Genomic DNA, 558,196 nt, shown 5'->3' with positions numbered 1-558,196 from the left:
AATATATTTAGAAGAAGTGCACATGTTAACCTACATTGGATTGCTTACTGTCTGGGGGAAGTAGGAGGTAGGGAAGGAGGGAGAAAAATATGAACACAAAGTTTTGCAAGAGTGAATGTTGATGAGTGGATGCCCATCAATTGGAGAATGGCTGAATAAACTTGTAGTATCTGAATATTATGGAATATTATTGTTTGGTAAGAAATGATCAACAGGATGATTTCAGAAAGACCTGGAGAGACTTACACGAACTGATGCTGAGTGAAACAAGCAGGGCCAGGAGATTCTTATATAATTCAACAACAATACTATATGATGACCAATTCTGATGGGCCTGGCCATCGTCAGCAATGAGATGAACCAAATCTGTTCCAATGGAGCGGTAATGAACTAAACCAGCTACACCCAGTGAAAGAACTCTGGGAGATGACTATGAACCACTACATTGAATTCCCACTCCCTCTATTTTTATGTGCCTGCATTTTTGATTTCCTTCACAGGCTAATTGTACAATATTTCAGAGTCCGATTCTTTTTGTATAGCAAAATAATGGTTTGGTCATGTATACATATATTGTATTTAATTTATACTTTAACATATTTAACATGTATTGGTCATCCTGCCATCTAGGAGAGGGGGTGGGGGGGAAGGAGGGGAAAAATTGGAACGAAAGATTTGGCAATTGTCAATGCTGTAAAATTGCCCATACATAAAAATTGTAAATAAAAAGCTATTAAAAAATTTTTTTAAAAAAGAGTGAATGTTGAAATCTATCTTTGCATTTATTTTGAAAAATAAAAAGCTATTATTAAAAAAAATCCATAATAGAAACCTCTTTCTCCAGCCATCTCCATTCTTTCCATATGCTTATGCTTATACTTAGTTCTTTACAGTTTCTAAATCAATAAAACGCTTACATGTATAAAACAAATGCATGGCTACAGTGGCCAAATGTGCAGCTAACTCTTGCTACATTCATTCAGCCCAGTGTGCGCCTGGTTCTTACATTTGCGATTTACTACCTTACCACTAGATGTCTCTGTTACATAAAACATCTTCCTATCTAGCAACTGTAACACCTTAAAAATCAATAAAATATAGCTTCTGGAGCAGGAAATATCTTAGAAGTCTAATTCAATTCCATTACTGTACAGATGAGAGAACTGAGGCTCAGAGGGATCACATGACTTTTTAGAGGTCATAAGTCACTTTTTGTAGGTAATAAGAATCTGACTTAGATAATCATTGGAAGGAAGGAATATTTCAAATCATTAGATCAAATGAAGCCACCAAAGAAGTATATTGAAATTTGTTGTGCAGACTCTGTCATGTCCCATAGTACTTAGATGAAAAAATAAGCCAGGTTTTTTCATAATTTTTAAAAATTGATTTTAAATTTAAATACAAAATGAGAAAAGAAAATTTGCACGTACATATCAGAACACAGGAGAGAATTCAATATAAAACAATAGATTTAAATTTCAAGAAAACCTCTATAATAAATACTATATATTTTTTCAAAGCTACCCAGCTTTTCTTTGCTTCCTTCTGGGTTTTCCTTTGTTACCTGCTGCACACTTTTTACTTCCCTTTCTCTCTTTCTGCCCTAAAGAAAGCCACAATTAAACACACATACACACTTGCACATACACATATAAATATATGCATGTATACATACATACATATACTTAAATATCTATCTATCTATCTATCTATATATACTCATATACATAAACCCATACTATGCCTATTTCCATTTGTTATTTTTTTCTCTGGAGGTGGACAGCATTTTTCGTTCATTGGCCCAAATCTATCCATATTTTTCTAAATCAACCAGCCCAATATTCCCTATACTATAGCAGTATTCCAACCCAATCACACCCCATCTGAAAGACTGTCTGTGAAAGTTTCTTCTCAATTTTCTCTGTTCTTTATATTGTTGCCTACATTGGTTTTATTTCTCCAAGAAAATTTTAAAGTAAGTCAGTTTTGAACCTGGAATTCCATTAGTGGGGGAGCCCAATGGTGGAAATAATTCCAGCCCTGCCCCTGAGAAATAACCTCTTGGAGAGTGGGGAGGGGAATAGAAGAGGGATCCTTTCTGTCTTCTCACCCCATCTTTGCCAGAATCCTAGAGTGTTCAAAGAATGGCAATGTCTGGCAGCAGCATCTGCTTTGGGAACCAAGGACAAACCAGGTGCTTTTAGGAAAAGTAGCTTGAGGACTTTACAAGGATCCCAACAAAAAGTTACACAGTCTAAGGAGAACTTAGTGTTCTCAGTGGACTCAGTGAAGGGGAGAAAAGAACTGAGTAATCAGGAGCTATGAACTAAGCCTTTGCAACAGACATTTTGTGCTCACTTTCCCCTAGACTGTTGTGGGAGTGTACCATCATTGTGGTGAGGTGTTTGTACCAACTATTTTTTACTATTCTACCTTAGAAAATAACCCCAACTAAAGGCTTATTTACTCTGATTGACTTATTTATGTAAATTAAGCTCCAGTAAGAGTTCATGAGAATTAGTACTAGAGACACTATCCCAAACCCGTCAGATTTACTCCTAAAATCATGCAAGGAGAAGCAGGTAGCCAAGCTTTGGATACCCCAGTCTGCCGATGCTATAGGCAGTTGGCAGGATGAGCGAAACTGTTTTATTCAAAGACACCAAAATAAGTTCTTATATTCTAGGAGCTTACATTCTAATGGGGGTAATAACATAGACATAAACTGGCACATATAATACAGAAGAGAAAAAGAATAAGTGGAAAGTAATATAAGAGAAGAAGACACTGGCAGTTATGAGGAACCAGAAAGGCCTTTTTTTAGATTACTTTAGTTGGATCTTAAAGGAAGATATGAATTATACAAGGTAAAGATTTGAAAAAACATTCCAGTCATGAAGGACAGTTACTACAAAGTCTTGGTGACAGGAGTTGCAGTGTTGTATGTGAGAAACTTGGGTTCAAGAAATTGCCTGTATAAGCTTAAGATAGGCTGTTTGCCAAAAACAGATCCCAGGAATTTACATATGTCTGCATGCACAATATGAATTAATAGTGTCACTTAGCAGCCAGGGAACCTAGGGCAGGGGTGCAGGGAGAAAAAAAGGAAAAAAAGAAATTTAAATGATAACTTTTTTGTATATTTGGAGGGAATAGCAAGTTGCACATAGTTGATTTGAAGTTTCTTGTGCAATCATCTTTTTTATTGTACTATGGTATGGAAATGCTTGTTTTGTTCCATGAATTGAAAACAAAATAAATTTTTAAAAGAGAAAGATTATAGATTTCAAGACTAGGCAGGTGATACTAGTGCCTTATTCTGCCATGGTCAGATCAGATCTATAGGATTGTTTTTAGTTCAAGGAAAACAAATTTTCACAAAGACATTGTTAAACTGGATATTGTCCAGAAGTTGGAAACTAGTAAACCTCTAGGACATACTATTTAAGAATAGGTTGAAGTAATCTTTAGCTTGAAAAAAGAGACTAGGAAAGGAATGCTAAGTGTCTAAGAATTGCAAGTTTGCCATATGGAAGAGGAATTAATTACTTTGATCACAAAAGGAAAACCTAATAGGAACTAGCAGTAAATTGCATAGAACCTGATACTGGCTCTATATAGAGAAAAAATTCCTAAAAAGTGGTCCAGTAGTGTAAAATATAATGGTCTCCATGTGAATTCTCCTCATTGTGTTATCTTTAAGCAAAAGCGGGATGACCACTTGTCAGGGTTGCAATTTTTATTCAGTTATAACTTTCACCAAATGGCCTTTGTGGCTTCTTCTAGACTTGAGAGTCTGTGAGTCTTTGATTCCTCACTACAGATATTCCAATCTTTGAAAACAGCGATCATGTCCCATTCTTTTTTCAATTAAATTTGCCCATGTTCTTTATCTGCACCTGGTATAACATGCAATGAAGATCCTTTACTATCTCTGGGAGTGCATTCCAATTTGTCAATGTCCTTCCTAAAAGGAGGTACCCACATCTGATTCAATACTTCAATACTGAGTCCAGAAATATTGCACTGGCTCTTTTCCAGTAAACTATATGTCTCTTAATATAGCCAAAAATCACATTAACTGCTGATCCATATTGAGTTTACAATCCACTAAAATCCCCATATTTTTCATAGGAACTATATTCCAGATGCACCTTCCCAATCCCATACTTGTCTAGTTGTCTTTAAAAATAATTATAGGACTTTAAATTTGTATGATTGTTGTGACTATGAAATGTTATGTGATTTCTAAGTAATTAAATTTTGTCACATATCATAGCACAGCTTATAAAATAATGTGCTCTCTTAGTTCCTTATACATATATTCCTGGGAAATGATTAATAGCTTCCTCTTAATAAATGATGTTTTGCTAAGCCCTAAAAAGAATAATCTCCACTTACTTTATAAGGTACATATAACAAATATAAATGATCACATATGTGACATAAAAATAAAACTTCAGAAATTAAATGCAGCACCAAATAATTTACCTGCTCATAAAAATTTATATTAGACCACCCTCTTTACACAGTTTTCAGATGTTCTTTACTCCTCAAGCTACAGTATGGCTTATTACAATCCATAATCGAAAAAGCATGTTGAGTATTCATTAATTTTATAGTAGTCAAAGGTGCAAATCAGGATGTAAATATCATTGTGCCTACAGAAATTGTAATGAGTAATATAGTCTCATTTTGTTTTATTTGTAGTACTTTCCTTTAATGGTAGAAGAAAGATATTATCTAATGAATTTGGTGGAACCTTGGAAATTAGATGTATTAATGTGAATTCTAACATTAAAAAATGGCACAGTGGATAGAACATTGAACTTGTAATCAAGAAGGCACTGATTTCAAATCTGGTCTCGGATCTTACTAGTCATGTGACCTGTAAATAAATCAAATTACTTCACTTCTCTTTCCTTCAGTTTCCACAACTGAAAAATGGGGGTAATAATAGCACTTTCAGTTATTGTGAAAATTGAGAGAGAATATTTGTAAGGAACTTGGCACAATACCCAGATACTTAATAAATGTTTGCTTCTTTCCTTATTGCCCTTCTATCAATATAATTTATTCAAAACTTAATTTCTGTGCTATAGTTTGTAAAAGGTTAGAAAGTAATGTCAGTAGCAACACACACACACATACACACACATGATTTTATTAATTACTTCCAGTTTTTAATCCATAATCTTATGTTCTATTTTAGTTTGCTTTATATTTAGAAAGCCTACCAAGGGCCTTAAAAATAAAGGAAAGTAATATTATATAAAAAGAACACTAAGTGGCACTGTGTACCATGTATTTGTAAAAGACGACACTATTAGTGACTGCAAAATCTTGTTCAATTCCTGGGTCCAGTTGTGATAGAGAAATCACAACAACTTTCTGGGACTGGTTTTTCATCTGCAGAACAGGGATACTAATGCTTACATTACCCACTTTATTCTTTGGAATGAATTTTCTTTATTAGCATCATCCTTGTGTGTAACATCCTATCCAATATCTGTCCGGGAGCAAGAAACTTCACATATTGACTATTAATATTCTTCTCAGGTCACAAAGAAAAAAGCAATGTCCAGCACCCATCTCTCCCTGACTGTTTATGTATATTTTTATTTTTCCAGTAACATGCAAAACAATTTTTTTACATTTGTACATTTGAGCTTCAGATTCTCTCCTTTCCTTCCTTCCCATCTCCTCCCCTACAATGAGAAAGTACAAATGAAGTTATGCAAAACATTTCCATAAAAAGTCTCTCCCCCACTCTTAATAGGTATAACTCCATACCAAGAAGGATGAAATAGTAATCAATAGGGACTTCCTCTGAAAAAAAAATGGAAAGGGTTGTTATGAACCTTTCCCATTTATTGTGTCCATTTAACAGCTTCATGGTCAGAAAATAAAAACATTACATCTTCCTTCTGAGCAATGCCTTGGTAGTTTATTTACAACGTGCCAAAAATCTGCTTTCTGGTTCTTGAGTATATCATCATAACATAGGGGTATGCATCCCCAAAATGGAGAAGGCATATTCTCTTGAGATAGATCCAGATTATTAGATTCAAAACTTTTTTATTCAATACACACTTTAAAGTACTGTGGCAGACACTGAGGGAAAAACAAAAAGTTGAATATGACATAATTCCTGTTCTCCTGAAATTAAAGACAAATAGGGTCTTTTGTTCATGGAGAAAGGTAGCAGTCAGAAATTTTTCCTATGCAGATTCATCCTTCTCATAGTCAATTTGGTGATAAATCCATCATTCATTTGTAGTGACACTGTCCAGAATATATTATACTGATGGTCTACATCTATGAGTTGTCCATGATGTCATATCACATTCTGACCAATTCTTCAATCATTTGGTCATTGCTATATAGATGGATCAAATCATAAATCCATCCTTTTCTCTTGGCTACTCTCTCATCTGCGTTCTTGTGACTCTACACTGACCTTAGTTCTTTCTGTATGTGTATGTGTGTATAAATATATAAATATATATATATGTTTATGTGTGCATATACAAATATTTATGTATGTATATAAATGTGTATGTGGATTTATATATGGCAGTATATATCTCTATATGTATTATATATATGTATCATATAGATTTATATACACACACACACACACACATTATTGCTTCTGTCTTCACATCTTTCCTATCGTTCATCTCCTTTCCTCTCTCTTAAATGCAGACTTTTATTACCTCAACTCGGTAATAAAACTCAACTCGAACCATCAAAGATCCATCTCTTTATTTCAAGTCTCTCCTTACTCCATTCTCCAATCAGCTGCCAAAGTGATTTTCTAAAGTTCAATTCTAAACATGACATTTACTTTCCAACCCCCAATCAATACATTTTGATGGCTTCCTATTACTCTTAGGATCAAACAATCTATTTATCATTTAAAGTTTAGAACAACTTGTTTCTACTTTTCTCATCTCTTAAAACTTTACTCTCTTCCCCATACTCTTATCATCCATCGACTTTCTTGCTATTCCTTGTATAGGACACTAATTTCCCAATTATATTTTCCCACTAAATGTCCTCCATGCTCTCTATAATTACCTTATCTCCAACCACTGGTTTCCTTCAAGACTCAGCTCAAACCCACATTCTCTAAAAGGCTTTTTTAGTATCTTCTCTTTCTCCAAATCCAAATCACCTTCCCTTCTTGTTTTCTCCCATTAGAAGAAGAGCTTCTTGGGGTTAAAGATCATATATTTTCTTTTCATTGTATCTTTTGCACTTAGTCCAGTCTCTAATACTTTAAATTGAGGGAGCTAGATTGTGCATGGATAGAGCACTACACTTGGAAACTGGAAGACATCTTGAGTTCTAATCCAGCCGCAGACACTTATATGCTGTGTGACCCTAAGCAAGTCATTTAACCTCTTTTGCCTTAGTTTCTTCAGCTGTAAAATGAGCTGGAGAAAGAAGGGGCAAGCCACTCTGGTATCATCACCCATTTTTAATGGGGTCACTATTTTATTTTTTATTTTAATGGGCTCACTAAGAATGACACAACACCATAGAAACAATAAAAACACTTTTAATAAAGGATTTATTGACCGGCATACACAAGTGAATATGATATAGAAAAAATGAAGAGGAGGACTCTTAAAATGTTCAGATTTGCTTGTAGTCCTTGGAACCTTTACCTTATATTATCATTTTTGAGTTCCTGTCTCATGTCCCCTATAATGAATGTGTCCATTTGTATTGCCATATATCTATAGATTTATCATGGCACATAAATAAATAACAATGGGACCAATGGATCTAGCACTGGCTAGAAAAAGTCTAAACTCTTCCTTTCATTTTGAAGTGAAATGACTGTCTTAGGTCATGGAGCAACAGAATATGTTTGTGGGACATCTTTAAACAATCTAAGTCTCTTCCATTCAGCTGTTATGCTTTTTCTTGCATCTTGTGGCTCCTTTCAATATCCTTTTACTATCTCCCTGATTTGGAGCTTATTTATCCTTTGCCTGAACTAGCCATTCCATGTTGGTTCTTCCAATCCCCTGATGATATAATATTCAACTGATCAAGATGATTCACTCATTTGGCTTTCAACTAGGTCATAACCAACATGAATCACAATGACTCCAGAACAAGAGATTCTGTACTTATTCATTTAGTTTCCTCTCCTTTTCAATTTAGTTCAGCATTCCTGAAATACTGTTTGATGTTTTTTTTACCCAATCGATCAACAGATGTTTACTGAGTGACTCCTATATATGCAGAACACAGTTATAGGCCAATCTATAATCTCTTTTTCAGGGTTACCATGTCATGTGTTTTGACACCACTGAGTCAACAAATAAAAACAAAGTAATATCAAAGTTGTTGTTGTTGTTGTTTTTTAATCATCAATTAAGGGAACTGATGAAATTTTTACTTGTTTTGTAACAACAAAAATTTTAAAAATATATGTCTGGTTATTTTTGGTAAGAGAAAAAAATATGCTCATTTTGCCTGAATACAAAAGAAAAATATTTAGTGTCAGGCTATTGCAGCAATAGAGAGGAAAAAAATATGAAAAATAAAACAACAAAGTGGACCTTTTAAAAGAACCCCCCTTGGCCATTTATTTTCACTTTGGATAGGTGGAGATCCAGATCTGTGATTTCATGAATATTAGGAGCTTTCATTGTTTTACCAATGCAATCCAATAGCTCATTTATGATTTACAATCTTTTTGTTCTGTCATCTCTGAAGCAAAAATATTATTTCCTTTGACAGAAAAACAAAAAGCAAGATAAACAACAAACAGCTCTGTCCTTTCATTAGTCATTTATAGTGATCCCATTTCTTCTTTTATTCTCCTTTTCCCACCAATGTATCTTTCTAGAAGAGAGCATTAAAAATTAAATTTTATTCTATCTAAAAAGTTAAACACTTTCTTTTAATTGACAACATCATTTTTGACTCTCCAATTCTTAATTGAATGGTTAACAAGTTGTGGCCTTATATCACCTTGGAAAAGCTTGTCTTCTTTCTTTCTCTTCCACCTCTTTCCTACCCTCCTCTTCTTTTTCTTCCTCCTCTTATTTTCTTTTCTTTATTTTTTCCTTCCTTTCTTTCTCTTTATCTCTCTTTCTTTTGTTCTTTCTTTTTTTCTTTGTTTCTTTCTTTTTATTCCTTCCTTTCTTCTTTCTTCTTTTCTTCTTTTACTCACATCTGTCTAGTGTTTTACACCTTATTAAACTTAATAATCTAAGAGTTGGAAGACAATTCATAGGCTATCTAGTAAAAAAAAAAAGACCTTGTCCAGTGCAGACATTCACTGATTTATAAGGCAATCCATTCTACTCTTGGACAATTCCAATTTTTAAAACTTCCTTCTTAACTCAAACTTTAAATTGTTTCTCTGAAAGTTCCATATATCATTTCTAGTTTTGCTCTTTAAAGCTAAGAAGATGATTCTAATAATCTGTATTTTTTATCCTTTCAAATACTTGTCTTTTGCTATCATCTCCAACCTCTGTCTCAATCTTCTCTTTTTCTATATTTTTCCAGTCTTACAAAATACCTTCTTCACAACAAATCTGTAAAATAGTAGCATATGTAGTTTTATTTTCACAATTTAATTTCAATATGGGTAAGAAAACTTAGATTTAGAAGTGAGGAGTCCTGGATTCAATGTCATATAATAAGTGAGTCAGAACTTGAATCCAGGTCTTCTGCCTCCAAATTAAGGTTCTTTGTACAATCCTATGATATTATAATTTATGAAGAGACCATTCTCATAAGGAATTAAGAGACAAGAAAATAATTGAAAATTGAGATGGAGTTTTTAATAACTTCCTTATGACCACCAATTTTTTTTTTGCAGAAGCAATGTTGGTGATCTATTAAAGTCTTTTGGAATCCTTACCTCTCTGAGTTATCTTGACAATAAGTTGCTAAGTGATTTAAAATTTGTGTCATCCAATTTTCAGATGAAGACATTAAGGCCATTTGTATGTATATGAAAAAAATGCCCATAATCACTATTGATTAGAAAAATGGACAGTTCTGAGGTGCCAATTCACACCTCTCAGACTGGCAAAGATGACAGGAAAATATAATGATAAATGTTGGAGGGAATGTGGGAAAACTAGTACACTAATACATTGTTGGTGGAGTTGTGAACTGATCCAACCACTCTGGAGAGCAATTTGGAACTATGCCCAAGGGTTTAAACTTTGCCTACCTTTTGATCCTGCAGTGTTTCTGTTGGTTCTATATCCCAAAGAGATCCTAAAGAAGGGGAAAGGACCCACATGTAAATAAAGTTTGTAGCAGCCATTTTTTGTAGTGACAAGAAACTGGAAACTGAGTGGATGCCCATCAGTTGGGGAATGACTGAATAAATTATGGTATATGAATGTAATGGAATATTATTGTTCATCAAGAAATGATCAGCAGGCTGATCTCAAAAAGGACTAGAAAGACTTACATGAACTGATGCTAAATGAATTGAGTAGAACCAAGAGAACATTATACATGACAACAACAAGATTATGTGATGATCAACTCTGATGGATGTGTTTTTTTCAACAATGAGGTGATTCAGGCCAATTCCAATAGACTTGTGATGGAGAGAGTCATTTGCATCCTGAGAGAGAACTATTGGTACTGCATGTGGATCACAACAAAATATTTTCACCTTTTTGTTGTTTGCTTGCTTATTTTTTCTTTCTCATTTTTCCTGCTTTTGATCTGATATTTCTTGTGTAGCATGATAAATATGGAAATATGTTTAGAAGAATTGCACATGTTTAATCTATATTGGATTACTTGCTGTTTAGGGGGGTGGAGAGGAGGAAGGAAGGGAGAAAAATTTAGAACACAAGATTTTGCAAGGTTGAATGCTGAAAACTATCTTTGCATTTATTTTGAAAAATAAAAAACTATTATAATATATATATTTCTGAGACTAGAACAATTTGGTTAAACTGATTCCCCCTTTATTTTAAAAAGTATAACATATTGTTCAACCTTTCAAGCCTCCTTAATCTTTCCCAAAAATGTTTGTTCTTGTTGATCCTGCTGACAGCTTGTTCTTCAGTAATCTAGAACAAGACTAGTATCAGCCAAATGTTTAGGTTAGACTCTGATCTTACTACTTGCAAAACATTCAATAAATATTTGGACTCATTACTTATCTACTTCTGCAAATCCTATTTTTGTTTATACAATAGAGTTCACTGTTCTGGCACTCAAGGTAAAGCATACATTGCAATAAGTATTTTGAAAGCAAGGTTAAAAATAAAAATCTTCCTCAAAAAAGTAAAATTTTTAAAAATATTGATAGCTAAGTTAATAAAAGTTTAGATATTCTTTGTTCATTTACACTGAAAGAAGGTATTCTAATTTCCACAGAAGTAATAACTCAAGCTAAGCAAAATAGCCACAAATTCAAAATGGAAATCAAATTCTTATTCCTTTTATTAAAAATTGTAGCACATGTCAGATTATAGAATGAGCTGGGAAAAAAGCAAGAGCATCCATAAAGCTAGATAAAATGTGTTGGTTCATTGGTCTTTTGTCTCTTTATATTTTTCTTAATATCATTCCCAATTGGAGAAGTCAAATGCTCATGTGGTCCAATTATTAAGGCTGACTCTAATCAATAACTTCCCCAGAATCTCATTTTTCCATGACCTTGAAAGGGAGTACTCTTTTTAAAGACTATGTTTTTGGGACTGTGACCCAATCCTTTGGTTCTTTTCAATATTTATTTTTCATAATACAGCATTTAGCAATCACACACTCAAGGAGGATCAGGGACAGACTTATCTCTCTTCCTTGCCAAGGAAACAGGGTGTATCATTGTCACCTTGGGCTGAAAAGGGAAGATTGAGTTTTTTAATTGAATCCTTACATGGGAAGGATTAGTTAATATATAAAGGATAGTGTCTAAGATGGTGAAAGGAGAAAAATGGGTCAAGCTGTCTGGGGCGCATATTCTATATAGTCACATGGAAATTGTACGGATTCAACTTAAACATAAAATCCAGCTTGGCTTAATTTATCATACATTTGGATTTTCAGCACCAAACTCTTTTACTCTGGGCCAACTAGGCTATTTACTCCTTGCTTACAGTTCTATGTGACCTGCAGATTCATGTTGCAATTCTTTCTCCAATTACTAGATGATTTTTTTCTATTGCTTGTTTCTCTGGGTCTCATTTGTATAACTTCCTGGCCAGAGTAGGGGCCAGATCATGAATCCTAACCTGGTTGACCAGGAGCCAATAACTTCATTTCTCCTCCCTACATCAATTTTCTGGTATTTTCTTTGGCAAGTTCCAAGAAGACTAGCACATTGGCTTCCTTTGTTTTTATTTTCATCTGTTTGTTGTTGTTGCTTTTTTCTTTTTAGACTCCTTTTCCTTGATCAAAATAATGAAATAGAAATAAATATTGCATCCAAGATTTTCATTTCCACTTTCCTTCAGTTATTATTTATAGACCATTCAAGCTAATGACTGCTTATGTGATCAAACTACAATTAAGATGAAATAAGTTATCATATTTTTCTTCTTTTACAAAAATCTAGTCTTAGAGAATAATATGTACTTGATCTGTAAGAACTTATGCCCTTTCATTTCTTGTTGAAATAACTATATCATCAGAGCATCTTCCTTGGATCACCTTGTCAATGTACTTCATCTCAAACTGGTGAGATATAATTGAATTTCAATTCAATACAAATTCAGTGTTTGATATTGTTAATAAGATTTTGTCACATAGATACCTTCTATCTGGAAACTGGGTAAAGAAGGTATATTTATTTCAAGTTATTGAAATACAACTCTAGAAGAGACTTATAGAAGTGAGCAGGCCTTTAACTTTTAAGGATCTGTCACTTCCCTTAGGAATCCAAACAAGAATTTAAGAACTTTGGAATCAGGCAACAATTTAAACCCATTTTCTCCTTTCACCAACTTAGACATTATCCTTTATATATTAACTAACCCCTCTCCTATGAGGTTCAGTTAAAAAACTCGATCTTCCCTTTTCAGCCCAGGATGACAATCACCCTCCTTCCTTGGCCAGGAAGACAGATAAGGCCGCCCCTGAACCTCCTTGAGCTTTTCCATTCGACTAGATAATGGTAGTTTGTTTAGTACAAGTGGGGTGACAACAAATGATCACTCTTAGCAATTGCAATATAGTTTGGCAGTGGAAAGTGTTGTTTTCAAGCCAAACACAAATAATAAGATGCCAGGTAAATAGCCTTTTGGCCTAAATTCATTTTCTTTGTATTAAATAAATATTGATTTATTCTGTTTTTTCAAGAATAACCTTGTACATAAAGTAACCCTGATTTAAGAAATCATCTTGCTTCCAGAATTTCATTAATCATTTGTTATTTCTCATCAGGATTGTCAATCAAAGCAGGAAAGAGCACAGTTTGTTAAACATTAATTAACCTAAATATCACTAGACTGAAATTAGGATATACGGTTGTCAGTAAACCAGCAGGTAACCCAGACTTCGGGGAAATTATAAGAAGAGGTCACTATACTTCCCAGTGTTCCTGGTGTAGAGGCTAAAGTCATATCTTTGTTTACTTCCCCACCACACTCCCTGTAACTGCATTGAAAAGTGGCAAATTTGCTGGGATACATAAAAGACTAAAATGACATCCTACATTCTGATCTATCTCTGCTCTGGACTTGGACATGATTTATGATTGGATAAATCACTTCACTTGTATTAATTGCTTTCATCTTTCCTCCTAAAAACCAATTACCAAAGGGCAAATTAATTGAAGTGTGAAAGAGTTGGACCAGATGATCTCCAATTTCCCTTCTAATTTGAGATCCTAGAAGACCTGCAGTTTATGAATATTATTTTAATTCAATGTTGTATTTAATATATGCATATTAATAAAATAAAAAATTGAATAGTATTTAATTTGTGTTTTGCAATAATCCTGTGAAGTAAGTGCTAAGTGCAAAAACTTAATAGATGAGAAAACTAACCATTCAGGTTTAACATAGCTAATAAAGACCTGAGTTAGAATTTGAAATTAGATCTTCCTGAATCCAAATCTATACTCCATTTACTGTTCCATCTAGGTGCCTTGGTCACTCATTTTGCATTTGGACCACTGGAAAAGAAGTAGTCTGAAATTTAAAGGATATTTAATTCACTTAATAAACATTTCTCAAACAACTACTAAATTAAGATTCCTCCAGGCCTCAAGGATCTTATTGGCGAATAGGTTCCCTTTGACATGCCATGTCTGTAATCATAAAACATATATAAACCACATAGGCTCATTAACCCCAACTTTATCTTTTTACAGAGGAAGAAATTAAGATTCAAGTCATGAAATTACTTATACAAACCACAAAGCATCTAAGAAAAGTCAGATCAGGATTAGAACCCCAGGTCTTCTGACTCTCAAGTCCACTACAACATACTTCTGCAATGATTTATGAAAAAATATCAATAAACATCGTGGTGAATTTATAGCAATATGAATTATGAACTCAATACATCTTTTACTGCATTTCTCTAATATATTTGTCAACAATTATGAATTCCTGGTTCTACAAAAACAAAATATGGAACAAGAGAACTAAGAATATTTACAATTATGTTACATGTTGTAACATATTTCAATACTTCAGAGTTCTGTGATTCCATTGGTATAGATATATTCCATTAATGGATACTGCACCTGCATATTCCTTAGGAATGGGTATAAGTTACTATAGCTCCCAAAATTTGTGGCCAAATTTCTGGTGATAAGCTTCTCTCAACATAGCTACACTAGTGTTCAGAAAGATATACAATGCTTTCCTTGGTCTGAATCAGAAGCTATTCTCGTGACATAACTTCAATTAATGAATTCTATCTGGTAGCATGGCTGTCTGTTGACCAGTCAAAAAACAACTATTAAGTATTTACTATCATTGGGCACTGTGCTAACAAAGGAAAAAGGAAAACAAAGGAAGGCAAAACTAGGGCCCCTGATTTCTGGAACCACACATTCTAAAGGGGGAGAAGAATAACAAACATGCAAACAACTATGACAATATAAGATACATATATATATATATATATATATATATATATATACATATATAACACACACACATATATATAATCAATTGTAAAATGTAATGTACAGTGCTGGATTTGCTGTGTGATCTTGGACAAGTCATTTAAGTCTCATTTTCCTCATCTGTAAAATGGACTAGTTGGATATTCATCAATGAAATATCAAAAACTTGATATATGTTAAAATTTGAATCTATGTCTTCCTAATTCTGAAGTTGATTCCTTATCCACTGTTTCTCACTACAATAACATTAATCTCCATCATTTCAATAGCTGATGGTGAGGCTGCTTTCCCCTCATGAAGGGAAAGTACTGCAATGTCTGTATCCTTAGGATTCTATTTCTTCTTTCTTCAAATCCATGTTTTTTTCAGTCTTGGTGACTAGGTTTTTCCTAGACGTGACTTAGATAAGAGAATGGTTGTTTTGTTACTGAGACCTGATGTCCTGGAGAAACCAGTCAAAACTAAAAAACAAATAACTTTCCTTAACTGAACTTAAAGATAACACTTCACTTTTTAATCACCTGTCATTTAGAGTACTCTAAATGCCTCTTAATTGGTCTTCCTGCTGTGTCCTGACTTTCTGGACTTCAAAATCATGTTTTAGTTGCTATAGAATCCTAGAAGTTTTTTAAGCACCTGAAGACTCCTCATTCTGGAACATCTAACTATCCATACTTACACTGGGCTATCCTTCCACCGGATGTGCCTCCTTTCCCCGATTGGTGAGCTCTTCTGGGAACTTCTGTTTTGTAAAGGAGGAACTCAAGCTGTTAAGTTTTCATTCCCCTCTAGATCTATTCCCAACTTTCTGGACTTTAAAACCACATCCCCATACCTGATACCTTCATCTTCCTTCCTCATTCTCTCCCTGGAAGCTCATTGAAAGTAGGGATTGTTTCATTCTTTATACTTGCATCCTTTGCACTTAATACAATACCTGGCACACTTATTATGTATTTGTTAGTTGATTAATTCAATCCAAAGGGATTGATTCAGTTGAATGGCATTGGAATCTTATAGCAATATGATTATATGCCTTTTGGTAAAAAAGATCAGGGATTATACTATAAAATCATCTATCACTTCTGCTACTGAGAAAAACTAAAAAGACCTTGGATATCATCAATTTATGGCAGTCTTGAGAACATGGGATATAAATTATATGTGTGTGCATTGGGGGGGGCAGAGAGTCTCCTTATACCGTACCCCTGTCCCATAACTACACTCTGGCACAAATGTCGATTGAGCCCATCTTAAGGCTTGGGAGAGAACATTTCAAAAGTAGGTGAGAATACATTGACACTGGGCACCTTCCTAAATTCAGTCTGGGTTCATTCCATTCTAGGTCACATATCACTGCCTGTTTATCTCAATCATGTTGGGGAACTGATTGCTTCACGCAGACTCCGTCCCTTATCTTGTCCATAGGGCAACAGCTAATACTTGACCAGGCTTTTAGGATACTGTTGCTTCAGAGAGAAAAGGTTGGCTTTGACAAAGAGTTGGGGGTGTTGAGGGGGAGGAGCAGAAACATATGCAAAATCTGGGAATCTGTGGGAGGGTGGCAGGAGACCAGGAAAAGGAGGGGGAAGGAGGGAAGAGGAGGAGGAAGAGGAGCAGAGAGAGAGAGAGAGATTTCTCCACCCTTCCCGTAAGTCAGTCACTTGATTGGCTCTTGGCGGACTGTGGTCAACATCATCCTTGGAGTTCATATAAAAAAGTAGGAAGAGAGTGAGACATTCACAGTTGCTTGCTCTGCAGACAGGGGACAGAAGGACAGAGCACTCCAGACACAATGCAGTTGTCCTGGCATCCCCGGAGGTTAGCTCTGTATTGTTCCACGTTACTCTTAATCGTTTCAACATGTCAAGCAGTAAGTGTGACTACACCATTACTATTTTGATATATATTTTTAATACAACTTTTGGAATTGTATCAAGAAAAAAATATTGTGATCAGCTAGTGAAATTCCTGTTGTTTCCCTTCCACAGTATATTGCCACCAGAGACAACTGTTGCATTTTAGATGAGAGATTTGTAAGTAGTTGTGTGTCTCTTGTTTTGTGTTTGACAGGGAGGGGCCCTAGAGAATATGAAACCCAGGACATATGGCAGAGAAAATTAGTGGTTTGGGGTAATTGGGGTTTACTTGTCACTGTCATTTGAATCCTGGGGGATTTCAGTCAGAACTCTTCAGGTGAGAGGTATTTGGAAATTTGCTCTGTCGGGATTATCTTGCAGGGTAGCTATTGCCCAACTACTTGCGGGGTTGCAGATTTCTTAAGTAAATACCAAAGCACCATAGACAAGGACCTTCGCTACATGGAAGATACCTTAAGGAATATTGATAATAGCACGTCAGAAGCCCAACTGCTGATCCAGAAAATCCAAATTGGCCAGGGTTCTGATCCAAGACCTCAAAGTAAGAACAAACACAAAACTGAAAAACTAGAAGAGCCATTCTTCTCACTTCCTTTTCCTTTTCCTTAGTGATATATTTTCTTTGTGTGATCCTCTTCTGTAGATGTGATCAATGATGCGATGAAGAAGTCAAGGAAGATGATTGACGAGATTATGAAATATGAAGCATTGGTTCTCACACATGAAAACAACATTAAGTAAGGAATTTGGCTTATAGGCTTGTTTTTTAAAGACTACTCTATTCTAAATTCAGTATTATTTCTGGGAGGGATATTTTCTACATCTAGTTTTTTTCTGTCTCCAAAAGCTAAAATTGCTGAAAATGCCCGACTATTTCAAAATGCCATAGGGAAGAATTTCTATGCCATAGAAATTTGTTCTGCCTTTTTTTCCTTTTTCATATCAGTCTATGTGCCTTAATTTTTTTCCTTTCTCATATCAGAGTAAGGAACTTAGAGTCAATAAGACTGACATTCAAATTCTTACTCTGTGATTTTATTCACTTTAGATGAGTCATTTCATCTCTGATCCTCACTTCCCTTTGATTGCCACTGTCTAAATATATTTTTTCTTCTTTGGTGTCATGTCTCATGTTCATGTTCATGAACTATTGAAATGATTTCTTTTCATGTGGTGTTAGAGCATTTTTATTTTTTTGAACCCTTGAAGGGATCAAGTGTTGGATCATAAAAAGATTTACTTTTATTGCTTTTCTACATTGTTTTAAAAATAGCTTAGCCCTTTGGAAAAGGGGGTACATGAACTGAAGAATGAGCAAAAGGATTTCTTGACTGCTTCTTATGTGTCAAGCATTATGCTAAGTGTAAGGGATATGAAGAGAAAAACAAGACATTCCTTGTCATCAATAAATTAATATTCTAATGGGAGTTATGACACATATATAGGAAGGTTCACTCCTTAGTGACAGAGTAGTGAATGTCAGGAAGACAATCCAACACATAATATTAGACTTCCTTATTATATAGATTTCATTATGCAAGAATGGTCAATAGGATATCATTCTATAAGAATAAGGTCCAAGATATGTTTGGTGTCCGTATGATTAAAACTGAGACCCCTCAAGTTGAACTCCAATAGATATGTAAATGAATAGGAATTGTTAGTAGGTATTTGAATGTTCTTGATTTTCTGATTTACTTTCTTGGGAATAACATAGATGCTGAGTTTGAAGTCCAAAAACTTAGGTTTAAGTCCAGGGTGCTATATTTAGAGTTGTGTGATGTAGGGTGTTAGGTACCCTCCTTAAGACTCAGTTTTCTCTTCTGTAAAATATAGAAAATATTCATACCACCTTTTTCATATAGTGATCATGAAAAAAAAGTTTTATAAGCTTTAAAGTGTGATAGAAATGTGGGCTAATATCAAATTGCTTGGCAAAAGTAGTTTAAGTCTAAAAGATCATCTTCGATCTGGGGTTGGCAGGGATCTCAGTGTTCTTCCAATCCAATGTCTTCATTTTGCTGATTACACATATTAAGTGAAAGAACCAGGATATGAACATAGCTCTCTGAAATTTCTCAAATCTAGCATTCTTTCTATTATAGTTTTGTGACGTTTTAATGTGTTGCCTATGCGATGTCCACCAGCTGCCCTTTATATTCCATTCCTGCTCATGAGGAATAAGATCAAAATGAGTCCCAAAGGTCTTTGTTTATAGAGCAGAGAGAGTTCTTTCTCCATACCACATGGCTACCATCTAGATGCAGACATTCAGACTGAAAATGTACTTCAGTTTTAACAATATCTGTTATTTAAAAAAAATTTTAAATTTCCCCCCATGAAGATTAGAGTGCATGTCCTCAGCCCCATCTATAGCTTTTATCAAAAAAGAAAAAAATGAACAATTATGTCTTGGATAATTCTTGGGAAAATAAGGCAACATTTATTAAAGAGAGAATTATTAGGTTCAAACAAAGCCTCAATTATTTTGTTTTTGTTTTCTTTTGTTTTGCTTTGTTTTGGTTTTGATTATGCTTGTAGGTATTTACAAAATATCTTGCTTTCAAACAACCAAAAGATTCTTCAATTGAAACAAAAGACAGATGAACTTGAAGCCAAATGTCAGGAGCCTTGTAGAGATTCAGTTCAAATACAAGAAACTACTGGAAAGGGTGAGTGAGATATTAATTCTATTTTCTGGAGGTAGAGGCAGAGTGCCAATGTTTCACTGTTACTCACCTTGTGTTCAGCTATCCAGTGACACACAAGGTGAGCTATCTCCCAATTCTTAGGGTGTCCCTGGCTAACCCTCGTGCCTGAAATGGTGTCTCTCTGTATCTTTATCTATTAGCTTACCTGGTTTTCTTTTAAGTCTCATTTAAGTCTCTGCAAGTTTCTGTGAGAAACCTTTCCCAATTATTCTTGATCTTAGTGCCTTCTCTAGCATAGTCCATTTTATCCTGTATGTATCTTGTATGTACATAGTTATTTTTGCATACTACCTTTGCCTCTAGACTGTGGACTCCTTCCTTACATTCCCCGTGCTTAGCACAGTACCTGATACAAAGTAAATGCTCAATAAATGCTAGTTGACAGATGGATTTACTGCTCAGATGGTTCAAGAGGAATTATAGTGCATACATCTTCCTTCAACAAATGAAAACATTGTGCAATTTGGAAGAAAAGTGAATCTGGTCAAGAAGCTGAAGGCATTCTGAATTATGGTCATGGGATTCCAAGACTGAAAGGAGTCTTGAGACTATCTAATTTAACTTGAACTAGGACAAGAATTTCATATCTAGACACTTAGAGCTTTGGTCATTCAGCGTCTGCTTACAAATCTCCAGTGAGAGAGAACCCATTAGGTTTTGAGACAATCTGTTTCATGTTTGGAAAGTCCTAATTATCAGCATGCTTTCCTTATACTTGGTTCTCTGCAAATTTCACTATTGCTCCTCATTCTGATCTTTGGATCCAATAAGAACAAGTCTAATCTACTATCCAAATGATGGCCCTACAGATACTTGAAACCAGTTATCCTGCCGTAACCCTACCAAGTCTTCCCTTTCTCTGTTAAACATTCCCAGGTTTTTTGTTTATTTTTTTAGCAAATCCTCAAACAGCCTAATGTCAAACTCCTTTCTAATTCTGACTGTTCTCTAATGAACTTCAGCTTAACCATGTACTACCCAGAATGTTACCCCAGAATGAAACAAGAACTTCAGTGACTGATACAATGTGATTTTCCAACAGATTGTCAAGACATTGCAAACAAGGGGGCCTCAGTAAGTGGCCTTTACTTTGTCAAGCCATTAAAAGCTAAGAAGCAGTTCTTAGTCTACTGTGAGATAGATTCATCAGGCAACGGATGGACTGTGCTTCAAAGGGTATGCTATGATTTTCTTCTCTATTCTCTCTCCCTATTGTTATTCTTTATCTTATTACATTGATCTGAGGGCCAGTTTTCATACTATTCTCTGAGGTAAATTACATGATGCTTGTCCTGGATCCTGAAATGATTAGCTATGGCTCTAGACTTGACATTCATTAAGATTCCTTCCACCTACAAATCCTGTACTGTACTTCCTACTTCAATTATTATTTCAAAGAAATGAGAGCTGGAACCTCTGGTTGTTAGATATTTTAGATAGAGTACAGAATGATCCCTTTTGATTAAAAACAAGAATCCACAGTCTGAGTCCTCATTCATAGCATCTAAATCATCCATTTATTTACCAATATTTCAAAATAAAGCTATGAAAGTATTAATTTGTTGGTCACTAATCATCTGCTTTTGCTTTTACAAATATTCTATTAGAGAGTGGATGGGAGCCTAGACTTCAAGAAAAACTGGATTCAGTATAAGGAGGGATTTGGACATCTGTCTCCAACTGGCAACACAGAGTTTTGGCTGGGAAATGAAAAGATTCACCTTCTAACCACCCAGACTACAATTCCATATGCATTAAGAATAGAATTGGAAGACTGGGCTGGCAAAACCAGGTAAAATTTAAGAGAAGTGTCCCTTAAGACAAAAGACTCCCTGGAATTTATCTTTGTCAGTTGTTTGACATAGGGCAACATGGCAAACCAGTAAGACAAAAGCAAAGTATCAAAGTATGAAAACCAAGAATAATGACTAGGAGAATAACCAGGTTCTGTCTACAGAAATTCAGCCAGTTTTTCAGCTCTTCAAAATATCTGAACTTTCTGGCATCAGAGTAGCACATAGCCCTGTGCATAATAAGTTCTTAATAAATTATTGTTTATTGAGTTGAGTCTAAATTATACATTATATATTATAAATTATACATCTTCACAAATAGTGTTTTCTTTGAGGGCAAGGGTGTCTCTCACTTGCCACGAGTAGCTGTAGACCCAGCATGAGTGTTGCCCACATAAAGCTGCCCCACATATCTATTTTCCATTGCCAGAAACTGAAGTATAAATGAATACTTCAACTATAAACACCATGACAATCTTTAGTAATAATGCTGATATCTCCCAAAAATGATCCTATGTACAATGAAGCTTCTGTAAGAAGTGATGGGACGGAGGTCACTGAAAGATCTATTCCCTTTTCCACAGCACGGCTGACTACGCCATGTTCAAGGTGGGGACTGAAGCTGACAAGTACCGCCTGACCTATGGCTACTTCATTGGAGGAGATGCAGGAGATGCCTTTGATGGCTTTGACTTTGGTGATGATCCAAGTGACAAATTTTTCACCTCCCATCTCGGCATGCAATTCAGTACCTGGGACAACGACAATGATAAATATGAAGGCAACTGTGCTGAACAGGATGGTTCTGGCTGGTGGATGAACAAATGTCACGCAGGTCACCTCAATGGTGTTTACTACCAAGGTATTGTCATCTCTTATTTCCTGGCTCATTATATAGTTTTCATGCAAGATAAAAATACCAGTATACTACCATGAGTTGCTGTCAGAAGACCTAGATTAAAATCTGCCTCTTCTATGACCTTAGTAAGCTACAAAAACACTGAACAAGCAGTTTTACATCTTTGATTTCAGATTCCTCATATATAAAATAAGGCCGACAGATTATAAATTTCTTCTTTTTTAATAGCTTTTTCATATAATAGATTATAAATTTCTAAGTCTCTTGAAATTCTGGACCTATGATCCTAATTATATACAAAGAGTGAAAAATGTTAAGAGATGTATAAATGCTTTTATTATTTTTCCCTCTTCTTTTCACTGGATAAAGCCTTTCAAACACAGGTTTGACCTTCTTCCAGGATTAATATATCAGTCTGCAAAATATCAATCCACTGATTTGTCATGAGCTATACAATTTTCACCATTAAAGTTATTCTTTGTAGTTATTGCACTGTTTCCAGAAGTTATCCCCTCTCTCATTAAATGTACATGTCACCTGAGTAGTATAATTTGCTCATAAGCAAATGAACATAGATGTATGTATATATACATATATATTTATATGTGGATAAATGGATATGCAAATATAGATAGATATGTATTTGTCTTAATTACCATCAGCATGGTAATTAACAAATTACTGAGGGAATAGATTAAAGGATGCATTTTCTTGATGATAGGGGGTCATAAGAAGCTAAAACAGAAAATATATTCAGAAATGTGGGCAACAGAGCAGAAACAGTGTATAAAGAGGTATTGGGAGAGCAATGCATACCTGGGGCAAGAGTAAACCAGATATTGACAACCTACTTTGTGTATATTTTTTGCCTCCTGAGTCCTCATGCTCTCTCAGTAAAATCCTTCTCCAAGGTCCTTAGTTCTACCCTCTCAACCTTCAGAATATAGACTTCAATCCTCCAGAGCTTCAGGGCTTCTTAATTTTTTTTTACTCATGACCCCTTTTCACCCAAGAAATTTTTTTATATAACCTTGGGTAATTAGATATATAAAATAGGTATACAAATCCAACATTTACTAAAAATAAATCACAATTTTGTGACCTCCACATTCAGTGACTCCATATGGAGTCATGACTCAGAGTTTAAGAAGCTTTGCTCTAGCTGATAGTCTACCTGAGGTCTTGTCAGTAGGGACATTTGTTCCTGAATGTTATTATATGTTGCTTTTAAACAGCTTGATATCCTTGAATCCTTTCTCTTGCAAAACTCACTGTACTGTTGACCATTAAACCAGGGATTTTGCTCCATGAGATATTGACTTCTGCTTCTGTCATGGAAGCTGTGTGACTAAGGTCATTCCCATATATCATGCTATTGACTCTTGACTCACCTTTGTACTAGATATTAAAAAAAGGTATTTCTTGAGGTTCTTGAGGTTTGCTTTTTACTTTATAGTGAAGGCTGTTAGCAACATTCCAGCACCATTTTGTGGAAAACACTATTACTGGCTCAATTAAGTACACTTACTGGAGATGGACAAATTATCCCCTTTAAGTAATATGGTGAGGGAAAATTTGAGCCTTTTTGCCTTGCCCTGAATTTGTTGATTTCAAAATTGTTAATTTCAAAGAGGAAGGACCATTAGCTGTTTTAAGAGCAATTTGGAATATCCCTAGACTCCAGATAGATAATATATATGGTACTAAATGGATGAAAATGAAAGGAAAATCATTTATTAGGGTTTGCTATATGTATATAAATAATTGTTGAATTGAAATAAATCTAGAACATTTCAATCCTCTGTGCTAAGAAAGCATATAATAATAAAAATTTACTTTTAGTCATCTGTAAAATTGAGATAATGATATAACATCTACCCCTTAGAGTATTGTGAGGATAATAAGATAAAATATTTTAAAGTGCTCTGAAAATCTTAAAGAGCTTTATAAATATATCATTGTAATTATTTATATTATTTTAGAATTATTACTAAAATATGATTTAGTATTATTACTGCAATTATCATTATTAGGTTTAAGCCTTATAACTTTAGTGGTATAGGAAACTTCATCAATCAATGTAAGAACATCAAATGTTTCAGAATTTTTTGGATGTTGGAGTTTACTGGGTTACTGAAAATATCCATACTTCTGTTTCAAGGAGTTTCAGACTAATGAGATATATTTGCATAATTTATGTTTCAGGGGGCACTTACTCAAAATCATCAACTCCAAATGGCTATGACAATGGTATTATCTGGGCTACCTGGAGATCAAGGTGGTACTCTATGAAGAAAACTACTATGAAGATTATTCCATTCAACAGACTTTCGATAGATGGCCAGCAACATCACTTGGGTGGATCCAAACAGGTGGGCTCAGATCATGTGTTAAAATAGACTATAAAGAAATGATTGAACATTATATGTGTTTTTCATAAACATTGTCCAGCTCATTTCATAAGGCACATGAATTCTCCTTTCCATATTCTTTTCATCTTTTACTTCCACTTCCTATACTTGTATTCAGCCTGGGACGAAATTTACCACCTACAATTTGGCTTTGTCAGACAAATAACCTCATATTAGAATATTTTATGCTTCCACATTTTAAAAATGAAGTATTAGCTTCTAGCATGCACTTACAACTTATCTAAATATAGACATATATGTAGATACACATATATATGTGTATGTATTTGCATATTTAAAATATATGTATATATATGTGTGTGTGCATTTATATATACATATGTATGTGTATATGCAAACTCTGGCTATACACTAAAGTTCAATCTGTTGTTCAATAGTAACCTTCTTAAGGTAAATTTTGGTAATTATTTGTCATTTGTGTATTGTAGTGGTTTAAAAATTTACAAGTAATATTTTTAAGCTTGTAATTTGTAATATTTAATACTCTTGTTTTTAAAGTAAAGAATTATAGCTCTTTTTTTCATTTTTGCCATAGGTTGGAGACAATTAAAAGGATGTTACAAACATGACCTTTAAAGGACTTTTATCTGAACAGAGACATCATTTTATAATGGAAGAGTGGACTTGTTTTGCCACACATACTTCATTTTTGCAGTATTGATTTCCAGGACTGAAACTATCACAAATAACTTTGTGCATGTGATAATTTATCTCTGTGCCATTTCAATCAAAAAATTTCACATTTATGAACTAATGCCCCATGCTATTACTCGATCCTTAACTAAAACCAAAGATATTTCACATTTAAGGATATGGATGGCACTCATATGACAGGATGGTTATTTTGTGAAACATTAGGGACAATTGTAGAAAAAGCAGAAGACGATTCCTGACTTCAAGAGGGTGGACAATGAGCTGCAATATAAGTCCCATGAAACAAAATACTAGTAATGAGGAATGACAGGAATATAACACCTCTGCAGCCATAAACACAAATCACAAAGTTGCAGAGAGTTAAACATAAACAACTGCTTTTATTCCAAGAAATACCCATAAGTGCCAAAGAAATATAGTGCGTGATATTCCAAAAGTCTCCATGTATTTTTAAACTATGCGCTAAGATTTTTGGAACACTAATATTTAAAATATTGTGAACATTCATAATATGCCTGAATTTCAGTATTTCATTCTATATTTTCTATTATTGTTGTCTATGAGACTGTAAGCTCCGTGAGAGCAGGGATATCTCTATATCTATATATATCTATATAAAATGCGTTTCTCCCCCCAGCACAGTAGTCTTGTATACAATAGGAGCTTAATAAATATTTCTGGCATTGAATTCAATGGAACTGACCTGGATTTTCCTTTTTGTGGCTTTTAGTTCATACATTTATATATTTATATGCTCCTCCTTCCTATATGAGAACTCTATGTCATTACCTATTTGCTCTGAAGAATCTAGAAGAATCTAGTGAAAGGGATCTCAGAAACTTGTCTAGTCCAGTTCTCCATTATTTAACTGCCTTGGAAACTAATATCCAAGGGTAGGAAGTGACTTACCCAAATTCATTCAGGCAATGGGTTCTTTTTCTCCAGAGGTAATGCTCTTTTTTGTACCACATTGTCACCAACTGATGACATCAGTTATCAATCACTTCTAATACTTAAAAAGGGAAAAAAATAAAGATGGAGCTATCCAACAAGATCAGGGATATTTAGGGGGAAAACTGTATTCGATGAATTTTCTATTCTGTGATTCAGTAGCAAAAGCACACGATTTGGAGTCAAAGAACCTGGATTTGAATTTGTGTATTCTTGCTGGGTGACTTTGGGCAAATCCCTCCATGTCTCTGAGGCTTTGCTTCCTTATCTATAAAAATGAAGGGCTTGGAAGAAATGATTCTCAAGATCTCTTCTAGCCCTAAATCCTATTATCCTGATTCATCCATTCTGAAGAGCAATTTGGAGCTATGCTCAAAAGGCTATCAAATTATGCATGCCCTTTGATCCAGCAGTGTGGGCTTGCATCCCAAAGAGATCATAAAGGAGGGAAAGGGACCCATATGTGCAAAAGTGTTTGTGGCAGCCCTCTTTGTAGTGCAAGGAACTGGAGACTGAGTGGATGCCCATCAATTAGGGAATGGCTGAATAAGTTATAATGTATGAATGTTATGGAATATTATTGTTCTATAAGAAATGATCATGGGACTGTTAGGTGGTGCAGTGTATAGAGCACTAACCCTGAAGTCAGGAGGACCTGAGTTCAAATCTGATCTCAGACATTTAACACTTCTTATCTCTGTGACCCTGGGCAAGTCTCTTAACCCCAATTGCCTCAGCAAAAAAAAAAAAAAAAAAAAAAAAAAAAATGATAAGCAGGATGATTTCAGAGAGGTCTGGAGAGACTTACATGAACTGATGCTAAATGAAATGAACAGGACCAGGAGATCATTGTGCATGGCAACAACAAGATTATATGATGATCAATTCTGATGGGCGTGATTCTCTTCAACAATGAGATGATTCAAACCAGTTCCACTTGCTTAGTGGAAGAGAGCTATCTACAAGCAGAGAGAGGATGTGGGAGCTGAGTGTGGACCACAACACAGAATTTTCACTCTTTTTGTTGTTGTTTGCTTGCTTTTTATTTTCTTTCTCATTTTTTCCTTTTTTGATCTGATTATTCTTATACAGCATGATATTTGTGGAAATATGTATAGAAGAATTGCACATGTTTAACATGTATTGGATCACTTGCCATCTAAGGGAGGCAGTGAGGGGAAGGGAGGGAAAAAATTTGGAACACAAGTTTTTGCAAGGGTAAATACTGAAAATTTTCCATGCTTATGTTTTGAAAATAAAAAGCCTTAATAAAAAAGAAAGAAAAAAGAATCCTATTATCTTATTGCCAGTTGGTTATGTAAAAAAACCCTTCCTATTCCAGTTGGTTATGTTAATCAACATGTATTAGTATATGTTAGTTTTGGGCAAAGGGAAAGAAAAAGTTGTTTTCTTCCAACCAACCAAAAGCATAAATTTAAATATAATCCATTATTGGTTTTCCATAATATTGTAAGACCGTAGTGATCTAATAATTCAAATAATAGATAATCTAAAATCTATTTACTTTCAGCTTTTAAAAAAAATCAACTTGTTTTTTTACATCCTCTGCTTAATCCTTTACTCTTTTGCAAAGATGCAAAGAATTCTGGGGCCTCCACCCACACAGTTAGACTTGGAAAGATTTCAGCTACTCTTTGTGGGAATGCTCCCAGTCCACAAATATTGAGCTGGCTCCTTTGATCTTTGGAATGATCTTTAAGCAAAAATCTTCTTCTAGGGAGATCCTGATTAAAGATAAATATGAGGTCACATCAAGCTCTTTCAAGTCCTTGATTTGAAAATGGGTATGTTGTGTGACCATCATCACTACCAAAATTGTTTTTAAGCTCATTGCTTGACTGATTTACTCTTCTCCTAGTTAAAAATTACTCTGGTACTAGAGTAGTGGCAAGTAGAAAAATGTTTAAATGTTTTAGCTTCAAAGAAGGGAGATAGCAGGTTCTAGTTTATAAGATCCTTGCTTGATAGCAGAGATTGTTGGGTCTTATTCATTTCTATAATGTCATGATTCCCTATCACAGTGTCTAGCACAGTGCCTTGCACATGAGAGTACCAAGTAAATGTGTTGCATAAATGATTGCATAAAATATCCTTTCTGATTTCAATTTTACCAGTCCAATTGGTAGATAGAAACTGAAGAAAGGGAAAAGTATTCGATTTATTTAGAGTATTAATTCTGCCTGATCAAAGGATAGTAGAGTATTGTAATTTAATGCTTAAATTGGAGTTTTTCCATCAATTTTTAATACCTCCCTTTATCCCCAGTCCTATATAATCTCTAGGAAAGCTCCTTGAAATCTATGTTGCTTCAGTCAAAAATGAGGCCTGTTAAAGATTTTACCTTAAAAAAGACACTTAACACTTCCTTGCTGTGTGATCCTTGGCAAGTCACTTAACCCCAATTGCCTCAGCAAAAAAATGTATAAAACACAACTTATTAAAACATTTGTTCTTTAAAATTTTGAGTTCCACATCCTTCCTCTCTCTCTCTCTCTCTCTCTCTCTCTCTTTTTCTCCCCTGCCTCTCTCTCCCCCTTTCTTTCTTTTCCTTTTTCCACATTAAGGAGATAAAAAATTTGATATAGGTTATAAATATGTAATCATACAAATATTTCCACATTAGTCATATTATAAAAGAAAACAGAAAAAATACAAAGAAAAACAAAGTTTTAAGAAGTATGTTTTCAACTCTTTGCCGATGACATGATGGTATACTTAGAGAACCCCAGAGATTCTGCTAAAAAGTTATTAGAAATAATCCACAACTTTAGCAAAGTTGCTGGTTATAAAATAAACCCACATAAGTCATCAGCATTCTTATATATCACTAACAAAATCCAACAGTCAGAGTTACAAAGAGAAATTCCATTTAAAGTAACTACTGATAATATAAAATATTTAGGAATCTATCTGCCAAGGGAAATTCAGAAACTTTATGAGCAAAATTACAGACCACTTTTCACACAAATTAAGTCTGATCTAACCAATTGGAAAAATATTAAATGCTCTTGGATAGGGCGAGCAAATATAATAAAGATGACAATATTACCTAAACTAATCTATTTATTTAGCGCTATACCAATCAGACTCCCAAAAAACTATTTTAATGACCTAGAAAAAATAACAACAAAGTTCATATGGAAAAACAAAAGGTCAAGAATTTCAAGGGAATTAATGAAAAAAAAATCAAATGATGGTGGCTTAGCTGTACCAGATCTAAAATTATATTATAGAGCAGCAGTTACCAAAACTATTTGGTATTGGCTAAGGAATAGATTAGTTGATCAGTGGAATAGATTAGGTTCAAGGGATAAAACAGTCAACAAATATAGCAACCTAGTCTTTGACAAACCCAAAGATCCCAGCTTTTGGGATAAGAACTTACTGTTTGATAAAAATTGCTGGGAAAATTGGAAACTAATATGGCAGAAACTAGGCATTGATCCATACTTAACGCCGTACACCAAGATAAGGTCAAAATGGGTTCATGACCTAGGCATAAAGAATGAAATTATTAATAAATTAGAGGAACATAGGATAGTTTACCTCTCAGACCTGTGGAAGGGGAAGGTCTTTATGACCAAAGCAGAACTAGAGATCATTACTGATCACAAAATAGAAAATTTCGATTATACCAAACTGAAAAGTTTTTGTACAAACAAAACTAATGCAGACAAGATTAGAAGGGAAGCAATAAACTGGGAAAATATTTTTACAGTCAAAGGTTCTGATAAAGGCCTCATTTCCAAAATATATAGAGAATTAACTCTAATTTATAAAAAATCAAGCCATTCTCCAATTGAAAAATGGTCAAAGGATATGAACAGACAATTCTCAGATGAAGAAATTGAAACTATTTCTAGTCATATGAAAAGATGCTCCAAGTCATTATTAATCAGAGAAATGCAAATTAAGACAACTCTAAGATACCACTACACACCTGTCAGATTGGCTAAGATGACAGGAAAAAATAATGATGATTGTTGGAGGGGATGCGGGAAAACTGGGACATTGATGCATTGTTGGTGGAGTTGTGAACGAATCCAACCATTTTGGAGAGTAGTTTGGAACTATGCTCAAAAAGTTATCAAACTGTGCATACCCTTTGATCCAGCAGTGTTACTACTGGGATTATATCCCAAAGAGATTATAAAGAAGGGAAAGGGACCTGTATGTGCACGAATGTTTGTGGCAGCCCTTTTTGTAGTGGCTAGAAACTGGAAACTGAATGGATGTCCATCAGTTGGAGAATGGCTGAATAAATTGTGGTATATGAAAATTATGGAATATTACTGTTCTGTAAGAAATGACCAACAGGATGATTTCAGAAAGGCCTGGAGAGACTTACACGAACTGATGCTGAGTGAAATGAGCAGGACCAGGAGATCATTATATACTTCAACAACAATACTAGATGATGACCAGTTCTGATGGATCAGGCCATCCTCAGCAACGAGATCAACCAAATCATTTCTAATGGAGCAGTAATGAACTGAACTAGCTATACCCAGAAAAAGAACTCTGGGAGATGACTAAAAACCATTACATTGAATTCCCAATCCCTATATTTATGCACACCTGCATTTTTGATTTCCTTCACAAACTAATTGTACAATAATTCAGAGTCTGATTCTTTTTGTACAGCAAAATAATGTTTTGGTCATGTATACTTATTGTGTATCTAAGTTATATTTTAATATATTTAACATCTACTGGTCATCCTGCCATTTAGGGGAGGGGGTGGGGGGGTAAGAGGTGAAAAATTGGAACAAGAGGTTTGGCAATTGTTAATGCTGTAAAGTTACCCATGTATATATCCTGTAAATAAAAGGCTATTAAATATATTAAAAAAAAAAAGAAAAAAATTTCAAATAAAAAGCAATGAGTTTTTAAGCTGAATAATTTTTTCCTGAACACTTGATTTGTGTGGAACAGATCCCAAAAACTTTTACAAAGAAATGATAAGAAGAAATAAACTAAATAAAGTTTTAATTAAAAAACAAAAAAAAAAAAGTATGTTTTCAGACTCCATCACTTCTTTCTCTGAAGGTAGATAGTATTTTTCATCATGAGTCCTTTGTAATTGTTTTAGATCATTGTATTGCTGAAAATAGCTAAGTCAATCACAGTTGATTACTATGTTGTTGATTACAACAATTACAATTGTTACTGTATACAATATTCTCCTAAGTCTACTCATTTTACTTTGTATCAGATCACTTAAGTTTCTCTAGGCTTTTCAGAAAGCATTCTCATATTTTTTATAGCACAATAATAAGTAAAGCAAATGTTACTGCTTCTTCTTTAATGCAATTTCCTTTGATCAATGTGTATTAGTTTCTGATGTAGAACCATTTGACAGTAGAGGGATTTTGGTGGTGAATGAAATACTGAACTTGAAGAACTGTGTTTGAATTCTGCCTCAGACACTAAAAAGCTGCATGACTTTGGGCTAGTCATTTAAATTCACCCAGTCTCAGTTTCTGTATAAAATAAGAGTAATAATAAATAATAAAAATAATAATAATACTGCAGATTTTACCATCATTCTTCAACTGTCTTTTTCAATTTTCCCTCTTTTCATTGTTGAGTTTCTCATGGAACTTCCATTTTGAAGAAAGGCCAAGACAACTAACCAGACAAGTTATTTTTTATTCTGCAGATTTTTTTGTCATTATACTTAAACTACTATGTCCCTCTGCCTCATTCTACCACTCCTAAATTCATTTCTAAAATTTCTATTTTGAGGAAGGAACCAATCTAGCCATCCTCCTTTTTTGGACTGCCTTACATAAGTATTTCTCTTCATCCTACTTTATTTTGCAGCTTTCTTTTATGTGTTTTCTTTCCTTATAGAATGTAAACTCTTTGAAGATAAAAATTGTATTTATTATCTTTTAAATCTGAAATACAGAAAGCACTAAATGAATGCTTGTTGACTTGACTATCTCATGGAGCTGTTATAAGGATCAAATGACATAATTATAAGTGCAAAGTGTTTTACAAGCTTTAAAGTGCTGTGTGAATATTACCCATTATTATCATTAATAATAATAAATTCAGCTAAGCAAAATAGGACATTTGGAGCTGAAATCCAGCATCCTAGAACTAATAAACAATGGATTCAAGACTTAACCAAGAACCTTGCTTATTCTTACTGGATTGAGATCATTTTACCACAATATAGGAATGACTAATAAACCTGCAAAAGAATATAGTATGAGTTTTAATATTACAAGTAGTTATTTGCAAGTCTCTAGTAGTGATAGTTACTAGGGACCTGCAAATAACTCTTAGTCATATTATAAACAGTGATAACTAGAAAAATTCAGAAAACTGGAAACTCAGAAAAGCTAGGTATGAACTAACAGATAATTTTGTTATCTGAGTTAACCCAGTGTTTGACAATAGCTTATATTATCTTTTATATTCTTTATATACAGTCTTTAAACCTTTCCTGACATGCTAGGAAGTTCTCATCCTTTAGTCTTAGAATGGACTATAAACTTACAATTTATCTTTTTGTATTATTCAGGCAGAAAAGAAAATCTTACATAAAGTTTAATGTACTGAGAATCAGGTCATAAAACCTGCCATCCTCATGGAACAAATCTGGATGGTGTCTTGTTTTGTGGGGAGGTGCTTTGATAGATCTATGGTCTCTTCAGTTTGGTCAATTAAATTTGCTGATAGAGACAATGACTCATTATGCCTTCTCATTCTTTGCCATTCTTGTCTATGTTGCCTGTCTACATGAAATGGTCAGGTTGTATTCTTCACAAAAGAACTAGAGAATCGATATGATTATTTCAATACTTGAGTTAAAAACTCTGTTTTCCAAAAGGAACAAAAGGGTTTGCAGCCTATTTCATATAAACTATTTATCTGCACGGTACAAATCACTCAATAATTCTTTCTCAACCTCAATTTTACTTCACTGTGCCTACTCAATTTCAGAAGCACTCATCACACAGTGGTGAAGCTTAGATCAAAGTGCTTTTCACAAGGTCACAGACTTTGAAAATCTGCAGCAGAGCATTTTTGTGTTGACAGTGATCAGGTGGTTGTGCTGAATCAGGACTTCAGGCTGTAAAGCTACAGAACTATGCTCTTAAGTCAACAGCCATCATTGTTTGCTTATTGATTCCTTTGTTTACTTGGTTTTGCTTATTTAAATCTTTTTGACCTACATAAAAGTGAAAAACTAACACATAAATATTTTCCCCAGTATGAAAAGGGTGCCCTTTTACTGTCTGAATAAATCAAAAGAGATAAATGGTAAGTTTATACAGCATTCTAGGACTAAATGATGTACAAAAGGGATTCAGCTAACATGTCAGTAAAGGTTCAAAAATGACATACCAAGAATATTTAAGGTAGACTGCTGTCAAATACTAGGATAATTCAGTTAACCAAATCACCTGTTAGAATATATGGAAGAGACTTCTGAGTGATATTGAATGAATTGGCTCGATGCCGTAGAATAGAATAAAGGCTTCAATTCAAAGTAATTCAACCAGAATTCATTAAACTCGTATTATGGGGTTTTAGAGATAGAAAATCAAAACCAAAACCAGTTCTTACCACTTTTTTTGTTATCATCAATACCTAATAGACTGCCTGATACACAGTAGACACTTAACAAGTGCTTCTTGAATGAACAAATGAATGCAAGTATGAATGAAAGCAATTCACATTCTATTTTATCCACTGCTTCAAGAATTTGTGATATTTTTTTAGTGAGTGTTCTCTTCAGTGACAGACTTCTGATTACTCTATATTATGGCAAATAGGCTTCATTAATTGCTATGAACAATTAATTAATAACCCTCATGACCAAACTGATTATGATCCTCTCTATATTTACTTATACTAGTCAGGGAATAAGCATTTATAATTCTTAGCAGTTTCCAGATTCAAAGACTTTTTAACTTTGATAGCACCTGTCAGAATTTGTTTCTGATGCCATAGTTTTGGAGAAGTCAAGGTCACATGCGTGAGACATTGAAGTAAGATTTTAGTGGAGAGGAAGGAATATCGCTATATAGAAAATGGTTTAATGGTTAGAGAGATGACCATAAAGTCAGGAAGACCTGGGATGAAGACCTGTCACATCTCTGACAAAAAATGTCCAATCATTCCACCTCTCAGTGTTCTAGGTGGCTCTCTAAGACCTTAAGTTGCAAAGAACGTGCTCACTAGTATTGTGTACAAGGAGTTTCCTCTCCTGGAAGTTTTCTATAGCAATCTAGACCTTATTTCTATTTCTATACAAGCAAGATGAAGTTTTTTTAAAAAAAGAGGCATTCTCAAGAAACAACAAATACAAAGGATTCAGAGAAGCAGGAGACTTGTATAAATTGACACAGAACAAAACAAACACAAAAAACAGAACCAAAAGAACAATATATACTACGTGTCAGTACATAGCTAATGTCTGAGGTATGATTTGCATGCAGGACTATAAGTCTTCCTGACTCTAGGCTCAGCACTCTATGTACTATGAGAATAAATAGTCCCTGAGAACAAATTGTGAAACATATTTCCCATTCTTGATTTGAGAAGTATTGAGTGTTGAATATTGAGACATCAGTAAAACTTGAAAAATATTTGCTTTAATGCAAATTAAGACAACTCTGAGGGATCACTACACACCTCTCAGATTAGCTAAGATGACAGGAAAAGATAATGATAAATGTTGGAGGTGATGTGAGAAAACTGGCACATTAATACATTGTTGGTGGAGTTGTGAAATGATCCAACCATTCTGGAGAGCAATTTGGAACTATGCCCAGAGGGTTATCAAACTGTACATACCCTTTGATCCAGCAGTGTCTCTACTGGGTCTGTATCTAGATCATAGAAAAGGAAAAAGGACCTACATGTGCAAAAATGTTTGTGGCAGCCCTTTTTGTAATGACAAGAAACTGGAAACTGAATAGATGCCCATCAGTTGGAGAATGGCTGAATAAGTTATGGCATATGAATTATTATTTTTAATTAATTAATAATTATTACATTAATATTATTATTCTATAAGAAACGGCCAGCAGGATGATTTCAGAGAAGGCTGGAAAGACTTAATGAACTTATGCTAAGTGACATAATTAGATATAAGAGAACACTGTATACAGCAACAACAAGATTATATGATGATCAACTCTGATGTGGCCTTTTTCAGCAGTGAGATGATTTGTTTAACATATATTGTACTACTTGCCTTTTAGGGGAGGGAAAGGGAAAAGGGGAGGAAATTAGAAAACATAGTTTTATAATGTTTAATGTTGAAAAATTATCCATGTATATGTTTTGAAAATAAAAAGCTATTTCTTTAAATGAAAGAAACAATTATTAGTCTATTTTAGGTTAGAATCATATTTTAGTGACAAAGAAAGATTGGTATGTATGGGTGCATGTATGCACGTTAGTTTTTTACTTTTGCTCCCTGTATTGAGCAGTTTGCTAAATTGTTGACTGTGTCAACAGCTTGAATGTGTCAAGCTAAATAAAAACAATTGCATTTGAAAGGCATTCAGTTGATCTATTAACAATAGAGAGAGTTGCTATATAGAATATTTAACTAGGTGCTAGAGCATTTTTTGGAGGTAAAATTATGGGATAATATAAATATTAAGCAACTTTTTGTCCAGACACACACTTTTTCCAGTGTAGGGAACTTGTGGTAGACAATAGCCTGTCACAAGTACAGATTGAAAGCAATTGAATATTATTATTTTAGGGAATTGTCTTGGGAACTTTAGATGACTTGTCTATGGCCACATGACCAGTCCAATACCTAAGCCTTTCTGTCTCCAAAGTCAGCTCCTCTATTTATTGTGCTTTCTGAATTTTATGAATACCTGAACTATGATTCCCTATTTTGGTGAGACAGAAATTAAGCCTTTTTTAAAAAAAAATCGAAATCATTGATAGTCAATGTAAGAGCAAGGACTCAGTTTTACTTCTTGGTTTCTCAAACCTTTTCCCAAAATCATCTCATTTCCTTCAATAATTGAATAGTGCTGTTATGGTAATTTTCAATTTAAAAATTTTTGAACTTTTGCTACTTAAACTCTCATTTTTGATCTTGTATTGTGGTAGGGTTATAATATACTTTTATAACTTTTACAAAATATTTTCAATTCCTTCAATATTTGTGATATGAGCTGGTTGACACACAAAAGACAAAACTGGAACATCTGCCAACATTAACAAATAAGTAACAAAGTGTTCCCGAAATCCTTGTATCATTACAATCAGATGTCAAGTTTGCAGCCAACTCCAATGTATTTGTTTATGCTGATCTGAAATCATAGAGAAAAGAATATTATTTTTAAATTTTCTTTGGGCATTTCACCTGCAACTTTTTAATAACAGAGCTATAAATGATGATGGAGGGGGCGACAGTGGTGCCATTGTCTGTTTTGAGATACTAATACAATCTTGGGGAGTGAGAAATGATTTTTTATCTTTCCCAATATCCCTCTGAGCTAAAGGGTGTTTCTGGAGTAGGAGAAAAGGTAGAAGTAGGTCATAGATAAAAGCAGGTGAACAATATTTCCCATAAAGTATTCTTAAATTTCCTGAAATCATGGGTCAGTGCACTCAGAAATGACAATATAGATGATGTTGAAAATGAATGTTGCCCTCACTTCTCTCCTCCCATTTGGTGCTGTCCACATTGAGAACTAGGCACCTAACCAGCAATGTGGTTAATATTTAGGGTGATGAGATTGTGTCTTCTTTAGGGGAAAACTCTTACCATGACTTCTTTGTTAGCCAGACACTTACCTCAAACCAGGACCAATCTAGGCAAAGAGACTATGTTTCAATGTATGGATTAGAGTAATTCTGCCTCTGCATGGAAATAAAACAAAGATTTAAACTATTCAAAGTATATTGGAAAAAGAGTACTTTAGAGGAAGGCCATTAAATTTTAGAACTAGAAGAGGTTGACCAGTTGATCAGTAGAATTCCAGGTATATAGAAAGCTTGTTCAACCACTTTGGATTGATAGAATTCAGAGTTCAGAAAGGAGAAGAAATTGGCCTGTGGTTACTAAGCATGTAGGAGCACAGGATTATATTTCCAGAACTGGAAGGTACTTCAGAGGGACATTAGGCTGACTTCTTCCTTCCTTTTATAGATGAAGATGAAGAAATGGAAAACCAGAAAACTTAAGTGACTAGCTTACAGTTTCAAAGGCAAAGTCAGAGATCCCAACTATACCCAAAGCATTCTATTGTCTAGTGCTGCCATACTTAAGTATGAAGGTTTTGTTTTTGTTGTTTGACTTTGTCCTCGAAGAGGACCATGACACCAGGGAGATGACATTATTACATGCAAGTGAATTGGATTTGAGGGAGAGAGGGCTGTGCCAGGCACCTGCCTCTTACCCTCTAGAGCCATCTGGATTCAGGGGCTAAATAGAGATCAAGATGACTGGAGATGGCCGTCATGAGGGGAGAAGAATAAAAGCGAAAACAAATTGAGTTGAGGCTAAAGTTCATTTCATTTTAAACCTTAAGGGTTGAATGATTTTGTTAAATATAACTTTTTTTTTCAAAATTCCTCATAAAGAAAATTGTATAATTATTTTAGTGACCCAAATATTCTTCCTGAAACAAGGTTCACTCATTCTTTCTCCCCCTCTATGTCTCTCTGCCTCTGTGTCTCTCCCTTTTCCACCCTTCTCTTTCTCCATCCTCTTTCTCCTCTTCTCCTCCCTAATCTCTCCCCCCTCCATCTCTCTCTCCCTCTGTCTCTCTCTCTCTATCTCCATCTCTCTGTCTCTTCACTTCCCTCTCTGTTCTTTCCCTCCCTTCCTCTTTTCTGTCTCTTTGTTTCTTTCCCTGAACCTTTCCTCTCTAACTCTGTCTCTTTCTTTCTTTGTATCTATGCCTTATTCTATTTCTGTCTGTCTTTCTTACTTGCTGTCTCTGTCTCTCCCTCCTCTCACCCTGACCAGATCATCATCTCAGATAAATCCCTCCTCATTGCTACTCATATTATGTAATTCTTACCCAGTTATAATGTCTCCAAGTATCATGGAGAGCAAATTGGCCTTGGAGTCAAGATGACATGAATGTGTCCTCTGACACGTATTAGCTGTATGATCTTGTACAAGTCTCTTAACTTCTCAGTGCCCTTAATAACTCTCCAAGATTATAAATTGCAGAGCAAGTGCTGATATGTATTGGTAGAGGGAGTTTCCTTATCAGGTGTTTTATTCAACTATAAGAAAAGAATAGACCAAACTTATTCTTTTTATATTGACATTCTTTTAAAAAACATTATTTTTATATTGCATTAATACAATTTTCTCCAGCTCTTAAACATTCATTGGTTCCATACTGCCTACTGAATAAAGTCCTAGCACCATTTCCTGGTTTTAGAGGCCCTCTAAATCATGGCTCTGAACTACTTTTCCAGTTTTATTTTGTACTTTCCTTTCCCCCCCCCCCCCCCGCAGCCACTGGCTTTTTCCTGCATATTTCATAATCTTTTCCACTTTTTCTATCATTTATTATTCCTGGAATTCCCTCCCCCCATTCCTCCTGTTGAAATCCTACCTCCCTTCAAAATCCAATATGAATACCACCTCCTCCAAAAGGCCTTTTGTAGTGAAAGTCAGACCGAAATGAGGGGAAAAGATGGCAGACTGCAATTATAGGATTTTGCATGTATTGCCAGATTCAGTCTGATGGAGGTTGTATGGTGTAGTGCAAAGCATGTTAAATATAGAGTCAGAGAACTTTCATTAAAATATTTGTTCTGTCATTTACTTGCACAGGTTACTTTGGGCAAATCTTTCAGTCACTTTAAGTTTCGGTATCTTTATCTGTAATCTTAAAGGAAATAAGAGATTCTGAGATGTAGGAGGGAGAAGAAAGTGTGTTACTGACATAGAGGAAAGACCTGAAGAATGACCTCTAGCTCATAGGAGGGTCCTTCCTAAAGGATTCATCTGGGGAAGTAACTCCTGTGGAGAAAAGGGCAGTCATCCTCACCAATTATAGCCCAAGGAGCAGAAAAGCCCCCTCAATTGAAGCAGCAAAGTGTCTTGAAGGAGAGATAGGAGGCAGCAGATCAAATGAGCAGCTACTTCCAGGACCATCACATCCCCTCAGGACCTGCTGGAAATAGCCTGTATCTCTAAGTCCAACAGTGCTCCCCTAGAACACAAGACCAGCAGAAGCTCTGTAGTCATCACCGAAGAAAACAATTTCTGTGGAGATTCTCCTTTACACTACCAAAGCCAATTGATGCCAATGGACATATTAGCCCAAGAAATCTGAAATGACAGAACCACCTAAGATTCCCAGTCCTGCTTCCCTTCTCACTCTTGAATATATCATCCCAAGAAGCAACTTCTATTACAGATGTTGCCTAATAACTGCTTCTGTGGCTACTGAAGGCATAACTATTAAAGACTTGGAGAAAAAAAACAGAAAATTCTCACCACCTAAATCTTTGGTATTGTTATATGATTTCACATCAAAAGGATTATACGATTTTATTAATAAAAATGACAAAAACATTATCATTTGTTTTATATTTCTACCTTTTAAAAATTTATTAAAGTTTTCTGTTAACAAAACCTATGCATGGGTAATTTTTTAACAGTGACCCGTGCAAAACTTTGTTTCAAATTTTTCCTCCTTCCCTTCCCCCCCTCCCCTAGATGGTACATAGTCCATGTATTTATACCTTAAGAACCATATTACCTTTCCAACCAATTTACAATTAGAACACTCTTTCCTTTCCTTCTTCTTCTGCCTCCCTCCTTTGCTCTCTTTCTCTCATCTCTTTTTCTCTGAATATAAACCTTCTATATATATGCATATTTAATATACACACACATACATAATATACACATTTATATGTGTCATCCTTATTAGAATGTAAGCTTCTTGAGAACAAGAACTATCTTACTTTTCTATTTGTATCCTCATTATGTAGCACAAAGTTTTGTGTAAAGTAAATGCTTAATGGGGCTTCTGTATGTTCATTAATAAGAGACTATGGACAAAAATTGCACAAAATGAGAAAGCATAGATGAGCCTCCATTCCTCACATAGATAAGAATAAAGATTACAACACATAAATAATAAATCTTACAAGAAGTTCCTGAGACTCAGAAGGATCAATGACTTTCCCATTGCCCTCACAGCTTAGGTGTCAGAAGCAGAAAGTATTCCTGATTAATCCACTATGTGTGTGTGTGTATGTGTGTGTGTGTGTGTGTGTGTGTATATATATATATATATATATATATATATATATATAAAATTGGTAAATTAGTAATGTCTAACTCTTTGTGACCCCATTTGGAATTTTTTGGCAAACAAACTAGAATGATTTGCCATTTCCTTTTCTGTTTTATTTTACAAATGAGGAAACTATGGCACAGGTTACTTAGGGTCACACAACTAATAAGTGTCTGAGACTGGATTTGAACTTAGATCCTCCTGAGACTCTACTCACTCCGACACAATTTAAGTGTCCCATCATCCTAGTTCTTATGACAGCTTTGTGAATTCCGAAGTTATCTGCAAACACTGTCACCTAATCACCTAATAATCTCTGTGAGATAATAGAGGTGTTTCACAGAAACTCAAGAGCTCACAATGGTAGAACATTAAAGTGAATTCAGTTTCTGTGATCTAATGATTTTGAATTAGAATTTATAATCGTATTTGGATCACTGTTGGATTTTCCTGGCAAAGATGCTGGAGTAGTTTGCCATTTCCTTCTTCAAATTCAGGAAGCCGAGGCAAACATGATAAAGTGACTTGCCCAGGGATCACACAGCTAGATAATACTGAGGCTAGATTTTAACTCTTCTGATTGCTGCCCTGGATAAAGGAAAAGGTGGTCAATTAACAGTAAAGGAGGTTGCTTTCATGTTCATATTAAGTCTGACAGAGATATCAGGGTTCCATGAAAAGCACATCTAGAGAACTTGAGTCTGAAACTTAATTTTTTTTTGCATTTGCTGCTTGAGCAAGTCACTCACTACCTCCAGACCTTGGGATCCTCATCTGTAAAAAGAGAGTTGGACTAAATGACATCTAAACTCCCTTTCCACTTTAGATCCATGCTCCAGTTCCATTACTGTAGGCATTCTGTTTGGCTCACTTCATTCCTTTGTTACTAGCAAAGGTCTAAGTAGGCTGGGAGATACTTATTACAAAGACACTATAGTAAAAAACCCATCAAAATATTAAAAATAAGAACAGTTAATTATTATAATATTTGCAGTCCCTATCTTACAATGTCATTTTGAGGAAATTGTTTTGTAAACCTTGGAGTGCTTACAATGTTAGAAGTTGTTTTTAGTTTATCATGTAATATTTTAAACAGCTACCCACTCAATTTTTATGTTAGTTAAATAATAACAATCTAGGATTCTTTCCTGATTAAAGAGAGATATATAATAGCTAGATATATAACTATGGGTAGATGGGTAAAACATTTATTAAAATATTTACTATGTGTCTAAAACTGTGCTATACACCATGGGGATGCAAATACAAGCAAAAACAAAAACAAAACAAAACAAAAAATCCCCCAAAAGATAGTGCCTGTTTTTGAAGGAGCTTACATTCTAATGAGGGAAAACATATAAATACATGTTGGAAAGTGGGTGGCATGATAAAGAGACATGTGGGTCAGAATTGTGTTTGAAAAAATAGATACTTTGGGATTTTTTCCTGACTATTGTGAATTGTAGCATGTATGTGTAGCAAGTATATATGTTTATTTTAGGAAATCTGTTAGCATTTCTTTCCATCCATTGTCTACAGGGTTATATTCTAGAGCCAACACACAAACAAGGCTATTATTCTCTGTAACACTCACTAGTCAGTGGATTAGTATGCCCTGGAAAACTAGTTTGTCAATATTACTCAGGGCATTTTATATAAATATAAATACATATAAAGAATGAAAAACTTTTTACAATGAAAAGCTTTGTAATTCATGAACCTTTACATCTCCCTGGAAAGTAGAAAGGTAATTACTGGTATAAAACATAGACAGTAAGATACCCAAAATTGAGTAGTTTAGTCAGTCATCTGATGAGTCATTTACATTTAGCAGGGAACTTGCTTTGTCATTCATCTCAAGAAACTAAAATACAAGAAAATACTAAGCACCAAAGTTGAGAGTTGGATATGATTGAAACGGTTAAACAACATCCAGAAAAATAAAAGCAAGTGGAAAAAACACTACTCCTGGAGTCAGAGGAATTGGTTCATATTTCTTCTCTGACACTACCTCTACAATTTTAGGTAAGCCCACGGACTTCTCTGCCCCCTGAGCACCATTCTAGATTGATGATGTTTTATACCCCTAGAACTTTCCCCCTACTTGTCAGTAATGATAATTATATTGCAATTTCAATACAACAATATTTCAGATTAGAACACTTGGAAAATAAATTTAGCATCTTTAGATACTGCATTATAATCCTCTCCTGGAACACTTATATATCATTTGTGTTCACATTGTTATGACCATCATGATTCCATGGATTGATTTATGCATCAGTGCTCCCTCTTTCTCTTTCTCCTCTTCCTCCTCTTTCTCCTCCTCTTCTTCTATCTGTTCCTCTGACCACATGGAAAGTTATACACTTACATGTGGATACTCTGTCCAAAAGAATATAAATTTTGATCACTTATACTTAGCAATGTATTTTGGGATTTAGACTTTAGATTTTTTTCTTTCCTATTTATTTATTCTATCATTATCCCCCCCCCAAAATCTGAGACAATTAATTCTTTTGTCTTTTATAGTTTCATTTGTAATTTCTAGAAATATAGTTCTGAAAAAACAGACTTTGAAAAAATCTGTTATGATTCAACTACTGGACTATGCCTTTAAACCTAAATCACTCTGTCTTCCACTGATTGACCAATAATAGGTCCCAACTCAAACTTCACTTGTTTATTGTTTGGGTTTTGATGACTCAGAATAAGGAAAAATACAAATTGTGTTTTGTTCTGGCCAGTAACTCTGAGAGTCTTTTTTTCTCAGACTGATTATTGTGGGAAGGACAACATTCTTATCAATCCTTTAATCACTGAATGGATGTCACCTCAGACAAACTGAGATCTGGAAAAAAAGCCTTGCTTATAAAGGCCAAGGTCTCTTACTGCATCCTGAGCCATCACCAGTTGTCTTGACTTATGTCTTACCACTGGATTATGATGATTCAAGAAGAGAAAGTGAGGTGATGATTTTGCACAGCTCTGCTCATTTAAATCCAATTTATTTGCAACTTAAGACATCACCCTTCTGATGTCATTGGTCCCCTTAAGAACAAAGGATGAACAACAACAATTTGTGTTGGTCAACTTGATTCAATTCTTTAAATCCTGGTTCCCTCATCTGTGCATCTGTGCTCACAGTAGTACCTACTCGGTGCTATATGTATCAGATGAGGCAATGTATATTTAAGGCAAGGTCTAGGGTCACACTTTCAACTCAGACTTAACCAGAAAGATTCAGTTTCCTGGTAATGAACAGCTGCTTCTTCCCTCAGTGCTAAGGAGTTGGGAGTTTCTTTCTAATGATATTTACTTATAAACTCCCTTATCAGTTTGCTTTCCCATTAATTATCAGTTGATATCAATTATTTAACCATAATTAGCTTTTAGAAATGGGTATTTACTGAAGTGATATAGGTAAAAGCAACTGGAACAAAGTATTCCCTCAAACAGGGGACACATTCTTCCATGAGACTATACAAAGTCAAGGGAGAAGTGGGCTCCCACTTAGAGATCTTGTGTGGTAAAGAAGAAAATCATGGAAAACAGTTATCACATTTGTATTACATTCTCTTCCCCCTGCTTTCTCCTGGCAGGATTCTGATGAAATTTACCTAGAGTATGGTCTTCTCAGAGAGTATAGCTCCTAAGAAAGACTGAAAATATCTTTATTCAACAGTGTGCCTAGTTTATCCCTGGCTCCCCTTGCACATTCTACAGTCAGTAGTTTTGTTGTGGGAATATTGCTAAGATGGCAATGTGAAGTCCAGAATATTTTGACTTTTTTTTTAATTCACACAATCATCTTCTGTTCAAGAAGATAGAGGGACTTTCCAAGGATGTCATATTTAGTGGCCATGGGGAAACTATTCCAAACAGCAAGCATGACATCCTTGAAAAATTCTGTGTGAATGGAGCACATCTTTAAATCTAAGAACTTTTCAGGACCTTAAATTCACCTCCCATTTTGGTCTTTTCTTGTGATGCTAAAAAGCTCCCTGAAAATGAACAAATTCTGATTTCTCGTTCTTTACTGGCAATAGTCCTTGTGTCAAGAGATATAAAAAATAACTTTTGACCCTGACATAGTATTTATGTCCTATGGCATCTGGCTTGTGCTCAAAGAGGCTTGTGCTTCAGAGAGGTAGGGGAATGATATATTTAACACAATCTACAAAACCCCGGAAGTCTTCCTCAGGGGAAGGCAAGGTTTAAAAGGAATAGAAAGTCAGAGAAGAATAGATGAGAATCTGGGTCAGGAGAGAGGCTTTCTCTCAATAAGTATGATTATGGAGAAGGAGGAAAATAAATATTTCTTAAGTACCTACTATGTGTCAGGCACTGTGGTAAGCATTTTACAAATATCTCATTTGATCATCGCAATAATGTGGGACATATATACTCTTATTAACTCCATTTTGCAATTGAGAAAATGGAAACAGAGATCAAATGATTTATCCATAGTCACATAGCTAGGAAGTGCCTAAGACTAAATTCAAACTTGGACTTCCTGATTCCAGCTCCAGTGCTTTATTCATTGCACCACCTAGTTCTTTGTAGCATGGACAAGAATCACACAAGATAAAAGGATGTGGATAGATTAGCATGAAAGAAAAATCCATATCCCTGAGATCATGAAGCTTCTGGAGTATTGAAATCATCATAATAACAAACATTTATACAATACTTTGCAATTGTCAGTTAATTATATATCTATATATAGATATAGATATACAGATGTTATCATATTTATGGATGAGTAAACAGACCTGAAGATGTAAAGAAAATGAACAAAGTTTGTGTATCTGACAAATGATCAAGCCCAGATCTTCTGGCTCCAAAGAAAGCGCCATTTTCCTATCCTTTGAATTCCTCTCTTTAGTCAACAATAATATTGTGGTTTAGTCAATAAAAACTAATATTAAAGCAAAGGTTTGCAAGATTCTTGAAATGTAGGTCGCTCAGATGTATAATTTAAGCCTCAAAATAGGGGTTTACACCAACCAAATTTATTTAACAAAATTTATTTAATTTTGTTGTGTTGTAGAGACACTAGTAGTTCTAGTTCTATCCTCCAAATGAAAAAGCATGGGCATCTTCTCCCATTTTCCCATTTGTTTTGCAAGATTGACTTCTGGGTAGCATTTAATCCATTCTGTTCCAGCAATGTGTGCTCTTCTCATCCTATCTCACCCCCTTCTTCTCCCCCTCCCCCAAGGCTGGTCTAAGAAATGAATGTCACCATTGCTACAACTTATCGGAAGCAAACAAGTTTGGGAAAGTTAAGCAATTGCTTCTGGGACACCAAGCTGACTAGAGGAGAAGGGGATGCAAGTTGTCTCTTGACCCTGCAAATATGACAAAGTTATTCATTAACCCCAACTTCTGGGGGGATTTAAATGGGAAGAAGAAAGCAGCGTAAGCCATCCTTCCAACAGAAGTTCTTTGCCAGTCATTTCCACTCACTGAGAAGATGTTCCCAGGGAGAATCTTCTGCCTGGTCCTGTGTGGACTGGGCACTGCCTGGGTATGGATCTTTTCATTATTTTTTCCTTTATTTCTATCCTCTTTCAACTTAGCTCGCAGAGACCTCTACAGGGACTTGAAGCTCTCGTGAGATTATCTATAAACCTGAAATCATTATAATTTATCAGCTCATTAGTTTTCCTAGTTCTGGCCAGTTGGAAACTTGTTGTCTCATGGCTGGGAACACTTGGAACTGCCGGAACACAATTCCCTAGATGAACCTGGAATATTCCTGGACAAAAGAGTAGAAGAAGGAGTGATGATTCATAAGGGATGGATGGGAGTGGAAGGGAGAGTGGAGGGAAGGTTTTAACATTCTGATCTATACCAGAGCAATCAAGATTTGCAAGGATGTTAGAAAGGCCAGGAAATCTCTGCCACAAGAATCACAATGTTTAAGTTCAATAATCATAATTAAGAATATTGGCTTTCTTAGCTTTAAAGTTTAACTTGCTACTTTTGGTTAATATGATAAGAAAAAAAATTTTATAGTACTTTTTTTGTAGAGATTTTTCATTGCCCCCTTTAAAGGAAACAATCTTTAAAAATATATGAATTGTAGAGAATATAGACTTTTTGAGAATGATTTAGAATCAAGAGAGACTTAAGGTTAAGACCTAATACAAACTTTCTAGTTATATAACATGGGGCAAGTTTACTTAATTTCTCCGACATTTTCTCATTTGTATAAGGAGGAGAAACTGGATCTGTGATATCCCTGAGGGGATTCCCTTGAATCTTCTCAATAATTTATAATCTTAGAGACTTGCTCAGAACACTGAAAGGTTAATGTCCAGGGTCAAAAAGGACTTGAATCAGTTCTTTCTACCCACCACAGAATGCTACTTCTCATCCATAAAAATGAGGATAATAATACTAATATTACTGGCCTATAGTTAGCTTTGCCTTAAAGTGCTGGATGTGTGTAAATTATTATTTAGTCAGGAGTAAGAGAAGTTGGTAAGACAGCCAATAGAATTTGACTAATAATAACAATCCAATGAACTGACTCTGCTTTCTGAAAATTGTTGACTTTCTCCTCCAGGAAATTGTCTAAAAGCAGAAAAGCTTCATGAGGCAATGTTTCCAAAATCTCTTTTAAAAAAGTTCTATGTATTTATGAATGAGGCACTCACCTCTCATTTATCTGGTTTTTCAAGTCTTTCTGTGTTAAATAGATTCACTGCTTCAGTTTACATGGTTGGAAACACCAATACTGGAGTAAGAACAGGGAAATCAGAAGCACTAAAATGAGTAGGTCAGATTTTACTATTCAATAGTTGATTTTAAGAAAAAATAGAGTAGTGAGAAAGGGTTGAAATTATTAGCTAAAATGAGGCTTTGATCACTGGAGAAGTGGGAGACTATGGGTACTAAATATTGCATATGTTGTCAGTTATAAACTAGTTTTACTAATCTCTTTCTGTCTCTCTTTTCTGTCTCCTCTCGCTTTCTTTGTCTCTGTTGCTGTCTCTTTCTTAATCTTGGGAATGGAAAATAAATGCCTGGTATTTTTGAAGGAATTTAAAACCTTTTTAAAAATTATAAATGCAATGAGTTTCAATTATTTCAATTATTCTTGCTTTCTGTTTCCCTCATTATTACAATCAAAGTTTAGCTTTTTTATCTTTGGATTATTTCAAAATGATGAGTGGATTTTAATTACTTTTCTGTTGCTATTGAAAAAAAATTCATAATGGCTTGTATCCCTTAACAAGCTCTAGAGAGCTGATACCAGTTATAGCAATCAGTATTTCTCTGGGGCATATTAAAACATTCTCAGCAAAGTCTTCAAAAACTAAGTCTTAAAGTTGAAATGGTGAAGCCCCACACTTAGCTGTTTCTTTTCAAAAGAGAAAATCATTATATGGGAATTTTTCCCATTATGTTTTGAATCTGGGATCACAGCTGTTATTTCTGAATCTGCATTTAGAATTGAGTCACCCAAACTAAAGTTCCATGGACTGGCTAGCTTTTAATTCAGCTTTCACCATTCCAAAAAAAGAAAAGCTCAAATGAATAGAAATGTCAAAAGATGATTTGGGGAATCAGAATGCCATGATAATTACATCTATGTCTCTAACATATGATGGGCCACATTATAAATTCATCTTTAAAACGTAGTAGTTTTATGACTATGAATGAGTCATTTGGCTCATTGCTGAGTCTCAGTTTCCTTTTCTGTAAAATTGAGACAATACTTTAATACTTACTCTACAAAGTTGTAGTGAGGTTCAAATGTGATAATGTATATAAAATGATTGGTAAACTTTACAAAGTGTATGTAATAGCTCTTTATAAATGCCTTCATCAGTATGGTTTGGTCATTACAGGAGACTTTCTAGGGAAAGTGAGATTTGAAGAATGGATAAGAGTTGAATGAATCAGAGAAATGTACCAAGAGAAGGGCAGGAGGGGTGTGGGGTGAACAAATACTTTAAAGTAAGAATGAGCATGGTATTGGAGGAAAGTGAAAAGACTGATTTCTCTGAAGTGAAGGGTGTATGTCCTAGGAACTAGTGGCAGTACTGATTAATAAGTCTTATCTTATTTCTGAACTGGATGGTGGCTTTGGCAGAAGATTTAGAAAAGCTTGAGACACTCACCAGACTATCACTAGGAACTCCCAACCCAGGAGGAAAATGTATTGAGGTCCTTCTGTCTTCCAAAGCCTGTCTCTATGTGTGTCTGAAGTCACTTTGCAATTATTTAATTTGTCTCAATGTAGGAATGAAAACTATTTCTCCTCTCCAAAACTCTGACACTACCACTATCCCTCACACAATCACTAAGGGTGACAACTCCTTGTTCCTTACATATTCAAAACCATCTCCTGCAAGCAGCATATAAATAAGGTCATACCCTATCCCTAATTAATTATTAATGCAAATGGAAAGTCCAGCTGAATTTTAAATCCCAAGCATTTAATTGTTATTTAAAATAACAATAGCCAGCATTTATTTTGTGCTTTGACATTTGCAAAACACTTTACAAATGTTATTTTATTTTTCTGAGGATCTTGGTAAGTCTATTACTATTATCTCCAGAGATTAGGAAAGTGAAGCAAACAGAAGTTAAATTACTTGCTCAGGATCACACGGTTAGTAAACATATGGAGCAGAATTTGAACTCATATTTCCCTAATTCCAGATCTAGTGCTTTATGCACTATACCAACCAGCTCTATGATCTCAAATAAATGATTGGAGCCATTTTCAGATTTTATCCGCTGGTAACAACTTTACTCATTTGCAAATTCACTCTATTATGGTTTTTCTTTGACTTTTGATTCTCTACAGGCAATTAAAGAGGAAGGAACCTTCATAGCTGAAGGAGGAGGCATTCGGGGTCCCAGAGTTGTGGAACACTCATCATCCTCCTGCAGAGAAGCTAACTGGCCCTTCTGTTCTGATGAAGATTGGGTAAGGCAGTCCTCCTTCAATGATTGATTGCTAAAGGAGGTTATAACCCTTCTAGAACTTTGAATTTGGTTTCCTAGAATTATTATGGCCAAAAAAATCTCTCATCTTGTGATGATCCTCCCCAATTTTAAGCTAGTCCTTGAATGGCAAAACTGCAGTTCATCAGCAAACCATATCTATTACCTTCCAACTTAATAGAAACATTCTCGAATCTATACCCTATTAGCCTAGTCTTTAAGAATAGGTTATGTTTGAACCACAATGAGGCAACAAAGGACTTTAATGAAAAGGGCCAAGACAAGGGAGAGATGTAAAGCAGTCTAATAACTTCACCTAGATCTTACTAAGCCAAGATTTTGAAATATGTTTGCATTTAGCAAATTCTTTTGTGGCAATCAGCTAATTAGTGGTTCCTTGTTAGGAATAGCCAAATGGAAAGGAAACAAGTCCTGAGGACATTAAGATATTTTCTCACCATAAAAATATTTAATTATCTACCAGTGGAACATTAATTAGTGGGCTTACTAGCTAATGACATTTTGGTTTCAACTAAAATGAAAAGTAGTGATTTAACAAGTACCTATACCTAAATTCTAGGTATTACCTAGAAATGATTATCTAGAAATGACCTACATGGATCTTTGGATTAAAAATTCTTAACTTAGAGTCTGTAAACATGTTTTTTTAAAAGTTTTTATTATTATGTTTCAACATGATTGATTTCCTTTGTCATCCTGTGTATTTTACTTCATATATTTAAAAATATTATTCTGAGAAGGGGTCCATAGATTTCACTAGATTGTAGAAAGGGTCCATGACACAAAAGAAAGGGTCCTTGAACTAGATGATATCTAGGTAGAGACTATTTATTGTCCTTGACCTCAAAGGTGAGGGGACCCTGGAGTTTGTTTTATAGTTATGTATATTCCCACTAGTGTTCCAGGAGTACAAATCAATGCTGTGAACCATTCTATCAGATGAGGGGGTAAGAGAAGCAATGGAGTCATGTGGCCCCTGAAGGAGTAACATATAACAACAAAATACATATGAGGATTTTCCATCTTCAAAGATTGTAGTTTGGGAACATTTCATCTTAGTCATGCTCAAAATCCTGTTGTTGTTTTTTTATACACCAGATAATTCCTTAAAACAATTCTCTTTTCCCTGCCCCCTTTTTAGACATATAAGTGCCCTTCTGGCTGCAGGATTCAGGGACTGATCGATGAGACCAATGAAGATTTTACTAATAGAATCACCAAGATCAGAAACTCGTTGTTTGATTACCAAAAGAACAACAAAGATTCTAGCTCAGTAAGCAGGAACATCATGGAGATTCTGCGAGGGAACACAGCCAATGACTTCAGTGAGTATTTGATATTTTGATTTGGTAGCAGTCAATACTTTCTATGCTGAAGATACTACTTTGAATTTCTATATCTCATTCATTCTTTAAAAAATGAAAAATTGGTGCATTGACACGTACTATCTCATGTACCCACTTCCTCAACTCTATTCTGTGATGAAGGGGGGGATTTGCTATTGCTTATCTTTATTCCACAGAAAAACTGAGGCACATCCATAGTTGTGATTTACTTGCGGGTGACATTGCAAGTCATATGTTGAGTAAGGATTATAATTTAGATCTTCCCACTGGGTTATATTTATAAAAGTATCTCATTTTTAAAATCAAAATTGGAGTCAGGAATTACTGATAAGGAAACTGATTGGTCAGCAGATGATGACAAGCTTAGAGTTTTACTATATGTTGAGCACCAAATTAAATACTTTACAAAATTTATCTCATTTGATCTTCACAACAATCTTGGGAGTGCTATTATTATCCCCATTTTATAATTGAGAAAACTAAAGCAGACAAAGGTTAAGCTACTTCTCCAGAGTCACAGAGGTAGAAAATATCTCAGGCTGAGATTTGAACTCAGATCTTCTTGACTGCAGGTCAAGTATATTATTCACTACACCACTGGGTTATTTACAACTAGTAGAATTTAAATCTGGATTATTCTGATTCTAAGAACATCCCCCTATCCACTATACTATGCTGCCTCTTGCCTTTTTGTTATTATCAATTAAAACACATGTAAAAACTGATTTTTTTCCTGGAAAGACTAGTAATTTCATCCTACTGAGAACACATTACATGTAATATGTAATACAATCAGGTCGCTCAATTGTAGCTTTGAGTTGTGTAGAGATGAAATGGTTTAATATATGGTCTTTGCCAATTCCAAAAACTCATGATAGAAAATGATATCCATATCCAGAGAAAGAACTATAGAGTCTGTATGAAGATTATTTTCATTTTTGTTGTGATTCTTTCTTTCTCATGGTTTTCCTCTTTTGTTCTGATTCTTCTTTCACAATATGCCTAATGTAGAAATATGTTTAATATGGTTGTACATATATAATCTCTATCAAATTGCTTGCTATCTTGGGGAGGCAGGAGGGAAGGCGAAAAATTTGAACTCAAAACCTTAGAAAAGTAATGTTGAAAAGTATCTTTACACATAATTGGAAAAATACTATAAATGGAAAAACAAAATAAATACATATACATACTATATATATGCACACAGGTGTGCATATGTACATATATATGTATACATATATGTATGTATATGATATATCTGTATGCTATGGCCAACATGGTGGAAGTTCCTCTCTCAACTTAGCAAAATTTATCCTCAGATAACAAATAATATATCATTTGATCTATAGTTTCTAGTTTGGTAAATAGAACCTGGCAGATCTCGAGCTCTCCAAGACAGCCATTGAATACCCTTTGTTACTTTCATAATATGATCAGAAATAGGAGAATTCCAATGGAAATTAAACCATGTTACATTCCAAAAGTCACATGACTAATTGCTATAGTTCTACAAATTAAGTATATATGGCATATTTCAACTAAATATCTATGGTCCATCTTTTTTTAAAACATAGAAGCATATCCTTTTGGTTATTCTAAGCAAATCTTGGCAATTGTCATATTATTCATATTTCCTGTTTCAGATAATGGTAATTCATTTGGCCAAGTATCAGATGATCTGAGGAGAAGAATTGAAACGTTGAAGGTCAAAGTGATTGAACAAGTACAAAAAATTGTTTCTCTGCAGAACAGCATCCGTAATCAGTTAGTACAGATGAAGCAACTCGAGGTAGGTGGCTCATGAACCTAGATTCCTTTTTTCTAAATATTCAGTATGGAAGGATGAGGAACAATCAATCATCTTTTAGTTTCTGAAATCTTTCCAAACAGTTCACTTTTATGATCCATTGCTTGGTCATTGCTCCCTGTGAACTGTCTCGGGTTAGAACAGTTAAACCAGAACCCAATTCATAATACCTTCTTGGCTGGCCTTACGGGAACCACGGAAAAGCTCTCACTCTCCAAAATCAGATTTTGACTGGAAAAGAAAGTAGGAAACTTTTAATCCCTATTCCCCCATTTTAAAAATGAGAAACAGATTCAGAGAAGCTAAATTACTTCTTCCTCACATGGGTAGTAAGTGAGAGAGAATCAGGTTTTGCATACAGGTCTTTTGCCTCTAAATCCCATACTTTTTGTTAAGCCACAAGATCACAAGATTTTGAGCTCAAAGGATCCTAGAAATGATTCAGTGGTTCACTATAAATAAGGAAGCCAAATGATTTTCCCAAGATCACACATACAGTGACAGATTTTACATCTGTACTCAGATGCTTCTGCTTCTGCTATTTTTTTTTTTCATTATCTCATACTATTGGAAAACTCTCGCTCTTCTATTAAAATTTTTACTAACTGGAAATGTGGAGATCTTTTCATTATTCCATACTATCAGAAAACCTTAGCTCTTCCTAGATCTTCCATTAGGTAGAAAATGGAGAATATTGGCTGTCATGTCCATGAATAAAGAAAATGAACTGTCACATGAAAACTAGCAAATCGTCCAGAGCCTTGGCCACCGTGGCTCATGAATCTCACCTCCTATCTTTATTCTTCCCTTTCTCCTTCTCTCTAGGTGGACATTGACATCAAGATCCGATCCTGCAAAGGGTCCTGCAGTAGGTCTTTAGCACGGGAAAGCAACATCAAGAGCTATGAAGAGGATCAGAAGCAACTTGAGCAGGTGGCTTCCACCAACTTATTCCCCAAAAGAGAGGTCCAGTACTTGCCCAACTTGAAAATACAGCCTATGAAAGATCTGTTTCCTGAGAACTACAAATTTGAGCTTAAGGAAGCTCCCCCCGAGTGGAAGGCCTTAATGGAAATGAGACAGTTGGAAATGGTTTTGGAAGTACCAGGCAGAGACAGGAATTCCCCAGGAAGTTCCTCCCCTTCTGGAACAGCCTCAGGGTCTGAAAGCCCCAGACCTGGAAACAACAGACCAGAAAGTTCTGGGAGTGGAAGTTTTGGAACCCACAATCCTGGAAGCAGCGGATCGAGGCCCAGAGAGAACCCTGGATTTGAGAACTTCAGGCCTGACAGTTCAGGGCATGAAACCTCTAGGCCTGCAAACCCAGACTGGGGTAACCACGATTGGAGCAGACGTGAAGAGTCATCGGCGAGTGAGAGCTCAAGTAGAGGAGGAGGTTTCCATACCGGCAAGCTTGTTTTGGGAGGAGATAAAGAGTTTGTACTGAGTGGAGAAAAGGACACTTCTGGTACCAGAACCACCACCCGCCATGCTTGTTCCAAAACTATTACCAAGACTGTGGTGGGTCCTGATGGCAGAAAGGAAGTGACCAAAGAAGTCGTCAACTCAGAGGATGGCGCTGATTGCGGGGATATACCAGATTTTAATTTTGAGCGCCCTGAGGGAAGTTCATTTTCTTTCACTGGTTTAGGGAGTTTAGATGAATTCCGGCGTCTACATCCTGAACATGCTAAATTCTTCGGCTCTGGATCAACTGATTCCATGTTCCATAGTTCCACTCACCGAGGAGATTCTAGTTTTGGTTCAGAGACATCGAAGGGAACTAGCAGTAAGGTTTCAGGATCACATCTGAGTGATGGAGACACTGATAACTTAGATTCATTTACCTTTAGGGAACCTGTCTTTTCCCCTCAAAGTGAAGGGAGCACTAGCTCAAGTCACAGAAAAGTAGTGACCAGTAGCAAGACTTTCAGCAAAGGAAGCAAGAGCTTGAAAATGGCTGATGAAGCTGATGGAGAGACCCAGAGAGAGGAAAGAACATTCATCCAAGCTCGTAGTAGCAAAAGAAGTCATGTTAGAACCCGCAGTGCTCGAGGTACCCACAAATTCTTCTGAAACCCAATTTTGAGTCAAATACTTCTAATGTTAGCCCAGGCAGATAGATCTAGCACTCAGAATGCACAGTGGTGAGTGCCCCTTCCCATATTCCCTTCCCATTTCACTGATTAATCTGTTGCATATGTCTCAGTTGACATTTAGAACAGGTAGGATAATAAGGGGGGAAAAGTTACAAAACTGTAATAATAAGTGATCTTTAAATATCATCATTGCTGGTCGCATAATACTTGCCATAATATTCAAATAAAGCTCTGGTTTTTCTCTGAGACAAAGCCTATATGAAATGTCCTTTTTTTTGCATAAGTTCTTACTTAATGTATATCCTGGGAGGCCGGGATCTGTTTTATTTTTATCTGGGCCCAGGCCTGACTTTAGAACCTTGACTGAGCATAACTTCTGCCAACCAGCTCAAATTTTCTTTTTAGACTGTGATGATGTCCTGCAAATACATACTTCAGGTGTTCCAAGTGGTCTTTTCAGTGTCAAGCCAGCAGGATCCAGTAAGTTTGTTTCTGTTTACTGTGACCAAGACACCGGTTTGGGAGGATGGCTTTTGATCCAGCAGAGAAGTGATGGATCATTGAATTTTAACCGGACATGGCAAGACTACAAGAGAGGTTTCGGCAAGGTCAATGGCAAAGGGGAAGGAGAATTCTGGCTAGGTAATGAATACCTCCACTTGCTCACTCAAAGGCAGTCTGTCCTTCGGGTAGAGCTGGAGGACTGGGATGGGAATGAAGTGTTTGCTGAGTATAACATCCAAGTTGGCTCTGAGGCAGAAGGATATGTCCTAAGAATTTCCTCCTATGAGGGAACTGCTGGGGATGCACTGATTGAAGGTTCTGTGGAGGAAGGGACTGAGTACACATCTCATGCCAACATGCGATTCAGCACCTTTGATCAGGACAATGACCAGTGGGAGGAAAACTGTGCTGAAATGTATGGAGGCGGCTGGTGGTACAACAATTGTCAGGGGGCCAATCTAAATGGTATCTACTACCCTGGAGGGCCTTATGATCCAAGAGACAATAGTCCTTATGAGATTGAAAATGGAGTGGTTTGGATCCCCTTCCGAGGGTCTGACTATTCACTCAGGACTGTACGCATGAAAATCCGACCTCTAGAGACCCAGGAGCCAGAATAGGAGGAAGGGGGGAAACAAGATGTTTCATTAGTCTGGTGCTTTGGGTTGTGGAGTTGAAAAAGAAAAAGGTGGATGGAAGGAGAAGATGGGGATGGGTCTTTATGAGTTCCAAAAAATCCCAGGTGCTATTTGATTCCCTTTGTACTGTAGCTAAATGCAACTGAGATATATTTGTACTTCTAAAATAAAGTTTTTTGATATTTTTCATCTCTAAAATAACTTCCAGAGGTTTTTTCCCATTTAATGTTTAAACAAAGCTCCAAACTAATTCCTTCCCCCACTCATCATTCCCACATAATGTCAATTATCTCTTGTAAAAAGAGAATAATAATGATTCTTCTCTTGTAGAAAGTTAGAGGGAATAATAATGATGATAGCTCTCATTTATTTGCCTTTTAAGATTTACAAAGCACTGTACACATTTCATCTTTATAAGAACTTTATAAGAACTATTTTTCACATTTTACAGATGAAGAAACAGGCTGAGTGAGGTTATGTGATTTACTTAGGATCACAATGCTAGTGCCTGAAGCAAGACTTGATTTTAAGGCCCAGGGCTATTCACTACTTTGATCTATTGTACAAAAGGTCTATTGTTTGATCAACATCTTACTCCCTCCCAAATCTGGAACTAGAAAAAAGCAAAGTAGCAACTGTTAGGGAAAAGAAGAACAGGGCTGAAGGTATATTAAGAGATAATTTTACACATTAAGGATATGGACTGGGTCTCTTATTTCAGACAGTTAGATGGCACAACGAATAGAATATTGGATATGGAGTTGGGAAGAAAAGTTGGAATTTACTAAGTCATCCACTCTCAGGGTTCCTATGAAAATTCATTGATAAAACATAAATAAAGCATTTTGCAGGAGGGCAGTTAGGCAGGGCGGTGAATGAAGAACAGGGTCTACATTCGAATGAAGAACTCATCTTCATGAGTTCAACTCACTTACTAGCTAGCTGTGTGATCCTGGGTGAGGCACTTAACCCTATTTGCCTTAGTTTCCTCATAAACTATAATGAGCTGGAGAAGGAAATGGCAAACCAATCCAGTGTCTTTGTCAAGAAAACCTCATATGGGGTCAATAAGTCAATCACAATTGAAATGATCTAACAATGACAATGGATAGGGAACTTCCTCTACTAGTCTATACTGGTCAATACCAATACAGTATATCCTCTAGTAGACTTAGGAAATAGATCATGGTCACAGATTCAGTATGTTTCAAAGGCAGGATTTGAAATCAGATTTTCCTGTCTCTAAGGCAAGCTTTCTATTCATTATGCCATGGACATGCTTTTTAAAAATGTGACATTTAAAGTAAATTCACCCATTTTTAATGCCAGAAAATCTTGCCCTTCAGGGCATACAAAGTATTTATACAGTGATAAGTCACATGTTTTGTAGGAATGGAAAATCAGAAGTTGAATTTAACTTAAAAAGGTGGTTCTAGGTTCCAAACAACCAGTTTTTATCAACAACTATTCTCCAAATTCTTTTTTTTATTGTAGATTTTTATTTATAAGTTATATGCATGGGTAATTTTACTGCATTGACAATTGCCAAACCTTTTGTTCCAATTTTTCCTCTCCTTTCCTCCACTACCTCCCCCAGATGGCAGGTTGACCAATGCATGTTAAATATGTTAAAGTATAAATTAAATACAAAATAAGTATACATGTCCAAACAGTTATTTTGCTGTACAAAAAGAATTGGACACTGAAATAGTATTCAATTAGCCTGTGAAGGAAATAAAAAATGCAGGCAGACAAAAATATAGGGATTGGGAATTCTATGTAATGATTTTTATCTCCCACAGTTCTTTCATTGGGTGTAGCTGGTTCAATTCATTACTTCTCGATTGGAACTGATTTGGTTCATCTCATTGCTTAAGATGGCCAGGTCCATCAGAATTGACCATCATATAGTATTGAACAACTATTCTCCAAATTCTAATTCATATTGTATGAGGGCCCTGAAGCAGCATAAATCACAAGCCCAAGCCAACAAGATGCCCCAGAATACCCTCATTAACCACTGTGAACACATAAAAGGAGTCTAAATACTTAATGCCTTCCCCAACCTGTTCTTTCTAACCTCAGTTTCCCTTGCATCCCTCTCTACAAACTCTCTCAGAACTATGTACAAGATTCCAAATGTGACAACCCGTTTTCACTATTCTCCTAAAGACCTTGGCAAAAGTGCCCCTCAAGATGGATATTTACTTTATGACTTCCTATATTATGAGAATATCCCAGGCAGAACAGGAATCCTAGGGCCTCTAACTTCAATTGTTGTGGTGATGGTGAGAGTGAGGTGCATGACTCTCTGCCTCTCAGTCTCTGTCTCTGTCTCTATGTGTGTGTGTGTGTGTGTGTGTGTGTGTGTAAATGTTGTGAAAGTGTTCACTTGCTTTGGCAGTAAAATTTTCAGGGATGTCCACACCGATTATAAGATTCACATACGCATTGCCAGAACAAGGTCAATGTTTGGGAATCTCCAAAGGAAAGTGTGGGAGAGAAGAGATATTAGATTGACTGCCAAACTGAAGATCTATAGAGCCATTGTTCTGACCTTGTTGTTGTATATCTGTGAAATCTCAATAGAATAGCAATGCCAGCCTGGGAAACTGAATCCCTTCCCTTTGAATTGTCTTAGGAAGATTCTGAAAATCACCTGGCAGGATAAGGTACCAGACACTGAGGTCCTTTCTCGAACTCAACTGCCAAGCATTCCATCTCTGTTGCAGAGAACACAGTTCCATTGGGCTGGCCACATTGTTTTAATGCTAAATATATGCTTGCCAAAAAAATATTTTATGGAGAACTCACACAGGGCAAGTGCTCACAAGGTGGTATGAAAAAGCAATACAAGGATAATCTCAAGATCTCTCTTAAGAACTTTAGAATCGCTTGTATGACATGGCAGACACTGGGACAGGACCGTCCAGCATGGAGAGCTCTCATTAGAGAAGGTGCTGGGCTCTATGAGCAAAGCAGAAGTGAATTGGCTCAGAAGAAATGTGAGATGCATAGAGAAGCCACCTCAAATGTTCACAACAGACTATTTGTGATGGACCTATGATAGAGCATCCCAAGCTCATATTGGTCTGATTAGTCACAGTTAAACACACGTCCTCTTCAAGGACAAATGACAACAAACATTTGTCCTGAAATCCAGAAAAAGATGTATGTGTTGTTTGGTTACAGCTCAGAGGACAGGTTACCCTGGTTGGATGTAGTAGATCTGGGCAAGATGTGAGAACAATGGAGAGAGGTAGGGAGATAGAATGTAAAGAGGGGCTATGTTGTATTGGAGAATAGGAAATCCCTGGGGAGAAATCAGAATGGGGAGGGAAGCAGCAGGCTGAGGAAGTATATTTCTTTCTGCTTCCCCCTAGGATATAGGTCCCTTGGAGAAAGTCCTTATTGCCCTATGCTGATTCTGTCTCTAATCTCCTTTCTCATGAGGTACTACTCATGGTCTCTGAGTTCCACTCTTTGAAGTGTTTCTTTCTTCATATGATGCTGGCAATGGACCACTGTGAAAACATAAAAGTTTTATTTCAAAAACATGCATAGGGGTTGTACTTCTCAAACACAGAAAGAGGGAAAGAGGATTCAGAGAAGTTACATTAAAAAAATCTGGCTTAAGGTCACATATAGGATGCCTTAGCATAGTCATTCTCAAGTAGGGGTTTTATTGACTAAATTGAGAAGGTTAGCATTCAAGTAAATACACCACAGTTTAGGTTGGTATATGTTTGTGTAGTGGAGAAACATAGGGTAATTCCACTTTTATTTCTGACAAGCATTAAGTACCTACTGAACCTGTGGTAGCTTGTGGTACACACCAGAAACTCAAAGATAGATATGACACAGGCTCTATCTGAAGGACTGTATACTTTTATAGGAATGGCAGGAAGGAGGAGAATCAAGAATCACTAGGACACAAAAGCCAGTCACTTAATGAAAAAAAAAGAGATTCAGGAAAAGTACTGCCATTTGAGGAAGAAGAGCTTACTTTGGGATGGAGGTTGGTATTGTAGAAGGCTTCATAGAAGAGATAAGAACTGCAAGAAAACATATAACTTACTACCCTGTCTCCAGGCAAACCTATTCCTGAACCATTATTTCAGGATGGGAATGTATTGTTTGTATTCCACAGAAGTACCTTGCATTGCTTTCTTCACAATACAGTCCTATATCTAATAACTCCCTAAGTCATAAAATTCTAGTTTTTTTCTAACCCAGAAAAATATTCAAAAGGATTTAAAATTTTTAAAAATATATTTTTGTTGTTATTCGGTAGTTTTAGTCATGCCCAGCTCTTTTTGACCCATTTTAGGGTTTTCTTAGCAAAGATATTGAAGAGCTTTGCCTTTTCCTTCTCCAGTTCATATTACACATAAGAAAACTGAGGCAAACAGGATTAAGTGACTTGACCAGGGGTCACACAGCTAGTAAGTATATGTGGCTGGATTTGAACATATGAAGATGAATCTTCCTAAATCCAAGCTCAGTGCTCTATTTATTGTACCATCTAAATTGGAAGGCTTTATTACTCTTTTAACGAAAATTTTTTTTTTTGTTGATATGTTTTAGTTTTCATCACTTTTATTCAATTAGCATTGGATAAAAGGATATTCCCAGAGACAAAAAGACCTGACCTTTTGTCCAGACACAGACACTTGCTTTATCTTCAATGCTGGATGAATCCCTTAACCTATATTTACCTCAGTTTTGAAAAGAGTACTAGTTTCCTATCATTACAGTGAGGATTAAATGAGATAATATTTGTAAAGAGTTTGCAAGTCTTAAAGCAAGCTGTTATTGTGATCATTCTTAAGTATAGCCAGCTCAGCATCCTCAACATCCCAAAGAATGGTTTAGTCATACCTTAAAACAAGTAATAAAAAGATGAAAAACAATAACAACAAAATAACCAGTCTTTCAGAAGTAGCAATACAAAGTAGCACTTTAGCATTTCACAGCCTTATCCCCCATCTTTTGCACAGAAAAGAGAGAGGTGCCTCTTCATAGTTTTTTGGTACCAAGTTTTGTTGTTAGAATTGCACAGCATTGTGTTTGAATACTTTGATGACATTGTTTCTATTTACATTCTTATAGTCATTTTGTATATTGTTTTACTCGTATTTCTTACTTCATTTGCATCAGCCAATATGTGTTCCCATGCTTCTCAAATGTTTTTCATATTCATCTTACAGCACAAAAACATTTCATCCAAACATATAGCTATTCACAAATTGATAGATATCAACTTTAATTCCAATTCTTTGCTACTACAAAAATGATGCTATAAATATTTTGGTTTATATGGGACTTTTCTTTCTGCCATTGATTTTTTTGGAATATATACTTAGAAATGAAGTTAGAAACCAAAAGATATGGATATTTTAGTAATTTTCTTGCTTTCATGGGAAGGTTCTTTTCTTTTTGGGGGATGGGAAGGAGGCAGTAGAGAAGTCTTTTTTCCCCTTTCAATATAAAGGCAACATTTCCCTCAGCATAAATGAGGACTTCCCTTTTCTAGCAAATCGCAGGGATCTTTACATAACACTAGTTATTTCTGAAAATAAAAATTTGTAACAAAATGAAAAAAACTTTCATTCTAGGGAGTTTTTTTTGAGACATGAAAAAAGGAAATGTATAGGTGTTTTAAAGACATAGGAATATCATCTCATTGGGTTGGATAATCACTCAAAGGAATACAGCTTTTATATCTCTAAACTCTTAAATCAATAAACTAGAGAAAGAGCATATCAGTGAATTGGGAATGCAACTTTTAAACTAGAAAAAGGACAAATTATAAATCCCTAAATAAGCACCAAATTGGAAATGTTGAAAACCAAATGTGAAATTGATAAAATTGAAAGAAAACTATTGTGCTAATAAATAAATCCAAGAGTTGGTTTTATGAAAAATCAATTAAATAAACCATTGATAAATTTCTTTTTTTAAAGAAGAAAACCAAATTACCAGTATCAAAAATGAAAAGGATGAATTGGCCACCAAGGAAAAGGAAATTAAAGCAATCATTAGGAAACATTTTGCTCAGTTATATGCCAATGAATGTGACAATCTAAGCAAACTGATGAAATTTACAAAATTTATAAATTGACCAGATTAACAGAAAAAGAAATAGAAAACTTAAATACTTCCATCTTAGAGAAAGAAATTGAACAAACCATCAATGGACTCCTTATGAAAAAATTTCCAGAGCCAGGTAGATTCACAAGTGAATTCTATCAGACATCTAAAGAATAATTAATTATATAAATTATACAAACTGTTTGGAAAAAATAGATGGACTACTACTAAATTCCTTTTTTTTGGACACAAATATGGTATTGATACCTAAGTTAGGAAGAGCTAAAGCAGAGAAAGAAAATTATAGACAATTTCCCTAATGAATATTGATGCAAAAATTTTAAATAAAATGTTAGCAAAGACATTATAGCAATATATCACAAGGGTTACTATGGTCATGTTATGGGCCAGAACTCTGAACTTGAAACAAAGGATTCTTACAAAGTACTAAGTCAGTGGAATTGATAGAGACAATAGTTATCTAATTTAGCATGGTGCTTAACAGTTCTCTAGTTCAGTACATGTACTTAGTACTTACTATAGTTCTACAAGATTCACACCTTTGATAAAAGAGCATAAAACTCAAAAATCAGCCAGAATCAGAACTAGGGAAGACAGAGAAGTGGTGGCAGGCTGGCCCTCTTCGCTTCTCCACTGAAACCAAGATCTGGAAGGCCTCCAGAAAAACTAATTGAGCCCCAAGAAAGGAGACAAGATTTGGAAAGAGACAATAAAGGATTTGGACTTTAATCCCTGGCTGCACTTGTGGTGATTACTGAACTGAAATGAAGGCTTCCTCCAGAGACCCCAAGAAAACTTCAACAGAGAACATTATATTTTAGAGAGAACATTACATGACCAGATAGGATTTATATCAGAATTGCAGGGTTGGTCCAATATTATGAGAACTATCGGCAAAGTTGACCATATCAATAACAAGACCAACTGAAATCATATGATTATTTCAATAGCTGCAGAAAAAAATAGCTGACAAAATACGTATCTTTTCCTATTAAAACACTAAAGAACACAAATGAAGCTTTCTTTAAAATGATAATTAACATCTACTAAAACTATCAACAGGCATTATTTATAATGAGGATAAGGTAGAAATCTTCTCAGTAAGATCAGGGATAAAGCAAGGATGCTCATTATCACCACTATTTTTCAACATTGTAATAGAAGTGTTAGCTATAGCAAAAAGAGAAGAAAAAAAATCGAAGAAATTAAAATATGCAATGAGAAAGCAAAATTATCTCTCTTTACAGATAGATATGAGAGAATCAACTAATAAATTATTTAAAAATGAACAACTTCAGCAAAGTTGCAGGTTATAAAATAAACCCACCTAAATCATCAGTATTCTATACATTACTAACAGACTCCCAAAGTAAGAAAGAGAAATTCCATTTAAAATAACTGAAAAATATAAGATATTTAGGAGCCTACCTGACAATATAAGTTCAGGAACTATATGAATATGATTACAAAACACTTTTCATACAAAGTCACATGTAAACAATTGGGAAAATATCAATTAGATATGGGTAGGCCAAGCCAATATAATAAAAATGACAATTATACCTATGTGAATTTATTTATTTAATACTATATCAAATACTACCAAAAATATTTTATGGAGCTAGAAAAAAATAACAACAAAATTTATTTGGAAGAATGAAAAGTCAAGAATATCAAGGGAATTAATGAAAAAAAAAAGCAAAGAAAAGTGACTCAGATCAAATGTGAACTCCTCTATTTTGCATTTCAAGCCCTCATAACCTGACTGCAGCCTTTCTTTCTAGGCTTATTTTCTTTCCATACCTTAGCCTTCTTTATGCCATTTCTGTAGCAGCCAAACTGGTCTCATTTTGACCATTTGCATAAGCCCTGAGAACCCTGACCTAATTTGTAAGTGTTATGCCTTCATTAGATTTTTTTAAACTAAGTTCCCACTAAACATTATTTTTTACCATGTTCAGCAAGATCCGTTATATTCCCCTTCATTTGAGGGTGTTTTATAATATCTTATCTTATGTCATATGTTGAATTAGTGGATTTTCCACAGTAGTTTCTATATCAGTTTTTGGTAGTATGATTTTGCTATAATTAAAAAGCAGTAAGGAGACCTGCATTCTAATCTTATACCAGCTGCTAACTTGCTGACTGTTTCTAGAAAAGCTATTTGAAATCTCTGGGCTTTGTGACAAATTTAGATAATTTTTATCCCATTTCCAGGTAATACTTCTCATTTCCAGCATTTTATCATTAAGTATGGTTGAGGTTTTTCTTATCTTCACAGACCATAAAACTCTCTGAGAACAATCACCTCATAGATCTAAACCTTATTTCTATAAAGTACATAAATTTGATTAATCAGTGTTTATTCAAAGTCTTTTTTATTAATAAAGGCGTAACAGGGGGTGTTCCAGGGTTGTGTTTTTTGGGTGATATTTAAATTACTTTAAAGAATATGAGTTATAAATCATTTAGAAACCTACCTAAAAGTAAGTTTCTTAAATCATTGAAATTTGAGGAGGTAGATGGTAGGATTGTTGAACATTTTTGAATAAGAAAATTAGATAGCAACTTTTGCTAAGATAAAATATATGATTTGTTATGAGGCATAGAAAACAGAACACTCATCTTGGAGGTAGAAAGGTCTTTTCAAATCCTTTCTGAGATGCTTACTAGTTAAGCAATTAAATGAACTATTCTCACCCTCAAGCCCCTTATCATAAAATGGAGATAAATAGGGATTCCCACATCAAACAGGTTGTTGGGAGTATCAACTGGGATAAGCTAAAACACTGTAAACTTTTAAGAGTTCACTATATAAGACTTAGCTAGCATGAGGCAACTTTTTAAAATTGCCTTTGAAAATCCTCTGCAATTTTGTTTTATGTTTTATAAATCTTTTTCTAGGGTTCAGGAAATTAGCTGCAAAGAAAAAACACCCACAATTGTCTCTTACAATAAACTTCAAGCAAGCTGTTGCATCTATCAGTTGTCCTTCAAATAGGGAGATAAGAAAGTTTATTGACCTTCATGATGTCAGGTTTAGGGAATTGTTTTTCTAACCTCATTGAGTTATCTGACTTCATTTGTTTAGTCCCTGATATCCAAGGACATCATTCCTTTGTGAAACAGTTGGCTAGGATTAAGAGTGATCTCTGCTTCTGTAGAACAGGATTTTCTTTCCTTTCTGGGAAACTTAATGTTCCATCTGTAAATTAAGTTAGCAAGGTTGGTGGTACTGGCACTGTATTTGAACCAGAGGAAGCAACCAGGCTATTTTTCCCAGGAAAGAAATGGCTTTCTCATATGACGATGACATTAATGACTACCCCACATGTTTTGAATTATTGTTTCAGTATTCTTGATAAATTTGTGAGGGGATTCAGTTTTCCTCATGATCAACAAAATGTGTTTATAAGTTAAGGCTGAGACTGGAGGGACAATCTTTGAAAAAAAAAAAGGCTAACTTCAGGACCAGGAGACCATTATTTACTTCAACAACAATACTATATGATGATCAATTCTGATAGACCTGGCCATCCTCAGCAATGAGATGAATCAAAGCAGTTCCAATCGAGCAGTATTGGACTGAACCAGCTATACCCAGTGAAAGAATTCTGGGAGATGACTAAGAACCATTACATTGAATTCCCAATCCCTATATTTTTGCCCACCTGTATTTTTTATTTCCTTCACAGGCTAACTGTACAATATTTCAGAGTCCGATTCTTTTTGTACAGCAAAATAATGGTTTGGACATGTATACTTACTTTGTATTTAATTTATGATCTAATATATTTAACATGTATTGGTCATCCTACCATGTAGGGAAGGAGGTGGGGGGAAAGAGGGGAAAAACTGGAACAAAAGATTTGGCAATTGTCAATGCTGTAAAATTACCCATGCATATAACTTGTAAATAAAAAGCTATTAAAAAAAAAAGACTAACTTGTCCACCTTCGAACCAAATGATTTGAACCGAATCATTTACCATAGTAATTTAACCAAGAATTGGTTAAACTAGTCCTGGATTATAGTTATCAACCAGTCAGAATAGGCTAAAGAAATTTTCTATATTAATATGGCCCTAAAATTAAAATTATATTTCATATTTATAAAGTATTTTCTATAAATTATCTCACTTGAGCCTTATACTAAGTTATAACATAGACTCTTATTATTTTTAATTATCACTGTTGTATCATTCTTCTATTAAAGTTTTATTCCAATGCCTTTTTATAGCATAAAGATTTTTAAAATATTCTATTAAATTGAAGAGGTTTTGAGTATTTTTTTTCTTAATACTCAAAAAAGACTGAACTGGAAGTTCTGGCTATATTCAGGGAACACTAATTTTTCCTCCAGAAAGGGAAGAGGTGAATGGAATTCAGTTGTCCTAACTCAGCTGTGAGTAAGGCCTAGGGACCTTCTGTTGAGGTGGATGAATCTGGAAATCTTAATGGCTTCTAACAATATCATATATAAAGAGTAGCAGTTTGGCATGGTAGAAAGAGTACCAGACTTAAATGACAGGAGAGCTAGATGTAAATTCCAGGTCTAAAACTCATTAGCTCTATGAATCTGGGCAAGTCAAAATAATCACAGAATGTGTGAATTAGAAAGGACCAAAGAGATTTTCTGATTTAATCCATATCCCAAATGAATCTCTTCCACAATGTGCCTACAGGTGATAATCCATTCTTTTTCTAAAGACCCAAAGACTTCTAATTAACTGGGATGATAAATATCTCCGAAGGCAGCCAGTAGCCCACTTCCACTTTGGGAAATTTCTGATTTTTCAAAGTGTTTCTTATATAGAGCTTATATATTATTATATCTTCCTGCCTCTGTTTCTAATTCTGCCCTCTGGAATGCAGAAGAACATCTGTTCCTTCTTCATGAAAACCCTTCAAATGTTGGAAGATAGTTATCATATTCCCAAACTAATAACACATATCCAGTTCCTTCAAGCAATTCCCATACAGTATGATCATAAGGCCCCTTTACTATTCTGGTTTCTCTTTTCTTGGAAATTATCCAGTTATTCAATGTGTTATACAGCTTTTATTTTGACTGCTATATAATACTGTTCAACTTTAACCCCTCTCACTCTCAATTTGTCTTTTAAAGGGGTATGTGTGATAATAATCCCTCATTTTCAGCTTCTGCTACTTTTATGTGTAATATAGAATAGTTGGGCCCATCAATTGGACCTACTGAGGATTAAGGATGACCATGTAAACCCTAAATTGGAGTGTGGGTTGCACTGGGATTTGGTTTGTAAATCTGGGCATCTAGAGTGGTATCAGGGTCTAATACAATGACTATAGTCTTGACCATGTGATTGGGCAGTTGCTTTTGTGTTCTGTATTTTGGCTCCAAGGATACATAGAACAAATAAGTTTCAGTGGAGTTAAGGGTGAGAAAAGACAACCTAATAGTGCTAAGATCTAAGTGCTAGGTAAGGAAGGTACTGACCTGGGCACTGAGTGAGTGGGGATAACAGGTAGAGGAGCAGGTAAAGAGAAGGAAAAACTTTTGCTTAACAATTTTGTCTAAAGTTAACCTTGATTGGACTACCTTCAAAGCACAGGCTCAGCAAAGTTCTAAATTGGATTATTGTAAAGTATCACTGACAGCAAACTACTTCTCATTTTACTATCCCTTTTGGAAAGGATAAAAATGACAAGCTTCATCCTAATTGATAACCTAATACTTCTCTCCCTCCACCCCAGGCAAATGGCAAAGAGGGAGTGTTCAGCATAGTCAAAAATAGTAATTTCTTATTTTCAAATATTTAATGCTCAGATGACCTATGTATTTGAAGTTTTGAATGTATTTCCTTTCTTGAATAAACTAAACTGAGGTAAACTCTGGGAGGTAGTAATGAGAAGTACGTTGGATACAAAGGACTTAAATTGGAAATGTCATTCTATCGATTATTAGCTGTGTGACCTTGGCCAATGAGCCTCAGTTTAGTCATCTAATGAGAGTCACTATGATTCTCTACGTTAAGAAAAAAGAACACATTTACTTATTGCAGTGTAAGGTGTTTAATGAACACATCTTTGGAAAGCTTTCTCTCACAAAACTTTGCATAAATAAATATAGTTTATAAAGTAGAGTTTTAAACATCAGGTTTTAGTTTGCCTCAAAGATTTTTTCATTATATAACATTTTTCCACCCATTTTTTTTATGACCAGGTAGAATTGAAATTTATAAATGACTGTTTCTCTACTTTTTCTTTAAGTAGTGTCTTGACAAAAAACACAAATCAAAAGTATAAACTACAGTTATACAGTATTTAATAGCTTTTTATCCTGAATAGTATTTCCAATTTATATTAAATCTACAACCTTTTGGAGGTTTGCTTCCAATATGTGAAGAAAAGTTCTAATAACAATGTATAAAAAATTGTCCAATGTGGTAAGATTTTAAGAAATCTGTTAGGTTTTAGAACTATTGTTGTGGAAAGAATGGTCTGATCTTCATGGACATCTTTTTCAATGAATACCATGACCCCTTCCAATTCATCCAAACGACTCCATCGTCTGTGCCATGTTTTGCCATATCCCAGGTGTAATGGCCACCCCAATAGTATCTGCCATTTGGATTAGCTGAGTGACATCTGTTGTACCACCATCCGCCACCATCTTCCTTAGAACACTGTTTACTTGAATCTGAAGTTATCCTGAAAAGAGAAATAGTAGTAGTTAAGTATAATGCATGAATTCTATCAATGGCATATATTAAAAAGAAATCATATGGAGGAAGGAGAATTATGTGTTTATTGGCTAAGTCTGAAGGAGACCACTAGTGTCTCAGAAAGTCTAGATGTAAAATTATTTTCATTTCAAGAAGCATAATTCCAGAAATTTTCCCTTCCCCTCCCTGTTTGTTGGTAATGGCAAAGAAGCATCTGATTTTTTAGTTATTCTTCTGCAAATTCATTTTTAGGCCACTAGACTGTGGTAAGATGATAATCTAGAATCTTAGTGTTGAGCACTCCAGTTTGGATGACTTCCTGGAATGGGCTGTTGATTGCTCCCAGGGGGAGAGAGGGAACAAGATTTACAGCAACCAAAGCCATCAGGAGCATAATGTTGGCACCTGGAAGAATGAAACTTCATAAAGCCCAGCTGGAGTGAGCAGCACAAAGTATGCCCCAAAGTCAGATTTTTGAGGGGTGCAGGAGGAATGCAGGAGGGAATAAGCTGGTCCATGAGATCCTTTGGGTGAAAGACCCAACAACATTGTGAACTCACTGTTAGAGAAGCACTAGCACTAGGCCAGTCAGGGAGACGCTAACTTCCTATTTTAATTAATTATTCTTGTTATATGCTAATATTAATTATTCTCCATACAATATATATATAAATGCTGTCCATCCTCTAGAAATTCCTAAGACCCCCCTCACTCTATCCTAGTTATGGCTCTGCTGGAAACCTTAAATAACTTCCTTTAGGCTGATATTTAAATATTCCATAAAAAATACAATAATGACGAGTAAGTCTCTGCTTTTAATTCTCCTTCTTTCATCCGAGCTGACTTCCTGACCAGCAGCACATGGAAATAAATTGCCCATGAAAGCTACAGAATGATTATTATTATGCTCTTCTCCCCAGCTATATCTGCCTTCAGTGTTGGAATCATTCACAAGTACTGTAATATCCCAGATAGGTTGCTCTATTTTAGACGCATGGGGGACTTTTTCTTTTCTTCAGTTTCTACAATGAACAACGAGAGGTCTTTTTTGTTCTGCAATAAGAAAGGGAAAGAATTGCACTGATGAAGCTAATGTTATAAGTTTAGTAAGAGAGTGGCAACTTCATCACTTTTTAAAGGAACAATAAATTGCAGGTCATTACAGAACTACTGAGTTACTAGAAAACTGAATGATAGCTTGAATGCCTATATTGGACTCAGATCATGGAATTGTTCTAAACCTTTGTGCACCAAGGGGATATCTTAAAGGGTTAGACGTGTAAGCATATGAGGGACCATCTGTAGCCAGAACATGTATATTGTTAGTGGTTCAGTGACATGGTTAGTGACATATTTCAAAGGAAAAATGAATGTAGACATACCACCCATCGTTATCTCTGTCATAGGTGCTGAAGTACATGCCGTTGTGAATGGTCATGGTCCTGTTCTCTCCTACCAATTGGGATGCGCCATCCATAAGGGCATTGCCAGCAGTGCCTCGGTATTTACTAACAGAGATCTGGTACTTATTGCCTTCATTCTGTACTGTGAATCCTCCATAATGAGCCTTCACCTTATCACCTTTCCAGTCTTCCATTTCAATCAAAAGTTCAGTGGGTCCCATTTTGGTAAGTTGGCTAATTTTATCATTTCCAAGCCAATATTCACCTAGAATTAAAATGATACAAAATGCCATGAAAATTAAAATATTTGAAAACTACTAGTATTTCTGCTCCAGCTGATTTTAATTTTCCTTCTCCCATGACAATTTTAATTTCTCCAACACTGATAAACTCACAGTAAACACCTGAGAATTGGGATGCTTTCTGACAGACGAACATAATGGTTTAGAAACAATTTTATTTAATATTTGATGGTGGATTGCTGAATAGTAAAAATGTTGACAAGCAATACATTCTTTAAGATGAAAAAAAGTTTTTTGACTTTTGATAATAATTTTACCTGGTAAACCACAGTATTTCTTTATATCTTCATTGCTTGCAATATTTCCAAATCCATTTTTATATGCATCCCATTTTCTTCCAAAGTCGACACTACCATCTTGACGGTTCTGGATTACTGTCCATCCTTATGATGAGAAAGAAACCAAGATTGTTTTCATTAACCATTAAAATAATTTTCTTTACATTTTGGATCTTTTAATGGTTTGTGCACAAAAACCATTGAAAATACTTTAAAAGCTAATACTTAAAGCAAAAGGAAATAGACTCTTAAAAAGCAAGCTTTAATCCTTATAAAAGAGCACATATATAATAATATCCAAGGGCATTTTATGTCTTTCAAAGCTTGGTATAAACCAAACTAATGTATTAAAACCTAGAGTTTTGGCAAAAGAAAATCATTTTACAAACAAAACTGAAATATTTTTATGATTTCTTTATAAATAGATCCAAAGAAGTAGGATTATGATTATGGAGTTTGGGGATAAAAAGATAGACATGAGAACATAATTATGTAGGACTCAGGTTGTTTCTGACATAACAATAATTGAGGCAACATGGAGTAGTGGACACTACTCTGGACTTGGACTTCAGAAATTCTGGATTCAAATTCTACCTCAATGGAGTTGTGAACAAATCCAACCATTCTGGAGAGTAGTTTGGAACTATGCTCAAAAAGTTATCAAACTGTGCATACCCTTTGATCCAGCAGTGTTACTACTGGGCTTATATCCCAAAGAGATTATAAAGAAGGGAAAGGGACCTGTATGTGCACAAATGTTTGTGGCAGCCCTTTTTGTAGTGGCTAGAAACTGGAAATTGAATGGATGCCCATCAGTTGGAGAATGGCTGAATAAATTGTGGTATATGAATATTATGGAATATTATTGTTCTGTAAGAAATGACCAACAGGATGATTTCAGAAAGGCCTGGAGAGACTTACACGAACTGATGCTGAGTGAAATGAGCAGGACCAGGAGATCATTATATACTTCAACAACAATACTATATGATGACCAGTTCTGATGGACCAGGCCATCCTCAGCAACGAGATCAACCAAATCATTTCCAATGGAGCAGTAATGAACTGAACCAGCTACGCCCAGAGAAAGAACTCTGGGAGATGACTAAAAACCATTACATTGAATTCCCAATCCCTATATTTATGCCCACCTGCATTTTTGATTTCCTTCACAAGCTAATTGTACAATATTTCAGAGTCTGATTCTTTTTGTACAGCAAAATAACGGTTTGGTCATGTATACTTATTGTGTATCTAATTTATATTTTAATATATTTAACATCTACTGGTCATCCTGCCATCTGGGGGAGGGGGTGGGGGGTAAGAGGTGAAAAATTGGAACAAGAGGTTTGGCAAATGTTAATTCTGTAAAGTTACCCATACATATAACCTGTAAATAAAAGGCTATTAAATAAAAAAAAAATTCTACCTCAACCCTTGCTGGCTATGTATTCCAGGCAAATCAGGATTCCCCTGAACTTATCTATTGAGTCATAGGTAAATGAACTGTCATTCTGTATGGTTAAAATCACTTTGAAGAAAATTCAAATCCTTTGGGCATAACAATGCTAGTAAATATTAAAAAGTCAGTCTTGCGTCAATATTTAAAGAAAAACAAGTTTTCATGGTCTTTGGTAAGTTATCTATCCCATTCCATGGATCAGATTCCCATACCAAAGTTACACTTAGTGATACTTTGAAATTGGATAGTTTGTGATATAACTATTTAACATAATCAACAATTTGACAAGTGCTTAAAATTGTTAAAACTTCTACAATTCTTGGTTTTTTTTTTTTTTTTTTTTTTTTTTTTGCTGAGACAACTGGGATTAAGTGACTTGCCCAGAGTCACACAGCTAGTAAGTGTTAAGTGTCTGAGGCCAGATTTTAACTCAGGTCCTCCTGACTTCAGGACTGGTGCTCTATCCATTGTGTCACCTAGTTGCCCTGACTTCTACAATTCTTAAACCCAGGTCTCATAAACATTAACATCATATTATTGTCATAAAGATATTTTACTCCATGATGACTTCAAAATTTTTTTTTGCAGAATCATGTACTTACCTCCATTTTCTGTCTTCATATCACAATAAACTTTATACGGTTTGACAAAACCATCGGGATGAATGAGATACATTTCAGATGTATCACCTCCTTTCCTAATAATTTCTTCACACTCTGCAAACATATAAAAAGACAAATTATGCGAGAAATTTTATCTTAAGTATATAATCTTTTTATGTCTTGGCTAGAGATTATTACATATATTCTGAAAAATTAAGAAAGAAAGCTACTGGATTGATATCATAGTATCTTAACTTAAAAATTATTATCAGTAAACATATAAAAAAGAAAAATAAATTTCCCTGCATGACTCATTCAACCTTCCTGAGCCTCAGTTCTTTCATTTATAAAATGAAAGAAGCTGACTAAATGGCCTCTAAGGTGACTTTTACTTCTAAATCTATAATGCTAGAATTATTTTGTTCATAAGGATGCCACGTCTAGAAGAACAAGTGGTTATTATTAAAAAGTGAATATCTGCAAAATTGAATCATTGCAATACACCAATAGTCTGTCTCCATGGTTTTCAATATTGTAATAATGTAATAAAATAAAGTTGTTTATCATTCTGGTAATTGAGATACCTCCACTGTTGATTTTTAAGAACAATATATAAGCTAGGTGTGCTGTCACATGGCTGTAATCATTACTAGCCATATCTCCTAGTTGGTTATTTGAGTTTAGGAATGTGAAGCTATAACAGGACTATAACCAATCAGGTGTCTTCATGAAGTTTGGAACCAATATGGAGAGGCCCCAGGAGAGAAGGGCCATCAGGCTTTGTGAGGACAAACTGGCCCAGATTAGAAATGGGGCAGATTAAAGCTCCCAAGCTGATTGGTACCGAGAAGGAGCCCACAATGAGCTGCTGGCGTAAGATGGGGAAACTCAGTCTCAAATATACACAGTATGTATACACATATATTTATGCATAAATATATACATGTACAAATATGAGTACATATGTGTACATATAATTAACTAAACTCATACTTTGAATAGGCTTTTAAATTTTTAAAAATTAATTTACAATTAATTTTTAATTTTTTCAGGTTATGCTGATAAGTTTGTCACCAATATACAGTGACACACAAAACAGAGGGATTTGACAGCTCTCTTTTTTTTCCTCTAAACACTATTCATCATTTGTTCATTCCTACAATGGTCTGCAACTTGCCCCCTGAACACACACCTGACATATTTTCTCCTTCATTTCACATTATTGCCCCTACCCTTCAGACATAGCCCCTCTACATGAGAAAATGGATAGCTAGCTAGAGATGAGAAAACTTTAAAGGTTCTAACATATCCCTGGAGATCATCAGGTGCTGAAGTACTGCTGTGAAACTGGTTGAGAAAAAGTGGGCTTTCCTAAGCTCTTTCATCGCCTCCTTGCTGTAAGGAAATGTAAGCTTTTACCAAAGTCCTAAGGTACCTTTGCCTGAAACCACTGGGATGCTACAACTGACAGTGCATGGGTTGCGGCAGTAGTCCATTTGGGCTGAAACATCACTTTCTAATTTCTGTATTTTGCTTCTTAGATTTTCTAGAATTGAGCGAAGCACTTGGAGGTTATTTGGAATATGAGTGTTCACAGTCTCCTGGATATAAAGTTCATGCTTTTCCAGTTCAGAAGAAAACCCATTTACTGCATTTTCATTGTCTGTAAAAAAAAAGAAATTTATAGAAAAGATCATTGTTTCCTCTTTATTTTAAATATAAGTTCACAAATACTTATTAAGCACTTAACTATGTGCCACATACTGTGTTAAACATTGAATACACTGAAATCTCATATAAGATGGATATAAAGAAATATGATCAAAATTTGTCCATAAATTTAACTTTAATATACATAGTGATTATGCTGAATGGGTGAGGGATGGAAAATTGACATTATGCCAATTCATGAAATAATGAGTTATAATAGTAGGGTCATTAGTACTAGGTCTGAATAAAAATTATAATCCATTAGAATTAACTGAAATTTATCTTTTCTTAGGAACTGTGGAAAATGCAGAATATTTATTTTCTACCTTTGATTTTCAACCTTCTGAAGACTGATAAATGTACTTCTAAAAAGCTATAACTTCTGAGTTATAATGGAAATTCAGATTGATTGGGGAATAAAAGTCAAGGAATCAGAGACAAATTCTTCACAGAAAATACGAATGCTGGCCTCCAATTGGGTATGAGAATTAAATGAATGACAGATTTATCACACATTGTTAGATGATGCTAATAACTTAGGACACCTAAACAATAAGACTGCTGATGAAATTAAATTTTTCTTGCTGGCAGAAAATTACATGTTATTGTTAGCAAATTTTAAATTACTGCAATAGTATATAAACAAAATGTAAACTAAAGTTTAGGTGGGGACCAACTTAAAAACTATCTGAGAACATGTGGATAGATCTGAGGAGACAAGACATTAACTGGACACAGTAGAGGTAAATCTATCCAGTTCTGCAAAATGACCCAGAACTACTGACCACAAAAACTGAAACAGATGGAAGGAATATGAGGCTTCAGGCTAGTGGGTTTTTGGCGCCAGGTGGAGATGCATCATAGGGCAGAGAAAGTCCCTTGGACCGGGACTCACTACTCTCCTAATTACTAGTTACATGACCATGAACAAGTCAATCTCTCAATCTCTCTGGGCTTCAGTTTTCTCATCTATAAAATATAAGAGCAGGATTGGATGCCTTTAAGGCCCTTCCAGCTCTCTCTGTGATCCTAGGAATAACTTTCAGGGTGAGCTCAGTCATTATTGCCCAGTAGATTTGTCTGGTTCTAGGCAGATTGAGACAAAACATGTAAAAGATCAGAATTTCATCAATTTAAGATAAGAGCAAGGCTTGTCTATATGCTAGGATGTGGTCAAGATACAGATAAAAATAGTTCTGAGATGACAGGAATATACCAAACAAAATTGGAGATTAAAATAAAGGAAGATGTTTTTTCCCCTACTATATCAAAATCTTGAAATGTGTAGTATTTTTTTTTCATTACTGAGAAAAGCCTTTAAAGTAAGTTCTTCCCTTAGCTGAATTAAAGGGACGAGGTTTTGCTAATATCTAATTTGGGAAGCCTTGGGGATGGCTTTCTTTTAGGGTTTTGGTAGTAGCAAGCAAGCAACAAGAAACCCTTAGGGATAAATCCCCAAGTTTAGCAGAAGCTGATCCTATTTTCTGAGGGGTGGTTTTTTTTTCGTACCTTAATGATTACCTAGTTCAGTCTCCTGATTTTGCAGATTAGAAATTGAGGCCCAGAAAAATTAAATGATATGTCCAAAGTCACAGAATTGTAGAGTCAGGATTTAACCTCCAAGTTCTCTCAAATGAAAACATTCCCAACCGTGACTTCCCCCAACTTTCATTTTTTTGGCGGGAGATGGAAGAGAAATGATAGCTACCTAATATTTGCTTCTGTCTTTTGGTCCACATGTCCTTTAGGATCCTCATGTACTGGAAGTTGCTAGAAGTCCTCTGAGAAAATGAGTCCACTTCAGTCCCTAGGTCTTTAACATTGGCTTTCACAGTTCTTTCCTGTTTCACTAATGTGTCTTGCAGCACACATCCTGTTGGACACAATGCTCCCTAAAAGCAAAAGCAAAGAACAGATAGTAGAAATCCACTCCAGGAGGTGTTTAGGATAGGTCCTCTTATCAAAACATTTTTGTAATGAAGGCTCAGTTTTAATCTATTTGGCACGGTAGATGTTAATTTATTGTTTAGTTAAAAAAATAAAAAGAGAGAGGGAGGGAAGAAAGGAAGAAGAAGAAAAAGAAGAAGAAGAAGAAGAAGAAGAAGGAGAGAGAGAAAGAGGGGAGAGAAAGAGAAAGAGAGAGAGAGAGAGAGAGAGACAGACAGACAGACAGACAACACCTCCTACCTCCCAAAAGAGATTCTAATCTTGGAGAATTCTAATTGGTAGAAGTTTGTCACTTTAAACAGCTTCCACCTATTGCTCAAAAGTCTGACCTCCAGGTCAATCCCAATACCAAATAACAGAAAAGGACTCTGTAAACCGGTATAATGTAGTTTTCTTTACTGTAGTATGAAATTTAACCTGATGGCATTAAAACTGCCCTCTTGCTCTGTTCTGTGTTTTCTAAAAATGTTTTGCTGAAACTCTTTCCTCCTTCCCTTACTACTCCTTTTCCCATCAGTCAACTCAGTAATTTGCTCAAATGAGGCAAAAGCAAAAAAATCTTTAGGATTGAATTTCTATGTTCTTGCCCTGCTGTCTCACTCAGCTGTGACTCCTGTAAGAATGTAACCCTGAACCAGAAGCAGAAACATTTCTAGCATTTGATAGTAAAACCAAAGAAAATGAAACAAAACTTTTGAAATGATTAGGACTATTATTACTCTGTTCCAGGAAACTAGGTCCTCTTCCCGGCACTTGATTCTCTTCACTGGCCATGACCAACTTTGCCAGCCATTGTAACACACTTACCATGTCAGGATCAGCATGAAGGCAGCCACCAGCATCAGGGGCTTTTCTCTCCAATTTCTTCTGTTGCACAGACAGCGGTTGGGAGGGACGAGCTCGGTACCCTCCCCCAGTGATGGGTGGTGGAGCAGGTCGCAGAGTTGGAATGGGTTCCCTTCTCCTATCTACTGGTCGATGACTTCGAGCATCTACCTGAGACTTCATCAAACAAGAAAAAGAAGATCCATTTGTAAAGTCAATATATTAAAGCTGGAAGAGATCCTTAAGTATTATTTGTTCTAGCAGTTCTTAACTCTTGATAATCTGGTGAAATTTATGGACCCCTTTTCAGAATAATGTTTTTTTTTAATTGTACAAAATAAAATATTTGAGATCACTAAAAAGAAAACAATTAGGCAGAAGTATAACTATCAAAATACATGTATATTTAAAAGTTCATAGATGACAGGCTAAAAACTAGTCTAGTCCAATTAGTCCTTAAATTAAAAAAAAACTTCCAATTAAAACCTTTGTAAACTAACATTCTCTTGGTCTGAGTCCCTGTCCCTCCCCTCACTCCACTTATCCACTTTGGATAAAGAGCAATCTACACTGCTCCTACTTAATCTCTACCCAGTTGCTACCAAACCTTCGCAACTTGGTTTCTGTCTCCATCATTCCTTGAAACAATTATTTTCAACATCTCTCCTGGCTTCCTAATGCTAAATCCAGTGACTTTCATTCTGTCTTCATCTTTCTCGACCCCTTTATGCCATTCAACATTAACAACCACTCTTTTCTTTTTTCCTTTGAATTCTGTGACACCATTATCATAGGTTATTCTCCTACTACCTCTTTGGTCTTTCTCTGTCTCTTTTTGCTGACTCCAATTTCTTCTTGCTCTTTAAATGTGAGTGTTTCCTAAGGTTCTGTTCTTGGTTGTTTTCTCTGTGGAATTTACCCATTCTTATTATTTCAAACATCACCTTTGTACTAATGACTTCAAAAAAAATCTATTTTTTTCAACTCCACCAAACAATCTGCACTTTCAGTTCTATGACTGCAACTGTGTATTTGATAACAACCTGAAAGTCCCATCAGGTCTGCAAATACAACGTGTCTAAAACTGAACCCATTTTTTCTCTCAAGTTTGTGCTTCCCTCCAACTTTTTTGTTTCCGTTCAAATCACTAGTGTTCTTTCAGTTATTGGTTGTCATAATCCTAATTTATCTTTGAATCTTTCCTTTCCCTTATTGCATACATTCAATCAATTGCTAACTTCTGCAATATTGGTAGCAGCTTTCTCCTGCAACAAACTGTTGGTCCAGGCCCTGATCTAGTCTCCCTGAGATTTTTATAATAGCCTCCCATATAGTTTTCACAGTTCCAGACCATTCTTTCACACCACTGAGTTATCTTCCCACAGAATTACTTTGACCACATCATAGCACTTCAGAATCTTCAATGATTCTGTTTACTGTCTAAAATGTAAAGTTCTCATGTTGACATATAAGGCCTTCCATAATCTGGTTCCAAACTATCTCCTGAATCTTATCTCATATTATTTTCTATCCCGTGGTTTCAATTCCAGCCAAAATGAAATTCTTTGTCTTGTACACTCATTTTATCCTCTGGCCCTTAGCTCATATCTTTTTATGTCTTTGCTTATGCCATACTATAGGTCTGAAAAAAGAGTCCTCTTGGGGGAGAGAAAATGAAATGTTGTTAACTGAAAAAAAATAAAATAAGACTTTACTTGTCTCTTCCACTCCTCATCCAGCTATCACTTTTTGTTAAAGCTCATTCTTTTCTTTTTCCTTCCTTCCTTCCTTCCTTCCTTCCTTCCTTCCTTCCTTCCTTCCTTCCTTCCTTCCTTCCTTCCTTCCTTCCTTCCTTCCTTCCTTCCTTCCTTCCTTCCTTCCTTCCTTCCTTCCCACAGATACTATTCTCCCTCAATAAGTCATTACTAACAATGCTAGGTGAAAGTAATCCTCCCCTCTTCAAATTTCTTAGAGAACTTTATCTGGATTTCTCCTCTGCACAGATAGAACTTTTCTTTGATCTATGTATAAGGATTTTCCTACCATTAAGGTTTGAGTTATATCTTTGCTTCCACCAGTATAGCTCCTTACATTTAATAAATGTATCTTAAATGGTACTTCCTTCCTCAATTGAGGAAAAAGGCTTAGAAAAAAGAGATCAATTCAGGTAGAACAACTGGGCATGTAGTCATTGGAACCCTTGGACAAAGGTACAAGGCAAACAGACTCTGAAACATTAGCAGCCTCTATGAACAGTCACTACATCTGCAAACAGAAAGTATCTCTAGGTACAAGGTGCGATTGATTGTAAGGCAATAAGACCAATTCTTTAAATCTAAACCACCAGAAATGCATTAGTAAGTGATGAGGAACTATACTGTCAACAATAATTAATGTCATTTAGTGTATTTTCTTTACTAAATTCCCATACCTGATTATTTAAAATTAGGATTGTCTAAGCTCTACATATATCAACTTTATTAAGAAAATACATCTATTTCTTAAGAAGAAAGCTTATTAACATGTAGATGCTGTAATATGTAATAATTGAAGATTTGAAGAGAAACAGTGTATTGAATGTCTATGCAGTAGCTCCTATAATTCTCAGGAATTGATTTCTTGAGTCTTTTAGTCTACCATCAAAATGTCTTTCCTAAGTCATTCCCAACTTGATCTCCTGCCTCTTAGTGTCTATCTTTGGAAGATTTTTTTTTTCATTTAAAGCAACTCTGAATTTATACTGCCCTTGAAATTATATGTAACTTTAAAGGGTAATTGCTTCTCACAGCACCAAGAAAGAAAAAAAATAGAGAAAAGAGTCTCAAAATATTAAATCAATCCCATATTTTTTGGTAGTTACATCATCCCGCAAAAACTTCATTAAGTTTTTTCAGGTGCATCAATTGAATTCATTGTATTTTTACCATAGTTCTATAAAGTTATTCATGTATATATTTAATATGCATTTTTAAGCACTTAATTTATAGAACAAAGTATAGTACGCACTATATAGGAAAAATAGAGCATGATTCCTGCTGTCAACTTAAGAATGTTATAGAAATTGTATTGCCCTATTCATAGGAATGAGATTTATCTTATCAGTTTAGAGTAGACAGACTTTGAATAAGAATAATTTTATGCTTTTATGTATTTGATTTTATTATACAAATATAGGCTAATGAGATTGAAACAGTAGTGCAAAGTTTAGATTTCACAATTACAGCATCAATTACTTTAATCAATGAAAATAACTTTCTAAATAATTCAAGTAAAAAAAATCACTTTGAAATCTGACCTCCAAATCAATTATTTCCATGAATCAAATTAACTAGAAAAAGTGCTTTTTTTGTAGAATGACACAGAGAAAAACTGGGCTCTCGTTCAGTTCCTAATGTTAACTCATTAAAAAATCTTGAAGAGGTCACTTTCCCCTACTGATTATTCTCATCCAAGAAATAAGGATCATAAAACTGACTTTTGAATTTAATCTCATGAGGTTTTGTCTACAATGTTACATGGGCTTTACAAGTTCCCTTTAATCTATTCCTGAATTTTTACTGGCAAAATGACTTAAAATATAATAACTTAAATGAAATATGTTTTATAAACAGATGAATTAGGCTAAGTTATTTGCATTATAGAATTTTTTATAATTACAGGGAAACACAATAAGAATTATAACATTCATTATCTAACATGGCAGTCTTATTTTTTTAAATCATTACTGATCATTGTAACTACTGATTATTGTCATTTGCTAAATATTGCTTTTCTTCATTGACACCCATTGTTCACATTTTGTCTGCTTTTTAAACTCAAATTTTCTGGTTTTTGTTCTGTATCATTTTCAGAATTTTTTCTTATCTGTTAATATTAACACAATAATGTCTTAATGCAGTAGAACAAATAAAGGACAAAGTATATCTTACCTTATGTGCACTTTCCTCCTGTTAAAGAAAAGAGAGAAGAAAAGTCAGAAAAAAATAAAATAGGAAGAAAAAGCCTTTTTTTTACACAAAGAAATGAATTGATTACATTTCTTAAAATTGAAATTATTTCAATTTCATTTATAAAATTTACTATAAATTAATTTTAGTTCTCATAAAAATAAATACATATATACTTATATAACATTGTATACGGATTATCAGAATTGATATTAATTCTGTTAATGTAACCAGTATGAATATTTTAATAATAACTACCTCCTCATCGTAGTCAGACAGGGATTTAACTGTGGAAATGCAGAGCAGGAGGAGCAAAAAATGCTTCATGGCAGAAGATTTTGAGAATGCCCAAGTAACCATCCTTTGCTAATGAATCTGAGAATGAGCTTTTCTATCTTATATATACACTAGGCAGTTTGGTAGGCCTGATTTTAGAACTAGTCAGAGTCTCCAGTTAATATTTAATCTTGTTGGCTGAACCATTTTAAACACTTGAGCAATGTCTTCCCAGCAAGCTGTATTTTCTTGTCATACAGCCCTTTCCCCCCAGTGGCCTAATTTAGATGTTCCACAAAAAGTTCTGCAAATCTTTCTGTTTGGAAAGATTAAGGGAAATTGAGAATTTCTTGAAAAAAGTGTGTACGATCTTTCAGTTACTCTAATCTTTTCAGTTACATAAAGAAATGAATTGATCACATTTTCTATGAAAACTATGTATGTGAATATGTGTAGAAAGGAATATGCTAAGAAAAATTCCAAATATTCTCCCAACATGTAGAAAATTTCAAAAATCAATTCATAAAAGTTTGAATTATTCACAAAAGTAGTGATTTAAATTGTAAACTCATTATTTATATTCCGTAAATGTTTATTTTTTCAGGGGCTACCACTTAATTTTTAAATATCTGTAGGATATTAATAGAAATGATGAGACTTTAGAGTTCATAGTTCACGAACTTCTCCCTAATTTTACAAATGAGTAAACCCAGATTATAGAATAGGAATGGCTTGAACAATACAGGTAAGGACTAATACATATAATTTTGGATATCACATTTTTAAGTACTAGTAATGCTGTATCACAAAATACTGCTCTTCACTCTTTTGCAGTTAAAAGTCTTCTACAAAGGAAACACAGTTCTTAATATTCATCAGTAAATATTATGAAAAAAAAGATTGAGAGTTTTGTTTTTCTTAGGAATTTTCTTATTTTGTCCTTCCTTGAAGCAAATGAAAATGTTCAATATAAGAGCTCAAAGTTTAATAAAAATGTATTATAATAAAAATATCTAGTTGACAATTGGTGCCTAATTCAAGATACTAATTACAGTAACAAAAGGCCAGAAAATATGGTACAACACATTAAGAACAGAGTTTGTACTAAGAATGGTCTAATCTTTTTTTTTGTTTGTATTATCATAAGTTTTTGGATATGCAGCTTATCCATGTTTATACACACTATAAATGATTCTTCCCTTTCTAATTTTTAATTAGCTACATCATCTTTGTTGTTATTTTAATCAGTATAATCTCAATAAACAAGCAGCTAGGTGGCACCAGGTATAGAGCACTGCACTTGAAGTTAGGGAGCCCTGAGTTTGAATCCTGTCTTAAGACACTGTATGAACCTAGGCAAGTCGTTAAACTTTTCTCAGATTCAGTTTTCTCATTTCCAAAAAGCCTGTAATAACATATGCCTCGCAAGTTTATTGTGAGGTTCAAAGGGATAACATATGTAAAATGCTTTTCAAACTTTAAAAGTACTATATTAAATGCTGGCTGTTATTATAAACTCATACATAAATCAATAAAAAAATTAAATAACCCTAAAACCTAGAAAGTAAAATTAAATGATGAGCTCTTTATGAAATGCACATACACACACACCATGTCATATACACACATTATATATAACAATATGTCTGTGTGAATATTAATTTATTTTAGAGACAACAATGGAGAACTTCTTTTGTGGCAGAAGAAAAGGGGCCATTAGGGCAAAATTAGTTTAAAACTGATATAAGAATATGAGAATTTGGGTGAGTTGTGGCCTTTAAAAATTATGCTTCAAAAAGAAAACCTATCAATGATATCCAAAAAATGCCGATGTCTCTTCTCCTGATATTTTATTACAAATCTCCAAGTCTTCTAAACTAATGTCCACTGAAACAAAAAAAAAAAGTCACATGAAATTCTTCTCAATCTGTGCCCTGCTTATTAGCTGTCTGTTTACTGCACTAAGATGTGATTTAGGGTTATTATACTTACATATTTACTAAGCAAAGAAAGCAGAAACATAAGATTTTTATAAGACATAAAAGTACTGCTTTTGAAAAAAAGAAAATGAACCAATCCTACACAAGTGAACTGCATTAACAGTATGTAAAATACATTCTTTTTTTGTTTGTTTGTTTTTTATTTATTTATTTTATTAAATCTTTTTATTTTCAAAATAGATGTATGGATAATTTTTCAACATTGACCCTTGCAAAACTTTGTGTTCCAAATTTCTGCCTCTTCCTCCACCCCCTTCCCTAGATGTCAAGTAATTCAATATATGTTAAACAAGTTAAAAATATATGTTAAATGCAATATATGCATACATATTTGTACAATTATCTTGCTGCACAAGAAAAATCAGATCAAAAAAAAGAAAAAATGAAAAAGAAGACAAAATGCAAGCAAAAAACAACAAAAAGAGTAAAAATGTTATGTTGTGGTCCACTTTCTGTTGCCATGGTTCTCTCTCTGGGTGTAGATGGCTCTCTTCATCACTGAACAATTGGAACTGGCTTGAATCATCTCAGTGTTGAAAAGAGCCATGTCCATCAGAATTGATCATCATATAATCTTGTTGCCATGTACAATGATCTCCTGGTTCTGCTCATTTTACTTAGTTTGTGTGCGTCTCTCCAAGTCTCTGAAATCATCCTGCTGATTGTCTCCTACAGAACGATAATATTCCATAACAATCATAAACCATAACTTATTCAGCCATTCTCCAACTGATGGGCATCCTCAATTTCCAGTTTCTTGCCACTACAAAAAGGGCTGCCACAACCATTTTTTGCACATGTGGGTCCCTTTCCCTCCTTTAAGATCTCTTTGGGATGTAAGCCCAGTAGAAACACTGCTGAATCAAAGAGTATGGACAGTTTGATAGCCCTTTGGGCACAGTTCTAAATTGCAGAATTGGTTGGATCAATTCACAACTGATGTGAACAATGTAAACAATGTAAAATACAGATTCTTATTGATAAAAGAAGCTAGGATGAAGACTAAAATGAAGTTCTCTTTTTCATGTTATCTGATCATTCTTACTTTTTAAAGAGTCTATGTTGGGATCAGTTATCTTTCTATTGTAATTATTACCACAGAATTAATTATATATTTTAAATAATTGTATGAGCCCTGATTTCTTATGTATCAGGGAGGAATGGAGAACATCATTCAAATTCCAACAATTTTTATTTCACTATTTTCCGTAGAGCATTAAAATTCTTTTCAACTCTGAAATAAAAACTTGCATATTACTCCTATTGTGATAAAGGAAAAACAGGAAACAAGGAGTAAATATAGCTTGGAGATGTCAAAAAATATGACCCCCTTTAACAATAGAATTTAGGATTATAAAAGCTTAGGCAACTGTGTTTCCTTTCAAACCTTTCATAAAAAAACATCTGAGTAGATATGATTATTATGTCATAAGAACATTAAGGAGGTAAAGGAATATAGGATCCTAGGATTTATTTAGAAAGAGTCTTAGAAATCATTCAGACTAATCCCACATATGTTTGAAGAGCAAGTTTGGGTACTGATGTATCAGCATTTATGAATGTTTATTGTTTTTGATTCCTGTCATCTGGTGGTGGATGTTTTGTCTATTGAGTTGGTTTTAACTCAACTGAACTTTTAATTACATTCCAATATGTTTCACATGGTAACAAAAAAGATAAAACAACTTATTTTGTTTTCAAACAAATGGAGAATTGAAATTACATTTACTGAAATAGTTAACTAAAAAGGATGTTCTATTAGGGAGAAATGGGAGTACTGTTTGTTTTTTCTGTGTTTCTTGATCAATAGGACAACAGTGCAGTGTATGCATTAGCCCACACCATTACACAAGTCAAGGGCAGTAAATCAGTGACAAAGAAAACAAAGATAAATCAGTCCAGAATGATAATTTCTGTGGGAGGAGTGAGAATTCCTGCGGTCGAAGCCTTTTAGGGGAAGGATTGGCAACTACCAGAGTTATAGTGGTTCCAATGGAATAGATTATTATACTTAGTGCTTGGGGTTCTGTTTTTCTCTTTTTGAAAGAGAAAAGTGTTTTTTAAACATTTCCTTTACAAGTTACTGTAGAGACAAGGTAGCCCTATAAATGATACATAATGTGTATGTATATGGTACATGCACATATGGATTGTAAATGTGTGTACAATGCAATCTACATCCATGTAGGTGTGCAAGAATACATACATGTATATGCACATATGTTTGCCCATACATTTATATATATGTGTATAAGCACGTATGCATATGTGACATAATTTTTAAATTACTAAAGAGCTTTCTTTTCTACCTCTTTACACCTACTTTGGAGGGAAAAAAGGAAAAAAAAATATCCTTACAACTGATATGTATAGTGAAGCAAAACAAATCTCCATTAGAAGCCTTATTCTTTACCACAGATACTTTGCCTCTCTTTTAAGCAATAGGTAGCATGTTTCATTATCTATCCTGATCATAGTTGGTCACTGCACAAATCACAGAAAACACAGCTTTCAGTATGTTTGTCTTAATCTTGTTGTTGTGTAAAAATTGTTTCATACTTCTGCTCATTTTACTCTGCATGAGTCACATACAAGTCTTCCCAGATTTCTCTGAAAATCTTCATTCCAGTTCTTACTTGTCAGAACATTTCTCATTCAGATATGTATAAAAGACATGAACTGGTACAAAGGCAAATAAAATAATAGGACAGTCTTTTTTCTAACTCCTCCTAAGTAAGAGGGGAAAAATGAAGTCCTGTATTTCATATATCCATCTGATTATCCTCATTTGGAGTATAAACTGTATGATGGCAAGAGGAAATGTACTCTCAAATGCCAATATATTGAAAAATTCTTTCCATACTTCTCCTAGCTTACAACCCACTGCATACTAAAGAGATAATACTTTCTAAGTTCTAAGGCCCAAAATAGAAGAATTCAATTTTATATTTATACCATTTCAATGGCATTCATCTAAAATATTTGCAACATAATCTTCCCAATTTCTATATTAAAGAAGAAGGCTCTACCATTCTCCCACACCTCCAGGATCTTGGGGTCCATCTTGAAGATTCGTCACTTTCATTCTCCCACATAAACCTCAAAATTTTGGTGCTTCATGATATCTTTTCATAAGTTTTCTTCTGTCCATCAGCATCACTGAGATACAAATACACTCCTATCTCATCTAGAATCTTACAATAATTTTCCAGCTTGTCTCAGTGCCTTAAGTTTGTCCCCAATTAAAGCTATTTTTTACTCAATTGCCAAAGTGCAGATATGATATGTCACCCTGCACTTTCTTCTCTCCCCCCACTAAACTCTAGTATTTTTCCATTGCCTCCAGGATCAAATATAAACTCACCCCTTCTTCCTTTCCCATCTTCTTATCTTTTACTCTTATCCATATTATTTCCCCCACCTCCCAATCCAACTCCACTGGATCTATTTGCTGTTCTTCACATCAGGCCCTCTCCTGCTTCCCTGTCTTTGCATTGGTTCTTCCCATCTCTTTTTGGGACAATCTACATTTATCTCATGCATATTTTGTTTTTACATAGTTCTTTTTATGTTATCTGTCCTTTTATACTTTGAGCTCCATGGGGAAAAGATGGTCTTTTGTCTTTTAAAATTTTTTAAATTAATTTTATTTTGAAGTTGATATAAATTAAACATTTCCATAACAGTAAAATAGAAAAAAAAGATGATCGCACATGAAACTACAAATCTATAATCTACAACTTGCTATTTCTTTTAAATATATAATAAAGTTATCAAATAACTTTTTTCTCCCTTTTTTTTCTTCCTCCCACCTGATCCTAGAGATGGCTACCATTAGACACAATTATGTCTCTCTCTTTCCCATTCTCTCTCTGTACACACATCCACACACATAAAACCAGTTTATATTTCAATTTATCAGTTCTTTCTCTGGATGTAGATAGTGTCTTCTTTCATATGTCCTTTGTAGTTAATTTGGGTATTTATAATAGTAAAAATGATCTGGTTGCTCAAAGTTGATCTTAAAACAATATTGTTACTGTACATTACTTTCTTCTTTTTGATTTTTTTTTTGTTTGCATTTCCACTGCTTAGCATTCTTGATGATTAACTGTAACACTTTCCTCACTTTTGGCTCTTAAGCTTCCTGGTCTTCAGCTCCTATTTTGCTTTCTATGAAAAGCCCTTTCTGGGCTGTCTGTCCACCTGCAAGCCTCTGCTCCTCTGAAATCACTCTACCTCTGCTTTGCATATATTCTGTATATACTTGATTTTTTGTTGTTGTTATTGTTGTTGTTGTCTCCTCTCTTAAAATAGTTCCTTGAGAGAAGGGACTGTTTTTGTCTTTTTTTTTTTTCATTTTCAGCAATTAGTATCATACCCACATGGGGCAAATTCCATATAAATGCTTATTGACTAATGGGCAATTGACATTGATAATAGACCATTAAAATGAATTGTTTTATGTTTATAAGACATTTAAAATATAGCGAAGATATTTTACTTTTTTTTATTTAATAGCCTTTTATTTACAGGATATATGCATGGGTTACTTTACAGCATTAACAATTGCCAATCCTCTTGTTCCAGTTTTTCACCTCTTACCCCCCACCCCCTCCCCTAGATGGCAGGATGACCAGTAGATGTTAAATATATTAAAATATAAATTAGATACACAATAAGTATATGACCAAAACGTTATTTTGCTGTACAAAAAGAATCAGACTCTGAAATATTGTACAATTAGCTTGTGAAGGAAATCAAAAATGCAGGTGTGCATAAATATAGGGATTGGGAATTCAATGTAATGGTTTTTAGTCATCTCCCAGAGTTCTTTTTCTGGGTATAGCTAGTTCAGTTCATTACTGCTCCATTAGAAATGATTTGGTTGATCTCGTTGCTGAGGATGGCCAGGTCCATCAGAACTGGTCATCATATAGTATTGTTGTTGAAGTATATAATGATCTCCTGGTCCTGCTCATTTCACTCAGCATCAGTTCGTGTAAGTCTCTCCAGGCCTTTCTGAAATCATCCTGTTGGTCATTTCTTACAGAACAGTAATATTCCATAATTTTCATATACCACAATTTATTCAGCCATTCTCCAACTGATGGACATCCATTCAGTTTCCAGTTTCTAGCCACTACAAAAAGGGCTGCCACAAACATTCGTGCACATACAGGTCCCTTTCCCTTCTTTATAATCTCTTTGGGATATAATCCCAGTAGTAACACTGCTGGATCAAAGGGTATGCACAGTTTGATAACTTTTTGAGCATAGTTCCAAACTACTCTCCAAAATGGTTGGATTCGTTCACAACTCCACCAACAATGAATCAATGTCCCAGTTTTCCCACATCCCCTCCAACAATCATCATTATTTTTTCCTGTCATCTTAGCCAATCTGACAGGTGTGTAGTGGTATCTTAGAGTTGTCTTAATTTGCATTTCTCTGATTAATAATGACTTGGAGCATCTTTTCATATGACTAGAAATAGTTTCAATTTCTTCATCTGAGAATTGTCTGTTCATATCCTTTGACCATTTTTCAATTGGAGAATGGCTTGATTTTTTATAAATTAGAGTTAATTCTCTATATATTTTGGAAATGAGGCCTTTATCAGAACCTTTGACTGTAAAAATATTTTCCCAGTTTATTGCTTCCCTTCTAATCTTGTCTGCATTAGTTTTGTTTGTACAAAAACTTTTCAGTTTGGTATAATCGAAATTTTCTATTTTGTGATCAGTAATGATCTCTAGTTCTGCTTTGGTCATAAAAACCTTCCCCTTCCACAGGTCTGAGAGGTAAACTATCCTATGTTCCTCTAATTTATTAATAATTTCATTCTTTATGCCTAGGTCATGAACCCATTTTGACCTTATCTTGGTGTACGGCGTTAAGTATGGATCAATGCCTAGTTTCTGCCATATTAGTTTTCCAATTTTCCCAGCAATTTTTATCAAACAGTAAGTTCTTATCCCAAAAGCTGGGATCTTTGGGTTTGTCAAAGACTAGGTTGCTATATTTGTTGACTGTTTTATCCCTTGAACCTAACCTATTCCACTGATCAACTAATCTATTCCTTAGCCAATACCAAATGGTTTTGGTAACTGCTGCTCTATAATATAATTTTAGATCTGGTACAGCTAAGCCACCTTCATTTGATTTTTTTTTTTCATTAATTCCCTTGAAATTCTTGACCTTTTGTTTTTCCATATGAATTTTGTTGTTATTTTTTCTAGGTCATTAAAATAGTTTTTTGGGAGTCTGATTGGTATAGCGCTAAATAAATAGATTAGTTTAGGTAATACTGTCATCTTTATTATATTTGCTCACCCATTTAATATTTTTCCAATTGGTTGATCAGACTTAATTTGTGTGAAAAGTGGTCTGTAATTTTGCTCATAAAGTTTCTGATTTTCCCTTGGCAGATAGATTCCTAAATGTTTTATATTATCAGTAGTTACTTTAAATGGAATTTCTCTTTGTGATATTTTACTTTTAAGTATCAATGTTAGCTCATATTACCTTGATTACTTAGCTTTAACACTGAATGGGTGCAACCTCGGTCAAACTTGTTGGAAGTTTGAGACTTGTTGGAAGAACTTACTTAGGTCAAGGTCTCTCATTTCATTCAGGATCATCTCCAGTGATCCTGATTTACGTTTTGCCACTAGACTCAGATGGCTCAGGAGAAGAAAGTGAGGCAGAAGACCTTGCCCAGCCCTCCCTCACTTAAATCCAATTCACTTGCATGTCATGGCAACACTCCTTTGATGTTATGGTCCTCTTTGAGAAATAAGGACAAACAGTAACTAGAGTTCTTTTTTTGCTTTATTTTATTTTAAAAATTAGCATTCACCATTTTCAAAACAATACTTTTTTAATGTACAGGATTTACTTGGTTTTCTGAAAACATCAATGCGGACTTTTAACATACTTTTACAATGATTTTTAAAAGTCAGAAATATGTTCTAAGTAACCTTCCTTAATAATCCTCAGGCTAAATTGAAGATCTCTTTACTAAGTGCTAAAGTAGTAAGGATTCATTTTTCATACTTCAACAAGGCTAGTAATCTTAGAAAGATGAACTGTGAATAATATTAGACCCCAAATGACTTTCCATTAAACACTTGGAAAAACTATATTAAATGAGAAAACTATCACATACGTTAGATTGTCACAGTGATCTACTTTCAGGAAATATGAGGCCTTCAATTATTCAAGGAATATCCTTTTCTCAATGCAGTTTATCATAATTTTATCATGTGACATTTTGCAGGAAAATACATTTTCTTTCTTAAAAGAGCATAGAATGGAATATAAGACTTGGGGAAAATTGAAATAGTATCATTTAATTATTTGCAGAATTATTGAGCTGCGAGATACCTTAGTCTTTTATTGACAGGTAAAGAGTCTGAAATTAAAGGGTCAAGGTTACTTAGCTATTAAGTGGCCATATTGGCTGTGGAATCCAAACGCTTAATTCCTCTCATTCTGGTGCTCATTCTGCTAGGCCAGACCACCTAATCTAAAATTACCTATTTCAAAATATTGCACAGACTGAGGAGCAAAATAACTCTGGAACAACAGTGAAGCAACACTAAAAATAATGAATTGGGGAACAGATAATACACAATTTGCTTGGAATACAAATTACATGAAGTAATATGAGCTGAGAAGAGAAAAGTAGACTAAAGGATCATGGAAGGCCTTAAATGACATGGTGAGGAGTTTATAGTTTATCCTATCAGCTATCCTATATAGCAATTGCAGGGGAGAAATTCTTGGCAAAAGATAAGTGGGCAGGATGAAATATTGTGTCACAAAAGAAATAATAGGTTTTATAATATTCAAAGGTTATGTTAAACCAGAGATTCTTAACCTATTTTGTGTTATGGGTCCTTTTGGCAGTCTGATGAAACTTATGGATCCCTCTTCAGAACAGTAATTTGATTTTAAAAAATAATGAAAGGAAATGCTAAACATTTGAGGCTAATAAAAATAAAGATGCAATTTTTCCCCCAAAAATTACTTTGCTCTTTTTCCTAAAATCCATTCACAGATCCCAGATTAAGAAACTCTGGATTAAAACTGTATTAAAAAAGATTGCAGGGGGGAAAAGGCAGTAGTGGTCAGCAACCTTATGATCTGAGGTAATTTTAAAAGTAGTCTAAATGGATGTTAGAGAACATTAAATCCAATTCCCTCCTTCTACAGCTGAGAAATCTAAGCTCATAGAGGTGAATTGACATTGATCAAGGGATCACTGGCAAAGATCAGGACAAGAGTACTGAGATCCTGTCCAATGCTCTTTTCCTTATATTCTATAATCCCAAATGAGAGCAAGAATATTGACTCCCAAGGTCACATAAGAAATCCAGCTTGGGATGCAAATAAAAAATTATATCAGTTTAGGGCAACATCATCCTTGACACTTTCAGGGCTTCCTGTATATTCCAGGTTCAGTGTGTCTGGAAATTCAAAAAGACAAATTCAGGGGGGTCCTTAACAATATGGAGTTCCACATAAAACTCCCCAAATTCCTTGAGTAAATACAGAAGAAAATAGAATTGAAACAAATATCAAATAGTTTTCTCTTCCTACCACTGTCTAAAACGAAAGTATCACAAGAATTTTGAGGAAAAAAGGAAAATTCGGCAGTGGTAGAACTAGCTAGTTTAATTCAGATAAAAATTACTTGAAAGTTTGACTTGAAAAGTTTTTTCTAGACTTTAGCAATCCCCTTTTCCCCCAGTATTTATTTTAATAAAAAAGCCTTAATAGCCTTAAGGGGAAAGTCTCTGAGTGAACTTATAAATAGTTACAGTGACACCCACTGGTCATACTTGAAAACAGAGAACTACAGCTACAAGAAAAGAAGATTTGGGATTCCCAGAGTATCAGAACTGGGACAGCAGAACACAGCTACTCCATGCTGTAACTGGGGATCAAAAATTCCTTCTACAAAATATGCCAAGGATAGTCATCCACCCTTTGCATAAAGATACAGAAAAGAGGAATTCATCACCTTAGAAGTCAGTCCATTCCACTTTCTAGTTGTTAGGAAGATTCTTTTTATTTTTTGTTTGTTTTGTTTTTGTTTTTAAAATCTAACTTTGTCTTTTTGAAGCCTCCACTCACCACCACTACTAGCTTTATGCTCTATAACCACACAGAACAAATCTCCTCACTCTTCTATATGGAAAATCCTTCAAATACTTAAGGATGGCTATCTTGTTCCTCTCCAATTTCCTCTTCAACAGGCCAAACATATTTCCTTCAATAGATCCTCATGTGACATGAATTCAAAACACTTCACCGTTTTTGGCTGTCCTCCTCTGGAAACTTTCCATCTTATCATTGTTTTTCCTGAAATGAGTCAGCTGGGATTATGGATAACACTCCAGAAATGATATGAACATGGTAGAGCAAGACTATCAACTCCTTATTCTTGGGCATTATCATTGGGCACCATTTAGTTGGTTCTAAATGCACCTCATCTTGATATTGTCTAATATCTCTTCATTTTCCCCACAAGGATAGCATAAAACTTGGTCAAATTCTCTTAAAGAATCTAGTTAGCTATAGTTATAGCATTCCCCTGATTTACTGGTTTAGTAAATGTGTTAAAAATTAAAATAAATTTAGTCTCATAACTTCTTCTTGATGAGGTTGTTCTTTGTGATTTCTATGTCCTTTTCATCAACCCTTAATGTTCTAAAACTTTGAAAGGAATCGAGATAGGCTTTATAGATTATTCTCTGCCTGAAATTCAAGATCTCAACAATAATGAGAAAAATGTTCCAAATCACTCAAAATAAGTGAAATGCAAATTGAGGCAAGCTTGTTTTACCTCATGCCTATTAAATTACCAAAGATGAGAAAAAGGGAAAATGGCAAATATTGGAAGGGCTAAGAGACACAATGATGCCCAGGACAGCGAGCTTTGAATTTCTCTAGCCATTCTGCAAAGCAATTAGAAATATATTTCAAAAGTTTAAAAATTGCGTATCTCTTTTGACTCAGCAAAACCACTGTTAAGCAAACAGTAATTATGATATACCTTTTGCCATAAACATATTTTCCAAGCTTTAACTTAAAGAACTTGGAATTTGTATGTATTTGTGGTGGAGTATGCCCCCACATATGAGAGGATATTTTGTGCCAATTGTTCTTACTATAAAATCTTAGTAAATACTCATTTCTAAAAGTTAGATAAGTCTTGTTGGCACCCATGAGCACACACTTCAAGATGATAATGAGTGTTAGGAGAGTAATCCCAGATCCAATGTACTATATATTTCATATGAGTTAGATGACTTTAATTCATCAAGGATAGTTAGGTTTTTTTCTTGTCAGTTCCCTCCTTATCTTTGTAATCGATTTCTTAAAAGCAATTTTTGTTTTATCCTTTTCATTCCAAAGATTATTCACGACAAAACAACAACAGCAAAACCCCCAAGCATTGAACAGCTCTATTATAAATTATCATTACCTTGTTTTCCCCAAGTTACAGTCCTAGCCCTTCTTTGGTTCTCCCTCTACTACAATAAGGCTTGCCAAAACATTTTACTTTTTTTTCTTTACTGGACTTTAGTTCATTCTGATGATTAACACTCCTGATACTTCTTAGAAGATCAAACTATGATTTTATATTCATGCTCTTGTTTCCAACATATATATATATATATATATATATATACATATATCTATATGTATATATGTGTATATATATCCACAGAGTTGCTTAGATGTATCAACAAACTCAGATTTTTACGTATAAATACCTATAAATCTAATATAAAATATAAATATTATATTATAGATATCTATGTATAAGACCTAAGTTGGTTGGTCCTCATCACTCTTTACCTGGACTATTAAACTATTTTCCCTGTCTCATGTTTCTTTCAACTCCAATTCATATTCCATTCAACTGCCAAGATAATTTTTCTAAAATATAAATAGGTTCTACAATGTTACTTCCCACCTCATGCTCAATAAATTCCAGTGGTACCTTTATCTCCAGGATCAAATTGTATGGCATTTAAAGCTCTTTATAATCTAGTCCCTTTCCAATATTCTCACATCTTACTTCCCTCCATATACTTCATAAGTCAGCTACATTTGTTCACTTATTATTCCTTGTATGAGACGTTCCATCCTTGCTTTTGGCACCTAGCTACTCCTCATCCCTAGAATATTCTCCCTCCTTGCCTCCAACTTTGAGTTTATCTGATCCTTCATAACTCAACCCAAATCCTACTTTCTGTGTGAAGGTTCCCTTAGCTGGTAGTCATTTCCTTTCAAGTTTTATTTCATGTATTCTGTATATGTTTTGTGTCTCATTATTTATATATTTACATGTCTGACTCAACAGAATGCGCTCTCCTTGAGGACAGTGACATTACAAGTCTTTGTAGTGCACTACAAGTCTTTCCTTCTAGGTTTTCATGACAATCCTAATCTGATGCTTCTTCTAAGTCTCTTTTCCTGGATCTTTATAAAGGCCATGCCCACTTAATTAAGGGCCCTATCCTCTTCTCATTCTATATTATTTTGCTTGGAAATTTCATTGGGATTTAATTATCAATTCTATGATAATGATGTCCAGAATCAACCTTAAAAAATTTAACCTTACTCTATCTCCTGAGCTACAATCCCTCAACAATAACATCTGAGATATCTTAGTTTCTAATCTCTTCATAATACTCTCTGTACTCTACAATTTCACTAATACTAAATTTCACCTTTGCTTCTAATTGGCTCCTCTTTCAAATTATTTTTGAAATTATCACTGTCTTTCTAATAAACTCATTGTCACCTCTCTCTTTTTCCCATTCCACAAATCCTATCAGTTGCCAAATCTTTTTGCTATTTCTAGCTATTTTGCTATTTCACAACATCTCTCACATTTGACCCATTCTCAAAATTACCACCTAGCTGCCCCTGGAATATTCCACATAATATTCCATTACCCTTGGAATATCCCTCTTCCTTACCTTTGCCTCAGTCTTTTTCTTTAAGTAGCAGCTCTGATAACCATCTTCTGCATGAAAGTCTTTATTTCTAGTGGCTCCCTCTCTCCCAGAGTACCTTTCATTTAACATAACTACTTGTGTGTGTGTGTGTGTGTTTATGTGTATGTATTTGTGTATGTGTGCTCATACATACACATATTCATGTTTGTATTATGTTTGCACATATTTAGATGTTTTTCTTTATATATGAACTTTAAATTTTTGCTGTAGATATGTGTGGATGTATATGTGTATATATATGTGTATATATATATAATTACATCATTTCTTAACTATAGCCTCTTTGAGGGTGTTGGGGGAAGGGATGAAAAAGGGAAAAAAGAATATAGTAAATAAGGTGTACAGCAGAGAACCAAAGAACAACTTACAAGGAAGAAAAGAAAAAATGGGCATTCATGAATATAATATCTTCTACTAATGTATATACTTTCTGGACCTTGTAATGTTATATATTTTGAATTCTCCTTGATGTCCTGCTGGGCACATGACAATGTTCTTTTTTAGTTTTTGTTTTGCTTTATTTTGTTTTGTATTTCCTTTCTATTTTTCTTTTTTTTCTTACTGTTTTTTCAAATAAAATAAGTCAAATCAAATAAACAATAAAAACCCCACCATTCAGAACTTCATCAGTAAACACTAAATAAATACTTATTGACCAGCTAACTTCAAATTTCCTGATTGTGTTAGCTATTTAACTGGATTTGTTGTTTTGAGGCTAGGTTTCCCTAGTGTGCCACAATGCAAAGATCCTTGGATTCAAAATCAGAAGATTTAGTTTCTAATTGTGGTGAGGCTGTTTATTATCTGGGTAAATTTAGACAAATCATTTGACCTCTCTGGGCCTCAGTTTTCAGACATGTCAAATGAAAGGACTTGATTAGGTAATATTTAGTGTTTTTTTCTTACCTCCAAATATTATGTTTTTTTTTACTTATTACTTTAACAAATCTAAAGTTCTGAACTGTCTCCTTACCCTAGTGCTCAACTAGAGTAGGTCACTATCTGGCATAGTTATATAAATATATACATAAAACCATGTTATGTGTACTTCTTTTTATCAGTTCTTCTCTAGAGATGGATAGAATCTTCCTTTGTAGTTGCTTTGAGGATTTCTAAACTTTAGAATAACTTAATTGTTCATAGTTGTTTTTCAAGCAGTATTGATGTTGCTATTTCTTATAGCACAGTAGTCTTTTATATATCACCATCATATCACATATATCATATATCACAACTTATTCAGCCATTATCCAATTGATGGGAGTTCCCTTGATTTCCAAATCTTTCCCTCCAAAAAAACCTGTTGTAAATATTTTTAGAACATATAGATTTTTTAGGGAAGTATTTTAATCCCAATGCACTTCAATCTCATTCCTCATAGGACTAAAACCAACCCTAATCAGCTAATACTGATTTAAAGGCAAAAATATCCCCAACAGAGACAACTACTGTATTAACTAATGATTGTGTTTATTTTTTTGGTCCATAAGATTATGAAATCATAGACTTGGAGGTGAAAGGTACACCAGAGTTCACTGTGTCTAACCCATGGCCAGTGAGAGGAGTTTTGTATTCAGAAACCCAGAGGCTATTCCTCTCTCAGATTCATTTGTTTATTTGCTTATTCAGATTTTTTTGGACAAGGTGAAAGAGGAGATTCTTTGTCCAAAGCATAATCTAGCCTTAATCACTGAATGGGTGCAGTCTTAGTTTCAGTTTTAGTAGAAGACCTTAGTTTAAAAAGGTCAAGATCTACCATTGTATCCAGAGCCATCTCCAGTTGTCTATATCTATATTTTGCCACTGGATCCAGATAGCTCTGGAAGGGAAAATGTTAAGTTAGATGGCCTTGCACAGCCCTCCCTCATTTATATCCAATTTGTTGAGGTGGGTCCCCAAAAGTTTGAGGTCCCAGACCAGTGTCGAGGTATTTCAAAGGAATTTGTGGGCTTGAACCCATCTTCTAGAGAAGGGACAAAGCTTTATTGCAATAGTAATTGTAACGCCATTACAAAGTGTATTGAATTGTAAGCAGAGAGACAGAAGCAAGGAGATACATTTATACAGCTTTCAATCATAGATATGCTAATTGTATGGCTCATAGGTAGGAAGGAGAAGTGGTCTCCGGAATTTGGTTCTTGCTGATAAGATTACCAGTCAGCAATGAATTGAAGAGTGGTCTATTTAATATTGTCTTAGGAGTTTGATCTGTGGGAGTTTTCTGAGGCCAGAAGCCATCTGACTAAGTAGTGGTCAGAATCGAATAGATTGGGTGTAGGAGTTTCCAAAGCCAGAAGATTTATGATTACTGATTTATTGTTAGAATAGAAGCCCCCAAGGTCAGGGGACCCCCAAATCATATTACATCAAATCCACTTGCACATCATGGTATTACCTTCCTTATGTCATGGTACTCTTTGAGAACAAAGGACAAATCACCACCACCTTTGTATTCAGAACCTCTGCCTGTAATGTCTGGACTAGCTTTCTGGAGGATCTCTGGACAGGTCTTGGCCTTTAGGTGGAGAAGTGATGAAGGCAGGAGAGCCACCATGAGGCTAGTCAAAGATGGAGTGTCTGTGGCTGAGAAATTCTTCTGTGTCTATGTTTGAGAGACTCTCAGTTCCCAGTCCTCTCAGCCCTTAAATACCTCAGTACCATTACATCACTACAACAACTGAGCATATACCAACTGACCATTACATCACCATCACATTAAGTATATGTTTAGAGAAGCATTATCTCACAATGAGTAGGTGCTTTACTATAAGCACCTGCTTTAATTAAAAGAGATAAGGAAGGAAACTATATCTTGCTAAAGGGTAGCATAGATGATGAAGCAACATCAGTACTAAACATATATGCACCAAGTAGTACAGCATCTGACTTCCTAAAGGAGAAGTTAAGAGAATTGCAAGAAGAAATAGACAGCAAAACTGTAATAGTGGGAGATCTCAACCTTGCACTATCAGAATTAGATAAATCAAACCACAAAATAAATAAGAAAGAAATTAAGGAGGTAAATAGAATATTAGAAAAATTAGGTATGATAGATCTTTGGAGAAAACTGAATGGTGACAGAAAGGAGTATACTTTCTTCTCAGCAGTTCATGGAACCTATACAAAAACTGACCATATATTAGGACATAAAGACCTCAAAATTAAATGCAGGAAGGCAGAAATAGTAAATGCTTTCTTTTCAGATCATGATGCAATAAAAACTACATTCAACAAAAAGTTAGGGGTAAATAGACCAAAAAGTAATTGGAAACTAAATAATCTCATCTTAAAGAATGATTGGGTGAAACAGCAAATTATAGATGCAATCAATAATTTCACTCAAGATAATGACAATGATGAGACATCATACCAAAATTTGTGGGATGCAGCCAAAGTGGTAATAAGGGGAAATTTTATGTCCTTAGAGCCTTACTTGAATAAAATAGAGAAAGAGAAGATCAATGAATCGGGCTTGCAACTTAAAAAGCTAGAAAAAGACCAAATTAAAAACCCCCAATCAAATACTAAACTTGAAATTCTAAAATTAAAAGGAGAAATTAATAATGTTGAAAGTAAAAAAAAATATTGAATTAATAAATAAAATTAAGAGTTGGTTTTATGAAAAAATCAATAAAATAGATAAACCTTTGGTAAATCTGATTAGAAAAAGGAAAGAGGAAAATCAAATTGTTAGTCTTAAAAATGAAAAGGGAGAACTTTCCACCAATGAAAAGGAAATTAGAGCAATTTTAATAAAGAGTTACTTTGCCCAACTTTATGCCAATAAATTTGATAACCTAAGTGAAATGGATGACTATTTCCAAAAATATGGGCTTCCCAGATTAACAGAGGAGGAAGTAAATTGCTTAAATAGTGCCATTTCAGAAAAAGAAATAGAACAAACTATTAATCAACTCCCTAAGAAAAAATCCTCAGGACCAGATGGATTTACATATGAATTCTACCAAACATTTAAAGAACAATTAGCCCCAATGATATATAAACTATTTGAAAAAATAGGGAATGAAGGAATCCTATCAAATCCTTTTATGACACAGACATAGTATTGATATCTAAACCAAGTAGGTTGAAAAGAGAGAAAGAAAATTATAGATCTCCCTAATAAATATTATGCTAAAATCTTAAATAAGATATTAGCAAAAAGACTACAGAAAATAATTCCCAGGATAATACACCATGATCAAGTAGGATTTATACCAGGAATGCAGGGCTGGTTCAATATTAGGAAAACTATCAATATAATCAGCTATATTAATAACCAAATTAACAAAAACCATATGATCATCTCACTAGATGCAAAAAAAGCATTTGATAAAATCCAACATCCATTCCTATTAAAAACACTTGAGAGTATAGACATAAATGAACTTTTCCTTAAAATAATCAGTAGCATCTATTTAAAATCATCAGTAAGCATTATATATGTAATGGGGATAAACTGGAATCATTCCCAGTAAGATCAGGAATGAAACAAAGTTGCCCACTATCAACATTACCTTTCAATATTGTATTAAAAATGCTAGCTTTGACAATAAGAATTCAGAAAGAGATTAAAGGAATTAGAGTAGGTAATGAGGAAATTAAATTATCATTCTTTGCTGATGATATGATGGTATAGAGAACCCCAGAGATTCTACTAAAAAGCTATTAGAAACAATCTACACCTTTAGCAAAGTTGCAAGACACAAAATAAACCCACATAAGTCATCAGCATTCTTATATATCACTAACAAAATCCAACAGTTAGAGTTACAAAGAGAAATTCTATTTAAAGTAACTACTGATAGTATAAAATATTTAGGAATCTATCTGCCAAGGGAAAATCAGAAACTATATGAGCAAAACTACAAAACATTTTCCACACAAATAAAGTCAGTTCTAACCAATTGGAAAAATATTAAATGCTCTTGGATAGGGCGAGCAAATACAATAAAGATGTCAATATTTATTTAGCACTATACCAGTCAGACTCCCAAAAACCTATTTTAATGACCTAGAAAAAAATAACAACAAAGTTCATATGGAAAAACAAAAGGTCAAGAATTTCAAGGGAATTAATAAAAAAACAAATCAAATGAAGGTGACCTAGCTGTACCAGATCTAAAATTATATTATAAAGCAGCGGTTACCAAAACTATTTGGTATTGGCTAAGAAATAGACTAGTTGATCAGTGGAATAGGTTAGGTTCAAAGGACAAAACAGTCAATAACTTTAATAATCTAGTGTTTGGCAAACCCAAAGACCCCAGCTTTTGGGATAAGAACTCACTGTTTAATAAAAATTGCTGGGAAAATTGGAAATTAATATGGCAGAAACTAGGCATTAACCCACACTTAGATTAGATTAGATTAGATTAGAAGGGAAACAACAAACTGGGAAAACATTTTCACAGTCAAAGGTTTTGATAAACCTCATTTCCAAAATATATATAGAGAATTGACTCTAATTTATAAGAAATCAAGCCATTCTCCAATTGATAAATGGTCAAAGGATATTTACAGACAATTCTCAGACGAAGAATTGAAACTATTTCTAGCCATATGGAAAGATGCTCCCAGTCATTATTAATCAAAGAAATGCAAATTAAGACAACTCTGAGATACCACTACACACCTGTCAGATTGGCTAGAATGACAGGGAAAGATAACATGGAAAGTTGGAGGGGATGTGGGAAAACTGGGACACTGATACATTGTTGGTGGAATTGTGAATACATCTAGCCATTCTGGAGAGTGATTTGGAACTATGTTCAAAAAGTTATCAAACTGTGCATACCCTTTGATCCAGCAGTGTTACCACTGGGCTTATACCAAAAAAATTTTAAAGAAAGGAAAGGGACCTGTCTGTGCAAGAATATTTGTGGCAGCCCTCTTTGTAGTGACCAGAAACTGGAAAATGAGTGGATGTCCATCAATTGGAGAATGGTTGAATAAATTGTGGTATATGAATATTATGGAATATTATTTTTCTGTAAGAAATGACCAGCAGGAGGATTTCAGAAAGGCCTGGAGAGACTTACATGAACTGATGCTGAATGAAATAAGCAGGACAGGGAGATCCTTATGTACTTCAACAACAATGCTATATGATGATCAATTCTGATGGATGTGGCCCTCTTCAACAATGAGATGAATCAAATCAATTCCAAAAGAGCAGTAAGGAATTGAACCAGCTATACCCAGCGAAAGAATTCTGGGAGATGACTATGAACCACTACATAGAATTCCCAATCCCTCTATTTTTGTCTGCTTGCATTTTTCATTTCCTTCACAGGCTAATTGTACACTATGTCAAAGACCGATTCTTTTTATACAGCAAAATAACTTTATGGACATATATACATATATTGTATTTAACTTATACTCTAACATATTTAACATGTGTGGTCTTTTTAAAATATATGATGGTTCTCTGTGAGAGCAGGTTTCTTGGGGAGGTTTTCTGGAGGCAGTCTTAGTTTTGGTTCAGAGTAATACTCATCCCAAATATAGCCAGCTGATAAAATCCAAATGTCTATTTCTTATCTCTTTCCAAGTCCAGTTAGCTTTCTTAGAGGCCCCTCTCTCTCCTTGGTTCCAAGAGCTCTTGCTGCTAATCTTTTATCTTTGCCAGCTTTGGCTTCTCTTCTTCCAAATATCTCCAGCCAACACCAAGGTGAAAGTTGGAATGAATCTGACTCTATCTCCGAGAGTGGGTTTGTGAATTTCCTCCCAGAGTGCTCTGTGACCCTCTCAATCTTTTCAACTGAACTAATTAACCTGTAGCTCTAAGAGCTTCTATATATATATGATCTCCCAAAGATTGACTTCCTCCTCTGAGGGAGGGATTAAGAGAGGTGTGAATTCACAAAGTTACAAAGTTAACTTTGTGAATCTCCCATACTTGTGAACTCCAAAGAGTACTTAAATATATTAGTGATTTAAAGAATTTGCTAAGTACCATGCTAAATTAGGCAACTGACTTATCATTTTGTAAGCATTTGCTCTACTGTGTGAACCAAGCATTGTATCAATTCCATTGAGTTAACACTAGGATTCTAATGTCTCCCTTGAGTTATCACCTTGTTTCAAGTTCTGGCTCATAACAAACATGTATTGGTCAACCTGTCATCTGGGGGAAGGGGTGGGGGGAGGAAGGGGGAAAGTTAGAACAAAAGGTTTTGCAATTGTCAATGCTGAAACATTACCCATGCATATATCTGATAAACAAAAAGCTATAATAAAAAAAAGATTAAAAAAACCAAAAACTATAAGCACCTGCTGTCCTTGATTCAAGTATACCTTTTCAGAGTTCCATTCCTCTACATATGCCTTCATTTAACATCCTTTTCTACTGTTTCATGTTACCTTTAGTTAAATATTACCTTTATTGATATAGCACGTTAGACTCCTTTCCTCCAGTGGTGAAGGTATGTTTACTGATCATAAAGTTGAGTGGTTGGTGGATACTTGCACAGTCAGGAAGATAATAAATTCCTAATTAGTATCACAATCTATACTTGAGAATTCCAGGCACAGAGGAAAATATGTGAGAATACCTGGAATTGGGAAATGGAAGGTGTTGATAAAGGAACAAACAGCAAGGAAGCAAGTATCACTGGTGTAGAGTGTATGTGCTGAGAAGGCTATAAGAAGCCTGGAAAAGCATTAGGAAATGAAGTTATGAAAGGCTTCCAGTAAGAATAATTGTGTCATAGACCCAGTTTTGATACAGCTGTGTGACCGTGACCATGAGTTTCCTCTTCTTAAAAAATGGGGGGAGGTAGAATTGAACATCAGAGAATAATAGTTGAATGAAGGACCCATCCTGAACAACAAGAATGTGAAGTTCTGAGTCCCTGGATAGAGGGAGGGAATAGTTCGAATCTTACCTCCTTTTCTAAAATCTCTATCCTTCAACATTTAATACTCCCCCTTGGAGATTAGCTTCCATTCACATTGTTTCTCTGTTCTGTATATAAAATTTTACATATGTTATCTCCTTCATTAGAATGGAAGCTCCGTGAAGGCAGGAATTACCATCCATTTTTATCCTTATAACTGGGCACAAAGCCTAGTGTCAAAGTAGTTTGGGGATACCTTGTTTGACCCAGAGCTAAGGCCAGGAAAGCAAGCTGGGTCTTAAGCTTGGAAAAACAATAACTCTTTGCACTCAAGATGATCTATCACCCTCAGTCAAAGTGTACTTCTTGGACCACAACTAGGTATTCCCTGAAGCATTTAGTTCACCCTGTTTCCCAGGTCCATCCATCACATATTCATAATCCCTGTTTCTTGTCATTGACAGATATTGCACTCCTATTCCTGTCACAGAACTATGGTTCTGGGCACAATTCCAAAGATTTGAGACAATACTGTTCCCAAAAGATTCTTGGGAACAGTAACTCAAGACCTAAAAATAATTGTCATCATCCAGATCCACTTGTGGTATACAAACCCTGACTTTGGTCTAATATGTTAAGCCCTTCTTGATAGAGGATGGAGAGGGGGCACTTCCATTTGCAAACCTCATTTTTTCATCCTGGAATCAATTAAACTTTTCTTTCCCTCCTTTTATTCTTATGATTTGTAAATAGAAAGAGGAGTCATGAGATCCTCTAAAATTCCTTGAAAGAGTATATAAAAACAATAATAAAAAGGTTCTATTCTGTTTCTGAAAAAGTGCAGTGTCATGATTAAAACAAAAGAAAAGAACCTTAGTGAATGAAATATTTGCAGATACAGAAGAGTCAGAAAGTCCTTATGTCACTTATAGACTCTCTGTGAAATCTTGTTCCTTATTGCCTTTAGACTAAGATTTAAGTTTTTTGCCTCAACATTCACTAGGGAAATTGGTCTATGATTTTCTTTCTCTGTTTTAATCCCACCTGGTTTGGTAATCAGCACCATTATCTATGTCATAAAAGGAATTTGGCAGGATTACTCTTCCCCTATTTTCCCAAATAGTTTGTATAATATTGGAATTAATTTTTCTTTACGTATTTGGTAGAATTCACTTGTAAATTCATCTGGCCTTGGAGAATTTCTCTTAGGGAAAGTAGAACTATTACTAAAATAGAACTATTTAGGGAATTAGGATACAAGGTTCAAGAACTCTAAAATGCATGGGGTCATCTATAAAGCATTCACAGACCCAGACCATCTTCGAATCAAGGGGAAAGATGCCATTAATTGGGCAAAGTTCTTAAATGGGAAAGACGGCAGGCAAAATTCCCTAGGGGAACTCGCCAGCTCTAAGGGGGAAAACATCATAGGGTGGGCTAAGTTCCTAATGAATTCGATGCCAAAAAGCGGGAAAAACTCCTAACGAATCTGCCTTTTGACACGAGAAAAAGCGGGGATAAGCTTGGCAGAGTTCCCAGAGAACTTGCAATGTCTGAAGAAAGGTGAGAGAAAACGTTTATAGGAAAAGCTGCCAATTCAAAACGGAATTCAACGAGGGTCCGCGGCTATAAAAGCCCACTTAGGGATGAGACCATTCTGTCAATCCCTCTCTCTGCTTGTCTCAGAAATAAACTCAAGGATGAGCATCTCTAATTGCATTAAGGCGACACTAGACAGCGGGCGGCTAATTCACCCCATCAGGATTTCCAGCAGCCTATCGGGAACAGCGTTCGGTCTCTAAGCAACGCATAGTCCGTTACTTGGAGCCGTCACTAGGGCCGGCAGCCCGCCTTGCGGTCCCTGAAACTGCACACGCGCGGTAGAAACCATTTCACCAGTCAGTGGGCATGCGCGCTCATCGCGTCACATCCGGTGCCTGTACCTCCCGATGCCGGAAGTGGCTGCGTTGTGGTGGCGGCAGGAGCTCCGTCTAGATTTCGCTACCTCTTTTCTCCGTGAGTGGGTCGGGCGACGTGTTCGGCGTCATGGTGGAGGTGAGTGACGGGCGCGCGTGGGAGAGAGCGAGCGGGCGGTCTGTGGGCTCGCGAGGGTCCCGCCCGGCCGCAGGGGCTTCGGCCGGCTGTTTGCCCATCGCCGGTGCCTGCTGTCTGCAGCTCTCCCGGAGGATGATTTGTGGGAAAGTGAGCGGAGGCCGTGACCCAGGCCCGCTCCGCGCGCTCCCGCGGGGGGCGGGGGGCGGGGGGCTGGGGGAGAGGAGCCCGCGGGGCCGGAGGAGTGGGCATGCGCAGCTCCGCGAGACTCCGAGCCCCGCTCCCCGAGCAGGATCCTCCCTTGGGCTCTGTCCTCCCCGGGGGGTAGGTTGTGGTGGCTGGGAGCGCTCTCCCGCACCTTCCTGGCTCAGGCTCGGGAAGATGCTGTTCTCCCTGCGTGATGGTGACCCCTGTCTCCCAACCCGAGGCCGCCGCCCCCTTCCCTCTCCCAGCCCCTTCGCGGGTCTGCAGCGGGGCTCGGCGAGTGGCCTCAGCGACCGTCGCGCAGCGAAGGGCGGTCCCGCTTGTTGTAGGAGATGTCTAGCCTCGGCCGCTTTGGGGCATTCGGCTTCTGTGTGGTACAGCTGCACAACTCGCTCCTCTACTGATAGGACAGATGCGCTACTGGCGCTAGCTTCGTAACTGTGAAAGGGGCTGCATAGAGATTGCTCCTTCTCTCCCCATTCCGAAGGTAAATGCAGCGTATCCCTGGCAGTTCCGGGAGAATCTTTGTAGAATGCGGTCATTGCTGGAAACCACAGCGCTGAGCTGCCGTTTTGAGGGAGAACTCCCTTTCCTTTTTGCAGTCTTAGGTGCTGGGGTTTCTTGCCTGACAGATACCTTGTTGTCGGAGAAGTCTTTTATGTAGTCACTGTTCTAGTAAAAATACGAAGGAGAGAAGGCATTTGATTTATAGAACTTGCCAGTGAGCTGTAACAAGATTACTTTCATTTACAGCAAAACAGGCTTGGAATAGAATTTTCATAAAGTGGTCCTTACAATTTAATCATTCTACAATGCCATATTTGTAAAATATAATCCATTCTATGTATATAGAATATATATTTTATATAGATATATTTAGAATATACTTTATATATATTATATATATAATATATATAAATATAAATATAATATATGTATTATATATAGAATATACTTTATATATATATATATATATATATATATAATAGATACTTTAGAATCTGATTAAACTTTAATCCCTGGAATATCTGTAAATCACATTTCCTGTAGCCATCCACACAGTGATTTCAAAAATTTTAATTCATTATTTAGAATTTGTTATTCCAAGCCTTGTTAAAACTTTATTTTTAAAAATTATATTTTGTTATATGAAATTATATTTAACTCCCTATCTGTCTGCAATTTCTTCATGTAAAACTTTCCCACTACATATGATGAATAATAATTTGTAATAACGCAGTAAATGGGATATTATGATTTAGTTTTTTTCAGGGTGCATTTTTAAAAGCCAGAGAAAAACTAACCCAATTACAAGTTATTCATTAGAAATTTGGAGGTTCATTTTCTACCAATACTACTTTTGTTATTTCTTTGAGTTGTTCCATCACCAATTACTTCCACATTTGTTTTTCAAGTTAAAATTATTGCTTTACCATATGATTGTTTGGCATTGACAACTAAGCTTGTATTTTTGTAAATTTGTTTAACAGTTGGGATAATGTTTGTCATTGACTGCTAAGTCTGTATTTGGTAGAAAATAGCAAAATAAATTTTTCAAGGAATGTGTTCCCTGATATTCTCCCTGAAATTAGACAAAGTTTAGATGTTTTACTGTATTTATGAGACTATTAAATATAATTTAAATTCTAAGAAAATTAACTTGGGAGATAGTAAGGTCTACTATGTCAGTTCAATTTAACAAACATTAAATGTCTGTATTACCATTTATAAAGGAAATCACTGTCACATGTATGTTAACACATAACAGCAGTGATATGAACAATTCAGAACATTATTCCTATATTCCTTTGCTATTCAGAGCAGAACACTGGTGAAAATGACATGGATTAGCACTTTGACTCATTTGTATGGTGGAGAAGCCTTGTTTAGTATTGTTTTTCCTTGTTACTTTTTGCTTTTAGAATATGAATACTTAAAAGTAATAGCTACCATTTACACAGATCTTTAATGTTTGTAAAACTCTTTACATAGCTCATCTGATCCTCACACTAACCCTAAAATTAGATGTTCTTATTAATACTGATTTTTACAATGAGCAAACTCAGTCTGAGAGAGCTTAAACGATTTATCCAGGATTGCATAGCTAGTAACAGTCTGAGGCAGAATTGGAACTCAGATTTTATTGACTCTAAACCTAGCACTATCCACTGCAACACCTAATTTCCTCTCTGATGCCAATACATTGCAGGCAGCTTAGAAAATCCTCCTTATTCTAGTAATGCCTTCCCTCCCTCACCCCCATTTCCTTAATCTACTTTCAGTTTGGATTTTGTTAGATTTAGATATTGCATTTTAAATGTTAAGTTATTAAGAGGCTATGGGAAGCTGTATACGCTGAAACATTACAATACTTTGCCATAGTATCTTTTTGTTACTTTTGTGTTAATAAATATCAAGCATTACATATAAAAACTGGATGAAATTGCTTACTATTTCAGGGGGAAGGAAGGGGTAGAATTTGGAACTCAAAACTTCAAAATAAAACAAACCAAACCAAATATTCATTGTTTTTATATGTAATTGGGAGAAATAAAATATTATTTAAAAATAAATGTCAAGTATTAAACATGCTTCTATGTAACCAATTTATAGTTATGTTTGTTCCCTCCTCCCCCATAGCTATTTTCTAGAAAAGACATTTATTCTTTTAAATATTTGTATACATTTTGTACTTTAAGCATTTTGAATGTAAATCTTTCTAAAATACTTTGCATATTATCCTTACTCTTTAAACTGAAATTATTATACTAGCAACAGAATTTATCTTTTTTCTTTCTGTCTTCTGGAAATTCTGAAAATCAGTTGTACTATTGTACTGCAGTTGGATTGGATTAGAACCTATTGAATTATGTAGGAATAGCTCCAAAATGACTTGTCATTTTGTGCTCTTTTAGTTCATGTATCTGCTTTTAAATTTTTCAGTCTATTCCTTGGATCATAGATTTAGAATTGTAGTAGATCTAATTACATGATAGAATCTAATTACATGATTACATAAGTTCAGTTTGAATTTAGATTCATTGCAATTTGCTTTGCTCTATTCTGCCTTCCAAAAGGATACTTTTCTCACATTTTCACCTGTTAACTTGTTGTTCCCCTATGATCTATCTCTAGGAATCTCTTTTATTCTTCCCTTTCTTGATTTGTTCTTTCCAGTCCTAAGAGAGTTAGGAAAATAAATAAGACTAGTTAGAACTTGTGTTTAGTAGTGTAAATGAGCTCTCAGTAAGGTCTTTCAAGGGATGTGTATATAAGGGATGGTTTTTCCAAGAGTAAAAAAAAAAAAATGTGCATTGATTATATAACATGTTTTAGTTGCTCAGGAATTTTCTTCTTTCAGATTCTTAGCTGTCCTCTAGATAGCTGAGATTATTAAGTAATTGAAATGTTATTTTAGTCAAGAGTGTTTTTTAAAAAAGACAAACCAAAAAACTGAACCTTTTCCTATGACATGTACAAATATCATTCACATGTTATTTTGTTTCCGGAGTTTATTTGGTTCCTTTGCTAAGAAAGCAATATTTTTAACTTTTACAGGGAGATAGGTACTGAAACTCTTGAATTATTTATATGTAAATACTAATGTACTGTGCATCATTCTTATATCATGCTACAGATTTGTGCTTTATTGTTTTTCTAATGAGAGTGATGTACCTGTGCCTATTGAGCTATATATACTTCTACATCTATTGCCCCTTCTTGTGATAGGTAACATTCATTTTTACAATAGTTGGTTTGGATAGGAAAATATTCTGTAATTATAATAAAATTTGAAATTAGTATTAGTATATGGGGGAGTTGAGCCTATGATTTTTGCTTTACTAAAAAGTACTTTTTTTAGATGAACTGGAATGGTCACAGTATATAAAATATGCAACAGACAAGCATTACTGTAATGTGCATTTAATTCTTATCTTTGCAATCAGAAATATGGGTAAAGCCAGTTTAGACAGATTAGGGGTATGTCTGAGGAACCTTTCCATTTTCTAAGCAATGCAATTTGCAGCTAATCTGAAGTCTGAAATACCTCATCAGTAGTATTAGATTACCAGGTTGGGAGGAATTATACTTCCTTTCTGAAGATTGATTTATTTAATTTTCCACTCTGATATTTTCAAAATTCATATTTCAGTCTTTCTATTTTAACTTCTAGTTTTAATTTGTTGTGTAGTATATAATTTAATAATTTTTTTTTTTTAGGAGGTTCAGAAACATTCTGTGCACACACTTGTGTTCAGATCACTAAAGAGGACCCATGACATGTTTGTGGCTGATAATGCAAAGCCAGTACAGTTAGATGAAGAGAGGTAACTATGACTTTATTTCTGTTGGTACAATATTTAACTCATACCATTCTTTACTTTTTGGGTAATTTAATCATTTTATTAATAAGGCCAGCAGGTAATTAATAAAAAGATGGTCATTTGGCCAACTCTTAGACCAAAGACAATCATGGCAGAGGTACTCACAGTTTATATACCCTTCAGAAGAGTAGGTAGTCAGTGGGGTTGTAAATGACTTTTTTTTTCTTTTTGAAAGTGACTTTCACAGATAAATTATCTCTATTTCAACCTTGATCCTTATATCACACCATTACCAGCCGTGGGCTATCTAGACAAAAGGACTTTTCTTTACTCCATTCAGTAGAACACAGTGGGCTTCCCCACTCTAGATCAAGAATATTCTTGATAAAATAACCAAAAATAAATGTCACATTTATTTTCTTTTTATAGTCACAAGCTAAAGATGGCTGTCAAACTTCATACAGAGTATGGTCCGGTGTTGCATATGCCTATTTTGAAAGAAAATCTTAGAGAGAAAGGCTCTCAGAGTGCAGTGGATGCATATGGGCATAAACAGTATCCTGCCAATCAAGGTTAGTATGCTATTTATAGAAGTTTTTAGAGTGTTTTACAGTGAGAGTTATTTTAATGAAGCTTGTGAATAAAAAATTCTGTTCTGCTTAGCATCTTCTTGGCTATAGCCAATAGACAAGTGGTACTCAATAATTCTAGTGCAAAAGAATGGAAATCTTGTTTCCTCTAGAGAAGGAAAAGAGGGATTCTTTATGAGTAACTCATTTCTATGCTCAGAATAAGTGATGGTGCCAGTAAGACAGAAAGATGACTTCTCAAAGCAGGGTTAGGGAAAGTGTTTATAGATATTGAGGGAACCAATCTGACTGCATGTGGGAAAAATAAAGTAAAATCACAAGCATATGAATCACTTCAGGGAGTGTTCTAATAAGGACAAGATCACTGAGATGTCATAGGAACTCTACATTGTTTGGTAAAGCAACGGTGGGTAAGCAGCAGAATGTGACACTAATATATGTAGTTGTAGCTTCCTTTGTCTCCCCATAATAAGGAAAATTTGCTGCTATCTTTTCCTTTTGGGGCAGAGCATGTTAACTAATAAATAGTAAAATAAAAATGGGAATCCAGTCCCTTGAAGATGTACTAAAGATGGTATTGGCATTATTATTAATTTTTTTTGCTGAGGCAGTTGGGGTTAAGTGACTTGCCTAGGTTTACACAACTAAGAAGTGTTAAGTGTTTGAGATCAGATTTGAACTCAGGTCCTGCTGACTTCAGGGCTGACACAGGGCTCTATCCACTATGCCACCTAGCTTCCCGTATTAATTTCATTTAATAACAAATACCCTTTTCTTTTAGGACAAGAACTTGAATATATAGTAACTGGTACACATCCATACCCACCAGGACCTGGTGAGTAAATTATTAAATAATTACCTGTTATTTTCAATAGAAACCTTCTGTTAGCACCAAGAAGACTTGTGTTCAGTTCTTATGTTTAGCATATACAGGTTCTGTGTCCCCAAAGTCACTTCATTCTTAGTTCTCTGTAAAACTATAAGTTATAGAAAATATGCTGATCAGTCTTGGTAAAAAAGTTTCTTCCTCTGGGAGTTACCCTTAGTGAAATCACAAATCTAATATCAGTCCATCCCTATTTTTATAACATCTGGATGAGGAGCAAGAGTTGCAAAGAACTGTAGTAAACTGTGGATTGCAGTCTACATTGTTTTGCTGAGTACCACTATTAGTGAGAACACAGATGTATTGAAGTATGCTGTTTTCATATAGCTGTTTGCATAATTGGTGCAGTGTTTGTATCTCAACATTTTCAAGATCAGTTTGGTCATTAAACACTTTTGTAATTGAAGCATATTGATAGAATCTGTAAATACCAGTTTGGTGAGAGGTGGAGTCAGGTATTAAAACACAGAATTGATGGACTAGAATGGGAAAGCACTTATTAAGCACTTACTGTATATAAAGCACTGTGCCAAGTGCTGGGGTTACAGATAGAAAATTGAGACATCTATTCTCAAGGAGTTCACTCCAGTTGTGGGAATCACCATTTAAGAGAGGACTCATGTTCATGTTTAGTTTATAGCAAATAGAAAATTTAGTCATCTTAGGTTCTGGTAGGGGAAGATGTCAAGATCCTGTAGATCCTGGGAATCAGTGCCAGGGTAGATGGATCTCAACCAAAAGGAAAATAGGTCCAAGGGCAAGAATGCAGTACAGCTCCAAGATACCTCTAGTGAAGTTAGAAATGTGAGGATTTTCATCTGACTGAAAGTGGGTGTCATGTATCTGGTGACAAATGAGTAGTGGGGGGAAAGGAAATGTCTATGGCTTCCTTCACTGGCTGTCTCCGAAACATTGGTTGGCAGATTAGAATAAGAGAGGGGAAGGAACCTGGCTTTTTATTAGGGGTGCTGGTGTTGATGGCAGAAAATAAGTTAAGCCAATTTTCATATTGGAAAAATTGCCACATGCAACAATTATTTTGGTACATGATTTCATATTTAATGTTGTAGAGGGCATAGTCTTGGTGTCATTAGATTTTCTCAGAAACAACTGTTCTTGTTTTTCAGAGCACTGGGATTCTATAGTTTGGAGAAACTTTCCTTCCTTCTTGGGCTTGCACTCAAAATCTACTTTCACCTAGTCTTGAGCCCTTTATCCAGCCCAATCCTTCATTGCTCTTCACTATTAGCCTTCTGCTCCAGCCTGTTGAGTCTCCTGTAAATATGCTCTGCTTTTGTCTAATTTCAAGCTTTTGCTCATATTATTTCCCCCTCTGCCTAAATCCTATTCATCTTGTAAGGTCCTGCGTATCCTGTAAAGTGCTGTAATAGAAAGAATTGGGTTCAGATCTTGACTTTGTCACATTGTGTAAAGTTGGTCAAGTCATTTAATTTACTTGAATCTGTTTCCTTAGCTGTAAAATGAGTGTTGTACTAGCAGATCTGAAAGGTCTCTTCCAACTCTATTTAAGATCAGAAATCCTACATAATCTCTGGATTTCTCCATAGCCACTCAAGATCATGCTGATTTTTCCAATTCTCTTGCATTCATTTAGGCCTTTGGATATTTTTCCCTATTATTTTTGTGCTCAATATGTATATTCCTTTGAGTATTACTTAACAGTAATACTCAGTTACTTAGCAGTAACAGGAAAAATTTTGTAAATATTTTCGCACCAAAGAGAATGTTAGCTTGTATATGTCAGGAATTATGTCTTGTACTTTTTAAATCTCTTGCTCAGATAGTATTTGAATTAGTTGAATGAATTAGTAAATTATTTTGAAGGGGAAGAGGGAAATACTCTGATGGCTGGGAAAAAGAATTAGTAAATTTCTGATGAGTTGTTAGTGATTAAAATTTAAAATATAAAGAAGTAAAAACTAAAACTTTTATTAGTTATGATCTGTAGGTGTTACAGCACTCATTGATGCTCTTTTAAAACTTTTCTTATAATAAAAGTGCTATCTTGCATAGGCTTGTTGTATGAAGAATATATTTGAATTTTTTTGCTTCATTAATTAGCCCATACTGTGTGCTAGTTGTTGGGGAGACAAAGAGAAAAAGAAAGTCTAGTCTTTGCTCCAAAGAAGCTTGTGTTCTGGGGGAGGGGAATAAAAATTAGATACCTAATTAATACAAAATAGTTTCTGATGGGAAGATTCTAAGGGGATCAAGATAGCCTTGCTGGAGAAGGTAGTACTTGGACTGAACTTTGACAGAAAGTCAGGGTTCTGCAAAGTACAGGTGAGAGAGGGTCAACATTTTGGATATAAATTATATGAAGAGAATGATAGGTGCTCACTAAGTCTGGAAAGATAATCTGGAACTAAATTGGGTTAGGCTTTAAAAGCTAAACAGGAATTTCTCTTCTGTCCAAGAGACAAGAGGAAGTTTTTAAGCAGTGTACTGATGTGTCAGAACCTCAGTTGTCACTGTGTCAGTTGTGTCAAAGTTGTGAATGGTTGAGGCTGGGTAAGAGAAAACTAATTTGGAGGCTAGTCTAGTCTAAAAGAGATGCGAATCTAAATTAGAGTGATAAGGTGTTTGGAGGTAGAATTACTAAGACTTTGCATTAGCAATTAATGGAAAATGTGGAGTGAGATAAGAAGAGTAAATGTCAGATAATACTAAGATTGCAGGCTTGGATAACTGGAGCAATGATTCCAATTTACTTACATAAAAATTAAAAAAAATTAGGAAAGTTAGAGGGAGGAAGGATTTTGAGGAAAAGATAATTTTGTTTTGGATGCATTGAATTTGACATTCTCTTGATAATATACAGTAAGCAATTGGCTCTGGCAGATAATAGAGAGAATAGTGCTAGGTTTATAGATTAGACCTAGAAGTTGTCACAAAGAAATGGCACCTCTGAGAAGTGAGGAAGATACCAAGTAATTATATATCCCTTGGGCATGGGTTATGGAAATAGTGTTGAAAAGGAAAAATTAGCATCTTTCTTATGAGTTACTCTAAAGTTTGCTTTGTACTGTATGAGACATAATATTTTTTTAATACTTTATTTTAAAAATATACTTTATTTTTGTTATTATGTGTAGCCTGAAGTCTATGCCCAGATTTTTTGTTTTAAAATTTTCTAGATCTTTTAGGTTTTATATTAGCAAACTTAATTGTTTCTCTAACAAGCCACTTATTATCAATATTAATAGTTTAGAGCTATTAGCAAAGTGCTTGTCATTTATTTTTAATTAAACTTTTAATGTTTCCTCTTAAAGGTGTGGCTTTGACTGCAGATACTAAGATTCAAAGAATGCCGAGTGAATCTGCTGCACAGTCTTTAGCTGTGGCTCTACCCCCTTCACAATCCAGGTATGAAAAATGTATATTTTTTACTCTTTGTAACTATAAAATAAAAGTTAGAAATTTTATAATGCCCAATTGTTCACATTTTTTTATCCATTTAAAAAATGTATTCTGTTGATGGTGATGTACCATATCTTTTGTCTGGAATTTAGCTAGGCTGTATCTGGAATAGTTTATTTATTAGTGACTATGACTTTTGAAGATCAGTCTTATCTACTGAATTATAAAAGCATTGTCCATGCTTACAGTGGTAATAGAGTCACATCTTTATGAAGTATTTCCAAGTAGTACAGTCTGCCCCTTGATATTTAGTATTTTCATTTCCTTAGTTACTCAGAACTTTGTTTTTATACTTTGGTTATATGTATTCTGAAACTGAGATCCATGAGTTTGTTATGTTGTGGGTCATTCTAGATTAGTGGGATCATTCTTCTGTAAAATTGAACTGAGAGAGCAAGAGAGAACCCTGCTAATTTCCTATTTCGTTTGAAAGAATTTCTTTTTATCCATTAGCCAAAGGAAACAGGATTATATTCCCTTGTATGAGGGAATTCCCTTCAAAGGAAAATTAACTTGCTAAAGGGCCTTGCCTAGGAATTTAACTCGCTGAAACTGAAGAATGCCCATGTATCACCTAGTATAGCAATTTGAGTACTTAAGTTATGCAATTAATAGCATGGCACCTGACCTGAAGCCAGGAAGATCTGGATTTGTAAGGTCATATGGATAGAAGGTGGTATGGATAGAAGGTGCCAAGGCATTGAAAAAGAGTTAATTCATTTGGAAGTTCCCAGTAAGAACCACTAAAATCACAAGTCCAGACACAATCCCTATAAGATAAAGATGTCTTCAGTTTTTGTTGTTCACTGAGTTACAAATTGAATCATGATAAGTTTTGTATCTTATAGTATCTTGTATCTTGCAGTACATTTTTCATGTGTACTACGAATTATATACTTATTTGAATGCAATGACCAAAAATTAATTCAAAATCAAATGCACGAGGAATTTGAGATGTTTCTGGCAGTTCTTGCCCATATTGCATAGTGCAGCTTCCCCGCAGCTTTGGTTCTGAACATACAACATGCTCATTTTGCACTGTGCATGCACAAGTACTTCCAGAAACAAGTGGGTGCAGATGCCAGACAGTGTTGTATAAAAATTTCTTGGGTGAAAAGTTGTGAGTGGGAAAAATTTAAGAAACCCTCTACTAGAACACTTTTTTTAGTTCTTAAGGTTATTCCAGCCTTAAATTTTGTAATCTTCTTTCTCAGAGAAGTAACATATTATTCCCAAAATATTTTTAAATGGCACACTTATGTGAAAATCAAGTAAATTTAATATTAAAAATGTTTCTCTTCAGGATAGATGCAAACCGCACTGCAGCTAGTGTAGGTGATATTTACCGACATGCTGGACTTCCTGAACGTTCACAGCCACCTGGATTAGCTATGGTAAGTTTTCCTATTGCAAGGTCATATATATAGAATATAGAAATACAGAAACACAGAATTTCAGAGTTTGAAGGGATTTCAAGATTCCATAAAGTTTAACTGGTTCCTGATCAGGAATCGCCTCTACAGCATCTCTGGACAAATTGTCTTTTAGCTTCTCTTTGAAGAACGAGGGAAAATGAGGGGAAACCCTGTGCTTTATGTTGTGGTCCATTTCTTTTCTGTTATGAGGTTTTCCTTATTTCTAACAACATCTCTGTAGTTTGCATTCATTGTTTTTGATTTTGCCCTTTTGGCCATTCTTCTGTTGTTCAAAAATTTTTTTTTATCAGATTAATTGTCTTTTCTTTAAGCTAAACATCTTGATATAACATTGTCTTTAATACTTTCACTATCTGGGTTTTCTTCTTTAAGGTATTTTCTGGTTTATTCACATCCTTCCTAAAATGTATCTCTAACATTGACTATTGCATGGCATGGAATTAAACATTTTGTCTCTCAGTACAGTATTACACTTTTTTTCCCTCCCCATCCTAATTAATTTCTAATATGTAAAGCAAGAGGTCCTTAGCCTTGTCCTAAATATCTTTCTAGCTGTGATGCTTTGTTATTGTAACAATAATAGTCTTCTGGTGTTTGTCATTTCATTTCTCTTTATTCTAAATTTTATTCATAATAGCTAAGAAAAAGAAAAATAGAGTGGAGGATCCTTTAGTGAAAAAATACTGGATTTAGATTCTGAAAGATCTAGGTTTGAATGTACTTGAGTAACTTTGAGTAAGCATTGGATATTTTCATTTTGAAATCTTAATCCTATGAAATATGTTTTGGTTATGTTAAAGAAATGTTTTTGTAACTTATGTTTTTGTAAACTTAAATTTTTAAAAATTTATAATTATCAGGTGAAACTATTATTACGTAATTTAGTTCCAAAATTTCCTTACAACCATTTATCAAGTTACAAAGGCTTGGCTTGAGCCCAAGTATTCCCAAAGCTTGCTCTTTATGTACTGCACTGAACTCTCTCTGATTTTATTTATTTATTTATTAAGTTCCTTTAAAATATATATAGCTATGGAAAAGAGGGAAGTAAATTTGACAGTTATTTTGGTGTGTTCAAACCATAATTTTTATAGGAAAATCTACAACATAAAAAGTTTATTATGAGTGTGTAGCATAAAGGTATGTTATGATATGCTAGCATTTTATCTGTTCATTTGTATTGTGTGTGTGTGTGTATGTGTGTGTTAGAGATAGTCTAGACCATAGAATATTTTTCTGCTGTATATAAGATTAATCTGGCATAAAGATTAGTACAAAGAGGCGTAGCTTTGGTAAGTTAGCTTCTATTTGGATTTCATGGCTATTGCAACCTATGAAACAAGTTTTTAAAAAAATATATTGGTGTGTTGTCTGAGTGCATGTATATCCACAGATTAGATTATGCCCTCCTGGTGGACATCATCCTTCTTCAATGGTGACTTTGATTTATTTATCACAACCTTTTTTTTTTTTTTTTTTTTTTTTTTTAATATACTGACAAGCATTTAAATTTTGAATTAGATGATTAAAGAAATTTAGGTGTTAACCTTTATGCTACATACTCAATTATCATTACATTATCTCAGTATAATTTTTTATGAATCTCAGTTCCTAAAAACATCAGTTTTAGTTGTATTTTAGTTTAGTTTTGATCTTTAGGTATGTTTTGATTTACTAAAGACAATTTCATTCATTAATTTTAATAATATAGTCTGGAATAGCAAAATTGAAATTAAGTTTTAATATTGTATTAGAATTATATAGATGGTTGGAAAAATAGCTTGTTGGTATATGATTTTGAATTAAGTAAAGTGTCTTAACGCATTGTGCTGTATATTAACATTGCTGATTGTTTTCCTGATTACACAAAAAAACTTTGATATTCTATTACTTATGTTAGGAAAAGACTGCTGATGTTAGCAAACTTCATTCACTTATTTTAAAAATACATTTTAGGAATCTCATTTTTCATTTCATGAAATGTTAAACTTAGAAAGGATTATAGATCATTTAATTCAAGCCACAGATGAGGAAACAGAAGCTCAGTAGGAAAAGTAATTTCCCAAAGATTTTATATGGAGGAGACACTAAATGCAGGGAGTGGAGGTAATGGATCCCAGGTTTCCTGCCTCTCAGTCCAATCTTCCTCTCACCATCCTTAACAAAAATAAAGTGTAACCTCTGAAATGAAGTAATAATAGTATATATCTTGTGTTCAATATCTAGGCTATGATGGAAGCTGGTGGCACCAAGAATGCTGCAATGATGGCCAAAAAGGCACCTACAATGCCTAAACCACAGTGGCATCCACCATGGAAACTATATAGAGTGAGTTTAAAAACTATTATCATTCCTGTGTAAACAACACATAATTTTTTCTGTCTTTTACTAGGTGATTTTTTCTTTTTTAAACATAACCAGTTTATCGTTAAAAATTAACTGAGATTTTCTTACAGCTAGATAGATAAGAGTGCTGGGCCAGGAGTCAGGAAAACCTGAATTCAAATTTAGCCTCATATACTTTCTAGCTGTGTAACCTTGGGCAAGGCACTTAACCCTATTTACCTCTTTTCCTCATCTGTAAAATTAACTGGAGAAGGAAGTGGCAAATGACTCCAGTATCTCTCTCCCAAGGAAAACTCAAATGAGGTCAGAAAGAATCAGATATGACTGAAATGACTCAACAACAGCAACACATTCTCTTCTTGAAGCAAATGATTATAGCAGGAAGCTTTCTTGATAAATACTAAAAAGTCTGCATCCTGCCTATTAGAATGTAACTTAACTTTAAAAAACACCTTCAATTTAGCCATTGAAACATAATTTTCCTGTAAACCTTTAGTTGCAAGTTTTGTGATAAATGCTTATTTGTCACTTGTGAATAAAACCTAGGGGGGAAAGCATTAAGGAAAAATTGCTTAAATTATTGAAAAAAATTCTGTGGAAAAGTTGTTTGATTTAAAAAAAAAAGATTTACTTTTTCCCCTAAGTAAAACTTTGATTAGCTGGGAAATCTACACAAATTGGAATTAATAAAAGATATTTATAAGCCATAAGTGATTTACAAACTGTTTAATGCATTGTCAGTTATTCTTTATTAATAATAAATTTGTAAGGTTGAAAATAAGCTAAATTTTCAGATAATACATATTTCAAAAGCAAGCATTATGGAAATCATGAGACTGGTTAAAGTTAAAACATGAAATTTTGTTTTTATTGTGCATATTTTATTTTGTTCTTAAAGGTTATCAGTGGACATCTGGGCTGGGTCCGATGTATTGCAGTAGAACCTGGGAATCAATGGTTTGTTACTGGTTCTGCTGATAGGACTATAAAGGTACAAACAGTGATTTAAAAAGCTAAACCTTTTTAAACTATTCTCTCTCTCTCTCTCTCTCTCTCTCTCTCTCTCTCTCTTTATGTGTATATATATATATATATATATATATATATTTAAGGTTCCTTCCAACTTACTATATTCATTTATGAAGAGAGTTTTATACTCTGTCACAATATAAAATGCCTCCCAATCTATGTCAATGTATGTGAATAAATATTAGCATTTTATCAGTAGCTTCTATGCAGAGAGAGTGAGTGAGCATGTATTAATGGAAGTACAATTTTCATCATTACTTAGTGGTTGGACAGCTGACATTATGCTGTCAGTTTTATGGATCATAGTGGTTTTTTTTACTCTTGGTTATCTTATTTCATTATATTTAATAAATTCTTTAGCATTAGTGAGTTTGTTTTGTTTCTGGAATTTTTAATCTGGTGCCAAATATTAAATTCCCTTGAGATTTAATCTTTGTATTAAAACATACATAGAATTCTATGTTTATTTGCTGTTTACTATTGTTTAGTCATATTTGGGGTCCTAGAGTGATATAATCACAAGATTTGGGTGAAAGCTTTTATGATCTTCTGAATATTAGCTTTTGGATTTTTTCCTTTTGAATGTAGATCTGGGACCTGGCTAGTGGCAAATTAAAACTATCACTGACTGGACATATCAGTACTGTACGAGGGGTGATAGTAAGTGCAAGGAGTCCATACCTCTTCTCCTGTGGAGAAGACAAACAAGTGAAATGCTGGGATCTTGAATACAATAAGGTAATATTCAGATTGAGATCTTAAAGCATATTTATATCTTCTCAATTTTGGTAAAGGATTCTTTTAAATATTCTGATATATTACATTGTTTCTCCTTTTTTGTTTAGGTTATCAGACATTATCATGGACATCTAAGTGCAGTGTATGGTTTGGATTTGCATCCAACAATTGATGTGCTTGTGACTTGTAGTAGAGATTCAACTGCACGGGTAAGTAGAACAGTGTTATATGTTTATCTATAAATAGATTATGTGTAGTAAGTACTGTGTGAAAGTTATAAATTCTAATGCATAGTATAATGTTATATTGCCTTGATTATTCAAAACTGTTTGGAAGAACATTTTTTTTTTAAACTAGATTTTTCTTTTCAAATTTGCCAAATTCTCTTATGATAATCTTGTTTGAAAATATGTGTCACAGTATATGATAAATAATCTCAGGATTCTTCTATGTAATTCACATATTAAAAACTAGAAACCTCCTTTATTCCATGTTTTAACCATTTTTATACTTTCATAGATATGGGACGTGAGGACAAAAGCCAGCGTACACACATTGGCAGGGCATACAAATGCAGTGGCTACAGTAAAGTGTCAAGCTGCAGAACCACAAATCATTACAGGTCTGGTAGATATTTCTTAAATTAACAGTTTTCATTACATTTTAGATGGTTATTCATATGTTAATGAAACATTGTCTTCTAAGAGTATGAATCTTGATTTATAATTTGTAAGTGGCCACCTTTCAAGTTCTTGTCAGATTTAAAATCAGAATGTAGTAGAAATTAAGATGAATAAATTCCTTTTCCTATTATTGTGAGGAATTGATTTTTAATTCCAGAACCTGCTGATAGAGTTCATATCTTTTGTCAAATGTTGACATATATCTTTTCTTTAATACAAATTAGGCTGGAAAGATTTAGGTATTCATTTATGGCAGGTAGAGGCAGTCAGTCTCTTTTTGCTTTGAGATGTCTTTGTTTATGCCATCATTACTTTTTGATAATACAATTAAAATTTTTTTTTTAATTCATCTTCATATTCTTGAGGAATCGTCAGCCAAATTCACATCACTTCTAATTTCCATACTTGGCATTTCCCTGCCTAAGTGAAAGATGTAAAAAACAATTTAAATTTCATGTTTCTGTCATGAATGTGTGTGTGTGTGTGTATAAAATTATGTCCTTCGTGGAAGAAACTATGTGACTCTTAGTAGTTGTTATTGTGTTACAAAACATAATGCCAAAAATGAGTTTGCATTTTTTTGTGTTCCAAAGTTAGATTCATTTAAGTTCCTTTTCTTACCGATTGCATTTTGCTCCACTTCTAGTTAATTCTTATTTAAGAATTCAGTGTTAAAGAGAGTGGTACAGATAATCTTGGGCTAATGTCACTACTAGGATCAGGGAGAAAGTTCATCTTAAATTAGCTAGGAAAAGACAGAAATGAGGTAACATGATCAGTAAGTTGTCTATATTTAGGTTCTTTTGTAGATATGTGTCTGTATGACACTTGATATAATGGTATCTACAATTCATATATTTAACTTCTGTACTCATTTTAATTGTAGGAAGCCATGATACAACCATACGATTATGGGACTTGGTGGCAGGAAAAACACGTGTCACACTAACAAATCACAAAAAATCAGTTAGAGCAGTGGTTCTACATCCAAGACAGTAAGTTTATCAATCTTATGAATTTTCTTTCTTTTTAAAAAAAGAAGCTAGGTGGTGCAGTGGGTAGAAGCACCAGCCCTGAAATCAGGAGGACCTGAGTTCAAATCTGGTCTCAGACATATAATACTTCCTAGCGATGTGATCCTGGGCAAGTCACTTAACCCCAGTTGCCTCAGGGGGAAAAAAAAAGGTTCTATTGACACAAGATCCACAAGAATATGTTCTCATGATTCATCCTAAACTTTTCACTTGCCATCGTTTTTAATAATGTTCCATTTGTAGACTGAAAAAATCTTTAATTTTCAGTTTTTGTTCTTTATTTCTTCTATAGTAAAGAAATGTATACTTTCTAAATGAATTCTGTAAAACTGATTAGAGTTAAGTTGTACATTTCAGAAACAAATGGATTTATTTACATATTCCACTATTTACATATTTTAGTGTTGTGCATTTGAGAATTAATGTTCTTTATTTTGAGAGAAGCTGATGCATATCAATACATTATAGGCTAATAAAATCTAGGGCGGTCCTTGGGATTACGAGAGTGAAGAAATTCTGATAAGTGTAAATTCTGTAAAACTGTAAAAACAATTGCAGAATTCATTTAATTTTTATTTTTATTAAATAATCTTTGGTAAAATTAGTAACTGTTTTGAATCGTCAGTATAATTGTCACACATGAGGTGGGGGTGGTTAATTCAGACCTGATTTATAGCCTAAGAGAAACTGTCATATTCAACTCAAGTTACCAATTCAAAGTTAGAACTATTTTTAAGTAAAATAAAATAATTCTCTAAATATATTTCCAAACTACTGCTACTTATGGATAATTTAAAAAGAATGACTCAGGAATAACTTTTCTTAGAGATTCAAATAATTTCTTATGCCTAAGATTGGAACCAGTCAGTTATAGGCAAGAATAACGAAAATTATATTACTATTGTTTCTGTTATCTTAGAACTCTCTTAATAGCTGTTGAACTGTGTTCATAAACATAAAGTTTATAATGTGCAGCTTTACTGATTATCAGTGAAAGTAATTGGTATGTTAGTTTAGTATGATTACAGTGGATGATATTACCAGGCCTGCTCCTAAGCAAAATTGTGAATTTGTCTTTTTTACTCATCCCAGTCTGCCATCTCTATAGAGTTAGTATCCACCATTTAAATGCTGAATGTAGAAATTATTTGAACTTCTAAGAAAAAACTCCTCTGTCAGTTGTACAAAGATGGAATATTTCTGCCAGCTATTGCTCTGCTGTGATAATAGGGCTTCTTTAGTTATAAGTAGTGGGGAAGGAAAACTAGTCTTTCAGGACAAAAATTAATTTGTAATATAACTTGTCTTTGCATTTCTTTAAATATAATTTCAATGTCAACAATTTGACTCATTTGTTCTTTGAAGTGTACTGCATGAATAAAGGAATGTAGGTATGGCAACTATAGATATATGTAGATAGCAAGTTCCATCAACTTGATATATTATGTCATACATGGTATGTGACTTTATAGACTTGTAGTTTCTTTTCTTACCGGCCTTCATCTTTTTTCAGTTATACATTTGCATCTGGTTCTCCAGATAATATTAAACAGTGGAAATTCCCTGATGGAAACTTCATTCAAAACCTTTCGGGTCATAATGCTATAATTAATACACTGGCTGTGAATTCAGATGGAGTGCTGGTATCTGGAGGTAAAATAAGACTTTTCTTTATATTTTCTGTATCTGTGAATTTTTAAAGAGTTTCATTATGGTTATAATATCATTTATTATTTTAGTGAGCTATTATAAAATAAACTTGTATTTTCATTGATAGGTACACACTTCACCAACCTATATTACAAATGTTGCACATCACAGTAGATAGTTTCATGAGTTGCTATAGCCAAAAAAAAAAATTGATCACAAAGTGGCCTCTTGTTTGCTCAGATAATAGGCCCCTTACAGAGTTTCCAGGGCTCATGTGTAAAACTTTAAGTTCATAGACCCATATAGTTTATGTACTGTAGTTTAAATACAACAAAGAATTTCTTTAATGCCTGATCAGTTATGTCTTTCACAAAAATTTTACTCATTTACCATTAAAATGAATTAATCACTTGTTTTTCTAACACGCACATTTCAGAGGTTTAGTTCCAAGATTGTTAAGCTCAAGGATTTTGTGGAAAACTACATGGTTTTGAGATCCAGGACACTGGACTGAATATTTATGGAGCAAGATGATAAATTGGTCCATGTCCATTGAGAATGATTTAAGGAATAAATTTTAAGAAGAAGTGAAAAGATTAATATTTTCTGACAGATGCTTTTCTATTTGCATAACTGCCTGAAGACATCATCATGATTTGTACTTAAATATTTTTCTTTTTGGCTTAAAGCGGATAATGGTACTATGCATCTCTGGGATTGGAGAACTGGATATAATTTTCAAAGAGTTCATGCAGCTGTACAACCTGGGTCTTTGGACAGTGAATCAGGAATATTTGCATGTGCTTTTGACCAATCAGAAAGTCGATTACTAACTGCAGAAGCTGACAAAACCATTAAAGTATACAGAGAAGATGATTCAGCGGTATGTTTTTAAATGTTCATTTATGCTTAAATCAAAAAATCATGTAATATCAATTATGCTTTCCAGTTTTAAAATTTTGGTAATAACAAAGTAGAAAAATGCTCATAGCATAAAATAATCATTTTGAATAGTTTCTGCTTAGGTTTTTTTGGTAATGATTTCACTTGAACCATTTTATTTGATCATTTTCTTAATAGATTATTGGTGGAATCTTGGCACAATTCTTCATGTGAACAGATTGGCTACTAACAAAAATTATCAATATTATCTTTGAACTATGGAGATCAGTGCTGTCATAGGATATGATGTCCATTTAAAGACTTCATGGTGCCTTATATTTAATTTTCTTCTAGCCTCTTGCATAATTCTTTGCACTGATATAGGCACATAATAAACAGTTGACAAAATTGGGATCAAAATTAGATGTCTTCTGTTTATCCTTTAAAAACATCAGTAGTTTATTCGAAAGTTAAAAAACAAATTTGAAATGCAAAATGGTTTAGTTGAAACAAAGACTTCAGTCGGTAAATTAAATTTTTATTATATTATTTCCAGTCAAATTTTAATCTAATTTTTCTTTCTTTCTTTTTTTTTTTTTTTTTTAAACTCTTTACTCTTTCAGACGGAAGAAACTCATCCAGTCAGCTGGAAACCAGAAATTATCAAGCGAAAAAGATTTTAAAAGTAGCAACATGTATATAATTGGGCCATTGTTTTATTTTGGCTTTTATAAACACAGTCAGTCACATTGTGCTCTCTATAGGACTATAAAGCAGAACCTCAAGTAGAGGTCATTACTGCTTTATCACATTTTACAATAAACTCCCTTTTTTCTTAGGCTTTGGTTCTTTTTTTTTTTATTTGGTCCCAGGAAACTAAGATGCAGATGTTAAGCATACATAGTTCACTAAAAGGACAAATGTGCAGGTGGTTCATTGAACATTTATGTTCTCAAAATAATTGTTTTCTCAGCTTCTTACTGAAAGACCCATTTTTAATTTACAAAACAAATTACTAGATTTTTCATAAAGATTGTTTTTAAGGGCAAGAAGATTAAGTTTGTTTTATTCTAAATCTACAGTCCCTTTGTTGTTTTTTTTTTTTCTTATAAATTTAGGACTAAATTATTTCATGTCTGAAATATCAGCCTTCATTTAAATTCCATGTCATTAGCTGTATCAGTGCCTGTGATGTTGAAACACTCCTTGATTTGTTTTTATTGTTTATTGGTATTATCAGCTTTCTCCAAGACATTCCAATTTAAAGTTGAATGTAAGTTATGTTCCCCTTCACCAAAAAAAAGAGGTTACCTGAAAAAGAAAAATTTTGTGCTAAAAAAGTAACATTTATAACAGACTTTTACTCAGAATAGTAGGACTATGCTTTAATAATAATAAGACTTTTAATAAGACTTGGGGAAAGGATACAACCTCTAGTTAGAGCAGTAGAATAAATACATTTAATGCTTTTAAAATCTTTGGTTTTGAGCCTGCTAACAAAGATGTCATTGTAACACTTATAACCTAGGAATTGGGAGCTGAACTGACAACTGGCTTGTTTTTATTTTATATCAGTAACTCAATAATACATGTAACATTAAAAACATGTAACATTAAAAAAATAATAATAATTTCCTGTAAAACACATAGGACATAATTCTATCAAAAAAAAAAAAGTTTTGCTACTGAAATCATGATTTTGTTTGTTAAAGCTCTAAGAAGTTAATACAATTTCAGTGATATTTCTGTTTAAATAAGATTTTGTCCAGAAATGGAAATTCTGCCCATTTTGATGCAGTTGTACTAAAGTTTGAAAGTACATATTGGGTTTTCACAGTATGCACAGAAGGAAGAATATATTGTTAATTGCTAGAAAGTAAGTTGTGACCACATAAAATTGTTCATCAGAATAAGGGAAGAAGTGTGGTGCAGTGAAAATGTATTTGAAGACAGAAATTTTGAGTTTGCATTCTACAAACCCATGTTTGTTTGGGCAAGAAAAGTAGGCTCTCTGGGCCTCAGTTTGCTCATCTATGAAGTAAAGGGATTGGTTGGTCTAGATGACCAGGTAGGATTAAGCTCTAACTCTGATCCTATACGTGCAACGCTAGAAAAATTTAGAAGGCATGCTGAAGACATTCACAAAACAATTTCATGAGAGTTACACAAGAGGTAAGATTCTTGAGCGGATTTGTTTGTGCATTTATATTTATGATATTCTCTGCTTTTGTTGCCCTGAGAAATCTTATTGCTGGCCACTAGGTGGTGATATTTTTTGGCCAGAGCAACTCATGATGAAGGTACTGCTTTGTCACACAATGGTAAATATTATTAAAAAATACACTATTTTGCTCTCCAAAAGGCCAGATTTGTTACTGATTGAAAGTTAGCTGATTCTGCTTCTTCATATACCTTGTCATTGCTGCTATCTAAATAGTTTAAGGTCATCACTCAAAAAATAAAGGAGGCACAATATACAGTTGTATATGTAAGCACTTCAGTTGAATTAATAAGATTTCAATGCAAAGTGCCACTTACAGTATTCATGTTTGTGTATTATACATTATATGTTAATGTGAAATTCTGATAATAAAGGAGCTATTACTTGTGGAATTGTATATAAACAGTGTAGATAACCAGTTTAAGAAAAGCCATGTGTATTTTAAAAATTGATAAATATTGATTTTCAAAATTGCATATATATATGTATATACATAATAAATACGTTTCCATATGCATAAATATATATATATATATATATATATATACACACATAGACATACAAAATACTTGCAGATGTATTTTTAAATACTAATTTCTGTAAATGCCATGGATATGAATATATATACATTTATACATAGAAATGCACGCAAATATTTTGCATATGTGTGTATACAGAAACTATACACAAGCTCACATATAGTTGTAGATATAAATATATACAACGTCTAGTGTAAGATAAACTAACATACATACATGACTTTTGTAATTGAAGTTTGATGTTTTCAAATCAAAAATATATAGTCATTTTAGTTTCTTGATTTTAAATAGCTTAGATTATACTGTAAGAGATGATATGATTAATATGATGAATAATCTGTTCTGAAAGCTTACATTCACTATGGCCATCTTTCCATATTTTTGTTCTGTGGCAAGCTTCAGTTTTTAATGACATTTTAAGCTTGGAGGGATGAAGATTGACCAAAATTTTGATTTTCTAAGCATGGTGTTTTTAAGGGGAAGTTAGGAATGATAAGCCTTTTGGAATGCTTAACTAGAAAAAGAGAGAAAAGGAAGTAAGTAAGAAAGGGGGAAAAGTGAAGATTAGAAATAGTTAAAATGTGCAAAGAGAGTAGAAGAGAACAGATGTTGAAAAGATAGTAATGGAAAATGGATGGAAAATATAAAGAGGCATGAGCTAAAGTCCAAATTTCCTAAGTTCTTATGAAATACTTAATGTAGAAGAAAATTCAGCACTCTGTTTTTAACTTGCCAGAAACAAATTTTTATTATTTAAGGCATTCTGAGCGAAGCATTTTTAGAGTACTAACAAAGGGGTACTAACAAATGTCTTTGACAAGACATTTTTGAGAAAATTAATGGCCCTAATGGACAATCAAAAAAAAAATGTCACTGTGAAGCAAAGCTTAGTAATATTACATAGGACAATTGTTTATTTTGCTTCATCAAATAGAACAGTGAACTTTAAGTGTACCCTTGGACAACCATTTTCCTGAAAACCATAACTCTTTGACCATTCTGTTTAAGGGTTCTTTTCTGCTGGTTAAAGGTAATATCAAAACATTTTTATGAACCGAAATATTCAAAGATGTTACTTTTTTTCTTTTAGTTTATTCTTTACTCATTATCCCAGTCTATTCTGGACATGGAAATAAGCAGGGACTTCAAAAGAGGTTTCCATTCTGAGGCTGGTAACCATCTTTTATTCATTTTCTCAGACATTAGCTTTTTACTTTGCCCTTTAACACAATTTCCTGAAAATGGGAGTAATATTTGTGAAGAAGAGAAGGGACAGGGAAGGAAGTCTGCTTCCACAATAATTCAGTTTGATAAGACCAATCAATACCTATCAAAGGTTATCTTTGATAGGTGATCATCCAATCTTCACTTGAGGGGGATATTCCTTTTCATTTATTTGATAACTTAGAAAATTTTTCCTAACAGACAAATCTATCTTTGCAATTTTCGCTATTGCTCTAATTCTGATTTTTTGAAATTCAAGTTGTCAACAAATATTAAGTATTATGTGCCAGGCATTGTGCTAAATGCCAGAATGGAAATAGTTTGCACTTTCAAAGAGCTTACAGTGTAATGGAGAAATAACCTGAAAAAACCATATACAAATGAAACATAACAAGACAAACAGGAGATAACATCATAGGGAAGCTAGTAGTATTAAGGGGAATCAGATAAGGATTCTTAGAGAAGGTAAGATTTTAGTTAGAACTTGAACCCAAAGAATCTAGGTGATAAATGTGGAAATAGGGGTTAAAAATAAGTTCAATTTTAGATATATTGAGTTTAAGATGTCTATAAGAAGTTTAGTTTGAGCTGTCTAAATAGACGGTTGGAGATGTGAAACAGTTCAGGAGAGTGATTAAGGCTGGAGAAGTAGAGCCTAAAAATCAGTATAGAATTGACCATTGAATACCTCAGAGCTGACAGGGTTAAATGAGGGAGTAAAAAGGGAGAACAGTTGAAGGCCCAGGAATAAAGTCTGGAGAGACACCCATGATTATTGGCAAATGTGATCTGGATGAAGATCCAGGAAGAGTGAAGAGCAGTCAGATGGGAAGAGAAGCAGATCAGATCCTGGAGAAAGAGTAATTTTCAGTGCTACAATGGATGATGGATGATGAAGGGAGAAAACCCAATAGATTGTTGATTAGTAGGTCATACATGACTTTGGAGAGTGAAAGTTCAGAAGTCAGGCTCCTATTGAAGCAGTACAAGTTTGATCATCTTCCATGAATTCAAATAGAAACATCCCTGCTGGCATTGACTTAGAAAACCACAAATTAGCATCTATTGTGTATTTTTATATATTTTGTAAAACATTTCCCAATTCCATTTTAATCTGGTTCAGCTTTGCATTAGGGAGATTTGATGAGACCTGACCCAATTGCCACTTTGACACCTCTGCAAGGGTGGACACTCCCAGTTCCTTCAACCAGTTCTTGTACTACATGGTCTTATGACTTCACCAGCCTGCTTGCCCTTTCAAGGTGCATTCCTGTTTATTACTGTCCTCCCTAAAATATAATACCCCAAGCTGGGCATAGGGCTTGAGTTGTGGTCTCTACCATAGTACATTAGACTTATCTGCTCTATCTTCTTTAGCCTAAAAATCACTTTAATTGTTGATACATATATTACATCTATGTGTTTGTTGTCCTCATCTTCAGTATACTGTTGACATCTGTATATCACTATAAGATTTGCAAAGCCCTTGATGCACAGCATCTTTTTTAGTCAGTACAACAACCCTATGGGTAAAATACTGCAGTGTTCTGTTAGAAGAAAACTCGAGGGAGAGATGCCAGGAATTTCTGTGTCTGTTCATAGTCACAGACGCCTAAGTGTCAGGAATGGGATTTGAACCCAGCTCTTCATATCTAGCCCTCCACCATGAAACCACTAAACTTTCAAATCTGTTTTCAGATGAACTGTTAGCCACACTTCTAATGTCTATTTGTGAACTATTTTTTTTTTTTTTTTTAACATTTGTTTTATTTTATGTGATTTGGTCCAATTTATATAGCCGGTTGAGCTTCCTTTGGATCCTGACTGTTAAAGTGTTCTAATTATCCTTTCTTTCCAGGTTTATGACATCTGAAAATTTGATAAGGACCTTTTTTATCCAAGTTAATGATGAAAAAAAAAAGTTAAACAACATGAGGCTAAGGATCCCAGGGGAAAGATTCCTCTATTTAACAAGTCCCCAAGTTTCTTGTAGTTACAGTTGGGAAAGGATTTATTATATCAGTCTATTATATCATTATATCAGTTGTTTTTGTACTGATGACCTATTCTCAGCTCCATCCCCCATTTTGGCTTGTGTATGCACAATGTCAAACACAAAGCAATTGTTGGTTTATCTGTCATGGTTTTATTTGTTTGTCCCGTGGTTATTAATGCTGGAAACTTAATGAGTTGAAATCCTCTTTTAATGCTGGAAACTTGAGTTGAAATCCTTTTAACACACACCAAAAGAAGTATTCTTTTATCTTCCAAGTTTCTTATTTTGTAGTATTTTATGCAACAAAATTCTAGAACAATCAAAAAAGATCAACGATTCCCTTAAGTTCACAATTTTTTCAATTCAGTGTATTTATGAAGTGATTTGGGGCAATAAAAGACATAAATGAAAAGTAGTACAATGTAGAGCAAAATAAAACTAAGATACTGGCTTTCTGGTACAGTCTGTCATTTTGTCACCTGAAGCAAATTTTTGAGATTTTGAGAACCTGTTTTTTGAGTCTTTTTAAGTAGATGATTGGCCTAGATTTTTTTTTTTTGGGGGGGGGGGAGATGAGACAATGTCCCTTCCAATTTTAGAGTCCCATAATTCTATAAATGATTAAATTTCTCTTAAATTAAATATCCATGATAATTAAATTATCATGAATAATGACATCAATGCATGCATTCCAGTAGACTTGGAATTCAGAGGAAATAACACCTAGAAAAAAGCATACTATGGTTAATGGACATGGTTTTTTGTCCCAGCTCTGCCATTAATTAGCCATATGGCTGTAAGCATTATCTCTCTCAACCTTTGTTTCCTCCCTCATGAGAAGTTTGGATTTAAGCTTATTTTATGTCCCTTAACAGTTCTAAAATTTTTGGGTCCTATGATGTTTCCATGTGAAAGTGAGATCATGGAGATAAATTTCATCCCATCTCCCAAAAAACTGTTAAACTATAGCAGACTCTTCCCTCAAGACTTCTTTAGAGGAGTGAATCAGCTTCTAGAGATGTAAGATTTAGTGCTAAAAATGAGCTAAGAAACCTAGAAATAAGCTGTTTGCTACATCTCTGATTTTCATGACTTCATCTTTGTAATTTTCTGTAATACAGTGTTTATTATAGTGCATTTTATATAGTAGCCATGCAATAAAATATTTGAATGAATGTCAAAGAAACTTAACTGAGTAACTCAATACAGGCTAGATGGAAATCTCCCTATTGGTTGGGAGAGCTCTGATGTCTCAAAGTTAATCAATGAAAAATTGCTAGGCACTGATTTTAAAAAAAAAAAAAAAGGCAAGACAAGCCCTACTCTCAAAGAATGTACAATCTACTGGTGAAGACAGCACGCAAATATATGTACAAAACAAATTACCTACAAGATAAATAGGAAATGATCAACAGAGGGAAAGTACAAGAAATTATGAGTGGTTGGGGAAGCCTTCTTGGAAAAGAAATTTTTAATTGGTTCTTAAAGGAAGCTGGCAAGGAGGGTAATCAGAATGGAGGAAGGAGAATGTTCCAGGCATGAGGGATAGCCAGAGAAAATTCTCAGAGCTTGGAGTGTCTTGTTCCATGACACAATGGGATGCCCTCCTGAGTGAGATCACAGGGAAGCGTGTAAGGTGGAGAACATAGATTCCTTCAGTCCCTTTAACAGGACCATTCTAGAGTATTCTGATTTTTTAGTTGGGTTTAGATAGAGTGCTGGCTCTGAACCCAAGAAGACTCATCTTCCTGAGTTTCCATCTGTCCTCATTCACTTAGCAGTTATATGACTCTGGACAAGTCACTTAACCCTGTTTGCCTTAGTTTCCTAAGCTGTTAAATAAGTTGGAGAAGGAAATGGCAAAGCACTTCAATGTCTTTGCCAAGAAACTCCAAGTAGAATCATAAAAAGTTGGACGTGACTAAAACAACACTTTAAATAATCTTTGATAGCATAAGGTTCATCTAGCAGTGTATCAAAGGCTTCCATGAGCTCTATTCAGAACTAATTATATTTTTCCCTGATTGCTAATGTTGATTTATTTTAAGAATGTTTATGAAATTATGAAAAATATTCACTTCAAATTTCCACATTTAACATACAAACTCTCTAGATTCTTAGTATCATCTGATCAACAATTTGTTAAATTACAGAATTATTAGTACAGTTTTGGGCAAGTATTTATTATCAAGAGAAGTTTTGGAAAATAGAGCACATTGTTATAATTTCCACATTGCTAAAAAAGTGCTACAAAGAATTGATTGTAATAACATCTTAGATTGGATTCTAATCCCTTCTCTATGGATGCAAATTGCAATATGCCTTATGATATCCGCTGACCTTGCTGTGGTTATGTGATCAGAATACATTCTGCCTCTTAAATTTGGGAGACTTTCTTATACATAATTAACTCTTGTCTGTTCTGACTACCAAATGGCATTTCTAAGGAACATAATGAAATACTTTAAAGGACTTTCCTCATTGAAGAAATTCAAGTAATTAAAAGCATAATAGAAAGGGATGATTGTTTTTTCTTTTGTTTTATTTTGGCCAGAGGTTCAAAAATAAAGGGAAAAAAAACAGTATATTTGACATGCCAAAAATTAAAATTAATCCTTTTTTATCCTTGTTTTTTGTTTTAACTCATTCCAGAAACCTTTGATTAGAGTTTCTTTGCCTAACTAATGCATACTTCAGCATTAATATGCACTGTGTGTCTTTTTCTGTCACATTTAATATGGAGGAGGGGGTGAGTATCATGTTCTATGCCAGACTGAAATGAGTTTGCCGGTAGGAGACAGGTATTCTGCCACATTAGCACGTAAGGAAACCCTCAGAACAAAAGGGTCAATGCTTTCTAACATTTCTATTCTTTACAAAATGCTTCATACCTGTAAAAGATAATACTAAGAAGAAGATTCATAATTAGGAGTTATTTTGGATAGGGCAAATTCTTGTCAGAAAAGAGAGAAAGCAGGTAGCATGTAGCAGGAATTCAGAAGACAGTCCAACCATGGGTCTAGTCTGTCACGCTGAGATTTGAGAAATTATGAGGGAAGCCAGGTCTCAAGAAGGGGGAACTACAATGAGAAGATCTTGTAGGTGGCAACTTGGCAGGAATGCTAAGGCAGCTCATGCTATGTGCCAATATGGTTCAGAAGAAGACTGTGAAATGATGTACAAAGATGCTGATTGCTGTGGTAAGAAGCACCCTACCCTCTCAACCAAATGTCGGCATTTTAGGATTAAAAAACAAACAAATAAACCCTCAATCATCTTAGGCTAAGTACAGCTCTGCCAAGAAGTGTGTGTTCTTCCTCAGGTTTGGGTTGGAAGATAGGGGATGTTTAATTTTTTCCAGTGTCCAAAAGCAATGGATAAGACACCAAAGGTGGAAAGAGAGGATTAAGATTAAATTTCTTCTTCCTGCATGCTTTTCTTTTGCGATTTAAAGGCAGCACATCATTTTTTTCTTTTTTTTAATAAAGTTTTTTATTTTCAAAACATATATAGATAGTTTTCAACATTCACCCTTGCAAAACCTTGTGTTTCAATTTTTTTTTTCTCCCTCTCTTCCCCCCATGCTTTCCCCTAGACATCAAGTAATCCAATATATGTTAAACATGTGCAATTCTTCTGTACATTTCCACAATTATCATGCTGGACAAGAAAAGTCAGATCAAAAAAAAAAAAAAAAAAGGGAAAGAAAACAAAATACAAGCAAACAACAACAAAAAGATGAAATATTATGTTGTGATCAGTGACCACAGTCCTCTCTCTGGGTGCAAATAGCTCTCTCCATCACAAGATCATTGGAACTGGCCCAAATCACCTCTTTGTTGAAAAGAGCCAAATCCATCAAAATTGATCATATAATCTTGTTGCCGTACATAATGATCTGATTCTACTTACTTCACTCAGCCTCAGTTCATGTAAATCTTTCCAGCCTTCTTTGAAATCATCCTGACAATGACAATTCACAGAAACAAGCCATAATTTCATTCAAGAGAATGACAATAATGAGACAACATACCAAAACCTATGGGATGCAGCCAAAGCAGTTCCTAGGGGAAATTTTATGCCTGTAAATAGCTACATGAATAAAATACAAAAAAAGGAAATCAATGAATTAGGAATGCAACGAAAAAAGCAAATTAAAAACCCTCAATTAAAAGCCAAATTAGAAATTCTGAAGCTCAAAGGAGAGATTAATAAAATAAAAACTAAGAAAACTATTGAACTAATAAATAAAACTAAGAATTGCTTTTATGAAAAACCCAACAAAATAGATAGTTGCTTAATTTGATCAGAAAAAGGAAAGGAAAAGAACCCAAATTATCAGCATTGAAAACGAAAAGTGTAAATTTACCACTTATGAGAAATTAAAGTAATAATTAGGAGCTATTTTGCCCAACTGTGTGGCAGAAAGTCTGAAAATCTCACTGAAATGGATGAATATTTACAAAAATATGAGCTGCCCAGGTTAACAAAAAAGGAAATAAATTACTAAGATAGTTCCATTTTAGAAAAAGAAATTGAACAAGTCATTAATGAATTCCCTAAGAAAAAAATCTCCAGGGTCAGATGGATTCACAAGGGAATTTTATCAAACATTTAAAAAAACAATAAATTCCTTACTATGTAAACTAATTGGAAAAAATAGATAAAGAGGGGAAGTACTGCCAAATTCCTTCTATGACATAAGTATGACACAAGTATGGCACCTAAATCAGGAAGAGCTAAAACAGAGAAAGAAAATTACAAACCAATCTCCTTGATGAATATTGATGCAAACATTTTAAATAAAATATTAGCAAAGAGATTACAGCAATTTATCATCAGGATAATACTCTATGACTAAGTGGTATTTATACCAGGAATATACCAGGGCTAGTTCAATATCAAGAAAACTATTACCATAATCAACCATATCAATAATAAAACCAACAGAAATTATATGATAATCTCAATAGATGGAGAAAAAGTTTTGACAAAATGCAGCACTCATCTCTATTCAAAACATAACAGTACATAGGGATAAAGGGAGTTTTCCTTAAAATAAGCAATATCTATATAAAACCTATAGCAAGCATTATTTGTAATGGAGAGAAGCTGAACGTATTCCCAATAAGATTGGAGTCAAACTAGGATGCCCATTATCACCACTATCATTTAACATTGTACTGGAAATATTGGTTTTAGCAATAAGAAAAGAAAAAGAAATTAAAGGAATTAAGATAGGCAATGAGGAAATAAAACTATTGCTCTTTGCAGATGATACAATGATAGACTTAGAGAATCCTAGAAAATCATCCAAAAACCTACTAAAAATAATTCACAACTTTAGCAAAATTACAGGATAATACATTTACACAAACCAGCAGTATTTCTTTATATTACTGACAAAGCCCATCTGAAAGAGACAGAAAGAGAAATTCCATTTAAATTTACTGGAGACAAAATAAAATACTTGGGGGCCTAGAACAAACCCAAGAACTAGATGAACACAAATTACAAAACATTTCTCACACAAATAAAGTCAGATCTAAACAATTAGAAAAATATCAACTGTTCATGGCTGGGCTGACCTAATATAATAAAAATGACTTCTGCCTCCTTCTTCGGTGCCATACTAATCAAACTACCAAAACATTATTTTATAGAACTAGAATAATTATAACAAAATTCATTTGGAAGAACAAAAAGTCAAGAATATGAAGAGAATTAATGAAAAAAAATACAAAGGATGGTGACTTAGCAATACCAAACCTAAAGCTATATTATAAAGCAGCAGTCATCAAAACCATTTGGTACTGGCTAAGAAATAGAATGATGAATCAGTGGAATAGATTAGATATCACATGACCCAATAATCAAGGCCTATATCAAACTATTATTTGATAAACTCCCAAACTCCAGCTTCTGGAATAAGAACTCACTGACAAAAATTGCTGGGAAAATTGTCAGAAACTTGGCATAGAGCTACATCTCACACCTCATACCAAAATAAGGTTAAAATGGATACATGATTTGGGCATAAAAGATGATACCATAAACATATTAGGAGAACAAGGGATAATTTACCTATCAGATCTTTGGAGAAGGGAGAAATTTTATGACCAAAGAAAAAGTAGAGAAAATTATGAAAGGCAAAATGGACATCTTTGATAACATTAAATTAAAATTTTTTTTTTTATAAATAAAACCAACAGAAAGAAGATTAAAAGAGAAGTGCAAAGCTGGGCAAAATATTTACAGATAGTATTTCTGATAAAGGTCTTATTTCTAAAATATATAAAGAACTGAGTTGAATTTATAAGAATACGAGTCATTCCAACAGGATGATTTCAGAAAGGCCTGGAGAGACTTACACGAACTGATGCTGAGTGAAATGAGCAGGACCAGGACATCATTATATACTTCAACAACAATACTATATGATGACCAGTTCTGATGGACCTGGCCATCCTCAGCAATGAGATCAACCAAATCATTTCCAATGGAGCAGTAATGAACTGAACCAACTACGCCCAGAGAAAGAACTTTGGGAGATGACTAAAAACCATTACATTGAATTCCCAATCCCTATATTTATGTCCACCTGCATTTTTGATTTCCTTCACAAGCTAATTGTACAATATTTCAGAGTCTGATTCTTTTTATACAGCAAAATAATGTTTTGGTCATGTATACTTATTGTGTATCTAATTTATATTTTAATTTATTTAACATCTACTGGTCATCCTGCCATCTAGGGGAGGGGGTGGGGGGTAAGAGGTGAAAAATTGGAACAAGAGGTTTGGCAATTGTTAACGCTGTAAAGTTACCCATGCATATAACCTGTAAATAAAAGGCTATTAAAAAAAAAAGAATACGAGTCATTCCCCAATTGATAAATGATCAAAGGATATGAATAGACAATTTTCAGATGAAGAAATTAAAGTCATCTACAGTTACATTAACAAATGCTTTGACTATTAGAGAAATGCAAATTAAAACAACTCTGAGGTGCCATCTCACACCTTTCAGATTGGCTAAGATGATAGGGAAAAGATAATGATAAATGTTGGAAAGGATGTGGGAAAATTGGGACACTAATGAATTGTTGGGAGAGTTGTGAAATGATACAATCATTTTGGAGAGCAATCTAGAACTATGCCCAAAGGGCTATAAAACTGCATATTTTTTGACATAGCAGTGCCATTACTGGGTCTGTATCCCAATGAAATCATAAAGAAGGGAATAGGTCCCACATGTGCAAAAACCAGGAATATATTGTACACAGTGACAGCAAGAATGTATGATAATCAACTACAAAAGACTTGGTTCTTCTCTGTAGTTCTCTGTAGTTCAGTGATCCAAGGCAATCCCAATAGACTTTGGACAGAAAATGCCATCTACATCCAGAAAAAGAACTATGGAGACTGAATGTAAATCAATACATGCTATGTTCATATCTTTTTCCATTTTTTAATCTCTCCCATTGTTTTTTCCTTTTGCTCTGATTTTTCTCTCTCAACATGATTCACAAAGCAATGTATGTTTAAAATAAATTTTAAGAAATTAAAAAACACTTCAGACTGATTTTTTTCAAGATATGAGCTAAAGCTTATGTATAAAAATAAAAGGATAATCTTGTAAAAATCTGCTTACTCTAGCATAGGGACAGTGCAGTTTGAACTAACCTCTGAAATCTCTCTGAATTCTGAGATGTTTTTTGCTATTGTTTAGTCATTTTTCAGTCATGTCCAATTCTTTATGACCTCTTTTGGGGTTTTCATGGCAAAGATACTGGAGTTTGCCTTTTCCTTCTCCACATTATTTTATAGATGGGTAACCTGAGGCAAGCAGGTTAAGTGACTTGCACAGGGTCACACAAGTAGTTTGTGTCTGAGATCAGATTAGACTCTAGGTCTAGTGCTCTATCATACTATGCTACTTTGCTGCTGTGAGTTACTACAATTCTTTAAATACATCATAAGAAGAGAATAAAGGAAGAGGTCAGGGAACAGTAACTCTTCCAATTTAACTGATATGTAGAATGTGTGAAAGAGAGTAATGTGTATTATGGCTGAAAAGGGACATTGGAATGCAATCATTGAGGACCTATAGCCTATACTTGTGGCTCATGGCAAGTGGACATGAAAGTAATCAGCTATCTGTTCTTATTCATCTGAGCAAGTGGAAACAACAGCAACAAAATGCTGCTGAAATATGTGCCTAATGAGTATACCCCATGCACAATGGGGCCCAGTCATTTAATTTGCACAGATTGTTACTATCTCCAGCAGCTGTGAATGTTGGGCATTGATGTTCTACATTCAAAAATAATCATGATGGAGGCTTCATGCATCTGTGTTCCCTTGAAAAAAAAATGGAAGAAAAAGCCTCATTAAAAGGAGATTTTTTTCTTTGTGTATCATTTATGGGGATGCTATCAGATGCTGAGAATTGTTATTAACAAGTGTTTCTTTGAAAACAAGGTCAGGCAATTAGCAATATTCTTAGGTTACTTAGACATCTTCCAGAATTATTGTATGACTCTTGGCAACTTTGGAAGTAATAATTTCCAATGGGCTGGTTTGTTTGATAACTTTGTTTAATTCTACGTGTGTGGTTTGACTTGCAAAAATAAGCAGATAGGAGAGAGATGGAAGATGGGTGGTATGACAACTCTGACTTGTGGATTTCAAACAAGGTTTTTGAAGCCTAAAATCCATCTGCCAGCTAATTGGAAGTCAGAGGCCAGTGCCAAATAGTACTTAGCTTTGCATCTATAAGCCAGGATTCTATTGCTCAGGCTAACTGTGGCCAAAAATAATCCACTTAAACTCATTTTCTTTTTTTTTTTAATAGTTGATTGAGATCTTTGGGTGTCTTCTTGATCTGCTGAAGCAAAGGAAACACAAAAATCACACATTTAGAACATGAAGGGACCAATCCCCTTCCTTCATTTAACATGTAAAGAAAAGGAGGCTTGAAAGGATTAGATAACTTGCTCACAGACATAGCTTGCAGAATGTTAACTTCAAGCCTGACTCTAAATCCAGTTCTCTCTCCACTGGACCACTTTAGCTTCCTTTGGCTATTCTGTGGAAACAATTGATGTTTCATGGTTTGTCCACATAACATCCCCTTGGATCTCAGCATTAATGTTTTCATTTTCATGTGAGTCAGTAGAAATACATCAGGGATTGGGTTAAATCTGGCATTGCTTTTAATAACCCCAGGGTGCTCACTAATGCAAAAGCCCATATTTTATTTATCTAATTCATTTAAAAAATTAAATGTTTTATTAAAAACTTAATATATGAACACTATACAACCAAGTGAACTTGCTTAGCTTAAATATTTATATTTAAATTGAGAATTCCAGGCCAATATGGCTTCCTGAACAGAGGCAGACTCCCAGGGAATTATGCAATAAAAAAATAAAGTTCACACTAGAAAGAATAATGATCAAGAAATCCAATGTGAAAATACACTAAGTGAGTTCTGCTACTCCAGAACTGCACAAAAAACAACCAGAAGCTCACCAGGGAAAGGAGATAGCCAAGACAGCTAGTGCCAGTGTAGGCAGACAAGCCAGAAACCTGCCAGTGTAAGAGGAGATGGGACTAGAGACATGTGTAGCCTATTTGGTTTAGTATTTGGAGACAGCAAAAATAGAAGGAACTCCCAGAAAGTCCCATGGTTGTCAGAATGCACTAGAGTGATTGGTAATCTACAATTGGAGAGGAAGTGGCCATTGTAGCATGAAGTCTTTGGACTAGGACAGCCCAGATGAACAGGGACTTTGGGTTTTGTAGCACTCTGCCTAGAAATACCATACTGGGCTCTTGAAGATACAGTGGGGATCTTGGAGGTGGAGGTCACCTTTTATATACTTTTTTTTGTCTTCTCTTGTATATATAAAAATGCTCATTTTTTGCTAATTTCAGAAAGGAAAAAATAAGTAGAGAAACAAGGAAAAAGTAAAATATTTGCATTTAAATTAATTTAATTAAAATAAAATTAATTTAATTTAATTAAAATAACATTAATTTAATTTAATTAGGAAAATCATTTCCTTAGAATCAGAAGTCTTTCTTTGTGTATTGATGCATTCTTGTTCATTTGCCATTTAGTATGGTTGTATTACACATTCTGTTCAGTTTCTGCCTTTTTTTCCCCTTCAAAAGCCCGCTTTATTTTAGTATCAATATCCTCTCTATGATATTATGTGGCTACAAACACCATGATATCTGAAGATTCAAACATGACAGGTGACCCAAAGTTTAATGGAAATTTTGGTAGGTACAAGTGGGCCATATATATATATATATATATATATATAACTATAAAAGAAGATAGGAAGATAGGCTGGTCATATAGTAAAAATGAGAGATACAAAGACCCCAATTACTGGGGAAAAGACAACCAAAACTTGGTACTCTGGCAGATATTAGTCAGAGACTAGCATCTTATACAATATTCCCAGATAAGTTCCAAATGGATACATGATTTCTACATAAAAGATGAAATAATATTAGAAGAGTATGGGGGGATCTAATATATGAATAGAGGAATAGAGCCTGAGAAAATAAGAGAAAAGAGGATCACAGAAGAACAAAATAAACCCTTTTGATTATATAAAATTAAAAAGCTTTGTGCAAATTAATCCAGTTGAAAGGAAGGAAAACAGGCAATTGAAAAAACTCTTTACATCAAGATTCTCTGATAAAGATCTCATGTAGAGTGGATTTAAGTTTATAAGAACAAGAACCATTCCTTAATAGATACATGCTCAAAAGATATTGACATGCAGTTTTGAAAGGAAAAAGCCAAATTCCATAGCCATATGAAATAATATTCCAAATCACTAATAGTTGGAGAAATGGATATTAAAGCATCTCTAAGATTCCATCTCATTCTCATCAGATTGGCAGAGTTGTCAAAAAAAAAAAAAGGGAAATGATAGATGCTTGATTGGTATTATTATTAATGCTTTGTTGGTGGAGATATTAATTGGTTCAGCCCTTCTGGAAAATTATTTGAAACTTTGCTTCCTAGTCCCTACACAGTAAACTGTGCATACCTTTGACTCCAAAATAATCTCTACTAGGTCTATACTCCAAAGGTTGTTGTTTGTCCTTCGCTCTGGAAGAGGACCATGACATCAGGGAGGTGATGCTATGGCATGAAAGTGAATGGGATTTGAGTCAATACTTCAAAGAAATCAAAGAAAGAGGAAAAAGATTCAAAAGTACAAAAATATTCACAGCAGCCCTTTTTGTTGTAGCAAAACATGGTAAACTGAGGAACTGCCCATCAAAAGCTGAAAAAATAGCTGAAAAAATTACGATATGTTAATATAATGGAATATTATTGCAACATAATAAATGATGATTCCTAATTTAGGAAGACTTGTATGAGCTAATGCAGAGTGAGATAAACAGAACCAAGGAACAATTCAGACAATAACAACAGCATTTTAAAGAAAAACAACTTTGAAAGACTTGAGATCTTTAATCGATGCAATGACCAACCAGGATATCAAAAGACATGATACAAAGTGTATACTCACTTCCTGACAGGTAATGGAGTCAAAATGTAGACTAAGATATATATTTTTGGAAATAACTAACACGGGAATTTGCCTTGCTTGACTATGCATATTTGTTACAATGATAATTTTTTAAAAATCTTTTACTGTTTTTGAAGTGGGGATAGAGAAGGAAGGAGAGACAATAAATTCTTGTTACTTGAAAACAATTTAATTTTAAAAGAGAAAGCAAAAAAAAGCAAGTAATAGCCAATGAACAATCTAAGTTTAAGGGAGAAAGCAGAAAGGGAAAGACCATTTATTAAGTTTCTATTATGTGCCAGCACTTATCACAACAATCTTGTAAGGTAGGTGCTATTATAATCCCCGTTGTATACTTGAGTCAAGGATAAGTGTCTAAGATTAGCACTCTACCCATTGTACCACTGCTGCTTTACAGTCCAATGATATCCATGAAATATTAAAAGATCTAGTTAGAGGAAGGCATTCAGCACATAGGGTGGATTCTTTTATGGGGGATTTATGGGATGATGTGGACTCAGACCAAGCAGGATGAAAACACAGGGACGATTTGCCATCTATGCCGAGTGGGAGATGTGCTTATCTTGCTTTTGCATCCATTGAAGTGTTGGATGATTTTTCCCAGGTGGTTATTTAATATTTACTATATCCCCTGGATTTACAATCCATCACAAAGGCAAGGAGGTCTTTATTAGATTATATATTAATTATTCCATTAATTGGAATATATTCCACATATTTTAAGGCAGGGGTTCTAACTTGGAACTTTTATTGGAAAGTACTTGGAAAATTTATTAATAGTTGCCTGAAAGGGTAGTAGCCATTGCCATGCCCCCTTTTCATGAACTTGCAAGGGACTTCATCAGGAAGATGTCTGTTTTATTCCTATTTAATAAGAATACCTTGGAAAAAGGTGTGGCTCTTGCATCTGGTGGGTTCAAATCCTCCTTTTCCTGATGTTTATTTTCCACGTGACAGTTTAAATTAATTTTCCTGGGTTTGTTTCCTAGTCTACAAAATGAAGAGTTTTGGAGAATCCAATACCAGCACTCTTTTATTTCAAGTTTAACACTGGAATTAAATGAAACACTTGAAAGCCATTGAGCAATGAATATAAGAAGGTTTACTTTGTCCTAACCCAAGAAGGATATGCAACAAGGATGTAACTGCACATTTCACTGAGCCCTGATCTCTGTATGGAGACCAGGACAGCATATGGTGAAGGACATCATGGCTCACATGATCTTCAGAAATCGTCTTGAGGGGTTCTGACTGCTCCAACCGAGGACTTTTTAAACCTTTAGGTGAGCAGGAAGTCTTAGTGGGGAATCTGGTTCAAGGGACAACTTCATAAAGTGAATCAGGGAAAGGAGGAGGGTTCATGTTGTGGGTATAGGAAAAGGAGTTGAGACAAATGTTGGTAAGTACTAATATTACCATAAGAATTAGTGAAGTTTCTTTGGATTTTAGAGCTGTGCTCCTACATCTTTACTGAAAATTAAAAGGACAATCATTTCTTTTCAAATAGACATATACATACACACACAAACACACACACACACAAGTTCAGAATTGCACCATTAAACATTGATATTCTAGAATTGGTGCTTGTTTATTTTTTCTTTTTTTAAATTTTATGTATTTTATGTCTAATTTATGGAATAAAACAAGCATTTCCATAACATAACATAATAAAAAAGTGATTGCATTCTTTCAATCTATATTGCCTGGAAAGCAAGTAAAAATAAAAATAAGCTGTCAAGTCTGCTTTCAGCCTCAGGGTAGTTTCTCTGGGCACTGTGATAAGATGCAGTGGAGAATTTCATGTTGGTTATTGGTCTTTTTCTGGGATTTTGAGCTTTTGTAGGACGTTGGGTTTAAAGACATTTTAAAAAATGCTGGTGAACATCTTGGGATCATTTAAGCCCAAATGCTATCCAAGGCTATTCTCTTCCTCAATTCTGGGCACACATTTTAACATGTATATTTTCCCCATGACACCAGATGTTTGATCAGAGGTGGAGGGGATACCATGATTAATGGTGCCAAGTAAGCTTCAGTATATTTCCAAGGATGAAGTAGCATAAATTCTAGAGACTCTTCTAACCAGTTCTTGAAAGCCGATTGTTAAATTTCTGGTGTAAGACACTTTGGAAATCAGCAAATGCGGCAAATCAGGGTTTAATTTATTGTTTTGTCAATCATCTTGACTTTAAAAGTGATGGAGAAAATGTTAATGATGCAGATTAAATCTAAAAGTTTATTGTGCATATTCCCACCTCCCTCAAAGAGCTGGTTGTTAAACATTTACCAGCACATCTGCAAATATTATATATGATAAGAAATGGAGGTGGGTCAGTAATGTAAGATAGCCTGCTTCATGAAATGTAAAAAAGAGCTAAAGAAAGCCTTCCAGCAGGTAGGATATGAAGATTTTTAAAGATAGAATATGGGCAAGAATTCAACTGAATGAGAAGCCAAGGATGATGTATGTTCTATAGCCACAGAAGGAATAAACTTATCAATGAAATATCAACATAGATGTTTTATCTTTTGGTATGAGAGTAAAGGTTTTGTGAACAGGCCTACCAGTTATTTTAAATAAAATGCTGAAAGGAGTCCAATTCTTTTCCTACAATAGAATTTCTTTTTAAGCAAAGCCTTTTATAAACACATTTTTTCTCCACTAAAAGGGCCATTTTTCTATTTCATGTGCTTAGATGAAAGCTTATAGAACACACAATTGTATTTTTTTCAAATGCTTGAAAAATAATGAAAATCTTGCTAAACCCTTTAAGGGAAAAAATGTTACTACTTGAAAATAACTTTCGCTATCATAATTTGAAAGTATCCTAGCAACCACCCTGGCAGTGGAATTTATCTGTTTCTCAGAGGGAATATGCAAGGAAGCCAGTAAAGAAATGCCTGAATTTCAGCTTCCTAAAGTTGGGTCTCACTCAGAAGTTGCTAGGACTGGGTGCTCTTAGATCTCTTTGCCACCAAGATTTCATTTTTGACCATTAGAAATATATGCTTTCACCTGCTCTGATAATCTATATTTACTGAGTCTTACTGATTTTTTTTTGAATCTAAGCATAGATAGAAGGATAATTTCAAATTCCCAAACCAGACCTGAATTTAAAATAAAAGAAAAAGGGGGAACCAATTTCTATGTTGTTGATTTCTTTTGTCTTAGTTAGAAGAACCTGTCAAAGCAGCTCTGTCTTATGGAAAAATGACCACCAATGTGGTTTTAGAAGTACAGCCACTGCTTACTAATCTTGATTTTTGTGGGTGCAATGAATGTGAATGAAATCCTTTACTTTGATGTCTCTGAGTGATAAAATAGTATTTAGTTGTGCTTGTAGAGAAGATAAATGGTTTCCTGCCGAAGTGATGAATTTTTTAAGCCCTGAATGCAAATCAAAACAGAAATTTCTCCCAGGTGTGTGAAGAAGCCAAGCATGAAATAGCATGACCTGAGCATGCAATCTGCAAGCAGAAGACTCAGGCGACTAGGCTGTTAATATTAAATAGTGATTAAAATGTAGTTTTAAATGACTAGGCAAAGAACACCTGGCTAGAAAATTTGCAGTCTGAGGATTGAATTATCCATTCTTTCTTTGCTATATTAAAAAAAAAAAAAGCAGTGAAATGAAGTAGGTAGATGTTTGGGGATGTGGGGATTTGAAATTCTTGCATTATTTTCAATGAATACATTTTATGTGCATGTGCGTATATACATACATGCAGGTAGAAGCTATTTTAATGAATACCATTAGAATACCCAATTTTCTATAGCAAGGTCATTTCCATGTCCTGGCATCCATGCTAATAATTTTCTGAGCAGATGAATTCAGAGATCCTTGTCCACTGAGTGGTGAATTAAGCAATAGCAATGAATATGCTGTCCTTTGGGTAAAATATCTATGCACAAATCCTATATTGCTCATAAGGTCTCAGTTTCTTCATTTGAAAGTGAAGGGTCACATTTCAGAGATTCTTGCTTTTTTTGTGTCATTGACTTCTTAGTCAGTCTGGCAAAGCTTATAGACCATTGCTTGGAATAATTTTTTTTTGAAATGAATAAAATACAATATATAGGATTACAAAATTATGTTGAAATAAAGCTTTCTCTCCTAAGTTCACAGATCCCTGGAAACTTATCCATACACTGCTTAGGAATTAGTTGATCCATGTTAAGAACTCTGGAATTTAAGAGTTTAATTAACTATTAATTAACTATTAATTAAAATTCTGTTTCTAGTAGATATTTGCTAAATATTTATGAAAGTATAGATTATATATGGCAGTCCTCCAATGGATCTGTAATCTTATCAATATAGATAGTCTCTCCAATAATGGAGCCATATCTGCCAATCTTGTGAGAATATCATTACCTTTTGTCCCCTTTCCTACTACAATACTATTGTTACTGAGAATTGGAAAGGGACCACACAAGGATTATTTGGCATTTTTGGGTGTGTGTGTTTTATGGACTGCCTTATTAGAAGGGTCCATCACCAACCATCGAGTCTCTAGGAATGCTAATTCTATCCATATTTAGTTAGTCTGGTCTTAGAGGCAGTTACATGATTCAATGGATAGAACACTGGACCTGATTACAGTCAGGAAGACATGAGCTTGAATTTGGCTCCAGACATTAATTGTGTGGATAATTAAAGGATAATAACAACTACTTTCCAGAGTTATTATGAGAATGAAATGAGACAATGTGCTTTTAAAGCACTTAGCACATAGTAGATACTTAATAAATGTTGATTTTCTTCCTTCTTAGTTTCTTTGTTTGGAAAGCAGAAATAGTTTGTTTTCCTTGGGGATCATATTCAGAGATTTTCTAGGATGGTCAGAGTTGATTTCTTGCTGCTATCACCTTCAAGAGTCACCTTCATGCCACAATGAGGCATCAAAGTAAGATTTTGCAGAAGTGTAGATTGTACAATATTAAATATTCATAATAAAACTGCACATTTAGAAATGTGTTGGTAACTCTGGAAGGATTTACAAAATGGGAGATGGTTGGCAAAGTGCCTTTCTTTCTTATTATATAGGCTAGTGAGGGCTCTAAGAAAGATAGAGTTTTAGGCAGCTCAGGAACAAGATAAATTCTGACATACATTCTGTAGCTTGGTGAAATACCATTTGCAATCTAAAAGCATAATTGAATAGTTCACAAAATAATAGAGGGAATTCTGTAGATACTTTTCTTTTGTAGGATTGAGAGACATATGAGATCATTCTGGTTTGGGTAGTATTTTATATTAATTAGCTAATATATTATATTAGCAACTTTTTCCTAGGCTCGAATCAGTGATCAAGGAACATTATTTACCTCTCCAAATGGAAAATATGTCAGATTATCTTAAACTAGTCTCTTTGTATATCACTGTATTCTCTCAGGTGCCACTTTGGAATGAACAAAATATTTATTTTTGAACAAGTTTCCATCTCACTTAATTTATTTGGAACACAATGTGGTCTTAACTTGGGGTCAGTGAACTTTATTGTTTTCCCAAATATTTTGATAAGTATACTTCAAATACAACTGGTTTCCTTAGTAACCTTTTGTATTTTATTTTATGTACTTAAAACCATTATTCTGACTTCACCAGACTGCCAATAGATCCATGAAACAAAAAAGATTGTTTCCTGATATATTTATATATTATGAAATACACACATACATATCTTTCTGAACATTGTATCAGGTGGTTTCCATTTTAAGTACATGTTTCAGTGTAACTTAGTGAGTCTCATATTCCTTCAATCTTTTATTAAAATTGATCTGTACATATATAATGTGAAATTCTATTAAAGAATTTTTAAAGAAAATGAATATGTAATAAAGATGTAGCTGAAAGTATTTTCTGCTTCTGCAAACTGAAAGATTTTTTTTAGATATGTCCTTTGTCCCTATCACAATCAACTTTGTATGATAATTGCCTGTATATATGTCATACTTTTCCTTAGAAGAATGTAAGCTGCTAGAAGTCAGGGACTGGGATTTTAAAAAATCTTTATTTTCCTAGTACCCTACATGAAGTAGATGATTTTTTGAATTGAATTTATTGTTTCCCTGCCAATTTTATTGCTTAGAAGATGGAGGAAGCAATGAGTAGGACTAGTACTTAATTTTGAATAAGAATCATAGATTTAACTCTGAAAAGGACCTTTAAGACCAAACCCAACCCTATTTTTTATAGATGAGGAAACTGAAGCACTGAGAAATGAAATTATTTGCCCAAGGTCATATAAGTGGTAAATAACAAAGTCCGAATTTAAACTCAGGCCCTTGTATACTTTCCAGATCTAACACTTTCCCTGCTATCCCGTGTTTGATGGAACAGCTTCTAGGGTCCTTTCCCTCTGCAGAGGGATGGACTATAATATTGTTTTTTAAGTACAATGAATAACTCATTTGCCTTGTGTCTCCCTGGTCTTTGATGATATAACAGTCATTATAAATGAAACAACCAATTATGTGCTTTTTAAACACTTGGCAACAATAGCAACATTAACACCATCGGAAAAAATATCATCATCATTATCATCATCATCACCAACAACAATGATGACAATGATGAATCCAACAGAATCCAGCTGTACTTGAAGTTTTGACTGTTTGGCATGAAAAAAAAGAAGGTAATCCTTGTCTTTAAGGAGCTTGCAGTCTAATGGACTACATACAAAAGGAAACTGGAGAGGGGAAGGGGAGAAAGACATCAGGATCTACTCAACACGGGATCATCTTAGTTTATAGGGCTGAAATCAAGTAGAGTAGTAGATTGGGACTTCTTAACCTTTTTCCATTCACAATCACTTTGTGCCTGAGAAATTTGTACATGACTCCAGGTATGTAGGTATATAAAGTAGATATTCAAGTCAGATAGTTTCTGATCATAAATCATAATTTTGCAACCCTTCAACATTCAGTTATAAGACCCCATATGGGATTGCGAATTACATATTAAGACGAAGTATAGAAAGTGGAGCAAGTTGGAAAGTGTCAAATAAGTCCATTATAAAGGAAAGCTCTGGAGGAGTTTAGGGCTCTACCCCCTGGTCCTCCAACCAGAGGGAGAGAAAGCTCAGAAGGTAGGATGGCACTGAGTCTTCAAGACTGTGTTAATGGCATGGTGATGAGATCTGAAGTCAACAGCTTGCCTTAAGAAGGGGCATCCTGCTATGTGTATTGAAAGCAATCAGAGTTCCAGATGAAAATTGGTTGTGTTCTTTTTTCTTCCTTTCCAACTTTACCAGGACCTCTCAAAACCTCCTGCTTCCATGACAATCCCAAATGATTTGCTCATATACATACAGGTTAATAGCATAGGCCATTCAATACTCTTTCCTTAATGGATCAGTCTCTCTAATCCTAAGGCATTGTGGGAATTGCATAGACCTGTAAAAAGAGGTCCCTTACACAGTTTTTGTTGTCCCTTGTTCTCAAAGACAACCATGACATCAGGGAAGTGATTCCATGATAGGCAAGTGAGTTGGATTTATGGGAGGGAGGACTGGGCAAAGTCACCTGCCTCACCTTCCCCTCCAGAGCATCTGGGTCCAGTGGCCAGATATAGATCAAGATGGCTGGAGATGGTCTTGGATGCAGGGGAAGACCTTGGTCTTTTTAAGGTAAAGTCTTTAAAAAGACTCAACATAGGTTTCAACCTATACTTAAAAGATAGGCCAGTCCAAGGGGTGATTTAGTCAACTGGCTGAAGAACTTTTTTACATCCTGTTAAAACAGCTACCAATGGGTGGAGTCCATCATAGCCTTTTAATGGCACACTAGGGAAAAGCTCTCTCAGATTGGAATGGAGAAAGATCGTCTGCAACTATAATCCTAAGAGTGGATGCAACATGATACAGTGACAAGAACAATGAATTTGAAGCCAGAGATTTAGAGTTTTATTTTTGTTTTTGAATCCAACTTTTTTATATTTTGCTACTTTCCACTAATAGCTTCTACTTTTGTGCTCACCCTGCCAATTTCCTGACTGTATCATTCTTCATAATCTGTACCCTTCTTCCAAAGATGGAGGAATCTTCCTCTTCCCGTCTCCCCAATGTTGGAGACTTCTTACATCTTTTCATGTGCCCCAGAGAAGAAAGTGTTGCTCTTGCAAAGATTACTCCTCGCCAAGGGGACCTGCTGTTGTATTATCTTTTGCTCTACTTTTGGTGAATATGGCAAAAGGTTCCGAAGACTTGCTTTAGTGCTTTCTGGTCTAGTCCTTCTCTGTAGAAGAGGAGGATGAACATTTCCTTTTTGCCACAGAATACACTGATTCTAAATAAGTCTAAAAAATACAGAAGGATCCAATTTGTACTCAAAGAACTTGAAGTGGCTACAGCCCAGGCAGTCTTCCTTAATATGCTAATAAATATTTTTAATAAGTAATTTCCTTTTCCTGGTCTTGCAGGTTTTGTGGTGGGTGAGATTCTCCCTGGGCTTTCATGGAGTGCAGGCTGGGAAAATCTCTTATCATTCTTATCCACCATTCAATACAAGAGAAGACTTCATGGTCTTGGGACACTCCAGAAAGGGAAGTACAGAGCATCCCCCAAATCTAAGTACAATTTTAAGCTTAAAACTGTGCTAGGACTTTTGGGACACCCTGTATATTTCCACAGGCATAGGACTGACACTTCAAAAGTCCATCATGAGAAAGGAGGCAGCCATGCTGCCAGGTTGCCTGGGAATAAGCCACAGTCTGGCAAGCAGTCTCTTTAACCAACTTCTTAGTAAGGAGTAGGAGCATTTCAAATTCCTGATCCCTCCAGGGACAAGGAACAAGTTATTCTGGAAAAAAAGATGTGTTTAAAGGCTGTTCTGGAAAATATTCCTCATATCTCTCTCCTGCCACATCCTCCATTGATTTTGTGCAGGCAACAGAATTCCTGGTTTCCATGGTACATTTAAAATACACGTGACCTCTGCCATGGTCTGTATCTTCTTCAGCAATAGTATTCTGCACTTAGGCTACCCTTCCTTAATGCCATGAATACAAACATAGGATTGCCAGCAGTCCCTCCCCTTTCTAGCCACTCTTCCCAAGGTGAAGAATGGGGAGAGATGCACCTGCATCTCTCTAGCATTTGCAATTCTATTGCATCATAGTCTTTTGGCTACAGCACTGCTATTTACTATTACAACTTTGGACAATGTACTTTCCCCCTTTTCCTAAGAGCCTTAGTTTCTTAATCTATAAAAGGAGGATGCTGGATGTAGTGATTTCTATAGTATCTTTTATTTCCAATGCTTCTGTATCTATGTTTTTTAGTTTCCAATTGCCTAATATTTTAAAATAGTTCATTTTCAAATGGTTTAAAATGGTAAGCAGGGCAGTAGTAACTATGGGCTAAAGGATTAGCTCTAATACCCTTGAGGTCCTTTCCACCTCCAGCCAAGAAATCATAAATCCTTTGTGTATTCCTGTGCCTCTCTTCCCAAACCCCAAGGAAACTTTTCAGACTGCAAGAACAAAAGGGCAGAGTCTCTGGGTTGAAACATAGAATTGTTGGGAAGATTGGATCAGAGAAAGCTTTTTTTTTCCCCTGAGGCAATTGGGGGTTAAGTGACTTGCCCAAGGTCACACAGCTAGGAAGTGTTAAGTATCTGAAACTAGATTTGAACTCAGATCCTCCTGACTTCAGGGCTGTCACTGCATCACCTAGCTGCCCCAAGAGCTTTTCTTAAAGTACAAAGCCCTATACAAAAATAAAGTATTACATTACAGACAATTTTCCATTGACAAATAAGCTTTGTTCCCAAAGTTAGTTCAGAAAGCTGTTTGATCCTATAGAGACATGAATCTGCATTCTGAATTCCAATGTTATAAATGGTGGTTAGGTTCTCAGACCGAACTATAAAAACCAGAATGTGATGTTCTATTGTTTCCTTATGGGATGACGAACATAAGAGAGAAAGTGCTTGAATGGTTTATCTTCATGGTTTTTTGGGTTAGCACAAGTCCTAGCAGATTCTGCCAGGCTGTAGATGCTTTATCCAATGGAGTGCTGTGTGTATGTCCTCCAAGGACCAATTTCCCTTAACGAGAGAGTCTCATCACTATAGAATTAGTGACCAGATGATGAATCATTTTGTCCGGAACAACTCATAATTGTCTGTTAGGGAGATCATGGATCTGCTTCAATGGAGACCCCATAAGAGTGAAACTGGAGATTATTTGCATATTAGTAACAATACTTTACAAGAAAAATAGGATTAAAACAAGGCTATTGCAATAATCATAATTAAAATGAGAGGACAAAATTAAATGAGAGAGTATTTTATTTATTTTGACTGCTGTAAAGAAAAATAGGAAGAAGGGAAAAGATAAGAGAGAAAAGAAAGGAGATTAGAGAAGCAAAGGAAAAGGTAAGAATAGAGGAAAGAAGAGAAGAAAAAAGGAAAGAAAGGCAAAGTGAGGGGAGTAAAATGGGGTAGAAAGAGGAATGGAAGAGGAGGGAGGAGGAAAAAAGGAAGGAAGAGGAAATGAGAAAAAAGAAATGAAAGGAGGAAAGGGGAGAAGAAGGAGTTAAAATGAGATGAAAAGACGGTACCTGTGAGAAAGTGATTGCCTAAAATAGAATTAATTGAAGGCTAAGTAATTTTAAAAAGGGGGAGATTATGCTTTTACATCCAACCAGTTGACCATTCCACTTCCAGGTGGATGGGAAAGATTTAGTTTGGCGCTTACACTTCCCAGAGTTTCCCACCAGGTGGCATAGTGATCCTGGAACACCTTAGAAGGGCCCCAAACAAAAGGGTTTTTAAGTGGTTTTCAGAGGAAATAGGGACAATGGGAAACCAGTTGTTTGACCTATACGGGATGTGTCTGAGTCGACTGTAAATTATTATTGATACTGCTGTTGCTTTATCTTTCCTAACAAGATTGCATATGTGTCCAGCCCAATTCTAATAGCTCTTGCAGAAAAATGTAGGACTTAACATTGCTAGATGATGAACATTTTGATAATTTTCCTTCCTTTCCACCCAGTTCTTCTTTTCACAGTGATGCATGCAGTCCCCTCATTTCATAATATCACACTATTTTTTGGAGTGCCCTTGAAAGGAAAACAAAACTGGGTTTCCGGCAGGGCAAACCCCTAACACTTTGGTAAGTCCCTATTAAGTCAAATTTTCAGATTTATTGCAATGCAGAGTGGTAATCCACAGAGAAAGGAAAGATGCTTAAGGCTGCTAGACGAGCAGGGACCCCATTATATTTATGCACACCATTTGGATAATTAATTTTTTAATTGATACTTTTAAATTTTATTTTTTACTTTTAACATTCATTTTTAACAAATTGAATTCCAAATTCTTCCCCTCCATCCTGTTCCTTCCTGCAAATTGAGAAGACAAGCAATATAATATCAATTATGCCAATGAAGTCATGGAAAATATTTTCATATTAGCCATGTTGCAAAGAACCCCACAAGAAAAATAAAGAAAAATTTAAAAGTATGCTTCAATCTGTACTCATAGTGCAACACTTTGTTCTTTATCTGGAGATAAATATAATTTCTTTTTATTTTAAAAATATATTTATATTTATTTCATTAAATATTTTCTTATTATATGAAAAACTAAGAACATTTTGAAAAACATGAAAAAATTTCAGTATGCATTTTTTAGAATTTTGAGTTCCAAATTCTCTCTTTCACCAATCTTTCCCACCCTCATTAAGAAAGCAAGCAGTATAATATAGATTATCATATGAAATCATGCAAACATATTTACATATTAGACATATTGCAAAAGAAAACATACACAAACAAGAAAAATAAATTTATTAAAAGTATGCTTCAATCTACATTCAGACTAATTAGAAAGCTAAGGAGTTAAGTTTCTTTAATAGAAATATGGAACTCTCTGGGGTTGCAAAAGAGGAAATGCCCAACTTTGTCACTAACAAGAATATTTCCCTCCTTTATCCCAAGAGGCTAGCTTCGAGGACTCTCACCTTTTGACCACATAATTCCCTTCCATATGACTACTAATTCATAGGTTGAACAGTTATTCTATTTTATTTCCAAGGTTAGGGAGGTGAGACTAAGTGCACCAGAACACAGCTGCTTCTTGATGTGTCTCTGTCCTAGGCAGTCATTATTCATCCTTAGGGGATAGGACAGAAAGCTGTACGCTCTTCATCTCATTCCCGAAAGACAGAAATCTACTCCAACCTTTGCTGCATTCATGATCATTCCACAAAAAAGACAAAAGTCTGTCAGTTCCATTTTATAAGCCAGAGGAAAGGGGTGACTAATCTTATATTCCATTTCTCGACAGTGGAAACTGAGCAGTTCATTTTGGGAGCATCTCCAATCATAACAAAATCAGGCAATGTTCTTGGTTCTCTCAATGAAGTGCCTATGGCACTTCATTGGGAGATGCTCTTAAAAATCCCAAAGGTTCACTTCCCCACAAGCTCATCAAGTTGATCAGAGATGTATCTTAATTTATTATTTGTCCTTCATTTTGAAGAGAACCAATGACATTATGCCATGATGTCTTGATTTACTCATGAATTGGATTTAGTGAGACAGAGGTGAACAAAGTCTTGGCCATCTCTCTTTTGGAGTTACTGAAGTCCAGGGGTGAGACAAAATCAGAACAATTAGTGATGGCCCAGGATAAAATGGATGATCTTGACATATTTGATATCTGATTAAGCTCTAAATGCTCCACAGTAACTGCTTAAGCTACCTCCTGACTGTTGGGAGAAAAATTGTTCACATCTGCCCATTACTCCAGGGAGAGTCGGGGAGACATGCTTGGGGATTATCTTGGCAAATGAGTTAAATTTGTTGAGGGTAAACAACTAGTGTTAGGTGAGTCTCCCCTTCAAGAAAGTTTAACTCATTTTAACTCATTTGCCAAGATAATTTTTTTGAGTTGTGGTCACTGCACATGTTTTAGCTTCTCAGAGCCACAGGTAAGAGTTGAGTGAAGATGGATACCTATAGTGGATGAGCAGTTTGGAAAATGCCTCAGTGAGCCCTCACACCAGAGGTTATGAGGAATACCTCATAAAGTCCTTCCCCTTCAATCCCTTGCACTAGGGATCCTCCTTTCCTCAACTTTTCTCCCTTTGCTCCTAGTTCTGTTTCTGGACCAGGTGAAGTCTAATACCTCTTTCATATGATGGCCCTCCAAATTCTTGAAGACAGATCAAAGTCTTTTTTTCCCCTTCAGAGGAAACACTCTCATTTCCATCAATACATTATGTAGCTTGATCTCAAGGCTATTTTTCATCCTGGTGGGCATCCTGTGAACATGCTCTCGCTGAATGTTCTGATTGAACATTCTTCTTAAGTGATGAAACCCACAACTGATGCAACATTTCAGACATGGTCTAAGTAAGACAGCATGAAATGCGTCTATCACCTCCCTTTTCTGGAACACAAGTCTTTCTATTGATGTAGCTTTTAACTTCCTCGTCTTTCTAGGCTTCCATATCTATTTTATAAAAAGATCAACAGTATGTGATGCAAGAAAGAAATATTGAGGGAATCACACACATACAAAATCTTTCTTTTGGCAATTAATAGTTGCTTTAACATTGGTGATTTGTGACTTCTCTTGAGATTGTTTCCTTATCTGTAGAGTGGGAATAAAATATATAAATATCAATTATGTTTGAATCTATTAAACTTGGTGTCCACTAAAAAATCCCAGAATGCTTTTGTACAGGCTTGTGTCTAACCATACCCTCTACATCAATACTCATGAAGTTTATTTTTTTAGCCCAACTATTGTATTTTACATTCACTCCTAAACTGTCATGTTAGATTGGGGCCATTCTTTTAGATTTTGGATTTTTTCAGATCCTGACAGTCATCCAATTAACCATAACTGTCTGTCAGGATCTTGACTGAAATCCGGTGTCTTCTAGCTATTCTTCTTCCTTCTATTAAACTTGATAAATATGCTTGATTTAAGTCATTGATAACAAAGCCAAGAGCAGATCCCTATGGCACTCAATGTCTGATCTTTGCTCAGGTAGGCAGTTTTGAGTTTAATCATTGCAAAGTTTCAAATTCATCTAATTAAATTCACCAACTAATCAACTTCTCTCCCAATAGAATAGCAGAAGAGGGAAAATTTGTCACATGTTTCACTTAAATATAGCCGATTATATCTATAGTGTCTCCTTGATTTAACAGCCTAGAAGCCCTGCAAAAAAGGTAGTGGTGAAGAATGAAATTAGTCTGGAAAGGCTTGTTCTTTATGAAACTATTCTGGCTCTTAATAACCTCTGTTTCCCTTCCTAAATGCTCAAACTTTCCCTTTAACAATTGCTCTAAATTTTTTCCAGGAGTCAAAGACAAGTTCATGAGCCTGTAGTTTGCAGACTTTATTCTTTCCCACTTCCTGAGAATTGAAATATTCGCTCTCTTTCCATTCTCCAGCTCATTTTCTTTTTTTCCACAAACACCTCCATCCAGTTCCTCAGCAATCAAATTTGCCAGTTTTTTTTTTTTTTTCTTCCCATCAGTCTGGAATGTAAATTATCCAAACCTGGTACACTGAAGATATTGAAGGAAGCTCTTATCAGCTCTTTACTTATTATGAATTTCAATGTTTTTTTTTATTTTTTTAAATTCTATCCTTTCCAGGTCAGAGACCAGTCTACTTGGTAGAGAAAGTAGTTGTAGAAATAATAATGCGAGATCCCCATTTGGGCAACTCTCCCCCAAAAAAACAAACAAACCAAAAACAAACCCCAAAAAACAAAACCCAGTATCCTATGAAATACTCTCATTATTTGAATTTGCATTGTATATCTTCACTGAAACAGTGATCTCAAGTTACCTGAGAATAAATTTGAATGGTGCAAAATCAAATGCATTATTCATACTAATTGGGATTTAGCTGTATTTGAGTGGTTCTGAATTCTCTCAATTATCTATTATCAGCATCTCATCCACCCTTATTCCTTTTTAATCCTCCTCTTGCCTGCAGTTTAGCTATGAATGCCTACTTTGTTGCTTCTGCATTCATCTTCAGCATCAGCTCATTTTGGGATTAAATCATTACTGAAATCATTCTTGCATATTGCTTTTTAAAAATTCAACCTCAGTTGGTTACCTGCCTTATAATACTCCTTCCTTACAGTTGATGCTCATGAGTGAGCAGGAAAAAAAATAACCTCCCCAGAGATATCTTGCAATGCTGATCTTATGACAATTGTTTAGATTTTTTCCAACATGTTATAAATCTAATTCTTTCTCTTTTTCCATTCATTAAATTATTTTTTACTGTTGTTCTTGGTAAATAATGAAAGAGACATCATTTAACTGCCAATTATTCCCAAATAACAAGAAATTACATTTTTGGATTGATAAAAAGATTCACAACTGGACTTTGGAAGAAGGGAAGAGATATAGGAGAAGTATTAAGTAGCAAAGTCTACATTAAGTCTCCTCTCTGGAGTTCAGTTAGAATTTGCTCAGCATAATATAGTTCACATTTCTATTACATTTTAAGTATTTCAGAGTGGTTGGTATACATGACATCATTTAAGCCTTACAATAAAGCCTCTAAAATAGGTATTATTTTGGACAGGGCAGGCAGATGACTCAGTGGGTAGACTATCAGAGCTGGGCAAGTTACTTAACCTCTCGTTCCCTCAGTTTCCTCATCTGTAAAATAGGAATAACAAATAATATCTATCTCTCAGGGTTGTTATGAGGATCAAATAAGATAAGAATTGTAAAGCATTTATCCAGTGTCTAGCAGAGTAAATGCTTATATAAATGTTAGCCACAGAATTAATATTACAGGAAAGAAAACTGAGTGAGGCTTGAAGAAGGTCGCATAATTAGTAAGCATATGATAAAGAGTTTGAACCCAGCTCCTCTTGATTCCTAGTCCCAGTCCACTATGTTGGGTTGCCTTTTGTGATTGTGAGAATTGAACAAATTATTTTCTGTTTAGGAATGACTACAAGTCTCACAGAAAGGCACAGTAGACTAAAGGAAGGAACATAGCATTGGAAGTCAAGAAAACTACCTCTAGTCTTACTTAGCTCCTAACATGTAGAAAACTATAGACTTTTCATAATTTTTCAGTTCTGTCTCTTGGCTACCCCATTTGGAGTTTTCTTTGCAAAGATATTGGAATGATTTGCAACCATTGTAACCATTAATTATAAATGAAGAAACTGAGACAGAGTTAAGTGACTTGCCTAAAGATACACAGCTAGCAAGTAAATGAGGTAGATTTGAATTTAGGAAGATGAGTTCTCCTGACTTTAGTTCTAGTACTTTACCTAACTTCCAATTCAATCTCTAGCTTCCCTCAAAATATAGCTCAAATCCCATGTCTTTTGTAAGACCTTTCCTGATCTCTCCAATTATTGATGCTTTCTCTCTTTTGAAATTATTTTGCTTTGTTTTTTTCTATGCTTATGTTGCGCCTTCTTTCCTTCCTCCTGCCAGGAGAATATAAGCTCCTCGAGACATGAATTGGCTCATTTTTGCCTCTTTATCTTCAGTTCCTATCACCAGGACTTGCATGATAGTAGAGATATAACTTAAAAAGTACCTTGAAGTAGAGTGGGTTTAACCTTTAATTTAATACATGAGGAAATAGGATGGGGAAGGGGCACTAGGGGACTTTCCCAATGTCACAATAGAAGTGGCAGATTGGGATTTGAACCCATATCGCTGACACTAGAGTTAGTATCATGCTAAATTGATTGTCCTGGACTTAGAGACTTTGGACAAATCATTTCAGCTCTTTGGGCTGCAGGTTCACTATCTGTCCAATGGGACAATTGGACTAGGTCATCTTTTTGATCCTTTCCTGCTTTACCATTCTTTGGTTCTCTGGAAAATCTCCTATAGAGATTTGTAAGAGAAAGTCAAATGGACAGGAGTGTCAGAGATTTGCATAGCTTTTTTTCTCTATATCCTGCAAATATAAGAAGTAGAAAAATACATTAGGATATTTTATATTTCCAGAATAAATATCTATAGGAGGGATAAAGCTTAATTTCTCTATGCTTAAGATCATAGATTTTAAGATGGAAAGGACCTTACAAGTCATTTAGTTTAACCTCATATTTTTTGTTACTTTGTCATTTCGTGACTATGACACAATTTGAGGTTTTCTTGGCAACGATATTAGAGTGGTTTGCCATTTCCTTCTCCAGCTCATTTTTCAGATGAAAAAACAGGCAAATAAGGCTAAGTGACTTACTTTCCCAGACTTGCTAGACAACTAGTAAGTGTCTGAGACTGGATTTGAACTCGGGTCTTTCTGACCCCAGCTCTGGCATCCTATCCACTGTACCTGCTCTATACCTCAAACTTGAGGCACTGCTCAGGGATCAGGGAGCTAATAAGTGTCTGAGGAGGAATTTAAACCAAGGTCTAATACCCTCTTAAATAAACCATGTTGATGCTTTCAAAAGAAAAAAAAACCCAAATAAATCTTATTTCCATCCTAAACTAATTTGCTTGGAAATATACACAATTTTACAGCCATTCATATTTTCAGAAAGATGAGGAAAACACATGGGGAGGGATGGGATGGAGAGAGAACATCAGGAGAAACAGCCTGTAATTTGGATGCTATTACAAAACCAGAAGTCTCAAGGAAACTCTGAAAGGGCATGTGATCCATCTTCCTGCCCCTCCAGACAGGAACTTCAAGGATAAATGAAAGGAACATAGAATTTAAAGCTGAGCTATCATTTGGTCTAACTCTCATTTTTCAGATGAGGAAATGGATGCTCACGAAAGAGTGAATGTCTGCCCAAGGTCACATCAGTAGTAAATAGCTAGGTTAGATTGAAAGGCAGGTTTTTGTATTTCAGATTCATTGTTTTTTTCACTACTCTGAACTGTCTCCTGGATATTCTCTCCTTTCTATATTTTTGTAATGCTGCATTCCCTTGCTTTCCTTTTACTGGATCAATCAAATCTTGTGCTCTTTTGTTGGATTGGTTTTTACCCAAACCATGGTTGTTTCTCAAAGCTCTTCTTTTTCCAAAACTTATGGGTTCACCTGTCATCTCTATTCATGTGATTCCCATATCTTATCTAAAACCCTAACCTCTTTTCCTGGAAACAGACAGCTCTAATCCCCAATTGTCTCTTGAATATTTCTATTGGATGTCTTAGAGCCATCTCCTACATCCCCAATTTTCTCTTGAATATTTCCTATTGGATGTCCTAGAGCCGTCTCCTACATCCCCAATTGTCTCTTGAATATTTCTATTGGATGTCCTAGAGCCGTCTCCTACATCCCCAATTGTCTCTTGAATATTTCCTATTGGATGTCCTAGAGCCGTCTCCTACATCCCCAATTGTCTCTTGAATATTTCTATTGGATGTCCTAGAGCCGTGTCCTACATCCCCAATTGTCTCTTGAATATTTCCTATTGGACATCCTAGAGCCATCTCCTACATCCCCAATTGTCTCTTGAATATTTCCTATTGGATGTCCTAGAGCCATCTCAAAAATTCACATATCCAAAACAAGGCTCATCTCTCCCTACAACTCAAAGAGGAAATGATTGAAGAAAATCTCTCCTTGACTGGTGCTTTTCCCAAGCATCCTAAATTCTAGCTATTTAGCTAATCAAAAAAGTTGACATTCACCATGTGGGTAGCAGAGCAGAATAAATTGCAGAATATGTATCCGTGTGCCATTGTCTCTCCAATTTGCCTCCACTCATGAATCATCACTACTCCTCTATATGGGGAGACATTGACTTAAGTGCTCTATGCTGCCATGACAATCATTTTACACTTTATTAGAGGTAAAGTGGGCAGCTAGGTGGCTCCATAGTGCACATAGTGAACAGAGCACTGGTCTGAGAATCAGAAAGGTTCATCTTCATGAGTTCAAATCCAGCCTCAGACACTTACTAGCTGTGTGATCCTGGGCAAGTCCCATAACCCTGTTTGCCTCAGTTTCCTCATCTGTTAAATGGGGTGGAGAAGGAAATGGGAAATCACTCCAGTATTGATGCCAAAAAACCCTCAAAATTATGGACTGAAAAACACCACCAATAACAATAAAAAGGTAGCACACCTTATATTTAAAAGACTGGAATTGAGTTCCTGAATATCTGAGTTCAATTCCAGTTCCAGTTAACTTACTATCTATGAGACTGTGGACAAGACACTTTTCTTCTGCCATTACCCTAATCTGCAAAATGGGACTAATAATATCAAGTACCTCTCAGACTTGTTGTGAGGATCAAATGAATAAATATTTGTAAAGCACTTTGCAAGCATTATAGTGCTGTATACATGCTATCATTATTATTTATTTCCTTCCATGCATGATATGATTCAAATACCCTCAACTACTGGCTGTGTTGTTGCTCAGTCATTTCAGTCACATCCACCTCTTCGTGTCCTCATTTGGGGTTTTCTTAGCAAAGATACTGGAGTGTTTGACCATTTTCTTCTTTTTCATTCTCTACCTCAGAAAACTGAGGTACACAGGGCTAAGTGACTTGTCCAGAGTCACACAGCTAATTACTGTTTGAGGCCAGCTTTGAACTCAGTCTTCCTGACTGAAGGCCAACCATTCTATCCACAGCAACCACCCGGCTGTTATTCCTATAATACATTCCCTCTGCATCTGTGCATTTGCATGGTTCCCATGCCTGGAATGCTTTCTCTGCTCACCTGTAATTCCTCACTTCCTTGCCTTCCTTCAAGACTTAACTCAAATCCCACCATCTACAATGGGGGCTCTCCAGGTCTTCCCTCCTTACCAACCAAGTAGACTTAGACTAATGTCTAAGACACATACACACTGGTATCATCTTCCCTCTCAGATTACATTCATTCACCCAGTATATATATTATATGTACCATTTTTATACATTGTCCACCCATTAGAATATGAGCTACTTGTGCTTTTGCCTTTTTTTATATCTTAGTACCTGATAAATAATAGGCACATAATGAATGCTTATTGACTAACTGTTGATTGATGATCCCCCAAAGAGTGACATCTTCAGTCACATATTTCAGACCCATCTCTTTTTGGGAGATATGTGTGAAAAGGATGCTATCTTGGGGTACTTGCTTTCCTGGCTCTTGGCAAAAATAGGAAATATTCCGTTTCCCAGGGTGACAAAATCTCAGGGCAGCCTGTATATGAGCCTTGTTGGTTTACTTGGCGAAAATTCATTGGGAAGAAAATTTTATTCAGTCCAATTTATGGTAACTTACAGTGTGGGGAAGAAAACCTAGTAAATTGTTTCTTTGTCATTCCCATTTTCTATTTTTATATTTAAGTACTATATTCAATCCTGGGAGTCACATTTTAGAAAAGACATAGACAAACTGGAGTTCACCTAGATGAGACTGATTAGGATGGGCAGCAGTCTGGAAAGCATGTCCTTCAAAGACTGACTGAAGGGAGGATGTTTAGTCTGAAGAAAAAAGGCCACAGGAAGGACATAAGAATCGAGGCCTGGAAGCACTATATGTAAGTTACAGAGATTTTTAGTGAGATTTGATATTAGGAAGGCCTTCTTAAAAATTAGAGCTATCCAAAGAGAAGATTGGTTATCTTTGGAGATAGTCAAATCCCCTTAATGGTTGGACTACAAGTGGAGACTGGGTGGCCATTTGTTGGGGGAGTTTGTAGGTATAATTCCCTCAGGCATGGCTTGGATACTGGCCCCCAAAGTGTCTTCCAACTCTGAGATTCTGCGAGGAAAAAGACAAGGAGGAGTTAAGTACTTTCACATAACTGAGGAACTGATGGCTTCTTTCCCATATTTAAGTTTGAAAGGGCAAACCAGTCATAGGAATGGCAGCATTCTGAATTCCAGAATATGATGTTGTAAAACTCGTGTTTCACCTGAGATCACCCATCATGTGGTCGTCTGAAAGCATCTTGAGAGGGAGATAATTACTTCTTTCTCTTGGCCTCCTGCTACTTTGTCAATGAGTTTGGAAAAGTCTTTTAAGCTGACACTGGAATTCTATCCTTGGCAATTCTAAAGAATTAAAACAGATCAGGCAACTCATTTGGTTTGCCCCCTCTCATCTTGTCTCTCTCCTCTCCCCACAAGCTTCTAATGCCTTCTCCTTCCAAATTACCTTTCTTCTACTCTGCATAGATATTGTGAATATTGGTAATTATTCATATTACTTCCTCTATTAGGATAAGGTTCTTTGAGGATACAGACTACCCTCAAGGGATAGTTTTATCCCCAGAACTTAGTACTGTACCCGGCATGGAGTAAGTGCTTAACAACAGATGATTATTTACTGTTGTGGACAGGGAAGAGACTCTGAAAAGTTTTCCAGGAGAGAGCAGACTGTGGAAGGTCTAACCAAAGTGGAAAGATTTTCAGGTCAGATCTGGCGAAAGGTCCATACAACCAACACTATGGTTTTTCCAGTAGCAATATAGTTATGAAAACTGGACTATGAAAAAAAGCTGACTACTACAGAATCAAGACTTTTCAATGGTGATGTTGGAGAAGACTTTTGAGAGTGCTTTGGATAATAAAGTCAATTTAATTCAAAGAAAGTCAAATTAATCAATACTTAAATTAATTCAGGTTATTCACTGGAAAATCAAATACAGAAACTAAAGCTTAAATACTTTAGCCACATAATGGAAAAGACACTAATATTGAGGAAAATTGAAGGCAAAAGGAAAAGGGAATGGCAGAGGATGCAATGGAGAGGGAGTGTCATGGAAACAATGAACATAACTTTGTGATATGTTTAGGATTCAACATCAAATGATGGAATTGATGTTCAGGAACCAAATGTTGGGGCTCGGTCATACAAAGAATTCACATTCTCTTTGCTAAAAGCTAGATTTATTTAGAAGAGATTGCAGATAAAATGGAGAGATGCAAGAGGTAGATTTGGGAGAGCACATAATAATAAATAATGAAAAAGGCAAGTTTCCTAGAGGAACTAATCAGGAGAAAGGGAATACAACATGAGGTGGGAGTATGCCCTTAACAGACAGGCTAAATCCATAGAGGAGTTTAGTACTCCAGAAGAGTTAGCTTTATGAAGGAGAAAGAATGGAGACATGGTGGGGGTTGAGAGGAAGGACACTATGAAGCAGAAGGCCTCCATGGCAAGCTAACCCAAAAGGGATTCAGCAAAGATGGCATGGACCACAGACAGATTTATAGGGGACATTTACTCTCTGGGGTTTGACATAGCTTGAATTTTTGAATGGACACAGGTTAAGGTGATCTCCATCAATCCCCTTCCCTGCTTACCCAATTACTTGGGAGTAATTTTATCAGTACCTCAGGCTCTCTCTGCCAACCCCATCTAGTAACCCAGGATCTCACCATTTGGACAGACCTTGGAGATAATGGAGGATAGAAGGGCTTGGGGTCACAAAGAGTTGGACATGACTGAATGACTGAACAGCCACAAAACTAGTGAAAGATTCCCATCGGCTTCAATTTTAGGCTTACCTATAATTTTCACAAGAAGTATCCAGATGGCTCAGTGGATAGAATGCTGGGCCTAGAGTCAGGAAGGCCTGAGTTAAAATTTAGCTTTTAGACATGAATTAAATTCAGCCTTACTAGCTCATACTTACTAGCTCTGTGATTCTGAATGAGTCACTTAACCTTTGTTTACCTTAATCCACTGGAGAAGGAATAGCAAACCATTCCAGCATCTTTGCCAAGAAAACCCTACGGAAAGTATGGTCCATGAGGTTATGAAGAGTTGAACTTAAGTGGATGACAACAATATAAACATCATAGTTCTTTGAATTATTAAGATAGTTTTGTCTTGTAGTTTTCTTTCATATTTACCTCCTTAAGGATTGGGGATTTTTATGTTGTTATTGATATTATAATTATATATTATTTTATGTATTTATGTAATATATATTTAATAATTAATACATATTAATAATTTTAAATTAATTTAATTAACAAGTTTTAGTGATCCTTTTTTTCCTTAGCAGCATCAGTCTCCCAGTGATCCCTCCCTGCCTCATAGAATCCTCTTTTGTAGCAAAGAATTATAAATAAGCAAATCAAGTCAGTGCACTAGCTATGTCTAACCATGTATTCCTTCTGCTCCTACAGTTCATCACAATTGTCATAGAGGAAGGAAGTGAGCTTCCCTGTCAGTCCTTTGAAGTTAAATTTGCTATCTTGTTCTTTCTATATATTGTATTGTTGTCAGAACTTGATCCTGGAGAAGGAAGGGGGACCAAATGGGGGTGAAGATGAGGTATGATTTCTCTCCCCATTATGAGGGCCTTACTAGCAAGTCTTTCTGGCAATGGAAGACATTTTGCAGTCAATACTCTTGTCCAAAATAACTACCTTCATTATCCACAACTCAGACTTAATGGACTATGGTCCAACATTGCATTATAAAATAAATTCCCAAAGCTGGAAAGGATCTCATTTAATGGATGAGGAAAATGAGAAGTAATTTGCCCAAAGTCACAGAACAAAGACTGGAACCTTAGTCCTCTGATTCCAAATAGAGTGCTCTTCAAATTCCACAACATAAAGACATAAAACACTTCTGTCAACTTATAAGAATTTTTTTTTAAGAAAGGACACTCACTAAAAAACTGGAGTTTCAAATTAGAGTTTCTCATAATTTGGAGCTCCTGAATATTTTCTGCTTAATTAAGCCTAGGGGTAAATTAATATCCCACTCTCATAGAATGCAGATGGATTTCTTCTCCCTCATTAAAGAAAAAAATTAAATTAAAGTTTAGCTTTCACTTTGCTTGTCTCCACAAATCCTTGTTTTGTTCACTCCTTTGAGAAATTATGGAGCCCAGCAAAGTGTAAGAGAAAGCTTCAAACATGGAAACAGAGCGTGCAAACATGGACAGTCGTTTCAGCCAAAGATAGAACTAAAATTGGGACTCTTGGGAAGCAGCTGAAGAAAATGGCCAAACATGATGCCAGAGGACTGATGATAAAATATGGTACCAACCTGTTGACAGAGCAGTGATGGACTCAAGATGCAGAATGAGGCATACTTTTTTTCCCATGGCCAATAGGGTAATATTTTACTTGAGTATCATGTGTTTGTTACAAGACTTCTTCTTTTCTTTTTTTTTTTTTCATTCAAAGGAGAGAGATGGAAAAGAAAAGGATAAATACTTAGCAATCAAAAATAAAATCTGAAAACTCCCAAATAAAAATAAAATTAAGGGGTTGGATTAGATAAACTTTGGCATGCTATCTAGCTCTATTTTCTATGAACCTGGATTTTGTTTGTTTTTTCATAAGTCCTAGATATCAGAAGACCATTCTCTAAAGATCTATGACTTAATTAGCATTTATTAAACACCTGCTGTGTACCAGGCACTGTGCTAAGTGTTGGGGATACAAAGAAAAACCAGTTTTGGTTCTCAAGAAGCTCACAGTCTATGCAGGGGTCCTCAAACTTTTTAAATAGGGGGCCAGTTCACTGTCCCTCAGACTGTTGGAGGGCCGGACTATAGTAAAAACAAAAACTTTGTTTTGTGGGCCTTTAAATAAAGAAACTTCATAGCCCTGGTCATCCTCAGCTGCTTCATCTGGCCCACGAGCCATAGTTTGAGAACCCCTGGTTCAAAGGATGAGACCACGTGCAAACAACTAAGCATAAATAAGCTAAATATAGGATAAACTGGAGATAGTCTACAGAGGGAAAGTTTTGTTGTAGAAGGTAAAACTTCAGCTGGAACTTAAAGGAATTCAGAGAAGGCAGGGGGCTTCTTCATGGGGGGAGTAGGAAGGGAGGAAGGAAACTTGGGAGAGAATTCCAGGTTGAGGTAAAGGGAGTAGTCAGTGAGAAAAATCCAGAATTAAGAGATTGTTCAAGGAACATTAAAAGATGCTACTGTCACTGGGTCAATGAATACACAGGGGAAGAAGAGCTCCAAGATGGTTCAAGTATCCACCTTACTTATGTATATATTTTTTTATAAATAATATCTTGCAAGGAAAACTAGTCCACTTTGGATACTCCAAGAAAATCAAATGATATTGAATTGTGTGCCAAGTGCTCTTTGAGAGAAGGGAAAGGATCCCTGACTTATGCTATAATACTTTATTAACATCAGGGACAGCAGCCAAGCAGACTATTGGATTTGCCAGACCCATTTTACAGAATCCAGATAACCCCTCCTTTGCATCCCCAAAAAGAAACCTTTTCAGGAAATATTTTCCCACAAGCAGGCAGGAAGTGAAAATGCTGAGGTGGAGGACAACGCCTAAATTGGCTAGCCAGGGGACGGGTCGGGGTATCTCTGAGGCTGCTGATTGGCTGAAGCATCTCGTCACAGATGGGGGAGAGGGTCAAGCTTTAGCAGAAAAGAACATCATGGAAATTAAAACCGGCAAAGACATGATGAGCTGTTCAGTCCATCCGTTGGCGGGTGTGTTTCAGGCCCCTAGGGCCAATCTGTCCAGCTTCATTTGAAAAATATTTAGAGATTTATGCTGCCTGTTTGAGTTCTAAAAATTTGTCATAGATTAATCACAAGAGCCTGTCCCACGGCACTGTTTCGTGGCCGAATCTCTTTCCCCTTGGAGATCCGGGTCTCTTCTCTATTCCTTTGCCTCAAGTCCCCAATGCCAGCCTCAGCTGTGGCACTTGCTGGCTCATTAATCTGGATGGTGAGGGCCTGAAATTGCTGTAGGAAATTAACATTTCAGATGAACGTTTTAGTATTCAAGATTGGAAACCCATAAGGGTACTTTGGCTCCTCCAGATCTCTCCTGCAGGTAATCTGGGTTTTTAAGCTTTTACTTGCTAATGAACCCAAACCCATGGCGCTCAAATGTTTGGCATTTGTCAATCTTCCACTTGTTTGTTTTGTCCATTATTCGATTTGGGTTTTAAATCTATTGGGCACCAAGCTCATCTCATTTATGTTTTGTGCAGGGCTCAGCACATTACTGGTGCTCACTCAATATTAAACGCTATAATCATCATCTTGTCCATTTATTTGGTCATTGGTTCCCTCAAAGTAGGATAGCTTTATTAAGAATGAACCCACGCCAGCTTCCCCTGCAGCTCCCATGGCCGTTGGGAAATGAGGCAGTGGAGAGCCTTGTACAGCATCCAGGGAAGCTTCTTCTTTAGGAGATGAAGAGTGTGTAAAAAAAAGGAAAACTTGGGGGGATGGTGATGGGAGGGAAGGAAAGAAGGGAGACTGTGGATTAGGTATTCCTTTTGGCATTTGCCATCAAGCTGATGGCAGCCAAATTCTTCCTCCTCTCGGGAGAGGAAGTTCTCACTCACTTCTTTGAAAAAATAATAGAAAAAGGCTCTTGATGAAGAGGAGGAGGGGAAAATCAGGCTGCAGAGAAAATGTCAAATTGTTCCAAGTTTATGAACCAGAGGGAATACAGGAGGAATCTCTACGTGTCATGATCTCATCCTGGCAATGGCCGTCTATGTTTTGCTGAGGGTGTGAGTGAAACTTGGGGCTGAAACAAGCAGTCTGTACAGTGTCGGGGAGACGGCCTAATCCGCCTTGTGACCTTCAGCCCCAAATCGTCATTCGCTATCTGCTCCTTTGAGGTCTACATCCTGGGGGTGCTGGCTTCCTTCCCCCTGGTTATGTTTATTACAGTGATGATATGAGAAAGGGAGAGAGGAAGTAATAAAGGGAGGAGAGGATGGAGGGTGAAAGAAGAGGAAAAAGGGGACAAGGGAAGGAAAAAGAGAAGCTAATCAAAGTAGCATTCTGAGAGCCTTCCCATATTCTCCTTGATGAACCTACTTAGACTAGCTTTCCAATATTGATTCATACATAGGGCATTAACTTATAATTAGTTATTGACTATGTGAAAAACAAATTCTTTACCAAGTATTTACTCTTATTGATTTGATTTTTTTTTTTGGCGTGTGTGATTCCAGGAAAGCCATATACTACAGGATGCAAATGAACTTTAGACAGATAGACAGAGAGCATTTCTCAAAAGGTTTTAGTTCACAAGAAAATGCAGACCTGAAATTCAGATCTGAGAAGCTATTTTAAAGCGAGCAAACAAAAACAAGTTCCTATCCATTTAGATTCTCTTCGCTCTAGGTCTCTGTCTCTGGTCTCTCTCATGTTCTATGTGAAACATTCTTTCTCAAGTATTTACTCTTATGATTTGATTTTTTTGGCAGTGTGATTCAGGAGCCATACTAGGATGCAATGAACTTTATACAGATAGTAGACATTTCTCAAGGTTAGTTCAGCAATGGAAAATGCAGACAGAGATTCAGATCTAGAAGCTATTTTCAAAAGCAATAACAGTTCCTATCCATTTAGATTCTCTTCGCTCTAGGTCTCTGTCTCTGGTCTCTCTCTGTCTGTCTCTGTCTCTTTCTCATTCTCTGAGTCAGCAGTGATACATGGTAGGGCATGGATTATGATAGTAGAACAGGGAGGAGAATATGGAATTAGAAACTATTCTGATCTAAGCATTTGTCAAGATCTGGTGCAATTAATCTGTTTGACTTCTCTTCACAGCCTACTGCTATACCTAACTCCATTTGCAATGCACTTGATTTAATATCATTTAGAAACCTATCTATCTATTGTCTGTCACCCTGGCATAAATCCTCACCTCCTTTCCGTTCCACTGCTCTCCCTGCTTTACTCTGATCTCTATTGTCTCTATGCTGGTCTAGTCTCTTCCTGTCTTTCTCTTTCTCTCCCTCTTCTCCTCCTCCTGTCCTCCCTTTTTGACTCTGTCTCTTTCTCTGATTCTGTTTCTGTCTCTGACTCTCTGTCTGTGTCTGTCTGTCTGTCTGTCTCCCCCTGTCTCTGTCTCTGTTCCTCTCCTCTCTGTCTCTGTTTCTCTGTCTCTCTCTGTCTGTCTGTCTGTCTGTCTCTCTGTCTCTCTCTTTCAATCTCTCTCTCTCTCTCTTCTCTCTGTCTGTCTATCTCTGTCTCTCTGTCTCTCTCTCAATCTCTCTCTGTCTCTCTCTGTGTGTCTCTCTGTCTGCCTGTCTTTCTCTCTCTCAATCTCTCTCTGTCTCTCTCTCTCTCTGTCTCTGTCTCTCTCAATCTCTCTCTGTCTCTCTGTCTCTCTCTTTCTCTCAATCTCTCTCTGTCTCTCTCTCTGTGTCTCTATGTCTCTCTGTCTGTCTTTCTCTCTTTCTCTCAATCTCTCTCTGTTTCTCTCTCTGTCTCTGTCTTTCTCTGTCTCTGTCTCTCTCAATCTCTCTCTCTCTCTCTCTCTCTCTCTCTCTTCTCTCTCTCTCTCTCTCTCTCTCTCTCTCTCTCTCTCTCTCTCTCTCTCTCTCTCTCTTCTCTCTCTCTCTCTCTCTCTCTCTCTCTCTCTCTCTCTCTCTCTTCTCTCTCTCTCTCTCTCTCTCTCTCTCTCTCTCTCTCTCTCTCTCTCTCTCTCTTGCAGAGGACAATCTGGCCATAGATGTAATTGTGTCAAGAGAGGGAGCAGCGACTCTCCCTAAGGAGTCAGCTTTGCATTATTGCAGATGTTGGAGGGAAGGGGGGCCCCAGGAAAGGGGTGCCAAGGCAATAAAATTCCCGGGGGGGGCTGGCCAGGGATAGGGTTGCAGCACTGACTAGTCAGCCCAGCACAAGCTAAAAGGCAAGTCTCAGGCACATAAAGTGCCATGAGAAGAAAGCATGCGAGCGTGTGTCCCATGTCCCTCCATGCCAGCGTCCTTGGCAAAGCTCAGTTGGACCCTCATTAGCTGTAACTGTTTATCTTTGTACTGCATTTTCCATACTCATTTCACAAATAACGAATTCCAAAGAGCAGCTCTTTTGGGGATAATCAGGTACAGAATACAGACAAAGAAAAAGAGGTTTAGCATCAGAGTCAGGAAATCTGGGGTGAGTTCCAGCCTCTGACACTTGCTACCTAGGTGACACTCTGTGACTCCCCTCTCAGACTGTATGCTGAAGATAATGAGTTGGCGATCTGCTTTGCTGGGAGAAGTTTCCACCCCAGACAGTTCTGTTTGCCAAAGAAGTCACAGATCCAAAGAGCCTTCCCCCTTTTTCCTTTCCCCACCCCTACCAAGAATTATAATTTTCACAAAACAAAAAAAAATCACATAAATCATAATCTTTCATCTTAAAACTAGAGCAGGCCAAGAAAAAAGAAAGGTTGCCTTGAGTTGTAATTAGTTCCTTATTAATAGGGAAATTACTAGGAATCCCACAGCTTTTAGAAATGAGTATGTTCTTGGATGGAGAAGACTTTGTAGAGATTGGCTTGACTGGAGCCAATGGTTCATGCACAATCCTGTACGTGGAATTATTTTACACAGTTAAATATGATTGATTTTCTTTATCAGATGGCAGAAACAATTGATTGGACTAACTTGGTGTTTTTTTTTTTTTTTTTTTTTTTTAACAGAACTATGATTTCACTGCTATAGGTTTTCCCTTCACTCACGTAGCACATAAATCCTTCACTGGATATCTTCCATAAATTTTTCATGCTGGTGGTCTTCTCCTAGTTGTTTTTTTTTTAACCTTTTTTGGGTTATCACATGGCACTTGGGCTGCCTGTCCAACCACTTTTTATTCAGATTGTATCTCTCCTTGATGAGATTTTTGATATCACTTCATCTGTGGTAATTCAAAGTTTATTTATGCCTATCATATATCTTTCTGTTTGCCCTGTAAATAGAGATTAATATATCTAGAAAACATGCTAGGATTAATTTTTCTTTAGGGTCCCAGTTTTTGAAATAATGCTTGGTTGCGGGTACTATGAAGACTGACAACTGATCAAATGTCTCTGTTCCATGCCATTGCTACCTGCTCACCTGATATTTGATTAAAAAATATTTTCCCCCACATACTTTTTTTTTGACATTTTTTCCTCCATGAATACTAAAAAGTAAAAACAAAACAAACCTGTACAGAATTGTAACTCTCAAAAGTTAAACAAATCAAGGTTCATTAGAGAATTACATTGAACAACCCCTGAACTAGAAGAGGGAATTTAGAAAACCTTGCCCAAAGGTGGGACTAAACTTTGGAAACTTTCCTAAATGATAGTCCCTTGGGTAGCCATTTAGCCCTCTAAGGGAAAGGAAGAGTTGGTCTTCTTTGAGTATACAAAGCAGCAAAATGGACTAAATTTCTTAAATACTTCCTTATTCTAAAAATAACAAATGTGATGAATATAATATATATTCATCAAAATATATATTAGGAGGTGACAAAAAGTACCAGTTCTTGGGGCTTAAGGATCATAGATTTATACAAAGAAGAGAACTTCAGAAGCCATTTAGTTCAGTCCTTTCACTTAACAGATGAGGAAACTGAGACCCAGAAACGTGAAGCAATATATCCAAGATTACATGGCTAGTATGTGACAGGGCTGCGATTTAAATGTTGTCTCTTAGATATGAAGCTGAATGTTTCCTATCCCACTAAACGGCAATGTCAAGACCCAGGCAGTTTCCATTTCATTTTCCACGATAGAGAAATGATATTGCTAATTCTGATTCATTTTGCTTTCCATAATCAGCCTCCCAAAACTGAGGAGTTAACTATGGAGATAGAGCCATAGTGTGACTCAGGATTCTGGATTTGTTGTTTGACTATCAGCCCAAAGCTTTGCTTGTTGACCTAGTGGGGAAGTCACCAGCAATAGTATAGGTCTCTGTGGGTACTTTGGGCTCTACCTCAGGGGTACCTAGAAAGCCAGAACATCAAGAATCCCGCACATCCCCTGTATGCAGTGAGGCTGAGATGAGAGGCAGTGTTGCATAATAGGGAGAGCGCTGGGCTTAGAAGCAAAAGTATCTGAATCCCAGCCCTGCTCTTTGTGATCTCGGACAGATTGTTTAACCTCTGGGAACTTGTGTAAAAGGGGTTACGATACCTGGAATGCCCACCTGTATGAAGCTCCAAATGGGAGAATGCATGAAAAGTGCTTTGTCATCTTTTACATCTGATAAATGTCAGCTGTACAGGCTTTTCAAGGTATAAAGGACATCCTATGATCCTAGTTCAGCTGACAGACCAGCAATGCTAATTGAATACCTTCAATAGAGAAGCACTTAGGGGGCTTTCTCGTGCAGTGGAGGATAAGAAACTGAGTTCTCTCTGTCTCTGTCTCTCTCTTCTCTCTCTGTCTCTGCTTTTGTCCCTTTTCCCTCTTTCTTTCTCTGTCTCTATCTCCTCTCTGTTCTCTTTGTCTCTTTGCTTCTGTCTCTCTTTTTGCTATCTCTCTCTCTCTCTGTTATTTGTCTCTCTGCCTCTGTCTCTCTCTTTGCTCTCTCTGTCTCTGTCTCTCTTTTTGTCTCTGGCTCTGGATCTCTCTGTCTCTCTCTGTCTCCATCTGTATCTCTATTCTCTTTGTCTCTGTCTCTCTCTGTCTCTGTCTATGTATCATTTATTTATCTGCCTCTCTTTGCCTCTGTCTCTCTTTTTGTCTCTGGCTCTGGATCTCTCTATCTGTCTCTGTCTCTGACTCTCTCCTCTCTTTGTCTCTGTCTCTCTCCTCTCTGTCTCTGTCTCTCAGTCTCTGTCTGTTTATCATGTCTATCTGCCTCTCTTTGCCTCTGTCTCACTTTTTGTCTCTGAGTCTGTCTGTCTCTGTCTCTCTATTTCTGTCTTTCTCTTTCTCCCTCTCTCACCTTTCTCTCCCTCTCCCCACCTCTCTTTTTCTCCCTTCTTCCCTCACCTTTCTCCCCTTTTCTTTTTTCTTCCATATTATGAGTTTGTGGATGAACTTGAAATAGGAACTTGAAGACTTGGGTTGTAGGTCAGATTTTATGACAAACTAGCTATAGGACCACTGACTACTTAGGCTTGGATTCCCTTTTTTGTTTGCTCTGGGTGCTTCTGTTTATCTTCGCCTCCCACTTAATAGTATTTTTTCCAATTATGTGGTGATAGAGTTCAACATTCATTTTTATAACATTTTGAGTTGCAAAATTTTCTCCTTCTTTCCTTTCCTACCCCACCCCGACCAAGAAACAGCTTCTGTCTATGTAAACTCCTTCTAATTGCCCTAATAGAGATATAGTTCTCAAGAGTTACAAGTATCATCTTCCCATGTAGAGATGTAAACAGTTTAATCCTATTGAATAACATGTTTTATTTCACTTTCCTGTTTATGTTTTTAAACTTCTCTTGAGTCTTGTATTTGAAGATCAAATTTCCTGTTCAGCTCTGATCTTTTCATGTGGAAAGTTTGAAAGGCTCCTATTTCATTAAATGTCCATCTTTCCCTCTAAAATGAAAGATTATGTGTAGTTTCACTGGATATTGATTCTTGATTGTAATTTAAGCTTCTCTGCCTTCCAGAATAACATATTCCAAGTCCTCCAATTCTTTAATGTAGAAATGCCTAAATCCTCTATGATCCCGGTGGTGGTTTCTTGATATTTGAATTGTTTCCACTGCTTGCAATATTTTTTCCTTGACCTACATAATTCTGAAATTTGGCTACAATATTCCTTGGTGTTTTCATTTTGGGATTTTTTTTAGTAAGTGATTAATTCGTGGATTCTTTCAGTGATTACCCATTGGTTCTAGGATAACAGGACAGTTTTCTTCAATAATTTCTTGAAGGATTCTGTTATTGAAGGGGATTCTTTTTTTTTTTTTTTTAAATCATGACTTTCAGGTAATCTGACAATTCTTAAATTATTTCTCCTGGATCTGTTTTTCCAGGTTAGTTGCTTTCCAACTACATTTACTTCTATTTTTAAATTTTCTTCTATTTTTTTCATTCTTTTGATTTTGTTTGATTGATTCTTGATGTCTCATGGAATCATTACCTTGCACTTGTCCAATTCTAATTTTTAAGGAATTATTTTCTTCAATTAGTTTTTGTGCCTCCTTTTCATTTGGCCAAATCTAGTTTTAAAGAAATTGTTTTCTGGTGGATTTTTTCTGTTTGGTCAATTCTATTTTTTTAAGGAGTTGTTTTCTTCAGTCAGTTTTTGTGGTGCTTCCTTTTCCAAGCTGTTGATTCTTTCCTTGTAATTCTCCTGCATAGCTCTCATTTCTTTTCCCATTTTTTTCTCCTTTTTTACTTGATTTTAATGAGCTCTTTCAAACAGACTTTTTGGGCTTGAGACCAATTTATATTTTTCCTTGAAGTTTCCCTTATAGGCATTTTGACATTATCGTTTTCTTCTGAGTTTGTGTTTTGATCTTCTCTATTTCCATAGTAACTTTTTAAATTTTTAGCTTCCTTTTTTATTATATAGCTTTTAATTTACAAGATATATGCATGGGTAATTTTTCAGCATTGACAGTTGCAAAACCTTTTCTTCCAACTTTTCCTTTCCTTCCCTCACCACCTCCCCCACATAGTAGCTTTCTATGGTCAAAGCTGGGTTGTTTTGCTCATTTTTAAAAGCTGAGCTCTGTCCTGGGACGCAAGGGGCAGTGTCCCAAGCTTCTTGTGTTGGGGGCTAGAGGCCTCTTTACTAGCTTTCTATACTGGGGCCTAAGTAGCTTGTAGCTTGCCCAATGAACTGGAATGGTCTGGTGTAGTCTCACCTGTTATGCTGGAGTTCTGGGGCTGACAATTTGGGAGGCCTCACAGCTGACCTGCTCAGCCACTAGCCTGATAAATCAGGATCGAGGGAACTTCAACCAATCTTTTAAAAAGCTTGATTTCTGTGAACATCTTTACCCTCTAGAATATGAGGTACAGAGAAAAGAGATGATTAAAGAATTCCTTAGGACAGAAACATGATTATCTTTTCCCCTTGCCTTTGATTATAATGATATTCTGGAAGGAAGGAAAAAAGAAGAAAAGAAGATAGGAAGGAAGGAAAGTAGGAAGGAAGGAAGGAGGGAGGAAAGGGAGAAGAAAAAAATAAAGGAGGGAGGGAGAGAGGAAAAGCCCCAAAGGATGACAATGGGGAAATGTTGGGAAACCACATGCAAGTAAGTAAGTATTAGATGCTACCCAAAGGACCAGTGTTACCTAAAAACATTGAAAATGATGTTACTAGAATCCCTAGTTCTCATGGATGGGAAGGATTCCCTCCTCCATATTTTTCTATAACCCATGAGCCTGAGATGGAGATGTGAAAGCTTTTCCCTACCCTTCCCCTCTTTGAACTTCAAGCGTGCAAGGATTGGGAAATTTCTTCATTTCTAGGAAATATATCTAGGAAGGAGATGTAGGTGTGAGGAGGAGAGGTAATATATTTCTTTGACTCTAATTCTACTTTATTAAAATTTATGATAATAGCATAATTATATTTTTATAGTGCTTACTATGTGCTAAGTACTGTGTTAAGCACTTCACAATTATCATCTCATTTGATCCTCTCAACAACTCCGAGAGGTAGGTGCTATTTTTATCCCAGTTTTACAGTTAGAGAAACTGAGGCAGATGGTTGTTAAATGATTGCCCAAGCTAGTAATTGTCTGAGAATAGATTTGAATTATGGTATTCCTGACTCTAAGTTTAGCGCTCTATCCACCGAATCATCTAGTAGCCATGTTTGATTACTCTGCTTATCTGAATCTGTAAAGAATAGAAAGTGTTCTGAGACACCAGACTACCCCTATGAGATGGGGGCTATGAATCAGATAGCTTTCCCATTTTAATTTTTGAATATACAATTTTATCTAGCGGACTAAATTGAACCTGGCCACCAAGGAGTTAAAACACAAGGGTACTGGGGCAGCAAGGTGGTGCAGTGGATAGAGTACCAGCCCTGAAGTCAGGAGGACCTGAGTTCAAATATGCCTCAAACATTTAATACTTCCTAGCTGTGTGACCTATGGCAAGTCACTTAACCCCAATTGCCTCAGCAAGCCCCCCAAAACACAAGGGTACTTTCCATTTAAACACTGAAGAATCATCATGTCATAGTGCGTTAATTAAAAAAAATAAATTTATTATTTATTTTTAAAATTCTTAAAAAAAATTTGAGTTCCAAATTCCTCCCTCCCTTCAGCTGCTTTTGCACCCACTGAAAAGTCAAGCAATGTGATAGAAATTATACATCTGAAATTTTGCAAAATGTATTTCCATATTAGCCATGTCACAAAAAGCAAGAATAATAAAGAAAATGAGGAACTTATTCTGTACTTCAATTTGCACTAAGTGTTTATCAGTGCTTTCTCTGAAGGTAAAAAGCATTTTTCATCAAGAGGCCCTTTGAATTGTCTTTGATCATTGTGTTGATCACAGCAGTTAAAATGTTCACAGTAGATCTTCATTACAATATCAAAATTACTGCATATAATGAGCTCCCACATCAGTTTACTTCACCCTGCATCAGTTCATATAGTATTTTCATATTTTTTTTCTGAAATCACCCCCTTATAATTTCTGGTAGCACAATAGTATTCACAACCACACACCACAACTTATTCAGCTATTTCTCATTTGACAGGCATCATCTCAATTTCTACTTCTTTGCCTCCACAAAAAATAACTGCCATAAATATTTTTGTACAAATAAATTCTTTTCTTTTTTCTTTGAAAGTCTTCAGAACAAAGTCTTGGATAGTGGTATTTCTGGGTCAAAAGGTATTTACACAATTTTATAGACCTTTGAACATAGCTCCAAATTGTTCTTCAGAGTGACTGGATTAATGCACAACTTCTACATTTCCTTAATGTCCCAATTTTTCCACATCTCTTCCAATATTATCATTTCTGAGAGGTGTGAGGTGATACCTCAGAGTTATTTTAATTTTCCCTTTTAACTGATGAGAGCATTTTTTTTCATATAACTCGACAGATAGCTTTGATTTCTTCTGAAAATTTGTTTATATTCTTTGACAATTAATTGGGGAATGACTTTTTAAGAAAATAAAATTTGACTTGTTTCCCTAATATATTTGAGAAATGAGACCTTTATCAGAGAATCTTATTGTATTGTGAAATTACTTTATTTTCTTTTTGTACAATACAATTTGTCTTATTATCTACTTTAAGTTTATTTTTACTTTTGTATTTTTCTGAGATCATGATTACTCCTCCTGCTTTTCTCACTTCACCTGAAGCATAATGGATTCTGCTCTGGTTTCTTATTTTAATTCTCTGTATGTGTCTTTCAGTTAAAAGTATGTCTTTTGTATAGAATATATTGTTGGATTCTGGTTTCTAATCCTCTTTTTTATCTGCTTCCATTTGATGCGTGAGTTCATTTCATTCACACTCACAGTTATGATTACTATATATTTCCTTCCATCCTGCTTTTATGTCTTTTCTTCTTTCCTTTTATCCTCTCCCTTCTCAAAATGGAGGAATCACTGAATCACTTAATTCCCCTCCACCTGCCTTTTTCAGTCTCACCTTCTTCTAATCTTTTCCCCCTTTTGTTTTATTGATGCATAAGTTTGTTTTCTATATCCAACTGAGTGTGTGTATTTATATACATATGCACATGTATATATGTATATATATTCTATGTTTTAGGAAACAATTTAAATGAAAATAAGGCTCAAGCATTGTTCAAGATCCTCGTTTCCCCCTCCACTATAAAAGCTCTTTTTTTTCCCACCTCTCATGTGAGATAATTTTCCCCTTTCTATCTCACTCTGCCCCTTCTTTCAGTACATCCCTTTTTCTTACCATTTTTTAAGATCATCTCAACATATTAAACTCTCATCCATGCCCTTGTCTATGAAGATTCTATCCAATTGATCCAAATAATGAGAAAATTCTTAAGAGTTACAAGTATCATTTTCTCACATAGGAATATAAACAGTTTAATGTTATTTAATTCCTTATGATTTGTCTTCCCTGTTTCTCTGTTTATGCTTCTTTTGAGTCTTATGTTCAAATGTCAGTTTTTTAAATTAAACTTCAATATTTTCATTAGGGATCCTTGAAAATTCTCTATTTTGTTAAATATCCATTTTTTTTTTCTCTGAAGGATTATCTCATTTTTGTTGGGTAGGTTATTCTTGATTGTAATCTTATTTCTTTTGCTTTCTGGAATATAATATTGCAAGCACTCTACTTCTTTAATGTGAAAATTTCTAAATCTTGTGTGATTCTGATTTTGGCTCCATATTTGAATTCCATCTGGCTGCTTACAATTTTTTCCCTTGACCTATAAGCTCTGGAATTTGACTGTATTGTTTCTAGGAATTTTCACTTTGGGATCATTTTTAGGAGGTTACCAGTTAATTTTTTTTTCCAGTTTTTATTTCAACATCTGAATATAAAATATCGGGACAACTTTCCGTTATAAATTTTTGATTTATGGTATCTTAGGCTCTTTTTTTTTTTGATCATGGCTTTCAAGTGATAAATTATTAAATAATCTCTCCTTTTTTCTGATAAATTTTTTTGATAATATAATTCACGTTTTCTCCTCCTCCTTCCTCCTCCTCCTCCTCCTTCTCTTTTTCCTCCTCTTCTTCTTCTTCCTCCTCCTCCTCCTTCACCTCTTCCTCCTCCTCCTTTTCTTTCCTTCTCCTCCTCCTCCTCCTTCTTCCTTTATCTTATTGTTTCTTGATATCTTCTGGAATCATTAGCTTCTACTTGTCTAATTATAATATTTAAGGAATTATTTTCTTCATTAAATTTTTGTGCCTCCTTTTCATTTAGCCTATACTGCTTTTTAAAAAATTCTTTCCTTCAGTGAATTTTTGTGATGTTTTTACTTTTGGTCCAATTGTTTTTTAAGGCGTTATTTTCATCAGTCTTTTTCTGCCTCTTTCACCAAGCTGTTAATTCACATTTTTCTTCCATCACTCTCACTTCTTTCCCCATGTTTTTCTGAGACTCTTATCCCTCTCTTTAACTCTTGTAATAATTCTTGTTGGACTTGGGTTCAATCGGTATTTTACTTTGAGGCTTTCATTGTATTTAGTTGTTATCACCTAAGTTTGTGTCTTGGTCTTCCCTGACACCATCGTAGTTTTTTATGGTCATGTTTCTGTTCTTGTCCTTCTTCTTCCTTTGCTCATTTTTCCAGACTATTTCTTGATTTTGAACTTTTTTGTTAAATTTGGATCCTGTTCACCTGGGGGGGGGGAGGTCTAAAGGCACATCCCCAAATTTCTTGTTTCTGTTTTCATGGTATTTCTGGGGGATACAAGTTTTTGGTGCTTTCAAGGTGGTATGATTTGGAGAGAGGGGTGGTCACTGCCAGGTTTATCCTGGTTTGTTCCTTTACTCAGGAAGGGCCCCTGCTCTTCAGGACTCCTCAGGACCCTGGAACTGGGACCAGGACTTTTACTGTCCTGCAACCACAAGTTCTAGTGTTCCTCTCTGCCTAGGAATTGAGACCTGGCACTACGTATGGGCAATGCATTAGAATCCTGACCCAGCGCCAGTAAAAGTCCTCTATAATCCCTTTCTGACCAGTTGTCTGACCTCCTTACTGTCTCTTGGCTAAGAGCTCCTAAAGCTGTTGCTGCTGCTCTCAAAATCGTCTCCATGGCCCATAGCTGCCACCCACTGTGTTCTAGGCCAGCCCTGACCCTGCAGTCACAGATCTTTCCATCTGACCTCCTAAATTGTCTTAGGACAAAATGTTTCACTCTGACTTTTATTGGCTCTGTTGCTTCAGAATTTCATTTGGGATTTTAGAGTTGTTTGGAGGAGAATGTTGGGAGAGTTCAATTAGGTTACTGTCTTTATTTTGTCATCTTGGCTCCATTTTCCCATAATGGTAGATTATGAATAATTCAGGTGTCTTTAGACCTGAATGCCTACTGGTGGTAGATGTGGACTCTGTGACCTACTGGAAATTGGCATTTCTTTGGGCATTTGGACAGTGCCAAAGGTGGGCAGGATTATCTGAAAGTATCTGAAGTATAAGGGCCCCTTGGCAGCTAATTTGAATAACACACTCAGCTAATAAAACTCTTTTAATGGATAATTAACACAATGATTATTTGATCTTTTTATGGGGAAAGGAGACAGAACAGAACCAAAAGAATCACACATTAAAGGGGACTGGATAATTGATTAAGGACCCTTAAAGTTCTAAGAATCTGAGTGGTTACCAAGTCCTGTTGATTTTTACTCCCTTTAGAGATTGTGGTGCTTGAGGGAAGAACTGCAACATCCCCTGCCCCCAATACCTAGTATGGTACTATACACGTCATAAGGATTTATAAAATATCATTTTTGAATTCTGGAAAATGAGTTTTTTTGCTCTTAGCATTGCCACCAGATGGCAGTGTCTCAGTCTTTTTTTTTTAAGTTTGGCTTCATGCTAGAGATTGCTTTTCTTTAGTCACTGTTTAGGGTGGCAAAGTCATGGATAAATTGGTGGTTGCTGATGGTGGTAGTAATGATGATGATGGCATTTATTTCTCATTTTTATGATATTTATGTAATATTTTTATTTATGATACTTACATAGTGCTTTAAGGTTTGCTAAAACCCTATAGACAATACTGGTAAAAGCTCTGACACCACAAGATGAGCCCTTCAGGTTGGAAGATGTTCAACATGCAACTGGGAAAGAGAGGAGAACAATACTAAGTAGCTTCAGTACTAATGAAGCAACTGGACCAAGGCTGAAAGGAAGCCCAGCTGTAGATATGTTTGGTGACCAAAGGAAAGTCCAATTAGTAAAGATCACAATTGCATAGGAACCTGGAAGATCTAAGAACCAAGACTTAAATATTGACATCTTGGGTCTTAGTGAGTTCAACTGGAAGGGAATGAGTGAATTTAATTTAACTGATCATTCCCTATACTACCAGGGGCAAGAATTCCTTAGAAGAAATGGAATAGTCAACAGATTAAAAAAGCAGCACTAGGGTGTAATCTCAAAAATGACAAAATGATTGTTTGAACCCAAGGCAAAGTGTTCAATATCACAGTAATGCAAATTTATGCTCCAATTACTGATACCAAAAAGGCCAAAATTGATCACTTCTATGAGGACTCCCAAAATCTTTTAGAAATAACACTGAAAAATGACTTTACATTCAACATAGGGAATTGGAAAGTTAAAATAGAAAATCAAAACATAATTGAAATAATAGGCAAGTTTGGCAGTGGAGTACAAAATGAGGCAGAGATTATTAGAGTTTTGTCAAGACAATTTGGTAATCATAACAAACATTTCTTTTCAACAACCTAAAAGGCAGCTCTACACATGGACACCACCAGATGGTCAATATCGAAATCAGATTGACTATATACTTTGTAGCCCAAATTGGAAAAGCTCCATACAATCAGTTAAAACAAGACTTGGATCTGACTGTGGCTCAGATCATGATCTTCTTATTATAAAATTCAAACTTCAACTGAAGAAAGTAGGGAAAACCATCAGACCATATCGATATGACCTAAATAACATCCCTTATGAATATGAAGTAGAAGAGATAAATAGATTTAAGGGATTAAGTCTGCTACAGTGCCTGAAGTACTAAAGAAAGAGGTTTGCAATATTATATGGGAAGCAGTGGCAAAAAATATTTCAAAGAAAAGAGCAAGAAAATAAAATTTCTGCTTGTTGAGGCTTTACAAATAGCTGAGCAAAGAAAGAAAGGGAAAGGGAAAGGAGAAAGGGAAAGATATACTCAAAGAATGTAGAATTCCAGAGCATAGCAGGGAGAAATAGGAAGATTTTCTTTTTTTCCCCCAAATTTATTTTGTTTAAAGAAACAGAATAAGAAAAAAGAACAGAAAAGGAATACCAAACAAAATGAAGCAAAACAAAAAAGAACAATCATGTGTCCAGCAGAACATCAGGGAGGATTCAAAATATATAAAAACAAATACTAGTTCAAGAAAATATAAGTAGAAGAAATTATATTCATGAGGGTCTATCTTTTCTTTACTTTCTTGTAAATTGTTCTTTTGTTCTCTGTTGCATATCTTTTTTATTTTATTCTTTTCCCCCTTTTTCATTCCCCTCCCCCAACCAGGCTATAGTTGATATATATATATATATATATATATATATATATATATATATGTAGGTATATACATACACATACATAAACATACATACCACATATTCCCACACATAGACATGCGCAGTATCTTTCCTAATCTTGCTTACCCTTTGCTTTAATTCTGCTTCTAACTTGCCTTGCTATTATTTAATCTCCCCCAACTCATGAAATGCTTTTTTATCTTCTTCCCTTACCCTTTGCATCCCTGTCTGCCCATCACTCCCTCTTGATTTCTTTATAAATTTTGGTGTGCTATACCCTTCATAGTATATATGTAGTGTTGCCTATTTTGCCCATCCCAGTTTAAGTAGGTTTTCAGAACTACAAGCCTTCCTCCCCCCTCTAATGCCTTTGTGTGTATTCTTCCTCTGTACCTTATTTTTATGATATAATTACTACTTTTACTTTTACTCTGCTCCAATCTTTCTTTTGCACTGTTATATTGTTTATGCCAATCTTAAACACATGCTATAAATTTCTGTTGTAAAAAAATGCCATAAACAATTTATCCATGTTGTGTTCCTTGAAATTGCTCTTTGATATTAGCTCTTATATGTTAAATTTTCTAGTAAATTTCAGTTTGGTTAATAGAAAATCCTGAAAATCTGAAAGTTCATTGAATGTACACTTTTTTCTTGTTCAATATTATAGATAATTTTTGCTAGATAAGATATTTTTGGACACAGGTCCAGTTCTTTTGATTTGATAGATTTGATTCCAGGACCTGCGGTTTTTTATTGAAGTTGTTAATAAGTCCTGTACAATTCTAATTGTAGTTCCAGTATATTTGATTTTTTTTTTACCTTGTTTCTTGCAAAATGATCTGTTTGATTTGGGGGTTTCAAAATTTGGCAATAATATTCCTATGTGTTTTCCACAAAGGATCTCATTGGGGTGATTGGTTTTTTTTTTTTTAATTCCTACTTTACCCTCATGTTCTACCATCCCAGGGATCTAACATCCCATCATCCCAATTTTCTTGGTTTATTTCTTGCATTATTATGTCAAGGTCCTTTTTTTAGTCACAGATTTCAGGAAGTCCAATTTTATTTTTATATTTTCTCTTCTTGATCTGTTTTCCATAACTGTCTGTTTTCTTCTAACATATTTCATATTCTATTTATTTTTTCATTCTGAATAATCAGTTTGGTTATTTCCTTGTTCTCTCATAGCTTCACTGGTTTCCCCTTGTCCAGTTCTAATTTTGTCTTTGAGACTCTGTATCTCCTTTGCTAGTTGGTTAACTCTTTTTTCATAGTCTTGTTTTTCTTGGATTGTTATTTATTTTTAATAACGTCTCTCATTTGACTTCTAAGTTCTTTTTTGAGTTTTTCGATAAATTCTCTCTGGGTCAGGAGCCATTTCACATTACTCTTTGGGGGTGGAAGCTTTTTTTTTTTACCTCAGTGTCCTCTGAAGATGAACCCCAGTCTTCCCTGTTCCCATAATGTTTCTATGGTGGGGTTCTTTTTCCTTTACCGGTTCATTTAAAAAAAAAATACGGAGTATTAGCGTAACCCCTTCAATTCTGGGGTGGGGGAATAGTGTTTCTGGCTTCTCTTCAGCTTTCCACTCTGATCAGGAACCCCAAACCACGAGTTCCATCCTCTTGCAAGTGCCCACAGCCAGGAACGTTCCTGCTCCCTTGCCGTTGCCCTAACGGGAGCCGGTTCCTTCTCATCTAAAGCCATGTCTCTGCAGCACAGTCCCACCCTGGTTTCCTAATCAGCCGGGGTTCCCTCAATCCTCCCGGATTCAGACCCTGATTTGTCCAGGAGGAGAAAGTTTCTGTGGTTCCTGCCAAGGCTCCAGCCACATCCAGCTCACCCTGGGGGACCGCCCTTTGGTGTTTCTCTTGTGCCGAACCAGCCCACAGGTGTTTGGACTTTACATGGGTTAATCCCCCAGCCAGGGTCTTTCTTCAGATCTTGGTTGTATCAGGAGGACCCCTATTCAAGCCCAAGTCTTCTTGATTTTTCTCTAGTCTATATTTATCCTGAGGTACAAATTTGTCCTATTTGTGGGGGAAATCGGGAGAGTTTGAAATTTACCAACCTATGTTTTCCCAGAATCCTCCCAAAGATTTTCTTAAATAAGCAATGCAGCTAATAAAAACCGCAATAGAATGGGAAAAACAAGAGAGGTTTCAAGAAAATTAGAGATAGCAAGGGAAAATTTCATGCAAAAATGGGCATGATAAAATACATAAATGGTAGGGATTTACCAGCAGTGTAAGAGATTAAGAAGAGGTTGCAGAAATATACAGAAGAGCTACAAACGAAAAATCTTACCATCCCTATCCCTGGTAGCGTGGCTATTACTGTTCTAGAGCCAGATATCCTGGAGAATGAAGGCAAGTGGGCTTTAGGAAGCATTGCTAACAAGACCAATGGTGGTGATGGTATTCCTGCTGAGCTATTTAGAATCCTAAAGATGATGCTATAAAAATGTTGCATTTGATATGCAGGAAAATTCACCAGTAGCCACTGGATTGTAAAAGATCAATTTACATTCCAAAATTTTTTTTGGGGGGGTGAGGCAATTGGGGTTAAGTGACTTGCCCAGGGTCACACAGTTAGGGGGTGTTAAGTGTTGGAGGTCAAATTTGAACTCAGGTCCTCCTGATTTCAGGACTGGTACTTTATCCACTGCACCACCTAGCTGCCCGTACATTCCAAATTTAAGGGCAATGTCAAGGAATGTTCAAATTATTGAACAGTTGTCTCATTTCATACGCCAACAAGGTTATGCTTAAGATTCTGCAAGCTAGGATTCAGCAATATGTGAACTGAAAATCATTTCTGTGACATAATACAATCTTTTCTAATCTCTCATTTCATCCTTCTCTATCCTTTTGGCTGGCTTTACTTTATTCTCTTATCTACTCTCAACTATGGGAGTCCCCCAGGTCTTGGTTGTTATTTCTTATTTCTGTTCTTATTTCTACTCTTTTCCTCTATGAGTTCATCTGCTGATTTATCTTCAACTATCACTTTTATAGTGAAGGAATGAATAGAGACAAAAAGTTGAAAAGACAACATTCTGGAATTATGAAAATATCCAAGTATAACTAGGAAGCAAAAGCATTCAGTTTCTAATTTATTGGTGACATATGATCCTACTTTTAAAAATGCACCTTAGTCTAAAGAAAAGGGCTTATTAAAATAGCTCAGCTGCTGGCAAAATAAACGAGATGACAATCAAATGGTATAAGATGAAAATTAAATGTAAAAAACAGAGACAAAGATGGTGGATTTTAATGTCTATTTCTTTAAGGATTTCAAGAAGAAACCAAGACTGGACTAGGATATTCTTTAGTATATTAACAAACCTTATGACAATAATAACAACAACAACAAAAACCTAATTTGTTGAACTAAAAGAGGAACTGTGATTTAGGATCCAAAACGATATTGCTCTATTTAAAATTATAATTAGACGTTTTTCTTCTATTCCGTGGAAGGTTTTTTTTTAAGTATTTTTTTATATTTAGGATTGTAGATGTAACACATCAGAGATCATTAATTTCCACCCTGGTATTTTATTGGCAATTAGGGTATGATGCTATCAATTGAGTATCCTGGTTATGTTATAACCTTGTAGGCTAATTGTAGGGATTCCCATAGGCAAGGTTAACTGGGAGAAATATGAATGCTCATTCCTTCAATTAGTCTTTTTATACTCCTCTCTAAAATAATCTTTTAATAAAAAAACATATAAAAGTGAAAGTTTTAAAGAGAAAATTTTAAAAAGAAAGAATACATTAAGGTAGCTTTCTTATCCACCTTTTAACTGTCTAAATCACTAGATATATATGTCTCTCTATATTTATATATCTCATTATGTGTGTGCGAGTGTGTGTGTGTGTGTGTGTGTGTGTGTGTACTTTAATCATTACTTTTGTCCTTGGTTTTATCCCTAGATGAGTAGCATACAATCAATTTATTTTGATTTAACTAGATGACCCCTAAATTCCCTTTAAATTTTAAGATTCAATCAACTGAAAATCCTCTCAGAATGATTTGTAGACTTCAGGCTAAATTGGTGTCAGAAATCTTTTAGGATCCTCCGAGCTTTCCTCTTCCTTAGTTCCCAGCAGACTATTTCCTTGTTTGTTTGTTAGATTTAAGTGCAGATAATACCTAATTTATAAATGAATTAATTCCAATTGTAAATTGCAAGTTCATTTATTTATTTTTGCTTTTCCTGACTGTTTCTAGCTTTCTGGATTTTGCCCTATGTCTCAGCTTGGAACGTCCCTTGGAGCCTAGGGTTTTCTCACCTTAGAACATTCCTCTATCATGTAGCCCTCATTGGTGAATTCTGGGCAGGGACACAAACCAACTAACCTTCATCCCTTCCTAGTTCTATTTCCAGACTTTACCTCCGTGCCTCAACTGCTGTCTCTACCCTGGTCTAAGGTTTGGGCTATTTCATTGATGAGCCAGTATTTGAACACAGGTCCTCACTCCAAATGTAAGGCTCTTTCTTTTTATAATTGTACCAGGTGACCATAATTCTTAGGGTGAAATTTTTAAAGATTATATTATATATATAATTATATATAATAATAAATAATAATATAATATATGGTATATTATATCACATATATAATAATATAGATATTATATAATAATTATTATATAAATAATATAAATTACTTTAAGATATTATTGTTGAATTGTTTCAGTTATGTCTGACTCTTTGTAATCCCATTTGGGATTTTTTTAGCAAAGATATTGGAGTAGGTTGCCATTTCCTTCTCTAGATAAGGAAACTGAGGCAAACAGGATTAAGTGATTGGCTAGTAATGTGTCTGAGGCCACATGTGAATTTAGGAAGATGAGTCTTCTTGGTTCTAGGATTGACCTGACCCACTGTACCATCAAACTATCCTGACACATAGTAGGTAATAGAATAAATGTGTATTGACTCTTTTTTTAAACTGATAAATGTTCATCTTTAGTTTCCTTTGAGGTGTTGGACTAGATCAGTACTTGTCAAATACTTGGCATTGTCTAGTGTAGCCAGAAGGAGATCAAAATGTAACAGGGAACTATTTAACAAAATAAATAAAAATACAATAAAACCAAGATAACATTACATTTTAAACTGTCAATGTGTGATGTGACTTGTAGGACCATTATGTACATTTTAGCAGCCTCTCTTTCTATTTGAGCTGACACCACTGGACCAGATGATTGTCTAAGATTTATTCTTTCAAGAAGAAATTAAGATAGGAATAGGATCAATTTTAGTGTATTTGTAAACCTTTTAACAACAAGAGCACAAAAAAAGTTCATCTTAGAAAATGAGATTTATCTTCCAGCAATATATTGATAGAACAACAAAAATATAATCGACATTTTCTAATTGTTGTTTTATGTAGCAGGATGTAGGGTATACAAAGTATAGGGTACCTCTAATTCTCAATCCTATAAGCATATTCTAGGTCCTGGGAAGAACTCGCAGTTCTTCTCCCTCCTAGGCATGGGGCCAGCCCTAGGTAACATTCTGGTATGAGCAAAGCTTTCCCTTGCCATTCATCCACATCCCTTCCTGTGTGCCCCTCCCCTGGTTCCCAGGCTCTCTCTGCCCTCAAGTTGCCCTAATTTCCCTGGGGTCGGCACCAGCTGCTGTTAACAAGCCAGCTTTGTATGGGCCCAGGAAATTCCAAAGGCAGACATCTCCGGGTGAGCTGGTTCAATCAGAAAGTCACAAGCTCATGGACAAACCTTTCACTAGCCTGTTGAATACTCAGGTAAACTGGACCCTGTCTGGAAAATTGGCAGCCCCTTTTCCCAGTTTCCTGTGTCCCTAATTTTACCCTGGCCATTGTTTTGCTTAAGGTCCCTTTCAGCTCTAAAGGTACAAATTTGTGATTTTTTTTGGCAATGAACTCAAACTGATGAATGCTTCTGACTGTTGCTACTGGCTTGTCATTTGTTCACTAGGATCCTTCTCTCATGCTATTGGGAAAAATCTCTAAAGAAACCTTTATAAGCCTCAGTTTCCATATCTTTAAAATGGGAGTGCTGCTATTTGCCCACTGCAGCATTCCTGGGAATGAAATTGCTTTGCAAAATTTCAGGGCTTTAAGCAAAGATAAGCTATTTCCCTATCTCAGTTGCAGCAGGAGCTCTCCCATCAACCTTTATCCCAAAGAAAAGATGAGCAAGAGGAGATTCTAGGAAGAGCCTGATATTCCTTTGACCCTTTTCCCCCCTCCATCTTATCCCTCCCTCTCAACCTTTTTGGAGAAGACCTTTCCTTATTTTCTGCCATGTACATAAAATTTGTTAAGGTTTCCAAAAGCACTTGATGTATATATTCTCATTTGATCCACATACAAACTCTGGGAGGTAGTTGCTATTAGAAGTTGTGTTTCATAGATGATGAGACTGGAACTTGTTGCAGTTATTGGCTTGTTTTTCAGTCATGTCTAATTCTTTGTGACCCATTTAGGGTTTTCTTGGCAAAAATATTGAGTAGTTTGTCATTTTCTTCAGCTCATTTTGCAGATGAGGAAACTGAGATGAATAGGGTTAAGTGACTTGTCCAGGGTCACACAGCTAGTGTCTGAAGCTGAATTTGAATTCAAGTCCTCCTGACTTCCACTGGTTGGTCCACTATATCAGCTAATGGCCAAAATTAAAGCTAAGGGCAATTACATTTCTGTGTGGCTGGGTCATGCAGTTAGAAAATCCACAGTAGACAACTTCAGATTCTAATCTGTGGTAACAAGATACAATTTAGAGCAATTTTATATTTTAATTAGCTCTAACTCATAAACTTTGTTCATGTCTAAGCTGATTTTGTTATATTTTCTCTTTCCAGAGGCTTAAAAACAAAACAAACCAAAAAACCAAATTAAAAAAACCCTTCCAAAAACCTCCACCCAAGACAACAGACATTCAGCGGATTGAAGCATACTATTTTCACTTTTTTTGTTTTTTCCTTTTGCATGATGTTTTTCCTTTTATTCTTATTCTCTTTCGGAAAATGACTTATGTAGGAATATGTTTAACATGATTGTACATTTACAACTTAAATCAGATTGCTTGCCATTTGGGGAAGGGGGAAGAAAGAAGAGGGAGGGAGAAAAAATTTGGAAGTCAGAATTTTATAAAACGTGAATGTTGAATATTTACATGTGATTAGAAAAAATAAAATGCTATTAATTGGAAAAACAAACAGACATTTATCAGGCACTTAATCTACTTGATACTGGGAAAGGAGATGCAAAATTAGATAAGATATGACGTCTGCTTTCAAGGAGAATAGTGGAGAGATATCCAGGCCAGAGCACCATATACACTATACCATTTCTTCCCTTCCCAGTCCTGAGTATGCTTGTAGGTAGTTGGAGAGTAACCAACAGAGAGGAAAAAATTGAAGAGCTATCCCAAAACGTAATGGACTTAATTGGAAGGTAGCGGTTTGCCAAGGCTTTAAGCATTTAGTCGATATATATATATATCCATATCCACCAGGACTGTATAATATTATGCATTTAATTCTATTTCCATAAATCTATTTGTGTGATAGGTTCAGGGCCATTTTATGGTTCCTGATTGCCTATGTTAGTATTTCCCACATGAATTTAGCCATGGATCATATTTAGAGTTGGAATAATATGGATCCTAGAAATGTTTGTCTGGGTAGAGAAGTAGGAATGTGTTTGGGAGGAGAAAGAGGGAATTAATGAAATTTTGGCACAGAACCAAGTAAATTAAACCATTTTTTTTTCAAACTGAACAAATTGCCACATGTAACGAGCATTTGGATACATAATTAGAAATTTAAAATATTAAAGGATAAAATATTGGTTAGTATCAAACATTTTTTCATGGAACTTGTTCACATCTTGTAGAAAATTAGCCTTTTATATAACACTTTGGAAAATAATTACCAACAACTTCTACACTGCTCAGATGTGTTTTTAAGAACTTCTGTGATTGGGTTCTCTGCCTATTCAACTTAATTCTCTACTATTCTCTCAGATGTACCTTATACTCTAAGCAGGCCAGTTCTTTTCCTGACTCATTTCCTGTTCTCCTTTCTATCTCCAAATATTTTCCTTATTCTTTTTCTTTTTTTCTTTCTTTTAACCTAATGGGCATTTATTTTTTCCCCCAATGACATATAAAATAGTTTTCAAAATCCATCTTTGTAAGATTTTGAGCTCCAAATTTTTCTCCTTCCTTTCTCCTCTCCTCCCTTCCCAAGACAGTAAGCAATCTGATATAGATTATACATGTACAATCATGTTAAATGTATTTCCACATATATTGTGTTGTAAAAGAAGAATCAGAACAAAAGGGGGAAACCACGAGAAAGAAAAAAAAATGAAAATAGTATGCTTCAATCTGCTTTCACACTTCATAGTTCTTTCCCTGGATGTGGATAGCATTTTCCATCATGAGTCTTTTAGAATTGTGTTGGATCATTGTAATGCTGAAAATATCTCTTCCTCAAAATCAGGGAGAGGGAGAAAAATGAGCTCAAATTGGGAGAAATGGAGGATGGCAGGGGAAAGAGTTCAGGTTAAAATAAGCAATATTATGACTGCCCCTTGAGCTCAATATTAAAGGAAACCAGAAATTCTAAAAGGAAGAAGTGAGGAGAGAGTACATCCCAAGCATAAAGTACAGTCAGAGCAAAGGCAAGGACATGAGAAATGTATTATTGTGTCAAAAGCTGCAAGAAGGTCAATTTGTTGGGATGGTTAAGTTTATCACAGTTGAGAACAGCAAGGTAGGGAGGTAGGGAGACCGCTTAGGAAACTATTGAAAAAGTTCAGATGATGAAGGCTGAAATGAGGGTGACGTCTGTGCTGAGAGCATATGAGATGGATGTGAAAAATGTTGTGCAGGCAGAACTGATGACATTTTTGGTGGAGTTGCAATTCTGGAGAGCAATTTGGAACTATGCTATGTTCAATTTTTTTCCATTTTTCTCTCTCTCGTGGTTTTCCCCTTTTGTTCTGATTTTTCTCTCTCATAATGATTCTTTAAGAAACATGTATTATCAGAAAAAATAAAATAATTTTTTTATAAAAGAAGAAAAAAAGAATTAATATTACATAAGAACCAAGTATGTTGGGAAGGAGAGGGGAAGATGACTCCAAGATTGTGATCCTAGATGACTGAATGATTGGTGATGAAATCAACAGAAATAGACAAGAAGGTGGATTTGAGAAGAAAGACAATGAAGCCTGTTTGGAGTACATTGACTTGGAGGCATCTTCTGGTTAGGCAGTATGAAATGCCCAGTATAAAAGTGAAGATGTGGAATTGAAGTTTAGGGGAAAGGTATGAATATATAGATATATCAGAGAGAAGGGCTGAGTGCTGGAACAAAGTTCTTGAGGAGAGGAGAGAAAATGGGTTTAAGCACACCTACCTTGGGAAACAATTAAAATATCTCTTTGTTAAAATCATAAGGAAGGACAAGAGGGAGAATAACGAACCTGAGTGAGGAGAAATGGAGGGTGGCATGGGAGAGAGTTCAAATAAAAATAAGGACATTCTTTTCTATAAAAAAGTGGGTGAGGCAATTTGTTATTAAGTGTGCAAGACAAGAACAGAAGAAAGAAGAGAAAATTGGAAAGGGTCATAGAAGAATAAATGAAGAAATTACCTATCATTAATGATAATTAAAGTTTACAAAGCACTTTAAAGTATGTACAGTATTTTCCATTACCATCACACAATGACAGATTTCAAATTCAAAGGGATCTTAGAGATCATTTAGTCTAATGTCCTCCATTTTCCAGATAAAGAAGCTTGTCCAATAATGTATGAGAGATCTGCCTATTGCCATACAAGTTATAAGTGGAAGAATCAGAATTTGAACCTCTGGTTCCCAATCCATAATTCTTTTTATTGATCTGTGTTGACTTCAGTTGAGTCTCATGACAACTCTGTGAGATATTGTTATTCTCATTTTACAGATGAAGAAAGTAAAACTTAGAGATGTTACTTGACTTGCTCACAGTTTCCTGGCTGGTAAATATCTGTGTCTGAATTTGAACTCAGATCTTCTTGATTCCCATTTTGATATGTCAAGCAAAACTTAAGAATATTAAAGAGAAATATAAAGTGTTTTACTGAATATCCAATAGATCTTTTATGCTAATATTAACTGGTCATTATTTAGGGAACAGTGGCCAAATATTAATCAGCTGTATATGCTACAAGTCCTTGGAATATCTAATCTTTAAATAGATTATACATGCACAGAATTCAATGACTCCAAATGAGGCCCCAAGATGAGGGTTTCATTCTTCTTGTCAAAGAATTCAGGGGCATGCATCTTCTTTATAGGTTACTGACTTACTATATTTTAGTGCAAGAATAAAGTCACTTTTGAATTATGGCAGTTTAAAATAATTGCCTTGCTAAAAATAGCAAGAAAATTAGCTGGCTTGGTGGCTCAGCATATTTGGGTGATATGTCTCAGTGTGTCAATCCTCTGCTCTCAGTACCACCTGCTTGAGTCCCCAACAGGGACTGAGACTGATGATATCATTGCAGTCTGTTATAGATCTCTGACAAGTTAACCAAATGGGCTTTGCTTGGCAATAAGACAAACTACTCCAGGAAATAGGGTATAGGACTCTGTGTCAGCTCCCAGCAAACCGATGATTGACTGCTCTTATTTTGCATTTATATAGCTTTTATATTTGCAGAGTTCTGGGCTGATTAGTTATTCTTCATGACACTTTGGTATTATTGCTCCATTTTACAGATTAGAAGCTGAGAAATCTATTCTATGGGCCAAGTGGTAGAGAACATTTGTAGATGAAGGAAGAAGGTTTATGAATGGAGCAATGGGATTGAGCTTCCTAATGTTCATATCCCACAATTTGAATGATTTAATCTTAGAAATGCAAGGGACTTGAGAGGCTGTCTAATCCAATTTTTATTTCAGCAGGAATATTTCCTACAGAATTCCTGATAAGAGATCATCCAATTTTTGCTTGCATATTTCTAGTTAGTTTTTAAAATTTTATTTTTAATGTATGCAATAAAACAAGCATTTCCATGATAGACTACAATAAAAAGGATAATAATACAAGAAACTGCAAATCTACTATACACAACTTGCTATTCCTTTCAAATATACAATAAATCTGTAAATTTCTTTTTTTTTCTCTCCCCCATCCCAGAGATGGTCACTATTATTTGTAAATATACATGACATACTTCTATTTGTCAGTTCTTTTTCTGTGTGCAGATAGAATCTTTTTTTCATATGACCTTTATAGTTCATTTGGATATATATATTAGTCAACATAAGTTACTGGTTCAAACATTCTTAAAACAATATTGCTGTTACTATATATACTGTTCTCTTGGGTCTGCTCATTTTGCTCTTCGTTATTTAAGCAAGTCTTTCCATGTGCTTCCAAAATCACTGAGTTCATCATTTCTTATAGCCCAGTAGTATTCCATCATAATCATATACCACAAGTACATGTTAGAAGGAATATCTTATTTCCTGAGGCAGCCATTGCTTTGATTGTTAGAAGGATTTTTCACAATGCTGTAACTAAGGGAGGATGAAAAGGACTTTGGTGATAATACTTTCAGGATTTCAGAAGTGAAGAATAAATAGAGTTAGTGCCTAGTTATCAAGAACTACTCCTAAAAAATGGGAACTTCCCAGATTGGTGACTTCCTCCCCAAACTGACTGCTGCTGCTAAGGTCCATAGCAACAACCTAAAGACAGTGTCCCAGAGGCTGTCATCTATCACGGGGTGCCATTCCACTCCACCCTCAAAAGAAGGTGCAATTTGTGAACAATTCCTGGGGGCAATAATTCCTAGCTAAAGCTCTAATTTTTTCTCACATTAAATTTCTCTCATTGTTCCTAGCTCTGTCTCCTTCCAGGGAGAACATGTCTAGTCTTTCTTCCATAAATCAGCTCTTGATGAGCTTGGATGCTCCCCCAAAACTAATCTTCTCTAGGATCTAAGTATGTAGTTTCTTCATCCTACCCTCATATAGCACGATTTTAAGGTTTTTGTTAACTTCATCTGAATGCTTTCTAGCTTATAAAAATCTTTTTTTGTGTGTGTGTTCAGAACTGAATATAATACTTTAGAGACCTGCTGATCAAGACAGAGAAAGTGGTCCCTGTCACTTCAGAGGCCATTAGATGGTGAAATGATGGATGGAGCTCTAGTATTAGAGTAAGAAATAGTTGAATTCAAATCCATCCTCAGACACTTAATAGCTCTGTGACTCTAGGTAAGGTATTTAATTTCTGTTTGCTTCAGTTTCCTTTACTGTAAAAAGGGCATCACAATAACAGCATTTACTCTCAGAACTGCTGTCAGTATCAAATGAGAAAATATTTGTAAAGTGCTTAGCACAGTGTCTGACACATAGTAGGTGCTTTAAAATACTTGCTCCCTTACCCTTTCTTTTGGAAACCAAGCCTCTTTTAAAGCAGGTAGATTGCTTTTTTGTCTGTTTGTTTGGTTGCCACATAACATTATTGACTCATAATGAAGTTGTGGACCACTAAGTCTCTCATCTCTTTCAGAGGAACAATGCATTTTCCTCAATCTTGTGCTTAACTCCCCCAATCTTAACTAAGTTGATTTTAAAAACTCAATCGTTAAGATTTGACATTTATCACTATTAAGTTTAATTTGATTAGACTTGGGTCAAAGTTCTCACCAGTCAAGATCTCTTTGCATACTGACACCATTAGGACATTTTAGGGAACATCCCTGGCTTTGTGTCATATACAAATCTGAAGCATAAGCAGTTGATTTTTTGGATCAAAAAGGCGGCAGATATTGCCAATAACTTTAATGAGGACATCAAATCTGTTCTTTTCTAAGTCTGCTTGTAAGTCACTGATAAAAGTAGAGAGAGCCTAGGTTTCTGGGCTGGTGTTCCTAAACTGGCACTATGCAAGGAGTGCAGAGATAATTGTGTTGGAAGGAGTTAGAAAATGTGAAAAAAAATCTCTGGCAGAAGAGTGTCACTCCAGGGGATCTGGCAATCTATGTAGGCTTTTCCTCTGTGTCTGAGTTTTCGTATGAGTGCTCCTGGGATAAGTTTCATGTGATGGTCTATCCTAAGAGTTTCCTCAGATATTTAGCACAGAGGAGACCGATGGGCTTGGTGCTGATGATGCTTTTTTATATTCTCTCTGGCATTGTAGCACCCTGACAAGAATCAATCTTGGTGCACATGGGCATTAAATTTAGTATGGGATGGTGTGACAAATCATATGAAAGATTCCCAGAATGCTTAAACCCAGCAGAAGAGATTTGATGCTGGATCACACCAAATTACAACCCCCTAGATACCAATAAGCTCTATAGAAGGGTCAGAATGATATTTTCAGTCATCCCTGATACTGAAAAAGCTTGTTCTTGTTTCAGAACTTACTGAGAAGCAGGAGGAGGGAAGAACCAGAAGGATCTCAGAGGAGGATTTTGTTCCCCGAGTATGCTTGCTGTAGGGAAAGTTTCCAAGTTCTTCACAGTCCACAGCTGCATTAATTGTAGATAGAACTTCATGTTTAAAAAGCAGATAAGACTTCTTGTGAAGGAAGTTAAATATTCATAGAATCAATAGAACTGGAAGTCCAGCCTAATTATCTTATATTATTTGTGAATGCTAACAAGAATGCACCTAACATTCTATGCTGAAAGAGTTAACATATTCCCTATTACCTTGTATTTACTCTGCAGATTTCTGCATCTGCTCACATGTTGATCTCTCTCTTCTCCTAGCAAAACACAAACTTCTTGAAGGTAGACTGTTTCTTGTCTTTGTACATAGAGGATGCTTAATAAACATTTACTGAATGAATAGATCCCTCATTACCATCAAGATAACTATAAAATGAACACATAAGGACCACTTTTCAAGGAATCATCCCATATTTTCAGTTCCTTTGCTATGTAAGTCAGTGTCCCAATATTTTCCTCACAATGAATCTTGTTTACTATTCATATTTATTTTCAACACTCAGATTTCCTCTCATAAAATCACCCTACTTCCATTCTCAATTCCTTTCTTCAAGCACCACCCAAGAAAATGCTAAGCCGACTTTCCAAACACTTATTTGCTTATCTTCCCCCCTTGCCCCAGAAATATCTTTTCTCTCTCACAGTACATAAACTGTATAGGTCACTCAGGTTTACCTAAAACATACTTGGATGAGTAGTAATAGAATCTTATAGAAATTTGAATAATGGTGATTTATTGTAAAATAACTAATTTAGATTTAAGCAAAAATTTCAGTGCTCATTCATTTTGTTTAGCATTTGGATGACATCTGGTTTTGCACTTTAGTTCCGGGTGTAGTTATATATATATACATAGGTATATTTGCTGAAAGACAAAACTTCTGATAGAGAATTTAAGTCAGAGGACAAAATTCCGGATCCTGGTCAGAAACTCCTTCTCTGGAAATGATGAATACACCCAAATATTGTAGGTTTCAAGTTTCCAGCTGAAACTGGACTCCTGAGATTTGAATTATATTTTAATGCTGGCTGGGAGCAGGAGTAATGGAGTGACAGTTCCCGCCTTCTCTCCAATAGCTATTTAGATGTTCAAAGTGGATAGAGCGGTGCTGGGAAAGTGGATACTTGCTACGGAGAAAAGCAGGAAAAGGAATGAATTGGCAATTGCACCAGAGAGTAAAGAGAATGATGAAGGTCCAGAAGCAGCAGGAGTAATGGGATCTCTTCATCTCCTGTCCTTTGTTTTTGACGATGACATTAGCCTCATTGTGAAAGAATGGGCGTGCTACTTATTATAGTCCCCAGCATGGGGCTCATGTGTATGCAGTTTGCCAGGCTGCTGATTAGCAGCTGTCTTCTTCTTCTTCTTCTTCTTCTTCTTCTTCTTCTTCTTCTTCTTCTTCTTCTTCTTCTTCTTCTTCTTCTTCTTCTTCTGCTTCTTTTTTTTCCAGCTGTGTGCATCCCTGCCTTTTCTTGCTTCAGACCACAATGTCTCAACTCAGATTGAGCTGTCACATTTCTGATTGCTGCACATCAGGCTTCTGGTAGTGGCTGCTCAGCACTTAACATATAACATCTCTGGCTACGCTCCTTCAAGTACCTGAACCTTTATAACATTTCTTCTGCCTGTTTTCCCTCCTGTGGTGATCACATTTAAGGTTTACAAGTTCCTGTGATAATGGCGGGTTTAGAAAAAAAAGAAAACCAAAGGGAAAGAATGGGAGGACCTGAAAAGGAAAGATTCTGACAGCAGAAACTGAGAGTCCATCACTGATAGCCTGAAAATACGGCATCGAGAGACAGAGGGAGCTTGGACATGGGGATGGGGTACAGAAAGGGCTGAGAAAAAGTTAGAAGGAAAATGTTGATAAATGTCCTTGTGTTGACAGTAAGTAGCTTTGAAAGTGTGGTCTTAACGGTTATTTATGTGGCGGTGAGGGGAGCTTTATGTGTCCAGGTATTGTCCCAGCTCCTCATCGCTACCCCTTGATGAGGGCTGTCTTAGCACTGGGATGTCTGTCTATTCAGAATGTAAAAATTCTTGTCACTCACTGAAGTATATTTTGTTCCTCCTCTTAGGAGACCATGTGATTCCCTGAAGGGGCTTCCCACATATGCAGGCTTCCTCTCTGGGGAATACATCCGCACCTCTACCACTCACTATCCTCCTCCCTCCATTCTTGATTTCGGTTTTGTTTTTTAAGGGAAGGACCAAGATTTAGCTCAAACAAATGGATGAAACTAATCATCCCTAATCTCATTTGAACTAATGAAATAGCTTCTTTATTGGCCTTCTTGCTTTGTCTCACCTTTCTCCAAGTCTATTTTTCACACAGCTTCAAATCAATGTTCCTAAATTCAGATACGGTTGTGTTATTGCCCTGAAGAAGCTGCTATTGCATCTAGGATTAAACTCTCCTGCGTAGGTTTAAAATCCTTCACCACTTGGCTCCAATCTTACTTTTTCACGTTGATTCCATATTACTCCCTCCTATACAGTCTATGTTTCATTCAGGCTGTCATACTTGTTTTTCCGTGTGAGACATTCTAACTCCTTTCTCCATAACTCTGTACGGGATGTCCCCAGATACCTGAAATGCTCTCTCTTCTCCTTTCAATCTCTTGGAAACAAAGGAGATATAAGTGGAAAAGAATGTGTTTTTTTCTTTCAAGGAACTCATTCTTTTTTTTTTCTTTTTTTAAATAATGGTTTTCTATTTTCAAAATTTATGTAAAGATAGTTTTCAACATTTTCCCTTGCAAAACCTTGTGTTCCAAATTTTTCCTCCTTCCCTTCTCACTCCTTCTCCTAGACAGCAAATAATCCAATATGTGTTAAACATGTGCAGTTCTTCTATACATATTTTGACAATTATCATGCTGCACAGAAAAAATCAGATCAAGAAGAAAAAAAATGAGGAAAAAAGCAAACAAAAAGGTGAAAATACTATGTTGTGATCCACATTCAGTCCCCACAGGCCTCTCTCTGGGTGTAGATGGCTCTCTCCATCATGTCTATTGGAATTGGCTTGAATCAACTCATTCTTGAAAAAAGCCACATCCATTAGAATTGATTGTTGCATAATCTTGTTATTGCTGTGTACAATGTTCTCTTGGTTCTACTCACGTCACTTAGCATCAGTTCATGTAAGTCTCTCCAAGCTTTTCTGAAATCATTCTGTTAAATCTTTTCTTATAGAACAATAATGTTCCATAATATTTATAACACTTATTTAGCTATTCCCTAACTGATGGGCATGTACTCAATTTCCAGTTTCTTGCCACCACAAAAAGGGCTGCTACAAACATTTTTGCACATGTGGATCCTTTTTCCTTTTTTCTAATTTCTTTGGGATACAGACACAGTAGAGACACTGCTGGATCAAAGGGTATGCATAGTTGGAAAGCCTTTCATTCATAAGGAAACTCATTTTAATGGGGAGACACAACGGCAGGAAGTTACAATGGCAATTCACATAAAATTCAGATAAAAGAACACATACATACATGCTAATGCATCTTTCATGTAACCTTGAGATCTAGGTCAAGTGCTATCATACACAAGATGTCTTCTGTTTCCCTCCAGTTCCTTCATATTTATCTTACATATATTTTGTTTTTAGTTATTCATTTATATTTTGTTTCCTCTAAATTGAATGTAAGATTTTTGAAGGCAAGGTCAATTTCATTTTGTCATATAAATACCTAATGAATTTTTGTTGAAATGAATATTTCCACTTTGTACTGGGGACATCTTCAACACTGGAACAAAGACCTCCTTAGAGTCTGGAAATGAGGATCCAGGAAAGTGTGGGGAATAAACCCCCCCCACATTTGCTACAGACATCAAATAGTTTTTATTGCTAATCCCCACCCCTCCAAAAATACTTGGTACAGTTGTTAGTGGTCAAAATGAATTGTGGAGTTTCTGACCGTAGTTAAAATTAGAATAATTGCAAATTAATTAAATACAGCTTGTTAGAGACAAGAGACTGTAAAATTTCAGATGAGATGATATATGTGAAGCACTTTGAAAATGTTAAGTGCATATAAATGTTAGTCATTAGCTATTTTGCTTTACTGCTTTTTTCTTCTACCACTAGATAAACTTAGCAATTAGAAAAGAATTGTAGCCAAGCAGAAAACTGTAGAATATATGAACATACTGATACCTTCTATCATCACTTCTTCAGAAATGGTTCTACATGAAAACTCTTATTTTCTAAGAAAAGTTTTCTGATGGAAGAAAATGTCTATGAGGTAGAAAGGTCATCCTCTATGCCATCAATTATACTATAATACTTAAAAAAACAGTTATTTTAAATGGGTCCTACAGATACAATTGTATAGTTTTGTCATTAAATCTATTGAGGGAGGAAAAAGGATGATCAACTTCTAAATAACTTAATACTAATTTCTCCCCTTCAGAGTTTCTTTGTTACAAGAGCTACCACAGTCATCTAGGCTTAATGTCAGGGAGTAAATAGTTGTTTTTTTGTGGAACCATGCTTGAAGCTTTCCTAACATGGTAGAGCCTTGCATGGCATAATATAATAACAGAAAGGGATATAGTCTTATCAGTAAAAATTACATTAAAGATGCACTACTTGATCTATTTCCAAGATAATTAAGGAAAAAAAGGAAAAGAACATATATTTTCTAAAATGTTTTTAGCAGTTCTCTTTGTGGTAGTAAAGATCTGGAAGTTGCAGGGATGCTTATCAATTGGGGAAAATCTTTGAACAAGTTGTAGTACATGATTGTGATGGAATATTACTGTGCTATAAGAAATGATGAGCTTAATGATTTTGGAGAAACATGGAAACACCTGCAGGAAATAATGAAGAGTAAAATGAGCAGAACCAAAAGACTATAGTATACAGTAGCAGCAATATTGTTTTAAGATCAACTTTGAACAAATAAGTTATTTTGACTATTATAAATACCTAAATTAACTATAAAGGACAAATGAGGAAAGATGCTATCTGCATCCAGAGAAAGAACGGATAAATAGAATAGTTATAGAATAATTTCACATGTGTGCTTGTTTGTATCTAATGGTAGCCATCTCTAGAATGGGAGGGAAGAAAGAAAAAAAAAGAAATTTAGATTAATGGGGACAGGATTAAAGAGGGAGGGAAAAGAAGGCATAGGATAAGGTGAGTTGGAATAAGGGATATAAATTAATCAAATGGGATAAAGAGGAAGGGAAAGGGTAGAGGAAGAAGATAAGAGAGGAATCTGGGGTAGGGTGAGGTTCAGCAATAGCAAGACAAGTTAAAGAGAAGAACTAAAGTAGAAGAATTAGCAGGGATAGGAAATAAGAGATATACAACAAACACAATAGTAATGATCAAGAGTAGAATTTATTAGAAAAAAAGTAGAACTTGTAATCATTGATTTCAGAGTTAAATTTAAAGATTCAATCATCTACATTATGTTAACTATATTAATATTGTTTTAGATGCATATCTATGTATGTGTATATATGTGTGTATGTATATAGAGATATATATGTATGTATACAATATGTGTGTGTATGTATATGTGTTTGGATAAATATATCCATGTTTAACTATAGCCTGATTGGGAGGGATGAAATGGGGAAAATAGTAAAGTACACAGCAGAGAACAAATGAATAACCTACAAGGGAGCAAAGAAAAGATGGTCAGTTATGAACAAAATACTTTCTATTATTATAAATGCTTTCTTGACATGAAAATTTATTATTAAATATTTTGAATCCTCCCTGATGTTCTGCTGGGCACATGTCAATGTTTGTTTGTTTTTCCTTTTTCTGTTTTTCTTTTTCTATTTTGTTTTTTCTTATTTTGTATTTAAAATTTAAATGAATAAATTTAAAAAAAAGAAACAATAAATTTCATGATAATTTAGTTGTATATTTGAAAGGAGATAGCAAGTTGTACATAGTAGATTTGCAGTTTCATGTACAATCATTTTTAAAAATTGTGTTATAGAAATTCTTGTTTTATTTTATAAATAAAAAATAACATTTAATAATAAAAACAGAAGATATATTACCAGATGTATGTTTATACACATACACGTGTGTGTGCATGTGTGAGTGTGTATGCATGTGCATGTGTCTATTTACTTTCTTCCAAAGATCACTGGACTTTTCTATCTAAATTACAGCTGTAACTTTCTGTATCATCTCTCCCCCATTGGAATGAGTTTCTTGAAAGAAGAAACACTTTCTTTTCCACTGTCTCTCCTGTGCTCAACATAATGCTTCAAACATAGTAATAAATGTTTTAAAAATCAATAATAATAATAATAAATAGTTTTAAAAATTGATTAATTACTTCCTTTCTGGACTCTAGGATAACCTCCATTTTATTATAAGGTATTGAAGTAGGACTCTGATTGATTCAGTGATGTAGTAAAAAAAGCACTAGATCAGGATTCAGAGGACCTGAGAGAGGACAATGGTCAGATCACTTAATTTTTCTCATATGTAAAATGACTGGATTAGACTAGGTAGTCTTTAATTTCCTTTTGAGTTCCGTTCCAGCTATAGATCAATAATTTGTAAAACTTAATTCCTATAAAGGACCTGCACATTAAAAAAATAAAGGGAGGTGCTGTCTACTTTTGAGGACTAGTTTTATCAAATATTATAAAAACTTTCTGGAAATTACCAAAAAAATACACGCTAAGAAATGTACATGTACATATTTGCCTTATTGCCAACATAAGAAGTTTATGATTTCAGAAGAAAAAGATGGAAATTTGAGGGAAGTAAATTATAATAATATGAATAAGTAGTTTCTCTCTTATTCATGTGTGATTAGAGGGATGTGGACCTGATTTCAATGTAATCATGCTAGTATAGTGTTGGAAATATTTAATAAGGTAAAACTTTTAACTTAGAATTTTGGTTTTGAAAATTAATTTTTTTACACATTTATTTGCACTGTTAGACAAAAGCAGTTAAGAGGAAACACCCAGGTCCTGCCTAATCCAGGCAAATTTAATCAGGGAACATTTGTTGCCAGATCAACAGATGTTCTATTAAAAAAAAATAACCTGAATATTGACGTAGCCAAAAACCCATAGCACATGTTTCCTTATGAAATGTCTGTGTATTCAAGTGTTTTCTCATAGATTGTATCTGTATACAGTCCATCCCCATCTGTGTATGCTAATCATGAGCTGTGCTTGGATCCAGCAGGATCTATTTATTTCCAAAATAACTGTGTCTTGATCAAATAGGATTCATGTGTGCACGTCGCACGGAGTAGACAAATGAGGCAGGATGTGGCTCTTTTCCCTGACTATGCCTTGATTCAGTAGGATCCAGGCATTTTCCAACTCAACAGCTGTGGCTTGGGGAAAATCCAGGTGTTTTTCTCACTGAATATTTGTGGGATTGGCAGGATCCTGGGTATTTCCTTCTCTTTCTCTTGCCTGGAATTATCATAACTTACATGTATATTTCAATGAATTTTTGCTTTATTTTAGGAAATATGCAGCTTCACTTTTCTTCACAAAAAAAGCAATTTGCTTTGAAAATATTAAGATGAGACTAAATACTATTCTTTCTTCCAGCAGTCTTGCTTCCTCATAAATTTTTATATTACTTAAATATATTATTATGAAATATCATTTGAGGATGGAGACATTCAAATAATTACCTCTGTAGAGCTATCATCTCCAGAGAAATGAAGCTGTCCCTACCTGTTTTGAGTAATTCCACTGTAAGAGAGATGGACTACACTTGATAATCAAGTTTGAATTTTACTAGGGTGAAAAGAAGGAAACAAGCATTTATTAAACATCCACTATGTGCTAGTTACTATACCAAATGCTTAACAAATTTCATCTCATTGCATCCTCACAAAAACCCTATGAGTTAAGTTGTTATTCCCATTTTGCAGTTGAGAAACTGAGGCAGACAATAGTTAAATGGCTTGTTCAATGTTAAAGAGCTAGTAAATATCTAAGGTCAGATTTGAACTCAGGTATCTTGGAATCCAGGTGCAGTGCCCTAGCCACTGCTCCATCTAGGTACCTCACTAATTTCAAAGTGAAATCTTCCTGCTATGCTTCACTTGGAGACAGCATGTAATATTTTATATATTTGGACTTGGACTTGAGAGGCAGTTAAAATCAGGAGCTTGTACTAGATAGATGGAATTAGGAATATGTGGATTTACAGCCTGCCTTTACATTTGTTAGTCATAGGAAAGTGCTATATTAATATCAAACATCATTTGGATCTCTATATCTTAGAAGATGTGTGGAAAAATTAGGACAAATTCAGAGAAGTAAAACAAAATGATTAAAAGGTTCAAAAATTGGACCAAAGAATACAAAAAAATTCTGCAAGACCTCAGAGGTATAAAGCAGATCACTTCATCCACATCTCTTAATTTAAAGATGAGAAAATTGAAACCCGGGTAAATTACTTGAAATCATACACATAGAAAGTAGCAAAGCAAAGATTTCTTTGGCTTCAAAGAAGCCATGTGCTCTGTCACCATAGGTTTTAGTTTAAAGCAAAGGATTTTAGAAAGTTCAGGGTAATGAAATAGTGACAATTTTATTTTCTAAAGTCAGAATTAGAGGGACTTATTGGTTATGTCCCACTCTTCGCGATCCCTTTTTTATGTGCGTTTTCTAGGCAAAGATTAGTATCTTTGGTTTGCCATTTCCTTCTCCAGTTCATTTTACAGATGAGGAAATAGAGGCAAATAGGTTTAAATGTTTGACTTCACTTCACCAAGGTCACACAGCTCTTCCTGACTCCAGGCCTTGATACTCTATCCACCTAGCTGCCCATAGAACTCATTAATAAAAATCTTTTTGCTCACCTTGCAGTGCTATCTTATAATTAATAATAATAATAATAACCCACATTTGAATAGCATATTAAAGTCTATAAAGCACTTTCTTAGTAGCAATTCAGTATTTAGGTAGAGCAAATATTATTGTCTTCTTTTATAGATGAGCAGAGTTGGACAGGTTAAGGTAAGGTGACCATTTAAGATCATAGAACTACAAAGAGTAAGAGTTTCTGCTTGAATTCAATTCTTTTCATGTTGCAACCAGTGCTTACTTTCTGATCATCAGGGAAAGAGGTCTTAGAATCAAGACTTAGGCTTGAGTCCAAATTCTCCTTGTATCAGCTTGAGAGAGTCACTTTTCATCTCTAGATGTCATTCATGTCCCCGATAAAGTAAAAGTTTGACTAGGTATCTCTAAGATCTCTTTGTGGCAGCTTTTGATACCTACTGTATATATAAGTCTAGCTCTTAAATGAGATGGAAGTGGCAGGTAAGTCAAAAAAGGTGAGTAGATAGGAAATGATGGTTCAAATAGAAAGTAAGCATCTTGAGAGGTGTATGGAGTATTCAGGAAGATTGGCACTGGGGGTGAGGGCTTGTCAAGCCCTTTTTGGGTCTATTTTTCTACCTTAGGTGTTCACTTACCACCTTATTCTCACCTGTAGCTCCATGGAGCTATAGCAATTACAACAGTCATACCTTGGTAAAATCATCTTGGTAGATGGGCTGAGCAGATAAGTCTCAAACCAGTAGGTGACTTAGGGGGATCTCTACCCCAAGCATGTGAAGACTTCCTTTGACAGACTAGGTGGATGAGAGCAAATTGTTTCAATAGCCATGAAAATGGGGAAGCAGGCAATATGGAGCTTGGTCAGACATTGAAAATGTCAGGACATCCTGGACCATTATTGGTTGACCTGAATTTTGTCCTGGAGTTCAATGACTCTGGAAGAGAGAGTGAGGTATATGACTTTGTGCAACTCTGCCCTGTGTAAATCCAGTTCATGGTGGCAAAGAACTGGAAATTGTAGAGATCCCTGTCAACTGGAGAACAGCTGTATATATGGGAAATTGTTGTCATTGAATACCTACTGTGTTATAAGAAGGAATGAACTTAGAAAGTCTTGGAAAGATTTGCGCAAAATAGTGAAGAGAAAAATGAGCAGAACTGAGAAAACATTGTATAAAGTAAAAACAATATTACGTTAAGAATGACTTGAAAAAACTAAGTCATTTTGGCTGTTAAAAATTCATAAATTAAAAATAAAGAACTTGTAAAGAAAGATGCTATCTGTAAGCAGAGAGAGAACTGAAAAATAGAAGTATATATAGAATAGTTTTACACACATATACTTACTTGTGCCCAATGGTAGCCAGTTTTAGGGTGGCTTGGGTGGGAGGGGAAAAATTTACATGATAACTTTATTATATGTTTAAAAACAATAGCAAGTTGTATATAATAGTTTTGCAGTTTTGTGTTCAATTATCTTTTTTTGTTCTACTATGCTATGAAATGCTTTTTTGTTTCTAAAATTAAAAGCAAATTTAAGTTTTTCAAAATTCAATTCATGTTTGAGTTAAGACATTACTCCATGATGTCACTGATCCTTTTTGAAAATGAAGGACAAACAACAAGCAGAAGCATCTTGCAGATAGTTTCAGATTGACTTTTGTCTTTATACCTTCAGTACTTAGTACAATACTGGAACTCTTTAAAATGTGTAATTATTCTTTACAGAGAATATCTTTGCTAAGGTGAGAATACAATTAGTCAGAGTCTGATTTTAAAATTAAACAAAAACTGTACTATGAGCTTGCTGACTTCACCTTAGCTTTTACTTTAGGGGGAATTACTTTTCTGGAAACATGGTAACACAGTTCTTCAAAATCTACTTATATAATAAACCATGTTATAATGAAGTTCTATGGCATCTTTATGATTATTGTTGTTGTTTAAAAAGGCATGAACCATTTCTCATCTCCACAAAGACCACATCTCACCTCCACAAAGGATACAGGCTTAGATTATAGCAAGGAGGTCGACTCCTGTAAAAGGTATAGTAGTTTTGTTGGTGTAAAAAAAAAGAGCAAGTAATTGTGGATTGCTGATTCTTACTGAAGTGAATGCTCCCTCCACCAGTACAGATTGCAACCTACTTGTGCTTTCTTATTATTTAACTCTTATGCATGTCCTGCCAGAAAACTTTCCAGATAGTTCCCTTAACTTAAGTATGGGAAAGCACTGTATGGGGAGAATTGTGCTGTGGTCCTTCCTCTAGTCCTCAGCTATTTAAAAAACATAAAAGAAGGCGAAAGTAAGGGAAAGCTGGCCACCTGTCTCAGATGGTTAAGGCCTCAAGGAAGGGAGCTGGACTTGATTACTTTTTGAGATCCCTTTTAGGTCTGGGATTTTGATTTTATGATTCTGAGGACATGAAATCCTTTGTAGAAATGCAATAAATGTTAACTGATGTTGAGGTGAATAACAAAACAGATTTGCAGTCTATAGACCTCCAAAGACTGATTTGCTCCAATTGTTCCAAGAAAGACAGCTCACAGAGGCAAGGAGAACGTGCCGTCTGATTTTCTTTCTTTTCTTGTTTTAAGTTTTATAAGTTTAATTGATGCCTTTCATTTGTTTTTAAACATCAGAGTCATTTGTCATTATATTCTTCTTTGTGCCTTCATTCATTTCTCCATAACAAAGAAAAATGGTTATCAAAACTGACTTAAGAGGCAGCTTGGAGTAATGGACAGAAGATTGGATTTGTATGTTCCAACCCCAATTCCACCATTCATGACTTTTTTTGGCCTTGAGGAAATTGTTTAACTTTAAATTAGGGGTGTAGACTTAATGATTTTTAATGTTCCTATGACAGTGAATACTATCTTTTATGTCCATTTTTACTGTACTTAGAGGATGGAAATGGACCCATTTGTGGTCTGGGAACATATTGAACACTGAAAATAATCAGAATGCATTAGCTATATTGGGGTTGTTCTTGTTTTTGTAGTTTGGCCTTCATTCTCAAGGAGGACCATGACCTCAGGGAGATGATATACCTTGACATGCAATGAATTGGATTTCAGTGAGGGAGGGCTAGACAAGGTCATCTGTCTCACCTTCCCCTCCAGAGCCATCTGGGTCCAGTGGCCACATATAAATCAAGACGACTGACTGGAGATGGCTGTGGATGTAATGACTTGGTGGCACGGGGCTCAGTCCTTCCTACTTTATCAGCGTTCCCAAGGGGGAATCTCCCAGTAGAACACTGATTCTTTGGACCAGCCCTAGATAAAGCTTAGAAGTAGTTTGTTTTTTTTTCATATCTCCTTTATTCCTAGGCTCCTTTTCTACAGCTTTTAAGTACCAGGAATCCTTGTCCTGTTTTCTTATGGGCTAAGAACCTCTACTTTTTGCACCCTTTGTAGACCAATCCTTCCTTAAGTGTCACAAGCTCTAAAATTACTTTCCTTTTTTTTTTTTTTTCTGTTCCTCCCTTAACAAACTTCTCATTCCTTTAGTGGATTAATCTTTTTGGGACTTTCCTTTTTCTTTCAGACTTTCTTGTGGAATACAATTAGTAGTAGAATCCCTGGATCAAAAAGTAAGAGTGAATATTTTATTTTCTAAAAATAATTCCAAATTGCTTTCCAAAAAGGCCGAATTAATTCATAGCTCCACTAACACGGTATTAGTGTGCCTGTCTTTCCATAACTCTCCCAACTTTTGTCATCTTTGACAATTTGCTAGGAGTGAGATGAAACCTCAGGGTTGTTGGATTTGCATTTTTCATGTTATTAGTGATTTAGAAACCTTTCAGATGTTAATAATATGTAATTTTTTTGAGAACTGCTGGTTCATCTCCTTTGGACACATCATTGAGGGATGGCTTTTGATCTTATTTATGTCAGAATATTTGAATGATAAAAGAGGATTCTAGTTAACTGAATTTAAAATTGCTAATTTTTCAGGCATTATGACAAAATGAAATGTAGAATTTTAGGGTAAGGGATTTTTTTTGGAACAGGTGCTAGCCTTCCCATTTTTTCCCTTACTTATGCAGCATTCTTTATCATGGGATCATTTATTCAACTTTCCCCACCAACCATGTGAGAATAAATGCCTCTTATTTCCACAAAGCTGAGGGTGGTAGATTAATATCTTGATATATACTATATCCCAACCAAATACACAAAGATTAGAACTTTGGCACTCTTCTTTTATAAGGTCTCCTAAACTAAAATCCTCCTTCCATAACATTTTTTTTTTTTGTGGGCAAGCTGGTAAGGGCCTCAATAAAAGGGCCAGAGACCTTGAATTGTAAAGACTGGAATTGTAAAGTTTGGTATTAATAGGAAAATGGATGCCAGAAGTGACTGTTTTCCATTCTGTTTCTAAACAGAACCATTTATTGCAAAGAACACAGCAGAGGAAGTAGTTAGCCCACAATGAATAATATGGCCATTCCCTTGCATACTGCTAGGCTCAAAAAAGTACTTAATAATAGTAAATGTTGCAAAATAAATTTCTGACACTTTCGGGAGCCAGGTAGAATCTAGGTTAAAATGAAGATCTTTATGTGATGAAAAACTATCATCCATGCAAGCTAAAAGGAAGCTGGCAGCATGATTTAATGGAAAGAGCACTGGAATCACAGAGCCTGGAAAAGCATCTCAAGACATCCAATTAAGATAGTTAAAGAATATGAGTGCATGTCATTTGGAGATTAATTAAAAGAATGAGGGATATTTAACCTGGAAAATAAAAGAACAAATTGGGAGAGGGGAAAACGTGATAAGTGTAGTGGGCTCTTCTTTGTTGACATGTTCAGACACAACTGGGAGATATTTATTCCATTGTATAGGAGTGGGATGAGAGAAATCTCTCAATTGATGAGCATTTATTAAACTTCTATACATGCTAGTCACTGGGCTATGTGTTAGAGACATAAAAACAAAAACAAGAATGGCACTTCCCTCAGAGAACTTCTCAGGAAAAATTGTACACAGATTTAAATAAATACAAATTATAATACACAATAATCCATAGTAATTTGAAGTTTTTCTGAGGCAATTGGGGTTAAGTGACTTGCCCAGGGTCACACAGCTAGGAAGTGCTAAGTGTCCGCGACTAGATTTGAACTCAGGTCCTCCTGACTTCAGGGCTGCACCACCTAGGTTGCCCTTATAGTAATTTGAAGTAAAGGAAGGAGGGAATCAGAAAAGACCTTAATTAGGTGGTTTAGAAAAAGCTGAACTTTGGAGAAAAGGAGAGATTGTGAGAGGAAGTAGTGCATGGGGGATGGCCTGTGTAAAAGCTCACAAATGGAAAACGGAGTCTTGTGTTTGAGGGATAGCCAGTAGTTCAATATTATTGGACCACAGAGAATAAATTGCAATAAATAAAGTGTAATAAATCTAGAAAAGCAGGTTGGAAGCAGATTGTGAACGACTTTAATTGATAAATAGTGGAGTTTGCATTTTAGCCTTTAGGCAATAGGGAACCACTGGAGCTTTCTGAGCAGGGAAGCATCACAGTCACTTTTGCAGGACCAGGAAGGATGGATTGGAGAGATTTGAGTCAGCAAGTAATAATGTAATGTAATAATTCAGGTTAGTGTCATAATCAAAGTGTAATAGTTCAGGTTAGAGATGATGAATTCTTGGACAAAGGTGACGATGGTATGAATGGGAGAAAGAAAAAGAGGAAGAACATCGCTGGTTGCAAGAAATTTTTATATAGAGAGATTTGATTAGTCTTGGGCTCTGATTGGATATGGGAAGTGAAGTAAAGGAAGCATCAAGGATGACTTTTACGAACCTCTTGAATTTGAGATGCCATTAATTGGAAATGTCCAATAGGCAATTGGTGATGTGGTCTGTAGATATTTTTCAAAGTCACTGAGAGAATGGATGAATGATAAAACATTAAATATCTGCCATATTCCAGACACTGTGCTAATTGTTACAGATACAAATAAAGACAAGATCTGCCCTAGGAAGCTTATGTTCTAAAGGGAGGAAAGTTGACACATTAGACACATTTCATAGAAAGGAAGTGGATTATGGACATGGTGCCATGTTTTGGAAATAGCCAGAAGGTGATGTGGAAGATGTATTCCAGGAAAGAGAGTGAAAAATCACTTAAAGCCAAGGATCCAAGGGCAGATTCTGTGGAGTTCTGATGTAAAGGAGTAGAGGATGCCTGAAGTAAAGGATATATAGTATAGAAATGGATGAAAAGTCATGTGGATGTCTGATCTGAGAGATAAGTGAATGAGTCGATAGAAAGAAGAGAAGAGCGTTTAGGACAAAGTCTTAGGATATTCCCATAGTTTAAGGTTGGACTATGGATAATACAGCAAAGGGGATAGAGAAAGAGTGGGTAGACAGATGACTCAGAAAAGAGGAGTGGGTGGTATGTGTTCAAATAATGCAAACAAGTCAGGAAGGATAGGGTCTGAGATGCAACTAATAGATTACTGGTAGTCTTTTTGCTTTTTTAATTAATTATTTTTTAAAAATAAAGCTCCTTTGTTGTCAAAACATATAATTTTCAACACTCACTCTTGCAAAACCTAGTGTTCAAAAATTTTTTCTCCCTTCCTTCCTCCCATCTCCTCCCCTAGATGGCAAGTAATCTAATATATGTTAAACATATACAATTCTTCTATACATATTTCCACAATTATCATACTGCACAAGGGAAATCAGATCAAAAAGGAAAAAAATGAGAAAGAAAACAAAATGCAAGCAAAAACCAAGAAAAAAGTGAAAGTATTATGTTGTGATCTCCATTGCAAGACCATTGGAAATGGCCTGAATCACTTTACTGTTGAAAAGAGCCATGTCCATCAGAAATGATCATCATATAATCTTGTTGCTATGTATAATGATCTACTGGTTCTTCTCACTTCACTTAGTATCAGTTCATGTAAGTCTCTCCAGGCCTCTCTGAAATCATCTTGGTGGTAATTTCGTTTAGATAAATAATATTCCATGACATTCCTATACCATAACTTATTCAGCCATTCTCTGACTGATGGGCATCCACTTAGTTTCCAGTTTCTAGCCACCATGAAAAGGGCTGCTACAAACATTTTTTGCACATGTGGGTCCCTTTTTCTCCTTTAAGATCTCTTTGGGATATAAACCCAGTAGAGACACTGATAGATTAAAGAGTGTGTGCAGTTTGATAGCCCTTTGGGCATAGTTCCACATTGCTTTCCAGAATGGCTGGATGTATTCACAATTCCACCAACAATGTATCAGTGTCCCAGTTTTCCCACATCCCCTCCAACATTCGTCATTATCTTTTCCTGTCATCTTAACCAATCTGAGAGGTGTGTTACTGGTAGTTTTGAAGAGAGAAGTTTCAATTGAGTGATAAAATTGAAAGCCAGATGAGAAGGCTGAGAAATGAGAAAAAAGTAAGTGAAAGAAATCAGTGTCAACTATCTTCCCCCCTTCCCTCCCCAGGCTAAGAAAGAGAGGAGAAATATAGCATATAGCTTGAGAGGATGGTGGAGTCAAATGAAAATGTTTGAGGATGGGGGAGACCCAGCCATATTTGTAGGCAGGAATTAGTCAATACATGGGCAGAACTTAAAAGACAGAGATAAGATGATTGTGGGGAGACCTGTCAAAATGATAGGAGGGCATGGGCTCATGGTCACTGAGGGCTCTTCCATGTCTGACATTCTGTGGGTTTGAATCCCAAGCCCATGATTTAATCCCTATATTACTGTATAGCACAGCTTCTCTGGGCTGGAAGATTTTATATTTACATAAATAAGAAGCCTAGACTAAATGCCTTTTAGGACCCTTCTATCTCTAGTTGACTTTTTATCTTTATATAGTTAAGGTAACTAATGAATAAGAAAAAAAATTAGTCAAGTATTTAAGTGCAATAAAGTTTGTGAAGCACTTTACATATATTAATGCATCTGATCCTCACAACCACCCAGTGAAATAGATGCTATTATTAATCCCATTTTACAGATGTGGGAACTGAAGCACAAAGATTTGCTTTGGATCATACAGCTCCTAAATATCTGAGGCAGGATTCAAATTCAAATCTGAGTTACCACAAGAACCAGGTCACCTAGTAGCCTCTCAATGTTTGAGCTGAAAAGGGCCTTCATTATTGTTATACATGTAGTGAGGATTCAGAGCCTGAAGTAAAGAAGACTTGATATTATAGGCCGTGTAACTATAAACTGTCCCTCACAGAGGGGAAATGACTCTTAAGGTAACAAGACTAGTTTGGTGGCAGAATGTAACTTGGATGGCCTTAATTATCACTTTCATGAGCCTTTCACTAACTAGTGGTCCTTAACCTGTGTGTGTGAAGCCTACAGATTCCTCAAAATATTTTTAAATGCCGAAAATAATAATGTACAAAGGATTACAAAAAGAAACCAATTATATTGAAATAGTTATCAAAAATATGTTTTCACGGACCTTAGGTTAAGATCCCAGGAAACCCTAAATTACTAAAGTATATATGCAAAACCCTTGAGGGATTTTAGGGTGAATACAAGGGGGCTGAGAATTTCTATGTGATACAATTGATGTCTTTTAGATCTTTACTGGGTTTCTACAGAATATATATTGAGATTCATAATAACCAAATATGCCTTCTACAGACCAACTTAAATGTCTTGTACATTTGTATATCACTAATTTTTGCGAGCATGTAAACATTGTAATTAATAAGATTTTTAAAAATAGTATTACTGAAGTTAGACGATTTATAGTATGGTTCACTTTCTTAATAAATAGTATCTACCATATATATGGTAGGTTGACAAAACATTTTTTATGTCTAAAAAAGGTCTTCATTCTCAAAGGCTAGGAAGGTGGTCTACTATCACAAGCTGCAACAGCCATGGGACCAGCATTATTCTATAGGAAAGCCTCATCAGAATATTAAAGAGAGATAAAAATAATCTCCTTGAATATAATTTATTGTACTGTGAAATTCTTCTTGATTTAAATATGTATTCTTGTTAAGAGTCTACTGTCTAAAACAACTAGATAAAAACAGTTCACATTTCCACAGTTTTCTCACAACAATATTTTTGCGGTAAAATACATGTGTATATGTACACACACATAATACATAGATTTATTTATACATGTTTACACATACATATGTGCAGGTGTATATTCACATATATACATGTGTATATATTTTTATAACACATACATACACACATATATGCACCCACATATATGCATGTTGTATTTGGATCAGATTTGTAATTTTATAGATACGAGGACATCTGGTGGAAATGTACTAATGAATATTTTTATAGATGTGAGGCTTGAACCTAAAGGAGCTCTTAATCCCTATGCCAGACTGCAGCTCAAGTGCAAATATTATTAGTTCCGTTTTACAGATGAAAAAATTAAGGGTCAAATGGATAATTTGTCTTGCCCAATGTTATGCAACCAACAAATCTGAGAAGTGACTTCAATTCCTAGGACTTTTGGTTTAGTATTTAGTATTCTGTACTACTACATCAAGATGGTCACACAACAATTCCATACATTCTTTTATATTCTCCATTTCTATATTTTACAGTACACTTTCTTTGGTGAAACCTTTATGCACAAATAAGTTTGGTGATATCAGTAGCTTACATAGATTTTATTATTATTGCTAGATATAACACACAAATACATGCCATTTCTCAAGGTGGAATGAAGGGAAATAGCCCTAAGAAGTGATTTCCTCTCTTCCCCTCATTCACCATGTATAGGAATCATTTCATAGAGTTGGATAATCATTTATTCCACAAAAGATTCTCAGCTTTTGCCTAGCATCCTTATTCTAGGACAGGACTTCTTAAGCTTTTTTCACTTGTGACTGAGAAATTTTTGTGTGACTCTGGTTATATAAATATATAAAATAGGCACCCATACAAATTTACTGATAAAAATGATAAATTATCATCAATCATAATTTTATGACTCCTACATCTAGTTAAGAGATCTCATGTGGGGTTATGTTCCATAGTTTAAGAAACTGGACTCTAGGATATTTGTCCATAACTTTGCATTGATCCTTGTTTTCTCTTTATGGTTTCCCTTGCTTATCTTATCAGCTGTCATTGTTTTATTGACTATGTATATAGATGATTCAGAGATCTATTTATCCTTCTTTGGTCTGTCTTCTGAATTCCAATTCTGTAGCACCAGCTCTTTGTCAAATTTGAGACCCCACGTGTCAAACTCAACATAGCCAAAGCAGAATTTATTATCTTTTATCCAAGTTCTCTCCTCTTTTGAAATTTCCTATTAATTTTTAAATTTCCCTATTAATTTTTAGTACACCATATTCCTTTCAGTCAGCCAGGCTTAAAATTTCAGTCCTTGATCCCCCCAATCAATCAATTGTCTAATGAATTGCCATGTCTTGTAATTTCTTTTTCTACCACCTAGCTCTAACATATACTTTTCTCTCCACTCAGCCTTCATCATTTCTTACTGTAATATTTCAATGAACTTTTCATTGGTCTCCCTCAAGTTCTTTCCAAACCAAAGCTGCCAAAGTGATTTTTCTAAAGTGGGGTTCATTTTCTAATGTTTTCCTGTTAACTCCAAGATAAAATATAAAATCAGTTGTTTGGGATTTAAAACTCTTCACAAGCCCCATTCTACCTTTCCAAAGCTGCTTAGACCTTTCCCAAACCCGACCTAGGCAATCTGATCTAGTTATTATTCCTAGAAGGACACATTCCACTTTTCTGTGCTTCTGCACTGACTATATCATGTCTGGAAAACCTCCCCTTCCTTTTCAATCCCTGACTCAGAGATTCACTGGTTTCCTTTAAGTTTTGGCTCAAATGCCTCCAGGGGGCCTTACCTAGTCTCTTCAACTACTAGTACCATTTACATTTCCTCTCCTTTTTTTTTTTTTTTTTTTTTTAGTCTTATATGTTCTTGTTTATATATGTTGTCTCCCTAATTAGAATGTAAACTTATCGAGGGCAGGGACTACTTCTGCTTTTGCTTTGTCTTCCTAATGCTTAGCTCAGCCCCGGCACCTAGGAAGCGATTAATCCGTATTGTTTGTTTGATTGATTGATTTGTCAATCTTTACTTTATGGATTACTGAAGGAACCGAGCAGTGCTGGTATTCACCAGCTCAGGCTCACCTAAGATTTTCCAAATGTGGGGAGGAGGGGGGGGGGGGGGTTATTGTCGGAGAGAAAACTTTAGTCTTACGGAGAGGGACCCTAGCTGCTGCCTCAGTGGAGAAGTGATGCTCTCAGGCTCGAACCGATTTTGGGGAGCTCCAGATGCTCTCTATCTTCCCCAAGTCAACACTTTAGCAATCTTGTAAGCTGGTTTTGCAATGAATGAATAACAAAGGCTCACAACCAGACTTTCTCGGTCCTGGTGGTAGAGTGAGTGGGGGCTGCTCGGCAAGAAACTCACACATTGCTGAGTAGTAGCGCGGCATAATAAACCGTGGTTTACACCCATGTGTTTCACAGACTTCTCGGGTTTTCTTGGAGGCTTTTCCTAGGAAGACCGCCTTGCCCTCCCCCCACCCTTCTCTATAATAATCCTCGCACCAGCTGTGCTGCTATTCCTTTGACTCCATCTGTCCTTCCGCTAGGGACAAGTCTATCTCACCAAATGCAGAACACAAGTTCGGCTCCCCAAAACGATTAGAGCCCGTCACCCCCTCCCCTTTTCCGGAGCCAAGCGCCCAGTCTTTTTCCAGGGGAGAAGGCTACTCCCCACCGTTCTAAATCACAGCTTTGCACGCGAGGCTGCCTGCCCCGGCCCTCCCCCGATCCATCCCCTCGTCCAGTTCTCTCCGTTCTCCCCAGGCAGTCTTCTCTCTTTCCTTCCCTGTTCCAACCTTAGCACTTTGCCTCTAGCAGGGGTCTCGCGGCCAGCCGCAGCAGGGGAGTCGTGCCCTGCGGCAGTGCCGCGGTTCTCCCGGTTGGAGTTTGCCCTTGTCTGAGCGAAGTCACATGGTGAGGAGGGGTAGACGGCAGAGGAGGGGGCGCGGCGCTCCTCGCTCTCTCTCCTTGCTGCGGAGGAGACACGCAGCTCCGCCAGCAGGAGCAGCAGAAGCGGCGGCCGAGGCTAGGGAGCTGTCCCTCCCCGCCCACCAACCCTTCACTCACACACTTGTTATTCACCGCACCAACTTTCTCCCTCCCTTTCTCTTTCTCCTCCTCTTTCTCCTCCTCCTCTCCCTCCCCGCGTGTGCGCGCGGCTAAAATGATTTCCTCCTTTTCTGGCAAAAGAAATAATGCACCTGACTTTACCAGGGGGAAACAACCAGCCGAGCAGAACAAGGAACAGATGTAAAAGGAATAACGGCAGAGGGAGAAACCGAGATGAGACCGACCTAAGAAAATCCAGGGGATGAAGCTGGAGAAGAGGGCGGCAGCAGTCAAAGCAGCAGCTTTCTAGTCCTGCATATACTCCAGGCAGAGGAAGACTTTGCCACTTGCAAAGTGCAACCCCGAGAACTCAGAACTGCTGTTTGTCCATTTGCTAAACAAACTCTTTCTTCCTTGGCTGAGACGCCGGTTCCGGAAGGAGGCTCCCTGAAGAGGCACTTGGCTCTTCCAACAAGCTACGAAGACAAACAGCAGTTTTCCAAAAAGCGGATGAACTGAGGTGAGCAGAGGGGGAAGACATGAATCCCCCTGGGAGAAGGAGGTGCAAGGCGCTGCAGCAGCAGCAACGGCGGCAGGAAATCCCGGCTGGGCAACGCCTGATGCTCCCCAGGAGAAGGGAGACGTGCAAAGGATTGCAATGGGATGCTCTGGCTGGGGAGCAGCTCCAGCTCGGCGCCGAGAGAGGAAGCCAGAAGCGGAGACCCGGCTGCAGCGGTGGACAGCTGTGCACTCTGGCTGCCCGGCTGCGCTACCTGCTGGGCTTCTTCCTCCACATGTGGCTGTGGACCGCCTCCGGCTCGTCCGCTCAGGTGTACAACCTCAGCCTAGCGGTGGACGAAGGGCTCCCCCCGGATACTCTGGTTGGGGATATCCGTGCCGGGCTGCCCGGTGAGCAGCAGGGGGTGGGAGACGGCTTCTTCCTGTCTGAGGACTCAGGAGACTCCTCGCTGCTGGACGACTTTCACGTGGACACCGACACTGGCATTATCCGCACGGCGCGAAGCCTGGACCGCGAGCGGCGGGACCGCTACAGCTTCGTGGCGGCCACGCTGCTGGGCGCCGTGGTGCAGGTGGAGATCACGGTGAACGACGTGAACGACCACTCACCTCGTTTTCCCAGTGACACCCTGCAGCTAGACATCTCCGAGCTCAGCCCCCCGGGCACAGCCTTCCGCCTGCCCGGGGCCCGGGACCCAGATGCGGGGCTCTTTAGCATCCAGGGTTACACCCTGCTGCAGCCTCCCGAACTCCCGGACACCGAGGGACGCTTCTTCCAGCTGCGCTACGGAGGCCCGGGGCAGCAGTCCTCCTCGTCGGGCTCCTCCTCATCTTCCTCCTCCTCCTCCCCTCTGGAGCCTCTGGACCTCGTGTTGCTGCGGCGTCTGGACCGCGAGGCTGTCGCTGCGCACCAACTGATGATAGAGGCTTGGGACGGAGGCAGCCCTCGGCGCATTGGCCGCCTGCAAGTGGAGGTACGCGTGCTGGACGAGAACGACAACCCACCCGTCTTCAACCAGAGTGAATACCGGGCCACTGTGCGCGAAGACGCCCCGCCGGGCAGCGCGGTCTGCCGGGTGCACGCCACGGACCTCGATCCGGGGCCCAACGGAGAAGTGCGCTACAGCCTCCGCGCCAGGCAGCCGTCCGCGGGCTGGCTGGACAGCGAGGGCGCTTACTTCTCCGTGGAGGAGCTGACGGGCCTGGTGCGAGTGCGCCGGCCGCTGGACAGAGAGTCCCAGTCCTGGCACCAGCTGGTTGTGGAAGCCCGAGACGGAGGCGCGGAACCGGAGGCCGCCAGCGCCCTGGTATCCATTGCTGTGCTGGACGTGAACGACAACCCGCCCGTCATCCACTTGCTCTTTCTAACGGAAGGCGGCGGAGCTCAGGTGTCAGAAGGCGCCAAGCGCGGGGATTATATAGCCCGAGTCTCCGTGTCAGACCTGGACGGGGACCCTGAGGAGGAGGAAGCTGACCAAGTTATAGTGGGTAGTGAAGGTGGCAGCGCAGGCGTCACTCTCTCCTTGGAAGGCGGTATGGGCTCCTTCGCACTGCATCCCGGAGGCCCCCGGGATGTATTCTTCCTTTGCGTGGAGGGGCCCCTAGACCGGGAGAGCCGCAGCCAGTACGAGCTGCTGCTAGTGGCTACCGACTCGGGGTCCCCGTCCCTTAGCACCCGGGAGACCCTCTTACTACGGGTCACCGATGTCAATGACCAGGCTCCCCATTTCAATCAGGAGCGCTATTACACCTCCGTATCTGAGGCCGCGGCGCCCGGTACTGCAGTGCTCCGTCTTAGCGCATCTGACGGAGATGAACCGGGCACTGACCAGGCCATGGTGCGCTATATACTAACCCAGGTCCAGCCCCCGAGCGACTGTAGCCCAGAAGATGCTGCTTCTGGAGCAAGATGCGCCCCTCTGGCCTTTGCTGTGCATCCGGAGAGTGGAGTGATAAGCACCATCCTGACCTTGGACAGGGAGGTCCAGGAAGCTGTGGAGCTGCAAGTGGTGGCTCAGGACCTCGGCCAGCCTCCTCTCTCCTCCACCTGCTGGGTGAGCGTGACTGTGGAGGACGTAAACGACAACGAGCCCGTCTTCCAGCGACAGGTGTACAATGCCAGCGTGGCTGAACATGCCCCTTCAGGGCACTGCTTTCTGCAGGTGAGGGCAGAGGGCACCTGGAGACCCCTGGCGGGAAGGGTTGGGTGAGGTTTTCAAAGCCTGGAAGGGAAAGAGATCCTAGTAGTAGAGTGGAGAAACTTCACTGACCTCAAAACTAACAGAAGACCTAAGTTTCTGTTTTTCCTCTTTGACTGGAGGAAAATCAATGAACTTATCTGGCTTCTGAGTTGTTTCAATTTGTAAAATCATAGACTAGGCGTAGCATTGGGGAAAAGAGCAGCTGGTCAGAAATGAGAAAAGTTGTGTTCAGTTGTATAGATCTGTGTGACTTTGGGCCAATCGCTTCCCTTACTTGGGCCCTAATTTCTCCATTTACAAAAAAAGAGGAGGTTGAATTAGGTAAACCCAAATCGCTTCGACTTCTAAAGTTTAGGATCTGTTGGTGGAAGGATTTTTGTTTCCTTTATTGCCTATTCACACGAGCTAATTTTAGAAAACAAGACAAAGTAAAACCTGCTGAGTCCAAGTGATCACTGGGATATTCAGTAGTGCCTCATTTATTTGGGCACCATTGGGAAATTAAGTACTGCACATGTATTTTCTAGATAACTGATGCCTTACTCCTTTAAGCTCTCAATTAAAAAACTTTTTTTTTTGGGGGGGGTGAAACGCTTTTTAAAGGGTATTTTATACTTCCCTGTTTTCTTAAGACTAGAAATACTGAAATGAATTCAAACTTTTCTTGATGGTTCAGGCCCATCATTATGAACATCATTTGTTCTGTTGAAATGCCCTTAGGGGATATAGGGCTGTACACTACTGCTGTGCTTTTAAAAATTCTCCTATTTGCTTTTTATAGTTATTTTTTCTTTCCCTTTCTAAATTCAAGCTGTCAGCATGATGACAGCTGTCATTTGCAGCTGTACACACCCCTTTTTGCTGATTCTAATTTGGTCTGAGCAAGAAACCCAGCTCAAATCAATGGGATCATTAGAAGTAAGAGTAGAGTAAAAGTAAATAAGGTATGAGGATCCCTCTTATATATAAACTACATACATAAAGATATCTCTTTTTATCTACTTTTTTTGTTTGTTTGTTTCCCATCTGTGTTCTGGACAGTTTAGAAGTTGCTGAGTAAAAAAACCTGCGGAGTAATGAAGAATCAATGTACTTTTCAAAGTAGTTTAATGACCTATTCTATGAATGTACATTTGTTTTTATTCTCTTAAAACAATAAATGTAGTAATATTCTTCACTTTTTTATTCTTCCCACTCCAAAGCTATCTATTTTAGAGATATACTGTTCCTAGAGGTGATTTTTAAAGATGAAATTATGACCAGTAAAGGTTTAATTCAGGGTTTGGGAAATTGAACTAATTAACATTTAAGGCCTCTTCTAACTCAGACATCATGGACCGTCATAAAATGGACATGACATGAAGAATAGAAGCCCAGAGAGATGAAATTACTTGTATAAAGTCATTTGGATGAGTATCAGAGCCAGAATTTGAATGGAGGTTCTCACTCCAAATCTATGGCTCTTTCTACTTACAATTGGTAGCAGATGACCATGATTCCCTGGTGTGAATTTTTTTTCACACTTATTGAATCACCTGAGATATTGTGGTTGTTGAGTTACTTCAGTCACTTTGACTGTGACTCCATTTGGGGTTTTCCTGGCAAAGATACTGGAGGGGTTTGCCATTTCCTTCTTCAGTTCACTTGACAGATGAGGAAACTGAAACAAGCAGGGTTAAGTGACTTGCTCAGGGTCACATAGATAGGAAGATTCTGAGATTGGATTTGAATCCAGGAAAATGAATTTTCCTGACTTTAAGACCACTCTTACAGAGTGGTTCTACAGCTTCTTCAGTGGTTCATTCAGCTATATTGGACAGATAAAGAATCAGACTTAGGATAACTTTGATTAGAACTTGTTTGATCTTCAGCATTTTATGTTCTATTCAAGGTTCTTTCCAATAGGGTCTACTGGGACTCAAGAATATACTTTAAAGCATGTAGTTTTCCACCCATAATTACCAAGTAAATCTTCATAAAGGAAATAGAAAGGGCTGTGATGGGCACCAGTAACCCCAAGTTCAGGACACAAGAAATTTAGTTGGGTCATGTGCTGTTCAAATTACATGGTACAATTTGTTTGAAGTCCGTGTTTCTTAAGCTGAGGTTTCTGGAGGCCTATCTCCATTCAGTCTTCATCACCATAAGGAGGAAACATCTTCAGCCACTTTTATGGATGCCTCCTCCTTTTTCTCCTTTGGGACATGGAACTCAAGGTAGTATGATATGGTAATATCATGCCAATACTAGCCATTTAACCTTGTTTACTATCCGTTTCTTCATCTGTAAAATAGGGATATGGATACATCTCCCACTTTCCTCATAAGATGGCTAAATTAATGGCTTTGAAAATTAGAGAGTGATTCAGCAATTCAAGGGACCAAGAAAGTAGCTTACTCTCACTAACAATGATGCTTTTTCTTTCTTAGCCCAGTGTTAGGCACATAGGAGAAACTCAGTAAATTCTTGTTGGTTAGTAGGGATAAAGCCAAATTACACCTGAATTTTCTTTCAACTTGAGAATTCTATGATTGTATGATTGATTTTGAAAATTTTGTGGGATTTGTTTTTTGATGGAGAAGTGTGATGGAACTAATTTCCTTTTATTGTAGGTTAAAACCTCGGTATTTTTACTTTGTGTTTCTTTTTCTTTTGAAAGTTAATTTTTAATAACACAATTTGATGTTTATTATTTTCTTCTTACAGTTTTCTCCAAATAAAAACCCAAACTATGCATAGCCAAGCCAAACAAATTGCTGGATTCATCCTATCCAAAAAATAGAGGTCTATCTCTTTACCTGAGTCTGTCACTGCTCTGCCAGGAGGTGAATCTTGTGCTTCAAATTAACTGTCAAATTAAATTTTGTAATGAGAGATAGCATAGAATAATAGAAAGGCTGTCCTTGGAAGATTTGGGCTGAAGTTTCATCTCTTTCACTTGCTGGTTGTGGGACTCTGGGCAAGTAACTTAACTTCTTAGTGCCCCAGGCAGCTTTCTATGATTTTTAAATGACAGATGAATTCCCTATAATGATGAAATCATAGATCAAGGGTCCCAAAGCCCCCCTAAAAGTTACCATGAATTATAGAGTATCACTCTCTCAGGAACATCTAAATAATGTCTTTCTAAAAAAATTCAATTTCATTTTCAATAACAAGCATTAATTTTCTCTCTTCCACCTTCTTCTTTGCAAATGGGGAGATCAAAGCAATATATATATATATATATATATATATATATATATATATATGTAGGTATCATCAAGTAAAATGTTGGCCATGTGCAAAAATGTATCTCTTACTTTGCATTTTATATCTTTTCTCTCTCTGTTAGGAAGTGGGTACCATTCTGTATTATGGCTGGTCATTGGTATTATCAAAGTTCTTTTGTTTTAAAATTGTTCATTTTTACAATGGTTTTATTATATACATTGTTCTCATCATTCTGTTTAATTCACATAACATCAGTTGATAAAGTCTTCCAAGATTTCTCTAAAACTCCTCCTTTTGTTACTTATTATGATATTAGTATTCCATTTTGTTCGTATATTTTATTGAGCTGTTTCCCAATTGCTGACCATTCCTTTAGTTTCCAGTTTTTTGACACCCTTAAAAAAGTAATTATTTTTGTACTAATGCATACTTTTCTTCATTTCTTTGAGCTGAATAATATCTTTTTTAAAATAATGGCTTGTCATTTTTCAAAATACATGCAAAGATAGTTTTCAACATTCACCCTTGCAAAACCTTGTATTTCATATTTTTCTTCCTCTCTCTCCCCTCTTTTCTCCTTTAAACAGCAAGTAATGCAATATAAGTTAAATATGTGCAAAATCTAAACATATTTCCACTTTTATCATGCTGCACAAGAAAAATCAGATCAAAAAGGGGAAAAAAAGAGAAAAAACAAGCAAGCAAACAACAGCAACATGAGTAATATCTTTTAAAATCTACTAACTTGGGGGATGAGTACAACTGGTCATTAGGACAACAAATATTTTTTATTTTATTCCTACTGAAATATGAAAAACAAGAGTTATCACTCAAAACTGGAATTAGTAGGGAGTTCCCTGGAGGACAAGGGTGTTATAGCTAAAGCCCACTAGTCTGTACTAGAACCTGGTCCGTGCCTAAGGCAGCTTCAAGGAATCAGATGATTATAACCCTTTAAGGTCATTTGAATTGAGGAAGATTCCAGTCCTGTTAGCTGATGAGAACAAAAGGTGCAGTGAAAAGAGCACCTACCTATGGTTGAATCAGATTAAACAACAGGACTATATGGACAGATGAATCAGGATAGAGAGAAATAGACCAGACTTTCCTGGGTCTGCGGGTATAGAAGTCAACAAAAGAAAAAACTTTTTTCATGGTCAATGAAAGATGTCCCAGTAGAAAAATCTTTGATATCCTTCAGATAGAGTTGAGATGCTAAGGAAGAGGAAGGGACTCAGGCTCTGTGATGTGTCCTTCAACTGAGACAAACAAGTCTATCTGTGACCAGATGGAAATTCTCTCAGGCTAAGATTTCAGTGTTCTATGATTATGTCAGTGCTTATCTAGTTTGTGCTTTCATATTCTGTTTTCTTTTTCTTATCCCTCAATTTCTTAGTAAAGTTTCTTGAGAAAACTCTACTAATTTTCCCTGCCTAGATTAAGAGAAGAAAGATTTGGTCCATATCTTCCATATCTACATTAAGAAAACTGTTAGAAAAGTGAAAATTCAAGTGCTAACTGAACCAGAACTGGTTTCTAACACATTAGTGGCTGGAGCAGAGCAGGCTAGGGACAGGAGAATCAGAGGTTAAACAGAAGTTTAATTGATTTCAAGTGAGAAAAATGTTTGTAAGTAGAAGCCCTCTTGAGAAGGAGAGCTTAATATGTTGGGGCAAAGCCAAGTCTCATATACATGAAAAACCCAAAGTAGACTGCACACTCTTAAATCTTGCTTAGCAGTTCTCCTGGCAAGCTCTTTTCTGGACAATGCAGGTCTTCCTTGGTCTCCTAAACATTTTGACAGTATGATCAAGAGCTAAACCTATCCATCTAAGATACTTTCTCTCCAAGGTAATAAGTCTTGCCCATGATGGTAGAAAATGGAGCCCTGGGATTTACTATGCATCCTGTGCATTCCCTGCCATCTTTCAGATGAACCTTAGCAGTTTTATCAGGGTTTTGGTTTCAAGACTGGTCCAGAGCATCTAATCTTTGTTCCTATGGCTTTTTTCTTTCATCTTATCCTAAATCATCACTGAGTGAACCCCAACCCAAGGAATTCACTCAACCTTTGATCTATTTGATCAATTTGGCTCTAGATTTGAGATACTTCAAGCCTAATTACTGTAATTATCCTTCTGTTACTGTCTCATGATGCCAGTTTCTGTCCCCTACTTCCTATTTACCTTGCTTCAACACATTCTAGACTATGGAAATACATTTTATAGGATTTTACAAGTGAAAAGAGGGCATTCAAATTTAGAAATAATTCTTCTAGGAAAGGCAATTAATTAAAAATGTCAAAGGAAATAATACTTAAATCCAAAATTAGTTGACTCCAACCTTCCTAAATTCTACTATGTAGTTACAGTTCCAGAGTTCTATCATTGCTCATACTAATTTCCCTTAATCCAAGAGCCTTTGATTCCCTCTTAACCAGGGTCATATAATGGAAAGAAGAGTGAATTTGGAATTAGGTGTAAGAGTTTCAGATCCCTCTTTTCTTTTATTTCCTACCTATTTGATCTTGGCCAACTTATTCAACCTTTTAAGATCTTATCTGTAAAAGTAAAGTTGGACTAAATGGCCCCTAAGTTCCTTATATTATATAGTGAAAATGCTGTTTTCCTTCATAAAATACTTTTGTGATTTATTTGACATGCGTGTAGCTTGAATTGAGCCTGTTGTAATCCCTTCAGGATAACTGAGTCAATAAGGAGAATTATCTTATTGAATGATTGGGTTTTGGAAACTCCATGCATATGACTAATTGCTTGATGAGTTGTGTACAAAGATGATAATGTACTGATGATACCTGTTAGCTGAAAAATACACTCAAAAATACATTTTTCTTGATAGGATTGGAAGTTCAGGACAGCCTCATCAAATAACTACTTCTCCAAGCAGTTTAGAAAAGTGTCCTTATTCTTTATTGCTATTTTAGCTAATCTGAGATTCAGGAATTCACACTTTAAAATAATTGTGTGACTTTCAACTCCAATTCCATAGGGAAGATAATACAAAGAAACAGTCAGTTTAACATCTCCCCTAAAAGGAGTGGAGTTTGGTGTGGAACATTTGCTTTTCTTTTTAATACTGAGGAATGCTTTCTGATGTCCCCAGTAACTTAATATTCAGATCATTTTAGTATAATACAATTCCTATCAAAAAGATGAGCTGGGTTAGCCATTTGTTATTGTAATGCTTATCTTTTGTTTATCACTTTCATCTTTAAGAGAACGTTCGATGTGTTCAAATCAAAAATTAAAGATCATTAAGCACCTTGCTGTTGCTCCACCAACATATATTAGTGGGTCCTATTGATGATCAATGCGGAATTCTTGTCAATAGTTATGTACCCTATGAGGGTCTGAGGGAGAAGGTCTTCATCAAAGAGGTGGTATAATATGCTAGGACCTGTGTTAGGAGAAGAGCATAAAAAGGAATGTAAATAGTTCCTACTTTGGAGAAATTAATATTATCCCAATTATGGACATGGGGAGAGAGAAATACACAAGTACATTGTGTACTTTTGCTATGAACACAACAAATGAATATGAAATACATGAGGAAAAAAAACGATACACAGTAATGTGGGAGAGGAAGGAGCCAATGACTGTGCTAAGACCCGACTCTTGTAGAAAGTGGTACTTGAACTGAACCTTGAGTGAAGATAAGGTGATGGCAATAGGGAAGGGTGAGGAGAAAGTATATTCCAGGCATTGGGAAGAGATTTTGCAAAGATGTGGAGATAGGAGGCAAAATGTGGTACAGAAGGAGAAGCGAGTAAGTCAGTTGGGTTAGACTTTAATGAGTGGATAGGGATTCAGAGGCAGAATAGCACTGTTGTATTCTAGGAGTTAGAGTAACCTAATTGAGAGAGAGTTTAGGATAGGGTGAGGAAAGTGATGTGAAATCAGACTGGAAAGAAGAGAAATGTGGTAAAAAGTTTTGAATGCTAAGTGAAAGAGTTTGAACTTCAATTTATAGGTGATGGGAAACCATTGCCATTGGCAATTAATAATATGACAATATAATTATTTGACAGTATAATTATTTTTGACTGGGTTGAAGAAATGGGTTTGAGAAAAGGAAGGAGAATAAGAATAACCTTTCAGAAGTCTCTTGTAGTAGTCTGCTTGGGCAGCAATGAAGGTCCATGTATTATGGGAAAAAAGAGAAATAGTTTCAAGAGATGTTCCTTTTAGTCACAGTTCTATTTTCTATAACCATACTGCATTTCATCATAGATTCAATTGTAGTATGATTAATCTTATTCTTGTAGCTATTTTTACTCTCCTACCAAATCTGGAATTTTACCTGTGTATAAAACCTATGCTACCTCCTACATACTACTCAGAACAACTCAGAAGCAAAAAGAAATTTCTTTTTTCTTATGAGCAATGAAACTGTCTATTTTAAGAAGTAGTCATTTATCAAATCTCTAAACCTTAGCTCCATATTTTATCCATTTGAAAATTTCTGCCAATATGCATGGATAATTGAAGCTTCCTTTTGCGAATGCTTGGCTTAATTTTTCATCATTCTAAGTCTTGTTTAACATTTCAAACTCAGTCTTACTACCTTGGCTAAATGATCCGTAGTATAGCTCTACTATTACACTTTCCTAATTTTATCATGGAGTTTCCTTCCACAAAGATGCTGAAACGCTTCACCAGAGGGCTAAGATTTTGTTATTGAGATTTATGTAGTCTGGTCTCTCATGTATAATGCTATCATCTCTTCTATCTGATCATCACACTGTTTATAGAATTGTACCCTTGTGTCTGATTGGTTGTGAACCTTCCATTTCAGTCTTAGAAACCAAATATTTTCCCAGAAATTTTGGGAGATTGTGGCTTATATTCTTTCATAATCATCAATTTTTAATTTAAATACTTTTATTACTAGAGGCTATCTAGTACAACCCTTTGATTTTATCTATATTATATTATTAGAGATTTGTAGAGATAAAGTGCCTTGACCAATGTCATAGAGTCAGTAGTAGCTTCATTCTGAAGGCCCCTGCCTCTAAATCTAGCCCCCTTTCCTGCACTCTCTTCTGCTTCTCATGTTGCTTTTGATGTGATCTTATGACTCATATGTACCCATTATTAGTGGTAGGAAATTACTCACCATTATAGGTTTCCCCAATCCTGAGGAATATAAACACCCTTGCTTGTTATCTGAGCATTGACTTTGAAGCTTTTTAAAGAAACTTCACTATGTGGAAATCTGATTCTGATAATAGATGTTAACAATCCATTTTGTAAGTCTCAAATGAGGTAATGTGGGCAAAGCCCTTTGGAAGCTTTAAAGCTCTTTAAAACTTTAAAAATTAAATGCTAACTATCATCATCACCACCACCACCACCACCATCATCATCATTTTATCTTTTTTTTTTCAAAGAAGGTCAGATAAAACTAGTCTTGGGACAAGTCCTTATTCTACAACTATGTCCTGGAGACTATTGCTTTATAGATATTTAGACTATTAGAGACTATTATTTATAGATAAATTAACTGATTTTAAAAATTGAATAACAATATTGAGTGGCAAACATCTTTTTAAAAAGTCCAATTATTTTTAACATTCATTAAAAATTTTCAATTTCTACATTCTATCTTTCTTTCTACCCTCTATCCCACCCATTGAGAAGACAAACAATATAATGTAAATTATATGGGTGAAGCCATGTAAAACACATTTTCATATTAGCCATGTAGTAAAAAAAAAAGGTGAAAAATTATGCTTCATTTCACAAAGTTCCTCAGTTTTTTCTTTGGACATGAATATATACATCCACACATTTTTTCTTTCCACTGGTTCCTTCCTTAGCTGCCTAAAAACATGCTCACGTATTTTCTGTCCTAAAAAATAAAATTAAAAAAATCCTTCATTTTTCCTCTTCATTTTCTATCCATTAAAAAGCTACTTGATCCAACTCTTTTCTCCATTTAATTGCTTAACTGCTCGAAAAAAAATCCTAAATCAGTATTTGCACTTCTCTCCCATTTACTCATTTGATCCCTCACAGACTGGTTTCCTTCTTTATGCTACAGAAACTGCTTTCTCAAAGATCATTAATCATCTCTTTACTCAACAGTCTCAGTCTTCATCTTTCTTGATCCTTCTGCAGCACTTGCCACAGTTCAGGAGTTCTCCTTGAGGCATTTTTTATTTGTCCTCTTTGGTACTATGTTCTTGCTTCACTTCCTACCTTTCTGATAGTTCCTTCTCTATCTTCTTCACTAGCTCCTCTTCCTGACTTCTTAAGGTAGATATTTTCCAAGGTTTTGTCTTTGCCTCTACTCTCCTCTTTCTTTCCCTCCTCTCCTTCCCCTCCCTTTTCTGTCTCTCTCCAACTCTCCCTCCCTCTTCTTTCCTTTCTCTTCTTCTTCTTCTTCTTCTTCTTCTTCTTCTTCTTCTTCTTCTTCTTCTTCTTCTTCTTCTTCTTCTTCTTCTTCTTCTTCTTCTTCTTCTTCTTCTTCTTCTTCTTCTTCTTCTTCTTCTTCTTCTTCTTCTTCTTCTTCTTCTTCTTCTTCTTCTTCTTCTTCTTCTTCTTCTTCTTCTTCTTCTTCTTCTTCTTCTTCTTCTTCTTCTTCTTCTTCTTCTTCTTCTTCTTCTTCTTCTTCTTCTTCTTCTTCTTCTTCTTCTTCTTCTTTCTTCTTCCTTCTTTCTTTCTTCTTTTCTTTCTTCATTCTTCTTTCTTCTTTTTTCTTCTTTTTCTTTTCTCTCTGTCTCACTGTCACTCACTCTTTCTTTCTTTCCTTTATCCCTCTTTCTTTCCTTCCTTCCTTTCTCCTTTTCTCTTCATCTTCCTCTTCCTCTCTCCCTCCCTCTTAAGAAATGCAATTGATTTCATGTCTACAACTGTCACCTGAATACAGATGTAATTAAAGAATTCCTAAATGCCTACAAAGAACATAATGGGGATACAAAGATGGAAAAATTATTTTTTTTGCCATGAAAGTTTATAAGCTTACAATAAAATGCTGGAAGAATGTTTTACACACAGGTATGTGCATGTGATAAGACTAAAAAATTACAAAGTGCTAGTTGAGAATGTGAAGAAGGGAGAGCTTAGTTTCTGCTTAAGGGCATTAAGAGAAATGAATTTAAAGAAATTCATCAAATAGGAGATGCTTGATTTGGAGGAAGAGAAGAATTTTAATAGATGAAAATTGGAAGGGAGTGCCCTTTAGGCTTGAGCAAAGCCTGTCTGAATTCACTTAGGCAGGAGAGTAGGGCATAAGATTAGGGTATAGCTAGTTTGGTTAAATACAGAATAAACAAAGGGAAGTTTAGGAAGTAAAGCTGGTAAAAGGTGTGTTGGAACCTGATTGTGGAATTCCTTAGAGAAAAGGGCAAGGATTTTGCATTTTATCTAATAAAAGGCATGAGAGAACCACTGAAGGTTTTTCCAACGAAGAATTAGCATGGCCATATTGGTGAATAGATGATTCTTTAACAAATTTTCTTACCAGGTTTATTTCTCTTTTTGATTTCCTTTTCTTTTTAACATTATTTCTTAACCAATATTTGAACATATTTGAAATCTTACTGTTGTGATCATTTCCTCTTGTGACACTGTCACCTTCTATAGTCATTCAGTTGCTAAAGTCTATCAATTCCTCCTTCATGGTATATTTTTAATCTACCTTCTCCTTTTCTCACCATCTTTTTGTATTATTATGGGTTACAACAAGAGCCTTCTATATTAATTGGTTTCTTTTCCTATATTCAAAACCCTTGAAAAACTTCCTGATGCATAGTGAATAGAGGACAAATTCAAGTCCTCTACATTTTGGAAACTCTCTACTATTCTAGTATTCTTATGTTAGTTCATTCTTTATACACAACATATCCTTAAATTGGACTACTTCTCATCCCAGTGTACATGCTTATTGCTTTATCTCCTCTCCGCCTTTGGTCACACCATTTCATGAACTAATATTTTTGCCCATCTTTCCACTTTTTGGAATCTTATCTGTCCTTGGTCCAGCTCAAATGCTATCTTCTTCATGAAGTTTTCCGTGACTTCCCCAAGTTAGCAATAATTTTTCTTTCCTCCAAACTCACTTAGTATTTGATATCTTTTTATTAGTGTTTATCCATGTTCCATATGTTCTTTAACTTATTAGCATATAGCAGCATGGAATAGCCTCTGATAATATTCTCAATTTCTTTTGTGTTTACTGTCATTTTCCTATCTAATTTCTGATTTTGGTTATATGTATTTTCACTGACCATTAAAAATCAATATACTAATGCTCTATAATTTCATTTTTATTTGTAGTTATTTGTTTTATTTGACATAGTAAAAAGAATACTGAATGTGAAGTCAGAAAGCCTGAATTTGAATCCTGTATTTGCTATCCCCCACTGACTATATGATCTTGGGCAAGTCACTTTCATTTTTGGCTTCAGTTTCCTCATGTGAAAAATGAGGAGGCTGAGTTACAGAGTCACTAAGGTTTTTTCCAACTCTAATCCTATGATACTACTCCAGTTATACTAAAAACATTTTCAGAAAAAAGTACAAAATATCCTACTATGGAAGGAATTAGTAATAGAAGTTAGTAAGTTTTTGTTATTCAGTTCAGATCTTTTCTCAGGCTTGCTTATTTACTTTAATTACTCTTACCTCTGCTTTAATCTCCTTTGTTCTTCTCTGAAAATGTGCTGTTGATTTTTATCTAAGAGCCTCTATGTGTGACTCTTTAAAGGAACATCTTTACTATTTTTAATTCTTTTGTTGTCATCTTTGCCTTTTTTTTTTCCATTTCCATTTTTAAGTCACCCAGTGGTTCTCATAATCCTGCTTTGTAGTCATGCATCACTTTCTTGGAAGAATTCAAAAAATTCTATCAACATTACAACATGATGTGTGGTCTTAATTGTTATCATGTGATGGCAGATAGTAATGTGTACACGAAGAGTTGGCCAAATGGGCATGGAAAATTTAATTGTTTGTTAAAAAGTTCTAGTCAGAGTCATAGCTTGAAGTGGTTACCAATTTGACATCATGCTTAGATCTTTCATCATTTTTATAACAGTTTTCTTATGTGTATGCTAATATTCTTCTTGACACAATGATAGATTTTGATTTCTAATTCTTAGCTTGCATTTTGAATTGGTATAAAGTTATAACAGCAATGGGGGAATCACCAAAAAATGCTACTCTCTCTTAGAGTTAGTTTCTATTGAATAATTATATTTTTTAGTTGCTAATAAAGTGGATTAATGGGATCCCCTATAAAATATTGATTTAGATGGATGATACCTGACACTTCTGGCTGAATTAAACATCAAAGTTTCCAGTGTTCAAGCTGCCTAACCATGTAAGATAAGAATAAGGCACAAGAAGGTTTTAAGGCAGGTAAAAATAGGCACATTTTCTAATATTATCTTCCCTGTTCCTTTTTCATTCTAATTGCAAAGTCAACTACCGAGGAAAAAACCCACCCCAAAAAACATTAGTGCCCATTATTAATAGGTTTTCTGTATTAGAAAGTAAGCTTCTTTAAATATGTAGACATATTGATTAAAGTACCTTTTCCCAGATATGCTGGAATTATCAGTGTATTCCTAGCTTTACATAATGTATCCTCTTAAGATATTTTAATTTGAAACAATTTTCTGATGTCTTATGTGGGAATATATATATATATATAGTATCTTTTATTATTTTACTGTTAATCACAACCATGTATGTAATTATTAGTTACATTAATTATTCATCGTTGAGGAAACATCAAATAAATGTCACATGATGATTATAACTGGAGTCCTATCTCATCACTATTCAATACATATTATCCAAAGACTGGGTGGCTAGGAGACACAGTGGATGGTGTGTCAGGCCTGGAGTGAGAAAGACTCATCTTCCTGAGTTCAAATCCAATTTCAGACATGTATTAGTTGTATCACACTGGAGAAGTCATTTGATTCTGTTTGCCTCAGTTTCCTCATCTCTAAAATGAGTTGAAAGAGAACATAGTAAACTACTTCAGTGTCTTTGCCAAGAAGCTCCAAACGGGGTCATGAAGAGTAAGAAGTGACTGAACAACAAAACAAATTCACTTTACAAAATCTTCAAATATCTTTGGTTGTATTTTCAGAAAGATATACTGTTATTATTTCATGTATCATTGTTTATTGCCATTAATATGCTAATAGGTTCATTGCCTGTTGTCTTTGCTTTATTTTGTGTTAGTCTAGGTTCAGTTCCATTCAACAAATATTTCTTTTTTATCTTTGACTTCAAGGTAGCTACATAGGAGGAAAATAAAGGTGGATGAGACATGGACCTTGCCCACAATGGGATTATTAATACTATAGTAACTATCATATAAACTTGAAGGCACAAAGTAAAAAGGGATTGATTTGGAATCAAAGGAGCTGGCTTTGATTTTTTTTCCTGTTTATCTTTTACTGCTATTCTATTCCATGGGTCACTTCATCTCTCACCCCTTTGGGCTTCATTTCCCTCATTTATAAAGTGAGAGAGTTTAAATAGCTAAGCTCAAAGACTTCTTCCAGATCTCTATGTGTAATGGAAAACACAAGTCCAAAGGAAAGGTAGAATGATATAAAATGCAGGGAGAGATCTGAGAAAGTTGAGATTATGTCCAACTAGGGTGAACTGGGAAGTTTTATGAAAATTAACATTTCTGCTGGGCTTGAAGAGGTGAGTAATTTTTAAACAGGTAAAGAGTTTATGGAGTGGAGTGTGCATTCCAGGAATGGGAAAACGGTGGGCAAATGCAAGGTAAAGTTGACAAGGGCGATCTAGGGATGGAAGGTGTGAGCTAAAGGAAGACACCAGACCCAGTTACGTTTATTCATGTGTGAAAATCACTTGCTTCCACAAAGTTATGGGAAGTAGGTTCTAAGAAAATAAGCTAGTTGTTCTGCCTTTAAATATTGGGGAGAAGGTTTTGACAGAAGCTGGATGACCATTCAGGGCAATATGTGTAATTTAATTAATTAGTTGTTATTTTCTAAGACCTTTTAAACTGTCAAGACCAAGCATAATTCTAGTTACTCTGAATTCTAAATTTATTACTATTTCCCAGTAATACTTTACTAATTGTAGTTTAATAGAAACTTATTGATTTGTCCATTAATTACAGAATTAAAAAAAAATCTTGTTACTTTCTTAAATGTGATTAAAAGAAGCTTGATCAGTACTTTTTCCTTCCCTCAAGAGAAATCCTCAATCCATTTTATAATGAAAATCAGAAGGGGAATTTATTTTACAGAAATTAGTTTTACAGGCAATTTCCCACAAGGACAAGTAAGTTCTTATGACCCCATTTTTATTAGAAGTATTTCAACTCTAAAACCTTGTTATGAAGCTCTTCTCTATCCCATGAGGCTATCTTGGAATCTGTCCAAAACATATTTAAACCTGGAAGTGTCAGCTAGTTCTCCTAGATGACAATTATACTCATGTTCTACTATACCTAGGTGGACCCCTTATATCAGCTCTGAAAACATTATCACAAAGTTCTACAACATTCCATCTCTCTCTCATCTATTAGCATATTTTCCTTTTTTCTAAGGTGAATTAATGAACATGAGAAAAATTCAACTGTAATTGGATGGAAAAATCTCACCTGTCCCTGAGTTTTTGCCATTGTCAGGCACAGCAATATACAAACACCTTCAAATAGGAGGTAGTTAGGTGGAAGCAATTTTTCTGGCCTTTCCCTCATAAGTCATAGAAGTTATTTTTGAACATAATGCTGGAGACTTCAACTTGGTGTCCCTTACAGGATTTCCACTTAGCCTTTCTTATGTAAAACTGAGAATATTCATTTTCTCCCAAGCCTGATTAAGCCTGGAATGTCTGAGTAATTATTTTTACTTGTTGAAGTCTTCAAGTTTTCTTTGTACTTTGCCAAAGACATTTTTTAAAAAGTAGTTTTCATCCCTTCCTGATTTTATTGTAACACATGTTTTTTCAATATGTTACTTTGCATGCGCGAGATATATTCTATCTGTACAATACAGACTAAATTTATGTTGTTCATTTATTTTCTAAGAAATTCATAGTGTTTTTCTGACTATGAATTATTGTGTTCCTAAAAATCATATCCATTATAGAGCAGCCATGATAGTCACTGTCAATCATGCTTAGTAGCTTTATATAAATTACTTTTCTTGAAGTTCTGAACTTTAAGAATGTTTTTAAAATTTAAAATTAAACACCAATGTTTCTTAATGGCCCAAGAGTTTAAAAGTTGGTGTTTTATTCTCTTAATTATCTGAAATAGAAGAAAGCATTTGATGAGATAGTTTACTCAGCATTTAAGAGATTTATTTTACCTCATTTAAAAAATATTAAATTAATATATAAAAACGTTAGAGGATTTTTTTTTCTTTCTTCTTGTTTAAAAATGTGTTTCTAATGGTAGCAGGTTATGTCCCTTACAATCAAAAGGATTTAACTTGAAATGCACTGAGGATTATACTATAGCACTGCTGTTAGAATTTTCATTAATAAGTTTCATTTTGAATTTAACCAAACAGATATTTAAATACTATAGATAAATAGATATTGCAGCAGGTATTGAAAATACTTAATGAATAAATGGAATTCTGCACTTTGAATATCAATTAAGACTGAATAAGGCATTACATGGGAGAAAAGTATTGAGAAAATGTAAAAATCACCATCTATTTTAATTCAAGATCTTAACCTGTTACAATTTCTGAACCTGAGCCATTCGAAATATGGAAGAATCAGATTGGTGTTATAATTATGACCTTGAGTCCTGGACATATAGAGAGCAGAAAAGTTTTATCATTTGTTCCTTTGTGTGATATTGTCTGAATGCAGATTTTTCCAAGTATGCCTCTAATCCTGTATTTCTTCCTTGATTATATCATATATAAGACTCTACAAAATATCTTTAAATGGTGTTTTTTCCTTCAAAGTATTTCCCTGAACCTGCTTCATTCTCTTTTTTCTTATAGGTATGTATAGCTTTTGTTTGTCATTTCCATCATCAATAAGTAGTTATTGAGTATTTCGCATGTACTAGGAATGGAGGATACAAAGATCCATCTCAAGATTCTGAGCCAGGCTAGTGATCCAGCCTCAGTTTGGGAATAAAATAAGATTTTTATTGACTATATAACATTTAACAAAAGAAGTCTGTTGATGAAAGGATGGATGGAAAGATTATTCAGAGAAGATAAAGTGGGGATTCACTTGGACTCATTTTTTCTCACCTCCTCACTTAATAGGTGTGTTGACTTCCATGATAGTGGAAAATCCATCAGACTTAAGGTTGAACAGCCCCTATTCTAGATATTTTCTATCTTGGATGATGGAGAAGCTAAATTAATGATTCAAGTCTTAGTCCCCTCAACAAAGTAAGTCTCCAGGATGGTTTCATTACATTAGTAACAATAACTAACTAACAAACAGTAGCTAATCTTGCTTACATAATAGGGCTTTTGTAGATGTTGCAAAGGATTATTTAATTTTTTTGTATTTGGATCACCAGTGCCTTGAACAGTGATTGACACATAGTAAATATATAATAAATACTTATTAATTGATTACAAAACTAGCTTCCACTATGTAAAATATATGTTGCTCTTCCCATTCAAGTCCCTTGCCTTCAAAGGGCCTATAATCTGGTTTGTGACATCTATAGGCAGATAGTTAGAGAGGATTGATAAACACTATAGCTAATAAGTTCATACAATTTCAAAAGGGAGGGTCATAATTAAGGTCTAGAATAGTTGTAAAAGAATTTGTGGAGGAGGGCAAGACTTGTTCTCATTCTCAAAGGAAAGGTAGAAATTAAAGAAATGGAGAGGAAGAGAAGGGGATTGAACAAAGGTATGGAGGTTGAAATACATGGTATCTCTGATATGAACAGAGGTATCATGTAAAAAGGAACAGGAGATAAGGTTGGAGCAATAAATAGGAGATGGATTATCAAAGGCTTTGTACGTCAAGGTAAAATGGTTGAAACTTATCCAGGTAGTAGAGTACCCTTGGTACCCTTGAAAAATTCTTTTTTGAGTGAGAATGTGAGGACTATCATGTCAAAAGCAAAATCAGTGAGTGAGGCTTAGAGGTTTTTTATCCTCTTAATTACCTGACATAAAAGAAAGCACTTACTGGGATAGTTTATTCATCATTTAAGAGTTTATTTTACTTCATTTGAAATATTAAATTAATACATAGAAACATGAGAATTTTATTTCTTTCTTCTTTTTTTAAAAATGTGTTTCTAATGGTAGCAAGATATTTAAATATTACAGATATTGCAGCAGGTGTTGGAAACAATGAATAAATGGAATTCTGTACTTTGAAATCAGTTAAGACTGAATGAGGCATTACATGGGGGAAAGGTAATGAGAAAATATAAAAATCACAACCTATTTGAGTTCAAGATCTTAACATTACATAGTGTCACCATTTTTGAACTTGAGCCTTTTAAAATATGGAAATCAGATTGGAGTTCAAAATCAATCTCAGAAACTTACTAGTTGTGTCATCCTGGGCAAGTCACTTAGCTCTGCTTCAGTTTCTTCATCTATAAAATAAGATAGCGAGGGAATTAATAAACCACTCACTATAGTATCTCTGACAAGAAATGGGGACAGAATAACCCAATCGGATCAGGAAACAAACTACCCAGGGCAGTGTATCCCAGAGCGAGGTGGAGGTTTTAACAAAGATAGTCCAAAAAGCAAGTGGATAGTTTCTAGGCGGATTTCAGTCTTGTCTAATGTTTTGGCCCGCTTGTGATTTTCTTGGCAAAGATACTGGTTTGCCATTTCCCTCTCTAGTTCCTTTTACAGATGAGAGAACTGAGGCAAACAAGATTAAATGATTTGCCCAGGATACAGCAAGTAAGTGTTTGAGGCTGGATTTGAATTCAGGAAAATAAATCTTACTGATTCCAGGTCCAGTGCTCTATCTACCTTATTGCCTTTGGACTTCAAAATATAGATCAATCAATGTAACTCTAGCAAGAAGAGTAATAAGATGTAAGCAGTTAAGCTTTAAGTGCAGTTTGATCAGGAAGTCTAAAAAGAGTAGATCTTGAGCTGCATTAATAGCACAATAGGCACTGACATCAGAACATTTGCCCTATTGAAACACATCTACAATTCCCATTTCTGTAAAATGAGAGATTTGAGTTGGATTGCCTCCAATTTCCTTTCTGATTCTAAATATTCAGTCTTGTGGTTCCTTCATCAAACTTAAGAAAGGGCATTGAGAAGCCAGACAGTGTCCAGTGGAGAGAAACCAGGATTGTCAGGGGCCTGAGATTCATACTATATATGGATCAGTTCAAGAAAAGGAAGCTGTTTAATCTAGGGAATTGAGGACCAAAAGGAACTAGAACAGCTCTCTTGTATAAAGACTTCCATGAAGAAGAGAGATCAGATTAATTTTATTTGATACTAGAGGGCAAACTTGGAGTAATAGGTAGAATTTACAAAGAGTCAAATTTAGGTTTGGGAAAACTCCTTAATAATTTTAGCTACCCATAAGTGAAATGGACTGCCTTAGGAGGTAATGCATCACCAGCAATTAAATGTCTTCAGGCAGGCTAGATGACAACTTTTGGCTGTGTTCTTGAATATATTTTATTCTGTCTATAGATTGAAGCAGATAGCCACCAAGATCTGTACCCATGGAGTTTCTGTGATTTTGTGAGAGCACTTTGGAATCAACAGAAGAAGCTCATGAGTCTGGGCTTGAAGCTAGGAGGTGCTGAGATGAGACAATCTGATGTGCTTGTTTTAGTACTTTAAATGTTTTTTTTTCAATACACAGACCAAACTTTCCTGTGATGTCCACATTAGCTGCTTTTCTCAAGTTTGACGTTAACCATATTGAGCTAGAAGTTCACTTTAAATCATATTAGATCACCGAGGTAGGATTCTCTGGACTAGAAGGGTTAAAGTAGAAGATAGGATTTGAGCATCCTAGAAGATAAGATGCTAAGAGTCATGGAAAACATTGGTTGAAGCTTTGTGAGTAGAGGAGACAGAAATTATATGTCCATTGAGCTTTGCTTTTGCTTGCACTCTTTCAGAACTACCTTTGTCAGGGCTCTAGATGACTAAAGGTCATTGCAGATGTACTGCTTTAAAGGAACTCATGTACATATGCAGATGAAATAGCATGGGATTGGAATATGATCAAAATATAGAGGAATATGGAGTGCTATGAGTTTAGATGGGGGAAAGAGAACTTTCAGTGGAGGTGTGTGTTTTGGCTCTTACTAAGTGCTTGATAGTGGGTAAGTCACTGCATCTCTTAGTACAATATACAACTCTAATCATTCAGGAACAACATTAGAAGCTGAGACAATATTGTAACTGCAGATCAGCATGGGTGGGTGGAATATCCACAATGGGAATTCACACCAATGAAACCACATGTTTAGACTCCTTGGATCTAAGTAGGAAAGACAGGAAGGAAGAGGAAAAAAGGGAGAAGGCAAGGAAGGAGGAAAGGAGAGAGTAAAGAAGGGAAGAAGAGAGGAAAGAAAGAAGGTATTTTTGAGAATTTTCAGTGTAGATTTACTGATTATACTTAATACTCTCATCTCACATAATAAAACTCCAAAACTACTTTTATAATAAATTGAGTGATTCCCCCCCACTTGGATATGTTTAGATTTAAACAGTAATTTACAGCCCTAACCATCACTGGGAATTCCTCATTTGCAGTAAAGTTGAGGAGATACTTCAGAAGTGACTTTTATTGTCAGAAGGCAAGTTTTCCACTTAGGCTAACCTTGCTTCTAAAAATGAAAAGCTTGTCAAATCAGATGCATTTAAAGAAAATGAATGTGTACCATCTCCTACCAGCTTTTCTGAATGAGTTTCACATCTGCCATGTTCTGTTTGTGAAACATTTCCTCTTGAATGTGTAGTTCAATTTCAACATTAGGTTCTGATGCACAATCGTCCTGGGACTGCAGGAAGGCAGCTTTTCCTGCTTTTGATTTGTGATACCATTGGCTAGGTTGAGAATTCTTACCATTGATGTTTCCAGTTTTTCCACATCTGCAAAACAATCTTCTTTATGAAAGAAACCTCTAGAGCTTTAGTGTGTTTGCAGATGTTGTAAATAGCCCTTGCTTAACTGCCATATGCAAAACAAAAAGTTGGTTCATAATAATTTCTAATGTTTATTTCTGATATAAATAAAAGCAATCTATTTTCTTAAAATTGAAGCCAAAATAAACTGTTTAATGTTAAATTTCAGGCTAATATGTAGAGTAGAGCTTTTATACAAAAGAAAAGGTTGATGTAGCTCAGTTGGGTCCCTGTAGACACAATGAGGTAAGTATCTTTGGTGATTAAAGTCACGGTATTAAAGTAATGAAATATGTATTTTTACCCTTTGGCAACATGGAAAGAATAGATAATCTTTATGGAAATGTTCCTTCCTATTAGGAAATGACTTTTTTCCACCTTTTTCTTTAAGGTTAAACAAATACATAGAACTCCAGTGGCCAAGACAGAAATAGAAGTTATGAGGTTCAAAAGCATGTGTAGCTTAAGATGTTAGTGGAGAGAACACTGGAATTGCAGTCAGAAGAGCTAGATTCAAATCCTACCTTTACTGGCTGTGTGACTTTCTGTGAATCATTTTCTCTCTTGGAGCCTTCATCATCCCTTCCATTTCTAAGAGGTAACAATTAACTATTTCATATGTAAGCTCTATCATTCAAATTCTGATGCCCAGTAATTACATCAAGTAGATATTGGGGTTTCAATTGATCAGGTTTTCTTGACCACCAAACCCTACCCTTTCCCCTCCACATACACATATATACACAGATAATTTAAAATTATTTTAGTGGATTTAAATTATCAAAAATAAATTAGATGATTTAAATATTTTTCCTGATGGGATCTAAATTTATTGAGGATAGTGACCAGTTGTTCTTTTTTATCCCCCAACACCTTTCACAATGCTTAGCACCTACCTAGTTAATGCTTTTTGATTGATTAATAAATGTTAATTCTTGAATTTAGGATTAGTATACATGCATACACTTAACTATATAATACAAGATGAGGCTTTTTCTGATCCTCTTGAAATTATTATGTATTTGGTGTTGACTTTTCTGTGTATGTGATATCTCTCCAGAACTATAACTAGGGCACTAAAACCTGGAATTTTGTCCCACTGTGGGAAATTATCCAAGGCCTAGAAACTTGCCTAAAGGTGTGAGATATAAAGAGTAACTAATGAGCACCAAGATAAAACCTAATAATTGTGGTGAGAGGAGTGAAAAGACAAAGTCCTTTATTTGGACTGGGACAGAACTGAAGATGATGAGAGAGGAAAAGTGAAGGGGGAAATAGGTTTCTACTGAGGGAGCAGTTTGTCTGTCAGAGGCTGATGGTACTGAAGCTCTGGCCCAACTAGTGATGATAAGGGAAACTCAAGTAGAGCCAGGGGAGCCCATTGCTCAGCACTGATAGTATGGCTCATGGATTGCCTCATAGAATATTTTATGGAGTAGTAAAATGAGATAGCCCTGACATCATATCAGTAGAGGAAGAGTTCCTCCGTTTCTTGTTCAGGATGGTCTGAAAAAAGGAGGAGAGAGCCTTCAGGTAGATGTGAGGTAGATAAGGAAGGTGAAGGAAAGTTAATGGGGCAACAGGAAGGAGGAAGAAAGATAGCATACCTCCATCAAAGCAGAAGATCCTCGCTCCCATTGGAGAGGACATTTTTAGGAATTTCATCTTTTCCTCAAATTTGCCATAGTCTACTTCTCATTACTACTTCATTGTTTATGGTACCTTTTTTCAAAATATACTTTCTTTTCTTATCTCTTATAATGAAATCTATTTTTACTTTTGGTTTATCTGAGAACAGAATTGCTACCCCTGATTTTTTTTCACTTCAACTGAAGTATAATAAATTCTGTTCCACCTTTTACCTTTACTCTGTACGTGTCTCTCTGTGTCATATGTTTCTTGTAAATAACATATTGCAGCATTCTGTTTTTTAAATCCAGTCTACTATTTGTTTCCATTTTATAGGACAGTTCATTCCACTCATATTCACAATTATGATTACTAGCTTATATTTTCCTCCATCCTATTATCTCCACTGTATCTCCACTCTCTCTTTTTACCTTATCCTACCTTGTTTTGGGTTTTCTTTGACCCACTCCACCTCCTACCTTATCTTCTATCACCCCTTCTCTTAGTAGTGTTTTTTTTTTAACCCACCCCACCCAGTAATTTGACTGTCTCCCCTCTCCTTTTCGCTTACCTTTTTTTTTATCCCTTCCTTTTCTTTCCTGTTTCTCCTTCTATTTTTTATAAAGTTAGATAATTTTCTAAAAATTGAATGATTAAATTATTCCCTCTTTGAGCCAAGACTGATGAGATCAAGATTCAGACAATATTCATCCTCCTCCCTTTTTTACCTCAGTTGTGCCTCTTCTTGTGATCTAATTTGGCCCCTCTTTCCTGGTCTTCCAGTACAATCCTTTTTCCATCCCTTAAAATTGTTTTCTTTGATATCATCACATCAGAGTTCACTCATAACTATACCCTCAGTCTACAATTCTCAAGAATTACAGATATCATTTTCCCATCTAGGGATATAATCAATTTAATTTTTAAATTATATATATATATATATATATATATATATATACCTTTCTATGCTTCTCTTGAATTTTGTGTCTGAAGATTAAATTTTCTGTTTAGTTCTCTTTTTTCCCAAAAGGAATGATTGAAAGTCTCTTACTTCACTGAAGATCTATCACCTTCTCTGAAAGATGAGGCTCAGTTTTACTGGATAATTAATTCTTGCTTGTAAACCCACGTCCTTTGTTTCCTGGAATATGGTATTCCAGTTTCATTGATCCTTTACTGTAGAAGCTGCTAGATCCTGGGTAATCCTGACTGTTGCTCCTTGATATTTGAATTACTTTTGTCTGGTTGCTTGCAGTATTTTTTTCCTTTGATGTTAGAGTTCTGGAGGTTTGCAGCAATGTTCCTTGGGTTTTCCTTGTGGGATCTCTTTTCAGAGGTGATTGGTGGATTCTTTTAATGACTATCTTCCCCCATTTCTAGATTACTGGCACAGTTTTCCTTGATCTCTTGAAGAATGCCATCCAGGTTCTTTTTTTTTGGTCATGGCCTTCAAATAGACTAATGATTTTTAAATTGTCTCTTCTGGATCTGTTTTCCAGGTTGGATGTTTTTCCAATGAGGCATTCACATTTTCTTCAATTTTTTCATTCTTTTTAGTTTGATGAATTCTTGATGGCTTAAACTTTCCTAGTTGAAAATGGACATACTGGGGGCCAGGCTATACCTGGAAAGATCAAAGGGCATATTTAAATGATAGTCCTGGGTCATGAAACTGGGGACTGACAAGTGTTCTGGAAAGACTGAGCTCATTTTGTTCCTATAATCATGTGTGTGCCATGTCTTTGAAGGAGGCCCAGTTTCAACAGCCTGGCCAAATGAGCAATCCCAGATTGTCAGAATTAGGGTCTATTTCCTTCTGGGATGTAACTACAGGTTTTTGTTTTCCCTCTTCAATTGGGGAATTGCACAAGGTATTCTCAAGGATCTCTTATAGGATGGCTTTAGGCCTATGAAGACTAAAGGGTTTGACTTCCATTTGGTTTCAACTTGGCTTAGCCTCAGTTTCAAGGAATTGAATTCAGATTGCTCTGTGACCCTTGTGATTTCAGTTTTCTTGTCTACAGAATCAAGGAGTTCAATAATAATCACGAAGGTTCCTTCTACCTCTAAAGTGATACTTTGAAAGTATCTATTTTTTGGGGGGCTGGCATTAAGTGCTCTTCCAGCCCCTCACCACAAAGAGTCTATCTCTTTTCTTTAAGAGATATTCTTCTTCCCCTCATAATCAGACTTCTTAAATGTCAAATAAGAAACAATGGATCTTAGCATCTCGTCTTCAAGAATAATTAATTTAAATAGGTAGCTACCAAATGATGTGATTGCTTGGGAGAAGAGAAGGATGCAGGTACCTCATCTGCTACCTGAAATTACCCTTGGGTTTCTGTCTATGCTTTCCCTATCATTAACCTTCCTTCCCCTCAATTAATATTAATTAATTAATATGTAGCTCTGAAGGCAGATTTTTAAATTTTTGTCTTTGTATCCCTAGCTTAGTCAAGTCAAGTCCAAGAGCATTTATTAAGTGACTACTATGTGCTAGGCACATTTTTATTCTAGGCACCTAATAAATGTTTATTGATTTGATAACTTCTAGTAAGGTAAAAAGAGGTTTAAGTAACTGAGTGAAAGCCTAAGGTGTGTGGTTATCAGATGCCATAGTTATAAAAAATTAGGTTGAATCACTAGATGTATAGTGACCAGAGTGAAAACTTGGAGTCTTATTGAGCTTCGGTTTCCATGTACTCCATTGGATCTGGAACTTGCCCTTAATGAGATTACACTTCTGGAGTGCTGTGTTTAGTCTGGGGGACCTCCAGAGGAGGGAGCCAGCATATCAAGATGGTAGAGAAAGATGTCTTTTAGCTAAATAATTGAAAATTCTGTGTAAAACTGACAAATAGAGGTAGATCCTTTCTTTTCTGCCATGGATTTTGCTTCCCTCTTATTCAAAACATCTCTTCCAATTCTCCCAACTCTGATCACTCACTTAAGTTTTTTCACTTGTGTCAACATGCAAGAACTGAGATGACTGTTGTCCTGTTCCCATCCTGGAAGTTTCATGAGAGATGAAGTCTCTAAAAATAACTTATGAAGTTGCAAGAAAATATGTTGGATTTTGATATTTGATAACAGAATGGTTCCAAGAAGCTAAAACAGATTCTTTCCCATCATCTTTGCTTTTCTCTTGGCATTGCAGTTGGTCTGATAGGGAAAAGCTTAATGTTTAGTTTTAAATAAATTGAGGAAGCAGGAGAGGACAAAGAAGAGAAATGTTAGGTCAGTCACTAAAAAAGAGAGGGACATTTTTAATGGGACCAATACATTTATTACACTTAAGTGAATGATTGATTATCAGTAGCTGATGTCTATAGACCACTTTAAAATTTACAAGATTCTTTACCTACATTGTCTCATTTGAGCTTCCTAATCATGGGTACTTTCCATGGGTACAGGGGATGAGGAAAATGAGACTGTGACAAGTCAATTCAGCAAATTGTCCATTGTCACACAATTTAGCAAATGAAAGTAATGGAAATCAATCCAGACCCTCTCAACTCTCTAGCACTCTACCCCAAGCTAAGAGGAATCAGGGGAAGAAAAACTATTGTCCCATTAATGACCATCTTTTATTAAGCCCCTACCATGTGGAAGAATTTTAATTTCAAGATTAATGGAATAATTTTAAATTATTTTTGAAGTGTGAGTTCTGTTATATTTAAACCATTTTTTTTAACAAGATCTAATGCATATACAAAACACCTAGATACATCTTAGGTAATAATTAGGATTATTAATCAAACAAAATTATTTTTAGCTAAATATTCATTTCTTAGTACTAGAAAATTCATTTTAGGACACATTTCTGTTAGAGGAGTTATACATTTGATGTACTTTGTAGAAACAGTAGTCAGTCTTTTTATAGGGTACCTTACAAAACTCTTGCCCCATTCTGGAAGAGTTAAGATGAGTAAGTATTTATTAACATTATTTCATATATAATGCTACTTTGTGGTATTGAAATTATATGTTTCACAATCTTCCAGTCAATATCAGAGTCAGGTCTCAATTTAGATCTTCTGATGTGAATGCTATCACTTTTCCCCACTATAACACGTTTCCACTTTTATTAGGATCCCTTGGATGTTGAAGGAACATTAATATCTATTTGTTCACATTTTGGATATATTGCTCTTCTGAAACAATTATAGAAGTGTTATAACCAAATGGTTCAAGATGATGATGATGATGGTGATAACGTGTGTGTCCATAATCTTAGTTTGTGCTGAACAGTTGGTCGGGATTGCAATGTTTAATTCTAGTATTTTTCCAGTCATGTGCCACTACCTCTGTAGACCTCAGATATTTCACCTACAAAATGGTCACACTACTATGGTCTCTGATACAGCTTTCCAGTGGTCAACTATGTAATATTTCTAGGGACAAATTATATTCAAGTTATTTCCCAAAATGTTCAAGAAACAAAGAAAAGTCAAGAACTATAGCAGTCAATTGGTGAATTTAGCAAATATGGGTACTGGTCACTTTGAAAAATGTAAGTCACTAGAGCTAAATTTTATTTTTCAGTAACATAATCCTTATCCTGAATTTTTCAGAAAGTGATTTCAATTCTCCATTTAACTTGCCCTTGTAAAACTGGCTTTAGCTATGGGTGTGTTTTCTGGATCTTAAATTGTTTTTCTCTAACCTCCTCTAAATGGGCTTAAAATACTTTTTGATTCTCAACAGTTGTCTAGTCAGGAAATTTGCATGGAAAGGAATAGCAAGAGACATGATTGCAAACTCCCCCTTGCCTTCCACATTTGGCAACCCAGAGGAAATTATTGTTTACATAAATATTAGATGTGACTAGTTCTTATGGATGTCTATTATACATGAACCAAATTATGAGGCACAGAACAGAGTCTTCTTAAGCTTATGTACTGTTTACTCTTCTTTTGAAGTATAGATTATTTTAAGTACCAAACTGTTAAAAATAATACAAAAGCAGTTCTGTTTGGTAAAGGATAAACAAATGTGCCAGCCTTCAATGCTGGCAGATGCTTTGTCTCCCAAGCTAACCTTATGAGACTTTCACATGGTATTTTTTCCTTTATTTTTCTGTGCATGGAATTGGATTGTCATGCTTGTGTCTGCAGCACTTCCATTGACTCTATCTGTGTCTCACACAGGGAAAGAGGTGACAGGAAGGGCAGTTTATAAATTAATATTGGACAAAAATTTAAAAACTGTTTGCTTTGCATTTTAGAATGTAGACAAATCCTGCATGATTCAGAATACAGACGAGCCTTATATTGTCTTTAAAGGAACTGTGCTATTTTTGATTCTAGCATTTTAACAAATTAAACAAAGAGAGCTAGTGAGGTTTTTTTTTTTTTGAACATGGTAAGTTAATTATATTCAATTTTTCCATGTGTGCACAGGAGTTGAATGGAGCTCTGAATTCAAAAAGACCCAAGACTGTTTTTTTTTACTATTATATGATCATTTCTGCAAATGCATTCCACTTTACTAAGTGAAAATTGAGTACCCAAGTCCTATCATTTGTGTGGGAAACTATTTTTGTATTCAGAAATTGATTGTTCTGTTGTTTTAATCATAAGCTCATGTAGTGAGTGTTTATTTTTTCCCCCTTGAAGAAATAGGGGTATTTTTTCTTCTCTTATTTTGCAATTCATATAAAGACCCGATCCAGTACTCTGAATATTTTCCCTTTATAATTTTCTTAAGCCATGTGTTACATATATTGGTTGAAAGATTGCATGAAAGCTAATATCTTCAGCAGGGAAGAATGGTCACAGATTCATTCATTAGTGCCCTATTTAACTAGAGTTTATCCATGATAACCATTTCTTGGTTCAAAGTTACTGCACCTGTTTTCTTTAGAATCATCAGAACCATTCAAGAGATGATAATGTGCTTGAATTTCCATATATTTGAATTTTACCTTGGCCAAATCCAAGTTTTCACAAACTAATATTTGCTATCATGACAAAGAATCTTAAATCAACAAGTGATAATCCTTTAAAAATCAAATGAAAAGAAACTCAGTGTTGAATTTTATGCTGTAGTTTTCTCAGTTATGAACATTAAGCCCTTTCTTCTGTCTTTAAAAAGAAGTATTGACCTGGCCTTCAGAAAAAAATGCTGTTTCTCCATCAGTTTAAAACACATTTGTTTCATTTGTACCTACTTTCATATGTCTTCTTGTATTTTTTAACCTTCAGAACATAAGCTACTTGAGGACCCAACCATTTTTTATTTGTTATGTAGATATCCTTGAAGACAGAAAGACCTGAGTTCAAGTGTCCTTCTAGCACATTGATTGTGTGACCCTAAACAAATGATTGAATCCCTCAGTTCTCTAGGCAACTCCTTAAGACTCTAAGTAGTGAAGTTTCCTATCTGCAATGGCTGAAGGAGTTTTTTCCCTGAAAGTTCCGTATTCCAATTAAATGATAGATCCAGTCTTATCCCCATCCCTAGCACCTAGGACAGTGCTTGGCACATAGTAAGCATTCAATAAATATTTTCTATACTTCATTGAATATTAAGGCAGCACGACATACTGGACAGAGAATTATTCATATAGGCAAGAAGACTATGCTTCCACTTCTGCCTCTTGCTCTGTGACCCTGGTCAAGTCACTTGATGTTTCAGTGAACTCAGGCTATTGTAAGTTAAATAGAAGAATGGTTATAGTTTTACATTGGTAGGTAGCAGGGTAGTAATTCCCTGCTGGGATTACTCTTCATCAATAAAATCATGGATAGAGACTATTAGGGTTGCAAAGATTTCTTTCTTTAACAATTGCTCTCAGTATAAACGAAAAGTATTTAAGGAATTCATATTTCCCTATAATACACTCATATGAGGAATTGTTGCATTGCAATACAAGGAGGGTAGCTGGTATAGTGGAAAGTATATCAGGATTGGAATTAGGAGAGAACTGGGTTTGAACCCTGTCTTTGATGCTTAATAAACTGTGTGACCAAGTCATTCAGTGTTTCTGATCCTCTTTTTCTTAAATGACAAAATGTGGGTAAAAATATTTTCAGAGGGGGTGGTTGTCTTTCATTCTTGAAGAGGGGTCTCTGTTGGGGTCAAGATATAATGTGTCCAACTGTTTGAGTTGGAACATGAGCTTGGAACACTCTACCACAGGTTGTGTACAAATAGTCCAAATGAACATTTGGAGTGAAGATGTCTCTAACTTTGCCCATCTCACTTTTTTTTATAACCACTGCAATTCTGCTTTGCTCATAGAGCCCAGGCACATCACGCTGGGTGGTCCTGTGCCAATGTTTCCCATGTCTCACAATCATTCCAAACGTCTTCAGGAAAACCTGGTGAGTCTTTTAGGCAAATGTACATTTGGCAGGACCTGCCTCACAAAGCTATTGTGAGTCTCAAAACAGATAATGCATTGAAAGTAGTTGGTATTTTCCAAAGTGCTGTGTGAATATCAGTCAGTGATTATTGTGGTGTAAGAATTGGAATTTCTGCTAGAACATTTTGACAAAGTAGTTGTAATTCAATTAATCAACAAACACTTAATTATTAACCACTTGCTCAGCCCTGGGGACATGATAAAAATTATGCAAAGTAGGTACAACTAGAGATAATCCAATGGGATATAGGGGAAGGTACTAGCCTTCCTTTTGTTCTCAGCTAAAGTTTTTCCACTAAAATGAGATTTTAATGATTTTTTTTCCTTGAATCAGTCATTTGAGTGCTACACATTTTGTGAATCTTTAAAGTTATTTTCTATTCCACAATTTAGTAGCTTTGATTGCTTGTGTTTTTTCATAGCTGGGAATATTAATCTTTATGCCAAAAATCTATTACTCTTAATAAGACTACTTATTAATCTTAATGTGGTGGATGGGTACATTTCATTCTCATTAATGGAATCAGTCAACAAGAATTTAGTATGTGCTGTGAGCCAAGCATTGTGCTAAACCCTGGAGACACAAAGAAAAGCAAAGATAGTCCCTGCCTTTGAGGAACTTTGAGTCTAATGGTAGAGACAACATGCAGACGGTTATAAACAAGTAAGCTATAGACAAGATGAATTTAAGAATTGGAAACTGAGATAGTTATTGTGGTATAAAGCAAAGCTTCTCAAATTGTGAGTCATGATTCCATATTGGGTTGTGTAACTGAATATGGGGCTCGTGAAAAATTTGGCAACAGTAAAAGATTTCTGAAGGTAACGACCAAAAATTAATTCAAAATCAAATGTGTAATGAATCCGAGGTGTTTCTGGCAGCTTTTGCTTATGTTGTATGGGGCGGCTTCACCACAGCCTTGGTTCTGTACACACAAAATGCATACTTTGCACGAACACTGCCAGAAACACCTCAGCTCAGATTTGAAATGGAGTAGAATAAAAATTTCTCAGACAAAAAGTCTAAGAAGCCCTAGTCTAAATGATGTGTGAATGAAATGAATTTAGTGAGAAGAGGGGAGAATTTTATTATCTGAGGAAAATATAGAAAGTCAGATTTATAGATCAATTTATATTCCTTTTGAATTTATTAGGATAATGTATCATCACATTTACTAATATTCTTAATAATATGTTGTTTTATAGAATGATGGGATTGTATCTGGCACATCCCAGCTTCACATAAAACAAGTTCAGAAGATGAGAAATGATGAATTAAATAAAAAAAGAAAATTTAATTGTTAATTGGTTTTCCAGTATTATAGTATTTTAAGAATGTCAGCTAAAGTAATACACACAATTGACCTTTTCAGAGAATGAAACTTTACAGCTTTCTAATTTGGCTCTGAAATATCAAGATTTAACTGCCATTTTCTGCTATTGTAATGTTTTCCTATAATACATACAAGTAATGATTTTCCTTATATTGGCTATATTTATTTTTTAGAAAATGTTTAATTGACATTTTTCATATTACAATCACTTAATAAATCTTCCCCATTTCTCCCTAGAGTACCCTCCCTTCTTCCTACAATGGCAACATGGACAGAGGCAAGCACAATTGTCTGATATATTCACTATGAATGTTGTACTTGAGAACTCCTTTGTTTCTCTTTCAAAAGAAAGGAGTTATGTTGTATCACAGATTATCTAGGATTAACATTGATTATTGTATTTGATTTGAATTTGATTTTTTGTCATTGCCATCATTAATATTACTATAGTCAATGTAGGTATTGTTCTTTGGGTTCTGCTTTTTTTTTTTTTTATTCTGCATCAGTTCCTACATCTTTCTCATATGTCTTTGAATAAGTCATATTCATCACTTCTCAAGTGTAATAATATTCAATTACACTCATATATCAGTTCAGTTAGTTTTATATATTATGGGACACATTGTGCTGGAGACAGCTCAAACTAGCCCTTGAGGACCGATTATTAAAATTACCAAGTGAGCATTTTTACCTCAGAAATTGGCAAATGCTACAAATCAGGTCTTAATTTAATGTTTTTGTTGATTATTTAGTCTTAAGAGAGTGATATAGAAAATGTTAATTATGTAGATTAAACTTTAAACTCTGTCAGCAGTAATTATTTTTTTAAAAGGAGAGCTGGTTGTTAAACATTTACTTATACACCATTGTCAGGATGTCACTTTTTATCAGAGATGAATGATGTAACTGTTTTTCTCATTAGCTTCTCTACCAAATTGATTTTGTTTACGTGAAAACTTTTAAAATTTTATTTAATCCAATTTTTCTATTTCATCTTTGTCATAATCTCTATCTTTGGTTTTGAATTTTTCCTTCAACCATATAGCAGTTGTGTAAGATTATTCATAGCACACTAAATCACTACCAGTTTTCTTGACTTTTGTCTTGTAGTCACTGGACTTCAGTGATTATAAGACAGAGTGAGGCCGATGACTTTATCTCACTTAAATCTAATTTGAGACATTACCCCATGATGACATTGGTTCTCTTTCAAATGAATGACAAACAATAGTTGCAGAAGGCACTTCTCCCAATGGTGTCTAATTTATTTTATGTGACCCTTTGTATTTCAATGTCATTTCTATTCAAATTTTATTGTGATATATTGATTTAAGAGATTTGTGTGACCTTTTCTGACAGTTTGCTTTTTTAATTTCTCAAAGGTTATTATTGAATTGGAACTTTCTCTCAGGTAGTTTATGTTCTTGGGTTTATGGAATACTCGGTTACTCTGTTCATTTGTTCTTAAGTTTTGCATATATAATCTAAATGTATGAATTTTCTTAAAAACTTAAGAGCTCAAAGGATCATAAGATGTTAAAGGTAGGAAAGGACTTTAGAACTTATTCACTTGAATTTTCTGCTATCTATTTTTTTTACCTCCCATGATGAGGAAAGAGGTAAGTGACATGTCCAAAGTCACAACTTGTAAATGGGAGAGCTGGAATATGAACTTGGTTCTTTGGATTCCCAGTGCAATGGTCTTACCATTTTATCTTGCCCTAATCCCTATATATTTTACATAGCTCACCTTGTAATTACAGAGCACTTTCCTAAAAACAATGATGTGAAGTAGGTAATTCACGTACAACATCCCCTTTACAGATTAGGAAACTTGTGACTCAAAGAGCTTAACATTATTTTGAAAGATCCTAAGATAGTATCAGGGCAGGGACTCAAATGAAGTGTCCTGTCTCTGAGTCCAGTATTCTTAACTTTCTCTCGTGCAGTAACCACATGTAGATTTAGTGGGAGTGTGAGAGAACAATTTATTACACTTCAGAGAAATGAAATGCAAATGTGACCTACTTTTAGAAATTATAAAAATGTTTTCTAATATCAAAAATTTAATAGTGATTCTTACTGGTAGTATCTGATTAATCACCTCAGTGGCTGAATTGGAGAAAGCTACCTTTTAATTTTATTTTTATATCCATTGAAAAGAAAATTTCTTTATAGATATTCTTTTGGAAAAAAACAGACTATTTATGGCATATTCATATTTATTTTTCCCCTAAGAGTTTTATTCCAGTATGGGGGAAAAACAACTATTGGTCAACATTTAAAAAAAAATTAGCTTTTTATTTCCAAAACATATACATGGATAATTTTTCAACACTGACCCTTATAAAACCTTATGCTCCAAATTTTCTTTCCTTACCTCTCCCCTCCCTTAGATGGCAAGTAATCCAATATATGTTAAGCATGTTAAAATATCTGTTAAATCCAACATATGTATACAGATTTATACAAAAATCTTGCTGCACAAGAAAAATCAGATCAAAAAGAAAAATAATGAGAAAGAAAACAAAAACCAAGCAAACGTTAACAAAAAGAGTGAAAATGTTATGTTGTGATCCATATTCAGTTGTCATAGCTCTCTCTCTGGGTGTAGAAGGCTTTCTTCATCACAAGATCATTGGAACTGACCTCAATCATCTTATTGTTAGAATCACGTCCATCAGAATTGGTCATCGTATGATCTTGATGTTGCCATGTACAATGATCTCCTGGTTCTACTCACTTCACTCAGCATCAGTTCATGTAAGTCTCTCCAGATCTCTGAAATCATCCTGCTGATCATTTCTTATAGAACAATAATATTTCATAACATTCATATACCATAACTTATTCAGCCATTCTGATGGGCATCCTCTCAATTTCCAGTTTCTTGCCACTACAAAAGGGCTGCCACAAACATTTTTGCATATGTGGATTTCTTTCCCTCTTTTAAGATCTCTTTGGGATATAAGCCCAATAGAAACACTGCTGGATCAAAGGGTATGCACTTGTTTGATAACTTTTTAAGTCTAGTTCCTAATTGCTCTCCAGAATGGTTGGATCCATTCACGATTCCACCAGCAATGTATCAGTGTTTCAGTTTTCCCTCATGCCCTCCAACATTCATCATTATCTTTTCCTGTCATCTTAGCCAATCTGATGGCTTTTTAAATGGTATCTCAGAGTTATTTTAATTTGTATTTCTATGATCAATAGTGATTTAGAGCACCTTTTCGCATGACTAGAAATGGTTTTAATTTCTTCATCTGAAAATTGTTCACATCCTTTTTGGTCAACATTTTTAATGCACTTTTTGACAATGAAAATATCCAAAGTTGATATTATAGTCTTTTTTAATCTTTCATCTCTATTAAGCTTAATTGAAGAATCATGGGTTTTTCCTCCAATTATATGACTGATATATCAGAAAATTATTATTTGCCCCTTAACGAAGATAAGAAATTTAGCTCTAAATATCACTAATATAATAAGTAGTGCCTGTAGAATATGGAGACTCAGAGAAAGGAAAAGAAGTCTAAGATAAGAAATGAAAGATTAAGAGAGATATGTGAAGGATAATGAAATAGATATTATCATTATTATTAGGCTGATAATTGCATGTTTTGCAAGGAAATAGTAGAAACTCAGGTTGCATATATAAGATATTTTAGTTAACAGGATCAAGAACTGAGAATTTATATATCTGCCACTCATTTTTCTCATCATCCTTTGTATAACAGGAGTCTTTCTAATGTGATTTCAGTGAATTTATAGAAGCTTGTCTGCTAATACTTCTCACTAAAGTACAAAAAAGACCATTTATTTCATCTACTTGCATAAAAGTTCACTAAACCTTAAAAATAAAGCAGGATAATGCTTCATCTTAGGATCTTTTCTATCTGAATTCTGTTGGACATAAAGACAAGCAGAACAAAATGATAATAATATCAATGATGGTAATGAGTTCCAGTACTTCTTTTCAACTAAAAAAGTTGAATAACGAATATCTGGTATAAAACAATAATAAAATGGCTCTTGGACTAGAACTATTTTTGTTTGAAACCTTTTAGAAAAAATGAAAGAACTATATAACACCAATACTTTTTAAACAAGGAGGTATTACTTTGCCAAGCCATATTAAAACCTGAAACAAATACACACCATTGCATTTGTCAAATATAACCCAACTAAGTTAAATTGTGGTGGCGAACTTCAAAATCCTACTTCAACCTTATTCTTTCTGAATCCAAATTTATTCACTACACATTATCCACATTTTACTTGCTCACAGAAATGGATCCATTTGGCTACAGAAGAGCAGGTGCCATTTAATTGTTTGGATTAGATTTTATCTTGAGACTGACATCAGTAAATACTTATTCCACATCAAAGGAGGGCTTTAAGATGATCATGGAAAGTATATTTCTAGAGCAGCAAATTGTGCTTGTCCCATGGAATTAGGATTTCATAGCCTGAAGGAACCTTTTGGATCATAAGCTAAATGCCATCTTTAGTGATGGGGAAAACATAGCCTAGACACATGAGATTGGCTTGCCTACAATCACATAAGTTGTCAATCTCCCCAGTTTCCATTCCATTGTTCTTTATAGCAGACTGTCTTTCACTGGAAGAATTTATCACACCACAAGTATAATTGGGTCAATTTTTATGTAAAATATAATTTTATTATCTAATAAGATTTCGCAAAGTTTTTTTTTTTTTTGCAGAACTCTATATTAATTCCACATTAATCCTGTGTAGCAGCCTTTTGTAGTATAGCATTTTCCTTCTCTTTTTCTTGAAAAGGATTTTTGAAGTCCTATCACTATCCATTTGAACTTCCTGACCTTGGCAGCTTTTATACTGCCACTATTTTGCTGTTAATGTTCCATTTTCATTAAAAAAAATAAATGATATAAAATGGAATTTACTTCAAACACTTTAATTAAAAACCATAAGCCCTAACCTTTTACAGTATTAATTAAAAGCCCAATGCTCTGCTCAGATTTACAATTTACTGATTGAATTTGGGCCAGCTTTACCTGAAAGTTTCGAGATTATTGCAGATTTTAAGTATACTGCCTTTAAAAAGCATGACACCCCGAAAGCTTTTTCCTGGACAATAGCCATTCAGACGACATTGTTGGCACAGATTTCAGAACTAGGTAACAGCAGCTGCTAGATTGGCCTAGAAGCAATTTTAGATAGCCTGACAAATATCCTTACTCTCTGGGATACTCCAGCTGCTCTGTAGAGACATATCATTATCACCAAAAAGAATTTTCTTAAAAAACAAAAATAAAAACAAGAACAAAAATCTGTTCTGTCATGGCTGTGGATAAGAAACCAACAAGTGGTTTCTATTTCTTAGCCTATAATATAAGTTTATTTATGTATTTATGAACTGGGTGTATTACTATTGCCATCTGCCTTCAGGAAACACTGGCACAGTTTAAAATTACACATTAAAAGTGCCACAACGCCATAGAGTCTGTCTCTCCCAGCCCCACTCTGTGTCTGAATGACTGCGTGCTACCAGATGTGTTGAATGGCTCTTCCAAAGATGGCTCCCTGCTCTTTGCATCTGTTAAGACTCAAATGGATTATTTACTCAAGCCCAGGTCTGAAATACATTATGCTCAGTAAATGTGTTCCTGATCTCACCCTTTTCAGATCAGAATAGGAGGGTAACTGGTATGTAAAGCTTCCTTCCTGCTTTTGATCAAACCCTGCTTTCTTATCTCTAGCTTCAAGGTCACATGTAAAATAGAGACAGGTTTCTAACCTTATTAACTGGAGTGGTTTATAGCAGCTGCTGCCTAATCAGAGATGATTATGACTGTTTAGTAATAAACCCGAGTACAATTAAAGAGTCACATATCCCCCCGCAGTTTCCAAAACACACAAATATGTAGGTAGCTCTTTAGACCATCACCCTCATAGATGGATCTGCCATCATTTGATGTCACTGTTTCAATTATATTTTTTATTTTTTAATAATTTATAATTTTAAATTCCTAAATAGGAATTTAGAACTGGTCTAAGGGATCTTGATCATCCTCTATTCCAAGCCCTTTCTTTTACAGATGTGGAAGATAAGGTCCATGGAAGTGAAGGCACTTGTATACATTAGTAATTGTTAGAAAAGTTTTTCATTATTCTTTCTATTTCAGCATGCTGACCTCTGATTGCAAATCCAGCCTCTTTCCATGACACATTTAAATAATCCTGCAATGATTATATTTAAAAATTTAATCAATTTTCATTTCGTCAGGATTGTTAAAGATTCCTCTATTAGAACTGGATTCATAGTCAAGAGAATGTGGATTTGAATTCCCTCTCTGCTATTTACTAATTTTGGCACTCTGGGGATATGATTTTATGCCCCCAGCCCTCAGTTTCCCCATATATAAAACTAAGGGGTTATACTGGATCCCTCTGAGCTTCGCTCTAGCTCTAAGCCAATGATCTTTAAGCCATTATCTCTTCTGTCCTGTTAAACCTCGTAAAGCCTATTTTCTATTTAAAGTAAGGCTTTGAGCAAATAAGGTGGTTTTGGAATGCAAGGAGTTATTAATTAACATTACAGCATAGCTTTAGGATATAAAACCACAAAGCAGTTTTCTGGCTGGTTGTCAGTGAGGTCACACATGTGTAAATAATCCTTAGTTAACAACAACAACAAAAGCTCCCCAGCTTTTTCTTTCCTCTGTATTTTATCCTTTCCACAATGACAATGACTCTGCAGTGAGAATCCTTGTGGCTCTAACTGTCTATATAATTTCATGACAGCAAGAAAATGATCATGGTCCTTTTGTTTTCCCTGTGCTTTAGAATCATCCCAGAAACAAATTTTTTGCCATGTTCTTAGGCTTAAATGAGATCACCTTTTTGACTTATTACTAGGTTAGGTCAGGCAAGCTTTAAAACTGGACTGGACAACTAGGCCAGCAAATAGACCAGCAGGGTGGTCTAGGTTAGGTATACATGCTTATATTGTAGATTTTAAAATTTGTTTTCAGTCCCTACTTAGAAGAACACAAGACCTGTGTGTGGGTTCAGGATTTACCTCCTCTATTTCCTACTTATATTGCTTCAGCAAGTCATTTAGCCTTCTTGTGCCTCAGTTTCCCCATCTGTAAAATAAAGGGTAGACTATATAATAACTAGAGCTATATCTTCTGTGAAAGTCCCATCCTTAAATGGAGATGACTCTGGGTCCTTGAAGGCTGGGCAAACAGGTAGAAAGCTCTTGCAGGATCTCCGTAGCAGGAAACTCTTCAAGTACTCTCTTGGAACAGGACTGTGTCTATTATCTAAACTAGCAAAGTTCAAAGAGATTCATTACCAGATGTTTGGCTACTGAGTCTTTAAATGTGTTTCTGGCTGTAGCAGCCCGTGGTGCTGAAAAAAGACAAGGAGGAGCAATGAACTGTATGAGTTAAAGGAGTACCCACACTAATGAATATACAGAACATGTTGAAATATTGAAGGTTATGACTATCAAAAAACTACTTTTTAGCAACATTTGTATTTCTATCAGCATATTGGAGAAATATTATTTTTTTCCATCTCAAATACTGATATACTGAGCACTTTCAAAAATTTTATAATTAAGATATTACACTACAGCTTTAGTTTTTAAATTAAAATGTCTTAAGATAAACCTATTTTGTAATAATTGTCGTAATAAAAAATCAACATTGACAGTAGTGTATTAGAATAATAGATACTGTCATTTCCCTTCATCTTTTTTCTCTTCCCCCTTCTCTTCCTTCTTTTTCCCTTCTTTTTCAGACATCTCCTTCTCCTTTCCTTACCTTTCTGATTCTGGTCCTATTCTGTCCTATCCTTTCTCCAATGTCCTTTGCCCTATGTCATCTTCCTCAACCTTTCTCTTCTTTCCTTCTTCTCTCCCTCCCTTCCCTATTACCTCTTTCTCCCTTCCATCCTCATGCACCCTCTTGTACATGTTTTAAAGATTGGTTATGTGGAAGAAAGAAGTATTAAACTTCTTGTACTTGGTTCCAGAGGGCAAAACAAGGAAGTGGATTAGAGAAGGCAGTTGTGAAGAAGTATATCTCACTTTGATATCAGGGAAAATTTCATAGCATTTAGACCAATAAAGAAGTAGAATAGATTTCCACAAGTCAGCGCCTCTTTCCTGAAGGACTGGAACCCCACTTGACATCCATTTTATAAAGGAATAATTCTTGTTTAGACACACAACTAGATTTCCCATTCAGTTCTGAGATTATGTGATTTTTGCATGATTCAAACAGAGGGCTCTGACTTAATTGAATTATTAATGCAGGCATGTTAAAGTTGAAGTGGTTAAAGTTTATCTAAGTCTATAATAATTCTGGCACCATCAGTATCAGATATATTAAAATTAAAATATAGGCGCAACACTACTAAACATCTGCAATTAGGTCTGAATTGCTAGAAAAATGAAGTGAGATTTGTTTTTTAAACAGAGTTTGTTGTATTCCCATCAAAAAAGTAGTTTTAGTTCTGTTGACAGGTCATGACAATCTCTTTCTATGGAGAAATATGGTTCTATAGGTTGGATTTAAGGCCTATTTAAAATTTTTAATATGAGTATAGACATAATGAAAACAAAGTCACATAACAATGGACGTGTAAGTGAGTGAACTATATCTAACCATCTGATAAATAGAACTTTCAGAGGCAACAAGAAAATTAATGTAGAAAATTGCTAACATTAGAAAAAGATGGGTATGAAGAAATTGCATTTAGGAGTTTTGGTTCAGAGTTGCAATAAAATTTTATAAGAACCTTTAAGTATTTTAGTATTATAATCTTCCTATGTATAATAATTGGGATAATCTTTTTTTCCCAAAAATCTAATCAACCATTTACATAAATTACATTTGTGTATAATTTATGTCTAAATGAGTAATGAAGCAGTTAAAAAATTTGACATTGCTGCTTATGAAATGTAAATGCAAAAAATATCACTAGTCACTACCCAAGAATGTTAAAATGTCGTTCTACCCATTTGAAATAAGCCTTTTTATATTAAACAACCAATCAATGAAAACCCTAGGTACAGCATAAATTACCCAACAACTTAGACTTTCTTTGGAGGGAATGATTGCCAAATGCTGTAATGAGACACACACATTTGTATTTAAATCTGGACATATAATTCACATCACAAAGAGACAGCACGTCTTCACACTTTGTTCATGCTTTCTTAGTCACATTGGCACCCGTGTTCCATAGACTGTAAACCCGTGGCTATATCACAACATAGGAAACAGGGTGTTGTATATGGTTCCATGGGACACAAATGGATAAGCCTTGCTTTTAGTTAGATTAATATCACCTGTGTAAATCTGGATTTTAATAAAAATTAGAGGTTGAACATTTATTTTGCACAATACTTTTCTGCAACTTTTATTTAAAAATGTGATCTCCTCCATGCACCTAAAATGTGATTTGTTGCTAAAAAAATAACAAACTTGTGTACTACTTTTTCTAGGAAAACCCTTTGTAGTACACTGTGGATCATAGGGTCATTGAGTAAGGGTTTGAAGAGACCCCAAAAGCCATAGAGTTTAATATTTAACTAATTTATGAAGAATTGAGCTCATGGGGCACCCAAGTGATTTGCTTATGATTACATCACAGTAAATTACCAAAGTGCAATTTGGTATAGTTTTAATGTATTAGGAATGAGAATATACATATTATCACATTTTTTTTAAAAAAAGGTAGAATCAAGAAAAAATGCATTCACAAACATTTATTAAGCACCAACTAAGTTTCAAGCAAAGTCAGTGTAAAGTAATAGCTAGAAAGCTGACTTTGGAGTCAGAAAAACCTGGACTTATATTTTGCCTTTGACATATTCTTGGGCACCCCATATGCCATTTATATTCTCAATATTCCAGTAAACTTTCTAGTAGAGAACAGAGCAGTTCCTAATCTGCATTGATTGAGGAAATTTCTTTCCTGAGAATCCTTAAAAAATGAAATAACAGCAGAACAGGTCTGGTCCTATCTCTGCTATTGTCTCTTCTTTTTTCTCTCTTTCTGTCTTTGTCTCTATAATTTTATACACTGAGCTGTTAAGCTTCACTATCACAAATATTTCCAACCCTCATAAGAATTTCTAACACTTTGCAATAATCTCCATGCCCATAATAACTCTAAATTCAACAAGAAAAATGTAGAGAATATAAAAATTATCTAATGCTGTATATTAGGCAGGATATTCAACAGAATGCCTAAGCATTGTATTCACATATTTCGCTACACTCCCTTCTTTATTTCACTAGCCCACATGGGTTTGGTTTAAATTACCTTTAATGTTCTAGGGGTTCATTCTTGTTTTTAGCCTATTCACTAGTGTGCTAGTCCCCAAAGGCATTGCCCCAAGCACTTAGAAAACTTTTTATTCTGTGCTAGACACTTTGTCAAAGTTGGTGTGCACAACACATAACACATGTGTGATCTGGGAATGAGAGCTAGTTAAGCTTTCCTGGGGCTTATGCTAACCAAAACACTATTAAAGCCCAATAAAGGAAGCTGTAATCAAAAAGGAATTATAATAAAGTCCAGTTAGGTATTAAACTGCATCTCTGGCTGAATTGCTTTCTTTTCAAGAAGTACAGTGTATACTACCCATATTTCTCATGTTAATAAAATAAAAAGCCTTAGCCCTCTATAGCTCTGGCACTAATTCTCATTGTTCCCTCTGGGAATTACTTGATTAAGAAACACTTTGGATATAGACAGTCTGGTTCATAGGTTTTTCTTAAGACTAGCAATGAATGTTTGCATTTTGAGAATATACTTCTGAACTGGCTAGCATGTATAGTTGTGATGTAATGCAATCAGCTTTCAACTGGACCAGTCCTCCTCATTCTCCTTTTTCCCATGGGCCTGAGTTAGAGAGTAGTTTACTGGAATTTGGCTGTAGCTGAGTTTCTTTCAAATCTGCAGAAAATAGATGATGTCCTGCTGTTTCTTTCAAACAATTTTTTTTCTTGTCTACATTTTGTCTGGCTGGAAAATATTCAGTAGGGATATATATTCTAAATGCAACAGATGAGATTCTAAATGTATGGAGACAACAAATCTTCCTGGACCAGAATTGATTGATACTCATTTCAATTAATATCACCCTGCACCTCCTATATTCCAGGTACTGTGCTAAGCACTAGGGATATTGCATTCTCTAGGGTGGGGGGGGGAGAAGATAATTTATACAAGCAAGCAAATAGAAAATATATACATAATACAACATCATTTCAGTGATAGAGGCAGTATTTCAGATTTTTAAGAAATGAATTTTGTTATATTTTATCAAATTCTATAAAGTATTCTTTTGGTAATTTGATTGGTATGCCATTGAAAATACAAATTAACTTTGATAGTACTGTCATTTTTATTATATCAGTACAGCCTAACCATGAACACTGAATATTTATCCAGCCATTTTTCTTGTTTTGTTTCTTTTAGAACTTAGTAATTGAACATATTTAAGTCTTTTGTGTTCCTCAGCATGTTGGTCCTCAGACAATTTATGCATTTTGTAGTTATTTGGAATGAGATTTTTAGTTCTATGTTTCCTCTTGAATGTTGTTATTATTATATAGAAATTCAGTTGATTTTAAGATTTATTTTACAATCTGGTGTTTTTGTGTGGATAGCCTTTGCAAAAGCACCCAGGTAGATGCATATTGAATGAACAAGTATATCTATCATCTATCCAAAAGTTTTCTCTAATTATACGTTAAAACCATTTTTTAACATTTAAAAAAAGCTTTGAGCTCCAAATTCTGTTCTTCCCTTCTTCATTTCCTTTACCCCTTCCTGAGAGGATAAGCAATCACATATAGTTTATAAGGTTGGACACTCCTCCTCAATTTGGTAGCCTCTGAAAGTTGCTTGTATCCCCAAACTGAAAACCCTATAAACCCGAAGATTATCGCTTCTAATTTAGTCTAATATGGCTGCTTCTTGGATAGAGGATGCAGAATCCACCCCCAGGCTCTTGTGCTAAGTGTTTATAGCTGGAAAGGATTGATTAGAGTTCAGTTTGCTGTCAAAGACTGAACATTAGAGGAACTTCCATACCACAATGAAGCAGGGGACCACAGCTTGCGATGGAAATTAAAAATGGGGAGGTAAGGAGGAGAGTTCAAGGGACCTGGGTAGGAAAAATGAAAGACAGAGAAGAGAAGCTCGTATATAAACTAGCTAAAGGAAGAAATTGACACAAAGATTGTTATATAGAGTTTAACATTTTGGGAGAAGAAATCAATCCATAAGCCTTTATTAAATACCTGCTCTGTTTTGTTTGATTATATATATGTTGGTTACAAGAGTTCAATTGCCTTTTTTTCCTATTGGGGTGGGGACAGATGGGAGAGAAAAACAATATATTCAAAGTAATTGAAGGAAATGAAAGTAATTTTAAAAATTAAGGATCTTGTATATGCTTGGTACTGAGCTAGATATTGGGGATAGAAAGACAAAAAAAATTCCCTCTCTTCAAAGAGCTTCCTTGCTATCACAGAAGAGAAGGGAATCTGACACAAGGGAGGAATATGGTATCCTAGGCATTACAGGGATAGATTTAGAAGAAAATCGGAAAACATACAATGTTTAAAGGCTGGATGAGAAATAAGAATAAATAAGATAATTGAGGCTCCAATTCATTTTCTGATCTTCTTGATTTATGTGATTTCTTATTAATATGAGTGACTCGTACAATAGGTTATTGTGGCACTGGCAGGCTTTGCTTATGACCTTGCCTATGACCTTAGAGCTAGTTCAGAACTATCATCACAGTAAAACACAAATAGATGCTTTTTCTCCCCCTTATAAGCCAAGACATATTTAAGTCTGCTTAGGGTTTACATCTGGACTGAAGTTTAGAGACCATCTAGTTAAATTTCCTTATCTATGATGAGGAAACTGAGGTTGGAGAGAAATGACCTATCCAAGTTCAGTTAGTTAATGAGGAACAAAGCTGAAATTCACTGTTAAGTGATCATACCATGTTCATAGGATAGTGAGATGACTGGACTTGATAGGTGATGAGGTCTACTGGAGATCACTTTGGAAAAGTGGACCAGATTAAGGAGGATCTTGAATGCTAGGCTGAAGAATAAGAATCAGTAAGGTCGATGTTTGCCAAACTTTTTGGTGGATCCCATTTGTTCTCCATAACATGACCAGGGGTTCTCTGAGAAAAGGAGGATACTGGCAATGTTTTGCCCTTTAAAATATGTGAAGTTATATATTAAAATGCTTATCAACATGTGGCAATTTTCAACATGAAAATTTATTTATTTTATTTTTATCCAAAATTATACCAAATCCTTTTATCCAAGGGTACCCCTTACTTCTCTGTCTAATTCTATTCCCTCTTCTTTGGTCAGAATTTACATAAATATGTATTTAACTCCAGAAGTGTTCCATGGCCAAATGAATTATGAAAATTGTACAGTAGCATTAAGGAGTCATATATTGGTCATGGCCAAATCATGCAAATGTCTGAATGAAAATAATACATCAAAACCCTTTTAGGAGATGCAGACTATTTAACATATTTGAAAAAAGCTGGACTTGGAGTCAGGAAGATTTGGATCAAAAACTTTCTCTGCAATTTACTACAACCGGAAGCACAACATTTGATTTCTCTGACCCTCAATTTACTGATTATTAAAGTACCTGAAGTACCAACCTGAGAGAGATTTGTTGTGAAGCTCAAATGAGAAACATATGGAAAGTTTTATAAATTTTAAAATTCTAAATATTTTCTAGTCATTATAATTCTTTCTTCATCATAATTCAAAAGAATTTAGATAAAAATGCTCTTGAGATCAGTACTTTTCTTGCTCCTATTCTTTTCTGTTTAATAATTTCTGACTATTGCATTAGTAAATTTTGCACAAAGTAAAAATTATTGCACAAAGTAAATTTTGGTAATTGAATAAGAGTATTGAGGCATAAATATCTTTGTTCTGGTAAATATCTTTGCACTGTAGCATCTTTGCTAAGAAAATCCAATGGACAGTATGGTTGGACCTGGCTGAAGGACTGAACAACAGCAATTGAAATATAAGCTCATCTTCTGTAGGTTCACTGAAGGCATCTTGGAGACAACTCCATTATCAAGCAAGCTGTTAGTGATGGTATATATTTCAACTTGTACTGCTCTGTTTTGATTCCTCCCTTAAGGAGGAGGAGCCCAATGCAATCTTCCTCATTACCTTCTAGAGAAAAGAGGGAATTGTTGTCACCTCACTCAATTAACTACTTTCCTGGTTTCAATAGATTGTATGCACCAAGGTTTTTTAATCCTAACGATTTTTTGCAAATAAATTCCATCTCTATTAAATAAATGGATTTTAACATCCACCCTCCTTCACACTGAGCCAGCACTCCCTCTCCATCCACCCCCAATTCCAGCCCCAGCTTGTACTACAGAATCCCAATTATATTTATAGATCCTCAATACAGCTTATTTCCCTCCTGGGTTTCCTCTCTTTATTCTTAGTCTCCCCAAATACAGTTAAGTAAATATAAGTCACACGGCTTAGATAACTATCTAGTTTTAAGATAGTTTTAAATGTGTAAAACCCCCCAATATAAATAATTTTTAAGGAGATATGAGATCAAATTCTAAAAAATTTAGGCTCCAGTTGTGAGAGCATTCTCTTTCCTAACTAACCCTTTCTATTTTGAAATAGGTAAAATGCAGGAAATAGGTGAAACCAGATACAGACAACAGGGATCTACACTCTTATTTGGAGGGGAATATAAAATTAGTCTCACCAAAGACATCTATGGATCAGTATTCAGAATAATAACGATAGGTTCTGAATAATTCTTTCCCTGTATTGCAATGTTTAGTCATTGCCGTGATTGAAGAGGGTAGAGGTAAGTGATTTCTAAGCCACAGCTAAGGTCCCCTCTGGTGCTCAGCTACTCATGGACACTTCTAAACATCTTTCAGGTCAAAGACTCCACTTTTATCACCCAAATGACCCTGCATAAGTCATTTAACTTCTGCCTGCCTCAGTTTCCTCAACTGTAAAATGGAGCTAATAATAGCACCTAGCTTTCAATAGCACCTATCTTTTTGTGAAGATCTAATAAAACAATATTTTTAAAGCATTTATCACAAGCATAAAGTAAGTGCTTCCCTCTTTCTTTCATTGTCCTAGTGCAGGGAAAAGTTTGCTACTTTGCTAGAACCAGTGTTTCACTGGAACACAGGAAGATGTCTGAGATAGAAGTGTGGGTGATCTCTCTAGTTTTCATATCTCTGGCTTTAGAGAGGAGAGCTACCTATGGAAAACAGTGAACATCTTATGTATGATTCCAGCTACCAGGGAATTTTTTCAACATATATTGTATCGCATGTTTTGTTCCCTTACATAATCTGTATTGATCCAGATTTCCTATTATTTCTGATACTAAATAGCTTTACAATCCCCCTCTATTTCTGTAAAGCAATTCTCATGACTTGGCCATTTGGTAGCTGTGACTTTGTTGAGATAGTGCTGATTGAGCTCAGGTAGATATTGCCCATGGAGAACCTTTTGATTTCACTTTTGGATCTCAGTTGATTTTATAGGTTTTATCTGGATTTAAACCCAAAATTTAGTGGTTGTCCCTATTACATTTTAATGTTATTACTTCAAGGTGATGTCTTTGGCCTCAGAAGTATTTTTCTAAATTTTTAACTTGTTTATCATGCACTCTGGAAACATTCTTCAATTTTCTTCCTTCCTTGTGATGAAAAAGTGTTCTTTTTTTGGCATAATTGTCATGGATATGAGTCCTGAGTTTCATTAAGTAAGATTATCTGGGTTCGTGTTTGGATATTTTCTAAATCTGTTATTGCCCATTCTACTATTGCAAAAGTGCAAGAGAGAGTTGTTATTGCATAACATGTTATCGCTTTGTTATCCTTTTTATTAGCTAATTCAAATCATACACAAGCCATGGAGTGATGGCAGAGGTGGGCTGTTACCATTTCTACACCACAGTAGGATTCAGTGCTTCTCTAGTCTTTTCCCTACCCTTTCTTGCCCTCAAACTGCTACAGAATCAGTGATTGTTTTTTAGACTAAGTTCCAAACAAAAGCTTTACTTCTTATTCTGTCACTTTCTGGCTTTATGCCCCAGAACCCTTACTCCAGTCCCAACTCTGGTGATGACATAATAGCTTAAAACTAGTTTTTCCCTGAATTTGGATGAATATTAATTTAGTCCTTTGTCTACAAGGACTCATTCCTACCTCCCATATATAGCTTTAGCTTTCTATTGAGGGCCAAATGAAAAAGAATGCATGAGAGATATGGGATGGAGTCTTGTTTCCCCCATAAGATTTTCCATTATGATTATTTGTCAAAACCTTCAGAAAATACCCGACCTTGCCTATTCAGGGATCAAAGAATAGGGGAGAAGCTATTATCAGACTAAGAAAAATCATGGATAGAAGCAATAGATGTTAGGCTAGAAAGAAAAAAAAATGTAAGCAAATCCTTGGTGTTTTTAAAATAGTGGAGAAGTATCTAAGAAGATAGGTACCAAAAATTGTTCTAAAATGTTTCTCTCATTTCCACCTCACTCTCAGGCCTTGTTCCTCTGTTCTAGGATATGGAAGCTACTACTGATGATTTGGGTCAGGTTTGTGTGTGGGCACGTGTGCAAGCATACAATTGTTTCCTACTACCTGACAAATGGGGGAGGGAAAGAGAAAACCATGACCTTAGTATAAGGTCGAGGTGCTGGACTTTTTCCATTTTAGATTGGATTATTATACATAGTTTAATAATAATTACTATTCATTTAGTAGCACAATTCAGTTCTATTATGGATTTAGTAGTCTTCTAGGGGTTGGCTTGAGAACTTGTCATAAATAGAAAAATGTTTCTCTGGGTTAGTGTACTCTGAGTTCCAAACAGCTGATTTACAGATGCAGCTTTAGAACACTACCTGTCTGTAAATTGGGGATTGCCTATATTAATTAATCTTGTGGTTTCTACTGCAGCTGTTTGTGAATGGTCCCTTGGGCTAAAAGAACCTATTGACCAAGTCTAGTATCAGACCTTTTTTTTTTTTAAATATTTGTCAATTATGTAAGATTCTGGTTTCAGCCCTTTAAATGTCTATTTTTGACTTAACTTTTGTTATGTGTATTTTCTGATTTAAAAAATGAGCAGAGAGAACTTCCTTCTGTTTCTTTTTATTGAAGAAATGATAGGAGAATTTAACCTATGAGTCCATCTTTGTAGAGAACTTTTGGTTTGAAAAATCCTTCCTTTCACCAATGCAAATCAGCAACTTATGGTCTTAGTTATTTAGAGCCCAGCTTCTTAAATTATGGATCATGATTCCACATGAGGTCTCATAACTGAATGTGGGAATCACAAAATAATGATTTATTAGCAGTAAATGTTTGCTTTGTGTACCTATTTTATATACCTATCTACCTGGACGCATATAAAAATGTCTCAGACAAAAAGGGATCATGGGTGGAAAAAATTCAAGAAGTCCTAATCAAGGGCATGTGAGTTTAAGTGACATATCCAGGGTCATACACTCAGCATTTGTCAGTAGTAGAAATTGAATAAACCTTGTTCTTCTTGGCTCTAGGTGCATCCCTCTACCCACTATTTCGTACTACTTCTTTTTTTCTGAGTTGATCAGATATTTTAAGGTTTGGGGATGTCTAGGTTTGTATAAAGGGTCTATTAAATTGTTAAATTTTATCATTTTATATAGGCCCGCATAGAGAAAAATTACATCTTTAACCATTGGATTTATTGAGTAAGATTCAAAAAATATAGAGCAGATGATCAAAGATTTACAACTAGCTAATAACAGCTAGTCTTCATATAGCTCTTTTAGGTTTGCAAAGCACTTACAACTATTATTACACTTTATTCTGACAAAAAATTCTTCTTCCTTATTATTTTCATTTTACAGGTGAAGAAACTGAGGCATATAACTTTTAAATGATTTATCCAGGAACACAAAGTTAGCAAGTATCTGAGAGATTTGAACTCAGGTTTTCCTTGACATCAAAACCAGCACTGTGCCAATTAGCTGCCTAAAGGACCTGTCTTGTCTAACTCCTTCCTTTTGCAGATAAAGAAACTTAAGTCCTGGGCTAATAACATAACTAGTATCCTGGGACATGAACACAGGACTTTCAATTCCAATTATGGTCCCTTTTCCATTGTACTTCATTGTCTCAGGATGCTGAGAATTTATATGTGTTTGTTTGTGTGTGTGTGTGTGTGTAAATGTGTGTTCATGTGTGAATTATGTATTTCTGTCTCTTGTTCTATATATGTGTGTATGTATAAATGTGTGTTCATATGTGAATTATGTGTTTGTCTCTTGTTTTATATATATATATGTATTGTATGTATGTATAAATGTGTGTTCATGTGTGAATTATGTGTTTTTGTCTCTTGTTCTATATATGTGCGTGTGTGTATGTATAAATGTGTGTTCATATGTGAATTATATGTTTCTGTCTCTTGTTCCACTCCTCTGTATGCTAGATCTTTGGTAGAATCACATATAAAACATGACTATTCTAAAACAGCACTATGATTGAATCTTTAAATAGAATGTTCTCTATAGGAAAATTGAAGATATTAATTTTTAAGATAAAAGTGAAAGGAAGAAAGGATTAAGAATGCACTAGAGTGATCATTTTACATAGTTCAGCACCAAGTCTAGCAGTAACCTACTTTTCCTTGATGTTTGGAGAAAGGCAGAATCACCATTTTTGGAGTTTGAAGCTTTCAGAATGTTATTCTTCTAACTTCCTTTTTTTTAGCACTCTCAGAAGTGGCAGAAATTGGTGTGAATTAGTTCCTTGAGATTACTAGAAATCCCTGAAAAAAAGTTTCACGTTTCACGAAAAAGCAGTAGAGAGTGTCAATGGAATCAGACCTGTGCTAGTGGAAAGGTGACCACCTTTGGATATCATCTATACTTGTTCTTTCATGTATTTTTTAAGTAACTAAAGATTTTAGAGTGTTCAGATGTTGACTTCAGCCAAAAGAGAAGTCCAAAGTATCAGTTGTAACTTGAGATAAAGAAATATTGAGACAATGGAGAGTTCTGGATGGTCAAGTTTGTTGCTTTTTTAAAGAGAATATGGAAGCATCTCTTGATTGTTGTGGGGGAGTGTGTTCCTGCCAGGTGGCTTCTGTCCCTTTCACTCCACTCAGTGTTAAAAGCATGACCTGCTTCTCTCTCTTTTGATTAGTTTAACATCAATCGCAGGGCATTGGATATCCTCAGCTGCCGACCTGAGGGAGATGTTTTCTGGGAAGTTGTGGAAATTGAGCAAGTATGCGAAAATCTTCTTCTCATGGAAAATCTTCAGACAGACTTCCTCTTCCCATCTTTTCCTTGGCCAATGTGGTAAAAATTTCCAGGGCTTCTCTCTTCCCTAAATGATAAATGCAGTCACTTTAGAATCTAATTGCCTCTACCAGATGGTAACAGTCTTAAGGGGACAAAGAAGAAGGAGACAATATTCCCACCCTTTTTTTCTCATCATATTAGGGATTTTAAATCTAGGACATTGATAAGATCAATGCAATTCATTTTTGTATATTAGAATATTGTTATGTTCATTGACTAAAAACATCACCTGTTATGAATTAACACGTACCATTTCTCACATTTCATATTGTTCTCATTTTCTTTTATCCCCCCCCCCCCCCATCTCATTTTCTGTCCTGTTTAAAACACAGCAGGACAAAATCTTGTATTGTGACGCTGAGCAGCTTAAACTTAGATGTTAAACTTGAGAGAGCCGGCAAACAGAGCCTGTCCCTTGAAGTCTATAAAATACTTCACTATTCCAAAATGTAAGGTCAAGGTTTATATATTTTTATGATTCCATGTCCTACATTTTCCACAAAAGTATAGTTAGAAACTCTGTTTAATAGCTAGACCCTGGGCAGCTTTCTGAACATACAGTGAAAGAATTGGGAGGTAGAAAGGACATACATTTCCCAGATCAAAAGTCCAAGCATTCTAGGTGGTAACTGCTTTTCATGTAAACCTCTGGAGCCTGAGGCAATAGACCTCAACCAATAATATATGTGCCCTATTTAAGTTTCAGGGATGGGGTTGCTAAAGGTGAAGCTCCCAAGGGTAGAGATTGACAGGGTTCATTCTTAGATGTGATGATAATACCGATGGGATGCTAGAGGTGAATGGAAATAGTGTTTGAAATCCTGAGATGAGTTGAACTCTGTGTGTGTCTGTATCTGTGTATGTTTCCTTCATGTTTTTCTCCTCTGTGATTTGATCTTTTTTCCCTTCTCTTTATTGAATAGCCTTTTCCCCTTCTTCCCACCGGGCCCTCTATTTCAGTAATCCAATGATGTTACACTCTGATTTAGCTTCAGTTATTCCAAGATATGAGTTGTCCTTTATACCTAACTATGCTGACTCTTCACCCACTCTCTTCTTGCTCCTTTGTCAAGATCCAGTCATTTGCTCCAATTTGCCAAGTCCACATTCACATTTCTTGATCTGTCTTCTTCATTCCACTTACATTGTCTACTTGAGGTCCTTATCCTCTCTCGTCTGTTTTGTTGCTTCCTGTTGTCTTTTTTTTACATCTGTTATTTCCCTCTTGGAATCAATCTTCCATACAGATGCCAAATAGAAATTCTTAAAGCAGGGCCAAATCATGTCCCTTCTCTAAGAAGCTTCAGTGGCTCCCTATTGCCCATAGGATGAAATAAAAACTCTGGTATTTAAACACCTACATAATCCATTTCTAAGCTAGCTTTCAAGACTCATTACATAGTATTCTTTCTCAGATATTGTTATTTTCCAGCCAAACTTGCCTACTAACCATTTTTAATACCCAACCTTTAATTACTTACCTCCTCAAATACTTTCATCTTCTCTGCCTTTTGTAACTCCCAATTCCCTTTGAGACACAGCTCAAGAACCATGTTCCAAAAGTCCCCACTTATTAATGTTCCCCTAACAAAACTGCTATTTTTGCAAATGTTGTAATCATTTATATACATGTTTGCATTTGGTTATCTATGTATATGTTGTTACCCCAGTAGAGTTTAAATTCATTGAGGAAAGAGACCATTTTAGTTTGCCTTTCTATCACATGGTAGTTTGTAATAATGCTTATTGAATGAATGAATAAATAAAAACTTGTCCTTGAGTTTTCCTTTGCCCTTTAGTTCTTCTAGGGAGATTATTAGTTCATGACTATTTTTTAAACAATATTTCCAGATTGACAATCTTTCTATGTGTGTGTCTTCAACTTATCACTATTAAGCCCATTCTGTCTTGATCGCTACTTTGGGAACTTTTCAAAGGTTTACATAAGGCTCCACTGAGCACTTATTAGGGATGTAGGAGTCTATTTTGGCATCCATTGCAGGATTTTTGCATCCTGGATAATGGCAATGTAGGATGACACTTTATATTTATCAACTATTTCTCCTTAAAAATTACAAGCACATGACTGGTATATGGCCCAGGAAGAGACATTGTAGTATAATGTAAAAGAAGGTGAAAAAAAAAGTCAGGAATATCAAACCAGTTGCATCACTGGATAACCTTGGTAAAGCCATCTAACATTCTTGTAGAATGAGGATGTTGAACTTTATGGGTTTCTACAGTCCCCTTTAGCTCCTAAACTCTATAATTCATTATTATGACTGCTTACTCTAGAATCAAAAGAGAAATGGGTCTGCTCCTGTGTCTAATGCTACCTTCACCTGCCATTTCATGTAATGGATTCTTTACTTCAATGGATTTGTTTCAGAATGTCTAGATAGGAGGATGTACTTATCATAGTCACCTTTAGATGTAGCTCAGTTGCTTATTTTAGGAAGGGTAATAGCTTGCTTTCTCTCAGTCAGACTTTCAGATTGTAAGGGCTAGATAAGGCAAATTACACATTTGATTCCAGATCTATGTGAGTTTACCATAAAATAAAACAAAGAAAAAACACTCAACAATAGTTATATATATATATATATATATATATATATATATATATATATATATGTAACAATATCCTAATCACACTGACAAATGCAAGCACATGACATAATAATAACAATAATGGCATCAGCATTTAAATAGTATTTTAAAGTTTACAATTTGCAATGGGTTTTTCATCAACTGTCCCATTTGATCTTCACAACAACTTTGTGAGATAGGTACATTACCTGCCCATACAGCCAGTGAGCTTAAGAGAAAGATTTGGACCCCAGTTCCTTTATGATTGTAAGTCTAGGATTTTTTTTTTTCACATAATAATCCCGGGGGTCTGATCTCTTTGGCAATAGCCTCTACCTGGATTAATCCAGGAAAACTTAAATGCTTTAGCTGCGTCTAAGTTTTCCCAAATGTGGATAATAGCAGCTGAAACTTTCCTTTTATAGATCACAGCAGAGGGATGGCTTTCTCAGCAAAAGTCTATTTATTGCTCCATTTTCACTGGCCAGTAATATGGGAGGCAGGCCCAGTCTCTGGGCTCAATCAAAGGTCTTCTCTGTATCTTCTCAGCAAGATTCTCCTTAGCTTGCCTACCCAATTTGTGGGAAATTAATTCTCAGGTATCTCAAGACTCAATAATGTCATCAAATTGTGACTGAGGAGATCAGAAAATACACCGAATTCTTGCCTTGATTGACTCCAGTGAGTCAAGTCTTTATAGTCTTACAGGAGGAGGTAGAATAGAAATAAGATGTTAAATTGAGGGTTTCCTTCATATTGATTCATTAAATATATATCGAGCACCCAATCTACCTACCCTTTCCTGCTATTTGTGTGAGAGAACTACAAAGAACCCAAATACTAAGCACCCAATCTACTTACCCTTCTCTGTTATCTGTGTGAGAGAAATACAATGAACATACAATGCATGGTGCAAATGAAGGTTGGCCTTTTCTTTGCAATGTAAGATCTGGGAAGACTTAGAAGTTAATGGTCTTCACAGCCAGAGTTGGGTTTGGCTGTGAAGGCCAGCTCTCTCCTTAAAATGTGATCCTTAAAGAGTGGTCTGGGGTCCCTTTGGGGTCCAAGATACTCTTTCAGGGAGTCTGTGAGGGCAAACCTGTTTTCATCATAATAATTAAATCTTAATTTCTAATACAGTAAATATTGATATACATAACTCCTACAAATAAAAACTCTTTGAGATCCTCAATAATTTTTAACTGTGTAAAGGGGTGTTGAGACCCTAAAATTTGAGAGCCACAGTACAAAGTCCTGTTGCTTCTCAGCAAGAATGAAGAGTTAAAATACAAAGCATAAGAATAAATACTAAATAAATGATTTTTAAAAAATAAAATTAAAAAAAGCTATTATTAAAAAAATAGAGATCATTCACACTGGAAAATAAAATAAAATATCAAGCTACCAGGCTGCATGGAAGCATAGATATGGAGTCAATGGTTATCTAGTCTCCTTTCAGATCAGGAAATGAAGTCCAGGAAAGTACCATCCAGGAGTTGCCCAAAATGATGGTGAGTTGGCAAGAGCAGTATCAGTTGACCCCATGTTTAGCAGTTAGTTGAGAAGCTTATATAAAGTTGGAGTAACAAGACATGGACATATTAAAATCAACAGACAACACAAGGATCATATTGTAATGCAAGATAAATAATCTTGCCTAAGGAATCATATTATTAAATAGTGAGGAAGTGGTAATGATAATAAGGGCTATAGGACTCAGATATTAGGAGGCTGATGAGGTTGGGGGTTAGGAGACTGGAGTTTAAATACATGACTGAATTTCACTTTCTTCATTAAAATAGTGATGGATACACAATACAAATGTAAGCTAATATTGCTTTCAATAATAGTTTCGATAATTTGGCTGGAATATTAGAGCAAGGGAAATAGGGCTGTAGCAAGGAAGACCTGAATGGATCAGATTCCACCTCTGACGTTTACCCACTCTGTATCTATAAACAAGTCACTTAATTTCTCCAATTTTTTCATATGTTAAATGGATCTTTAGAGCAGATACTTTGAGGCTGAAATGAAATGATCTACACAAAGTACTTTATAGGCTTTAAAATGCTATAGAAATGGCAGCTGTTATTATTTGCAGTATGGGATGGATTCTCTAAGGAAGGTTTCTAGGGGATTAGAAGACCTGACTGATAAATATAATTTGGATGGATGGGGAAGAAGGGATCTTCCAAATGGGGATGGGTATGAGTAGAATGGTAGGGAGAGGCAAGGGAGGGATGATTACACCATGAACAGAATCTCAGGATTATGCTTAGTGTTAGGAGGAAAGTGAAGAGATTTGACTGTGGATGATTTGTGTGTCTGTCTTGAAACTGATGACACTTCGTTTAATGAGGCTATCGGCACCTGGCTTTCCCTTCTGAACCGTATGATAATATTGGTGGCTTAGAAATGGGGATTGTATCAGGAATGATACTTGAAACTAGAGTTCCCTTAGAAATCCTTTCCAAATGATAGTTCTGTGCTAGCTCTACTTATCTGAGATTTGGGGTGTTCCACTAGTTACGTGATCCTTGCTCACATTGAAGAGAAACAGAAGATGGAGCAAGAGGAAAAGATTCCCAAGATGGGATCAGAGTAGTTACCTTTGAAACCAACCTTGCTGATAAGCAGTCTGGCTATCAGAAGGGCTCAGATGAAAAAGAACTGGTCACTAATTAGACAATTCTGAGTGAAGGGAGACTTTGAGAGTCCAGGAAATGAACATCCTCAATTTACCAAGTACAGTGGAGAGGATACTGGAATTAAATTCAGGAAGATCTGAATTTGAATCTTGCCTCACTCACATCCTAGCTGATTTGAAAGTCACTTAGCTCAGTTTCCTCACCTGTAAAATGGGGATAATAAATAGAATTTACCTCTCAGGGTTCTTGTGAAGATCAAATGATATCATATGTGTAAAGTGCTTAGAGGAATTCATAGCTGATACCATAGAAGTGTTAGCAATAATAATAAGTATAATAATAATATTATATTATATATAGGTTATAATTATATATTATTACATAATATAATAATATATATTTAATTATATTATATATAATTTAACATATAATTATATATTATATATGCTATTATAACATAACATTATATATATAACATATAATTATATGTTATAATTATATATAATATAATAATAAGTATAATGTAATGTTTTACAAATCAAGATTTGCTTGCCACACCCTTTTTAATGAGTTGGGCTTGTGCTTGCTTTAGGTACCCCCCCCCCCCCCCCGGGTCATCCTAATGAGCTAATTTTAAGTGTTTCCCTGTGATAATCATGGACAAAATCCTCTGTGAAATTGAGGTTGGTCCAAAATTCTGATGCAAAGAATGATAAAGAATAAATAAGAAGAGGACTGTGATGGTAAAAGAGGTTAGGTATTATTGATAGAATGTCTAATAGCAAATGGTGATAATAATCATCTTTTTTATAATAGCTTTTTTATTTTTCCAGATACATGCAAAGATAGTTTTCACCATTTACCTTTGAAAAACTTTCGTGTTCCAAATTTTTTTCCCTCTTCCTCCCTCTGCTCCTTCTCCTAGACAGCAAGCAATCCAATATAGGTTAAACATGTGTAATTCTTCTAAACATATTTCCATATTTGTCAAGCTGCACAAGAAAAATCAGATCAAAAAGAAAAAAAAATGGAAAAAATACCAAGCAAGCAAACACCAACAATAATGACAAAAGCAGAAAATACTGTGCTTCGATCCACATTCAGTCTCCATAGTTCTTTCTCTGGATGTGGATGGCTCTTTACATTATAAATGGTAGTAATAATCTCGTTAAGGCAAGGAGGACTAATTTGAAGTTAGGAAGTCTCTGGGACTACAGGCTCACTATCTTTACATAGTATATTCTCAAAAATGTGTATGGGGTTGAAGGATTTATTAACTCGTTTCTATTTGGGGTATGTAACATTATATGAAGTGTGTTGAGATGTAAACAATCATGTTTTTATTTTCCAGGCATTGTCCCTTCTCCACATTACCCCAGGCCCTGAAAAATAGAAATTCCTATAGTTTCAACTTACTTTCACAGAACTTTCACTAGTTTCCTACATTTTTATGTCAAAGGTGATTTATGGCCAAAAGATTTCTTGAGTTTCTTGATGTTTCTCCCTCTCCTCTTCTAAGATTTGTTGTTGTTTATCATTCATTCTCTCTCTTTTTTAAATTTTATTTTATTTAATAGCCTTTTATTTACAGGTTATATTATGGGTAACTTACAGCATTAACAATTGCCAAACCTCTTGTTCCAATTTTTCACCTCTTACCCCCCACCCCCTCCCCCAGATGGCAGGATGACCAGTAGATGTTAAATATATTTAAATATAAATTAGATACACAATAAGTATACATTATCATTCATTCTCAAAGAGGACTAGGACATCGGGAAGGTCATGGAATCACCTAAGTGAGTTGGATTTAAGTGAGGGAAGATTGTGTAAGGTCACTTACCTCACATTCTCCTCACAGAGTCATCTAGAGCCAGTGATCAGACATAGATCAAGATGATTTTGGAGATGGCCCTGGAAGAGTACAATAGGAGGAACTCAGATATCAAGAACAATAATCTGAGTTAAATCCCAGCTGTTATTACTTACTATGTTTGCCCTTGGACCAATTTGAACTATTTCCTCCTTTTTAAAATGAGGGGGTTGATCTAGACTTCTGTAAACTCTCGAAACTTGAAATCAGTGATTCTTATGAAAATCAATAAACAGTATTATCACAACTTTCCTTGATACTTTAAAAACATGCAATTTCTCTTCATATTATGGCACTCAGTCCTGTCTCTCCTGAAAAATTATAGGGCTGGTTTTTACTTGGGCCAGTTAGAATCAAAATAATTTTTGTATTAACATTTTTAGCTGCTATATCTCTATATATTCATGTATGAGCATCATGTAATTAAAATAATAGTAGATCACAGCTCTAGTGAGAGTCATCGATTTGGAGCAGAAGGTCAGATGGGGCATCTGATTCAGAAGCTAAGGCCCTGAAAGGGTCAAGTTTCACAGGTATTAGTGTCAGGGGTGGAGCTTGAAGCCCAGGTTCTTTGATACCAGGATTAAGGCTCCCTCCTCATACCATGATGTATATACTTTTATTAACTCCACCAGGTTTTGGGTGCTCCATGCTTGGCTAATGCTTGGTGTGCTAATGCTTGCATGCAATGCTGACGATTTCCTTTTTACTGTTCATTTTTAGAAGGATTAAAACAATCCTAGGAATAGAAGTGAACCTGCCATGACTCCAAAATGTGACAATATAAACAGGGACAGATTAATATCAAAATGATCCTTTGTTTTCTAAACCAGGAATAGTTAGAATATATCAGCTTCATATTAACTAAAATAAATGTTTTCCCATTTTTGACTCTTTACTTTTAAACACACACACACACACACATACACACACAACAGAGCAGTCATACTATTTTCTAAACCTCTGTGCACAGCAGGTGTTTTTGAAAATCCACTTGCAATAAACCATACAGTCTTTATTACTTTTTTGCAGAGTTTTTTTTGCCAGGTAGATTTATTTATGAGGATAAATATATATTTTACTGAGGCATTTAATAATTCTCTGGAGCTAGGGAATTTGTATCCTTATGTATCTATTACTTCATTTTATTGAACACATTTATTTTTAAAAATTAAGGTGAAGAATTACTGTTTCTTGTGACTATATATATCAGCCTTACTGATTATATGCCTATGAGAATCTCTTCCCAAGAAGAGCTCTTTTTTGAAAAAATCTGTATGCAGTATATGCCAGTAAATAGGAAGGCAGGATGTTGCTATTTCTTTAATGGAAATAGCAGCAGTGAGGTTTCTACTACTTTATAATCACCTGTATAAATTCTGCATGTTGGTCTCACAGTCTCAGAATCCTAGAATATTAGAGCAGGGAAGGGCCGTGGAGATCTTCTCGTCTGACTCCTCATTTTACAGATGGGGAAACAGACACCCATGGAGCAGAAGGATTTTTGCCCGAGGTCGAGCAGTGAATTAATAGCAGATCTGGGACTAGAATTCAGGTCTCCTTATTCCCAGGCTTATGCACTTTCCCCTACATTGTTCTGCCTTGGTCTATTTTAAAGGGTATTCTCTTGTGGAAAAGTAGGAAAGGGGAGAGAATGGCTTTGCATTCTAATTTTGACTCTGTCATTTCTTTGGTGGTTGCTATAATTGAATACAGTTTGCATATCTATAAAATGAAAATGAATAATAGCAAATTTTATTGTAGCAGCCAGCCTGCAAGAGAGACAGAAGGAACAGGAAAGGGATGCATTTCAGCAAAGTCACTGCACCTTGTGGTTTCATCTGTGTGGTATAGTCAACAGGTTATCCTAGGGTATCAAGGTGTGAATGAATGGCAATGGATGTTATCTATTTTAAAAATGGCTTTACAATTTTCAAATTATAATGATTATAGGAAATGGTCTCCAACAGAGGTGTCAAACACATCTTTATGGGGTTGCAATATTCCTGGTGTGGCTTAAACCAGATTAAATGATAGTTGGGAAATACTCAATAAAGTTAAAAAAAATCCAGATTATATTAATGCATGGTTTTCTAAGTTACTAGGCACAGAGGTCTTATATTTAGTTCTTCCCCCCCTTTCTAATTGAGTTTGAGATAATTATTTTGCAAATTAAAAATTTTGTAGAAGCCTCTTAGAGCAAGAATATGTGAGAGTGACTGAAGAGTTGTCAGCAGACTGATGTACATGGAGTACTTCTGATGCTGAGAATGCAGAGTAGGAAGGCACAGTTGTAGGTGTAAAATCAAGGTGATGGCAGAGGGAGGCAGCTAAGTAGTTCACAGTTTAGTTTTAGAGCTCAAGTAGACCCTGAAGCATCTGGAAAATGTATTGGAAGTGGTAAAGGAAAAAAAGGAATGTGGATAGAGAACAAGTATTTGTGTTGAGAGCTTAGGAGTTTATAAATAGGTGTGTGAGGGAAAAGACGTGATTTATTTCATTCTGAGAGCATTCTGCAAGTGGTGTGGAAAAAAGAAAAAGGGAGATACATGAGATGTTGAATATTGTAGGTACATATTCTGATGGGAAGAATAATAGAGAAAATAAATAGGAAGAGGACTGTGATGGTAAAAGAGATTAGGTATTATTGATAGAATGTCTAATAGCAAATGGTGATAGTAATCATCTTTTTTCATAATAGCTGATCTGGTCAGCTTTGGCTGGGAGTTGAATCTGGTCTTCTTGGCAGAAAAGGCCAGGTGTATGACAGCATGATGCAAGGATGCACAGTGTTATGCAGAAGTTTATTTTCTGCCCTTCTCCCCAGTACTTCCAAGTTCTCAGAAAAAAAAACCATTTAGACTTGAAAACTGTTTATGACAACCATCTATTACCAGCATAACTATCTCCTTTAGGGTGTGGGGAAGTCAGAGAATTTAGCATCACTACTTTTTTGGGGGGATGAGATTTTTACAGCCATTGTAATTTACATCATAAAGATAGAATCAGAAAATCACAGATCACTGGATCAGTTTGAAGGACTTGAGAGATCTTATTGTGCAACTGAAGAGAGCCTGGGATTTGGAATCAGAGCATCTAGATCCTAATCCCAGCTCAATTACTTATCTATGTTGCTTAAGCATGGGCATGTTACTTCATCTCTCTGGAGCTCTGTATAATGAGGGGATTAGGCCAGATGATTTCTGAAGTCTTTTTCAGCTCTACATCAACACTCTTATTCCCTGTTAGTTAAATTTTTTATGATATCAATAGGAGTTGGCCAAGTTCAACTCAGAAGTGGAGTTGGAGGTCTGGTTTAATCCATATCTGAGTAAGAGTCTCTTGTGGAAATATGTAGGAATGGTTGAGCATGTGTGGGTCTATTAAAAAACCAAGATACAGATGAAATAAAATTATATAAGTTATCCCCTGACTCCTCAAGTTGTGAGGAGCATGATTTGCAAACCTTAAAGGCACATTTTATATGTTGAGTTCCTATTGGCATAATCTGATGTGTTGTACAATCCATGAATATGGTCTCAAAATGACTAAATCTTTTATGACTGGTGTTTTTTGGCCAGGAGAAAAGGAAACTTGGGGAAGTGAGAATCATCTTCAAGTATTTAAAGGACCGCCACATGGAAGAGAGTCAAGATTTGTTCTATTTAGCTCCAGAAGTCAGACCTAAGAGCAATAGGTAAAGGTTATAAAGAGTTAAGATTGATTTTATTGGGAAGAAAAATTCCTTAAAATGAAAGGGAAAGGCAAAGAATTGGAAAATGAGTAGATGCCCATCAATTAGGGGATGACTGAATAAGTTGTGGTATTTGAAAGTAAGGGAATATTATTATTCTATAAAAATGATGAACAAGTTGATTTTAGAAAGCCCCAGAAAGATTTACATGAACTGATGCTAAGTGAAACAAGCAGAACCAGGAATACATTGTACAAATTTAACAGCAAGAGTGTGCGATGATCAACTATGAAAAACTTGGTTCTTCTCAGTGGTTCAGTGATTCAAGGCAATCCTAATAAACTTTGGATAGAAAATGCCATCTGCATCCAGAAAAAGAACTAGAAATTGAATGTAAATAAACACATGCTATATTTACTTCTTTTTCTTTTTTTTCCTCTCCCATGATTTTTCTGTTCTCTCCCAACATGATTTATAAAGAAATGTGTATTAAAAAAAATGAAAGCTACTCAAAAGTGAAATGGGTTCCTTCAGAAGTAGTGGCCCAACAGTTGAAATTTCTATACTGATACCATAAACTGGTAAATCCCCTTCATTGGAGGTCTAGATCCAATGGAATAACTACTTATTGAATAGATTATAGAGGGTATTCCTGTTCAGGTATGGGTTAAGTCAAGGCTACTTAAATTTTTCCATTCATGACCCCCTTTTGACTGAGAAATTTTTACATTACCCTGGAAATATAGGTATATTAGACTAGGTGTGAATTTTGTGAATTTTTCCAGCTCTTAGATTCTATGAATCCTTTCTCTACAGCATCCCTGAGAAACCACCATCCATTTGGTACTTGGAGACGTCTACTGACTGGAGAATATGCTACTTCCTAACTAGTCCACTCTCCTTTTGGACAGCTCTAATTGTTAGATTTGCTCTGGCAAAGAGAGTGCCCATGTTGGCTCATAGGCTTTGAAGACAGAAAGGACTTGTGGGATAGTCTGTTTAATCTCTTCTATTTAACAGATGAGGAAATTGAAACTGAGAGAAGTGAAGGGATTTGCCCAACCTTACACAGTTATTAAGTCACAGTTGGAAAAACTTCATTGACACATTAAAGTAAATTTCGGTTATATTTTGATACTTGCTCCTGGGTTAGCCCATATCAGTTCAGTTCAGCTGTAGTTCTTTCTAAACATTCTGCAAAGATTTTTGTCTTACATGTCAAATGCCTCCTAACAAAATCTCTGATTTAACCATCCCTCCCCCTTTTATAAAGCTTCACATCAGTCTTATACCACTCAACTTGGATTATAACAAGAGATCAATTGGTTTATAAGCTGTGAAAACTGCTAGCATAGCTAAATTGAAGAAGGTTCTAACTATAGCAAAAAAGGGCTCCAGATGTAATGTTTAATATGTTAATTTTACATATTTTAATATTCATCGGCTAAGTAGTTATAGGGTAGAGTATCAGTAAGAAAGAAACCAAGACTGAGATTATTTTGCTAAAAAAAAGACAACCAAGCCCTACCCAATCTTCATGGTTTTAATGTCAATGTCTTTAGTGAGTTTTTGAAAAAAAAAGAAAAGCTTTAGGTTTTTGACACCATCTGCACTTTCATGCCTACTAGTTAAGAATATTTACTATTTCCATCATAATGAATCCTGAAAAGCTTTATCCTACAATGATATATTTTTGGTTTTTGAAAGCTTATTTTCCTCTTTCATTAAATCACCCCAAACTTTTTTTGATTATTTTGTAACAAGGGTTCCAAGACATTCAGTAGTCCATCTTTGACACATTCCCAGACAGAAGGGGTAAAGGAGATATAGAGAGAAGAGGGAAAGCAAAATGGAAGAGGAACTAAGAATTAGGAACACTTCTTCTAAAATATATTATTATTTTTGTTGTTTTTAGTTATTTTCTCAGGAATAGAAAATATTTGGTTAATAACAATCCTACTGAAATGCTGCCTGCCTTTTTAGGTATGGTTGATGACCAAGAGCTTCCTGTGAAAGCATTGTTTGTTCCTTTTGTGTAAGGCAGCTCTTTGTGACCCCAGTGATGAAGCGATCTCGTGTTTGTGACATCACATTTGCTTCCTTGGTGATGAATTCCAGTGGCCTAAGGTCATGGACTATAAATAATCGAGTTGAATAAATAAGTCACTAGGAGTCTGGTCCTCCATAAGACTGAGGTCTTAGCGGTACCACTTAGCATTTATATAGCAGTTAGTCTTTCCCCACTCCCTTAGCATTTCTAATTTAGCCACAGGAGGCTTCTGCAAATTAGGTCAATATAATTAACCTCAGTTTATTGATGAGGAAACTGTAGCAGAGATACTCTAATTTGTCTATGGGATTGAGTATGACTTTCCTTGTTGCTTTTGCAGCTGACTCTATTTCCATTTCCCCAGAGATCCATGCCCCTTTTTTAAAGTTCTCAATCAACATAATTTTATTTTCCTTTGGGTGTTTGAAAAGGTGTCTTCCTCCTTATGCTAGCCTGGAGGAGAGAAATAGCTCTCTCTTCCTGAAAACTCCTATGGTCCAACAGTTGAACTTATTATGCTAATTGTAAACATATATAATTATAAAAATTATATAAAACAAAGACAATTGTTTTGGGGGAGCTCCTCAGAAATCATTCTGAAGAAGGAAGGCTTGCTGACCCAGCCCAGTACGATAACTGCCCTTCAGTCCCTTCTTATAAGATCATAGACTGAGAATTCGGTCAGAACTTTAGAGGTCAACAAATCCAACTCTTCCAATTTGACAGATGTGTAAACTGAATCCCAAAGGAATACAATAACTGACCTAAGATCACAGAAGTTTTAAACTGACAGAGACAGGGTTTGAATCTAGGTCTTTTGATTTTAAATCTATCCCATTTTGTACTTGCACTATGATGATAGTGCATGAAGGAGTTTCTCAAATAGAAATTTACCTGTCAGCTGTTGGGTAAGAGAAGTTATCTGAAAGGTCTTTATTACCCTTCAACTAACCTCAGTATCAGTTTGTGGAGGAGGAAGAAAGGAATTCCCCAAACTGCATAGACTAAGGGCTCGTGGAGTCCAGTATCCTAATATATGACAGTGAGAAATACTTCAGAGCAAAACAGGAAACCCCCATAACAAATCTAATTGTGCAGCACTATATCATTGGAGGAAACTTTGTCCTGACCCCAGCTTATTCCCTCAAGCATGAGGAATCATACGCCTTTGTAATTCTATCTTCATTTAGGATAGCTACAGAGACTGTTTTTATTCTTTAAAAAAAAAAACAAAACTCATTGTCAAGTTTCTTTTTTTTTTTTTTTTAATTCAGGAAGCAATTTATCTTGATGATGTTTTTTATTGTGGGGTTGCCTTTTGCTATTTGGTGGGGATAGTTTGATTCCATAGTTCCGATCATGTGGGAATATTTTACTCAATTTGCTTTTCCACATGTGCATCTGTATGGTGCGTGTGGATTGGTTGTCACAGGCTGAGGAAACTGTATCCTCACTATGGTATTAGGTTGACAGTCACCACTTAAATGAAGCTTTAGGTCAGCGAGCAATCTGTTTTTATCAAGCTTTGAAAACTAGGGATAGGATTTATTTTAGTTCATTTGGAATATCAGTTCTCTTATGTGTCTACAGTACCAGCAAACATCAGGACCCAGCTGTGCAGGCTTCTGGGGTATTATATGGACAGCAAAGCAAGTGTCCAAATACAAATGTCCAGATGTACCACAGAGAGCTCTGGAAAGTCACAAACTGGCATTTTATCATAAAGCTCAATTTATAGGTTTTCTGAAGTTCAGATTAGATTGGAGTGTTCCAAATTATTTGTGAGTTTTATGTTTAAAAACAAATATGACAAGTTTTAGAACTGGAAAAGGGAAAAAATACTTTGTCTTCCAAATAATATATTATTATTAAAAAAAAAAAAACCTCTTACTGTAAATTTACTTGCAGAAAAAATAGGAAGTGGAACAGCTGTTTTCTAATTTGTCCTTAAAACTTGCTGTGGGATTTAATTCATTGAACATAGGAACCAAGTAACTAGATCATGAGGAAAATAATATTTTTTCAGATGTAGAATAGGAGAAAGAATGGCAGATTTCATTTGGATTTTTAACTGATTAATATGTTTGAAACTGGGTTAAAGAAAGATGCCAACCTAAAAATGTTAGTTTCCCAATTCTGTTTTATTCACCCCTTGCTTTTTTGTTAGGTCTCTTTCTTTTCTCACTTTTTCCTGACTTAAGGCCAGACTATCTTTTCTTGTAGTCTGAACTCTACACGCAATACACAGCTGAGGCACTCTGCTGCTTTTGTTGGAAAAGGAGGGAGAGCTGCTATAATTTCCATAAAATGATTAGTCTTATCCAGAAAATCATTTCTATATCTACCTGAGGACAAAAGAAACATGCATAATTGTTGAGAATATATCTTCATATTCTTGTCAGAAACAAATTCTAAAAAGCTACCTATTCAAAGAATTTAATAGAAGCATTATATGTAATTAAAAAAATTGGAAGCAACCTAAGTGTCCAACAATTGGGGAAGAAGGGGGATGGTTAAATAAAGAGTGGCATAATAATGTAATGGAATACATAATGTAATTAGAATGGAGAAATAATGATGAATGCAAAAAAAATCTTAAAAGACCTTTAGAAAATCATGTAAAAAGGAAAAAAAAGCAAAAGAAAAAGAAGAAAGTATTCATGAACTATGACCATAAAAAAGGAAAATAAATGAAAACGAATTGGAAAACAAAGAATGCTGATGGGCATTTAGAAAGAGTGACAGAAAAATGATCATACTTTTTGCCTTGAAATGAGTTAATTTAAATACAAATATTTCCAAAGCAAAAATTTTAATAAAACAATTTAGAAATAAATGTTAATATTCCTTGGGGAAAAAACAACCTCCCCCTATCCAACATACACACATATTCACCAAAGGAGATAGCTTTTAGAAAGCAGACTTTGCTTAACCCTTATTGCCTAGCAGCCTGCAGATGCATTGTAGTAATGTGGGCAGAATTCCATCATTATCTTTTAGAACAAAAGCATTCAGTGTGGCTAGTGCTTGGTCCAGTGTTTGTGAAATTTCTTTTCTGGAGTAACAAATATTGATGTAACACGATAACCCACATTTTGGTACCACTTTCTTGATCAGACCATTGTTTTATAAGCCTGGTGGTACCAGATAACACACACTGACACAACTCAACAATAAAGGGCATGGGCTTTTTATTTTAATTTTTTTTTTGCATGCTGAGGGAAGATTTGTGGTGTAATGGGCAGAGAAATTAGCTTTGGGGCACAAAAAGATGGATTCAGACTCTGGGTCTCATTCATATTGATTAAGAAACTGGTCAAGTCACAATGTCTCAGTGGCCCATGTCTAGGAGCATAAGTTGTGCAATAATAGTTGACTTTAATGGTAGAGGGAGTTTCATAGGAGAAAATCCCAAATCCTTCCACAAAATCCCCCATTGTGGTTTGAGCTGAACAGGTTTGCTAGTTAAAACAACTAAGCACTAGCTCTGGGGAGTTCTATCAATCTGGAAAGGTGATCTGGTCCTGACATCAAACTGAGCTTACTCCCTGAGGATCAGGCTAGGTGAGGATCAGCAGTAAGTTGTCAGTTGGTGGTAAATTCTTTGGTCATAGTGACCCATGAAACCGAAAAATACATAATGATTCTCAGTCTTTAATGAGCTCTATTTACTTCTGCAAGAATTATATGTTCTCTATTAGTCCTAATTCCCTTGGACATTTAGGTATTCAGTATTGAAATGAAATGATGCTTATAAGTCATTCAGCAATTAATTAAAAAAATTATTTACCTGAAGACCAGAATATTTAAGAAGGATAGACATTGCAGCCTCGTCAAGTTGATTCAACAGATTGAAGTTCCATTTCCTGGGTTACCTGCCTGAATAGCCCACGGTGGACCCCCACCAAACATCAGGAGCTTCCTCAGGGTTGCTTTGTATTGAAGTAATGAGGAAGTAGTTCAAGATTCTGAGCTTTTAGTCCTTAGAGCTAAATTTCGAGGGAAGTCTTAATACCCTTTAAGGAAAAACTAACCTAAATTGCTTGGAGGTGGGGGTTAGGATATTGCTCCTACCACATACTGAACAGAGCCAGGGGGTATTAAATATCATATTATTTGCAGATATTCTATAAACCCACTAATAGCATGTAAACACTTTGAGAAATGGGATTTTTTTTGTCTTTGTATTTCCAATGCCATGAAAAAAACATAAATCCTTAGTAAACGTGTGTTGATTGATTTACTGATTAATTATCCTAAATGTGAGATCCTTGTCTAATAGCAAAGCATACTAGTAAAGAAACAGAACTGTATCCATCTCAACAATCTTGCTATAAATGAAACTAGATGATAATAATTAAGTTGCAGCTAAATGAAAGATTGGCCTAAAATGGAGATATAATGAATGTTTGAGAGTTGATTTTTAAAATTTCAGTATGACCATGTATACCTTGGAAATTGGCAAATGTAAATCAGGACTTTATTTTTGTTTTATTTGTTTTATAGATTTAAGAAAATGATAGAGAAAACATTAATAATTCAGATTAAGTTAAAAGTGTATTATACATTCATTTCACCCCAGAGAGCTGTTAAATGTTAAACTTTACTAGCACACCTGGTTTAAAGGTACTTGTTGAATAAACAAAGAAATTGGTAGAATTGATTTTACTGTGGGTTCAAAACCCCCAAGAAACCCATGTAATGAGATATTATATTATTTTGTACTGGTGTGTTCATCTATTAATCAGTTAGTCAGAACGAGCATTTGTTAATCAACTACTGTGCTATGTTCTAGGTGCTTGGATAAAAAAAAACATTAATGAAACACTTCTTGTTCTTAAGAAGCTTACATTCTAAAGGGGGTGGAATGTAGACAACAAAAATATATAGGTATATACAAATCACATAGAAAGTAGATTCAGAATCACTTTGAAGGAGAATGCATTAACAACTTAGAGGTGGAACAGAAACCATATGACAACCACCAAATTATTCAGGGAAAATGGAAATAGATTATATTGGAACAGGTAGGACATAAAATTTATAATGTGAGTCATTCCTGAATCAGTTATCTTTGTATAAACTACCATCCTGTTAGAACAAGGATTAAAATGGATATAAAACAAGAAAGAATTTTAAATGTGGCAAAAAGATAAGATATTGAATTATCTGATATGTTTAAGCAAGAATGTTTAAATATTTAATGCAGAAAGATGTTAAATGAATTGAAGAACAGACATCATCACTGACTTTAACCTTTTCTTTAAGTTTAACTGATGTAAATTAATTATGCTAACAGGGAGACCAAAAGAACCTATAACTTTTTACCAGCAAACACATGATTTTGCCAAATTTAACTATGTAGCACCCAAGGGCAGTGCCAGTTTAGAAAATATATGTGGGATGGTAGAACATTATGAAGTGTAAAACCTTATACAACAATGAGAAATAATGGAGGAAAAAATAAATTTAAAGAAAATTTGAAGGGAGACCCAACTAAGCAAAATTCTCCTGAAGGAGTTTAATTAAGAATGAGAACATAATAAAGACAACAAAAAGATAAAAATTGGGGTGAAGTTGTGAAGATTTTTTTTATACAGAAAACTCATTTTTGCCATCAAGGATAATGGGGCCACCACATTTAGATGCTAACATCCCAGTCCCAGATGTTCTGTGGGAGGACATGAAAATGACAATGAAGAAAAATCACACTGAAGAACATAAAGATGGAAAAAACAGCTAACTATACTGAATATACATATCGGAGGTCCATATGAAGGAGCCATCTTTAAGGTTTTGAAGGACTGATTCTTGAGGAACATGAAAGAAAGAGGAGTGTAGAAGTGTGTCAAACTGTGTTATTATTCCCCAAACAAGCAAATAAGATAATATAACTATCAATCCATATGCCTGTTTTCTTTTCTGTACAAATTTCTAAATGAGAATAATGTGTGTCCTTTAATATATATTGGATTACTTTCTATCTAGGAGAGGGGGTAGGGAGAGGAAGGAAAAATGTGGAACACAAAGTTTTCAAGAGTGAATGTTGAAAATTATCTATGCATATGCTTTGAAAATAAAAAGTTTTAATAAAAAAAGAATAATATGTATACACATCATTTAAAAAAGCCAGTGTGTACCTTTTTTATAACTTTCATAAAGAATGCCTTTACTAATTATTAAAAAGCTTTGAGGGACAGATAGATGGCATAGTTGATAGAGCACTGGACTTGAAGTCAGGAGGACTTACGTTCAAATGTAGCTTCAGACACTTAATATTTACCAGCTGAGCGACCCAAGACAAGCCTCTTAACCCTAGTTGCTTCAAAAAGCACATAAGAAGGTATAAGAAAGGAACAGGATGGCTTTTTGAAGAAATAAAAACGTTTGCTTTTGTTTTTCAATTAACATTATTTTTATTAATCTCTGTACTACCTTCCATTCCCTTTAACTCTAACAAAAAACAAATAGCATAACAAATTACAAATAAATTAAAAATAAATAACACAAAAATAAATCTCTCTACCCATGAGCATATATAATTTGTCAAAACAAATTCACATTAGCTATATCTGAAAATGTCTGTCTCTTCATTTCTGCCTTTCATTTTATCACCTCTATTGGGAGAGAATAGCATATTTTATTTCCATTCTTTTGGTCTATTGGTTTATCATGGAGTTGATCAGATTTCTAAAGTCTTTCAAAGCTTATTTTCCCTATGATGGTATCACTTTATCAAATGTACAAATTGTTCTCCTAGTTCTAAGTTCATTTTATGCCAGTTCATAGAGTTTTGCTGAAATTGACCATTTCTTATGGTATGATAATATTTAAATACCCCAATTTTATATAATTTCATTAGTCATTCTCCAATAGAAGGACACCTTTACTTTTTAGTTTCTAATGTTTGGTTACCACAAAAAGAGCTGCTATAAACATAGTTATATTATGTATAGCTCCCCCTTTTTTAAAATTTCTCTGGGCCTAGAATTGCCATAGCTGGCTATGCATAGTTTGATAAGGTTTCTGGGCATTGCTTCATATTGTTTTCTGGAATGGTTAGATCAACCCATAGCTACGTCAATGGTATGCTAGTGGACCTATTTTTCCACAGGTCCTCCAACATATATCATTTTCTTCTTTTGTGAAATTGCCAACTGTGAGATAAAACTTCAAAGTTGCTTTAATTTGCTTCTCTAATTATTAGTGATTTTTAGCATTTTAGAAAACATGGTTATTTATAGCTTGACTTTTGGAAAACTGCCTGCCTGTTCATATCCTTTGACCATTTAGCTATTGGGGAATGATTTGTCTTACAAATTTGGGTCATTTCTTTTTATATTTTGGAAATTAGACCTTTATCAAGCAATTTATTGCAAAGATTGTTTCCCAGGTACCCATCTGTGTAATGGGCTGAAGCTCTAGTTGATGCACTGAGGTCCCAAGCACATGAGGCTAAATAGTAATTGGACCATACTCTATTAATATATATGCTTGGAGAAAGAATGGCCCCCACCCACTCTTTGTGCAAGTCCTGATGTGTTGTATAGGAAATGACAATTTTGGTGGGTGGAGGCAGAGGGGCAGGAAGAGAGGCAGGGAAAGGAACAGCTGGCTGGCTGCTGGTCTGGCTGGCTTCCTGTTGCAGCTGCACACATTGCTTGATCCCCCTCTTCACCTCCGATCCCCCTTCACCTCCAATCCTACTTCACCTCTACTGAGAATAAAGATTGAAGATTTTGCTGATTTTAAAATACGCAGTAATCACACATTTGCTTCTAAATTTTATTACATTAGTTTTTGGGAGGTGTGAAATCTCTTAAATTTTATATAATCAAAATTGTCCATTTAATCATGTGTGACCTCTATCATAACTTTAGTCAAGATCTCTTCCCCAATCCTTAAATCTGAAAAATAATTTGTATCTTGCTGGTCTAATTTATTTACAATGTGACCTTTATTTTTGTAGGTCAAGTATCCATTATCTTTGTGTCTGGAGTGAGGTGTTTTTACAAACTTATTTTCTTAATAGATAAACTTTTGAAAATGATACAATTCAGCTTTTCATTAATATACTTGATTGAAGGAAGTAGAGAATGTAGATTACATTATTCTTATTATCTGTTGACTATAAAAAAGCTTTTGCTTCTGTATAACAAAGTGCTGCTTTAAAGTCTCTTTTTTTGCTATGTAGTATCTCCAGTACACATGTCAAAATCACATGAGACTCTTTCCTTGAAAGACATAACCACAAATCTTACTTTGTTCAGTGATCCTTTGATTATTCATTCAAGAAGTGCTCACAATAATGCTTGTCACTGTTATGGAGAATGTCCAATGCTGACTCCAAATTGAAGAGGGATTCTCTGTGCTCTTATTTGTGGATGATATTGTCCTGATTGCCTCGAGCTCTGTAACATTTCAGAACCTCCTGAGATCTATTACCATTCAAAACACTCTAGCCTATTTATCCACAGATGATAAACCAAGTGAATGAAGAAAGTCTGTTGTCCAGATTCTGCCAGCAACTGAATGGATACCCCATAGTGCAAATGTTTTTTAACTTGGGGTCCACAGATTTCCCAGGAGATCTATGGATAGATTTCAGGAGCTTCATGAACTTGAAGGAGAAGAAAAATATCTTTGTTTTTACTAATCTCTGGATAAAATTTATAATTTCTGTTAATTATGAATAAAGCAGCAAACATTATTCTGAGATGAAGAGTGATCCATAAGCTTTACCAGTTTGCCAGAAACATTCATTATATATTAAGATAAGGACCCCTGGGCTAGATCAATGTGGTTCAGTGAAAGAACTCCTGTCCCAAAGCTTGACTTTATCCCTGGGCAGACACAGTAAATGAACAATGAGTTAGGTTTAGAACTGAATAGAAGTAGGGGAGCAGGCTAGATAATCTTTTGAAAAATTGTAGTTCTTTTAATGATTCCTACATTTCTCCCTGAACAAAGGGTTATATTTTTAATGACCAATATTTTTCAATTGATTTTGTATAGCTTTAAATCAAGGAATTTTATACTCCCTAAAGAACTGGTATTGAGGATCAAGTGAAGGACAGTATCGAGTTGCTTGCTAGGTGTGAGCAGGATGCAACATGTGACAAACTGTGCAGTAGAAACAATAGGAAAAGATGACATCAGTGAAACATATGAATAAGGAAAATAAAGGGGGCAGTCAGCTAGGAAGGGTTAACGCATGTCATTGTTTGCTATCCATGTAATGCTAAGAAAGCTAGAAGAAGACTGCCATAATATTGGAAAGACCTGCTATGATAGATTTATGAGAGAATATGACTAAAAGTCACCCTGTATGGGGAAGCAAGAATGACTTGTGGCAGGAGAACCCATATCTTTTGGAGGGTTGGAATATTCTCATATTCTTACACTCACAGAGTAGGCTTTCCATATATGTTTGCTGAATAAGATTTCATTGGAAAAATGTATCTACTACTATGTGATACTAATTATTAGGATTGGTATATTAAGTCTAATTTGGAGTTATTTTCAGTGTTCTAATTCTAGATTACGAAAAAAAGATTTTAAAATATTTTATATATACAAATAACTAAGGTATCATCATTTTTGACATTATTTTAAAGGAAGATTATATTAGGAAAGGTAGCAAATAAATGATTCTAAAGGTATCTCAAATTTTACAACCACCATCGAAATAGAGTTAAAGTCCAGCTAGAAGTGAGAAAAGTATGGAAGGGAAACCCCTTCTGAATGAATAAAAATTAGACTATTAGCTTCTCCTGAATTTAGCATTCTCTTTTCCACTTCCCCTCAATCATGCCTTTAGTACACTTCTTCCACCAACTATCTCTTTAGAATCAAGATCCCCCGATGTTGTCTCTTGAAGACTTCCTTCCTTAAATCAAAATCAATCTGATTCTAACTGGCCACCAATAAGTCCTAGGTCAGCCCCATTTGGTCATTGATTGGGTCCTGATTGATTCGAATGTAAAAAGCAGTCATTTCTGATTTAGCCAGAAACCTTAAGGGTCTTCTACTCCCAAATTAATTAATTTATTTATATCATTATTATTATTTTTTTGCACTAGATAAAAGAGGAGATTCTTTGCCTAAGTTGCTACCTGGCCTTAATCACTGAATGGGTGCACTTCAGTCAAACTGAGACCTGTTGAAGACCTTAGTTTAAAAAAACCCAAATCTCCCATTTCATCCAGGGTCATCTCCAGTTATCCTGACTTATAGCTTGCCACTAGACCCAGAATGCTCAGGAGGGGAAAATGAGGCAGGTGACCTTGCATAGCCTGCCCCCCTCACTTAAATCTAATTCACTTGCTTGACATGTTAACTCTCTGATATCTTGGTCATCTTCAAGAAGGAAGGACAAACAGCAATCTTCTTAATCCCTGCACACAATCGCCTTGCCTTTGCTTATTTATGTCAGTGTTATTTGGATGTAAGTGTGGGCTAGTAAATGTTTAACCATGAGGCTCTTGGGGAAGGGGGGACATTTGCAGTGTACTTTAAAATTTAATCTGCATTATTAACACTTTCTTAAGTCTAGAAAATCAACAAAGCAACAAATTAAATCCTGATTTGTAATGAAGGTGAATTTTCTAAGATGTAATGTTCACAGTGAAAATTTAAGAATCAGCTTTCAGCTGGTACTCCTTGGCTGTATGATCTCAGAGGATGTCACTTCCCAGATGGTGGGAACTGTTGTGTTTTCACAATTTTTAATCCCCCAAATCCCAGAACCTAGGGAAGGACACAGTGCCTTATAGATGGCAAGTATACTGGAGAATAATAATAAAGCATTAGAGAAATAAAAGTTAGCATCATCAAAAGTATCTTAGATTGTATTATATTCTAAGGAAGATAGAATTACAAGTACCTAAAATATTTTGCCATTCAATCGTTAAAATATTTATTAATAACTTCTCATAAACAGATGATAGGTTCTTATCCTAGAACATTTTATATTCTAAAGATGAAATTTTAACAAGTATCTAAAGGATCTCTTCATTCATTCATTAGAAATTAATTAAGGTACTCTGGCAAGTATTACAGAAGATAGAATGAATAAAGGTCATTACTCTTAGAAGTTTATAACCTGATAGCAATGGTAAAATAGGTACAAAAATGAACATTATATATATATATATATATATATATATATGTTATAGAGAGATTAAACGAGATAATGTATATCAAGTATTTTATGGATTTAAAAAGCACTAAATGAGTGTGTGCTATGCACATCACATCATTATTATTTAAAACAAATTAAATGGAATTGCAAGATTTAGAACAGGAAGGGGATGCCATCTTACCCAGTTTTATAGAGAAAACTTATCTGTTGTTGCATATGTATTAACTAGTAGACCCAAAGTAAGAACTCGGGCTTTCTTGCTCCAAATTCTGTGTGTTTTCCACTGGATCACATTACTGTATCCAATACTGTGATGTTTAACTCCAAAGACCCATTTCATAATTAATAGAGTCTCAAATCACCCTCAATTTTCTCTTTATTTTTCTTTTTTCTCAGGGGCTAGATTTGGGGTTTGGATACCTTAAGCTACACATCTGAAGAGTTTTATTTCTCATTTCATTTATTAAGGTAGAGATAAAAATGAATAACAGTTGGTCAGTCCTACTATTGATGTCACGACTACTTAATGGAAACCTACTTGCTGTTAGGAGCTACTTAGAAGTATGAGATGTTAGAGCTGGAGAAGACATTCAAGTTCCCTTCCCCGCAGTGAGGGACAGACACTCCCTTCCAGATGACTTCTTTCTGGTGCAATATCTTCCCTGAAACTCCCCATTTTTTTTCTGGTAGCAGAGACTCTGCTCTTCTTCCTGCTGTGTGATTAAGGAGAAGGCATTATCTGTAAAAGATATCCCTTGCCTCTGCCACGCTTCTCTGTCCCAGCAATCACTACTTCTCCTAAACTTCTCATTAAAAAAAGATCATTGCCATCTCGTTTTTTGTTTCTTTGAATGACCTAAATCCAGTTGTTCACTGGGGGAGGCCTGGTCCTCTATCAAATAGCTTGAGTTTAACATATGGTTGGTAAAGCATTTTAATGACTATTTCACTTTAGTTTTAAACCTTTAGAAAGGAGAGCTACTTTTTCATAGACTCAAACAAAGGGGGAAAAAAAGCTTCAGAACAGAAGCTTCAGAACAATATCCTCACAAGCCCAGTGGACTCTTGGATTTACAGGCTTCAAATGCCAACTGTTAAAGGGTATTAGCTGCTGCTTGTTATTACTCAGCTTAATCCAAATTCAGAGAGTTTCTGCTTATCTCTATTTTGTCTACATATGTCAATGGGAAGCATATCCAGGAGTGTGCTGCAGCCAGTTTGAACTGGCTTCTGAGCCAATTGTTAAATTTTTGGGTGAACATTTAAATATCAGGAATTGGCAAACCATAAATCAGGGCTTCCTTCATTGTTTTGTTGATTGTCCAGACCTAAAAAATACAAAGGAGAAAATGTGAACAATTTAAATTAAAACTTATACTAGGATAGACTGCCCTTATCTCTTTGCCACCCAGCCCCTATTATTGCATTGACCTCCTAATTGATTTTCCTGCCTCCCTTCTTTTCTATTCTCCAGTTCAGCTATCATATGGTTCCAGAGTAATCTGTCTTATAAATGGATATGGTCCATTTTTTCCTTCGCTTCAAAAGTCTTCAGAAACTATCTATTACATACAAAATCAATTTCAGATTCATTTACCTAGCATTCAGAGCCTTCGATAGTTAGGCACCATCCTTCTTTCCAGCCTTTAAATTGGACTCCACTTTGTCCCAACTATAAACCCTATGCTTTCCTGACTCTATGCTTTTTATTCATCATCTTCCCTAATTGTAGAATTTCCTGCTTTGAGTTCTTTGTCTGTTGAAATCTAACCTAGCATTTAAAATCTATCTTAAATGCCATCTTTTAGATAAAATATTCTCCAATTCTTTCCCTTCTTCCTCATGCAGTAAACTCCTCCTTGGCCCTCATCAGCATTGTTTTGTGCTTTTTAATATTCTTACTTTTAAAAAATTATATTATCTCTGAATTCATCATTTCATGATTGTATTTCCATGAAGTCAGGTACTTTTTTGATCTGTCTAAACTATCTTCCTTAGCATAGTTTTCTACTCAGTTTAAAATCTAGAATCATATGTTTTGAGCCTAAGATATGTTGGAAGTTGTCTAATTGGGGACCTTATGAACAGACATGACTTGTCCAGCATCACACAGCTAGAAAATAGCAGAACAGTTTCTGGGCCCAGGTCCTTTCATTCCAATCCTTTTTTCCAATTAGAAAAATGCTAATTAAATTTGAAGGAAGATTAAGATTAAAATTAAAGTTGCCTTTCCATAGAAAGTTGCTTTTCTTCAATCGTACAATAACCTTGTACAAGGTTTAATCTTCTCTTGCTGCATAATTTCCAAGGTTGTGACATTTTTCAATGTCGCAGTGGCCCCATTTGTCCTTGAGAAATGATTCCTGAGCCAGAATTATGTGTATCCTATTGTTATTTTTAGGTGATTTACACTATACTAGACAGGATCCTTTCTGTCCTACCCACAGGTCAAAGCTCCTGAAATTCCATCAGAGTCCCTCTTTTGGGATAAGAGTTGCTCCCTGTTAAAATGCTAATGTTGGGCAATAGCATGTTCTAACATGCTAAGCCTTTTAAACCTTGTGCAGATTACTTTATCAGCTTGCTTTCTAGCATGAAAGGAAATATGTATATTTTGACAAGTGTGTGTGGGGGAGCATTTCAGCTCAGAAGGGAAACCCTAGGTGGAGTGTTGCAATGGAAGACTCCTACCAGGAATAGGAGAGACAACAGAAGAAGGGAGCCAAAAACAAATTTAATTCATTGGCCATTGTTGCCTGTGGTTAGAATCATGTTTATTCCATGGGCAGAATGGTTTAGGGCAGTGATATCAAACTCAAATAGAAGTGGGGCCACTAAATGGTACACAAGGATCCCTGTGAATTGCATAATAACTTAGAAAACTACATATTAACATTTAACTATATAGTATTGTATTTTTATTTATTTTGTTAAATATTTCCTAATTACCCTTTAAACTGCTTTGGGGAGTGTTGTAACCCCATGTTTGGCAGATCTGTTGTAAAGGATAGAATACTTTACTCAAAATTATAAAGATCTGAGTTTGAATCCTGTCTTAGCACTATCACCTTAGGCAAGTCACATAAACTCAGATTTTTTTTATCTATTAAATGAAGCCAATAATGTCAATCCACAAATGTTTATTAAGCACTTACCTTGTGACAATAATTCAGTTAAGTGTTAGGGATTCAGAAAAAGGCAAAAATATGGTCCCTGCCCTCAAGAAACTTACATTCTAAGGATACCTACATTGCAGGATCATGATAAGAACCTAATGGGATAATGTACATATTAAACTTTTTAGACCTTTAAGTGATATATAAATAAGTACCTATCATAATAGATAAAAAGAGCATTTATTAAGCACTTATTATATATGTCAAGAACTAAGTACTATTATTAGTGCAGAACTACTGTAGACATAATAAATAAATACCTGTTTTGATTTTTAAAAAAACAGTAATATAACTTGTTATAATAAATATTCAGTGGCCATCAGCAAAACTATCAGTTTTGAAAGCAATTAAGTTGTTGAGGATACTGATACTTGTGCTTGGTAATAGTCATGGTCAAATGCCTGACTTTGTGCCTCTAGTTGAAATAATTTATTTGGCCGGACCCTGGACAAATCAATTTTTGTGGCAAGGGAATCAATAGGTTATAGATCCTGTAAGTTAGTGTTTTCAAACTATAAGAAAACATTAAATTTCAGTTATGTGGAGAATCATTAAAATTATTGCACAGTGAGTAAAATAATATATTTATTGTCCCTTGAGCTTAATTAGGGCAATCTAAAATGATTAATCACTATTTTCTCCCACTTGGTGATGAAGAACTCTTTTCATTAGCAAGCATCTCATAACTAATTTTTTTTTGGAAATAACCAATTTAAATAATTGTATTGCATTTCACAAAATGCAAAGGGGTATGTATTATTGGCAATAATATGGATTCCAGCAGCTTACTTTCAGACTAAAGCTGAAAAAAGAAACTGTTGGTAATGTCATACAATGAAAGGTGTGTTATGTAGTGGCTGACCAATCAGAAAAAAAAAAAAAAAAAAAAAAACAACAACTCTTGAGAATGGCATGACTGGTGTCTCCCAATATTAATATTTTTATCTGAAAGCAAAAACCAGAGTCAAAACTGAGGCAAAGTCTTACAATATAATCCAACAATTGATAGGAAGTTTCTGGTGGTAAGATTATCTTGTCTCAAGGAGCCCAGAATAGTGTCATATTCTCTTGGGAAATCACTAGCCTGTCACATTGTGATAAGCCTTGCTAGGAGCCATTTTCACTCTTATCTATAAAACTTCAGCTCACTTGCTATCTTTCATTCATTTGTTCATTCAACAAACATTTATAGAATACTTATTTTACACAAAGCACTGTAAGGTGCCACTAACTCACCTATCAATGTCAAGTGCCTGGGTTTATAAACGCAACTTTTGAAGGATTATATTTCATGTTGTCAGGCTTTGTGTGCTGGAGACTGTTTTTAGGTTTTAGAAGTTCGTGACAAAATGTGAAATGTATTTCTATTTGCCCAAGTAGCCTATTACGTTTTCCTTTTATCTTTTGTTCTCATCTCAATGAGAACCCCTTTTTATCTATTGTTGCAAGGGATTTCTATAGCATTTTGCATCATGTTGCACACTAGCTCTTAGGGAAGGGAGTTAGGAGATTAATAACAGAAACCACCCGGGGAAATAGAAATCAAATCTTAATTCAATAGAATTGTTGATTAACTGGGCCTCCATTCTTCCAACAAAGCTTTTAATGTGTTCTTTTTGTTCACTCTGCCTGCTTGTGGTGCAACTTCATCAATGTTTTCTTCATCCTTGAACTTGTATTTGGTTATTGTGTCCTTGTTACATCCAACTTCCATGTCTGTGTCTCCAATAGTGTATAATAGAACCAAAATGGATCCAGAAGTGGGTTCTAGTGCCAACTCTGCTGCTATCTAGCACTCTGATTTCATCTCATCTCTCTCAATCTATTTCTCTATTTCTAAAATGATAGGGATGAAGCAATTTCTGTAATTTCTTTTAGCTCTAAATCCTCTGATTTTTGACATTGATTTTTTCTACTCTACTAAAAAGACATTGGCAATGGACAGCTTAATCAATCTTTTATCCATTTAATTGTTTTGCTATAATATAATGTCATATAATATTGTATCCTTTTTATAATATTACTTCAAGGAATTCAAAGTAATTGTATGTAATGTCATATAATATTGCATCCTTTTTATAATATTACTTCAAGGAATTCAATGTAACTTGTGAATTCTATTCTCTAAATATTTTTTTTTTACTAAATAAATAACACGAACCTTGAATACGCCTTACATTTTCCAAGATCTTCCTTATAATTAATTCCTTTACTATAATCTGGTCAACATCTTGATGAATCACTTTTAAAGAGAAGCTTTAATCTGGCAAAGAACAGATCAAATTAGATATTTACTAACAAGTTTTATAATACCTTGCACATAGTAAGTGCTCAATAAATATTCCTTGAAATATGTCTTAGAGTCATATAGTGTCAAAGCTGAACTAGTCTAATCCCCTCATGTGACATATACCAGGAGAATGAGGTTAAGGAAATGAAGGGACTTGGCCAGTATTCGATAGTGACAATGGCAGAGCTAGGATAAATGTTGCGCTTACTTGACTCACAGTCCATGCACTAGCAGAGGTACTCACTTGTTAAAGTATCATTCATACTTTTATAAAGCTATAGTAATAATGTATTAAGAAGAAAATCATATTTATGTGTGTGCATTATTTTTGTCTCAAGAATTCAATATAGTACACACAGAAGAGTTTTTCCCCTCCTTGAAAAAGATACTACTGTGCTCATTCACAAATTCCTGTCAATTTTTTCATTTTCTGTAAATGTGTTCCCAAGAGAAATGGTTCCTTTTCCCAATCATTGATACCCTTTAGGTTCCTAATGACAATACATAAGAAAACTATTTAAAACCTCCAAAATTTTTCATTAAAATATGATGCTTGGCAATATTTGTTGACTATATGATTTTTTTTTAGCAACTCTTGGTTCTAAACTAAGTTCATTAATATGAAGGAAATGGCACTGCCAATTTAGCATAATGAAACAGGATCAATCCATAAAAAATAATAAAATTTCCATAGGAAAAAATCCATAGATTCCATTTCAGAATAATTTTTTTTGAGACTAGGGATTTTATCTCCTAAATTGGAATCATGCTTGGTTTCTGACATGCCTGTGTACGTATATATTCCAGAAGAATGTAAGCTTCTTGAAGATAGGAATGATAGGTCATTTTGTTTTGCTGTATCCCTAGTGCCTAGGACCGTGCCTTGCATGTAGTTGAGTGAATAGAGCATTCTTACTGGAACTGGGAAGCCCTGAGTTCAAACATAGCCTCAGACACAAATTGTCCCATAACCTTTGTTTGCCTTAGTTTCCTCATCTTATAAAATGGGAATGACAATAGCTCCTACCTTCCAAGGTTGTTGTTGAGGATCAAATGAGATGATAATTATAAAGAGAGCTGACACACATTAAGCACTATATAAATGTTAGCTATTATTATTAGTAGTAGCAGTCTGTGTTTGATAAATTTTTGTTTATTAGATGTACTTATGTGATGGTACAAAACAGGAACCATAGTAAATTAGCCTGTTTTCTTCTATCCCCACAAGTCTTTGCTTTATATCTGAGGTTTGGCAGTCCTCCCCTAGCCTCAAGGAATGGACAGAGGAGTCTAGTCATTCTGATTAGTCTTATTTTCAGAGCTAAATTGCTCCTCCAAGACCATGCTGTTGATGAAGAAGCCAGAAGTAGAATCCAAGACCATCATTTATATCTCATGCTGTAGCATAGTAATCCCTTCTTTTCATCAGGACCGTGAGGTCTTCAGAGTGCCATTTAGCCTTGCGCAGCTAAGACAGCTGAGCAGGCAGCTATGGATTTAACTCCCAAGGTTGTATTGATCGGTTGATAAAATATTTCTAGTTCAGAACCATGACAGAAGTTTAAAAAACAGCCTACAAAAATGTCATGTAAATTATTCCATAAGAAATTTTTCATTTTTTTTCCCACAAGGCACTTTATTGATGTTATCTGTTTTGCGTAGGAGAAGAGGATTGTCAGACGGGACAAAGAAGGCAAAACACCCTGAAAGTCAAAGAAATGGAAGGAAAAAAAAAACACAAGGAAAAACTCTCCAGGGCATCTTTTCATTACATCAAAGTTTAGAGTTACAAATTCTTTTATTTAAACTACAACTTTGTAATGTTTGTGTATGATTTTTCATGTTGCATAACTATTTGGGTTGGGTGTTCTTTTTTTAAGTATCCCTATTTTTAATTCAAAGTACAGTTGTCCCATAAAGAAATTAAGTGGGTTCAGCAAGTGAAGGCTAATGTGTCTATGAGTTCTGAATCAGAGGACAGGATTTTGAATCCTGCCTCTTCTACTTGCTCTCTTTGTGATTCTGGGCAAATCATGTCTCTGCTTTGGGCCCCAGTTTCCTCAAATAAACCCGAGAAGGAAATGGCAAACCACTCCTGTGTCTTTGCTAAGAAAACCTCAAGTGGGGTCACAAAGAGTAACATAAGACTGAATGACTAAATAACAAAAAGTGAAAAAAGGGTTATATTTAGAATTAAAAGAACTGTGGTCACATCTCATCTTTGCCATCTCCTCTTTGACTGGTTCTAAGTGCGATGATCATATGAGTTCAGAGAAATATCAATGTCACTGCAGGTTAACATAATCAGGTAAGGCTTCATGAAACAAGAAGACCTTAAACTGAGCCCAGAATGATGGGCAGAGGGAAAGAAAGGGAAATGGAATTTCAGATGAGGAACTTAGAGGGTTAGAGTTGACATAATTGGAAGTAAGGCTTCTAAGAGACTTCTGATCTTACTCTAGGGATGGTGGAAGAGAAAGTTAAATACAAAGGGACAAATGATAAAAGGCCTTGAGTACTATTGTTATCCCAATTAAATAGTCCAGGAAGTTGATTAGTGAGAGGGAGAAGGCAACAGCTGCTAAAAATAGCCCTAATGAAAACAGTTTTTCTCTCATTCTAAGTATATCCAGTGAATTGTAGAAAGAGGCAGGGAGTGATAGAACCTGTGGGATGTTCCTTCTTAAAGGATGGCCTAATGCTTGTGCTGTGGTTGCCTAGAAGTTTCAGAAAAAGATCAGAAATGATTGTAGTATGAAGAGCTACCAGTTAGAAGAGAGGTTAAACAAGAAAAAGACAAAAAAAGCTGCGAATTTGAATTTTTCAGAACTCCTTTTTGTTAACAGTGGAATATGTTTGTGTAATATTTTAGCTTGTGAGGAATATGCTAATTATAGATCAAAGGGACCTCATAAGAAAGGATGGGACAACCTGTTTCTACAGACAACTTCTCTTTCTGTAAACAACTCTTTTTTTTTATTTTGTTTTGTTTTTGAATGAAAAACGTTCAACAAGCATCACAGGTAACTGAGGATTCCAGTTTCAATAAATATGAATAGCAAAGATAGAGAATGCACTAATTTTGGTTCTTTCCATGTGTGAAATACACATTTATTTCTGTTAGAGGAATCAGTGAAAGTGGAAATTTTTTTCTACTGTCTTATTGATTTTAGTGAATGAAGTATACTTTAAAATAACAGAAAAATGCTTCAATAGGAAAAGGAAGAAAAATGCTAATAAAAATAACTACCATTTTAACATAGTACTTGGAGGTTTACAAAGTACTTTTCCTACTTTCTAATTTGATTCTTTCAGTAACCCTGTGTAGAAAATGCTATTATTTCTCCTTCTTTGTAGTTGAGGAACCTGAAGCTGAAAGTAGGTAAGTGACTTGCCCACGAGGTTATACAGCTAGTAAATACTTGAGGCAGGATTTGAACTCAGGGCTTCCTACTTTAAATCCAATACTATATCTACTTCAGCATTTAACTTACTATAAAAAAGAAGAAAGAAAGATAAAAAGAAAAAAAAACCATGAATAGGAAAAATCCAAACCGATGTTAGAAGGCTGGAAATTAGGAGAATATGAATAAAAAGAAGCAAAACAGAGACCACTGAACTTCTGGAACCATATCATAAAGTTGATGCTATTTCTATTAAAAATAGAACTAGAATCTTGGAAAAGAATGGAACTTCCCATTCTCTAGGGAATGAGAAATGAGAATCAACAAATGTCAAGGGGGAGAGGACATGTAGTGATAACTATAGGAAGAAGAATTGAGCTGTGTATTCTTTAAAGGGGACTGTGCCATATGACATGAATTTAAAAGTTTTATTCCTTCCCTGTAACCTAATACCATGTGACCAATATCTTTCTGATACTTGTCAAATCTGATGATTAATAATACCCACTTCTGGTGAGTTATATGGAAGGGAATTATGCCGCCAGAAGAAACCTAGAAAATTCTACTAAGGATTATGAATCTTGGATAAGAAACTGAAGATCCTAGGGGAACAGATGGTGATTTCATGATGGCTGCTGATTGAAGGTAGAGGCTTTAGAAGACAAAAGCAGAGTTTGGAAAATGAACAGCTGGCTAATCTAATGTTGTAGGACAGGGTTTAGATTTCTGGATCAGAGATGAAGGCACACAAAGCTGTCAAGAGTTTTGGCCAGGGATGGAGTACATTTAACGAGGGCAAAGAAAAAAGCACAGTAATGCATATATATTTAGATATATAATATGTGTGCATATATAAGTCTATATACACATGCCTATAGACTTGCATATTTGATCAAAGGGGCTTTGAATTAAAACTAGAGTAGGGAAAGGAGAAAATTTGTAATGTCTGAGCTGTTTCACCCAAGCTCTTAAAGGGACAAGTTTTGGCTTGCTCTCATAGATTCACAGATGAAGATACCATAAATTTCTATCATTAGCAATTTGTGAATATATTTCCCCTGGTTCTGAGGCAGGTTCCAGGCACTGTCCTATTTTATGATTATATTAATAGGGACAGGAGGAGATATAATCTTGCCCACAATTGCCCACCCCATCCACTTTTCCAGCAGGTCAGTGAACCAGCAAGTCCAGGGAACCAAAAGAAAGGTCCTGGATCACCTAATCTGAGGTCTTACTAGAGTACTTTTCTCTCTTTGAGGCATGATTTCTGTCCCAAAGGCACCATGATTGGGTTCAATCCTTCACCCAGTGTAAATTTCCTCCTTTCTTTTTTTTCCCAGTACCTTTGTTAAATGTCACCTCAGCATATTAGAACAGTGTTTCAATTACAAAACAGTTCCTTTGGTTACCTGGTTTTCCCTAGTCACCATGTTCTCAAAACTATCCACTTGCAGTAAACCAGATGACACAGAGAATATCAGGTACAATACAGGAAGAAGAAATAATGGAGATGCTAGTAATTTACAGCACATGATATACAGGAAGAGGGTGATTCTGATAATATTTATGCTCTCAGATATCTATACATAGTCAAATAAAACATTTTATAGCAAAATAAATAAGAATATAATGGTAAGATGTAAATTTAGTCTTATACTTGTTAGGATGTCACCTATGATTTGCTATAAAATCAGAATGGTGAACTTTCTTCAAAAAGAGCATATTTGATAAAAGGGGTAGGTAAGTAACCCTTTTTTTATCAAGATGAAGGTATCTTAAAGTGTGATGCAATTAGTAAGGAAAAGAGAAAGGACCAGAGAATGATCAGTAGAGGGAGAAAAATGGTGCAGTTGCACTTAATGCCTATGGAATCAAAGATTATAAACCTCCTCAACTGTAAAGAGAAATTGGATAATAGATTCTAGAATTATGTCCTTATATAACTTATATTAATAATGAGACATTTTAGGTATCCGCAGATGCTGGAGTTTTCTCTTAATTGAAAGCAAAGCAGGCAAGAGTGACTTGGTTACCTTAAGGATAATTTCATTCTTCAGAAGGTAGGAAAAGCAAGTAGAATTACTATTTAATATTGCATTTTGATAAATAAAGGTGAACTGGTCACCAAAATTGATCTGACTAGAGTCTTGGGAAGAAAAATAGAGCTTATAGAGAAGAAAAAGTATGATACAACGTCTAGATTTTGGAACAGTCTGGGGTGGTCTCTTTAGGTTAATTTCTTTCTTTTTTCCTTTCTTTTCCTTATTTACTAAAGGTGGCAACACAATGTGAAAAATCTGAAAAACCAGAGTAGGAACTTTTATACATATACACATTTATATTTTCTTTGGAAGTCTTTCACTGGAGGGCAGATAATTTATAAATAACCTAGGAGACATGTATGAATGATAGGGAGTGGGGAGGAGAACAGGAGAAAGATAAAAGGATAATCTAAATAAATAATGCCAATCACCACTATATTTTGTGTATGCCTACCCTTAACTACACATCCAGGAACCTCTTTGGGGAGAAGATTAATCATTTGTCAAGTTTAAGACATAGTATAAAGTTTACACAATAGATGTAATTGATTCTGAGTTTCTTTAGAATTGGAGGAGGATTCTTTAGGGGAAAAGTTGTTTCTCTGGAGCCATGGAAAGATGGTAATTAAACATCTAACAGCTCTGCTTTAACCCTTCCCTCCCCCTTTTTTTTTAACCCTTTCCTTACGTAACCCTTGTATGTTTTGTCTAGATCTCTTACTCCCTGTCTATAGGAATGGTTTGAAGGATAGTCCTTGAAGGGGGGAAACAACAACTTAGAAATATTATAACTTGACCTAAAAGCCATAATGCATTTACCATTTAACAACAATCACAGTTTTAGTTGCATGGTCCATGAACCAAATCATTATGGTGACATTGCTTTATGGGAAGAGCTGGAGAAAAATGTTCAGCCTGCTGAATTTTTTAAAAAGGACCTGTAAGACCACTAAAGGAAAAAAAATCTTTCTCTGTACAGTGACTTTAAAGAGAATTGTGGAGTAGACTCCTCCTAAAGTCTATTTGAATCATATTCTATAATTATAGGCATGCTACTACTTGATAATTCTGTACCCCACCACCATGCCCAATTGAGGTAGAAATAAAGTTAGATTGTTTCAGTCACGCCAGGCAAATTGCCTTTATTTCCTACCTTGAATGTTATTTATAATGATTACAAGCAAATGGCATATTCTTTCTCAAATGCTGGAGGGACCCTGTGAAAAAAAGAGTCCTTATTGCATTTCATGATTAAAAGTACAGAAGCTTGTGGTTTCACAAGCTACTGTTAGTTGAAAATAATTGGAAATTTACTTAGGCAGGAGGCCTTGTGGCTTACTGAGATTTCTCCTCCTCCCTTCTGTACTCCACCAAGTAAAGAATCACAGTTGAGAGGCAGCTAGTTGATAGAGCACCAGCCCTAAAGTCAGGAGAACCTGAGTTCAAATCTGACCTCAGACATTTAACACATCCTGGCTGTGTGATCTTGGGCAAGTCACTTAACCCCAATTATTACACAACTGTGACAGTACAACTGCCTCATCTGCAGAAAGACAGAAAGAAAGAAAGAAAGGAAGAAACGCAGAAAGAAAGAAGAAAAAAGAAAGAAAGAAAGAAGAAAAAAGAAAGAAAGAAAGAAAAAGAAAAAAAAAGAATCGCAGTTGACCATTAGCCTTTCTGCAGATGAGGCAGTTATACTGTCACAGTTGTGTAATAATTAACCAGATAAAGTTATAGCTGGGTCTGTCCAAGTTACTGCAAGATGTTAACAGGTTACCAGTGCTGTCAGGCTTAAATATTGCACTGGGGACTTTTGTGGGTAAGAGGACATGAAGGAGCAATTGTGTTATCCAGTGGACTAGGAATCAGAATCTTTTATTTCTAGACTCAACTTGGTTGTTCATTCTAATTCAACAAAGTTTTATTAAGTGCTTACTGTTTGCTGAATTCAGGGGGACACAAAAACAAGTAAAAACATAGCTCTTGTCATCAAGGAACTTTCATTCCACCATGAGGAGGATATTACACATAAATGGGTAGGTATATATATATATATATAATAGTCTGAAGAATATAGAAATACACAAACAACTATATTTGTACAAACAAGACTTCCTATAGGAGGCAGCTTATAAGGAGAGTATTGGAAGAAAGCAATTAGGAGGTAGATAAGAGAAGAGAATGCACTCCAGTGATGAAGGACAGTCTTTGCAAAGGTACAGTGATGGGAGATGATACATTAAATTAAGGGAACACTAGGTACAAAAATTTGGCTAGAATGTTGAGTATCCAAAGGGAAGTAATATGCAAAATATCTGGAAAGAATGAAAGGAGAGTAGAAAGAGAAAAAGAAAGGAAAAAAAGAGGAAGAGAGGAAGGAGAGAGAGGTGGGGGAAAAGAAGGAGAAAAAAGGTGAGTTGGGGCAAGTGAAATGAATCATGACACATGAATATTCTGTATTAAAAGCATTAGCATGTGTTTTGGACTATCCCTGATCTTTGGAGATTATTGATATTGCATGTTTATAATCCTATAGCATCAACCATGTGATGAGTATTGTGTGAGTATTTTATTTACAAAGTTCACAAAAGTCTATAAATTACATATATATATATATATAGCATATACAAAACAAATATTTGCATGTATATGTGTACATACAAATATATATACAAAAATATATAACTTTCTTTCCCTCTTTTTCTTTTCTCTCTCTCTCTCTTTCTGTCCATCCCCCCCATTATGTATATGTGTGTATTATTTATCTGATAAGTCTTGCAGTACATCCACCCTGTTCTGGAATGACAATAGTAGTAGTAGAGTACTAGACTATTTTTTAGGTCATATTAGCTTAGTATTGCTGGGCAGAACATAGTTTGTGGGTTAAAAAAGGCAACTCTCACTACTGAATTTGGAAGAACTTGTTAGGACTTAAGGTGAGGAGTTTGAGATCCACAACTTGGTACATAGAAAAGCAGACAGGAGTAATTCAATTAGTATTTTCAGAATTCTTTCTCAGTGATCACTTATGGAGTAGCTGAATTAAGGAATATCCCTGAAAATTAAGAACTTTTAACCATGACCAGCTCAGAGCCACGTAGTTAGTCCTACAGCTAAAAGCACATCGGATTCCTCTGTGGGAGAGGTAGTTTTCAAGATCAGTCATCAAAGGAATGTCTTCTGGTCAAAACTATCATTTTTTGAGAGGTCTGTGTTCCTTAGCAATATAGTTGTCAGACCCTGGTGATGGTGGGGGATTGGGGAGGAGGTTTCACTTCAGGTTCATGGAGGAGAGGTTGGCTGTTCTCTAAAATATCTAAATCCTCATCTTTTGTGACCCAGTTATAGGGTTTGGGTCCCATGTATCCTTACTGGACTACTGACATATCTGATTCCCAAACTCCACATGCCAATTCCCGAAATGCTCCTGGAAACCTTGGAATTTCCTGATTGAGGTGCTTTGAGGACCACAACTGTTTTCACTTCATGACTTCCCACCACAAACAGAGTATCTGAAATTTTGAATTCCTCATGTTGCTGAGCAACTACTGCTGTTGTTCTGTAAATCTGGGTATCTTGATTATAGGCTCTGAAAATTGATAGAAATTAGAAATCCAAATGAAAAAAGGAGTAGAACCAACAAACTCCATTATAGTGAATTCCTGAGAAGCAAGTCATTGTTGAGCGCTGGGGGGTAGCTAGTTGGACAGCTCCTAGGGAAAGAAAACTGTAAGTTCCAAAGGATTCTGGAGTTGTGACTGTACTTTAGGGACTGACATAAATGGATGCCTACCATGATTTAATGATTTCCCAGAATATGATTCCCAGGTTTTTAAAAAATGGAAGAAGAACAAAGAAAGTAATTTCTTTAAATAAAGAACTGGTGCGCATCTGAAACTAAATAGATGGAATACCAGAGAAAGTAGATAGAATGGCAGATTTAAAAGAAGTAAAAAAAAATCAGTGAATGACTTAAAAAGTAAAGTTAGAAAAATGGAAGCATAGTATGTGCTCTAGTTTTCAAATGGAAAAAATAGAAAATTTTCTTAAAATACATCAGAAGTGAGAGGATGGGGGGAAAAAGCATATAGATCCTTTTGTTAAATGGCAAAGAAAAGCTGAGAATGAATGGTACCCCCAACTTCTGAGGCATTGTATATGTATAATGAACCAAGGATTCATAGAGATAAGAAACCAGAGAAATGGAAAAGATAAAGAAGGAGGTTTACCTTTGTGATTAGAGTGACTAGAGTTAAGGGGAGCTAAGCCAGAAATGCTTCACAGGGAAAATGAATTTTGAACAAAACATTAAAAGAGAGGAAAATGGTGAGCCAGCTGGCTTCTTGGTGTCTCTTCCTTCACTATTTATTCTGTGTTCTGGTAATAGGGGGTGAGAAGTTTTCAGGAGGCAAGAGAACGTCCCCAATTTGTAAATATTGGATTGACCTATTAAGGGCTGGATCAAGGTCTTTGAAGGCATTTTATATGAGGTGGGTTGTCATCTCTTTGGGATAGTTATTTCTTCTAGCTAGAAGATCTCTTACATCTCTCTAATTCCAAGATTTTAATGGTATCTTTAACAGCTTGTCACATGTAACTAGAGAAGCTCTTTTATACTCATTCCTCTTGAGTAAGCCAGAATCCTAAAGATATCTTTGATTTTAAAAAATTTCGTTGGAACTTTGTAGACCCTAGGGGGAAGACCTCGCTATCAAAAATTCCATTGAGGGTCAGATCATAAGCACAGAAGCCTGTGATTGACCACAATCAACTTCATAAAATCCATGTGCTAGAATTCATTTAATTGATCAGATAATCACAGATTAAAAGTTGTGGGGAGGACTCTGAGTTCTTCAACCCCTCCTCTCATTTTATGAAGTTGGAAAATGAGGCTGAGGAACTTCTAGTTTGCTCAAGGTCACGTAGTTAAGTCCTAAAGATATCTCAGTGTACTTTTAAAAGTGTTGGTATACTATCAGCACTGAGAAGCAATTGCTTAAAGCTTGATAGCATAGGAAAAGTCAGAAAAATAATTTTTTAGAGAGAAGCAGATATAAGAAATGAAAAATAACAATCTAAAAAAGTCGATTTCAAGGATATTAAACACCTCAATGAGCTTAGAAAGCATTTTTGTATTGGATTATTGCTACTTGGAACTTCTGCATTTATGAACCCACTTATCTCAGCCTTGAGGTGCTTTCTAGGCTTTTCTACACACACTAAGAGGTAAAAATGCTATATCTAGTTCAGCCTTTTCATGTTACAGATGAGAAAACAGAAACCTAGACAAGGTAAGTGATTGCCAAAAGCCACAGAGAAATATCAGAGGCAAGATCAGAACTATCATCTGATTTTTGAGGGTTCCATCATGCACTACTTGGCATTTTGGCTAAGATAAAGTATGTAGTGCTCCGTCATCTTTTCCTGGAGTTCCATACATCAATGAAACCACAGATCCAAATAAAAAGACCAAATGTTGTTTAAGTGTGCAAGAACAAATGCTGTCGATATTTGAAAAATCTAAAGTGGTCAAATTAAAAAACCAAGCAAAACAAGACACCTGTTGATTACAAGGGACAGCTCCTTAGTTATTGAAACAGTCATTTTATTTAGAATGATTCATTTCAAGTCAAATCAAATCAAAGGATTATATACCAGGCATTGTGCTGAGCACCGGACTTTCCATTTTATAATTGTAGCCTTCTTGTATTTGTAATCAGATTTGAGTTTATTAGATTATGTAAAAACATGAATATTGTACAAACAGAAGAAAATATTGTTGGTTAAGAATCTTCCATTGTTAGTTTTCTCTTTAATCCACGAAATAGGAACTTGAGTATGTAGTAAAATCATTCTTCTACTTTAGTGCTATCATAATCCTTCTCTGTGGTGTGGGGGCCCACGGTTCTTCAAGGCTGTCCCAATGGAATGAGTGCAAAAATCTTGCCAAGTGTTAGAATGACTAGTTTTGCCAGGTGACTTTGTTTTTGTTTGAGGACCAGTCCAATTAAGATCAGAAAGACTTTTATCAACGGCAGTTGGCTATTAGATGAATTTTGCTGACCGCTGCCGCTCATAAAGACCATCTATTAAGGCAGAGGTGCCAAACATATGGCCCTGTGGTTGTATGTGAGCCATAACACTCTTGAGCATGGCCAAACCAGATGAAAATGTAGTTCCTATCTGATTTTAATGTGTTGATGTATTAATTTAAAAAAGAAATATACAAACATGTGTGGTTTTCTAAGTCAAAATGTGGTCACAAAGATCTTTGTGTCTGGTTTGTTTGGTTTAGTGAGTCCTGTTTGGCTCTACCATATTAAAGCATTGAACCATTAGAATCTGGAGAGGAATATAATATTCTGAGTAATGAAATCATAAATCTTTTGAGATATTGAATTATGATGTCATTTAAATAGCCCTTCCTATAGGTTCAGATGGGCAAGAAATTTGCTCAGGGAACTCTGAAATTTGTTCTTTTTTGATTTCTTGGTCTTGGATATGAGAATTTTAGTCTAGGTTTGGATTAAGTTGAAATATATTTGTATGCACGTTTTTTTTTAACTTGTCCTTATTGTTAATGAACCATAGGTGTGCCAAGTTTGTGACTGAGGCGCTTTCATCTTACAATGTCCCAGATGTAGTGGATTGATTGTAGAATGATTGAATTCTATGCCCTGTGGGGTAATAGAAAGCCAAGCCTTTGCAAAGGGAACTTTGATTTTTTAAAATTGAGGAGATATGTGAACACTAGCGTACTGTGTTTTGGCTTCTTCTCCCAGTGGTGTCATTTCACATCACTCTGATTATGGAGTCGTTATTTGTACCTTGTCATTCTCTCAGCAGTTGGTTATTTTATCTTCTTTCTATCAGATGTGCCTACTTACCAAATTTACAATGAACTTGTCCTCCCTTGTTCACTCCCTTCACCTAATTCCCAGTAAGCAATTGTTGCTTTCTTTCCATTTTTTTGTATCCTTTCCCCCCCCTCTACTTTTCCTCCCTTATTTTCAATTCAATAGAAATGCCTGAAGTGAAAAAATTATTTTAAGGATAGTCTAATTTGACCTTTTAAGAACAAGCTTTATTTTAAATAAATATGATGGATACTTCCTTTTATTTATTTCCCTAAAATAAAAAAAGAAAAGAGTAAACCTTATAATTGGCTTTAAAAACTATGCACATTAATCATTTTCATTTGTCTAGAGAACTCCATCTCTTTAGTTTTTCTAATGTCATCATTCATAAGATTTTATTTTTTCCTTTTCCCCTATTTTGTTCTCTTATATTTTCAATCCTAAAAAAAATCCCTTGCTCCATTCTTATTTACATGTATTTTACCCTCTTTGTCATTAGGCCAACTTTCTATCCCTATTTTGAGTTATTAATCCAGTCACATATAAAAAGATGATGATAAATTATTATTTTGAGAGAAACCTTTATTTTTTTAAGGTAATTCTATCAGTTTTTAAAAGTGTAGAAGGTAATCTTATAGAAGGATGAGTCTTAGGTAGTAAGCCCCAGTTGAATCTCAGATAAATTGCTCATGGGAAATGACATGAATAGTTAGCAGATAAATATACTTCAAGTATGTAGATATGTGGTTGAAACATGTGGCTTTTCACATTATATGTATTATGTGAAAGTCAATATTTAATTGTGCAAATAAAGAAGGAGCATTTTGAATTTGAAATCACCTCAATGGAGGATCCAAAAAAAGGAAATGTCATAGGAGGATCATTTGGTAAAACTGAAAATATTTCATGTAGGAAAGGCTTAGGAGGGCATGAATGGCTGTCTTCAAGTATATAGAATTCAATAGTATCTAGTTCAACCCCAAACTGAAAAAGAATCACTATGACAACATGTCTGATAACTGATCATCCATACTCTAATTGAAGACCTTCAATGAGTAGGAATCCATTACTTTTTGAAGACAATTCATTCCATTTATGTACGGTTTTCCCTATTAGGAAATTATTCTTGACATGAAGCCTAAATTTTCCTCTTTGTGGCTTCCACTCATTGATTTTCATTTTGTCCTTGGGGACCAAACAACTTTACTAAGGAATTGATATAATAGTAAAGTTAGATTCAAAGTTTAAGATGTTGTCCTCTTTTATCCCAGAGGACAGAAGAAGTATGAGCCATAGCTAGAAGGTGCTGACAAGAAGGTGCATTTCAATGTAATGAAAAACTTGCCCCAAAGTGGAATGGGCTGCCTTGAAAGGCAATTAATTCCCTTTCCTGGAGAGTTTCTTACAGAATCTCTATGACAACTTGATGCTCATGTTATAGAGGGAATTCCTGTTTGGGTATGACTAGATACACTTGGCCTCCCAAGTCTCTTCCAATATTAAGATTTTAGCTGAAAGCCATGAGTGACTAATGGAAATCCAAAAGCTACATCATTTATCCCAAATATCCAGTTCAAAAAATCATATGCATAATTATATGTATATACCTGGAATGGTTCAATTCACATGGGGTACTCAGCAAATACTTGTTGATTGCCTATTGAGAAAGAGGCCTTTCTTTCTATTCATGTATGAAAATAGACTTTGGGCATTCTCACAAAAATCTTATTCTTTTTTTTTTACTGTAATTTTTTCCATATATGGAATTTCCTCAAGTCTTTCACTGATATAGATGGATGTCTATTTTGCAACTTATATTCTTTCCAAAGGGCACTGAGAGGTTATGTGACTTATTCAAGCTCACAAAAACAGTAATAATAAGTCAGAGATAGAACTAAGCCCAAGCTTCTCTTTGAGGCAAGTTCTCTATCTATTCTGCCCTCGTTGATTCTCATTTTATTGGAGTTAGCGTAGTTAAAAAGCCCTGAAATAATTATCTTCCAAATGGCATATGGCAGGCTGGCAGTGATATTGCTATTTAAGCTTATCAATTCATGTTATTTGAGTGGTATGGAACTGAGTGATCTGAAAGTATAAAAATCTTGATTTTGAATGATTTTAAGGGACTTATATTTAGCATAAATGATTTTTGATATTTTTAAAATGTAATGCTCATGAACTCAATAGGCAGAGTTAGCAGGATGGTGGAATGGATGAACTTTTCCTTAACTGGTTCCATGAAATTGAGAAGTTCACAATTCTATACATGAGTCCCTCACTCTATTCTTCATCTTGTTTCACTATGAAAAAACTAAACTATAATAAAACAGATAAATGAATATTTGCATGAGACAATATAATACTAAGTATCCAATCTCTTTCTTACTAAAACTTGGATAGCAATGCAATGTGCAGCCTAGGAACAGCCAGGACTTGGGCTTGAGCTATAGCAGGAGAGGCCTAGGAAACATGACAACAAGAACATTGGTAAATGGTCAAGTCCAGGGAGTTTAGTTAAGCTAAAATAAGGGCATCTAATAACTTGAGTTCAAAAAAGTCAAAGGCTGGGGTCTGAGAGGTCAGAAGCTGATGAGTCATATATTAATAATCTATTTTGAAAACCTAGGGAGATGAAACATCAAGAATCAGGGACTTGAGAATCAAGATAAAGCATCTGGATAACAATGGGTCAGAAATAAGGCAAGGGATCCGAGTAACAAAGAGAGACACCATCAAGAATGGGCTTCATAATAAGATAAAGGAATCTGAGAAAAGGACCTCTTAAATATATTCTACTCAGTGTGTGTGTGTGTGTGTGTGTGTGTGTGTGTGTGTGTCCGGGAGATTGAAAGGATGATATTTGTTCGAATACTTGAGGCAATTAAGCAGACCTAGCTAGAGTAGGGATGGGATGGGATAGAACTGAGGGTGAATGCAGAGAGAAAAATAGTTCTAGCTCTATTTTCTTAAGGCCTTATTTGAAAATTAATCATGCTTCATATAAGTACTATATCTTTGCTAGTTACCTCAAAACAATTTATTTAGCCTTAGCTAAGTAGAGCCCAATGATCCAGAAATCCATTTTGTAGAATGTAATGTAGAAACTTGACGAAATGAAAATTCATTTCCTGCTAAGTGTCCCAATTCTCCATCCTCCAAATTAGCTCACTAGCATGTCAACTTCCAAGCTCTGATTTCTGTGATTAAAGGCACTTATTAATTGACATTTGGTTTCTATATTCTGCAGTGAATTTGTGTTCCTGAGACAAATTATCAGCAACATTTGGAAACAGTTGATCCCAGTAGATTAAACTTCTGTATTGAGAAGGAATGCAAGTTATTACTCAGTTTGGAAATCACAAAAATAGGATGGCAATCCCCAAAATGTCACTTGAGGGACATGGGAGTGCCAATTCTATGATTTCAAAGCACTAGCACTTCTGAGATTGACTATGAGATCCCTTTCTCCTTCCTCCCCCTTAAGCTGATAGCATTGGAACTTTGGAGAAAATGTTGCTCTTTAATGCTGCTACGAATATCAGATTTTTTTTTGAGAATAAACCTCTTTATTGCATTGATAAATTTCACTGCATCCTGTAGTACAGTCCTTGGAATAATTGCTGTAATCTGTTTCTTGGCTGAGATCCTTCAGCACACAGAGCTTTATTTGAGCAGCTGTCAAGGTATACCTATTGGTAAATGGTCCTTTGCAAAGCATACATCCCTCTTTGTGGGGATTATATGTTAATTATGATTATGTGTATATGTATATGTGTATGTGTATATATATGTATGATGTATATACTTCTTAAAAGGAATTACTGAGCTGCAATCTCTATGCCCCGCTATGGTCATGATTACCACATTTAGCACCAACTTTACATTTCTTTTGGCATTTGCTTTGATATGCATTGCTTTTATGTCACCACAGCTGTGCACTTATACATGCACTTGGTATGACACTGAAATTTATGTATAATCCAGGAGCTACCTAGCCCTGGAAAAGCTGTTGTAGAAAGGGCTCTGTCCAAAGACAATTCTCTCTAAAGATTTTTGAATTGTCAATAATATGGAAATGAAGCAAAGATTACCTTTCTAGTTCCTATCAGAAAAATCAGGGCTGACTTGACTACTTAATCACATGAGCTCAACTAATTCTAGTAGAGAAGAGGTTTCTGATAAACTGCCCTTGTTTTAATTACCTGGTGATGGCATACATCTATGCCACCTACTAGTAAATCCTTATGCTCAGAATGCTTTATGATGCCATTTGATAGAAATGAAGTGCTTCCAATTAAAAACAAAATATATTTTAGTCAGATGCATTTTTCCAATGTTATTGTCTGTTAACTTTTATATTCCAACTCTCACATGCTTGTCATCTCACTAACCTTTGATCTTTTATCAAAATCTCTCCTCCATTCCCCTTTTCTTCTATATCTTCTAAGCCTTGGATGAAATCATCTATTGGTTTCTTATTTTACCATTTCAGGTGGCTCACTGGATTTCAGCATGCCAACTTTTTTCCCCCCTCCCTCAGAAATGCCATTCTGGCTTCATTTACCACATTCTATTCACTCAGCTCAGCAATTACTCCTACTGACATATCATTTCCCTGCAATAACATTATTTGGGATCCAATTCCCTTCTTTCATCTCCAAGAATTCTCCATCTCAAAACCCCTACCTCTCTCCTGCTGTTTCCGCTTCGGAAAGCATTTGTCAGACAGAATCTCTGGGACCTTTTGACACTCAAGGCTCATTTACACATTTCGAAAACATCTGAAGTGCAGTCGCTTTTGAAAATGATTAGAACACAGTCCCATTTAAAGGAAAAAAAAAAAGAAAAGAAAAAGAACAAAACAAGCTTGGACCCAGGCAGACTAGGTAATGAGATGTTTTAGGAAATATTAAATGTGTAATGTACAAAGGTCCCTGTTACAATTTTTAAAAGTGCATTAGTAGGTTTTAGTTATCAGATTGAGACTGCTAAAATGTACCCGTATATGCAGGAGAATGGGCCCCCAGGGCTTTAGCATTTCAGTGATGAAAAGAGGTTCTGTCTTAACTAAATATTACTGCACCGAGAAGGTACTTTATATTTTAAACTGTGCTAGTTCAGACTAATAATCAGATTGTTAGCCTGTCAGGAACAGAGTAGCATTATGGATGGTGCTTGAGCCAAATCTTCTTCTCTAGATTAGTGGAAACAACTGAGGGGAGAGCCTGTATTCCATCTTCTCTACGTGGTGTTTATGAATATGTCATATGTGACCAGGCATTCTTTAAGAGGAGTCATGACTATCTTTTAGACATTTTCCATCTCCTTCGCACGAGGCTGTCTGCCATGCCTGAAATGAGTTCCTTGCTTCTTAGAATCCCTTCAGTGTTCAGCTCAGCAAACACCTTTTATATAGATGTTTTTTAACATAAGCTTTTTATGGGTTGCTTTTTACATAAGCAAAGGTGTTGTTGTTGTTGTTCCCTTCAGGTATTCCCTCTCTCCAAATTACTTCATATAACTAGGTATTTTATATGTACTTTATCTGTTTAGATAAAGTCGCTTGAATAGAATGTAAGCTCCTTGAGAGCAGGAATGGTTTCCTTTTTGTCTCTGTATCGCCTTGCTGTGCCTAGAACAAGGATCAGCACAATGTAGATAGATCTCAAATAAAATCTTATTGAATTGTTTTTTTTTAAAGAAAGCTTGGCTATAATGGACATTTTATGCATTTTCAGTTTTAGAAACCAGGGTATTCAGCTTGGGAAATAGAAGACTTAGCTTGGATGTATGAGAAGGTGGTAAGGACGTGATTACTTTCTCCATTTTTCTGAGGGTCTATATTACTTTCTCCATTTTTCTGAGTCTATGATTAAAGGGATTAGCTTTGTCCAATCAGGTCCAGAAGCTGGAGACAGAAAAAATTGGCAGGAGTGGTGATAAATTCACACAATATATTTCAGTTTCAATATAATGAAAATTTCCCAGCAGTTTGACCTATTCAAAAGATGAAAGGGTTATTTTGTCTCCCACTGAATTTTCCTCATCACTGCACATCTTCATATGGGAACCTCATCTGGTAGGGATCACTTGTTGATGATGGTCACCGTGAAAAAGAGAATCTTAATCTGGGAAAGCATTATACTAGATCTGAAAGATCTTGCAGAATCTCAGATCCTATAGAGTACTTTAATAGCTCCTTAGAGGAAATAGTTAGGGATTGAGGAGAAGTGAAACTTGGGCATTTTTATATCCTGCCCTCAAATACATTTATATTATATGCTTTGTGCAATTTTTGTTTGCTATTGCTGTTGTTAATTAGAGCATGGCAGTATTAAAGATAAAAAATGTAGGACCTTGGGCTATTCACTGTGCTAGATAGCACAGTGGATCGAGTACTGGCTCTGAAGTCAGGAGGACCTGAGTTCAAATCCAGCCTCAGACACTTAAAACGCTTACTAGCTGTGTGACCCTGGATAAAACATGTAACTCCAATCGCCTCACCACAAATCAAATTTTTGGAATCTTTTGGACCCAATTTATTTAGTTCTCTTTTAAGACAAAGGCTGCCTTCATAAATATGACCAAACATGTCCAAAATACATGTGCTCTTGGCTATATGGGTACAAAAGCACTACCAGTTCTAGAGAAATAATTCAAAATTTAATGCCTAGCAACAGTTTTCTACATCCTATGTAAGAAAACAAGTGATTTCATTTTCTCCATTTTTTGCAAATATCAAGTTTAATGACAAAATCGATTGATTCAAGTCTAAATGCCAGCTAATGGCAAAATTGGACTAGAGTTTCTGGGATCAGTTTGATATCCTGAACAATGAACAGATGACCTGGGTCCTTTTAGGGGGTATGATATAGAACAATTTACTCAGTCTCTCTGGTTTTCAACTTCTTCATGTCTTCATGTTTAAACTGGGGGTGTTGAAGTATGATTTCTAAGATCCTTTCCAATTCCAAAATTCTCTTGATTCCTCTAAGACCACATTGCTTCTCACTAGACCGGCTGTCTCTTTCAGGCCATAAGGGTACCATTATTGTAATGCTTAAATGGTACTTTGATACTAGAAATAGTCAGCATCAGCCAATCAGTGAATATTTATTTGGTGACTCTTATGTGCTCGTCATGGGTGGCCAAATGTAAAATATAAAAATTGGCCCTTGGGCTTTGTAATACTTATAAAGAGTTGAAGTTGTCATGGGGAGTTAATTTGGGCACTGGGGAGAATCAGGTTTAATACTAATTAAATATTGGTGTAGTACTACGAGTGAAAAACGGATTCTTCAGATAAGAAATTGAACCTTGAACATGACACTAGAGCAGACTAGTCCCAAACACAAAACTGTCAAAATTTGGTCTTGCTCAAGCTTGGTGAGCCCTGGCTACAGTGAAAAAAAAAAAAAAAACAAGGCTGCTCAGGTTCTGGTGACCAACTTCATGCTCAGTATTTTTCTTTTGTGTGGTTGAAATTTGATCTTTGTGTTGTGAAATTTTAGCTGCCGTGATTCCCATCTGTGAGGTTTTAACCAGGGCCAGATTCCCCCACTTTTGTTTGTTTTATGCCCTTAATGAAACACTGTTGCTCCACATCTGTGATCCACGCATCTGGCAGCTCTGGAGCCCAAGTCACGGAGGGAGACAGTTGGGACCTGAGTTAGGTGTAGAAGGAAAGATTTCCTGTCAATTCATTCCTAATCATCGGGGAAGAGAAAACAGTGAGGAAATTGAATGAATGATCCTACTTAGAAATAGGAACTCCTGTTAAAAATGGATTTGAAGGAATAGCAAAAAGAACCAGAGAAATTTCCACTACCATTCTCTTCTAAGCCCTGAAGTCCTATTTTAATTTCTTCAGGAAATAGAGGGGCCATGTTTCTGGGAGATGAGAATTTCCTTTACTGTGAAATGTTTCCTGACTTTAGAGGCAACAAAACAGTACAAAAGAAACAGTGAATTGGGGATCAGAAATTGTGGGTTCAAATAATGCTAACCATTTAAAGCCTGCATCATATTAGACATTACCCTTAAGTTCTCTGGGCTTCAGTTTTTTTTTTAATTTGTAAAATAAATCTTTACTAGATTATTTCCAACTCTTATTCTGTGATTTCTCTGTAGTAGTAAGTTAGGTATTTAACAATTGCTGCTTTAGGGTATAAATTGCCCTAGTGGTTTACAGTTGTTGGATATCTCCTTTAGGAGAGGTAAGGACAAGAGTTTCAGATACTAGTGACAATAGTGCTTAGTATGTGGGAATATTAACCACTCTCTAAAAATGAAAGGTCCCCCTCTTGCCTCCCCATCATGGAAAATAATGATCTCCTATCTGCCAAGTTTCCTTTGTCTTCATAAGCTTCTATAATCTAATCAGAAATAGCTCCCCATGTTCTTTTTGATGGTGGGTCATGCTGGCTAATTAGTTCGTGGTTAGTGCTAATGAGCCCTGACCATAATTTCCTTTTATCCCAGTGCTTGCCAGAAAAATGTGAAAGTGCAGTTGGGGGTAGGGAGTACTATTTTCATATTGTAACCACCTTGCTGGGACTAAATATTTAGGATTTAGACAGGGGAAGAAATATTGTATTCATTTGTACCATTTGTAACTATAAACAAGATATAACAATAAAGTAAATAAACTGCCAGCAGAAGACACACCCCTACTTTGAGTTGTAGATCTTTCCATTTCTTCCTACACTTAAAAACATCACATTATAAAAAGCAAATTTTATAATTTTATACATTATGTATTTCATACAGAACACATTGTAACCTCTGAATAAGAAAGACTGAGATCATCATTTCACAAATTGAGAGGTGTGAATTTGATATTCTTGTAGACAAATTCAACTTTGCCATTTATTATGTAGTGAATTTGGGAGGAAAGTTTCTTTCAGGGCTTCAGTTTCCCCACTGGTAAAATTAAAAGGTTGGGATTAAATGATTAATCCTATAATCAGAGTATGAGCCAACTTCCATATTTTAGTGTTATTTCCCTAAGGGTATCTCAGATACTCTTTTCTAGAATGAAAGTTTCAGATTTCAAGTTGGTGTTGGAGAGTCCTTTAAAGTTCAGGATTGTGAAGCTGTTAGTTTATATATCCTAAAGTGGGAAGAAGCTTTGTGCATCAGAAGTAGTGTGAAGAAGGAAGTCTTTGCACAGAAAGTGCTTGAAGAATTAAGAGATCAAGTTATTAAAGGGGGGTTTGTGTGAATGTCAAAGTCTCCAAAGATGATGGCGAGAGATGAAGAGGGAAGTAAAATCAGATACTAAATACAGGGGGAATGAACTCAAAACCAACAACAAGTTTGGAAGAGAGGATGTTATAAACATATTTCATGGATCTTGGAAGAAGACTGGTCATTGATAAACAACAGTAATAAAGTCACCTGGATGCGGCAGTGAGATACAAGAAGTATACCCAAATCTCTTCCTAACTCTTTGTGATGGGAATGGTAGTCATGGGAAAATGTTCTTAGAAAGGGTTGTAAGAGATGCCAAGATTTCAGGTGGCTACTGTCTTGACTGAGATACCAAGATTACTAGAACTAGTCTTGATCTGGATGGAAAATAATCCTGTCTGCTGCAGTTAATCATTCTGTGATCACCTGGGAAAGAAAGATGTCTACTCAACTTCAACCCTCCCTCCTACTTTAGTTCCTAGTATACATAGTTGATTCCCCTTTGGTCCCTACACTCTCTTCTTTCCTCAATTCCCCTACCCCGCTTCAGACAGTAATTAGACTCCCTTCTCAAATTCATAACTCTACTTAGCTACCATGGTGTTGGTGACTTCTCATCTGTGTTGAATCCTAGAATGTTAGTTCCATTGTCCACTGTCTCTTTTGGGAAATTTGCTTTCTACTGGTTCCTCCCAATTTGTCTATTCCTTTAAGCTTCAATTCTGTTCTGTTGATTTAGATCTTATTGTTTATTTCTTTATTTATTTTGTGCCTGATCTTCCCATTACTGATTATGGATGACCTTGTTACTTAGAACCCACCTTGATCACATTCTATTCCATCTGAATGACCTTTTCTTTCATTTACTGATCTTTAGATCCTGACATTTTACTTAGTCTATTCATTTTTGTTCACTAACTGAGCTTGGAATCAAGAAGATTAGAGTTTGAATCCTATCTCAAGTACTTACTAGCTGTGTAACCTTAAACAAATGTCCACAATTGCTTTTTATGGACCACAATTTCTTCATTCATAAAATGGACTATTAAAGATTCATTTTAGGACTAAACCTATGATGTTATTACCCCACTCTTTCCCCCTTCTGGCTAATTTAGCTTTTCAACTAACCTTAACATACTAATAAGTAGAACAACAACTCAAGTTTTATCACGAGAAGGAATTTTTTAAAAATCCACAATATGTCAATACCTTTAGAAGCCTTTCCTTATTAATTTCCCCTCCTGACTCTTCAGACTTTCTTTCAGGAGCTTTCTTAGCCTGGAAGACTTTTTTTTATCCCTGTGGTCCTTCTGAATTATTTCCTTCTAAAGAGTTAAAGTAATAGAGTGAGAATTTAGCAACTTTGCCTCAGCTCCACCAAAACCTTTTTCTACATCCCAAATTTGTGCCAAATCAAGTATCGAATGGCAACATCAAGAAAAAGTCAAAGTGAGTTATTTTCTCAATCTAGGACAACTCAGAGAGATAGAAACATCTCCAGATCCTGGGATTGGAAAAGCAGTACTAGAATATTGCAAGGAGCAGTCTTGTGCTTAGGGACAGTGAGGTGACAGAACCTATGGGAATAAAGAGATTCCAACAGAACTTTGTACTGGAACTAAGTATAGGATTGGGTGCCATTTGGAAGCTCTATTATCCATTACCTAGTTCCAGGGCATAATTCCAGGACAAGAAGAATGGTGGTAAGTCTTCTGAATAAGGTCTACAGTTTAGAAAGGAAGTGCAGTGAGCAGACCCCACCCCAGTTTACACTATGTTGGAAGCATCCAAAAATCACAGGAGCCCAGACTGAGCTGTAAAAACAGTGGAAAGACAAAAAAGACAAAATCTCAAGCAAGACATTCCCCCCCCCCCCCGCAAGCCTTTCCATCTTACTCCCCAGAGAGGGGCAGATAATTCATTTGTCTGCTATCAACATGAGTAAAGGCCCTTTTCCTCCATTAGAGCTCAATATTCCTTAGTTTTTCTGTATTTTAAAAATCCCCATTTTGAAGGAAGATGGGGGTGGGGAATCTGGAGTCTGAAGAACAGCTGAATGACAAAAATTAATAAAATTTGGTTTTTAGTAGGAAAACTTATATGCAATTAAATTTGTCTCAAAGATGTTCTTTAGGGGATATGGACTAGTTTATTGACAAGTTTCATGTTCCTCTTGGCAGACTAGCTCTAACTATTAAAATATACAAACAAATATGTAATAAAATCCAAAGTCTAGAAACAGGCTGGAAAATGAACAAACAAAAAATGAGCCTGATCATGAAAAGCTTCCTTCTCTGGTGACAAGAAAACTCAAGACATAAACTCCAAAGAAAACAATGACAAAGACATCTATAAGGAAAGCTTCAAAAAATTTAGATTGGATGCCTGCCCAATAAGAATTTATAAAGCAAAAACAACTATGGAGAGAAATTTAAAAAAAATTTTACAAATTCATGAAGAAAAATAAAGAAAATATATGTAATGTAAAGGAAAATTATGAAGAGAATTAACAGCTTGGTTAAAGAGATACAAAAATTACTAAAGAAAATAACTCCTTAAAATTTAGAATTGGGCCAAATGGTAAAAGAGATAACAAAGCCTCACTGAAGAAAGTGACTATTTAAAAAATTAGAGGGACAGCTAGGTGGCACAATGGATAGAGCACTGGTCCTGAAATCAGGAGGACCTGAGTTCAAATTTCACCTCAGACACTTAATATTTCCTTGACCTTGGGCAAGTCACTTAACCCCAATTACCTCAGCAAGAAAAAAAAGAAAAAAGAAAAATTAGGATTGACCAAGTAGAATTTAATGACTCCATGAAATATCAAGAAACAATAAAACAGTCATTTGAGGAACCTGAGGTCCAGGAAGGTTAAATTGACTTGTTTAGGTTATAGAAGGAATAAATGTCAGAATCAGAATATGAACCTAAATCCTTATACTTCAGAGATGGTGCTTTTTTCGTTGTATCATATTGCCTCTCTCTCTTTTGACCAGGTTCTCATGAGTTAAAGACATAATCTAGAGAGTTTCTGCTCTTGAGAAGTCCATACTTCATCAGGAAGATGATATGAATACATATAAGTTTATTTAATGTTCAAGTTTATTAAATTCAAGATAATTGGGGGCAGGAGAGACAGTTGTTAGCTTGAAGAGATTAGGAAATGTCTCATGAAAAAAAATGGCATGAATGGAACTTTATAGAAAACCAAGGCTTCTAAAATCATATGATACTTTTATTTTAAGATGATGATGATAGCTTACATTTTATTTGATCAATAATGTTTATCAAAACATCACTTAATTAATTTGGAAATGGTCAAAGTAACAAAAAAGTATAAGAATATAGGAAATATTTTAATGGTTTTGCAAAATTTCCAAATCTACTTATTATTCTTGGAGCCGATTACTTTTTGTTCATCAGAACATAAAAGTACTGAAAGTTGAGTCAGATGACCTGGGCCCAAACCTTGCCTTTGCCAATAAGCTTCTTATATGACTACGGGCAAATAATTTTACCTCTCTGTGTCTCAGTTTCTTCTTTTGTAAAATGAAGGTTCTGGTTCCAAATCTGTGATCCTATAACTCATTTGCTTGCTGTCCTAACATAAGTAAAGAGCCTTTTTCTTCGTTAGAGCTCAATACTCCTCTGTACTTTAAAAAGCCCCATTCTGAAGGAAAATGGGGGAGGTGGAATTTGAGGAACAACTGAATGGCAGTCATTAATAAATTTTTGCTTTTAATCAGAGAAATTATGTGCAATAAAATTTATCTCCTAGAAGTCAGAGATTCAGCTATAGGAGTAAAAGTTAGCAATCTACTTGTATTCCCTCCATTAATGGATAAGATTGGTGTCCACATCTGGGTTGGGATTAAAATTGTCAAAGGGAGGGAGTATTAACTAGCCCAGCTGTGAATGATAAGAAAATTTAGGAGCAAAGAGAAGCATTAGAATATCCTTTGGTTATGGTTATTCAATCAACTGTGACTCCATATAATGGTACTATTCAGCTCACAATGTCACCATATTATTCATAAAGAGGCAATGAAAATCTTTATGAAATGTTGTGTTGAAATAAAAATAAACTGTTTGCAGTCTTTATCCAATATTTATCAAAGTATTAATCTTATTATTAAAGAAAAATGAAGTTAGTTTGGAATAATTTGGTCTTCTAAAATCCATACTAGCTCTTAGTGATCACTTCATTATTTTCTAGTTGCTCACCAGTTTGGGGAAATTGCCCTTTTTTTAAAAAAAAAAGTTAAAATATTTCCTTCATTTTGGTCTTCTATCTTCTGGAACTTTTTCTTTACATGTTGGTGGTTCAAAGATTACTGGCAATAGTTTTAAGATTGTGTCTTAAAGTTTTGGAGTTGGCCCATACCTCAGAATCTCTTTCTACATGGTGCAAACATTTTATTCTATTCTTCTCTTTGTTGACACTTATTTTCTTGATTTTTTTTGGATGATCCTGGGTAAAATACTATTACAGCTACATCTCAATTAATGAGTTTAAGTAACTTGCCATTAGATTTAGGGTGAATTATGAAAAAATAGGTTTAAATTTAAGGTGATTTAATAATTAATGGCATGCGTTTGAGCTAGTTGATGGTTTTAACACACCAAAAAGCACTTTGTCTATCAAGTGGATGTAATTTGTTGCTTTGTATCAAATTACCAACAATTATGTTAATATATTTTAAAAAGAGACCTTAGCAAAATGAAAAAAAGGAAGAATACTTTATATAGAAAAACTACCAGTGCAAAAAAGAAGAGACTTGTTAACATATTAGAACAAAGATTTTATGTAATTTAATGGCACAGAATTATCATTGTAATTCTATACTAGGCTGAGATATTGGAATGTCTGAATCTGTAGTACAAGATATTATGAAACATACAGGTGAAATAAAGGAAAAGACAAACCAAACCACCAACTTTTTGCAGATTACAAATGACAAAAACCATCTGAAATGATAGAAATGGATCACCTTTAAGTTGTGGAGATTGAAGCTTGCAATCAAAATTGCATTTCTCTTAGCAGGGCACTCATTTAAGGCTGTGAAAGAAAATGGAAATGAAGTGGATAATAAAGAAACTTTACGGCGAGTGTTTATTTGTTTGATTGCTAAATCAAGTTTATCCCATGTTAAAATCACCAGAAAGGTGGACACTACAGATAAAGATGCAGACTAAAGAAAATAGGCAAAGAAAGTGGATACACTAATCAACACATTTTTTTAAATATGATGTAACAGACTTCAATCTGAAAAAAAGAATTTACATTTTTAAGAAAGAAATCTTTGACCTGGATTTAAAGTATCTAAGAATCACTTAACTCTAGTTGGCAGGTGATACAGAAAGGAATTTAAAATTAAAACTAGTACTTACTTATCTTTCACAAAATCCCACCTCTCAGGCTACAACCATCAATCACTTGCATTGTTTTTGTGGTCAAATAAAAAAGCATGGGTCGCTTAACCATTTTTGAATACCAGTTTTCAAGGTATTTTAGCTTGTTGTTCACTTTTTTCAGTCATGTCTGACTTTTTATGACCCCATTTGAAGTTTCTTTGGTAAAAATAATGCAGTGGTTGGTCATTTTTTTCTCCAACTCATTTAAAAAATGAAGACCTAAGGCAGATAGTGTTAAGTGACTTGCCCAGGATCACACAACTATTAAGTGTCTGAGGGTGGATTTGAATTCAAGAAGATGAATCTACCTGACTCCAGGCCTGGTACCTATTCACTGCATCACTTAGCTGCCCACTATTGTACCCCAGCTGTTGAAAAATGTGGCACAGGCCACAACAGCTTGTTTAATGATTACTGTTTTGAAATAATGCTGTAAGATGGTGATCCAACTATGATTTATTGTATGAAAATGTGTGCAAATTTGAAGACATATGGATAAAACTGTCTATACTTACTCATATATGTATGAAGCATCAAAAAAAGAGAAAGAAGTTCAATTTAGTTCTAATGATAATGTTTTCATCATTTTGTCAGTGTAGGCTCTTTTTTGGGTATAATTCGGTAACTTTTAAATTTTTCTTTGTAGAGCTACTCTATTGTAATAAATGAACCAGAAATGCATTTTTCTAATTCTTTGCTGATATATTCCATCAACAGATACGACTTATTTTTAAAAAATCAATTGCATATTTCTGTTGATCTAGAACCAATGATCATATTTTACACATAATTATAACTTCAACTAGTGTGAATTAAATAATTCTACCACATTACTTCATTCTTCATACTAACCAGAACCTAACTATTTGCTTTCTCTCTGAATGTTGATGTTTTCACCTCAAAGTTCAAGGACACTGGTTATATTCATATTTTGCATCAGTCACTAGACAAAGGGAACTACTACTCTCTTTTCTCACTTGTTATAATCACAAGCATGACTTCCCAATTATGTTTGTGTGAATGCTTTTGTCAAGAATAGCTTATGGCCCTTTATTACTTTTGAGTGATAGTCTTATTAAATGTACTGATTAAAAATAGTACAAGTCCCATCATGACTTTCATGTTAGAGGGAATCGCTAGCTGTCAAATGAGACGACACTCTGAATGTGAATTCTCAAATAAGCCAGTCAAGGCATAATAAACAAGAAGGATTATGTTATTTTAAAATTTCTCTCTGTAGCTCTGTTAGAATCCTATAACCTAGATTCTTGTAGAACTTATCCTGAAATCATCTTTCTGCATCTTCAAAATTTTGCTTTTAATCTCATGATATGAATAATTCATTAATTATCAGAAAATGATGAAATACTTAGATTCTTGATACTTAGATCTTAGATCCTCCTGCTTGCCAGAGTATCTGGACTATGATTATTGAGTTAGACTGTCTGGTTCATGGAATAAAGTCTGTGGGAGAATATTTTGGCACAATTCCACACCACACTAAGTGGGATGCAGAGATGAATGGGCTGTTCCAAAAGTCCTAGCCACCTTGAAGAGGAAATCTTTAAGAGATAGGATTCAGGAAAGAATGGAAAGTGTAGTTGATTTTGAGTTAAAGGACTAGGTTCAAATCTCACTTCTGACCTTTTTTACTTCTGTAACTTTGGGTAAGTAGGTTGATTTTTGTGAGCCTCATTTTATTCATTGGTAAAATGAGGGGGTTGGATTTTATTACCTCTAAAGTCCTTTTGTATTCTATGACTTTATGATATCATGGCCTATATCCAAGCCAGACAATCTCCCACTGAATTTTTCTCTGAGAAATAGGGAAAAGAGTGGGATTTCTTATTGTTGTGAATTCTTCTGTGTGGAATTCCCAGAGTACCACTGGTTCTTGGGGAACCATCACAGTTGCTCAGCCACTGCTGCTTTGAGAACCCCATGGGGGAATTCCATAGCAAGCCTGAGATTCCCTTTGCTGCTCTCTCACCAGATGCTTACAGTGAGTAAGTGAGGAAAAAAAGCCTGAGTGAACGTTTTCTCTGTCATCATCATTCCCTTTCCTGTCCTTGAAGTTGTATGTTACTAACCAGCCCCATTCTCAAAATTAATTCCCAATTCAGAAAATGTTCGACATCAAGAATCAATTTAGTGCCAAGATGGAGAAAACCTACAACCAAAAATCATCACTAAAAGATTTTTATTTATGGTGGTTTAACCTCTTATAATTCAGAGTTGTTAAAAGACAGCACCTCCATAAAACATTCTTTAACAATAGACAGATTTGTGCCCACTAGGCTTTTTCCCCCTCATTGGTTGCAAGGTTTTCATTTTCAGGTCTTCTGCCACCTCTGGTGTTGAGCAGGATTTGGGGAATAGATTGAGGGAGGTGGAAGCTGAGCTCTCATTAGCTATGCTAAGCTTGGTATTGTTTTTTTACAAGTCCAGCCAAATTGGAAAGGGGAAATTGCTTTCAGGCCTGGTGATCCTACATTTGCAGACCAGTTCATATTTCCAGATTTCCTCAAGAAGTTTGGAACTATCAAATTAGGTCGTCTAATTCAGCAATTTTAATGAAATTTAGAATCAATCTTGAAGATGATAATTTTACTATAACCAATTAATTTCCGCTCTTCGAATTCATGCCATAAAGAACAGATCATATTTTCTTTATGATAAGCATAAGTTTTTTTTTTATTCAGAGTCTTAACCATACACCAATATCCTTACTTGTTATCCAAAAGTCTTTGGCTTTTTATATTTCCAAGTTATTATTTTTCTGATTTAACATTTTGGGGAGCTTTTGGTTCTCCTATGTATAAAAGCATAATTAGATATGATCCCTTTTCAATGAATTCATTTTTAAACTAGACAAACAGGATTCTATCGCTAAGAGGGTAGGGAGAAAGAGAAATAAAAACTGGATTGATAAATCTGGAAACTGTTAGCACCTTCAAATCTGTCACCAATTGAATATTGGGTACTCCTGCTCTCCAGTTTACAGAAAGGGATTTAGGGGAATCTCACCTCTAACCTCAGGACAGGACCAGAAGAGCCCCCAGGTGGGGTATGGTACCCTGTAGGCCAGTTTTGGAATCTTAGTTTTCACTCCTGCAGCCAGAAGTGACCTTCTTGATAGCCAGGAATTCTCAGTTTCTTTGAAGGGAATTTAAGCTCGCCTATAATTCCCACTAGTGAGGAATTCTTCACAATAAAAGTATTAAGTAAAAAAGTTGTTTTTCTTTGTCTTTGAAAGATTTCCTGTCTTGAGAAATGAGCTTTTTTGTTATAGGCTCTCAGCAAGTCCTTTCCCAATTACACTTTGGGGATCTTTTGGATTAAAAAGATATCTTGTAAATTTATAAGAGGTATGGACTAAGAGTTCACTCACCAGTTCCAGGAGAGGAGTTGGTGACTTTATAGGGTGAATTCTATAACTTTCCTTGCATCATAGACCTTTTTTCCCTTAAGTCCCATGGATTCCTTTTCAAGAATAGTGTTCTTAAATACATAAAATAAAATACAAAGTATTACAAAGAAAACCAATTATTTTGAAATAGAATGATCAAAAGACATACTTTTAAAGTTTACAAATCCTAGACTAAAAGCCCCTGTTTTAGAGGTTCAAAAATTACATTTTTCATTTATCTATTTCATTTGTTTTTCCAACTCACTTCCCTCTTTTCTCCCTATCTTCTCATACCTCAGAAGTTTCTACCTTGAAAAATGCCCTCCTTAAGTCATTGATGAAGATGCAGTTGGATATTGTGATATTCCATTCTAAAGGGTACCTTTTAATAAGAAAATACTGTCTTTAGTTTAGATAAGTATCCAGGAAGAAAAGGTAATATCTGAAGATGGTATTCTGGGAAGAACAGCAATGATTAAAGGACAAGGAAAAGAGGAGTCTATGAAAAAGATAGATACAAAAAATGTTCTTAGACATTAAGGGAGAATTCCAAGAAGATGGATGGTCATATCAGACTGCTGAGACGAAGGAAAAGTTGAGGAGAATTGTGAAGAGAGGAAGTCAGTGATTTTCAGTTTGGTGTAACGTAACATATCAGTTAATTGAGCTGATAGCATAAATTGAAGCATTTCAAAAATATACATGGGTTTCCTGTTGAATGTAGAGGAGATATTCTATCGTAACCTCAGTTCAAACTTCTGGTTTGATTTATGAAAAAAGGAACAGGAATAGGAAAAAAAGAGGAAAAAAAATTGGCTGCTCAATAAAATCATGCCAAATATCCTACATATGGGAGAACAATGATTTAACAAATGTATTCAAGATAACATTTGCCAGATTGATCTTCCAAATGTATTGCTTTAATCATGTCACTCTGCTGTTAATAAAATCTTCAATGAGTTCTACTGTCTATAGGATAAAAGTTCTCAACTCATCAGCTTAGCTTTCAAAGGCATCTACCATCTAGCCCCAGTTGATCTTCCCAGCTTCATTAACTACTCTTCCTTAATATTAACACTCAGCTTTACAAAATGTCTGCATAGACTACCTTCCCCCTATCTGCATCCAAATACTGCCTAAATATTCAGCCCAAATGCTTAGGTGTACACTATTGTGTAAAACTCATTTAGACTTCTTGCTTACCAAAAATTTACCCATCCTTCAAAACTGAATTAGATTCCCATCTCCTTTATGAATTCTTCTCTGATTGATCCTCAGTGTCCAAAGGGATCTCTTTCCCTTGAATTCCTAGACCACTAGCCAGCTGTGCCATCCATTTAATAACTATGTGCTTCTTTGTAGAAGCTTCTCTTTTGTGGTCTTGAAATTAAAAAAAATATAGAATTATAAATACCCAAGTTAATTATAAAAGACATTTGAATAAATATATTATCTGCATCCAGAGGAAGTACTGATAAACAGAAATATGTTCAGAATAATTTTACATATATATATATATATATATATATACATCTATCTATCTATCTATCTATCTCTCTATAGAAACCTATTTCTGTTTAATGATATCCATCTGTGGGACAGAGGGTGGGAGCAGGAAATAAAAAAAAAAGAATTTTGCCTGATAATTTTGTTATATATTTGAAAAGAATGGCAAGTTATGCATAATAGATTTGCAGTTTCATATGAAATCATCTTTTAAATTATACTATCTTATAGAAATGTTTGTTTTATTTTATTATACTATGTTATAGAAATGCTTGTATTAGTCCATAAATTAAAAAAAATAAATGCTATAGAATTATAGACTTTCAGAATTGAAAAGGACCTTGGAGGTCAATTGATTCAAAATCCCCTTCCCAAGAAATCCATGAATTTCCTATCTACAAATTTCCCAAGCAATGGTCATCCAACCTCTGATGAAACACTTCCAGTGAGAATAAGCTCAGTATCCAAGGAGAGAAATAATTTTATTCTGGGACAGACCTACTGGTTAGAAAGTCTTTCTTTGGTATGAAGCTCAAGTCTTCCTCCTTGTACAATCCATGTAATTCTGTTGGTCTTGGTTCTACCCTTTTGAAAACAAGAGAAGGACCTCTCATGTGATAGCCCTTCAAATGTTTGAATATAGTGATTCCATCTTTCTTTGTCTTTCCTTTAGTTCATTCAATTGTTCCTCCTATAATTTACTTTTGAATCCTCAAATTGCCTCCATCTGTTTGTTCCCTAGCTTGTTGATGTCCCTTCTGAAATATAACATATAGTTGAAGACAATACTGCAGATGTTGTCTGACCAGTACAGAATATTGATGCCAGACATAATTTTTTTTTATCAATATAGCTTATTGGTGTAACATTTTTGTGACTACAATATAATATTATTTCCTCACACTTAGTTTCTAGTCAACCAACACTTGACAGGTTGGGTGTCTTCTACCCTCTTGCCCACCCTCCACAAATTATTTTGTGTGCGTGTATATATATATACACATGGGTGTATGTATGTATGATATAGGTTAAATATATACAATAATATTAAACATATTTCATATTTCTCATATTGTACAAGAAAAATCAGACCAAAATAAGAAAAAAACTTATGAGAAAGAAACAAATAAAAAAAAGGTGAAAATATTGTTTGATCCACACTCACTTTCCATACTTCTCTCTCTGTATATGGATGGCATTTTCTATCCCAAGTCTATTGGAATTGCCTTGAATCACCTTATTGTTGAGAAGAGCCAAGTCTATCATAGTTGATCATCACATAATGTTGTTATTGTGTATAATGTTCTCTTAGTTCTGCTCACGTCACTTAGCATCTGATTTTTAACTATACAAACTCATTTAGAGCATTTAGTTGTTCTCTATCTCCTCTATTATTTTGGGCTGCAATTCCCTCTTCACCAAGTTTTGTCAGTCTTTTGAAAGGGATTATATCTATATCTTTATCATTGTTTGATTGATAGTCCAGAAACAACATTGTAATTAAGTCATTCCCTTTTCTCTCTGTCATTTTTCAATGTTATATATTTATCCTTAAGTACTAGTTCTATTTATTTTTTCTCTCTTTGCTCTAAATGTGTTTCCTTTAAAATATTTCTCTTTGTTCTCAACTTATTTTGGTATTTTCCTTTCTGGCACTTTTCTTACTGGCTTATGATGCTCTTTTTGTGTTGGACTTTTATTATAGAAATCTTTTGTACATGTTCTTGTAAAGTTAGAGATCATTAGAGAGCTCCCTATGTAGATACATCAATCATTTTAGAAACTTGCATCTCCTCTCATATTTTGGGCTGAAATTCCCTCTTCTATACATTTTGTTATATATTTATCTATATATCATCGTGGGGCTGTATTTATATCATTGGATCTTTCATGATTTTCTGAGGACTTTTTTGAGAACTGCAGTTTTTTGAATTATCTTCTATTTTAGATTATTAGATTATAGAGTAATGTCTAATTTTTTTTCTTAAGTTCTTTTTGAACCTTTCATAAACTTGAGATTATACACCTTTCTATGTTCAACATTTTATGCCATGACTTTTCTAAGTTTGAATGTGATTTGATCATCTTCTCCCAAAGTTATCGTCTCAATTCATAGCTTAAGATATTCCTTCTAAGTTAGAATAAGGCAAATAGCAGCATTTTCACTTGTTACTCTTACTTTCTAAGAGATGATATTGTCAAAAAAAGAGGCAATTTAGTTGGGTTTACCCAACTTTTAAAGAAAATTGAGACAATAGATGATTAGCAGGTAATAGAGTAACAATTCCAGCAGATATCTAAATAGTTTAAAGAAAGCCAGATAATATTCTTTCACTTCTTTCTTCATCCTTTCTAATTTTTGAATTTATCTTTTCAGAGATTTGTCTTCTTGGCACCTCCCTTTATTTCTTTGTAAAGGTGATGAAACACTGCATGTGATGGACTTTTTCTTCATTGTGATTACTTTTGCTGAAGTGTTCCCTCTCTCCTCTTTTTATAATTTATTTATAAGATATAGTTCTTTGGGAAGGCAATAGGGAGAAGTACATTGGGAAACATAGGTGATATAAAAACAAAAGAAAAAAAGTGTGTATGTGTATATTTTCTTCCTAATTACACTAAGTTCTTTTATAATGCCTAATAATCATGGTAAGTATTTAGTAAGCATTTGTTGATTTGAATTTAATTTCATTTAAATAGCCACTACTTTGTGTATGTGTTTATTAGCATTATTTATTATGTGAAAAAAATATATATATTATTTAAATCTATATATGTATATTTTCCCCACAGTTATTATTCTGGTGACTATATTTATCTATTCACTTTTCTCATATCCCCTATCATCTTATGGTTTCCTTTCTTTCCCCAGTATACGTTGGCATTTGGATTTTCTTTCTTTAGTGTTTCTGCACATGTTTCCTTTCCTCTCATTTCTTGCCAGCTATCTCTTTTCCACAGTGCTTAATTCATTCACTCTCTGTCTCTTGAGTCTGCCTTTCCCCATTCTCCCTCCTCTTATCTACCTCTTCCTTCCACATCTCCGTTGTCTGCTTTTCTCTCCCAAGGACACTTTAATGGGCTCTGTGCTGACTCCCCCCTCCAGCTGCTCTCTCTAACAGTCATATATCTACTCTACATTCAAAAGGAAGTTTGCTTATGCTTTTGAAATGCTTCATTTTATAATTTAGACTTGATTAGCTTCTGTGTTATATCCTCACAAATAGAAAATAATAATTGACTCAGCCCCAAATTAAAACATTTCCACTACTGTATTAAGTTAATTACTGAAACAATGCCGAAAATGCATGCTATAATCACACACATACAACATTGTCAGTAATGACATTTTAAAGACCAAGGACATTCTATACTAAATAGCTAGAATAGTGTTTATTGAGCACATTCCTTTGCAAGAAATAGACTTATGAATTAAATTCAGTTCAACAAACGTTCATCAGGTGCTTGCTGTGGACAGAGTACACGTGTTGTGCGAGGTGCTGGGAGAATGACAAGTATAATGAAGACCTGGTCTCTCTTTCACAAAACTTACATTCTAAGAGAGGAATTTGACCCCCATATCCAAACAACTAAAATAGAAAAACTGACCATAATTAAGTCCCGAGAAAAGTGATGTTCTGGGATTGAAGAAAAGATAATCTCGGGGTGGGGGGAAGAGGGAGAGAAGGGAAGAAGGGGAATCAGAGAAAGTATCATCTAGGAAATGGCATTTGAGTTAGATCTTGGGAAAAAAAGGGAATGATTTCAACAAACAAAAAACATAGGGAGTGAGTGGGGTTGGAGGGTAGGATTCTAAAATCTAGAGAGGAGTATGAACAAAAGCAAGAAGGCAGCTGATCATGGGATGGGTCTACGGGTTGGGTTATTTTTCAGTTCAATTCTTTGTGATCACTTGGGGTTTTCTTGGTAAAAATATTGAAGCGGTTTGTTTTTTTTCCTTCTCTAGCTTATTTTACAGATGAGAAAACTGAGGCAAGTAGGCTTACATGATTTGCCTAAAGGCACAGAGCTAGTAAGTGTCTGAGGCTGGATTTAAAATTATGAAGATAAAAGTCTTCCTGACTCCAGGCTTATTGCTCTATCCATTGCACACACACACACACACACACACACACACACACACACCAATTTTGACAACAGGTCCCAAATGGTCCAGTCTAAAAGGAATGCAAATACAGGGAAGAGCCTGGGACAAGACTGAGAAGGCAGAGTCACTATTGAGGAGATGATAGATAAAGGACGTTTTATTCAGGCTTTATTCAGTAGGGAATAGGGAATCATTGAAGAATTTTTGAGTAGAAGAATGACAGGAAGGAAACTGTGAAGGCAAGGAGACCTATTAAGGAACAATACTATAATAATGCATATGTTGGAAAGAAAGTTTGTTATAGAATAGTGGCAAAAGAGCATAAAAATATGGGAATAGAAATTAAACATACCTGTGTACATATTATATATTGTGTGTATATACAGATATACATACATCTCTCTCTTTTTCTCTATAAGTATATATATATATATATATATATATATATATATATATAAAATCTCCATAACAATACACATGATTGATTGGTAAAGAGGGCCTTCTCATAGTTACACTGGAAATAAAAAAAGATATATACATACCTATGTGTGTATATGTATATATGTATATGTAATTGTATCTATACAAACATCCAGGATTGTGATTTTATTGATATAGAGATCTTTCAATAAAGAAACTTTCTTTATTGGTGGACATCTACACCTACTCTTCATTTTCTCTACTGTGTATATGGAATATCTTTTGTATACCTAATTATTTACATGTTGTGTTTCCCTTTGGAATAGTTGTACTTTGAGAAATGCAATTTCCCCCCTTTATTTTTAATCTACAGTTGAACACAAATTATTTGGAACATATAATAAATAGCAAATAAATACTAAAGCATAATAAATGGCCATTGATTGACCAGACTAAATGGCTTTACCTACAATTTAAGGGAGTTGATTGGGGAGAGTGCTGAGGGGTTAAGCAGCTTGCTCAAGATCACACAGTCAAAGATAGACCTTGAGTCTGGGTCTTTCTAATTCCAGAGTCCTCACTCCCTAGAGATATTAAGAAGGGTTAATGACAGGTGTTAATGACTTAACAGCTGACTGAATGCGGGAGGTGAGGAAGAGGGAAAAGTCAAAGATAATATCAAAGCTTTAAAATTGGATAAATGGTGGCATAATTGACAGAAATATTCGAATAATGAACAGTTTGAGATGGCAAAATTAAGTTATGAGTTTATAGAACTGTAATACAGGGTGGGGGTGAGCTACTGGGGTCCCTAAACAGCTCCATCTCTTGACATTTCACATACTCTGGAATGCTGGCAAAATCAGTCCTGGGGTAATGGAAAAATATGGATGATGAGATATCAATTCCCTAACTTTTGGCTTTTTCTCTGAAGCACTGCCCTTTACCATTAGCTGTGGAACGTAATAGGCAGAAAATAATGATTCAGGACTGAGCCATTTAAAGAATTACACCCAGAGCTCCCTGATATCTTGGTGACTAGAATCCTGTTGTAGTACTGCTATTTAATCAGTAACCTCTGATCCTTTTTTTTTTTAAGACACACATATACATCAACAGAAACAGAGACAGTCAGAGACACACACAGAGAGACCAAGACAGAGAGAGAGAGAAATTTAGCATTTGGATGGAGGTTCTTTTAGGTTTTGACAACCTTGCTTCTAGCTATATGATTAACTGAAGAAGACTGAAATCTCTAGAGAATCAGAAAGATACTAAAGTTCTCCATCTCATTTGACTTTTTGCCCATTTCCTTACGTACTAATTCTCAATCGTTTGCACTTAAGGGACTAATAAATTTGATTTGCATGCTGGAAAACTCTGAACACAGAAAATAAGGGGACAAAAATTTGTATATTCAACTTTTCAGATTCATAAATAAAAAATCATCTGGTATTTTACTTTATATCTTAGTCCATTATTTCAAAAACTATTTTAGGAAGGTAATCATAGAGTAAGTGTGACTGATTAGGATTTTAGAATTTTAATGAAAAGTTTGAGGTCTAATTTTTCAGAAAAAACCACCAATGAAATCTTATAAAAGTTAAAAATAAGTAAACTGTATTGTAAAGACTAGTGTCATTTAGCTCAAGAATGTTCCTCCCCACATTGTGTTATGAATCCTGGGCACATATGCAGAATATGCTGGTCACTATAACTCTTGTCAATGTGAAATTATTTATTATAGAAATGTTTTGTTACTAAATATCTTTCTGTACTTACTTCAGTTTACGTATTTCATCCTAAGATTTCATTAATCAATTGTGTGACTTATTGTATTTTCCTTCATAAACCATAGTGCCTGAAGTACATTAGGGGTGTCCACACGTTGAGTTTTATGGCCAGATAAATTTCAGCTTGGGTATTGTGGTCTTCATAAGTCTTTTGCAGAAAAATTCATAGACTCAGAATTTCTGAGGTATAAAGAGCTTAAATTTATCAACTGATTCCACCTCCTCAAAATAAACTATTTAAAAATATTTCCATTAATTTTTCCTAAGAGTCTTCTGATGACAAATAATAAAAGAAAAAAAATGGGTTCCTTCCAGAATATCCTGGGAAGACTTAGTATACTTGCGTAACATAGGGAAAATTGGGAGAAAGCAGCCGTAGTGAACCACCAATCCTTTAAAAATATTGACATGTGATTCAATGATATATGGCATTGCTTTATTTGCAGGTGAAAAATGGAAATCAGAAGAGATATGGCTATTAATATGCTGAGCCATCTCTTTGCATGGAACATCTCTCCTTTAATCTAGTGCAACTCAGCAGCCCTTTTCCAATAGATTATCTTGGAAGATGAAATTATCACAAAACATATACACATTCACAGTGTAATAATAGTTCAGGCACAGAGGAAACTCAAAAGCAAACGACCAATTTGTAATACAGGACTTTGGAGATGTAAGTAGAATAAGAAGCAATGCACTTCCACAAAGAAATTCAGAGGCTTTTACTTTAACAAGTTGGGGACCCACCTTTCTTCTCATCACTAGAAAAAACTGCTGACCAACTGCTCACCCGGCAGAAGGCTACAGGAGGGGCGGGAGTGGCAGTGTCTGCTAGATTACCACTCTTGTTTCCATCTTACAGATGTAGAGCAGGTAAACAGCTCCTATGGAGAAAGGGCCAACCCTTGCTGCCGTTTGTCAAGCAGCCATCACACATAGGGCAAGCAAGCTGAAGCAGCAAAGCCAAAGCAGCAAGGCATCTGAGGGAAAGATATTAAAATATCGCTGGGAATAGTGATATTAAAAATAGCATTAAAGAAAAGGACTGAACATCTGCTGTAGTACCTTTAGTATCATGGGACTTTTCCATCTTACTTGCAGCTGAAACCCTCTCTATGTGTGGTCTCTCTTATTAAAGTCTTGGGGCCCCTAGATATTACGGTGGATAGAATGCCGGGTCTGGAGGCAGAAAAACCTGAATTCGAACCCAGCCTCAAATACTTGCTAACACTGAATGATGTCTGCCTCAGTTTCTTCACCTGTAAAAATAATTAGAGAAGGAAATGACAAACCAGTCCAGTAGCTTTACCAGGCAAACCCCAAATGGAGTCAGGAAGAAATGAACATGAATAAACAACAAATTAAAATCTTACTTGACTATTTATGATCCTAGTGCTTAACTGAGTGCTTTACATATAGTAAGTGATACTAACTCTTTATTTATTTATTTATCCCAAACTTCTTTATTGCCATCAAGGATACCATTATTTTGTTAATCATCAAGCCATCCAGCCTTGGTCTCATTCTCAACTTCTCATTCACACTCACTTAACTATCCAATCTTTTGTTGAACCTTGTCATTTTTGTCACAACCCATGTTATCTATTTCTCTTCACACACAAAGCTCACTCCAGTGCAGGCCTTCAAACTTAGAATATAGCAATAGCTTCCTATTTCGTCTCCTTGCCTCAGCTTTCCAAGTTTCTTCCTGCTCCAATTCATTTTTCACTCAGCTGCTGAAGGAATTTTCCTAAAGAACTAGTATTACCATGTCACTCCTCTAATCAATGACTCTCTTTTACTCCCTACACCTAATAAAAAGTCCCCATCTTAGCACTTGATCCCAACCTTCTTTTTTGATCTTTTTAAGTCTTGCTTCCCTTTATACAATCTACTGTCTGGCAATATTGTCTTCCCTGCTGTTCTTAGTATGTGACATTCATCTCCTTCCTCCATGCTTTTTCATAGTTTGTCTCCCATTCTTAAAATATTCTTACCTTCATCTTCTGACTTCCCTAGCTTCCTTTAAGTCACAGCTCAAATATTGCCTTTTATAAATTTTTTTCTGGTCTCCCCACCTATTCCTTTCTTTTGAGTTTACTTTTTTCATTTATACTGTACATATCATATATATATGCATATATGTATATGGATAGTATATATGATGATATATCTATTGTATCTATATATAATATAGATACATATATATATATATGAATATATATATATATACATGTGGGGAGAAAGAGAGAGAGAGAAAACGAGACAGAGATAGAGAGACAGAGAGACAGAGACAGAGACAGAGAGACAGAGACAGAGACAGAGAGACAGAGACAAAGAGAGAGAGACAGAGAGAGAGAGAGAGAGAGAGAGAGAGAGAGAGAGAGAGAGAGAAGGAGGGAGAGAGGGAGGAAGAAGAAGCTAGTTATTTGTGTGCTTCTTAAAATGTGAGCTCCTTGAGGTCAGGAACCTTATCTTAATCTTCCTTTAAACCTTAGTACTTAGCACAGTGTCTGGAACACAGTATTTACTTAAATGCTTGGTGATAGATGGAGTAATTGAGAAAACTGATTCCAGTGGTGCATCAATTTGTGGGTTCCAGGGCAAGGAACATACCCTAAGACCACCAAGAGTTAAGTGAAGTCTTATAAGTGGCATAAGAATAGTATTGCCACCTTGGTACCATAACTGAATGCATATAAAAAGGTCAAAGGACTGACGACCTTGTTTGGTAGATTTGGTGGATCCATTTTGTGGATGCCATGAACAGAAAAAATCATCCCCTTGTGGCCAACTTTGGAAACATTTATGTAGAAAAGAATATGTAGAAATGTGAAAATATCCCAGGTTTCTGGAATTTATAGAGGTGCGTGCTGAATGGAAGAGAAGGTTGGTATGAACATGTAAAGCGGATAGAATTTCTAGCTTCTATAAAGATCTAATTTAAGCTGCTATACTTTGAATTTTGTCTGCCCAGGAATATATTTCCAATGTATAATTCTGTTTCTATGGAAGCAAATGCCCCCTATAATGTTTTTTTGCTTAATGCCTTTTTTTGTGGAACCAATTAGCTATATTAGTTGGGCTATGCCTATAGCTAATATAAAAAGTCTATTAAGCATAGAAATCTTGCATATAGCAAGCAGAACATCTACAATAACGTGAGATGTCAAATAAGACATTTCTAGTGTCATAAAATGCAATTCCAATCAGATCAATTTTACTTGTTTGTTTGTTTTCTCTAAAATTATTAGTTTTCTCCATATTTTTCTTGTCTCAATAAAATGTGTTGAAATATAAGTTCCTTCTCCTTTCCCAGACCAAATCACACCTTAAGAAAACATTCTGAGTTCTGAAATTAAAGCAGCTGCCTGCCTGGGATCTTCATCAAAATGGCGGGAGAGCCGGATGTATCCAAGCAGTACTTTTTGCACCAAGACCATTCTATTCCTTCATACCCACATGCACACAGCTGCATGTTTAAAACAGTGCAGCTGTAATGTGATGCCTAGTGGGAAAAGGTATGAAACTGTACATTTTACAGTCAATTTATAATTATATAGTCTCATAGCCACATAATCCATTTTTCCCCTTGCATAGTATGTGTACAATTCCTGTTCTTCACCTTAAGACTATCCATGGCATGGAATTCATAATCCAATTCTAAACTCCAACATTGCTGATTATATGACTGAAGTTCCTTTAAGAGATGTCAAACCTGCAGTATATTATTGAATTTTGTGAGTTTCTCCAGGGTCACTCAAAAGAGTACAGGTTAGCATTCTCAGCTCTTGACCTTGCCCTCCGGTGCCTGGCTCAGGCAGCCCTCCTATCTTCAGACCTAGTTTCACCATGAACCTTCTAAACACCCCTTCCCCCTTGGATTCTGAGCACGGATTCCTGAATGAATCCTTCCTACTCCTTCTGTCTCCTCTGGGAAGACCATTGCACATAAATTAAGCTTATCTGTTTTGCTTTTCAAAACATATACAGTTGCTGTAAAAATAAAAGATAAAAGCCAAAACAGAACCTGGATTTATGATGGTGTTTTTCCCAGTGGAGAATAAGGTGCTTAAACATTAATCTCTTTAAAAACTAAACACACAACTGCCCCCCACCTTCTAACACAACTCTAGAATTTATAATCATTTATAGTAAGTATCCTGTGGGCATTGAGTGGGGATGAGAGCATAAAGGGTCAGAAAGTACTTAATGATGACACAATTAATTCTAAATAAAAGTATTTTGTTATTTTTACCTCATTAGCACATTTAAAACAACAACAGTCCTTCATCCTACCCATCATTTGGAAATAAGAACTAATAGGGTCCTTCCTGGGGCAGAAATTGTGATCAGAGATAAATTTTCCAGGATTGCATCCTCACTCACCATACAGAAAAAGAGGAACAACTCAAAAAATGAGTTGGAGGATCTTCTGAACATCCTAGATGTAAACAAGCTTTGGAAGGGTCTATATTTTTCTACCCCTGGGGCATATATTAAGTTTTCTAGAGCTGATTTCTCCAGCTGACAACAAATTTACCAGAAATATTAGGATTTGGGACAGGACAGAGACTGAGATTCTGGAACCATGTCTGCGTAATGCTAGACTTTAGAGTCCAGGAGTCATAGGTTCAAAGCCTGCTTAAAATATAAATTTTCTGGGTTTCTATGCACAAGTCACTTAATGTCTCATCTTCCTCATCTGTAAAATAGGGACAATAAATATACCTATAGTTCCTACCTTACAGGGTTCTTGTAAGGCTCAAATGAGTTGTGCTTTGCAAACTTTAAAGCTCTCTATAAATGCCAGTTGTTTCGACTGTTTTTTATGATGAGGATGATTGATGGTGTTGGAGCTTGGCTCAGTAAAGAGCACCTCCCTCTCTCTCATGGTGAAAGCAGAAGCCTAAGCTTTAGATGTGCATGGTCTGGGAGAGAGGCTCAAAACATAAAAACAGAAGACTGATGGCTAGCCAGAAAATACAACCTTGACTTCCCCTGTTTCTCAAGCAGGGGTTAGACTTGAAAAGACTACATGTAATTAGCTTTCTTTCTAATTCTAATGAAATGTGAATTTTGGTTGTTAAAGGGATGGGAGAAATAGAAAACTTGGGAGAAGCATTATTGGAGAATAGGACTCTTCTGGAGAAGTCAAAGGACATTTATATAGGAATGTAGGGAGTTAAGGTAGAGAAGGGGAGCTAGGTACTAAGGCAGTGGAATTGATAGAGACAATAATTATCTAATTTAGCATGGTTCAGTATGATTGATCTGATCCTACAAGGAGATGTTATGGGCCAGAACTTGAAACAAGGTACTAAGTGGAATTGAGGAGACAATGGCTAAATCTAGTTTAGCATTGATTTAATCCTACAACAAATCATAGTGATATAATGATTGATTTGTACTCAGTGTGTAGCATATAAGCAAAAACCTCAGCCAGGGAGATTCAGAGATTCAAGGACAAGCTCACTAGAAGCTCTCAGAGGCTGAGACAGATTCATTCCATCGTCCATTTTTGTGGTGGCTGGAGGCTGAAGCACAAACCTTTGCATTTGGGGAAATTCAGAAGCCAGAGAAGGAGGCAGGAACTCAAGCTCTCAGAATCAAGGAGAGAGATAGGCCTCTAAGAAAGCTAACCAGGCTCCAAGAAGGAGACAAGACTTTGAAGGAGACAATAAAGGATTTGGACTTTAACACCTGGCTGCACTAGTGGTGATTGCACTAGAAAGGAAGGCTGTTCCCAGAGACCCCAAGAAAACCCAACAAAAGAACATTACATTTTTGAGAGAATATTTCAGTTATCTGTGATGTTCTTTCCAAAAATGAAGTAGCAGCACCACCAACAATTCCTATACTCTCCTACCCTTTTCTGAGAGCCAAGAGTCTTCTGAGAGCCTTCAGGAAGACCAAGGACAGTGCATCCCTTTGGGGGAAGAAGAGGATCTCTCAGAGCTCTCTTATACCCTATATTCCCTGTGGATCCTGAAATTCAATATCAAGAGAGAGAGAGAAAGGTGACATGAGTCTCTTATTTCCTAAAGTTTCTGCCTCTCTGTATTGTGAAGGGGAAATCCAACTAATTCCACTGAGGAATCTCCTTCTATCCTTTGATTCTGGCCCTCACTTGCCTTAGCTTAGTCAGTCAATATGCACTTATTGAGTACCTACTATGTGCCAGGCACTGTGCTAAGAGCTGGGGATACATAGAAAGGTAAAAGACAGTCTCTGGCCTGGAGGACTTCAGAGAGTGTTCTCAGGAACAAAATTCCTAAGAGAGACTTTGCAGGGAGAGACCTAGTGTCTTTTAAGATGCATTTTTATGTTCAAGCAATGCTGTAATTTAGTGAACACTAATTTGATTTTCAGTTTCAGATGTAAAACAAAATTTCCCTTGCTATTTGATCAATAGTTTTTAATTGTTAAACGTCATCTGTATCTAATTCAAAACATCAAAGCTTTAGAGTTGGAGGGACCCTTGGGAGCCATCCAAACTATTCATTTTACTGAAGAAGCAATTGAGGCTCAGAGAGATTATCTTATGCTCACAGACAGTAAGATTCAAAGTCAGGATTTGAAACCAGGTCATCCTAAGTCCAGAACTCTTCCTTTTATGCTCATGCTGCTTCTCTTAAATTTTAGACTTTTATACAATATCAATATTCATTATGTTACCTTTTTAAAAGTTCCTTCTTATGCTCTTCAATAACATCTTTAATTATTTCTTTTGGATTTTTGCTCTTCCTGGGTATAACTATGCTATTCTGTAGAAATCTAGATTGATCTCTCTTATCTGCTTTTCTCTATGGCTACTAAACTGGTCAAGAGAATTCAATGGATATAATTTACTTATTTTAGAGACCACTTGATAAAACCTCTTGTACAATTATAACGTAGGACAAGGATAGATGCAAACTAAATGACAATGATGATGAGAGGATTTAGGACTGTTTGTTTATTTGTTTGTTTGATGGATGCAAAGAACAGTCATTAAGAGTTTAATGTCAGTTTGTCAAGTAGTCTCCAGTGGAGAATCTCAGAATTTGTGATTTGCCCTTTGTTATTTATGGGTTTTTTAAAGTGACATATAAAGGAATATATGGCACATTTGTAAAAAGTGACAGATGATGCAAAGGTAGGAGGAATGGCTAACTCACTAAATGACAGTCAGGATCTCTAAAAGATTGAGGTAAGTAATTTCAGTGGATAGTATGCTGGATTTGGAGCAACAGTAACCTGTGCTCAGGACAAACTCTGATCCTCCCTAGCTGTGTGATTCTGGGCAAGTCTGTTTACTTCAATTTCCTCATCTGTAAAACGAGTGAGAAACAAATGAGATACCATTATCTATTATTGCTAGGTATTTTATATATATAGATGATATAATTATACCATATAATCATATATAAAGTATATACAAATATAAATGTAATATTGGATAAATTTACTATATGAAATCATAATTATATAATGAAAATTATTATGTGTTATAATTATTTGTTTTGTAATTGCTGGTTATTATTATTGTATTAGTCAAATCCAAGAAGATGAAATTTAATATGAGTAGGTACATGGAAAGTCTTGCTCCTGAATTTAAGAAGTTAACTTTAAAAGTATAACATGAAGGATGTTTATAATTGTTTGAAAAAAGTTGGGATTTTGAAGGACTGCAAATTCAGTTATTTGATATAGCAGCCCTCAAAAAACCTAATGTGATGGAATTTATTAAGACTAGTATAGCTTCCAGCTGCAGTACCCTTCCATGGTCAGATCACATGTGCAATCCTGTGTTTAGTACTGGGTTCTGTGTTTTAGAAAGTACTCTGATAAGCTGGGGAGCTTGGGTAAGGGTATTCAGGATGGCAAAACTTTGTCACATGAAAACTATATGATGGAACTAGGGATATTAACCTGGAAAAGAAAAGACTTCAAGAAATTGAACAATTGTCTCCTGGAAGATATATTAGAATCATCCCATTGGGTTCTAGAGGGCAAAATCAACAGCAGTGGTAGAAGTTAGAAAGAGCTAAATTTAGGTTTGAAAAGAAAACATTTTCTAACGGTTTGGTCATGTATACTTATTGTGTATCTAATTTATACTTTAATATATTTAACATCTACTAGTCATCCTGCCATCTGGGGGAGGGGATGGGGGGAAGGAGGAGAAAAATTGGAACAAGAGGTTTGGCAATTGTCAATGCTGTAAAGTTACCCATACATATAACCTGTAAATAAAAGGCTATTAAAAGAAAAGAAAAGAAAAGAAAACATTTTCTAATAATTGGATCAATCCTTATGCAGAATGGGCTACTGAGGGAAATGGCAGGGTCTTCTTTATTCATGTCATTGAAGCAAAGACTAGTTAGCTTCTTACCAAGTATATTGAAGGGATATTTCTTGCTTAGATATGGCTAAATCATCTAACTCTGAAATTCTGAGATTTGATAATTCATTTAAAAGTCATTTTCTGTTGCTTTGTATTCGTTGACACGCTACTAATTACATATATTACATACTTTCTGATTTCTTTAACCATCTAAATTTCCTTTCTGTCTAAACTATCCATTCCCCTAGACCTTTCTTTCCTGAATTCCACAATCATATTATAGTATATACTGAAAATAATACTTTTGAGTCATAGGACCAGGTTTCAAATCCTTTCCTGCCACTTCCTATATCTATGATTTTGAGCAAGGGATTTAACTTCTTGAGAGAAGATGGACTAATTCACTTCTCAGAACTCTTTGGTTCTAAGTCTGTGATCTCATGGTGTGGCTATCTGCTTTTAATTTAGTTTCTGCAACTTCAGAGTAAGAGAGGCTGCAGTCAATTGCCCTGCTTTCTTGGTTAGCTCCCTGCTTGCTTCCTTTGATTTCCTTACAATTGGCATTTGATTACACCAGTTTGCAAAATTATTTGTGATTCTACCTTTATTTCCTTTGAGTATTGTAATTCTCTCTTTTTAACTGTTTTCTCCATTTCTGTTGAAATATCAACCTGTCCAAATTGTACTGTTCTATTTCCTTCCTCAGGCAAGATCATGTGACCCTATTTACTCCCATCATGGTAGCCCAGTGTCTTTTTCAATGGCTTAGTGTAAAATCTAGTTAATTATATCACATGCCTCAAAATTTTATAATTTTCTCTTCATGTTTTCTTACCCATTTCTTAAGCTTTATATATCCTCTTCCACTATTACTTTTCAGTCTCTTTATACTAAATTGTGTCTCTTATCATCTGCAGTAGGATGCCTATATACTCCAGTCTGCTCCTTCACTTTCTGCAAATCCTATCTTACTACCTCATTTTCTTGGCTTCTGATTCTCTCTATAATGAGATAGTGAAGTGTAATGAAATTCTTAGAATCTCAATTTTATTATGCTCATTCATTCTCTCTAGAATTTGGTCTAGTATCTGCTACACTATTTACCTTTAGGGCAAGCAGAAGTTTTTAACCTGTTTGTGTGCAACCTGGATCCTTATGTAGTCAGGTGAAGCCTCTGAATCCCTTCTCAAAAACATATTTCAAAATGTATAGTACAAAAAAAACCATGGAATTACAAAGAAAACCAATTATATTGAATTAAAAATATAATTTTCCCCATCTAAGTTTGTGGACACCTTGGTGGTGCAGTGGATAGAGCACCCCAAGGTTTGGAGTCAGGGAGAACTGAATTCAAATCTGACCTCAGACACTTACTAGCTGTGGCCAAGTCACTTAATCCTGTTTGCTTCAATTTTCTCATCTGTAAAATGATCTGGAGAAAGAAATGGCCAATCACGCAGTATTTCTATCAAGAAAATCCCAAATGGGGTCACAAAGAATCAGACATGATTGAAAAATGACTAATAAGAAGTTTGTGGAACTCTTAGAATCTATCAAGAAGACCCTAGGGGAGATTAATAGTATTTCATGGTAAGAAGTAAAATCAGCAGCATCTTCATGATTTTGGATAAGGTATTAATTTTATTAAGTTTCTAATCCCTAAAAAAAGGTCTAGTATCTTGGGCTTAGAGATATTTGGGACCCTTGTTTAGAAATAGCCTACAGAGCACTTAGACTGAAGAAAAGTATTGGACAAGGAGAGAGTGGTTCACAGGGGCTGACACCGACTTGTGAATCCAGATCAGGTAGAAGTGGGGCTTGGGTTTCCTCAGGAAAGGGGGGAAATAGGAATTTCTCTTTGAGATGGAAATTGCTCACTACCATTCTGCTGCAATTGAGATAAGAAAACAGGTCCTTGGTAAGAACTGTTTCTGATAGGCAGAATTGACGAAGTTGTGATAGTGAGTATTGAATGGCATTCACTCCGTTCCTTTTAGTTGAGTTCCTTCTTCAATTAAAAAACTACTAAAATAATGAACAACTTTAGGTGAGTTCTTTGCATCCCTCTGATCTGAGGTTTGTGGTGAGTTTAAGTAGGTGTTTTGAAGTACTAATTGATGTCTTTTCACTGGGGACAGTACTCTTATATGACTGTGTTCATTGGGTGGACATTGGGGCAGATCAGACACTTGAGGAGCTCACAACCTAAGAGGTGACACGATCTATGTACAAACAAGCTAAAAATAGGAAAAATGGGAAATAATCAGTGGAAAGAAGGAATTAGAATTAAGAGGGATTGGGAAAGGTTTCCTATATAAGTGAGATTTTAATTAGGAGTTGGAAGAAGCTAGGAAAGCCAAGTAGAAAGGAAAAAAAAATCATTCCAAGAATGGATGATAGTTATGAAAATGCTCAGGTCAGAGAGATGATTGTCTTGCAAAGTTTCCAATTTTGCCTCATCTTTGCCAATCTTACCTCAATGTCAATGTTCAGCACAGAGGTCACATACAAAGAGAGAGACAGAGACCAGAGACAGATAGAGAATGAAGGAGAGATGAAAGAAGGGAAGGAGGGAGAGAAGAGAAGAGAGAGAGAATAGGAGGGAGGGAGGGGAAAGAGGGACAAAGGGAAGGAGGGAAGAAGGAAAGAAAGAGAGAAAGGGAGAAAGAGGGAATGAGGGAGGAAGAACACACACACATACACATACACATGCAGAAACACAAGTGAAAACAAAACAGTTTAGGAGGAAGGACCCTTGCAATTGGCAGGTATGTGAAGGTGAGGGTCCTGTAATAAAGATTGAAGGTTCAAAAACTGTGCCTTAAAGGGAGAGAAGGATTCTGTCAGGTGGAGATGAGGAAAGATTATATTTCTAGCATGGAGTACAATCCAAGAAAAGGCACAGAGGTGCTGTGTGTATGAGGAACCAAGAAAAAAACCAATTTGGCTGAATCAGTGTGTGTATATGTCTTATATATTGAGTCTAGAGAGCTGGGATAGGGCCAGGTCGTAAATGGCTTTCAAAGCTAAACAGAGGAGTTAATTTTGTATCCTAGAGTAAGAGGGAAATTAGTGGGATCTTTTGAGTAGGGGAGTGATATGACAACATGAAATAATGATAGTAGCAGCTTTTCCCCCCTAATCTCCTGACTGCTATAAAAATGTACATGGAGAAAGACGATATAATAAAATTTGGTGAGGTTTCCTTTTGTTAATTATCTGTTTTCATGCTGAATCCCTCATTCAAATGTGAGCCCCTTGACAAGAATGGGAGCTATTTTTCATTTTGTCTCTTTATTCTTAGTGCCTAGCACAGAGTTAACATTTATTAAATGATTATTTAATGGAAAAAAACAAATAATTTTGCTAATTGAGATTAGTTGGATTGGAAATGAGTTTCAATAACCTAAGGTCAGGTTACTGAATGTTTTAAAAGACATTTGTTTATTCAGTGGATATTTATCAAGTGTCTTTTGTGTTTAATACTGTGGACTAGTTCCTGACTTAACAGAGCTTAAAGTCCATTAGAAGAAGATGGCATTTGTACAAAAAAAGTACTAATGCACATTGGAATGGGAAGTATACAAGAAAGGCAGAAGATGATTCGCTCTTGCTGGATGGTGCAGGGACTCAGAGCTACAAGAGAACAGCTAAAATCCTGCCTCAGACATTTATTAGCTGTTTGACTCTAGGGAAGTTACTTAATCTCTTTGTCTCCTCATCTATAAAATTAAGATAGTAATAATATCTTCTTCTTAGAGTTGTTACGAGGATCAAATGAGACATATTATGGAACACTGCAAATCTTAAAACATTGTATATATATATATATATATATATATATATATATATATATGTGTGTGTGTGTGTGTGTGTGTGTGTGTGAGAGAGAGAGAGAGAGAGTGTGTGCTATATATGTGCTATTATTATTAGTTTACTGGATATATAAATTATTTTTAATGACATGACAAACTGTGCTTGACTTAGTCGTTATAAATTAGGTAAAATTCAATTCAACACACAAAGTGCTCAACATTTAGAATACAAGAACAAAAATGAACAGTCTTTGTCCACAAGGAGATTTCATTCTGTCAGAGAAATAATAGATATAGAACTAAATAATCATACCTGACAATAGCTATCTACCTCTACCTCTCTCTGTGTCTCTCTCTGTCCTTGTCTCTGTCTCTCTGTCTTTGTATCTGTCTGTCTTTGTCCCTGTCTTTCTGTTTTATGTCTAACTCTATCTCCACACATAGAAAAAAATACAAGATAAGTTCTAATAATTCTAATAATTTCACAGTGAGGGGGAAGGAGATCAGAAAAGACCTGGTATAGAAAAGATGGTACTTAAGCTAATCCTTAAACAGAAGTAAGGATTCCAAGGGAAAATAATTAGGAGGAAAAGCTTTCCACGAAGAGAACAACCTGGGCAAAGAAGAGCAGGAAGTGGAATGTTGTATTTGTAGCCAGAGGACCAGTTTGGTGGGAATGAAATTAATTAAAAGAATTGTAATGTGGAAAAAAGGTGCTTTAAATGTTCAACAAAAGAGTTTCTATTTCTTCTTTAAAGCCAGTTGGAATCACTGAAGTATCTTGAGCTAGAGAGTGATGTGGTCCACCCTGTACTTTGGTAATAGCCAAGATGGCAATTAAGAGAAGGATGGATTGGGAAAGGGAGATATTTGAGATAGGAAGCTCAATTAGGCTTTTCCAGTAGTCCATGCAAGAGGTGATGATGGTTTGAACTAGGATGTTGGCTGAGTGAAGAGAGTTCAATTGATGGATGTGAGAGCTGTTGCCAAGGTAAAATGTGTAAGACAAGGCATGTGATTAGATCTGGGATTGGGAAGAGTCAAGAATGATTCTCAAACCTGGATTAATAAAAATCCTTAGGTTGTAGTCCTTCAAGAATAGATAAGAATGATTTATAATTAGTATATTTCATTCAGTGACTAGCTCAAAACTATTTCAGAAAAAAATCTGAACATTCACGTATTTTGCTGGTTCCCCCTACAATTTTGTTAGTACTATAAATCTATTTCATATATTGCTCATAAAATATATAAAAGTAAACTTTGGTTTAATATCTTTGCAAATTAATGGAGGGCCCTTCCCCCTACTAAATTTAAGACAATTAGGAAGCAAACCATAAAAAGTTTTAAAATACATGGGAAAAAAATCACAAGAAAAACATTTGTTGAGAACAGATTTATTGAAGTCATTGTGGCAGATGCAAACTATTCTAGTCCTTACAGAGTAAGACCAGGCATCTGATTCTTGCATTAGTTCTAAGTTTGACCACTGACTCCTGGATGCCTTTAGCTAAATTGCAAACCTATTTGTGTCTTGTTCTTTCTGTCCAAAATATGAATATGACAATGCAATGATTAAATGAAAAACATTTAGTTTCTTGGACAAATAAATGGCATTCTCCTTGTAATCAACATATCTTTCAGGATAACAAAACAAAAGGCTAAATAGCAGCAATTCAAAAGTTATTCTAACTGCCCAAGTATTTCACTCTGAGGTAGAAATCCTGTGGTGTGAACATGCAACTGCATGTTGCTAGGAATTAATAAGCCTAAATCAACTTTCTAAGTTGTAGACTTTTGGAAAATTTTTCTGAATGAACTGTGTACATTGAGAAACCAAACTCCTCTGTAGTCCAGCCTCTCTGTTGCCAAAACAAACTTATAATACTGGACACTTAACTATTCAACTTAAGCCCTTGGAGAATTAGCAACTTCACATCCATGTAGAAAATTTGATTTTGTATGTAATTCTCAAAGAGTGAATAATTAAATGAAAAGGATGTCAAGTATTTTTAGGACTTGTTATGTGTATTTTCATTATTTTATTCGTTGTAACTGGTTTTAAAGGCACGAATTGATAAAATATTTGTTCCTTTACCAGGGATAAAAATTTAAAATTAAAGGCCATCCCTAACTTAGAGGAAAACAAATATGATGACCAAAGTAAGGCACTCTGGACCTGAAAGTTACTGGAATGTGATGAAGGATTATTGGGAAGTATTGATACGACCTATCCAGGATCATTCAACTTCTATTCAGACTCAAAGAAAATAAATAGGATTCAGTTATACTACTCCACTTTTCTAGTACTCAGACTTGTCACAATTTCAGACATCTGAAATAGAGTATATTTTACCATAAATTGGGAAGGAGGGACTATTGAGCCCCTTTATAAAGATAAAATCCAGGCCGATGTTGCTGTACTGTTTCTCATCCTGCAAAACTGATTTTCTTATCATTTCCTTTTTTCCCTTTAGTTCTTTTTTTAAACTTGAGTCTTGTACAAAATAACTAACAGAAATAGTTTACATAGTTGCACATATATAGACTATATTGGATTGCTTACTATCTTAGGGACAAAGAGGGGAGGGAGAGAAGGATAGAATTTGGGACTCAAAACTTTAAAAAAATGTTTTTAAATTATTTTAACATGTAATTGGCACAAAACAAAATTTTTTTAAAAAGAAAAAAGAAATCAAGGGGATTCTTCTGCTTGGTAGAACAATAAATATATTTTTGAAAAGCCTGAGCTACATGGCACAGTGGATAGAGCAGGAACACCTGAGTTCCAATTCTGTGTCAGACACTTAGTAGGTGTGTCATTCTGGGTAAGTTGTTTAACCTCTGCCTGTAAAACAGGTGATTGTGAAGCAAAAATGAAATGATATTTGGAAAACTTTGCAAACTTTAAAGTGCTATATGCTGGCTATACTATGTATCCATGTTTCTATTATGTATGTATTATTTGTTTATTATGTATCTCTTTATGTTCCCTTCTGTCATATGCATATGCCCTTGGAGAAAGAACCTTGGGAAATGGGCTTTGTATTGAAAATTGCACTATATCTTAAGATATAGTTTTTGGCAGAAGGCTTGGATACTGGGGATCTGTCATAAGGTCAGTTATGGCAGAGCCCTCTTAGTCTGTTCTCTTGGTCATACCTGTGGAAAAATATGGGACCAGAAAAAGGGGAAAGATTTTTTTTAATAAAAAAAATGGATATCACAATGGAGGTTTCATAGAAAAGAAAACATCACTCAGCATCTCATTTAATGTATATAAAGTAAAACTGTATATTAGATATAGGAAATGAAGGAACAGGTAGAGGAACAAAATTTATTATACCCAAGAACAATAAAAACACAGTAGTCACTTAACATAAATACAAATAGCCTAGAAACCTTAGTGAATCCTGGAAATCTTTCTGTAGTGCAGCAAAAAATACTGATTAATATTCAAAATGATGTTTGTCAAAAAAGAAAAAGATTAAAATTATGGTCAGTGCCCAGTTTTTTTTAAATGGAAATATTCAGCACATGTTCAGAAGATTTGCATTATAACCGAAAAAAAGTCATTTGATGAAGAATGAATCAGATTTCCTTTATGAAGAATCACCCAGGTTTCTTTTTTTTTTAAGAAAATATTTTATTTTCCCCCAATTACATGTTAAAATAATTTAAAAAGATTTTTAAAAAAAGTTTTGAGTCCCAAATTCTATCCTTACATAACTTAGTGAGTGAGATAAACTGAGTGAAGACCACTCATAAGAATGTGGCCTTGACCTATGTGATTTGAGACTTTGCAATAATAATAAGTTGAGCTCTAACTAAAAGCTGCAGGTGTTCCATTGTCTTAAATAAACATTTCCCTCCTATCCTCTCCCCTCCTTTAATTAACATTTAAGTACTTTATAGGTAAAGATGTTGTTATTTATTAGTATTCTTTTGTTTCTGGGATAGATTTCCTTGTTAGGATGTAAGCCTAGAAAAGTTGCGATGGAAAGGAGTGGAAAGGGAAAGCTTCTAGTTAGGGCTTATATAATTTTGTGTTTGACAGTTTGCAGTTTTCACTCCTTTACTGAGATATCTTGTCTGTTAGGACTTGTCCTTTCTCTGGAGATCATAATAAATCCTTTTTGCTTTTCTACCTTGAGAGTCTCTGTGTTAAAGGATCATAGATGGAATTGGAAGGATTGTTCATGGCCAATCAGTTTGAAGGCATGGGGTAGGATTTGATTATTTGGAAATTTTGCCTTTCTGGCCTACCTGTTGCGAATCTCTGGGTACAGTGAAATCTTAGCTAGCACACAAAAAATCTCAAAAAAGGCTATTTACAGTAAGCAAATGAGAGCTAGCAAAGAGAATTGCAATTTTAACTTTGGATAGGAAATAGAAAGAACTAAGATGTTAGAAGTTATGGAAACACTCCAATGGCTGATCCTTCTAGCAATATCTTAATGGCAGTTACTAGAGACTCAGTTGTAGAAAAGGTGCTAGCCTAAACTGGTAGAGAAAATTTCTTCACCTGGGAGTTTGATATATCAATGTAATTACTAACCTCTGTTTTTTGGTTTATTGAGCTACACTCCAAATAAATTACATGTAAATGAAATCTGGCAGCTAGGTGACACAGTAGGTAGAGTGCCTGACCTAGAGTTAGGAAGACTTATCTTCTCGACTTCAAATTCAATCTCATATACTTATTTGCAGCTTTTGAGGTAGGGAAATCATTTCACCCTGTTTGCCTCAGTTTCCTCATCTGTAAAATAAGCTGGAGAAGGAAATAGGAAACTGCTCCAGTTTCTCTGCCAAGAAAATCCCAAATGGGGACACAGAGACAAGCATGACTAAGGTGACTGAACGACAATAACAAATAAAATCTTTAGGACAATGAATATCTCACCTCCGTTTATTGATGCATTTCTTATTTAATTTTGATTCCCATTCTCCATTCTTCTCTACCACTAACCTATTCACTCCCTCCCACTATCTTCCTTTAAAGACCATCATAAACTAAGAATAGTGATTAACTAGCCTACGTTTATACTATATTTGTAGATATTTATAGGATTAAGTGATGTAATAATTGCAAAATTCCTAGCCTAGTGCCTAGCATCCAGTAAGAATATAATACTTATGATGGGTAGAATGTTCAGATGAAAATAAAACAAATCATTTTTTAAAAATTTAGCTGACCACAAAAAACTTTTAAGTTTATAGTTTGGAGATATTTCTCCAAGATATATATTAAAGATATTTCTCTTTTAATTGAGTTTCTTCTCTTTCCCCATCAAATCTCTTTATTTTCCCTGCTATTTTATCCTGCCCTGAAGTTATGTTGATGTCTCTTTCCCCCGCCCCCCACTGTCCCTTACATTAAAGAAATTGGGTTGGCAATCTCTTAACTGTAAATATAGGATTTGTACTTTAAATAAGCAAGCAAATGGAAGCATAGGACAAAAATAAATCTATTCTCAGACATTTTCAGCATTAGTAAAAATAACATGGCTATATGAAAAGAAAATGACCTCACTAAAATTTTAATTTGTAGGAGCTGTACATGTTCTAGTTCAAATAGCAGTTACTAAGAATACCTAGCAGAAAAATCCAGACCTATAAAAAATGAAGAGCAGATAAAAATGTAATATTTGTAACCTTAGATACATTTTTGAAGAGTTTCACCTATTCATTACTCATTTGAGTGTAACAACTTGGATATTAGTAAAAAGTTTAAATTGGGCTTGTTTTCAGTCCTTTCTTTTTTGGGTAAAATTGTTATGTTTCTGATTGAAGTCACAAAAGTAGTATGGAAGATTGTTTTTGTGACCCTTTTTACTAGTCAGTCTAATTTTCTACTATTTTTTTATCTAGATGCCCAGGTCTAGGATCTGGATTGTGCTGGTAAATGTTTAATGGGGAGCACTTTGAAAAAAAAAGAAGACATTTTAAATTTAATTTGCATTATAAATTTTTTCTCTATTATTTTCTTAAGTCTAGACTAAGAGGATTACTAAATTACAGCTCAAGGATCAAATCACAAGGGCCAGATCCAGCTGGCCTGTTTTCATAGAGCATCTAGCTAAGAAAATTATTTTCAGTAGTGTAAACAAACTAATAAATGAAACTATGATTCTTAGTTTGGCTAATTTCTATTACTAAAAACTTGACATTCAACTTTCTCAAACTGGTAAGAGGCAACTCTAGCATATAGTTTACCGGAATCAAGAAGTCAAAGTTTTTCTTCACATGGGCAGACTTCTAGAAGATTCAGTATATGAACTTCTTAAATCACCTATTAGTTTGGATAAATAATGCCAAACAAAAGGCCAAAAATTCAGAAAGTAAATGGTAATATATGACGTAGAAAATAGAATATCATGGATGGAGTCAAGAAAACCTATGTTCAAGTTTTATTTATTAACTGTGTGACCCAAGTTGTTTAACCTCTGTTAATCTCAATTACCTTATCTATTAAATCGGGATAATAATAATACCTATAAAGGGGTTATTGTGAGGATTAAGTGATGTAATAATCGCAAAATTCCTAACCTAGTACCTAGCACCCAGTAAGTACAATATAAATATTAGCTATGCTCATCTGACTGCTTCAATTAATCCACTGCCACATCTGTGTGGATATTACTCTTAGAATGTAGTAGATCTTAAACCCCGTACCCACCATGGCTCTTCATCCTTTTTGATTTTTATCCATATCCTAAATAAAACTATTTAGCATTACAAAGTGATAAATTAGGGACTTATTTGTTGTTATGTTTTGAATTTCACTAGAGTTCTATTCTATTAGAATGTAAGCTCCTTGAGGGCAGGCATTGTTTTTGTGTTTTTGTCTTTGGTTGAATCCTGAAGGTTTATCATAATGCTGAGTGTGTCATAAATACATGATAAATGCTTATAGACTGATTGATACTCATAGTGTGTGGGAACACTATGGGGAGTGGACAGTGAAACCATGCATTCTAAAAGGTTTTACTAGTGGAGCATGAAATCCAGCATTGGATCATCCAACATGACGTGTTGTGCTCTATGAGCAAAGCAGAATTGTAATAGATCAAAAGAAGTATGGGAAGCACAAATTTGGAAATATTTCTCTCCCAGATGGTCATATGGATTATTTGTGCCTGATCTGGAGTAGTGCCTTCTGAGCTCATTTGACTAATCAGACACAGCCAGTTGATATCAATATGTAATTTTGATTCTTTTCAAGCAAAAAGGACAAGGACCACCATGACTATCACCACTACCATCACCACTACCACCAACTAGTGCAGCATGAAATTTATAAGCGTTTCACCATACCCCAGATATGGTTCAATGGAATGAGTGTTTATGTGGAATCTGAAATATATGAATGGATGGATGAATGAATGGATGGATGGATTGACAGCATTTATTAAGTGCTAGCTACGTGTTAATCACCAAGTTATAAGCACTGGAGAGATAGACACAAAAAGTAAGGCATTCACTGATCTCAAGGAACTTACATTTTTAATGGAAGAAAAGAAGACATACAAGGGGAGCTAGAGGGCCATCTAGGATGGCATGACGCTCATATGGTAGGGAAGTAGTATTGAGTCCTAGTTCCAAGAAAGATAAAGGGAAAACTCACCCATTAAGTCTATCTTCTCAAGAACAGAAGTCAAAATTCCAGTGAAGGGGGATGATGAGGATGATAGTCTGGGAGCAGGAAGCATGGCGTGAAGAAAATTGGGAACATTGGAAAGTTCCAATTTCAATTCTTCTAATTACTACTTGTATAGTCTTAGGGAGGTCTCTATCTTCTGTGGATCTCAGTTCCTCATTTTGGGATTTTATTAGATGACCTCTAAGTTTCCTCATTGTGATACAACTGTAATAATATTGTGATTGATTTCTGAAGAATTGACTGAGTTTGCAGAGGCTGATCTTCAAGGTACGTGAAGGTTGCTGAGTCTTTGAGGATTTTGCTTTTTCCACAGTCACTCCTAAAGACTGTCATCAATGTTATGAAAGAGTTGTGATTTGTTTTGGTGGAGAGTGTCTCTCTACTAACAAAATTGTAGATTTTAGGCACAATAAGGCTTGGTAAAGGATAATTATGAGCAAAAAAAAAAAACTTCAGTAAAAACACTAGGATCATGGATGAAATTTTAAATGTGTGCAATTCATACATACTTGTAGAATTCAAACATATGATCTCTTAAGACAATAAAAAATTTAGTTTAAACAAATGTCAGCATCATGTTTACAATGGTATTAATGGGATATTAGCCCAATTGGCCTATAGTATCTATGTCTAAAGGCTAGCTAAGTGGTACAGTGAACAGAGTGATGGGCCTGGAGTTAGGCAGATTCATGTGCCTAAGTTGAAATCCAGGTTCAGACACTTACTAGCTGTGTGATTCTGGGCAAACATTCTGCCTCAGTTTCTTTATCTGTAAAATGATCTGGGGAAGGAAATGGAAAACCACTCTAGTATCTGTGCTAAGGAACCCCAAATAGAGTCATGAAGAGTCCGACATGACTGAAATGACTGAACAACAGCAATCTATGCCTAGGGCTTTCATATTCTTATCACAAGATGTCTTCTGACTTTTCCATTACCCCTCAAATTTTTCTAAATTTCCCAATTATCTAATACATAGGGTCAATACTGTGAATTGCTCTGTACTCTCACAAATTTTTCCATGTCTACAATACAAATATAAAACAAGATGAGTACAGTTATAGTTTATCAAAATTAATGATATAAGCTATTGATAAATCAATAATAATACATTTCCACATTGAAATATTGATTGTGACATAAAAACTTTAATATATCAAGATTCAAGACTGTACCCACATGATTTCTTCCTTTCATACTAGCAATTAAAAATGATAAATCTGGCTTTAATTTGGTGTTACATTATTCATGATTCTGCTGTTCTGAATAGTCCACATAACAACCTTTCAAATACTTGAAGACAGAACTTATATCTGTAAGTCTTCAGGACTTCAGAAAAAACATTTTCAATTCCATCTCCTGAATGTTTGTATGACTTGATATCCAAGATCCTTGCAATCTTGGTTACACTGGATAAACTCATACTTGCTAATGTCCTTAATAAAATAAAATACCCTGGGACATGAAGGAGAATTATCACTATTCTCTTTTGGTGCTGTGCTTAAGTTCTACTGACTTCATTGCTTAAGGTCTGATCATCTTTATCTTATGATGCATTATTCTCTTATAATAAGCTTTCAGTTCATTAAAACCCCCAGATCTTTATTGCATAGTTTTCTAACCATATGTCCACTACCTTGCTCTTAGAATGTTGATATTTTGCAACTAAAAGTTTTTACTATTTTTGGTCAATTAGTCATGTACAACTTTTTTGTTTTTGGTTTTCTTTTTTGGAGAACAATTTGACATTTCCTTCTGCTCAGAGGCAAAACAGGATTAAATTACTTACTCAATTTCCCAGGTTCATAACATTTTGGTTTACTTTTCTCTGTTCTTTACCTGGTTCAACTCATTCTGTTTGACAATTTTTTTGCCTTTATTATTTCCCAATAAATATTCCCTCTCTAACTTTCTTTTTTTTAAAAAAAAAGTTAAACAAAACTATTATAGCTATTGATATATTTACCTTTCCATTTTTTTAGAATATTGTTGGTCAACAGTGAGGAAAGATATGTGTTTCTAGTAAGATAAGACAAATATCATCCATTATGTTTGGTTTGAATTGTATTATCTTTTATTGTTGTGTTCATTTATATTATTTTAGTTACTGTGTATATTTCTTTTAGGTTCTACTTTATATTGCTCTTCATTCATTCATACAAATCTTCCTGTTTTTTTCTTTTTGCATTTTCCATACAACATTGTTCTTTATAGCATAATCATATTCTATTACACTTATATTCCAGAATTTTCTCAGCATTCTCTAAGTATTCTCTAATTATTGGGCACATAAATTGATTCCAGATTTTTGCTATAATATTTTAGTATATATAACACTTTTATTTCAATCACTGACTCAACGGTAGGTTTATGGAGTGAATCAAAATAAATGAATGATTTTAGTAACTTTTCTCCCCCACATAATTTCAACTTGTTTCCTAGAAACTTCAGACTGATTCTCAGATCTTTTAGCACTGAATTAGTGTGTAAATATTGCCATGAGCTCTCCAACACTCACTTTTTCCATCCTGTTAATAATCTGACAATTTAAGTGTGAAGTGATATATCAGAATTGTTTTCTTGCTCATTTCTTGTGCCTCTTATTCATGTCAGTGTTAAAATGTTAAGTAGCATGGGCCAAGCATAGATCCTTTAGGATTATAAATTCACAAATGGATAACTTTTTAGTTATGCTTGATTGCTGATGTAGGGAAGAAAGGCACCATGGTTTATAAAAGAAAAAAATGCCTTGTTAATATCCAAGTGTTCTCTGAGAGGGATAAAGATGTAATGCACTTAAGAAGATACTTTAATAAGATTCTTCATCAAGAATATTAAAAGATTGCATCACCATGGGATTGAAGTAAATGTTTTCTTTTAGATTTGCAGTATCTTTAAAAATAATGTCACATTTATGGAGTATTTTAAAGTATACCAGATGCTTTCCTTATGACTATGTAAGATATGTAGTCCAATCATTTTTCTTTTTCACTTTTTCTATGCCCTTACCTCCCTGTCATCCAGTTCTGGTAAATGCAACTTTTTCATGTTTCTTCTACATCTATTTTCTCCTTCATTCCACCACCACTTTTGCTACTGTCATCTATCATCACTTGTCTGGAGTATAGAAATAATCTACTAGTTTGTATTCCTGCTTTACTCTCTTCCCTTTCCAATTCATATTTCACAAAGCAAGCTGAACTTTATACATGTCACTCCTCTGTTCAAAATACCTCAATGATATCCTTGTATCTATCAAATAAAATGTATATTGCTAAGTCTGGCATTCAAGCCATCCCACCCTCTGCCCTGAATCTGACGATATGGTTATACTCTGCCCTTCCTAGGTGACATACCATTTCTTGGGTACTTTCCACTTTAGTCAAACTGGATGAATTGTCCTTTCAAAATCTCAAGCTTTGTAACTTTCGTGTTCTTGCATGCTACTACCTGGTTAATGGACTTACATGCCTCTTTAATCACATTTTTTTCCATTGAAAGACCTTGTGGCAAAGAAAAGAGATCAAAAGATCACAGGTGTGAAGGGCAAGAGGCCTTAGAAAGGTGAAATTGGCAGTGCTTGACCATAAGAAGACTGTGGGAAAAGACAGTGAAAAATTGAGAATGAGTCCTGGGTCAGCATAAAGATGGTAATTAAATCAATAGCAGTTGATGCAATCACTAAGTGATATAATACACAGGGAGAAGAGAAAGCTCAGGACAGAACCATGTGGTACAGTTTCCATTGAAGAATATGATCTGTAGTATAAAGAGGATAAGAAGGAGTGATCAGATAGGTAGGAGAAGAACCAAGAGAAAGTCATGTCCCTAGAGAAGAGAAAGTATCAAGAAAACTATCATGATTGGAAGTGTCAAAGGCAACAGAGAGGATGAGGAGAATGAAGATTGAGGAAAGGTCACTGGGTTTGACAACCAAGAGATTATTGCTAACTTTGGAGGAGTTGTTTCAGGGGAATGATAAAGTTAGGAGCTGGATTGTTAAAAAGAAAGTGAAAGGAGAGGAGACCAAGGTGGAGATGACTGTTGTATTCAGCCTTTTTGAGGATTTTAGCTATAAAAGACGGGAGAGAAATAAAATGACAGTTAGCTTGGATGGAAGGATCAAATGAGGTTTTTTTCTCAGAATAGGGGAGTGAAAGGTATATTTATAGGTAGTAGAACATAAGTCACTAGAGAGGGAGGAATTGAAAGTAAATGAAAGAATAGGAATGGCAGAAGAGGCAATCTATTCGAGAAGACAGATGGAATGAGATTATTTGAACAGACAGAGGGATCAGCCTTGGTGAGGAGTAAGGTCACTTTATCATATGAGACAGGAGTTAAAAAACGAGATGGTGGTAAGAAAGCATATTAGTGATATAAAATAAGGGAGTGGGGAGAAGAGAGAGCTCATGGCAAATGGATCTCAATTTCTTTTATATGAGACAAGGTTCTCAACTGAGAGACTGGGGAAAGAGGGAGGAACTGATAAGTGTGGGAGGAATGGAAACAAAAGATTTAGAAGAGTTACTATGAAGAGTGGGCTAGTGAATTGACAAGGAGAAAATAGTAGGCTTGCATAGCAGCAGTGAAAGTCGTGTAACATAAATCTGTATTTTGTGGATCTAGTTAGAATAGTTATGTGATTTTCTCCACCTTTGTTCAATAACAAGTGTGTAGGAGTGAAGGTGAGAAATGGGGGGGAGTAATCCAAGGCTCCGCTGCCTGACAGGGTGCAATTGCTGAAATGATAAGACAACTAGGGATTCAAGAAAAGAGGACAGTATAGAATTGAAATAGTTTACCAAAAAGCTCAATTTTGGGGAAAAAAGAATGGTTAGTGCAACATTGATGGCCTGAGAGAGAATTGAGGGGTCAAGGGATTGGAGGTACTGATGCTACAGACAGAGTTGGGTTGGTGAGAGAAGGCAGAAGGACAGTTAAAAAGCCAATGGAGTATAATCAGAACTGTTGAACATGGAAAGTGGTACATTTGTGGGTTTTGGGTAAGATCAAGGATATGACCATCTTTTTGTGTGACTAGGAATAGGGCAGATCAGTAGCTATATGAAATGAGTAAGTTAAGAAATTGAATGATTAAGGTGTTTAAGGAAAAATCAGTATATAAACTTAATTCTCTAATATGAAGGTAGGAGTTGGGATAGAGAAAAAAATTGATTACCATGTACTTAACTCATTGATAAAGGAAGGAGGGTAATCTGGAGGTCTGGAAACAACAGTTACCAGGATTTTGCTTGGGTGGCAAATGTGGATTATACTTATTTCAAAGGAAGAGAAGTTATTGAGTAATAGAAGTAGGGTGAGAACTTGGAACTGGTGATGAGGAGTAAAGCCTATTCTAAATCCTACTGACCAGTGAGTCAAAAGGAATGAGTAAAAATACAGTTAATTCTGGAAGGGCCCAGGAAGTCTGTGTCATCAGAGGGAAACAGGTTTCAGCAATCACTAGTAGATGGAAAGAATAGGAGATGAAAGATTCAGCATGAAGAGAGATTTGTTGTTTATGAAACAAAAATTCTGGTGGACACAATAGAAGGACTGGATGGCATTTGTCTAGAACTTTGAGGGTTAGAAGGCTAAGGGGGTGAGAATAAAAAAAGGGTGGGGGAATGGGGAATGAGGTGTGGATAATGGAGTTCATGTTGTAGGTTGAACAGATGTGAGAATGTTTATTATTTAGTGTAAAGGACCACTCCTCTTTCCAGAGAAGTCTGGAGATTGGCTTGGAGATAACTACAGTATGAAATGGGAAACACATGGTTAAATTGTCAGTTGGGACACCTTGGGTTCAAATCCCACAGCTGACCTGGTTGGAATCATAAACAAACAACCTGTTTGATAGTTGGTTTCTTAAAGATGGAGGAAATAATAATGATGACAACAACAAGAATTTCAAAAATTATTTTTGTAAAAAGTTACTTAGTCCATTGGTGAATCAAATTCTTAAATAAGGAGGTTAATAATAGCAATAGCAACAATTTCTATGGCTATCTTACACAAAGAGGCAGTATGATGCAATGGATAGAGTGCTTGTCTTGAAGCCAAGTAAATCTGGATTCTCAAACTTGATATAGTTATGTGCTCCTATGATATAGTTTTGTGCACATATAGGTATGTGCTCCTCGTGGGCAAATTATTAAGGTCTCTGAATCTCAGTTTTTCATCTTTAAATTGGAGATCATAATAGCACATACCTCTTAGTGTGATTGAGAGGATCAAATGGAATAATACTTGTAAAGTTCTTTATAAACTTTAAAATGCTATAATAATGGAAGTTATTATTTACAGTGTTAAAAGTATAAATGAAATATATGTCTCATATGTATATATACTTATAAAGTACATTGCAAGCCTTAAAACATTATAGAAACTTTAAAGCACTGTAGAGAGATAGGCCATAATTATTCTCTCTCCACTCTTCAAAGCTTTTGATAGTTCCCCATTGATTATTGAATAAAGTCCAAATTTCTTGGCCTAGCCTTTAATGCCTTCTACAACCTGGTTCCAAACTACCTTTCCATAGTAATCTCACGCTGCTTCATTTTACGTACCCTGGGCTCTAACCCAACTTGGCTACTTATCTGCCATTCCCTAAACATATTCCAGCCCTCTTTCCTGGATCTATTCTGTCTTTCCTTAATTCTGGAATATCCTCCCTACTTTTTTTTTTTTTTTTTTTTTGCTTTTTTGATATTCTGTGTATCCTTCAAGGCTCAGCTTAAACACCACCCTTAAACCAAAGTGTTTTATGGTTCGGATGGAAGCAATCTTTCCTGCCTCTAAACTTTTCTATCCTTTTGTTTTTGTCAGAGCACATACCATCCCTGGGATTTTCCTAACTAAATAACCTTTTCTACTTTGTATGTGTTTTCTTCCCTTTTAGACTGGAAGCTTCTGAGACTCTTTTTTATTTTGTTTTTTTATCCCCAGCAGAAAGCACAACCTTTGTCAGTCACCTTTTATTAAGAATTTATTTTTTACCAGGCATGTGCTAAGTGTCTGAGGATATAAAAATACATTAAGCACTTAATAGACATTTCATTCCTTCTTTCTACTTTGTATCATGTTTATTTGTGTGCCTTCTTTATCACTACAACTAGATTATGGATGATTTATAGAGAGGGTCTGTATATTACTTGTTTCTACTTTGACAACAACATAGCTATTTCAGAACATAGGTATTTTATAAATGGTTTTTGAGTTTGTTGAGTATATAAAGAACTCTCTGACCTAGATAGACTTCTTTCATTTACTGTGAGATAAGGTCAAATTCTTAATTTTTACTTTATTTGCCAGCACTCACCTAGTTGCTTGTATCAAATCAGAAGAATAGAAGGCCTTGGAATACTGCTATTTTGAGGGGTTGTAGAAACTAAACTTTTCCTCTTTGAGAGTAAAATTTAGCAGATAATCTATTATCAGTAAAAAGAATATATCCTATCCTATATTCAATCCTATATTCAATTTCTGATTTCTTTTGCAGGTAAAAGCATCCGATGCTGACACAGGTCGGTATGGCCATATTGAATATTTTCTTTACGATGGATTCCATAGCTCTGAAAAATCTCAAGCATTCCAGATTGACCCACATTCTGGCCACATCTGTGTATCTCAAGATATTGACAGGGAACAAGATCCAGCCAGCTATGATTTGTTAGTGAAAGCTCAGGATGGGGTAAGTCTTACTAGAGGTTTCGGCTGTTTTGGAAATGTGCTTTTCACGATTCTTGTGATTCTGTGTAGAAATAAAATTTCTGCGATAAGCTATGCAATGGAATCTAAGGCAACCAAATTCTGTCATGAGATTAGGGAGGATTTTGTGATTGGCTGTTAGAATCCTAATTTACCAGCTAATCTGAGTACATTGGGTAAAAAAAGATGTATTTACCCTTATGCATCATTCAGATTGATCACAGGGATGAAACAAGATGAATTCATTAAGTACTTGATCCTTTTCCATTCTACATTTGTAGTTGAAATACTATACATAGGTTTTCTTGACAAAAATACTGGAATGGTTTGCCTTTCCCTTCTCCAATAGACTAAGACAAGCAGAGGTTAAATTATTTACTAAAGTACTCATAGCTAGTGAGTGAAGCTGGATTTGAACTCAGGCTTTCCTACTTCCAGATCCAGCCTCTATCCATTGAGTCATCTTGTGGCTCTCTAAACTCCTCCCTGAGTCTTACATATTTTACCTCTAAATTGAATTGGACCAGCTAACCTTACAGATCCTGTGGAACCTGAAATCTATGATTCTAGGAGCTCATGAAATAAGTACAAGATATTATGGTAAAAATTATGTTTGCCTATAAGCAATGGAATGAAAAGGTACTTACCAAGTACTTTTATTATTATGGGCCAAACATTTGCCTAAATGCTGGGTTACAAATAGAAATTAAAGATAGTTTTTAACCCTCAAGTAACTTATATGTTAATAGGGGAAGATGGCATTTGTAGGGGGTTAGGAAGGGATAGTTTAGGTTAACATGCCTAATTTGTTAGGGTTTCTGGACTAAAAAGGGGTGGAGACAGGAGCATCTAGTGAAGGGATATCCAAGGAGAACAGTCAAGTTACACTATAGCCCTGACCAAGATGAAGTAGGTTATTGAAGCAATGGGGGTGGGAAATTGTGGGGAGAGTATATCAGGAATTTTGTTGATGACAGTTAATTGCTCCATGGCTTGGTTCTGTGTCTCTAAACTGGTGAGGGAGTGGATGGGAAGTGAAGTTTTAATCTCCTTTCTCATCCCTATACTTGGTCTCTTTTTCTTTTCTTTAATTAGAAAAAACTAAATAAAGAAAAGAAAAACAGAAAAGGAAAACAAACAAAACAGAACATTATCAAGTATTCATCAGGGAAGATTCAAAATATATAACAATTAATTAACACTTCAAGAAAGGATATATAATAGAAGAAATTATGTTCATGAGAATCCATCTTTTCTTTGCTTCCTTGTAGGTAATTCTTTTGATCTCTGCTGTGCACTTTTTTTTAAAACTTTATTTTTCCCCTCCTTCATAGAAATTCTCTTTTTTGTCTTTGAAATGCAGGATCTCATCTTTCTTCTCTACCCTTACAGACTCCTATGTATTCTCATGTAAATAATTTGCTTATAATCACAAGTTCTCTCACAAGGGTGGAGACTATTTAAACCTGAAGTTTTTTGGATTCTCTAAAGCAGCAAGATCTTTCTCTCTCACTTTTTTCTCATTTCTTCCCTCCTCCTTTCCCCTCCTTCTCCTCTCCTCCTCCTCCTCCACGTTCTCTATTTCTGTCTTTCTTTATCCCTCTGTCTCTGTCTCTCAAAAACATATGAACTAGAGAGGTTATCATAGAGAGTTTCTGAAGAAAAGGAAGACACAATTTAAACTAGGAATTAAGGAAAGTGATGTGAAGAGATTGAGAGAGGGGAAGAAGATTCAAAATAAATGGTAGGAATGAAAAGATGAGATCAGAATAGGTCAGAATTAATAGAAAAGCTAGCCATCAATTTTATTTAACTAAAAGTAAAAAGATTATTTTGGTGGATAGTTGTTGCAAATACTGTTCCATCCTCATCATTTTCTTCCACTCTTAACTTGACCTCTTCAAAAAAATAAAGAGATTTGTGAACTTAGTGACAACCCTTCAGATAATGGGTCATGAATGTCTTTGTTAAAATAGTAAATGTAAGGATCTTAATTATTGTTTGGAAAATTTGCTAAAATAATTTGGAGATTTCCAGAGTAAGATGGAGAAAGGAGGAGCTTACTTTTAGGATGTTTTGTGAATCCCTGGAAGGAGATATTATAAAAGAAAGTGATGTTGCATGTGGGCAAAGAAGGAGACTTACTTGATTCACTTCCCACCTTCTATTTAAGGATTATAATTGTGAAGCACCAAAGCATCTAGAACTAACACATGAAGGGATAATAGTAAAGTAAATCCCTGGAGGCAGGGATAACGCCTTCAAGGATAATGGTAAACTAAAATCAGGATGAAGAATGGAGATAGGGAGCCAAGCTGACAGCTTCTAAGTGGAGAGGAAATAAAGGGTCTTCTGTGATTACTTAAAATGGGATTAAGAAGAACCACATTTCTTGTTTTTAAATGATAACTTTTTATTTTCAAAATATATACATAATTTTCAACATTCACCCCTACAAAACCCTGTGTTCTAATTTTTTCCCTTCCTTCCCCAATCCCAGTTGGAAAGTGATCCAATATATGTCAAACACGTGCAATTCTTCTATACATATTTCCACAAATATGCTGCACAAGAAAAATGAGATCAAAAAGGGAAAAAAATGATAAAGAAAGCAAAATGCAAACAAACAACAATAAAAAGAGTGAAAATGCTATTTTGTGGTCCACATTGAGTTCCCACAGTTCTCTGTGGGATGCAGATGGCTTTTTTCATCACAAGACCATCGGAAATGGTCTGAATCACCTCATTGTTGACAAGAGCCACATCCATCAGAATTGATCATCGTATAGTTTTGTTGTTGCTGTGTACAATGTTCTCCTGGTTCTGCTCACTTCACTTAGCATCAGTTCATGTAAGTCTCTCCAGGCTTCTCTGAAATCATCCTGCTGATCATTTCTTATAGAACAATATTCCCTAACATCATATACCATAACTTATTCAGCCATTCTCCAACTGATGGGCATCCACTCAGTTTCCAGGTTCTTGTCACTATGAATAGGGATGCCACAAATATTTTTGCACATGTGGGTCCCTTTCTCTCCTTTAAGATCTCTTCATTATATAAGCCCACTAGAAACACTGTTGGGTCAAAGGGGATACACAATTTGATAGTCCTTTGGGCATAGTTCCAAGTCGTTCTCCAAAATCGTTGAATCGAGAATACAAATTTGTTTAATGATGAGAGTAGGATTGTATTAGAGGCAGAAGAAAAGAGATTAAGACAATTTCTACAGCAGAAAGTAACCAAGGAAAGAGTTAATGACACGAGGAGAGAGGTGGTTGTGAACTCAATGTTCTTTGGACTGGGAGGTAGAAAGGGTGAATGTCTGGTATCAGATAAGAAAATGCTATATTCCTTCAGAGTCTGTTAAAAGGTTGTATCTAGACTTGGGACTTGTGGGTAGAATAGAAATAAATTATCTGTTATATCAACGACTATGAGCTGATAAAGAGACCTTGCAAGGACTAAAGGAAGAATAGTAAGTACCTGGAAAGAATTTCTTAGAGCTTTAAATCTGTGCACACTGAATGGTCTTAGTTGTACGTTAGATATTTCTCAACTATACATACTTAGCACTGTGCAATTCTTTCAGAATCTGCTGGTGGTGCAGTGGATAGCAAGCCAGGCTGCAGTCAGGAAAAGCTGAGTTCAAATCCTCCCTTACATGCTAGTTTTGTAACCCTGGGCAAATCATCTAATGTTAATAATGTTGGTTTGGTTATTTTTTCAATTAATTAATTGATTGATTTTTACCAATTACATTCAAAATAATTTTTTTTACATTTGTTTTTAAGATTTTTGAGTTCTAGGCTCTCTTTTTTTGATCCCCATCACAATTAAAAAAACATATGTGAAGTTATTCAAGACATTTCTATAAAGGTCAAGTTGTGAAAGAAAACATAGATTTCGCATTCTAATGCAAATAAAAATCCTCAAGAAAAATTAAGTTAAAAATAAAATGAGAGACAGAGAAAGAAAGAATGCTTCAATCTGTATTCAGACTCAGTTAGTTCCTTCTTTGGGTATTGGATAAGACTTTTTTTTTATCATAAGTCCTTCAGAGAAGTTGTGGATGATTGTACTACTGAGAATGATACTCATTTATAGCTGGTCATCCCAGAACATTGTAATTACTTTGTATACAATACATTTCACTTTATTCATGGAGGACATTCCAGATTTTTTTCCTTGAAAACATTCTGTCCATCATTTCCCAGAGAACAATAATATCTCATCAGAAAATCTTCCTTCAATTTTTTTTTACAATTACTATTGCTAATTGAATTTCCCCACCCCATTTATTCTCTCTCCTTTCACTCAATCCTCCTCAAAAGTGTTTTGCCACTGACCACTCCCTCCCTCAATCTGTTCTTTCTTTTATCACTCTCTTCCCCTTCCTACATTCTATTCCCCTCCTATTTTCCTGGTGGAGTTAGAGTTCTATACCCCTTTTGAGTATATATGTTATTTCCTATTTGATTCTCCTTCCTTTGTTCCCCTCTACTGTAAATGTTTTGTTTTTTAAGTAAAATGTTTTTGTCCTTGCCTTGTAGGTATAATCTATGTTTTGTCTAAAGGTTTTTTTTAAAAATAAAAATAGTATTATCAGCTGTTCTTTATGTTTATGGATAACTGATGAAAAGATGGATTAAATGAAAGGAAATATTCTGGTTGGATAGAATACTCACTTTTTAAAAATTTTTATTCATTTTGAAATTAAATACAAAAATACAGAAAAGGACATTTCCATGTACATAGCACAATATAAAAAGAAGATTCAATATAAAATCATGAATTTCCATTTTATGTTTATTGTTACTGTGTAATAAATCACTTAACTTTTCTGAATTTTTTTCCTTAATATATAACATGAAAATAATACTTGCAAAAATTTGAGAAGGTGGACATTTGTTGAAGGGCTGGCTTTGAATTCAGCTTCAAGTTTAGTGGGAGGACACCTCTCTAGGTTTTGGAGATGGTGGGAGTAGAGGGGAGACAGAGGCATGTTGACATCAGTGACTTTGATAGTCTCATTTGACAGTGGTCGGGAAGATGGACTATCCCCTCAAGGGTAAGAAATGTTGTGCTGTGGACCAGGAAGTACATCTATCAAGTGGAGTCTCATGAACAAATAGAATTAGTCCTGGGACTAGTTCTAGTCAATACTCCTTATTGATGATCTAGCCAGAGGAATTGGATATGTTTATCAAATATCCAAATAATGGTAAGTCAGCCAAATAGCTCATATAGTGGAAGAGAGCAGAAAAAGTTTTTTTTTTTTTTTAAGTGACCTTGGAAAATGAAAGGCTGGAGTTTACAAAAGCAGAATGTAATTCAATTAAAGGTATACCATGAGATGGTATAGGTAGAACAAAGCAACAGTACATCCCCACAATTACAGTGGGAAGGAAGCAGCCAGGCATAGTTTTAGCAAACAAAAATCTAAGATAAGATTTGAGTGTAGTTATGGTTCAAACTAAATTAATAATCAACATATCATTTTTATGAGGGGTGAAAAAACGGACATTATTGATTGTAGTCTGTGGGATTTGCAGAAGACCATGAGTTATATAGGTCAGGAAATCCTGCCATGTACTAGAATAATGTAATTTGATTTTTTCCAGTTATGAAACAACATGAAGAAAATGGAAAGAAAGAAAATAACAACAAGCTAAGACATTGGGCAGGCAGTCATATAAAACTTTGTTCCTGTAAGAAAACAAAGTTGAAAAATTTCACTGGAAAGAGAGAAAGTTAAAAGAGAAGAGAATTAATTCCCCTCTTCAAATGTATATAAATGTTTTTCTTAAATAAAAAAGAGTATTATCAGCTGTTCTTTATGTTTATGTGTGACTGATGAAAAGATGAATTAAATGAAAGGAGATATTCCAGTTGGACATAACAATAGAATTGTTATGTCCAACTGGAATATCTACAAAAATACAAAAAAAAAAAAGACATTTCCATGTACATAAAACAACATAAAAAGAGGATTCAATATAAAATCATGAATTTCCATTTTATACTGTTTACTGTTACTGTGTAATAAATACTATATGTTGTTTTTCAAAGGTACTCTGCTTTTCTGTTCTTCCTTTTCAATTTTCTTTTGTTGTCCACTATGTACTTTTTTTCTTTTTTTCCTCTGTAGAGATGGCTACCATTAGACACACACACATACATACAAAACATATACATATATGTCAGATCATACTACACATGTTTTTAATTATTAGTTCTTTCTCTGGATGTGAATAGCTACTTACTTCATAGATTCTTTGTAGTTGTTTTGAATTTTTATAATATTCAAAATGACAGTTATTCAAAGTTGTTCTTAGAACAATATGGCTGTTACTGTGTACAACATTCTCTTGGTTCTGCTCATTTCACTGTATAATCTTTATAATATATTATTGTAGTCTCCTAGCTGGTATTTAGCATTTTGCATTCATATTTACTAATGAAATTGTTCTATAATTTTCTTTCTATGATTTTGCTAACTATATGCCTTTAATATCATAATGTTTAAAAGTAGAATAATAAGTAGAATAATATCTTTGTTCCAACTGGATATTACCAAGGTTTTGTCCTAGACCTTTTCTTCTCCTTCTCTCTCTCTCTTTCTCTCTCTCTCTCTCTCTCTCTCTCTCTCTCTCACACACACACACACACACACACACACACATCCCAAAGGTTTAACATCATTTGTATGCAGATGACTCTCAGATCTATAGAACCAGACAGGTTCTATATTCTATGCTCCTGTCTAGTATGTTATTGGATATTTCTAACTGAATGGGGCAGAGACATCTTAATCTGTACATATCCCAAACTGAGCTCATTAAACAAAAGCTTAAACCCTCTCCTTTCCCAAACTTCCTCATTTATTTCAAAAATAGCAAAAACATATTTTCAGTCTCCAAGATTTATAACCTTGGCTTCATACTGAACTCTCACCCCATACATAGATCTAATCCATTGCCAGAGCTAGACATTTCTGTCTCTACTACATCTCTCCCATATGACTCTTTCTCTCCAATCACACAACTACCATATTAATTTAAGCCCTCATTCGTTACCTTTTTCCTATTACAACAGCCTCCCAATTGGCCTCTTTGCCTCAAGTCTCTGCCCATTCCAGTCCATCTTTCTTACTGTAATTTTCCTAAAATACAGACTTGATCATGTGATTTTTCTACCCAATCAATTTCAGCATCTTTCTATTACTTCTAGCATAAAATGTAATTTAATTTTAAGTCCCTAAAAGCAAAAACCCCAACCTTTCTAGCCTCACTATTACTTGCTTCTTGTGCTCTACAACCCATCCAAACTGACTTCTCTGTTCCTCACACAGAACATGTCATCTCCCACCTCCAAGTCCTTATACTGGCTGTCCCACATGCGTACAATGTGTCATTTCCGTACCTCTTTCTCACTAGGTGGCTCTTCCTCTAAGATGCAGCTCAGGCATTTTTTCCTCCTAAACCCTCCACGCTTCTTAACATGTATCTGATAGTATGGTGAATCACTATCTTCTCAGGTACTCATGTTCATGACCTAGGTGCCATCTTTAAATTCTCTCTCTCTTTCTCTCCCTCCCTCCCTCTGTCCTTCCCTTCCTAACTCCCTCCCTCCCTCCCTCTCTCCCTCTCTTCCTTCCTTCCTTCCTTCCTTCCTTCCTTCCTTCCTTCCTTCTCTTCTCTCTGTCTGTCTCTCTTTCTGTCTGTCTCTGTCTCTCTCTGTGTGTCTCTTTCTGTCTGTCTCTCTTTCTGTCTCTGCCTCTCTGTCTCTCTCTCTCTTTCTGTCTCTCTATCTCTTTCTGTCTGTTTCTGTCTCTCTGTCTCTGTCTCTATCTCTGTCTCTGTCTGTCTCTCTTTCTGTTTCTGTTTCTCTCTGTCTCTCTCTATCTTTGTCTCTCTCTATCTCTGTCTCTTTCTCTCACTCTCTGTTCCCCCCCTTTCTCTTTCTCTCCATATACAATCAATTGTCAATTATGTTGCTTTTATCTTTATAACATTTTTGTATATACTCCTTCATCTCTTATGGTGCTGCTATAACCCTCACTGGGGACTCAATAAATGCTCATTGACTGACTAGTGACAAAGTGACTAACTCAGACACCACACTGTCCATGAAGCCTTTCCTGCATTTGCAACTTCTAGTCTCCCTTCTCCAAATTATCTTGCATTTATTTTTGTACACATTTGCATTTATTTACTTTATGTTTGTGCAATATATATTTTTCCAATGTATTTTTTGTCTCTTCCTTTAGAACGTGAGTGCTTTGAGTAGGGATTATTTCATTTTTTTGGATTTTTATCCCCAGTGCCCAGTGCAGTGCCTAGCACACAGTAAACACTCAATAAATACTTGTTGGTTGATTGATTAATAGAAAAAGCATTGGGATTAAATCAGAAAACTTTGGTGTGTGTTTCAGTGGGACTTATTAGCTGTGTGATCTTGGTTAAGTCATTCAATGTCTCCAAACAATGTTTCCCTATAAAATAGAGAAAATAATACGCACCCTACTCCTTTCATAGAATCTTAGTGAGGAACGTGCTTTATAAACTATAAAACATGATGATATAAGCCTGGGCTACTGTTACTCCAAGGAAGTTTTGGACTTTATGGAAGAGAGCAGATGAGGCAAATAGCCTTTTGAAGCCCTTTCAACACTACTATTTTCTGATTTCCTGTTGCTTTCCAAGGATTAAAATATGCTCCAGTGTAGCAGCCAATCCTTATATAAAAAGTCTCAAGTTGTGCTGCAGTGTGAATTAACTAAAGTAATAAAGGGGGAAGAACCCGAACAGCAACAGGCTTTTCAGCAATGACCGAAAGATAGCCTTTCCTCTGCTAATTCTGCATTTTTTTTTGTTTGTTTGTTACAAGCACCTAAATTTGATACATAGCAGCCACTGAGGTTTTCCCATCATCTTTACAAAACTAATGATTTGCCAACTCAGTTTAACTGAGATCCCAAAACTTATCTACTGCTAATTTTTTTTTTTGGTAGTAACCGTAAGTTTTTAAATGAGTCAGATGAATCTCCCTAAGGAGATCTATATGAAGCTGTAACTAGGGCAGGATGACTGAACTTTTGTACCAGAACTTAGAAAACCGATGACCAAGGGCTGTACCTTAGATGAGGTCCTCTCATTCTGGCCTTCTCTCCACCAGAGGAAGTTTCCATAACAGTTACCATTGTTCACAGGGGGCAGGATACGGGCTTTTATTGGATTTGAGGTTGTTTCCTATCACTTAACCTGAGGCACAAAATTCCTGCTTATGGTTTTGGAGATCTCTGGCAGGTTCAAGAGACTGGACTTAATACCACTTCATATTAGATAAATACTGCAGACATGGGTCCTAACTATGATAGCCAGTAATTTCCCAATAAATGTAATCAGACTTTAACATTCCTTGCATCTACCCTTGAAAAAGATCCAATAGACTCCTAGATTTGGTTTTCCATTTCTTTAATTTATTTGGATGTCAATTGTCAGAAACTATCTTTCTTAAGTATATTTTGTTATTTGTATGTAGTCCTTGCTGAAGGAAAAAGAAGAGCTCCATGATCAAAAGAACTGTGGTTCATACATTGGTCTTTTCAATGATATTTACATTTCTTTTAGCAATAATATTTTATATTTAATGGATAATTACATGGAGTGCTTCTTTGAACTAAGATGCTTAAAAGATCCCAAGGATCTGAAAGCTTTATCTGACAAGAGTGGACAGTGAATTTTAGGTAGCAATGATAGACCTTTTCCAAATACACAAGTCCCAATCCAGTAGTAAGTAATATTGTGATTTATGTTTTCAATGCATTATTATAAGATATATACCTACCTAGGCAGCTAGGTAGTATAATAAATAGATAGTCGGTCCTGGAATCAGGAAAACCTGATTTCAAATCCAGCTTCAGATACTTGTGTGAGCTGAGAAGGAAAAGGTAAAAACCATATAAGGTATCTTTGCCAAGAAAACATCAAATGGAGACACAAAGACTTGGACGTACCTGAAATGACTCATCAACAAAACATGCTCATTAAACTATTTTTTTGGATGCTTCTTAAGGGAACAAAATAGTGGAAAGAGCCCGGGACTTAAAATCAGTGGGATTTGATTAAGTCTCAGTTCTGCTATATTTTAGCCATGTGGCCTCAGGCAAGTGAGTTAACCTCTCCTGGCCTCAGTTTCCTTATCTATAAAATGTGAGGTTTGGATTACATGACCTTTAGGGTCCCTTTTAGCTATAAATCTATGGTGATGATTGAATGGAAACCTAATAGGTGTTTCTCTATTGTGTAAAGTACTTTTTCTGGTCAATTACCGATCTATGGCAGAGAGAATTATTGACATGCTGTAATTGGTTTAGTTCAGTAATTGAAATTTCACATATCATGAAATAATGTCTGCAAATATCCCATCATTCCAGCACAAAGACTATATCAATGCCTCTGAAAACTTGTTCTGTTCCTGATATTTAGAGAGAAAGTCTTCCTCTTGTCAAAGGAATTTTGATGCAAGATTTAGTGCAACACTCATGAAAGGGAACTGTGGGACTGAAAAAGCAGTGGGCAGAAAAGCTCTAGGAACTGACTTGTGCCTTGAACATGTGCCTATGAAGCTCAGGGCTGAGACAGCTTTCTTGCCTGCACTGCTGAGTTAACACATTTTGTTCCTAAGGACTTGAGTGATGATGGAATTCACACAATATGAACAAGAAATGAGAAGAGAATAATGCTAATGAATCAATACAAGCAGTAAGCAGAGATATATTTGGGGGAAATGAAAGGAAAAGCCAATGAAAACTAAGAAAAAGAGAAGTAGGTTTAAAGATAAGGGTTTTCCCAGGTGAGCTATAAAGATATATTTTGGAAAACATTTTAAATGCCAGTGCTTTCTGTTTAATCTAATCCCTTGGTCATGTGTATGAATTTCTGAGCATGTCTTCAAATTCTGCATGTGAGATAAACAGTGGCAGAAGGAGAGCAGACTGATTCTAGAGAAACCACAATGGAGTACAAAGAAGGAACAAGGTAAAAATTGACATTTAATACTTTGAGCTCAAGGCCCATAACAAGAAAAAAAACTATATATTCTCTCTCTCTCTCTAATCTCTTTTCTCTTCCTCCATCTTTCTCTGTTTCTCTTTTCTTTTCTTTCTTTTGTTTTCTCTCTCTCTCTCTCTCTCTCTCTCTCTCTCTCTCTCTCTCTCTCTCTCTCTCTCTTTCTTCTTTATGTTTCTGTCTCTGTCTCTATCTCTCTGTTCTTTCTCTTTTTCTCCTGTCTCTTTCTATCTCTGTCTCCCTGCCTCTCTCCCTCCTCCTCTATCCTCCTAATTCTCCTCCTCCTTCTTTCTCTCTGTGTGTGTCTTTGTCTCTGTGTCTGTCTGCCTGTCTATGTCTCTCTCACTCACAAACACACATACACACACACACATATATCATAAGACACACAATAGTAACAGTAAAATTGATTGATCTTCATAAAGATAGTGATGGTGATGATGGTTATCAAGCGTATGAAGAAGGGAAGCATCAAAACAGCTCAAGTCATGCAATTTATTTCACAAGTACAGAATGAATTATTGACAGAATCTGTTGCAAGTATAGGCAAGAAAGCACTTTACACAATTGTTCCACAAACTGTGTAGCACACCAAATAGTAGAGGGATGGAGAAAACCATGGGTTTTTTGTTTTAAGTAGCCTTCCTATTAAATTTTTTTAAATTTGAAAATCTATTCCATAGTGCCCTGATACCCCTCAAAATACTTGAGCTATAATATCTAGCCTCAGTTAACTTTACAATTTTGTTCTGCAATTATAATTTAAATTATTTTAAGATATAGTTTATGGAACCATCATGACTTTTACTGCATTTATGCAAAATTATTCAATTTTACTCCATTTCTATTATACCTTTTAAGATGTATGTTTCTGGGTATTTGTGTGTGTGTGTGTGTGGGGTCTTTCTTTGTTATGGGCACCGAGCTTGAAAAATCTTATGTAAAGATGAATCACAATTACTTACGTTCAAAGACACTAGAGAACACTAAATCAATGGAACTTTTTGTTGTAGAATTTAGAATTATAGATTTCAAGTTGGAAAGACCCTCAGCCATCTAATCCAATCTTTTCATTTTGCAGATGAGAAAATTGAGGTTCTGGGATGCTAATTGATTTTTTCAAAGTCATACAAATCTTAAATAGCAGAAACAGAATTTGAATTCAAATATCCTCGTTCTCTCTTCCTATCTGGACTCCCCACTGGCAGCAGTGAAACATTATTTGACAGGCATTTCTGCCACAATATAGGCTGAGCTTTGAGAAGTTTTGTAACATTTAGGCCCACTTTTCTACTATAATTACAAAATCACAGAATTTGAGAGTTATGAGACTTTATTGTTCATCTAGTGTGACCTTTACATGAAAAAAATATATCAGCTGGACTAGATAGTTGATGACAAACTACTATAACATATCCCACAAGTGGCCATCCATCTTCTGCTTGAAGATCCCCAAGGGATGTTGGGGGATGAAAAGGGGTCTTTCAGAAATACCACTCTATTAAGCTGGGACTGAGGCAGCCATAGAGTAACAGCAATCTCCCTGGGGAATCTTTTCCAAGTATGAGTCAGGTCCCAGTCTGGGTAACATTGGCAAATATGATACCTGCACTAGGACAAGAGTATCCAATGTGGGGCTTTTTAGAGTTAACTGAAAAGCAATATAGGGAAGAAAGAAGAAAAAAATGTTCTTAGGTTCTGATGATGACCCTCCTCCAAAAGAAATGTTCTTAGAGGGCTCTGAAAATACCCGTTCTATCCTCTATACCAAGGTCAACTAGGACTTGGAACTATTGATTGAGAAAGGGATTACTCTTCAGCTTTTTCTTGACTCACTGGTCCTGAGAGATTTCATATCCCATCTACTATTGGTATTGCTAATCTCTGGATGCTCAGAGAAGCCTATCTATCTTCTAAATATGCAGCTGAAGTTCAAAAGCCACATAATATTTTGAAAAGGGGGCACCAGAGATAAAAGAAAGATAAGAGTAATTCAATTGCCAGAATTTTTTTAAAGCAAAATGTTAAATAAGATGAACATTGAAAAGATAATTAGATGAACTTGAAATATAACATTACAAATGTTAATACAGCATATAAAAGTTTTTCCCCAAGGATTAACTAAAGCAACTAATTCATCTAGAAATAGACACTTGGACATATGAAATTTTGAACCTAATAGTATGCAATTATAGGATGCACCTTTAAGACATGCCCAATAAACTCAATTAAGAATGAAATTTGAAAGGCATGAAAGAATCTTTTTTTCTTATTAAGTAAGGTCTAGAGCATCACACCATGTGAGCCAATCTGCTCTGGCGTTTTTATGGATGCATTTGTAACATAGATCCTTTTTCTTCATGCAAATAAGCAATGGTCCCTGAAACCATAAAGAAAGTCAGCAGTAGGTGAAAGCCTAATTACATAGATGCCAGGAAAAACATACTAATTACATTTAATATGAATATGCCTTTGCTTTTCACATTGGCTTGCTGGTATTAAATACACGTAGTCTCATTTTCATCCGCTACATGAGTCTTCTGTGTATAGACCCCCTGCTTACTTCAAAGGAAACATATTAAAGGAGAGAGATGGTAGAAGGGTGAAAATTAAGTTCATTATGTTTAGAAAACTTGTCCCCCTGAAGCAATTCTTCCATAAAGATGGAAAAGATTATGTTTTGCCTTGAATTCCTCATTTGTAAGGTGATAAAGCTCACAGTTCTTATGGTTTTTGAGCACTGGATGTTTGGTTCAAAGTTTTGGGTTATTTAAAAATGACACATTTTGTCTTGATACTAGGGACAGTCAAGAGAACCTCCTTATAAGTTATACTCCTCCCAAAACAATTAATTGTTAACAGGAAGAAGAGCTATTATCTTTTTATTTTAAAAGTGTTTTCCTAGTTCAATATAAGAAAAGTATTAACACAATTGATTGTATTAATAACCAAACTAACAGAAATCATACGATTATATCAACAGATGCAGAAAAAACATTTGACAAAATCCAATACCCATTCTATTAAAAAACATTAGAGAGCATAGGAATAAATGGAGTTTTCCTTAAAATGATAAAAATCATCTATCTAAAATCATCAGAGAGTATTATATGTAATGGGAATAAGCTTTTCTACTATAATTACAAAATCACAGAATTTGAGAGTTATGAGACTTTATTGTTCATCTAGTGTGACCTTTACATGAAAAGAATTTATCAGCTGGACTAGATAGTTGATGACAAACCACTATAACATATCCCACAAGTGGCCATCCATCTTCTGCTTGAAGATCCCCAAGGGATGTTGGGGGATTAAAAGGGGTCTTTCAGAAATACCACTCTATTAAGCATTCCCAGTAAGATTGGGGTGAAACAAGGATGCCCACTATGACCATACTATTCAATATTGTACTAGAAATGCTGGCTTTAGCAATAAGGGAAGAAAAAGAAGTGGAAGGAATTAGAGTAGGTAATGGGGAAACAAAACTATCACTTTGAAGATGATATGATAATATACTTAGGGAATACTAGAGAATCAACTAAAAACTACTAGAAAACAATTAACAACTTTAACAAAGTTGCAGAACATAAAATAAACCCACTTAAATCATTGAACTTTTTATATGTTACCAAAAAAGTCCAGCAGCAAGAGATAGGAAGAGAAATCTCATTTAAAAATAACTGTAGATAATATAAAATATTTTGGAGTCTACTTACCAAGACAAAACCATATGAATACAACTACAAAACACTTTCCACATAAAGTCAGATGTAATCAGTTGGAAAAATATCAAATGCTCATGGGTAGGGTAGAATAATAAAAATGATAATTCTTCCTAAATCAATCTACTTATTTAGTGCCATACCAATCAAACTGCCAAAAAATTACTTTACAGAGATAGAAAAAATAATAACAGAGTTCATCTGGAAGAACAAAAGATTTCAAGGTAAATAATTTAAAAATGCAAATGAAGGTGGCCTAGCTGGACCAGAACTAAAACTGCATTATAAGGCAGTGGCCATCAAAACCATTTGGTTCTGGCTAAGAAATAGAGCAGTAGATCAGTGGAATAGGGTTAAGTTCACAAGAGACAATAGTCAATGATTATAGTAATGTAGTGTTTGATAAACCCAAAGACCTCAACTTCTGGAATAAGAACTCACTATTTGACAAAAATTGCTGGGAAAATTGGAAAATAGGATGGCAGAAATTAGGCATTGACCAATACCTAACATCCTACAGCAAGATGAAGTTGAAATGGGTTCATGATTTAGTCATAAAGGGTGAGACTACAAGCAAATTAGGAGAACAAAGGATAGTTTACTTCTTAGATCTGTGGAGAAGGAAGGAATCTTTGGCCAAAGAACTAAAGAACATTATGAAATGCAAAGAGAATAATTTTATTATATTAAATTTAAAAAGGTTTTATACAAACAAAACCAATGCAGCCAAGATTAGAAGGGAAGCAGAAAACCGGGAAAACACTTTTTTATATCCAATGTTTGTGATAAAAGTCTCATTAGTAAAACAGAGAATTGACTCAAATTTATAAGAATACAACTCATTCCCCAATTGATAAGTGGTTAAAGGATATGAACAAGCAATTTTCAGATGAAGAAACCAAAGCCATTTCTAGTCATATGAAAAATGCTCTAACTCCCTATTGATTAGAGAAATGGCATTTAAGACAACTCTGAGGTAAGCACTTCACATCTCAGATTGGCTAAGATGATTGGAAAAGGTAATGATAAATGTTGGAGGGAATGTGGGAAAACTAGGACACTAATACATTGTTAGTAGAATTGTGAACTGATCCAACCATTTTGGAGAGCAATTTGGAACTATGCCCAACGGAATATCAAACTGTGCATACTCTTTGATCCAGCAGTATCTCTACTGGGTCTGTATCCCAAAGAGGTCATGAAAAAAGAAAAAGAACTCACCTGTACAAAAATGTTTGTAAGCAGCTCTTTTTGTAATGGCAAGGAACTGGAAAATAAGTTTCCAGAAAAGCCTGGAAAGACTTATATGAACTAATGCCAAATGAAGTGAGCAGAATGAAGAGAAAATTATACACAGTAACAACAAGATTATGTGATGATAAAATGTGATGGACTTGACTCTTTTCAACAATGAGATGATTCAAGGTAATTCCAATAAGCTCCAGAGGGAGGATTATGGAGACTCAATGTGGATCATGTCATGGTATTTTCACCTTTGTTGTTGTTGTTTATTTGCTTGGTTTTTTTTTTCCTTCCTCATTTTTTCTTCTTTTGATCTGATTTTTCTTGTGGAGCATGATAAATGTAGAAATATATTTAGAAGAATTGCTTAACCTTATTAGATTACTTGCTGTCTAGGGGATGGGAGAGGTGAGGAAGGAGGGAGAAAAATTTGGAACACAAGATTTTGCAAGGGTAAATATGAAAACTATTTTTGCATGTATTTTGAAAAATAAAAAAGTTATTCTAAAAATGGTTTCATATTTTTTTGGGGGAAATGATTAATACCTCCAAAAGAACATCTCTCTCTCTCTCTCTCTCTCTCTCTCTCTCTCTCTCTATATATATATATATATATGTATATATATGTATATGTATGTATATATATATACACATCAGAAAAACAGAGAATGAATATTGTATATGAAACCCTTCATCTCATTATATAATTTGATTTTTAAATTATCCATGTACATATAAATATATGTATGAATTTGCATTCATATGCATAAATATATACAGAGATACCTCTGCACTCATATGCTTTGAAACTTATCATATTCAATGTTTGATACATTTTGATGATAAAAAAAAATGTTTCAGTATGACGCTTGCTTCATTCTTTGTCTTGGTTGAGTATCAGGGATGTTAGGTTGGTCAGACTAATCCTTAAGCTGCTGTTATCCCCCTCAACGGTGGGGAGATAGCCTACCTAGTGGTGTGCTCCCTAGCAAAGGCAGCAGTGTGCAGGATTGTCAGGTTGGAGTCTATGATACTGGTTGTGTGTAGTGGTGAGTAGATCACAGAGCAGTTCTTGTTTCTAAAAGTTGTCTCCACTTATCTGGGTTCTCCTCTCTACTTCCTTCTTTTTTGTGCAATTAAAAAATTGTTCATTGACTTTATTTTTCATTTTTGGAAGGGTATCATTATCATAACTCACCTCTTCTCAGGAATTATCAGCCTCTCCCCAAAATAATTTTTAAAAATCATGTCCCTTTTAGTAAGTTATCTTAGGTAAGCAAAAGAAATTTCTCTGTCCTTGATTTGGATGCTACTGTGGTCTTCTTATCAACCAAAGACCTGTCATATCAGAGCTTGCTGATGTAATCTCTCTGAGGCTTTCCCAGTGATTTGTTGCTTTGGGCTTCTGTTCTGTTCATCTGAGCTTGAGATTTTTTTTCTTGGGGGTAATTTTAGCTTCTTGTCCTCATGGCTTGTGGCTGACAAACTCCCTTAAGGAAAGCTGTCACTTATAGAATGGAGATATTGAAAAGTGACAATAATATTTTTAAGATTAAGACAGTTGTATGCCTCAAATCCTATTTTTCTAAGTTACCTTGTTTTTCTTCCTATACCTGTGTACCTCACCAAATTCTTTATATGTCCTGAATCCTAATTTTCAAAGTAGCTAACGCTAGGCAGCCACTAACATCAGAGTATAAGTATCCCATTGTCAGCTGGACACTTTGGAATACACTCTCCTCTATGATGGAAGGATGCAGTTCTGCTGGAACAAGCCTTCCCAACTAAATGAGATTCAAGTTTCTGTGCTATGCAATATAGCATCACCTTTCTATGAATTTTATTCTATATTACTGTGTTTCTCAGTTGTTTATCAGGTCCTTTTCTCCCCCTCCCTTTCCCCTTTCCACTCTTCCTATCGCTTGCTTGATAAACTTAGCATGGAACTGATTTACAGTGTTGTACATATTATTTCTACCATTCAAATTCACAATCTCAATACATCTGGCTGTCCTAGGGACCCTCTCTTACACATACACTGGGTCCCCAGATAAGGGATCTATTTGATTGCTGCATCTATAGTAGGGCTGGGGAGGAGAAGGCAAGGGTCACTAGAGGGACCCTACATCAATCCAGAAAGGACTCTTTTAAAATAGAGAATTGTCACAAAATGCTGCTGTTTGTATTTGGCTTCCTTGATCATTTTTTTAATGGTTAGTTTTTTTAGAGCATTGCAAGAATATGTAGGAGAGGGAGATTGCTTCGTAGTTTTTCAAGCCATTATCTTAGTCAAAATTTCCATCTTTTAACTTTGACACCATGTTTAATTCTGACCATTTTGTCTGAACTATGTCCTATCATCTCTCCTTATTAATATGTTTTAGTAAGCAAATACAATTGTTTCAGGAAATTCATTTCTGAATGCTGGTGGTATTTGTAGCCACTTTATTTTGTACTGAAAAATTAAACTTCTGGTTGTGCTCATTACTAGATTAGCTAATTGTTTTATTCAAATAGTTAACATTTCATAAACCAGTCTAGGCTAAAAGTTAAATTCATAAGCTTATAATATCATAATGGATATTTGTTTAGTCAAAGGCTCACTCTTTAATATAGTTAGCAAACAAGGTGAGAAAAGCAAGTTAAATTTTAATGAGATTAGATGTTTATGCATCACATCTCTAGTTCTTGATTTTTAAAACCTACTGAGAGTATAGTATCATAAAAATATAATGGCAATAGTATCTTTTGATTTCTTAGAAAGTACTACCTAAAGGATAGAAGTCACAGAGAGGAAAATTTAGTCTTACAGAGAGAAGAAAAGTAAGAAAGTCTATGCTTCCAAGGAATTTATAATCTGTTGGGAGAGTCAACACTTATGGGAGGTGTCAGCTACCAATGAGATGGGAACGTTCCCATAGTCCTTAGGGTGCAGTGGCAAAATAGATGTTAATGCCTCTTCTCTAATGTTATTTCCACTGATAAAATTACATAATATTATGATGTTGAGCCATTGGACAGTGACAAGGGCCTATCAGTAGTGTTTTTTCAACTCCTGTTTATTGAAGGAAAGGACTTTTGAAGAGAAACCAGGATTTTAAAAGTGCATAGCCTATTAAGGAGATGATTCTAGAGAATGAAATTTCATTTTCTGGTTTAACATGTGAAATACTCTTTGCTATAGATGGGACTTATCTCTGAGGTCTGGGCAGAATAAAGAAGTCTTTTTCGCATAAACTATTGCCTACCTCTGCTTCTCCCTTTCTATACTTGTGAAGTTGATTTTGTAAAAAACAATAAACAAAGTGAAAGTCTTTATTTAATTTAATTTTATTACTATTTAATTTATTTGATTAGATGTAGCATTTTATTCTAACCCATCAAGGATCTTCTTGGGTCCTGACTCTTCCATCTAATGTATTAAGTTTGTCTCCAAGCTTTGTATTATCTTCAGATTTGATAAGTATTTTATATATGTCATCATCCAAATTAATGATAAAATATATAATATATTGTGATGAGAAAAAATAGGTCTTTGGAGGGCTTTGGACTTGAAATATAGAAGGCGTGAATTTCAAATTCTGCTTCAGATGGTTACAAGTTATGTGACCCTGGGCAACCTATTTAACTGATGTTGAGAATATTAGGAACCATACCATAGGAGGATCATTTTAAAGGAATTGGCAATATTTACCCTATGGAACAGAAACTTGTAATCTGAAAAACTGTTCATGTGCAAGCATATATAAAGTTATTCCAATGAGCCCTTGCTATTGAATGAGGACAATTAGTTTGAGGGACAGAATTGAAGAGAAGAAGAGTTAAGCTAGATATAAAGGGGAAAAGAAATCTAAATTATTAGAGGTATCCATTGGCCTGCCTTAGGAGATATTGATTCCCCCCACACTAAAGATTTTCTAGCAATGGCTGAATGAGGGATTGCCTGGCATATCCTAGAGGCTGTTCATATTCATTGATGGGTTAGATTTCATCTACTCTACAGCCTCTTCCAACTCTGAGATTTTATGATTCTGAGAATATATTTCAGATGACTCCTTAGTTAAATATCCTGCCAAGCTTTCTTTAAACTCCATTAAAAAGATGGATGATGAGATGGGTCCAGAATTGTAAAGGATGAGAAGAGCATGCTGGATAATTTTTGGGAAACTGCAAAGTTCTTTTATGTATCCTAAGTTTCCCATGAAAACAAAGTCCATATTTTCATGCATTTTGTCAGTGTTGCTATATGATAGTGTGATGTGGAACACTTACTGCCTTCAAAGAACTAAAAATGAGTATTACTCAAGGGGCAAATGAGAACTGCATAGTGTGTGGTGCAACTCTGAAGTGTTCAGGATCTCTAAAAAAACAGAATTAAAGGATATCATCAAAGGATTGGAATAGAATAGAATAATAGGACACCTTCTGTGTGCTAGGTGTTGTGTTAAATGTTTTACAAATATAATCTTATTTTATCCTTACAACAATTTTGGCAGGTAGATGCTATTTTTCTTCTTCTTCCCATTTTATAATTGAGGAATCTGAGATGGGCAGAAGTTAAGTAACTTACACTAATTCATATAACCAATATTTAAGACTGGATTTGAATTTATATGTTCCAGATTCACAGAGTTGTACATTGGCAGGGTATATCTGGTTCAATAAGCAATAAGAAGGGGGCACCATCATATACCAAAAATGATATCCACATTTGTGGAAGCTGATGAACTATGAATCTAATCAGGGGAAGGAGACATAGTAGAGAACATTTGGGTAGTAATAAAGACTAATTTTATCTAGCACTTTTAAGTTTGTAAAATGCTTTATTCCTATTAACACATTTGATTCAATCCTCCTAACAACCCTTTGAGCATAGGTACTTTTATTATTTTCATTTTATAGATTAGGAAACAGACCAAGCGATGTTAGATGATTCATCTAGAATCCCACAGTAGTAAGTCTGAGGCAGAATTCAAAGAAGGATCTTTCTAAGTATATCACTTAATCTATTAAGCCACCTAATATCACAAAAGAAGGAGAAAGAGAGACCATATTGAGGACAGGAGTATATTATAGACCACTCAACCCTAATGAGAAAAGAGATGAGTTATTCATACAAAAGTGGAACAGAAACTATGTGTTTTTATGATAGTGGAAATGTAACTTTTCAAGCATCTTTTAGTGTCCTCTACTAAAAGTAGAATAATTGGTAAATTCTTTCTTTGTTTCCTGTGAATTTTGCCCTTCAAAGATGGAAGGAAGAAAGGAAGGAAGGAAAAAGAAAGACAGAAAGAAAAGAAGAGGAAGTAAAAGAAAGATTATTTATGAATCATCTACTATGTTCCAAACCTGTTCTCAGTGTTTTTACAAATATTTTCTCATAACAACTGGTTCTACCATTTTGTACCAGATTCTTACCAATAAAGAGGAAATATTGTGTGAAATAGAAAGGATGGCAGAGAAAAAATAAGCATTTATATAGCACCTATTGTGTGCCAGGAGATGCTATTATTATCTCCATTCAGTTGAGGAAACTGAGGCAAACATATTCTAAAATAAAATTTGAATTCAAATTGTCTTGACTTCTGGGCCAGAGCTCTATCTCCTGCACCTACTTAGCTGCCTATTGAAATTTTAAGAGATTATGACCATTTTGAAGTTTGCGATAGAGATTTTAGAAAACTAAATTTCAAAGAGTTCAGTTATAGAATAGGCAGGACCCCATGGCCAAAGACATTGAAAAAACAGATCAAATAGAAGAGGAGACTCTTAAGGATGAAATTCTGGCAATGCAGTTATAAAGACAAAGAAAAGGAAATCTGGTTTGAGAGATTGATATGCTTACGTGGAAAACTTATTGAAAAACTCAGATTTTAAATCATGAAATAGGCGAGGTCTAGTATGTACTTTAAAAATTAGAAAAGAGAATAAAGATCTGATAAAATAACTACTGAGAAAGTTAAATCCAATGATAAGGTCATATTTATGGCAAATGTTACAGACAACAAAAAGGACTTTAGATCCATATTGGGAACAAGAGGCAACAAAGGAAAGGAGAATACCTCAGATCGGTGATGAAAAGATCCCCCCAAAAAACTTAAAAGAAAATTAGAATGCAAGATAATGGGAAGAGCATCTCATTCCCCTCAGTCAGTTCCAGGCATCTGTGTAAATGTATTAGAAGGTGTGCATGTGATTCCTGATCTGTCTCTGATCTGAGAAGAATAACAAATAGGTGGTTACCTATTCTGGGTAAATAGGTGAGGTGATGTTAGACTTGGAGAAAGGTAATGATTTTCAAAAAGGAGAAAAGGAAAGATACCTTAAGCTATATTCAGTGAGCTTGACTTCAATTCTTTGAAATAATCTAAAGTGGATAATTAAAAGAATTTTTCTTGAATACATTAATAGAAGAGATAATCACTAAGAGGCAATATAGGTTCATTAAGAGCCCTGTCAGATTTACCTTGCTTCCTTTTTTAGATTAATAGATCAGAGAAAGACCAAGGAAGTTAGAATATCTAGAGTTAAAGGAGGCATTTGGTAAAAAATAATTTATGATACATTTGCAGACAAAATGGAGAAATTTTGATTATTAAGCGGATTTTGAATTAATTGACTGAATTGGCCCAAAGAGTCTCCATCAATTGATCAGTATCAGTTTGGAAACATCCTTTTCCTCCTCCTCCTTCTCCTCATCCTCCTTTTCCTCTTTCTCCTCTTCTTCCTCCTCTTTTTATTTCTTCTCCTCTTCTTCCTCCTCCTGCTCTTTCTCTTCCTTCTTTTTCTTCTTCCAGTTTGAAACTTTATTTTGGACTAAATATATGAAATAACTAGTTTTAAAATTTTGTTGTTTAAATCATTTGTTTTTAGTTAATCTATATTTCCCAGTATATGTTTTCCCATGCTCCCTAGACAAAACCTTTTCCCCCCAATATTCACTTTTATAAGATTTTGAGTTGGAGGCTGACTTCTAATGGAGTTCTGCAAAGCACTGTCCTTGGCCATGCTCAGTTCTGCATTGTGACCAGTGACTTAAATAAAAATATAGATGACATATTTATTAAATGTGTAGACAATCTGGAACTTGGAGAGATCGTTAATGACTTGTTGATAATAAGAACATAAAATGCCCATGACAGACTGAAACTAACAAAATGAAATTTAATAGGGAAAATACTTCTTTGGCTCCAAAAAAATCAATTGCACAAGTTCAAAATGGGGGAGACATACCCAGTAAAAACTTCATTTGAAAACAAGATAAAGATTTTCATAAACTCAGTTCCATCATAGTTGCTAGTGTGATATGGCAACTCAAAATGCTAATATTCTTTTAGGCTACATTAACAGAACAAAAACATATTGGCAATAATTTTACTTTACTCTGCTCTGGTCAGATAATACCAGAATATTGTGTCTCATTTTTACTGGGTGTCTCATTTTAGAATAAAAGAATTGATAAACTGAAATACATTCAGGGGGAAATTGAACAGAATGGTAAGAAGGCTGGAAATCATGCTGCTATGTAAAGATTAGTTGAAGGAACTCCAGGAACTGGATAGACTAGATGAGAGAAGAGATAAGGAAAATACGATAACTGTCTTCCCTGGTTTGAAAAGTTACCACGCTAAAGAAGAATTGGACATAATTTTGCTTTGTTGTCTGAGTGAAGAATTAATGGGTAGAAGTTGCAGGGAGGCCAAAATTGACTCACACTAAAGGAAATAAAAAACTGGAGAGTTAAAGCTCTCTGAACACTGAATAGGGGTAATAATCTCCTTATCACTAGAAGTCCTCAAGCAGAGCCTAGATGTTAGGTAGCTGGGGTTGTTGTAGCCTCATTTTCCTTAGTTGAAATATGGTCTCAGACACGTACTAGCTATATGACTCTGAGCAAGTCCCTTAATTCTGTTTATCTCAATTTCCTCATCTTTAAAATGAGCTGGAGAAGGAAATGGCAAATCATTCCTATAAGTTTGCCAAGAAATCCCCAATTAGCGTCAAGTTGGACATGAGTGAAAATATACAATAATATACAATACATATGCAATAAATATGCAATAAATATAGAAAATATACAATAATAATATCAATAATATCAAAGCTGCCTATGAAGTTATGAAACTTGCAAAGGGTTATGAAACTATGTAATTTGGAAAGGATGACAGCTCGTTTTAAATATGAGAGTCTGAAGAGTCAGTGTGGCATGGTGAATGGAGTGCTAGAATTGGAATCAGGAAGATAAGGATTGAAATCTTGACTCAGAAATTTATAAGCTATGTGATACTTAACAGGTTACTCAGACTCAATTTCTTCACCTATGAAATAAGAATTCTGGGGGAGAATCAAACTAGTACATATGTAAAGTACTATCTAGTATTTTGTCAAGTATTTTGGGGTTCAGTGAGTGGCTATATCCCAAAATGATTGGATGATTATGATTTGAAAACAAAGGTTATTGACAAAAATTCCTTTAAAATATATACATATATATATATATATATATATGTGTGTGTGTCAGTGTATGTATGTATGTGTATACACACACACACATATACATATACATTTCACCCCAATGGGAATAGCAGGTAACTTAAGACATTACACATAGTAGATCCTAGATAATATATGTATGTTGACTTTTGGGGAAAAACAAATCTAAGCAGAACAAACATTATTAAAGGAATAAGCAGAATTCACGAAAATATCAGTGCTGAGTGTCTTATTTTCTCCATTATGATATATCAAAAGAAAGAGTTTTTTTTAGTCTGTATTCATGTAATTCCCATGAAATAAATGGGAATTTGGCCATCATATAACTAAGCATCATTTCTTTTCCTTTTATTAATTAGACCTTAATTTAGATTTGTATTTTGTTGATTCCTCTCTTTCCTTTAAAATAAATAAAAAACATACCTAAGACGAATCACTTTACATCATCGAAATTTTGCTAATTGCTCCTCTTGTTGGGTTATTTTGTGTTCAAACTTAATAAAAGCCTTTAAGAGATTGCATGCTGTATATATAAAAAATAAATCAGGTTCCCAGGCAGTGAAGCTGCATATCAAGTTTCACTTTAGATTTTCCCAGTGAAATTTTTCCTCTCAATTCCCAAAAGGAGCAGCTTATAACAGAAACCTTGACAGACCCTCCTGAGTAATTTAAGAACACTAAAAGTGATTCTCCAAAGATGAGAGAGATTTCCCAACCCCCCCCCCCCACCATGTTTTTGTTCTCCTCTAAGGGAAGAGAATACCAGTATTCTTACATTTTTAAAAGAAAGATTTAAGAAATACACTGTTAGCTTCAAGATTTTAGACAAATAGTATTCTTTTGAAAACTAAGAGTCACCCACCTACAACCTCAGTTGAGAGATAATTTATTAAGTATTAAAGAATCCCCTAGCTCCATAACATGGCCTCATTTCTTCTCTGTTGTTCTGTGAAATGGTTTAAGGTTGGGATTCCAGTGGCAAAGAAAAAATAAAAAAGATAAAATTGCTTTTTGGTCTCTGCTAACAGTTTTTATAAGCAACTTTGGATCGAAAGAAAGTTGTTTTCTGAAAAGTTTGTGAGTTGTTTTGTTAATTGGGAATCCCCAAGTTATTTTTTCTATAGCATTAATGCTTTTAGGGGTTCCTAGGCTAGCCCTTCAGCCTACTTAATCTAGAATAATGCTATAATAAAGCAGTCATCTGAATTCTGGGGCCTGGGATCAGGTAGCCATGTGCTGGAGTAGGAGGAAGTAGAAAGATTCTTTCTCTTATGGGAAACTTACTAGAGAATGTGGGCAAGAGCTGCATAGATGGCTGGCAAGCTGCCTTGTTGGAGGAGATATCCACCTTAATGATGATTTTCACATATATATATATATATATATTCAGCTATTAATATACTTTAAAATGGTGAAAAGTTGTCATTGGTACTGGCCAACAACTCTTTCTGCCCTTGTGGGCATCTTCTAGATTCCACCAGATCTAGATCCCATCTTAGAAACCCTTTCTAATACCTTATTTTCTCTTGCTGCCCTAAAATTACCTCCTCTCATCTCCCCCTCCCCACCTTTGGGTTTGTTCCTTTAAAAAAAAAAAGGCTTTTTTTCCCCCAATATACTGAGATTATCAGCTCACCAGATGCATTAAATTATCTTTCTTGTCAGGAAAACAATTAAGAAAAAATGACCAACAAAGTAACCATGACTGACAGTACATATCTTATTCCTCACTTTTAGCCTCCCTCTCACAACATATATTCTTCAGAACTGAGATTTTTCATTGCTGTTAATGTAGATTCATCTACCTTTTTTTTCCCCTGAGGCAATTGGGATTAAGTGATTTGCCCAGGATCACATAGCTAGTAAATATTAAGTGTCTGAGGTCATATTTGAATTCAGGGCCTCCTGACTTTAGGGCTGGTGCTCATTTCAACTACCTTTTAATGTTGCTTTCTTTTACATTATTGCATATAGCTAGCATTTATATAACTTTTTAAGGCTTGATAAATATTTCAAATACTATCTGATTCTATTCCCTGGAATCTATTATACCCATTTTATAGATGAATAAGCTGAGATAAAAAGAATTTAAGTGATTTGCCCCTGAATCACACTGCTGGGAAGTGGCTCCAGAATGATTTGAACTTAGTTCTTTCAGATGTCAGATTCAGGCTCTTTATCCTCTGCCTCATTTGTAAATCCTTTTTCTTGAGTCCCACCACAGCTATCTCAAAAAGCAATTTAAAAAATTCAGAGTATTGTGGTTTGTTATTGAGATTCAAAACGTTTTAATAAATTAGTTCCATTGTTTATGCACAATCTTTATCCACAATAGACCACACTTTGACAGGTAAAAAGGCGTAATGGTAGACAGAGATGTTAGGAAGATCTGGCTTCTGGTTATAGCTCCCCAACTTAAGAGCTGGACGAATGAGGGTAGTAACTTAACCTTTCTGACCAATGATTGCCCATTCAGAATGGGAATTTTAATGCCTACCTCACCTCACTTAAGGTCTTGCTGCAAGGATCAGCTGTGACAGCTTATGTGGCAGGGATTTGAAAACCAAAGCACCGTATCAATGTAATGAGGCTTCCCCCCCCTACTTGGCTCAGCACGGCAGAGCAATGACCACTGAGGACGCATTTCTCAAGGTCTCCATTTGCCTCTGTCAGATTCAATAGAGCTAATATAATATATTTTGTTTGTCACTTGCAAATGGCTTTCATTTGTGAGCCCGTAAGAAAGGCACATTGAACAGTTTGCAGTCCTTGTTAATTACAAAGATGGTTGTCTTTTAACAGACCCAGTGTAGGACCGGAGGCGAGCCACTAACCCCCCACATTTCAGTTATAGAACAGGCATAATAGTACCTACAAGGGAAGCTTGGTGAATTAAGAAGTTAATGTTTATAAAGCGCTGAAACTCCTTGGGTAAGAGGCACTATATAAATGCAAATTAGTATTGTAATTAAGTAATGCTTGAATTGCATTGCTGCGTGAGCATTGCTAAGATATTAAGGTAGGGCATTTTGTTAGCTAGGTGGATGGAGATGCTAGACTTGGACTCATCTTCCAGATTTCAAATCTGGCTTCCCATCCTTAACTGTGTGACTCTGGGCAAGTCACTTAACTCTGCCTCAGTTTCCTTATCTGTAAAAATGAGCTGGAAAAGGAAGGGGCAAATTATCCCATTTCTCTGGCAAGAAAACCCCAAATGGGATCATCATGAAGAGTTGGACTCAGCTGAAAGGACTGAATAGCATTGTTAAAAACACAACAGAAGAAAAATCAACTGGGGCCAAATAGTAAAGCCTTAAAAGAGACAATAAGTATTATTTTTCACCAATAAAGTTGTTTAATATATATTTGGACTCTGATTTTCATAGAATCTTATGCGTTGGAAGCACTGACTCTTTCTCTACTGTCATAAACCCCAGCCTTGTGCGGGCTCTCATCATCTCTTTCTTGGACTATTGCCACAGCCTTTAATCTCTTTCTACTCCAATCTCTTTCTACTCACATCTCTTCTCCACACAGCTATCCATGTGATTTTGCTGAAACATAGGTTTGACCTTGTCACTACCCTTCTCAAAAAACTCCAGGGGTTTCCTAGCTGCCCAGGATATATCTACCTACATATACACAGAAGGAGGAAAGGAGGGAGTGAAGGAAAGAGGGAGGAAGGAAAGAAGTGGGGAGAAAAAGAAAAAGAGAGTGAGACAGAGACAGACAGACAGCTAGAGACAGAAGCAGAAGCAGAAACAGAGAGACAGACTGACAGAGATAGAAAAAGATGACAGAGACAGAAAGACAAAAACAGATTTTGTGAAAGTAAAAACAGTGATAGAACACACTATAACAGTACTTGACACAAAGAAAGTACTTAATAAATACTTTATTTTATTTATCTAACTCATAAAGTAGTATATTCAATTTTCAGACAAATTTTAGTTAGAACATTCTTCCTTCTCTGAGCCCAAATCCTCCCCCACCTCTTTTTTCATCTTCCAAACATCGCTTTTTTCAGAAACATTCCAAGTAAATCAACTTCCTGTTACACATCCTTCAAATATTTGAAGATGAAGGCCATTTCCATAAATTTGTTTCAACAGACAACATATTGCTAATTTCTTTCAGTTTCCCCTAGTGCCTGGTCCAGGAGTAAAACTGTCTAGGAAATACTTATAGATCCATAGAAAATCTTGGCTATTAATGAGCCATATTTTACATGGTGTTCAATATATACATATATATATATATATATACACACACATTCACATACACATATGTGTATACACACACACACATACACACACATATGTATATATATATATATATATACATATATATATATATATATATATATACTTTGCTTAAAAAGTTTTTTGCTTTTCCCCCCCTAAATGCCCAAGGCAATTCATTTGGCTCTATTATTCTGTTTGCTCTGTCACACTCCTATTTAAAAAAAAAAACAACCCTCCAGTGACTCTTTTGCCTCCAGGATCAAATATAAAATTCTATTTGACCTTTAAAGCACTTCATAACTTGTTTCCTACCTAGCTTTCCAATCGTGTTATGCCTTAATTTGCCTTGTAAACAGATTGCGCCCCCCCCCCCATTAGATTATGAGCTCCTTGAAAGCAGGAACTGTTTTTGTCTTTCTTTGTATCGCTAGCACTAAGCACCAGAATATAGTAGATAGTTAATATATACATTTTTTGCTTATTGACTTGGTTTCACCTATTATTTTTGTCTCTATTCTCTGCAATCTAATTTCTGACCCTGCTACAACATAAAAATGGCTTACTAAAAGTTCCCAGTGACCTCCTCCTAATTTCAAAATGAAATGCCTTGTTGTTTATATAACTTGGCCTAGTGACCAGATCTAGTAAGGAGAAATTTAATAGTCACCATACCCTTACTGGAATGGAGCTGAGATGAAGGCCAGGAAGCTAATAGTAGGAAGCATTTCCTAGCAGAGATCACAAGATTGTTGAAGAAAGAATTCAGTGGAGAGCAGAGAAGCCTAGGGGAGAATGTGACATGGATAGTAATAAAGATGAGACACCCTTTGGGGAAACAGAGGAGACACAATTAAATGGCCAAATACGTAGCCAATAGAGAGTGATGGTCAGTGGGGACAGAGCCATTAAGAACAGTGTAATGATATTAGAAGGTATTGATAGAGATGTCAAACATGTCAATAAGCTATACATATATAGGTGTGCATATATAATCTATTACTTTAAACTCTCAGGTCTTCTGCCTGATACCTAAAAGTTCATTGCATGAAATTTGTGAACAATGCTTTCAAGTGTATGTCAGTATACAGAATTGAACCTCAGGTAGCTTTTGTGGGGTTCTCATCAAATGAAAGAGGATGTCACAAATGTGACATTTTTAAGCACAGGTATTTGTCTATATGTCACATTTCCTACTATATTGTGTGTTCCATTAGGGCAGGACCTGTGTCTCAACCAAACGTTGGATCTTCCCCAGCATCTATCATTAGGTTTTGTACACACATACTTGTATTGTGTGTATCAGAAGGCAGTGCACTTAATCTAAAAATCAAAGTGTGTGATTAGGGATTGGAGAAGCATCAACAGGTGCTCTATACACAAACTTTAGCCTTTTAAGGTATTGTCTTCCCTGTTCCTCTCATGTGCCTTTCTCCAGCCTGTTGATGGTGAATTTGACTATCCTTTCCATTCACCTTCTTGGAGGAGAAAAAGAAGAAAGGGTATGAATAACAGAGTAGACAAGAGGGAGGGAATTCAGAAGGAAGAAAAGCAACTTTAAGGGGGGAGTTCTATAACATATTTTAATCTTAGGAGTCAAATAAAATTTAATTTTCCAAAACAACCTGAGATTGTTATTTCCTCTTTTTTCATCCACTACATTGATAACCTTTTGGTTGCAGTGTGGAGATGACTTCCCTACTTCTATTAAATTTCTGATCTTCCAGAGTAGGGGAAAAAGGGATTGCCAGGAGTGTTGATGGCTGCAACTGCAGCCATCACCCCATCAGCCACCTCCGTCTGAGATTCTACACTCTGTAATCAGCTTTGTCCTTGAACTTCATTGCTCTGGGAAGCTGAAAAGTGTGGCTGTTTGCAGAGGAGTTTTAGCAACCTTTCTCAAACTGTGATACACTGAGCACCCCCAGGGCAAGAGTCATTCTCCTCCCAACCCTGGTAGAGTCAGACATCTGTTCATCCACACTCTGCCTCCCCCTCTCTACTCCCCACATATATCTTATACATACAAACATGCCAATCACCTTCTTTACTCTTCCTGCCAAGGTTATTATTCCCTCCTCCTCTCTCTACTCCCTTAGGTTAAAAAAAAATAGGAAGAGGAATGACTCAGTTTAAAAATGCTGGCTGTTGTAGCCTAGCATGATCAAAGCAAAGTGCCAAAATGCATTAGCTAGAAATGGAAAACTGTGCTTTAATGTAACCACATACACTGTTCCTAAAAGAAGGGGAAAATACAATCAGTGAGTGAGCTGGTGGGGGATGTGGATCGGGAAATGGGACAAGAGAAGATGCCATCTACTGACAGTGTGGCTACTTCCTGGTACCCATCCTCAGCACCTTTAAAGGCAGCTATTTTTACATAATGTACTCTTTTCTTTTGTTTCCATGTGTCAGCAACTGTTTCTTGTTTCTCTTGATTTGGAGTTGGGGAAGGTAATTAATGAGAAGGGCCACATAGTGTAGAAAGAAGATTCTTCCATAGCTTTTCAAGAGACAAGTTTGGCATTTTAAAGAGGTCTCCTTAACTTTTCCAGGCCACCAGAGAGAATATTTACTGCATAAAAGCAAAAATATATTTAACAGTTCCCCCAGTGGACTGAAAGACTAGAATTGGCCCTACTTTTAGGCTTGATAGGTAATTCATTATTCTGTGTGACGTGAGTGAATGGTCTCCCATCAGTCTGTCAGCAAACAATATTAAATGCTTATAATGTGCCAGGTACTGTGCTAAAAGGTGCGATACAATGAAATGTGAAATGACATCCTTGCCTTCAAAGAACTCAAATTCTAGTGGGGGAGACAACATGTATGTAAGTAGGTACATATAAATTATATACATAATAGATCAAAGTGGGGAATTTAAGAGGGGAAGGCATTAGCAGCCTGGAGAGCTGGGAACAGCTAAGGTCTTTTGCCGGACTGCTAGGCCCATTGGATAGAGTACCAGGCCTGGTGTCAGACACTGACTAGCTGTGTGACCTTGAGCAGGTCACTTAATCCTGTTTTCCTCAATTTCCATATCTGTAAAATGAACTTGAAGAGACAATGGCAAACCATTGCAGTAGCTTTGTCATGGAAACCTTAAATAAGATCACTTGACTAAATAACAGACCAACAAGGTTTCTTGAAGAAGGTGGTAAATTGAATTGGGAAGGAAGCCAAAAAACTTAAGAAGGGAGAAATCCTGAATGAGGGACAACTGGTACAAAAGGACTAAGAAGGTTGTCAAGGAGATAATGACATGTGGACCACTGAAACCAGATAGTAAAGTGTGTGGAGAGGACTAAAATGTAAAAGGTTGAAAGAGAAGAGCAAGATTTTGAAAAGTTTTAAATGCTAAGTCAACTAGCATTTATTAAGAACCTACTGTGTGCTAAACACTGTGGTAAGACCTGGAGAGCCACTAGAGTTTTTATTGAATATAGAATTGAGATGGTGAGGTCTGTACTTTTCTGTGATTCAGTTGTTGCTCTCATGACTAACTATTCATGACTCCATTTAAGGCTTTCTTGGCAATGTTACTGGAGTGATTTGCAATTTCCTGCATTTTACGGATGAGGAAACTGAGGCTGTCAGAAACTAAGTGACTTTCTCAGGCTAGTAAATGCCTGAGATCTGATTTGAACTCAGGAAGATGAGACTTCTTGAGCTGAGGCTCAGCACTCTATTCTCTGTGACACCTAACTGCCTCTGGCCTATGCTTGGGAAGATGAATTTGATAACTGACTGGATGATGCACTGGAATGAGAAGAGAGACAGAGAGATTAATTATTGCAACAGTTCAATGCATTAGGGTCATCGCAGCACCAGATGATAAGAAGTGTGTGTGTGTGTGTGTGTGTGTGTGTGTGTGTGTGTGTGTATCTGTTGTAGAGGTAGAAACAACAGAACGACAGTTCATTGTATATGGGAGGTAAGAGGGAGGGGTCAAACATAGCATCTAGGCTATGAGCCTGAGTGATTATAAGATGGTACCCTTGACAGTAATAGGGAAGTTGGAAGCAGGAAGGATCTGGGGCCATCGATAATGAATTCAGTTTTGGACATGTTGAGTTTATAATGTTTGCAGGACATCTAATTTGAGATGTCCAATAAGCCAATGGAGATATGATATTAGAAATTGGAAGAGATGGTAAATCTGCACAAGTTGTTCTGAGAGTCATTTGCATAGAGATGATAATTGAAATAATCTGATATGATGAGATCACCTATAGATTATTTGTTTAATATTTTTATTTTTCCCAGTTATATGTAAAACAATTTTTTACATTTGTTTTTAAATGAGATCACCAATTGAAAGAAGACAAATAGAGAAAAGAAGGCACAGGACAGAGCACTGCGGGGCATTCATGTTTGGAAGGAAGAATCAGAAGGAGAACCAGCAGAGAACAGTATCACTGAAATTTAGAAAGATGACGATATCAAGGAAAAGGTGATTGATAATATCAAGTTTTAGTCAAGAGATCAAGAAGGATGAGGATTGAGAAAAGGTCATTAGATTTGGCAACTAATAGATCTTTAGTAATTTTAGAGTGAGTGGTTGAGGGTTGATGAGATTAGATGACAGGCTTCTGATGTAATAAGAAAATGAGAGAAAAGGAATTGAAGAACACCCATTGTAGATGGAAATATCTGTTGTAAACTCATAGAATTTAGCCGCAAAAGGGAGGAGAGACATGGGAAGAAACCTAGTGGGAATAGATAGATCAAGTGAAAGCCGCTGAATGGAAGATAGTCTTGAATGGAGAAATATTTGAAGCAGGTGAGAAGACAATGACCAAGAGCAAAACAAAGCATCAAGGGTCTGAACTAGGTTTGTGGCTATATAAGTGGAGAAAAGGGAGGTGTATATAAAGAGGTGTTGTTGTGATAGAAACAATAAAATCTGACAACTGATGTGATATGTGGTGAGAGTAGGAAGATGGTGCTATCCTCAACAATAATAAGAACTTTTGGAAGGGAGGGGAGTTTTCTGTGATGAGCATGTTGAAATTGAGATGCCTATGGGACATTCAGTTCAATATGTCTAGGACACAGCTGGAAATGACTAACTGAAACTTAAGAGAGAGGCATTAGAGCTTGATATAGAAATATAGAATCATCTGCCTACATATGATAATTGAATGAGAGTTAATGAGATCACCAAGTGATAGTGAATAGAGACTTGGAACAGAATATTAAGGGAACTTTTTATCCCTAAAAAAATTCTTACACTGGGTATATGTGTACAGTAGTGCTTGAACTTCCTTCATAGATTTATTCTCTTGGGCTAAGACATTAAGTGATATGTTTAAAATACAAAGTCACTACTTTTGTTTCTCTAGAAGAACTTTAAGAATAGCTTCTCTTTAAAATTTTGTGTTTGCATCTTTCCATTAAAACTTTTATGGTATTGGATATTATATGATGCTTGATGGTCAGAAATAATTTCACTAAAACAAATTTTCTCAAGTGAGATATGAAGAAAGATAAAATATCTAGTAAGTTTAAACATATGTAAGAAATAAATCAATCACAAATGGTATCTATCATTTGAGAACATAACAATTGATAGTAATCATCATGATATAGATACACATTTCTCTAAATAGGATAGTTCTATTGCCTGTCCTAAATCCAGGCAGTCAATTTTACCATCAGAAGTCATCTGGTTCTAGTCTGTTACTTTACAAATGAGGAAACTGAGGCTCAGTAAGTAATTTGTCCCAGGCACATATACAGTAAGTGACAGAAACTGAATTTGCATGCAGAATCCAAAAACACTATTCTTTCCACCATACCGGGTCATCCCTGGATGACCTTCAGCTCCTAAACCATTAGAAATTTGGGGAAATTATCTTGGTTCTTCTCTGCTCAAATAAGCACCTGTGTTACTTTCTGCTCTGCTTACCAGGAAAGAATTAAGAAATGAAGAGAGTAAGACCTTAAAAGCTTGGTTTGTATTCAGGCTCCTTCCATTTCTTTGGTCTTGCTTCTGTACCTAGAGTCTCTACCCTTTCTCCTTAGCATCTCCTTAAAGGTTGGAAGCAACATTACATCTTTGTCATTCCCAGCTCTGTACAGAGGATTTCCCCCCTTTCCTCTTCCTCTACATTCCTTTTAAGGAATCAGATAGTTTTGAAACAAAAGGCTCTTTCCTTGATAACAGCAAAAAGCTACTGGTTCAATCCTTTTACATACTTCATGAGGACTCCATTTTGTATAGATTGGAGCAGAGTAGGGAAGGAGTAAACTATTCTCCTGCCCTTTCCCCTCCCCCAAATAGCTAGAAGGTCACTTGATGTCTGAAGGTGATTATGATGTTGCCAAGGATGGCTAATCAATCAGGACCCTAACATTAGGCTCTTAGCAATCATTAACACCCTATCTTGAAATAATTTATCCTATTAGCAGAAAGACATTCAGACCCCAAGGGAATAAGATTTAGGATGATTGAATTTTGATGAAGAGAGAAAAGAGGGCAAGATTTGGAGCCTGAATAATAATATATGGAGAATTGGCCTGACCAGGTGGTGATAGAAGGAACTGAATATTACAGCAGAAGATTCTGGACAACAAAAATTAGGGGGAATGGAAGACAGGGCATCAACAGCAGAAAGATCTGAGTTCAGATCCTATTTCTGATACTAAGTTTAAAAACAACAATAAGAAGGATGGTGAGTTAGTCATTTAATTTTTCTTGGATCTTAATTGCATTATTTAAAAAAATGAAGTGGTTAATTTTTATGATAGTGAAAATGAATAACTTAAACCAAAAAAAAAAAAAAAGAAAAAGAAAAGAGGAGATTAGAGTTGGTGGACTCAAGATTATTTGGTGTTCTAAAATCTATTAGGACCATTGAGAGGAGTGTGTGTGTGTGTGTGTGTGTGTGTGTGTGTGTGAGAGAGAGAGAGAGAGAGAGAGAGAGAGAGAGAGAGGTGGGGGGAGGGCAAAGGCAGAAGCAGAAAAATTGAGATCTGAAATGGAGAAAGGCCTATCCAAAAAAAAAAGACATAAGAACAGAAATAATAATTTTTTCTCTAATATTAGCCTATTTAAAGGTATAATACTCTAGTATCAAGTGTATTTCAATGATTCAATGATTATCAAAGAATTATATTATATTACATATAATTATATTATATGCCAAATCCATTAAGTCCATACTATATACCAAATGATGCCAAAAAAATGAAAAAGAAAAACAATTCATCCCCCCAAAAAGAGGGGACAGCATGGACATGAATAACTGGATACAAAGTACATTCAGACTATATTCAAGGTAACCTTAGAGAAAAAGGCAACAGAATTAGAGGAGTCTATTAGGGGTTGTAACAGTATCACTTGAGATCTCTACACAATCTGCTTGGTGCTTTAATAAATAGCAACGATGTTACACAAAACACTAAGAACTCTTAAGGTTAAAAGTACTGCAACTTAGACTTTTTGTTGGTGTTGTTTAAGAATTCCATTCTGGTTTCAGTCTGCTGCTTATCCTGCCATCCATCATTTAGCAGAGCGTGTTTTTAATAGTTTCTCATTTATCCAACAGGGTGGACTAAGTGCTCAAGCTTTTGTTCGAGTGGAGCTGAAGGATGTGAATGATAATCAACCTGTTTTTAACCCGGCTTCCTACGTGACGAGCATCAGTGGTCACACACAGCCAGGCACGGAGATTCTCAATGTCGTCGCTACCGACAGGGATGCTGGAATATATGGTGTGGTGGCCTATGAGCTCATTCCAGGAGACTTCTCCTCTCTCTTCACAGTTGACTCCGCCACAGGTATGTGAGAAGTTCAGGTAGGGATAGAATCAATCCTAGAACAGTTTTCTTCTGAAAGCAATGGCTTCGATGTGAGCATGAGAGTGCAAGAACCAGAAAATTAGATTGGGTTGTTTGGAAAAGAAGGAACTATTTCTTACAGCAAGTGATATCTTGATATAAAGAATTGGATGACATGTAATTAATGTTCAGGAAAGATGAGCAAAAAAGCTATTTTGCCAGTAGATAACCTCTAAATGAAGTATGTCACTATTACTTTTTCCAATCTGCAGTGTATTAAAATTCCCTGTCTCAGAAGGTTGTCTTGCTTATTAAACTGCTTGCTTATTATTAATATTCTACACTTGGAAGCATCTATTTCAGGTATTAATAAATAATATTAGAAAAAAAAAACAGCAGGCTAGCCTCAGAACTGGATCCTAACTAGTCATGACTGACTCACTTAGTCTCTCTGAATCTCATTTTCCTCATCTATAAAAATAATGCAATATAAATTATATGATTTCTAAGGCTGTTTTCCACATAAAGAATCTATTATTCTAAAGGACACTATATACAAGATAACTTTTATTCCAAAGGAATATATCATTCTGAGAATCAATAGTTTCTGTAAAGCATCTCCTTCTTCTGTTTGTTACTAGAGGGAAGGTTTTTAAACAGAAAACAGCAAAGTATTGAAACTCTAAGAAACTACTTTAGCAGCCACTGACATGATTAGGTATTAATTGACTCAGGGAACAGCTTCTCTCATTGAACATAGAATCTCTGTGGGAGATTCATGAAATGAGCTGGCATAGAGAAGCGAAATGTGCAAATGTGAAAAAAATGTCAGAGGGGATTGCTGTGTTAGTTGACTTTGCTTAAATTTTCTGTTACAAGGAAGGGCTTAGCAGATAGTAGGGGGTGAGGTTAAAAAAAACTCAAGAAGAAATGATTATAGAGTGAAAACAAAAGACAACAATAAATTGATAGAAGAAAAAGAAGTAAAGGACATGCACACAAATTGTATTGATGAGAGATGTGAATCAATTGTATTCTGCTCTTAGATAGAAGGATGGCATGGGAAGTGAAAAGAAGGGATGGGAGAAGCATTTTTATAGCATCTACTCAGATTCTGTGCTATGTACTATGTCCATATTATCATCACATTTGAATCTCACAGCAAACCTGTGAGGTAAGTGTTATTATTAATCCTCATCTTTCAGGAAACTGAGTCAGAAAGTAAGTGATTTGCCAGGCTGACATAGTTGGTAAGTGTCTAAGATTATATTTGAATTCAGATCTTTCTGCCTCCAGGTCTTGGGCCTTTATCCATTGTGTCACTGAGTTGCCTTGACAGAGAAACAGAGGCAGAAAACCCAGGTTCATTTATTAACTCCACCATTCATTTCCTGTGCAGGAAGTCACTTAACTTCCCTGGTTTTCTCTGTTTCCTGACCTATAAATGAGGGAGTCCGGCTAGAGCTTTCAGGGTCCCTTCCAGCCTCAACTCTGTGATCCTCTGAAAAATCAGAGGGCTTACTATTCCCCTACTCTACTCCTGAGCAACTCCTTGCTTCTGAACTTCAGTTTCTTAGATGGCCTCTAAGGTCTTGAACAATGATACATCAGAGTATCAAGGTATTCAGTATTAAGATATGCTTAGAGGGAAGAAAAGATTTAATAAAGAAAATAAATTTTCCTTTTCTTTCAACTCCTTTTGAATGTTTGGCCTTTGCAAAGGGTGGGGATGTGTGCTTCTAATGACTAGGAATTATGGAATCCCATGATTCTTGAACTATTGCTTTGCTAAAAACATCTGTTTGGGATTCATGTCTCAAGATGGGGTACAGCAGCTGTTGGCTTGCGCATGGCAGCATTCTATTACCAGAGAGGGCAAATAACTAAGAATACCATGTTCATTTTAGATTAGCAGGACTGAGGCAGGTAAACTGATCGTGTCTCAAGTCTGTCCAACCTTCCTGCTTGTCATCCATACCCATCTTCCCAGAAAGTCCCAGGGGACTGAGATTAACTCACTCTTTTAATCTATGTAGTTTACTTCATGTGGTTTAGCAATCTTGCATCTTTAGTGTCTTGCATGGGACTGTCCAGGGGATTAGATGTTTACCCTGGCAATCATCTGGAGGCAAATCTTTCCTTGCTCAAAAACAATGCCAATGATGTAGCTCCTGAAACATTCCAAAGAACAGAAGAAATTAATCTTTTTAGGAAGTCAGACTGCTTATCTTGGCTTTTTCATAATTTACTTTAGACCGTGGACCTTAACTCCCTGTCAAATCAGCCCCTCTAGGGCATGGTAGTTGCCAAAAAAATATAGGTCAATCAATAATCAGGGAACACAATCTCTAAAAGCATTTAACAGAAGGTTTCTAAACAACATCAGAGATGCTTCTCTCAGCTCCCCCTGTTGGACATTGGAGATGAATGGGATACATTCTCTTCTTATAGAAAGGATCCTGGGTCGGTATGATAGTCCACGGTTAGCCACATGTTTCCCCTTTTGGCATTTGGTATGAGGTAAATGCCTTGGCTTAATCACTGGGAACACTTGGCGTGGTCATTATCTCATGGAAGTATCATAGTCTTTTTATAAAGCAAGAACCAAATTCGTAATGGAAGTAGCCTGAGGTCATTATTGCTGGCATTTTTTGATGTGGGAGCATTTGGGTTGAAGACACTATTCCCAACCTTATAACACTTGGAATCTGCTTGTACTTAATCAGGGCTCATGAGTAATTCATGAAGTCTGGTAATACTTTAATATAACCTTTAGTTACAGAGTATCAAACAACATCATGAATAGTTATTGATTTTTTTTGGGGGGGGGGTAGAAAAGAGAATCTAGTACATAGGCAGTTCCCCAAATTTGAACTAGTTGTATGCTAAAGGTTTGTTTGTAAATTGATTATTTGAAGATATGAACATAACTAAGACAATTTGTTAGAATGGAAAGAAGGTCAGTCAATAAACATTCTTAAGTTTTTACTCTGTTCTAGGCACTTTGTTGAGACAACTAAGAGTCTGACTTGAAGTCCTTGCATTGGCCAATTCCTGGGTTATGTGATCATCCAAAAGTTGCCTTTCTCTTCTTAGAGTCTTAAATTGATTTATTTAGCATTTGAAAAAAATGAGAAAGATTTGTGGAAGAGCGAATAATGGGCCAATTAAGTCAGAAGGATCTGGAGTCAAGTCTTGTCTCTGATAGAGACTGCATGATTCTAGTTAAGTTACTTCTTGATATCATAGGCAACTTTGAAAGACAAAGTTTCAGAATATCTACCATTGATCTCCTTGGCCCATTAAAACTGCACTCTCTTACTCTTTCTCCATCTCTCTTTCCCTCCCTCTCCTTCCCTTCCCTCCTTCCTTTCCTCTCTACCTCCCTCCTTGTATCCCTCTCTCTCTCTCCCTTTTTATCTCCCTTCCTCCTTCCCTCTCTCCCTTTCTCCCTTTTTCTCTCTCTCTCTCTTTCTGTCCCTCCCTTTCTCTTTCCCTTTCTCTCTCTCCCCCTCTCTTTCCTCCCTCCTCTCTCTGTCTGTCTCTCTGTTTCTCAGTGTGTGTGTGTATCTCTGTCTCTATCTCCGTGTGTGTCTCTGTCTGCTCTGTCTCTGTGTCTCATTTGTCTATCTTTACACACACACACACACACACACACACGCAATTATGTCCATGTGTGTACAGAGAGAGAGCTGTCTATAATACTAAAAGATTATATGTATATATACATATATAAGCATATGTATGTATCTTACCATATATAATTCACATACACGTATTTACAAATGTGTAAACATATATATTATAAAGCCAGCAGAATCACTTTGTAAAGTGATTTTCTATCCCAGATAGAAAATGGAGCTTTTAATTACAAAATTCAAAGAGAAAAAGTATGATTATGTATGTAATAGTAAGTGTGATAGAAACCCCAAACTAGTAAATAAATGAAAATAACATTTCACAGGTCCTACACCAGTGACTTACCCTTGGGCTGCACTTATAAGGTCAAAACCACCTGAGAGTAGCTTCCCCATTTTCTGTTTTGTCTCTCAGAATTTCTGAGTTGCCAACGTTCTGAGCATTAATGTCTCCTTTCTTTTACTTTCCTCTTTCTCAGAGTAGGAAGCCGCACTATGTATCTGTCTCTCTGGCTCTTGATCCCTCTTTGTCCTACTAACTCTAGACTTTGCTCCATCAGTCATGCTTTTTCTTTAAAGACTCTTTACTGTCTTATTTATTAGCTCTTTTACATTTGGCTACAGATTTGTTTAGGGGGCTCCCTTAATCAACCAAGCGACAAGAATTTGTTAAAACACTGTGCTCAGTGCTGGAGGAACACAGCCAAAATGAAACAGTACCTTACTTCCCTTGTTCTTGCTATTTCATCTAGTTATTGCTTTATATCTCTCCTCAGCCCACTATCAAGAAAATAAAAAGATGTCTACATTTTATGCCTCTACTTCCTCACTAACCATTTTTTCCTTACCAACATGAAATCTGCCTTCCACTCATACTGTTCTTTTAGAACTTCATTTATCAAAAATCTTACCAAGAATCTCTTAATCAAATATAATGACTATTTATCAGTCTTTCTCCTTTTTCCCCTCTCCCCAGCACCAGACACATTTGCCCCTAGAGATATTATGCTCTCTGGTTCTCCCTCTGCTTCTCACCTTGATCACCTACATCTCCTGTTGCAGCTCCTTTTTTTATTCTTTGAGGAGTGCCATCAAAGGAAATTATATATTGTGTAGTAGGTTCTGCAACAAAGTGACTTCTTTAATCTCTCTAAATATTCCTTTGTATCCTCATTCAGTCTCACATCTTTAATTATTACTTCAGTGCAGAAGGATGGCCCTTTAAGTTGATTTCTATTCTTGATCACCCATCTTAATTCTAGAACTGAACATACCCCTACCGATAAGACAGTACAATTCAATCTGATAAAACATTTATTAAACTCCTATTATGTGTCAGGCATCATGCTATATGCTAGGAATACAAAAACAAAAACAAAACAAAATAGTTCTTGCCCTAGAGTATCTTACATTCTTCTTGGAGGATGCAATATATACAACATTAAGTGTAGCACAAGGAAAAGTGAGGGGAACAAGAAGGGCAATGATGGAAGAAATGAGGGACTTCATGAGGAAGTCACATGTGAGTTGAGCCTTTGAAGAAAACAAGGTGATAATGAAGAAGTACATCCCCTTCATGGGATTGACTATAGCAAATGCACAGAGTTAGGAGACAGAGTATGTGAATTTCTACCTAAAGAAATTACCTTAAGATCCATAATCTAATACTTAAATTACTCTCTTTCCTACTTCCATGTCCCCTTCTTCTGAATTTACTCTTTCTTTCTTTGGTACCACCAGACTTCTCTGATTGCAACTTTGCATTATCTTGGATTCATCTCTCCCTTGCTCCCCATATATTATCAGTTTCAAATCCTCCAGAACATTTTGGGAGAACATCCTCTCTTTTTTAGTCCTGACCATCATCCTAGCACAGATCTTCATTATTTTCTTCCTAGATTATGGAAATCATAATACAATTTCCTTCCTCTGCTCCTTCCCTCTCCAATCTGTCCTTTGTTTTGATTCCAGACTAATATTCCTTATGTATAGATCTGATCATAGCAGTCATCTACTCAAAGATCTTGACATTTTTCTCTGGCTCCCCAAATATAGTTCAGACCTTTTTTTGACCTGGTATTCAAGTTCCTAAATAGCATAGTGCCTGCCACTTCCTCTCATCCTACTCTCCATGTTCTCTCTATTTATACCCTCTCTCCATGTACTGTACTCCAAGCTCTAATCAAGTTATGCTACTTCCTGCCCTTCTATATATTGTGCTTTTGCCTCTTTCTATACTTTGGTTTACACAGCAATTCCTATTACCTAGAAGGTCTTCCCATTGTGTTTTTGCTTTGTAAATTCCTATCCCATGTTTAAAACCAATTTCTGGCTTTACTAGGGAGATTTTGCTGACCAACTCTGCCCCTCACCTTAAAGCTTCCTAAAGACTTTGTTTCTGCCTCATTAATGCATATGTATATGTAACATGTTGGATTATAGTTATTTATATATGTTTCATATTCTCTTTCTAGACTCTAAGTCTCATGAGAGCAAGGACTACATTATATTCAGATTTTATTTTCCTTAGCAACTAGAACAGCGATTCTTTTCATTGAAGGAGCTTAATGCTTAAGCAAATGTTTATTGAGCTTTTTATTGAGTATAGGCAACTTGCAAGGGCCCTATGAATTGTAGAAATAGTGAAGGTATAGAATTATTGGCTGTGTGGTCCTGACCAAGTCACTTTATTTCCCTCAAGCCTCAGTGTTTCCTCGCACATAAAATTAGAGTTTGATTCAATAACCTATAAGGTCTTTTGCAATTCTAGATGTATAATCAGGTACTTCTAAATAAGATATAACGATTATAATTTTTAAACTCTCTGTACATTCTGAGCAAATGGCATCAGTGATTTTGCCCTAGAGTCTGTGGTCTGGATGGGGTGAAGAAGAAGAGGGGTAGTAAAATGATATCAGCAACTATTGCTTGTCCATCTCAATTGCATCTTTCCTTGACTTGCTTCCATCTTAAAATGATCATGAGGGGGCTAGAAAAGATGAATAGAGACTGGAATAGAAATAGGGATAAGGCACAGTGGTAAGGTTATCATTTTCACTTGGATAGGTTCCCTACTTTTTCTTAGCAATTGCTTCTCATATTATATTTACCTTCCTTTTGCTTCAGGGAGACATAGACACAGAGGGAAAACTACTCAAGTAACCCAGACTCCAAGCACTGTTCAGCCATGAAGAAAAGTTCCCTAGCTTTTTTTCTTTTTCTCTTCCAACATAATCAGATCTCTAGCCACAATATAAAGGCCAAGTAGGGGACATCAACTTAGAAACCTATGCCCTTTCCACTTTTAGCTCCTCAGAAAAGGAGATAGGCTGCTTTCCTGGGAGGTACATTATTCCTATAGCTCAACTGACCCGCTTCCCTGATTGTAGTGGCAAAAAGGAGTTTGTGAGAGATGTGTTGGGACTGAAAAACTTTTCTTCTACTATTCCCTTTCTTTTTCCTTTCTAGCAGCTGCATCTTACTCCTGGACAGAGCCAGGTGGATGGGGGCCTGCTAGCCAAGGATAGGAAAGAAGTGTCCAATGGTAGCAGATTAGGATTTACAGTAGGAAAAGGAAGAAGGGAGTGAAATTTTCAGTGGCAGTAAAGAGTCCCAGTCTTGTCCGGTGGGGATGAATGTTCATATAGAAAGAAGGTATCATAGGGTGATATCTGCCTGTTTCATTAAACATCTAACATTAGTAAAAGTTTATCACTAGGAAGAGAGCCATCTGTGCCTAGAGACAGGACTGTGGGGACTGAGTGTGGATCACAACATGGAACTTTCACTCTTTTTGTTGTTGTTTGCTTGCTTTTTTTCTCATTTTTTTCCTTTTTGATCTGATTTTTCTTGTGCAGCATGATAATTGTGGAAATATGTATAGAAGAATTGCGCATGTTTAACATATATTGGATTACTTGTCCTCTGAGAAGGGGTGGAGGAAGGGAGGGAAAAAAAAATTGGAACACAAGGTTTTGCAAGGGTGAGTGTTGAAAATTATCTATGCATATATTTTGAAAATAAAAAGCTTTAATAATGAAAAATAACCTGGAAAAAAGTTTATCACTATAATTATTCCAACAAGTAATTTGATTGTTTCTTTAGAAGATAAATCAGAATTCTCAGTTTGTGATATTTCGGAACAGAGCATCTGATTTGTGGTTTATATTATCCCTTTTCTTCTGGCAGTAATGATTATCTTTGGCCATATTGTAGTTGTGGAAGGTGGGAAGGGGAAGATGAAAGTCAAATCAGGATATTTTGCAGCATTTAGTAAAGGATTTAGTAGGAAAATAGACAAAGATATTGGAGAAAATTGGGTTTCTCAGTTATCTATGAGTTTCTTGTACTCAGAGTTTTTTCTGTTGTTACCATGAGTAATTAAGAAATGAATATATCGCTGTACTTATTTTAAAGATAATTAAGGCTAGCCACATTCAGAATGCTTAGACAATTTGTTTTATTTTATTGGAAAATTCTATTGATATCTCTCTCTTTTTTTCTATGCCACATACACTTCCTGATATACTGAATCCTCTCTTATCACAAAGAAAATTAATTAAACAAAGCCTACCTACACAGTGACCCTATCCTAGCAGTGTTTGCCTCATTTGGTACCTATATTCTTAACCATTCTACCAAGAGGAGGTAGTGGGTTTCTCTGTGTCTTTAGAAATTAATATTAATTAGTAAGGGCATGAGCTTCTGGTTTGGTGTTCCTTATTGTGGCTATAAAGCTGGTTATGTTAGAAAAAGAGAAAGAAAAAAAAGCTAGGGAAGACCTCTCTTCTTGGCTGAGCAGTGTTAGGAGTCTGGGTTACTTGAGTAATTTTCCCTTTGTGTCTGTTTCCTTGAAACAAAGGAAAGGTAGCTACAGTATGAGAAGCAATTGCTAAGAGAAAGGGGGGAGCCTATTCAAGTGAAAATGCTAGCCTTACCATTGTCCTCATTTCTATCCCAATCTCTATTCATCCTTTCTTTTCTGTTTGTTTTAATTAGCTTTTATAAAGGGATATTTACCAAAAAAAATGTTGCAAGTACTTTATTACAGCAGCATCTTTCATTGGAAGATACTCTCCCCTCGTAGACCCTAGGGATAGTGGGTTCAAACTTAAAGTGGTTACTAAAACAACAAAAAACAAAAGCAAAGAATCCTCTCCCTAATCCTTCTGAGGAAATGATTTCCCAGTTTAGGAGATTTTCTCTTTTTTCCTCTGGAATCTTCATCAAGTTCATTTCTGGGTGAAGCATAGCTGATAGATGAGTTGCTCCTTCGCTTATCAGGGCTGACTCCTTAATTTAACTAGCAGCTGTTCTCACTGTTTTTGGGAGAACAGTTGTATTCAGCTCTGACACTTACTCCTCTTTAGTACTTTGTCTTAGGACCCCTTCTCTCCTTTTGACTAGAGAAGGTAGAGTGTGGGCATCAGAAAGTTTCTCCCAAGTGCTACATTTGTGGAGAGTGCCCAGTACAGTCAACTCATCATTTCTCACCTGGATGCAGATCTTTATCACCCTTCTTCTGCCCTTTGCCATTTAAATTTCTTATTATGAGTTGCTTTCCTTATAAGATTGCAAACTTCTCAGGGTCAGTCATTATCTTTTTTCTTTCTTTATCTTTCTGGTTTTTAGCACTGTACCTGGCACACATAGGTGCATGATAAATATTCATTGATTGCCTAACTCATTGAATCGTTAATGAGACCTTGAATGGTTGTGATAGATTTTCAGGTATCAATGGTGATTTGGATATTTCCATTAAGGTATATGCATTTACTCAACCTCAGAAAGGTTAAATATAACAAAGGTAGAAAAAACAGAAATGCCACCAAGTGTTCATGGACATATGGCAGCCTGGTGGGGAAAGGGTCCTCCATCTGATAGCTCACAACAGTTCCTGTCTCTCCCAACCAGAGAAAAATAAGCCATTGCCTTTTATTTTAATTAATCTACCTGTTAGAATTGCTTTCATTTACATTAAAATAGTTTTATGATGAAGGATTTAGATTTGGAAAGGACCTTAGAAGTTTTCTACTCTAACTTTTTCACTGACAGATGAGGAAACAGAGACTGCAAGGTTACATTATTTGCCCAAAGTCACACAGACAAATGACAGAGCCAGAATTTAAACCTAGACCCTGTGAGTTCAAAATCAGAAACTTTGATTAAAATTTATAGTATTCTCTTGATATTTCATAACTTGTATAAATGGGAGTAGCTCCCTAATTTAATAACTGCTTCATTATCTCGATGGAAACCATTCTTCAAGCTGCTTTAAGTTAATTGATTCATAGACTGTTGCCAATCAGGGCTTTTCTATTCTTTTTCTCCAGTGTTTTTTTCCCTTCTGTAATAATGACTTAAACTACTAACTATATTTTAACTATTTATATATTAACTATTAACTATATATTAAACTATAACTCAACGGGCTAAGCATCCTTGGCTCTTTGAGATGAGTAGAATCTAAAGAAAAATTGAAGCTTCCATCATTACTCAATTTCCTTCCTCATACAATCAACAAGCATTTATTAAGTGCCTACCAGGTGATAGGTACTGTTAGGCTGAAGATAGAGTGAGTCAATTTTGATCCTTAAGGGGGTTACATTCTAATGAGGAGAAAACAAGCAGGTCTATAAAATACAAAGGAAACAGGAAATGGACCTATGATTCAACTTCCCCCTGAGGAAACTCTCAGCACCAATGAAATTTATGGTTTATAAACTTAGGGTGTTGGAGAGTAATTTATGATATAAGAGTCTCACTCCAGAGTACTGCTAGAACAGATTAAAATATAAGTGGGAAATGTTTAACAAACTAAAAAAAAATGCAATAATGATAATGTTAATTTGTGATTTTATAAGCCTATGAGGAGTCTGCAGGGATTGGTTTTTCTTTGAATTTCACACCACTGGAAAAACAATGAAGGGCTTGACTTGCTTCATGTCATAGAGGCTGAATGGGTTAGAAGTGAGGTCTTCTTGGCTTCAAGAGCAGTTCTCTCTCTACCATGCTTTCACAGGGGAGCTATTGATAAAGTCATTGGACTTAGGATCAGAAAGACTTTGATTGGAATTCTGCTTCAGACACTTAGTAGGTATGAGACGCTAAGTAAATCATTTAACTTCCTCAATATCAGTTTTCTCATCTGTAAAATGGGGATAATAAAAGCAACTACCTCACAGAGTTTTTGTGGGACTCAAATATATGTTGGTAAATCTTAAATTAATATAGAATGTTAACTATAAGGAAAATAGGTATAAAATAATTGGGTAGATATACACTAATAGGGAGGGCATCAGGAAAAGCTTCATTCCCCTTGGAATATCTGGGGAAGTATTAACAACTCTTGTTAACAGTAATGTGATTTCTGTCCTCCTGTTCTCTGTGTGTGGCATAAGGGGAGACACTTGAGACCAAGTTCTCATAAGACAAAGGCTCCAGGCATCACTTCTGGATTCTAATGAAGCAGATTCGCGTGTGGGGAAAATTCTGGACTTTGCTCTCACTCTCCAGATCCATCACCTTGGCAGATGGCCATATGGTCTGAATTTAAATGGAATACCATAATTCCTTCCTCTGCCATTCTCCACTAGTAGCATAGAATGCCAGCTGCATAAACCAGAAACACATGTACCACTCTCCTTCTCAGGACTAAAATCACTCTTATGGAACAATGCTCTGGAAATTTATGGAGAGTTGTCCCAGGAAATTTTTCTGTCCCTGATAATTATCCCAAACCTTCAAGATCTTGGGAGGTAAGTGAAGATGAGGACTAAGGACATAGCATATAAGTGCCTTTTTCTGCCTCCCAGTTTTGAGGGAACATGGCCTGGTGGAGAAAGGACTGGAGTTAGAGCCAGAACATACCTAGCTTGGAATCTTGGTTCTGTCTCTTACTAGTTGTATATATTCCCAGGCAAGTCACAATCTCTTTGAACCTCTATAAAAATGAAAATGATAATCTATGTATACCATAAGGTTTCTGTGAAGAATTGATCTATAAATGTGAAGAGCTTTAATTTGGCCCTTGCTGCAAAGAGTCCCTCAATATCCATGCTACCTTCTGGTCCCTAGATTAGGAGAAGAAGCACCCATCCCTGGGCATATCAGAGAATGGGTTGGGGGTTCACAGAAGGGAGCTCTTTACTGATTCTTCCACAAAGACATCTTGGACATCTTGAGCTAGGAAACCATACCAAAAAGTTTGCTTCTATATACATATATACCGCTGTATACATGTGTATCTACATATGTGTATCAACTCATGTACATATGTACATATGTAGACATTATATATGTATATATGTACCTGGAAACATGTAACTTTTAGTGGGCAGCTGGAAGGGGAAGCAGATATATCTTAGACACTATGAATTTTTAAGTCATCACTCAATTCAATTCAATAAGCATTTTAAGTGCCTATGGTGTGTTGGGGGCTCTGATATATTCTGGGGCTATAAGGGCCAAAGTCAAACAGGCTTGGTTCCCAAAGAGCTTGCATTATTTTGGAGAAAACATGTAACACAGCTAAATAAATATAATATATAGGCAACATTTTCTCCCAGGTTACTCCATGGTTCTCTCACGGAGTCCTGTATTTATTTATTTTAGTGCTCTTTGAAGCAAGCTACTATTTCCAATGGAGCTGGCAAATTCAACTCTCTGAAGGCTAGAGATCTTTTGCCCCAGCTTGTTTGTACTATGATCTAGACTCAATCAATTGGCTCCTTGAAGAAAAAAATAAGAGTTCTTTGACTCATTGTGTGCATATTCAGAGGAAGCCTGGGACAGAGGAGGTTAGAGGGGGCGGAGCTCTGGGGTGGCTGCTTTTCTCTGGTGGGTTTATTTTCCAATTTCTGTTTCTGGTTTTCTAAGTTTGTTGTTGGTTCCAAGAAAATTGTTGGAAAATGTGTTTAGGCACCAGGAGAGGGAGATGTTGAATTGGGCCTTCATTCTTCTTTTTCCTCAGTTAGTTGGGTTCCTTTGATGTGGGCACAAGGCAAACCACATTATTTAGAGTTTTAAAAAGAGGAAACATGAGAGGCATATTTATTATTAGCTCTATTTTTTAAAGTACTACTAATACCATTATGGGCTAGATGTCAGTTTAAACTCTCCATTGTTTGTAACATTTTCTTTAGTAGTTTCAAAAGAACCATTCTTTAGCTTTTGAGATTGTCCTGTTCAATTTGACAAAACTTTCTTGACTATTAGAGTCTTTATTTGCTTCCAATACAGACTGTTTTAAGGGGACAACCTCACCATAAGCTTTGACATTTGGGTCTGATTGTCACCCCACCATCCTCAGCTCCTTTCATAAGAGACTCCTTTGGCTTTCTTCTTTTTATAGCTACAGCATCTGTGATAGCAGAAAACATCCCTAGCAGGGCTAGCTAGTGCAAAGAAACAAAGAGAGAGTTCATATTGGCAGCCCTATTGTCTGTTCTGTGTTTATTCACATTATAATGGATACCACATCTCAAATTAGAGGTGCAGCATATTTATAGACACAGAATGATAGGTAATTAAAACACAGAAGATGCATACTTCTAACAGCATGACACCAGACAGGCAGAAATAATGTTTAGAAGCTTGGTAGCAGCTTTTTGATCATTTTTTTTTAGTAGTGGGAAGGATGGTATGGCTTAGCTTTTTTTTTTAAAAAAATATCTATCATATAGAATATATTGTTGCTTCATTTTTAAAGTAGATTTAGTCATAATGATGCTTTAATGTCCTAATTTGACACTGAGAATGTGTCCTACACAATGATGTGCATAGCTTTTTACCATTCTAGCCTATATTTAGAAAGTTCTGCTGTTAAATAAATTAAGATATGCCTTTTCCTGCAAGTTAGCAACTACAAATTGAAAAAAAAAAGCTAAACTGTTTAATTATATTATACTTGTTGTATAAATCAACCATATGTTATAGAAGGTATCAATAGTCCTTTCAGTATACCTTTGGGATAAATAGATGTAAATTTCATAAAAATAATAGTAGTACCATATTATTATGTCTCATATAAGATCTAAGGATTTTTATTCCAACTTCAATTGTTCCTTTTCAGGGTTCTAGGGGTAGCCTTGGGGGAGGTAAGGGTTATTTTCTCAAATTCCATTGACTTAAATCTCCATGGGGTGCTTTTATATCCTTAAATTTAAGTAGACATTAAGGAAGGAGTATTTGCTAAAGTAAAATAATAAATACACTTGGTATAAAACATCCCTTCCCCCTTGTCCAAAAGTCAGATCCATTGTCTCACCAGTAAATTTGAAGTCCAGGAAAAGTAGCTCCTAGTTGTTAAAAATCTTTTCATGGGATACTTAAGAAGTTTCCCTTAAGCACTGTGATTCTGGGTCCATCAATCCTTGGCTTTTGATGTAGATACTGCCATTAACTGAAGATGTGACTTAGATATATAAGAGAAACCGTGAAGTTAAAAATCCACCGCTGCACTATTTGAAGCTTACAAAATCCTCCTTTTGATGGGAGAAAGGGAATGAGGAGACTTAGGATAAAGCCAGAGCTCTGGTCTTTTCTTCTACCCCAAGCAGCTCCTTCTCATTCTGTTGAGCTAAATGTCATGCTTGCCCCAACCTTTTGATAATTGGTTCTTTCACTTGTAAATTATAGATGACCTTTGGGACTTAGCCAAGTTTCCCTGGCCTATCTCAATATGATTTTTGCTCAATGTTACTACAGTTTGATGGACTTTTTTTGTTTGTTTGTTTTTACATTTAGCTGAAGGCCTAAGAATGAGAATGATTGATTGGACATCTTACCACTTTAAGTGAGGTAAACCTGAGAAAATCCCCATCCCTACATTATATTAACATGAAAGATTACATGATGTAATATATGATAGAGAAGGGGCAACATTTGGAATCAAAGAAATCTGGGTTCATGTCCTGTTATAGTCAAATTCTTTGATCTCCCTGATCCTTTCAGGGAGTTATAGAGTCATGGAGAGGCTCTGAAAAGACGGTAATGTATAGAGAGGTACAAAGAATTCTCACATTGATGGCAATCACAGATCTCTCCATGACTCAAAGATATATTATGTTAATATGGCAGCTTTTCACTTTACAAAACCTTTTTACATATGTATGTATGTATGTATGTGTGAATATCCTCATTATTACTTCCATTTGAGGGGTAGAAAACTGAGGTACAGAGATTTACTCATTTGCCCAAAGTCAAAAATCTAGTTGGTAGCAGAATTAAGATTTGTGCAAATGTTTTGTGTACTGCTGGCCTCATTTTACCATAGAATTTCAGTTAGTAACAGGTTGACTCTGTACTAACAAACAGAATGGAAAAAAACTCTCCAGAATGTCTCTTATGCAAATCTATTCTCATTAACAAATTCTCTTTGCATAATTGAATAATTAGTGTTTTTCAAATAATTTTCAAAATAATTTCCTACAGAATGAACCAACTTCATTAATATAAAGTGAACACTGGATTTTAGTGAGTCAGTTATACAGAAAACCATCTTCCTGAGTTTCTTTATAGTTCATTGATCATTGGCTCCCATATAAGTTCTGTCGGTGCTTAGCAGAATATAGTCAAGAAAGTGCCAGATTTGGAGCCAATAGAGACCTAGATTTGAATCATGTCTTCGTTAACTACTCTGAATCTCAATTTGCTCAATTTAAATTAAGGCTGATTATAATATCCACAGTTTTCATCTCAGGGTTGGTAGAAAGAGCAAATGATATCCTGTATGTAGGGATCTGTACATACCCTAAAATGTCATGTTGGTTGTTATTAGTATAATAATGTAGGTAACACATTCATTTCCATTTAGAGAAGAAAATTTGGTGACATAATACTGAGGTAATAATAGCTCAGTTTCCTGGAAAAGGAAAGCATGGAACTTTTTAAACAAAATTATAAACATAATGAATTTTATCATAAAATTAATGATTAATCAATGAATCAATTAGCAAACATTATTAAGCACTTATTTTGGGCCAGGCACTATGTTAAGTTCTGGGAATTCAAAGAAAGGCAAAGAATGATTTCTGCCTTCAAGGAGGTTACATTCTAATGGGGGAGATCACATGTAAATTAATAGATACATACATGATATATGGCAAGTAACCTTAAAAGGCAAGACTCTAGCAGCTTGGGATGCTTGCATGGGAACCAAGAAAAAGATCTAGGCAGAAAGCAGCATTTAAGTGAGTCTAGAAGAAGAACAAGGGATTATAAGAGACAAAGAGGAGGCAAAGGTAACATTCCCAAATTATGAAATAGCCAGTGCAAAAGTGAGGGGATAGCAAGATAACCAGTAAGGATGGATCACAGAGTGTTTGACAGGCAATAGAATGTCACACTGTTTAGGGAGGGTCAAGGTTGAAGAGTTTTAAGTGTCAAAGATAAGAGTTTATATTTGATCCTAGAAGTATTAGGGAACCATTGTGATCTATTGAATAAGGTGCTTAGTGGCCAAATTCTAGCTTTGAGAGAATTGTTTTGGCAGCTGGTTGGAAGATGGATTGCAGTGGGAAGGGACTTAGGGTAAGGAGACACATCAGCAGCAGGCTATGTAGTCCAGGTGTGAGGTACTGAGTGGGGGCAGTGTCAGAGGTGAGAAGAAAGTATATACCAGAAATCTTATATAAATAGAATTCCAACTAATCTGTTAAAATTCTCTTTCTCCTTAAGTGATAGAAAAGGTAGATTCTCTGGTCCCATCTAGGATGCTCAGCTTTAAAAATAATCCTCATGTAGCACTTTGTTTTTTCATTTACATTGAGTTTTTCTCCCCCCCCCCTTCTTTTCAACATTGCATGGCCCATATGGCAGCAGTGATGACCTACAGCTAGGGCATTTCCTGATTGTAAATTACCACCTGGTTCAAGGGCGCCTCATCTTCTCCAGATGGTCATTAACAGCCAGAACATGCCTGCCACTGAAAATCACTGTTGCTTAATTAATAGATGTACCTAACAATATCTCTTTTCCTGTTTCAGGTGTCATGCTGTTGTAACTCAGAACAAGTCTTTACCTCTAGGTTGTTATTTTAGCTGAATCAGTTTTAAAAGAACTTTATCACAGCAGCTTCCTGTCTCTAAACTAATAGGAAAAAAGACAAGATGAATAGCATAGGTAAATATTATCACACATTGCCATCTATAATATCTAACTCAGAGCACATGATGAGGTGAACATAAACGAATCAATGTCTTCTCAAATTAATCTGAATATCTTTTCCCCTCAGTGAAAGTAGGTTCTATTTCCTGCCGTTAATGGTAATTTGTTACTATACTTCATTTGCAAATTAAATGGAAAGTACCACCTATCTATATGTAACTGCAACACTTTTAACAGTCTTAAAAATGTAGCATAAATAAGTTAATGTCTCAACAGGAAAAAGAGGCAGCCACTTACTGTGTAAAAAACACATGACAATGTTTGTTTGAAACTAGGCTACTCTATTCATTTCATTTTATATATCCTGGTCCCTATAACTGTTCAGGGAATCAAGAGTTTATTGTTTTATGCTCTAGGAAAGTCAGCTTTCTAGGGGCTGTTCATATGCAAATGCTACAAAGAGTGTTGTTTGATTTGGCTGATTGAGGAGTGTTCATTCAAAGAGTTTTGCTAGTTCCTTCATGGTCTCTACTACTGGGGCATATAATTGACTTTGAAGGCATATAAGTGAGTCATTGGCACAGAAGATCATTGGCACACGAGAGCAGAAACTCTGTATGATTTCCCAGATATATTTCAGCCATTTTCCTTCTCCCTGTCATTTTTTCCATTGATTTTTAGTGGACCTCTCTATGGGCCCAGTGGAAAAGGTACAAGGTAAAAGACATGCTAAATGCAATGAGAGGATTCAGACTTTGTTATTTAGTGCCTATGTGACCCTGTCAAGTCCCAACTGAGGCAGTAAATGGGGAAGATGAACTAAATGACCTTTGAAGTTCTAGCCAATTTTTAAATCTAGGATACTTGGAGACATCCCATCAGATTGCTTCTTCCCAAGGGGACTGAGTAGTGGTAGAATTTGCTTTATAAGGCCAAGAGTTAGATGAGGCATAAGTCAAAGGGGTAAGATGTTTATTCATTGGGGACACTAATCTGGGTTAAATCATCTTAGTCCTAAAGATACTATGGTTTTCTTGAATATATCTGGAAACCGGATCTACTATATTTAAGATTTTTCATGTGCTACCAGCTTAATACTTCAAATGGGTTAAGAATAGCTTTGTCCAAGAATGTGGCTTATAGTTGGATGGTCAGGCTAATAATAACTAATGTCAGGCACACACACATATACACATATGTATATGTAAAATGTACATACATATACATAGACACATATATACTTATATACATGTATCATTTTAAGATTTGCCAAGTACTTTATTTGTTATTTATCTTTACAACAATCCTATAAAATAAATGCTACTATGTTTTCTCCATTTTATAATTGAGGGAACTGAATAAGTCCAACATTAACTCACTTATTTGGGCTTACCTGAGTAAAATAAAATTTGAAACCAGGTCTTCTTTCCTTCAAGTTTCATGGTTTCTCTACTGTTCCACTTAGCTGGAGTTACTCCATCTGTACATGTATCTTGGATTGGGGAATGAAGATCGATAATGAGCTGAGCTCAGGACTGGATAGAAGGAAGAGAATGTACTGAGCTGCATTTTGGAAATTGTGAAATACATTTGATGATTACATTTTATTCCTTGACAGTCTTTTGCATCTGGAAAAAAAAAGAAAAAAAATTCTGTTTCTCATTCTTTGGTAGTGATGTTCCATTTTCATTGTAACACTGGCAAGTCAGGATCATTGAATGTCTAAACAAAATATTCTGTTTGAAAATATTTTTATATGAAATTGTATTAAAAGATTCTCCCCTTTCCACCTCCTTCCTATCTCTGGCAGTCCGTGGGTTACTGTCTTATATGCCCTTAGTCCCTGTTCTGTCCTGCTTTCCCCCCGCCCTTTCCTACCTTATGATCCTATCTTTATAGTTTCTCCCTTCCTTTTACAGACGAGGAAACATATATATATATATATATATATATATATATATATATATATATATATACATGTTTTCAGATCAAAAGGAAAATGAGCACAGGGGCCAACTGACCAGATCCAACTTCAAATACTGTACTCTATGAGCATTTATTAAAAAAAAAGTTTTCTATGCTGCTCTTAAATCTCATATATTTGAAAAGCAAATAATTCAAAAAATAGTTATTAAGCACCAAAATGTACTAGACACTGTGACAAGTCCTGAAGATACAAATAAGCAAATGAAAGACGGTTCTTGTTTTCCAGAAGTTGCAGTCTAATGAAGACAAAACAGAAGGAAACTAAAAACTAGGTGTATGTAGTTATATATAAACTGTATTCCATAATTCTGAAGATTATTGAGGAGAATATACATTGTAACCTTATGTTCATGTGATTATCATTATGATATATATCAACAAATAAGAGTACAAATTATCTTCCTTCTCTTCCTTTTCCTCCTTTTCCTCCAAAGAGACAAGGTGGCACTGGAGATAGAGAGAACTGACTCCATATCCGGGAAAACCTGGATTCAAGTCCTATTTTTGATGATACTGGCTTTCACTTAACTTCTAAAGGCAATTTACTTACTTTTTTTTCTTTGAGGCAATTGGGGTTAAGTGACTTGCCCAGGGTCACACAGCTAGGAAGTGTTAAGTGTCTGAGGTCAAATTTGAACTCAGATCCTCTTGACTTCAAGGCTGGTGCTGTATCCACTGTGCCACCTACATGCCTAATTTACTTACTTCTTAATGACTCTAGGCAACTCTTTAAGTTGCAGGAAAGATGCTAGCATGGTATTTTCATTAACAGAGCTCTCTATAATCCAACTTTTATCCTTATCCCTATCATCATCATCATCATCATCACCATCACCATCATCATCATTATTGCTTCTACCATCATCACTGCCACCATTATCCCAGATCTGAATCCAGGTGTGGAAAGGTGACCTTGACCTGTTTGTTCTCCTGACAGGAGAACATTACTTTCTCTTCTGACTCCAGGCTCTTAAAACATCATGACTGGGGATTCTTTGTATCTATATCTACCTGAAAAGATATTGGCTAATTAGAAAGACAAGCTTTGTTCTTTCTCTTTCTCTCCATCCTTTCAGTGATACTTACCTGCATATCTTTGCGATCTCTCCCCTTTCTTTAAGTACCGCTTTCCTTTTTAACCTGCAGGTGGTAAATTTCCAATCTGTGTTCATCCCATTCCTTCCCAAGATCTTTGTTATGGATCACCTCGTGCCAGTTTTTGTGTTATAGTATTTCTTCCCTATCATGGGGAAACGTTCAGTTAAATGAGGCAACTCTCCTTTGTTAGGGGACCACTTAAAATTAATGAGGCAGGGTGGTCTTGAACAGCCAGAGAGACTTGGTGAAGATTCCAGACCTCCAACAATAAGGGAGAAAGTAGGAGTCCCTGAAGAATACATTTATATATCTCCCAAGCAACATTAATCAACACTTGAGATATATAAACATTATATATTTAACTCATGCATCTTAAAAGAATGCAGAAAAAACTTATAAAATTCAATTTCACTTTTTTTTGTTCCAATTATGAGTATGGCTACAAAAGTTCTCCGTTATTTTTCATCGCAAATGTACAATGTTTCAGTAGCATTATGGGTTAAATAGGCGTTTGTGGGTTGGCTTGGAAACCTAACAACCGTTTATAACATTGTTTCCATGGAAAAATGCATTCTGAGTTCCAAACAACTGACTTACAAATGAATTTTTGGAACCAGGCCCATTTGTGAGTTAGGAACTGGATATATTTGTCTTCTTCTGGTCCTAAAGTATATGTCTAACATTGTGAAGATCTGAATGGGTTCTGGAGGCTAAGGATCATTGGTCATTTCAGTGAAGGAGAAAGGCGCAGATATGGTTTCCCACCCTTGTCAGGCATTAGATTGTTGGCGTAGGACCAAGATTGAAAGATGCATATTTTCCCAGTGAGCAGAGCTGCTTCTACCATTGGCTTGCAGCCAGGAGGGGACATCAGTATTACAGAACACAGTGAATGTGGTGATGGCAGTGTGCAGTCTCGCCGGATCATCTGCAAATGATGCTGATGCTGGCCATGTGTGATGGTTGGTTGAGTGATGGATGGTACCTGAGAATGGATGGTATCTGCAAATCAGCTGTCTAAATCTTTTATGAAAGAGAAAGTCAGGGGAAAGTATGTTTCATTTAGGGGAAAATTTGAACACCTGGTTGCTTCTGGATTCAGAATCTTGCAGAGATGAGTACTTAAGTTCATTTCAATTTTGTACAATGGTATTCCCTCATTAGGACAGCTAAGATTGACAGAAGGGAGTGAATTCCCACAGATAGATCATGTGCTTTATCAAATACAAGATAAGCAGGATAAGTTTGTAATCTATAGACAGGGGTAGAGATAGAGAATGGACCTATGATTTTTCTTAGTCGAGGAAAGTCCCAGGTAAGGAAACTTCCTCTGTCAGTGAAGATGAGGGCTTTTTCTGCCACTGTATGAGAGACCTGCCTAACTATATTAGAGAGAGCGGAGAGAAGTTAAGTGATACCCAGCATCACACAGCTATTATGTGTCAATGGTGGGACCTGAAGCCAGGTCTCCTTGACCTCAAACCCACTCTACTCATCTGCCTAAAGACAGACCTTTCCTAAATCATAAAAAAAATTGCACATGCACTTAAAAGACAGGAACCAGAGACTCCACAAATCAACAATCTTTCTCAGTTATGATTTTGAAGTCCTATCATATAGTGTTTCATGTTTTGATTAAAGCATTGCATCTTATAGGGTAGTTTCCAATGTAGGGAAGCAAGAATAGTATGAATGAATGAGGAGGTGGTTCTCAAGCATTTCCAAAGGTAGTTGTGATTTAATATGGGAGATCTTTAATTTTTATCTACTTCAGTCCATCCTTGAGGGTGAGAAAGATGCAGCCCTTTCTCTTTGGGAGTTATCATGGTCTTCCATTATCATGGTAGGATTTCCATTTGACTCATCTAACTGATTTTTTGCATCACATCATCCAAATGCTCTCTCATCCTTGTGGAAATTTGATTAAATTTAGCAGACATTTATTAAATTGCCCACCCTGTGTCCTTTCTTGGTTGTTGGATATGCAAAAACAACACAAAAAGAGAAATATTTCCTGCTTTAAAAGGCTTCCAGTCTAAATGGTGGCTTCATTAGGACAGGTACTGTTTTTCATTTTGCCTTTAAATCCTCTTGCTATAGTGTCAAGGCAAATTTGTTATTGTTGTTCAGCCATTTCAGTTGTGTCCAATTTTTCATAACCCCATTTGGGGTTTTCTTGGTATTGAGACAGGAGCAGTCTGCCATTTCCTTCTTCAACTCATTTTACAGATGAAGAAACTGAAGCAAAAAGGGTTCATTGATTTGCCGAGGGTCACACAGCCAGTGAGTATCTGAGGACAGATTTGAACTCGGGAAGATGAGTTTTTCTAATTCCAGGGCCAGTGTTCTATTCACTGCACCACTGAGGTGCTTTGTAAAGACAAATAGTAAGTGCTTAGTATATGTTACTGAATTTAAATTTTGAATTCTGAATTTAAGACTCAATCAGTAATTCTGCCAATTCATTTGCCTGGAGACCAGAAGAATCTGTGACTTTCTTTGTAAGGCTCATGTCCTGTGTGACCAAGAGCAGGTATTTAACCTCACTTATCCCATTTTATCCTCTGTGAAATGTGGGTTTAGCCTTTATGATCTAGTAGGTCTTTTGCAGCTTTAAATCTTTCATACGGCTGTGGTAATTCCTTCCAGCAACAGAAATGCACCCTGCCTATAGAATAGGAGGTAAACAGAATTATTTATACCAGATGAAGGTAAAATGACTTTCCCAGGGTCACTTGGAATAATACCCACATCTGAATTCAGGACTTTCTTACCAGCCAGGTACTCTATTCATTCTGCCCTTTCTCTTGTCAAAATAAAGACATGTATACAAAAATACCAATGGCTAAAGGGAATGATTGTCAAAAGATCTGAAAATTGAAGGTTGGGGAGAAAAAAGGACAGGCAGGGACTCTGCTGGCAGTTTGAGTTAATTTCTCTCTACAGCTCTTAGTGCTGCAGGGGATAGACAACTATGAAAGGGTGGAGGGTGCAGTGGAGTTGATTATAATTCTTCAGGGTTATTTAGGAGCACCATGAAATCAACAGATTGCTCATTATTGGAGAGTACTGATTGGGACCAGCTTGTCTTGGTGTGGGGAATATTTGAGCTTTCTAGGAAACTCAGCAGCTATAATGAACAGTGAATTTATTACCTAAAGTAAGAAGACTTTCAGGGTCTGATGTCCAAGAAACTGAAGTCATGGAAGCTTAGAGACAATAGGGCAGAATTAGCATTGAGTCTCCTCCCTTTCTTTTGTCACCACTACATATTGTCTGTTGGAATATATGGTTTGGCTACTCTTGTACCCTATTGGTCGTCCCTATGGGAAGAATGGGTGGTGATATTTAGAGCACATATTGATTAAATCCTTGCTATGGAGTTTGCAAAGTATTTTGTATGCATCATCTCACTAGAACCTTAATACTACACAATGCGATAGGTACTAATCAATCAACCACTAAATAAATGCTTATTAAATATTTGCCATTTTCCGGGCTTGGTACTGTAACTCTTTTTGTGCTAATTGTCTTATTTTACCTGTATTATTATTTCCATTTTACAGTTAAAGAAACTGAATTACAGAAAAAGCAAGTGATTTGAACTAAGTCTTTCTGATTCTAAGTTCAGTATTCAATCCATTATGCCACACCGCTTTTCCATAAATGATAACCATGAGATGAAATTCCATCTAGTCCTGCTATCAGGTCAGGTTCAGGCTTGAGAGTGTTGGGATGAGGTTGTAGTAGAAAGAGAAAAGAAAGATGATATATTAATACTTACATAAGGCTTTACAATGCACAAAGTATTTTCTTCACAATAATAGTATGTTACGTTTATTATTCTTCTTTTATAGATTAGGAAATAGAGTCAGAAAGATTGAGAGGCTTGCCCCTTGGTCATGGGCTATAAGTTTCCAAGTCAGATCTCAGAACCAAGGCTTCTGACCCCAAATCCTTTGCTTTGTCGACTGCATATATTATATCATATTGCCTTCGGTTCAGTGAGATAGTTTTATCTTATTGAAGCCACAGAGATGCAACAGTTTTGAGATGAATACTTTTGTATTCTTTTGGAACCGGAATCTCATCCATATGCATAATCCCCATTCAATGATATAGAGTTCCACTCTTCCATGCCTTCTCTTTTTGTGTGACCTTATCTGTTTCAATACATAAATCTGTCTCAATGGATCCCTCCAACATACTGAAAGCCTTTCCACTATTAAAAATAACAACAACAAAAGATACCAAAATATTTATGACATTTTTGGTGCAAGACCAGCTTCTCTTCCTTTCTGTTCATATTTATCCTTAGTGATATTTTAAAAACCATCTGTTGAGCTTAAAAAGTGTACCTGGTAACATGCTAGAACCTACTGAAACCTTTCATATATCTTTCAAATTTTCTTTTATTTTTTTATAATATGTTTCAGAAACTACACACTACTCAGCTATGTAACTTTATATTAGTAATGAGTAAAATAAATAACTTCTTTAGAGATATTTAAATTAATTGAGGGAGAAGACTCATTAAGGTCCATTGAGTAAATTCTTGTATTACGTGTTGCTGGCATTTACGTTAATCATCTAATAAATGAAATTAGCAAAGAAATAAATGTTACAAATAAATAAATGAATAATCAAGCAAACACCTCCTCTCCACAGGTTATGGTGAATTTTCAGGATGATGCATTTGAGGGAAAGAAAAAGGAGACTGAAATGCAATTAAAAGGAATTGCAATGCAATTAAAATTCAGCTGTGCTATTGCTTTATGCAAATGCCGCTCATGAACAAAGAGTAGGTTGAAGATTCTAGGTACCATCCTGAGATGGATCCTCAAGGTGAAATGGAAATTTGGGGCTGGAAGAGTGGAAGGGGTTCAATAGGAATTGAAAGAGGAAGGTAGGAAAGGAATGACAGGAATTGTGGAGAGTTTTAGGGAAAAAGTCAGATTAGAGACAGAAAAGAAATCCGAGACTGTAATGATAAAGATGGGCTCTGCTCAAAGAATACAATTCAGGAAATGAGTGTACATACCCAAAGGAGACTCAAAGAATCTCTGAGTCAAGGGATAGAAGTCAAATACTTAGGTGAATATGATTGTGTGTGTGTGTGTGTGTGTGTGTGTGTGTGTGTATTCTTCTCTCTCTTTCTCTGTATCTTGTCTCTCTGTCTCTGTCTCTTTCTCTGTTTCTCTCTGTGTGTCTCTATCTGTCTGTTTCTCTCTCCTCCCTCCTTCCCCAACTCTTGCCCTAATCCCCCCTTTGTCTGTCCGTCTCTTCCTCTATGTCTGTCTTCTATCTCCTTCCACAGGAGGCCTTTCCTAATGCCCCTCTCCAATGAACTAAGTTCTCAGTAGTATCTCTACTTTCCCCAAAAATGTTTCCTTGAGTTTATTTTGTATATGTTTTAATTTTGTATATAATGAAATGTGTACACACTGACATATGCATCTAACTATATATACATACATATATATATGTATATATAGTTATGCATAGTTTTATATGTACATTCACAATAGAATATAAAGTTTTGGAATTATTTAATTTTGGTCTTCTTGGCTGAATGAGCACCACATTTGTGTCTGGTACATAGTAGGCACTTAATACATGTCTGGTTGATTAATAGGAACTGAGAATAACTAAAAAGAACTCTACCCAAATCTGGGCTTAGGAATAAATTTGGACCAATAAAAAGGACAAGTGCCTCTCACTCCCGCAACCACTCAAGGTTCACGACAGGCGGAAAAGCAGAAAAAAGGAGTAACAAGGACAAGATTGCCTAGTGCTTTCAACCTGTGCCAAACTAACCGGGTAACCTCAAAGTCTGAACTTGTGATTTATTTCAACTGTATATAGTTTGTATGCTAAGGTTCCCTTACACTGTAGTAAAGATTGATTATGTACTTGAATGCACTCTGAGTGTGCTTTACTGCTGCTGACAGAGTGAGGCTGGAGAAGATAAAGTGGGGGAAAAGTCAGGGGCCCTTGGGAGAGCCTGATGGAGAGAGCCTTCTGTTTGGGAGCTATGTATGGTAGTGCCCTGTTTCATCTTCACAGATACTTATGGAAATTTTTGGGAGGAAAACAGTTCTTAACCTTTCTTGTGTCCCATGGACCCCTTGGCCAAGGTTGCTGAAGCCTGTGAAACTTGTGTAGAATAATATAATATGCATATATAATATAATAATAATAAAAGTTATCAAAATATTTAAAAATATAAAAAAAAGTTTTTCATGGACCCCTAGTTAAAAATCCCTGCCATAGGCTTTAACCCAGGTATTTAAGAATAATTGAGAAAGCAATAAGTATATCTAGTAATAGGTAGTTTGCTACATTATCATGGCTTATTTTAGATAACTTTCTAATGAAATTTTGTTTATTATCACTTACATTGCCATTTTCCACATTCTTTTTTTATTCCTTCCTACTTTTTAGTTTCATTGAACACAGAGCAGTAACTATTAATATTTATCAAAAAATGGTTGAAGTGAATTGGTGCTGAGGAAGTCAATGTGACCCTCAACCATGAGGACAGAGGAGAAGGTGGACTCGTGGAGGAGCTGCCATGATGAAAGGACCCCAGGGAGGAAGAGACCTGGCATTGTTTCAACCAGTGCAGTGAAGTGAGCTTTGACCACCATGTAATGCTCCCTTTGCTCTATCCTGGTCAAGGCTCTGATTAATCCTAGAAGATGCAAATAAAAAAAAGTGTATGACATAAAGACAAAGCCCAAATATACTGTTATTTTTGACGCTTTTCTTAAGCCAACAAAGACTTAAAGGGTCATGATCTCAGCTGGAGGGGGAGGGGGAACCTCCCAAAATTTTTGAGAGGAAATTTTGTCTAACATTTATTTAATACTTAGAATAAATGACATAAGGAATGAATAAGCATTTATTGAGCATTTAGTTTGTACACAGGTCTATTGAGGGGATGGTTCTTCTTGGATAGATGGTCAGTCTTCTCTGTTTCATCTTTGACTCAGCCCTCTAGTCCAGGTTGAGAGTGGGGAGGTGGGGAAAAGTGGCACATATTGAATATAGCCTGAAAGCTCTGATTGTACAAGTCGTTTATCAAGGAGCTCATAGAAAGGGCCACAACAGATGTGCTCCTTGAAGGGGCCCAATTGCAAGGTCAGGATATGTGGGACTTGATCCAATCCAAATCCAGAAATGCTCCATGCAATGTTCTGTAGCCAGATCTGATTGGGGGTTCGGAAGTCAGGAGGGTATTCTCCTGTTTATCTTTAGTGCATATTTGCTTTTGCCTATACTGTCTAGATCTCCCAAATATATCAAGAGAGCAATAGGGTACCATTCCATTATTTTCACAGGAATTGTTACATTTTTTAAATCTTTGTAGCCCTAGTACCTAGCATTGTGTCTGCTACATAATAAGTACTTTATGAATGCTTATTAATGATCTAATATATGTCCTACTCTTAGTCCATACTAAGGTACGGCCCATAGGATAAATAGAATAATTTCTTTACTAGAGCACCAGAACATATTGGGCTTAATAATAGAAAATCAGTACCAAGAATGTAAAACATAGATATTTAATATAATCCTCATTTAATTAAGGAGTATCTGGGAGAGAGTGGAGTGGGATGGGGGTATAGGAGGAACTTTGTGAGCTATGACATGGGATTATAGCTAAAATCACTCATGAATCTTCATGACTAAATCCTGGCTCTAGAGATTATTTGTGGTTACTTAAGGGAGAAATTGAACCATTCAGGCAAATCTGAGCCTTTGTCCTCCTTGCTAAAGGATATTTGCTTCTGCCTAAGAACAGCTAAATAGCCCAAGTAAACCATGAACTATTCAAATTGTCTGTTTGCCTTAATTACTCTGATTAACCAATCAGGGCAGCTTTAGATATGTTAGAACAGACCTTGGGTAGTGATTTCAACATAAATTTCCATATGGTTATCTAAGAGCCTGGTTACCATTTTATCTATATTTTTATATGAATTTGCAAAGTATTTTATCATGTAGTTAACTTGAAACAAGAAAAATAAATGAACATATACTTATAATAATTTATATTTAACAATTAATTGTTGGAGAAGAAAATGGCAATCATTCTGGTAGTTTTGCCAAAACACCCCAAATGAAGTCATGGAGAGTCAAGTCCAACTGAAATGATTGAACAACAACAGAGAGACTGAGGACTTAGCTCTGTGTAAGTGGCAAAGATTTTCTGAAATAACGCTAGGCATCCTGTAGCAAGGGCTCAGGGATGGAGATCATCTAAGAATACTTTCTCTTTTCCTTTTCTATCATAGAATCATAGATTTTGAATTGGAAGGAACCTGAAAAGCCATCTATTTTATGCCTTTCATTGTCCAAAAATGGAGGCTCAGAAAGGTTACATGATTTGCTTGAAATCACATAAGCATTTGAATGCAGCTCTTCTTCCTCCAGACCCAGCACGCCTTCCATTGCATCATACTGCCTCCCCTAATCCACTTCCTCCAAAATAACTCCTATTTATTCATTAAGAATAATTTTTTTCATTTTTTTATGCTTTTATTATTGTCCATCTTCTCATTTAAGGTAGATCAGATTCATGGGGGAAGTGTTTTAATTAGAATCTTAGATTTTTAATCAATAAAAGCATTCTTTGAATATGTATATCATCTTTTAAGAGAGTCAGATTGGGTGATGTAGTGTTTAAAAATCTAAGACCAGGGTTCAGGTTTTGCCTTTAACTCTATTGATTATAGGACCACAGGCTAGTTTTCCAACCTCATGTTATTTCTAAAATTACACTTTACCAATGAGTTTTTGTTCATGGAGAAAGTTTCCCTACTGGAAATCATCTCTACCATCCCTATTCTAACATACTTACCAAAAAGATCTGAGATCAGGTCAATAAATATAATTAATCTCTTAGAGAATCTTAGATTTGGTCAATAAAATAAGAAGAAAGCTCTATTTACTATATAATTACACAGAAGAATTATGTGTTTTGTCTAGGGTCACTATGGTTAGTCAATGGCAGAGTTGGAACCAGACCAGCACCATTGGAAGTAATCTAGGGGTAGCTTGACAAAATGGAGCACTTGTGGCAAGAAGGCAAAGAAATTTATTTCTGAGATTTCTGCTTGTTCATGGTGGAGGTCAAAGCTTGAGGCAGTATGATTAAAGCCAAAGAAATTCAGAGCAAACAATGATTGATTTAGCCAATTAAGCAACAAACATTTATTAAGCACCCAGTACTGCCAGGTACTGGGCTAAGTACATAAAAGAGACAAAAGACAGTCCTAGTTTTCAAAGAACTTACAAATTAGCAGAGGAGACAATATGCAAACAAATGTATACAAAGCAGACTAAATACAGGATAAAATAGGAAGTAATTTACAGAGATAAGGCATTGGAATTAAGAAAAGTTGGGGAAGGTTTCCTGCATTTTATGGGTAATCATGCCTTGCTAAAATAGAGTTCAAGTTGCAGCTACTAGTTCATCATTAAGGTAGCAATGGCCAACAATTTGATCTCTAATCCATGTTATTGCTACACAGAAAGAAAAAATCTATTTGGATTCATTTCTCAGAAAGTTAGCTGAATCTAAGACTTATCAAAGATATGTATGGAAATTTTCCCCTGCTAAAAGCCAGTCTGAGTTTCATGATCCAAGAAGGAATTTCCTTGCCTACAGCAGAAATTATGAAGTAAGATAAGAACTATGAACCCAGTAAACAAGGATAGAGCCTGGGCCTATGCTTTCATTGGTGAAGTGAACTCCCAATTGAGGAAGATTCCTCTCTGCAATTTGTCATCCTAAAGAGTTGTCTAGAGCACTGAGAAGCTTAGAAATTTGTTCTTTCTTGAAAATTAATATATTTAAAATAAATTTACATCTCTAAATCTGCAGGCATACATATATATATATATATATATATATGTAAATGTACTATCTATATACTTTCTGTCTAGGTTATTTATGGTTAATGAAACAAACATTTTTTGTAGTAATTTCTTTTTTTAAAAAACCCTGCATTTCAGAGATATGGTCAGAAATATAATTCCCTATTGTACTGTGAATGAGATGCAAGAAAGGGTTCCTTGCCAAGAATCCAAAATCTTACCTTTAATGGAAGGAACATGGTTTAGAGTTGAAACAGTTTCTGAAGGTAGTGTCAGAGTGAGGGATATGGACAAAAACAGGAGAGAGGGGATGTTAATTTGATATAGTTTAGCTTCTCCTGCATCCAGAGTCTTGAGTATATACTACCTTTTAAAGATGTGAAACTTTTTTTCCTTTCTTTTCTCAGAATTCACTAGGAAGTTAACTGATATAGAATTATTTAAAGGAAGTTGACAATACAATATAATTCAATATTTGTTAAGTGCTGAAATCATAGTGGTAGATGCTGGGAATGGAAATATGAAAACCAATACAACTACTGTCTTCGAGAAGCTTCTCTTGGGAAGCTAATGAGAAAAAGGGGGTTAGATGTGCAAACATATATTTATGAGGTAAGATTGGTTTGAATCAAAGGAAATGACTGTAAAAACTCTTAAGAAGTTTGAGAAGGGGAAAGATCACTTTTTGCTGTCAAAACAAGGGAAAGCTTCACAGATAAGAGCACATGATTCAGCCTAGAAGTGCACTGTGAGAATTTGTATTTGTGAAATCAAATCAAAGAAACCCATTTTACTACATCATTCTACCTCAAAATTAAGCCTCTTCTGTAATAATTGTAGTTAGTCTTTATAGAGCCTTTAAAATAAGTGCTTTATAAATATCTCTCATTTGATCCTCACAACAAACCTGTGAAGTAGGTGCTATTTTAATCCTTGTTTTTCAGATGACAGAACTGAGTTCAGCCAAGGAATCTAAGTGACTTTTATAGTCAGGGTCATACAACTAGTAAGTGTTTAAGGCAGAAATGGAATTCAGGTCTTCCTGATTTCAAATCCACTAGCATTTTGTTAGGACACAAAAAGTCGCATACACTTTAAGGGCTTTCATTTCTTTGGTTTGGTACTCTCACCTGGGTTGAGTCTGGCATTGTCAGTGACTAACACTCTCATTAAGGATAAGTGCTTGTTTGCCTTATAAAAACTTAGGTTTACAAGGCTCAAAACATAAAATAATTCTATTTACAAATTACCAAACCAAGCTAGGATTAATATTTGATTCTATTATGAATCAGACTGTGCAATGAGCAACCTTTCTTCCAGAAACCTATAAAATCAACATGAGGAAAAAAGTGATCTCTGTCTGGCTCCTCATGTTTTCAACTTCATTTTGGGACATGTTAATTATTTCCTTTCTTACTCCAAGTAGTGTGTGTGTGTGTGTCTTTTGCTTGCATCAATACTCTCCCTCTTGGATCTTCGAAATCAAGAGAATAAATTCTCTTTTCTCAATATCTTATTCCCCTGTATCTTATAGTCCCTTGCAGCATCTGAGTTATTTAAATTATGCTAGGACTAGTTCATGAAAGATCTACAAAAGGGAGTCAGCTGCTTTCTGTGGAGAGCTAGAAGGAGAAAGCGATTTTGTAGTCTTTGCTAGAGAGTTCTACCTAAATTATCCCTAGAAGATGAAAATACAATATTTTATGTTTTCAGATCTCTAAAGAAGTAAACTATATTCTTTCTTAGAAATGCATTCTTATATATAGTAGTCTTGTTGGCAGAAGTTTTTCTATATATCTAAAAGAAATTCTTTATCAGAATTTCTCTCTCTGTGACTTTGACCAAGCCATACCACCTTTTGACTAGCTTTCTCATCTGTAAAATGAAAGGGTTGAATTAGAAAATCTCTGAGGTCCTTCCTTGCTCTAAATCCTATGATCCACATCTGTAACTGGGAGCAATTGTTCCTCTTCTGAATTACCACATCCCTTTATACCTCTCTTACTGCCATTTCACAAATTTATCTTGTACGTTAGTTATTGGCATACAAGTCTGACTTCCTTTGTGAGGTTCTTTAGGGCAGGGAACATATGGTATTCTTTTTCTCCCTCATGGTATCTTAAACATAGTCGGCATTCAAGTAAAGTATTGGTTGAGTATATCGAGTTGATAAATAATGAAGTTTTAGCCTTTTTTTTTCATTCTTAGTGCATTTTGTTTTATTTGGTTAAGGTAAAGTGTTGTGAAAGATATTGTGGAAAGATAGAAAGATGAATAAACTATGACTTTAAGCCTTAGGAGCTCTAAGTCCATCGGAAGAGGTAGTATCTAATACAGATGTAATTTTAAATCAATGGATCAAGTGATAATAAGAGGTCGAGCCATTCTCTGAGAGTCCAAATAAGGAAGAAGTTTTTCGCTGGGGAAGTGGAAAGACCTGACATATCTCTACATAAGTCATCTTTTCTCTGCTTACACTGTAAGCTGCACCAAGTGGTGCAGTCCTTCATGACCTCACACAGAGACTATTTCAATGACCAGCTGGTTGGTTTGGTTATTCAAGCTTTTCTCTACTCCAATCCATCCTTTATTCAGCTATCAAAGTAATCTCCCCAAAGGGTAGGTCTGACCTCCCTACTCAATATATTACAGTAGCTCCCTATCATCTCCAGGATCAAATATAAAATCTTTGGCTTTAAAGCCTTTCCTTGATCTGCCTCTCCAGCCTTACCAGTCCTTTTTCAACCTTAACCTTTCCTGTATATTCTGAGAGCCAGATTTTGCTTTCCTTGCCATTTCTCAATCAAAACATCCCATAACCTGACTCCATGCATTTTCTCTGGCTGTCCCTCATGCCTGGCTTGCTTTGCCCATTTCCCAGTTTCCCTGGCTTCCTGCAAATCTCAGCTAAATCACAGCTTCTCCAGAAAGCCTTTCCCATTCTCCCTTATTACTAGTACCTTCCCTTGGTCAATCATTTCCAATTTATCTTTTATTAATTTTGTTTGAATATATTGTTGTGTTTTCTCTCCCCATTAGGAGAGCAGTGAATTGTCTTTGGCCTGTCTTTGTATCTCCAGGTGATTAATAAAAGTGTGTGGACTAATTGATGACTAAAGGAGATGGCATTTCTGTTTGACTTTGAAAGATGTGTAGAATTTCAGAAGGCAAAGATTGTGAGGAAAACATATTACTCCACATCTCTCAGCATTGATTGTATGAGCCTTTAGGACAAATCACTGAGTTTCAGTTTCTTCATTTGTGAAATGAAGAAATTAGATTTGTTGGCCTCAAAGGTCTGTTCCAATTCTAAATCCACAATTTCCTATGATTTTCCAGAGGAAACAATGTGGATAAAAACATTGGGGTAGCCAATATTTAGAAAATGACCATTAGTCCAATGTGACTAGAACCTAAGATTCAGCAAGGCAGAATCATGGGGGATAAAATAGGTTGATCCATGTTGAGGAGGATCTCTGGTGCCATGATAAGGATTTACATTATTTGAGAGCTGGAAAGGACCCCAGGGATTATCTAATGATCCCACCAACTAATTTTGCTGATGAGGAAATTGACTTGATTTATAGACAATAGGGAGCAATTAGGGATGGGGGTAGGAATATTGAAAAGGCCAGTAACATGAGGAGAATTGTTCCTTAGTGAGATTAATTTGATATCAGAGTAAAGAATATATTGAAGGAAAAAGACCAGGGGGACAGAGACGAGAAAAAAGAATACTGCTGTGATTGATCAGGAGAGAGGTCACGAAGACCTGAATTTGGGTATTAACAATGGGAATGAAGGAGTGTCTAGGAAAGGCATTTGTCTCAGCAAACCAGGGCATCAAAAACAACATCCCCAATCCTGAGTTTCTGTAAACCTGATTGGAATTATCATGAAAATGCTAGACTAACCATATCCTATTATGCTTTCCATTGAATTGTGGATGTTGATCAGGGAGTATGTGACAATAAAATGGGTACCTAATCACTATTATGCCCTCAGGATACAAATTCAGCATTTATAGGGTTTTAAAAAGTTGATTTCTCTCATTCACTATTACATAATCCATTGGATGAATCTGGCTGGTGTTTCCCCTGCTTGCCATGGAAACTCTAGCTATCAGTCATTTGTCTGATTCAATATGCTAATTTATGTGTTGCCAATGTCAGACTTTTATAGGAATGATTTTGATTATATTCTAGGAGAACCAGACTTCCTGGTTTAACCTGGCATATATTTTACATATCTTAGATATTTTCCATATGCTGTTCGCTTCTTTAAAAGAGAGGAAAGAAATATAATTTTAAGAGAATAGTTCATAGTGAAAAGTACAGTATAGAAAGCTGTATATATCTTTAAAAGTATACATATATGTGTGTGTATATACACATATGCACATTAGTATATCTACATATACACATATAGACATACATTCACATATATACATAAACATATATATATGTATATATATATACATAGAGAGAGAGACATTATTTTGGGAGTAAGTCTGTATAAAATAGCCTTGGTAAATGGAATAATAGCACCAATGACATTCCAGGTTACTTAATTATGCATGAAATCTCAGAATAGAGCAGACCAATGATTCATTCATATCAATACCTTCTCTCCAGGATGGTAGGTGCCTCAGGTCATTCTGTAATAAGGTCATGGTTTCTTTCCATAACGTCAGTCTCAGAAGAAAGGGGATGTGCCCTAAATATTCCTCATTTCTCTTTATAAGATGTGGTTTTCTCTTTTGTGAATTTTTTCAAGCTTCCCTTCAACTTAGTTACAGCTTCTTCTAAAATAGCCTCTAGGTAAACTAAATCTCATAATTTTGCTGATATTCTGAACTTAACAAGGTATCCTCTCATTATAATATTTTAGAATTTTATGGAAAAGGCAGTCTTTGCAATATAAGTCTCTTTTCATAGTTGTTTAGACTTTGATTACTTACCTTCTTTATCTTGAAATATACCTTTCCCGCTCCTTTCCTGACAAAGATTGTAGAATCTCAGCCACCTGCACTTGATTAATTGATTGAAGGATAGCAGTCATCATCATGACCTAACCCTACCTCCCAAAAGATCCTCCCCCAACTCCATTACAATCAATAGGTGTGTCCTCAAGGAAGAAGTGTGGCCAGAAGACCTGACCATCATTCTCTTTGCTTTCAATAATCCTCCTCTTCATATCTTTCCCATTCCAATAAAATTGGGCTTGTACAGCACATTCTATCTCTCATCTCCATACTTTTACCCAATTGGAAGGTACCCCTATCTCATATACAGAAGGTAGAATCCCTTTGTTCCTTCAAAATATAGTTTATCTTGCTACCTTCAATGTACCTTTCCTGATTGCCATCCTCCCAGTAATTAGCATTCTCTGCTTCTTGAAATCTTTTTTTTATTTACTCAAAGGAGTAAATATCATACTCTCACCTCCAGTAGAATGTACAATTTTTGAGATCAGAGATGGTTTCATTTTTGTTGCTGTATTCATAATGCTGAGCACAGTGCCTTGTATCTAGTAAACTCTTTAATATTATGTTGAGTTGAATTGAAGAGTTTTCAACTAAAGAGAGGAAATTTGTCATGACTTTTTTTCTGCCAAATATCTATAATTCAAGGGCATATTCCCTTTCTCTGCCTCTACCTTCTCATTTATCTTGAGGTAAATTAGCTCTCTCCTCTTAATCTCCTTCCCTCTCTTCTCACCACCAGATATGATTCTTTAACCCTTGAAAAGGTACAAGGAAAAGTGATATTCCCTATATTTTATGACAAGATAAAGAATAGACCTGTGGATTACTGGAGAGAACATTCCTGCCTTCGATAGTTATACTTATCACTAGATAAAATGCATATTTGAATGTCAGTTTCTTCATCTAAGAGCATTTTTTAACCATTTGCCCCCTGCTAATTTCATAAAGACAGTTTGTGAGGATTAATGAGTTAATGGGCGCAACATGATTTGAAAGCCTTGAGGGGAAGGTGCTGAGTAAGTACTTATTTTTATTATGGTTACATTCAAATCTGGCCAGGGGTCTATTTATAACAGGTAAAAAGGCCAAGGCAGATTATGGTCTCTATGGAGAATCTCTTTCCTTCTCTCTTTCTCTGCCCCTGACAGGGGTCACTGTGCTTCTGCTTCACATGACATACATTCCAAGGTGTTGTTATGGTTACATAATAAGCACAAGAAAATCGTCCTAATAAGATAGATGCCCTCTGATCATTGATAAAATAACAAATGTAAATCATTTTTAAAACAGAAGAGGCAAATAGAAAATGCAATTTATGACCTACAACTGTGTTAAAATCATACAAATGACATAGCCAATCTCTTGTACCTTCTTTTAAACTCTATCTTTATTTCTAGTCCCAATAGCAGCCCATGCTTCCGTGTCAAGGACCAAAACATTCTTTTTTTTTATAGTTTCAGGTGTCTCACACAACAGATACCACAGAAATTATTAAAAATGGATGTCTTCGATAGATCACAGTCAGAATTTAAAAACACACCCACCTGATCAAGAACTTTTGGGGAAGAGGACTGACCTGCAAGATTTAAAATGATAAGCATGACATCCAGATGGATAGAAAGCAAACTTGAGGTTAAGAATGCATATCCAGCCTTTGCCATCTGCCTACTGTCTGAGACTGGGGTCAAGTCCTCTCTTTAAACCAGTCCCAGAATATACAGAGCAGAAGTGTGCCCTTGGATTGGGGCCATTACTTCATCTGAAAGAGCGATGCTAAATATAGGCCATTTGGTCTTTTTCATTCATGGATATTTATTTGTTCTAACCACTCTATATATGAACTAAAAAGTGCATAGCAAACTGTTGAGCCAATAGCTATATATAAGAAAAATTAAGAACTTCATGTTTTGATTAGTAAAGCTTATGGTAATTTATGTCTTTTCCTTTTCAGAGAACAATTTATTTACCTCTATATTTAGTGCCTATACACATAGATCATGATATTAATGGGTGAAGTCATATGTGCTAAGTATAATTTGGAAAATATTAAAAAGATGCTTTTAATACTGCTGTTTACTTTTCATTTTGTTCATTAGGGATCATTTGTTTCTCAGGAAAAAATTCCCCTCCAAACAGGCTTAAGAAAATTGATTACTATTAATCAAGGAATATGATTCATGTGCCTCAGAGGATATAGATTTTCAATATAATCTGCATTTGGAGGGAATAGAAATCAAAATATGGTGGATAAAGAATATAAAAAATGGTGGCAAGATGCTAAAAAAGAGAATTTCATTCACTGGGATCCACATATAACTAACAGAATTGTAGAAGTGTCAGAGTTTTGATCAATAATTGCAGTATTATTATTTTATAAGTGAGCAAACTGAGGTCCCATGATCATAAAGTAGGAAGCAACAGATAAGGATAATTTCTGATGAAGTAGAGGAGATATCAAATGTTTAAAAATCTTGAATCCAAGACCAATTTCAAGTGCCGTACTTTTCTATAGGATGATAGATTCAGAGATGGAAAAGACCTTAGATCATCAGCTAGTGACATCTAACAGTTTTGTTTTACAGAGAAGTCAAGTGGTTTACCTAACATCAATCAGATAGTCAAAGATAAAGCTATGACTTAAAACCAAGTCTGCTGATTCCAAACCTAGTACATTTTCCACTCTGCTCCAACATGTCATTCTATTTTATGTTTTTGTTGATATCAGTGTTAGTAAAGAGGGAAAAAAAAAGGCTTTTTTTATTGGGAGTTTGTGTGGAATTAGAACTGGAAAGAAAGCCAAATGTAGACCCTGGCATCTGAACTGAGTTTGTTTGAATCTTTTAAAGCCCCAAATCATGAGAATTTTATATTCTTATATAGTGTTTTAAATTCCACAAGACTGAAGTCAAAAAGAAGGAACTGATATAGGATGGACATCAGAAGATTCCATGGGAAAGTAGGGGAGCTTTTTAAAGGCTTGGGAAATTTGTCCTCAAAGTGAGAGACATCTTGTCTAGAAAAAAGCTGTCATTGTGAGTCACTTTTTTTTACTGAATGTTCTAGAGAATTACACTGAAGTTCTTAATATTCCAGTTATAAGCAGAGAACTCATTTGCTTCTAGGTATTTTACTAAAAAGAAATTATCATTGGACTTCAATTATACACAGTTCAATGGAACTATGAGCTTATTGGTGAATTTAGGCTACAAACAGGGCTGTCTCATTCTCTAATTTTCCCAGTTATAGTCTGGTCTTTAAGACACTGTGAAAGAGATAGAGTTTGTCTCTCTTCTTCCCCCTCAACTTCTTCCTGACTCCCCCCTCCAAAAAGAAGGGTCTACATAAACAAGTGTTCAACACCAACACACCAACTATATTTAGGATCATGGGATTATTGAGTTAAAAACAAAAAAAAAAGGAATTGAAAAGTCATCTAATCCAGTCCTTTCATTTTACATGAAAGGAAACAGGTTTGAGGAGATTGAATAAATTGCCCAAGAGAGTAAATGGCAGAAACAAAGCTCTGAACATAGATTCTCCAACTCTGGAGTGATCACTCTTGGGATGATGCTTGCCTTAGGTGCAGTGAGTCCCTAGGTCTCTATCCCAGGTGGTTCATAGGTAGGTTACAGACTATAGACAAATATGAGCCTGTGATCTGGAGCAATCTATCCAGCAAAGATGGCTTTTGAACACTGAAATAAGCGACCTTCATATAAGGTCACAGATAGAACTTTGGATTGCCTCAGTCACCTGTCTCAAGCACTGCAAAATATTTTATTGCAATATAATTGCCATCATAGATCATTTCAAGACAAATAGTGTTATTGCAATCCATTTGACAAAGATTGATCATTTCTGAATAGATAAGTTTCTAGAATCCACAAGATGGGTGGAGGGGCCTTGACTACATATACATAATATCATACATATATAATGTGTTTATATATTTGTATCTATATAGTTATATATAACATATGCACATATAGACGTACAGACACAAATATATTCGTATATGTGTACATAAATAAAAATGCTTAGGGAATATATGTGTGTGTGTATATATATATATTCTTTTCAGATAGGAATCTGATAGGATGTATATAATCACATTTATATCTATCTATCTATACATATAATTCCTAGGTGTCTTTATTTGCCTTTAAGGTACCTGTCCTGATACTACTTGCCCATTTTTCTCATGCTAACCTTTTGCCTTCTTGGATTTTTTAATGTAGCCTCAATGAAATCTTATTCAGATTTTTAAACATTTGATATCTCCTCTCCGTCATCAGAAATGATCCTTAGGAGCTTACACTCTACTATGTGAAAAATAGATGGGAATTAGTTATGAAACTCATATACATTAATGACTTAGAAAGATTGTAATTTTTTTTCATTATCCAGGTTCTCTCACTATTAAACTAATTGTAGACAAAGTTGAGTTAACAAATTGCCCCCACATCCCCTCAATAAAAATAACAAAAACAACAAAAAACCCCACTACCACCACCAACAAAAATGTCCATTTTTTTTCCTGGAAGACCTTAAGGACTCTTAAGGAATTAAAACAAAGTTGAATACAAGAAATCTGTTTTTGAATCTTGCTACTCCTGTCTGTAAGATGTGTGGCATTTGGGTGTGTCTCCAGTGCCTCAGTTCTTTAAGAAATGGGGATAACAGTATTTCCAATTATATAAGGAATGTATTTTGTTAACTTTAAAACACTATAGAAATAATCACTCTCCCTTGCATCATTCAGCAGAAAGCCATCACACTTACCATGATATTTCCTCCTAAATTTTCCCTCTGATTTTTTTTTCCCCCAATAGGAATTGGAATAGTAGTTATAGTGTTGAGTTGGGTTCAAGAAGACCACAGTTTAATTCCCCACCCTGTCTGTACATTATGTGATCCTGGACAAAATCTTTAATGTTACTCCACCTCTATTTGCCAATCTTTGAAATGTGGATAATAAGAATACCTATCCCACAAGGAATAGGAAGGTACCTCAGAGGCCATGAAATTCAATCTCTTTAATTTACAAAGGAAAAAATTGAGTCTCAGAGAGCTTTTGTGGCTCTCCCAAGATCACACATGTAGGAAGTAACTCATGCAGGCTTAGATCTTCTCACCCTAGAGCCAGTGTTCTTTCCACTGTACCATGCTATATCCCCTTTCATCAGCTCAAAGTCTCATGCCTTCCACTAACTGTAATGCCTCATTTTTGCTGTATTCATTCACCATCCCACCTTGCCCTGCTCTTTGAAACATATTCACATTTAAATACAAAATTTAAAGTACAGTATATTTCCAGAGACTAAACATTAGTAAAAGTATAGCTTCTCTTTTGAAATACAATATAGTTTATCGTCCTCCACCTACTGAAACAAAAGTCTTTAATTAGATATTTCAGGTTTTTCCAAGCCTAGTGCCAGACACACAAAAAAGGCTTTGTTGATCTTAGGCATTTTCCAGCCCTCTTCTGCTTGCCACCAGTGGAACAGAGCCATTCCATGACAAAGAAAAGAGAATTTGCAAATGAAGTCCTTTCCTTAGTAATAATGATTAACTTGTGTGGAGTTTGGTGGCAAATTGATCTGGTGAGAGAATAGTCATCCAGAAACAACACTTCTCTGTGCCAGAATAGAGCACTTTACAAACCTTAATGAATATCCCCCACCCCTGAGGTTGTAACCTCCCCCAACATTTCACAGATGAGAGAGTAAGTAAAAGTGACCAACTTGGAGGCCACACAGCAAGTTGGTCAGAGAGGGTTTCTACCCCTGTAAAAGAAGGTTTGGCTAGAATTTGGCAAATGAGATTAACAAAGTTCTTGTTTATTCCAAATTGACTTGCCCTTCTTTAGAGAGCCCCCTTTTTTTGGCTGGGGAGCTTACATACTGAGGATGTCTTTCCTTGGTTTGGGGGTTGTCAGAAGTTTGGCTTCAACTTCTGAGCTTTTTGTGAAAGGAGAGATGGGTCTATTGGGTAACACATGTGGCCTTCTCAAGCAACACCTAGAGAAATTCAGAGAAAGGAGGATTGTGCCCAGTGTTGTCAAATTCTTTATATGCTATCATTGGTTGAGAGAAATTTGAAAAACTTCCCCCCTTCTTCTATTATCAAAGCACTTTCCTTTTGGCAAGCAAGGGCTCTCTTTCCTGCCTGAGTCCTCCTTGGAGTGTTTAAACTAATAGGTTCTACCTGCTAACTTTTCTCTTGGTAATGTGAACCATCACCCCAGAATGGTGTGAGAACTGGAACATGGCCAGCCTTGGCTCTTTGTTGCTCTATTCCCTATAGCCAAATCATGGAGACTTTGTACTTTAGTGATAAAACATTTTGATTAGGAAGGTTAACTTTTGTGGGGTGGTGAATATAATATGATTTTGATCAAAAACTTGCACTATTTTTAACTGATAGCCTAGCATACTCCATATATTTGATTGAAACTTTTTGGCCAAACCTTACCAATGATTCATTTTTCTAAGGCTATTGAATGCTTAGAGCATTATTCATGGTGTTTCCCAAAGGTTTAATCTATTATTGTTTATTTATTTTGTTGTTGTTCTGCAACTTAGTTTTGTTTATTTATTTTTGAATTTACTTATCTGTTATTTCTTTCACATGTCTATAGATAGAATTAAGTTCATAGAGTTTGAGCTAGAAATGCCTTTAGAAATCATAAAGTTCATGTATTCATTTTTCATATGAGGAAACTGAGGCTAAAAAGGAAGCAGGAGTGCAAGGGTTTGAACTTGAAATCTTTGCCTTGGGATTTAGTGTTTTTCCTATTATTCCCTGTTTCACCTTTTTTGTCCCCCTCGATGAAGTCAACTTAGAATGTTTATCCCAACTTTGCAAATTCTTGTGTTAGAACAGGACTCCTAAGGAGCTTTGTTTGCTTATTGTTACACTCTTCATTGATATTCATTACTAAAGCTTTTAAACATAGCATGAATTCTATTTTTAGAGAGGTGTCTCTTGCAATTACTTTTAAGGCTGAAAATCAAAAGGGCTAATCTAAACCTTCTTTGGCTGGTATGTGTTCTTGCTTCCTATACAGCTGAAGGTAAGGAGGCCTGCTATACTGTGCTTTGTCCCTTGCTGGTTTTGTCCATACCACTAACATTTTACGGAAGGAATTCTAGGTTTCTTAAAAAAATATCACTGTTTCTGCCTTCGTTGCTTATTCTTATGGCTTTAGCAAATGTGTCTTCAATACATTCAGTATATTTTGTGGAGAAAGCTTTTCAGAGGAGATCAATGAGAGAGTAGTATACTTTCACAAACATATTTTTTGAAAACTATCCACAGTGTGCTTTTTACTGGAAAGCCTTTAATATTCCTCATTACCTATATATTATTAAATATTCCTGAGTACTTAGCCAGAAATCCAAGGTCTTCTCTAGTCTAGTCTTAATGTACCTTTTTAGGCTTATCTTCCTAAATTAGGGTTCTTAACTGTTTTTACATCACCCATAATTAAGAACCAGTTTGACTGACCATATATAGTGAAAATAAAAATGTATTTTTTCCCCATCCAAGTTCATGCATTTTCTGAAATTTATCCACAAACCCCACAAGGTCTGTGGACCCCAGGCAGAGATAAGCTAATAAATATTTAACAATTGATTCTCTGTGTCACAGCTAGAATTAGGTTTCCTGGATCCCTGCCTTTATTCCTTGTTTATGAGGCAATTCAGAGAATACCCCCCTTTTCAGTGGTCTAGACTAGTGGTGTCTAAGTCAACTACAAATAGGGGGCCACTAAAATGTGCATAAAGTTCCCTGCAGGTCACATATTAACTTTGAAAACCACAAATCTTTCTTCCTCCCTCCCTCCCTCCCTTCCTTCCTTCCTTCCTTCCTTCCTTCCTTCCTTTCTTCCTTCCTTCCTTCCTTCCTTCCTTCCTTCTTTCCTTCCTTCCTCCCTCCCTCCCTCCTTCTCTCTCTCTCTCTTTCTCTCTCTCTTTCTCTTTTTCTTTCTTTCTCTTTCTTTTGTCTTTCTTCTTTCTTTTTTCTATCTTCCATTCATTCTTTTTTCTATCTATCTTCTCTCTCTCTCTCTTGCTTGCCTTACAGGTTATGGAACAGTCTCCTATCAGTCTCATATTCTCTCTTTGTCTAAAACTCTATGTAAAGTTTGAGCCCCACATGATTTGGGGGACCTGGGAGTGGAGCTTACAAATTGCTGCATATCCAAGAAACTAACCTGCCCATTGAGTTGGAGACAGTGTGTGGGAAAGATACTGACCCTATTGACTCCTGTGCTCTCATGACTGCCCTTCCTGGGTGACAGCATCAATCTTCAGAAACATCTCTCTTCCCTTTTGTCTTGCATGTATGTTTCTTCTTTTCCCCTCTGAATTATGATATTTTTAAAGGGAAGAAATTATGCTTTTTTAGTATAAGAAGTAATGTAGCATATAGTGAATAGAACATTGGGCTTGCAGTCAGGAAGATTTGAATTCAAATTCTACTTTAGAGACTTACTACCTGTGTAATCTTTGGTAAATTCCTTGTCTTCTCTGAAACTCAGTTTACTCATCAGTAAAATGAGGGTATTAAACTTGATGATCTTGAAGGGTCAGTTCAAAATGTTGTGAATTGAACATAGTAGTCACACTCATTTAATATGTTTTTGACAGTTATAAAAGAGATTATATTTTTGTCCTCAAAGAACCTATGGTTTATTTGGGGTAATGAAAATAAAACTGAAATAACGCTGGAACAATAAAACGCATGAGTGGGTAGTGTTCAGGTTGAAAGTGGATAGAGAAACCTTCATTAAAAAAGTGGGGCTTGATTGAAACTTCAGATTTTAGCAGGATTTGATTGGTCAGAGGGAAGGAAGACAGCAGGCAGGGGAAGGGACTAGTGGGAGAGAATGACAGAGGCACCCTGTTCCCGTCACAAATGGTTCTTTCTTTATCATACTGACACTATTACTCCAGTAGATTTGTGAAGTCACTGATGCTTCCAGTGGTACGATTTGTGATCACAGGCTCATAAGACCTTGGCACTAAATCTGAAAGGTCATTCAGGGTCTATCAAGGCCAACCTACTCATTTTGCAATTGAGGAAATACACACACAATATAAATGTATGCATGTATATGTAAATATATTATATATACACATATGTTTATTAATACAACAACACATAAAATTAGGAACTTCATTTTAATCTCTTTTGGGTTACACTTGAAAGTGCTATGGGTCACATTCAGCTCTGTATTCTACGTTTGATCCATCTTGCTTGCAGTTGTTGGTCTTTCATTCTTGAGGAGGACCAATGGCATCAGGAGAATGAAGTCTTGACTTGCCAGTGAATTGGGTTGAAGTAAGACCAGGCCATTCAAAATCATTAGCCTTGGGGCAGCTAGGTGGTATCCTGGATAAGGTACCAGCCCTGAAGTCAGGAGGACCTGAGTTTAAATTTGATCTCAGACGCGTAACACTTTTTAGCTGCGTGATCCTGGGAATGTCACTTACCCCCAATTGCCTCAGGGGAAAAAAAAACCCTGAAAATTCAAAATCATCAGCCTCACTCCTCCAGGTCATCAGATTGCAGTGGCAAGACAAAGATCAAGATGGCTGGCAATGGCCCTAGATGTAGTGGGAAACCTCCCCTTTTGCTTAGAACACTCCTGAATGGTCTACTGACCATCTCTCTGTAGTCAGTAGATGGCAAAGGTTAGACTGCAACAAAATGTTTCAGTCTACATCCCTTGAGAGAGTTATGGCTTGTTCAAAGATGCCTAATTTCTAGACACCTCTCCCCAGCTTCCCCCCTTTCACTTGGCATTTATTGATTACATTGCAAAGATCAAATTCCTCTATAGTACTCTTCAGATAGTCATTACAATCATTGTTTAAGATTAATTGATTCTCATTTTTGCTTCCCTTAGGGATTATTTATTTAGTATCAACTCTTAGTCACTTGGAGTCTACTAGTGTGTTTTTGATTGTCTCTGCCCGAGATGGTGGAGGGCTCACATCTGTAACTAATGCAGATGTTACCATCCACATCCTCCAGACCGCTCTGGCACCCGCAATATTTGAAAGGTCCAAATATGTTTTCTCCATTCATGAAGACATGCCTGAAGACAGCCCTGTTGGAACTGTGAAAGCAAGAGAGCCTTTGAGTAAGTGGTCATTTCTCCGATTGCATTTAGGGGTTTTTTGTTTGGCCCTGCATTTTAAAGTGATGAGACAATTCTTTCTTTCTTTCCTGACTTATTTCCCTATTTCCCTGACTTACTAAATACAATTTCCCAAAAGGGAACTTAAAAAAATAAATAATTAAGCTTCCACTTAAAAACATTTATTTCATTTCTTCCTGTTTTTACTTGTAAAAAAAGAACATTTTTATCCATCTGTAACTAAAAGAAGAGAATTATATAAATGAAATTGTTTGGGGTTTTTGTAATTAGAAAGAACCAGAGATCTTCTGAATATTTATCCCTTTTGTCTAATGTTAGAAAAATGAAAGATTAAAAAGAGAACACTGGTTTGGTCTTTGATTATTCATCATATGTTTGAGAGAAAAACCAAACATTCCCTGAATGACCCAACTGTGTTCAGTTTTATATGGTAAACAGGAGATGTTGTGGCAAGACTCCAAGGCCATGAGCAAGAAAATATTAAGAGTTTAGGAAGGAGTAACAGATTGCATTATATTCTTCACAGATGTCATATAGAATAGCAGTCAAATCTTTCTACTTATCAGAAATATTGTTTTAATTTTATTGCTTGCAATGATTACTTTTCCTCTCTTTTCCCTCAGATTCCTTGGAGACTGTATCTTATAGAATTTCTTCTGGGGATCCCTATGGGAGTTTCACTATTGACTCTAAGTTTGGTGTCATTCGTACCCAGAAGCAGCTGGATCATGAAACACAGCCCAGAGTTATCCTCACTATCCAGTCACAATTGGGAAGCTCTCCTGTTTATAGTAGCACCCAAGTCAACATCACTATAATTGATGTCAATGACAACCCTCCCATTTTTCGCACAGCTTCTGATGAGGTGAAGTTATTACAGAGTACATTGCCTGGCACAGCTTTATATATTGCTCACGCAGAAGATAAAGACAGTGGACAGAATGGATTTGTCCAATATGCTATTGAAAATCAGAGGTCAAGCATCTTCACCATTGATTCGGATACTGGTGTCATATACCTTAGTGGAACCATTGGGCAAGAAATGCATCAGGATTGGACTCTGTACATCAGGGCTAAGGACCTAGGAGTTCCCCCCTTAACATCTCTGTTGACTTTGACAGTGACTGTTGAAAAACCAGACTTGACACCTCCTTTGGCTTTTGAACACTTAGTCTATCAGGTAGAGATAAGTGAATTCCTTTTACCAACAACTCAGATACTTCAAGTCCAGGCTTTCTCATTAGAGTCACATCATAAAACATCCCATATTGTGTACTCACTGGAACTCAGCACAGATTCTGTTGCATTTGGCATTGATGATTCTACAGGTTGGATTTCTTTGCGGAAACAGTTAAACTATGAAGCATCTCAAATATACCATTTCAAAGCATTTGCCTGGAGCCTGGAAGACAGGTTGAGGCAAAATGTGAGTACAGCTATAACGGTTCATGTTCTAGATGAAAATGACAATTGTCCAATCTTTTTGCATGATGTCCTTTTTTTGCAAGTTGAAGAGAACCCTACACCTCAAGGGGTAATAGGAACAGTTGTAGCGACCGACAGAGATTCTGGAAAAAATGGACAGTTGTCATATTTCCTCTTGTCCGATGGAAAATTCTTCAAGATTAATCCCAACACAGGTAGGATTTCGTTGCCTTGCTTCTTTTCTCTTAACAAGTGTCATATCTTTTGTTAAGTTCCTTATGGTAAGAATTGTTTCACTTTTTGTATTTGTAGTCTTATTTCCTAGTGTGGTGCCTGGTACACAGAAAAAGGTTGAATAATGCCTTTTGATTGCTTGATCGATTAGATAGAGCATCGTATATACACATATGATTATAGCAGGGGGTCAGGAAGCAACATACATTGTTCCACTATTGTGTGAATTTTAGAAGTCAGAATTGAATGGCACTTTAGCAATTATGCTGTCTAAACTGGGAACACTCAATTGTACTTCACAGCCAAAGATTACAACACTATTATTCACACAGGCTTTCCAGTTTATGTGGATAGTATTTGATTCAAGTAGTGATAATATTTTTCACCTGAATTAGAGGCACAGACAGAAACCAATCTGGTGAGGTCCATGTACAAGTTCTGGAATTGTAGGTAGAGCTGTAAGGGATCTTACAGAGATTATCTTGTTTAACCCACTCTATTCATAAGGAAATAGAAGCAAAGGGTAGTTAAGTGACTTACTTGAGGTTTTTTAGTTTTTTGTCTGTGCTTTCCATCTCTCCTTCCCATGATTTCGAATTCTTCTTTCAGTAAATCTTTTGCAAAATGTCAAAATCATTATTCCCTGCACATGATCCTCATCAGTGTCAAGCTTTCAGAAATAAATCCATTGACCAGATGTCAAATAATCCTAAGGATGGATGTCTCTATTTACCCCCTTTTAAGAAAACACACACACACACACACACACACACACACACACACACACACCCCCTAAGGTGATAGCCCTTAGTAGAAGGAGATTTCTGACCCTCCAAGATCCCTTTCCATGCCTTCCAGGATTCAAAGATCTTATTATTTAAAGTTATTTGTTCACAATTTGCCAAACGAAACACGTGTGACAATCCATGAAACCACATACATGTTTCATCTTGCAAATGATGAATTATGTACATTGTTTATGAACTCTGTATGAGAGTTGCATTTCTAAGCAGCTCCCAATACCAAGTATCTTTATGCATAGAAATTAAGTTGCCTTACATTGTATAACTGTATAAATAACTGCAGAACAGATTTCTAGACCTTTTGTTCCAATATTTTTAAAAGATATAAATATGCCAGGTAGCATTATCTCTGTTAACTACTTTTCCCACATCTATAAAAAAGGTCCTTAATCTCCAACATTGAGTGTATGCCAGCAAACCTTAATTTGGTTTAGTTTGACAAAGACAGTGAAAGGAAATTACTTTTAAAGGGAGGTTGAGTAAGGGTACGTGACAGCATGTAGCTGCTATCTTAGGCATCATTCTTTAGCAGATACATTGGAACATAGCACCAGTATTAAAAAATAGTGTTCTAAGCTGTGGTAAAGAAAGCAGTGTAGACCAAGAACTAGTGTGAGTGAGTTAGTGCAAAGATCAGTATTGATGAGCAGGGGAATAGGCACAAAATTGTGAATGAGAAGCACTTTTGTTGCTTAGTGGGTCAGGGTCAGAAACTTAAGAGTCTAGGTCTATGATCCAGATATAGAGTCAACTGTGAATGGGAGAAAAGAGAGCGAATGAATTTAGATGATAAGTTTGGTGAATGGTGGGTGGGAGGGTAAGACCAACAGCAATGACGGATGGTGACAACAACAAAATATTTATATAGCATTTACTATGTCCCAGGCAGGGTGACAAGTTGGTACAGTGGATAGAGAGGATAAAGAATGAATCATCCAATGACCACCTTGTTGGTGGTGAGCCTTCCTCTATTCAGTTGACAACATTGTGTATTGTCAGTTCATTAAATTGGAACATAGTTTTAAATACTAAAAAAAATCATTATATACTCAACAGCCAATTTATTAATGTGTTAGTTAATGGCAGTTATCAATGTGTTAATGTTATACATTTATAGGCAATTAGATAATTCAGTGAATTAGTTTAAATCCAACCTAAGACATTTAATAGCAATGTGGCTCTGAGCAAGTCACTTAACCTTTTTGCTTCATCTGTAAAATGGGAATAATAATTATTGTACCTATTTCCCTGGGTTATGAGGATGTGATGTGATGTTATGTCATGAGGATAAAAAATAAGATGTTTGTGATGTTCTTAGTTCATTATCTGATACATAGTAGATGCTATATAAACTAGTTATTCATACTATTGTTAATTATTGTATATGGTATTTTATAGATTGTAGTGGATTCTATAGGGCTTTTTGAATATTGATATTTAATATAAAATTTTTGATATTCATTGTCTTGATCTGTTTTATTTTATCCTGTATCCCTTAGGTGAAATTATAAATTGGATGGCATTAGACCGGGAGCAGCAAGTACATCATCAGTTGACAGTTCTAGTGACTGATCATGGTTCCCCACCACGAAATGCCACCATGATAACTTATATCTCAGTTAAAGACCTCAATGATAACAAACCTTATTTTCCCCAATTTCTTTCTGGAAAAGAACTCAAAATTAAGGTTTGTAGAGCCAAGTAATTTTAAATGAATCTAGTAGGGAGAGTCCCTCTTTCTATGGGTGTGGCCTTGGACAAGCTATTACTTTCATCCTTTTCAGACTTGTTTTCTCAGCTATAAAATGATGAAATTGCATTTAGAGGATATTGAAGGTCTCTGGAGCTCTAGAGCTTTACTGAGATTCCATTTTTCCCACCCACATAAGAGTATGCATCATTTGTTTTGAGCACCATCTTGTGGTAAAAAATTTGAATTTTTCAAATAGTATCTCAGTGAACAGTTTATTTCATTCACAAGTAATCATTGAACCAGATCTTTACATTTTTTTCTCTGCAAAATAAAGCCTAATTATGTATTTTTACCATTTAGAGGCTATTAAAGGTGGTTTTCTTATCATCACACAATACTGACTTTTAATTAAAAAGATCACTTTATGATGAAAAAAAATATTGTCCCTGTCCAGAGAGAGAAAAATGATGACCTCTCAGTACAAATTCAAGTACAATTTTTTTCACTTTCTTTATTTTTCTTACTGTTTTTGGAAATATAGCTAAAGCAGAAATAAGTTTTGCAATATTTCACATTTATAACTGATATATTACTGTGGCTGGCAGATGGAATGGGAGAGGGAAAATTTAGAATTCAAAATTTAAGAGAAAAAGAATCTTAAAAATAAATATTAAATTGAAATGTTGAAAGATAAAAAGATCGATAGATAAATAGATCATCTTAGCAATCATTTAGGAATTTGAACTGCTCTCTGGAGATATGGAAGCTTTGTACTGATCTCCCTGTGCCCACTAATCTAGTATCTTGCTTCCTTTATCCCACTCCACTTCTTCTCCCCCCTCTCACCCTACCTCCATGTTGCAACCAAAGCTAACTAGATATCTCAAGAATCATCTCACGCTAACAAATCTTGTTAACACAGTACTTTAAGATTGACTCAGTCATTCTATTTTTATAGAACCTTACTAAATAGACCCCCAAATGTGTTATTTCCGTCACTTCATTGGGTCTGTATCCACTTTATCAGGTGTACTTACTTCACCTGGATGAATTCTGACTTCCTCACACTAAACACTTAAATTTGTTAAGGAAATTATATTTCTGAGCTAGATGTTCAAGTTAGGGACCATACAAGTACTCTAAAACTCATTATACTTGTACCCTCTGGGTCAGTGAAATAGTGTCCAGATTTGTGCATGGATTATAGAAATGTGGAAACATGAAATCTGCCTACATGGCTAGGAGATTCAAGACAAGCTGCCCATGTCTGAGGAGGCACATTCTTTGTCCTTGCAGTAAGGTTTTGCATTTTTCTTCAGTGTGATTGTCCATGACAACCCCTTTGTGTATAACCTTTATGGGCAAACATATGTACCACTTTTTTTTTTTTTTCTTGGTGCCTTGACAAGAAAGGCTTAGCTGTAAAAGGATCTATAATGAGAAGGTGCTGGAATCCCCAAAGGAAATTCAGAATCTCAGTGTTTTCAATTTCCTTGATTTCCGTCTTTTAAAGAATTATTAGAATCTGTCAAATACCCTATAGGGCAGTTGGTTTGTCTTTAAATGGATCTCTTTAAAATGTGCAGTTTGGCATATTTCCATGGCCTCTACCCAGATAGCTTTACAGAGAGTAAAACAGAATTCATGTCAATTTCAAAAGTAAAATGAGAATTAAACAGATGATATTCTCTCATTTAAAGGTTTTTGATACATTTTATTTTTAATTATAAAGAAAACGCTTGTAAGCCATTTGTTTTTTGGCAGATCCTGGAAGGTCAGACTGCAGATATGTTGGTTACCACGGTATTTGCAAAAGATCTTGATTCAGGAAACAATGGAGAAATTTTATATTCATTATTTTCAGGTAAGATTTTATAATTGCTTTGGAGAGATTACATAAAGTTTTTAGGAATACTTGAAGGCTGACCATTTTTCTAATTTGTTTGCAAGTTATATTGGGGATGGGGAAAGTAAAGGAATAGGAAGAAAGGGGAGAAGGGAATAGAAGAGAAGGAAAGAGAAGGGAAAAGAAGAAAAAAAAAGAGGTAAACATTTAAAATTATATGAGCAATCTCTCTTGCTATTTCAATTTGGTTACGATTCCCTCAGTCCAAAGTGGTTCCTAAGTACCTCAGAAAGTGATCATCTTAACTATGATGAGTGTGATTTTAGAATTGGAATCTTTAGCTTTTTTGTGTCATGGACTCATTTGGCAGATGGGTGAGATCTATGGATCCCTTTTTAGGATAATGTTTTTAAATGCATAAGATAAAATTTATAGTGCTATAAAAGTAAATTTACTGAAATATAGTTATATTTAGAAAGTTAATGGATCACAGGTTAAAAAAACTCTCTTCTAGAATATCTTTACCAACATACTCAGAATCTCTTCATTCTGCTTAAGTTGGTAGAGCTAATGAGAGGGACAGCCTTAATAATTTTTCCTGACATTCCTAATCAGTTGGAATACCTTTGTTGTATTCTCTTTGACTGCCTTGTGTCCCATACTGCCTTATGGTGAAACTGGAAGAAGAAACAGTATTATAATATTGTGATCACATTTTAATATAATCAACATTATGGATTAAGCCCTTTCTAGAGTGTCCTCCTCTCCCATTTGTTTTCTTTTTTAAAACTCTTTATAGTGCTCCTCTTTTAAAATTGATTAGTTCTGGTTCTTATCCTTCTCCTGATCAATAGACTAGTTAAATATTTGAAAAACAAAATTTGCATTAAGTTGTGTCCATAGCAATTCTCTCAGCTCAATTAGCCTTTAGATGTCTATTGCCTTCTCTCAAGAAATCCTTGCCCCATTTCAAATACTTTAAAGATACTGACTGTACTGTACTTTATGGGCAATTTGAAGAATTTTCAATGATAAGTTGACTGAATATGATTTTCAGCTTAATTTAAAATTTCATTCCTTTATACAGTATAACTTTGCTGTAGTTAATAATGTTTATACTTATTTGAAATGACCTTAATTTTGAAACCATAATGGAAAAAAGGAAGAAGTTTGAAACTTTGGTGTAAAAAGTGATGGTGTGCCTTTTATGTCAAAGCAAAAACCTTCCAACTTTAATAAATCATTGTAATACTTTAAAGTAGGGATTACATTTTTCTCAGTACATATTATTGTGGTATAAGTAGAAAGCACATTTGACTTACTGGGAATTTTAAAGGGAACATAGAGCTCTATTGAACATCATACCTAAATGTAACTATCTCTATTTTCATACCCCTAACTCTATATGTACACATACACAAAGTGGGTCAAATCTTGGATATAATGCTTGAGCCACAACTTCCTCATTAAGTGATACAATTTAAAACTAAAAATTATTTTCCACAGACAATATTTGAGAGCTTATATAATTTTATCCTGGTAGCTCTTCCCAAAGAAGGGCTGAATGGTCAGTCCCTCCTCCCAACTTCCTGCCTTTTCTACTAACAGGAATCAAAGTTTCCTTTGGATAAAAGTAGGAGGATGGTATGAAGTGGGGTGAGAGGATGGGGGGGGGGTTCTCCCTAAACATATCTGTTTCCACCTTCCTGTGAGCCACATCTAAACAGATCTATGTAGATACACATAGCTTACATGGCCAAAGCACAGGGGAAAAAAAAACAATCCTGCAAATTAAGATTTAAAGTTAAATATAGATGACTGAGCATGATATATATTTTCTATGTAATACCTTTCTTTTTAAAAAGGGCTATAAAAATAGTAGTATACTAGATTATCTAATGAGGACATCATGGCTATCTTTCCATTTACACTATGTGTATATATATATATATAATTGTTACATTTTGTCTTCCTTATTAGACTGTTCTTATCTTTGAAGAAAGGAATCATGCTTTTACCTTTCTTTGTATTCTTAACATTTATGTTAGGATAGTACCATGAAACATCATAAATGCTTGATTTTTATTTTTTTATTCCAATTTTAATTCTTAGTTGCTTTACTTGTGATCATGGTCATGGTCAGAGATTAAATAAGATAGAGAAATTTTCTTTTTGTATTTCTATTTTTTGAGAAATTGTGTATTTCCACATGCAAACAAGTAATCACTTTTAAAAGCAATTTTTGACAAAGTTGCTTATAATTTTAGGGTTTTTAGGATTAAATATGTTAACAATAAACCTTGATTTGTTTTCAAAAATAGTGGGGCTTTGTTGGGGACAGGTGGGAGTAAAAGGAGGGGAATAGAGTAGTTGAATCCAGAGGTCATGACATTTGCTTTTTATTTTCTACCTTTTTATTTCATAAGATTTATGAGATTAATATTTTTTGTGCTTAATATTTTTAAAACCATTATGACTGACTTGGACAGCTTATAGTGTGATTGAAGGGAGATTGTGCAAGAAAACATACCTAATGTTTCTAGTGCCACCTTCATTCTAAGTTGTCTCACTGGTTATTATTTTTTCTTAGCCATACCTCACATTCATGGGCCATTCAGTTTATACTTGTGATTATTTACCTGCCATTGGCAAAGAAAGAATGAAAAATAAACTATCATAAAATAGAATTACTTCTCACTCTGAAAGGGGAGGAATGAAACTCTTATAATCCTTTCATGGAATTGGCTGCAGTTACTACTATACTGCTATAGGATATGCTGTATTTTGGTTTTGTGTGTTTGACTTCTAGGAGGGAATAATAAGATATCATTTAAGTTACAAATCTCTAGAATAATTAGTGGATTAAACCTACTTATATTCTTAGTCTCTCAATGATTGATGTATGTTAGGAAATATATGGTTCTTAGTACAGCTGTGCTTTTCAGAAGCAGAAGAAAAAATGTTTATTTTTATGGAAAGAACCAGTAGGATTATAGTTAATGGAATGGAATTTCTTCTACATTATCTAATTTTAAAGTGCTTCTGTAACCCATTTTCCACTTAACTCTAGATATACTCTGATTGGGGTTCAATGTGGGAATTTCGGTTCATTATAATTTATCTCATATGGCTTGAACCCCCACCCAGTTTCTTGGGAACTTCTAAAAGTTATCTGAATTCAGTTTGCATGCTTTTCTCCTAGAGCAATCAGGAGTTATATATTACAATAATAAAAATATTTAATTGAGAAAAAATTACAAGACAATAGAAAAAATAACATATGATCTTAAATCCTATGTACATCTTAATACTTATTTCCAAGTAAATGAACTTTCATCAGTGTTTCTCAATAGAAGAGAAACAGTTTCTCGGAGAGTCACCCAATGGAAGATCTCACTTTCTTTCTTGCCTTGAAACTAGAATAAGGTGACTATCGCATTTATTACAGAGTTGTCTACTTGAAGACTGCATCAGTTAGGGTCATGGTTCCAGTTTATCTCTCTGTTCTCAGACATAGTTTCTTTTTTAATCTTTGGCATTTCAGGAACATGCCAGGTCTTTTGCATTCTTGGATGCCACTATCACCATCTTATAACCCCCTCAATTTGATCCTGTTATGCTTCCCAGTAACCCAATGTTGATCTAAAAAATAATCTTGATTCAGAGAGAAACTTGCAGTCATTCAAAGCCCTATACAATTTCCCTCAGACACTTCAGACCATGCTTCCCCTCCTATTTAATTTTGAACCTCTTTCATTCCTCATTAGCAATTAGAAACCAACTCTATGGTGGCCATCCAAATGCATATCAGTCTAGACAGTAGCTATTCTTTTCTATTAACTTGTTTCTCTGCAAATAGACTGAATTACTAAATTATTTTAGACCTCACTGAGTATTCTCTGCTATATTCCAGGGCTTGATGCAACCAACACAAGTCCATATATAAATAAGAGCATCTGAAAGATCTCATCATCTATTGAGATTCCTCATCTATTTGTAATCTGTGTTGAAATCCTCCATGAAAAAGTTCTAAAGAAGAGATAGATAGATGGATGGATGAATGGATAGATAAAAAATAACTATTAAATGGGTGGGTGGATAGGTATATACAAACATCTATGTATATATACATATTGCAGATAACTCAAACAGCAAAACATTCCCACAAAGATGCAGACACAAATGTGTCTATAATTATTATTTTATTTCATTGACAAAAAGCATCACAAATAGAAGAAAGATATGAAAAAAGGCTACTAGTAATGGTATTAGTTATCTAGTATTTCTAATAGTTATCTAATACTAGTCTTTTTCTGAGCTCTTTAGCTTGTTCGAAATGCCAAATTTCAAGCAGGATTGTTTTAAAAAATGCATTTTGCTATGTTTTTTTGTCTCTATTTTAAACATCCTTTATGTTTAATTTTAGAAAAGAAAAGTGCATTTGAGCAAATATATCTCTTCTTTTGCACTTGTAAATTAACATTACAGCCTTGATTCTGTTTTCATTTAGAAGAGAGTTCAGAGCACTTTAAGATTGATGCCAACAGTGGAGAAATAAGAACAACAACCCCACTGTCATATAACCACAGGCCACATTACAGGATGACTGTAGTGGCAAGTGATCAAGGTATGCCTCCTCTTCAAGGACATGCAGTCATTCACATTCAGGTGGGTTTCTCTTATATCTGGCAATTATGCATGTTATAGATCTTTGGTCTTACTGCTCCTTGTCCCAGCGAGTAGAATGCACGTGCAGCAATTATTTGCCTTCTTTGAAGGGAGAATTTCATTTATTACACTTACTGGTGCAGCTTCATATCAGTAGCAATTAGGTGAATTAGGAAGGATATAAATTGTTAGAGTTAATTGTTGGAAAATCTCTGTCAAAAGGTTTGTTATACATTTAAGAAACCTTCCCAGCTGTTTTTGTACAAAAAAAAAAATTGTCTCTTGGGTTACCTCTGAAAGTACACTTCCCATTCCCATGGACCAATGATGGATGAATTTCACAAAAACAGCGCCTACATAATAAATTCCATTGCTTGTTATTATTTTTTGAAGTTTTACAGAAGTTACTCTAGGACTTGCAATTTTGAATTTTACTTTAATCATGGTGAACAAATGAGCTGTGGGTAGTCTCTGTAGAGGGGGAAAAAAGAAAAAAATAAATAAAATCAACAAAAAGCAGAAAGAAAAAAAGGGAGGGAGAGTATGAATAAATAGATTCTTTTTGAGCATGCATGTAATTACCATTAATACAAATGCAAAAGGAGAATAAGTCCTGGAGAGCTGTTTCCAAATCCAATTCATTATTGATTAGGGATGTGTGGGTTAGGAAAAACCCGTCTATCATCATTCCTCAAGTCTCTTGTTTCAGACAAACAAAAACACATGATACTTAAAATGTACACAGATGTTGTCATATATATATATTGGCCTCTGGCACTAGGGATAATTTTGGGTAACTTTAAAGAAGGCACTAGTCATCCCACATTCCCAGTGAAGAAATCACGAGACTCTAGCATAGTTTAAGCCTTGAATGATTTCACTAAACTCTCATTTCAGATGTTGGAACAAACCAAACAATTTAAGTAAGTTCTTCAGTGGCTTTACCTACTATATATTATGCATTCTTTGCTGTCTCCCCAGATGTAATATAAAAAAGAGCTGAGTTTCTCTGATGAGTACACAAAAAAATGAATCACGCTCTAAATTAGTGTTGAAATGGAACAATGAAAACCTAAAAACAAAACCCTAGCAAATTAGCAAATTTTCTATATTTTTGTTTCAGGTGATTCCACTCTCCAAAGAAAGGCCATCAGTTTCTCGTTATATTCAACATTTGGTTATACCAGAAAACTTTAAGCCTGCAAAAATAATGAGTCTGATAAAGTCTACTGATTATTTACAGCAACATAATGGAAAGCTACAATTAAGTATAATTGAAGAAGACAAGGATATCCATTTTGCAATTGATAGCTCAACAGGGGACTTATTTCTTTCCAGGGAACTTGACTATGAAATGACCTCTCACTATCTTCTCAGAGTGAATACAAAAGATAACAACCAAAATCCTACTTTGAATAGCACCATCTTCCTTAGTATTGATGTGGAAGACCAGAATGATCATTCTCCTTTTTTTCAGGATGATTTCATAGTGATCAGCATAGAGGAGAATGTTTCTGTAGGTACCTTGGTCTACACATTTAATGCCAAAGATGGAGACGGCAGTTTTCTGAACAGCAAAGTACAGTATTTCATTGAAACTAACAGTCCTGGTGAAAATCCTTTTCTTATTCACCCCTCCTATGGCACATTGGTCACTGCATCCCCATTGGATAGGGAAGCCATTCAGTCCTTTGTCTTGACAGTTACAGCATCAGATCAAGCTGTGAATGTAACAGACCGGAGATTGAGAACCATGACGGCCAAGGTTGTCATTTTAGATGTCAATGACCACAGTCCTAGCTTTGTGTCCTCTGCTGTTGCCTATGTCTCAGAAGATGAAGAAATAGGCTCCCTGGTGCATCATATTGTTGCTAAGGACCCAGATGAAGGAAGGAATGGAAGAATCACATATCATATTCTTTCAGGAAATGAAAACAAAACCTTCATGTTGGATGAGATATCAGGTAGGGAGATGTTAATTTTAATTTTAATCTTTGTTTAACCAAATAAATTCATACTTTTAAACTTTTTTCATGTTTTCTTATGGCATTGTAGTTTTCCAGATTTGGTAGCTACAATTCAAAAGGATATGATTATCATTTGTATTTCATTCTCCTTACTGCTTGACTTAGATGTACAATGGACCCAAACTTACCTATGTATGGATGACAGCTTTTGTAGAAAGATACTAGTGACTACTTTGAGTAGTAGTATAATAAATAAATAAATAAAAGAGGAGAAAGGCAGGGAGGAGAGAGGGAGGGAGAGAAATAGGGACGGAAGAGGAAGAGAGAGACAGATAAAGAAAGAAAGAGACAGAAACATAGAGAGACAGAGACAGAGAGGCAAAGGCAGAGAAATAAAGAGACAGAGACACAGAGACATAGAGAGAACAAGGTGGGGAAGAAGGATGAACAGGGGTTCTCTTTGGTGTAATAAATCCTCCTGATAAATCTTGTGAAACCTATGGACCCCTTCTCAGAATATTTTTAAATATATAAAATAAAATACATATGACTAAAAAGGAAAGCAATTATATTGACATAATTATAATTTTTTTTAAGTTTATGGACCCCAGGTTAACAACCCTTGATATAAAGGCAAATATTTTCAAATAGGTGAGGCTTTCCCTTGCCTCTTGTTTATATCTGCATGGGTGGATATAGTGATTTTAAATTAATCAAGCTATGAACTTGAATTACTCCTGGTCAACTGAGACATTAATGGAGAAAATTTATTTCAAGGCCATATGAAAGTATTTTGGTATTCCTAGCATCTATAGTTCCAGTGGTGAGAGTACTGTCTCTACCAACTCAGATTACAATGTTCTATATCTTGAGAGATGGTATTTGAGAATTTTAGTGATTTTGAGAATTTTAGTGATTAAAATAATTTATCAGCCTGTGGCTAGCCTGTTGATGAGTCTTTCCAAAATTAGACTGATTCTTAGAAGAACTAGCCTTGAAATCAGCCCCATGTTAATGATCCTGAAACTGATTTAGGCATGAAGACATTACTGTTCATATCCACTTATGAGTCAATCAATCCATACACATTTATCGATCATTTACCATTGATTATATTCAGCCCTGATGGCACAATGAAAAGCAAAAGAAAATATGGTTCTTGTCCTTAAGGAGATTATTGTCTTATGGGGAAGCCACCATATAAGTAAACAGGTCCACACAAGATACCTACAGAGTAGATTTGCATTGCTTTGTTGTGCTAAAAAGGAAGTGTTTGCCATAGTATCAGAAGACTGATAAGAGAAAGATAGCAGAAAGTGTTGCTTTCCACCCTCAAATTCATCTTTTTCCTTGAAAATAGTGACAGTATACTTTCTTCCAAATATTTTGAGTTCTTTTAATAAGAAATTCGATGTGTAGAGTTCTTTGTGATGCTGAACCCCACAATAACTTAGTTTCCAAGTAAAATGGAAAGAGATTGAATTGATTTACTGCCCTAAATGTTGCAAGGAGAGTACCTATTTCAATCTTCTGTTGATGAGTGGATTGACTGAAGTGGAAATAGATGTCTAGCATTTGGAATTCATGATCTCTCCATTGTTATATTATGCCATTGTGTGCTTACTAGTCCTCCACATCTGGTTCTCTTTTGAGGGAATGTGGACCTTACTTAAACACCCAGACTGATAAAGAAAAAGGGAAAATATAGGCCACTGATCTCCTCTAGAACTGGGCATCCAAGTTGTTCCATTGATACCCACTTTGTTTCCTAGAATGGCTATGGCCAGTCTATTCAGGCTGTCAAAAAAACAAAGATGGATAGATTTAGACAGGTAAGTGTCCCAGCAAAAGGTATCATGGATCTTTGACTGTAGCAATGCTTTTTCAATTGCTTAGGCATTTTTCTGGTACATAAAATGATAATTGCCAAATACACTCATGTGTGAAAGGTTTATCTCTCTCTCAAGGTTCATATTTCTCATAAGCAGACTTCTAGCTAAAGGGTTTTCAATGGTTCCAGGCTATAAAGTGGGAAAAGTACTCAAGAGGAATAATTATTCAAAGGTGGGTTTGTAGAAAGCTAAACCAGAAAACCTCCTCTTTAATTATTTGGAATAAAACCTCATAGAAGGTTGAATTGTTTATGGAGGAAAATACCATCCCTAAAGGAACATTTGATCCTGGGAATCAGGGTGCAGTTGTCCAAGTACAAATCTTTATCACACTTTCAACATATGGATAGTTAGAGAACAACAGTGGGCTAGAAGCTCAGGCATGTTTTATTCATGAAGTTTATTGTCTTCCTCATAAAGTCTTTGCTTTTTACTGTCAGTAAAAGAGGCAGTTAACAGATAGGCAGTACAAAGAGAACATAATTCTATAATGCAACACTGAGAATTTCAGAAGACCAGAGCCAGGCTCACATTCTCAATAACTAGCTTATTTAGGCAGGATATAAATTTGACCTGTAGTAATCCTGAGTATCATTTGAGATACTGATTTAGACCACTAATACTCTAGAGGTCTTTGAAGATTACCTTAGTTATCTTAGATGATTTGATTATGGTCCTGTCTGTAGATATGGAGAGAAATGAGAGCTGGGCTCTTTACCTGGATCTAACCACCCAATGTCAGTTTCAGAGGGATGTGAACTTGGATGGGAAAAAATAATGTATTTTTGACTAATTTCTAAATGATATTTAGCTTTTTTTCATTATCAAATAAAAATATTTTGAGAATTGTTTTATTAGACTGATGGAAAAAAGTGTACATCATGTAAAAAATATTAAGAACTTCTGTATTAGATGAATTCTTAAAGGTGCATTTTTTCTTTAATTTTACATCAGACTGGATCTTATTTTTCATTTCTATGCTTTAGTCATGAACATTTATCAAAATTTCGAATGAATTTGAGTTCTCCTCACCCTTCCTTCACAATTGCAGAGCCTGAATGAATTTTCATCAAAATGTTCCAGTTAGATAAATGAAATGTGAAAACTGCCTGTCCCTTTGGGGATATTGATGACATTTTTATCTCTTAACTTTCTCTACCTAGGCTTGTTAACAACTACTTGTCCTTTGGACTATGAAACCCAAACCTTTCATGTGCTGACCCTCCTATCACTGGATGATGGCCTGCCGGCACTTTCTGCAACACAAACCTTGACAATTTATGTCCTTGATATAAATGATGAGGTACCAGAATTTAAACAACACCTCTATGAAGTTACCGTTGCTGAAAACCAAGATCCAGGACAGTATGTTACCAAAGTGGAAGCTGTGGACAGAGATTCAGGTAGTTTCATTTCCTTTATACTAAGTTGTTTGACCTAGATTATAAAACAGCATACTGTTTCTAGAGAAAAAAAAAATAGGTTAACCATTTAAGAATAATTTTCTGAAAGACACTGTTCATTCATTTTTTGGAGAGTCAAAAATGCAGCTTTATGAATGCTCAGAAAATGGCATTTGGCTTAAATTTAAAATTATGCACGGGCTAGGAAACATATAGAAGCACTTGTCTCTAGATTTCTTGATCTTCTTTTACTGTTCAATTATTAAAAAAGACATTTATTAAATGCCTAGGATATGCAAAATATTTGTGTATTTAAGCTGATGCAAAGGTAAAGATGGATGCAATTCCTTTTTTAAGAAGCTTATAGTCTAGTAGAATATGTTCCCAGACATAAAAGAGTATAATGTGAACAAAACAAAAATAATAACAAATCTAGAAAAACTATTTCTGGCATATTTAAGTAAGCAAAGAATACAAAAAAATGTTACTCTTTGGAAGTTTAGATGGGATTTTTTTTTCTTAAAATAGAAAAAATTAGAGGAGGGAGAACATTTTAATCAAGGGGACAGACTTGTGATTGTGGTTCAATTATTTTCAGTTGTGATTAATTCTTCATGATTACTTTTTGGGGTTTTCTTGGCAAAGATACTGGAATGGTTTGCCATTTCCTTCTCCAGTTCATTTTACAACTGAGGAAACTAAGGCAAATGGGGTTAATTGACTTGCCCAGGGTCACACAGCTAGTAAGTTTTTTAAAGGTGGATTTGAACGTAGGGCTTCCTGACTCTAGTATCTGTGCTCCATCTGCTGCTCCATGCTACGTATTAGCAAGGAAGTTAGAAAGAATAACTCTCAAACTACCGAGTCTTCCACTGGGATAAAACTTAGTGAACATTCTTCTTTTTCTATTAATGGTCAGATATATGCTTAAGACACTATTGCTTTTATCTGACTGTTCATTTTATTGGAGTGGCTACCTTAGTGCTCTGCATATGCTAGGAACTTCCACATTTGTTGACTTAATTTTGGTAAACACCATAAGAAGTTTAGGCAATCTGTTTCTTGTTTCCACTTAGAAGTTAAAGATTAAATAAGTAGTCTCAAAATGACAAATATGATTTTATTTATCTAGCTCTTATCTACTATGCCCAGGAAAATGTCTTTGATATTTACAGGTACTCTAAATGGAAAATAATTGGAACCATTTTTCCAAAATGCCTACCAGTAAAATGGCTCATCTTTCATGAATTAGAATCCCATGAATTTATCATTTTTTGAAATATGACTATAATCTATATGCTATAATAGTAATTCAAATAAGTAGCAGAATATGCAGTTTTTACTATTACGCTTCATTTGTAAATATTAATAAAGGATAGTAAAAATCACATCTGTCCCTTTCTTTTCAATTGTTATATATAAGAAAATGCAATAAACAGATCTAAAATACAATGTCCTATTATTGCAAGGTAAAACAGCACTGGAGCACTCACAATGAATTTGTTATTTAATCAGAATTTTTGGCCTAATCTGTATGAGCTACGCTTAAATTCTCTCAGGTGCTTCTGATATATCATTTGGATGTTTTAGACAAGTGCATAAACTTTTTTCCTTCCTTAATTCTTTGATACTCTATTTGACAACATACTTCTTTTCTTATTTCTATTGCATGTGTTGAACAAGTTGCGATATGGAGCATGTAGGATGTGATTTTATTGCTATGCATAAAAGATATATAGGTTCTTTATTACATCGTATTGAATCCTTACAACTTTGCAGACAGTGAAAGTCAGAATCATTTATAAATGTTTTTTACAATGATGATTAAAATTGGTATTTTTCAGCTGCACTTCTCACTTTTGACCAGAATAGGGCAGCATGATCAAAGTTTTTCTTACTCCAGTCAGTATGGAAGAGCCATTGCATTGCTATGATAGCCCTATAGATTACCTTATCACACTACTTAGATGAAGGGTAACCCAGAAACTCCTAAGTATTAACATTCTGTAAGGTGAATTCTACATGGAAAGCAATGTAAAATCCTCATAGAATTGTATTTGGACACAACCTAATATACAAAATCAAAACACTGTGAACTGCCCATTTTTATCCAATCATTTCATGTCCCCCAGCTCTGCCTTCATTTGAGCTAACTATAAAATAGCTACCAAACATTTGTCTATCTACAACTCTTTTGTTCGATGGATCTATGATTATATAAGATAATGGGTGATTTTACTCAATCTTCCCTTCATTTCATGGCTTCAGAATTGCTTGTTTCTCCTGTTCTTCCTTCTCCTTCCTCTCCTTCCTCTCTCATCCTTCTCCTTCTGCTTTTGCTCTTGCTTCTCCTTCTTTCTCATCTTTTTTTTCCCCTCCTCCTCCTCCCCTTATTCTTTCTTCTCCTCCTCACCTTGAAAAATCAAAATATATTTAGTAGTATTGGAAAATACTATGGGTTTTTAAAAAAAATTAACAATAACATATTTGTACTCACCATTCATGGAATTTGGAGCAGTGAAGGCTTATGGTATATAGCTCATTATTCTTTTAGCAGAAGTTTCTTCTTGAATTAAAAAAAGATATAGCCACATTAAAAAAGACAATATAGATTGTACCTAAAGATATCAGCACTAAGATTGGAATCTATGTGAACTACCAGTAGTTTTGGGAGGCCAAAAATATCCTTTGTAATCTTATAGTTATCTCACTATAAAGATTCCCAGCAAGATGGAGTCTGAAACATTCATATGCTAAAATAGTGTTAAATTGAAATGATACCTTTCAAGGTTTAAATGCCTTACAGGTGTGACATTTGAAATAGATAATAGAAGCTTTATTCTCATTTTATGCAGGGTAAGATTTCTTTGCACAGAATCTATGTCTGGCTCTAGGAAAAATCCCTGGAGAATGTATCAGGAGAAGAAGAGTTAAAATTGCTTTAAAAACCAAGACAAAAACTCTTAGACGTGATTCTACTGAGAAACTTAATAGTAGTAGGAAAAGACCTTCTAAAAGTCTTTTGTTTTTTCCATTAGTTTTTTAGTTTCCATTAGTTTTTTAGTAGTTCTAATCTAAGTAGAATTTTGATGCCCCACAGTTAAAGTCTTCATGCCCTGTCTGTAAGCATATCCTAAAAATACCTTCTGAGCATTTTAACAGTGTACTAAGGCTTTTACAATACTTTCCATTACATATATATCATTTGCATCTCATTCATATCAGTTCTGTGAATTAACCAGAACTATATATGTTATATACAACTATGACATAGTGAGTTCATCATTTCAATGAATATCTATTATATGACCTCTCTCTTATGCTTCTATGAGCTCAAGGACCATTTCTTTGGCAGATCAGATGCCAATCTGTGTAACTAGATCAGTGATATCAAAATACTTGTTTTCTGCTACTAAGACAAAAATTTCTAGATAATGTACCAGTGGTTCTCAAACTTTTGTTTTCAGCATCTTTATCCTATTAAAAATTATTGAGGATCTCTCCAAAGAGTTTTTGTTATCTGGATTATATTTATAGACATTTACCATATTGGAAATAAAAACTATTTTTGAATTTGTAGACCCTCTAAAGGGGTTTCAGAGATCCCAGGATTCTCTAGACCATCTTTTGAGAACCATTGGTGTAGACTAATTAGAAGTGATCAGGGTAGATCCTTAGCCAGCCAATTTTACATTTCTTAGACATTTAAGCTTTCACAGTGCCCTGTAAATCCAAGCCATGTCTACTGCCATGAATGAAAACAGTTTTTATTGTGCTTCCAATAGGTCAGGTAACTAGCATTTGTTGGGGACCATAAATGAATCCTAGATGGATATGAATCGGGAAGGGGAAAAGATCAAGTTTGGCAACATGAAGTACCATCTCAAAAAATGTGACAGGGAAAAAATATATAAGGAGAGGTATCTATGTTATTATTGACAAGGTAGTATTAAATGGGGTAAGTAAAGGAAAAATTTGACTGAACTTCAAGAGGGAATGGAAATAGCCAAAAGGTAATTGATAAATTCAAATATTTAGTAATGGTTTATGAGAATATAAAATTAAGATTTATTTAGACATAAACACTAGCAATATGGAATGTATTCAGAAAATTGTAGGGATAAGATTGATGTTAGGAGAACAGAAAAAAAAAAGGAGAATAGAAACCAGGATAGGTAAAGTAAGAAATTCCACTTTCTTGACTGTGCAGTGATAATGGTCAAGATTAGTTTATCAAAAGCTCAGCAACTTGACAGAAAATATTTATGGAGAATGAGAAAATTATTTTTAAAAGAAGGAGAAATGGCAAAAGTTATTTTAGACCTCTATTAAAAACCTGTTAGTGGATCCCTTTTGCCTACCAAGTAAAGTTTAGACTCCTTTTTCTCTTCTCCCCCTCCCTCATCTGATGCCACCATTGATCTCTAAGCTTATTTTGTGTAGTCTACCTTTTGTGTAGTCTATATTATACCCATACTGGTCTCCAAATCTCTGTATATGCATTGCATTTTCCTATTCCTGTGTCTTTATGCATATCAGGATCAGAGGGTCATAAACTGAGATCCAGAATGGACTTTAGGGGTCATCAGGTCCAAACTTCTCATTTTAGATGAAGAACCTGAGAACTAGAGGGCTTGTCACTTGCCCAAGGTGACTCACAGGTAGTGAGTGAAAGAAAAACCAGGATTTAAACCTGAGTCCTGACTCTAGGGGGCAATTAGATTGCATAGTGGATAGAACACCAGACCTAGAATCAGGAAGACTCATCTTCCTTACTTCAAATCAGACACATACCAGGTGTGTGACCCTGAGCAAATTACTTAACCCTGTTTGTCTCAGTATCCTCATCTGTAAAATGAGCTGGAGAACAAAATGGCCAACTACCCCGGTGTCTTTGCCAAGAATGTCCCAGATGGGGTCCTGAAGAATCCGCCATAAGAGAAAATGACTGAACAAAAAAAGATTTACATTAAGTTTTGTCTAGATTTAATGATAAATGATGAAAAAATTCATTGAAGAAATTATACAGCACTTTCACTGACTTTCACTGTTTCTCCTTGAAACAAAAACCCACTCTTTGAAAACTAGTATTTTTCTGATGACTTTCATGTTGTTGAATATAATAGTTTCTAGAAGAATCAATTATAAGTCAATGAAGCAAAATATAATGGCTATAAGTAGAAAACGATATTAAAAGTGATGGACTGTGTGCAAGACAATAAAGCAATGTATATTGGGTGGAAGTAGAAAAGAGGTTATTAAAAATGAAAAATGAGTGCAAGTAGAAGTATAAAAGTTACAAATGTGATGGGTGACCAAAAATTGAGATGGGCAGGTAATAAGAATAAAACCTGTGAATTGCATTGGAGTTGATTAAATATTAAGAGGGCTAAAACTGGGGTGTGGTGTCACATGCCCGTGATCCCTTCTACCGTGAAGGTTGAAGCAGATGGATATCTTGAGCTCAAGAATTTGGCAGTGAATGTTCAAAAGGTTATCCAACTGTGCATACCCTTTGATCCAGCAGTGTTTCTACTGGGCTTATATCCCAAAGAAATCTTAAAGGAGGGAAAGGGACCCACATGTGCAAAAATGTTTGTGGCAGCCCTCTTTGTAGTGGCTAGAAACTGGAAACTGAGTGGATGTCCATCAACTGGAGAATGGCTGAATAAATTGTGGTATATGAATGTTATGGAATATTATTGTTATATAAGAAATGATCATCAGGATGATTTAAGAGAGGCCTGGAGAGACTTACATGAACTGATGCTAAGTGAAATAAGCAGAATCAGGAGATCATTGTACATGGCAACAGTAAGATTATATGATGATCAATTCTAATGGATTTGGCTCTTCTCAACAATGACATGATTCAGACCAATTCCAATGATCTCATGATGATGAGAGCCATCTACATTGAGAGAGGTCTGTGGGAACTGAGTGTGCATAACAACATAGCATTTTCATTCTTTTTGTTCTTGTTTGCTTGGATCTTATTTTCTTTCTCATTTTTTTCCCTTTTTGATCTGATTTTTCTTGGGCAAGATAATTGTATAAATACAAATGCCTATATTGGATTTGTATATATTTTTACCATGCTTAATATAGATTGGATTGCTTGCCATCTGGGGGAGGGTTTGGGAAGGAGGGGCATTTGGAATACAAGGTTTTGCAAGGGTCAATTTTCTTTCTTTTTTTTTTTAATTATAGTAACTTTTTATTGACAGAACCCATGTCAGGGTAATTTTTTTACAACATTATCCCTTGCACTCACTTCTGTTCCGATTTTTCCCTCCTACCCTCCACCCCCTCCCCTAGATGGCAAGCAGTCCTATATATGTTGAATATGTCCTAGTATATCCTAGATACAATGTATGTGTGCAGATCCAAACAGTTTTCTTGTTGCACAGGGAGAATTGGATTCAGAAGGTAAAAATAACCCGGGAAGAAAAACAAAAATGCAAACAGTTTACATTCATTTCCCAGTGTTTTTTTCTTTGGGTGTAGCTGCTTCTGTCCATCACTGATCAATTGAAACTGAATTAGGTCTCTTTGTCAAAGAAATCCATTTCCATCAGATTATATCTTCATACAGTATCATTGTTGATGTATATAATGATCTCTTGGTTCTGCTCATTTCACTTAGCATCAGTTCATGTAATTCTCTCCAAGCCTCTCTGTATTCATCCTGCTGGTCATTTCTTACAGAACAATAATATTCCATAACATTCATATACCACAATTTACCCAACCATTCTCCAATTGATGGGCATCCATTCATTTTCCAGCTTCTGGCCACTACAAACAGGGCTGCCACAAACATTTTGGCACATACTGGTCCCTTTCCCTTCTTTAGTATCTCCTTGGGGTAAAAGCCCAGTAGTAACACTGCTGGATCAAAGGGTATGCACAGTTTGATAACTTTTTGGGCATAATTCCAGATTGCTCTCCAGAATGGTTGGATTCGTTCACAACTCCACCAATAATGTATCAGTGTCCCAGTTTTCCTGCATCCCCTCCAACAATCATCATTATTTTTTCCTGTCATCTTAGCCAATCTGACAGGTGTGTAGTGATATCTCAGAGTTGTCTTAATTTGCGTTTCTCTGATTAATAATGATTTGGAACACTTTCATATGAGTGGAAATAATTTCAATTTCATCATTTGAAAATTGTCTGTTCATATCCTTTGACCATTTGTCAATTGGAGAATGGCTTGGTTTCTTATAAATTAGAGTCAGTTCTCTATATATTTTGGAAATGAGGCCTTTATTAGAACTTTTAACTATGAAGATGTTTTCCCAATTTGTTGCTTCCCTTCTAATCTTGTTTGCATTAGTTTTGTTTGTTCAAAGGCTTTTTAATTTGATGTAATCAAAATTTTCTATTTTATGATCAATAATGGTCTCTAGTTCATCTTTAGTCACAAATTTCTTCCTCCTCCACAAGTCTGAGAGATAAACTATCCTATATTCCTCCAATTTATTTATGATCTTGTTCTTTATGTCTAAATCATGGACCCATTTTGATCTTATCTTGGTATACGGTGTTAAGTGTGGGTCCATGCCTAATTTCTGCCATACTAATTTTCAATTATCCCAACAGTTTTTGTCAAATAATGAATTCTTATCCCAAAAGTTAGGATTTTGGGTTTGTCAAACACTAGATTGCTATAGTTGACTATTATGTCTTGTGAACCTAACCTGTTCCACTGATCAACTAATCTATTCCTTAGCCAATACCAAATGGTTTTGGTGACTGCTGCTTTATAATTTAGTTTTAGGTCAGGTACAGCTAAGCCACCTTCATTTGATTTTTTTTTTCATTAATTCTTTTGAGATTCTTGACCTTTTATTATTCCATATGAATTTTGTTGTTATTTTTTCTAGATCATTAAAATATTTTCTTGGAAGTCTGATTGGTATAGCACTAAATAAATAGATTAGTTTAGGGAGTATTGTCATCTTTATTATATTCGCTCAACCTATCCAGGAGCACTTAATATTTTTCCAATTGTTTAAATCTGACTTTATTTGTGTGGAAAGTTTTTTGTAATTTTGCTCATATAATTCCTGACTTTCCTTTGGTAGATAGATTCCCAAATATTTTTTGCTGTCGACAGTTATTCTGAATGGAATTTCTCTTTGTATCTCTTGCTGTTGGATTTTGTTGGTGATGTATAAAAATGCTGAGGATTTATGGGGATTTATTTTATAACCTGCAACTTTGCTAAAGTTATAGATTATTTCTAATAGCTTTTTAGTACAATCTCTGGGGTTCTCTAAGTATACCAAAAGGTCAATTTTCAAAAATTATCCTTGCATATGTTTTAAAAATAAAAATTTTCAATAAAAAAATTTGTCAGTGAGCTAAGCCAATTGGATGTCCACACTAAGTCCATTACCAGTATGGTGGACTCTAGAGGTTTGAAAACTACTAGGCTGACTATTAAGGGACAAACTAGCTCAGGTAATAAAGAGAACAGATCAATGCTCCTGTGCTCTGTTCAGTAGTGGGATTGGGCCTTTGAGGGGCTCTTGTGACCTTAGCCTAAAGAAAATGTGATTTAAAAGAGGAAGGGAAGGAAGATGGATGGAGTCTAAATAGCTAGAAAGATGCCTATAATAGAAGAACCACTGCAGATGTGGCAGATTTAAGGAAGGCATGGATGAGCCTCACAGAATGAATAAGTTTAGAGGAGTAGTAATCTGTACCACTGGAAGGAATGTCCAGATTATGAGTTAGTAAAACCACCTAAATATAGAAGAGAAAACACTAGTGAAAAAATTGAAACCCTAAATAAAGAAAATCAAAGAACAGCCGTGGAGAGAAGTATGTCCAGTCAAGGGCAAGGTAAGAGGGCAAGAAATAATAAGCCAAGGTGACAAGCTTTTCTAATAGATAACTGAAGTATTATGGAGGAAGAAGAAACAAAATTATTACTGTAGCTCTAAGAAGTTAAAAAAAAGTCATGAAAAAGTCTATAATTGAATAGCTCACATTTACCTATCACTTTAAAATATGCAAAGTATTTTTTGAAGATCAAGGAAAACTTAGAGAAGGGAGGATATGGGTTAATGCATACCAGTTTGATGCAGGAAAAAACAAAGGATTTAGCAGTAAACCATGTGGCTCAAGAATTGTGATCAAACCATGAAAAAGAGAATGGCTGGAGGTTGATGGCCACACTGTAGAATTCTACAAGGCTGCTTAGACCTGCTGGGCCAATCTGGAGCTGCATTTTCAATGGTATAGAAGAGGATGAATAAGGTCTTAAGCTCATGTTATAGATGAGAAACTGAGGCAAACAGCACATGGTCTTCAAGAGATCATGCAGGTGAATAGCAGAGTAAAGAAGGAACTACATCATCAAGAATCCCATTTTCCTGTCCTTTTTATTCATTATTCCTTCTTTTCAATGAGTTCATGTCAATGAATATCAATATAACAATATAGTTCATGCCAATATAACAGTCTTGAGTTCCAACAGTTTTACAGAATGTCATGATCCTGGAGAGGAGATCATTGTTTGTGCAACCAATAGATTTCTTTGATCTAACTAGTTAAGTTAAATGTTCTTACTACCCCAGGCCACTGGCTCTGCAGTAAGAGAGTCTGGATTTAAATCCTGCCTTTGGATTTCTCATATATCTTTGAGCAAATCAATTAACCTCCTAGAGCCTTTGTTCCTTGCTACATAAAAAGAGAGTTGAAAATGCAGCCCAAAATTGTCTGGGGCAGATCTCAGCAGCCTTGTAGAACTCTACAATGTAACCATCAACCTCAGCAATATTACTCTTTTGCAAATTTACGGGTCAGACTAAGTGATTTTTAGATTCCAAATATTTGTCATATTCTGTGTTTGTGTGTATGGTCTGCCACACCGCTCCAGAAATGGGGAAAAACCTCCATGTAAAGATGAACAGTGATATACAATCTGAGCCCCCTATGAACATGCACATGCAGAAGACCTTAGGCTTGTACTATTTAAAGGGAGCAGGTATTAAAAAAAATCTGTAAAGAGTGTGCCTGGAGAAATTATTCAAGGAAACAAAAGTTCCAGTTGTTCTAAGAATTGGAAAAAGGAGGGAATAAGTGAAGAGGACCAAGTGGAATCAATGATAATTCTTGATATTTGCATAAGGAAGGAAAAACTACTTTGAGGAAACTAGGGGATCAAAATAAAGAGCAAAAAAGAGAACAAACATGTGAGGTATTTTGGAAGTTAGAATTTAGAAATGCAATCCCACACTGATCAAACCATTTCTGGTGCCAGGTTTCCAGGCAGTAATTATACAAGACTCCCACCAACAGGATGTGTGGTCCTTCCAATGGCTACTATTTTTATGGGCCTAAGAAATAACAATGTGAGCTTAGAAGACATCTCTTTTCCTCAGAGGAGAAAGGGAGAAGACTGGGTTATGAATAACAGTGTTATGCTTTTAGAAGGAGATGACAGATGTGATAGGGGTGGGGGTAAGTGACAGAAAGGCTTTGGGGGCTTCAAATTCTGACAATGTGTCTTCAGAAAAGAGATTTTTTTTTTTTAGTATGATGAAATGGCAGAGTTGAAGGTAAAAACAAATGAACAAAAAAACCAACCAAGTGAATCTAAAAAAGAGAGCTGAGAAACTTCAAAACACTCCCCTTCAAAAAAACTTTGCTAAAACAAATCATAATGTTCAAATTTATTCATCAATTCATATTTTTAGTCAGTGACTAGTTGATTAAGCTATCAACTATATATATTATATATAATATATTATACATTATATCATTTATATAATTATATGTATTATTTAATAATATACAATATATTATATATATCATATAATATATAATATTTTATATATTGTAATATTATTATATTATGTAAACTATAATTCAGGTATTCTTCTATGTGCTGAAGCTACATGCACACACATACACACACACATGAAATTGTATCTGCCTTTAGTAACTTCAATAATGTGACATTTTAGAGGGGGGAGGCAAATAAAAGCTTCTAATAGAATATATATAGTGCAAATACAAGGTAGATAGGGGAGTGAGAGCTCTAATAAGGTGGGATCAGGAAAGATTTAGTGTATTCTTGAAAGAAACCAAGTAATCAGAAGAGAGTGGAAGTTAGGAAGGAATACCTTCCAGGCACGGGAGGTAGCAGATACAAAGATATAAATGCAAGAGATTGGTGGATCAAAGGTAAGAGGGAACAAGAAGAAGGGCCAGTCTAGTGCATGAAGAGGAATAATGTGTAAGAATTCTGCACAAATAAGAGGGGAAACGTTGTGAAGATTCTTAAATGCCATATGGAGGATTTTATATTTGATTATAGAGATAATAGGATATTCTTGAAGTTGATTGAATAGGCCTATGACGTGATCAGATTTGTACTTTAGGGAAACTTTGTTGATAGTTGTTTGAAGGATGGATGGGAGTGAGCAGAAGCAGGGAAACTAAGTTAGGAAGGTATAGCAATATTCCAAGCTCCAAGTAATAAGGATCTAAACAAAAGTGGTGGTTTTGTCAGGATAGTGGAGGGGTGAATACATCCAAAAGGTGATGTAGAGATAGAAATGACCAGACTTGGCAACTAACTGGATATGTAGGACAGTGAGAGGTGAGTATAACATTAAAGAAAAATTCTGATTAACTAAAAGGCTAATGTTACACTAGGCAGTGACAGGAAAGTTTGGAAGATGATTTTAGTTTTTCATGTGTCGAGTTTGAGATGTTCAAAGGTATTTGGCCATACCAGACAAGAATGAAAATGGATAAATAGATAGGCAGATAGATAGATAGATGAATAGATGTGGGAGTGATTTATATAAAGAATGATAATTAGACCAATGGAAGCTGACTATATCACCAAATAAGAGAGTTTGGAGGAAAATAGCCCTGGACAGCATAATGGGATACATTCATATATTATTAAATGTGACATGGCTGATGAACCACTCAAGGGAACTTAGGGCATTCAGATAAATAGGACAAAGACAAAAGTGTCACAAAAACACAGAAGAGATTATTTAGGAGGAAAGGATGACGATAAATATGTCTTATGGCTTTATGATGTATATATGGTTTGGAGGTTAGGTAACAGACTTAGAAATCCTAAAAGAGAAGAGGTCTGAAGTGTTGAGGAGAATGTGAAGTTTGTTCTTTCTTATGTATTTTTTAAACATTGTGGAACTTGTTTTCTGTTTCTTATTATTTTAAAAAAGTCTCTTCTAGGGTAACCATATTAGAGAAAAGTGAAGGCTATGCAAGGGTCAATGTTGAAAAATTATCCATGCATAAGTTTTGAAAATAAAAAGTTTTAAAAAGAAAAACAAAACAAAGCAAAAAATGGAGATAAAAACAGAATAGGAAAGAATGAATATCTTAATCTATTAAAAAACTGTTATGCATATAATACCAGACTTGGTTTATATTAGTTTGGCTGAATTTGTCTGTTCTAAAGAATTTTTTTTTTGATTCTTTGTTATAAGGGATTACTCCAGGATATGTCTCTGTGTGTGTGTGTGTGTGTGTGTGTGTGTGTGTGTGTGTGTTGGATGTAAGTAAGTCAGTATTGAACAAAGTCTTCAAACTCACTTTGTCTTTCAGAACAATCAAAGTCCAGTGACAAGACAAAAGTCAAGATAATTTGTGGATTTCCTCTAGTATAGGATTCTTGGAGTCAGAAACATTAGTCTGAGTTCATTCTTTGCCACTTATTAATTAAGTCACTCAAATAGGTCTCATTTTTCTCACCTTTAAGATGGGAATAATAATGAAATGAATAATTCATATTTGATTGGAGGACAGGGCAAAGAGCTGCTCCCCAAACTTGCATTTTAAGGAGGGTGCTCAGACCAGCCATCTCCTCATTTCCTGCCTGACTGCATTCCTTGGGACCACTCCATCATGAACTGGCTCCACACCACCACACTGGGTGCTTTCCCTCTCCCCTCCCTTTCTTTTCAGCTTCCTTTTGTGTTTTGATTTCTCCCATCAATTTGTAAACTCCTTGAGGTGAGCATTGCTTTTCATTTTTTGTATATGTATGTCTAGTGCTCAGCATAGCACCTAACACTTAAGTGTTTAATGAATATTTATTGACTGACTGATCATTTCCTTCTAATTACCCACGTGAATACCTTTAACCTCTCTGTATCTCAGTGACCTCATCTGCAAAACAAAGGAATTAGATTAAGTCTAAGGATCCTTTCATAACTAAATTTGTGATCCTGAGGAATGTTTTCTGGGGAACCTAATTAAGTAAATATCTAAGTGAGATTTGAATTTCAGATCTTTCCACTAAAAAATCAGTTCTTTCTCTTCTACATCATGCTACCCTTTATTTTTATATTGCTTACTTCACATGCTTGTTTTGAAAATCAAATTAAAATGCAATACAATTTTAAACATAAGCTGTTATAGAAATGTAATCCACTGTTATTATTTTATTATCCCTTGTGTCTCTCTAAGGTATAATAATACATATTATATGTATTTATGTGTGTATATATCATATATATGGCATGATGATGTATATATGTATATATGTACATATATATGTGTATATATACGTGTGTGTGACATGTGGTTTTCAAGTTTTTCTTTAAAAATCTAAGCCTTTGCAATGAAAAATCTGATAAGAACCCATAAGTTCCAACTCCAAGACAATTTGTTTAGCTGCAGTGAGCTCAAGCTTTATTTTAGAATGTTATGTATTAAATAAAGATGATTTACCACAGATGAGGTGGAGATTTGCAATTAAAATTTTATTGGGAATGTCCATCCCTTCCTCTCCCCCCGACAAGTTCTTGCAGCCTTTGATTAAGGTTTAACATCAGTTCCAGGTGCATGGCCTGAGTCTTGGGTCACACTTAAAGGCTGATTGTTTGTTAAGAGGGGAACACAGAAAAGTGATTGAATGGAACGTGTGCGAGCTGCAAATAAAACTCATGCAATGGTATGAGATGAATGCCTGCTACCCTTTGTGTATAATGTAGGATTAAATTCATTAAAGTTAATGGTGTGAATGATCTTACTCTATAACCAGTGATGGAAATGACGTTATATGCCTCTCAGGGGAGTACTGAAACCACCAAAATATGGGAAAAATTATTTTGGATCAGTAATGGGGAAGACTGTGGAACCAGATTTCTTACTCTACACAGGAGGCAGAAGGCTAAGCACTTTGTGGGTATGCACCATGCGTGCACACACATACACATTAATGGCGCCATATGTGAACCTCCTGATTCTTGAGAAGACACAGGGTGCTATTACTGAACATATGCACCCAAGTTCAGAAACAGCATGGAGAATCACAGCTCCCCTAGCCAGGTTCCTATTGTCTCATTAAATCACAATCAGGGGTGTTCCATGGAGTAATTAGGAATACACTGTCGAGTGCAAACTCATAAGACATTTTTTATGAGAGGGAAAAAATCTTAAACATTTACTGTGAGAAAATCTCAGGAGGCTTTTGAAAAACCAAATATTTCATCCCATGAGTCTTTTCTTTGGCAAGATCAACACTAACAGTTTTCTCACCTTATTTAAAAGTTGCCCAGAATTCTTGTTTGTTCTCTCTTTAGCACCTATTTTCTAACAAATGATCATGGGGAAAAAAGATGGGAAAACAGATTAATGAATTCCAAAAAGATAATTTATGTGCTTTCTCTCCCTTCTTTTTCTTCCTGAAACTAACCAACCAACCAAAATTATTCTTTAAGGAATCAACTCTCAACTACATTTTGAAATCATACCAACAGCCGTATCTGGCCTATTCAAGATCAATTCCAGCACTGGAGAGATGGTAACAGCAGCTATACTCGACAGAGAGACTCAGGAGATCTTCACCCTTAGAGGTAACTTGTCTAAATTCCTGGAATATGCAGTTAAGCACTGATGTTTAATTTAATAATTTTGTTATTTGCCCTTTTCTCCCACCTTTTGAATTTATTTATTTTCAAAATGGTTGTTGAATAACTCAGTAAATTTATTCTCAAGATGGCTGTTGAATAACTCAGTAAATTGTCTTGATCTGTATCTTGCCACTGGACCAGAATGGCTCTAGAGGGGAAAGTGAGGCAGGTAACCTTGCACAGTCTTCCCTCACTTTAATCCAATTCACTTGCATGTCATGGTATCACCTCCCTGAGGTCCTGGTCCTCTTGAAGAACAAAGGACAAACAACAAAACAGCAACATACCCTTTGGTTCGCTGTCCAGTTTTGGATCAAGAATAGTCAAGTTCAGAGTTTCATCAATAAATTCCAACAATGGTTACCTCACCTCCTCTCATTTCTCCTTTCCCTAATAATTTGTACACAGGATAGATCTCATTTAAAACCCACAGCTCATTAATGTGAAACTTCCTTTTTTCTCTCTCCTGCTAGTACTGGTGAAAGATCAAGGAGTCCCTCAGTTATCCAGTACCATGACTATTCTCTGCCATGTGAAAGATGAAAATGATCATGCTCCCAAGTTCATTATCCCCAATCCTGAAATCCAGGTTCCAGAGAACCAAGAGCCAGAGATCATCTATACCATTTTAGCTATGGATATGGATACTGGCAACAATGGAGCTATGCAGTTTCATATAATTGGTAAGTGGCAGACTTCTTCAGAATGTCTCCCAAGATGGACCCAGTTTCATGACTAATAATGATTCCTTATGAAGTCTGTAGGATAATGTTTATATCAAGTTGTCACAAAATGATCACCATCACATTCCGGTTTTAGCTCTTTTGGTTTTAGCATTCCCCCCTTTGAAATTGGTCACCAACTTTTCTAGGACTTTTAACTAAGTTGCCTTTAACAAAAACGGTATAGTTATTTTTCTAGATTGTCATTGTTGTTTTACCCCTGTGTTCTGTTGTTTTATTATTTTGAGTGACTAAAAGCTTCATTGTTCAGATCTTTATCAAGAAGGAACTGAGTGGATGCCCATCAGTTGGGGGGAATGGCTGAATAAATTATGGATTATGATTGTAATGGAATATTATTTTGCTCTATAAGAAATGATGAGCAGGCTGATTTCAGAAAATCCTGGAATGACTTACGTGAACTAATGCTAAGTGAAGTGAACAGAACCAAGAGAATCATGTATGCAGTAACAACAAGATTATATGATGATCAACTGTGATAAACTTGGCTCTTTTCAATAATGCATTGATTCAAAGCAGTTCCAATAGACTTTTGGGTTGAAAAATCCAGAGAAGAAACTATGGAGACTGAAGATGGATCAAAGCATATATTTTCACCTTTTTGTTATTTGTTTGCTTGTTTTTTTTTCATTTCTCATGTTTTTTCCCTTTTGATCTGATTTTTCTTGTACAACATGATGAATATGAAAATATGTTTAGAAGAATTGCACATATTTAACCTATATCAGATTGCTTGCTGTCTTGAGAAAGAGAGAGGGGAGAGAGGGAGAATAATTTGGAGCATAAGGTTTTTCAAAGGTGAATGATGAAAACTATTTTTGGATTTATTTGGAAAAATAAAATACTATAAAAAAAAGAGAAGAAACTTATAAGGTGGGGTTTCCTCAAACTGGCAACCAATATATTGCAATTTTCTGCACAGACTTATACAACATGGTATAGTGTTGAGGAACTATTTCTTAATTTTGGCCTTTGGGAAGAAAGAGAATAACATTTGTATAACACCTACTATATTCCAGATATTATGCTAAAAACTTTTTACAATTATTATCCCACTTTGATAAAACAGAAGCATAGAGAAATTGCCAGGATCCACTTAGTTGCCACAAAGTGTCTGAAGCCATAATCGAAGTCATGTCTTCTTCTTTTTTGTTGAGATTTTCTATTTTCTTTTACTTTTCTTGATTTAAAAATATTTCTTAATCTCATTTAGGCTATGCTCAGAAACATTGTAGCAGAATGTTTGACCCAAAGTCTACCACACTACCCCCATCTTAGCCTGAAGAATTATGTAGCTCTCTATGACATTACAATATTGCCCATACCCTAACATCTTGGGGTTAGAATGAAGAAATCACAACTTTATATATTTAGGAATTGTTGGGTATCTTCAAGTTAACTATCTCTGCATTCTATAAACCTTTTGCGCTCCTTTGGAAAAAACAATGGAATTAGGAAGTTAACCATTGATTTCTAAAACCTGAAAAAGAAGATTTCACTCCATGGATCCAACAGTTCCTATATCTGTGAGTAATATACAGAGAACTCAGGTCTTCTTGAGCCCAGAGCTAGTACTCTGTTTATTGTGCTACCTTTGGGACTGAGATAAGGGTCTCTGAATAAATGTGGAGTTCACAGTAGGTATCATTTGTCAGTTTCTGAATGTTGTTTCTTTTCATCTTAGTTCTCACTCTCAATTATCCAGCAAAACATATTGAGTAAAGAGTAGATATTTAGCATCTAGAAAATACTATTTGTAATACACGGAGATCCCCTTTTGGTGGGACAAAAAAATCTTACAGAGGTATTAAAATGGCATAATCTAAAGTTGGGATTTGAGAATAACTGTTTTCTAGAAATTCTGACTAAACCAAGATTTTGTAATAAAAACTCACCTACTTTCTTTAAAAAAAAATCAACTTCCAATTAATAAACATCCATGAACTTATATAAATTTTCATTCAATATTAGAGATGTCAGGGATCTTAGGAATAATGTAGTCTAGACACCTTATTTTCCAATACACACAGTTGAGATCCAGAGAAGGGATAGAGTAGGAGTTCTGCCCTCTTGTATTTGAATATCCTTTTTTCTTTTTTTGCTTCTTTTTAATTATAACATTTTCTAAGAGCTCTGAACCCTAATTGTCTTCTTTATTATTATGTTATATAGTTACCCTAGTAACCTGCCAAGACAATCTAATCATTCACATTTGTTATGTACTTGATACGGTGGAAGGATTGGTAAATTTGGAATTAAAGAGCCTGAGTTCAAATTCTAGCTGAGGCATATTAGTAATCCATCTGTAGTTATTATACTTTTTGAGAGTTGCATGAGACCCTGGGAAATTCAGTGGCCGTGCTATCTGTATACTGGTCCTGAAGTCAGGCTTACCAGAGTTCAAATCCAGCCTAAGATATTCTACACTTCCTAGCTGTGTGACCCTGTGCAAGTAAATCACTTAATCTCAATTATCTTGCAAAAACAAAACAAATTCTAGCTCAGTTGACACAAGTCAATTAACATTCTTATCTGTAAATAAGAAGTCACTGTCTGTCTGCCTGTCTCTTTCTCTTTCCCTCTCTCTCTCTCAATCAGTAAACATTATATTACTGCATATTAAGAGCCAGATACTACTCTGAGCCAGATATTACTCTGCAGATGCAGAGAAAAGCAAAAATAATCCTTGCTTTCTTTTTTTAAATTCAATTTGTATTCTATTTAAATTCTATAGTATTCTATTTTTCCTAATTAAATGTAGAGATAAATTTTAATATTCATTTTAAAATTTTGAGTTCAAAACTATATCTCTCACCTCTGCTCTCCCTAAGATGGTAAGTAAGTTGATATGGGTTATTTATATGGCAGTCATATAAAACATTTTCATAATAGTCATGTTATGAAAGAAGAAACATATCAAAAAGGGGAAAAAAAACCCAACACTAAAACCAAAGTGAAATTAGTATATTTTGACTTGGATTCAGACTCAATCATTTTGTTCTCTGGATTGTGAATAGCCTTTTTTACTGATAAAACCTTTAGAATTGTCTTGGGTCATTGTATTTCTGGGAATAGTTAAGTCATTCCTTGTATAATGTTGCTTTTACCATGTACAGTATCCTCTTGGTTCTGTTCACCTTACTTTTCATGAGTTCATGTAAGTCTTTACAGGTTTTTCCTGAAATCTACCTGCTCATTATTTCTTATAGCAAAATAGGATACAATTATCAACTTGTCCATTGACATAGATTTCTTCAACTTTTGATCTAGTGACTTAAACATTAAAGATGTCTTCTGGATCCTCAACCATATCAGAAGTGTAGATTTAACTGATAGCTTTTATCTTTGAAATAAGGTATCTCTTCCTCTCAAATTCCTTTAATTCTCCTCTATCTTCACCTGTTACTGTTCTAGCTCGTGTGTTCCAACATACTTATTCCAACTCTTTTGAATTTGTGTTCTATGCCATCTGACTTGATAGTTTTTCCCAGTCTCCATCATCTTATAGTATACACAGAAGGTTAGTTAACTATTTTTTGTAATTAATAGGCAAGTTTATTTTTTTTAAAGTTACCCCAAAAAACTATGCCTTGGTATCCTACCCTGGAGAATCAGTGTGGTCTGGTCTATGAAAAGCTAGCCATAGAGAAAGGATAAGTTAGGTTCAAATTCTATCTTTGACACATACTAGCTATTGGACATTAAGCACGGCCACTGAATTTCCCAGGGTCTCATGCAACTCTCAGAAAGTATAATAACTACAGATGGATTACTAATATGCCTCAGAAATATTTTTCTATAGCAGGAATTCCCTACACCAATTAATCACAGGTCCAGACCAAGTTAAAAGTTCTAAATTTTTTCCTGGTTTGCCCCCCCCCCATAATATTTATATAATTAGGAAACAAAGAAGGGAAAACAAGACAAGCACTATTTACTTCTTTTTAATTAATTTTTTTACATTTCTCAGCAAGGAAAACAAAAGTCTCATTTATTACAATGATAAAGTTAAAATAAGATTTACTGATTTAGAAACAAAACATTTCCTATTATATTCATTTGTTAAACAATAGTTCTATAACTTTAAGATAGCCTACATCTCTCCTCCTTATTTCTCAGATTCTCATTATAAAAAGAAAAAAAGTATAAAAACTCTAGAATATGGTATTTAAAACTAAATGACAATAGCTAATTTTGTAAGCAAGTAGATTAATAGCTACTTTTTATCTTGCTTGACATACCAGGAAAGCCATTTTTTAAAAAGGATATTTGTCATGTGTTAATATTCTCACCTTTGTCTTCCTTTCACTTTTATAGGAGGAAATATTGAGCAGTATTTCACCATTAATGAAACTTCAGGAGAACTCTCAACAACCCGCAGCCTTGATAGGGAGCACATCAGCAATTTCACACTCACTATTGAATGCTCTGATTTGGGTAACCCGGGTAGAAGCTCCATAACAGAGTTAAAAGTGATCGTATTAGATGATAATGACCATAGCCCTACCTTCTCTGCCTCACACTACCAAACTTGGGTGAAAGAAGACCTTGCAGTGGGATCAGTGATCCTAGAGCTCACCGCAGTGGATGAAGATGGTGGTCTCAATGGACAGGTTGAATACTTCCTAACCAATGATGCTCTGGGTAGCTTTACCATCGACAAAATGGCAGGCACATTGAAACTTGTTCAAGGTCTCGACCGGGAGACAAGGTCCCAGTTTGTGTTTACGGTTGTGGCCAGTGATTGTAGTGTTCAAAATCCAAGAAAAACCACAGTTCATCTGACTGTGAATATAGGTGATGTCAATGACAACAGTCCTGTCTTTGCACAGAACCCTTTGGATGTTTTTATCTCTTCAAAAATGTCTGTGAACCAGACCATTGCCACATTGATCAGCTATGACTCAGACCTGGGTCTCAATGGAGCTGTAGTTTTTCATTTTGCTGAAACCCAAGCTTTGTTTCATATTGATGAATACTCGGGAGAGGTTCAACTTCAAAAACAATTGTCCTCAGAACACTTCCCTATTTGGCTACAGGTAAAGGCTACAGATAAAGGTATCCCCAGCAGAACGGCCATTGGTCTTTTGGTTGTCCATATGCAGGAAAAAGATGCAAGGTTTTCCTGTAGCCAGCAATTATATACATCAACTATAACCGAAAACAGTGAAACTGGTGAGTATTTGGTCCTATATTTTTTATGTGCTCTGCATTTATTGAAAAGCTGCTTAAATGTATTTGTTGTACAAATGGCTCAAGGCTGTGGATTCATTAATAAATTCTTCCTTTCATTTACACTGAGGTTTGATCCATAAGTTTGCATCGAGCAAAATATGAAGCAAAATGTCAGCCATTTAAAAATTTATATGTAGAAAAGAAACTTAGTTTGAAATAAATTAAATATGGAAATATAAAATGTTGAGTTAGATCTAGAAACTCACACAAATCTAGGGCACCTTTAACTTTTAGCTATTTTTTGAATCTCTGAACCAGAAATACAAGAATCAGTATTTTTCCCTCAAAGCATTGCCACTAGCAATTTTTTTTTCCCCTCCACAATAATGCTGGAAATATATTGCCCAGCTTTAGGACTTTTAGTTCTCCTCATCCCCCTCTCCATAAACTTATCTGAGACTTTAAAGTTGCTAAACACTTGAAGATCATTATTGATAAAAAGGACACTTCCTCTTCAGGATTTCCTACACAAATTAAATGCTTATCTGGACCCCAGCCACTCCTCTTCCCATTCTCTGCCCCATCAAAATCAATAAAATGCTGCTACATTGTTTTCATATTAGAGATGAGACTGGGCCTCTTAAAAAAACTTTCCTGACAGGCTTTACTCTCTCCACAGAGTCTCTTAAAATGCCTTTCACATGTATGTTTGTTGAGTTAACTAGAACATTCCTGATTAGCCCAATTTTAGAATTTTCATTTTGCAACTTGTTTTTCTGCCTGGAAACACACACTTGTCTACCATTTTGGATGTTTTTCCAAGACCTTTCTGCTCCTGGTAACATTGTTTTACCTTAATAGTACAATTTACCTATTATACTATTTCCACAAAGTTAGAGAGAATGTACCTGCTTTTGTACTGGCATTTATTTATATATTTCTTTTTTTTATGATTCAAACTTTAAAGTGGTAATTTATTATACTTTGAATGTCATAATTTAATTTTATATTATATTATCTATTATATTAATATTATATATTATGCATATTATATATATATTAATATTATACTTTGAATTTTGTAAGGGAGAGGATAATGAGAAATTACGTCAGGAAACGAAACTTAGTAATTCTTGGAACTAATTTTTGAGCTTTACTCATCTCTGGAAGTTTTTAAAGAAAGTAATTAGCCTTACATTTTTAACAATTGAAAACAATAATATTAATGTCTATTTTCCTTTAGGCTCTGAAGACATAACTTTAATAGTTGATTCTCGATGCCAGTCCATGTAGAACATGGAAATCAATAACATAAATGTGAAATTTCATCTGATTTGATCTGTGCCTTTCCTTTCAGAATTTTCAGAGTTTCAGTCTATTAACAAATACCAAATGATCATAATCAATAAGCCAAATCAGATTCTTCCTTGCTTTAGATCATACCCACAGGTTTGACATTTATATTTTTGTGAAACTTTAGCACCTATAAATTTCTGGCTGTTAGTTCACTTGAATGCCTGGATATCATTGAAAGCTGATACTTTTCAGGGCCCATGTTCCAAGTATTATGTTCAGATAGACTGAGGCTCTCATTACTCTTAGTAACATTGATGTTTCTGGTCTGTTCCATCCTTAACAACCTTATGACATATGAGGAAAATATAAAATCAAATAATTTATATGTTTTTTCATTTTGAGGTTTTCCCTTTATTTGTTAGTGAAATGAGTAAGCAAACAACAATTATTTATTATTAAGTGCTTTATGCCAGGGCATTGCATGAAAGGCTAATAATATAAAGAAATAAGGTATAGATAGTCTATCTTATAGGATTCCAGATACTTATACAATATATCTACCTGGGGAATGTGGATGCTACCTTGGTAGCAGCCTTTTGAGGATATGAATAATTGATAATGCTGTTGCTGTTATCATTTTCATTATTTTAAACTTTATATTTGATGGAGTTCAAGTAAAAATTGTCCTCAGAATATTCTACTACTGTACCTTTATGTTTCCTCTTTGATATGCTATGGCTCGTGCAGATGAAATAATTGACTTTTATAATTGAAGGAAAAGGTTGGGATATAGGCTCCTCATCTGTAGACACACTGAAAGCATTTATCTCATCTATTTTTTTGGATAAGGTTCAGAGAGTGTGAGAACAAGTCACTATGCTAATATTCTTTAAAGTGGAATGTTCTGCCTGTTTGCCTCAGTTTCCCCATCTGTAAAATGAATTGCAGAAGGGATCTTCACCTGTATTTTTCCTGTTCCCACATAGGTTTAATTTCTCCTTCCAGATGTCTATACTTTGAATTTTTTTTATTCCATATAATCTGGGGATTTTGACTATTCAATATGTGATATCTATTAAGAATATTTTCAAAATTTTTATGAGTCAATATCATGTCAGGAAAAATGTGATATGCTGTTCCATTTCAAATGTAGTTTATTTGCTAAATTCTCAAAGATAGTTTAGAGCTTGTATGTAGTATGGAGATTTGTTACTTGTTAGTTTATAAAGTGTAACTTCTGGTGTGTAATTCTAGCCAACTCAACTCATCCTTAAAAGTATCCTGTGAAGTCTATATTTGTAGCAATCTGAAGAGATAGGTTATAGTTTTTCTATTATTTTTCTGCATAATCTACATAGATTAGTATTCCATTCAATATGAGCTCCTTAAGGATAACCTTTCTATAATTTCTGATAGCAAGAGGTTGAGTTCTCTCCTTCCTTCTAGACAGACATGAATAACTAATATTTTTAATGCTTTAATACACATGATGTATGAATTGTGCTCCTGTAGATAGCTTTTCTTTTGTTCTACTCTTGAATATTAGCCTTTTTATAGTCTCTCTACAGAAACTGTGGCTATTCTCTCATTGATAATCTTCAAGTAGATAATTGGGTGAATGCTTATTGGCTATATTGTAGTAGAAATACTTTTTTCAAGTATAGTTGGATATAGCTGCATATATATGTATGTGTATATATGTATACATACACACATATATGTATAGCTCTCCTTACTATCTCTGTGACTCACCTATATATGATAAGTTAGAGCCCCAACAGTAGACCTTTACATGAGTCTATTACTGCCATATTTAATTTCAACTGATTTTCTATCATTCAGGCATCACAACCAATCTGTACACTCTCTCTGTTCTCTCCACTCACAGTTGGGATTAATCAGTACAGCTAAGAGCAATCTGGTTGAGGATGAAATGTTAAGGATAGAAGACAGTTAAGACCAAATTACCTTTTTGCCTTTGGAGGTGGTCCCTTCAGTCTTTGATTAAGGCAGGAAAGTTGATGGTTAATTGGAGCAAAAGCTCTTATTATTGGTATCTGCTATTGTTGATCCTGACCTTTGGTGAGAACTGACCTCCCGCATTCATTTATTTCAGAACTACTTAATTCCATTCAAATTGATATTTCTTTTTTTCCTTTTATTTTCCCTGAAAAAAGCACTCTCCAAATCCTTTTTATTAAATTTTACACGTAAGGAAATTCTGAAATAGTTCTGGAAATGATACAAGCATATGGCATCCATAAATGTGAATGTAGGTATATATTACAAGGCATACAAAGCAGTGGCCTGGAATGTCTCCTTAAAGCATAAATATGACATATAAAAAGGGCATTAAAGTCTAAGTTGAGAAGTAAAATCCAGCTAAGAGCTGCAAAATATAGAGGAAAGAGAAAAATAAGAAATGAAGAAGAGTGATAGTTAAGAAGGCTATTGAATTTGATGGGATATAACTAACCTGCATCTGGATTGACAGTATTTCCTAGAGCCCAGTGAAAGAGGGAGTGGTAAACTTTATAAAATATTGACTGACATTGCAATCTGGCCAAAGCTGTGGTTGGCACATAAAACCAGAATTAGCTGCCAGATCTTATCACATAATTTTTATCAGATTTTTTTTCCTTGAAAATCTTTTTAGTTCCAAAAAGCTGGAGAATCGTTGATCATTTCTGGATATAGCATTGACCTTCAGCTTATGCCAGAACTTTTTAGCACTAGATCTCAAAAGCGCTTGTAGTTTTAAAATGTTGGCTGCCATTAAAAAAGGCCTTATTCTGACTATGGGCCTCAGTGTTGGGGGGGGGTCACTCAAAATTCATATCATACTTTCAAATCATTTAGGAATAATGATATCCTAGCTGACTTTCTAGATTATCATAATTTCCTAACATTTTTTTTCTTTTTTAAAAGCTGCCTTTGACTTCCATCTTTAAAAAAATCACAAAATGGTCTTCTAGTTCATAGCGATCTATATCGATATTTACATAATCACTGAGAGTGGATACATAACATTTAGTTTTAATACTTTAGTTATCAATGATCTATAAGTTTACACAAGAAGTCAAAATTGTGATGAGAACTGGATCAACTGAATTCAGTGAAAGGAAATCTGTACTGAAGTTGACTCAATTTCAAAGATTCTCAGGAATTCGTTGTTTTTGAGGGGTGGAGGGCAAGTGGAATTTGGTCTTGACTTGTGATTTCATAGATTGTAGAGAACTCACAGTATGAAAACTACCTCCACCAAAGTAGATCAACCACTCATTGGTATCTTTACAATCTTTGAGTCTGTCTGGGATACTAAAAAGTAGAGAGGCTTGGCCAAGCTCCTCCCACTACTACATGGTGGAGATAAGGCTTGAACCCGAGTCTCTTGGCTTCAAAGCCAGTCTTCTGCCTGCTGTACCATGATGTCTCCCATTTTGAGTTTCATTTTTAAGGTAATTTTCAAAAATTTTTAAAAAAATATTCTTAGATGGTACTGTGACCAAAATATAGACAAGCAATCAAGAAGACATTATTACTAAATATATCATAATCTTACTCTATCAACTTGATAAGATATTTAAGAGAATAAATAATGTAATGTTTAAAACAATGGAAAAAAAGCAGGACATAGAATCAGTAAGAATAAGTTCAAATTCTGCTCAAATACTCAGATACTGTGCAAATCACATTACCTCAGTTTCCTCATCCATAAAATTAGAATAATATTAGCAATACTGAGATGTTATAAGAATCAAATGAGTTAGCCTATGTAGAGAGTTTTGAAAATTTTAAAATATTTATCATCATCATCATCACCACCACCATCATCAATAGGCAGACTTTCATGAACTGCTCTTTACATTAGACCCCATATTCATTCCTTCATAGTTAACTGAGAAGTTCTAAATTCAGGAATAAGTTGATCCTTCTAGGTTGATTATTTATTGCTTACATATCTATCTAATCACAAGCATTTGACTAAATAGGACAAAGCACAGCTTTAAAAGTTTTCGCTCCAACTACTTATATCCTATGTAGATATCAAGATGATGATGATGATGAAAGCAATGATATTTTCATAATTCTTTAATTTTGAAACACTATTAAATATAAATTATGTCATTTGATATAACAATTCTGTAGTATAAAAATTAAATATTATTCCCATTTTACAGATAGAGAAACCAAGGCATTAAGTGAAAGTAAGTGATTTGATCAGTGATCATGAAACTTATACATGTCTAAGGGAAGGATGTGCATCGAGATCATCCTGTCTCCAAGCTCAGGATTCTTAATGACTTTGTCATGCTGCCTCTCACATTATAAAAGATTAATTGATACCCTAGAGATACCTTTGCTTAATGACTTAGTGATTACCAGCTCCAAGTCAAGCATAAAATGGGGAGATGTGCACTAGCAACTGTTCTAAAAATGTTTTGTGCAGAATCCAAATGAGAGGAAGAATTTCTCATATATGTGGAATTCCATTTGGTGTCAAATTCTCAGCCTGCATTATATGGATAACAATGACCCAGTTATCCTTCTCTCTCACTATATCACAGTATCACTTATATTTTTGACACTTTTTCAGTAAAAAAGTAGACTCAACTTTTTCTCTTTTCTCTAATATTTCGTCAACTGTCCTTTATTCTCAGGGTATCTCATGACTCTTTGAGTTCCCCCATCAGAATGTATCTGTTTTGTCTATTTTTTTCAAATCCAAAAGTATTCCATGGCCAGCCTGCAAAACTCCTAAGTGTAACCTCAGAGCGGATTAAAATGTAATTAGGGAATTTTCAACAGGATAAATAAAAATACAAATAAACATAAATAATATTGATTTATGATTTTCTAAGTTAATGTGTGGCAGAAATCTGTTTCTGTTTGTTTGATACCACTATTCCAGATGTTCTTATTGATGGTGTCAATCAATAAATATTTATTAATTGCTTACTGAGTTTCAGATACTATAATAAGTAATGGGAATACAAATTCAAATAAAAAGAAATGCAGTCACTGCCCTCATGGAACTTACATCTTAATGGGGAAGACAAAAGGGAAGTAAAGAGGGAGGAAAGGGGTAGAGAAGATACCTTGCCAAAAGCATGATGGAGAGATCTGGAAAGTTTCTGTTTGTTGAGAAATGAAGAGGTGGCTGGTGTGGGTATCCTCCTTAAATGGAAGCTCAGAGGGAGGGCCTCTAGGAGGCAGAGAGTAGCACTAAAGTCTAAATTCTAGGACTGAAGTGATCTTCCAGGAAGAGCAGGTTTAAATACTACATTGTATTTGTTCCAGAATGTTACAGAGGCTGTTCAGCATAATCTATAACCTTTCCAAATCTTCTGATCCACACAGGAAAAAATATGTAGTTGAAGAATGCTTATTGCCAAGATTATGACATGTAGTTAGATAGTTAAGTCGATTGAGTTAGTCCATTAGTCCATATATTTTAGGTCAGGAAGTAGAAATGGACAATGAATATAATTCCTAAGCACATTTAATGATCCAAAACTCTTCCCTGCCACAAAAGCAGAGGTTTTTAATACAGGTATTCCTTTGATAATGCTAAAGGACTACAAATCATCAAATGCTATAGTCTCAGAAGATTCGGAATCAAAGGTCATCCAATGGACAAAGATGGCACAATATTCACAGCAATGGCTTGTAATGTAATGTTTTTTTTTTTTTTTTTTTTTTTTTTTTTACCAAGAACAAGGCTTTACAGGTAGATAGTGCATGTGTTAAATGAATATGCATGAGAAAAGCCTCCAGTGTAATAGATAGATGCTTTATGGAGGAAAAGAAGTAAATGAAGAAAAATTTCAAAAATGGAGAAGGTATGGATACTTGAGTTGCCATTTGCACTGGAAAGGAGATATTCATATTAGTAAGATCATAGAGTCACAGAAATAAAAGCATTGGAGAAAGAACAAAAGCTTCAAAATGTTAAAAATCCTTTTATATAGCTTTTCTAAAAAGCAATTAAGGCAGGGAGGTAATATAGTAGATAGAGTTCTGGTTCTGGAGTTAGCAAGATTCATCTCCCTGAGTTCAAATATAGCCTCAGATATGCATTAGTCAGTTGTATGACTATTCAAGTCACTTAATCCTAATGCCTCATTTTCCTCATCTGTAAAATGAGCTAGAAAAGGAAGCTGCAAACTACTTCAGTATCTTTGTCAAGAAAACCCCTAATGGAGTCAAGAAGAGTTAGAGACAACCAAAAACTGGGGCATCCAGGTGGAGATGTCCAGCAGGCAATTAGAAAGAGATTCTGAAAGCACAGGTTAATTGAAAAATAAAATTTGGAGTTTTCTTCTGAGAAACTTGTGCAAGTTATAACAGTAGATGAGCTCACAGTGGGAAGAAAGCATGTTGCTTAGAAATAAAAAAGACCTTGAGTACATGCTGAAGGAATTGGGAATATTTATTCTAGCGAAGAGAAGACAAGGGAGAACAAAGAAGTTGATACTTTATCTTTCATGTGGGGAAATGATTAATCTGGTATTTGACACCAAAGGATTACACTCAGAGCAATATATGGAAGTTGAAAAAAATTCAGAGTTGATATCAGCAACTATTTCCTAATAATTAGATCTATGCAAAAATGAAATGGGCTTCCTCAAGGAATATTGGGTTACCAGTCTTTGGAGGCCTTCACATAGAAGCAGAGGCTCAACTTGTCAGATATGTTATATTTAGTAGAGTGGAAGAAGTTTGTCCTTCCCTTTCCTTCTCTTTCTCTTCCTTTTCCTTTCTTTACTTCTTCTCCCCTTTCCTCCCTTGCTTCTCCTCTCCCTTCCTTCCTTTCTTTCCCCTCCCTTTTTCTCTCTTCCCTTCCTTTCCCCTTTTCATGTGTCTTTTTATTACCAGCCTAGAACAGCAATACCATGTAAAGAATGCTGAATCTAAATTCAGAAGTCTTTAGTTAAAATTCTGCATCTGATTTTTGTTATTTGTGTGATCTTAGGCAAGTTATTTCATCTTTATGGAACTATTTCTTCATGGAGAAAATATAAGAGAGAGATGAGCTAGCAAACTGAATGCCATTTGGATCTTAATCTATAAAACTGGTATATCTTTCACTGTGTGTGAAATTGTAAGGTGTATGTGTAAGTTGTATTCACCTTGCATTATGGTTTATGTCTCTTATGGTATATACAAGTAGAATAAAGGCTCAACAAAATATAAAAGAAATATGTTTTATATGCCATAAAGTAATAAGCAAAATTTCATATTAGGGTGTTTAAAAAAACTCAGATTAGAATCCCTGAAATTACTTAGAACCAATTTTTTTGGAAATTCATTGAGAAGAGAATATAGTTTAGATGGTGAGTAGAAAGGCTAACACAGATTTGTAGTAAACAATTAGAATGTCCTGAACTTTTACATTTAAAATAATGGCTACTTGGGCAGCTAGATGGTGCAGTGGATAGAGCATTTGCCCTGCAGTCAGGAAGACCTGAGTTCAAATCCATCTCAGACACTTAGCACTTCTTAGTTGTATGACCCTAGTCAAGTCACTTAACCACAATTGCCCCCCTCCCCCCAAAATAATGCTTATCTTAGAATAGTAGAATTTAGAGATGTAAGGGACCTTTAAGACCATCTTAAAGATGAAGCATATAAAGTTTAGAGAGATCAAGTCAAATGACCAAGATTGTACAGGAAATATGCACCAGAAATAAATACTCTAAATTCAGTTTACTGTATGACTATTTCAATTATAGTATAACTCTAATGGACTAGGGATAGAAGAAAAAAAATATTCCCTGCCCTCAAGAAACTTATTTTCTAGATTATTCTATTATTGGTAAAAGATGAATCTAATATCAAACTATTAAATATTAAATCTAATATCTATACATATACATATGTATATATATATTATATATATATATAGTTGATTGGTCATATCTGGTTTTTTATGACCCAATTTGAGATTTTTTTTTGATAAAGATACAAAAGTGGTTTGCCATTTCCTTCTCCAGATCATTTTACAAATAAGGAAACTGATGCAAATAGGATTAAGTGATATGCCCAGAGTCACACAGATATTAAATATCCAACATTTAATTTGATTTCAGACTCACCTAACTCCAAGACTGCCAGGCTGCCTAGCTATCCATATATATGTGTGCATGTGTACACATATAAATAAAATATATCATGACATACAATTATTATAATTATAACTAAATTATATACAATAAATATAATTATAAAATAAGTCATTATTTGAATACATATATGATATAAACTACATGTTTACCATTGTTATTTTTAAGTGCTTTCCAGAAGGTGAGATTTAATTAGTTATCGTTATGTATTTAAAATAAACTTAATAACTTTTCTTTTCTTTCTTTATTTCACTAAATAATTTTTATTGAAATGTGTTACAATAGAGACAAAGACTTTCTATACAATTAAAACCAAAGAGTGCCAAAACAATAGTCCATTTGATGTTTCAGGTTGAGAATCTGGCTAGTTAAGTGGAGGAAAAAAAATTAATTTAACCAACCTGTTATTTGACTGACTTGAGTGGCCATAAACTTAATAATGTTTCAAAAAAAAAAAAATCAAACAAATGTACAACGCAAGGTGTAAAATTCTAACAACTCTCCAGGCTTCTATTATTCTAATAGGACTCAGTGAATAGAGTAGTGATCCTGACATTAGGAAGAGCCAAGTTCAAATCTAGCTTTAGATACTTACTAGTTGTGAGATCTTGGATAAGTCATTTAATTTTTGTTTACTTCAGATTACTGAATTGTAAAATAGGGATAGTACCATCTACCTTGAAGAGTTGTTGTAAGACTCAAGTGACTGACTTGGCACAACCTCTGTCTTTTTCCAACTTCTGTCTCATCCCTAAAGATACCTTTTGTGATTAATGATCATATGATATACAGACTTCATGAGGCAGTTGACTATATTAAATATTTTTAAAGCATGTTTTCTATTTTTAGATAAAAATAAACATAAATAAGAATAGTTTCCTTTCTACATCCCATGGATTGTCTCGTGGATATTACATTTTGGAAGCCACTATCCTGATCCATTGTAGAGGAATGATAATAACCTACTTTTTTCTGGTGGTTTGAAGTTTACAAAAATGATTTACTTATAATAACAATTATGGGGGAAAGTAGTACAAGTATTTTATGTGAAGAAATGGATTATCAAACAGTCTAAGTAATTTGCCCATGATCACTAGACAAGTCTTGACTGATACTCTTGTCATATACTATTACATGTCAGAGTCAAAATGGAACAGACCACAAATCTGTCACTCTTTTCACTGCACTCAATTTATGAGGCTCCTTCCATTAGCTCTTCAGGTGTTCATATCAGCAATTGATGCTATGTTCAAAATTGTATATATCACTTTCATTGCAACATGGTTTTCATTTGTCTGTAAGTTTTGGATAAATTATTCCTTTTGAGCATATATTTTCCATTTTTTGTCTCATTCCAGGAGAATTTGTGAGTGTGTGTGTCGTGTGTGTGTGTGTGTGTTTGTGTGTGTGTAAAATTATAACAACATATGTTCTAGAATTTTTGAATGAAGAAAAGTGGGAGGGAAGAAAGAATGTTTCTCCTTAAAAAAGTTGAAATATACCGAGAGTTTAAAGGAGGTGGAAAGGGTAAGAAACGAGGACTCTTAAGTCAACAAAATGTGGAAAATCAAAGTTTCTCTGTAGTCAGTCCTTAAGAAGGAAGTGTCAGGATAATTTAGGCGGAAAAAGGAAGGTTCTAAGTGACTGAAGAATCATTTACACATGCATAGTACTGAGTTTCATGACTGTTTACAATTACTATAACTAACTCTTTCCATGACTGTTGATTTTCACAAACACATAATATTATTTGATAGCTGCATAACTGTGGTTTTCTGCTGATATTTTCACTGCTGGTGAGCATGATTATAAATCATTAAATTTATTTTTTCCTTTCTTTTGATAAAATAGGAAAAACATTCATACAAGGACATTCAATACAATAAACTCAATTAAATATATTTACAAGTGAAACATAAAATTTAGAATTTTATACCTTGTTTTGTATATTTGTTTGATTTTTTCTGGTGAATAGTTATTAAGTTATTATGGCCAGTCAAGTCAGTCAGATAACAGACTTGATGAATTAATTATTTTCTCCATTAATTAGCCAGATTTTCAACTGGAAACATCAAATGGAAATGGAAAAAATGAATTCTTTCAATAGCATTCACTGGTTAGCATTATGCAAATTACATGGTGTTGTGAGTATTTTAACCTAAAGTGAAGCTTAATGGGAATTACAAGCAAGCACCAAAATGTATAGAATGTATAGTATACATACATATAGAATGTATATTATAACATGTATACTAAAGGAATATTAACTCTAGAAATTAGAGTGTCCTTTAAAAAGTTTCTAGAAACTTTCTAAATTCATCTAACTACTGTCAAGCATAGCTATAGTAAAATCATTCTGAAGAATGATTCTCAAAGGATGCTCTTTGTGTTTTTCTAGATGTTTCAGAAAACTCTCTACACCCTAACAGCTCCATACTATCTAGTCTCCATATCCCAGCTGCATTTAGCTGCATTCTCTTCCCAAAGTGACACTATTCTGCCATCAAGATAATAGCTTTTCCCTTGGTGCATAAAACCACCATCTCCAATGTGAGTCCTAAGGAAAAAAGGAAGAAGAGGGACGGATGGGGAAGGGGAAGGAGAGATGGACAAATCTTAAAACCTGGACATTGAGTGTGGAGAACTTTTTGTCTTCAAACCCAATTCTTGATGCTAACTTAAATGTTCATTGTACTTGGATTCTTCACATGCAAAAAATACATGAACATGAGCAAAATAAATTTAGAACTAAGATATACATTCCCTAAGAATTCTCAGGGGAACATTCTGCAGCCAATCCAAGTCAGCAAATATTAAATGGAGTAATTGGGGGAGATACAAAATTTAGCTAAGATTTCAGGCCCTGCCTTATGAAACTTAAAATCTCCCTTTGGTAACCCATTTTAACATCATACCAATCTTCAGTATAAACTATATACTCTTAGTATATATTTAGTACCAACCATATACTTTAGTATATACTAGTATAAATCTCTCTCTCTCTCTCTCTCTCTCTCTCTCTCTCTCTCTCTCTCTCTCTCACACACACACACACACACACACACATGCACCATAGATATCTCAATGCTCAATTTAACATTTATCCTATTTTGTCCTTAATAGGACTAGAGATCTGCTTTCCATTCATCCTTTATATAATTCCCACATACCTAGTGAACATAATTAGAATCAATTGTTTTTTAATTGGGAAAGTAGATAAGAAAATCCATTTTCTTTTAACTTTCCTTAAGGTTCTTATTTTCCATGTCTTTAGTATCGTGCTATTCCTTTAGTATTTATTATAAAAAACATGACTCCATTACTTCTTGGCTTTTGGCATCTTTTAATTTAGAATATTTAATGAGCCAAATCTTTTATTTTTAACTCTAATTGGAAATTGTGAAGAAAAGTTCTAAGTGAGTGTTTCTCCTAAATGAGATCCTTGCTTATATGACAGCCATATTGGATTTTTCTCTCTCCAATAATGAGTAGCAGAAAAAGTACTAGGCAGGGAGTCAAGGAATGAGGGGTCCAATACCAGTGCAAACCCTGACTAGTTGTATGATTGTTGGGTGAGTCATTTCACCTAAACCTTTGTTTCCTCATTTATAAAAGTGAAAATAGGAATATTTGCAATATATATGTATATATATATATATATATATATATATATCAAGAGTTGTTTAAAAAAAAGACTTTTACATTTAGAAACACTAATTCTTTTTTAGTCAGAAGATAGGTTCAGGCTCCTCACTCATTTACTAGTTATAGAATCTAGGGAAAATCATTGAACCTCTCTAATTCTCAGGTTCCCCATTTATAAAATGAGGAAGTTGGATTAGATGACCTTGAAGGTGCCTTTCAGATCTAAAGGTCTATTAATCTGTGATTCTATTTTTTCTTTTAAAAAATGTGAACTTTATATCTTTTTTTATTAAAGCTTTTTATTTACGAAGCATATGCATGTTAATATGCAGTGTTGCATATTTGTTTGCAATGTTTGCAAAACCATTTCTTCCAAATTTTCCTCTCATTCCCCTCCACTCACTCCTTTAGCTGGCAAGTATTGACTGTATATCTTATTCTGCATATTGTTGATCATCTCTTTTGCCAAGAGGTGGGCAGTATCAGTCTTCTAGAGTTATAGCTGCTCATCACACTGGTAGGAATTCTTGCATCTTTCAAAATTGTTTTTCTTTATAAATAGTTTTTGTACTTATTGTTCTTTTTGCTCTGGTCCCTTCTGTCAGTTCATACAAGTCTTTTCAGTTTTGTTTGAAACTGTCTATTTTATATATATATTTATTTTACAACTCATTCATATTCTGTTATACTTACTTACCATAATTTGTTTGGTAATCCCCTAGTAAGTGGGCATTCCTGTAATTTCCATTCCACAATTTTTTTTGTTACTACAAAAAGATGCTTATAAAAATTTTATTAGACATTAATCCTTTTTCACTTTCTTTGATCTACTTTAGGCCTAGTAATGCTATAGCTGGGACAATCAGGTAGTACAATGGACAGAATTCCAGTCTTAGAGTCAAGAAGATTCATCTTCCTGAGTTCCAATCCAGTCTCAGACACTTACTCAGACACTATGTGATCCTGGCCAAGTCACTTAACTCTATTTGCCTGTTTCCTCATCTTTAGATTAAAAGGAAATGCCCAACAACTGTAGTAACTTTCTTAAGAGGTCACAAATGAGATGATAAAGAACTGGACAGGATTGAAACACAATGCTATAGCTGGGTGAAAGGATATGCACAATTTACGGACTTTGCTTTCTAGAATAACTGGACCAATTCACAGCTGTACCAGTAGTGCATTAATGTACTTTTCTCTCCCACAGTCTCTCCAGTATTTGTCGCTATCCTTTTTTCCTTGTGTTTCAATCGTATGGGTATGAGATAGAAACTCAGTTGTTTTAGTTGGCATTTCCTCTAATTGTTAGTGATTTGGAACATTTTTTCCTATTTCTATTATTTATGATTTTTTCATTATTATTACACATCTTTTCTTATATAACTCACCATGCTTTTTATAATAAAGGCTATTCAGTCAGAGAGATGATATTAATTTCCTACATAGCACTTTTTCTGCCATATTTAAGAGTCAGTGACAAGCCAGTTGAAGTAAAATTTCCTGTGTTTAAAAAACAAATGGCATCAGGAAGCATGGAAGTCTTATGTGTATTGAAGGTGGACCATGGTGTTCTTTTGTGAAGGCACATTTCCACTCTCAAATGGAGGACATTTTATAGTAACAGCATGTCTCCTGTAATGCAATAAAATAAGGATCAGCTCAGAATGTAATTTGGAAGGGTCAAGTTGTGCAGTAACTTGATTCCATTGTGATTGGTTAAAATCAATTACCATGTGTGCTAAATGACTTCATCACTGGCTTGAAATGAACAGCCATTTGGAAATCTTGATCAATGTTTTTTAAACTTTGTCACAGTTTATGTTAAACATGAATTCTGAAAAGTATAATGTATTCCATTTCACATTTTCATGTTCTTTTTTCTATGATGCTTTTTTTCTGTTCTATGCCTCTCTATGAAGAGATTTCTTTGAAATCGTTTTCTCTGCCATATTCCATCTCTTCTCTCTGATACTTCTAGCCATCTCCAAATATTTCTAAGAGTGTTATTAAGCATTGCAGAGCCTTTGGAGGAAAATACCTTTCCAGTTGAGGAGGGGGCCTTTTTGCTCAACTTTTACATGTTTGGTAAATCTGTGTTATGAATACTATGACAACTTATAACTCCTGACTTGTGGAAGGTCCCTTTTCTTCTCCATCCTATCTACTAGACCCTAGCAAATAAGGGCATGTTACATCACTGAGTGTTCATTTCCTCATCTCTAACGTTAATGTCTATTATTTCAGGAGGGCTGGCTACAATGACAGCAGTTCCATTCATCAGATTTCTCCAGAAGCATGTTGTTAAATTCTGGAGGGGAGGGAGGAAAGGAATAAAGGGAAAGGGAGGAGAGAGTTCAGAAAAAATAAAAATAAAAATTTGCTGATTAAAAAAAAAGTTTAATTAAAAAATTCAAAACTGGGAATTGGGAAATGTAGTAGAAAAAACAAATTTTGTTTTTCTTGGAGAAGCTGAACCATTACATGATCAATAAATTACCAAGTTATAGAAAGAACATTTTCTTGATAATAGCTGACATTTTGTGCACTGCATAAATGCTTACACTACAAGGATCAAGTGAAATAATTTATGTATATTACTTTACAAACTTAGGGCACCATACAAATGATAGCAATTATCTCTTAAGTAACTGTGGTTTAAAGAATGGAAGGCATCCCTCAAAGGTCAGAGACACCTGCTTGATTCAAGTCTTGCCTTTTAAGACATTCTAGCTATGTGAGACTCTCAGCAACATAGACAACTCTCTCTGCAGAATTGCAGAAAAGTTGCCCATTTGCTTTGGTAGAAGGAGATTCTTTATTAGTTTTCCAAATTCAATGAGTTCACAGATCAAGTTTTTTTTTTTTAATTATAAAACACTAGAAGCAAATGAGTCTCATAAAAGTCCATGAAGTTGTTAGTACAGGTATTAATATCCACATTGTACAGGTGGTCATTTTCCCCTTATTTCATAAGTTCCCATGCCAAAGAGTTCTTCACTAAGTGGCCACCTCATTGACAATGTGTTTTTCCATTCTTAGGTAGAATGATTCTCAGAAAGTAGAGACAATTTGTTACTAAAATCAAAGTCAATGTGTTCATAGCTCATGGTTTCAGAGCTAGTAAGCAAGAATGACAGAATTCAAACTTAGGTGCATTGGACAGAACATTGGGCTTAGAGTTAAGAATACCTAACTTTGAATCTTGCCTTAGACATTTACTTATGTAACTTCAAGCAAGTCATTCTACTGCTTTCAACCTCAGCTTCCTTCTTTGTAAAATGGGGATGATAATAGTACCTACCTCACAAGCTTGTTTATACAGATAGACATATATATATATATATATAATATTAATATATTTATATACAAAAACCCACATAGTATATGTCTGTCTGTATATATATTTATGTATATGCATATATGTGCATATGTATTTATGTTTGCATGTACAAGCAGATGTCTATGTATATGCATATAAGTACATGTACATATGTTGTATGTATGTACAAGCAGATAAATTTGCATGTATATATCTATATAAATACATATTCATGCATGCATATATACCCAATTATATATACCTGATTTAACATACATAGTGTTTCCTAAGCCTTAAAGCATATTATAAATGTTATTCTCATTCTTATTATTGACCCCAAATCTATTTTAATTAATTAGTCTTATAGTCTGATCACTACGCTCTATCCATATATAATCATCTTGCTATTACTGCTTCTGAAAAAAAATATTTGTAAGAGCTAAGCCTCTTCTTTGATGTTTATAAAAATCTAATAAAAGAGACATGTCATAATCACAGGTATATAAGGTATCCCAAAAGTATCAAAAGCCTTCTTTAAGTAACCTTTTATACAAGCTAAGATTGAATATATAAAGTGCCATGGGAGTGGCAAGCTCTTAGAGAGAGAGAGAGAGAGAGAGAGAGAGAGAGAGAGAGAGAGAGAACGCTCCTATACCCATTGTTTTTTTTATTTCCTTTAAAATCTAACTGTAGTCTAATCTACTATTATCTATTATAGAGTCTTACCACCTACCACCTAAATTGTTACAGTACCTTCAGCTAATTTCCCCTCAAATCCTTCTCTACTTCAGTATATACTACTGACACACTAATCACTCCCTTATAATATGTCTTTATTTTGCTTGTAAGCTTACAATGGTTTTTCTGTTCTTGTCTTATCAAATCCAAATTGGCTGTCAAGGGTCTCTTTAAATTGACCTCTGCTTACTTATCTGAGCTTATTTCTGCCTGTTCTCTAGCAGGCATTCTCTGTTCCTGAAATATTATTTCCCTTGTGGACTTCTGCATGTGTCATGTTAATCATTTGAACCTTCATGATTATTTATACTGTTCCTCTTTGGCCACCCCCCACTTCCCCAAATACCTAATGTTCTGTGTACATGATAGGGATTAAATAAATTCTTATATGTTCAATGATTTTCTCCTTGAAATATTCCTTTTCTGAAATGTTCTTTATTTAATTGTTGTAGGAACTCCTGTTGTGACTGTACAAGCCTTCACTCCAGAATCCAGTGGAAAAGACATAAAATATTGGATTTTTAGTGGAAATGAAAATGGAGTATTCTCTTTAAACTCTAAAACAGGTAAACCATTTGCCTTTTAAACTATATTCATTTTTTTCCACTTAAAACCATTGAGAATTACTTCACAGACCAAGAATAAAAAGAGTAAAATTTGTCATTTGGAATTCATAGATATATTCCACCTGTCTTTGTGTTATTTCAGCTGCAAATACTTGTCAGCCATGGTAATTATCTGATGACTTAGAACCTCCAAATGAATAAAACAAGAAATTGTGTACTCTTGTAACTAATCAAGGATGATTTGAAATCATCATCTTTTGTCACAGAAGGAAATGTTAATCAAATTCTTCTAGAGGAACAGTCTTCCCTCTGCTTCCACATAAAGAAAGCTCTATCCTACTTTTAAAAATACTTTAAACATATTACTTTTCAGTTATATCTTTGTAAAATCTTGGAGATGTACTGGTGAGATCACTGGTATTCAGGTTGAATTAAAAATAAATACATATGTATAGCCCTGGGGAGTTTTCTTGAGATTTTTCTAATTCGCCACTGAATGTCAACAATGCAACAAAAAAGGACTGTGTGGTAGTAAAGAAATTATTCCCAAATACAATATGCATTTAATTTAGCTCTAATGAGACCATTATTGTGTTTTAAATGAATACCAATTGATTATTGGAAACATACTTTTGATGACTAACAACTATGTAGTAGATCCGTATCTACTGCTTCATTCTCAAACCTCAAGGAGAATGCTTTTAATAATTACTCTATTGACATACAACTGTCTTATTTAATCTAGATTATAAGCACATGTGAAGACTTTTACTTAAGCAATTTCACCTCCCCATCATTCCATTCCAGTTTGTAGGGGACCAGGACCAAGTAAAATAAGTTTTGGGGTCTAGTTTTGGATTTGCATGTGAAGTCGTCATTTACTTATTTCATCACCATAGTCCAGCATCAGAGATAGTTTCAGGAGCATTCTGGCTGAAAGCCCTGAAACCTTGAGTTTCTATCTATCCACATCCTAGGAGCCACGGGGAGTAACACACACACACACACACACACACACACACACACACACGCACACACACACACGCACACACACACACACATCAGGAGAGGAAAGGCTTTGGTAATGATCGCCTTATTCACCAACCCTAGAGTGAACTGATGATAATCTTAATGATTCAATAAAATTTGATCAACAGTAGGTATCTATTATGTGCTAGACCCTCGGGATGCAAAAAAGTAAAGAGCTGGAATAGTACTAGGAACATTTAATAGGTACAAAGTTAAGAACTAGCAAGGTAAATAGAAGAGGGAGAACAGTAAAAGAAAATTGAGAAATATTTGAAAAGTTTCTTTGAAAGAAATAATATCTGAGCTAAACCTTGAAAGTAACTAGGGATTTTAAGAGATGATATGCATTCTAGGCAAGGGCTATAGTTGAGTCAAAAGAATAGAAAAGGGAGATGCAAGAGTAAATTCAGAAACCACTAGAATTCTAATTTAACTGAAATATCAAAAGCATGAAGAGTAGCAATAAAAAAATGTCTTCTTAAAATGTCTAGAATCTGGTCCAAAGCTTTTAAATACCATGCTGGAGCATTTGTATTTTATCCTAGAGTGAATGAAGACCTATAAATGATTTTTTTTAAGAAAGGGGATGCCATGGGCAGACTTATACTTAAGAAAGATTGTTTTCTCAACTTTATGGAGAAGGGATTGAAGAAGGAAGAGACTAAGAATGGAGAGAACTACCATGAGGCTATTATAAAAGAATGATTTTGAAGATTTAAACTTTTGTGCTGTCCTTAAATGAAGAGAAGTCAGAAAATATGAAAGACTTCATGGAGGCAAAAAGCATACTCTTTAATGCCTCTTCATTTGAGATACCTTATTACAGAACCTTCTGAGCATATTGTCAAACATGTTTGACCATAAGCAATAATAGAGGAAGGATTTAAGGGTTCCAGATTAATAGTAATTAGTAATAATAGCAATTTATATAGTTTTTACTGTTTGCAAAATTCTATTCCTGTTATCTCATTTATTCTCCTAACTCTTTGAAGTATTAATCTCATTTTAACAGATGAATTTGAAAGAAACAAAGTGACTTACACAAGTCACATAGCTTAAGTAGACTTTGAGCTAAGGATTTCATAATGCCAAGTCCAAGTGCTCTTACCTACTAGATCACTTAGTTGAATCTGGTTGAACCGGATGAGAAAATTTGGAGAGATAGAGGGATTGGACATTGCAGTGAAAATCAATAATAGTTTTAGGAAGCACAAGGAAAGAAAATAAATTAGAAGGTCATGATCAGAAAGAAATTTCAAAGTTCTTGATTGGTCATGAAAGTGACAGAATGATAGTGAGCTATGATCGTCTTTGTGAGCTGCTGAGGGGAAATGAAGATTTAGGTCATGAAAATTTTGGAGGTTGATGAGTTAGGAGATCATGGTGTTAGAGATACTAATATATAAGAAGTTCGTAAGCATAATAAAAAAGGGGTTGGGATACAGAAGGAATAACGTGAATGAGATGGGCACTCTTTGAGAAAGATGAGAGAATGACTTGTGGCCACTTCATAATAGCAACTAGGACCTAAATAGGGCCATGTGGATAGAGTAACCTCAAAGCAAGAGAGGTATATGAGTAATATGACAAAAGGAGGGTCTTTCAAAGTGGAAGTGAGCAACATCCTGTGTCAGGTATGTTACAGAAGCATCAAGTATATGGATTTAGGTTTCCATCAACATAAGACAACACAAAGGTTATAAGAAAAATACTAAGTCTAAAGTTAAGGAAACAGTATTAATTATACCATGTATATTTCCAAGGGTGCCATGAAACAGGACATCAGAGAATAAGATAAGAGATTGGAAAGGGGTATAGCAGACGAGGGTGGGGATCTAAAATTAGAGCTATCTGAGAGATAGGGAGGGAAAAAGAGAGAAATTATGTGCATACATATAATATATACAAACACAAACATACACATATGTATACACATGTGCACATACACATATGTATATGTATATCACACATGTATGTGCACACATATATACTCACATATATAGAGATTATGTATCATATATTACATATATACACATAAAATATATGGATAATGGAATGCATAATGGAATAGTATAACCAAATCCCAACTTGGTCACATATTAGCTGAGTGACCATGGGTAAATCACTTAACTTCTCAATGCCCCAAGGAACTTTCTGAGGTTATAATCTATAACTATTTTGCTGATGGGCATCAAAGGAGCAAGTTTCTATATTGAAAGTTGCCAACATTGAAGAGATTACAAGCTTGTACATGTATGTGGGAGGGGGAGATAGAGAGGAGAGGGAGAAGGAGGGAAGGAGGGAAGAAGGAGGGAGGGAAATGGAGGGAGTCAGAGACAGAGTCAGAGACAGAGAGAAAAGGAGGAAGAGGAGAAGGAGGAGGAAGAAGAGGAGCAGGAGGAGGAGGAGGAAAAGGAGGAGAAGGAGGAAGAGGAGGAATTAGATGTCTAAGGTAAAGAGAATATTGTATGTGTGTGTTATGTATGTGTATGTGTGTTATAGATTCTGTGTGTGTGTATTTGTTCCTCTCCTCTGTCTCTGTTTCATCTTTCTCTCTCTCCATTTCTCCATCTCTTCATCTCTCTCTGTCTCTGTCTGTTTCTGTCTCTGTCTGTCTGTCTGTCTCTCCCTTTCTCAAAGTGGGAACCACATTTTTGCCTTTCTTTGCATCTATACCACTTAGTACACTTCCCAGGACATAGTAAGTATAGTATAGTAGGTGCTTAATGAATACTTGACTGACTAGCTGGACCCTTCTGTTTTAGAAGGTTGAGTTGTTACTGATGAAATCAGTCAAAAGCAGAAGACATACTTGCATATGAGATAGGTTCCAGGGAAGGGAGGTCTCCAGGTCCAGATCCTTCAGTTTGATTGGTTGGTTTCTTTCATCTTTTCAAAATCTTTGCTTCCTGAAACATGAATGCCAGTCTTCAAGTGTTTCTCTATTTGCAACACACCTTAGTTTTAGCTGATACTAACAGAGCATGGCTTTGTAGGAATGTAATTCACATCAGAGTGCCTGAAGGGGGACAGAAAAGAGGAATAGAAAAGGAATCTGATAAAGTAGGAAACATAGTAGTGAGGGTATATTTTGCCATTTTACATCCCACTCCTTCCTAATTGTCCCCTTATAACTTTGACTATGTTACTAAAATCATTTTCTACATCTCTTTGGCACATGTATCATTGCTCACTATAACTTCTCTGAATGTACCCCTCAAATGAATCTTTGCAACAGCCCTGCCAAATGTAATGGGCTATGTTGAACTATACACTGATGTCTTCCTAGTTATGTCATTTCTTTTTGAGAAAGGGATATGATTTATAAACACATTTTCTTTGTCATTAGTGCAAGAAATCACGAATATGTGTATGTATGTGTTGTGTGTGTGTGAAAGAGAGAGTGAGAAAAAGAAAGAGAGAGAGATTGAGAGAGAGAGAGAGAGAGAGAGAGAGAGAGAGAGAGAGAGAGAAATGCTCTTTTCTATACTTATGGAGCCAAACTTGACCTACTGCTCCCTAGCCTTCATTGCAGGCTTGGATTCTGTCTCCAAATTTTATGCATCACTATTGCTTAAGAGAATCTATGACTCACTAACTAAACCAGAGGGATTATGTGTAAGGCTCTGACAGTTATTTGACTCTGAATGTTCATGTGAATAACAGATGGTAAAATTAATCATATTATTTGGTATATTAACATGAAACATAAATGGCCAATGTTGCAAATATGTCATTTTAGGGAAGGGACCTATTAAGTTTCTTGAATTATAGAAACATTTGTCACGTGAGTTGTGTTCATGGATATACTGATGTGAGAGATGTGTAATCTGTCCTGAACTGTATGAAACTGATTTAGGGAAACTTGGTTCTGCTGATGACAAGCCATAGGAAAAGAATGTACTCTGTGAAGAAGTTTCATTTTTTTAATGTATCTTAGTAACCTTGCCATCACTAAAAATTGCACATGCATGTAACATTCATGTACAATATATTATACACATACATATATTCACAAAATGAGTTGTAAAATGGAAGTGTGGCCAAATCTCAATTTTGACATATGTTAGCTGAATGGCCATAGGCAAATCAATGAATTTCTCAATGCCCCAAGCAACTTTCTGAAGTTATATAACTTTAAATAACATGATAGACATTTTGCTGATGGAGGAGTTTCTATACTGGGAGTTCCCAAAACTGAAGAGATTACAGGTATATACTAAATAAATATATACATGCATAATATATGTTACATATATTAACACACATGCTATAGATATGCCATAGTAACCTTATTTTGTGCTGTATGTATATATATAATATTATACAATATATAATACATTTCCATTTATATATGTATTGACATATTTGTTTAATCATTTTTAAAAGAGAGCAATTAATACCATCACTGGAAGTTCCCTATGAACTTCTCTGTTTATTTAAGAGAAAAATATCAAGTAACATTCAATTTACTTTCAATAAAACACAGTCATAGCAGGGCAGCTGGTACTTCTATATCACACTACACATTAAGATTTACAACAAATGATGTTTTCTTCTCCTTTGGAGATATGCAGATTTCCATTCTTCAGATTGAAACTTATTCTTGCTGCTGTAATGCAAAGTCTGATTCTACTTTAATTCCCTGACTACAATTCTCTTTTGAAATCCCTGAGAAAATTTTTATGGCTCTCTAAGGGGACAATATCAGCTTAGTGGACATCCCAGTCTATTTCACAGACTTCTCATTGCACATCTCAATTTGCAAACCTTTCATGGCATATGCCACTTGTTACACCAAAAATAAAACAGAGCAAGGAAAGCATTAGAGATGCAGAGCTGCTCCAAGTGCAAAATTCCAATTATCAAAGCCCCAACACAAGCCTTTTATTTTTAAAAATGCCCTTTGATCTGCCCTGTAATTGGCACATTTTCTACAAAGTGACACTGCAACAATTTTATATTGCATTCTATTATTATTTTTCCTGTATAAACAGTAACAGAATATGATACAATGTCAAGTGCACTATTGTGGATGGAAACAAAGCCCAGGCTGGGCGCCTTCCATCTCAGACCCACCTCAGACTCCAGCTCCTCTGAGCTGGGGGAGCTCCCCGTACACCCCTCAGACATGTGGGCCTCAAAACATATTGAAGACCACTTGCTTTCATCGCCAACCCATCACAAGAGATCTTAGAGATTCTGCTGCTGCCACATGTGAGGTCTGCTCTGAATTTTCTATCAGGGACATTGGTAACAGTTGACTGTGGTTAAGGAAAATGATTGGGTTTTAAAATAGCAAGCAATTTGGATATAAAAATGCAAAAGTAAGGGTTAATAAGAACACCCAAGGCCAGAATATAAATGATGAAATTCTAAAAATATTCTCTATTTCAAAAGTAGAACAAAGAAACTATACCTAAGCAAGCCTGCTATCCCCTGGATGTCCCAGGGAATGTCTTCTAATTTCAATATTTTCTGATTGAATACTTTGTTTAAAATGTAAGCTCCCAATGGAGCATTGCTTATAGTGGTATTTTAAAAACAACCACCACCACAACAATGACCATTATTGACTGGTCTTACTGATGTTTTTCTTTCTTTTTCTCTTTTTTTTCCTTTAAAATTTTTCTTTGTTCTAAGAGATACTCTTTGGAAGGAATGAGGTGATGTAAACCTAAGTGACATAAAACAAAAGATAATATTAAAATTTAATTTTAAAAATAAAGTAAGTTCCTTGAAGGTAGGGACCTTTCAGTTTTTACCCTTTCTATTCCTAATACTTAGCGCATAACCTACCATATAATAAATGTTTAATAATACTTTTGGAATTGAATTCAATTCAAAGGTAGATTGGTTGGGGTGGAGGAGGAACAGAACTAAACATAATGTCCTAGCACTTTTTTCAAGTACATTGATGATTTGTTTTATTTTTTTCTCATTCCCTTGTCTACACATTGTGTCCTATAAATCTTTAACAAAACAATGTGGAATAGGGCAAATACTGGATTTGAAGGCAGAAGATCTGGGTTCAACTGCTGACTCTATCACTTGCTGTCTGTGTTATTTTGGGCATGTCACTTAATGTCTCTTGCTGTGATTTTCTTCATCTTTAAAATTAGGGACTTGCATCATGTTTCCTGAACAATGGCTCTCTATTGTCTCTAATATTTTATAGAATAAAATTTCTGCTAATTTTAGTTGATTTATAGCAAAATCTATAAGAGAAACAAAAGGGTATATGCTAATAAAAGTAAGTAATTAATAAGTATCCAAGAGAGGAAATTGGTTATAATGTTCATTTTTTTTTTTTTTGATGAAGACAAGCTTTAGTTTTTTGCAGTGTTGCTTTAAATGACTTTGTATTTCTCACCTATGTGAGATCCTGGCTGCTCATCTGTTGACTGAGCATCGTGTTGACAAAAAGCTTCTCCAATGCTTTTCACTATGTTTATGATGTTTTCCATAGGACTGCATACACAAGACCTATAAAATATAATATGAGTAACCTAATACTGGAAGAACTCACTGGTGACTTAGGTTCTGTACTGTGCTGTTCTGTACTGTATAAACTTAGCTATGTAAAATAAAACACATTAAAATAAAGAAGGTAAAAAGTCTTTAAAAAATAAAACAAGAGTCTTGGACTAGATTCCCTCTGATCTTTTTTTTTTAGTTCTAAATGTGTCATTTTATTTCCTAGTAAGTATAGTATATAGTAGGATATATCAAATCCATAAATGAATATTAATCCCTGATTTCATTGACTAGAAAAAGGGAAAAGGAAAAGAGATGTATTTAAATAAAAAGACAGGGTTTAGAATACCTGGATGAGGTTATAGTGGAGATTTGCCTTTTGAAATCTGTCTTTTTTAGTTTGAGGAGGCTTGTCTCAGGCAGCTACTTTCAAGGAGCTCCTAGATACATAAACATGGGACCTACTCTCTATGATTCTGTATACTTGTCCAGAGTTGGGATGTAAGAGCCCATATTGTCCAATTGATACCTGAACAGAATCTCCTCTGCATCAGATCAACAAGTTTTATTCTAGCCTTATTCTGAAATCCTCCAGTGGAAAGGAACCTACTGAGTCCCAAAATAGCCCATTCTGCTTGTGGGGAGCTCTCACTGTTAGGAAAGTTTTCCTATTGAATCAAAATTTTGCAATTTTCACTCATTGCTCCAATTTCTTTCCTCTTCAGCAAAATGGAAATTGTTTCTTATCCTTATTGTATGTAATTTCCCCTAAATCCTATGTTTAATTCTTTCTATTTATCCTATTTTTGGCATAAAATAAAGAAAAAAAAAGAGGAGAGAAAAAAAAGGAGGAAATAAGGAAGGAGAAAAGGAGGAAAAAAGAAAAGAAGCATTTATTAAGCACTTTATGTTTTTATTCACTTTTTTTTTTGAGGCTGTATGGACCATATTGTCCATGACATTTTCTTGGCAAAGATACTGGAATGGTTTGCCATTTCCTTTTTCAGAGCATTTCGGTAAACAAAATTAAGTGACTTGCTCAGGGTCACACAGCTACAAAGTATCTGAGGTCAGATTTGAACTCTAGTACTCCTTATTCCAGGTCCAGTGCTCTATCCACTGAACATTTTAGCTGCCCCCATTAAGCATTTACATGCTTAATGTAAAAAAAAAATACCTCTTAGGAACTTAACTGATTTGAATGGCTGCTAGCTACTTTGGGAAAGAATTAACACCAAAATCCCTGCCTTGCTGTCAGAACCAATAAAGTCCATATATTATTTTCACTTTTTATTGTGATTTAAATATCTTTTCTTTATTAGTTTTTCTCTTATTGTTGCTCTTGATTTGAAAAAAAAATTAAAGTTGATTGCAATTATACTAAGTATTGAGGAATACAAAAAAGAAATATAAGATAGTCCCTGCTCTTGAAAAGCTCCCATTCTGATGAAAGAGACAACAAAAATGAAGGGTTTCTGTTGCAAATAAGATGAAAAAGTCTTATAGTTCTTAGGAGTTCAGTGACTAAGAAGATGATAATGTTTCTTCCCTTACTGTCATTTCCACTGATAAAACCCTATTAGTTTCTGATTTTGAACCATTTGAAAATGCCAAGAACTTTGTTCTAAGAACTTTTCATGGTCTTTGGTGCCATAAATACTATGGCATGAATAGGATACAATGCCAGACATCATCTTTTCAAGCTGATGTTTGAACTGAAAGCACTGGGATTCTGAAGCTCTTTTGGATAGTTCTCATCAGGATCTGAGGGAAGATTCGTAGGCAGAATGTCCATTTTTCCTCTTGGTAATGGCTTCTAGGCAGGGCTGGAAACATGGTGAGTCTGGAGGAAGCACTGCTCTTTGACAGAACTCTTTGCCTTCAACATCCTGGGCTGTCTCTAATGGGGGTCAGGGGAGATTCTGATCGCGGTCATGATGGTGGTTTAACTTTTGGCATTTGCTACCTCTTCACACTCCTTGAGGATGCCTTGTTGTTGTTATAGATAGCCTGACTTCTTGGCATTTGCTCAGTAGCTAGTGGAGATAACTGTCAGGATTTTTAGGAAAGTCTTTGTTAAGTTTTCCATATTGTGATTAGTATTATTTAGTTTCCTATTTAAGTATATCTCCAGTTCAAAAATTACATTGGGAATTTATAAAATAGTGACTTTTTAGGGATTGGTGTCTATAAAATGCCTCCATCCTTTCGTTTCCATTTTAAATTTGTATACAATCAACATATTTTTGTTTCTTACAGGTGAACTCATTGTAAAGGAACCCATTTTTCTTGATTTTGAAGTCAGAAATGAAATGAACCTCATTGTATTGGCTGAAAGTGACTTGTATACAACCTACTGCAAAGTGACAGTCTTAGTACAAGATGTAAATGATAATGTACCAGTTTTTCATCCAAACACTTACCAAACATCAGTGTCAGAAGGACAGATCTTCAACACACAAATCATACAGGTAAAGCAATATAATTTTATAACTCTTTTCCATTAAAATATGCACTAAAATACATATGAACATAAATCATGTTCATCAAATGAGTCTCTCTGGATTGTTGAAAATCTCTAAGCATCTTTATAGCTTAGAATGGATGCTAATGTATTTCAAAGTAAAGAGTGCTCAATTTATAGTTAGAGAATTGGGATTCAAATTTTAGTTCTGATAATTTATTGTCTGTGTGATCTTCAACATGTCAGTTAAAACCTCAGTTTCTTCTCTTTAAAACATTTAGATTAGGCTTGAGTTGTCTTAAAGAGCTCTTCTAGATCTGCATAGTGTGAAACCGTCTTTAAAATAACTTGGATGGCCCTCTAGATTGATCACCCAGACACCTCCAGGGTGGAATGACTTCCATTTGGCATTATATCGGAATATTCATCAGATTCTTACTGAATGAATATTGTCTCTGAATGATATGATGCTGCCTAGAGGGACCTCTGGTAAGAACAGCTGCAGTGTTTTTGAGATAAAAAAGAGCTTTTTGAAATGAAATTTTCATTGTCCTGGTATGTATTCAAAACATGATTAATCATAGACCTCTGAGGCATATTATCTAATTCACTTATGTTTCAAAAAAGTAAACTGAGGTTTGGGGAGATTGACTTTTAACACTGCTTAAGGATGAAAGTCAATTATACTCACTAGGAAAAATAAAGCTATGGGAAAAAATGAAAATAATAATTGCCATTATTCTTCCCTTTCACATTGCCATTTTCCCCCACAGAAGATCAAGGAAAAAGAAGCCACCCTTTTTCATTCTCAGTGGGAGTTCCTTTCTCACTTCCTAATTGTGGAGAGCTTATCTTCTTATGATGGTAGTATATGTGAATATAAATAGATAAGAATTGTAATACTTTGGGGATGTCTGGATAGTGAATCTAGACTCTGTTACTTCCAGCTATGTTATTTTGGAAGTGGTTTTATAGGATGTAGGCCATGAAGAGCCCTTCAAGGTAATCAGAGAAAATTGAGGGTTTAATTGACATGCTGAAATAAAATGACCTGCATTTGAAGATGGAGTTCCCACACCTAGGAGTTTCTAATACCAATGAAATCTGAGATCTAGTTATCTCCCATTCTATTAAATGTTCTGTCTCATTTGGATTATAAATGTGCATGGGACAAATAATTATACCATCTATTCCTATCTCACTGTGAGATTTTAAAAAAATAAATTTTGCATATCTCAGTTTTCAGATTATAGTTAATTTTTTTCTGTTAAATGTGGTTGCCACCCAATTTAGGACTTTATTATGAAATCCAAATGTTATGGAAAATCAAACATATTATTAGATTTTTTGTTTTTATAGAAACCAAATCTCAAAAATGCATTGTTGGTTCTCATAGTCACAAAAATCATTAGTTTTCTCTGTATGAGATGTTGTTAAATCTAAATACTAAATGCTAAATGCCTGTGGAGAAAGACACAAGACTATTGTGTTTATTTACAACCTAGCCTGAAGAAATCAGCAAATGACTCCTTGTTGAGAGTCAAGTTTCTATAAAATATACATTCCACAATTTCTTTGGGTTATGTTTACCTCCATAGAGTTCACTTTAAACTCAAATTTCCATAAGGAATTAAAACTTATCACCTTACTTACTTTGCTAATTTGTCTAGAAAAAAAATTAGGAAGAAAAAAATACACACACACACACACACACACACACATATATATATATATGAAAATACATACAGTCACATGGTCATACAGGTGAGGTGCTGGAAATACATTAATGAAGTCAAATACTTTGACACATTAAAGCACATATAGACTAATGAAAGATTTACATTCCCATAGGTGTTTGCTGTTGACCTTGACAGTGGATTGAATGGGCAAATTGAGTATTCAATTCTCTCAGGAAACCAGGATGAAGCATTTCAGATTGATGCAGTGAGTGGTGTAATAGCAACTAATATGGTTCTGGATTATGAACTCACCAATTCCTACAGGTTTGTTGGAATACTTCAGTGTGGCTTTTGCCTTTGTCTGCATAGGATTGTAGATTGCTTTTTATCATATTCATTTAAATGATTGAAATCAACCCCCCCTTCTTTGACCATTTATAGTGATATATTAATTCTTTAGGAAACATTTATTGGTTGAGTTTGGACCATTATTTCCTTGATCTTTCCTTTTCTTTTTTAGTTGTCTCATGATATAGAGATTTGAGAGCTTAAGGGAAGTGTTTCCCTTAGAGAAATTTCCTAGTTAGAGAAAAACTTGCTTTATACACAGCAATTAATCAATTGACTGACAAATAGTTTCTAGACTCTACTTATGTCTAGCTCCTTGATAGGCACTGGGAAATGACAAAAAAATGAAGTAGTTTCTGTCCTTCAGAAGCATTTGGAGAAATAAAATATATACCTTTAAAAGAATCCAAAGTAACTACAAAATGATAGGGATGGGACTAGACATCTAGGAGATCAGGAAAAACCTAGAGAAGGTAGCACTTAAATCAGTCATTGAAAGAAAGTAGAAATCCTTTTAAATTGAAATGATGACAGAGTAAATATATTCTGTGCATGAAGAAGAGCGTGTTCAAGAGCAGACTTAGGAGCTGTATGTTGTAAGCCATTTGGATAAGATGATAAAGGTTACCAAAGGAAAATATGTGCCATAAATCTGGAAAGGTAGGCTGGAAAATACAGGTTTAACTGAAGTCATTAAGAGTGGAGGTGGGGATAGAAGAGAGTTACGTACTAGGAATATTTTCAATGTTGACAATAGAGGACTCTTTTGGAAACAAGAAGAAAAAATGTTCCCTAGGATTTACATTGCCAAGGAGAAATCTGAATTTAAACTGGGGAAGGATGAACAAACTCCATTGCCAGCATCTAATGCTGCCAGTGTTTTCTAATTAAAACCTATGCTGGACTCTCATTTGTAAAACATTAGGACACATAAGGGCTATGTGAAGGGCAGACTTCCAGTGATTTAGAAATATAATCCCCACGCTTGGGTTACTGCATCATTTTTTAAGGACAGATTTTTCATATATTTCCCCATCTGTAGAGAAACATAGAAATAACAATTTTAAACTCAAGCCCTTGTTGATTTTGGACAATGTCCCAGGCCATCTGAATTCCCTTGATGACTCCTATCCTAACATTTAGGTCACCTTCTTGCTTCTAATGAAACATCATTGATCCATCTCTGAGATCAGAGGGTCATTTGAGGCTTATTATTTTAGGGAAATTTTTGCTCAAGCCAGCAAAATAACTGACCAGAAAGGAGGACTTATCCTAAAGGAATTGAGGGAGACTTTTAAATTTAGATGAAATCAAGAATGTTAGAGAACATTGGGATGAGATCAATGGAATCCATGTTAATGGAGGTCAGAGGAAAGGGTGCCATCATTTTGCAACAGAATTTTGAGACATCAAAATCCTATAGATAAGAAGGTTATAGAAAGGATTGATATGAGTAATCTACTGTAGTTTGAAATAAAAGTGCCATAAAGTATTAATAATGTATTAGTATAACATGATGATTGGTAGATACCTCCTCTGTTGAGAGCAAAGAAAAGAAGATGACATCAAAAAAGATGAGGGGTCACATGATGAGATTGAGGGATGACTAATGGCTAACCTGTATATTCTCCTAGTCATCTAATTATATACAGAAGTGAAAAAGTTTTCCAACATTTTGGAGTAACCTCCTAATTCTAATGGGAGGATAAAGACAAGTGCTAGTTAGGATGGAGAAGTAGACAAGGTTTAGCATTTGTAACAGTAAGAATATTCACATCGCTGAACTCACAGACTCTTTTGAACATTTGTACATTAACATAAGTACATTAGCTACAGGTTAGTTAATGAAGTGTGTTCCTATTATCATGGCTTTGAGGAGTATCTTTTTGACTCAGGCAATAATTACTGCATTTCTCAATGGATGCAGTCAAAATAGCCCTTCTTTTATCAATCATTTCTAGTCTTGGTTGGTATTAAAGTAAAATAGACCTGGATTCTTTTCTCCTGGAAGGAGAGAATTTTGACAAATGCCCTATTGAAACCTAAAAGAAGATTTGGTGGGTGGAACAGGAAATTATAGCAATGGTAATTGAGAGCTTTCCAATTCAAGTTCTGATGTTGGATGCTCGCATGGCACGGAGAAAAGATTGTTTGACCATCATCAGCAAGCAATAAAACGGAGCCTGAGTGGGAAAGGGCCCCTCTAAAGTTGGGCAGTTTCATTTGTAGTCTGTTGAAGCCACAATCAAGGCAGTGGTTCTCCTTCTGCATATGGCCAACTGGATGGAAGACAACCAACTAATTTCCCAAAGGTTGCCAAGAAACTATCATAAGTGACTTGATGCCTCTTAGAAGTTATACAAAGTTCATTGTAAGAGCTACAGCCATAATTTTCACTTGTCCTTTGAGCCTCTGAGTCACCCTTAACTTGTCCTCTTACTTTAAAACTAAATGATATATATTTCTCTATATCAAAGATTTCTACTTTTTTTTCCTTCCTGACATGGACATTATATATAATCTCCCATTCTCAATTCCCCCAAAACATTATAAAGACCTGAAAATAGGGCTAGTTACAGGGGAAGGGCTGACAGAACATCTACTTTGATGTCTTGGCTAAGATACCAGCATAAGATTCCTTTTCTTCAGAGAAACATTAGAAGATGATTATTTTTAGTAAAATATTTCCATATGTACCTTACTGATATTCATTGTAGACAAAACAAACCCTTCTACATGGAATTATTTCTATGCCCTGATTGAGCAGAATTTTACAATTCAGATTCTGTGTTCTATTGAAAGACCCTAAACTGCAAGCAACCATTAAGCCACCAGTTGTTTGTGAATGGCAAGAGTACCCATAAATTAGATCACTAACACCCTTGAGACCCAGACATAGCATTAAAACATGGAGAAAATTACAAATATCTATTTGTAGTTTCATTTAGAAATATATGACATGGAAGAAAAAACCTCATATGGTCTGATGATGGAAAGGGATCAGGAGAAGTAAGTGTGACAACTGGACAGGACCTGTTTTGCTAAAAGCAGTTTTGGCAGATAGGGGAGTCTGAAGCCCATTTTTGGAATGAAGTATTCTTGGTAAATCTTGGAGTTGACTTAGCACCTCTAATGACTTCAGCTATTGGATGAGTGTCCCCTCAAAATGTTTGGCTTTCACTTCTAGACCTATGTCACTTGCCACTGTTGTTTTCATTGGCTGGGAAGTTATTTATTGGGAGTGAAGCCTTTCCCTAGTGAATACAAACAAGTTCCATAGCAATCCAAGCTTTTCTCTCTACCAAGCATTTCTGTATAAATTTGTGTTGTGAATTTATTTTCATGGACTCAACAGATCTTAGAGCTATAGTTAAAAGGAACTTTAGAGATCATCTGATCCAACTTCTTCATTTTATAGATAAAAAAACTAAGGCCCAGAGATGTCATGTAGGCAGTAAATAGCAGAGCCAGGGTTTACCTCTGGGTCCTGGGATTCAGCTTTACAAAATCAGCATGATACTTCCCATTCCTCTTATCTTACTTGCTATATTATAATTTTTAAGATCAGGGACTCTGATCCTTGCTAGCTAACCCTTTGAAATATAACAGTACATATTTAATTACTACTAGTTATAGCAGCATAAAGTCATGAAAAAGAGCATGGGACAAAATATAAGAAGACATAAATTCTCATTCTTTGTTTAAACACAGGTCTTATTTTCTTCCAATTGTTTAATATTTTATTTTCTTCCAATTACATGAAAAAACAATTTTTACATTAATTTTTAGAACTTTGAATTCCAGACAGAAGAAGTTTTCTTCCCTCCCTACTCCCCATCATTGAGAAAGCAAGCAGTTTGACATAGGTAATACACATGTAAACATACAAAATTTTTTCCATAATAGTCATGTCATGAAAGACTAGATACACCAAAAAAATCCCTCAAAAAAGTTTTCTAAAGGTATGTTTCAATTTATATTCAAACACCATCAGTTCTTTCTATGGATATGGATAGCACTTTTTATCATAAATACTTCAAAACTGTCTTGTATACACAACTGATGATCTTACAATATTGCTGCTACTTTGTACATGGTACATTCCACTTTGCATCATTTCATGTAAGTCTTTCTAAATTTTTTTAGAGCATCTTGCTCAGTGTTTGATATGGCACAAAATTATTCCATCATAATCACATACCACAATTTGTTCAGCATGGACATCCCCCTCAATTTCCTATTCTTTGCCACTAGAAAAGAGTGGCTATAAATATTTTTGTACACATAGGTTCTTTTCCTTTTTTAATCTTCTTTGAGATACAGACCTAGTAATGGTATTGCTAGATCAAAAAGTATAAATGGTTTTATAGTCCTTTGACCATAGTTCCAAATTGTTCTACAGAATGATTGAAAAAGTTCACAACTCTACCAATAGTGCGTTAATGTCTCATTTTTCCTAAATCCCATCTAACATTGCCATCTTCCTTGTTTGTCTTATTACCCAATCTAAGAGATATAAGGTAGTAATCCAAATTGTTTTACTTTTACTTTGCATTTCTTTAAACAATGTTGTTACAGCATTCCATCATGTGGTCACATATAACTTTGATTACTTCATCTGAAAACTTCATATTTTTTGATCATTCATCATTTGGGGAATGGCTCTTATTTTATTTGACTTACTTTTTTATGCACTTGAGAAATGGTATCTTTATGAGAGAAATTTACTTCAAAAAGTTTTTCATAATTACAATTGCTAATTGTATTTCCACATCCCATTTATTTTATTCTCTCTCTCCTATCATCCTGTCTCTCCTTTAAAAAGTGTTTCTGATTACCTCTTCCCCCAATCTATCTTTCCTTTGATCACTCCACCTTCTCTTATCCCCTTTTCCTCCAATTTTCCTGTAGAGTAAGATAGATTTCTATACCAAATTGAATATTGATATCAAATTGTTTCTTTCTGACTACTTGAAATATTTTCTCCTTGACCTCAGAGCTCTGGAATTTGAGTATAATATTACTGGGAGTTTTCATTTTGGAATCTCTTTCAAGAAGTGATCAGTGATCTATTTTACTTTCTGGTTCTAGAATATTGGGACAATTTTCCTTGATAATTTCTTAAAAGATAATGTCTAGGCTCTTTTTTTTTTAATCACATCTTTCAGTTTTCCAGGTCAGTTACAATGAGATATTTCACATTGTCTTCTATTTTTTCATTCTTTTGGTTTTGTGTTATTTTTTCTTGATTTCTCATAAAGTTCTTAGTGTTCATTTGTTCAATTCTAATTTTTAAGGAATTATTTTCTTCAGTGAGCTGTTGTACTTCTTTTTTCCATTTGGCCAGTTATATTCTTTATGACATTCTTTTTTTCCATTGACTTTTTGTACTTTCTTTACCATTTGGCCTAGTCTGTTTTTAAAGTGTTATTTTCTTCAGTATTTTTTGTGTCTCCCTTACCAAGTCTCCTTTATTCATTTTTCATGATTTTTTTTGTATCACTTTCATTTCTCTTACCAATTTTTCCTCTATATCTTTAACTTGATTTTCAAAATCCTTTTTTTCATTTTTCTGAGGTCTGAGATTAATTCATATTTTTCTTATAGGTTTTGGAGATAGAAGCATTGATTTTGTTATCTTTTAAGTATATAATTTGTTCTTCCTTAGCTTCATAATAACTTTATATTGTCAGAATCTTTTTCTGTTGTTTGCTTGGTTCTCTACCCTATTATTTTACTTTAACTCTTAGTTAAAAATAGGGCTTTGCTTCCAGAGTGGAAGCTGCAACATCCCAAAGCTTCAGGGGTTTTGTGCAGCTGTTTTTAGAGTTATTTCTAAGGATCTGTAAGTTTTTATTTTTTCCTAGATGTCTCTCCTTAGAGAGACATTTACTCCTCTCCTTGTCTGTGCTCAAGTCTGTGAATGACCACAAGCATTTTTTTTCTTTTTTAGAACTATGAGGAGTGTCAGTGCTCCACTGTGGCTGCAAGCTCTGATGTTTTGGTGCCCCTCCTTTCCCTAACATTGACACTCAGATCTAAGTATGGGCAGAGCAACCGAGTCTTGCTTCAGTGCTAGCATAAACCTCTGTAATATCTTTCTGAGCAGTTGTTTTACCCCTTTAGCATCTATGGACTGAGAGCTCTGGAAGCAGCCACTGCTGTTGCTGATTCAGTGGCTCCCAAAGCATGTTCTAGGTTTGCTCAGTCTGGAGCTATGTTGAGCACCTGTGCTGTCCTGGATTCCATTCTCACTGAGGTGCAACAGACCTTTCTTGCTGAGCTTCTAAATTATCTTAAATTTTTTTTACTCCATCTTTTCTGGGTTCTGCCATTGTAGAATTTGTTTAGAGCCATTCTTTAAAAATATGTGGAGGGATTTAAGGGAGAGTCTAGGTGAGTCCCTGCCTTTATTCTACCATCTGGGCTCCTTTGCCATGAATTACTCATTCTACCTTCTTCTTAGCAGTTGCTAGATCTTAATATCTTTCCATGTCTCAGTTTCCTCTTTTGTAAAATGAGAATAACAATTATACCAACACTTCTCATATCCTGGGACTGTTGTGAAGGTTCATTAAGGTGAGATAAATGGAAGTGCTTAGCAAACTCTTAAATGCTATGCCAACATTAGATTAAATAATGCTGGTCTTTTCTTTTGACTTTCACTTTTTTAAATGTTTTGAGTAGGGATCTGAAATATCTCAATGCAAAACAACTCTTTTAAAGTTGTATTTTTTCCTTTTTTGTGAATATAACATTTTATTTTTCCCATTTACATGTGAAAATATTTTACATTCTTTTTTTTTAAAAAAAATTAAGTTCCAAATTCTCTCCTCCTTTTCCCCCTTTTCTCATCCCTGAGACAATAAACTATTTGGTATAGGTTATACATGTGCAATCGTACAAAACATATTCATATATTAGTCACATTATGAAAGAAAACATAGACAGAAAAGAAACATGAAAAAAATAAAGTTAAAAATGGTATGCTTTGATCTTCATTCAGATTCCATAAGTCCATTCAGACTGGAGATTAATAGAGAATCTGAAAAAAATCTTAATGAAAAACAACTCTTTTAAAATTATCTTTTTTTAAATTTTTTGTGAATATAACATTATATTTTTCCCAATTACATGTGAAAATAATTTTAACATTCATTTTTTTTAAAAAATTGAGTTCCAAATTGTTTCCCTCCTTTTCTCCCTTTCCCCATCTCTGAGACAATAAGCAAATTGATATAGATTGTACATTTGTAATCGTGCAAAACATATTTCCATATTAGTCACATTATGAAAGTAAATGCAAACAGAAAAGAAACATAAAAAAATAAGTGAAAATGGTATGCTCCGATCTTCATTCAGACTCCATCAGTTCTTTCTCTGAAGATGCATAGCATTTTCCATCATGAATCCTTTGGCACTGTCTTAGATTATTGTATCTCTGAGAATAGTTAGGTTATTTACAGTTGATCATCATAAAATTTTGCCATAACTGTTTACTCTATTCTCCTGCTTCTGCTCAAGAAATTATATTTTTGACAGTAAGATAAATATGTCATGTAGTTTCCAGGTCATGTTCTTAACCTAAAGGATTGGAGAAGGCATGAAGATTATTCTTGGAGGCATCTCTTTCTCCAGTGCACTGAGCATTCTTTGGGGGAAGAATACATTCTACAGATTGTCTCCCAGAAGTTATTCATTTGTTTTGACATAAACAGATTTCAATCTCTTAGGACTTGTTGGACTGGATTATTCAAACTTGTCAAAAAAATAAATTCAGTCTCTCATTCTTGTGTCAAAATATATATTTCTTTGTTCAAAAATGTGATTTGGAAAAAGCAGTGCCAGGGGAAAAATTAAGTAGCTAGGCAGTTCATTTTTCATTTTCTTCTGGATATTTAGTATTAATGTTGTTTTTTCTTCACCCCAATTTCTTCCACAAACTAGCTTGGTTGTACACGCTGCTGATAAAGGGATACCCAGGCTTTCTGCTACAGCTGTAGTCAAAATTCAAGTGGTAGATCTTAATGATAATATCCCAGCCTTCCTTCCCTTTGAACGAGTGGAAGTTCCAGAAAGTAAGTGTGAAAATCATCAGACTGTCGTTTTGATTTCTGTTAATTGAATAACCTAAGTGAAGTTCTGTGTTTTTATTGGGTTATATCCACCAAGAGCAATTAAAAGTTCGATTACTTGCAGAGAACCATATTTGGCTGATCACACACCTGAAGGTCTAATTATTTCACAGAGGCCTTTGGCAGTCTGGTGAATACTGTGGATTTTCTCTAAGAATAGTTTTTGAATATAATCTTTTTAAATGCCTAAAATAGAATATGAAAATTTTTAAAAAGTCAATTATATTGAAACATGATTATCATTTTTTTTTAAAGTTAACAAATCCCAGATTAAATATTCCTGCTCTAGTGGGATATAACTTTCTGTCTAAGTTGGGTCCTCTGGGAACTTGTGTCAGTACAATAGATTGCTATTGTTGTGGTGGTGGTTGTTTTTCATTCTCAAAGAGGACCATGACATCAGGAAAGTAATTCCATAATATGCATAGGTTACTACCACAAAGGTCAAGGAAGCTGGTGGGGGAATAACTTCCAGAGCCAGTTTCTCAATAATTTTTTCCCAAGATAACTCAAGAGAGTAGTTGTTAGACATTAATGCCATTTTGATAGTAAAGACTGAGAATTTTTCATAAATATATATGAAATAAAAATTCACATATTTATATTCATATATACCCTTATATATCTACATCTATTTGTCTATACATCTTTATCTATATCTCTCTATCTAAGTAATCATTCTCCTTGTAAGTGACATGGATCTTACATATGCTGCCTGTGTCCATCATTTCAATATATTCAACCTCTCTCCAAGGCAAAAATCTATCAGGTTCTGCAGAACTGTTAACAAGATTGGCATTTCCCCTCACCTTTTCCTAAATTTCTGAAAAGAACAGGAGAGGGAAACTACTGCTGCATAATTTTTAAATAATTAGTATAAAGAAGACCTCTCCCTATTGACAAAGTGATATTATTTGATCTCTAAAAAAGGAGGGGGTAACTTGCTATTGGTATCAATGGAATGAGTTCCACTGATGTAACTACAGCCTTAAAGTATGGTGAACCACTTTAAAGAATAGAAAATTTCATCTAAGGAATTCAGAATTCTGTTACAAGAACTATGTATCTTAACTGGTATTCTGTGAGTATTCTGAACCCTTTTGAACTGGGATGTCTTATGAATCTTGGGGATAAGTATACCTAGGGTATTTTACTTTATTTTATTATTATTATTATTATTTTTGCTGAGGCAATTGAGATTAAATGACTTGACCAGAGTCACACAGCTAGGAAGTGTTAAGTATCTGATGTCAGATTTGAACTCAGGTCCTCCTGACTTCAGTACTGGTGCTCTGTCCACTATGCCATTTGGCTGCCCCCCCCAGGGCATTTTAAAATGTAGATTAATATCTAATTAATACCTTCACTTCCACTCCCACTTCAGAAGAACAAGGTTATCTTTTAGTTTATACTTTAGAATCTTCCTTCTATTTACATGAAAGTAAGGGCAAGAAAGCATGCCAGGAAATATTCAAAACAAAGGTGCATTTATGATCATATGAGTGAATAGGTTTTAAAGATGGCTGACCACAGTTGTCACTATTACAGGTATTCCCGTCGGTTCTCTTGTGACTCGAGTACATGCTCATGACCGAGATTCAGGCCCTGCTCTTGTCTTCAGTTTCACTAAGAAGGGTAATCCTGGAAATAAATTCACTATTGACCACAATACTGGAGCGGTGATACTGGCAAAGCCATTGGATTTTGAAGAAGGACATGAATATGAGTTACTGGTTGAGGTTTCTGATTCTGTACACCACATGGAAGCAGTGCTCATGGTCTATGTTATGGATGTCAACGACAATCCCCCATTGTTTCCTCAAGATTTCTATCAGGTAATGAGATTCCAATTCTATGACCCAAGTTTAGGAATATAGGGAGTAGTCCAAAGGCCTCTAAATTGTGGGATGAGTTAGGAAGGCACCATTTAGTATATTTTTCTTAATATTTAATATTCTATAAGACAGAAGATGTGATTAATGTGACTACTGCTGGAGTTTTTTCTTAATATTTAATATTCTATAAGACAGAAGATGTGATTAATGTAACTATTGCTGAAGTTGAATATTTCATTCAATTTCTTTTTCATGAAATGCCTATATCAACCTCATTGCACATGTCTAGGGTACTTCCAGCATTGTTAGAGATTATTTTTGATATTACACATTTTTAAGTAAAAATGCCTAACATTTGCCAGGATACTAACTTTTTTTTTTTGCTTCATTTCAATTTCAATATTAAGACTTCAGTTTTTTTTTTGTAAATTGAGGACAGTTGTGTCATCTGCTATTCATTTAGGCTTTGCATCCTTAAAAATGCTGGAGTAAAGAGAATCTTTTCTTTTCTGAGTCTATTTTGTGAATGTTCTAAATAGTTTATTGCAGAAGCAACTAATTATGAGCATTATCTACTAGATGAGTCACACAGTGATATTTGATTTTTTTTCAAACATTTTCAGGACTAGGGACAATGGTAGACAGCAATTTAATACTTCAGAATGGCCTGAGAATTCTTGCATGCCATAAATGCACAATGCAAGTATAAAGATAGCATGGAAAAAATCATAACATTTTGCTAAATTTTAGTGCTTTATGGGAGATAGCAGAGAGAGAAGGAAACAGAGAGAGAGAGAGAAGAAGAAGAAAGAGAAGAAGAAGAAGAAGAAGTCATAAATGCACAATGCAAGTATAAAGATAGCATGGAAAAAAATCATAACATTTTGCGAAATTTTAGTGCTTTATGGGAGATAGCAGAGAGAGAAGGAAACAGAGAGAGAGAGAGAAGAAGAAGAAAGAGAAGAAGAAGAAGAAGAAGAAGAAGAAGAAGAAGAAGAAGAAGAAGAAGAAGAAGAAGAAGAAGAAGAAGAAGAAGGAGGAGGAGGAGGAGGTGGAGGAGATGGAGAGAGAGACAGAGAGAAATTGAATCTCCTCTAACCTGTAGAGATATTTTGGAAAGAAACTAGGTCATGAAATCTCAGAAATATGGAGTTAATCAGGCACAGTTCATCCTGAATCCTATAACTTTTCTGACTTTATCTTTTAATATCTCAACTCTGCAAAGTTGTTTCAGCTTAAGGAAATCAGGAGAAGCAGCATGTCCAAAGAAAGACACAGGATTATGTTTCCTCAAAAAAAAAACACTCTGGTTATCATTTGCCCAGGAAAATATCTTTAGCCCTAAAACAAATTATGTACTCAATCTCTTGTTTCTCTTTTGGAAATAGGTTACACTTCCTGAAATGACACCTGTAGGATCCTCCATCTTGACTGTGTTAACACTCCGGTTATCATTTGCCCAGGAAAATATCTTTAGCCCTAAAGCAAATTATGTACTCAATCTCTTGTTTCTCTTTTGGAAATAGGTTACACTTCCTGAAATGACACCTGTAGGATCCTCCATCTTGACTGTGTCAGCCACAGATCAGGACATAGGAATTAATGGAAGGATTTCCTACAAAATCCTTTCTTCTGCTGAAGGATTTTCAGTTGACCCTCAGAATGGTGAGTTGTTTTTAGGGCCTGCAAAATTCATCAATTTCAATCACAGAGTGGGAAATGGGAAATCTTTTTTCCAAATGTGGCTTGGCTGGCATTCCACTGATGTAAAGCCATGAGAGTCCTGTTAATCTGGAAGTCCAAATCTAGTGCCGTCTTTCCTTGCTTACACCTTAACCATACCTGGAAAGAAATAGAGAATCAGTAACTAGATCCTATGTGCACAGAGCTCATAGTACCCAAGACAGTAACACTGTTTGCTCATAAAACCAAGTACAATTCCAGCAAACATCCTAAAACTGTTGCAGCAAAACTCAACCCATGTTGATTTATGTAATCACACATGTATACACACACACACATATATACACAATTGAATGGACCTTGTTTGTGAAAAACCAAATACTTTAAAACTATTTTAATTTGATTTATTAATGAAACTCTAATAGAAAAGAACATTTCATTTTTTTAGTCTAAATACATTTTCTATGTTTCTATGACATTAATATACATATTTGTTACCTATTTCTAGCCACAATGAGATACAGAAAACATATTTTATTGATACAAGAAACAATCAAATGAATGAATTTTCATATCAACCTAAATGGATAGATTTTAGGAAAGAGACAATCGCATCCTTTAGAGAATTCTTTTCTACATCATTTTCTTATATTACATGTTCCTGTAGCCTTTACAAAGTATTTCCATGAGGCATGTTTTATATGCATGCATGACATGAGACCTTTTGCAAGCTACGTGAGATGACTTTTAGTCCCATAATTTTGTCTTTAAACTAACCGTACAAAATTTTACACAAATAAATTTTTTTTCCTTTTCAATTTTTTTTTATCAGTGGTTGGGAAAATTATTGGCTCTGAGGTCAGAAGAACTGGGTTCAGATTTGGCTTCTGATGCTTAATACCTGGGTCAGTTTTTCCTCCTTGGGCCTCAGTTTGCTCACTTGTAAAATTAAAGGGTCAGATTAGGTGATTTCTGAAGTCCTTTCCATTTCCAGATCAATAACTGAATGATCCTAATTGCCTATAAGAAATTATTCATAGAATTTCCTTCTGTTCACTAGTTTGTTTAACAAGCCATTGAATCCTGAAGCAGACCATAGCACATATTATTTCACAGTCAGAAAGGACCTTAGACTCCATCAATTCCAGCCCCTTGCTTTTAGTAGAATAAGAAACCCAAGACCAGATCAATCACACAACTAAACAGTTCTTTGGTCTCCATATCATTGTCCACTCTCACACTACTCCCAGATTCTTCATGAAGTGTTCCAACGAATTCTGGCCACCTGGGTGAAAGAAAGTTGCTAAACAAAGTAGTATAACAAAGCCATAGCATGTATACATGGCACTTTAAGTGCAAAGAATTTTTATTACAGGTTTATGAATACTATTGTTCCCTTTTTAAATGAGGATTTTGAAGCACTGGGAAGTAAATAATTTGTTCATAATAATCCAGGTGGTACTTGAGACAGAATTCAAACCCATGTCTCTTACTACTAGTTTGACACCCATTTATTATGTCATGCTGCTCTTTCTGTAGGTAGCATTTCTGAACAAATTCCTTTTATGCTGGAGAAAAAAATACACATGTACACACACACACACACACACACCCCACTTCATGTTGATCTGTTTTTCCAGTTGTGTCTGACTTAAATGTGACCCCATTTGGATTTTTCCTGGAAAAGATATTGAATGGTTTGCCACTTCCTTCTCCAACTCATTTTACAGATGAGGAAACTGAGGCAAAAAGGGTTAAGTGACATATCAGAGTCCCACAGCTAATAAGTGTCTGAGAATAGATTTGAACTCGCAAAATGAGTCTTCTTGACTGTGTATTTGGTGCTCTATGCCAATATCTATCCATGCATCCATCCAAACACATATACATATATATATATATATATATATATATATATATATATATAAACTTTCTTATTTAGACTTTTACTTGCAAAAATCCATATATAATGAATCTAACTTATGTGCTTTAAACAGTCTAGTAACAATTGAGCCACAATTTGTCTTATGCTTTTATGAGTGTAAAATGGTGAACCTAACAGCATCTAACATGGTGCTGCAATGCAATTATTTTTCAGCAAATATTTGTATTGAATGAATAATTTTATTGAACAGTTATCTCAAATCTAAATTCACAGAAATCATGGTGATGGTTGTTATTTTTCAGGCTCCATATTTATAATCAAACCTGTGATGCTTATGGACAAAACATCAACAATTCAGCTTCTTGTGGAAGCCAAAGATGGTGGAACTCCTGGTTTGACAGCCCTTGCTTTAGTGGAAGTAGAAATTCAAGATGTGAACAACCATCCCCCTCAGTTTACCATGGAGTACTATAACATCACTGTGAGTGAAGATGCAGCCATTGGGACTACCTTACTCACATTTTCAGCAATTGACCTTGACTGGACCCATGAAAATACCAATGTCAAGTATTCTATCATCAGTGGTAATTTGCAGAACACTTTCTATGTGGAAATTCATGTAATTTCCTCAGGATCCCCTTATAACCGCATTGGTCATCTTGTGCTGAACCACCCTCTAGACAGAGAAACTATGGCTTCTCATGAACTCATCATTATGGCTTCTGACCATGGTCATCCCCCATTGAATTCTACAGCCACTATTTTAATTGATGTGCTTGATGTCAATGATAATACACCAATATTCAACTCTCCAGAATACTATGCCCATGTTAGGGAAAGTCTGCCTGTGGGTAGTCAGATTGTTGTGGTCTCAGCAAAAGACCACGACAGTGGAGCCAATTCTGAAATCACCTACACCATCATCTCAGGAAATGAGAGAGAACATTTTCAAATAGATGGTGAAACTGGAGCAATAGATTTGATTAAACCCTTGGATTATGAAGATACATTGATGTTCACTTTAACTGTCCAAGCTTCAGATAGAGGAACAAATCATTTTGCTTTTACGGTGGTATTTATCAGTGTCCTAGATGACAATGACTATGCCCCCCAGTTCATATTCTCAAGTTTAAACTGTGTTGTCCCAGAAAATTTGCCCAATTTCTCTGTTATGTGTACAGCACATGCCTTGGATTTTGATGCTGGTCCTTATGGACAACTAACCTATTCAATTCAGTCACCCTGTTTGATGAATGATGAAATCCCTCAGGATCATGACCTATTTTTTATTGACCCATTAACAGGGGATATCTATACCAAACAAATCTTAGACTATGAAAGTGAAAATAAACACTGCTTTATTGTTCAGGCAGAAGATAAAGGTGAGACCACAGCCACTTTGATGGTCCAAGTGGATGTTGAAGGAATTGATGAATACGAACCCATATTTACACAAGACCAGTACTTCTTTGGCCTTCCAGATATTCATCACACAAGACAAGCTATTGGCAAAGTAGAAGCATCTGATGCTGATGCTGGAGTTGATGGACTTGTGCTTTATACCCTTGCAACTTCATCAACCTTCTTATCTATTAATAAAACCAGCGGAAATGTCTATTGGGTTGGCGACCCTCCCTTTATGGGAAACAGCGTTAGGAAAGATGACATCATTGAAATGAAAGTAATAGCACACAGTCCCAAAATGGACTCTAAGTTCTCCTCTTGCACCATCTTTGTAAATATATCCTCTTTCTCTCAGGGAGGATTCTATACACTCTCTGCTAACAGCCTTTCAATCAGCCTCACAGCCTCTATAGTCATATTCATGCTCTTCATCATAACTCTCATTGCTCTGATTTTAAGATATAAACAAAAAGATGCAGCGAATTCCTGTGGAGAAAAAAAAGCATGCCCATTATCACCTAGTAATCTGAGCCTGAGTAGTGATCCCAGCATCCTCAAGGACTCCCAGAAAGCTCCCGATGTGGGCAATGGCATTCTCCCCATGGGCTCCATGGCTGAGTGGTTGAATTTAGTAGATATGAGAGAGAAAAAGGATCTGGTGAATCCATGCAGGCATTCAGACTCAAGTGGCCACTGCTCAGTGGATGGAGATACTGCTGAGGATGAGGAGATCAAGAGGATCAATGAACACCCCTGCCGAAAAGGCTCTGGCTCAGTTCTGAGTGACCGAGGGTCTCGGGTGCCAGATTCTGGAATACCCAGAGACTCTGACCAGCTTTCCTGTTTGTCTGGAGAAACAGATGTGGTGATCACCACTGAAACCTTAGAGAGCAGTTTCACCTTTGAGGGTGTAGGAGAAAGGTGTGATGCCATTTATGCTCAGAATAAAATGCTCTCCCAGACACTCCACAAAATTGGAATGAAAGAGAAAACCCTCATGGAAGATAGTAGAAGAGATTATCTCTTCATTTCAAATGATCAGGACTCAAGGTATGGATCTCTTACAACTTTAGAGGCTCCCACCAAGGATCCAAGAAACAGCTATGATTGGGATTACCTTCTCAACTGGGAGCCCCAATTTCAGCCTCTTTCTTCTGTCTTCAATGACATCGCTAAGCTCAAAGATGAACATTTGCAGGTGCCTGGCTTACCACAGGGGAAGAAATCTTTTGTTTTCCCACCGCCTTTGATCACATCAGTGGCACAGCCTGGCATAAAGGCAGTGCCACCACTAATGCCATCCTTCCCACCAGGGAAAGCATTCAAGAAATACCCACGATCTCCCCTTCACCAGCACCTTCATTATCCCCCGGCAGCCATGACTCCCAGTTTTTCTCCTTCTCTCTCCCTGCTGACCATTCAGTCTCCTGCAATGTCTCCTCTGTTGCCAGATGCTGGGTTGTTAGGAACATGCTTAGTCAGGACAGCCCATGGTCGCAGGGCAGAAGAAGAAGTCCGGCTGTGAAACCTTGACATTGAGCCCCAGGCTATTTTTAGTCAAGAAGGAGTGTGCTCAAACAAACAAACCAACAACAACATTTCTAACCAAACTCCTCAGGGGTGATTTTTTTCATAGCTGAGAGAATAGGATCCATTTCAATCTGAGTTTGTACAGCTCCCCATCTTATCCTCTAAACTCTCTCCTAGATTTATTGAGAAACTGCCTGATGCCAGACTCTTGTCTTCACCTGCCTGTAGTCACACCTTCTGAATAAACAGTTCATACTGTTGTACTTCACAGTCTGTATGGAAATGAGTTCAGAAGGTGAAATGACTTGATGGACGTGAGTGACCCGCAAACAATTTTAAAGTGCTCTATGGTGCATTGCAATCTTAGTAAGAAGTCGAACTTCTTTAAGACACATGAGGCAAGAGCATATCAGAATTGCATTTAGTCAAGGTGACCACAGAGATCGAACAGCTTGGGTAAATGGACTATCTGTGGCTCTTTACATCAAGTTAATTGGTACCTAAAGATCCACTTCTGGATTCCCTTCCCTTTCCACCCTCCCTGCCAACCTATTCCATTTGTAGATGCTAATAATGATTGTAGAAGTGACAGACACCATCATCTCTAGAGAGATGAATGGGAAAAAAAGAATGGAATTAGCCATCAGTCTATGCCAAAAAAGAAGAGTTTTTCCCAGTTGTTTTTGTCTGATTAAATGAACCGAGTATGTCCGTTCTTGGTATGGGTCCAACAATGATGCTAGCCTAAACCACTGGGTTAAACCTCTCACGTGATAAACTTCCTTGGACTTCTTTCCAAAGAGATCAGAGTACATTTTTTTTCCTTTTTTTTCTTTCTTGATTCTTCTTATGACAGGACACATGTATAGATGTGAAACTTTGAAGATTAATTTATAGAAACTCATTTTATTATTTTTTTCTAGACACTGCAGTTACTTGTGGTAAACAGAGAACAAATAATTTATGCACTGTGTTAACAGTGGCAAATTTATGTAGATAAAAACAAACTAGATTGATGGAATTAGTTATTCATATAATTTCCTAGTTAGAATGATTTAATGGTATTTTTTAAAATTAAGATTTTTGTATAAATTTTTCTACTAAAAGTTTGAAATGAGCTCCAAAAGCATACTTTCTGTCTTCTCACGGTATAATCTAATTACCATTTGCTCAATTAGAGTTTGTATTCAGTGGTGCAATCAGTACTTAGACTTTGTATAGATGGATTGTACGCATAGCAAATGGTGTTGGATTTTTGGCATATTCTGCCCTTGGATTACCTTGTTTTCAATACTGTTTCATGGAATCAAGCAGAGAACTTAGAATTTCTTACAGCTGAAGGGAAAAGTCTTTGAGATTACTCCGTTCAACACCTTCATTTTACAGATGTGGAAAATGGAGACCCAAGGGGCATTATATGGAACAATGCTGGTTCCAAGGGCAATAATACAAACACTATCCTCAAATGAGCTTACTGAAACAATTTAGTTGAAAGTGAGAGTCTAAAATCTTGGGACATTACATTTTATAATGGGAGAAATTCTAAGTTAGACGTTGTCGGGAAAAGTCATAAAACCTTGGACTACCACAAACCAGTTCTGGGAAAGTCACCGTTGGAGGAAGATGCATGGCAGTACTGAACCAGAGAATAATTGCTTTCCAGGTGTGATTAATCAGGTCATTTTGTAGCTTCCTATTTGAATGGATTATTTATGATAACTAGATGCTTAAAATCAGTTCTTTCTGCCTACTAAAGGAATATAATAAATACTGCCAGTATCTTGGAGCAAAGCTCCACCTAGTTGCAGTTCCACCCACAGAAAGGAATCATCTACCCAAATTTAATTCTAGAACTTGGACTTAAACTCACAATTCCTGTTTCCTTGTTCAGTACTCTTTCCCCTGTGCTACCTAGTATTCCTTTGTCCCTTCACGTCCAGGAATAAGCATTCTTCTAAGAACAACCTCTAGCTCCCTCCTTTTCTGAGGTGGTTGCCTTTGGCATAAAGATCTTTCTCTTGATGTTGGTGATCCAATAGTGGAAGAATAAGTCTTTTAGACATCATGTCAGTAGCTCACAGAATCATAAAATAAAATTTGCAGGACACAGGAGGAGACTCCCTTCAAAACTGACCCATGAACTTTGTCTTGTCTCTATGTTTTATCATGGAATTGGACATGACTGAATGATTGAACAACTATGTCTTATTTCATTCATGTTCATGGGAGCACTACTCAGTAGACAAGACTACATCTGTGAATTCTGATCTTTGTTCCACTAACTCACTAAAATAGCTAACGATTTTGTGTCCATTTTCCTTCTCTACAAAATGGTACAATCATCCTCACAACATCAATGTGAGGTAGGTGCTATAAGTATTTTTGTCTCCATTTTGCAGATGATGAAATGAACTCAGAGAAATAAAGTGATGTTCAAAGTAACACAGCTAGTAACTGTCAGAGGTAGGCTTCTAACTTAGGTTTCATTCAATTCAAAATACAGTACCCAAATCTCACAACAACACACTGCCTCTCCATGGTACTGTTCAAAGGGTACCTACTTCTGTTTACTAGAAAATACTACTAAGAATGTGATGATTTGCAGGTACAACAGACAGTGAATTATATATATATATATATATATATATATATATATATAAGCAACGCTATAAATATTCCATGCAGGTATTAGCAGATAAAATAAAAGATCTATGGACACCATTGTGATTGACCCAATCCTTTGTCTGAAGGATGGATTGGTGTCTTGAGTTTTTTTCACTGTGGTATATGCTCTTTCATGGAGTCACAAAATAAAGACCTACAATCCATAAAAAATGAAGTTCTTAATCAGGAGTCCAGGGACCTATTTCAGGAAGGTCTGTGAACTTGAATGGGGCAGAATTACATCTTTATTTTCAGTCATCCCTAATTAAAATTTAGTATCTCTTAATTATGAATTTAATTTTTTTTAAATTGGTACTTAAGTATCATTAGTCTGCCAGAAGGGTCCATGACATAAAAGAGAATAAGTTCCCCTCTACTAGACCTAATCCAACTATAATAGTCTTAACCGATGCAAGGGACAGTCAGGTCCTGCCTAAGGAAGACTGCATTTCAAGTATCCCTGACATATAGAAATATTAAAAGTCTCTGGGGAAGGAGATTCTGCCACAACCTTTGGCAGATTTACAGTATCTAATCTCTCTTTGATTCCTTTCAATGTTTTACTGGAATATACCAAAACAGTAGGGGAAAATGTTCATGTCTAAATTCATTATTATGGAAGTTCTCTTTGGCCACATTCTTTGTTTGTAGCTATTAAAGAAAACAGTATTTGCTCTTTGTCATGCTGATAGCATTGATATTTCTTTTCCTCATGTCTGTACACAGTTTGTTTTCCCTAACTCTTCCACAAATTGTATGCTTGCTCATCTAAGTGTGTTCTTTTTGTGATTTATTACTCATGCTGGATATGAGTCTGCATTTTTTTCTAGATATTTTGTAAGAGCTAAAGATGTTCATTGTTTTGAGTCACTTGTTACCCAGTTCCAGTGGAGATTTTTTTTAATTGATAGCTTTACTAATGCCCTATCAAATACCAAGAGCCACACTGGCCAACATGCTGCTGCTTCAAGTGTGGTTGAGGTTAAAAATGTGAATATGTGAGTTAAGTGTCTGCAATAAATCATGTGTCAGCCTTTTCAACTGGGGTCCTTTTCTTTTCCTAAGTAAACAATATAATTTGTACAGTTTTCCTTCAAGTTTAATATTAACTTGCCTCATCTGTTCTGGGTTACTTTGCTGATCTGCACACCGGTTTTAGCACTTTGGAGGGGGTACAGAACTTGTTAGTGGAAAATCATATTAAGCCCCAAATTCATAAGCTATAAAATAAAAGACAGTTGTCTCTGGTGGAATTTTGGCTGCCTGAAGTTCTGGACTTGCTTGCTGGCAGCCTGAGAAATCCTGGTGTAAATCAGGACCAAATGGATATCAAAATTCCATATCCTAGCAGTCATCAGCAACCTGGCATCCAAGCAGATTCCTGGACAAAGAAAGAAGAGGAAGAAGAAGAAGAAAACTAATTTCTTTACCTTTAGGGATTTGGTAATTTAGCAGTTCTTAAAACTATTTTAAAATTTACCATAAAGCACTGGCTACCTACACATATACATATTTAATCTATGATAGATTTTTAGTTGAAGATAGGATTGTTCCTAAGAATGTTTCTCCTTAGATTTAGAATTTTATTTACTATGCATTCCAGGGACATTGCTATTAGTGAAGTATCAGTTGTTAATTTAAAGATTTCTTGTTTCCATTAAAGCACGGGTCTTTTTCATCACTTTTTTCTTTTTGCAATTGATTATTCAGATATTTACATGAAATGAAAAGGGATATAATATCTACAAGAATCTTATCCCTTCCTTCTTATTACTTTCTTACTACTCACTTATTCACTACCTCATCCCCACCCCCACAAAGACACAAAGTTATATGGTTGTATGAGCATTCTTTTCTTCCTAGCCAAATGGAATAAATCTACTGAAATGTTTTGGATAAGTGTGAAAGTGTAAGCTGTTCTGTTTGTTTTAAATGAGATTATAAATAGAACACTTTTTCTTTGCTTTTCCTTTCCTTTTCTTTTTTATTTTTCACCCAATGGGAAGACTGAGAACCATTTGATTGCTAAAGCTTTTTACATGCAACCAGCTCCCCATCCCCACATCATGGCTACTTGATATGGTCAACCTTGAATGTTTGCCCTCCATTCTAAAGTTAAAGGAGTAAAGGAAAAGGACCCATGGAAGAAATGGAAAGATCTGTTGAAAGATTGAAGATTTAAATGTACAGGTTAACCTAGAGAAAGAAAACTTTCAGAGAGGGAGAAAACATTTAAATGTTATTAATGGACATTTGACTTTGTTGAACCAGCATTTTTCTTCAGGTTCCTATTTTAAGATTTAGTCAGTTCCCTAGTTCCTTCCCCCTTTTTCACTTCTCTTTTTCATTCTTAGCAAATAAGCTATGACTTAAATTTTGATCACAGTAGACTTTGACCATAAAGAAAAGAAAAAAAGCATCCTTTTAACTCTTTGTTTTTTGCAACTGGTTATTGTTCTTTGTGCTAGAAGAGGACCAAAATGACTTCATTATATCAGGGTCCAACTACAATGTGTCCAACTGTGGCTGATCAGACCAATACAATATATTCAGAAGGCTCCATCACAGGTCCACATGAACATTTGTAGTGAGATGTCTCTAAATTTGCTACATTTGAGCTACTGTCATTCTGTTTTGCTCATAGAGTACAGCATCTTCTTTGATGCAGGCACTTCATGTTGGGTAGTCCTGTCCCAGCATCTCCCATGTCAATTAATTCCAAAGTTCTTCAAAGAGACATTTCTCAAACAAATGGCAAATTATAATCGTTCATGTTCCTTATATTTTCACTCGTTCCTATGCTCTCTCTTCTCTCCACAAATTATCATGTATATGCTGCTTATATGCTTTGTTACAGCTCTGTTGAAGAACACAAACTTGATAAGAGAGTTTTTAAAAGTTTTGTCTTTTTATCCTCAGTGACTAGAATAGTTCCTAGCAGGTACTAAATAAATGCTTGTTGGCTTGGATTAGATTATATTGTGCTTTAGAGTTTGAGGAAAGTAGTGTATGAGCATTGCTATTTTACAGATAAAGAAATCAAGGTTTAGAGAGGTTAATTAACTTTCCAGAGGTTAGACCCCCAGCAACAGTGCTTTGGTTCCAATCCAACTCAGATTTTCTGCTTCCCAAGTTAATTGTCCTTCTCATTATACCAGAGGCATCAAACAGATGACCCAGTCAACCCACAACACTTCTGAGTCTACCAAAACCATATTAGATTGCATTTGAAAAGTATTTAACAAAATAAAAATACAATAAAACACAGAAATTATCCATATGTGCTTATGTCAATATGCAACCTGCAGTCACCCTTAAACATGGTTCTGCATGAGTTTGAAACAATTACGTTATACCCTAATGACTTCCAGGGAAAGGGAATAGCAAGAAATTAACTTTCTAGGGAAGTACATTTCTCACTATACATGACCTCAGCATTGAGGTTGCCTAGATAACTCTAAACCAGTCAATTTAAAGACATAAAATGAAAAGTGAGCAATGAAAGTATTTAAAAGGGGTTATCATAAAAATGTTGTATGTGTGTATGTATGTATACAGAAGTGTGTGTATGTGCCACTACAGACTTGTGATTTATATTTATCCATTTTTACAAATATATGTACGTGTGTGTGCTTACACACATACACATATACATGCAAACATACATGTACATTATATACATACATATACACACAGCTATCCCTTCCACATCATGGGAGTTGTAGACATGGTATTTTCACTACCTGGAAAATTAATATAAAATGTTCTGACCTCCTCTTTATACCAGAGAAGTTTCAATTATTATAGGCTTTCAATACTTTTTAATACTGAATTATTATAGTATTAAAAGATAAAATATTTTATGACATACAATGTATAACACAAAATATTTTATACATTTCTAAATTTCTAAATCTTTTCTGTGTCATCTTCTAGCCTTTACATGTTATTGGTGCCTTCTGCAAAATTCCCCCCAAATTTTCATTTAATTTCTTATACTGACCTCTAATATATCAAAACTGTGATCGGAAAAGTCACAATGTAGAAAGGATATCTGTGTGTGTGTGTTTAATGTGTGTATATATTTCATGGTACCTTGCACATTATTGGTTTTCAGTAAATATTCATTTCAATTCATGTCTTAATATTGATATGATTTATATAGACTGTCTATTAGGGCTAGGAATATAGCATGATCTTGGAAGGATTTGAGCTAAAATGTTTGGGAAGGGCAACAAATAATGGTAGACATAATATCTTTTTGATATCAGATCAACATGTGTATTTCAGAGATAATTAATACTCTTTACTGCCCTGAACTTTTCACATTTTACAATTAATAAACAGCCCGAGAAATCAATAATGGAAATACATTGGGAGGTGGAGTAGAGCTAAACAAAGAATAGATTTATATGAACACCTTTTTGATGAGTTAGCACTATTTTGGTTGCAGAATTTGTCTTTAGATAGCAAGCTCTCAGAACAATAGCCTGCACTCAAACTTACTATAGAAGCCTGAGGAATTTTAGAATGAATGAATATTCATTCACATGTGTCAATGAATGCAGGATGAGTTTTCATAAGCATGAATATGTGTGATAAAGAAGGCAAATGAATAAAAAAGAATAGTAATTCTAACATAGGTCTATTCAACCAATTATAAAATATTAAAAATAAGAGTTAGAAAGCACTTCAGGAATCACCGTGTCCAATTTCCACCTCATGGATCAGTAGTAACTGATTGGGGAGGGCAGGAATCCCATTTATAATGCCCCCTAACAAATAGTCTTCCATGATTTACCTAAAATATATTCAGTGATAAAAAAAAACTTATTCTCTAAAGAAATAGTTTATTTCATTCAGGGGCAGATCAAATTTATAGAAAAGTCTTTCTTTTGGGGAGCAAAATCTATCTCTTTACATGAAGTCAATTTCCATTAATTGATATTAGCTTCACTCTCTAGACCGATGCAGAATATATAGGAGAAATACCTCTAAGAAGAAAACATTCTATGTAAATAAACCAAGGTAATGAATCTGCTCTTTTCAACTGGGCTTATTTTCTAAAACCAAAGACATCAGTCATCAATCTTGACTTTTTTTATGAGTGACATTTGATATTTATGATATTACTGCTTCCCTTTCTTTTCATCTCTTTCTTATTTCTCTCCCTACCTATCTAGCTGCTGCTTCTCAGTTTAATTCTACAAATATTTTTCAAACAGCTACTGTATGCTCCTTGGTCTTCACTGGTTCAATTTCTTCTTCCTCTTTTCTAAATGAAAGTGTCCCCTTCAGGCTCTGTCCTCAGTCTTTTTTTCCCCTTCTATCTTCCCTTCTCTATTTGGTCAAAATAATCTTCTTCTCAAGGTTTTCTGGAGCATTTTGTGCAGATCTTCCTTTGGTCCTCTCATATCCTATTTATATCATGTTTATTTGTGTACATATTATATCTTCATGTGACTAAACACCATTCAAAAGCAACAAGACTGAAGGAGCATGGGAATTACAAGTCTGGATTTGTATTCTGGGAAACTATGTATGCTTCTATAGTTTCATTGATATTTTGATGATAATTAATTTATCACTGAAAATATAGATGCTTGAAAATGACAGACATTGAAGTCCATGAAAAATAGTCCAAATATGCTTTCATTACTCCAAGTCTCAGAATCTTCTTCCCTTGGCTTTAATCAGTTTCTTGATCCAATCTGTGTGATCAACTCAGAAATCATGCAAACATAAACTCATGTGTATGTCTAAAGTGATGCAATGGAAAGAACACTGAATTTGAAGTGCCTTCTTTTAAATCCTTACTCTAGTATATTGTGGGCATAGAAATTACTCCATATTTAGATCTCAGATTCCTATGTATAAGATGGACTTCTGAGGCCCCTTCCTACAAATCTATGATTCTACAATGCAAATAGTTTTAAGAAAATCTTAAAATCTACTAGAAATACTCTGCCTCATAGGTTCCTATGCTCAGTGATTCCAATCTGCAATACCAATATAGATAGTTGTGTCTCTTCTGCCCTCCCCTTTATTAATTATCAGGCACATTTTTATGATTTCTAGTCACTATTTAATCAGAAAATTCAAGGACTGAAACTCTGGTACTTGAATTTATATAAAATTTGGCTGACCACTGAAGCAGACAATAGTTGGATGTAATGCCTGCAGACGTCTTGGAAAAAGTTGGCACATTCACAATCAGAGTATTCCAATGATCTTTCACAAATCTGAGAATGATCAGAAAAGACAGAAAAGAATATTTAGGTTGGACTCTATGTTGCTGACACCACATAATTCTCATTAGTTTATTCTTAGCTTAAGCTTTTTTTGGATGCTCTGGATACTTAGCAGCCAGGTCACACTGATACATATATTGATATCATACAATCATTCATACATACTTATATGCAAAGTAATAAATACATGACATTTAGGAGTAGTAATTTTAATATCAAGGCCTTCACATCAGGTGAAATTTAAGACTCAGATTTATATAGGAATGGAATAGAGAGGAAAAACCATTATGTTCTTCTAGATTCTGTTAGAAATTATCCTTCATATACCATCTTCAAATAAAGATACATGTGGTATTTATTTAATATTTGATTATTGTATCAGATTTCACTAAAAGTATATTTTAGAAGTTTGATATTGGTTGCTATCATACATAAAATCTCATTCAGAAAATAATATTTAAGTGGTTCTTATCAGAAGCTTTAAAAACTTTCCAAAACTGAGGTGCCCCAGGTGAAGATTAACTGGTTATTTACCTATGAGATTTTCAACAGTTCTGACTAGGCTCAGAAGACAATATAAACAGCATCCTTGAAGGGATGTTGTAAGGCTCCAATTGAGGCAATGTAGGGTTGGTTAGAGATTAGAGAGAATCTTTTTCTACCCATAAAAATTCAATAATTTCATCATTTATGTGATATGAGAAAGGTTATTATTTTAATAGAAATGACTTTACTTATGTATTTAAGATTAAGATTAAAGCATTCTGGATATGGGTTATAATCAGTGAATATTGGAACAAAAATGCTATTTGAGGGTAGCTATTGGGTATCCTGCACAGACTCTATCATGCAGTGGGATGGGCAGTCCCCTAATCATCATCTATTACTACAAATACCTTAGTTTGACTAAGGAACAATGAGATGAATTGATAAGTGAACAAGAGGAAGAGAGCCAGTATGCAAATGGGAAATTGTGTAGTTTGATCCCATGACATGTTGACATAAACAATTCTTTGTCTAGACATCAATATTGTTCCTGTGGTACTTTAAAGCTACGAATCACAGGATAAAAGCTTCAAAGGGCTACAGGTGATCAAATTGATGGACTTTACATGATGTCTTGTACTAACAAGAGTGATTTGTTCACCAAAAAAGGAATGTAAAACATTATGAACTATATATGGGATAAGAAAAAGAGATGGACATGAGAGATGAATGATGGGCAGAGTCAAGATATGTAGAGTAGACAAGTCTTTGTCTGAACTCTTCCTGGCTTCCCTCAGATCAATACCAGATCAAGCCCGTGAATGGATTTTGGAGTGCCAGAATCCACAAATATTTGGAATGTAACAAATTTCCAGCAGAAGATATTTTGGAAGAACTTCAGTAAAGCTCTGTCTCAATTGGGGAGGAGGAGAGGAGACTCAACACAAGTACAGTGCTAAGATCCAGGACAGAGATGCCTCCAAGCATCAGGGGAATCTACTGGGAGAATTTTAGCCAAAATACAACAGAAATGGCTACTCTGTCCTGATTCAAAAGAGAGTGGATTAGCAGAGAAGCTGTGAGATCTCCAACACAACTACAGAAGACAGTGAGGCCCCAAAACCCAGCATAACAAGGACTGCAGCCACCCAGTGTAGGAAGGAAACCAGAAGCACTGGACTCAGGGCAGTATAAAGTTGCTATCATTTGTAGAGGAACTCGAGACAATCCCTTTTCCCTTTGCACTAAGAGCAGACCTCAACCTTTAAAAAGGAGCAAAAAAAGCAAAAAAGATAGCTTTTATAGAGAAGAGAAGAACAGACCTCAAACCCTGAGGACATTAAAGACAAAACATCTCCAGATGAAAGTTCAAAGGGTGATATGAGTTGGTCTCAAAACTCAAAGGACTCCCTGGGAAGAATTCTAAAAAAGAGCTTACAAATGAGTTAGAAGAAAAATAGGAAAATGAAAGGAGAGCTTTACAAGAGAGTTTGGAAAAGCAAACACCGAAATTATCTGAAAAAAATACTAAAATAGATTTGGGAAAATGGAAAAAGAATACAACTCCTTAAAAACATATTTGGCAAAATTGAAAAAGAAAACAACTCTTTGAAAAATAGAAGTGGCAAAATGGACAATGAAAACAACTACCTAAAAATAGAATTGGTGAAATGGAAAAACAAATCCAATAAAAGAGGAGACTAATAAAATTGAAAGTAAGAGAACTATTGAGATAATAGACAAAAATAAAATTTGATTCTATGAAAAAACAACAAAATAGATAAACCTTCAGTTAATTTGATGAGTAAAAGGAAAGAAAAAATTAAATTGCTAGTATCAAAATGAAAAGAGTAAAATTTCCACCAATGAAAAGGAAATTAGAGCAATAATTAGGAGATATTTTTCTTAAGTCTATGCTAATAAATCAGATAATCGAAATGAAAAGGATGAATACTTGGAAAAATATAGATTCCCAGATTAACAGAGGAGAAAATAAATTACTTAAATAGTCCCATTTTAGAAAAAAAAATTGAATAAGCTATTAATCAACTCCCTAAGAAAAAAATCTCCAGGGCCAGATGGATTTACAAGTGAATTATACCAAAAATTTAAAGAACAATTCATTTTAATACTATGCAAACAATCTGAAAAAACAGGGAAAGAAAACATCTTACCAAATTCCTTTTATGACACATATATGGTCCTGATACCTAAACCAGGTAGGGTCAAAAGAGAAAGAAAATTATAGACCAATTTCCCTAATGAATAATGATAAAAAAAACTTAAATAAAATATTAACAAAGAGATAACAGCAAGTTATCACTAGGATAATAAACCATGACCAAGCAGGATTTATACCAGGAATGCAGGGTTGTTTCAGTTTAGGAAAACTATTAGCATAATTGACTACATTAATAATCAAACGAACAAATCATATAATTATCTCAATAGATGTAGAAAAAACAATTTTTCAAAATCTAACACTCCTTTTAAAAATACTAAAGAGCATAGGAATTAAAGGTGTTTTTTTTTATTTATAACTTGTTTATTTATCTTTTTTATTATATTATAGCTTCTTATTTACAAGATACATGCATGGGTATTTTTTCAGCATTGACAATTGCAAAGCCTTTTGTTCCAACTTTTCCCCTCCTTCCCCCCCATCCCTTCCCCCAGATGGCAGGTTGACCAATACATGTTAAATATGTTGAAGTATAAGTTAAATACAATATATCTATACATGTCCAAACAGTTATTTTGCTGTACAAAAAGAATTGGGCTTTGAAATAGTGCACAATTAGCTTGTGAAGAAAATCAAAAATGCAGGTGGACAAAAATAGAGGAATTGGGAATTCTATGTAGTGGTTCATAGTCATCTCCCAGAATTCTTTTGTTGGGTGTAGCTGGTTTAATTCATTACTGCTCTATTGGAATTAATTTGGTTCATCTCATTGTTGAAGAGGGCCACATCCATCAGAATTGATCATCATACAGTATTGTTGTTGAAGTATATAAGGATCTCCTGGTCCTGCTCATTTCACTCAGCATCAGTTCATGTAAGCCTCTCCAGGCCTTTCTGAAATCATTAAAGGTGTTTTCTTAAAATGATCAGTAGCATCTATTTAAAACCATCAGCAAGCATCATCTGTAATGGGAATAAATTGGAATCATTGTCAATAAGATCAGGAGTGAAACAAAATTGCACACTATCACAATTACTTTACTATATTGAATTCAAAATGTTAACTTTAGCAATAATAGAAGAAAAAATTAAAGGAATTAGAGTAGATAATGAGAAAACCAAATTGTCAGTCTTTGCAAATGATATGATTCTATACTTATAGAATCCTGAAGAATCAAATAAAAAACTTCTAAAAACAATTTATAACTTCAGCAAAGTTGCAGGAAACAAAATAAACCCACACAAATCATCAATATTTCTATATGTTACTAGTAAAGTCTAGCAGCAAAAGATACAAAGAGAGATTCCATTTAAAATAACTTGATAATATAAAATATTTGGGAGTCTACCTGCCAAGATAAAGTTAGGAACTATATCAAGACAATTACAAAACACTTTCCACACAAATAAAGTTAGATCTAATCAACTGGAATACTATTAAGTACTCATGGGTACACCAAGCTAATTTAATAAAAGTGACACTTCTACCTAAATTAATCTACTTATGTAGTGCCATACCGATGAAACTCCCAAGAAATTACTTTGTAGAGCTGAAAAAAATACTAACAAAGTTCATATGGAAAAACAAAAGGTCAAGAATTTCTGGGATAAGAACTCACTATTCGACAAATATTGCTGGGAAAAGTGGGAAACTTTTTGGCAGAAATTAGGCATTGATCTACAATTACCACTCTATGCCAAGATAATGTAGAAATGGATTCATGATTTAGACAGAAAGAGTGATATTATAAGCGAATGAGAAGAACAAAGGGTAGCCTACCTGTCAGATCTGTGGAGAAGGAAGGAATTTGTGGCCAAAGAAGAAGTGGAGTACATTATGGAATGCAAAATGGATAATTTTGATTATATTAATCAAATGTTGTACAATATTGTATAAACAAAACCAATGCAGAAAAGATTAGAGCGGAAGCAGTAATTTTATAGATGATATTGTGCTCTTTATAATGTTGTCACCTTTAGTTATGACTACATCCCATTTCTGATCTTTACTCCTTTGCCTATAGTAGGCTATTCTTCATATCTGAACTTCTCTGCCTTCATTTCTGCCTCTTAGAATGCTTACTTTCTTTTAAGGCTCTATTTAAGTGCCCTCATCTTCAGGAAGCCTAATTCTTTCCCCCCAAGTGCTAATTCCCCTCCTCCACTGAAAATAATTTGAAGCTATATTATGAAAGGCTTATTTTCTTAATTTTATACAGGTTTCCTTTCTATTGAAAATTTCTTGAGGCAGGCTGTTTTTGTTTTGATCATATAGCTAGACTTGAGAAGCATGCCGAGAGGACATCAAGTGCTATTTCTTAATTTTACAAATGAAGAAAATGACTCAGAAAGATTAAATGACTTAGGTCTTACATAGTAACAGAGGCTTGAACTCAAAACCTCTGAACTCCAACTACACCTCTCTTTTCATCACTTATCACAGTGCATGACACAGAGTAGACATTTTATAAATGTTGAAGAATGAATGAAGAGGAGAGTAGGAATAAATTGACTTTTCCTTAAAATAATCAGTAGCATCTATTTAAAACCACCATGAGTAAGAATCATATGTAATGGGGATAAACTGGAACCATTCCCAATAAAATCAGGGGTGATCCCCCTATCACCATTACTATTCAATATTGTATTAGAAATGCTAGCTTTGGCAATAAGAGTTGAGAAAGAGATTAAAGGAATTAGAGTAGATGATGAGGAAACCAAATTATCACTCTTTGCTGATGATATGATGGTATACTTAGAGAACCTCAGAGATTCTACTAAAAAGCTATTAGAAAAAATTCATACCTTTAGCAAAGTTGCAGGATACAAAATAAACCCACAAAAGTCATCAGCATTCTTATATATCACTAACAAAATTCAACAGTTAGAGTTACAAAGAGAAATTCCATTTAAAGTAATTACCAATAGTATAAAATATTTAGGAATCTATCTGACAAGGGGAAATCAGAAAGTATATGAGCAAAACTACAAAACACTTTCCACACAAATAAAGTCAGATAACCAATTGGAAAAATATTAAATGCTCTTGGATAGGGTGAGCAAATATAGTAAAGATGAAAATACTACCTAAACTAATCTATTTATTTAGCGCTATACCAATCAGACTCCCAAAAAACTATTTTAATGACTTAGAAAAAATAACAACAAAGTTCATATGGAAAAACAATAGGTCAAGAATTTCAAGGGAATTAATGAGAAAAAAAAATCAAATGAAGGTGGCCTAGCTGTACCAGATCTAAAATTATATTATAAAGCAGCAGTTACCAAAACCATTTGGTATTGGCTAAGAAACAGGCTAGTTGATCAGTGGAATAGGTTATGTTCAAAGGACAAAACAGTCAATAACTTTAATAATCTAGTCTTTGACAAACCCAAAGACCCCAGCTTTTGGGATAAGAACTCACTGACAAAAATTACTGGGAAAATTGGAAATTAGTATGGCAGAAACTAGGCATTGACCCACACTTAATACCATACACCAGGATGAGGTCAAAACAGGTTCATGACCTAGGCATAAAGAATGAGATTATAAATAAATTAGAAGAACATAAGACAGTTTACCTCTCAGACCTGTGGAAGAGGAAGGAACTTATGACCAAAGAAGAACTAGAGATCATTATTGATCACAAAATAGAAAATTTTGATTATATCCAATTGAAAAGTTTTTGTACAAACAAAGCTAATGCAGACAAGATTAGAAGGGAAGCAATAAACTGGGAAAACATTTTTACAGTCAAAGGTTCTGATAAAGGTCTCAATTCCAAAATATATAGAAAATTGATTCTAATCTATAAGAAATCAAGCCATTCTCCAATTGATAAATGGTCAAAGGATATGAACAGACAATTCTCAGATGAAGAAATTGAAACTATTTCTAACCATATGAAAAGATGCTCCAAGTCATTATTAATCAGAGAAATGCAAATTAAGACAACTCTAAGATACCACTACACACCTGTCAGATTGGCTAGAATGACAGGGAAAGATAATGCAGAATGTTGGAGGGGATGTGGGAAAACTGGGACATTGATACATTGTTGGTGGAATTGTGAATAATACATATAGCCCTTCTGGAGAGCAATTTGGAATTATGCTCAAAAAGTTATCAAACTGTGCATATCCTTTGATCCATCAGTGTTACTACTGGGCTTATTAGGGAAAGGGACCTGTATGTGCAAGAATGTTTGTGGCAGCCCTGTTTGTAGTGGCCAGTAACTAGAAACTGAATGCCCATCAATTGGAGAATGGCTGAATAAACTGTGGCATATGAATGTTATGGAATATTATTGTTCTGTAAGAAATGATCAGCAGGTTGATTTCAGAAAGGCCTGGAGAGACTCACATGAACTGATGCTGAGTGAAATGAGCAGGACCAGGAGATCATTATATACTTCAATAACAATACTGAATGATGATCAATTCTGACAGACATGGCCCTTTTCAACAATGAGATGAACCAAATTAATTCCAATAGAGCAGTAGTGAATCGAACCAGCTACACCCAGTGAAAGAACTCTGGGAGATGACTGTGAACCACTACATAGAATTCCCAATCCCTCTATTTTTGTCCACCTGCATTTTTGATTTTCTTTACAAGCTAATTGTGCACTATTTCAAAGCCCAATTATTTTTGTATAGCAAAATAACTGTTTGTACATGTATACATATATTGTATTTAACTTATACTTCAACATATTTAACATGTATTGGCCAACCTGCCATCTGGAGGAAGGAGTGGGGGGAAGGAGGGGAAAAGTTTGAACAAAAGGTTTTTCAATTGTCAATGCTGAAAAATTACCCATGCATATAACTTGTAAATAAAAAGCTATAATAAAAATTTTTTAAAAAAGAATGAATGAAAGAGAAGGAGAGGAGAAGATAATTATCTATCTCATGTCTACAATGTGCCCAGTACTGTACTAAGCATTTTATAATCATGATCTCATATGAGTGAATGCATAAATGAATGAATGATTGCTTTCTTTTTTGATGTCATACTGAATTATGCTTTCTACTTTGAAAAATAATTTTTCTGCATTAGAATGAAGTATATAGTTAAAATAGGCAAAAGATTTATGTTCTTTTCAATAAAATCTGATTAATCTCTTTGGATGAGATGTAGTTTATGGTCTGGTAATTTCTTGAACTAATCTCTCATGTATTTCATTGGTCAATTAATTGCCAGAGTAACTAACCTCCTTCATAGACTGGACTTTTTTTTGTTTATGGAAGAGAAAGTTTGGTTTTATATTAGGAAGAAATTTAGAGCTTTATAATTTTGGTAACTGGATCTTCACTTGGCTTATATACTTGACTTTCTGATTTTATATTTGTTAGTTTCTTTATTTCCTTTTCTGTCTTTTCTGATCTGTCATTCAGGAGATCTTTTCAGCTGATATAGAAAAAGTGATTTCCCCTATTATGAACTGAGGATGAGTTATAAATCATCAGAATAAGGAAAAAGGAATTTTAAATTCAATTCAACAAGTTTTCATTAAGTGCTTATTGTGTGTAAGGCATTAGATAAGATACTCAAGTGAATGCTTTTTGAATCCTAGGATTTCTAAGTCAGAAAAAAATCTCAACAGCTATCTAATCTTATCTTAACTAGAAAATAATTTTTCCTATAACAACGTAATCACTGGTCATCTAGGTGCTTGAAGATCTCCATGGAAAGGGGAATATTTTACTTCCAAGGCTACTTATTCAATTTTGAGATATTACTGCAGATCCAAATTGTTAGGAAGTTGTCTTATTCCCCCCCTTCTGATATTAAGCCTAATTGTCCCCTTTTCCAATCCAGAAAGATAAAAAATGAATGTAGATCTGACCATAGTTCTTGGCAGGTCACCCCCTCAGTTTACTATTTGACTCATTTTTGTTTTGTTTTTATTCTTCCACATTCTAAAGAAATCCAGCAGCATGTTTTGAAAGTTTATTTCTAATTAAAAATCTTGTAATCTTGTTTCTTATCAACTAATAAACTTAAGCTCCTACCCCAAAAGATTGACTATCTTTTCTCAATAGTAATTACAGTTACTTTTCCTGAATATATATGATATACATAAGGAAACAACAAAAATCTTGCTGCAGTTTAAAGCTTAATAACTTAAGAAGTAAAAATTCTATATTGCAAAAATATTTGAAAGTTTAGTTAATTAGCATTTTAAAATTTCTAGTCAATTGTAGAACTTTATAAAAATTTTTATAAACTGCTGTTCAGTGATTGAAAGGATTGTGTTTCTAATTTTAACCATAAGATCATCCAAAGAATGAGTTTTTGACATGCACAAAAGTGATTTTGTTGTGTTCCCATAAGAAATAGTCTAATGGAAACAAATCAAGTAGCTGAAGCAGTCAAAAAGGATCTCCGCTAATAATACACTACTCTGAGAAAGTATCATACATGCAATAACTAATGATAGCTCCATTTCATTAAAGTTAAAACTGTATTAAAGCTAAATAATTACACTAAATAGAGTAAAACAAAACTAACTAAAAATAAAAAAATTCAAATCATCAAATTTATTTTTTTATTGTAGCTTTTTATTGACAGAACATATGCATGGGTAATTTTTCAACTCTGACCCTTGCAATCACTTCTGTTCCAGCTTTTCCCTTCCTTCCCTCTACCCCCGCCCCTAGATAGCAGGCAGTCTCATACATATTAAACATGTTGAAGTATATCTTAAAGACAATATATGTGTACATATTTAAACAGTTCTCTTGTTGCACAAGAAAAATCAGATTTAGAAAGGTAAAAATAACCTGGAAAGAAAAACAAAAATGCAAGCAGTCCACACTCATTTCCCAGTGTTCTTTTGATGGGTGTAGCTGGTTCTGTTCATCATTGATCAATTGGAACTGAATTGGATCCTCTCAGTGAGAGTCACGTGCATCAGAATTGATCCTCATATAGTACTGTTGTTGAAGTGTATAATGATCTCTTGGTTCTGCTCATTTCACTTAGCATCAGTTCATGTGTGTCTCTCCAAGCCTATCTGTTAAATGATCAAATTTCAAATGATGCTTTCTGGTCAATGAAACCTAAAACTATATTATGACTTTTGGGACACCACATATAACTATGATATTATAGTTACAACAAATGTCACACCAGTTAACTCAAACCTCAATTTATTAATGACTCATATCACTTAAGTGGAAACAGTTTTGCATGATTCAATTACTCTAAATACTGATTAAAATCTCTTAGACTCTATTTTTTTCAATAAAATAGTTAAATTCTGTAAATAAGTTAGATTGGTCATTTTTCTTGTCTTCAATAATTATGACATAGAATTTACAAAATTCATTCTATTTGACCACTTTCCACAACTTCATAAAATTCTCTTTACACTTTTTCTTCATGTCACTTAATAAGTTATATAGAGAAAAAATTTTCATATCGCCTCCTATCTGTCTTCTTCATATATTCCTCATAGATGACAGATAAAACAGAATTTTTCTTTCTTCCTGACTCCATATGGAGAAGCACTTCAAAAACCAGATATATCTCAAATGACTTTTAAACTTCCAATACAAACTGTTTTCTCAATATTCTCTCCTAGTTACTGATTTCTAAAGCTATGGTAGCTATCTAAAATATTTGAAGCAGAGATTACAATAGTCATTTACTTGCTGTGAATGGTTCTTTCACTTGAAGACAAAAAGTGTAATGCTTTTTTTCCACTTTGTGTCCCTTCATTATTTCAAGTCTATTATCATAGCTTCCTTCAATCTATTTTTCTCCAGACTTAACATCCCCCAATCCTTAAATTCATATTTATTTGGCATAGACTCAAGGATTTTCACATTGTAGTTATCCTTCTTTGAATATTTTCCAACTTGTTATTAGTCTTTCTAAAGTGTGGTGCCCAGAACTGAACACAATATCTCTGAATAGTACAACTAAGCAGAGCACAATAACATGATCAACTCTTAATCTCTGAACATGATGACTGTCACTGCCTAAGATTATATTAATTTTGTAGCTTCCACATCATGCAAGCTTTTTCTTTTTATTCTAATTTTAATCAATTTCATCATCATTTCTTGTCTGAAGATTTGACATAGAATCTCTTAAGAGAAAGTCTTACATGTGCTTCTTTTTAGGAAATTAAAGGGACCTAAATTTGAAAGTTGGATTTTTAAAATATATGACATATAAATAATTAAATATATATGTTGCTTTTTACAGAACCACTGAACAAATAATAAAAACTTCCTTCTTCAATCTAGGGCTTTCAAAAAATTCTTTGTCAATCAACCAACAAGCACCAATTAATCCCTAAGCATCAAGCTCTGTGCTAGACCACAAAAATACAAAATTAAACAATTCTCTCCCTTAAGAACTTTTCATTAATATTACTATTTTTTTGCCTCACATTCATTTTCTAATATATCACTCATGACCTCCTAGATTCTTCTCTTGTTTAACCAGCATTCATTTCAGTGCTCCACCAGGTATGAAATGGAGTAAGAGGGATCCTCTCCAAGGTGCTCCAGGCTGGGCATATGAGTTAGTGGGTTTTTAACAGTGGTAGTTCTTTTCTCCTGGACCAAAATTGACTATTGTCATTATTATGAATTCAACTGGCTTTTAGTTTCTTTCAATTTGCATTATTGCAGTCATCGTGTCCAATGTACTGTTTCTGCTTACTTTGCTGTCTCTCAATTCAAAAAAGTATTTCCATATTCCTTTGAATTTATCCTGTTGATTGTTTCTTATAGAATAATACAGAACATTCCATTCATGTGACATCATGTCAGTCCCCTCAAAATGGGTACCCACTTTCTGGTTTTATTTTTCTACCGCAAATAGCTTATGCCAAATATTTTACCATATACACATGAGTTTTCTTTTTGCCATTGCTCTCTGTGGTATACATGTCCAGGAAAGGGATCACTAGGTCAAAGGGTATGAAAAGTTAAAAGACTTCTTTCATTATTGCAAACTGCTTTTCTAAATCACTTTTAAGCACAAAACACTCTTTGCCTTCAGTACTGCTCCCCATCCCAAAATGTGGCCAATATAATGGCATGGGGAAACAAAATAATGCCACATAGGTAAATTTCACGTTCCACAGCACTTGACTTTATTCTAGAGCCAAAATCAATTCTAACTTAGGCAAACCATAGCTTTGTCTGTCTTCCAAATAGGAGTTTTACCCTTTTATGGACAATGAGCAAGACTCCTTATACATTCAAGCAAGTAACATGAACTTTTTTTTGAAGCCCAAAGAAAACTTTAATCAACATCTCCCACCAATGATGTTTTTTTTTTTCTTCAGACTACAGCAGACTAACCGTAATTGTGTAACAGTACAATATCTCTAATTTTTCACTGGGGTAAACCACAGAAACTGAAAATTGTCAGGAAAAATTGTACAGGTTTCTTTGAGCAAAAGGAGCTTTTGGTTTCTCTGGTGAGTGTGATATGGCATGCTGTAATTGTTCAGTGACCCTAGAAAGTGCTTAGTGAGTGTGGGGAGGGGGCACATTTCAATTTGGTAATCAAGTGTGGTTTTGATTGTACTCTTATTTGCATTTGTATAAAGCAGAGACCTTGACTTCTCCATCCCCATATGCTTCCACTTATAGGTTCACAGGATCATGGATTTAAAGCTGTAAGGCATCTCAGAGGGCATCTAGACTACTTCCTTTATTTTTTCGAAGGAAGAAATTGAAGTCTAAAGTGATGTGCCTTCCCAAAGTCACATAAGTAGCAGAATCATTATTTAAGCTTCTTTAAAATGGTTCGTGAAGTAGCATGAATTTCTCTGCCCCAGTAGGTGTGAAAGAGAGTAAGGAACTCTCTCCAAGGTACTACAGTTTGAGTATATGGGTAAGCAAGTCTTTGACAGTGGTAATTCATTATCTTAGCAATAGACTTCTTCCATATTACTAAAGATTTTCTGGATTTTCCTGGAAATTTCAGTCCTTTTTAATTTTAAAACACAGTTAAACAGTCATTTCCAAAGCCTCTTTGGAACTTGATGTAAGAAAAGGCTTTCTAAAAATCAGAGCTGTCCAAAAAGAGAAGACATTGTTCAAAGGAAGTAGTGGATCTCCTGCAATAGAGATCTTAAGTAGAAGCCAGATGATTATCTGTAACAGGTATAGAAAAGATTGCTGAATGTTTTCTCCTTTCTCTACACATAACCACAATTGCCTATTTTTGGATTTAACTCCCTTGTAATTTTCATATGTGTATGTGTGTGTGTGTATGTATGTATCTTCTACATATCCATATCTATATTTTCTTGTTGGTCTTCTCCTTTGTTAGAATGTAAACTTCTTGAGAATACGAATTGTTTCATTAAAAAAATATTTTCCCAGCATCTAGTACAACCTATATAATAGGTGCTTAATAAAAATGTGTTGATCAATTGATTTCTCATCTAAAATTTATACCAGATGACCTCTGATGTCCCTTCTAACTCAAAAATTCAGAGATTTTGTAAATTGTGCTACTTTGATCCTGGACTTTAAATATATAAATGATTTAATTTTAAATTTGTAGTTTATATATAGTACTTTAAGGTTAACAAAGTATTTTACTTTTTATATTTTAAAATTTTTATAAACTTTTTATTTTTAGAACACATGCCTAGATAATTTTCAAAATTTATCATTGCAAAACCTTGTGTTCCAAATTTTTTTCCTCCATCCCTTTTCCCCCTGTAGTTGCCCTATATAGCAACAAATCCAATATATGTTAAACATATATTCTTCTGTACATATTTACACTATACATATTTACTTGTATACATATTTACAATATATGTTAAACATATGTTCTTCTATACATATTTACACAATTATCATGCTGCACAAGAAAAATCAGATCAAAAAGGGAAAAAATGAGAAAGAAAACAAAATACAAACAACAGCAACAATGATAACAAAAAGTGAAAATACTATGACCCACACTCAATACCCACAGTCCTCTTTCTGAGTACAGATGGTTCTCTTCATCACAAGACCATTGGAACTGTCCTGAATGCCTCACTGTTGAGAAGAGTCACATCCATCAGAATTGATCATCGTATAATCTTTCTGTTGCTCATACAATGTTCTCTTGTTCTACTCATTTCATTTAGCATCAGTTCATGTAAGTCTTTCTAGGCCTCTCTTCAATCAGTCTGCTGATTGTTTCTTATAGAATAGTAATATTCTATAACATTCATAAACTAAAACTTATTCAGCCGTTCTCCAAATGGTGGGCATCCACTCAGTTTTCAGTTCCTTGCTAGTACAAAAAGGGTTACTAAAAGCATTTTTGCACATGTGATTCCTTTTCCCTTTTTTGTGATCGCTTTGGGATACAGACCCAGGAGAGACACTGCTGTGTCAAAAAGTATGTACAGTTTGATAGCCCTTCAGGCATATTTCCATATTGCTCTCCTGAATGATTGGATCAATTAACAACTCCACCAACAATGTATTAGTGTCCCAGTTTTCTCACATTCTCTCCAACATTCAACATTATCTTTTCCTGTCATCTTAGCCAATCTGAGAGGTTTGTAGTGTCTTAATCTGTACTGCTCTGATAAATAGTAATTTAAAGCATTTTTTCATATGGTTAGAAATGGATTTAATTTCTTCATCTGAAAATTTGTCTGTTATATCCTTTGACCATTTATCAACTGGAACATGGCTTGAATTCTTATAAATTTGAGTCAATTCTCTATATATTTTAGAAATTAAGCCTTTATCAGAATCCTCAGATGTGAAAAAATTCCCCCTAGTTTACTGCTTCCCTTCTAATCTGGTTTGCATTGATTTTGTTTGAACAAAAATCTTTTAACTTAATATAATCAAAATTGCCTATTTTGTATTCCATAATGTACTATAGTTCTTTGGCTGCAAATTCCTTCCTTCTCCACAGATCTGAGAGATAGACTATCCTATGTTCTTCTAACTTGCTTATAGTATCAACAAAGTATTTTACAAATATTATCTTATTTGATCTTTATAATAATCTTTGAAGGGTTGTTAGTATCTTTATTTTACAAATGAGGAATCTGAGAGAGTTAAGTGAATTATCCTGGGTTACATAGCTAGTAAATGTCAGAGCAGATTTGAACTCAGGTTAACCTGATTCCAGACAGGGTGCTCAATCCACTGTGTCACCTATTTGTTAACTACATGCAAGGTACAGCACTAGGTACTAGGGATATACAAAGCCAAAATGAAATATTGCAAGACCTCACAAGAAGCTTAAATGTCTTCAGTTGGGGGCTTATCTAGAGGATCCTCATAGTAGGTATTAATTTGACTACCGCTTCTGTGTCAATCCCTCTATGATTGGGTAGATTGCTATCCAGAGAAACTGTAGTTGGTCCTAGGACCAAGATGATGATGAACCCCTCTGAATTCACTTAGGCTGATCCTCAGAAAACAGATGTGTAGTCAGACCAGGTCCATATTTGAAACTTTTTCCATTTGCTAGGACTTCCAATGTCTATACAAATATGATACAAATTTACAAACAAAAATAACACAGATAGTGAAGTTTTTGCATTATTCCATCTTTCATGGACCAGATCCTACAGGCAGAGGGATAACTTGACAAAAAGATGGGGGTGGCAGTGGGAGTTACATTGAAGGCCTAGATTCAATAACTCTGGGGAACACAAAAGAGAGAGAGGAATATGAAGAATTTCCCAGCAAATAGTAAATCTAATATCTGCTGCATATCTGTGTTTCCTTAGCAAGTCACTGATCATAGATCTTGGATACCAGCCTTCCCATTTTAGAAATAAAAGAACAGAGGCCCTTGAAACTTAAGTGACTGGCCTAAGATCACACAGGTGAAAAATTTCAAAGCTAGGATGTGAATCTTGAACTTGACACCAAATTCAATTAATTTTGTACTCATTAAGCCACATCACGTTTTGTAATTTTTTGTAATTGGAGAAAGAAAGGAAATAAGGGGAAAATCTTTTTTTTTTTTTTAAGCCAGCAGGTCTGAATTTGAATCCAACTCTGTCACTTATTATCAGTGTGAACTTGGGCTTTCTCACAGCATTGGACAGTTTTATTTACCATCTAAGCAGACTGCCCTGTTGCAGCTTCTTTAACCACTGGATAGTAGGCACCAGCCTAACCAGAACTTTGTCAAGATAAAGATTGTGTATGTGCTATACTTGTGGTTCTCATCAGAAGGATGAGAAATTGAAAAGGGACTTTTATTAGCACCATTTCTAACAGTTTGGCCATGATAATAGTAAAAAGATCGAAGGAATATCCTACAAATCCTGAGCCTCTTGGTCCCATTCTTATATCAATGTTTCCATAGCTATAGTTGAGTTCCCTGATTAATTTTCCTTTTCCCAGCACCAAATGCCCCAAATGGTGAATTGAGTCCTCACAAAGGTTTCCCACAGACTCCAACATTTTAAGAACAAATTTACCTCAGGGGAGACGGGCAAGTAGCTTACTGTCTTCTGTACTCAGCTTGATTCAGGGGTAACAAAAGTGACTTTTTAATGATGTGGTCGCTTCTGACCTCAGACATTGCCCAAGACCACAGAAACTCATTTCCCACAGATCGACCGCTCTGTTGCAGTCACCAAATGGTGCCAGCTCTGGATGGATTTGAACTAGTGCCCTGCAGATGAAAGATGTCCTTGCCTATTACTAATCCCCCAAACCATCTGCTCTCCATTTCTTCTGCTTTTCAAAATCATTTCTGTAAGCTTTGAGCTCAGAAAAAAAGGGCTGTCCTAATAGAGCTCACTTGAGCCAAGCCCTCTGAACACATGCCATGTGTCAGCTCCTACATGCAGCCGGCCTCATTAGCTTCCTTCCCAACCTGTAATTTGTTGGCATCGCTAGTCCTAATACATTGCCTCGGCAGGATCTTCTTTTTGAAGACTGAGAAAATTGTGGTGGTGGGGGAAGGAGGGAATGCTCATCGGGAAGAACAGGATGTTGCCCAGACTCCCTGACATAAAAAGGAAGCAGATGGTGCTATCAGGAGGGGGTGGAGATTAAGTGTAGAGACAATAACTAGTGGGTGGGAGTTAATGTACTAAAAAGATGAGGGGTTTTAATGAGAAAAAGACTAAAAGAGGCTAAAAGAGTGGGGAAAAGGCTTCTTATTGAATATAAGTTCTTGAGAGCATTGTTTTTGCTTTGTAACCCCAGCACTTATGTCAGTACCTGGCACATAACATCTACTTAATAAATGCTTGTTGAGTTGAAGTGAAGAATCTTCGGCATACATGATCATGGCACGTGGAACTCATCCAATTGTGGTTTTGATTTCCATTTTTCTAATGACATTAGTGATTCCTTCTGTTCTCTTTTAGTTTGGGCTTAACTAAGAATCTGTAATGAATCTGGGATCTTATTGATGTGAATATTCTCTCCAGCAATTTAAATACCAAACTACCCCTGTCCATTCTGTGCAGCTTTTGTCCATGTTTCCCATAGATTCACAACATAGGTTCTCAACTGACATGGTGGGTCTGCTCCTTATTTCAGCTTACCTTTTTGCCTTATTTTCTTATTTCATCTTGACTTATTTCAAGTCTTCCAGTAAGGTTCACAGATTGCCCATCAGTTATTACCCACTCTTACCATTTGACCAACCCATCTGGTTTTTTGCTCCTACTTTTCTGAACGGCATCCTTTATGCAACTTCCTCTTCATAATTCCTTATAACATCAGACATTTGTAGGTAAAAGAAACTTTTAAAAATCAGGGAATTCAATCCTCTCATTTTACAGAGAGGGGAAACTGAGACCCAGAGAGATTGGGTGACTTGCCTTAAATCATAATGTCTGAGTTAGGATCTGGCTCCAAAGCTAATATTCTTTCCAGTGCATTATACTGCCTCTTATTTTTAATATGTTGCAGTCTGCTCATGATCACTAGCACATCTCCACTGCCCTTTAGTTGGTGGGATAAATTTCAGTTTGGGAGGAGATTTTGAGTTCCATTTCTCACAGTCTTATAACAATAGTAGAAGATTATTGATTTGACAAAAATAGATCAGCTCAGCTTCTTTCCTGCCTGCTTAAGTTTAGTATTCCCTGAAAGCGTCAGTGTTTCTGAACACTAAAAACTAAATATATGTAGCTTTATATGTATATATACATACATATATGTATGTGGAGATTGAGTAGATTCAAGCCAAAATATTCTTAAAGATAGAAATGAAACCCATCACTACCTTTTCTATGCAGCCATTCTTCTATTTTTGTTCTCAAGCTTATCCAGGTCTTCTTCATGAACCTATGAAGATAGTAGCAATCAATGTTAGATGATCAGCTCCTGCTAAATACCTATAACATGTCTTCTTATTATTCCTTCTGTGACTAAAAGGATAGAAGACAAGAAGGGAGAGACCAAGATTTGGCTCCCTGGAGAGGGGAATATAGAAAAAACTGCAAAGATTTTAGAGGATGGAGGAATGATTAAAAAAAAAAAAAACAAGCAATATGGTGATCAGAAGAAAAGAGATTTCCTGAGTTCTGCAAATTCTCATGATGTGACTATGTAATTCTAGAGAGAAGCAGGTCATGAAGTGATTATAGATCAGGAGAGGCTGAGATAAGTGACTGAAGGGAAAAAAGGTAAGTGAATCCAATTTTTGTTGGTTCCCTTTGAGGAACAGCCAGAGAGACCATCCACATTGTTCAGAATCCCTCACTACTACCAATAGTGTGAATTTTGTATTAACTCAGATTCTGAAATGGATCTATGATCTTTACAATATGAACATTGCCTTCAGCAATTTAGAACATAGGGCTTCTATGCCTGCCCTGACTGTTTAACTTTTAGGCACATCCATATCCATGCCCATATTTGTTCACTACAGGAGGGGCCACCCAGGCATCTGGGAGTGAAAATGTTCAGGGATAATAACTCAGAGATAACATGATATGCTGAAAAAGTCATTGTCTTTAGATCCAGGAAGAAACTTGTTCAAATTTCACTTCAAATCTCATTAGCTGTGTGACTCTAGGCAAATTTTTTAACTTCCTGATGCCTCGGTTTCCTTATTTATAAAATAAGAGGTGGGGTTGTTTGTTGTTCCCTAAGATCCTTTCCACCTTTAAGCCTATTATTCTTTATTTTAAAAAGGGTTTTGCAAACCATAAAGCATTATAGAAATATGAATTATTAAGATTAATGTGTGCTTTTTAAAAGAATTGATAATTTTTCCAAAATAATAAAAAAGCTACTGAATAAGGTGGTTTCTTTTATTCTGCCCTTATTCTCAGACTACTTCTTTTCTCACTTTATTTTATTTTAGAAATAAACAGTATTAACTCTTAGATGAAAGGTTCTTAGGATACACAAATCCCAAGAGATCCTTGGATAGTTTTCACTATAAGTAAACTTGGAAGGGAAAAAATGATAACCTCTAATTAAAATTCACCATTTCTTTCAATTGTGAATATGGGCAACAAACCTTATTCTGAGAAGGTATTTTGCTTGATTCTCAAAGGTGTTTATGACACAGAAAAAGTAAAGAACCTCCTTATTAAAGGGTGCAAAATAAGTCTGAGATAAGATGCTTTACGAAACTATTACCTTTTCCACAGACTGAAGGAAATGATTTTTTTTTGAGGGAAATAATTAAGGGTCTTGTTTAAAGAGCTGTTGTTTGGATTCTGATCTTCACAACAGCGTAAACAAATAAA

The 558,196-nt window shown here is 35.3% G+C and overlaps 5 protein-coding genes across 6 annotated transcripts; 4 read left to right on the top strand and 1 right to left on the bottom strand.

The window, feature by feature from the left end:
• The first annotated feature begins 16,827 nt into the window (after positions 1-16,827).
• FGG (fibrinogen gamma chain) lies at positions 16,828-26,121 on the top strand. Of its 2 annotated transcripts, XM_023505907.2 has the most exons (10): positions 16,829-16,967; positions 17,086-17,130; positions 17,335-17,515; positions 17,618-17,711; positions 19,516-19,646; positions 20,728-20,861; positions 21,293-21,477; positions 22,063-22,340; positions 24,543-24,709; positions 25,305-26,121. In XM_023505907.2, the coding sequence occupies exons 1-10, from the start codon at positions 16,890-16,892 to the stop codon at positions 25,317-25,319; spliced, it is 1,308 nt and encodes a 435-aa protein (XP_023361675.1). In that variant the 5' UTR covers positions 16,829-16,889; the 3' UTR covers positions 25,320-26,121. The 2 variants fall into 2 exon arrangements, with proteins under 2 accessions (XP_012407604.1, XP_023361675.1); XM_012552150.3 differs by lacking the exon at positions 25,305-26,121 and having other exon boundaries at positions 16,828-16,967; positions 24,543-24,751.
• Positions 26,122-46,074: 19,953 nt separating this feature from the next.
• Positions 46,075-56,243, top strand: FGA (fibrinogen alpha chain). The gene is made up of 6 exons (XM_023505910.2): positions 46,075-46,198; positions 49,496-49,618; positions 50,798-50,981; positions 52,649-52,794; positions 53,638-54,885; positions 55,139-56,243. The coding sequence occupies exons 1-6, from the start codon at positions 46,145-46,147 to the stop codon at positions 56,033-56,035; spliced, it is 2,652 nt and encodes an 883-aa protein (XP_023361678.1). The 5' UTR covers positions 46,075-46,144; the 3' UTR covers positions 56,036-56,243.
• Positions 56,244-68,198: 11,955 nt separating this feature from the next.
• On the bottom strand, positions 68,199-81,734 carry FGB (fibrinogen beta chain). Its single transcript, XM_023505911.2, has 9 exons — positions 81,605-81,734; positions 81,329-81,346; positions 77,382-77,576; positions 76,336-76,519; positions 74,353-74,580; positions 72,918-73,031; positions 70,833-70,958; positions 70,253-70,538; positions 68,199-68,856 (listed from the first exon to the last, which is right to left on the bottom strand). Exons 1-9 carry the CDS (start codon positions 81,704-81,706, stop codon positions 68,625-68,627), a joined length of 1,485 nt encoding a protein of 494 aa, XP_023361679.1. The 5' UTR covers positions 81,707-81,734; the 3' UTR covers positions 68,199-68,624.
• A 23,684-nt stretch (positions 81,735-105,418) lies between these two features.
• PLRG1 (pleiotropic regulator 1) lies at positions 105,419-125,667 on the top strand. The gene is made up of 15 exons (XM_003773122.4): positions 105,419-105,565; positions 109,988-110,094; positions 110,521-110,663; positions 111,463-111,516; positions 114,861-114,954; positions 116,312-116,402; positions 118,671-118,772; positions 119,689-119,781; positions 120,408-120,557; positions 120,665-120,766; positions 121,077-121,179; positions 122,127-122,235; positions 123,788-123,927; positions 124,614-124,807; positions 125,430-125,667. Exons 1-15 carry the CDS (start codon positions 105,557-105,559, stop codon positions 125,487-125,489), a joined length of 1,551 nt encoding a protein of 516 aa, XP_003773170.1. The 5' UTR covers positions 105,419-105,556; the 3' UTR covers positions 125,490-125,667.
• Positions 125,668-217,731: 92,064 nt separating this feature from the next.
• DCHS2 (dachsous cadherin-related 2) lies at positions 217,732-534,521 on the top strand. The gene is made up of 20 exons (XM_031942473.1): positions 217,732-220,308; positions 365,360-365,551; positions 401,896-402,127; positions 446,745-446,981; positions 447,623-448,639; positions 450,961-451,148; positions 452,919-453,018; positions 457,511-457,668; positions 458,792-459,632; positions 462,691-462,930; positions 477,660-477,794; positions 478,325-478,534; positions 482,912-483,769; positions 501,346-501,459; positions 511,225-511,436; positions 513,281-513,432; positions 521,404-521,534; positions 523,140-523,426; positions 524,953-525,091; positions 527,297-534,521. The coding sequence occupies exons 1-20, from the start codon at positions 218,167-218,169 to the stop codon at positions 529,921-529,923; spliced, it is 10,212 nt and encodes a 3,403-aa protein (XP_031798333.1). The 5' UTR covers positions 217,732-218,166; the 3' UTR covers positions 529,924-534,521.
• Positions 534,522-558,196: the final 23,675 nt, after the last annotated feature.

Source organism: Sarcophilus harrisii, chromosome 6, assembly GCF_902635505.1.
Source record: "Sarcophilus harrisii chromosome 6, mSarHar1.11, whole genome shotgun sequence".
Taxonomy (NCBI): Eukaryota; Metazoa; Chordata; class Mammalia; order Dasyuromorphia; family Dasyuridae; genus Sarcophilus; species Sarcophilus harrisii.
The sequence above is the reverse complement of the archived record's forward strand: the minus strand, read 5'-3'. Positions and strand labels throughout refer to the sequence as shown.

Excerpts from the sequence above, each read along its gene's own strand:
- FGG (XM_012552150.3), top strand. The coding sequence starts at position 16,890 with ATGCAGTTGTCCTGGCATCCCCGGAGGTTAGCTCTGTATTGTTCCACG. Across the intron at positions 16,968-17,085 it reads TCGTTTCAACATGTCAAGCA|TATATTGCCACCAGAGACAA; the intron begins GTAAGTGTGACT and ends TCCCTTCCACAG. Across the intron at positions 17,516-17,617 it reads TTCTGATCCAAGACCTCAAA|ATGTGATCAATGATGCGATG; the intron begins GTAAGAACAAAC and ends CCTCTTCTGTAG.
- FGB (XM_023505911.2), bottom strand. The coding sequence starts at position 81,706 with ATGGTTACTTGGGCATTCTCAAAATCTTCTGCCATGAAGCATTTTTTG. Across the intron at positions 76,520-77,381 it reads TTCATGCTGATCCTGACATG|GGAGCATTGTGTCCAACAGG; the intron begins GTAAGTGTGTTA and ends TTTTGCTTTTAG. Across the intron at positions 70,959-72,917 it reads TATGAAGACAGAAAATGGAG|GATGGACAGTAATCCAGAAC; the intron begins GTAAGTACATGA and ends TCTCATCATAAG.
- PLRG1 (XM_003773122.4), top strand. Across the intron at positions 111,517-114,860 it reads TCCATACCCACCAGGACCTG|GTGTGGCTTTGACTGCAGAT; the intron begins GTGAGTAAATTA and ends TTCCTCTTAAAG. Across the intron at positions 124,808-125,429 it reads ACAGAGAAGATGATTCAGCG|ACGGAAGAAACTCATCCAGT; the intron begins GTATGTTTTTAA and ends TTACTCTTTCAG.
- FGA (XM_023505910.2), top strand. The coding sequence starts at position 46,145 with ATGTTCCCAGGGAGAATCTTCTGCCTGGTCCTGTGTGGACTGGGCACT. Across the intron at positions 50,982-52,648 it reads GAACACAGCCAATGACTTCA|ATAATGGTAATTCATTTGGC; the intron begins GTGAGTATTTGA and ends TTCCTGTTTCAG. Across the intron at positions 52,795-53,637 it reads TACAGATGAAGCAACTCGAG|GTGGACATTGACATCAAGAT; the intron begins GTAGGTGGCTCA and ends CCTTCTCTCTAG.
- DCHS2 (XM_031942473.1), top strand. The coding sequence starts at position 218,167 with ATGAATCCCCCTGGGAGAAGGAGGTGCAAGGCGCTGCAGCAGCAGCAA. Across the intron at positions 402,128-446,744 it reads CACAGTTGACTCCGCCACAG|GGATTATTTATTTAGTATCA; the intron begins GTATGTGAGAAG and ends TGCTTCCCTTAG. Across the intron at positions 501,460-511,224 it reads CTCTTTAAACTCTAAAACAG|GTGAACTCATTGTAAAGGAA; the intron begins GTAAACCATTTG and ends TGTTTCTTACAG.